We start from the raw sequence: 576,716 nt of genomic DNA on the forward strand, positions 1-576,716 counted from the left end.
AACAGGAACCAGCAGCAACACATTCATCTTCTGCTTCTCTACTTCTACGGGGACAGGTGTCTGGAGGGAGAATACAAAATGGAAGTGGATGAGAATGTGAAACCTGTTCAACTCCCAAAGCGACGGGTTGCAGTCGCCTTGATGAAGCCGCTGACAGAGGAGCTTCATGACCTTGAACACAGAGGTATTATCACACCTGTGGACGGTAGCATGGACTGGATCAGTAGCATGGTGTTTGTGCGAAAACAAAATGGTAAACCAAGAGTATGCATTGATCCAAAGCCCCTCAAGGTTCGTGCCATTGAACACATGCCAAGACCTACAGACGTGACAACAGTGCAGAGACTGTTAGTTACTGATAAACTACTTGGCCAGGTTTCACCCACACCTTCCAGACCAGTGTGAGGTGCTGCAATAGTTGACACACAAAGACAGTGGAAGAGTGGAACTGGACAGAGCAGCATGAGAATGCTTTTGTGAAACTAAAACAGACTATTGCAGAAACTCATGTCCTGAAGTACTACTGCCCAGAGGAGGACCTGACAGATCAGTGTGACGTGTCGGAGACAGTTTGGGGGCAGCACTCAAGCAGAAGGGTATGAGCACTCACAGACGGAGTGGGGTTATGCCCGGATCGAGAAAGAGTTTGTAACTATGGTGTTTAGTGTGGAGACGTCTCATCAGTACATACACTCAACAAAAATATAAACGCAACACTTTTGGTTTTGCTCCCATTTTGTATAAGATGAACTCAAAGATCTAAAACTTTTTCCACATACACAATATCACCATTTCCCTCAAATATTGTTCACAAACCAGTCAAAATCTGTGATAGTGAGCACTTCTCCTGCTGAGATAATCCATCCCACCTCACAGGTGTGCCATATCAAGATGCTGATTAGACACCATGATTAGTGCACAGGTGTGCCTTAGACTGCCCACAATAAAAGGCCACTCTGAAAGGTGCAGTTTTGTTTTATTGGGGGGGGGGGGGATACCAGTCAGTATCTGGTGTGACCACCATTTGCCTCATGCAGTGCAACACATCTCCTTCGTATAGAGTTGATCAGGTTGTCAATTGTGGCCTGTGGAATGTTGGTCCACTCCTCTTCAATGGCTGTGCGAAGTTGCTGGATATTGGCAGGAACTGGTACACGCTGTCGTATACGCCGGTCCAGAGCATCCCAAACATGCTCAATGGGTGACATTTCCGGTGAGTATGCCGGCCATGCAAGAAGTGGGACATTTTCAGCTTCCAAGAATTGTGTACAGATCTTTGCAACATGGGGCCGTGCATTATTCTGCTGCAACATGAGGTGATGTTCTTGGATGTGGCACAACAATGGGCCTCAGGATCTCGTCACGGTATCTCTGTGCATTCAAAATGCCATCAATAAAATGCACCTGTGTTCTTCGTCCATAACAGACGCCTGCCCATACCATAACCCCACCGCCACCATGAGCCACTCAATCCACAACATTGACATCAGAAAACCGCTCACCCACACGACGCCACACACGCTGTCTGCCATCTGCCATCTGCCCTGGACAGTGTGAACCGGGATTCATCCGTGAAGAGAACACCTCTCCAACGTGCCAAATGCCAGCGAATGTGAGCATTTGCCCACTCAAGTCGGTTACGATGACGAACTGGAGTCAGGTCGAGACCCCGATGAGGACGACGAGCATGCAGATGAGCTTCCCTGAGACGGTTTCTGACAGTTTGTGCAGAAATTCTTTGGTTATGCAAACCGATTGTTTCAGCAGTTGTCAGAGTGGCTGGTCTCAGACGATCTTGGAGGTGAATATGCTGGATGTGGAGGTCCTGGGCTGGTGTGGTTACACGTGGTCTGCGGTTGTGAGGCTGGTTGGATGTACTGCCAAATTCTCTGAAACGCCTTTGGAGACGGCTTATGGTAGAGAAATGAACATTCAATACACGAGCAACAGCTCTGGTTGACATTCCTGCTGTCAGCATGCCAATTGCACGCTCCCTCAAATCTTGCAACATCTGTGGCATTGTGCTGTGTGACAAAACTGCACCTTTCAGAGTGGCCTTTTATTGTGGGCAGTCTAAGGCACACCTGTGCACTAATCATGGTGTCTAATCAGCATCTTGATATGGCACACCTGTGAGGTGGGATGGATTATCTCAGCAAAGGAGAAGTGCTCAATATCACAGATTTAGACTGGTTTGTGAACAATATTTGAGGGAAATGGTGATATTGTATATGTGGAAAAAGTTTTAGATCTTTGAGTTCATCTCATACAAAATGGGAGCAAAACCAAAAGTGTTGCGTTTATATTTTTGTTGAGTGTAGATGAAGTTACTGTCCATTCGGACCATAAGCCATTACAAACCATAGTGAGGAAACCACTTTTGAATGCACCCAAAAAACTTCAATGAATGATGTTGCAAATGAAGAAATATGACCTGACTGTGGTGTTTGTTCCCGGCAAAGACATGTTACTAACAGACACCTTAAGCAGAGCATATCAGTCAGTTCGGTCAGTTGAAGCTGAAATAGAGACTGTTAATGTGGTGCAACACTTACTCATTTCAGGTGACAGTCTAAGCCAGACCAGGACCGCTACAAAAGATGACAACACGCGACAAACTGTGATCCAAATGATGAAGCAAGGATGGCCATCAGACAAAGAAGGGGTATGCTTAAGAAGGGGTATGCTGAAGTAAAATCCAGAGAGTAAGTCGAGGACTTGATGTTGTGCATGGGCTGTGTTCAATAAATGCCACCCCCATTGGGCCACGGCAAACAATATGGACTATTTTTTGTATGACAAACTCACACATCAACAATGGCAGCACATGCTGCTTGATGGTACACGCCCAGGCATGTAAAACACAGTATTCGAAGTACAAACTAAAAAGCTGTTGCTTTTTTCACATGCTTTGAACTCTGCGGCTTATAAATTCTTACCTGTTAGTTTCAGTGGGATTCATCTGAAGAAATAATCCATATAAAGCGTCCTTTTTAAAAAAAATCCAAAACAGTGTCTCAACGGTGAAGAAAAGTCCCTCTGTACACACAGCTGCGCCGTGAGAGCTCCTCTCCCCCACCGAGTATTGCTGATTAAATCATACCATCAGCCACAAAGAAATAAAATAATATAATGTTAAAATTAGTCCGTTTTGTTTTTGTGTTGAGTGGATTCACTCACTGTAATGTCCAAAGTGAACCCAAACTACACTACCCACAATGCTCCCTGCGTAGCCGCCAATCACATTTTGTGATTGGCTCTGATGACGTCATCAGCAAGCGACAGGCCGCCAGTCTGCTACAAACACACAACAGACGGACTAAAATGTTTAATTTTAGGGTTTATATACATTTTTGACTGTTAAACTTTGCTCACTCTACCAGCAAAAAAAAAAAAAAGTTATTGTACTGAAAGTTAACAGAACTAAATTTGTCAGAAGATAATTGGGCTGATGATGGTTTTAAAATGTATCTGAAAAGTGAATCCTCTAGCAAAACATTAGCTATAACATTATTATCTGTTATCGGATTAGCTGAACTGTGCCCACCACTGATTGTTTGACAATAAATGACTTCACCCAACCACTAACCATGAGTGAAAAAACGTTTTAGTGTTATCATTCATATTCTCTGAAAAATGGGCTATAATTTATTTATTTATTTGATTTTGTATGATGAGGACTAATTTCTGAATTTTAACCTCACTGTGAAGAGGATCACCCAAATAAATTTGTTCGGTATCCTATGAAAGTGTTATGGAACATTCGGATTGTTCATCTGCTAAGAATACAATCCTAATTTACAAGATTAAAAGCATTGTAATATAGCATACTATAGGGCACTGCAGTCTCGTTTACACCCTGCATGATATGACAGGATTATCGTGTCGGTAAGTGTTAGCCTACACAGCTAACCAGAGTAGCTCCGTTCTCGCCGCCTGCAATACCGCCTCGACACTTTTGAGCTCCAGGTTATAAACAAACCGCAACACATGTCCACTTTCCCACCGCATTGTCACTTTTCTTTGCATTTTCACTTTCTTTACGTGTAATTTGCCCAAAAACGCAGCACAAATGGTACATTTTTTTTCCCATGGAAGTAGATAAATAAATAAATAAATGTAATATGCGTCATATTTACGCCTTTAGCGCCCGTCCTCAAAGCAGACTGCAGTGCCCAATTGCATCCCACCTTTAATATTGTAGCATAATATCAATAATTACCCTGATTAAGACATTTAAACTGACATTGGCGACTCTGTTTTGAGAAATGTGAAGTTAGCGACACCAGCAACCATAGTCAATTGTCTTCCAGGGGCCAGAGCAGGCGACATCAAAGGAAATTTGAAACTGCTGGCTAAGGCTAAGGGTAAATTTGGTAAGATTGTAATTCACGTCAGCAGTAATGACACCCGGTTACACCAATCGGAGGTCACTAAAATTAACACTGACTCGGTGTGTAACTTTACAAAAACAATGTCAGACTCTGTAGTTTTCTCTGGGCCCCCCCCCCCCCGAATCGGACCGGGAGTTACATGTTTAGCCGCATGTTCTCCTTGAATTGCTGGCTGTCTGAGTAGTGTCCAAAAAAATGAGGTGGGCTTCATAGATAATTGGCAAAGCTTCTGGGGAAAACCTGGTCTTGTTAGGAGAGACGGCATCCATCCCACTTTGGATGGAGCAGCTCTCATTTCTAGAAATCTGGCCAATTTTCTTAAATCCTCCAAACCGTGACTATCCAGGGTTGGGACCAGGAAGCAGAGTTGTAGTCTTATACACCTCTCTGCAGCTTCTCTCCCCCTGCCATCCCCTCATTACCCCATCCCCGTAGAGACGGTGCCTGCTCCCAGACCACCAATAACCAGTAAAAATCTATTTAAGCATAAAAATTCAAAAAGAAAAAATAATATAGTACCTTCAACTGCACCACAGACTAAAACAGTTAAATGTGGTCTATTAAACATTAGGTCTCTCTCTTCTAAGTCTCTGTTAGTAAATGATATAATAATTGATCAACATATTGATTTATTCTGCCTTACAGAAACCTGGTTACAGCAGGATCAATATGTTAGTTTAAATGAGTCAACACCCCCGAGTCACACTAACTGCCAGAACGCTCGTAGCACGGGCCGAGGCGGAGGATTAGCAGCAATCTTCCATTCCAGCTTATTAATTAATCAAAAACCCAGACAGAGCTTTAATTCATTTGAAAGCTTGACTCTTAGTCTTGTCCATCCAAATTGGAAGTCCCAAAAACCAGTTTTATTTGTTATTATCTATCGTCCACCTGGTCGTTACTGTGAGTTTCTCTGTGAATTTTCTGACATTTTGTCTGACTTAGTGCTTAGCTCAGATAAGATAATTATAGTGGGCGATTTTAACATCCACACAGATGCTGAGAATGACAGCCTCAACACTGCATTTAATCTATTATTAGACTCAATTGGCTTTGCTCAAAATGTAAATGAGTCCACCCACCACTTTAATCATATCTTAGATCTTGTTCTGACTTATGGTATGGAAATTGAAGACTTAACAGTATTCCCTGAAAACTCCCTTCTGTCTGATCATTTCTTAATAACATTTACATTTACTCTGATGGACTACCCAGCAGTGGGGAATAAGTTTCATTACAGTAGAAGTCTTTCAGAAAGCGCTGTAACTAGGTTTAAGGATATGATTCCTTCTTTATGTTCTCTAATGCCATATACCAACACAGAGCAGAGTAGCTACCTAAACTCTGTGAGTGAGATAGAGTATCTCGTCAATAGTTTTACATCCTCATTGAAGACAACATTGGATGCTGTAGCTCCTCTGAAAAAGAGAGCTTTAAATCAGAAGTGCCTGAGTCCGTGGTATAACCCACAAACTCGCAGCTTAAAGCAGATAACCCGTAAGTTGGAGAGGAAATGGCGTCTCACTAATTTAGAAGATCTTCACTTAGCCTGGAAAAAGAGTCTGTTGCTCTATAAAAAAGCCCTCCGTAAAGTTGGACATCTTACTACTCATCACTAATTGAAGAAAATAAGAACAACCCCAGGTTTCTTTTCAGCACTGTAGCCAGGCTGACAAAGAGTCAGAGCTCTATTGAGCTGAGTATTCCTTTAACTTTAACTAGTAATGACTTCATGACTTTCTTTGCTAATAAATTTTAACTATTAGAGAAAAAATTACTCATAACCATCCCAAGGACGTATCGTTATCTTTGGCTGCTTTCAGTGATGCCGGTATTTGGTTAGACTCTTTCTCTCCGATTGTTCTGTCTGAGTTATTTTCATTAGTTACTTCATCCAAACCATCAACATGTTTATTAGACCCCATTCCTACCAGGCTGCTCAAGGAAGGCCTACCATTAATTAATGCTTCGATCTTAAATATGATCAATCTATCTTTATTAGTTGGCTATGTACCACAGGCTTTTAAGGTGGCAGTAATTAAACCATTACTTAAAAAGCCATCACTTGACCCAGCTATCTTAGCTAATTATAGGCCAATCTCCAACCTTCCTTTTCTCTCAAAAATTCTTGAAAGGGTAGTTGTAAAACAGCTAACTGATCATCTGCAGAGGAATGGTCTATTTGAAGAGTTTCAGTCAGGTTTTAGAATTCATCATTGTACAGAAACAGCATTAGTGAAGGTTACAAATAATCTTCTTATGGCCTCAGACAGTGGACTCATCTCTGTGCTTGTTCTGTTAGACCTCAGTGCTGCTTTTGATACTGTTGACCATAAAATTTTATTACAGAGATTAGAGCATGCCATAGGTATTAAAGGCACTGCACTGCGGTGGTTTGAATCATATTTATCTAATAGATTACAATTTGTTCATGTAAATGGGGAATCTTCTTCACAGACTAAGGTTAATTATGGAGTTCCACAAGGTTCTGTGCTAGGACCAATTTTATTCACTTTATACATGTTTCCCTTAGGCAGTATTATTAGACGGCATTGCTTAAATTTTCATTGTTACGCAGATGATACCCAGCTTTATCTATCCATGAAGACAGAGGACACACACCAATTAGCTAAACTGCAGGATTGTCTTACAGACATAAAGACATGGATGACCTCTAATTTCCTGCTTTTAAACTCAGATAAAACTGAAGTTATTGTACTTGGCCCCACAAATCTTAGAAACATGGTGTCTAACCAGATCCTTACTCTGGATGGCATTACCCTGACCTCTAGTAATACTGTGAGAAATCTTGGAGTCATTTTTGATCAGGATATGTCATTCAATGCGCATATCACTGAAAACAGTTCAGCGATTGCCATCTTGAATTTGGGTCGCCTGAACCACAAAAAAGCTTTAAAAAACAGCAGTAGAACGATTCTCCCATCACCCTGCTGGGAGAAGCTTTTTTTCAGCTACTTTTCGGAGTGACGCCGACCGAGGGAGGACTGACGACTTGGTGTGATATCGATCGAACCGCGACAGTGGGCCAACCCGCATGGAGAAGCCAGCCTTCAGGCATCATCACTGGGCAGACCGAGGCAGGCAGCCGGGGTGATGGAGCAAACCCACTCAGTCCGAAATCTCCCACTTTTTGGATACATGTGAAGTCCCAGTTTGCCCAACGGAGTTTAGTTCTGAAGCTTTATCGAGGTGAGAATAATGTAAAAATAAAACGTGACATTTACTGAACTGCTGTGAAGGTTTAATGATCGGCTAATGTTAGCATAGCCTTTTAGCACAGTTGATGTGAGTGAACACTTTAATTTCTAAATGGTTCAGTCTTTTTTATTTTTACCAAATAAAGCTACAGATTTTTTTCAAACACCACAAAATAACTTATTTTTTCGGGTGTTTTATTTTTCCATCGTTTCCCCCCCTTTTTTGTATATAAACTGTTTAGTGTTTCTTTATATTTAAAGAAATATTTTTATTTGTCCCAATCAGGAACATTTGCTGTGCAGACAACCAAACTTCCACTGATGAGCTGAACACCACGAAGTCCAGTCAAAGGAAAACATCTCTGCTCTTCAAAATGGTGTTGCTGAAGACACAAAAGTGTTTTCAGCAACACCACCAGAGTTCTAAGCTGCAGAAGAGACCTTCATCTAATTACGGAAAAACCCCAACGGTCAAAACGACCCCCTGTGAGCAAGCACTTGGCAACTTTTAACAGGAAGAAACCTCCAGCAGAACCAGGCTCAGGGAGGGGCACCCTTCTGCTGGGACTGGTTGGGGCTGAGGGAGAGAACCAAGAAAAAGACATGCTGTGAAGGGGAGCAGAGATCAATCACTAATGATTAAATGCAGAGTGGTGCATACAGAGCAAAAAGAGCAAGAAACACTCAGTGCATCATGGGACCCCCCCAGCAGTCTAAGTCTATAGCAGCATAACTAAGGGATGGTTCAGGGTCACCTGATCCAGCCCTAACTATAAGCTTTAGCAAAAAGGAAAGTTTTAAGCTTAATCTTAAAAGTAGAGAGGGTGTCTGTCTCCCTAATCCGAATTGGGAGCTGGTTCCACAGGAGAGGAGCCTGAAAGCTGAAGGTTCTGCCTCCCATTCTACTCTTAAAAACCCTAGGAACTACAAGTAAGCCTGCAGTCTGAGAGCAAAGTGCTCTATTGGGCTGATATGGTACTATGAGGTCCCTAAGATAAGATGGAACCTGATTATTCAAAACCTTATAAGTAAGAAGAAGAATTTTTAGTTCTATTCTGGAATTAACAGGAAGCCAATGAAGAGAGGCCAATATGGGTGAAATATGCTCTCTCCTGCTAGTCCCTGTCAGTACTCTAGCTGCAGCATTTTGAATTAACTGAAGGCTTTTCAGGGAACTTTTAGGACAACCTGATAATAATGAATTACAATAGTCCAGCCTAGAGGAAATAAATGCATGAATTAGTTTTTCAGCATCACTCTGAGACAAGACCTTTCTAATTTTAGAGATATTGCACAAATGCAAAAAAAGCAGTCCTACATATTTGCTTAATATGCGCATTGAAGGACATATCCTGATCAAAGATGACTCCAAGATTTCTCACAGTATTACTAGAGGTCAGGGTAATGCCATCCAGAGTAAGGATCTGGTTACACACCATGTTTCTAAGATTTGTGGGGCCAAGTACAATAACTTCAGTTTTATCTGAGTTTAAAAGCAGGAAATTAGAGGTCATCCATGTCTTTATATCCATAAGACATTCCTGCAGTTTAACTAATTGGTGTGTGTCCTCTGGCTTCATGGATAGATAAAGCTGGGTATCATCTGCGTAACAATGAAAACCTGACTGAAACTATTCAAATGATGATCACTCTGCAGATGATCAGTTCAAGTGATGGCTTTTTAAGTAATGGTTTAATTACTGCCACCTTAAAAGCCTTCCTCCAAACCATCAACATGTCTATTAGACCCCATTCCTACCAGGCTGCTCAAGGAAGCCCTACCATTAATTAATGCTTCGAACTTAAATATGATCAATCTGTCTTTATTAGTTGGCTATGTACCACAGGCTTTTAAGGTGGCAGTAATTAAACCATTACTTAAAAAGCCATCACTTGACCCAGCTATCTTAGCTAATTATAGGCCAATCTCCAACATTCCTTTTCTCTCAAAAATTCTTGAAAGGGTAGTTGTAAAACAGCTAACTGATCATCTGCAGAGGAATGGTCTATTTGAAGAGTTTCAGTCAGGGTTTAGAATTCATCATAGTACAGAAACAGCATTAGTGAAGGTTATTCTGTTGAAGGTTGTTCTGTTAGACCTCAGTGCTGCTTTTGATACTGTTGACCATAACATTTTATTACAGAGATTAGAGCATGCCATAGGTATTAAAGGCACTGCGCTGCGGTGGTTTGAATCATATTTATCTAATAGATTACAATTTGTTCATGTAAATGGGGAATCTTCTTCACAGACTAAGGTTAATTATGGAGTTCCACAAGGTTCTGTGCTAGGACCAATTTTATTCACTTTATACATGCTTCCCTTAGGCAGTATTATTAGACAGCATTGCTTAAATTTTCATTGTTACGCAGATGATACTCAGCTTTATCTATCCATGAAGCCAGAGGACACACACCAATTAGCTAAACTGCAGGATTGTCTTACAAACATAAAGACATGGATGACCTCTAATTTCCTGCTTTTAAACTCAGATAAAACTGAAGTTATTGTACTTGGCCCCACAAATCTTAGAAACATGGTGTCTAACCAGATCCTTACTCTGGATGGCATTACCCTGACCTCTAGTAATACTGTGAGAAATCTTGGAGTCATTTTTGATCAGGATATGTCATTCAATGCGCATATTAAACAAATATGTAGGACTGCTTTTTTGCATTTGCGCAATATCTCTAAAATTAGAAAGGTCTTGTCTCAGAGTGATGCTGAAAAACTAATTCATGCATTTATTTCCTCTAGGCTGGACTATTGTAATTTATTATTATCAGGTTGTCCTAAAAGTTCCCTGAAAAGCCTTCAGTTAATTCAAAATGCTGCAGCTAGAGTACTGACAGGGACTAGAAGGAGAGAGCATATCTCACCCATATTGGCCTCTCTTCATTGGCTTCCTGTTAATTCTAGAATAGAATTTAAAATTCTTCTTCTTACTTATAAGGTTTTGAATAATCAGGTCCCATCTTATCTTAGGGACCTCATAGTACCATATCACCCCAATAGAGCGCTTCGCTCTCAGACTGCAGGCTTACTTGTAGTTCCTAGGGTTTGTAAGAGTAGAATGGGAGGCAGAGCCTTCAGCTTTCAGGCTCCTCTCCTCTGGAACCAGCTCCCAATTCGGATCAGGGAGACAGACACCCTCTCTACTTTTAAGATTAGGCTTAAAACTTTCCTCTTTGCTAAAGCTTATAGTTAGGGCTGGATAAGGTGACCCTGAACCATCCCTTAGTTATGCTGCTATAGACTTAGACTGCTGGGGGGTTCCCATGATGCACTGAGTGTTTCTTTCTCTTTTTGCTCTGTATGCACCACTCTGCATTTAATCATTAGTGATTGATCTCTGCTCCCCTCCACAGCATGTCTTTTTCCTGGTTCTCTCCCTCAGCCCCAACCAGTCCCAGCAGAAGACTGCCCCTCCCTGAGCCTGGTTCTGCTGGAGGTTTCTTTCTGTTAAAAGGGAGTTTTTCCTTCCCACTGTCGCCAAGTGCTTGCTCACAGGGGGTTGTTTTGACAGTTGGGGTTTTCCTGTAGTTATTGTATGGCTTTGCCTTGCAATATGAAGCGCCTTGGGGCAACTGTTTGTTGTGATTTGGCGCTATATAAATGAAATTGATTTGATTTGATTTGCTTTAAGCTGCAAGTTTCTGGGTTATACCACGGAATCAGGCACTTCTGATTTAAGGCTCTCTTTTTCAGAGGAGCTACAGCATCCAAAGTTGTGCTCAATGAGGATGTAAAGCTATTGACGAGTTAATCTATCTCACTCACAGAGTTTAGGTAGCTACTCTGCACTGTGTTGGTATATGGCATTGAAGAACATAACAAAGAAGGTGTTGTGGCTAGGGTGCCTGGCTGGCTTTTGTTTCTGTCCTCTGTTTTCTGTCTTTTGTTTTTCCTTCCAGGTGGCATGCGTTCAGGACTGAGTGGCTGTGTGGCTGAGTTATTAGGACCTCACCCTGATCACCTGAGGCTGGTCATGTGCAGCTCGTCAGGACTCACAGCTGTGGTGCATCTTTATGGATTGGGGCATGGTTGCATTTAAGTCTGGAGTACACAGTGTGTATTTGCCAGAGACTCGACCTTGTGACCAGACGGGTGAGATTGACGTCTAGAGAACCATCTCATCATCATGGATGACAGAGACCGTACCAGGTTTGATGCCATGGTCTGTGAAAGAGGAGGGGGTGAGGTCTCACGCTCGTCAGCACACTTCCTGAGGTACTTTAGGTTTTGTGACTAACATGAGTACAGTCAGTAAATGTGGTGTCCCTCACACCTTATTATATTGAGCTGTTATGTTAGTCGTTTAATCAGCTTCCACTGCAGTGGAGAATTGACCTGGGTGTTCCATGCCTGCAGGGTGGGAAGCTGATTGGTGATTAAGCCAGGAAGTGTTTGCTGTTTATGTACACCTTTGAGTGGTCTCTCTGTGTGTGGAGTGGTGGACTCACATGATGGTTACTTCTTTCACAGACTCGGTTGGTCGCGGCCACCTGGGGGGTGTCGGCGGGGTCCTTGGGTCCGAACTGTTCTGGCTCCAGACCGTTTGTGCTGCTGGGAGCGCACCGTTCTTCCACCTCGCCAGACCGCGCACTTATTTGTTAGTAATTTAGCACTCACTGTTATGTTATTAAATTCTGTTATCCTTTGAACCGTGCTCTGTTTCCTTTATGCTGGGTCCTACCTCAAACGCTGCTCGGTTCTCCGACTGCGTCCGACACATAACAGAAGGAATCATATCCTTAAACCTAGTTACAGCACTTTCAAAAAGCATAAATGCATTAAGAAAACTATCATTAAACAACTACGTAATTAACAGGAAATAAAAGTGCTGAGTTCTACAAATTGTTGAGGTCTAAGGTTCAAAAAACATTCTGGCCTCACAGGCGACTAATTACAAAGAACTTTATTAATCCCTTAGGAAGATTTATTACCACGCTTGAAAAATGTCAGATACCTATTTTTTAAACACTACCCAATCTAAAGCGCATGGATCCCACTGGCAACATGCTAGTATTTTTATATTTTGACATTTGAATGTGTAGTTGTCTGTGCTGATCATGAGATTCTTTATTTCTCCAATTGCCTAAGAAACTTTAGAGATTATTTCTAGCTAAAATGTGAACCTTATGCCAATGAATTATACTTCTGAGGGTGTAAAATCCACAGCCAAGACTTGTTGTATTGACTTCCACAGCCAAGACTTGTTGATTTTCAAGTCCAGACTTAAGACGCACTTCTTTTCCCTTTCATATGGCTGGCATACTGGTACAGTTTTGTTTACAATTTTTACTCTTTTAATTCATTTATTAGTAATTGCAGCGGGCCGTGGCCTCAACTTTACCTAAATTCTGGGTCTTTTAGTGAAGTTTAGGGCTAGTGGCCGGCGATCACCTTAGTATTTCTCTGTTTTTCTTGTTGTTTAATGCTGGCAATTTATACAGTATTTTTTGTCTTTCTGATGCCTGATTCTGTTTTTTCTCTCTGTTTAAGGTGCAGCTCCATCCAGAGATGGGAGTTGTATTCGTGTTGGTGATCCTCCTGTCCTGTGCGCCAGTAGCATTTCTTGTATATTTGTCCATGAATTGTTCTGTTTGTAGCATGGCCCAAGCAGAGGGTCACCCCTTTGAGTCTGGTCTGCTTGAGGTTTCTTCCTCAGAGGGAGTTTTTCCTTACCACTGTTGCTCTGGGGGTTGGTGAAATTAGACCTTACCTGTGTGAAGCGCTTTGAGGCAACTCTGTTGTGATTTGGCGCTATATAAATGAAAATAAATTGAAATTGAATTGAACTGAAAATTGTTGTAACTGCTTTGCTTATTATTTTAAATTTGCTTTTCTAAAAATAAATGCACAGTTTTGTATTCCAGTTGCCTTGGCAATGGAATTACTCTCATTTTGGGCAGCAGCCTGCAATTGGTTCATTTTAGTTGTTACATTTTTGTTTGTTATTTTGTCAAAATATGTCAAGTAAGTGAGTCACTTCGGCTTCTCCCTTGTTTCACTCAGGGATGCCACAGCAGATCAGAGGAGCACCTGTTGGCTGAATGTCGATTTGGCATAAGGTTTATGCAGGATGTCCTTCCTGACGCAACTCTGCATTACATGGAGAATGGGCAGGGGTAGCCTTAAACCAGAAACCTTCCACACTTTAACCACTCGGCCACCTGCACTGATGGTGACATCTCTGCCTCAGATTGAGAAATGCCTGGGAAGGGCTTACGATGTCATGACATTACTGGACAGAGGTGTTGGTACAGATTTCTTTGCAGGAGAATGAAGGTCAGTGACTTTAGGGTCCTGGTGCTTCCTGTCTTACTGTATGGTTGAAGGAATTGGATGCCAACCAATGACCTAAGGTGACGACTGGGTGTCTGTGGTACTGGGTCTCTTCATCCTTGGGTACCACTGGAATGACTGTGTCAAAGGAATACTAACCTAGAGAAACTCAGATGAGGAGAATCATTTGCATTGGAAGTGAATGTCAGCTACATTTTGGCCATGTGGCACATTTCTGTGGACATGATCCAGTGTGCACATACCTCAGTGTTTAGGACCACAGAAAAGAGAAGAGATCAAAGGCACGGCTGCATTTCATCTGGCTGATTTTGAGAGGTGGGGGTGTTGTTGTTCAGGATGGTTTCATGGTGTTGTGGCTGCAGCTACACGTCACTGATGCATGTTCCCAAACTTGTCCCCTATGTCTGTCTGTTTTCAAAGTTTTGTAGAGTAAAACTGGGTTCAATTTCTCTATGGCCAAAGTCAAATTTAATGAAAATGTCAGTGATTTCTTGATTTTATAAAATGCATGAAGACATGCTTGCGTGCGGACGGGACGGAACCGTTACAGGCGATGAACTCAAATACTGGTAGCAAGGAGCAGAACTGGTTGTGAATGAAACAAGATTTATTTACAATAAATAAATAATATTGCTGTGCTGGGGTGCCTGCAGAGTGGCAAGTCAGTCTACTTGTAGCGGTGGAAATTAGGGAGCTTCAGCTTCCCGAGCCAGTCTTGTAAGAGAACTGAAATCCTGGCGTATGAGACTGGAGCTGGAGCTGGGTGGGATGCACAGAGCCAAGGACGGGGAACTAGGAGAACGGAGGAGAACAGAGGTGAGTGACTGCACTCGTAACACTGATGCTTTAAACAACAAGCAGTTCACTGAAGGCTTAAAACAAGAATGTTTACAGTTGTGGAAATTAGGTTCACAGTCTAGGAAATGAGGTTCACTGTTCAGAAATTGTTCACAGTTCATGAATATCGTCAGAAGACAGGTGCTGTGCACCTTGTGACACAGTTCCAATTAAGCAGGACTTGACTTTAGAAAGGACTTGGAAAGTTCTTTGTGGTTCAGTATCAAAGTTCATACAGTTCTTAGAAATAGTTCTTGAATATAGTTCTTGGAAAAAGTTCTTGGTCATGCACAGTCACAATCAGAAGCAGCGTGACAACGGGATCTCACAGACACGCAGGAATGTAGCGGAACGTTGGCAGAGCTATGCTCTCTGAGGCAGAGAGCAGATGAGTTCCAAAGTGGCGTTGTGCAGAAGGTGGCGTGGAAGCTGTGCAGGAAGGTGGCTGGAGTCACCAAAAGATCAACGAGCTTGAAAATGGAAATTAGAGATGGCCAGGTTACCTTGAGATGAGCTGTGGGAAGCTCAGACGTCAGAGTGCATGGAAGCAACAGCGTAGACAAGATCATGGATTCACCAGTAGATTCTGGCATCATAGAAAGGAAGAATCCGGCAGTGACTGAGCTCAAAGCTGGGGTTTAAGTAACCCGCTCCTGATGAGCCGCAGATGAGTGGCAGGTGTTCCTCGGCTCTGCAGCGTGCCACCTGGAGGGAAAACAGATGAACAACACACAACAGAAGAAAAGGGAGGAGAGAGAGTCAGACAAAAGGCTGGTCACAACATTCATAACCATACAATCTGCAATTATTGAGCTTGAGCATTCAAACAAACCCCAAAACATTCATCTGTCTTTTACACTGTTTTAGAATGATGTCCTCTTTCTCCAATCAAGGTCAAAGGTGACATTTTAAGAAAACTGTTTATTGGCTGGTTTGACTCACTGGCAGAATAACATTAACTACCAGAGTTGATTTGTATTAGATCACTCACATTATTCCAAAATATGTGGAAACAATCTAAAAGACACAGAACTGGTGCAGAAAGATCACATGCAAACAGCTGATCTGTGCTGTGGTCGAGTTGTGTTTTGGGTAAATGTGACTGAGTGCATGTGAGAGTGCGGCTCTGCAGGAAAAACAGTCTGAAGTCAGCTGATTAAACTCCCACAAGCTGCCCTCCTTAAATACATTCGTGTTCATAAAGAGCCAGATGAAAATGCCACCAGTGTGAGAACCTTCAGTACCTCACCCTGGAACTCATTATTAAACTGTAACACATCAGTGACAAATAACAGGAACCAGCAGCAACACATTCATCTTCTGCTTCTCTACTTCTACTTTTTGATGTTCTGTGTCCATTCAGTTGTGTTTTAATGCCACCTGTGATCTTCAGGGTCTGGGCTCCTTTAAAACAAACAAAAAAGAAGCACAGTGACTCAGTTTTGAGCTTCTCAAGAATGTGTGAAGTTTTGACTCACTGGGTGAAGTTTTGCGAAATGTTGGTTTCTCAGAATGCAAAAGGTGGAGAACCACAACCTACACTTTGTCTGGGTCAGGCTCAGAACTTCTCAATCACCCCTCGTATGAGGGCATGCAGTGTTGTGGTAGTGGGGTCCTCAAATTGTGAAAAAAGTTAAAATACCCATGTTATTACTTTGCTTTTCCAAACCCTATGCATGTAATCTGCAAAATAGATACATAGATAGATAGAGACCATGTCCTGCACTTGTTTAATACAATAACTCAAAAACAATGAATGCTACAGCATTATAAATCACATAATTAAAAGAACATATATAAAATGGACACTAGATCCATTATGCACTAGATCAATCCAAAAAGCAACTATGTTTTCCCTCACTTCTGGTGGGAAGATGGATTAGAAGCAGGTGTGGTTTACAGTTTCTATGCAAAAATCTGCAAATCACAGAAGCATTATTTTCTGCTAGTTTCACAGCAGTTATCTTCTAAAACACTGAGCACACAGCCTCTTGTACTCATTGTCCACACACAACTGTACAAGCACAGCTCCAACATTATCATTACGTCTGCTGATGTACCAGCTAGCAGTCTCTCTCATCTGCATTGTGTTTCAAATCAAATCAAATCAATTTTATTTATATAGCGCCAAATCACAACAAACAGTTGCCCCAAGGCGCTTTATATTGTAAGGCAAGGCCATACAATAATTATGTAAAACCCCAACGGTCAAAACGACCCCCTGTGAGCAAACACTTGGTGAAAAAAAGGGAGTTTTTCCTTCCCACTGTAGCCAAGTGCTTGCTCACAGGGGGTCGTTTTGACCGTTGGGGTTTTACATAATTATTGTATGGCCTTGCCTTACAATATAAAGCGCCTTGGGGCAACTGTTTGTTGTGATTTGGCGCTATATAAAAAAAAAATTGATTGATTGATTGATTGACAGTGGGAAGGAAAAACTCCCTTTTAACAGGAAGAAACCTCCAGCAGAACCATGATCAGGGAGGGGCAGTCTTCTGCTGGGACTGGTTGGGGCTGAGTGAGAGAACCAGGAAAAAGACATGCTGTGGAGGGGAGCAGAGATCAATCACTAATGATTAAATGCAGAGTGGTGCATACAGAGCAAAAAGAGAAAGAAACACTCAGTGCATCATGGGAACCCCCCAGCAGTCTAAGTCTATAGCAGCATAACTAAGGGATGGTTCAGGGTCACCTGATCCAGCCCTAACTATAAGCTTTAGCAAAAAGGAAAGTTTTAAGCCTAATCTTAAAAGTAGAGAGGGTGTCTGTCTCCCTGATCCGAATTGGGAGCTGGTTCCACAGGAGAGGAGCCTCAAAGCTGAAGGCTCTGCCTCCCATTCTACTCTTACAAACCCTAGGAACTACAAGTAAGCCTGCAGTCTGAGAGCGAAGCGCTCTATTGGGGTGATATGGTACTATGAGGTCCCTAAGATAAGATGGGACCTGATTATTCAAAACCTTATAAGTAAGAAGAAGAATTTTAAATTCTATTCTAGAATTAACAGGAAGCCAATGAAGAGAGGCCAATATGGGTGAGATATGCTCTCTCCTTCTAGTCCCCGTCAGTACTCTAGCTGCAGCATTTTGAATTAACTGAAGGCTTTTCAGGGAACTTTTAGGACAACCTGATAATAATGAATTACAATAGTCCAGCCTAGAGGAAATAAATGCATGAATTAGTTTTTCAGCATCACTCTGAGACAAGACCTTTCTAATTTTAGAGATATTGCGTAAATGCAAAAAAGCAGTCCTACATATCTGTTTAATATGCGCTGTGAATGTTTGTTGATTGACTCCTCCCACTCACTCCTCTTGGGACGCAAACTCATGATCTCCAGCATGGGAGGCGGACACACTGACCAGTGGACTGAAGCCCGGCCCTGTCCTGAATGTTGAGCGTATCCTTTGGCTGTCGAGGGATTGAGGCCTGCTGACCACCACATGCACAACAACTCCAGCTGGACTCCGTCACACTGACGACACAATCATTTTGGGCCTGATCACAGACAGTGATGACACAGCCTACAGAGAGAAGGCACGAACCAACTGGTGCCAGGACAAGAACACCAGCAAAACTAAGGAGACTATAGTGGACTATAGGAGACATCATGCAGTGGAACACCAGCTCACATCAGTGATGCTGAGGTTGAAAATGTGAGGAGTTTCAAGTGCCAATGTGTAAACATCACAGAGGTCCTATCCTGGGCTCAACACACAGATATTATATGCAGGAAAGCACATCAGTGGTTCTAGTTCTTGAGGAGGTTGAAGAAGTTTGATATGAACACCAGCATAATCACCAACATCTACTGGAACACATTCGAGAGTCTGCTGACGGGCTGCAGGACGGTGTGGTGCAGGAGCTGCTCTGCCTGTTGATGGACATCTCTACAGAGGGTGGTGGAGACTGCAAGAGTCTCACTGCCATCCAGGACATTTCCAACCAGAGATGCCTTCAGAAAGCACACAGCATCAAAGACATCAAAGACAGCAGCCACCCTCCACACCAGCTACTTTTCCTGCTGCCATCAGGCAAACGATACAAGAGCTTGGCTGCACAGAACACGACTTATGGACATTTTCTACCACCAAGCCGTCAGGCTTCTCAACTCCCAAATATAGATGACCTCACTGCACTGGACTCACACTAAACACTGATGATTCATACTAGACTTTATCACATGTCATCACACTTTAGTGCTCTGATCACTTTATTACAGATGACCTCACAGACTGCAGTCAAAGTCAAACACTTTCTCCGACACTTTCACAGTTTTGCAATGTGCCATTCAGCTACTTTGATCACTTCGATTTTTCTAACCTTTATGCTATGTTTACACATAGGCATGTTATGAATGCCATATTTGTGTCATTCTTGGCACACTCCTGACATTATTTTTGATTTTCGTGGAGCATGTTTTTTAGCTGTCAAAAAATCTTCCATGAATGTCACGCACTACCCTCATTTCGCCTCGTGTCATGGAGGTCGCAACTGAGCATGTTGATCCATCTTGATTAGTGGTGATCCTTAATAGAGCGTGACAGTGTTCTTCTCTGACATGTGCACAATTAAAGCCTGCTGCACCGCATTCAGTTTAATTGTTGCAATATGCTAAAGGACAGTAGTGCGAAACATTATTCTTGACGGTGTGTAATGGCTCCTGATAATTCTCCAGCAACATGTGCCATTAATCGTAACGTGTGGTAACAGTTTGCAGCAGTTCCTGAGGACACCTGACGCCTCTGCCCAGAATCATCACATTTGTCATCAGCGGCCAAGAATGTGTACTTCGTGGCATTCGTGACTTGTCGTTGTTATGTGTAAATGCAGCATTACTTTATATTCTTTTATTACTTGTACCTTTTAAGCAGCCAGTCTGCTCCATGTAAGCCTGATCCCATCAGATCTCAGAACCGAAGCAGTGTGGGTTAGTACATGGATGGGAGACTTCTTCAGATCACTAAAGTTGTTTGTTAGATATAAAACGTAAAACGTCTGCCAAATACCTATGCAGCCCTGGGTGTATCTGCTGTGGCGAGCCCCAAATGGGAGCAGCTGAAAGGACATTACTTGTGCCTTTTCTGCTCTTCTTGCCCTTTTTCAATTTATTTCATTTCATTACATGTTTTTCTTATTTTATGTTGACTTCAAGACACAATGCTGAGTAATTTCATGCTATTTTCTCAGTAAAAGCATTTCACTATAAGGCTAACATACATGTCACAAATAAACTTAAAACTTAGATAAAACTAATGTTTATCAGATTTCCACTGGCAAGACAATAAACAAATATGCAGCCACTGGAGAAGCTTTTCGTCTGATGTCCATTCAAAGTTTTGAGCATGCACAAAACTTTGCAACGGACTGGCCGGACATCAACTGTCAAGGAACACATTTAATGAATGAGAAAAAAGATTTGTACTGGACAAAAATGGACATAAAGGGATTGCAAAATTTCATATTCGTTACTCATACATTTCCTCCATCCATCACAGTGTGACTTAAATGAAAGTAAAACAAATATGAAGGAGGAAGTGGAAGACAGGAAGAAAGAAGGCAGGAATAGCTGCAGGAAGACAAACAGTAGCAAGATAAAGAGTCTGTGACAGTGAATCACACAGCTAACAATCAAAACTAAATCCTGAAAGCATCACTGGAAAAAAGATCACTCTTAATGACAGTACAACTTTGTAACACACAGTTATTTTAAAACAACGTGCCATGAAGCCACAATGAGACATTAGTCTGTATTTGATGTTGGACATTAGAATAGGATTATACACTAGTGATAAATGACATAAATATACACTAAAACTTTACAAAAAGGGTTCATTAACTAACATTAGTTAATGCAGTATTAAGCATTGTACATTCTGAATGCCGGCCCCAAGCCCGGATAAATAAGGAGGGTAGAAGGAGGGAGGGCATTAACCGTACATTTTGTCAAATCTCAGCCACATGGGGTGTGCAGCCAGTACACTCTAATTGCAGGTCTCAAGCCTACAAATCAAATTTCCATACCATATTTGTTGAGGCCCAAATTAACAACTGCCACTGGTGTTGTTGCCCAGCAGGAATTTGGGCAATGATTGGGCAAAGAAGAAGAGGAGGAGAATATGCTCAGAGATGGAGGGAGAGGAGGAAAACTAGAAGGGTGGATGTGACAGTCAGGACTTTGAATGCTGGCAGTATGACTGGTAAAGAGAAAGCATTAACTGATATGATGGAGAGGAGAAAGGTAGATATAATGTGTGTGCAAGAAACCAAGTGGAAGGAAAGTAAGGGCAGGAGCATAAGCCATGGGTTCAAGTTGTTTGTCATAGTGTGGATGGGAGGAAAAATTGTGTTGGGGTCATTTTAAAGGAAGAATATGTTTAGGGTGTGTGGGAGGTGAAGCGACTGTTTGACGGTGATGAGTGTGAAGTTGGAAATTGAAGGGGTGATGATGAATGTCATGAGTGCAAGTATTTCTGGAGTGAGTTATATGAGGGTGTGTAGAGTGTACCCAAGCATGAAAAAGTGGGGTTTGGAGCAGACTTGAATGGGCATGTTGATGAAAGGAATAGAGGTGATGAGGAAGTAATGGTTAGATATGATATCAAGCACAGGAATGTGGAAGATGATCGTAGATTTTGCAAAACGGAAGGAAATGGCTGTTGTGAATACATACTTTAATGCTATAAAACCATTTGTATCATATGAGCGAAGCGACACGCAGCAGCGCGAAGCTCACTCATGGTAAACTCTATCCCAAACAGGAAATGCCAAATTTTGAAACCACAGTGAAACAGGAAATGTCAAATGGTGAACACTTCCTGGATTGAAAATAGAGGAGATCTCATGGGAATTCAGTGGCAAGTTGAGACTGAAACAGAAGTGCTGCATTTTGAGTCCACAGTGAAACAGGAAATGTCAAATGTCATTTGACTCCCCTAAAATCTGATTGGACACCCCAGGTACCACTCCAGATGATTGACATTTCACAGCACCGCACGCCTGGTTGAAAAGAGCCATTTTGAAATCAGTGACACATACTGACTGCTAGGTCCCTCCTGTACAGTAGTTGGCGCTGTGCTCCACAAAAAGTTCTAATCCACCTTAGTAGAAGAAGAAAAATCTTCTACCCAGATCTGAACCTGAACACGTCGTCTGAACCACAGACTCATCATGACACTAAAGTTATATTGGTGAGTTAACGGACGTAATTTATGCCAGAAATGAGGTCCAGGTTGTTAAAAGCGGCATTTCTCCTTTAATTCGGGTTGCTTCATATATACATGTTTCTCCTGTGATTTTAGATTGAAACCGACTGAAACTGACTTCTTCTGAAACTTCTCTGTTCTCTCACGACGTCCTGGATCAATAGAGCCTGAAATGTGGAGGTTTTCAGCTTATGCTGATAAAATGAGCAGGCAGAAGCTGATTCATGCTCTTATTACTTATTTGAGATGTAAGATTCTAAGTATTTCACACATTTTAATTTGTTGATGCCATTTCAAATCCAAAAAAAAAAAAAAAAAAAGCAAAAATGATCTTACTTAAACTCAAACTGATAATCTCTACAACTTGATACAAATTTAATAAAAAATATAAAATACAGCTTCCTGCTGAAGTGGTGCAGATAATAAACTTAACAAATGACCACCTTTTGTCATTTCAGGGTACTGATTTCACATTTTTCATTTCAAGAACTCTAGCTGACCTCTGGTGACCTCTAGAGGTCATTGACCTTTACAGCCAAAAACGGCAAACTGAACAGTTTCTTGCCTAGTACATATTAACACACAAGCCCTTAATAACATGACTATACTGAACAATATCTCTTTTTATTATATGGCTACAACGGAACGCGCGCTCTGATTGGCTGATTTGCAGTCTGTTATTTTCCCATATCAGACCGTGACAATTGGTCCAGATCGCGTATCAGGTTTGTGACTTTGTTTACAATTTTCACAGTGCAAAATAAAACAAAACAAAAAGCAAACAAATAAAATGAAGGAATTAACAGCAAACGAGCTTGAACTCGATGTGCAAAATGAATTCCAACAAGATGAAAACTCAGCTTCGAGCAGTCAAGTACATACAGAAACATGATTAGAAAAACCAAGTCAGACATGAACATACTTCATATGTTCATGTCTGACTAAGCAACATCGGAAAAACACACAGATTGAAAGCTTACCATCTAATGAGTGGACCATCTGTTAGCAAGTTCTTCATGGAGGTGAAGAAAGCGCACAGGTTTGACTACGGGCCTAACACCGTCAGCAGCTTGCATATTTGGGTGATGCCAGACGTTTGCATGGTTTTATATATATAATAACCATATAATAGATGAATTATTAACCTCGCTTGCACAGTCTGTACGAGAAAATATAGGACCGGGGTGTTGACAGTACGGCCTGACAGTAGAGAGGTCTGTACTGTCAACACCCCGGTCTGATATTTTCCAGTGTTGTATAGTAACGAAGTAAAAATGTTTCACCACTGTACGAGGTCTGTCCATAAAGTATAGGTCCTTTTTATTTTTTTCAAAAACTATATGGATTTCATTCATATGTTTTTACGTCAGACATGCTTGAACCCTCGTGTGGATATTCCACTGGATATTCCACTGTTAAAGGAGATTTTTTTAATGAAAGACGTGCGGACGGGTCCACACAGGGGACACAGCTGGCGCGGTGCGGCGGCACAGGAAAAACACCTCCGTGTTGATAACCATTTGTAAAATCCAGGCGGCTTTTGATGGCTTTCAGTGGAGTGAGTATATGAGAAATTGTTTAACAGCTGGACATGTTCCAACTTGTCCTTAAGGCTTCCAACAGAGGTGTTTTTCCTGTGGCGGAGCGTCACGGCGGCTGTGAGCCGACGCTGCAATCCGCCCGCACGTCTTTCATTAAAAAAATCTCCTTTAACAGTGGAATATCTGGATAAATGCTGAAACCGACTTCTTCTGAAACTTCTCTGTTCTCTCACGACGTCCTGGATCAATAGAGCCTGAAATGTGGAGGTTTTCAGCTTGAAACAGGCTGACGACGGCGCCTGAGACCGCTGCACGACGTCTCGCTCCGTGGGAAGTCCTTAAAGTGACAATATCACCTCAAAATCTCTCATCAGCCGTTAAAATTTTCACCGAAAAATCAGCTTAATTTTTCGAACCGTGTCCACTTCGATGTGTCTATCAGGTTTAGAAAAAATTTTGATCAAACAAAGCGCCAGTCTCTCAGCAACTTCTCAGACAAAGGAATTCCGAGGAGGGGCTGGATGACTCCTCCCACAAGGAGTGCTCACAGGCGAATGCCGTCACCGACAGGCGTGGAAAACTCACGCATGCGCATGAGGGTTCAAGCATGTCTGACGTTAAAACATATGAATGAAATCCATATAGTTTTTGAAAAAAATAAAAAGGACCTATACTTTATGGACAGCCCTCGTACTTAAGTATGTTTTGGGAGACTTTGTACTTTACTTGAGTTTTTTTAATTCAGCTTACTTTCACTTTTACTTCACTACATTTCCGACCTTAATTGCATACTTCTACTCCAATACATTTTCTATGCGCCATGCCGTTACTCATTACAAAAAGAAAACACAAACATTCACACACACATACACACACACACACACACACGAAAAAAGTTGTGTTTTCACCCAGAGACACCACTGATTACTAGTGACTGTAACGAAGTCAGGTGGATTTGTCATGAGGTATGTCCGATAGGCTTTTTTTGCAGTTGGGCACTTGGGGGGGTGTTAGTCAGGAAAATGATAATTTCTCTACATTGATTGCACACCTGCAGCGGGTCTGTAATCAACTTTTCTGCAGCACGGCTTTGCTTTGAACCTTGAACCAATCGAAGCAGTGATTTGCAGGTCGAAGCAGTGCTTCGATCTACGATTCATGGATTTATTTTGCTTTATCCTAATTTTTTCCCGCTAAAACCCTGAAGAACATATGTCTGTGAGTAATATTTAATATTTTTATGTTAAACCAACCTGTTATGGTCTTCTGAAACAGGTGATAGATGCATTTTATAACTTAAAAACGGGACAGATGCTAACGCGTTAGCATGTCTATGGCGTTTTCAATGTTAAAGTTAGCATTAACCTGTTCGCATCAACACGTTTGTGTCAATCAATCAATCAATCAATTTTATTTATATAGCGCCAAATCACAACAAACAGTTGCCCCAAGGCGCTTTATATTGTAAGGCAAGGCCATACAATAATTACGTAAAAACCCCAATGGTCAACACGACCCCCTGTGAGCAAGCACTTGGCGACAGTGGGAAGGAAAAACTCCCTTTTAACAGGAAGAAACCTCCAGCAGAACCAGGCTCAGGGAGGGGCAGTCTTCTGCTGGGACTGGTTGCGGCTGAGGGAGAGAACCAGGAAAAAGACATGCTGTGGAAGACAGCAGAGATCAATCACTAATGATTAAATGCAGAGTGGTGCATACAGAGCAAAAAGAGAAAGAAACACTCAGTGCATCATGGGAACCCCCCAGCAGTCTAAGTCTATAGCAACATAACTAAGGGATGGTTCAGGGTCACCCAATCCAGCCCTAACTATAAGCTTTAGCAAAAAGGAAAGTTTTAAGCCTAATCTTAAAAGTAGAGAGGGTGTCTGTCTCCCTGATCTGAATTGGGAGCTGGTTCCACAGGAGAGGAGCCTGAAAGCTGAAGGCTCTGCCTCCCATTCTACTCTTACAAACCCTAGGAACTACAAGTAAGCCTGCAGTCTGAGAGCGAAGCGCTCTATTGGGGTGATATGGTACTATGAGGTCCCTAAGATAAGATGGGACCTGATTATTCAAAACCTTATAAGTAAGAAGAAGAATTTGAAATTCTATTCTAGAATTAACAGGAAGCCAATGAAGAGAGGCCAATATGGGTGAGATATGCTCTCTCCTTCTAGTCCCCGTTAGTACTCTAGCTGCAGCATTTTGAATTAACTGAAGGCTTTTCAGGGAACTTTTAGGACAACCTGATAATAATGAATTACAATAGTCCAGCCTAGAGGAAATAAATGCATGAATTAGTTTTTCAGCATCACTCTGAGACAAGACCTTTCTAATTTTAGAGATATTGCGTAAATGCAAAAAAGAAGTCCTACATATTTGTTTAATATGCGCATTGAATGACATATCCTGATCAAAAATGACTCCAAGATTTCTCACAGTATTACTAGAGGTCAGGGTAATGCCATCCAGAGTAAGGATCTGGTTAGACACCATGTTTCTAAGATTTGTGGGGCCAAGTACAATAACTTCAGTTTTATCTGAGTTTAAAAGCAGGAAATTAGAGGTCATCCATGTCCTTATGTCTGTAAGACAATCCTGCAGTTTAGCTAATTGGTGTGTGTCCTCTGGCTTCATGGATAGATAAAGCTGGGTATCATCTGCGTAACAATGAAAATTTAATTCCGTCTAATAATACTGCCTAAGGGAAGCATGTATAAAGTGAATAAAATTGGTCCTAGCACAGAACCTTGTGGAACTCCATAATTAACCTTAGTCTGTGAAGAAGATTCCCCATTTACATGAACAAATTGTAATCTATTAGATAAATATGATTCAAACCACCGCAGCGCAGTGCCTTTAATACCTATGGCATGCTCTAATCTCTGTAATAAAATTTTATGGTCAACAGTATCAAAAGCAGCACTGAGGTCTAACAGAACAAGCACAGAGATGAGTCCACTGTCTGAGGCCATAAGAACATTATTTGTAACCTTCACTAATGCTGTTTCTGTACTATGATGAATTCTAAAACCTGACTGAAACTCTTCAAATAGACCATTCCTCTGCAGATGATCAGTTAGCTGTTTTACAACTACCCTTTCAAGAATTTTTGAGAGAAAAGGAAGGTTGGAGATTGGCCTATAATTAGCTAAGATAGCTGGGTCAAGTGATGGCTTTTTAAGTAATGGTTTAATTACTGCCACCTTAAAAGCCTGTGGTACATAGCCAACTAATAAAGATAGATTGATCATATTTAAGATCGAAGCCTTAAATAATGGTAGGGCTTCCTTGAGCAGCCTGGTAGGAATGGGGTCTAATAGACATGTTGATGGTTTGGATGAAGTAACTAATGAAAATAACTCAGACAGAACAATCTGAGAGAAAGAGTCTAACCAAATACCGGCATCACTGAAAGCAGCCAAAGATAACGATACGTCTTTGGGATGGTTATGAGTAATTTTTTCTCTAATAGTTAAAATTTTATTAGCAAAGAAAGTCATGAAGTCATTACTAGTTAAAGTTAAAGGAATACTCGGCTCAATAGAGCTCTGACTCTTTGTCAGCCTGGCTACAGTTCTGAAAAGAAACCTGGGGTTGTTCTTATTTTCTTCAATTAGTGATGAGTAGTAAGATGTCCTAGCTTTACGGAGGGCTTTTTTTATAGAGCAACAGACTCTTTTTCCAGGCTAAGTGAAGATCTTCTAAATTAGTGAGACGCCATTTCCTCTCCAACTTACGGGTTATCTGCTTTAAGCTGCGAGTTTGTGAGTTATACCACGGAGTCAGGCACTTCTGATTTAAAGCTCTCTTTTTCAGAGGAGCTACAGCATCCAAAGTTGTCTTCAATGAGGATGTAAAACTATTGACGAGATACTCTATCTCACTTACAGAGTTTAGGTAGCTACTCTGCACTGTGTTGGTATATGGCATTAGAGAACATAAAGAAGGAATCATATCCTTAAACCTAGTTACAGCGCTTTCTGAAAGACTTCTAGTGTAATGAAACTTATTCCCCACTGCTGGGTAGTCCATCAGAGTAAATGTAAATGTTATTAAGAAATGATCAGACAGAAGGGAGTTTTCAGGGAATACTGTTAAGTCTTCAATATCCATACCATAAGTCAGAACAAGATCTAAGATATGATCAAAGTGGTGGGTGGACTCATTTACATTTTGAGCAAAGCCAATTGAGTCTAATAATAGATTAAATGCAGTGTTGAGGCTGTCATTCTCAGCATCTGTGTGGATGTTAAAATCGCCCACTATAATTATCTTATCTGAGCTAAGCACTAAGTCAGACAAAAGTTCTGAAAATTCACAGAGAAACTCACAGTAACGACCAGGAGGACGATAGATAACAAACAAAACTGGTTTTTGGGACTTCCAATTTGGATGGACAAGACTAAGAGTCAAGCTTTCAAATGAATTAAAGCTCTGTCTGGGTTTTTGATTAATTAATAAGCTGGAATGGAAGATTGCTGCTAATCCTCCACCTCGGCCCGTGCTACGAGCATTCTGGCAGTTAGTGTGACTCGGGGGTGTTGACTCATTTAAACTAACATATTCATCCTGCTGTAACCAGGTTTCTGTAAGGCAGAATAAATCAATATGTTGATCAATTATTATATCATTTACTAACAGGGACTTAGAAGAGAGAGACCTAATGTTTAATAGACCACATTTAACTGTTTTAGTCTGTGGTGCAGTTGAAGGTGCTATATTATTTTTTCTTTTTGAATTTTTATGCTTAAATAGATTTTTGCTGGGTATTGGTGGTCTGGGAGCAGGCACCGTCTCTACGGGGATGGGGTAATGAGGGGATGGCAGGGGGAGAGAAGCTGCAGAGAGGTGTGTAAGACTACAACTCTGCTTCCTGGTCCCAACCCTGGATAGTCACGGTTTGGAGGATTTAAGAAAATTGGCCAGATTTCTAGAAATGAGAGCTGCTCCATCCAAAGTGGGATGGATGCCGTCTCTCCTAACAAGACCAGGTTTTCCCCAGAAGCTTTGCCAATTATCTATGAAGCCCACCTCATTTTTTGGACACCACTCAGACAGCCAGCAATTCAAGGAGAACATGCGGCTAAACATGTCACTCCCGGTCCGATTGGGGAGGGGCCCAGAGAAAACTACAGAGTCCGACATTGTTTTTGCAAAGTTACACACCGATTCAATGTTAATTTTAGTGACCTCCGATTGGCGTGACCGGGTGTCATTACTGCCGACGTGAATTACAATCTTACCAAATTTACGCTTAGCCTTAGCCAGCAGTTTCAAATTTCCTTCAATGTCGCCTGCTCTGGCCCCCGGAAGACAATTGACTATGGTTGCTGGTGTCGCTAACTTCACATTTCTCAAAACAGAGTCGCCAATAACCAGAGTTTGATCCTCTGCGGGTGTGTCGCCGAGTGGGGAAAAACGGTTAGAAATGTGAACGGGTTGGCGGTGTACAAGGGGCTTCTGTTTAGGGCTACGCTTCCTCCTCACAGTCACCCAGTCGGCCTGCTTTCCCGGCTGCTCGGGATCTGCCAGAGGGAAACTAACGGCGGCTAAGCTACCTTGGTGCGGAGCCGAGTCTCCAATTCGCCCAGCCTGGCCTCCAAAGCTACGAATAAGCTACACTTATTACAAGTACCATTACTGCTAAAGGAGGCCGAGGAATAACTAAACATTTCACACCCAGAGCAGAAAAGTGCGGGAGAGACAGGAGAAGCCGCCATGCTAAACCGGCTAAGAGCTAGTAGCTGCGCTAAGCTAGCGGATTCCTAAAAACACACAAAGTGAATAATGTGTAAATAATTTAGAGGTGATTCAGCAGAGGGAGTGCTTTAGTTAAGGCACGTGAAGATTACACTGTGAAACAAATCGTTATCTAGGTAACTAGATCAATCTGACTGTGCAGATTAAACATCTAACAGATACAGCAAAACACCGCTGTGCTCCAGAACAGGAAGTGATACAATACCGCAGTGAGAGTGGTTGTGTTTATTTGTTTTCTGTATAATTAATGGCTCAGCGTTCGTTGTCGTAAAAGAGTCAAATTGTAATTTTTAAAATTTATTTTTATTCATATATTATAGCAACAACAATAATAGTTTACATAATATAAACAATAATAGTCAATAATAATAGACTAATAATGTTACAATACAATTTTAGAGAAACAGACAAAAAGAACCTAATGAAACAAAACACAACAGAAAAGATAAAACCCTGTAACAATGAAAATCAATAAATACATATAGAAATAATTAACTGTTTCCTGTGAACACCTAGTGAGTAGCCTCCTCTCGTTTAGGTTTTGAAACCTTGCTTCTGAAGTGTTTTTGTGTGATGTGCACAATTTTCAGTATTTTGACTAATACTACCAGTCATTTACAAGCCTAGATAAACTTTAATATAAAAAAAAGGAATCAGTCCGTTTTTGATTATTAACATTTACTTGTACTTTTACTTTCAATACTTGAGTACATTTAGTTGTACATTACTTGTCATACTTAAGTACAATAAATACTAGATACTTTAAGACTTTTACTTGAGTAGCATTTCAATCAGTGACTTGAACTTCTACCAAAGTCATTTTTTAATGGGTATCTGTACCTTTACTTAAGCGTGATTTCCCAGTACTTTATACAACACTGTTATTTTCCCATACAGACCTCATGCTCAGTTCATAATCCTTTAATATTCTGGAGCCTTGAATAAAATAAATGATGACTACACAGTATGTTGCTCACTTGCTCTTAAGAAAGATGGAGAAAGGATTTAAGATTCAAGAGTGTTTATTTATCAGTCACTCACTCACTCATAGGCGGTGAAACTGTCACGGCATTGGCCGACTGGCACTTGGAACGGGAGAAATAATCTATGGGTGGGCTTTGGGTTTCTGGATAATTATAGTGGGTGATTTTAACATCCACACAGATGCTGAGAATGACAGCCTCAACACTGCATTTAATCTATTGTTAGACTCGATTGGCTTTGCTCAAAATGTAAATGAGTCCACCCACCACTTTAATTATACCTTAGATCTTGTTCTGACTTATGGTATGGAAATTGAAGACTTAACAGTATTCCCTGAAAACCCCCTTCTGTCTGATCATTTCTTAATAACATTTACATTTACTCTGATGGACTACCCAGCAGTGGGGAATAAGTTTCATTACAGTAGAAGTCGTTCAGAAAGCGCTGTAACTAGGTTTAAGGATATGATTCCTTCTTTATGTTCTCCAATGCCATATACCAACACAGGGCAGAGTAGCTACCTAAACTCTGTGAGTGAGATAGATTATCTCGTCAATAGTTTTATATCCTCATTGAGGACAACTTTGGATGCTGTAGCTCCTCTGAAAAAGAGAGCCTTAAATCAGAAATGCCTGACTCCGTGGTATAACTCACAAACTCGCAGCTTAAAGCAGATAACCCGTAAGTTGGAGAGGAAATGGCGTCTCACTAATTTAGAAGATCTTCACTTAGCCTGGAAAGAGTCTGTTGCTCTATAAAAAAGCCCTCCGTAAAGCTAGGACATCTTACTACTCATCACTAATTGAAGAAAATAAGAACAACCCCAGGTTTCTTTTCAGCACTGTAGCCAGGCTGACAAAGAGTCAGAGCTCTATTGAGCCAAGTATTCCTTTAACTTTAACTAGTTATGACTTCATGACTTTCTTTGCTAATAAAATTTTAACTATTAGAGAAAAAATTACTCATAACCATCCCAAAGACATATCGTTCTCTTTGGCTGCTTTCAGTGATGCCCGTATTTGGTTAGACTCTTTCTCTCCGATTGTTCTGTCTGAGTTATTTTCATTAGTTACTTCCTCCAAACCATCAACATGTCTATTAGACCCCATTCCTACCAGGCTGCTCAAGGAAGCCCTACCATTAATTAATACTTCGATCTTAAATATGATCAATCTATCTTTATTAGTTGGCTATGTACCACAGGCTTTTAAGGTGGCAGTAATTAAACCATTACTTAAAAAGCCATCACTTGACCCAGCTATCTTAGCTAATTATAGGCCAATCTCCAACCTTCCTTTTCTCTCAAAAATCCTTGAAAGGGTAGTTGTAAAACAGCTAACTGATCATCTGCAGAGGAATGGTCTATTTGAAGAGTTTCAGTCAGGGTTTAGAATTCATCATAGTACAGAAACAGCATTAGCGAAGGTTACAAATTATCTTCTTATGGCCTCAGACAGTGGACTCATCTCTGTGCTTGTTCTGTTAGACCTCAGTGCTGCTTTTGATACTGCTGACCATGAAAATTTATTACAGAGATTAGAGCATGCCATAGGTATTAAAGGCACTGCGCTGCGGTGGTTTGAATCATATTTATCTAATAGATTACAATTTGTTCATGTAAATGGGGAATCTTCTTCACAGACTAAGGTTAATTATGGAGTTCCACAAGGTTCTGTGCTAGGACCAATTTTATTCACTTTATACATGCTTCCCTTAGGCAGTATTATTAGACAGCATTGCTTAAATTTTCATTGTTACGCAGATGATACCCAGCATTATCTATCCATGAAGCCAGGGGACACACACCAATTACTTAAACTGCGGGATTGTCTTACAGACATAAAGACATGGATGACCTCTAATTTCCTGCTTTTAAACTCAGATAAAACTGAAGTTATTGTACTTGGCCCCACAAATCTTAGAAACATGGTGTCTAACCAGATCCTTACTCTGGATGGCATTACCCTGACCTCTAGTAATACTGTGAGAAATCTTGGAGTCATTTTTGATCAGGATATGTTATTCAATGCGCATATTAAACAAATATGTAGGACTGCTTTTTTTGCATTTGCGCAATATCTCTAAAATTAGAAAGGTCTTGTCTCAGAGTGATGCTGAAAAACTAATTCATGCATTTATTTCCTCTAGGCTGGACTATTGTAATTCATTATTATCACGTTGTCCTAAAAGTTCCCTGAAAAGCCTTCAGTTAATTCAAAATGCTGCAGCTAGAGTACTGACAGGGAGTAGAAGGAGAGAGCATATTTCACCAATATTGGCCTCTCTTCATTGGCTTCCTGTTAATTCTAGAATAGAATTTAAAATTCTTCTTCTTACTTATAAGGTTTTGAATAATCAGGTCCCATCTTATCTTAGGGACCTCATAGTACCATATCACCCCAATAGAGTGTTGTGTGTTGGGGGGTTTGGCTGGATGTTTTTGTGTTGTTTTCTTTTCTTTGCTCTCTAGGTGGTATGCAAACTGGTTTTTGTCTGTGGAGACTGTGCTGGCAGAAGAATCCTTCACCCTCATCAACATTATTGGCTGCACTTGTGGAGGATGTCCACGTGCAGGCCTAATGACTCGCAGCACCTGTGGATGATGCTCACGTGCAGACTTAAGGACTTTCAGCTGAAGCAGATAATTAGATGGCGTTCTGCATTTAAGCCATGAGTGGTTCAAGCAGAATTGCCGGGAACGCGACCTTGTGACGTTCGTTTGTGAGACGCTGAGGACCGCGCCTGGCTTTGACACATCGTGCCTGTGAAGGAGGACGGGTGAGGGACACATGCTGTCAGCACACATCAGAGGTGATTGATTGTCTGAATAAGTGTTAATAGTAATTTGGTATTTTGTTACGCAGTATATTTGAACATTGATGAGAATTGTGCAGCTCGCTTCTCACGGCCGTGGCGTGCGGACTGATGATCCTCCACCTGTTGTGAGAAGCTGCTCATTTACATAAAGCTTAAAGTCAGACCTGAATGTATTGCTGATAGCGTGTGCCTTTGAAGGATATTAGTTGTAGCTGTTGACTTACCTCACCTCTTCTATCCTTCACAGAGTCATTTTGTTGTGTCCACCTGGGGGGTGTTTGGCGGTGAATTTGAGTCCAGAAGCGCCGGGCTTCGAGCCCTTTGGGCGCTGGAGAGCGTGCCGTCCTTCACTCCGCCAGACAAGCTATATATTATGCTGTACACACTTATTGCACGGAGAGGGAAATAAATGTTTTGTTTTTGGAACCGCTTTCTGGTTATTTAGCGCTGGGTTCAGTCAGACGCAGGTCCGCTCCTCAACCCGCGTCGGCACATAACATAGAGCGCTTCGCTCTCAGACTGTAGGCTTACTTGTAGTTCCTAGGGTTTGTAAGAGTAGAATGGGAGGCAGAGCCTTCAGCTTTCAGGCTCCTCTCCTCCTCCCAATTCAGATCAGGGAGACAGACACCCTCTCTACTTTTAAGATTAGGCTTAAAACTTTCCTTTTTGCTAAAGCTTATAGTTAGGGCTGGATCAGGTGACCCTGAACCATCCCTTAGTTATGCTGCTATAGACTTAGACTGCTGGGGGGTTCCCATGATGCACTGAGTGTTTCTTTCTCTTTTTGCTCTGTATGCACCACTCTGCATTTAATCATTAGTGATTGATCTCTGCTCCCCTCCACAGCACGTCTTTTTCCTGGTTCTCTCCCTCAGCCCCAACCAGTCCCAGCAGAAGACTGCCCCTCCCTGAGCCTGGTTCTGCTGGAGGTTTCTTCCTGTTAAAAGGGAGTTTTTCCTTCCCACTGTCGCCAAGTGCTTGCTCATAGGCGGTCGTTTTGACCCTTGGGGTTTTTCCGTAATTATTGTATGGCCTTGCCTTACAATATAAAGCGACCTGGGGCAACTGTTTGTTGTGATTTTGCGCTATATAAATAAAATTGATTTGATTTGATTTGGTGAGATCATCTCCTCAGGAATAGTGTGGAATAAATTTGAACAAGATTACATGCAAAAATGAGTCTGGATGCAATCGAAAGTTTGGTGAATTGCCTTAAGTACAGACAACAATAATATAATGATCTGAGCAATGGACAAATACATTTTACATCTCAATATAAAGTGTAGCCAATAAAGAATGACAAAAGAGGAAATACTTGTAATTTGTGTCCTGCATCATGAGTTAGGTGTATGCAGGTATTTTGTTGTAACAGTAGTTAATCAGTGTTTTATTAGTTGTTTTTTTTTAACTGTATAATGTAAAACTGTTGAAAGGACAATAAACTATAAACAGTCTGAAGAAAATATGTAATTCATATGTATGATTTACATTTACATTTATTATGTTGTTAGATCAATGTTGTTCATGAAGAAAGTGGACATGTTGGTGCATGTTGACACTTTAAACTAGACCTGCATTGAAATAAATGCAGTCAGATCTTTGGACCAAAAAATGACTTATATTTACACATAAGATCCTTCTGAATGTAGTAAAGTAAATCTGGAAGCCCAGATCTGTTATTCAATGGAGAAATCTTCATTTAAAAATGACAAATTTACAGCTAAAATTTAGCCCTCCGCAAAACTGTCATCACATCCGGGACGCTGCCGAGACGTCAGGGAGAAGACCCTATCCCAGCATGCATTGCGTGCTCCAACTGTAATTTGTGGATTTACGTCAGTTTGCATGTGCACCTTTTTCTTGTCTTATACGGAAGGATCTACTTTTTTTAAAACTTCATATTGTCTTGCGGCACGTTTCGTGAGTACACATTTCTTTTATTTGTGCTTGAAAATTATTTTGGGGGACTTTTTCATACACCCGTTTGATTGAGTGGTGTTGCATTGAAAATCTACTGTCTTTCGCCTCCGGTGTTACCGTCGCGGGGTATGGAGGCAGGACCTGCAAAGAATCCAAGTCATTAAAAAGATATAAACCTCTCTCAGCGGCCATGGAGCTCTGCGGCTCCAATTACCGAGATGTGCGGCACTGCGGAAAGTCTGTCCTTGCAGCAACAGGTGTCACCGGCCGCTCCGCATCAAAACAGCGAGCGTAGTCTCTGGACTTTTGCGAAGTTGGCTGCGCCTCCATTCAGTAGACAGGGACATGGTGCCGGCTGCACAGCAGACACGGGGGTGATGTGAGTGGCCCGCTTCAGCATTTACCGAGCATGCAGACTCAGTAAGCGCAGCAGAGGCAGAGAGCGAGGCGTCGGGGAAGAACGTCGCCCACTCTCGATATCACCGCAGATCTGAGCATGCAGAGCTGTATCTCACATTCATTGCAACTTACTTTTGGATGCTGAAACCAGGATGTGTATAACAGTAATGTTACTAACAGATAAAATCAATTTCAATGTGGGATCGGACTGAAGGCGGGAGCGCTCCGTCTTCTGCCGGACGTCACAGCAATGTCCCGGATGTACAAACAGTTTTCGCTGAGGGCCAAATTTTAGCTGCAAATTTGTCATTTTTAAATGAAGATTTCTCTGCTGAATTACACATTTGGGCTTACAGATTTACTTTACTGCATTCATAAGGGTCTTATAAATACATATCAGCTATTTCTTTCTGAGATCTGACCACATTTATTTCAGTGCAGGTCTACTTTAAACACTTTAACTCCCTACCTAGCTGACCTAATTAAACCCTACATACTGGCCCGGGCTCTGCGTTCTCAGGGTGCAGGACTACTTTGTGTCCCTAGGATGAATAAAAAGTCTGTGGGTCACAGAGGTTTCTCTTATCGTGTCCCTGTTCTGTGGAATGATCTCCCTGCATCAATAAAACAGTCAGATTCTGTAGAGACTTTCAAGTCCAAACATAAGAGGCACTTATTTTCCCTTTCGTATGGCTATCATACTGGCATAGTATAGTTCTACGCTTTTTACCCCTTTAATTTTATTAGGAAACGGAGCGTGTAGCAGCCTCAACTTTATCTAAATTCTGGGTCTTTTAGTGAAGTTTAGGGCTAGTGGCTGGTGGTCACCTTAGTATTTCTTCTGTTTTTCTTGTTGCTTAATGTTGACAAATTATACTGTATTTGTTGTCTTTCTGATGCTTGATTCTGCTTTTTTTCTTTTCTCTATTTGAGGTGCGGCTGCATCTAGAGATGGGTGTGGTATCTGTTCCAGAAACTGCTCTGTGCACCGGCAACATTTCCTGTATGTCCGTTTTGTGAATTGTTTTGTAATTTGTATCTGTAGCATGGCCCAAGCAGAGGGTCACCCTTTTGCATCTGGTCTGCTTGAGGTTTCTTCCTCAGAGGGAGTTTTTCCGTACCACTGTTGCTCTGGGGGTTGGTAAGGTTAGACCTTACTTGTGTGAAGTGCCTTGAGGCAACTCTGTTGTGATTTGGCGCTATATAAATGAAAATAAATTGAAAAAATTGAAATTGAAACTCCGGTGACCTGATTTGGGGGACGCCATTATAGATAGAAATGATCAAAAATGTTGAAAATAGCAGATCTACATGCTCAAACCACATCATATTGCAACATGTGAGTTGTAAACTTGTAAATCTGCAATTATGTGTGGCATCCTTTGATGAAATTATAAAATAGTGGTTAAGTGATTCCTAAGAAAATTAACTAATCAATAATCAATAATGATATTAATATGGTATTGTTTTCCAATACTTTAGATAACTAGATTTAGTTGTATCACACCACAGTATGCAGTTTGCTGTGAGGAGAGAACATTGATTTGAACATTTATGGAGACATAAATGTCTTTGAGCCGTAGGTGCAACCAGAAAAGTGGTTTTCATTTATATGAAAGGCTAAACATTTGTATGAATGACTGTTTATCCACCACCAATCTGCTCCTCATGTAGCTTCGACCTCCATGGCAGTGGTAGCCTCACTGTCACCGTCCGTCTGACTCGTCCAACACCACCGGCTGCTGCTGCTGAGAGAGGGCCCCACAGGCGTCCCTGCCAGACCTGTGTCAACCGCTGACACTCTGAAGGGGGGCTCATCAGATGAGGGGACCGATCAGACCGTTACGGCAGCAAACATCTCTGAGATTTTTCTGCTCTTAGCAGCATCCGTAGCCAAAGCTTTTTTTTTTCCCTTCAGTTTTTCTGCACCACCTTTCTGTTTCTTTTCCATTTTGACTCGCTTTGTTTTCCATGTTCTGTTTTTTCTTCTTTCTTATCATGATTGCTTATCATTAAAGGTGATTGGTCGGGGGGGGGGGGGGATTCCAGGCCTCTGTAGCCTATCACAGGGCCAGAATTGGGTCAGGTATTTTTATTGACAGACAAATCACTGGGCCTGTGCTGTGTCTGCAGGCTGCAACTGAGCTCTGTGGGCCGAGAGAGTTACCATGAAAAGAAGAAATCAAATCAAATCAACTTTATTTATATAGCACCAAATCACAACAGTTGCCCCAAGGCGCTTTATGTTGTAAGGCAAGGCCATACAATAATTACGGAAAAACCCCAATGGTCAAAACGACCCCCTGTGAGCAAGCACTTGGCGACAGTGGGAAGGAAAAACTCCCTTTTAACAGGAAGAAACCTCCAGCAGAACCAGGCTCAGGGAGGCGCAGTCTTCTGCTGGGACCTTTCTCTGATACTCACTCAACTGGTAAGCACTGAAAGGTATGTCCCAGCTTTTTTTTTTTTTTGCATTTACGCAATATCTCTAAAATCAGAAAGGTCTTGTCTCAGAGTGATGCTGAAAAACTAATTCATGCATTTATTTCCTCTAGGCTGGACTATTGTAATTCTTTATTATCAGGTTGTCCTAAAAGTTCCCTAAAAAGCCTTCAGTTAATTCAAAATGCTGCAGCTAGAGTACTGACGGGGACTAGCAGGAGAGAGCATATCTCACCCGTGTTGGCCTCTCTTCATTGGCTTCCTGTTAATTCTAGAATAGAATTTAAAATTCTTCTTCTTACTTATAAGGTTTTGAATAATCAGGTCCCATCTTATCTTAGGGACCTCGTAGTACCATATCACCCTAATAGAGCGCTTCGCTCTCAGACTGCAGGCTTACTTGTAGTTCCTAGGGTTTGTAAGAGTAGAATGGGAGGCAGAGCCTTCAGCTTTCAGGCTCCTCTCCTGTGGAACCAGCTCCCAATTCAGATCAGGGAGACAGATACCCTCTCTACTTTTAAGATTAGGCTTAAAACTTTCCTTTTCGCTAAGGCTTATAGTTAGGGCTGGATCGGGTGACCCTGGACTATCCCTTGGTTATGCTGCTTTAGACGTAGACTGTGGGGGGGTTCCCATGATGCACTGTTTCTTTCTCTTTTTGCTCTGTATGCATCACTCCGCATTTAATCATTAGTGATCGATCTCTGCCCCCCTCCACAGCATGTCTTTTTCCTGGTTCTTTCCCTCAGCCCCAACCAGTCTCAGCAGAAGACTGCCCCTCCCTGAGCCTGGTTCTGCTGGAGGTTTCTTCCTGTTAAGAGGGAGTTTTTCCTTCCCACTGTTGCCAAGTGCTTGCTCACAGGGGGTCGTTTTGACCGTTGGGGTTTTTCATAATTATTGTATGGCCTTGCCTTACAATATAAAGCGCCTTGGGGCAACTGTTTGTTGTGATTTGGCGCTATATAAAAAAAAAGTTGATTGATTGATTGTCCTTCTGGCACTCCGAAACGGAGGTGTTCTTTGTCTCGCTTGTCGTCGTGACGCGCGAAGCGTCCGCTCCTTTCCATGACAAAAACTTCTCGTAACAGTGGAATGTGCCGTTCATTTCCAAACTGGATGCTGTGTTTTATCCGGGACGTCGTCTGGACTAGCACAGGAATTGTGAAAAGACGTGGACATCAGCACTTTTTCGGCAAATTGAGACAGACGTGCGGAGGAATTCCACGTGTCACGGCGGTGCCGCGACCTGCAAAGCAACACCATGATGAAGCGTCACAGAACATGTTCTGGCATGTCCAGGCACATCCACAATTTCTTGGATAGTCACTTGACTGAAAAACCACCAACAGCTTGAACGCCATCTCAAAGCCGTCCTGTGAGACCAAAACGGAGGTGGTTTTGTGTCGGTCCAGCAGCGAATCCATCATGACGCGTGAAGCGTCCGCTCGGCTTTCCACGACAAAATCTCTTGTTAAAAGTGAAATCTGCAGGAAAATGGGTGATGTCCAGCTCTTGTGATAACCAGAGAAAGTGCACACGATGGTCACGGATCCACAGAGCGATCCGTTTAGAAATGAAATGGTCGTTCAGCCTGTCGATGGCAGCTGGAGCGCGGCGCGCCCCACAGCTGCTGAGGGCTGTCCTTAAAGCGACAGTAACATCTCTTAATGTCTTTGAAGCCCATAAAAGTTTCACCAAAAACCATCTGAATTTCTCGAATGGATGTGCCTCACAGTTTCTAAAAAAAATTTGATCAAGCAAAGCAGCAGTCTCTCAGCCATTTCCCTGACAATGAAAATCCGCCGAGGGGGGTGGACCACTCCTCACTCAAAGCCTGCTCACAGGCGAATGACGCAACCGACAGGCGTGAAAAAAAATCACGCATGTGCATGAAGGTTCAAGGCTGGCTCACGCAAGCACACGTGATTCAAATCCATGTTTTTTTTTTGTTTTTTTTTTTAAAATAAGTTTGGATACTTTTCTAATAGACCTCGTATTTGCAGCAGTAACATACAAATAAATTACTTTAAAAAATCATACACTGTGATTTCCGGATTTTTTTTTTTTTTAGATTATGTCTCTCACAGTGGACATGCACTTAAGATGAAAATTTCAGACCCCTCCATGATTTCTAAGTGGGAGAACTTGCAAAATCGCAGGGTGTTCAAATACTTATTTTCCTCACTGTACTTATTTCATGCAATAAAATGCAAATTAATTATTTAAAAATCATACAATGTGATTTTCTGGATTTTTTTTTTTTTTTTAGATTCTGTCTCTCACAGTTGAAGTGTATATCATGTGTATATATATATATATATATATATATATATATATATATATATATATATATATATATATATATATATTATAAATGCATTTACTGACACACTTTCTTTCATCACTGATTGTTACAGGTATGTGTAACTGTCACATTTCATCAAACTCAGTGTGTTAGTTTTTGACAAACAAGGTAACACTGAAACTGGAAAAGATCTTCTTGATTCTTGGTTATCGTCTGAAAACCTTTGGAGTGTTCTTTGTAAAAGCCAAACTGACCATCAGATGGAGGTGAAAACTATTTGAAGTCAAATACGTTTGACCATCAGTGGTTTAGCAGCACATACGGCAGAAATAATATCATTCACTTGTGAAATAATGCAACAATCATTAGTGTGAATAAATGACTGAGTGACATGTTCATTTTATGAACTTTTATTTACCACTGTAACTTAACATTGGTGGGAAAGAGAGAAAAACCCTTCATGCAAACTGTTTTGGAAATATTGTGAACAAAACAAAACTGCTTCCTGCAGGATCATCTGCTGCTCTGCAGCTTTCCTGGAACTCCAACTGGACCCGGTTTGACCATCTGCAATGTTAGAAATAGAATCAGTTACAGTTAATACACTACAAGACTGATAGTAAGGACAAACCTGAAGAATTTCCAGTTGTTTATATCAAGTCTAATTATTAGCAATGCAAGATAATTTGACATTTTCTATATGCTGTCATCAATACAAACAGGATTCACTGTGATGTGTGCATGAAAAACACGTGGATCTGTTCCAAGAAGCAGCAGAGCTCATACGAGATACAAACCCCTAAAGTCCAGAGGGAATCTATGAGTTAGTGCACTGAAGGTGTACGTCTTACTCGCTGTGTTTTAGTGCCACACGTCTACGACGCCACGTTTCAGTGCTGCACGTTTCCATCTTGTTCAGAGAGAGGAGGCCACAGTCGCTGCTGGAAGAACTCAGGCAGCACGCTGGGATGAAAGCTGACGAACAGCCATCTGTAGTCCTGACGTGTAAAATCAACAAGACAGAAAAAATGTGTTTCACTCAAAATATTACATTCATGATGCTTTGAGGAAGTCAGATCATCTTGCCAAACACAATCATGCAAATGCAACAAAATAAAACAAATTTGATCCTGAGCTGTGAATTTACAAAAATGTTCTCAAACTGAACTTACCCATGAGCAACCACACACACACGATGAGGTGATAAGATTCATTTTGCAGTTTTGAAAGGGTTGGATGGGGGGGTGGGGCACAGTGGTTATAAGACCAAATGTTGGAGATGGTTGCAGAAACAAGCAACTTAGGAGGTTCTCCATAATGACTTGCACTGCCCTCCAAAAGTATTGAAACACTTGGTATTTCACACATTTTAAATTGTTTATACCATTTCAAATAAAAAAAAATAAAAATTTCTTAAATTATCTTCCTTAAACTCAAACTCAAAGCAAATCTCTACAACTTGATATAAAGTAATTAAAAATATCAACGCCAAGATGATGGATTGCATATGTAATGGCCCATTTTGGTATAATACCTGTAAATACGTTTTCTTCAGACAAGTCAGAAAGGATTTAGGAAAAAGCTCTGGCTCGGCCACAATATATTAAAAGCAAAGTGGCCCGTGTGCATGTCTACCTTCGAACATGGACAAACTGGGGAGAGCTGACATTTGCCATTTGGTATCTATATATATAAATATATATTAAAAGCCAAGTGGCCTCTGTGTGTGTGTGTGTGTGTGTGTGTGTGTGTGTGTGTGTGTGTGTGTGTGTGTGTGTGTGTGTGTGTGTGTGTGTGTGTGTGTGTGTGTGTATGTATGACTTCAATCACAGAGAAACTGAAGAGAGTTGACATCTGCCGTTATAAGTTATGTATTTTGGGTCAAGGATGAACGCCGCGAAAACATGATGTAAAACATGACATCAACTGAATATGCCAAATAATAAATACAATTATTCACAAAAATTTCTCATTTTAATTTCCTGCACTTTCAGTTCGAATTGATGATTGATTGAAAATGATTACATTTTCAAGGTCAAAGTCAGGAAAAATCTTGGAAAATTGAAAAAAAAAAAAAAAACCTGTCATTGAATGAATTTTCAAAAATTCATGACTGTCAGAAAAGATTAAATGTCTTTCATATTTGATAACATTATGTAGGATGGTATCTTGACTGACAAAGTTTGATCCTGATCTGATGCAGATTACAGATTTTGTGGCCATTTAAATTTAACATTGATACCCCTACTTAATGTATATTCTACATGATATCTAAATCAAACGTGCTCAAATCACTCTCATATTTGAAAGTGAGGCGCAGACTGGCACTCACTATCGCCTGACAAAGTTTGATCCGGCTCTGATCTGGATTGTGGATTTTCACATTGAAAAGTCCATTTGATGTACATTTTGCATTATATCTCAATCAAAGTGTCTCAATCAGTCTCATTTTTCTGCTATGGATTGAAAAACAGGATGGAGGTTCTAATTTTATGCTTGTTTGTCTTCCAGTTATCAGTCAGAAAGAAACTAAGTGCCAAAAAGCAATGACAAGTTGTACATAGAAAAGATAATAAATGTTCTGTGAAAATTATCTGAATAAGAATTCAGGAACTGAAAAAGGTGGGGGAAAAAAACCTGACAACACCACAAAAAACTTTGATACAAGTGCATGAACTGAATACATGCTCCTGACATTTGATCACATCTAATTTAGCTCATGAAAAGCTGCTTCTAACAGGATTTTGACCTTGAAATATTTTTCTATGGTAAAATTTAAAATTTTATGGAATTGGACACTGGTGTTGGTGAAGGTTTGCGCTCTACAAGCGCGATGCTGTAGTTCAGCAATGTAAAACAGTGAAAAATATAACAATTGCATGACTGCTTTATCCAACCTCACCTGTTATTTAACTCTCTCTCTCTTTCTTTCTTAATGTGCTCTCATGAGCATTATTTTTAAAAGAAAATACTTATTTTAAAAATACTAATAAAGTGATTGGTGTTCAGAAAGTATTTTCCCAAAAACATTCATCCATGTATTTTTTAAACCAAATTATTCCAGTTAAGGGTCCTATGGAGATGGAGCCTATCACAGCAGCCAATGAGCAAGAGACGGGGCTCATCCTGGACAGACCGCTGGTCCACTGGAGGGCCGCCACACAGACAGACAAACACAATCACACTCAAATCCTACGGTCAATTTAGCGTCACCACTTCTTCTAACCTGCACGTATGTGAAAGTGGGAGGAAGCCGGAGCACCTGGAGGGAACACACACAAACACAGGGAGAATGTGCAAAGTCCACACAGAAAGGACCAGGCGGGAACAGAACCCAGGATCTTCTTGGTGTGAGGCAAGAGTGCAAACCACTAAACTATTTCCAAAGACTTGTCTTGGAAAAAAATTATAAAAAGGGTGGGGAAGTAGTGTCTTATAATCAGGCACATTTTATATTCGGGCTCATACAGCAAACAGTTGCTGCCTTCAAAAAGTTGCAGTCTGTCTTCTGCATCTTTGGCAACCTGAAGGTCCTTGTGTATATTCTTAGTTTGGGTGATACACGTGTGTACTGATGAGCTCAGCCTTGAAAAAAATTCTACATCAGGATGTTGCACAGAAGGCAGTACTTTACCAAGAAATTATTTATATAAGCCCACACATTCCAGCTTTTCAGAAGAACAATCATCATGAAAGCCATATTTGAGACATGATGAAAGTGTGCTGCAGGCTGCATATTACTGACTCGTGGGTTTCACTCAGTCCCAGTTTGAGACCTCTGGCACTTACAGCAGGATGTCTAGGCCCAGGTGGAGGCGGATAAAGCACAACATCCGGCAGAACACAGGATAACATGAGGCCTCGGTGGTGACCATTGTCAGAGAAGCCATCAGGAGGTGGAATGAGAGGAAAATATGACACGTTGGACAAAGGGTTTGCATGTGAAGGGAAGCTGCTGCCATAATGAGCTGATCCCCCAAAGGGAACGCTTACGGTGGACAGCAGCCCACTCTGCCACCTCTCACCAAAGGAACCAGGATCTGGAAAGACCATGGAGACATAATTAGTGCCTGTTCAGTCCCATGACACAAACATTTTTGTACTTAATGGCAAGTTTCAAACCACACTGACACACAAGTATCAAACTCATAGATTTCTATTGAATCACTAGATGGTGGACCGCGGCAATCTGCTCATTGGCTGGCTGTTGCCAGAGCGCCGCCATCTTGGTTAACATCTGTCAACCAGACATAAATAGAAATCGATGGGTATGATCAATGTTTTCAAGAGAGTTTCACCATAAATGTATTATGTTGCTGTTACATGTATGCTGTTACATTTATTCAAACTCAGTCCCACATTTGTACATCCACTATTTGTCAAAACAAATACAGAAGAGGATCAGACTTGTTATGTAAAAGACTTGAAAGAATTTGTTCGTCCCAGTCCAGATGTTGTGAAAATAATACCATCAGTTTTTCAAACATGTCTGCCACGACACGAGATACTAGTCTGATCCTTAATTAATTTCATTATGAAGTTATAGATGGGAAATAATCAGGGGTGAAAGTAAGAGCTTCACACGCGCTGCTTTTACAGAGCACTTCTCCATGAAAATATCAAATAAAATAAATAAAATGAAACAGCCATGCCAGCCAGGATGAAAGTAAGATTATACAATAATTTCTGGACCAAGTTGAAAGAAATCTGAAAATGCTACACTGGAATATGGAGTATATCATAGAGAAATTATTCTCACTTGTGTATATTCTTATATTAGTAGAATATACAATGTCAAAGTGACTGTCATGTGACCCACCAAATTGAAAGAAAAAACATTTCCATTCTATGAATTTGCTCGTACAGAATATCTCAGGATGGAAAACCTGATGTGAAAAAGAAACCCAAGGCTAATTAAAAAGAGATAAACTGAGACTTATGAAAGTGAGAGTTCTAACTGAATCATTAAACGAATGGTGAGATATTTATCACAACAAAGCATTCAGGCAGTAAAACTGAAGTCACTGCTTTACAGAATACAGATAGACACAACAAAATAAATCATTTTCTGACTTTTATTCAGCAATTTTAGTCATTTATATTACATATAATACACACTTATGAAAGCTCACTCCACAATTTATTTTTTTTTTTTTATTGATTTACTTGACAGTTCAAACCCACACCAAAGAAAACTCATGTAAGTTTTGTCTTTACATGAAAATACAACAGCAATAAGTGTCTTTTCAATTTTAAAAAGTTAAAATGTGCATGTGCACGCTGTATTTACAGCACAACATTGTCAGGCCGCTCAACTCGACACAACATTCACACCAAGGGCTACTTTGTGTACCTAGAGTAAATATAAAGTCTACGGGCCACAGAGATTTCTCTTATTGTGCACCTGTTTTGTGGAACGATCTTGATCTTCCTGCGTCAATAAAACTGTAAAACAGATTCTATGGAGATTTTCAGTCTTAAGACTCATCTATTCTCCCTCTCGTTATGGCTAGCACACTGGCATAGTACTATGCTATCTATCCTTTTTAAGTAATTTTATTAGCAACAGGACAGGTCTCTGCATCAACCTTATCTAAATTTGGGATCTGTGAGTGAAGCTTAGGACTAGCGACTGGCAATCACCTTAGTAATTTCTGTTTTCCTGTTGATTTACTGCTAATGAATTTTACCTTAGGTGTGTTTTTTTGTTTGTTTGTTTGTTTGTTTTTTCCTGTCCGGCTGACTGATTCTGCTCATTTTCTCTCAGTCCGAGGTATGAACGATGGCTGCAACCAAACTGAAGGGCCCAACGAACTGTGAGGTGGAAGACCTGAGGCGGGTGGTGCATGCTGCAGTCTGCGTTTCACAGGCCCACTGATGACTTGAAGAAACACCTCCGTGTTGATAACCATTTGTAAAATCCAGGTGGCTTTTGATGGCTTTCAGTGGAGCGAGTATATGAGAAATTGTTTAACAGCAGGATATGTTCCAACTTGTCCTTAAGGCTTCCAATGGAGGTGTTTTTCCTGTGCCGCCGCACCGCGTCGGCTGCGTCCCGACGCGCGGACCCGTCCGCACGTCTTTCATTAAAAAAATCTCCTTTAACAGTGGAATATCCGGATAAAATGCTGAAACCGACTTCTTCTGAAACTTCTCTGTTCTCTCACGACATCCTGGATCAATAGAGCCTGAAATGTGGAGGTTTTCAGCTTGAACAGGCTGACGACGGCAGCTGAGAGCGCTGAGCAACGTCTCGCACCGTGGGAAGTCCTTAAAGCGACAGAATCACCTCAAAATCTCTCATCAGCCGTTAAAATTTTCACTGAAAACCAGCTTAATTTTTCGAACCGTGTCCACTTCGATGTGTCTCACAGGTTTAGAAAAAATTTTGATCAAACAAAGCGCCAGTCTCTCAGCAACTTCTCAGACAAAGGAATTCCGACGAGGGGCTGGACGACTCCTCCCACAAGGAGTGCTCACAGGCGAATGACGTCACCGACAGGCGTGGAAAAACTCACGCATGCGCACGAGGGTTCAAGCATGTCTGACGTAAAAACATATGAATGAAATCCATATAGTTTTTGAAAAAAATAAAAAGGACCGTTACTTTATTGACAGCCCTCGTATAGCACCCCTTGGGCACATATTGCAGCATTTTGGGATTACCTTTCGCTGCTATGCTGATGATACTCAGTTATGCATGCAGATAACTGCTGGTAATCTCATCCACATAAAATCCTTAGAAGATTGCCTTGCATCAGTGAAAAAGCTGGATGTCTAGCATTTTCCTACTTTTAAACTCTGATTAATGTACGACATACTGCGTCTTCAATTCTTTTGAAGGGCTCTGTAAATCTTATGTATTTTGAGTGTCTGGAAATGAAAAACAATGAACATACAAACAAAATTAATCCTATATATTTATGTGTATGTGACAAAATATATTAAGTAAATGCGTAGCACAGCCTACATTAACTAGGTCATTCATAGATAAATCTTATTAAAGCCTTTTTTATGCTGAGTACTTTTCCTATAATATATAGGCCTACAATGTTAGGAGTTCTTACATTGCTTAAGTTGCCTGTAAAAATACAGTGGGGCAAAAAAGTATTTAGTCAGCCCCTGATTGTGCAAGTTCTCCTACTTAGAAAGATGAGAGAGGTCTGTAATTTTCATCATAGGTACACTTCAATATGAGAGACAAAATGAGAGAAAAAAAATCCAGAAAAATCACATTGTAGGATTTTTAAAGAATTTAACTGTAAACCATGGTGGAAAATAGGTATTTGGTCACCCACAAACAAGCAAGATTTCTGGCTCTCACAGACCTGTAACAACTTCTTTAAGAAGCTTTTCTGTCCTACACCTGTTACCTGTATTAATGGCATCTGTTGGAACTCGTTATCTGTATAAAAGACACCTGTCCAGAGCCTCAAACAGTCAGACTCCAAACTCAACCATGGCCAAGACCAAAGAGCTGTCGAAGGACACCAGGAAGAAAACTATAGACCTGCACCAGGCTGGAAAGCGTGTCTACAATAGTCAAGCAGGTTTGTGTGAATAAATCAACTGTGGGAGCAATTGTAAGAAAATGGAAGACATACAAGACCAGGGGTGGGCAATCATGTGCCATGAAGAGCCGAGACACTGCAGGTTTTCCTTACAACCAACCACCTCAGCAGGTGATTTCATTCATGATCAGGTGTCTCAGCAGGTGATTTCATTGACAATCAAGTGTTTATATTCAGGGGAGAAGCTCATCAGCAACCCACCTGCTGAGGGGATTGGTTGCAAGGAAAACCTGCACTGACTCGGCCCTCGCTGCCCACCCCTGTACAAGACCATTGATAATCTCCCTCGATCTGGGGCTCCACACAAGATCATGTCATCCCGTGGGGTCAAAATGATCATGAGAACGGTGAGCAAAAATCCCAGAACTACACAGAGGGAACTGATGAATGACCTGCAGAGAGCTGGGACCAAAGTAACAAAGTCTACACACTACGCAGAGAGGGACTCAAATCCTGCAGTGCCAGGCGTGTCCTCCTGCTTAAGCCAGTACGTCTTCAGGCCCATCTGAAGTTTGCCAGAGAGCATATGGATGATCCAGAAGAGGATTTGGAAAATATCATGTGGTCAGATGAAACCAAAACAGAACATTTTGGTAAAAACTCAACTAGTCGTGTCTGGAGGAAAAAGAATGCTGAGTTGCATTCCAAGAACACCATATCTACTGTGAAGCATGGGGGTGGAAACATCATGCTTTGGGGCTGTTTTTTCTGCAAAGGGAACAGGACAACTGATCCATGTTAAGGGAAGAATGAACGGGGCCATGTATAGTGGCGTTTTTGCATTAGGGGCCTGTGGGGCACGGCCCCACCAGATGTCGCTGTTGTGCAAAGGAGAATTATGCTCATCACAATTATGATGACAGGGGTTTACAGAAAACCCACTCACACTGACCAATATCTGCTCTTTGGCTCAAACTACCCCCTTGAACACAAGCTCGGGGTGATCAGGACTCTTCAACACAGAGTCCTACAGGTGCCCACAACTGTAGAGGGAAGGGCTAAAGAACAACAACTTGTACGGAAAGCCCTCACAGTATGTGGGTACCCACGATGGTCCCTGGACAAAGTGCAGAAGTCCCAGAAAACAAAGAGACCAGATAGACAGGAGACGGAGACAAGAAGAAGAGGAGTGTCTCTCCCTTATTTAGCAGGAGTAGGGGAAAAACTACAGAGGATCTTCAGACAGCACAAAATCCCAGTTTACTTTAAACCAGTTAACACCTTGAGACAGAAATTAGTTCACCCTAAGGACAGGATCCCTAGTTACAAACAGAGAAATGTAGTGTATTCTATCAGATGTCAGGAAAACTGTAATGAACACTCCATAGGTGAGACTAAGGAACCTTTACACAAAAGGCTATACCAGCACCGCAGAGAGGGCGCAAATGGACCTCAGTCTGCAGTTCATCTCCACCTGAAAGACACTAACCACACGTTTGAGAACAAGGAAGTTAAAATCTTAGCCAGAGAGAAGAAATGGTTTGAGAGAGGGGTCAAGGAGGCATTCTATGTGAAACAGTTGAAACCCAGCCTTAACCGGGGAGGGGGTCTGAGACACGCTTTGTCCCCTGTTTACAATGGGGTACTAAGGTCAAAGCAGTTTCAGTCTTTTGTTTATGGTAATGAGTCATTCATGTCATCAGGAGAGTCGTCAAGGGAGCCATCAGGAGAGGGTCCGTCCCATCATTAGGAGGGACAGCTGCCCTGTCATTAGGAGGGTGCTAACTAGAGCACAATAGGTGCTAATTAGAGCTATTGTTTAGTCACCAGCCTATAGCAGTCAGCCTCTCGGTAGGAGGGGTCTGGTTAGGTTTAAAACTCCAGCTTTTGTGGCTGTCTGTTTATTCTTCTCTACAAGAGTCAAGACAGAAGTCAGACTACCAGAGCAAGAATTTTAGCTGAGGAAGCTTCTGCGATTTGAAGCGAAACGTCCTCGTGTCAAGCAACCCAGTCCAGTTGAAGATTCAAGCTTCTCTACCATCACAATTATGTTGTTCAGTGAAACTTCAAGTTAACAAACTGAACTTTGTTCGCCAAATAAAATGTTGAAGATTTCATTTGCAGAGTGTATTTCTTCCCGAGACTTGTTTGTAATGTTGTTCTGTGTGGATTTGTCTCTGCTGCTCACCTGTTTCCGCTCGGTGGGGCACGGCAAGAGAAGGCCGAACCTGCAGCGCTCTGAATTGGACACACTGCTGCATGTGTGTAAATTAGGAATTACAACGTAGATGGTGTCTTCATGAAAATGTTCTACAGTTGCTTTGTGGAGTCTGTGTTAACCTTTTCCTTCCTGTGTTGGCTCAACTTATTGAACCTTAAGAATCGCAACCGTCTTTGTAATATTGTCAAGGAATGTGGTAAAATTATGCTAACTCAGTGCACGGACATCATGGACCTTTTTAAAACAAGGGTTGTGTCAAAAGCCAGGAAAATTATGGCGGATTCGGCACACCCTCTGCACTCACAATTTAAGTTTCTGCCCTCGGGCAGACGCCTGGTAATGCACAGATGCAGAACCAACAGACTAAAAAAGTCTTTTATTCCCAGAGCCATTGCTCTCATAAATAACACCGAGGACTCACTGTTGCACTTAAGTCTACACTGACTTGCACCTTATTTCTTGGTTTTTGGTTTGTATATTTATCCTGCTGTGTTTTTATGAACTTGTATGATGTGTTTTTATGAATGCAATTTTTACTGCTGACTGTACCTGAATTGCCCCCATGGGGACTAAATAAATGATCAAATCAAATCAAATGTGCATGTGCGTGCTCAAAACTCAAGTCGGTTTGGCCAGTGGGGCCTGACAGCCAGGGCCCCAGACGCTTTCCTATTGGTTGATTTGGTGTGAGGGCGGGTACTGGGCATCTACCTTGTCAATTAACTAGTTTGCCGTTTAGAAAAACAATGAACCGAGTAGATTATTTAGCGACTGTGTGATTTGGTACTGTACCGATCTAACATAAATTAGAGATTAAACGTCTAGGACCCCATAGACCAGAGGATTTCACCCTTTGTCAAGAAGGAAAGGATAAAAACAGATCATTCAACCATGAATAGTTCAAACATAAAAAATGGCTAACAGCTAGCCAATCAAAAAAAAAAGCACTATTCTGTTTTCCATGTCTTCTTTTTGGAGGGGAAACTGTCTGGACAACGACTGTATTTAAGGACTTGAAACATCTATCAGAAAGGCTGGTAAAACATGAGAGCTGCACATCACACGTGGATAATGCCATCAAGCTCGGCTTATTAGGGACCACAAATATTGCATCTCAGCTTGACAGTGCAGACACACGTAGCATCGAAGAGCACAATCACCAGACTGAAGAAAACAGGTATGTTCTTGGCAGAATTATACGAGGTCTGTTAGAAAAGTAACGGACCTTTTTATTTTTTGCAAAAACTATATAGATTTGAATCATGTGTGAATGCATCAGCCAAGCTTGAACCTTCGTGCGCATGCGTGAGTTTTTTCACGCCTGTCAGTTGCGTCATTCGCCTGTGAGCACGCCTTGTGGGAGGAGTGGTCCAGCCCCCTCGTCGGATTTTCATTGTCAGGAAATTGGCTGATCGACTGCCGCTTTTCTTCATCAAAATTTTTTCAGAAAGTGTGAGAGACAGCCAAGTGGAAACCATTTGGAAAATTCACATGGCTTTCGGTGAAGATCTTATGGAGATCACAGAGATTAAGGACAATTATAACTGGATTAAAGATGGCCCACAGTGGCGGATGGCACACCGCGCACCGAGCGGCGATTGACAGGCTCAAACGACCAGATCATTTCCAAAGTGAACGCTTTGTTGATCCGGGACGTCGTCTGACTACCAGAGAAATGGCAAGACAGCTGGACATAGCACTTTTTCGGCACATTCCACTGTTACAGGAGTTTTTGTAATGGAAAGAGGAGCGGAGAAATTCGCCACGGAGCCGCTCATGGTGCGGGACGAAAGCACCTCCGTGTTGGTCTCACAGGACAAGCCCTAACATGCCCAGCTCTTGCACCATTTGAAACATTCAGACGGCTTTCGGTGGCTTTTCAGTCGTGTGACTATCCAAGAAATGGTGGACGAGCTGGACATGCCACAACATGTCCTGTGAGGCTTCATCACGGCGTTGCTTTTTGTTCTGTGCCCTGCGCCTCCATCCTGACGCGCGAATTTCTCCACACGTCTTTTCATGACAAAAAACTCCTGTAACAGTGGAATGTGCCGTTCATTTCCAAAGTAAACGCTTTGTTGATCTGGGACATCGTGTGACTACCACAGAAATGGCAGAAGAGTTTGACATCAGCACTTTTTCGGCATGAAAAGACGTGCGGAGAAATTCGCACTGGGCCGTCTTTAATCCAGTTGTAATTGTCAATCTGTGTGATCCCCATAAGATCTTCACCGAAAGCCATCTGAATTTTCCAAATGGTTTCCACTTGGCTGTCTCTCACACTTTCTGAAAAACATTTTGATGAAGCAAAGCAGCAGTCGATCAGCCAATTTCCTGACAATGAAAATCCGATGAGGGGGCTGGACCACTCCTCCCACAAGGCGTGCTTGGCTGATACAATCACACGTGATTCAAATCCATATAGTTTTTGCAAAAAATAAAAAGGTCCATTACTTTTCTAACAGACCTCGTAACCTGTTTAAAACTGTGTGGGAAGTGTGAACTTGCCCTGTGTGGACATGACGAGTCTGCCAGCTTCTTAAACCCCGGCATTTTCAGGTGTATTTTTGAGGCAATGTGTGAGGGAGACTCCAGGCTCAGAGGACACTACGATTCTCAACCGTATTTTAAGGGCACTTCAGCAATAATCCAGAATGAACTTTTGGATTGCATGTACAGTGTTTACAAGGATGAGATTACGCAAGAGTTGGTAGATGCACCTTTCGTTGCTGTGCAGGCAGATGAAACCACTGACATCTTCTGCAAATCACAGATGGTCATAGTGTTGCGCTACATGGTCAACAACACAGTGACAGGTTTATTGAGGTGAAGGACAAAACGGCTGGTGGTCTATCAGCTGCTATAATAGCATCTCTTGAGACCCTGAACCTGGGAAATAAGGTCATAGTGCAAACATATGACGGTGCAGCAGTAATGAGTTGAGGTGTGCGCGGAGTTCACACTCTTGTCAAGAAGCGCTATCCAAATGTTCGCTGTTACGCACACCAATTAAACCTGACACTCCAACAAACCTGCTCAGCAAGAATTTCCGAGCTGAAAGTGTTTTTTGCTGATCTGTCAGCATTTGCAGTGTTTTTCTCCAATTCACCAAAGAGAACAGCTGCTGTTGACGCAACATCGGAAAGGCGCATCCCGAGACCTCCAGCCATGCGGTGGAATTTCAAAAGCAGAACAGTCAATGCTGTGTGGGACTGCTGCCAGGAGATAAAGGAGTGTTTGGACAACATGCGCACACAAGAGGGATGGGACAGGGTGACCATCAGCAAGGCCTATGGCCTGTCAGTGCATCTGCAGGACCCAAAGTTCCTACACTTCTTGAAGTTTTTTTCTGAGCTCATGCCAGAAGTGGACATTTTATACAGTGTGCTGCAAAAGAGGGACAGTGATGCAGCCGGCATCAATCAGGTGATGGGCACCTTTAAGAAGAACGTGGGACGTCTCAGGGAACGAGCAGATGCGATTGTGCAAGAAAGTGGAGAAGGAAATAAAAGGAGGAAAACTGACACGGTTACAGTCATGAAAGAGGCCTGCGAGACTGTGTTAAGTCAAGTGGAGGAGAGGTTCATCAAGATTGACCATCTGATTGCAGCAATGCTCATTGACTGCAGACTTTTCCCCAAGTTTGTGCAGTCCTTTCCAGAGGCTGAACTGGAATGTGCTGTTAAACTATGGCCAATAACAAATAAGGCGAAGCTGAAAACAGAGTTGATGTCCCACAGTGACCTCAGCACAGGCAACACCGCACTTTCTTTACTGAAGTTCATTCATGAAAACAACATCCAGGAGGCCTTATCTGAAACAGTGACACTTCTACAAATCATAATCACAACACCAGTGACTGAATCCGAGAGAAACTTCTCCACTCTAAAAAGAATAAAAACGTTTACACGGAATACACTGGGACAGCAGAGATTGAATGCCCTGGCGATGCTTTCTATTGAAAACGGATTCATCCATGGACTGTCGGATTTTAACAGCAAGGTCACTGAGACGTTTGCCACCATGAAGGACCGCCGAGCTTCATTCCTCTTCAAAAACTGAACCATGGTGAGTCTTATTTATTTTTATTCTTAACGCTGACATATTGACTGCTGTGCTGTGTTTAGGCATGAGAAGTTTGACGCACAAGTGTCAGAGAGTGACTTAATTTACTTATTTTTATGTGGAATTGATTATATATAACATGTATATTGTATAATTGTAGTGGAGTTGGAGTAATGGGTTGCTGCCATGTGTTAGAGGACGCATAACCTCAAGCAGGCTCCCCAAAGGAGCTGATCACCTGTCTGTGGTGCTGAAATGGCTTTCTGACTGGTTTATTGATTGTTATGTATTGGCTGTGGGCCGTTTACGCAGTGGGTTCTTCATTGTTTTGTTATCATCACGTTGTTTCAATATTAAGTATTTAATCTTGGGAGAGCTTTAACACCGTTCTTTTGTGGTGGTGTTGATATGGTAATAGGCTATCTGGTCAGATTGTTACGTGATTAGCCTTTCACATCTCTGTTTTTCCCCACTTGGCGACACACCCGCCGAGGATCAAACTCTGGTTATTGGCGACTCTGTTTTGAGAAATGTGAAGTTAGCGACACCAGCAACCATAGTCAAATGTCTTCCGGGGGCCAGAGCAGGCGACACTGAAGGAAATTTGAAACTGCTGGCTAAGGCTAAGCGTAAATTTGGTAAGACTGTAATTCACGTCGGCAGTAATGACACCCGGTTACGCCAATCGGAGGTCACTAAAATTAACATTGAATCGGTGTGTAACTTTGCAAAAACAATGTCAGACTCTGTAGTTTTCTCTGGGCCCCTCCCCAATCAGACCGGGAGTGACATGTTTAGCCACATGTTCTCCTTGAATTGCTGGCTGTCTGAGTGGTGTCCAAAAAATGAGGTGGGCTTCATAGATAATTGGCAAAGCTTCTGGGGAAAACCTGGTCTTGTTAGGAGAGACGGCATCCATCCCACTTTGGATGGAGCAGCTCTCATTTCTAGAAATCTGGCCAATTTCATTAAACCCTCCAAACTGTGACTATCCAGGGTTGGGACCAGGAAGCAGAGTTGTAGTCTTACACACCTCTCTGCAGCTTCTCTCCCCCTGCCATACCCTCAATACCCCATCCCCGTAGAGACGTTGCCTGCTCCTAGACCACCAATAACCAGTAAAAATATATTTAAGCATAAAAATTCAAAAAGTAAAAATAATATAGCACCTTCAACTGCACCACAGACTAAAACAGTTAAATGTGGTTTATTAAATATTAGGTCTCTCTCTTCTAAGTCTCTGTTAGTAAATGATATAATAATTGATCAACATATTGATTTATTCTGCCTTACAGAAACCTGGTTACAGCAGGATGAATATGTTAGTTTAAATGAGTCAACACCCCCGAGTCACACTAACTGTCAGAATGCTCGTAACACAGGCCGAGGGGGAGGATTAGCAGCAATCTTCCACTCCAGCTTATTAATTACTCAAAAACCCAGACAGAGCTTTAAATCATTTGAAAGCTTGACTCTTAGTCTTGTCCATCCAAATTGGAAGTCCCAAAAACCAGTTTTATTTGTTGTTATCTATCGTCCACCTGGTCGTTACTGTGAGTTTCTCTGTGAATTTTCAGACATTTTGTCTGACTTAGTGCTTAGGTCAGATAAGATAATTATAGTGGGCGATTTTAACATCCACATAGATGCTGAGAATGACAGCCTCAACACTGCATTTAATCAATTATTAGACTCAACTGGCTTCACTCAAAATGTAAATGAGTCCACCCACCACTTTAACCATACTTTAGATCTTGTTCTGACTTATGGTATGGAAACTGAAGACTTAACAGTATTCCCTGAAAACCCCCTTCTGTCTGATCATTTCTTAATAACATTTACATTTACTTTAATGGACTACCCAGCAGTGGGGAATAAGTTTCATTACAGTAGAAGTCTTTCAGAAAGCACTGTAACTAGGTTTAAGGATATGATTCCTTCTTTATGTTCTCCAATGCCATATACCAACACAGTGCAGAGTAGCTACCTAAACTCTGTGAGTGAGATAGATTATCTCGTCAATAGTTTATATCCTCATTGAGCACAACTTTGGATGCTGTAGCTCCTCTGAAAAAGAGAGCCTTAAATCAGAAGTGCCTGACTCCGTGGTATAACTCACAAACTCGCAGATTAAAGCAGATAACCCGTACGTTGGAGAAGAAATGGCGTCTCACTAATTTAGAAGATCTTCACTTAGCTTGGAAAAAGAGTCTGTTGCTCTATAAAAAAGACCTCCATAAAGCTAGGACATCTTACTACTCATCACTAATTGAAGAAAATAAGAACAACCCCAGGTTTCTTTTCAGCACTGTAGCCAGGCTGACAAAGAGTCAGAGCGCTATTGAGCCGAGTATTCCTTTAACTTTAACTAGTAATGACTTCATGACTTTCTTTGCTAATAAAATTTTAACTATTAGAGAAAAAATTACTCATAACCATCCCAAAGACATATCGTTATCTTTGGCTGCTTTCAGTAATGCTGGTATTTGGTTAGACTCTTTCTCTCCGATTGTCCTGTCTGAGTTATTTTCATTAGTCACTTCCTCCAAACCATCAACATGTCTATTAGACCCCATTCCTACCAGGCTGCTCAAGGAAGCCCTACCATTAATTAATGCTTCGATCTTAAATATCAATCAGTCAATCAACTTTTTTCTTATATAGCGCCAAATCACAACAAACAGTTGCCCCAAGGCGCTCCATATTGTAAGGCAAGGCCATACAATAATTATGAAAAACCCCAACGGTCAAAACGACCCCCTATGAGCAAGCACTTGGCAACAGTGGGAAGGAAAAACTCCCTTTTAACAGGAAGAAACCTCCAGCAGAACCAGGATCAGGGAGGGGCAGTCTTCTGCTGAGACTGGTTGGGGCTGAGGGAAAAAAAACAGGAAAAAGACATGCCGTGAAGGGGGGCAGAGCTCGATCACTAATGATTAAATGCAGAGTGATGCATACGGAGCAAAAAGAGAAAGAAACAGTGCATCATGGGAACCCCCCCACAATCTATGTCTAAAGCAGCATAACCAAGGGATGGTCCAGGGTCACCCGATCCAGCCCTAACTATAAGCCTTAGCGAAAAGGAAAGTTTTAAGCCTAATCTTAAAAGTAGAGAGGGTATCTGTCTCCCTGATCTGAATTGGGAGCTGGTTCCACAGGAGAGGAGCCTGAAAGCTGAAAGCTCTGCCTCCCATTCTACTCTTACAAACCCTAGGAACTACAAGTAAGCCCGCAGTCTGAGAGCGAAGCGCTCTAATGGGGTAATATGGTACTACGAGGTCCCTAAGATAAGATGGGACCTGATTATTCAAAACCTTATAAGTAAGAAGAAGAATTTTAAATTCTATTCTAGAATTAACAGGAAGCCAATGAAGAGAGGCCAACACGGGTGAGATATGCTCTCTCCTGCTAGTCCCCGTCAGTACTCTAGCTGCAGCATTCTGAACCAACTGAAGGCTTTTTAGGGAACTTTTAGGACAACCTGATAATAATGAATTACAATAGTCCAGCCTAGAGGAAATAAATGCATGAATTAGTTTTTCAGCATCACTCTGAGACAAGACCTTTCTGATTTTAGAGATATTGCGTAAATGCAAAAAGGCAGTCCTACATAATTGTTTAATATGCGCTTTGAATGACATATCCTGATCAAAAATGACTCCAAGATTTCTCACAGTATTACTAGAGATCAGGGAAATGCCATCCAGAGTAACGATCTGGTTAGACACCATGCTTCTAAGATTTGTGGGGCCAAGTACAATAACTTCAGTTTTATCTGAATTTAAAAGCAGGAAATTAGAGGTCATCCATGTCTTTATGTCTGTAAGACAATCCTGCAGTTTAGCTAATTGGTGTGTATCCTCTGGCTTCATGGATAGATAAAGCTGGGTATCATCTGCGTAACAATGAAAATTTAAGCAATACCGTCTAATAATACTGCCTAAGGGAAGCATGTATAAAGTGAATAAAATTGGTCCTAGCACAGAACCTTGTGGAACTCCATAATTAACTTTAGTCTGTGAAGAAGAGTCCCCATTTACATGAACAAACTGTAATCTATTAGACAAATATGATTCAAACCACCGCAGTGCAGTGCCTTTAATACCTATGACATGCTCTAATCTCTGTAATAAAATTTTATGGTCAACAGTATCAAAAGCAGCACTGAGGTCCAACAGAACAAGCACAGAGATAAGTCCACTGTCCGAAGCCATAAGAAGATCATTTGTAACCTTCACTAATGCTGTTTCTGTACTATGATGAATTCTAAAACCTGACTGAAACTCTTCAAATAGACCATTCCTCTGCAGGTGATCAGTTAACTGTTTTACAACTACCCTCTCAAGAATCTTTGAGAGAAAAGGAAGGTTGGAAATTGGCCTATAATTAGCTAAGATAGCTGGGTCAAGTGATGGCTTTTTAAGTAATGGTTTAATTACTGCCACCTTAAAGGCCTGTGGTACATAACCAACTAACAAAGATAGATTGATCATATTTAAGATTGAAGCATTAAATAATGGTAGGACTTCCTTGAGCAGCCTGGCAGGAATGGGGTCCAATAAACATGCCGATGGTTTGGACGAAGCAACCAATGAAAATAACTCAGACAGAACAACCGGAGAGAAAGAGTCTAACCAAATACCGGCATCACTGAAAGCAGCCAAAGATAACGATACATCTTTGGGATGGTTATGAGTAATTTTTTCTCTAATAGTCAAAATTTTGTTAGCAAAGAAAGTCATGAAGTCATTACTAGTTAAAGTTAATGGAATACTCAGCTCAATAGAGCTCTGACTCTTTGTCAGCCTAGCTACAGTGCTGAAAAGAAACCTGAGGTTATTCTTATTTTCTTCAATTAGTGATGAGTAGAAAGATGTCCTAGCTTTACGGAGGGCTTTTTTTATAGAGCAACAAACTCTTTTTCCAGGCTAAGTGAAGATCTTCTAAGTTAGTGAGACGCCATTTCCTCTCCAACTTACGGGTTATCTGCTTTAAGCTACGAGTTTGTGAGATATACCATGGAGTCAGACACTTCTGATTTAAAGCTCTCTTTTTCAGAGGAGCTACAGCATCCAAAGTTGTCTTCAAAGAGGATGTAAAACTATTGACGGGATACTCTAACTCCCTTACAGAGTTTAGGTAGCTACTCTGCTCTGTGTTGGTATATGACATTAGAGAACATAACGAAGGAATCATATCCTTAAACCTAGTTACAGCGCTTTCTGAAAGACTTCTAGTGTAATGAAACTTATTCCCCACTGCAGGGTAGTCCATCAGGGTAAATATAAATGTTATTAAAAAATGATCAGACAGAAGGGAGTTTTCAGGGAATACTGTTAAGTCTTCAATTTCCATACCATAAGTCAGAACAAGATCTAAGATATGATTAAAGTGGTGGGTGGACTCATTTACTTTTTGAGCAAAGCCGATAGAGTCTAATAATAGATTAAATGCAGTGTTGAGGCTGTCATTCTCAGCATCTGTGTGGATATTAAAATCGCCCACTATAATTATCTTATCTGAGCTAAGCACTAAGTCAGACAAAAGGTCTGAAAATTCACAGAGAAACTCACAGTAACGACCAGGTGGACGATAGATAATAACAAATAAAACTGGTTTTTGGGACTTCCAATTTGGATGGACAAGACTAAGAGACAAGCTTTCAAATGAATTAAAGCTCTGTCTAGGTTTTTGATTAATTAATAAGCTGGAATGGAAGATTGCTGCTAATCCTCCGCCACGGCCCGTGCTACGAGCATTCTGACAGTTAGTGTGACTCGGGGGTGTTGACTCATTTAAACTAACATATTCATCCTGCTGTAACCAGGTTTCTGTTAGGCAGAATAAATCAATACGTTGATCAATTATTATATCATTTACCAACAGGGACTTAGAAGAGAGAGACCTAATGTTTAATAGACCACATTTAACTGTTTTAGTCTGTGGTGCAATTGAAGGTGCTATATTATTTTTTCTTTTTGAATTTTTATGCTTAAATAGATTTTTGCTGGTTATTGGTGGTCTGGGAGCAGGCACCGTCTCTACGGGGATGGGGTAATGAGGGGATGGCAGGGGGAGAGAAGCTGCAGAGAGGTGTATAAGACCACAGCTCTGCCTCCTGGTCCCAACGCTGGACAGTCACAGTTTGGAGGATCCAAGAAAATTGGCCAGATTTCTAGAAATGAGAACTGCTCCATCTAAAGTGGGATGGATGCCGTCTCTCCTAACAAGACCAGGTTTTCCCCAGAAGCTTTGCCAATTATCAATGAAGCCCACCTCATTTTTTGGACACCACTCAGACAGTCAGCAATTCAAGGAGAACATGCGGCTAAACATGTCACTCCCGGTCTGATTGGGGAGGGGCCCAGAGAAAACAACAGAGTCCGACATTGTTTTCGCAAAGTTACACACCGATTTAATGTTAATTTTAGTGACCTCCGATTGGCGTAACCGGGTGTCATTACTGCCGACGTGAATTACAATCTTACCAAATTTACGCTTAGCCTTAGCCAGCAATTTCAAATGTCCTTCGATGTCGCCTGCTCTGGCCCCCGGAAGACAATTGACAATGGTTGCTGGTGTCGCTAACTTCACATTTCTCAAAACAGAGTCGCCAATAACCAGAGTTTGATCCTCGGCGAGTGTATCGTCGAGTGGGGAAAAACGGTTAGAGATGTGAACGGGTTGACGGTGTACACGGGGCTTCTGTTTAGGGCTACGCTTCCTCCACACAGTCACCCAGTCAGCCTGCTTTCCCGACTGCCCGGGATCTGCCAGGGGGGAACTAGCGGCGGCTAAGCTACCTTGGTCCGCACCGACTACAGGGGCCTGGCTAGCTGTAGAATTTGCCACGGTGCGGAGCCGAGTCTCCAATTCGCCCAGCCTGGCCTCCAAAGCTACGAATAAGCTGCACTTATTACAAGTACCATTACTGCTAAAGGAGGCCGAGGAATAACTAAACATTTCACACCCAGAGCAGAAAAGTGCGGGAGAGACAGGAGAAGCCGCCATGCTAAATCGGCTAAGAGCTAGTAGCTACGCAACCTAGCGGATTCCTAAAAACACACAAAGTGAATAATGTGTAAATAATTTAAAGGTGATTCAGCAGGAGTGCCCCAATCAAGGCACCAAACAGGCCATGAAGCAACACAGGCAACGCACGACAACAGTGCTAAAAGAGAAAAATAAAAAAAATAAAAACGAAAGCGTTAGCAAGCTAGTTAGCTTGCCAACGCTGATGAAAGTTAGCTGATAAAAGTGCTCCGTCGCGATGTTTCGACCGTTAGAGGTCTTACTTAGGCGTTGGAGCACAGTAAAAAAGTAAAAAAAAAAAAAAAAAAAGTAAAAAGGTAAAAAAGTAAAAAAGTCTTGAAAAAGACTGTTAATTCAAGTCCAAAGCAGCAGGTAGCAGTCTCAGTGTAAACAGTCCCAACAGAGAGCCAAAAAATTTCTAAACTTATCTTCTTATCTAAACTGACCACTTTTGCAATAAGCGAAAACTAATGTAAATCAATAAAACTAATCCAGAAAGTGAGGGGAAAAAAAAACAAAACAATCTTTCCACTTATCCCATTAGATCAATCTATCTTTATTAGTTGGCTATGTACCGCAGGCTTTTAAGGTGGCAGTAATTAAACTATTACTTAAAAAGCCATCACTTGACCCAGCTATCTTAGCTAATTATAGGCCAATCTCCAACCTTCCTTTTCTCTCAGAAATTCTTGAAAGAGTAGTTGTAAAACAGCTAACTGATCATCTGCAGAGGAATGGTCTATTTGAAGAGTTTCAGTTAGGTTTTAGAATTCATCATAGTACAGAAACAGCATTAGTGAAGGTTACAAATGATCTTCTTATGGCCTCAGACAGTGAACTCATCTCTGTACTCGTCCTGTTAGAACTCAGTGCTGCTTTTGATACTGTTGACCATAAAATTTTATTACAGAGATTAGAGCATGCCATAGGTATTAAAGGCACTGCGCTGCGGTGGTTTGAATCATATTTATCTAATAGATTACAATTTGTTCATGTAAATGAGGAGTCTTCTTCACAGACTAAGGTTAATTATGGAGTTCCACAAGGTTCTGTGCTAGGACCAATTTTATTCACTTTATACATGCTTCCCTTAGGCAGTATTATTAGAAAGCATTGCTTAAATTTTCATTGTTACGCAGATGATACCCTGCTTTATGTATCCATGAAGCCAGAGGACACACACCAATTAGTTAAACTGCAGGAATGTCTTACAGACATAAAGACATGGATGACCTCTAATTTCCTGCTTTTAAATTCAGATAAAACTGAAGTTATTGTACTTGGCCCCACAAATCTTAGAAACATGGTGTCTAACCAGATCCTTACTCTGGATGGCATTACCCTGACCTCTAGTAGTACTGTGAGAAATCTTGGAGTCATTTTTGATCAGGATATGTCCTTCAGTGCGCATATTAAGCAAATATGTAGGACTGCTTTTTTTTGCATTTGCGCAATATCTCTAAAATTAGAAAGGTCTTGTCTCAGAGTGATGCTGAAAAACTAATTCATGCATTTATTTCCTCTAGGCTGGACTACTGTAATTCATTATTATCAGGTTGTCCTAAAAGTTCCCTGAAAAGCCTTCAATTAATTCAAAATGCTGCAGCTAGAGTACTGACGGGGACTAGAAGGAGAGAGCATATTTCACCCATATTGGCCTCTCTTCACTGGCTTCCTGTTAATTCTAGAATAGAATTTAAAATTCTTCTTCTTACTTATAAGGTTTTGAATAATCAGGTCCCATCTTATCTTAGGGACCCCATAGTGCCATATCACCCCAATAGAGCGCTTTGCTCTCAGACTGCAGGCTTACTTGTAGTTCCTAGGGTTTTTAAAAGTAGAATGGGAGGCAGAGCCTTCAGCTTTCAGGCTCCTCTCCTGTGGAACCAGCTCCCAATTCGGATCAGGGAGACAGACACTCTCTCTACTTTTACGATTAGACAAAAACTTTCCTTTTTGCTAAAGCTTATAGTTAGGGCTGGATCAGGTGACCCTGAACCATCCCTTAGTTATGCTGCTATAGACTTAGACTGCTGGGAGGTTCCCATGATGCACTGAGTGTTTCTTTCTCTTTTTGCTCTGTATGCACCACTCTGCATTTAATCATTAGTGATCGATCTCTGCTCTCTTCCACAGCATGTCTTTTTCCTGATTCTCTCCCCTCAGCCCCAACCAGTCCCAGCAGAAGACTGCCCCTCACTGAGCCTGGTTCTGCTGGAGGTTTCTTCCTGTTAAAAGGGAGTTTTTCCTTCCCATTGTCGCCAAGTGCTTGCTCACAGGGGGTTGTTTTGACCGTTGGGGTTTTTCTGTAATTATTGTATGGCTTTTGCCTTACAATATAAAGCGCCTAAGGGCAACTGTTTGTTGTGATTTGGCACTATATAAATAAAATTGATTTGATTTGATTCAAGACAGTATTATTGAGCTGGGATTTTCTCATCAAATGTGTTGTGATCTCTTCTCTTCTGCACTTTATATGTTGTGACGATATGAGATTGGTAATATGTTTGGATTGCATCAGATTTTCTTGCGTGAATATTGTGTGGCCCCACCAGAATTTCCATACCAAAATCGCCACTGGCCATGTATCATGAGATTTTAAGCCAAAACCTCCTTCCATCAGTGAGAGCTTTGAAGATGCAACATGGCTGGGTCTTCCAGCATGACAATGATCCCAAACACACCGCTCAGGCAACGAAGGAGTGGCTCCATAAAAAGCATTTCAAGGTCCTGGAGTGGTCAAGCCAGTCTCCAGACCTCAACAGGATAGAAAATTTGTTGAGGGAGTTGAAAGTCCGTGTTGCCCAGCGACAGCCCCAAAACATCACTGCTCTAGAGGAGATCCGCATGGAGGAATGGGCCAAAATACAAGCTACAGTGTGTGCAAACCTGGTGAAGACTTACAGGAAACGTTTGACCTCTTTCATTGCCAACAAAGATTATGTTACAAAGTATTGAGTTGAATTTTTGTTATTGACCAGATACTTATTTTCACTATAATTTACAAAAAAATTCTTTAAAAATCCTACAATGTGATTTCCTGGATTTTTTTTCTCATCTTGTCTCACATATCTGAAGTGTACCTATGATGAAAATTACAGACCTCTCTCATCTTTCTAAGTAGGAGAACTTGCACAATCAGGGACTGACTAAATACTTTACCCCACTGTAAGCCACCCCAAGTTATGAGGAGGTGTTTTATATGAATTGTATTGGTACGGTCAGACATCCGAGTCCCTTATGTGCGCACACATAGCAACGTGCATAGTAACCAGCGAGCCGCTGAAAACAAACCGCTGTCGCGCTCATTTCCTACTAAGTCAAAAGATTGAAAAGTGCGTTTTTTTTCGAGCTCCCAAAGCGACACAAAAGTCTAGATAGAAGGGATAAATGGTTGACTGCTATCAGCCGAGTAAACGAAGATGGTCACGGGAATAATGCCACTGGATTTCTAGTTGGCATCGTTTATGGTCGGAACTATGATGGTCTCTTATTGTCTTCGAATCTCCGACTTTTGTTCTTAATTAATGAAAACATTCTTGGCAAATGCATTCGCTTTTGTCCGTCTTACGCTGGTCCAAGAATTTCACCTCTCGCGGCACAATATGAATGCCCCCGGCCGTCCCTCTTAATCATGGCCCCAGTTCAGAGAAAGAAAACCCACAAAATAGAACCAGAGTCCTAGTCCATTATTCCTAGCTGGAGTATTCAGGGGACCGAGCCTGCTTTGAACACTAATTTTTTTAAAGTAAACTCTTCGGACCTCGTGGGGCACTCAGCTAAGAGCATCGAGGGGGCGCCAAGAGGCAGCCAGCAGCTCGCCTCGCGGCATGCCGTCAGCTTGATCCCAAGGTCCAACTACGAGCTTTTTATCTGCAGCAACTTTAACTGCAGCAACTTTTGCACACCTATCAAGGCTCTCCAAATACTCATACACCGTTTGGTATGACCAAATTGGCAGGCCTTTGTGAATAAACAGTGGTAAAGACAACTATATCAACAATAGTTGTGAGTGCGCATAGTTTGTTTTCAGCAGCGATATAAAATGGTGGCCGTAACTAAGCACAGGTGACATAGGCCCGACCGTACCTATTAAGTGTATTTACAGCTATCGTGGGTATGTTTTCTGTATTTTTTAATTAGGAGCATTAATGTATATTTCATCTGTACAAATAAGCAACTCCCATGTTACATTTATCTTTATTTAGTATGTATTTTGTACGACTTATTAAATAATTTTCATGTGTCCCATCAAAATGAGTTCTGCTGCGCATGCATTTAAACACCACATGTTGAGTAATGTACACTGTAATTTACCAATATGTATAGTAGGCATTGAGAGGATATACATTTTTTTCTGTCATGATTATCTTGGCAATCGTAATTGAGATTAATGATAATATCACAATAATTAATAAACATTGTACAAGTTTAAAAGGGCTTTAAAATGCTGGAATCACAAGAGTACATTTTATTGGAGGGTAAAACTAATATTTTTATTGTACAGTTTTTCACATTAACGATAATACAATAATTAATAAACATTGCACAAGTTTTAAAGGGCTTCAAAATGCTGGAATCACAAGAGTACATTTTATTGGAGGTGAAAACTAATATTTTTATTGTACAGTTTTTCACATTAACAATAATATCACAATAATACATAAACAGTGTACAAGTCTAAAAGGGCTTTAAAATGCTGGAATCACAAGACTACATTTTATTGCAGGCTAAAACTAATATTTCTATTGTACAAGTTTTTCCTATGGGCCAATATCAACTGAACTTTAATTATAATAATTTCTCTGTCCAATAAAGTCCATAAGACATTAAGGCGCAAATAAGTGAGGATTATTGTGATGAACGATTATCGCAATAATATAATAAAAAAGTCTCCAGGTTAAGAATACTTGTCTTTTACTAGCGAGTACATTTTACACATGTTCGGATGAACAATGTATACATTTATTTGCCTCTCAGTATAAGCTAAATGAAAGTGAAGCGTGACAGGGAGCACAACTCGGCGGGGTTCAGGGCCGTATATAGGAATGTGAAAGGGGGGGGTTGAAATCCTTGAGTTGCGGGTCCAGTGGGCCGCAGGGCAACGCCCTCGTGGGGGGCTCAGGGGGAGCGAAGCCCCCTGAAGCAGAAGCTTTTTAAGGGTTTCGAGGGGTAAAAAGCTACATAAATTTAATTTGAAACCCAAAATGTATCATTTTAGGAAATACATTTTTATATACAAATAGTCCTTGCTTGGGATTGGATCAGTTGCCATAAGAACCACCCAGGAAGAATCAAGATAACATGAATGCAAACTTTATACCTGCCTGCGAATGACGCAACCGACAGGCGTGAAAAAACTCACGCATGCGCACGAAGGTTCAAGCTTGGCTGATGCAAGCGCACATGATTCAAATCCATATAGTTTTTGAAAAAAATAAAAAGGTCGGACAGTTTTCTAACAGACCTCATATTTAGCGGTATTAATATTCGCATTTACATTATGAATATGTACGTATATGTACGTTATGTACTAAAATAGCGGTATTTAATTTGGCGACCTTGTTTAACTCGCGAAATTCGCATAATAAATCCCACGCAAATATTTGCACCTTTACAGTATTTGCAACTGAAAGGAGAAGCTCCCTGTATTTCTCAGTTTATACATACAAACATGTTTTTACAAACCAGACAAGTGTAATTGTGTGTCTACATGGGTATTTACAAGCCTACTAATCTGTTTGATATCAGAGGAGGATATAGGGACCAGGGAGCACAAATTCTCAACCCCCATGGGAAAAGTTTATCTAGCAGTTTCCCCTTTCATCACTTAAGGGATTACTCTGGCAGAGGAAAGTGAAACTTGAGGGTGTGTGATAATAGCTGTGTAACAGTTAGTGCTGGTTGCTTATTATCAATGAAAAGAAAATACATAACGTTGATATCCAGATCAGAAAAAAATCAGCAGAATTCTCAGGGGGGTTCGGTTGAACCCCCTGAACCCCCTCTATATACGGGCATGGGGTTGTAGGAACCGTCGATTTATGCGACATGTATTTAAGAAGCAGTTAAAGTCTTTTTGAACAGACTTTGAGCTAGACGAGAGGTTTCTTATTTTATTTTTTATTGTGTTTTCAAAATAATTGTGCCTTCTCTGTATTTTATGTACAGTATTTTACTTGTTTGCTTTGTGAAACACTTTGTAATGTAATATAGAAATATAGAAAATACTGCAAAAATATTATGTAACATAAACATGTTTTCCCCCTTAATTTTTTCAAAGGAATAATTATATCAAAATAATAGTGAGAACAGTAATAGCAGAAACAATAACCTATTTTAAAAATCTGCATTATTAAAGTTATGATTCGTATCGCATAACATACATATCAAATGATAAAACGTATTTATTTATTTATAAGGTTACTGCTCTGAGGCCACGGGTCTTAAAAAAAAAAAAACAACCGCGACTTTCAATAATAATAATAATAATAATAATAATAATATTAAATCATATTTATTTAATGATAATTAACTTATTTGCGCCTCAATGTCTTTTGGACTTTATTGGGCAGATAATAATAACAATTATTATTAAATCAGGTGTATTTAATGATTATTCATAATATTAATAACTATTATTATTCATTAATAATTCAAATTCAATGAGTTTATTGGGCTCATTCTGCTGATGGAGGAGAAATAAAACTCACTAAAAGCTGAAGGTTCCGTCGTAGGGCCGCTGGGCAGCAGCTCCGAGCCGCCCGGTGCCTCTGCGGCTTTGGTCCGGAGGTCCAGCGGACCGTCGGTATCACCGCCGGACGTCCATCCCGCAGCGGGGCGTACCCGCGAGGCCGGAGGCGGCGGACGAGCGCCTCCCGGCGGCGTCGCGGCGCCACACGTCCCGGGAGTCAGCGGAGGAGCCGGAATGACGGCGCTGCCCCCAGACGGACGCTCCTCCTCCCTCCTCATGTCTCTCCTCAGGGCCGCCAGCCGAGTGCGCTCCGCCACCAGGTGGCACCTCCAGCAAGAGCAGCGCAGGAACGGGCACCGCTTGGCGTGGCCCTTCTGCGGCACCAGGAGGCCGTGGTGGCGGCACCGCGTACATTTGGGCCGCCGTGGTTCGTCGGACACCGTCAGGTTGGGTTCTTTGGATAAGGCCATGTGAGGAGGTTTGATTATTAAGTCGAGACGTTCAGATTCCCGCCTCGGAACACCTGCGTGACCTGAGGTGACCCGAGCGCTGACCCACACACGTGTGTTTGGAGGCGTGGGAAAGTGTCCTCCTCGTTATTCCCACGATCCGTCCCAAAGCACACAAATCACACACGAACAAGCAAAACCTTTACACATCACACATTGATTTTTTTTTCTCTCTCAGTTAACACAACCAATAACACTTTTTTTTTTTGGTAGATGCTCATTGACTTTGCTGCTAACTGTTCCCTGATTAAGACTGCACTGCAGTTAAAACTTGCATTTTCATGTCTCACATTTTGGATGTTAAGGTGGATTAGACTGTTGCTTCACAGCAAGAAGGTTGTGGGATCGCTTCCCACCCGGTCCTGTCTGTGTCGAGTTTACATGTTCTCCCCCTGTTCAGTAAGTTGGTTAATTGCCTCCAGGTGCTCCAGCTTCTTCCCACCTCCAAAGTACATGAAATTTAGCTGAACTGGTAACTTTAAATTGGCCGTAGGAGTGAATGCATACACCTCCAGGGTTGGGTAGGATTACTTTGAAATGTAATCCAAAAGTAATCAGATTCCAAGTAATCCAAATGTATGTACATACATACGAGGTCTGTCCATAAAGTATAGGTCCTTTTTATTTTTTTCAAAACCTATATGGATTTGGACTGGATTTGGACTATATGGATGAAAGACGTGCGGACGGGTCCGCGCGACGGCTCGCAGCCGCCGCGATGCTCCGCCACAGGAAAAACACCTCTGTTGGAAGCCTTAAGGACAAGTTGGAACATGTCCAGCTGTTAAACAATTTCTCATATACTCACTCCACTGAAAGCCATCAAAAGCCGCCTGGATTTTACAAATGGTTATCAACACGGAGGTGTTTTTCCTGTGCCGCCGCACCGCGTCGGCTGCGTCCCGACGCGCGGACCCGTCTGCACGTCTTTCATTAAAAAAATCTCCTTTAACAGTGGAATATCCGGATAAAATGCTGAAACCGACTTCTTCTGAAACTTCTCTGTTCTCTCACGACGTCCTGGATCAATAGAGCCTGAAATGTGGAGGTTTTCAGCTTGAAACAGGCTGATGACGCCGCCTGAGAGCGCTGCACGACGTCTTGCACCGTGGGAAGTCCTTAAAGCGACAGTATCACCTCAAAATCTCTCATCAGCCGTTAAAATTTTCACTGAAAACCAGCTTAATTTTTCGAACCGTGTCCACTTCGATGTGTCTCACAGGTTTAGAAAAAAATTTGATCAAACAAAGCGCCAGTCTCTCAGCAACTTCTCAGACAAAGGAATTCCGACGAGGGGCTGGACGACTCCTCCCACAAGGAGTGCTCACAGGCGAATGACGTCACCGACAGGCATGGAAAAACTCACGCATGCGCACGAGGGTTCAAGCATGTCTGACGTAAAAACATATGAATGAAATCCATATAGTTTTTGAAAAAAATAAAAAGGACCTATACTTTATGGACAGCCCTCGTACATGTAATCCACACGTATTCTTTCAAAGTAATCCTACTCAACCTTGCCCACCTCACACCCTGTGACTGCTGGGATAGCTCTTCCGTGACCTTTAATTGGACCAAGCAGGAATAATGAATGAAATTTTGGTTTCTGATAGATGTGGGTGATGATGACCAGTGAACCTCCAATTTTGGGTCATGTTAGCAACTTTTAACATGGTGGTTTTCACATACGAATGATGCACATCTTGTCTTGTGAATGTGATAAATTCCCGTTGTGATGATGCGATTTATCATTGTTGACGGTGGTAGTTTTGTGGATTTAATGTACTTGCACCTGTTGTTTTACGCAAAATACCTCTGCCTAAGATTCTTTTAAAACTAGTACATGTTATCCACTCATTGAACCTTGACCACTGAACGGAACAGTAAATAAAGCAAGATTAAAGGGTGCTACCACTTTTCTACTGAACAGATGCAAAGCTGTTTTACTTGTGCAGATTTCCATGGCAGATGTAAACAAAATATTGCCACGTATTTAAAAAACAAAACAACAACAACAAAAAAACTTTTAAAGTCCAAATCTATAATGAGCCTATAATAATACAGCAAGGTCATGTATTTATTTATTTTTATGCTCAAGAGTACATGTTTAGGTCCAACTGAATATTAAAGAATTTCAATATCATTTTCCATCTGGAAAAAAAAAAAAGAAAAAAAGTTGTCTACATGGTCATCACTGTTAATGGAGACATTTCTTTTAACAAAATGACAAGTTGTACATTTGAGGATATGTTGGTACTTATAGTTTTGAGTGTCTCTGTAAATCTATAAATTAAATGAAAGGTAATTTTCAGAAGATTATGGTCCACACAATTTAGCAAGAAAGGCATCAAATGCATTTAAGTTCAGTGTTTATTTACATTGCTGAGGTGTTACAATAAAACTCCTTGTTACAGTTATAAATATACCATTTTAAACAAGGCTTGATAATCCTCATTAAAATACATCCTTCAATCCTTTCAAAATGAAACAAATATGCTTTCATGGATTTCATTTTTGCATTGTTTAAAAGTCAGTAAATCATGCAAAGCAGAAATAATATATAATTAGAAAATAAAATATGGATATAATGTGCTGCTTTTTAAAAGAAGATTGACATCTGAGTAACTGTGTGTTGAAAAATAGAAATACTGGGTCTGGTGGCAAAGCTTGAAGATCTTTATTAAAAAAAATGTTAATGGATTTTAACTATTATGTTCTATCCTGACACAATATACAGTACATTATATGTCTAAAGCGTTCCACCAGAAGAAAGATATTCAGTGTTATGTTGTTTAATGTTGAGATGCGACATTCAGTTTAGTTACTACTAAACTGAAAGGTTTACCTGATAGTACAATAATATTCAGAAATGTTACACATTGTTCTTTTAGTCAAGCTTCAGTCAGTTTTTAGGATTGCATCATCTTAAAATACTAAACAGTGTGTTTAGCAGTAATTTGCAGGCACTTATAAAATATGACATAGGACTTCAAACGGTTTAGATTAGATGCACGTTTCAACCTGGTCCACTGTTTAAAGTATCGAAGAAACATTGCCGAAATTCATTTGGAAAGACTTCAAGTAAATGCCACAATCTCAGGAAGACATCTTAGAAGGTAGTTGGTGATAAACTGTGAAGACATTATCTGAAAAAAAGAAAGGACAAATACACTAACATGAGTGATAGAATTTAATTTAGAGCCTCAAATATCAAAAAATTATTTTACTTACATGTTGTAGTGTCTGGAAAGACGGGGACTTGTCTGTGTTGGATGTCAGAAGAACATGATGGTGTGGATGTAATATCAGGCTACATAATCCTTCCGTTTTGTGGGAGCTTGCATGTTTGATTTTCATGCCTGTCATTTTGTTGCTGTAACTCAGTTTGTTGATGCCAGCTGAGATTGAAGTGAAGTTCAGATAAAGATCTTGAGGTTCTGCATTTTTAAGAGTCCCTTCACACGTAACACGACTGAAGCCGAGGAGCGCACAAAGGAGGAATTGCATGCCATTTGTGAAAAATCGGAGCTGCCTCCAACGCCTCGTACACCTGTCATTACAGCTATTCGCGCACACTAGCGGCCAAAAGACAGAGTGCCCTGTCACAGCCCATTTGATCCCTCTCGCAGCAGATGTAGGCCAAATTCCAGGTGACACACACGAACATCCAACACCGCTCGCTGGATACTTAGAAAATGTGTGGCCATTCGCGTTGTTAGCAAAAAACAGTGAGCAGACGATCACTTTCATGCTGGATGTGAAATTTGTCTAAGTTCCCCCATGAGTGTGGTGTTGTAAAAAGCAACACACGTAGCGAGCGTGTGTATTGCACGTGGGCGAGTGTATCACCCACCCCCCACCCCCCCACTCCTCCCAACACATGTGCTGTGCAGGGGGGGGGCACACTTGCATAAAATATTGATATGTGTCTACAGACATGATCACATGGGGGCCGGACAGCCACCTCTGAGCACTCACAGCACAGTGAGGTGCCTGTCAGCTGATCGCAGCACACTGACAGCTGGAACTGACGGCTCAGTGCACACGACGTGTCACATTAAAAATACAGAGACCAGCACCAGGACAGGTATATAAATAATTATGGCAATACCTACATATGCAATTACATAACAAACAAGGCTGGGTAGGATTACTTTGAAGGAATACATGTGGATTACATGTATGTATGTACATACATTTGGATTACTTGTAATCTGATTTGGATTACATTTCAAAGTAATCCTACCCAACCCTGATAACAAATAACTAAAATGAATGACCAGGTAACAGAAACAGAGTGGCACGTTGGTCTGGGCTCTGAACGGACTTGGGGGTGTGTCTGATCTCTACTTCTGGACATCCCAGCTGGAGAATACGTATCGTTTCGAAGGACATGAACTTACAACTTTCCTCCGTGAGGTGTGTTTCTCAGCCTGCTGTCCTCACATGGAAATACATAAAACATATTTTGCCTTTTCCACCGGGCTGCAGCAGCCACACACAGCGCACCTCGGGAAGCTACGGGCCGGCCTGACACGCATGTCCATACATCGTCTAATTACTCTTTTTTGAAAACATACATTTATGTCTTTGTTGATTTTAAGTATTTCACGCTCCTGTTATAAGACAGCGATTGTAGTGCAGTGGTAAAGTTTCCGTCTCTTAACCAGAGCTTTTGTAAATTGCAGGGTCGAATCCCATGAGTTACATTTATTTTTTATTTGCCCAGGGTTATTTAACTGCAGGGTTCTGTATTGGATCCCTTTTTATTTTTTTATATCAACCCAGTGATTTTCACTAATTATACACCAGTATCTCATCTGTCAGTGTCCGGTGATTGTATTAATTATTTATATACACGGCTAGACATAATAAATCATAATGAGAGCGCACTGCTTCACTCATGTCATTTCATGACTGTACGTCTATGACCATGGTTCATCCACAGAGGAACAGACGGTTCATATATGTATTGTTCACTTTATAAGAGGGAATCAATAAAATGCAGTGTTTTTTTTTCTCCACAGCAGAGGCATGATGTGGTGCAACACGTTCCAGCTGCTCGCACTGTATTCGTGCATGCACACAAGCGTGCATGAAACCGTCGCCAGTGTGTCGTGCATGCCTGTGCATCCCTCAAGACAGGTGGAATGTTTCGTGGTTCCCCATTTCGTGTTTGGTTCGCGGTTTTCTTCCAGTTTCTGTGTCTTTCGTGTTATGTGTGAAGGGGCCCTAAAGGATTTACTGGTATTGTTACTAATCTCTAGAAGACTGGTATTTATGTTGTTCAGCCAATTTTTTTTTCCAGCATTCAAAAATATACACATGTACTGAACAAGCTAGGTGTCTTTAGCAAGGTTAATCACCATGAAGACTGTTGGCTTAAATGCTGCTCAGTCACTAATAGTACGCAACAACAAATCTTAGTTCTTCATCAGTAAAAGATTACAATCTTACACATTTGAAAAATCATGTACACTAAAACGTTTTGTGACGTATATGATGTAAATAATAAACAACTTTTCTGTAGATAAGGCCTTAGAGTATAGTACTCAGAATGTCTGATAAGACAGCATTAATGTCAGCATAACTACCTAAAATAGTGACATACAATAAACAAAATCCATTCAACTTATATACGATTAAAAAATAATAATCCAGTAGCAGCCACATGCAGAGCAGAATAAAGATAGTCCTTATTCCATTGAGAAGTAGGCATCTGGTGAGTACTGTGACTGAATCTTATATCCTTCTTTGTTCCACAACTGGACTCATCAGTATCGACGGCCATAGCTTGGTGAAGTGTATGAAGTGGAGGAGAAGGTAGTTGTGAAAGTTGATCCCGTTGCATCAAAGCTACCTCTTCTAGAGCCTGACCTTGAACCAGTCCTTGAGCCAGACCGTGAAGCAGTACCTGAGCCGGAGCCGCTGACGCTGTAAGGGCTGTACAGGCCTTTGCTTGACTGTGAAGATGCCTCGAGCAGTCTCAGACCAGTCCCTTGTTCTATCATGCTTCTTTCCATTGCATCCTTGTATGATATTTTAAGCTTTGTTTTTGGACATGTGAGGTATTTAGAGTAAGCACTGACATCACGTAACTTTTGTGCAGTGCGTGCATCAAGAGTGCTTTTTTTCACAGCCTCGTCAACAGAGACTCTGCTAGTCACATCTGGTTCAATTAATCCACCAGTAAGATACTGGACTTCAAGAAACCTTTGTCCAGCCTCATAGTACAGCCACCCCTTCTTTAGAGCCTGGGCTGCTGACATTTTGGTTTTGGTTCTGGGATCTTCAAATCCATTGTAGGCTTTCTGAGCAAGACTGATGCGGTCCACCATAATTTTATCCACAAGCCCTTTGTTCATCGCATCTGCAACAGAGAATTTCTCACCAGTGTTTGGGTCAATGATGCCTCCTGTGCAGGCCTGAGCTTCCAGTAATCTTTGACCTGTTATGTTGTCCACAAGGTTTCTGTGGATGGCCTCTGTGACAGACACCTTCTCCAGTGTATCGGTGTCTAGGATTCCAGCCACAGGGCCTGTTTCCTCTGTTGGGTCATTCCATGTACTTGCTGGAGTTTTCAAACTGGGCGCTGGACTCATGGAGTAAGACGAAGAGGAACCGAAGGATGATGACCGCGACCATGAACCACTCATATTCCCAGACAGCATGTCTGCAAACTCTGTGATGGAGAGAGTTCCTGCTCTGTATTGATCCAGAGCTGACTTGTCAATAAGGCCCTTTGTGATTGCATCATCAATATCATACTGCCGACCAGACCTCCTGTCAGTAATCATGGATTTCACAACTCCATCAGATGAGGTGATGGTAATTTCTTCCCATTCACACTCTTGCTCTGCAAGCTCTATGTATGTCTGGTGATCAATCAGTCCTTTGTGATATGCCTCATACACAGACATCTCTTTGCCTGTCTCTGGGTCAACAATGACTACCCTACGTTTGCGAACAGATGACTTTGATGATGTCTTTCTCTCACGCTTTTTTTCTTTAAGCAGTAAGAGCGCAAGTCCTGTTTCTGGGTCCATCATACATCTTTCCATAAGCTGTAGGTAGGTGAGATTTTCCTCTGTGTTTGGGTCGAAGAACCCTTTTGTGTCATCAGATGAGTCAGTCAAGATTTCGTTCATTTCTTCATCAAAGAGACCCCGTGCGTATGCTGTTTCAACTGGCAAGCGGTGACTCTCCTCTGGATCAATTATTCCACCAGTAGCAATTTGAGCCTCAAGCAGGCGAATGCCATGGTCTTTCAGAATCAGGTTCTTTTTCATAGCCTGGAAAAGGGAGATAATTTTTCCAGAGTATGGGTCTTTGTAGCCTGTTACAGCTCGTTCAGCTGACAGGAGTTTATCTTTGAACTCTGGACCAACAACTCCCATTTTAACAGCTTCATTGACATTTAGTTTTAGGTTTTTAATGGGGTCTATTACATATCCTGTGGCAGCCTGAGCCTCAAGAAGCTCAAATGCAGTCCCTGGTCTAATCATGTTCTTCTTCATTGCTTGGTAAATAGACAGACGATCTTTGCTAGATTCTACGTAGACACCAGCTATACAGCTTGTACCCTCGAGGTACTTCTTAACATCTCTGCTGACCTGTTCCACTGTAATGACACCTTCATTGAGTTCAGTGTATGTCTTTTGGTCAATAATCTGGGAACGAAGCAACTCATCTACAGTGATCTGCTTTCTGAGACCCTTGAAAAGAAGTTTTCTATCTGCCAGCGAAAGTAAGTGCAAACCACTTTCTTTATCAACCCTGCATTGTTTCAGCAGGTGAGCATAGGACAGTTTTTCACCTGTGGTAGGTTCGGTGTAACCACGCACATCCACAGTAGGTTCAGATATCCTGTCCAGTGTCTCTGTATTTATGTAGCCACGTTGCAAGGCAACATCTGTTGGGAGACGGAAGTAGTATTCGGGATCCATTATTCCCCCAGTGGCATTTTGGGCCTCCAAAAGCCTTAAGGCATAATCCTCAGGTACAAGGTCTTTTTTCATTGCCTGGAAAAGAGAGATCACTTTTCCACTGTATGGATCTTTGTAACCTGTTACTGCTCTCTCAGCAGAGAGAAGCTTGTAATGAATTTCAGGACCTACAAGTCCCTTGCGCACAGCTTCATCAACTGTTAGCAGTTCATCTTTCACAGGATCAATCATAAATCCTGTCGCTGCTTGTGCCTCAAGGAGATTCAGAGCAATTTCAGGATTAATCAATCCATTCTTCATTGCCTGGTAAATGCTCATCTTTGGGGGAGTGTCTGACATTACTCCAGCAATACAGCCAGTACCAAAGAGATACTGCTTTACTGATGGCATTTCCATTATTTCAAGAACAGACAACTTTTCTTGTTTCAGCAGATTATATGTGTGCATGTCAATGATTCGAGCACTGTAAAGCTCCTCAATTGTTATTCTTCTTCTAATGACGTCACATGACATGCTCTGCTCTGACTTAAGAGTCTCTCTTTCTTCAATGATTTCAATTATGATGATTACCATTCTTTCTTTAGTGATTTTTCCCAAACGAAACTGCTCCAAGAGGCGGTATCTCTCCTCTTCTGGAAGCATATTCGAGTTCATGACTTCCCATATGGTCATAGTCTTCCCTGCAAAACTTTTATGAGGGATCTCAATTTGAGTGTTGGCTAGATCTGTCTGGGCTTGCTCTTCTGTGTACTGATAGGACTTTTCAGTAGGAGCAGGTGCTTCAACCTTTGAAAGGGGCAGGTAGCACAGACCAGACTTTGGGTCTCTCGCAGCTTTCTCAAGCAACTCCTTGTAAGTTACACTTTCATTGTTGTTAGGATCAGTGAAGCCTTTTATATCCCCTGATGGTTCACTGAAAGACTTGGCCATTTGTTTACTGAAATAACCACGCTGAATGGCCACATCATTAGGAACACGATGGCTGCTGATGGGATCAATGATCCCACCTGTGGAAAATTGTGCCTCCAGAAGTGGAATAGCATGTTCCCTCAGTACAAGTTCTTTCTTCATAGCTTGAAACAGGGAAATCTTATTGCCTGTATATGGATCTTTATATCCGGTCACTGCTTTCTCAGCTGACAGAAGCTTTTCATGAAGCTCTGGGCCAACAACCCCAACCTTTACAGCATCATCCACGGAATAGTTTTGGTTCTTGACTGGATCAATAATGAATCCGGTTCCAGCTTGGGCCTCAAGTAGTGCAGTCCCAGTCTTTTGCTGCAAGACATTCCTTTTCATTGCTTGATAAATGCTTAGTTTCTCATCTGACTCTTCCATAGCAATGCCAGCAATGCAGTCTGTGCCTTGCAAGTACTTCCTGACTCTGTCAGTGTCACTAATGTCCTTAGGGGTCACTTTCCCCTGTTGGAGTTGATCAAATGTAGCCTTATCAATAATGTTGGAATCAAGTAAGGAGCTTGCTGTGACCATTGCTCTAATACCTTCAAAACAAGCATCTTCTTTTGTTTTGTCTTCTTTTTCATCAACCATTGTTATCACAATATTTATCAGTTTTTCAATTGTCACTTGCCCTATTCTGTACTGGCGAATCAACTCTAACCTTTGTTCCTCTGTGATATATTCAGAATGTATGATTTCCCAGATTGTAACTTTTCGGCCTTTGAAAGGTCCATAGTCTAACTCCATAGTTGCCTTGCCCAAAGCCTCTTTTGTCTTGGTCTCTGTAATATGACGGTCTTCTTTTGGCTTTAAGGCCTTCTTTGAAAGAGGAAGTAACAGGAGTCCAGTTTCTTTGTCTGTGATACATTTATCCTTTAACCCTGCATAGCTTATTTCCTCTTGTGAGTTAGGATCATAAAAGACCTTTGATTCTTCAGTGTTTTCATTCAAAGTCCTGCTGATTTCCTCATCAAAATAGCCACGTTTACAGGCAATGTCATGTGGAACGCGATAGCTTTTAATAGGGTCAATTATGCCACCTGTGGAGAGTTGAGCTTCAAGCAAACAAATGCCATGGTCCTTCTTTATAAGTCCTTTGTTCATGGCTTCAAACAGAGACACCTTTTTGTCTGTATATGGATCTTTGTAGCCACTGACAGCTCTCTCTGATGACAGGAGACGTTCGTGCAGTTCTGGTCCAACAAGGCCTGACTTAACAGCCTCAGCAACAGTAACTTTCTCATTTTTGACAGGATCAATTACAAACCCTGTTGCTGCTTGAGCTTCAAGAAGTTTCACAGCAATATCTGGTGAGAGTAATTCTTTTTTCATTGCTTGGTAGAAGGGCATTTTCTCCTTTGTTGATTCATCCATTAGCCCAGCAATGCTCGGTGTTCCTTGGAGCGCCTTCTTCACAGGCTTCATGTCAGAAACCTCTTTAATGGTAACTTTCCCATTGCTCAACTTGTTGAACAAGTCTTTGGTTATAATCTTAGACTCTAAAAGTTCACTAGCAGAGACAGGTTCTCTCAATCCTTGAAAGACATTTTCGTTATTCTTTTCCTTGTCTTCTACAACAGTAATGACAATTTTGATGATCTTTTCCACTGTGATCTTGCCAGTTTTGTACTGGCGAATCAGTTCCCTTCTTTGTTCTTCAGTGAAATATTCAGAATTTATAACTTCCCAAATGGTAACAGTTTTCCCCTTGAACCTTCCAAAAGGCACATCAACGTTTGATTTACTGAACACCTCTTTTGTCTCTGCATCTGTGTATGTTCTCTCACTTTGTGCGGCCTTTTCTGTTATTGGTAATATTAGTAGGCCCGTCTCTGCATCTGTGGTACATCTTTCCAGTAACTGCTTGTAACCAAGTTGCTCCTGAGTGCTGGGATCAATGAATAACTTGCAATCATCTCTAGAATCTGTGAGTTTCTTATTCATATCTGCATCAAACTGACCCTGATTGTAGGCTGTCTGCAGGGGAACTCTGTGACTGTTCACAGGGTCAATGATACCACCAGTTGCAAGTTGTACATCAAGGAATTTAATGGCTTGCTCGTTTTCAACAAGTCCTTTTCTCATGGCCTCATAAAGAGAGATTTTAGCTCCGGTATAAGGATCTTTGAAACCAGTGGCCGCTCGCTCTGCTGAGAGCATTCTGTCATGGAGCTCAGGGCCAATTATCTCATCCTTAACAGCCTCATCAACGGAGACCAGTTTATTGTTCACTGGATCAACAATGAAACCAGAAGCTGCTTGAGCTTCCATTAGCATCATGGCAGTGTGAGGAGCAAGCTTATTCTGCATCATGGCCTGATAGACACTCATTTTCTCTTTGGATGGAGTCAAGACACCCCCAACACAGTTGTGTCCTTTAAGGCACAATTTGATTTTATCACTCTTTCTCAGTTCTTGCACAGAGACTTTGCCCTTTTTCAGTTTGTCAAACTCCTTTTTAGTCAGGATACCGATGTCAAACAGCCTCTCAGCAGGAACTTTGTCTCTAATTCCATCAAATGCAAACAAGGCCTCTTCCTTTTTCTTCATCCCATCAACATCAACAGAACCATTGAAAACTTTCTTTGTGGGTTCCACCTTTGTGACAGAAACTAACTGCTCCTCCAGAACCTCATCTGTCTGGACTTTCATTTCCTTAGTTATGGATGTGACCTGTTTGGAAGCATCCTCAAGATTCTGAAGTTTCTCTCTGAGCTTTTTGTTTTCTTCTCCCAGCAGTTTTTCCTGTTCAGCCCTCTTCTTTTCCAGCTCCTCCATTTCTTTTTGCTTGTCTTTCATCTGTGCTTCAGCCTCCTTTTGTTTTTTTACAGCCTCATCCATTGCGGCCTGAAGTTTCTTCTTCTCCTCTTCCATTAGCTTGCTTTGATGCTCCTGCTCATCTTTGAGAGCTTTGGCCTTATTCACCTCCTCCTCCAGCTGTGCCTCAAGTTTCGTTTTCTCCTCTTCAATCGCTTTTTCTCTCTTCAGCAGAATTTCTTTCTCAGTGAGGAAAGACTGTTGAAGAACAGCCTTCTCCTGTTCAATTTGCTCTTGTTGGGCATGTGCCATCTAATCAGAAAAAAGAAAAAAAAAGAAGGTATGGTCATTAAGATATCAATGAAATATCCATACATGCACAGTTTGTAGTCGGAGGTTTACATGCACTCATCTTGGGAGTGAATGCCATGGTAATTTTGGGCTTTTAATGACGTCCTTGAACAGTTTTTTGTCAGGGTGGAATGATTGTACAGCAAACATCATTGATGACTTTAAAGTAGACCTGCATTGAAATAAATGTGGTCAGATCTCAGGAAGAAATAGCTGATATGTATTTATAAGACCCTTATGAATGCAGTAAAGTAAATCTGCAAGCCCAAATTTGTAATTCAGCAGAGAAATCTTCGTTTAAAAATGACAAATTTTCAGCTAAAATTTGGCTCTCTGCAAAAACAGTTTGTACATCCGGGACATTGCTGTGACGTGAGGGAGAAGACGGAGCGCTCCCGCCTTCAGTCTGATCCCGCACTAAAACTGATTTTATCTGTTAGTAATGTTACTATTATACACATCCTGGTTTCAACATCCAGAAGTAAGCTGCAATGAATGCGAGATACAGCTCTGCATGCTCAGATCAGCGGCGACATCGACAGCGGGCGACGTTCTTCCCAGACGCCTCACTCTCACTGCCTCTGATGCGCTTACCGAGTCTGCGGGCTCAATGCATGCTGGGATAGGGTCTTCTCTCTTGCATCTCGCCAACGTCCTGGATGTGCTGACAGTTTTGCGGCGGGCCAAATTTTAGCAGTAAATTTGTCATTTTTAAATAAAGATTTCTCCGTTGAATGACAGATCTAGGCTTGCAGATTTACTGTACTACATTCAGAAGGATCTTATGTGTAAATATAAGTCATTTTTTGGTCCAAAGATCTGACTGCATTTATTTCAATGCAGGTCTACTTTAAATCCAAGAATTGAGTGCACAAGTCTGAATTTATTTTGGATCTTCTCTAATCTACACAGGGTCAGAATTATACATACGGGCTCAACTATATACATACTTTCATTCAAATCTTTTAACAAGCAGTGCTGAAGGTTCTACAATGTCTTTTAATGTGACAAGGCCAAGGCTCATTAACTCCTCGTTGGTGATCATGATTAACTACAACTGAGAGTGTTTCTTTGACAGCATATAAAGGATGTGTTTGACAGCGCTCACTGGGCTGGCCCAGACTCAGGCCATTGGGAAAGTCCAGCAACCTCAGTGAAGATCTAAAAGGGAGAATTATAGATTTACACAAGTTAGGAAGGTCTCTTGGAGCCATTTCTAAACAAATACAGATTCCAAGATCATCAGTTCAAACAACTGCACATAAGTTTGTGGGATGTGTCACCACTTTGTCAAGGTCTGGAAGAAGACTCAAACTGTCACCCTCAGATGAGAGGAAATTGGTTAGGTTCTTCAGGAACAACCCAGGAACCACCAAAGCTCAGGCCTCCCATGAACTGGATACTCAGAGAAGGACTACCTCCAAATTCTTTAACGTCACCTCAAATCAACAGCCAGGTGGTTGGAATTTGGCAACAATTGGGTGTTCCAACAAGACAATGATGGGTGGTGGATTGTATAAAGCAGGCTAACATGAAGCTTCTGGAATGGCCTTCCCTAAGGCCAAACCTCAACCCTATTCAAAATTTGTGGACTATGATTAAAAGCCTGGTCTGTGCCAGGAAACCAACAAATTTAAATAAACTCTACCAATTCTGCCATGAATAGTGGTCATACTTCAGTGGTCATAATTCAGCCATAATTATGTCAGAAGCTGTTGATGGCTAACAAAAGCATCTGGACAAGGTGCAGCTTGCGAAGGGACACTGAGCCAAATATTAGTGGGTGTGTGTGTATATATTTGAGCCTGTATGTCTAATTTTGATCCTCTGAGGATTAGAGAAGATCCAAATTAAATTCAATGTACTTAGTTCTTGTGTTTTTAAAGTCATTTAAGATGTATGCTGTACAATCATCCCACCTTGACAAAAGAACGGTTCGAAGACATTATTAAAAGCCCAAAATTACCATGACAGTCATGCACGCAACGAGTGTATATTAATGTCTGAACACAACTGTAATTATAACAACATGAATCCAAAGTCAACATACATTTTAATTAGGCAATATTGTTATTTGAGGTCTGTAATATACACAAGATGTTAAGTTGGCAAAGACACTGTAGTTACTGTGGTTAAGGGGATTCCATTTATGTAGGAACTGATGATGCTTAATGGTACAATACCTGTTTAGATTTATTTTGAAGGTCCTCTGCCTCTTTTTTCAGTTTCTCCTTCTCTTTCTCGATGTCAGCAATGGCTTTCCGTAATTCATCAGCGTCTTTGGTGCTCTGTAGCATCTGCGTCTCTAACTTTTGCACAACCTTTTCTGTGGTTTGTTTTTCTTTCTCCTGAAGATGAAGTCTTATTTCATCGGCTTGCTTCTTGAACTTATTGGCCTCCTCTTCCGCTTTCGCCTGAGCACCGCTGAGCTCTTTCACCTTTAATCTCAGTTTCTCTGCTTCAGCTGAAGCTTCGAGCTTCCTCTTACGTTCGGCCTCTAATGATTTTTGGAAGCCCTCCGTCTCCTCGTTGAGGCGTTGCTGTATCTTGTGTTTATCCTCTAACAGTTTCTGAGCCGTTTCCTGTGCCTGGTTCTTTTGTTTCTGCAGCTCCTCAGCTTCAGCTTTGAGTTTTGTAGCTTCTTGGATGGCCTGCATTTTCTCCTTGAGCATTTTTTCTGCAAGTGCCCTCTGTTCAGCCAAGTCAGACTCTGCAAGCTGTCTCTGTCTAGCTGCTTCCTGAGCCTCCACGCTGAGCCTGGCAGCTTCCTCTGCCAGGTTCTTCATTTTCTCAGCTTCCTCTGCAAGTAACTTTTGTGTATTATCTTTATCTTTCTGCATGAGGACCCGATTTTCCTTCTCAAACTTTATCTTAAGCTTCAGAAGCTCATCCATCTGGATCTTAACTTTGGACAGTTCATCTTCTATGTGCATCTTTTGTTTAACTGCTTTAGTTACTTCATCCTTTACTCTCTGAAGCTCCTCATCCAAGATAGCTTTCTGCTTATCAGTCTCATCCAGCTGCAGTTTAACAACTGCAAGCTCCTTCTCGACTTGAGATTTCTGTTTAAGTGCTTGCTCGGCTAGATTTTTGTGTTTCTCCATCTGTGCGTCTGCCTGCCTCTTCTGTTCTAGCGATGCAGCCTCCGCTGCTGCTCTCTTTGCAGCCTCCTCCTCTGCTTCTTTCCTTTGTTTTTCTGCATCTTTTTGAGCTTTGGCCTGTTTAGCAGCTTCATCCTCTGCAGCTTTTTTCAGCTTCTCAGCCTCCTCAGCTTGTTGACGGAGTAAGGCTGCCTCTTTCTCTGCCTTGTCCTTGGCTTTCTCGGCCGATTTCGCAAGTTTCTTCGCATTTTCAAACTCGTCTCTCAGCTTTTCTTGAGCAAGAATGTCTTCTTTATTCTTAGTTACAATGTCTTGTGCTTTCTGCTCTGCAGCACTGCATTTTTGTGCCGCCTCTTTGGCCAGAATGACCTGCTGCTCTGCGTCCTTCTCTGCTTTTTCTTTCTGTTTGTTTGCTTCAGCAGCTTTCTTTTTGAGACGTTCAACTTCTTCCTGTGCGGCCTTGCACTGTCGTGCAGCCTCTTCTTCAGCTGCAGCAATCCTTTTCACCTTCTCCTCGGCTTCCTTCCTTTTCTTCTCTTCCTCTGAAACCAGTCTTTTCAGCGTCTCTGCCTCTTCCTCAGCCTTACGCTTGCTCTTCTCTGTCTCCTCTGCAATGCTCTTCTGCTTGTTCAGTTCGGCCTCTAGATCTGACTTGCCTTTCGATGCCTTCTCAAAGTTGAGCTTAATGATATAAATTTCCTCCTCAACCACTTTCTTTTGCTTAAGTGTTTCTTCCACAATTGTTCTTTGCCGCTCCAGCTCAGAATCCGATGAGTTCTTCAGGTGTACCATTTTCTCCTCAATGTCTTGCTTGTGCTGAGCAGCTTGGTCCTCCAGCAGCTTCCGCTGATAGGCTTCATCCTCGGCTTTTCTTTTGAGTCTTTCATTTTCTGCTTCTTTAGCTTTCAAGGCAATCTCTGCTTCAGTCGTCAGACGAGTTGCCTCGTTGATGGCAGCCAGCTTTTCCTTGAGTATTTTTTCAGCCTCGGCTCTCTGGTGAGCAGCCTCGTCCTCGGCGATCTGCCGCTGCTTCTTAGCTTCTTCAGCGACTGATCTTAATCTGCTTGCTTCCTCGGCAAGTTGCCTCATTTTGGCCGCCTCGGATTCAAGAAGCTGTTTGCTTTTTTCTGTGTTAGATAGTGTCTGCTCCTCTGCCTTAATCTTCATCTGAAGGAGAGCATCCATTTCACTTCTTACCTTAGCCAGCTCATCTTCCAGTTGCTTCCTTTGGTTTTCAGCATTGTTCACCTCATTCTTCAGACGCCGGAGCTCATGATCCAGCAGGACCCTCTGCTGTTCAGCATGTTCAAATTCAGCTTTCTGGCGTATGCACTCTTGCTCTGCAGTCAGTTTTTGCTGAGCTATTTCTTCTGCGATCTTTCGCTGTTTCTCTAATTCTTTCTCTGCGTTCTCTTTTTGTTTAAGTGCAGCGTCTTCAGCCTTTGCCCGCTTCTTGGCATCTCGCTCCGCTTCAACCTTCTGCCTCTCTGCCTCTTCTTGAGCCTGGCTCTTTTTCTGAGCTTCCTCCTCAGCTTGAAGTCTTAAGCGGAGAGCTTCATTGGCTTTCTGTCTCCATATTTCGAGCTCCTTCTCTGCTTGTTCCCTTGCTTTGTTCGCTTCATCTTGTTGCTTCCTGAGTTTCTCAGCTTCCTCCTGCAGCTGAAGGACAGTGCCCTGCTCTTTTTTAAGGGATTCCTCCAGTTTTGTTGCCTTTTCATTGAAAGACATGGCTTTGCTTTGTAGCTGTGTGGCAGCAGTCTTTTGTGCCACCTCCTCCACGACCTTGATCTGTCTTAATTTCTCCTCCTCGGCCTGTTTCATGCGCCTCTCTGCCTCCTCAGCTTGCATTTTGAACTTCTTCAGGTCATCCAGTGCTTTCTGCTTTTGTATGGAAGCCTCTTTTTCTGCCTCAGATTTACGTTTCAGCTCGTCTTCTGCGTTTTTCTTTTTCTGTGTCTCATCTTGAACCTGCTTACGAAGTCTTTCTGCCTCTTCCTGCACAGCTTTCCTGAGCTTCTCAGCTTCAGCCGCTTTGTCTCTGAGCTGCTGTAACTCACCTTCAGCTGTGAACTTATGTTTTATTGTTGTCTCCAACTGGAGTCTAATTATGTGGATTTCTTCCTCAATCTTGGTGCGACTGAGCAGTGCCTCCTCCAGCTGCTTATTCTTGGACTTGATTTCCTGCTCCGACAGGCTCTTGAGCTGGTGTAGCTCCTGCTGAATGTTTTGCTTTTGTTTTTCAGCGTCCACTGCAATGTCTTGCCTTCTGCTGGCCTCTTCTTTCATTTTTAACTTGAGCGCCTCGGCCTCCTGTTCTGCCTTGGCCACAGATTTGGCATGGGCCTCGGCTAATTGTTTCTGTTTCTTTAACTCAGCCTGGATCTCCAGCATCCTTCTCCTTTCCTCTTCTTTTAGTTTTTCAGTAGCTTTCTGTAATTGTGGAAGCAAAGACAGAGCAAAAGGAATCAGAACAATCATCCACTATCAGCTATAGTGCATGTAGGGACATGAAAATGTGAATAATAGTTCAAATCTATTAAAAATGTAAAATTCTTTTTAACTGTGAATTACAGTTTTGAGAAATGGTTGTCATGTTAATTTAATGTATGGCACAAAGACTGAGACTTCACAACACAACAATTCACTTTGACTTCATGCAGTCGAGATTGTTCAACTGATCAGTTTCTTCATTTACTGGTGTATTTTAGAATCTTGTATAGTAAGAATAAATAAAACTGTGTCTACAATAACGACAAAGTTGATATTTCATATATTTGATGTTATGTCACACAAAATCAATTTGGATTAAAGACAAATAGCATGAATCGAAGAAGACGTGGCACAGATTCTGATAAGAGGAAAACAATGAGATGAGTGTGACTCTTTCGTATGGAAGGTGAACTATGACTCATACCTAAAAGGAAGGTTCAAATTTCAGAAACCTTTCATAATAATCACTTTTTAAGTTCTAGTTTGTGAAGCTGATATCTCCCATTTTCACTTGTTGCACTGACAGTATGAAATCGCAAATTTGAGTAAGACTTTATGATATTAAATAAATTGTATATGTAGAGGCTGAAGTTAAACAGTCAGAGGTGAAAGCATGACTTTCGTACTGGAGAGCGACTCAATTATGAAAGGTTAAAAAAAACAAAACAAAAACCCTGAACCTTCCTTTTCACTACATCAGAGACTGAGGGTCTGACGTACGACAATGACATGGAGTGAGGGTCTTTTGTAAATACCTGCTGATTTGGGAGTTAATTCATCTCTTAAGTGTGTGATTAACATTCATCATGACAAAGCACTGGCAAGCAGTTCAAAGGACCAAACACAATACAAAGTTAGAAAGGAAGAAAAGCAGGAAAAGTAAAGTGATAAGATTCAAAAACAGCATATCTGATAACAAAAAGAAGCCTTCAAATCTATCATGTGAATGATTTGAAGAACAATGAACAAAGTAATAAGATTAAATAGTTTGGCAGGTACTAGGGTGGTTCACAAGTTAGTCCATGGGCCAAGCAGGTTTTCGGTACCACTGAAAGTGACCAAACAACACTCAGAATCCAGCCTCAGTGTACCATGACCTACCCCAAAATGTATCATAACCATTACAGGGTGGTAGCTGTAGCCAGCTAGGGGTCAATGAAGAATTACACAGAGGTCAAAATGTAAAAATGCTCCAATCATTTTAAAAATTATATCATATTATTTGTCTGATCATATTGATTCCAAAAAGGTATAGTTTGGACTATCTATGATGGAATGTTCTGGAGTTATGGGGTAAAAACAGCAAAAATGGTGATAAAGGTCAGTTTCAGTTTGTACAGGGGTCAAAAGTTAAAGTTAAAGTTGCTCCAATTTCAGTAAAACCTCTGTGTAATTCTTCACTGACCCCTAGCAGGCTACAGCTACCACCCTGTCAGGGGCGTGCAGGGAACATTTTTCAGCCCGGGAGTTTCATATCCAACCGGCCCACAAATTGCCAGCACACAGGGATAATAAGAGTTCTGCTGTGGCATTTAAATCCAGCATTTATGTGCTGACTGACTGTGAAAATTGGGTGGCTTATAATAGAAAGTAAAAGTTAGTTACAACAAGAACGGTATTGTGCACCACCTAAAGCTGGGCTTACACTGTGCGATTTTTGGCCCTTTTTCAGCCGATTTTTCACTCGTGCGAGAATTTTTTGGATCGCGCCGAGTTTCAGCTTAATCGTGTGTCCTGCGTTGTGTAGTCTACATGGAGTAACAAGTTGCGTTTAACATCTCACGACCACCTCCCGATGGGGAATCATATGGTCGGATGAAAATCAAACCTGTTCGTTATTTTGGTTCGCCGTCGTGACTCGTGAGGGTTCCGCGCTGTTTAAGCAGCGCTACAAGCGTCTACGCGCTGATTATGTCGTGCACTGTGCATGTGCAAACACCAGAGAGTGGAAACAGTGATCTCATGTAAAGTCTTGTGTTTTTTTTTATTGCGTTCCCTCGCAATAACCTAATATAATATTAAACTTCATGCCTATCAGCGCGCACAGTGAGTGGAATCACAGGTGGGGGGAGACTGAACGTATATGTGTGCGCGCACACACACACACACACACAACAGGATTTACGACAGATGAGGGAATAAGTTGCTACACGTTGTGCAGCTGTAACACTCCGTATGAAATATAGTTTATTTATACAACAGTGTAAGTACCAACACCTGTTATGAATGTTTATGTTTTCTTTTTTTTTACCGTCCTCTCGTGAATCATGTTGCTGTCTGCTGTGTGTGCACGCACACATATATACGTTCAGTCTCCCCCCCACCTGATTTCACTCACTGTGCGCGCTGATAGGCATGAAAAAAAAAAAAAGAAACGCGACCCCGATGTGTGATTTTTGAACGTACAATGTGAACAGTCAGATCGCATCAGAGCATCGGGCCGTACAGTGTGAGACCATGAATCGTGCGCTCTGACCTTTTATACCCTGCGGTTTTATCGCACAGTTTGAGCTGGAGTACAACGATTGAAAATATCGTACAGTGTCTGCCCAGCCAAGTCAGTGAGGTCTGTAAGTAGCTGGAAGAGGTGGTACTGCACTACTAATGATATGGCTGACATCCTGGCATCAACAGGCACGTAGCCTGTTATGCCCGGCCCTATTTACCATTTCCCTCTTCGCTCTATGTTCTTGAAAAAATATCTGTGAGCTTTGCATCTTCCTCCAAAGCTTTTTTTTTCTTAATCTAGCTTTTTCAGCTCCACCTGGCTTTTTTCTGTCCATCTTTTATTCATGGTCCACTCCTCCTATACTTGCTAGTAGCGCAAGTCCCATCTGGGCGCACAGGGCTTGATTGGACTGAACTAACTGTAATGAATGCATAGGGGTGTTAAACGTGTAATGGTATGTCCCTACCTTAGGCTTTGGAAAAGATAACAGCGTTGCAAAAGAAGCAGTCTTAAGTTATTTTCTTGTGAATTTTCATGATTGTAAAACATTTATAACACTTAATGTCTTCTGTTTAAGATACAGCAGCCCAAGTGTCTTGCTGTGTAGCCTAACAGTGGTGGTCATATATGTATGCGTATATTAACACCCCCTCACAACGGCCCCAGGTTGGACCAGCCCACCGGGAAAACTCCCGACTCTCCCGATTACCCAGCACGCGGTAGCACCCTGTGATGGTTATCATACATTTTTGTGTAGGCCATGGTACACTGAGGTTGTATTCTAAGGCTGAGTCTCAGTTCTACCCCTTGGCCCTTCCCCTTACCCCTACCCTTCCGTTTTGCGCGGGCACCGAGAGACAGAGGGGTGTCTCAATTCTCTTTTTGGAGCGAGGCGGAGGGATAGGCGAAGGGCTTGAAACCCCTCCGTTTGGAGTGAATCTGGATGCACACTCCATTTGGAGGGGTAGGAGGAGCTTACTGCTCTCTCCGAAAAAACAAACATGGCGCCGAAAGAGCCGCACAAATGAAGCGGCTTTCATTCTTAATTACGCTGTTTAGAAAGTTATAACTTGCCAAAAAACTTTACAGGCATGTTGTGAAAGTGTAGGAACACGGACCCACAACAGGGGGCGCAATGAACGGACAATGGAGGAAGATAAATAACAAGGTTTACTATTGTGAAACAAGCACAATAAGTACAACAATCACAATTTGGGGTCGAATTTGCTGGTGTCGTGTGGGCAGGCTCGAAGGTAGGAGACGCCCGTCTCAGTCGAACCGGAACCACCCCGATCTCCTCTGCCACCGAACCCTGGAAATACTGGAACCGCCAAGTCCCGAATTCCCAGGTGGCCACTGCCTCCGCTCGTCGGATCCGGTACTGCTGGCAGGAGAGAGCAACAACACACAGGTGTGATGCGACAGCACCCAGTAACGAAGAGGGGAGAAGCCGCCTCCACCTCTTGTCAATGCACAACAGGAAGGTGAGTACTTATCCAAGCAATATAGCTTTTAGCAGTCAACAATCCTGAAAAGGTTTAACAAATGATTAGCTGGTTAATCAGAATAAGAATGCAGAGATACTACCTCAGTCTTAGGCGATATCTCGGCACTGAGGTGGAGACGCTGTCCTCCTGATATACCTTGGTGCCGAGTAGAAACAGCTGTGTCCAATAATGGGTGACAGCTGTCACCCTGGCTGCTCATCTCAGGTGGACGCCCTCTGGTGCCTGGAGCCCGCACTCCAGGCAGGGCGCCCTCTGGTGGTGGTGGGCCAGCAGTACCTCCTCTTCAGCGGCCCACACAACAAGGCAGTTGTCTATGACAGCAACGTGTATGCTGCTGGATGCATGTTGCGTATATTGTCGTTCTGAGGAATATTGTAACTTCGCTCATGCGCTGAGGCGTAATAATGCAGATACGAACGCTACGATAAGACACTTTCATATCTCACAATGGAGAAAATCATGATAAAGGATAAGCACGTTAATTTGTATGGTCATAAATCTTTGTATAATATCAATCCCTGCTGTTGGATTTCAAGGTCTGTAACGTGTGTGTATTTTGTAAACAAACGGAGCCCTGAACACACTCGTCTCCTAATAAGCTTTCAGGCAGAAAATGAGAAGTTTCATCAATGGGAATAAGTTGGAAAATATATACACACACACGTACATGTGTAACACATAACCTGACGTCCTAATAGACTGATATTATTTGTCAAGGAAATTTCTAAAGGAAATAGAGCTGGATGTGAAAAATTGGAGAATTTGAAAAAGAAATATACCAGAACTAGATGCAGCACATAACATACATATAGGTGCTGGTCATATAATTAGAATATCATGAAAAAGTTGATTCATTTCAGTAATTCCATTCAAAAAGTGAAAAATGTATAATATATACATTAATTGCACACAGACTGATATATTTCATGTTTATTTTAAATAAATAAACTGTTTTACTGTTTTATCATTAGTATTTTATATTATTGTGTCTTTTTTTATTCTTTTTATTATTTTACTTCTTTTACTTATTTATGTTTAAAAAAATTTTTTATTGTGTTTTAATCTTATTTCATTTTATTCTGCTTTTAAATGATGTTTGTGAAGTGCCTTGAGGCGATTAGTCGTGATTTGGCGCTACATAAATTAATAAATTATTATTATTATAAATTATTTTAATTACTAATGAATTAATTACTAATCAATCAATTAATGAGTAATCAAACAATATTAATTACTATTATTGATTAATTATTAGTATTATTAACATTAATAAATTACTAAATAATTAATTATTAATACTATTAATTATTATTATTATTATTATAAATTACAAATTAATTAAATGAATTAACATGACATGATTGTGATGCATCGAAGAAATCTGCGACTTCTTCTATTTCTTTGCATTTACGCAGAAAGGCGAGAAAATTAAAAGAGCAAACAGGCTACTGCAACAAGTTGTATTTCAGTTGCCATGTTAACAAACAGTGAAGACGGCAGTTTGAGACGGGCACTTTTTTCTTCTCCTAAGGCGGAGGGGTGTCTCAATTCATAGGGCTAGAGGCATACCTCTTCGCCTTACCCCTTGCTTTAAAGGGGTAGGGCCAAGGGGAAGGGGCACAAAAGAGAATTGAGATTGGGGGCAAGTGTCGTTTGGTCACCTTCAGTGGTACCAATCAGGTCAAAATTGATGACTGGCTCCTGGACTAAATGTAGTGTGAGAAAAACAAAATCTGAATTTTTTTTCTCCTGGGCTGTGAGAAACCAACACAGTGAAAATGTTATATTAGATTCCAATAACATTTAGGGGTAGCTCAGGTGAAGTTTGTCTTGGGGCAAGTTCATTCGTGAGCTTACCCTAGTATGTGCTAAGGGTGTAATGACACATGTATTTGTATTGAACCGTTTTGGTACGGGACGTTCAGTTCGGTACAGGGCTGTGCACAGGTGAGTTCACGCTGCGTGTGTTTACCGTAATTTCTGTACTATAGAGCACACCTAAATATTATCCGCACCCACCAATTTTAAAAAGAAAAAATAAATTGTACATAAATAAGCCGCACTTATTTATAAGCCGCGGGTCTCCACGTTGTAACATGAGATATTTACACAGAAAGATGTTAGAAAGATTTTTTAACTTTTAATTAAATACGTAAGGTAAATGTTTTTTCCCTGAAGTGTTACACGTAAATATTGATGCGCACGCCATCCAGCGTGCGCACGGTGTCCCTGCTCCACACGGAGAACTTAGCAATTTTATAATTTTTCTTGAGATTTCATTGCGTGTGCACCCAGGATCACATGGAGCTTGTGGCAAATGAGACGCTGAGGCGCTGTGACTTTTTCGACTTGTTGCGCCAAGACAGAGAACTAGTATGGAAAGGTCCGCTAACTGATATGACGGCGCAAAGTGCCACAGAGCGACTTTTCTTCAATAAAACGCACAGGTAAGACCTTATATTTACACTGTATGTGTGTGAATTCACACCACATGAGAAGCGCAGCTGTCAGGAAATCAATTGACAGCATCAATTGACAGGCAGCATGCTGCAATTATTTTATTTTTTTGTTTGTATAATGTTACAATAAACTGTTGGTTTAAACAACAAGCAAATTTAGGTTTTGCATTTTGTTCCCATACTGTACCAAAAATTAATCGAACCATGACCTCAAAACCGAGGTACGTATCGAACCGTGATTTTTGTGTATCGTTACACCCCTAGTATGTGCCATAGTTAAGCTTAGTATTTAGTTAATGTAGATTTTTTTCAAATCAAGGAACTGTTTTCTGTGATCAGCAATGCTTATGCTATGCTTAGCACTGAAATGTAGGATAAGAGCAACACCTCATTCTCTGCAGCCATTCACGACCAGAATGAACTTTGGCATACAGGAAATGGCCATCATCATCTTACGATTTTTCAAGGCTCAAATTGTCCAAAATTTACATTGACTTCGTTGTTGCCAAAGATTCCAATGATGAATTTTCATTCAAATTCATGAGATGTTTTGGACATTCCTCCTCTCCTGCATCATCTTTCATGACTTTTATCATGTTTTCTTAATTTCATCAGAAATAAAGAGTCAAAAACAGCCAGAGACACCAACTCCTCAAAAAGGTACCGCAAGTGGCATTTGAACTTTGAAAATGCAGCTTTGCTGATCTTAAGATGATGATTTTTGAGGGTTCTTAGCAACCAAAAGTCAATCAAGGGAGCAGATGATTCAATGAATCAGGCTTTCATGTCAACAGTCAGCAAAGATACTTATATCATGAAGGCACTAGAGTTCACTCAATCTGATGACACAAAAGGCACATTTTAATATTATAGATCACTTCAGCCACCCACCTTGCACTGTGATCCACCTTACACCAGGGGATTTGAATTTTCTAGGAAGTGATTTTAATAGCTCCACACTACCCAGTATTAAAACTCAAGCTCTCAGTGAACTTTGGCAAAGGTGGGCAACTTAAGGGTGGTTGAGCAACCACTAAATGTAAAGATGTTTCAGTAAACATTTTGTGTGTAGAACATTTTTACTAATTAGAACTCAGTGAAAGGTTTGGAGCAGAAAAATTTTGAAAAATGTTTTTCTTTGAAAATCTGTCTAAATTAGGGAGCTGATGAGGCTGAACATGACTGGATTAGGTGCACGAGAATGGCAGACAGTGTCGTGATGTGATGTCCTGAAACACGAGAATGAAACAGGTCGTACCGCTACGACGCTACACAAAGTTCCAGTACCAAGATTTTGGAAATATCTGATGACAAATAATTTTTCCATACATTAATGAGCATGTATGGAGGGCACGGTGAATGAAGGCTGTGGACAGAAGTCTGATGTGCAAGTACCTCATCATCCTCCAGGCGGCGCTGAGTGTCTGTGATAAATTTAATGTACTGACTGGTGAGTGTCAGCAGCTCACTGTAGCAGGTTCTCAGAGTAACATACTGAAAGAAATGAAGTGAGTCAGTGTGGTTAACATTTACATGGAAGCTAAGCGTAAAATTTCATCATGCACAGATTTTTTTTAGGATTCTGCATTACATTTTTAAATCACCAGAGTATGGTGGCCATGAGAGGCCACAACATTTCCAAATTAAGACAACACCAAAAATAGAAGGAAACACAAATTAAAAGAAAAAACACACTTGCATCAATTCAGCAACCGGTAGTTGCAGGGGAAAAAAAACTGGCAAATTGAGGAAACACTTGCAAATGTGGAGAATACAAATACTACACACACAGACAAAAATGTTGTTACCCCTACATTTTGTATATATATTTTAATATATGGTCAGAAATAAATCCAAACAAGGCCATTTTCTTCAATCAGAATATATTTAAAAGTGTCCAAACGTATTTACCAGCAAGAACAAAACAAAATGATTTTAGAAAGTGAAACCAAAAATCCTGACATAAAATATATGCTGGGCACAATTATTGGCACCCTTTGATTAATTTACACTAAATCGTCACTTTTACAGCCAGTTTTCTTTAGATAAATCAGGGGATGGATACATGAACATTCCCAAGTCACTGATTATGTCTTGGACTTGATTTAAACCAATTATGAAGAAATATAAACAGTATGGCACTCTATGGTGGAGCAGACAGTTCTCAAAAACTGAGGGCACTGCAGAAAGAGGAGAGTGAGGGAAGCCACCAAGACATCCAGACAGCCCTGAGGACGTTACAGGGCTCTGTGGCTGTGAATGGAGAAACTGTGCACAGTGCAAGTTCTGTCTGTTTGACCGCGACTCCTCTCGCTTCTCCCAGCCTCATAGTGACATGGAGCAGAGAAGGATTTTCATACAACAAAACAGATCAAATCAAGGCTGCGCGCCTCTCATGTACCTTGTGGCAAACCGTAGCTGAAGTGTCATAACTTTTTAAAAAAGTCCTTCAAATATCTTGGAACATTTAAAAAAATATTCTGATTAAAAAAGTGCTTTGTTTGCATTTATTTCTGACCATATCTTAAAATGTGTCCATAAAATGTAGGGGTTCAAACAGTTTTGTCCATGTGTGTAGAACCTACAGCACATGCAACAATTTGATAAGTTGTCTGCTGCAAGTTCACTCAATGCACGTGAAAACAAAGATCCATCACAAATAGCGACAACACAATGGAAGTACTAACAAAACATAAAGAGGTTTCTGCCCGGAGGACTTTTTCTGACAGACTATTCAGCACATCGTAGTATTCTGTTTTCTTTGGGTGAAATCACATATAGTGGTGCAGCTTAGCTAAAATTTAGATAATTGTTCATTTTGTATGAAATTTGGCACACATATTCTAAATTAACTAATCCTTATTTTGAGATGTAGAGGTATCCTGGAGCTGATCTCTCATGACCTACAGCGGTCAATGAAGAATTACACACGGGTCAAAATTTAAAAATGTTTCAATCATATTGAAAGACATATCATATTATGTGTCTGATCATAACGATTCCAAAAAGGTATAGTTTAGACTATCCTTCACAAAATGTTGTGCAGTTACAGGGTAAAAACAGCAAAAATAATGACAAAGGTCAATTTCAATTTGTACAACCCCTGGCAAAAATTATGGAATCACCGGCCTCGGAGGATGTTCATTCAGTTGTTTAATTTTGTAGAAAAAAAGCAGATCATAGACATGACACAAAACTAAAGTCATTTCAAATGGCAACTTTCTGGCTTTAAGAAACACTATCAGAAATCAAGAAAAAAAGATTGTGGCAGTCAGTAACGGTTACTTTTTTAGACCAAGCAGAGGAAAAAAATATGGAATCACTCAATTCTGAGGAAAAAATTATGGAACCACCCTGTAAATTTTCATCCCCAAAATTAACACCTGCATCAAATCACATCTGCTCATTGACATTGACCTTTGCACCACCTGTCATGCTTCGTTATCATATTACAGGATAATATACAAATGTATATTAATTAATTAATATTAATATAATATATTAATATTACTATATATAATATAATATATTAATATACTATAATATAATTAATATATTATATTAATATTTATTAATTAATTAATATATATGAATATAATATATATCGTATGTCAAATGTCATAGAATCAACCTTGTTTTATCATTACTTTGGAGACTAAGCATTCAACACAGACAAAACTATTCCATTTATTAATCCTGTTAGCTCAACCAATAATTTGCATCACTTTATTGCCAAAATTGGTGCAACTTTACCTTTTGACCCCTGTACCAAATGACACTGACCTTTGTCATCGTTCTTGCTGCTTTTACCCCATAACTCCACAACATTTAATCAAGAATAGTCTAAACTATACCTTTTTGGAACTGTTATGATCAGACAATTAATATGGTATACCTTTCAATATGATTGGAACATTGTTAAATTTTGACCTCTGTGTAATTCTTCATTCTTCACAGGTCATGAGAGGTTACTCCAGGACACCTCCACATTTTAAAAAAAGTATTATTTAATTTAGAATATGTGTGCCAAATTTCACGCTTTAGTCACAAAATGCGCAATCATTTTGTCTACATGCTGCACTAATAAGTGGCCGGCAGAACTAAATCACTTAGTTTATTTGCTTTATTGCTGATTTCAGGGAGGTGGTGGTGTAATGGTTTGCACGTTGGACTGGGATGCCAGTGATCCTGGTTTGTTTCCGGATTGCAGCCATGCTCCCAACTGGTACTTTCAAGAGGAGTGCTGGAAAGGAGTGAGAGACACATGCCATAGGCCATTCTGGAGATAAGCTTCGGGCTTTCATTGGCTACCCACATTAAAAGAACCTCTTCTTCTTCTTCTTCTTCTATAATGTCACTTTCTGTGATGCACTGAACAGCCCTTCAGTAAAGTCTTCTGGGCAGAACCTTCAGTTTGTGTTATTTGTACTTCTGATGTGTTGTGGCTTTTTGCAATACGTTTTTTGCATTTGCAAGGATTGTTTGGTTGAATTTACAGCAGACACATGCTCAAATAACCAAACAATATATATTGTTGCATGTGCTGTAGGTTAAATTTGTTTGTGTTCTCTAAGTTTGCATATGTTTTCTGAGTTTGTAAGATGATTTTTGATGCAATTAATTGTTGTTGAATTGATGTAGATGATTTTTGCACTGCTAAGTGATTTCAGGAGTTGCTAGTGTAGTTTTAATTTGGAAGTGTTGTGGCCTCTCTTGGCCACCATACCCGTTACACTGCACGATTGTGCCGCTGACCTCTTGAATGATGTCATCAGATGCACTTTCCATCCTGGCTTTCTTTAAAGGAGAAACTATGGGATCCTGGAGAGCTTTGTAAGTCAAAATCTGAAGCTCACAATCCTGAAAAACAAAAAACAAAAACTTTCATCACTACAAAAAGTACTTTTTTCCCCATATCGCTAACAATAACCTCAACACACCTTGACTGAATCAATATAATCTTTTGCATTTCTCTGGCACTGTTCAACCTTGTCCTTGTTTTTCTCAATCTCCTCCAGGAGTTTCTATAAATAGAAATAGAAAGAATTTAACAAATTATTATTATGTCACATTTTTACAGTGTCACGTTGTGACTTTCGTTAAGATGTCATGCTTCTTCTTGGCCAGCAGAGGGCCAAACAGTTGCATGTACCTTCTCCTCTGCCAGCTGCTCCTTGAGAGCCTTACTGTCACTGACAGGCATGGCCTGGATCTTCTCCTGCCTCTGTCTCGCTTCTCCCAGCCAGCAAATGAGCCACTCATAGCTTTCCCGGTAGGAACGCATGCGGCGGCCGAGCAGGTCAAGCTCTCGCTGCCTCAGGTCGATCTGAGCGAACACGGCCTGCCAGCGCTCCAGGAGGCTGCTGACCAGCTGACGGTAATGGTCCAGTTCAGCATCACGCTCGCTGTGGATCCGACTCATCTTGTCATTGACGAGTGTCGCCCTCTTCAGCTCATCCTGCAGCCTTTCAAACACGACCTGATCGGCCTCCGCTTCAGCGCGCATTTTCTGTCAGGAGATGGAGAAAGTCAGCAGAAAATGCAAACTAATGAAATACAAAATCCCAGGAATAAACATTCAGATTTCTAAAACATTTGCATGATTATTTTGATGAAACCAATCAGGATGTAGAGTTTGACCCATAAATATTCGGACCATGGCAAAGTTTTTATTTGACCTATCTGCTGGAGGAAATTTCAGTTTGAAAGCAAAGTGTAGCATGTCGACTTTAACTTTTGTGTATTTTATTTCTTTTTCTGTTTTAGGCTCACCAATGTCTTAAATAATGTGTATCAATCTGGTAAAATATTCTCTGGATTTTAATTTTTTTAATTACATTATTTCTTTCACATTACTAAAAGATTTTTAGCCAACATCAAAAACACATTCATAAACATTCTTTCATGTTTTACTTTTGAATCAGAGATAAACCAATAATCAGTGGGCCAATAATCTGCATCGGTTGATAATCCCTCTGGGTACTCTGTAGGGATAGATCGATAATCGGCTAGGCCGATAATCAGCATTGCCCGATAATCCCTCTGGGTGCGCTGTAGGGATAGACCGATAATCGGCTAGGCCGATAATCAGCATTGCCCGATAATCCCTCTGGGTGCGCTGTAGGGATAGACCGATAATCGGCTAGGCCGATAATCAGCATTGCCCGATAATCCCTCTGGGTGCGCTGTAGGGATAGACCGATAATCGGCTAGGCCGATAATCAGCATTGCCCGATATTCCCTCTGGGTGCGCTGTAGGGATAGACCGATAATCGGCTAGGCCGATAATCAGCATTGCCCGATAATCCCTCTGGGTGCTCTGTAGGATAGACCGATAATCGTTAGGCCAATAATCAGCATTGCCCGATAATCCCTCTGGGTGCTCTGTAGGATAGACCGATAATCGGTTAGGCCGAAAATCAGCATTGCCCGATATTCCCTCTGGGTGTTCTGTAGGGATAGACCGATAATCGGTTAGGCCGATAATCAGCATTGCCCGATATTCCCTCTGGGTGCTCTGTAGGGATAGACCGATAATCGGTTAGGCCGAAAATCAGCATTGCCCGATAATCCCTCTGGGTGCTCTGTAGGGATAGACGATAATCGGTTAGGCCGATAATCAGCATTGCCCGATAATCCCTCTGGGTGCTCTGTAGGATAGACCGATAATCGGTTAGGCCGAAAATCAGCATTGCCCGATAATCCCTCTGGGTGCTCTGTAGGGATAGACCGATAATCGGTTAGGCCGAAAATCAGCATTGCCCGATAATCCCTCTGGGTGCTCTGTAGGATAGACCGATAATCGGTTAGGCCGAAAATCAGCATTGCCCGATAATCCCTCTGGGTGCTCTGTAGGGATAGACCGATAATCGGTTAGGCCGATAATCAGCATTGCCCGATATTCCCTCTGGGTGCTCTGTAGGGATAGACCGATAATCGGTTAGGCCGAAAATCAGCATTGCCCGATAATCCCTCTGGGTGCTCTGTAGGGATAGACCGATAATCGGTTAGGCCGATAATCAGCATTGCCCGATAATCCCTCTGGGTGCTCTGTAGGATAGACCGATAATCGGTTAGGCCGAAAATCAGCATTGCCCGATAATCCCTCTGGGTGCTCTGTAGGATAGACCGATAATCGGTTAGGCCGAAAATCAGCATTGCCCGATAATCCCTCTGGGTGCTCTGTAGGGATAGACCGATAATCGGTTAGGCCGAAAATCAGCATTGCCCGATAATCCCTCTGGGTGCTCTGTAGGGATAGACCGATAATCGGTTAGGCCGATAATCAGCATTGCCCGATAATCCCTCTGGGTGCTCTGTAGAATAGACCGATAATCGGTTAGGCCGATAATCAGCATTGCCCGATAATCCCTCTGGGTGCTCTGTAGGATAGACCGATAATCGGTTAGGCCGATAATCTGCATCGGCCGATAATCCCTCTGGGTGCTCTGTAGGATAGACCGATAATCGGTTAGGCCGATAATCTGCATCAGTCAATAATCCGTCTGGGTACTCTATAGGGATAGACCAATAATCAGATAGGCCGATAATCAGCATTGCCCGATAATCCCTCTGGGTGCTCTGTAGGGATAGACCGATAATCGGTTAGGCCGATAATCAGCATTGCCCGATAATCCCTCTGGGTGCTCTGTAGGGATAGACCGATAATCGGTTAGGCCAATAATCAGCATTGCCCGATAATCCCTCTGGGTGCTCTGTAGGGAGAGACCGATAATCAGCTGGCTGAGCCGATTATTGGTCTATTACTTTGGATATACAGTAGGGATAGACCGATAATCAATTGGGCTGATATACAGTAGGGATTAGGGATGAGTATCGATAAGATTTTATCAATATTGATACCATTATCAATTCCGCTTATCGATCCGATTCCTTATCGATTCCCTTATCGATACCTCTTGTGAATTTTTTGTGCACTAAAAGCAGGCTTTACAGATTTTCTATGTCAGCGGGTCAAAGAGCTTTTTCTTATCGTGCACCTGCTCTGTGGAACGGTCTTTCTGCGATCGTGAGGCAGTCAGAGTCCGTGGAAATTTTTAAGTCAAGACTGAAAGCCTATTTTATTCTCTTTCTTTGAATAGTTTTTATTTTTTTATCTGTTTTATTCTTTTACTTATGTTTTTAATTATGTATTTGGAGCTGTGCCAACGGAATAGAGGACGATTCTCGTTTCTTGACTGCAACAAGACATGAGTCCCAGTTAGTGACTTTAATCCACACAAAAGTGACTCACGATATTTTAATGGCTTTGAGAGGAGTTAAGAACCGGACTTGCCGTTTCTGAAGAGCAGCGAATCAAAGAACCAACGAGCTAGTGGATCGAAGCATTGCTTCAATGGTTCACAATTCAACGTGAAACGGTTGACTACAGACCCGCTGCAGGGTCTGTAATCAACGTAGAGGAATAATCATTTTCCCGACAAACACCCTCAAAAACAACGGCTGCTCTGAAGGACTGATAAGGGAATTGTTAAGCAAAAAGGCTATTGACATTGGTGGATCAAATCATTTCTTAACGATACTCGAAAAGAACCCTAGTAGGGATAAACTGATAATCAGATGGTCTGATAATCTGCATCGGCAGATAATCCCTCCGGGGGCTCTGGAGAGATAGACTGATAATCAGCCGGGGACGTTAAGCGGCCGATGCCGATGATTGGCTTGGCCGATAATCAGCCAATAATCGGCCAAGCCGATTATCGGTCTATCCCTAATATACAGTCGTGGTTGAAGGTTTACGTACACTCATCATGGATGCCCTTCCTGACGCAACTCATTAAAAACCCAAAATTACCATGATATTCATGGCATTCATGCCCATGAGGAATGTATGTAAATATTCAACCACAACTGTACACATGAAAGCTGAATATTTGCAGGTCAAAAAATTGAAAACTTTTTACATGTCCAACATGGGTGGATTGAAGGGCGTGACCTTGAGTGGTAGGGGACACCACTTGTATCTAATTAACCAGCACTTATGCTGCCCCATTATTTTAAGATATGATTGGCTACCTGCCCAGTCAGAGGTGGGACTTAGATTGAACTCTGATGACAAATGCTTCAGTTATATGTGTGGTGATGCAACAGTCACAATGTCACTGTTATCATCTGATTTGGATAGCAGACCTCTAGCACTTGTACTTCATGCAACCACTGCAAAAATAACCCCCCAATCCATGGCCACCCCGTCAAATAAGTCTGGACACGCCACTGATGACAAAATGCTGTGCAAACACTTATGGGTGTAAAAATAGTAAACTACATGGGATCTGTCCCCAAAAACTAAATACCTTTAAGTCACTGCGATGCTTGTCCACCTCGTCCTCCTCAGCTGGCACTTTAGTGACATCACGTAGACGTGTTTCATAATTTTTCAGCGTGTCCTCTGTACCTTTGGTGTTCCGGATCACAGCATCAATTGTCTTGAGCCTGTGATCAAGATGTTTGCTCATTATTAAAAGCACAAGAGCAGTTTACAAATGAATCCCTCAGCTTTCAGTGAGATTTTGCTGCTTACTTGTCCAGGTAGATGGAGGAGAGGCCGTACACATGGTCCATCTTCTTCAGCGTAATGTCCAGCTCAGAGCGAAGCATTGGAGCAGAGCTAGGCTGCTGAGGAGACACCAGAACCTCTTCTGTCTTCTCTGAGACGGAGTTCAAATCTTTCTTCAAGCCCTCCAACTCCAACTGCACTTTCTGTGAAGAAACAAACTTCAAACTGAGTGGCACTCCGACCCACTATATCTGGATTTTTTTTATGGAACCAGACAAACCAGTGTGTCTTGTGTGAAGAATCATTTGCATGACAGGCATGTTATCCAATTTAGACAAAATATTTACAGTAATTTTTTTCAACTTTGAGACAAATAAACAAGGGTAGTAATGACAGTAATGTGCATCACTGAGCCCGCCCTCAAACCTATGAGAGGTCTCAGCAAAGTGTAACGTGTAGTAGAATGTTTCAATTTAATCCATAAAGTTCTTCTTCTTGTCATACACTAAGTTTCAGAGACTGACCCCTGGTGGCCACAATTAAAATGGAACCATCCAAGTTGTCCAAGTGAGATAACTGTGGACTAACTTGTCAAGACACTGCTTACAAATGGTTTCACTGAGTGCCCCCTGGTGGCCACAATTGCAACAGAAACATGACCTATGTCAAATTTGTTTGAGGTCTTCATGAGATCAGGTGATGTTGTGTCGCAACTTTCACCTTGACGCATGAAGTATTTGACAAGTTGTTGCGTTTGCCTCGACCACTCGCACACACAAAATCAAGCAGTTCCCAGACCTGCTCTGCCTTCACAATGCTGGAAAAAGTAATCATTTCTGGATTTGCAACGGCATCCTCACCAAGAGTGAATAGGTTCATTACCCTTTAACAACTAATTGCTGCACCAAAACCAGTTGAGAATTGTGACACATAATTCTGGGGTAAGGCGGAGTGTGGTTTAGAGCATCCTGGGTTCTAATCCTGGTCTGGTAGAGCTTTGCTGCATGTTTCTCTGTTTCCCTGTTAGTGTAGCAGATAGCAGAATATTTACAGAGGAATCCTTCAAATGGTGATACAAGCACCAAATTTGGAAAAAGTACACCTTAGATATTACTGTTTTGAAAAAACTGCCGGGCCACTTGAATTTTCAATAGGCGGCCACGTAGGGGTCAATTGAAGAATTACATAGGGGTCAAAATATTAAAATGCTCCAGTCATATTGAAAAATATACCACATTATTTGTCTGATTGTAAAGATTCCAAAAAGGTATAGTTTGGACCATCTATGACTAAATTCTATAGAGTTACGGGGTAAAAACAACAAGAATGGTGACAAAGTTCAGTTTCAGTTTGTACAGGGGTCAAAAGTTAGAGTTGCTCCAATTTTGTTCAAAGGTGATGCAAATTACTGGTTGAGTTAATAAGGTTTCAAAAAGGAGTAGTTTGCACCATGTGTCATGCTTAGTTATCATGTTATGGGGTAACATATGTCACATGTCATAGAATTCAATGGATGTCAACATTATTTCAATCAATCAATCAATCAACTTTTTTCTTATATAGCGCCAAATCACAACAAACAGTTGCCCCAAGGCGCTCCATATTGTAAGGCAAGGCCATACAATAATTATGAAAAACCCCAACGGTCAAAACGACCCCCTATGAGCAAGCACTTGGCAACAGTGGGAAGGAAAAACTCCCTTTTAACAGGAAGAAACCTCCAGCAGAACCAGGCTCAGGGAGGGGCAGTCTTCTGCTGAGACTGGTTGGGGCTGAGGGAAAAAACCAGGAAAAAGACATGCCGTGAAGGGGGGCAGAGATCGATCACTAATGATTAAATGCAGAGTGATGCATACGGAGCAAAAACAGAAAGAAACAGTGCATCATGGGAACCCCCCCCACAATCTACGTCTAAAGCAGCATAACCAAGGGATGGTCCAGGGTCACCCGATCCAGCCCTAACTATAAGCCTTAGCGAAAAGGAAAGTTTTAAGCCTAATCTTAAAAGTAGAGAGGGTATCTGTCTCCCTGATCTGAATTGGGAGCTGGTTCCACAGGAGAGTAGCCTGAAAGCTGAAGGCTCTGCCTCCCATTCTACTCTTACAAACCCTAGGAACTACAAGTAAGCCCGCAGTCTGAGAGCGAAGCGCTCTAATGGGGTAATATGGTACTACGAGGTCCCTAAGATAAGATGGGACCTGATTATTCAAAACCTTATAAGTAAGAAGAAGAATTTTAAATTCTATTCTAGAATTAACAGGAAGCCAATGAAGAGAGGCCAACACGGGTGAGATATGCTCTCTCCTGCTAGTCCCCGTCAGTACTCTAGCTGCAGCATTCTGAACCAACTGAAGGCTTTTTAGGGAACTTTTAGGACAACCTGATAATAATGAATTACAATAGTCCAGCCTAGAGGAAATAAATGCATGAATTAGTTTTTCAGCATCACTCTGAGACAAGACCTTTCTGATTTTAGAGATATTGCGTAAATGCAAAAAGGCAGTCCTACATAATTGTTTAATATGCGCTTTGAATGACATATCCTGATCAAAAATGACTCCAAGATTTCTCACAGTATTACTAGAGATCAGGGAAATGCCATCCAGAGTAACGATCTGGTTAGACACCATGCTTCTAAGATTTGTGGGGCCAAGTACAATAACTTCAGTTTTATCTGAGTTTAAAAGCAGGAAATTAGAGGTCATCCATGTCTTTATGTCTGTAAGACAATCCTGCAGTTTAGCTAATTGGTGTGTATCCTCTGGCTTCATGGATAGATAAAGCTGGGTATCATCTGCGTAACAATGAAAATTTAAGCAATACCGTCTAATAATACTGCCTAAGGGAAGCATGTATAAAGTGAATAAAATTGGTCCTAGCACAGAACCTTGTGGAACTCCATAATTAACTTTAGTCTGTGAAGAAGATTCCCCATTTACATGAACAAACTGTAATCTATTAGACAAATATGATTCAAACCACCGCAGCGCAGTGCCTTTAATACCTATGGCATGCTCTAATCTCTGTAATAAAATTTTATGGTCAACAGTATCAAAAGCAGCACTGAGGTCCAACAGAACAAGCACAGAGATAAGTCCACTGTCCGAAGCCATAAGAAGATCATTTGTAACCTTCACTAATGCTGTTTCTGTACTATGATGAATTCTAAAACCTGACTGAAACTCTTCAAATAGACCATTCCTCTGCAGGTGATCAGTTAACTGTTTTACAACTACCCTCTCAAGAATCTTTGAGAGAAAAGGAAGGTTGGAAATTGGCCTATAATTAGCTAAGATACCTGGGTCAAGTGATGGCTTTTTAAGTAATGGTTTAATTACTGCCACCTTAAAGGCCTGTGGTACATAACCAACTAACAAAGATAGATTGATCATATTTAAGATTGAAGCATTAAATAATGGTAGGACTTCCTTGAGCAGCCTGGCAGGAATGGGGTCCAATAAACATGCCGATGGTTTGGACGAAGCACCCAATGAAAATAACTCAGACAGAACAACCGGAGAGATTATTTGACCTTTACTTTAGAGACCAAGCATTCAACACAGTCAAAACTATTCCATTTATCAATCCAGGTGGCTCAATCAACAATTTGCACCATTTTTTACTAAAATTGCAGTAACTTTAACTTTTGACCCCTGTACAAACTGAAATTGACCTTTGTCACCATTCTTAAGGTTTTTACCCCATAACTTCATAACATTCAGTCATAAATAGTCCAAACTATACCTTTTTGGAATCTTTATGATCAGACAAATAATGTGGTATAGTTTTCAATATGATTGGAGCATTTTTATATATTAACCCCTGTGTAATTCTTCAACTAACTCCCTACATGGCCGCCTACTGAAAATTCAAGGGGCCTGTCGTTTTTTTTCAAAAGAGCAATGTCTAAGGAGAATTTGTGCTAGATTTGGTGCTTGTATCACATTTAGAGATAGACCGGTAAGTACTGTTTCAGTTATGTGCTTCACTATGTTTCCTGTCACTGTATTAAAGATTAAAAAAAGTGACCAAAAATATGTTTAATGAGAGCAATCAGAGATTTCTGATATCCGCCAATCTGGATCAGGATCACCTTCAAAATTCAGTGGAGTCTTCCATGTCCTAATATCTATCTGTGGTGAAAATTTGGTGAGAATCCAAGAAGTAGTTTTGACATAATCCTTCAAAGTCTATATAAAGTGAAACTTGAACCAGAATCTGGATCCGGATCCAGATCACCTCCAAAATTTAATGAAGTCTTCCATGGCCTACTACGTATCTGTGTTGAAAATTTCGTCAAAATCCGTGCAGTAGTTTTGACGTAATCCTGCTAACAGACAGACAGACAAATAAATAAATGCCAATTTTTTTTTATGTCCTTGGTGGACGTGAAAATGACTAATTCTGTTACCGATAGAAGCACAAACAGCCTTTTTGTATTTCTGTTAGAAATGAGTAAGAAACATACTGAGTAAGAAACAAGTTTCCACTTCTACAGTCACTGTTTCAGTATTTTCAGGAAAAGCGCGGAGCACTACACAACTAAGAAAACTGCATTCAAACTAAGATATGTTAAAACGTTTTAATTGTAGTTTTACCATTTGCTCGGCTGTCTTCATGGCGCAGGCTGTGAGCGGCTCTCTGTCCAGCGGCTGACGGAGACGCGTCACTGTTCGAGTCTCACATCCTTCCAGCCGCAGGCGAAGATCTTTGATGTTGTTCAGGTACGTCTTGCACACAGACTCATCTTGTTCTCCTGGTGAGAATGAAAGAAGATACAGATTTCAAAGAAAAGTAATTATGCTGAAGATTTTTTTTTAAAAAAGTCCTCTGGCCTGATGTTTCAGAGAAAATATTTCTATTTTTGGGTTGTTTAACAGAAAAAAAGGTAAAAATAGAGCAGTTTCAGCACTTAATTCACTGCTTCATGACTCATTAGTTTCCTTTGTGCTTCACAATTATCAATTACAGAGATAAAATGATTTAATTTGTTGACCATGAGAAATAATCATTGACTCTTTATAATCAATTCATGTTTACAACATTTATCAGGAACATTTGGCTTGTTCCACTTTCTGAAATGTGAACATTTATTTGTCGGCTCCAAACACGTTTTAACTGATTTTTTTTTCCCCCTTTGAATGAATCTTATGGTAACCAACACTTAATCCCTCAAAATGTGTCTAAACTGATTAGAAGAAAAAAAACTATTCTTAGAGATCAGCATGTCTAAAGTTCTGGCTTTAACATGCGCTAAACAGTAAAAAAAAACATGATTAAATTAGCTAAATTTGATAAAAAACAGTTTCCAAAAAACACCCCTGGCATTTGAGAGATTAAACAAACATAAAAATAATCAGGAGATTCATCAATAATGCAAACAATTAGTGGCAGGCCGAGTTAATTGATTCATTCTTTCTCTGATCGATTTACTGCCATCACACCCGTGCACAGAGATAAGAACAATGAGTGAGGTTAGAAAGAATTTCATAAACACAGTGAAGATGATTAAAGTGGTCAAGTTAATGAACTGAAAGGAAACGTGACAGCAGAACAGCCCTCAGTGCTCACGCAGTCCTGTTCAGCCAATCAGAAGCCAAATGTCAGCCTTACCTGCCACTGGCACCACATGTCCTGCAACATGAATCCAACAGTCAGCTCACACACTCACAACAAAAACAAACAATGTCATGACAAAAACCATGTGACAACGTAAGCATCAGTGTGATGTTGCAGGTGATGGATAGAAGAAGTCAGGCTTTATTAAATCGGACCTTGTTCTGCAGAGCTGACGAGCGTGTTGTAGTGCTGGTTGGCTCGGTTGTAGTTGGACTCCACCTGCATGCGGTCCTCAGCGCCGAACATCTGAGAGTCCTGACTGTCCCTCAGGAAGTCCTGGTAGTGCTGCTCCAGGTTCCTCAGGGCCAGCCGGTACTCCTCCACTCTGAGCGTCTTAAACTGCAGCCAAGACGCAATATATCACTTTAACTTTGGAGGAAACATACAGTTATCACTGAAAACAATTCCTGTTTTGGCTCTAAAGCCGTTTGTGCTGGCGGATACGAACTGTTAGGATGGCGAGGTTCTGCCTTTAGGAAAAAGTTTGAGATTTTACACATTTTTGTTTTTGTATGAGATCAAATTTTACAAAAAGGATTCACGATTCTTACGATAATGGCGTGCAGAAGTATGTGCCTCCATTAGTATAACAACTAAATCAGCACTTTTACAGCCAGTTTCATTTGCAGGCTGAAGGCAGCTGACATGAACGGACTCAACAAGCTCATCAGGAGAGCTGGCTCTGTCCTGGGGGTTGAACTGGAGTCTGTGGCGGAGGTGTCAGAGAGGAGGATGCTGAGGAAACTGCTCAGCATCTGCGACAACACCTCTCACCCTTTGCATGCTACACTGTCATCCTGTCAGAGCGCCTTCAGCCATAGACTGAGACCACCGCGGTGCACCACAGAAGTCCATAGTTCTTTCCTACCTGTGGCAATCAGACTGTATAACTCCTCCCACTTCTACAGGATGAATACATAATTGAACAGGGTTATTCAGTTACTCAGAGTTATGTGCAATATTGTTGAAGATCTCGTGCAAATGTCAAAAATATTATTCACTGTTGACTATTTCAGTGCTCTGGCAAAATAATTTTCTTCAGGATAAATGAAGTTTATCTTATTCTTATTCATTCATATTTTTCTGCTTAGCTGGGTCCAGGTTGCAGTGGCAATGGACTAAGTCTTCCTGTGGGATCCCAAAATGTTCTCAAGCCAGCTGGGACATAAAATCCCTCCAGCGTATCCTGGTCTTCCCCAGGACCTTCTCCCAGTTGGACATGACTGGAAGACATCCCTAAGGAGACCATCTCAGTTGGCTCCATTTGATGCAAAGAAGTGGCGGCTCTACTCCATGTCCCTCTCGGATATTTGACCTTCTCACCATGTCCCGGCGTGTAAACCCAAATACCCGATGGAAGAACCGCAGTTCCACAGCTTGTATCTGAGACCTTGTTTCTGATGTCATGATGTAAAGATCATGCTCACAGGTGAGGACAGGCGTGTAAATCGTCACTGGTAAATCAAGAAACTGTTTCAGCGTCTGCAGGACCTCAGATGCAGCAATGAATTCCAAGACATATGCAGTGATTTGGAAATGTTCATGTATCCATCCCATGACTTGCTGAAAGAAAACTGGCTGTAAAAGTGATGACTGAGTTGTATTATCCTAACATGGCCACATATATATGCAGACCATTGTTTTGGGATTGATATTTTGATTTAGTTTATATTATGCTGCAGAGATTCGATATATTTTATGTATACATTATGGACTTTTTATTTTTAATAGTTTGGGAGGTCCTTCAACTTGTACTCCAGTGTGACTTATATAATGAAAACATCATGCATTGGTTATTTCCAATAATAATTACAACTGTTTATATCGGGCTTTGACAGGAATCAAGTAACTAAACAAACCAAACTCCAATAAGAAAAGAATAAACACCAATAATAAAAACTGCACACCAAAGCACAAATATTCGAAATTAAAGCGTTACAACAAAAAAGTGCAACTTACACTCTGGAAAGTACAGTAATTTTAGACATGTTAATATCAAGAAGCATGAGCCCCCCCCCCCCGCTTCTTTGTGTCATTTAAGTCATCAAAATTAATAATGCATAAAAGAGCAAGGGAGCATAAACCTTTTCAAAGTATAAATTATTAATCTGAAGACAGCCCCCTTATCTACTCATCCTCTCTACAATGTTACCATGGTGATGTTCCAGGTCTTGATGATGTGGATGTCTCTCATCAGATACTGCCAGGACAGCAGGCTCTTCATGTCCACGTACATGGTCTGCCAGAGCGTCTGCAGCCGCTGCAGGTTTCCATCCAGTCTGAGGAGGCAAAGTGCCGTTATAGGTGCACTGAATCCCGGACCACCAAGAACGCTCCAGAGTGAAGCTCAACTCACCCGGCGACGCTGTTCACAGCCTCCTTATTGGTGGGCGGGATCAGGAAGCAGATGGACGGCACGGACGCCTCGCTGCCTTTATCGTTCAGCACCTTCCACTTGCAGGGCTGTGAGTTATTGAGCAGAGCACACTGATCTCCTCTGTGGACTCTGATCTGGAACCAGGTGAAAGTGACGTGATGAGTCACTGCTCCAAATACGGCACAAGCTACTGATGTCGTCAAAATATGCAGATAAAGTTATCCTAATTACCTCCATCTGTTTGAAGTCGCAGACAGCTTGGATGGGCAGTTTTCCTTTTATGGGTGTTGCTGGGTTTCGAGGTTTCAGCTGGATGATGGCCTTAGCTCGACGCTTCAGGCCTTCCAGGTGCATTTTGAACTCAGTCAGTTGCTCCTTCTCATCCTTTAAAGATCACAGTAATGGAGTTCGTCAAACATTCCAGTAATACCATTTTTAGTACAAGGGGAGCTACGACCACTACCTTTGCACCCCCCACCCCGAGGACTAAACCAAACCAACTTTTTTAGGTTCCTTAGATGACCCCAAAACACAATCAGGATGTTCCCAAAAATAAAAACTGGCCTCAAGCCAGTTATCCAAGATGGAATCCAAGATGGCTGCCAAAATACGTTTTTTTTTTTTTTCACTAAAACACCTTTAAACAACATATAAACAACTTAAATATCACAGAGATTCAATGGGAAGACCATTGCAGGTCACAGCAAACTCATTTGTGCCTAAACTAAATTCATTCATGGGTTTAAGATTCAAAATGGCGTCCAAAATGGCCGCCAATAGACCCTTATCATTGAATCTCTGTGATATTTAACTTGTTTATATGTTGTTTAAAGCTGTTTTAGTGAAAAACCCTATTTTGGTGGCCATCTTGGATAACTGGCTTGAGGCCAGTTTTTATTTTTGGGAACATCCTGATTGTGTTTTGGGGTCATCTAAGGCAGTGATTTTCAACCTTTTTTGAGCCGCGGCACCCTTTTTATATTTACAAAATCCTGCGGCACACCACCAACCAAAATAATATTATAATTCTATTACCTCTGGTTTTGCGCAAAACCCAATTATCGCAATAGAAAATCGATACAGAAAACAGCATTTTGAAAATCCTCAAGCATTTTGCGCTCTGATCTCAAGTAGGGCGTCACGATTAGGAATTTCTGGAGACGATTAATTGTCAGACAAATAATTGCGATTGACGAATATATTGTCTATTTTTTTTTTTCTTTTTTTTCCCTTCTTTATATTCTACTGTTGTAGTATAATTACATAACTCTGGAAGAACTTTTGGCTTCTGTGAGTGGAGAAACTGGGAATAGTGCAACATTTTTATTTTTATCTTCATTTTACATACAGTCCCAACTTTTTCTGAATTGTGGTTGTTTCTGTTGCATTTCTGAAATTGTTTCTCCTCATCAGTCACGTTTTGTGCTTAAACACTGCATTAAGCCCATATTGAACAAATAAATACCTTTGGAAAGTAACAGCTGTTAAAGTTCAGAGTTCTCACCTGCTTTTTGTGATCTGTGCATCTAAACATCACCACAGCTTCTCCGTGTCAGGGTTTTTTTTGTGGCTCAGTTCATTCATATATTCTCATTTTTTAAGTATGTTTTTAAAGATATTTGACCGTTTATTTCATCTCATGATCTCATAAATTCAGCACATACGAAGCGCACATGGTGTGAACAGGACGGTAACGGCAGAATCACACCTTTAGAGAAAGTTCAGAGAGAAGTAAAAGCAGCTTCATGTTTTGGTTTTGTTAACATGTTTACTCGGGTTAAAATCCTCTCTCTGCTCCGCGCTCGCTGCGCACTGATGGTTCTCAGACTGTAACGTGTCGCGCCTGCATTCAGGAATCTCCCTCACGCACCCCATCCCTCGCAGTCTGCAGCCTGTTGACTCCGCACGCGCGCGCACACACACAGACACACACACACCGACAGCTCCGCATTTTAGACGGCTTTTGAAGAAGACGGCCACTGTTTTAATCGGCCGTCTTATCCAAACGAAGGCTGCAGCACAATGACGTCAGATTCTGAGTCGTTTTATGCTTTGTGGATAAAATAAATAATTCATGGTAATCACGAATATGAAAAATAATCGCGACTGACGAATATTGTAATAATTGTGACAGCCCTAATCTCAAGTGTTTTTTTTTAGACGTGTTGACACTTTTATTCACAATAATCTGCCACTCTAATATTCATGGAGCGCAGAGGCTCCCTTCAGCGAACCCAGTTGTGAGCGAGAAGGCCCAAGTCTGACCACGGTGACATCAACAGAGGTCAGGCCGCCTTCCCCGCACACCTCCACAGCCAACGCGGTTTCTCCTTCCCCAGAGGAGCCATGCTCCGTGAGCAGCTGAGATTCACGCTGTAGTCAGCAACCCGTAACCATGGAGATGCACAACGCTATGTGCGCAAGTATGTCTATTATACTATAGTACAGCGCTTTGCTGCCATCTACTGGAATAAAAGAGCATTACATCATCTGCCACACTATTATTATGGTGATATTTGATAATTGCCCACGGCACCCCTGACGATCGATCACGGCACCCCGGTTGAGAATCACTGATCTAAGGAACCTAAAAAATTTTGTTTGGTTTAGTCCTGGGGGGGGGGGGGGGGGGGTTGTGTGTGTGCAAAGGTAGTGGTCATAGCTCCCCTAGCATAGTGTGATATCAGCAAGCACGGTGTGCACACGTACCGCGGCGTCCTTCAGGAGGTCTTCCAGCCGCGTGGCTGTGATGGAGCGCTCACACATGTACTTTCTTTTCATTGCCTCTTGCATCTTTTTGATCTTCTCCTCGGCCTCTTTAACATCTGCAAAAAACTACACAGGGAGGACTCGAGCTTGAATGTGAAGTTTTTATATTTATAGCTAATTCAGAGGAATTGCGTTTGAAGTTTGTATGTAAATTTGTCAAACTCCCTGGACAAAAAGTTAGTAAAACCACCTGGAAGTAAGCGGTGTTCTCTTTCAGGTGGGATTCTATGCAGCAGCACAACTGGAGGATCCAACTCCACTGAGTCTGCAGAGCTGCCGTGAAGGCCTGGAGACACAAAGACACATACCGTGAGACCGAATCTTCAAAAACATCAAAACACAAAGTTCCATCTTAAAAGACAAACAAAAAACTCACCTCTATAGTCTTCCTGGCAGGATGTCCATCCCTCAGCAGCTTGTCTCCAGTCGTCTGGACACCGTTTACCTTCTTCTCTCTGAGCTCCAGCTCCCTCATCAGACCCTGGTCGATAGCAGTGGGAGTTCCCTGTCATCACCACTAGAGAGTGCTGTGACTAAATCGATCATCTGCTGCACCGTCTCTCCACTTACCGAGTAGTTGTCCTTCTTGGCCACCATGTTGGTGTTGCGTTCACTCCAGTCGTAGTTGACCTCCTCCTCTTCTTTCTCATTCAGCCACATCAGCTCTTTGGTTGCCGCAGTAACAAAGGTGTGAAGCTCGACCAGGTAACGGAGACGGACCTTAGAGGTGTTCTGCCAGGATTCAGATGATAAATGTGTGTGATACGTGAGCTTCTAAAGGAACGAATCACTGACCAAAAGAGAACTTTAGTGATGCCTCCAGTGTGGTGGAATGGTACACAGAACACAACAAGACGAGGCATATTTGACCTGGGCATCGATATCTCTCTGAGTACCAATCTTGTTTTGAGCGTTTCTGCCTCAGTGATGCTGCTGAAAGATGTTTTTGTAAAATCAGATGTCACCGCCGACCAGGGCCGTAAATGTTCCTTGTGATGACTCAGTAAGAACACAGTTCAATGACTCTTTTAGTTTTTTTTTTGTGTTTTTTTTAACTTACGAGCAGCTTCTCGTACTGCAGCTCCAGTTTTCCCAGATAGTCACGGTATCCAGCTTTACTGGCTGGTGAAATCTGACTCTGGAAGAAAACACACATAACATAAAGGAAAGTCAAGTATTGTTTAACCACAATGAAGTGGTATATACACATGAATCAATTAGGGAATAGCCCTGTTGTGTCTGATGATTTGCAGACGTTCATGCTGGTTATACGGTCGCAAATTGAGCTAAAACTGATATTTGCGACCGTAATCCAGCATGAACGTTCTCAAATCATCAGACACTGGGGGGTTATTCCCATTCTAATCCAATTCCATTGTTTGCACGGTTTATTTTTCTGTAGGTAATTCGGTCGGCGAGGCAGCGTCAGTCCAACTAATGTGAAAATCCATCAAATGTTAAATGGTAATTCTGTGTCAGAATCCACATCAATACTTTCGTATGGTATCTTAAATTCACCCATTTTGGTGGAGGTGTCAAACGCGACTTTCTCTCGCTCTCAGCTAACGGCGCCATTATGACACCTGCGTAGCAGCGCGTGCCGCCAATGTTCTGTCAAATTGTGTGTCTCGACAGTTCCGCATCCCGACAATATTGTGCATGCGTGCACAATCGCAGTTGCGTGGAGGGCTGGCCTGTCGACAGGAATGACATCTCGTCACAATACCGGTCAGGGCACGGAGTAATACATTTAAATGTGAAACGGTCGAATATTTTGCCACCATTACCCCGATATTATACGGTCTGAAACCTCACACGATGAACCAATCAGAATTGCGGAAAAAATTTAATTGGATTGGAATAACTCTTCATTTGTCTTTTAATTAACTTGTTTGGCCTTAAGTTCTAAACATGAGAAGAAGAAATTGAGGGAAAATAAAAACACTGAACCATATAAAATATATTGACCCTGAGGCACGCTGGTGCCTGTGCTGATATCCAGGTTCCGTCGCGTGACGTGTATGAGAGTCTACGACTCCCCTTGGTCGGGACACTAACCCATCACAGATTACCTCCCCAGCGAAGACCTGTACCCATTTATAGCCGGATGAGTTGGGACAGTGCAGAAGTGTGTTGCTCAAGGGCGCACATGTAGCATGAACAGTCTACGTATCGGTAGCCCGACTTCTTATCCCACTCACTTACCTGCTGTACAGAAAACCTGCAAAATTGTGAAACATTACGCTGAAAAAACCCTCATAATTTCAAGAGACATTAAAGCTTTGTTTGGACTGAACAAACCTCATCAGCTTTCGCCCTTTCGATCTTAGAGCGGAACTCCTCAACAGACAGATGCAGGCCTCGGTGGCTGCCGAGCTGTGATTCCACAGCAGGAAGGTCGGAGCCCCACTCTCCCTCGTCCACCCGCCGCTGGTTCTCCTCCACCCAGCCCAGCAGGTCCTGGATGTAGCGCAGCGTTACTTCATCCAGTTCAGGGCGCACCGTGGTGGGGGTCTGCTTCAGGACCTGCACGGCGTGAACTCGAGTCATGGGGATCTGGGCCGTAGTCACACCAGATTTGAGGCGCAGGTTGTATTCACTCCGGAGGTTGACCAGCCTCTCGTGGAGACGGTACACTCTAGAATCAGTACAATCAATGTCAAACATGGCTGTTTAAAATTATTTAAATAGAGGCTTTGACAAGTGCCTTCCTTTTTCACCTGCGATACATCTGCTCAGCCTGAAGGTGGCGCCCATCTTTAAGCAGCTGAACATCATTGAAGAGGAGGCGGATCATTCCTTCTGCTTTTTCCAAATCTGCCTCCACCTCTGCCGTGTTCTGAGCAGGTTTCCCCGAACTCAGCATCCTCACATCCTGCAGCACCAACATCAACATTTGATGGCTGTAATCACTGGCTTTAATATTTCCCAGCACTGAGTCTCACCGTCTGCAGCAGAGTCTCCACCTGGTTGAGCTGCTCCTCACACACACCCGACTCCACCTGGACCTTACCGACGACCCGCTGAAGGCGCTCCAGCCTGCAGGTGGGGTCAAAGGTCAAAAATCACTTCAGACATAACAAATGAGACTCACCACGACTCGAACATCTCAGAACCTGAAAACATTAACTGTGGACTTGTGCAAAAGGTTTTTTTTTTAATTCTGTCAATTATTTAAATAACTGTTACAATGTTATTTATTTTTTAAAATGTGGTTATGCTGCTCCTTTGCCTGGACTTGGCTCATATTTACATTTCTACATGACTTCTATTTGAGGGCACGCCCAATGATTTCACCAAATTCTGTGAAATTCCATTCAGTACTTTTAGAAATATTCTGGCCAAATTCCACCACATGGACTAAATTAGTATGTTTTGACAAAAGGATTTTAATTCAGAGTACAGCTGTGCAACTTTTTAAGTAATGCTTGGGGTAAAAATGAAAGCACTCACTCAGTCTTGTGTAATAAGTACTTAAAGTCATATCCTTGGTGCATGAACGCCATGACGGACGTGTTCTCCTGCGCAGTCAAGATACAATGTTTCCAAAAATCCTGTTGCAGCAAAAACCAATGACTACGCCCCGCTAACTTGTGATCATCAAAATGTCAGTTGACCATATTTTTAATGCCTTTGTTGCCATGGTGATGACAGTTGTCAAGTGTTTGCCCTGATGCGTGTTTTATTTCCACATCACAATGCCAACTCACTGTCGTTTCATTTGCAAAAGAGAACATCATCCTGAGGAAATGAGTCATCCTCGTGTCATCCCACCACCACACAGTATCGGTGTGATGACTCTGTTTTCCCCATTTATGCCTTTTTTTCACAGAGTTATTAAAAAAGGAGTCTGTGTTGGTAACACGGAGCATGTGATAAAAACGGTGTACTCGCCTTTCAAATTCTGTCCTCAGGAGGCGCTCTCGCTCCAGGATGGCGACGTGCAGACGGCCCCACTCCTTCTCCACGTCAATGGGATGGTAAGATGGCGGCACTTTGACTTGACCTGCCTGGACGGCACCCTTGAGATTGGGGGGGTGGGGTGGGGGTGTAGTTTATCAAAAATATCGGTTCCTAATTTGTTTTTTATGTTTGGATTTTTTTGCTTTTTTTATGTGATGACGCACAGTCGAGACGTGAACGCGGCTGGAAATCAAACCAGGACTAAGTGATAACATCCTTAAGGCCCAAACATCTGCTCTGATGGCTGCATCAGCAGAATGACTTTAAGAGACCAGAATATGTTGTTGTATTTGTAGAAAGAATATCTTTGATTTATTTTACACTCACTTCAAAAGACCTGAAGATGTGTTTGGATCGATTCTTGTCTGATTCTTTTGCTGGGAGCTCCATTTCCTTGAACTTCAGAAACTGACGCCAAAGAACCTGCAGATCAGAAAAAGCATCACGACTGGAGCGCACACTTCCACTAAAGCCTGGACATGTTGGAGGGGGCAGAAGAAAAATATATGAATTAGAAAGTAAAAAGATCCTGGACATTCCAGGAAACCTTATCTCTTCCTTGATTTAAGACCTCCTGCAAATCCAAATTTAGTTCAAGCGCAATTGGAGCAGTCTGAGTTATGCAGTCCACAGGCACACTAAGACAACCTACATGCTGGATCATGACCAGAGAAACACATCACATGACCATGAGGTCATAGCTGAGGATCCCCCACAACGCAAGTGATGGTTGACGTCTTTCGGTGTGAGCCTCAGGTTTTATGAAAATGAAGTTTGACAATGAAATCCTCTGACCTCGATCTCTTCGTAGCTGGTGGGAAACTTCTTCTTCTCAAAGACGAGGATGTGGTGTCGGATCCACTGCAGCAGCATGGTGACCAGCTCATAGTACTCCTGCCAACGCAGCTCCAGCTCCTAAAAACACACGTTTGAAAACTGAAATCTCAGTCTCAATCCGATTCTGGGTCTGAATATGATTAGTGTTGGTTTGTTAAATTTATGCTTTCCATCATTTTCAGGCCTTAATACTAAACCCACTTGAAAGCTTGTTGTTCTTTTGGCTACACTGTAAAATGATTCATTACTTTCGATTAGAAAGAACTTTACTGATCCCTTTGGAAGACTCCCTCAGGGAAATTGAGGATTTTTAGAAATTGAGTACTTTTAGTACTTCCAGGTGAATTAGCAGCTCCACGTGTTGTTTCATGATGTTAGCAGAGGGTTTCTTTGTTTTTGTTTTGTTTTTGTTTTTTTACTAAAAGCTGTTGCATACTTCATACAGTCTGTGCATGTCTCATGACCAGGTCAGAAAACTCCCTATAATATGTACCATTTTGGAGGGTTCTCTGCATGAAAAGGATCATTTTTACATGATGATACTTTTTTCCTCATCATTATGATCCAAGTTTCATTTTTGTTGACTCGTTTACAATCACAGAATGAAATGTTGTGAACAGAATCCTTTACGACTCACATTGGCTTTAACTCCATCCTGAACATCCGGCACTCTGGGCATGACGTCATACAAAGAGGAGACATACGTGATGATGGACTTCTCGTCTGGATGTGGCACGTCCACATCTGCCAGGAGGAGAAACAAAAAATCACTTCTCTTCTGGTGAATTACAAAATTCAAGTGGAATTTTTGATATATAAACTGGGGCATGAAAAAAGAACGATCATTATGGTGAATCTTCAGCCTCAGTGTGACAGTCAGAGTGACTGCTCTCACCAGGGTTCTAGCTATGGTGGCCGGCACCGGGTGACAACGCCAAGCACTGAAAATTTCCGTTCAAATTGGCTATCCCGCCCAGCACGGATTTTCCAAAAAATGAACTGAAATGTTGCTGAAAAATGTACCAATTTGATCGTATTTCAAGCTTACAGAGTCGTACATTTGCTTTATTTTGCATTTTCAACCAAATAATTAAAGAAATAAGAAATATATTTCTCATTTTCTTCGTGGAGATCAGCAGTCAGCTGCATTCAGTGTTCTGTGATCCACAGCGCTGAGTAAAGGCAGCTCACAGTGGAGACCCTGTGCGTCCGCTCTGACTGATGCACAGCGTCAAGCAAATAAACTCCATCAAAATCTTTCAGTAATCCAGTGTTCCTTCTGTGTCCGTAGATACAGATACATTCAGAAATGTATGGTTTATTTTACAGTTTACAGTCCCTGTTTCCAGAGAGAGAGAGAGAGAGAGAGAGAGAGAGAGAGAGAGAGAGAGAGAGAGAGAGAGAGAGAGAGAGAGGAGGAGAAGGAGGGGGGAGAGGACTTCACTCATTTTCACATACTTTTCATTGGCACTGTTTACAAACTGTTTAGCATTTACAAGCCTCAGTGAAACAGGAAAGTGGAAATCTGATTCAAAAAGTTTTTCATCCAGGATTTAAATCAAATCAGTCCAGGTTCAGCTCTTGTTCAAACAAGACAATTAGTGGTTATATTCTTTTTAAAAAGTAACGCAATCCCACTCAAAAATGGTCTACGAAAACTTCTATGAATGGATTAAAGGTACTGTGTGTTATTTTTGAAGAAGAGAGCAAATGCTATGTCCATCAAATATGAATGCTTTTTTTAACCTTGACTATTATTTATGACCTTTTCAATGTTATTTATTTTATTAACTTAGACTTTGACAGAACTATTTAAAAAAGAACTTTGGTATTCCAAATATTACAACATAAATGTCATTTTTTTGGTTTATTATTCTTGCTTTCAATGCATCTAAAACCACTCAAAATGATTTAAAATAGGGCTTGCCAATAACGTCTTAAGAGGTTTAAAACCTATAGCTTCAGGGGGCTCCGCCCACTCGACCCCACTAGGGGCCCATGGACCCCAGACTGTGAGCCGCAATCACGTAATTTACTCAGCACTAACATGGTTCTAGCTAGAACCCCGGTTCTCACCCTCTGGGTCCAGCAGTCTGGTGACGCCCAGATCTCTCTCGGCCACACTGAAGGCCTGTTCCAGATTCTCCTGATTGGTCTGCCGGTACACCTTAGTCATGTCGATCAGCGTGGGCCTGGAAACAACAAGCAAGAACACAACAGGTGGATCATTATCCTGTTACGACTGTCAGCCACTTCCAGGTGGACTTAGACTGAGGCTTCCAGCTGGTAAATATATTCTTCCTTCTATCTCTTTTTGAGCATCTTCCAGTTCTTCACCTGTCAGCCATCGTTTCATGGCGATAACTGGAAGTAAAGCATTTTACATAATTAATATTTTGCTTGTGGCCTCAAACCAGAAACAACGAGTAAAAACTAGTCCTCACTAATATAGAATTTTTAAATTCCCCATTCAGAGTATGATGACAGGAGACACCTTGAGTGCCCGGAGGACATGCAAGTACATGCAGAGTCCTTTATGAAGCTAAGACATAAATATGTTGAAGTGAAGATTGATTAAAACCTGTTGATAATGCTGAATGTTCTTACACTCTGTGTGGGTTCCTGCAGCGAGCCTGTCTGCAGGACAATCTGTCTCTGCTGAGGTGGATCACGTGAGACTCAGAGAAGGTTTCATGCTGCTCGCTCTGGGACCCTCTGCTGGAATCAGGATTTGGGATTGTGGGAGCCCCGTGCAGAGATGAAGGAGTTCTCTGTGGGGACGTCCTCGCACAGCATGACCACCCTGTCCTCCAGGTCACTGACGGAGCCGGTGGCACTGCTGGAAGCGCTGCTCACATACCTCTTGGAGTGGAATTTCCTCTTCAGCTTCAGCATGGCTGGAACGGATCAGCGCGCTGAAAGGCTTTCGGCCACACACACGTTTCAGCTGTGAGAACAATCCCAGTGCGGCTACGGTCCACGTTTGCATCCAAACACTTTCCAGTCCGATTCCCGTTTCACCACCATTCTTGAGTCTCCAAACTGACGTTCTTTGAACCTCTGATGCTGTTAAATCTCCACACGTCTGGCGGCCCTGCCAGCCAGAAAGAATCTCTTCCAGAATGTTGCCGTTGCTGCGTTTTGCTGCAACCTGTTGAGCGCTCAGCGCGCATACCTTTATAATACGGTGTGCCGTCTCTCTGAGAGAAAACACTCTGTTTGGGTGCAGAATGCCGCCAACTCAGTCCACATGCTGTTCGGATGCAGTGAAGGAGGCTGCAGGGTTTGTTTGTGCAAAGTGATGCTCCACCCAAAATTTATGCTTTGACTAAAATACAGGCTTTCTGCAGATTTAAAACGTGGCAGTGAAGGGTGGCTCTCCGGTGGACCAGAGCAGCTACATTCAGCCCGAGGTCAGGCCATTTTTATACAAAAAATAGGGTCCAGAGTCACTGGAGTCCCTTCGACAAACAGTGTTTTTTTTTTTTTGGAGGCAAAAAAATATTTGTACAGAGAAATAGTTAACAAGTAAGTTACACCTTTCTAGTACCTAATAAAGTGTCCAGTAAGTCACCTTAAATGTAAATTCACTCACTCATCTCCACATTAAGAGTCATGGGGGGCTGAAGCCTATCCTAGCGGTCACAGGGCGTGAGGCGGGGTGCACCCTGGACAAGACGCCAGTCTGTCACACGCACACCAACGGACAATTTAAAGCTTCCAATCCACCTAACCTGCATGTCTTTGGATGTGGGAGGAAGCCGGAGCACCCAGAGGAAACCCACACGGACACGGAGAGAACATGCAAACTCCACACAGGAAAGCCACAGGTGGAAATTGATCCCATGACCTTCTTGCTGTGAGGTTACCGTGCTGCCCCTTAAATGTAAATTATTTCAGCAAATTATTTTTTGTGCGCAAATGATAAATTATACTTATTCAGCCATTTTTATCTTTTTTCTCATTTCATGCATGTAAGTGTAAAGCTTTGATGCCAGAAGTGGGAATGTTCAACTGGGAATCTGACAAACCCATTTTGTTGTACTGTAAAACTGAAAATTTTCGAGGTCTTCAGCCGATTGACATCCACTCCATGTGTGTGTGGTATTTGTGAATGAATCTGGAATAGTTTAACCCTTAGTTTAATTTAAAAAATACCTAACGAACCTCCAACTTTATGAAATTGACACACAAAAAAACAAGTTTATCCTCAAAAATCTTAAGCTATTCAGTCAAAAGTAATGAAAACTGTAAATGACCAGAAGAGTGAATGAATGAATGAATGATTCAGACAAAGTGATCTCAATAACCAATGTCAAGGTTAAGCAATACATATAAAATGTGAATTCAGCATTCTGTTTCAGGAACTACTGCAATAAATAACAAGAGTCATCAGGAGATGACATATCCCTTGTCCCCATGAATCAGTTATACAAAGTGTCGGGGATCACTAAGACTACACCCTCATGCAAAATATGAATGAAATTGGTCAACTGGTTCTTGAGCTATTGCGCTAAAAAAGGACGGATGTAGAGGCGGATATGCTGATCACTATATCGCTCTATACTTCATACCAGAGGGATAAAAATGACAATATGAAATATACCAAAGTCCACAAAGATGACTTTTTAGCAATGTGTAAAATCTATACACATGGATCGGTGTTACAACCTCTCTGGTTCAGTTAGGTTTCATGTCACTGAGCTGTTAATTACACATAAATGGCAGTTTTAAGACTTGAGGTTCAGCCGCCTCACCTGTGTTTGTGGATGATGGCGTTAAAGAGCTTGCCATCCCTCCAGCTACTGGTGAAGTTGTCGCAGCGCAGACCCTGGTATCCCTCCACCATCCTCTGCGACCACAGCAGCAGCTTCTCTTTGGCCGTCATGTCGTCCGACTGACCGTTCACCTGAATGTCTGAGATCTGAAACGGAAAGTGGTGGAACACTGTCAGCCACAGTATCAAAAATATACAAATAAACAACAAATAGCTGACCTGTCGGACAGAAAGTTCCCCTGAGACAGAAACTTTGGCAAACTAACAGATCTATTTGGTTCAAAGAATCACTGTTGTTTTCTGTTCACGTTTGGTTTTGAAACAACCTCCAATGAGAACCACAGGAAGAGAAGCAGTCTGCATTTTGTGCCTAATTTAAGTCATTTCTACTTTCTGTGGGGAATATAAAAGGAAATTAAAAATTCAGGCAGCATAGTTTGTGACTTTTTGCCTGACAAAAATTTCATACTGGTCTAATAAGAAGTTTTTTGGGGGGTAGTGATTTGAATTATTGACCTGATTTACACTTTTCCACTTCCTATGGCCTTAGCTTGCATGGTAGAAAGTTCAGATGAATCCAGTAGGAGGTGTAATATTTCAAAGAAAAGTTGCAGAGGGATCAATGACAATGGAGAATAAGTAACATCAGGGTCCTATCTCACTGGTCTGCAACAGCCAGTGAATGGCAACTGTGCGGCAAATCACTTGATTTCACAAAAAGTTTGCTGGGTGGTGCTCTTCCCTTGCTTCACTCGTAGGGTGTTGCAAGTGTCACACTTGGATTTTGAATTTTTCAAAGTTGATGAGGTAATAAGGTTCATCCCAGTTTGCTCCAAGTGCCATTGCTGGTGTCGTGCGACCCCTCTGAATGTACTAACTGTGACTCCTAGCATAAAAGACCTGTGTGAGGGGTACTGGGCCACAAGCACAAGCTGCAGGGGAGCACGCCACAATAGCAGAGGTGATCAGAGAGGAACAGCTGCCCTCTGGAGGTGATCGGAGAGGGACAGCCACTTCTGGAGTGGCCGAGCTGCTGCAAGCCTGGCTGCAGTTGCAGCAGACATCAGGACTTCTGCATTTAATGCTTTTTTTGTTTGTTTTCTTTTTTTATTGAGGCGCACAATTCTGCAGGAGTGGAGAGTGCACCACTGTTTGTTTTAATCTATTTTTATCTAGAGTGCTCTCTCTGTCCTTCTTTCTTTCTCTCTCTCTCTCTCTCTCTTTCTCTCTCTGTCTCTCTCTCTCTCTGAGGATGTGTGGTGGTGGTTCTTTGATGTGCTTGTTGTGAGGAAAGCACAAACAGGGAGGAAATATGAAGACATGCTTTCATTAAACAGCACTCTGCTCAGTTCCAGCTCCAACAGCGAACATATGGGTCTTTAAACCAGGAAAATCTTTCTGCTAAATGCTGTGCCAAGTAAATGTGACATCATATGTCCGTCAGAGCCAAAATACAGGAGGACTGAGGAAGATGTATCTATGCCAAATCAATGTGCACATTCACCTCAGATCTGCTGTGGAGTCCACAGTCTACCTACACAGATAATAGCAGGATAATAAGAGCTGAACACTTTTTGCGCAAAAGTGTCGTTTGTCTTCAGCTGCAAGTGGACACTTCAGTGAGATACCAACTGCGACACTGTCGCTCATTTGCATGTTTGGTTGCTAATTCACATATCCAACTCCCCAACAAACAGTCACGCCCAAGCTGTTAATGATTATTACTGGAATAATTAAGAATGAATTAATGTACCTTTATTGTTACGCATTAACCATGAGCGGACATAAACAAATATTAATAATAGTGATGAATATATTAATGACCTTGAAGTTGCGATAAGATTTGCGATCCCAGTTCAGTGTGAATGACATTAATCCTGCAAACAGCCTCTGTGGTGGAGGTTTTGCCGTGATCGCTCACTCAGAAATAAAGAGTTGATAAGTGAATCTTTGGTGCTACACATTGATGCTTTTCTACTTCCAGTCCTGAGAAATAAATTTCATCAGCTCTTATTGTATAATGGCTGAGTGGATCCTTGTCATTTGATTGGTGGGTTGTATGTTGTGACATGGATTATTCATACTATTTGCCATTGTGTTTCACTGACTGTGCAATAGTTCTTTTTAGGGTGCAATTTTGGTGCAATATGAAATGTTCTATTGCACGTCCCGACAACTGCACACGCTCACACCACCTGGGACGCGTTTAGCTAAACATAGCAGAGTTTGTTTTGCTGGCAGACAACAATTTGAAGGAGCTAAATGACGCTGCTAATTCTTCTAACACACAAAAAACAAATCCACTATGCTGTAAGTCGTTTGGAGGCATGAAGAGCTGTTACGATGAAAAGCTGGACAAATTTCTGACGTGATTTTTCACTGGAGTGAGGAAGTACACAAAGTCTTTTTTTTGGAAGTACACAAAGTTACTGTTATATGGCTGGGGGGGCCTGGCTGCCTTTTTGTTTCTGTCCTTTGTTTCTCCTTCCAGGTGGCTTGCATTTGGGACTGAGTGGCTGTGTTGCTGAGGTTATCAGGACCTCACCCTTTTGTTTTTTTCCCCCCAGTTTCCGCCCTCAGGGTTTGACTGTGGTGTCCTCTGGGGGGGAAAGGGCTGTGGGTCCATCTAGCCATAGTCGGCCGAGGCTGGGTCCGTTGGTCATGAGGGGAGGCGTCTCCTGGGGTTGACGAGTGGTCCTCTGGGAGGCGCTGGGAGTCCCCGTGGGTGACGTTGGATCCCAGAGGGACCTCGGCTGTGGTTATTACTCCTGGAGCTAGCGGGAAGTCCTCTGGGGGGTGTTGGTCCCTACATGTCGTTTGGGGGGGGGGGGGTGTTTTAGCACTTTTATTTGTAAGCTTAAGTTTGGGGTTTTTCTTTTCTCCTCTTCCCGGGGTTTGATGGGACGGTCCCCTGGGGAGGGGGGATGTTTTGGTTGTTTGTGTTTGTCTTTTTTGTTTTATGACTAAAGACCGAACATGGTTGGATAAAGGCTGACTGCACAGGTTTAAGAACTCCTGGCCACACCTGTGCTAAGGGACTGACTGAAACAAAGGCAAGGATGCAGCCAGAGGAGAGGACATCAACCATTCTGTTGGAAGACGAATGCAGATGCGGTTTCCAGCCATGGTCCCTGGAGGGGGGTGTTTCTCCTGGGCCAGGTTTGTGTGGTCGCCGGGAGGCTTCCCGTGAGGGTGGGGTACTGTTATATGGCTGGGGGGGCCTGGCTGCCTTTTTGTTTCTGTCCTTTGTTTCTCCTTCCAGGTGGCTTGCATTTGGGACTGAGTGGCTGTGTTGCTGAGGTTATCAGGACCTCACCCTGATCACCTGCGGCTCGTCAGGACTCACAGCTGAGGTGCATCTATATGGATTGGAACATGGTGGCATTTAAGACTGGAGTATACAGTGTGTATTTGCCAGAGACTCGACCTTGTGACCAGACGGGTGAGATCGTCGTCTCGGGAGCCATCTCATCATCAGTGGATGCAGAGAACGTCCAGGGTTTGATGCACGGTCTGTGAAAGAGGAGGGGGTGAGGTCTCACGCTCGTCAGCACACTTCCTGAGGTACGTTAGATTTTGTGACTAACATTTATACAGTCAGTAAATGTGGTGTCCCTCACACCTTTTTATATTGAGCTGTATGTTAGTCATGTATCGGCTTCCACTGCAGTGGAGTTTTGTGAACTGGATGTTCCATGCCTGCAGGTTGGGAAGCTGATTAGTAATCAAGCCAGGAAGTGTTTGCTGTTTGTGTACACCTTTAAGTGTTCTCTCTGTGTGTAGAGTGTGGACTCACATAATGGTTCCTTCTTTCACAGACTCGGTTTGTTGCGGCCACCTGGGGGGTGTCGGCGGGGTCCTTGGGTCCGAACAGCTTCTGGCTCCGGACCGTTAGCGCTGCTGGGAGCGCACCATGCCAGACCGCACTTTCTTTTGTATATTTTGTATCACTGTTATGTATTAAATTCAGTTAGCCTTTGTACCGTGCTCTGCTTATTTCATACTGGGTCCTTCAAATGCTGGTCGGTTCTCCGAGCTGCGTCCGACACATAACAGTTACTGCACGTAGTGGTGGGCACAGATAACCAAAAAATTAACTTCGATAACAGATAATAAGATAACTGAAAAGTTATCTTTGATAAAGATAAACCGATAAACCACCCACAAATGTATCGGAAGATACAGATAATCGATAACCGATAAATTCCGGTGTTGTCTATGGGACATTTGCAGTTACTAAAGAGCTGAAATTGATTTTTAACACGATCACTTTTGAAAGCATCAAAAGCGGTAAAAGACCTAAAGAATAAGCAAGAATGTTTGACCATGCTGCCCCCTGCAGGAAGCAGCACAGACAAATCCTGAGAGCACCCACGAAATCAACTCTTTACTAATCATAATCATTTTTCTTTCAACATTCTGCCCCTGCTGGAAGCTCATGTTTACAACAGTGCTCCCACCACAGAAGCACACCAAGAACAGCCATAAGGCTCCCTATCAGTTTCAATACTCCGGTCAGGCGGAGGTCTTGAAAAATAAAGTCATACTAACTTATGGTTTTTTGAAAATACTGATAGAATAACTCCATTAATGTCAATTCTGTTATTTGTACAAAGTTAAAATATAACATATATCTTTTAATGTTGAATAAGGCACTAATTCTGAGGTTTTGTAACAAACACAGACCGCAAAGCATTCTGGGTAAACGTGCTAACAGTGATTGGTTCAGTAATCCATTATGTAAACCAACACGTTAATGTGACATGTGTCGTGTGTTGGTTTAAAGATAAATGTGCTTTTGTAGAATATTCCATTTTTATTTGTAAAAACAGGCATTTTTACGGAGCCCTGGAAGTGTCATCGCAATTGCATGTTTTAAAACTTTTATGATGTTGTAAAACGTGCACTCAATATTAGTAAGTAAGTAAATTTATTTATATAGTGCCTTTCACAGACATAAGGCCATGCACACACGTTGTCGGGTATTTGTAAAACCGAATATCTTACCCTTTCAGTTTGGGAAAAAAACTTCATCCACACTACGTCGTTTAAAAAAAAATCCATCCACATCGAACCGTATAAATGTGTTGTAATTAGTCTGCCAAATGTTTGGGTGGCGGTACTGATTAAAATTCTATCCAATCAGGAGCCTTATTCTCTTGTCGTCACTTCCACAAAAACTAAAAACATGGCGCCAACCTCATTCGTGTGGACCGATAAGGAGTCGGAATTACTTCTAACCGTAGTTTTAGAATACAAAGTTCACAAATATATGCAAACAAAAAGCGCCTGGACAATGGACAATACCAACACTTAAGAGCAGCCATGTACCCAGACGTTTAATACTGCCATGAACACTCCTGGCCAGTAGATGGCAGTAGCGGCCTTGAAAAAATGTCAAACAAAATTCCAGATAATCCGTGTCTGCTACATTTAAGATGCGTGGAATTTAACAAACGCAAATACAGTAATGTCTATAAACCCAGAGAATATATTCACGAGAGTTTTAGGCACTAGAGTTTAATGCTGTTATCTGTGGACCCTGAACAGAGTGTCTGAAATGCATTTGTCCTGTTGTGAACGTCTGAGATTACCTTATGCTACCCATAATGCATTGCTGCCTGGCACAGCATGTGCTCACAAAACCTTAAAAATTAGCACATTACTTTAAAACGTAAACATACGAGGTCTGTGATAAAAGTAACGGACCTTATTATTTTTTTCAAAAACCATATGGATTTGAATCACGTGTGATTACATCAGACATGCTTGAACCCTCATGGGCATGCGAGAGTTTTTTCATGCCTGTCGGTTACGTCATTAGCCTGTGGGCAGTCTTTGAGTGAGGAGTCGCCCACCCTCTCGTCGATTTTTTCATTGTTTAGGAATGGCTCAGAGACTGCTGCTTTGTTTGATCAAAATTTTTTCAAAACTGTAAGGCACAACTGAGTGGACACCATTCGATAAATTCAGCTGGTTTTCTGTAAAAATTTTAACGGCTGATGAGAGATTTTGGTCTGGTAGTGTCGCTTTAAGGACGGCCCACGGCGCCTGACGGCGATCTGCGCTTCGAGGCGGCAGCGTCTCGCCGTTTCAAGTTGAAAACTTCCACATTTCAGGATCTGTTGACCCAGTAAGTCGTCAGAGAACAGAGAACTTGCAGAAGAAGTCAGCATGAGGAGTTTATTCGGACATTCCATTGTTAACGGACATTTTGTAATGAAAGAACGTGCGGGCAGAGTCGCATGTCGGGCCGGACCCGACCGCGGGGGGTCGCGACAGGAAAAACACCTCCGTTGGAAACTTTAACGGGCAAGTTGGAACATGCCCAAGCTGTTAAACAATTTCTCAGTTACTCACTTGTTGAAAGCTATCAAAAGCCGCCTGAATTTTACAAATGGTTTTCAACACGGTGTTTTTCCTGTCGCGGCGCACAAAGATTTGCCGAGTCGTCACGGAAACGACTCGGCGAATTTGCGCGCACGTCTTTCATTACAAAATGTCCTTAAACAGTGGAATGTCCGCATAAAGTCCTCATGCCGGCCTCTTCTGAATCTTCTCTGTTCTCTCACGACGTCCTGGGTGAATTAAGCCTTAAATTAGAATGTTTTCAGGTCGAAACAGGCCGACGATGGTGCCTGGAAACGCTGCGCGACGTCCCGCTCCGTGGGAAGTCCTTACAGCGACAGAAACACCCCATAATCTCTCATCAGCCGTTAAACTTTTCACCGAAAACCAGCTGAATTTCTCGAATAGTGTCCACTCAGATATTCCTCACAGGTCCAGAAAAAAGGTTGATAAAGCAACGCGCGCCGTCCGCAGCGGCTATTCAGACAAAGAGATTCCGACGGGCGGGGTGGAGCACTCCTCACTCAAGGCCTGCCCACAGGCGAATGATGTCACCGACACGCGTGAAAAAACTCACGCATGCGCACGAGGGTTCAAGCATGTCTGACGTAAAAACATATGAATCAAATCCATTTATTTTTTGAAAAAAATAAAAAGGACCACTTTTTTCATCACAGACCTCGTATATCTGATATTTCACTTTATAAACTTCAGACATGACAATAATTTTAAATAACTTGTCTAAAATGAGTGGTTAAAATTTGAACCATAAGTTAAACATGTATGCCTCTGGATGATTTGGTGACATTGCGATTATATTAAAGGAAATGACTTTTTTTTGGGTCACCAGTTCTCCTTTGCTTACAGATGATAGAGTGGTTTCTGTTTGCAGAGTGTAGAACAACATGCTTATTATGAAACTTTTAACAGGTAGGTCTCAACAGCTTTAACAGTTTTTAAAATGTTTTTCACTGTTCAGCTTAGTTTAGTACGTTATCAGTCTAAAAGTTATCGCACGGTAATTCATCAGAAGATAATTAGTCCGATGATGGTTTTTAAATTTATCTAAAAAGATAATCCGATAATGAAAACATTATCTTCCATAATTATCTGTTATCGGATTATCGGAAGTGTGCCCACCACTGACTGCACGGCATCATGGATTACATCGTCACAATTTTGGACTTGAATTAAAGTTTGTGTTGGACTGTTAAGCACCAGTGGAACACCAAAATGCAAGTCCCTTTTCTGTTGTTTATAAATTAATAAAATATAAAATGACGAGGATCTATTTTAGTCGTTATATAAAACAAATAATGAATGTCTTTACATTCTTTCAATGGAAAGAATATTTAATGAGGTGAAAGATGGAATATTCCATCTTTCACCTCATGAAATATTTGTATCACTGAACTCATAAACATTCATTATTTGTATACTGGAACAAGAACATCTTTATTAGCACTGCGCTCTATTTTCAGTGCGTTTGACTGGGATGGTGATGATGAGTCACAGCAGAACTAATCAATTCACTCAGAGATCCTTTTTGCAGGAAAGGGTGGTGGAGAGAAAGAGAAGTCACTTCTTCCTTCTGCTATCTTCCCTTCAGCGGGAAAACCCCGGAGCTGCAACGCAGATGCTCACAAGAAGAGTGACTCAGAAACCGAACGGAAAGAAGACCACCGCCCTCACAGCCGCATTTGTAAGAAAGTGCCAGAATTAAACAAAGTGAGCCGCACCTGGGGGGCCGGGAGGAAATTCACTATTGTTTGTGACGCAGACGTGAGACGAGATGAACAGATTGTGGCTTTGAGTGAAGAAAAAACTGCTGCTTGATGACTAGGTGTAGCTTGTCGTGCCGTCACTTTGCCAGCACAGTTTTCGTTAAAACTGTATTTCGCTTAATGTTCAGTTTTAAGGTTGCCAGAATGTCTTCGGGTTTTCTTCGGTTGTGAGTGCAGAACTGGCGCATTCATGTTTCCTTTTGCACGAGAACGAGTGAGTCACTTTGCCACAAGGAAAAGAGGCCAATATAAACATCATACCCGTTTCAGCGCCCACGCCTTTCCCAAAATGTACCAAAGCATCTGCTGGATGAATAACCAAACGTCTTTCCCATCAGGATCCCGTCTGCCGACTGAACGCTTTCTTCCACCGTGGCTTCAAGGCAGTTTGAGGGAAAAGCTTTGAAAGATAATGACATGAAGATCCATGTCACCAGCAGAACTAAGCACGTGACCAAAGAACCAGTGTTAGTGAGAACACACGGGCGGAGACATAGACGATGAGGGCAGCGCAGGAGAAAAAGACACGGATGTGGCAGAAATAAGATCCTAAAACATTCAGGAAAGTAGGATTAGATGATGAATGATGATAAATGATTAGAGATGAAGAAGATGGGAAGAGAATGAGGACAGAGGAAAGGAAGGAGGAGAGGAGGTGCAGGACCATGTGGAGAAACTTCATCAGTTTGACGTCAAACTGGGTTTGGGGGCAGAGGGGTGTGACTGAAGGTCGAAGTGAAGGAAAGAGTTGTGCTTAAGTGCTGCCAGATGGCCGATAAAATCCATTTGGGAACGATCAGCTTCTGTAACTACTGTGTCAACGTCGGGATAAATTCAGACTGATGGCTGAAGCCCAAACACAGAATGCCACTCTTGATTTTCCCTCATGCCACTGAAGCAAACTAATCATAAAGCAATGAAAATAAACAGTGTTATGACTCACAACGGAAGAATTCGACCCATGAATTTAAAACCCAAAGTGCAGTTAAAAACACACACACACACTAAATGTGGTCCAGCTTTCCCAACAGCCGAAAAACACTTCCTCTTAGTATACAATGGAAGTTAATTCAAAGCGTGACCTTGCAGTCAAATTAGTTACAAATGAGCGACTGGCAGCTAGCGTGTGTTGCTTGATGGGCGTTCCCGGGCGTGGTCAGTTGGTGGTTACCTGCCGTTATTGTGCACAGTGTTTGATGACAGATTATAACGTGCTTAACTGTTTCACTGATTTATTTCAGTAAAACATGTGCAGGGGTGGTGGCCAAGTGATTAATGTGCTTGGTTTCAGTTCAGAAGGTTCCGGGTTCAAATCCCACCCCTGCCACATTTCTCCATGTAATGTGGAGTTGCGTCAGGAAGGGCATCCGGCGTAAAACTTGTGCCAATTCAACATGCAGATCCACCTTGGATTTGCTGTGGCGACCCCAAGTGCAAACAAGGGAGCAGCCGAAGGGACTTTTTTTTATTTCAGTAAAACGTGTGTCACAGTAATGCTCATGTATCACTACTTAGCTTGCTAACGCCTCTGTAAAATGTCTTGTACATCACTTGCCTCTTGTTGCTCTAAAGCGCCCTCTCTGGTTGAAAATGGCAGCTGGTCACTTTGGCTGAGCCTCTTGTAGCTAATGTGACTAAAGACTGACTGGGACTGAGAGGTGATGGTCTAGTGGTTAAGCATTGGGCTTTAGACCAGAGGATCCTCGGTTCAAACCCCGGCCTGACCGGCCTGCGTTACCTGGAAGTGAAGGATGATGGTCCATATCAGACCCAGGGTCAGTTTGGGGTTTCCATCTGCAATGTCATCATTCCTGATGTTGACCAGTTTGACCTGCAAGAGACCAGACAGCAATCAAATCTGAGGTTTGTTCCACTTTAGGGGAACAAAAACTCAACATGGAAGCTAACTGAGTTTTCAGTCACCTGTCTGCGTTTGAGAAAATCCAGAGCGATCTGCACATTCTGCAGTTTATGGAAACGCATGCGTCCTTTCTCCCGTGGCTGTGAGAGATGAGAACAGATTCAGATCATCAGCAAACGATAAGCCAGCGTTCAGTAACAGCTGCCGGATTTCACATTCTGCCTCGTGTAGCTTCAATGTCGCTCGAAATCAGAATTCAGCAAATTTGAAGCCTGATCATTCATCATGGGTGAGATCAAAACTTTATTCCAGAGCTCCAGATTCAGAAGTGGTCAGGCCTGAAGGTGAAAGGTGACGATGACATGCCGTCTATTCTCTGGTGCTAACAGTGGAACCGCTGGTCATGTGATGTTAAGTGACTGCACGGTTTTCACCATCACCACCGTCACATCCAGCCGAGCAGCATTTTCTAGGCATCTGCAAACTTAGCGTCACATGCACGGATGTCCAAACGTTCAGCCAGTCACAAGCTTTGCTGCAACAGTCAACAGATTAGCTAGCAGCTAGCTTTGAACTCTGTGCACGTTACAGTCAGGCTCTCTTTGGAAATGTTAGGGGGACTGCACATTTACACAAAATTCTATTCAGCCATTTTCCAAAGCTTGTTTCAGAACTGTTTTTTTTTTCTCTTACAGTTCTGTCTCCAGCAGTGTTTTGTTTGCGCTACACGCCGTCCATGTTTGTCTTTATACGACTTTTATCACAGTCTGCTGCACGTTTTCTTGCACTTCCCTGACGTTTCTCACAAGCGCAGGTGAGTTTGATTTGCTGCATCACAAATGTGAACAGGCCAATCACAGACGAGTCTGAGTGTACAGACTTAGAAAATGGTGCGGTGGGCGGAGCTCCAGGTGTGACTCACTCCTTCTATATTTTTTACGGTAGCAGGAGAGGATACACACAGGTGTTTTATAGAATTTTAAAGAAGTGTTTTTGCGGAAGAGCTACACTCACTGGCCAGTTTATTAGGTACACCTTGCTAGTACCGGGTTCGACCCCCTTTTGCTTTCAGAACTGCCTGACTTCTTCATGATATAGATTCAATGAGGTGTTGGAAACATTCCTCAGACATGTTGGTCCACATTCACATGATGGCATCACGTGGTCCAATTCAACCCGTCTGTGCATTCTCCTATGACCTCTGACATCAACAAGGCATTTTCATCCACACAACTGCTTCTCACTGGATTTTTTTTTTGGTTCATTCTCTGTAAACCCCAGAGATGGTTGTGTGTGAAAATCACAGTAAATCAGCAGTTTCTGAAATACTCAAAACCACCCTGTCTGGCACCAACAACCACGCCACATACGGTCACTAAAACCCAATTCTTCCCCATTCAGATGTCCGGTTTGAACTTCAGCACGTCATCTTCACCATGTCTAGATGCCTCAATGCATTGAGTTGCTGTCATGTGATTGGCTGATTAGCTGTTTGCATTAACAAGCAGTTGAACAGGTGTACCTAATAAAGTGGCCGGTGAGTATAATTACTATGCAAATGTTTTAGGCCCAATTATTGTACAATGTACCGCAGCTTCTCACATTTAAAAATTCAGAAGTGATTTCCTAAAAATTAGCTTCAATTTAATCACATTCATTTGATTATTGTGTGATTATGTATCTGCAACCGGCTTTGTGTCTTTGTGTACCAAGAACACACCTGTGGAGAAATCTAGTTAATGAGGTTTGTAACAAGATGCTAAATCTCACATAGGAACAGAAAATTCAATTTTGATTTTCTGTGATGATCACAGTGATCACTCACTCATCATCATCATCTGGTCCCCTAGTACACAACAGCTCCAGCGGGGGACCCCAAACTTCCCTTTACAAGGCCACATTAACCACCTCTGACTGAGAATCCTGAGGTATTCCGAGTCCAGCATGGAGGTATAATCTCTCCACCTAGTCCTGGGTCTCCCCGGGGTCTCCTCCCAGATGGACGTGCCTGGAACACCTCCCTAGGGAGGTGCCCAGAGGGCATCCTTACCAGATCCTTACCCATTTCGGCCACTTGTACCGTGATCTAGTTCTTTTGGTCATGACCCAACAGGTGAGAGTATGGCCTATGACCTATAACCCATAGGTGAGAATATGGACGAAGACTGACTGATAGATCAAGAGCTTCGCCTTTTGTCACAACAGTACAGTAGAGCGAATGCAATACCGCCCCTGCTGCACCGATTTTTCAGCCAATCTCACGCTCCATTGTCCCCTCACTCGTGAACAAGACCCCAAGGTACTTGAACTCTTTCCCTTGGGACAAGACCACGTTCCCTACCTGGAGTAGGCAATCCATTGGTTTCCTGAGAACCATGGCCTCAGAATTAGAGGTGCTGATCCTCATCCCAGCCGCTCCACCCTCGGTTGCGAATTGACCCAGTGAGTGTTGGAGGTCACGGGCTGATGAAGCCAACAGGACCACATCATCTGCAAAAAGCAGTGATGAGACCCAGAGCCCACCAAACTGAAGACCCTCCTCCCCTGACTATGCCTCAATATCCTGTCCATGAATATTACAAACAGGATTAGTGACAAGACACAGCCATGGCGGAGGCCGACCCCCACCGGAAACAAGTCCGTCTTACTGCAGAGAACCCGAACACAGCTCTTGCTTTGTCACTACAGAGATTGGATGGCCCTGAGAAGGGAAGCCCTCACTCCATACTCCCGCAGCACCTCCCACAGTATCTCTCGAGGTACCCAATCATACACCTTCTCCAAGTCATCAAAACACTCGTAAACTGGATGGGCATACCCTCAGGCCCCCTCCAGGATCCTTGTAAGAGTGAAGAGCTGGTCGGTTGTTTCATGGTCAGGATGGAACTCGCATTGTTCCTCTTCAATCTGAGGTTCGATTAGGGATGGGTATCGAGAACCGGTTCTTTTCAAGAATCGTTAAGAAATTATTCAATCCACTGACATCGATAGTCTTTTTGCTTAACGATTCCCTTATTGGTCCTTCAGAGCAGTCGCTGTTTTTGAGGGTGTTTCTTGGGAAAATGATCATTTCTCTATGTTGATTACAGACCCTGCAGCAGGTCTGTAATCAACCGCTTCTGCAGCGCGACTCTGCTTGAAGCAGTGCTCCAAACCGCTGCTTCGTTGGTTCTCTGCTTCGCTGCTTTTCAGAAGCGGCAACTCCACTTCTTAACCCCTCTCAAAGCCATTTAAAGATGTCAATCATGAGTCACTTTTGTGCGGATTAAAGACACTAACTGGGACTCTTGTCTTGTGAACAAGAAATGAAAATCGTCCTCCATTCCGTTTGTACCGCTCCAAACTCTGTGCCAGTCTCTGCCGAGTCAAGTTAGAAAGATAGGGTCCAGTAGGAATTAATAACTTTAAAGAAAATCACCATTTTAAATAAAATGACACCTCTTTCCAAACATTGTAATACAAACAATCAACTACAATTGACCAAAATCTTTTTTTCCCGCCAAAATGAGCCATCCTGCGTTCTTTATTAATTACATCCTGACGTGCAGCACAGCTGCATGAGCTCAGCTCAGAGTCTGTGTATGGAGTTACATTTGTGACATTAATGTCTGAAAGGAAAAACTTTTGACAAAAACTACAGATTTTGTTTATTTCTATTTATGTCCAGAGATCAAGGATCCAGTGACCAATTTCATATTTATTTATTTACTTTAAGACTCAATAAAATGTTGTTGACATAGAAAACCTGTAAAGCCTACTTTTTAATACACAGACAATTCAAAGGAGGTATCGATAAGGAATCGGATTGATAAGCGGAATTGATAATGACATCGAAATCGATAAAATCTTATCAATACCCATCCCTAGGTTCGACTATTGGCCAAACCCTCCTTTCCAGCACCCTGGATTTTACCAGGGAGGCATAGTGGAGTGATGCCCCTGTAGGTGGCACACACTCTCTGGTCCCCTTTTTTAAATATGGGGACCACCACCCTTTGGCACTGCCCCAGACCTCAACGCAATGTTGAAGAGACATCTCATCCAAGACAGTCCCTCCACAACCAGAGCCATCGGCATTTCTGGACGGATCTCATCGGCCCCCGGGTCATTGCCACTGCAGAGTTGCTTGACTACCTCAGTGACTTCCACCAGGGAAATTGATGATGATCCCCCATCAGCTTCCAGCTCTGCCTCTACTACAGTGGTCCAGTCTGATGCAGGAGTTCCTCAAAGTGTTCCTTCCACCAACCGATTTCCTCCTCATTTGAGGTCAACAGAGTCCCATCCTTACTGTAGACAGTTTGGATGGTTCCCCGTTTTCCATGGCAAGCCCAGCCTCTGGGCGCTCGCTGATGGGCCCTCCGTACAGGCCTGAAATCAGACGGGGGCCGGGTCACATTCCCACTGCCTCGTTTGTCCATGGAGTCTTTGTGAACCATTCTTAGTCTGGCCCCTCGTCTGAGACCAATTTGCCATGGGAGATTCAACCAGGAGCATGAAGGCTCCAACACGGCTCCTCAGGTTCATTTTCTTTTGACACAATGATTAATATTATAATTTTTCCTTAAAAACATAAAAATTTTAGGGTGTTTAAATCTTGAGCAGGACTGATTTTTCCATCCCTGAAACTAGCACTGGAAAGAATATTTTCAACTACAAAAGAAGAAAGATTGACATCTCAGCGTGCGCTTCATTTTGGAACGGTTTGAAAGGTGTCTTACACAGACGTGGAATGTTAATTCACAATATCAAGCATTTATGTTTCCATTCACGTAAAAAAACATTAATGTTATAGTTGCACAGTGAGGCAGCTGCAAAGGTTGTGAGACAGCTGATGAAAAGCATCACATTAATGAACATTGTTGTTAAAAATATAAATAAATAAATAAATAAATCAAACCAGAAAAAAAAAAAAAAGCTTTGGAAAATTAAAATATGAACACTGTCAGTTCTTACATTACACACTGCTGCTTTGCAACCAGCTCTACTGTGCATGTATCTACTTTATGCATGTATGAAAATATTTGCATAAATTTCCATTGCTTTTCTGATTTCAGTCTCTTTCTAATTGGAGTTTCTGCTCCTCTGAATAACAAAAATAAAAAAGAAATGGAAGAGGGCAATGTTGACACAGAGACAGGACATCATGCACGACCCAGCAGCCACCTGGGGTGGTGGCATGTGCCACGCCCAAGGAAGCGGCCAGCCACAGTCCAGACGCCACTCACCAAACGCACGTTCCTCACAACGTCACGCTCCCTCGGCTACCACAGCAAGAGCATCGCAAGAGAAGAAGGCAGAGGCAAAGGGGGAAAGGTCAGGGCAAAGGTCAGCAAACAGGATTAAGATAAAGTAAAAAATAAAAGAGATCAAAGTGCAAAGAGGTTACAAGACGGAAGCAAATCATAAAATTAGTGTTATTAATGCTGTGCAGATCGTGTCCCCATAAGTTAGCATGTTGAGACAAAACTGAAAGAAACCAAATGAAACACGTGCACGCATGAATAAAAACATCAATATTTATGGGTGCAAGGGACGAGTCAGTAAAATATGGCAGCAAATAAAGTCAGTAGGACAAAAATGCTTTGACAGGAGGGGTTAGAGCCGCAGCGGACGTCCTAACGTGTGAAGGTCAAAGGTCATGGTGCTCACCAGCGTCTCCCCGGAGAGCACCTCGAGCAGGGAGATGAGGTTGTGTCCATCCCTGAGGTCCTCGTACAGGTCGGTGATGTGGCGCTGAGTCTGCGGAGCAAAGACAGGAGACAAAAAAATAAAATAAAAAAAATCTCGATCGTCAACATCAATAATAAGCTCACGAAACAAACTGCGTCCAGATTCAATCAACACAACTGCCTTTTAAGGCCCATTCACACGGCACTAACGAAGGGCAACAAAGCCCAAACAAAACAAGAAATCTGGATTTTCGTTGACTTTCGTTGGCATTGTTTAACCTTCGCTCAGCTTTGTTCCTGCAGCTGGCGCTTCGTCAGGATTTTAAACTGTCGAAAAATTTGAACGGATGCCGCCGAAAACCTCAATTCGTCCGTTTTTCGTTTTACTGTCGTTCTTGACGGTTTCTTATCGTTTGCTTAGTTTTTGTAACGTTAGCGTTTCCTGTGCATTCATGTCACACGTGCAGCAAAAAGGATAATTTCCTTTTCTGCTGCAGCAGCAACAGCAGTGGGATGAAACATGACTCCTTCTTTTTCACTGGTGGAAAATGGACGAGCTTACCAATCACAAGTCATTAACTCCACGTGTGTTTGATCACAGCCCACCCACCCCACATAGTTTTGTTTGTGGGTGCGCACATTGCGCATGGTGTGCGCGAACAGAGTTTCTTTCCTTCCTTCTTCCCGACGCAACACAAGTAAAAACAAAACATGAATTTGTCTTTATCACTGGTGGAAAATAAACTACATAAGCCAATAACAATGATCCCCGAGCCATGTAATTTGGTAGCTGAGTGAAGGGATATTGTGGGTGATTCGGCGAGGAGAGAGAAAAGCAGACAGTGATTACAGTTTTGGTATTGGAGAGATATGAGAAACATTTGGCGACTTTGGAGTGTGTATTATTTTGGTGGAGTATTTAGCGTGTGTGGTTAGTATGGTGGTGTTTTTTGTTTGCTTGTCTTATAACAAATGAGGCATCTTATGAATGCTGAGCAAGCGCTTCAGTTTTTTTATTAATTGGAGCAAGACGGAGTGCGCAGCGCGTCATCAGAGTCTGAACCAGACAGTGAGGATTCTGATAATAAAGGAGATGATCCCTCTTTTGTTCTGGATAAGCAACCAGAGCAGGTGGATCCACCGACGTGCGCACAGATCTCCACAGTGGATCGAATCGCATGTTTCTCTTTGCAGCTTCCCCGGGACTCACGCACTACAGAGCTCCGTCCCAGCACCAAGTCCTGGAATGCACAGCAGAATACAGGATGCAGCAGGTTGCATGCGGCTTTTATAGTTGCTGTTGGTCATGTGACCGTGTCGTTTAAAGCGTCAAGGTCAACGTTAGCTTTGGTTTTGTTTCTTTCCTCTTTCATTCCTTTTGCGCTCTTGATTCGCAGGCTATTTGGTGATGGGAAAAGTGAAAGCTCATTTGTCCACCTTTTCTCGACGATTTGTGACTTTGTGGCTTTTTTCCTTCATCCAGGAATAGTTGCATGCTGTGTGACCGGGCCACTAGTTAGTTGTCTTGGCTGACAATAATTCAAGTAACCTAAAAATGCAATGACTGGGCGGCGTTACCATCTGCCTGACATGGCAGTGATTTAGTTCTTGTTTTGGTTCATTTGAAAGAAAACCAAGGTTTTTTTGTTGTCAGGGTCTTAGTTTTGTCAGTTGTCAAGATTCTGGTGCATTTGTGGAGACGACTCGTTTTTCAGGCTTTGTAATTAAGTACATTAACACCTGCGTCATCCCAAAGCTATGGCTTTGTGGAAGGACAAAAATGACAAAATACGCAAGGAAGTGGGCGACACCAACATACATGTTAGGTGATCTCCAGGCAGAGGTGAGAGTAAGTCACCGTCAAGTCACTCTCAAGTCATCAATCTGCAAGTCTCAAGTCAGCTTGCAAAGAACTGGTGGTCATTATGACTTGAGACTTGACTTGGGACTTGCAGATTGATGTGACTTGAGAGTGACTTGATGGTGACTTCTTTATCTATTTTTATCTTGAGGTCATATGATGAGATCTATAAGAGATTCATGATTTCAAACTCAACGTGCAGCGACACCAAAAAATACAAAAATAAGACCTCATTAATCTCACACCACACACTGCTCACATGCACCAAACCTGTTTTTATTTTCATATTGTTTACTGTAAAACTCAGTTACAGAAGAGGCGCAACGCTCAAACGGAATGAGGGGCTAAAGGTCAAAGGTTAGCAGCAAAGACACAGAATGAGGGTGAAGGAGGGTGAAACATGCAGGCAGAAATGAACATGTGATTCACTCAGCAGTCTGCTCACTGATGCCACCTACCTCCACCTTCCAGTGCTGATGGGAAAAAATGGCAGGATGGGATGAAAGATAGAAACAAGAAAGAGGAAGATGTCATGACGAAACAGAAAACACAGGCTGATTTGTAAGACAAACACATTCTCACATTTTCTTTTTCTACATTTGTTGGAGATGGAGGGGCAACAGCCACGGAAGAACATTCTGAAGGTATCACCCGGTTCATTCAGGTTAGACATCTACAAGTCAGGAAAGGTACTGGAGAATCACCATGGAAACCGTGACAGGATGCGTCATGTTGTTGGCAGAAGCCTTGTGAAGTTTTATCGTTTCTTGTGTTGTATTATTTCTGGACTGCACATTGAAGAAGTGTTTCTGGTTTCTCCAAGCATTTCATCTTGTCCAAAATCACACAAACGAGGCAAATACCGAGCCTCACTCGCACTGCTGAACCCATTCTGGAATTTATCTAAGGTCTTAGCAAAGTATAATCTACAGTAGTAAGTTCCATCACAGTCCATGAAGTCATCGTGGTGTTACTGTGCACATTATGTTTCAAAGACTCTGCCCCCTGTTGGCTACAATTCTAATCATGATGCACCAAACTGCGATCTTTTCCGAGGTGTTAGTGGGACAAATGTGTATTAAGATATTAATTTGTGTATTAAGGTCAAATGTGGTACACATACACATACACACATACAAGATATTACACACACACACACACACACACACACACACACACACACACACACACACACACACACACACACACACACACACACACACACACACACACACACACAGAGCAATTCCCTGATCTGCATTCTGCAACACAGGTGACAATAATCCTCCAGCAACCGCTGACCAATAAATAGTCAAGTAACGGCACCAGACCAGCACACTGTAAGTCTGATACCCAGTTGAAGCCAGAACATTTGGGGACATCCAGCCATGCGGTAGTTCCCCAGGAAACACAAAATGTGTCCAAAATATTCTCCCTTGGTTTTAGAAAGGTTTTCCTACAAAATGCGTTTTGAAAATGTTTTGAAAACTTTAAAGTGTAGACTCTCCAAAACATCATAAGAAAATGTTTCAGTAAGATGTTCTATGTATGTTTTCCTCAGGTCACAACAGAATGTTTTAGGACAATGTTTGACAGATGTTTCCCAGATGGTTTGAAACAGTCATATTGTTTCGTATCAGGGCAGAGCAGTATTTATTTGATTAAAAAAAAAGAATCAAAGTCATGAAATAAAAATTAAAAATTATTCATTTCCATATTTTTACCATCTTACCATCTTGATAAATACATCATCAGTTGTATAAGTATGCAATTCATTTCTATTAACCATTAATATTCCCTTTGATTATTTATATGTATGATACCGGAATCTGTTATATTAACTGTGATGATTTTTATTTTAAATTTTTGCAACGAAAGGCAGCAATGACACCCCCACTGAGTCTCACTGTGATGAGAGTACTGATGAGGAATGAATAGACAAACTAGACAAACTAATATCCCCGGAGAAACAAAACTCACAATACATACCAATGCAGATTGAGCATTTTATTGTAAAGATGTATAGAAATGGCTATAATAAAGATATATATCAATAATCCAGTGAGACCTTATTATTGAAATATTGATGTAGAAAGGTTTTAGAAAGTAACATGTTGGGTGTATTGCCACATAACATTTTGGAAATGTTGCCACAAAACATTTTCCAAAACATTTTCAAAATGTTTCGAAGAGTCTACATGTTAATGTTTTCAAGATGATTCCCCAAAATGTTTTACCAACCAAACCAAAATGATTACAAAACAACAAATTGTTTCCTGGGTCAACACATTTTATCCACTGCTTCCCCAAACCAACCAGAGATGAGGAAACATGCAGGTACACTTTAATGGCATTTGATATACACACAGGGAGAAAGGTTCAGGTGCAAGCAAGGACATTTAGTCAAAGTTAACTTACACTTTGTGTCTAAACACTGCAAAAACTCAAAATCTTACCAAGTATATTGGTCTAGTTTCCAGTCGAAACATCAAATAACCCTCAACATAAGACATAATAACCTAACAAGTAAAATTTCAGTATGATGTAAGGACTTGTTTTAAGACAACACAGTTTAAATACTGCATCTTTCATTTTTCTTTGATCCACTGGCAGATTATTTTTAACTGTTACCAGTTGAAAACCTTAATGTCATGTATATTTAAAAAAGACTAGAACTAGAACAAGTGACAATTCAAGATATTTAAGATACACCTAAAAAAGTCTTTATAGCTCACTGAAATTCCACTTGTTGGGTGAATGTGTCATATTCAGTGTTACTAGATATTTTCAGTATAAATTATACAAATCTTCTACGTAAGATTTTGAGTTTTTGCAGAAAAAAGTACCATGGCAAATGGAAAGATTATAATATAGAAATAAAAATAATGAATGTTTATGAGTTCAAAGGAACAAATATTTAATTCCGTGAAAGATGGAAGGTACCATTCCACTGAACGAATGAAAAAAATATTAATTATTTGTTTTGTATAACTGCGAAAATAGATCCTTGTCACTTGATATTTTATTAATTTCTAAACAACAGAAAAGGGACTTACATTTTGGTGTGCGTCACTGGTGCTTTGACGTCAACAGTCCAACACAAACTTTAAATAGGAGTCCAAAATTGTTCTCAGTCAACTTGAAAAAAACAATCCTGATGTAGCCCATGATGCCGTTGTTGTGTCGAATTCAGTACAGACTACCATCTGCTTTCCTCACTCCAGCGAAAAATCACGTCAGAAATTTGTCCATCTTTTCATCCTAACTTCATCCTCTTCATCCTAACAGCTCTTCATGCCTCCAGACGGCTTACGGCATGGTGGGTTGGTTTTTTTGTCACCGTCAATTAGCTCCTTTGAATCGTCATCCACCAGCAAAACAAACCCCGCCATGTTCGCCATGTTTCGCTAAACGCTGTCCCTGGTAGTGTGAGCAGGTGCGGTGGATGGGGCCTGCAATAGCACATTTCATATGGCACCAAAATTGCACGCTAAAAAGAACTATTGCACGGTCAATGAAACACAATGACAAATGGTATGAATAATCCATGTCACGTGACATACAAGCCACCAATCAAATGACAAGGATCCACTAAGCTGTTATATAAGTCTAAATAGTTCAAATCAAATCAAATCAATTTTATTTATATAGCGCCAAATCACAACAAACAGTTGCCCCAAGGCGCTTTATATTGTAAGGAAAGGCCATACAATAATTACGGAAAAACCCCAACGGTCAAAACGACCCCCTGTGAGCAAGCACTTGGCGAGGTTTATTTAGAGGTTTAATGCTGCTGTTTACACATAACGACGACAAGTCACGAACGCCACGAAGTACACATTCTTGGCCACTGATCACGAATGTGATGATTCGGGGCAGAGGCGTCAGGTGTCCTCAGGAACTGCTGCAACCTGTTACCACACGTTACGATTAATGGCACGTGTTGCTGGAGAATTATCAGGAACCATTACGCACTGTCTAAGAATAATGTTCCGCGTTGTCGCGCGCTATTGCGCGTAACAGCACATCGTTAAGTTCTGTCACGTTGTGAATGAGGTGAATTGTCTCCACACACACACCCATATTCATCCAACCGAATTCAGATTGCTCCAGTTTTTCAGAAGAACTTTGTGACTGCATGCGTAGTTGGGCTCTGTGCCATGGAGTGGCACAGAGAGGAGGACGAGGACAGCGCCAGATGTGTGGCTTCATGCGGCTCTCGTCTTGCGCGTTTTCCCAAACATCAGGCACATGCAGCAGGTGGAACACCTGCAGGAGCGCGCTGAAGAACACTGAAATTAGACTTTAGCCGACTTCGTGTCAGCAATCAAACTGAATGCGGTGCAGCAGGGTTTAATTGTGCGCACGCTTCTTCCTCTGCTGGACTGGAGGAGGTGCAGAGATGTCTGGCTGCACGTGAGGCTCCTCTCGCTCCTCTGGCTCAGACTCGTTCTCCCGCTCATCGGTTACAACAGCATGTGGAACACCTGCAGGAGCGTCCTGAGGAGCTTCAGCAGGAACTGTGAAACAACACTTGGCCGACTTCGCATGACCGTTCCTCTTTGGCATACTGCATCAGACTGAACGCTGTGGAGCCAAGTTTAATTGTGCGCACGTGACAGAAAACTGATTCATCGTCGCGCGCAGTGAAATGTGACGCTGCGTTACAAGTCGTGTCAAAACTTGATAGTTTCCGTGTCACTTCGTAATAACACGTGACAGTTTGGGCTCCAAGAACCATCACAGGAACCACTACGAACGTTGTCACGTTCTGTTAAGGATCAATACTCATCAAGACGGATCAATACGCTCAGTTGCGACCTCCACGACATGAGGCGAAATGAGGGTGGTGTGTGACATTCGTGGAAGATTTTTTGACAGGCAAAAACATGCTCCACGAATATCAAGAATATCACGCACCAACACGCACTATTAAGAAACCTGTTCAGATGAGTTAAGTCACGTTAAGAATGTCAGGAATGTGTCACGAATGACAGAAAAATGACATTCATAACGCGTCTTGCTTATGTGTAAACACACCTTTAGTTAATCTTCAAAATTACAGATTAAAAATACTTCTTTTGTTTGGTAGAATGGTATTACTGCAATTTTTTTAAATTTGTTTTTGTTTATTTATTTGCTACTTGTAAGAGTATAAATAAAGGTTAGTATTGAGATACCACTTTAGAATCTCTTATTTTGTGGTTATGTTGTGTCAGTATTGGTGAGTACAGTTGAGGAAAAACAAGAACAGATAATAAAGAATAAAACAGCTGTTATTAATGACTCACAGTTTCACAGTTTGCACACAGATACATCAGGATCATGTAAGAATTGGATCCTTATTAAGGGTCATGTGGGGGTTTGCTGTACAGAACCAGGGGTGTGGACATTTATATTTAGTGATGCTGTGCGTTTAGAGCCACACTGACAGTCTGGAACCCAGATGTGAAGCCTGACTGAGTCCGACCATCTGCCCCGCTAAAGCGGAACCAGGTGTTCATGACTCACAAACAGTACATCTGCATCGCACTGTGCCCAGATTATACAATCTCACATTTTGGGTCTGTGTGTAGTGGCAAATCAAAAACTGATTTTAATTCCTTTCTGCATAATCTGGCGGCGGCAGAGAGTTAAATGCGTGAGCAGGATAATATATGAAAATAAGCACTGCGACGTGCAGAAGAAACAAGCTCACAGTCATTCCAGGATGTCTGGAGTCCTTCTTTTCCTTTCCAACAACCTTTACGAAATGAGCTACGTTCAACATCACGAAGCCGGTTTCGTGTTCCGTGATTGCACTAAAGCTGTGTTTGTTGTGCAAATAAATAACGGCTGAGTGTTGCTGCAGGAAGGTTTTTACCTTCATCAAGTGTTTGTTGACCCATTTGGTGAAAGTCTTTTTCTGCACTCGGTCCCGTTCATCTGCAGGAAAAACAGAGAAGAGACGAGCTCACTGTAATGATCCATATATTTCACTCCATTAACTATAAATCACATATTTTACTGCTTAAATGGTCAATTAAGAGTTTAGATTTGTACACAGTTCAACAGCTTTTAGAATCTCAGATGCTGAGATCCTCAAAATGCACAATGAACAGAAAAGCGCTCAAATAGTTATGCACATGTTAAGAGTTTTTAAGTTGCTCAAAAACTGTTTGTTTTTTAAATATAGAAAGTTAAATTTTAAAATCTAAGCTTTATTCGCAGATGAGTTAAAAAGTAAAAAAAAAAAATAATTCAATATTGCTCCTCATCTTCTTTCAGCTATATCATGCATTGATGAAATGATGTCATTCAACACATTTGAGACCTAAAATTATTCAAACATGCTCTCGTTAATAATTAAAAACAACACTTACTGACGTTTACTTTTTAGTCAACAGCCTGATTACTTGAATTTAAATGATCAAATTGTAATTTATAAAATAAAATAAAACTGTTGTACAAAATGTTTAAATCTCCCCAGAATCTTGGTTAAAATATACTGTTTGACATTTTCCCTTCATCAGTGTGCGAACAGAAAATAAAAAGTGAAATAAAATGCAAAATTTTCTCACTGAAAAAGTGAGATTTATTTTCTGTCTCTCTGAAGAACCAAATCAATTATCAAATTAAAATCCTGGCTTAAAAACAAACAAACAAACATGATTTGTGTATAGAGTTGTCCTCACAAGAACACAAAAACAGCTCCAGATGATCACTTAAAAATCAAATGACTGGAAAAACTAAGTGCAGCTCCATTTTATTAACTGCAGAAAATCACAGAAGAAACTATATTTTTAAAAGGGGAAAAGTGACTGTATCATTTTATATTTTTATTAATATTAGATATTTAGCAGTTTCATTGTTTTCACCTAAACCATCTCTACAGTAGTGTATAAAACATAATGTTGAATATCAGAATTTTAAATGACATTTATTTACCATTTATGTGATTTAACGGCATAGCGTGTTCCATCTGATGTAGGCGACAAGTCCGCCGCGCTAACCTCCAGGCCGTCACCAACACAACATCAAGAGAACAATATTTTCCAGCCCTAATCCAACATCTGACGAGACTCTACAGACAAATCTGACACATGTAACAAAAATGCACAAGTTTACTCCAAAGTCACAGATATTCTGATAAATGACTGAAAAAATGTTTTCACTGACGGTGAACCTGGGCGACTCGGTCGCATCGTTTAAATCAACACGTCGTCCTTCAGATCGACTCCTCGACGTGTTTCAGCTCACCGTTGTGTTGTTTTGATTTCTCAGTCTGATCATTTCAATCACAACCTTCATGTGCCAGCAGCTACTTTTTGAGCAAAGTTTTGCCTTATTTTTATGAATTCTGCACCAAACTGTGGAAACAATGAAACACTTTCACATCGGTTTGTTTGTTTCTGAAAACAGGAGCTTCTGTATGACGTCATGAAGGGAAAACAATGTGGTGTGACTTCCTGCTGAGTTCCTTATCAGCTGCTTGATTGGATCAGTTTGATCACATTATCTGGATGACGTTCTGAGGTCACAGATTAAACTCAAACCAAAAGGAGAACAAACGACAACAGCAGACATGAGGATGTCCTGTGAGGCACGGCCGCACGCCACAAAAGATGAGCAGTTTCACTTTTTTTCTCCAATATAAAAGATTTACCAAGTTTTCACAGTGGACTGTTCTGCAGAAAATAAAGTGATGAGAAACAAAGGTCAGGCAGAAGCAGAAAGCTGCACTTAAAATTCTACAAGGCAAAGCAGCAAAAGAAAAACAAAGTGGACGATCTCTGCCGTGATCGACGTTCATGCTCAGCTGAAGAAGCAAACCGTGATGCTGACATAAACCTGATGAGGTGAACGATATCAGGTCTAGAAAAAGAACACTGTTTGATCCGTGGAATTTCATTGTTACTGACAAATCACCCTGTCAAAAGTCTCTTGTCATAGAACAGCTGATCAATAAAACAGAAAAGTTACATGTTATGGGGGTGTGGCCTGTTTGAGAAAAGTGAGGCAAAAGAAGATCATACATCGCAGAAAAAGACTGCAAATTCTTACAAATCCACAAACTGTGAAAGGAAGCAACGGTTACGACACCTTTCCTGGAATTCGTGGCCTTGAGCATCCTCAGATAGAAGGACTCGTTGATGAAGGCCCCGTCACTGCCCGCACTGTCAGGCGAGTTCCTGAAGCTCGGCTCCATCGTTACCAGAGTGACAAAACTTCTTCCTGCTATGCACACTGAGGGATCGTGCAGTGCAGTGTGAGTGTTCCTGCTCACGCGGCTTACTCCCTTTTTCTGCTTCTCTGACACTCGATGACTCGTCTACTTTCCCTCACCCGCTCTTACAAAATGTCTGTCCTCAGGCAACAACGTCAGGAGCTGCCATTCTGTGTGCACTGGCCTGTGCTGAGTGACGCTTCTAATCCTGGTGCAGCGTGGACGCCTACCAAAGCAGAGCATCATACAACACAAAAACACCACAACTCTGCACAGAAACAGCGCAATGCTACAGAAAAACAGCACAACTCTACACAAAACATCACAACTCTGTGCAAAAACACCACAACTCTGCACAAAAACAGTGCAATGCTAAAAAAAACAGTGCAACTCTACACAAAAACACCACAACTCTGCACAAAACAGCGTAATGCTACACAAAAACACCACAATGCTACACAAAATCACCACGATGCTACACAAAAACACCACAACTCTGCACAAAAACAGCGCAACGCTACAAAAAAAACAGCACAACTCTGCACAAAAACAGTGCAATGCTACAAAAAAAACATCACAACTAAGCACAAAACGGTGAAACACTGCACAAAACACCAAAGTCTGCACAAAAACAGCGCAATGCTACAGAAAAACAGCACAACTCTACACAAAACATCACAACTCTGTGCAAAAACACCACAACTCTGCACAAAAACAGTGCAATGCTAAAAAAAACAGTGCAACTCTACACAAAACATCACAACTCTGTGCAAAAACACCACAACTCTGCACAAAAACAGTGCAATGCTAAAAAAAAAAACAGTGCAACTCTACACAAAAACACCACAACTCTGCACAGAAACAGCGCAATGCTACAGAAAAACAGCACAACTCTACACAAAACATCACAACTCTGTGCAAAAACACCACAACTCTACACAAAAACAGTGCAATGCTAAAAAAACAGTACAACTCTACACAAAAACACCACAGCTCTGCACAAAACAGCGCAATGCTACACAAAAACACCACAATGCTACACAAAATCACCACGATGCTACACAAAAACACCACAACTCTGCACAAAAACAGCGCAACGCTACAAAAAAGACAGCACAACTCTGCACAAAAACAGTGCAATGCTACAAAAAAAACATCACAACTAAGCACAAAACGGTGAAACACTGCACAAAACACCAAAGTCTGCACAAAAACAGCGCAATGCTACAAAAAACAGTGTAACTCTATACAAAACATCACAACTATGCGCAAAAACACCACAACTCTGCACAAAACACAAAACACCATAACCCTGCACATAAATAGTGCAACTCTACACAAAACACCACAAATCCACAGAAAAACACCACAATACTGCACAAAAACACCAGATGCTGTATAAAAACAATGCCACATGCACAAAAACGTCACAACCCTGCACAAAAACACCACAATGTTGCACAAAAGTACCACAACTCTGCGCAAAAACACTGCAGTGTACGCATGAGAATCTTATCAGTGACAACGATTCAATACATTACCAGCAATACGACACATATACATACATGACGATACATGACGATGCTGATGATACGATGTGATACGATTCACCCGTTTCTGATTTGATGCGTTTTGATATGTACGATTTGATGGCAATTCAATTCTTCACAATGCGATACGATGTGATTCAACATGATGCAAAGAAATTATACCAAAAATTTAAATAGAAAATAAGAAGCTGCAATTCAGTGTGGTACTATGGTGGTATTCTTCTTCTTCTTCTACTACAGGCAGAGGATTTGTTTTACTCCTTATAAGCAGCAAATTTACCAAATTCAACATTAAGGAGCAGGAATTTGCAACCTGTTCGAACACACTGTCAGAACTTAAACTGTACAGTAAACAGTAAAGCAACGTCACTCTCTTGGCAAAAGTAATTTGAGATACTTTCTTACCAGTTTTGCCGAGTTAGGGGGCACAGTGCAGCCAAGGCATTCTTTCTAAATGACCTGTGTCTTGTCAAGTTTCCCATCTTTTAAAAAAAAAAGCCAAAATAATTCCCAACACCTGATTTAAATGTTTTAGGTGCTTCAAAAATCTCCTACAACTGCTTGCGCCATAGTCAAAATAGATTTGTTGCGGTATAAATGCACTTTCAGGCCTCCGTCCGGGGTCAATGTGCATCAGAAAAAAAAAATGATGCAAGCACGTAACGACCATGATTTCATTCGTCAATTGAATCGATGCACACGGAATGAATCGATACACTCACATCAAGCACATTTGTATTTACATACCGAATCATATCGATTAATCTCCACATCCTTACTGCAATGCTGCACAAAAACACCACAATGCTGCATAAAACTACTGATTGTGGCCACACACCTTGTACTGGACTCGTCCGCGGCTCTTAGTTACAGTTTATATCTTTTTATCTCTGTGCAATCCTCAGGTGGAACCCAACCTGCTTCTTAAACTAAAGCTAAAGTGGATCAGAGCTTCTGTGTGAAAACACTGGAAGCATCATCTGAGAAGAAAAACTTCCACTGTGGTGCACATTCAACACGACATAATTCATCATACCGAGCGTGTTCCCTGTGTGGAATGTGGTAACACGCCCAGATGCACGAAACACATACCAAAGTGGCTAGAGTGTGTCCTCTGTTCTGTATGTGTTAACACACCTAGGTGCACATACTGATGTTTCCTGTCTCAGCCCCTGCATGGGCAGTGTTTATTCCTGCTATACAGTGTTTTTGTACAGAGTTGCAGTGTGTTTGCGCACAATATTCCTTTTCTCATCCGTCGCAATGTCCACACCACAATCCAGTCTATTCTACTCAGACTCTGAAAACTCAAAAAATTTGTTGAAACATTTATTCTCTCCTTTTCAGGGTTTATTTTAATTCTTCTTCTTTTCCATACCTTTTGTCTTACTCTGAAGATGTGATTGATTTATTTGAATTGTTTTCATTCATGTGAAAACACTCAATTTTTTAAAAATAGTACTACAGAAAGTTATTAAAACAAACTTTAAACTCTGTATATTCTCGAGAGTTGAGTAATTCATCACAGCAAACATTTACTGACTCGTTACTGTGGTGTCATAACTCTACAACGTCCTATTTTCAGTTACTGATGAATTTATAACAAAATTATTTTTACAAAGCTCACACATTCTTATTGTTCATTTTCTGGATTTGTCATATTTATTCTCTGGATTGTAAAAACCATCACTATTGTTATTTGGGCTCAACTAAAGCAAATATAATATTAATATGTCCACAAATCATGTGCAATAACAACTCTTTTACAAATCCCTGCACTAATGTCACCTTACCACACCTAAACTCCATTTCACATATTGTAAAGAAGATGCTCCTATCTCCTTTTCAATCCCAATCACGTTTATATATATGCATATGTGTATAGGTATGTATGTGCATATGTGTGTGTGTGTGTGTATATATATATATATATATATATATATATTTCTACCCCATTTCTTATGTCTCGTACTGTTACAAGTATTATTATTATTTCTTATCCTTGCACACGCTGTTTGATGATCATTTTCCTCTACTTGCACCCATCTTGTGTTTTTTAAGAGCTGACGTAATGTGAATTTCTCCTCTGTGAGATCAATAACGTTTATCTTTATCTTTAATAATTATTATCACTGAGGCATTCCATCTAAATAAAGGATATTACTTTTTTGCCCCCAACTATTTCCATGTGGTTTTTAATGTTTTATGGTTTGGAGTTAGGTCCTGATAATAATCTTGCCTTAATTTATTAGTTTTTAGGACTGGAAGCAATTTGTGGTTGAGTGTTGCTCAAAGAAGGTTCGATCCACCACAGCAGAGGAGGATTAATCCACTGGGATTTTAACTTAAAAGGTCAGCCCGCTCCATCCTTTGATGACACTTATTGCAAAAATATTAAAGATAGAATAAACAAAATCCCAAAAAAGGAAAAAAAAAAAAAACTAAACCACTTATGTCTGAAAAACAAAAACCACTGAGAATTCATCTGTGATGAACAAGTTAAATCATTAATCAGCAGATGTTACTTTTCTGTCACCTGACTAACCCAGTCAGAACTGCTGAATGAAAATGCAAACCTGGGTTTCACAAACAGAAAGGTCAAAGGTCAGGTCAAGCTACAGAAGCAGAAGACAACAGCTAATCCGCTGGAACACGTTTTAACAGAGCGGTCACAACGCTACGCCGGTCAACACAAACCCAAACACGGCATGCCGGACCGCCACTCTTCCTTAATTTAGGCCAAACAGTCCGGTGAAGCACATCATCCAAAACTGAATGTGCACGAGCGAGCAGGTGCACGTGCACTTACACAGAACCCAGCAGCAGAAATCACATCCTGAGCCAGCGTTCCACAGCATGGACCAATGAGAGCTGACCCTCCTCCAGGACACATTCACACTCACGCCGGCACTGCTTTAAAGTTCTCCAATGAGAGATATGTGGGAACAAAGCTTTATTTGATGCATTTGGCTCCAACCCTTTTTTTCAAGGATGAATGTGTGATATTTTTGTAAAGCTTCTGTTGAGTCACTTCAAGACTAAAACACGACTGTGCAGTAAGAATCAGCTCTCAAAAACCAGAAAATTAGCCCGAGCTCAAAGCAGCCATTGTGGTTCTGGATGGACTGAACACTATTTGTTTACGAGCTGAGCGTGACAACAAAAGGAGAATTGTCATCCAGCGTCTATTCACACAAACTCTTCAAACTGCCGCCACAAATGCGCCGTGTTAACCACAAACGCAGCATCACCGGCGTTAATGTGGCCTCCTTCGCCATCCGAGCAACATCACCGCACACCTGTAACACCTTCCACCCTGAGAAACGCCACAATTCTTCAGATGCGTGAGGAGGAAAGCAGCTTGTCAAAACACCAGCACTGAAAGCTGCAATGAAAACTGAGACTCCTCAGCGCCTCCTCCCAGGCGCCACCACTCGTCACATTCTTTAGCAAAGTGCATACATACAAAGAGAACTGAAGGCAAATGGATTTTATGACGGGAAATCCATTTGCAAAGGTTGACAAATATGCGGCTGGTTTCCTTTGCCAGGCTGAGATTATGTTTTGTAAGATTTCATGCTGACAAAAACGTTTTGTTATCAAATTTAAATGGATTGGTCGAGCTGCTGCAAAAATGATGAAGCACAACAGTTGTCATTTCACCATAAAAACCTGAAAATTCTTAGCACTTTTAGTCATTCAAAATAAATAAATAAACAGTTTTTGAACACAGCATGCAGCAAAAAAATCGGTTTCCAAAAGACGCGTATTCTTCAACGAGTCACTGCATAAAACCCACCCCATATGAGATAAAAGAGTTGTGACTGGCCTATTTCTGGCAGAAAAGAAATGGCTATGAAGGGCTTTTGCAAAACAAATTTATTCTCAAAGTGAATTATAGCTCTGGGTTACTAAACTGGGATATAACAATCTGACTTTTTAAACAAGGATTTTGCTTATTTTTCCAAGTGGATCCTGGTGTTCCCCAGGGATGTGTTCTGGCTCCTACTCTGTTTAATGCTTCCATGGTCTTAGTTTGGGGTAGAAGTGTCCAGTCCAGCAGCTGAGGTGCCTTCTTGGTGAGGGAAGGATTACGGGCCTCGATGTTGTGGATGACGCTGTGATCTTGGAGACAAGGCAAGTGACAACTTAGAGTGTCTGGGCTTATCAGTGTCCTGGATCTAAACAAGGATCCAGGCTTTTGATGACTTCCTGGACTTGGCCACCAGAAGTGTATCTGTGTTCAGTGAACGCTTTGAACTTGAAATATCACATATCAGCAGTGACGTTCCAAGTCTCTGGGTCCTCAGACTGAGGGTGAGAGACACCTGGAAGAGCTTGTGGAATCACGTTTTTAAGAATAGCTCTCAGTGGATGCCAACAAGAACTTTACCGCCCCGTCCAAGAAAAATGAAAAACAACACACAGACAGAGAGAGATAAAAAATGCCGAAGTGGTTCCATCCCTTTTGAAATGCCTACGGCTGTGGTTCTACTGAGAGAAGTATTATACACATCTATACATTCCAGCTGAGGGCGCACCCACCCTCCTTGCAGAGAGGGGGAGCCGCCTTGACAGTGATGACACTATCCAGAAAACATGAAACTACTATTGCTGCATGTGACAACAGGTGGCTGCAATATCAGTCGCAGTGTGGACAGAAATGTTAGCAAACACACGTTCTTGGGTCCTGGTTGGATTTTTGACAGTGATATGCGCACTGCAAAGTGCAGAATGCACACCCCAGGGCATTATGGGGAAGATCCAAACTGACAAGCAATGAAGACATCAACGTCTGCACTGTGGTTAATTTAGTCCCTTAAAAATATAAAGACAAAAATGACAAGCGATGACAAAGAGTCGATGCTGTCTGGAAAATGCTGCCCTTTAAAGCTGCCCACAAATATGTGTTTCTCTCCATGATTATGAAGAAACTAACAACAGCCAATCGCTACTTTTAACCAAACTACAGCGAGAGTGCCATTCTTAATGCATATAAAAAACACATAATTAGCCACATGTGGTGTTTATAACAGTGTGGTTTAAAAAATGATGAAGCATGTGAGTGCCACAAGTGTGTCTCCCTCTTCTGGTGGAAGGAATGAAGTGTCTGTAATCAGGGCTTCAACATTCTGTATCCTTAATCAGGGTTTAGTCAACCCATGAGAAAGCCCAACGTCAGCTACTCATGCTCATGGAAAGTCACTTCTCATTATGACAAGAGTGAAGACCTGTCGCTATGGCAACACAGGAAAAAAACAAAAACCCCACACACGGTAGCCATGAGGCCGAAAGCGCTTTCTTTATAGGCTGGTGGATCTGGTGGAAAAAGAACATTTCTGCCAAAGTTAAGCAATACTCAGACTTTATAAAAGTGGGAATACCTCAATATATGTATTTACACCACATTTTGTTGGTGTAATCAATAAGTATGAGCTTTAATTTCCAAAATAAAGAGTTTCCTCATGGAAACAGTTTCATTCTGTTCTGCAGTTAGGACAGAAACATATTTAGGAAAGTGAAACTACTTACAACACAGAACATTCACTGTTTAACTTGGAAGTGCAATAAAAGCCAATAAAGACAGACAGTGGCATTTATTGGAGCACATACTGTTGTGAAAGTGTAGGAACACGGACCCACAACAGGGGGCGCAAATGAACGGACAATGGAGAAGGTAAATAACAAGGTTTTACTGTTGTGGAACGTGCACAACCAATACAACAATTGACAATTTGGGGTTAAACCAAATTCCACTGGTGTCGTGTGGGCAGGCTCGAAGGTAGGAGACGTCCGTCCAAGTCGAACCGGAACCACCCAGATTTCCTCTGCCACCGAACCCTGGAAGTACTGGAACCGCCAAGTCCCGAATTCCCAGGTGGCCACTGCCTCCGCTCGTCGGATCCGGTACTGCTGGCAAGAGAACAAACACACTGGTGTGGATGCGGCTGCACCCAGTAACACAGAGAGGGGAGAAGCCGTCTCCACCTCACGTCACAATACTGCAGGAAGGTGAGTACTTATCGTTGAGTAGACAGCTGTCCTGCAATGCTCAGAAAGGCAATATAATATAGCAGAGAATTGTTACCTCTATCTTAAGGCGATATCTCGGCACTGAGGTGGAGACGCCGTCCTGGTGATATACCTCCGTGCTGAGTGGAGTCAGCTGTGTCCACTGATGGGTGACAGCTGTCACCCTGGCTGCTCTCGTAAGGCGGCAGCGCCCTCTGGTGCCTGGAGCCCGCACTCCAGGCAGGGCGCCCTCTGGTGGTGGTGGGCCAGCAGTACCTCCTCTTCAGCGGCCCACACAACACATACCCACACCAAGGGCCAAGTGTCCACAACATCACAACACACGAAGCTCCACATTCACGCTGAATAGCACAGCGAGAGATCATCAATAATAAAGATTTTTACAATTATCATAGGTGCTGGAGTTTTTAATATTTAATTAAAATACATATAAACATTTATTGTACTGTGTTTAAATACAGGGATGAGATTGGCAAATTTGATTTTCAGAGGAAAATAAGCCAGGGTCCAGGGGCCGCAGGCCCCGGTGGGTCCAGGGCGGAGCCCTGGCCAGGGAGACCAAAGCAAAAGCATTTTTGTTGTTTTAAAACATGTAAATTGCACTAAAATGATATTAAAAACTACTATAAATGCCAGGTGTTCATATCTATAATTCAAACTGTAAGCCCTTACTAAGACCATCTACTGTACATGTGTATTTTTGTGACCAAAATATTTTTTCATAACTAGACTTACTTGATTTTCAGCATTCTCCACTTTCAGCATGGCACACTTGTCAACAAACATACATGTAAGGGCGGGAGAAAGGAAATGGCGGGAGAAAAGCATATATAACCTTTGCGCTGATTGGTCATAAGCTTTGTAATAACCAATGAAAACATGCATAAGTAATAACTTCGACTGTGCTTCGATACCGTCTCGGTTTTTATGATTTGTTGGAGGGAAAACTATCGAATATTGGAAGTTGAAAGACTACACAGTTACCTCCCTTACACTACATGCTCATTGTGCACCTACTTCATACCGGTCACTAATCAGCACAGCGTTACTTCCGCGTTCGGCTGACTGACGGACTGATCGAACTTGCTACGTCGGTGATAACAAACAAAGATACTAATACTAATGAAGTGAATGAAAATATTCACTTCATTAGTATTAGAGTCCACGAACACCATTAGCGGTTAGCATCATCTGCACTGTCACCCATAGTTAGCGTCAGCTGCAGTTAGCATGAGCGGATATGATAACTGTCTGGCATATCTGTAAACCAGGAAGTCAACAATCACATAACAACGTCTTGATGGTTCACCTGAAACCTGGGAAATTAGAAATTCTTTATAAAATGTCATCACTGCACCCAGTGTTGCCACAGTTACTTTGAAAAAGTAACTTACTTACTTTACTGATTACTCAATTGTAAAAGTAACTTAGTTACTTTACTGATTACTCAATTGTAAAAGTAACTAAGTTAGATTACTAGTTACTTTTTTAGTTACTTTTCCCAGCTGCCGACAACAACCCTCTGCCACCTCAACATGACAATGATACCTGTTTTGCCAAAACTCACTTTATAGTCACCCTTTCTTGACTTCAATGAAAATAAATACTTGTTTTATAAAAAGTAAAATAAAGACGTCTTTCTTGACCTCATATTTAACTGTTGACAGCACTGTAACAGTAAAACTTGCAATTTCGAGCCTACATTGTTTATAAAGGTAACTATTAAATTCTAACATTTTTCTAACATTTAAATTCTCTCTAAACATTTTACTTGTTGAAATTATTATTATTTTAAGCAATATTAGTTGTAGTAAAAAACGGCTTCAAAATTGCACCTTTAATCTAGGGGTGTTGTGGGGGAGGGGGCACATCCTTGCCCCATGCCCCCATTCCATCTGGATTCGCCCCTGCTTTGGCGTTTGAGCACAAAGAATGGATAACATTTATTTATGCAGAAAACATGACCAGATTTACAGGTAAGAAAGTTTTATTGCGTTTTCACATCATGTGGTCCTCAGAAAGAGAGTTTAGGTGCATTTGAGTGGAAAATAGTGTTAGTTGTTGACGCGTCGCGGAGGATCAGCTGTTTTTAACGACCAGATACAGAGCGGCTCAGCTCAGAATTCTAAATAAAGGAGGAAAAAAAGTATAAAAATGTCTTTGTAAAGTTCAGTGCAGGTGTGCTGATCACCGCGCTTTAAGAGGTGAGGACGAGTCAAGCAGCTGCAAAAAACCGCGGATTAAAAGCTCACAGCTCGCTTAAAGTGGGCAGTTCAGTCGAACCCCGACCTCCTGCCCACAGACCAAGTTTAATGCTGTTATCGACCCACAATGAAAAATAATAGTAACGCACAGTGACATGGAGAAGTAACTTTAATCTGATTACTGATTTGGAAAGATTAACGCGTTAGATTACTCGTTACTAAAAAAAGTGGTCAGATTAGAGTAACGCGTTACTAAGTAACGCGTTACCGGCATCACTGACTGCACCTTATGACAAGAGTGCTCTGAGAGCACAGTATCACCCGCTGGCTAATGCTGCTTTTGGTACAAGTGTTGATAACATTTCAAGGTATGAGATATTGATTTCAGAATACAGACACCAACTCATGAAACTGACAGTGTCGAGGTTTGTCCATCAAGGGCCAGAGCTCTGGTAAAATGGACCCAACTCAAACAATATGATAACATGCATATTACCCACCTATAACAAGTTTCATAAAATTCCTCCTAAAAATGTGAGTTGATTTCAGAACACTTACACCCTTTTTGGGACAGATGGACGGACTGTGATCCAGGGTGTGCCCTGTCCCCCCCTCACGCCCTATGATCCAGAGTGTGACCCATCTCCTCCTCATGCCCTATGATCCATGCTGTGACCCGTCGCCCCCTCATGCCCTGTGATCCAGGTGACCCGTCCTCTCCTCACGCCCTATCATCCAGGGTGTGACCCGTCCTCTCCTCACACCCTGTGATCCAGGTGACCCGTCCCCTCCTCACGCCCTGTGATCCAGGTGACCCATCCTCTCCTCACGGAGTATCATCCAAGGTGTGACCCATTCCCCCTCACGCCCTGTGATCCAGGTGACCCGTCCCCTCCTCATGCCCTGTGATCCAGGGTGTGACCCGTCGTCTCTTCACGCCCTGTGATCCAGGGTGTGACCCGTCTCCTCCTCAAGCCCTGTGATCCAGGGAGTGACCCACCCCCTCCTCATGCCCTGTGATCCAGGGTGTGACTCATCTTCTCCTCATGCCCTGTGATCCAGGGTGTGACCCGTCTCCTCCTCAAGCCCTGTGATCCAGGGAGTGACCCGCCCCCTCCTCATGCCCTGTGATCCAGGCTGTGACTCGTCTTCTCCTCATGCCCTGTGATCCAGAGTGTGACCCGTCTCCTCCTCAAGCCCTGTGATCCAGGGAGTGACCCGCCCCCTCCTCATGCCCTGTGATCCAGGCTGTGACTCGTCTTCTCCTCATGCCCTGTGATCCAGGGTGTGACCCGTCTCCTCCTCAAGCCCTGTGATCCAGGGAGTGACCCGCCCCCTCCTCATGCCCTGTGATCCAGGGTGTGACTTGTCTTCTCCTCATGCCCTGTGATCCAGAGTGTGACTTGTCTTCTCCTCATGCCCTGTGATCCAGCGTGTGACCTGTCTTCTCCTCATGCCCTGTGATCCAGAGTGTGACCCGTCTTCTCTTCACGCCCTGTGATCCAGAGTGTGACCCGTCTTCTCCTCATGCCCTGTGATCCAGCGTGTGACCCATCTTCTCCTCATGCCCTGTGATCCAGGGTGTGACCCGTCTCCTCCTCAAGCCCTGTGATCCAGGGAGTGACCCGCCCCCTCCTCATGCCCTGTGATCCAGGGTGTGACTTGTCTTCTCCTCATGCCCTGTGATCCAGAGTGTGACTTGTCTTCTCCTCATGCCCTGTGATCCAGCGTGTGACCTGTCTTCTCCTCATGCCCTGTGATCCAGAGTGTGACCCGTCTTCTCTTCACGCCCTGTGATCCAGAGTGTGACCCGTCTTCTCCTCATGCCCTGTGATCCAGCGTGTGACCCATCTTCTCCTCATGCCCTGTGATCCAGAGTGTGACCCGTCTTCTCTTCACGCCCTGTGATCCAGGGTGTGACCCGTCTTCTCTTCACGCCCTGTGATCCAGGGTGTGAGCCGTCTTCTCCTCACGCCCTGTGATCCAGGGTGTGACCCGTCTTCTCCTCACGCCCTGTGATCCAGGGTGTGACCCGTCTTCTCTTCACGCCCTGTGATCCAGGGTGTGACCCGTCTTCTCTTCACGCCCTGTGAGCCAGGGTGTGACCCGTCTTCTCTTCACGCCCTGTGATCTAGGGTGTGACCCGTCCCCGCCTCACATCCTGTGATCCAGGGTGTGACCCGTCTTCTCTTCACGCCCTATGATCCAGGGTGTGACCCGTCTTCTCTTCACACCCTGTGATCCAGGGTGTGACCCGTCTTCTCTTCACGACCTGTGATCCAGGGTGTGACCCGTCCCCGCCTCACGTCCTGTGATCCAGGGTGTGACCCGTCATCTCTTCACGCCCTGTGATCCAGGGTGTGACCCGTCATCTCCTCACGCCCTGTGATCCAGGGTGTGACCCGTCTTCTCCTCACGCCCTGTGATCCAGGGTGTGACCCGTCATCTCTTCACGCCCTGTGATCCAGGGTGTGAACCGTCTTCTCCTCACGCCCTGTGATCCAGGGTGTGACCCGTCTTCTCCTCACGCCCTGTGATCCAGGGTGTGACCCGTCTTCTCTTCACGCCCTGTGATCCAGGGTGTGACCCGTCATCTCCTCACGCCCTGTGATCCAGGGTGTGACCCGTCTTCTCTTCACACCCTGTGATCCAGGGTGTGACCCGTCCCCGCCTCACGTCCTGTGATGACAGGCTCCAGGTCTCTGTGACCCTTGATTGGAATAAGTGTGTATGGAAAATGGCTGGATGGATGAGTTTTGTCAAACATGACCCCTTTAAGTCAAAGGAAAAAGCCTGGTTTTAAGTGTTAAAGATAAAAATGTGCAGATTTGCCTGTTTGATTTCAGCCTGTTGATTTGATTAAAGGACCCCAAAGAAATAAACAGAGATGATTCAGTTACTGACGCTGACATTCATCATTATTCAAACTGGTTGTAATAAACTGACAGTGGGCTCTGGAGCCCCACTCTGGGTCCCGCTGCTTTTGGCCCCGTGGGTTCGTGGAGACGTCACCCCCCCACCCCCTGCAGCGCACGCGCGGATGGAGACGTACCTGCGCAGCACATGCGTCTGTAGAGATGAGAGCCCACTTCTCCGCAGCTCATCTCGTGGATGAAGTTCGTCCGTCGATACACAAAGTCCCGGTCCGAACCGCCGGCCCACAGCGGCACCGGAGCGCGCGCCGAACCCTCCACCTGGGCCATCATCGTGTGCGCTCTGCGTTTAAGCGCAGCGCGCACGACTTTCTTCTTTGAGGGGGGAAAATGTTTAAAAACACCTCCAGTAGTGGCCTGTTTCCTCGCGTGTGCTCGCTGAAAAGTTTCCCTCTCCTCTGTCGGAGGCGCGTGGAGTGGAAAAAGCACGGAGGGCCGTGTCGGGTTGCAGACACTTTGTCACAAGCCCCGCCCACTTCAGCGGTGGACCAGAGCTGCTGCTCCTCATCCCGCACGGGGGAGGGAGGGGGGAGGGACGTCCCCAAACCCGCGGCGCGTGCGTGTCCTCCGCGGTTACATAACACGAAACACATCTCACAGCCTTCAGTGGACACGCGCGCGTGCGAGCCTGGAGTTTCCCATAAATCAAAACTTTACAGCTGCTGCTCATAAATAACGAACACGCGCACGCGCGCACGCAGCTGTCTGGATGTGAGCAGCGCACAGATGTTTCACATTCAGGAGCAGGTTCTGACAGATTACAGATTACAGATTACAACGAGCACTAAAGGAACAACAGCATCTATAAGAAGTCTGTGGGGGGGGGCATCTGTATGTGGATTTGGCAGCTGTTTAACGCCGGAGGCCATTCCAGAGAACTGGCACACGTGGTGTTGAATCATGAACCTCGTGCACTCCACAGTGTCCACACAAACACTTTAACACATGAAGCTCATTTCTGACAGGAGAAAAAATAAATAAAAAGGTCACAACTGTGGGACAACATTTAGACTTTTAAATTTTTTTAAATTAAAAAGTCAAAATGTTTACTTTCTAAGTCGTAATTATTAGTGACAAAGTGACAAAGTTTTTTAATTCGGCACACAAAATATTCAAATAGAAAAAAATGAACAATTCCACAAACAAACACAGACAAAACTAGTGAGTCCGAAAGGGTGTGGGCTGAAGCAAAGCTTATTAGCGCCCACCCCTGCTAGTACAAGTCCAACAATTCTAATCAGTCATATTTACATAAATATAAATTCACTACTACATGTCGACACACAGACATACACATCAATATACTATTCACTTATAATTATATTTATATAGTACCAGATCATAAGAAAGTCGAATCAAGGCACTTTACACCAGTAAGGACTAACCTTACCAACCCCCAGAGCGAGCACTAGGCAACTGTGGTGAGAAAAAACTCCCTATAAGGAAGAAACCTCAAGCAGACCAGGCTCTTGGGGGTGACCCTCTGCTTGGGCTGTGCCACATATACCTATATACATACGTATATACTTTACAAACATAAATATATACATACATATACACAGTCACTTATATACATATACATATACACCTACCCATATCTATATATCTACATACGCATATACATACCCACACATTCAAATATACAATAAGTCCCACTTATAAATTGAACATTCCCTATAAATCAAATTATATTTGCTTCTTTATGATACTTAGACATAATGTTCTTTTTGAGTAGTTTCTTAAATCTCACTAAGGTACTACTCATTCTAACCTCTGTTGAACATTTGTTCCATTTCCTCACCCCAACCACAGACACACAAAAACCCTTTACATTTGTTCTTACTGGTGGTTTCATAAAAATTGCACAACCTCTTAAACTATATCTGGATTCCCTCAATCGGAACAGACTCTGGACATGTCTCGGTAAGGCTTGGTTTTTCGCTCGAAATAAAGTTTGAATTGTAATGTAATCGACCAAATCAATGAATTTTAATAAATTTAAAGACACAAATAGAGAATGAGTTGGTTCACGATATTGTTTATTGCAGATGATTCGTATGGCTCGTTTTTGCAAAAGGAATATTGGATTGGTATTTGATTTGTAAGTGTTTCCCCATGACTCAACACAATATGTCATATATGGTACCATCAGAGAATGATATAAAGTAAGTAACCCTTCTTGCGGCAGTAGGTCTTTGGCTTTATACAAAATGGCTATAGTTTTTGACAATTTTGATTTCACATAATTTATATGTGGTTTCCAGCTAAGTTTATTATCAATTATAACACCTAAAAATGTATTCTCTGTTACTAACTCAATTTCCTTATTGTTTATAGTTAAATTTTTACATTTGGGTGCCTGTTTATTTCCAAATATAATACATTTAGTTTTCCCAAGGTTGAGTGACAACTTATTAGCGTCAAACCAAACCTTAAATTTTTCCAGTTCTTTCTCCACTATGTCCAGAAGCTGTTCAAGATTTTCACCGCTACAGAACACAGTTGTATCATCCGCAAAAAGGACACATCTCAGTGAACTCGACACCCAACTTATATTATTTATATAGATTATAAACAACAAAGGACCCAGCACTGAGCCCTGCGGCACCCCACATGTGACATCCCTGAGTTCAGAATTTGTATTATTGAATTGAACATACTGAAATCTGCCTTGTAAATAACTAGCTATCCATTCATATGCCAGACCTCTGATTCCATATTTCTGCAGTTTACTTAATAGTATTCCATGGTTAATTGTGTCAAACGCTTTCTGTAAATAAAATAAACACCTATTGTGTATTGTTTATTGTCAATTGCAGTTGCTATACTTTCCACAAAGTCCATCAAAGCATGTGATGTAGTTCGAGACCTTCTGAATCCATATTGTTCTTCACAAATGATGTTATGCTTCAGTAAATAATCATTTAATCTTTTAGCAAATATTTTTTCCAAAATTTTGGAAAATTGTGGCAGGAGTGATATAGGTCTATAATTAGAAAATGTGTGTTTGTCACCAGTTTTAAACAGAGGAATTACTTTGGCTATTTTCATTTGAGAAGGAAATTTACCAGTACTTAGTGACATATTGCAAATATAATTGAACGGTTTTACTATACAATCAACTTTTTTTTAATAAAGCCATATCCAAATTATTAAAATCAGTCGATTTCTTACTTTTTGAACCATGAACCAGATCAAGTATTTCCCTTTCATGAGTACCACCAATGAACATTGAAACAGATTTGTTAAACGTTGAATTATTTACCCAGAAGTTATTAGTTGATGAGTCAGTCTTACTGGCAAGATTTTTACCCACATTAACGAAGTATTCATTAAAGTGTTCAGCAATAGACTCGTCGTTATCAATCATGATGTAGTTGTTACTCTGAAAAAATGAAGGATAATCTCTAGTTACTCTATTCTTTTTTACTATTTCATTTAATATGTTCCATGTGTTTTTGATGTTATTTCTATTTTTGACAAGTAACTCATTATAATATGTTTTTTTACTGAGTCTCATGATATTGATTAACTTATTCTTATATGTTTTATACTTACTTTCAGCTTCCTTAGTTCGTAGTTTTATGAAATGTTTATATAGTACGTTTTTCTTTTTACATGCCCTCTGAAGTCCCTTAGTTATCCATGGTTTGTTGCTATATTGATTTCTATATATTTTGTCAACAAATGGACAGTGTTTATTATACAAACTGGAAAAAATGGAAATGAAAGCATCATATGACCTGTCAACATCATCAACAAAAACATCTGACCAATTCTGACTTGATAAATCCTCCCTTAAATTATCAATTGTTTCAGGTGTTACTTTTCTACTCATGAATTTGATATTGCTTCGATACATACAACAACCCTCCAATGCAAAGACTGAGAAAACTGGCAAGTGATCACTGATATCACTGACCAGTAGTCCCCCACTAAGATTACCGGATATAACGTTAGTTAAAATATTGTCAATGAGAGTTGTTGAGTCCATAGTTATTCTGCTAGGATGAATGATGGTTGGAAACAGTCCTAAACAGTACAAGGTGTTTATAAATGAGGTAATTTGTGGATGATTGTGAGGGTTTAAAAAATCTATATTGAAATCTCCACAGACAAATAAATGCTTATTTCTGTTGATTTTGTTGTACATTCCTAAGATAATGTCTTCAAAGGTGTCAATATTTGTCCCAGGAGCTCTGTAAATGCAACTAACAACTATGTTTTTGGAGTTTATAGATGTCATTTCTATGGTAACACATTCCATGATGTCCACTGTAAATGACATGTTGTTAATGAGTTTACAGTTATAATCTGACCTTACAAACAATGCAACGCCTCCGCCCCTTCTCGTCTGACTATTAACCAGGAACAATTCATAACCATCAAGATATACCAGATCTTTATTATCCTCATTTAACCATGTTTCTGAAATTGCAATAACTGAAAAACGTTTTTTGGATGTTTTCAAACAATGATTAATAGTGGACAGATTACGAGAAAGACTTCTGCTGTTGAAATGTATAACTGAAAAATTTTCATCATTGATTTTATAATTTTTGAATTGTTCTTCTGTAAAATATTTGCACTGTCTCACAATATTCTCACTGAAAAAGGTATCAGGATCATTTTCAGATTCGAAGGGGTGGTTAGCAGAGTTATTATAATTAAATGTATCTAGACAGAGCTCCTGGGCAGAAATAAACGGATCATTATCCTTAGTCATTATGTCTCTCTTGTCTCCGGGTGTAGATGATGTGGATGAGTGGGTTGCTCCAGTCTGCATCATGGTGCTGCGATGTGTTTGAGTCCTCATACCTATTGTTCATATTTGTCCAGCTCCTCGATGTTCCTTATTGCCATGACTTTTGCTTGTTCTGGTGATCCGTTCAGTTTGATGAACATTTTACAGTTTGAAGTCCATGTGTGCTGGATTTTTCCCTGTTTCTTTAAGAAGCGTGCTTTCCTGGCGATGTCAGCATTCCGTTTGGTGAGATGTTCATTGATGAATACGTTTGTCCCTTTCAGTTTTCTTCCTTGTTTTAACAGTGCTGTTTTGTGTTTTCTGTTGATGAATCTCATGATGACGGTTCGTTTATCACCGTCATTTCTCCGGGGCAGAGGGTGGCACGCTTCAATGTTATTTAAATCCATTTCTATACCTTTAGATAGGAGGAAATCAGCAACCTGTTTTTCCACAGAGCTGACCTCCTGTTCACTGGGCTCCCCTCCGCTCTCATCTGTTACCGCCCGTGCGTAGGACCGTGGTTTGATGTGAAGACCTGTGATGATGCCGTCGTTGATTCTGGTGTACTGCTCCAATTCAGCCACTCTATTTTCCAGCTGCACCAGATCTTTCTCGGCGTTCTGGAGCCGTAATGCCTTCACCTCCTCCACCAGATCCATGATTGATTTCTGTTGCTGCTTCACAACAGAAATCTCCTCTGATAGAAAGTCCAGAGATTTTTTAATATCGTCACCTTCCTCCGCTGTCAGAACCTTCTTAGGCCCCATGGTCGGCTTATGAGCAGCTTGTCGATCGCCGATGTTAACAGCCTGCGTTGTTTGTCACCGGGATGGATCTGCACTGCGCTGGTGCCACGCGGCCTCGCTGTTTCCGCGCTGATGGATCCGCGGTGGCTGCACGAGGCCTCGGGGAAGCGGCACTCGTGACGCGCGGCTTTAATGACGCAGCGCGCGGCCTCAGTGAATTCACCACGTTGGGCGGGCCTCGGACGTTAGAAAAGTTGAAAGACAAATGTTAGTTTTCATCATTTGACTCAAAGTCAGTTTTGGTGTAATTAATTTGATTGTGTAATTAACAATAATATTTAAAGGCAACCTGCTGTGAAGTAGAAGAAGTGATGCATCAAAAATGTTATTTTTCAACAAGTTCGGTTCCGTAGTTTTTGAACAATCCTGCAAAACAAATCCAATCTGAGCCCAAATCAGTCCGGTGAGGTTTTGAATGCAACAGCACCAAGAGGCACTCAAAAAAAAAAAGAAAAAAAAGAAAAAAAAGAAAAAGAAAAACCAGAGCTGACAGACAAACTGAAGCCAACATGTCAGCAGCAGAATGTTTCATGACAGAAGAATGTATCATGTTACTTCTCATTCAACATTCTGTTCTTACAGCAAAGTGCAACAGACACACACACACACACACACACACACACACACACACACACACACACACACACACACACACACACACACACACACACACACACACACACACACACACACACACACACACCAGCATACGAACGTAAACTCTGTGTTAAACCTTATTTCAGAAAAGATACATTTATTGCAGAGTAAACTAAATTTTGGTACAAAGTGTCTCTGTTTCTTCCTGCTTTGAGAAATCAACAGAAACCAGAGCCGTGAACAGAAGTGCCAACAAATCTGGCATATTCCCTAATTTCCTGATTCCCAAACTGGGGTCACCGAGTCAAGGTTGTTTTTTTTGTTTTGCAAAGGCTATACACCCAACCGTTGGGCAGATAAATATAATGTCTTATCTTATTCGCCCAACTGTGATCGTGTACTTGACATGTTTTGTGCATCTAAACTACGTTTTTTACACCACTTTTTAAGGCTCTATTGCGGCGTATGTTTGACACATTTAATGGCGCCGTCTTTAACTACTGCGAAAACACCGCAATGGATGAAAACAGACAAACTTCATAAGCATTTTGAACAGAAGCCTGTTAACAACGACGAAACAGTTTTTGAACAAAAAGCTGCTTGTTGGCTGTAAGATGGTGTTAGTTTGACACTGTTCCCTGGGTGTGATGAGCCAAACAGAACCACTTTAGATCACAGCTCCTCCGCGGGCTGCGAACTCTCCCGCAGCCGGCGAAAAAATATCTGCCATTTTTCCCTCCCGCGTTGAAATCGGAAGTGACCTTACAAGCGCGCTCATTGGTCGGTTGTGGTTGGACGTATATGTTCGCGTATTTACTTTATTGACCCAACAGTTGGGCGTATAGCCACTCCGCTTTTTTTTTCTTTGTTGCAAAGAGATTGTCAAAATTTAAAGAGCACATGTTAAGCAAAGTCATAGTAACTGACTTACTGGTCCTTCATTTTCTATACCTGCTTACGCCAATTAAGGGTCATGAATGGGGGGGGGCTGGAGCCCATAACGGTGGTCATAGGGCGGGGGGGGGTACTCCCTGGACAGGACACCACTTCACCAAACCTGCATGTCTTTGGAGGGAACCCACAAAAACATGCAAACTCCACACAGAAAAGACCGGCTGGGACGCGATCCCACAACCTTCTTGCTGTGAGGCATCAGTGCTAACCACTGATCCACTGTGCCACCTGCTGCTTGGTCAATCAAAATGAAGTAAAAAGATCAGGGGTTTTTTTTTGGAACCAAAGTTGGAGGCAGGGGAGGGGGGGCTGCCTTTAGATACAAGTAGGGGGCTCCCAAACAAACAAATAATAAAAAAATAACCCACTGTGAGATATGTTCCAGTGAAAGTCATGCTGGGACACTGTGGGCCATGTTGTCATTCCCCAGATTGTTTTCATTTTTCTCATATCTGATGAAAGATGAGCAAATCATCCTCTCTCCTCACGCCTGTTATTATCACAGCTGTGAACATGAGTCACAGCCACGAGCACAAAACCCACAGCGTGCTGGATGGCATCTGATCACACAGCGTCGACATCCTGGATCCTCCCTGAACGGTGGAGCAGGTTTGGGTGGGACCCACAGCCCTTTTTAGTAACAGTTTATCTTAGGATCACATAATAACCATTAGTTAACTGGTAAATAAGGCCTTTATCAGTCCTTATGCAATGCTTATTAACATTATTAGCCGCTAAGTAAGTAAGCCCTGTCGGCTTTTTTTTCACTCGGGGTCACCACAGCAGATCTGAGGTGGATCTGCATGTTGACTTGGCACAAGTTTTACACCGGATACCCTTCCTGAAACGACACCACATTACATGGAGAAATGGTATGTGCTCATAAATCAAAATAAGACTTAAAAAGTTCTCATTTTGGTTCCAAAATTTAGCTTTTTAAAGTAAAATTTTAATTAACAAGTCAAAATGTTTACTTAATGAATTATTGACTGACTGAAAGTTTCGGACCTGAAAAACAAACAAATAAAGAAGAAACAAACAACGAACACAGAAAAGCAACAAATCACAATAAAGACAAACAAAAGAATAATGTGTCTTAAAGGGATAAGGTAGAAGTGTCTGCTTATTTGAACTGGATCATGCTTGGACATTGCTTGAGTTCTGTCCCTAACCTGTTCCACAGCTTCACTCCACAAAACTTTTTTAGTGTTGTACGAACCCATAGATGTTTTAGTTTATAGTCCCCCATCAGATTATAATCCCCTTCTCTGTTAAAAAACAATGGCTACATTTACATGCCGTTAATATTCGGGATAAGGTCAATATTCCGGTTTCTGAATCATTAGGAATAACCCATTTACATGCTTAAGCAGACAGAGGTACTCCTGTATACATGGTCATTGTTATCATTTGGAATATCCCCATCTAAACAGCAATGCACGTCTTCCACCGGTGCTTGATTTAGTCTGCCGTTCGTGCAAATCTTGCTTCGCGTAACTTTTCAGCCACGTTCTTGTAAATGTCGCTATCTCGGTACTTTCTACCGTCAATAAAATACATTATATTCATGTCTTTCACAATACTAATGAAGTACTCGGTTTCCTCCTCGCTCCAGACGTGTGGTGCTGTTCTGTCACGTCTGGATTTCCCCATGCTTGTTTATCTCTGCTTCTGTGGTGTCCGGTGGGTTGCGTGCGCCGTATACAAGTACGAGGGCTGTCAATAAAGTATAGGTCCTTTTTATTTTTTTCAAAAACTATATGGATTTCATTCATATGTTTTTACGTCAGACATGCTTGAACCCTCGTGCGCATGCGTGAGTTTTTCCACGCCTGTCGGTGACGTCATTCGCCTGTGAGCACTCCTTGTGGGAGGAGTCGTCCAGCCCCTCGTCGGAATTCCTTTGTCTGAGAAGTTGCTGAGAGACTGGCGCTTTGTTTGATCAAAATTTTTTCTAAACCTGTGAGGCACATCGAAGTGGACACGGTTCGAAAAATTAAGCTTGTCCTTAAGGCTTCCAACGGAGGTGTTTTTCCTGTGGCGGAGCGTCGCAGCGGCTGCGTCCCGACGCTGCAATCCATCCGCACGTCTTTCATTAAAAAAATCTCCTTTAACAGTGGAATATCCAGATAAAATGCTGAAACCGACTTCTTCTGAAACTTCTCTGTTCTCTCACGACGTCCTGGATCAATAGAGCCTGAAATGTGGAGGTTTTCAGCTTGAAACAGGCTGACGACGGCGCCTGAGAGCGCTGCACGACGTCTACGCTCCGTGGGAAGTCCTTAAAGCGACAGTATCACCTCAAAATCTCTCATCAGCCGTTAAAATTTTCACCGAAAACCAGCTTAATTTTTCGAACCGTGTCCACTTCGATGTGCCTCACAGGTTTAGAAAAAATTTTGATCAAACAAAGCGCCAGTCTCTCAGCAACTTCTCAGACAAAGGAATTCCAATGAGGGGCTGGACGACTCCTCCCACAAGGAGTGCTCACAGGCGAATGATGTCACCGACAGGCGTGGAAAAACTCACGCATGCACACGAGGGTTCAAGCATGTCTGACGTAAAAACATATGCATGAAATCCATATAGTTTTTGAAAAAAATAAAAAGGACCTATACTTTATTGACAGACCTTGTAGTTGCTGTACTCAAAAGACTAAGATTCATTGCGGATAGGACATGCGCAGAACACAAAATAATGTTCCTTTCTATGGGGATATTCCGATGCTCGTTTATATGACCTGATATTCGGGTTAGAAAAGGAGTAACCCAGGGGTCATATTTGGGTTTTTAAAAACCGGAATATGTTATGTGTCGGACGCAGCTCGGAGAACCGACCAGCGTTTGAAGGACCCAGTATGAAATAAGCAGAGCACGGTACAATGGCTAACTGAATTTAATACATAACAGTGAAAATATAATAACAAAAAGGTGCGGCCTGGCGTGGTGCGCTCCCAGCAGCGCTAACGGTCTGGAGCCAGAAGCTGTTTCGGACCCAAGGACCCCGCCGACACCCCCCAGGTGGCCGCAACAACCGAGTCTGTGAAAGAAGGAACCATTATGTGAGTCCACACTCTACACACAGAACACTTAAAGGTGTACAAACAGCAAACACTTCCTGGCTTGATTACTGATCAGCTTCCAAACCTGCAGGCATGGAACATCCAGTTCACAAAACTCCACCGCAGTGGAAGCTGATACATGACTAACAAACAGCTCAATACAATAAGGTGTGAGGGACACCACATTTACTGACTGTATAACTGTTAGTCACAAAATCTAACGTACCTCAGGAAGTGTGCTGACGAGCGTGAGACCTCACCCCCTCCTCTTTCACAGACTGTGCATCAAACCTGGACGTTCTCAGCATCCGCTGCTGATGAGATGGCTCCCAAGACGACGATCTCACCCGTCTGGTTACAAGGTCGAGTCTCTGGCAAATACACACTGTGCACTCCAGTCTTAAATGCCAACATGTTCCAATCCATCCAGATGCACCACAGCTGTGAGTCCTGACGAGTCGCAGGTGATCAGGGTGAGGTCCTGACAGCCTCAGCAACACAGCCACTCAGTCCCAAATGCACGCCACCTGGGAGGAAACCAAAAGAAACAAACCGGCAGCCAGGCCCCCCCAGCCATATAACAGAATATGAGCATATTCGGGTTTTTGCGGGTGTTTACATGGCCGTGCGCAACCGGGTTATTGCTAATATTCTGGTTATGAAAGGGTTATTGGCTGCATGTAAACGTAGTCAATGTTTGAATAAGTGCCTTGGGGCAACTGTTTGTTGTGATTTGGCGCTATATAAAAAAATTGATTGATTGATATTCCCAAGAAGTAGATTATTTGCTGTTTTATACATAATTTGTGCGGTTTGAAAATGAACCAGGTCATTGAGTTTTAATGTTTTTGATTTTAAGAATACTGTTGTGTGTTCTTTGTAACTGGCATTATGAATTATTCTTATGGTTCTTTTTTGCAGTATCAATAGTGAATATTGTGTACCTTCATAAGTACTGCCCCAAACCTCTGCACAGTAATTTAAATATGGTCAAACCAGTGAACAGTAGGGAATGTGGAGTGATTTGTAGTCCAGAATGTCTTTGGCCTGACGGAGTACTGAGATACTCCTTGACAGTTTATTTTGTACATGTTTGGAGTGAGGTTTCCAGTTTATTTTATCGTCTATTATTACACCAAGAAACTGAGCTTCATGAAATTTTCGATATCCACACCATCTTTTTGTGCGTGCACTCGAGTCTCCTTATTACAGTTGCCAAATAACATGAGTTTAGTTTTCCTAAAGTTTAATGATAATTTGTTCTGATCAAACCACCTCTTTAATTTGCACATTTCTGCAGTGATTATAATTATTAGATCAGTTGATATATTTTATCGTTGTGTAGAATGCCAAATATTTGACTGCTTCATATTTTTAGCTCAGAAAGTAATTTTTTGCATTTTTACATCCACCAAGGACATAATAAAATCACCTGCATTTATTTGTCTATCTGTCCGTCTGTTAGCAGGATTACCTCAAAACTACTGCACAGATTTTTACAAAATTTTCACCATATTAGGCCATGGAAAAACCCATTAAATTTTGGAGTTGATCCAGATCCGGATCCAGATTCTGGGTCAAGTTTCACTTCATATACAGCAGTCGTTGAAGGATAAGGTCAAAACTACTTCACAGACTCTCACGAAAATTTGCACCACAGATAGATATTAGGGCATGGAAGACTCCACTGAATTTTGGAGGTGAACCAGATCTGGATCCAGATTTTGGATCAAGTTTCACTTTATATACGCTTTGAAGGATTACGTCAAAACTATTTCAAGCATTTTCGCCAAATTTTCACCATGGATCCATATTAGGCCATGGAAGACACCATTAAATTTTGGAGGTGATCCAGATCTGGATTCGGATTCTGGATCAAGATTTCACTTTACATACGCTTTGAAGGATTACATCAAAACTACATAGATTTTGACAAAAATTTCAATACACAGGCCATGGAAGACTCCATTAAAACTTGGAGGTGATCCAGATCCGGACTGGCGGATGTCAAAAATCTGTGATTGCTCTTGTTTTAATATCAGACTTACTGTTGAATAATTCTTTGTTAATTAGACAATTTAAATTATATAAGATCATGAGGTATTGCTCTCACTTTAGATGCAGTAGTGAATACATGCACAATTAACTACTAATAAATGATAATAATAAATAATTGAACTACAACTAAAACTACAACTAATAAATAATTGAAATGCAACATTATTTTTGCATCAATGACAGTAAAACAACAAAAAGTTTAGTAAAGGCAAAGAAATAACAATAAGTAAGTTAGTTCAACTCAAATATCTAAAGATAACTTATACAAGTGGCTTCTTCAGGGTTTTTTTACCCACTTGGATAAGTGGTGAAATATATTGAAGACCAAGAAGTCCAGTTGCTATCAAATTAATTTTTAGATATATCGCTTACATGCCCAACGTGTTTATCTATAAAAATCATTAAATCTATGTAATGCTATTGAAAATAATTTCTCATTTCTTAATGTTTATAAACAGTCTACAAACTCTTAACAGGTTTCTTTTAAGTGTTTGTTTATTATGTAACACTTTGCTAACAATGACGATAATAATCATATTTGAATTTTCAGAAAATCTGAAGGAAGTTCTGACTGAAATGTGAAAGTCTGACAGCAGCGATGGAGGACGTTACAATGTCAAAGGTCAGAATAGACAGAAGAGATGTGTGCCAGAACTCGGCGCACATAATGGAAGGTGATTTACAGAAACGCATCATTACGAGTCCATTTGTGATGTCGACGCTTTAATTATCCAAACGCCCACACACACACACACACACACACACACACACACACACACACACACACACACACACACACACACACACACACATCTCTGTTCACACACACACACACACACACACACACACACACACACACACACACACACACACACACACACATCTCTGTTCACACACACACACACACACACACACACACACACACACACACACACACACACACACACACATCTCTGTTCACACACACACACACACACACACACACACACACACACACACACACACACACACACACACACACACACACACACACACACACACACACACACACACACACATCTCTGTTCTTTTCCGGTGCTGCTGAAGGAAACTCAAAGGTCTCCTCTAGTTTGTTGTGACGGTATCCAGGATACGCGGCTCGCCGTCTGCAGTGTCGAGTTCACCATCAGCGGACCGCGTGCGGTACTCGGAGCTGTTTATAAACCTGGCTCCCAGGAAAATCCCTTTTACCCACTTTCAACTTGTCCCTGAGTCAAAGGCACCTTGTTGCTGCAGTGAACTAGTTTCACCTCCACAGTCCTCACACTCGACATGTGATGCCATAGATTAGCCATTTGTGCCCAACCACTAATGTAAACAATGAGCACACTTTTACACAGACAGAAATCAATAGCAGCGCCGGTGCAGGCACGCAACAGACGCATTTCAGGAAGGTGAATGTGACCGTTGGTGATGTACAGGGTGTTGACTGGCTGTCTGCACCGCGGCAAGCACGCAGATGAAAGCAGATCTCTTCAAAGGCAAATGAGCTGAATATTGACAGAAGCTAGCGAGATCTCAGAGCCACGGTTTGCAACACAGTGTTTGCCCACAATTTACCAGTTAAATGTCTATTACAGGCAACCTTTACTTAAAAAACACCTCATCTGTGCACAGTTCACACAACACACAAACCAGCCTCTATACTTATACTATGCCCTATACTTATAAACCAGCCATCATGAGATCCAAAAAAAAAAAAAAAAATAGGGTTGATAAATCATACACTTTACTGCCCTGGAAAGGCGGTACAAATCTTAAAACATGGAAACACACACACAAAAATAAAAGACACTGAAAATACCAGCCTTTGTATCACCCTGCTTTTCGTCCAATCAGGAGCCCTCATGTCTCAGGCCCACCAATGACACACCACTATTTTGTGTTACCATGCTATTTACTATTAGCACAAGTGTTGAATGAACATTGTTGGTGTAGTGAGTAAATGAGCTGTTATTAAATGGAGTTGATAATAATTATATGGTTCTTGTTCTTTAATTTTGTTGTAATATGTGACAAATATCTTATTACATGTCTGTTTATGTATCGGATGAGGGCTGATACATCAGAGCATGATACATGGCGTGATATATGAACAGGCATGTGATAAGTTATATACGAAGGTGTATGCATATATATATATATATATATATATATATATATATATATATATATATATACACACACACACGTTTTTTTTCCTTGACACCTAAAAGATGGTCCTTTAGTCACAACAAACTCCTTCGTCACTGTTTTACAAACTGTGCTTATGTGCTTTAGGTGTGTCCTCTTTAACTTCCTTTGAGGGAAAATGTTCACTTTATGATCTTAGACCACTGGAACTGATAAGGAAAAAAGCACAATACTGACCTTAAATTACAGCAAAAAAAATAATAATAATAAATAATACCTAAATATGTGGCATGTCCAGCCTAAAACAATTTAAACCTCCTAAAATTTCACCCAGTTCCCAGCTGTGCAGGTTGGAGTTAGGATATGACCTGAGGCTACATCACTGCACAAGCTTAGCTAAATAGTTTCAGCGCACCTGTCGGCTAAACCGGTTCCTAAAATAACAGACTCGGCGTAAAAACAAATAGCAATGGTCCTGTCAGACATAATTATCTTTTTCTTAGGGTGTGTCCCTGTGACAAGATGTTTGAACAGTAAATCGTGTGTGACGGCGGTCTGTCTGAAGACATGAAGGCAAAGTTGCCAACAGTAATCTTGAGGCTCGCTGGGTAGCATAAGTTGTAATACAACACTTGTCAGAAATTTTTACTTCCTAGTCAGAAAGTTAAATGTGAAGTCAAACTTGTAACAAGGAAACACAGGAATTGTTCCTAAACTCCAGCTTGTAGGTGACGACGTCAGTTTTAGCCATAGACTGTTTACGGGATAAACCCTCCACGGTATCACTCAGAGGTTTTCTGAAGAACTAACTTCCAACTAACCTACGGATAAAATGGTGGAACGCGGGCAAGAGGCGGGACCAATAAAGCCTGAACACACCCAACTATCTGTAGTTATCAAGATAGCTAAGGATTACAAGCTACATAACTTGTTTCAGATGTTTGACTGGCACATATTTTTGTAGACGGGGTGTTGGCTCTAGTAACAGGTAGCTGTGGGTGCGCAGACTAAAAACTATGACAGGCGATTTTTTCCCGTCAGGAACCGCGGCACTATCGGTGCATTCAACGTCACCATGTTACAGATATGAGAGGTGATGGAGTCGTTTTGAGCATGACCCAGAAAAACTCAGGCGTGGTTTTCCATCTTTTGCATTCTGAGAAACTAACATTTCTCAAAGTTGCACCCAATGAGTCAAAACATCACATATTGTTGAGAACATCAGATTATATCAGATATTTGAAAAAAAAAAAATGCTCAGAAAGGACAAAGACTGTCTACTCCACAACAGCTAGTGGCCACTGCTAGCGGTTGTTCCCGGCATGCTATGCTATCATCAACAAAATCAAAATTCCCACTCCGTACAATTGTCATAAATGGGCTATACAGACCTAAACAGTTTTTTTCTTCTTCTTCTTTTTTTTTGCACCAGGTTGTAAGCATGTTTATTTCCACTGTGAAGCTGGAGAATTTAACATGGGGTTCTATGGAAACTGACTGGCTTTTAGAGCCAGCCTGAAGTGGCCATTTAAGGAACTGCAGGTTTTGGCATTTCCAGGTTGTCTTCATTTTTTAGCACCAGAGGTTGGGGCTTGGTTTCAACACGGCCATTTGTAGCGCTAAAAATAACTTTTTTTTGTCAATTAACATTTTGCCCTATTTTGTAGAACATCTAAGAGCTATTGGAAAAATGTACAAGAGATTTGAAATGCATAATGAGGCAAAAGTGAACAAAGTTAATATTGTGTGCAACATTTACAGCAAGTCAGTAGTTTGACTTTGAGAAGAAGCCAAAACAAATATCAGTTTTTATGGACGCACCGTTTATGGAACATACATATAACAAATGGAGATGAAACACGCCAAGGTTACAACAGAGGTGTTCACAAGTCATTTTTTGCAAGGCCACATGAACTCTTGAGTCTTTGAGGGGCAAGTCCATATAAAGTCTCAAGTCTTTGAGGGTAAAGTCCCCGTGAAGTCTGAAGTCTTTGAGGGGCAAGTCCATGTCAAGTCTCAAGTCTTTGAGGGACAAGCCCACGCCAAGTCTCAAGTCTTTGAGGGTAAAGTCCACATGAAGTCTGAAGTCTTTGAGGGGCAAGTCCATGTCAAGTCTCAAGTCTCTGAGGGTAAAGTCCACGTGAAGTCTGAAGTCTTTGAGGGGCAAGTCCATGTCAAGTCTCAAATCTTTGAGGGGCAAGTACACATCAAGTCTCAAGTCTTTGAGGGGAAAGTCCATGTCAAGTCTCAAGTCTTTGAGGGGCAAGTCCAAGTCAAGTCTCAGGTCTTTGAGGGGCAAGTCCATGTCAAGTCTCAAGTCTTTGCGGGGTAAGCTCAAGTCAAGAACAGACAATGTGAGGACCTTCTTGCTGTGAGGCACCAGTGCTAACCACTAAGCCACCGTTCCACCTCACAGTTAAATCTTCAGTTAGCTTCAGCCATATAAGCTAACATTAATGCAGGCGAAAGCTTTTTTGCTAGCAAGAACCCTATATGGAATACAAGATACAAGACCTTTGCTTAAGTCCCTGATCTCATCTCTACCACTACACCACAAATATAGATCTGTTCCCCATCACCAGAGCAGAACTTTAAAACCATCTCTGCTTGAACTCCCTAGTATGGCTAGCATAGGGCTAACAGCAGCTAACCTACCTAGCTAGTTAGACATCAAATTATTTACTGTATTAATAGTTACTTTTTAAATTTTACTCATATGTTGAGTGTTGTTTGAATAAACAATTCAAGTTAAACCTGTAGCTTCTAGTTACCATGTAAACTGTTTGCATATGAAGAAATTCCTTGTGTCCAGTTTAAGCAAACACATCATGCTAAAAGGTGACGCTTATCTTTATAGTTAAAGGAACCAGGCAAAACTGAAGCGGAGTAACACGAGTGAAGCGAACCTCAAACAAGCTTCTTAAAGAACCCTCGACGCACATCTCAGGTTACACCTTCACTAAATAACCATTTTGCTCTTCTGAAGTCCATCGCAAAAGAAAGAACTAAGTAGAAGAGGAAAACTGATGCAGAGGTGTAACCATGAATGACCTCACAAAGTCAAAGAGCGTAGCTGTGATGTCATTAGAGTGCGGCCAGCGCTTACAGGGTTAACTCCGCCGTCTCCAGACGACAGGGAGAAAGAGGGGGGCAGTGAAGAAGCAGAGCTGCACAACCAGAACAAGACAGAGCCGAAGCAACGCACCAGGACAAGCAGTAAAAGGAGAGTGGAGAGAAAAACTTCTACAGACGTTTTAAAGACTTTAGGGTGGTGACGGCAAAGCGTTTCCTTACCTTCCTTCTTGCGTACTCGCCACTGCCAAACAAGGATCAAGGTAACAATGTGTCCCACAACCACCAGGGCTGGGAACACGTTTCCAGGGGGGCTCGTTGGCATCGGGCCTGGCACAGAGTGCAGAGTCCCCGGCTCCGAGACAGGTGGCAGGGCGGGGGTGAGTGGGGTGGGGTGTGGTGCCACCCGGACTTTAAAACAAGAGCACCAGCCAAGTTGTCCTCGACTTTTACGAAAGCGAAAAGAAGGAAGCTCTGCCCTCCCTCCATCCCTCCCTCCTCCTGCCTGTGACTCAGTCCTCTGGCTGAAGTGGCCGCGCTCCCTCCCTACCCGTGCTTTCCACTCCACTCTTCTGTCTGTTATATGAAGCTGCACTCAGGTTAGTTGAGTATAAAGGGTTTTTTTTCCCTGCTCCGCGGCTGAAGTGATGCCACTGGTTCGCTGGCTCCCTGCAGCCTGTCTGCAGGAGTTAATAATACATGAAGTCGGATCAGCCTGGATAAGAAGCCAGATGTCCACCTTTAGCCAAAATTTGCACTTCATTCATTCGGACTCTTGCAGTTGTTTTTCCTGCTGCTGTACGACTCATGTTACGTCCAGGGAGCACCGCCTCTAATCTAACAGTTTATAGTCGAGCTGTACCTCGTGTGTTTATTTTCCCCTCACAGATTCTCCAACAATCAGTCCTCATTATGTAACCTCACTGACGGCTAACTGCTTCCTTATGCTTGGACGCCACATCCAGCGCCTATAAGTTTTCCAGAATCCGATTTTACTGGATTCTCTTTTACCACTGACTGTGGAAAAAACGTCTGGCACACCAGCTGCTGTTGTTAACCCCATGTGTGCGGGTTTTTCTACAACATGAAAGCATTGAAAAGCTCTAAATGAAAATACTTGCTCACCGAGCACCAAGCCACCGAGATTACAAACTCAGAACCTTTTCTCCAACTGTCTGCAGGAGGGCATGCACATGCGCCTGCAGGAACCTGCAGCTCCCTAATTTCCACCGCCAGGAGAGGGCTGACTCTCCACTGTGCAGTCACCCACAGTGCAGCATTATTATTTTCCTTCTTGTAATAAATATCTTTTTGTTCACAACCCACTCTGTTCTTTGCTCCCAGCATTTGGGTCCATAGCCTAAAATGGTCTGGTGCTGTTCAGACCCCTAACCATAACAAATTTACTATCTTAATATATTTATAAATTGTTTGGGTTCTTGTGATCATATACACACACTCTGTTATTATTATTATTATTATTATTATCATCATATTATTACTTCTATTTTGTCATTTGATTTTTAAATGGACAACAATAGAAATGTTTTCACTTTCTTGTGTCATCCATGTATTTTTAACATATTTACAATTATAATATGTACTCACATTGAAATTACTAAATAATATCACCCATGCACACACGAAAGCACGCTTTTAATAATTAGATGATTTACTGCCCCTTGCTGGAATGGCATGTGAGTCCAAATGTAATTGCCAATGTCCATTGTTCGGTGTTGTTAGCTAATATCTGTAGTTTCTCCAAAAATATTAGTCCTATAATGTTTTGTTTTGGCAGCATTCATTTTTGACCCAAAATACATAAGCAAACAGCAAACGTCAGCTCTACCAAGACTGTCCATGATCAAAGTTATACATACACACGCATACATGCAGAGGTTTTTTTTTTGTTTTGTTTTCTACATTTTGCTGCAAGCAGGTGCTTTTATTTTTACACACCCACAAACACAGACTGTGGTGGAAGAGATTAAATGCACAACACTTTTCACTCATGGTAACAGCAACATAACACTTAATTAAACCGACTAAACTGAACTACAAAAACACAATAAATCATTAACAGTAACAACACTGTTAAACTAACATGAACCACAGTAACAATATTTAAAACCCCAAAACCTGAATTCCCATGGTGCATTGCAGCACAACATCCATTGGTCACAGTTGTTTGCTAATATTGCTAATTTCTCTCAAAAATATTAGTCCTATCAACTTTCTGTTTTTGCAGCATTCATCCTTTACCCAAAATACATAAGCTTACCAAATGTCAGCTCTCCCCAGTTTCTCCGTGATCGAAGCCATACACACATATGCATACATGTAAACAGAGGCCACTTGGCGATTATAATATATAATTACAGTGGTGCCAAAGAAAATTGTTTTTATGACTTAAATCTTAAAAACCCACAGGCTGTACATTTTCATAGCTACAGTGTGTGGGATCTAGTGTATGACTATACATTACATTTTTTGTGTCACTGTTAAGACATAAAATATGTCACAGCGCCGGCGATGCTGCTGTTTCTGTTGTTGGAACAAGAATGCAGGAAAAATGAGATGAGCGACACCAGAAACAGTCTCACTTTCATCCCTGCAGCTGCTTACCAACACAACACCGAAAGCACAATTGCAAACCAATCTATTGTGGGCTGCCTGCTCTGTTCCTCCTGCTGCTGCTCCTTTTTCCCTCTGCACAGGTAGCACGCCTCAAGCTGATCGTCACACCTGATCTCCATTCATATGAACCCCGGCTCCTTATTCCATCTTCGCCAGAAACTCAACTAATCTTCCACGGTAAGCTTGGCCTCTCTATTTTTCCTGAGATAGAATATTCTCTGACTTTTTTGGGTGTTTCCACACACCTTCTGTCTGAGCCTCAGCTTAGAGCTGACTTCTTCCTCGTTGCTGCTGCACCAAGACCAGCTTGACCTGCAGCCTGTGCACGGAGCTCTCACACTCTGCATCTACCAGCTAAGTGTTTGTCACCTTTTGCTCACATGAGCCGCTTCACTCTGAACTCTGACTGGAGTATTGTACGACGTGAACTGTGAACTTTTCCTGATAACAATCACTAAGAAGAAACTAAACTGAATCACTCTGTCTTTTTTAACATGCCTTTCTCTGCTCCCTGCTCTTGGGTTCGTCATCCATCCACGCCAAACCATAACACCAACCATCGTGTAACAAGCAGCACAAATACCTTGAACATGGACTTACAAAAAATAACATTAACAAATTAATAAAAAGATATGCAGAACAACCGACACTTCTTAAAGTTAATGAAATAATGCAAATTGTAAATATATGACTTATTTTATTACGCTCATCGACCAACAAAAGAGGGCGGAAGTAATATGATCACCTCGTCTTTGTCTTTGATCAAAATACCACAAAAAGTAACTGAAGGATTGCGATAAAATAATAATATGAAAAAAGATTTTACAACAGTTGCTTTTATTTTAGCAACAGCACTCTTTTGACATCACTAAGGGCCCCTTCACACATAGTGCGAATTTGGTCGATTTATGCAAAAGCGTGCATAATGCAGGGATCGTATGCAAAATGTAAAATCGTAGCTGCCTCCAACACCTCGTACACCTGTTGCTGCAACTATTTGCACACACTAGCAGCTGAAAGACAGAGTGTGCGCTGTGTGAGCCCATCGAACCCTCTCGTGGCAGGTGTCGGCCAAACTCCAGCTGACACGCACAAACATCTAACACCGCTCGCATGGCACTTAAAAAATGTGTGGACATTCGCACTATTAACATGACAACAGTCTGCAGACATTCACTGTCGAGCTGGATGTGAAATTTGTCTAAGTGCCCATGAGTGTGAAGTTGCCAAGTGCACATGTGGCGTGCCAGAGTGTCGCCTCCCCTCACAACACGTGTGCGTGTGTTTCGCACGCTCCCCCGCCCCCCAACACATCTGTGTGTGTGTGGTTTGCCCCTTGTTGGCAAGGCATCTCTCATCTGATCACAGAGTGACACCTTGGTCTGTGTGCTGACAGGACAGAGGGTGTGGCTGGCTGCCCACAACTATTGAGACATCTCCGGTTCTGGACATCACAGCTACAACACACGCCCCGTGTTTTGACGGGCACGCGCGTGTGTGCTTGTGTAGAAATACATAAAAACATATATCGCTTTTGAGATGGGAGGAGAAAAGGAACGTCAGTCCGTTTGCATATGCAGCAGGCGATCTGAATGTCACGCCTGACAGGACACGCATGTCGGGCCATGAGGGCTGTGAGCGGGACCCGGACAAGCCAACACTGCCACAAACACGCCACTTTCAGTCATGTATCAGCAGAAATACACCGTACCAAATGCCGTTTGGTCAGTTATCACAGCGCTTTTTTTCTTTTTAGAAAATATGTTTATCTGCTTGTTGATTTTAGACATTTCACACTCCTGTTACAATACAGTGATTGTAGCGCAGTGGTAAAGTTTCCATCTGGTAATCAGAGCCTGCAGGTTTGAATCCCATGGCATTTTTTTTCTTTTTATGTAACCAGGGTTATTTAACCGTGGGCTTCTGTATTGCGTTCCCTTTTATGTATTATTTATATCAACCGGGTGATATTCACTAATTATACAGCTGGTTTTGATTTTATTTTCCTCCACATCAGTGGCGCGATGTGGTGCACTGCACCTCGTCCCAGCTGTAGCTGCTCGCACTGTGTTCCTACTTGAAAGACACTATTGCGTGCACGAACTGTCACACTGGGATTGTGCACGCCTGCCCGTCAGCGCGATGTTTCGTGGTTCAGTCATACGAGCTGTTTCTCTGTGAGTCGCACTGAGTTGTACATATTCGCACTATGTGTGAAGGGGTCCTAATGTCGGTGGATAGAGTACAGATCTTTACCTGTTCTACTGACTGACTGAGGTTATAAATGCATGTGTTTTTGTAATTGTACTGTCAAGTCCAGGAGTTTGACCTTGAGGTTTAATGGCACCCACATTTACCCATTTACAAGCTATTTGAAAAAGCTTGATTAGATCTAGAGAGATGGATAATATTGTTTCCGGTAATCTCTGACCTAGCAAATATAGATTAAAACAAAAGTATGACCTTGTGCTTCAATAGCACCCTAGTTTATTCAGAGATGCTTAAACACAACCAATATGAAAAGAACATTGGTTCTTTCAAATGATAAATGATCAAATCGGTCCTGTTGATCTTTGTCTGAGATCAGCAAGTCAAAAATATTAGTGTGACCTTGAATTTTATTAACTTCCCAAATTATCCAGAGATGCTCAAACAAGAGCGATTTGAGAATCCCCCAAAAGATAATGTTACAACATTCCTTCAATAGACTTTGATGCAAATAAAGATTAAAAACAGGAGTATGACCTTGAGTTTTACTAATATTGTTAGATAATATCTGTGTTAATTCCTCTGTTAGTTATCAACTGTTTGTGTTATTTGTTTGGAAGTTTGAGAGTTAAGTTTCACTTCCATTATATGTGCAAGTTTCAGACACTGGGAGATCTCCCCCTGTTGGTGAGAGCCAGTAACATTAGAAATGTGAGACTAAACCACACCTATTGTGATGCCCGCAAGGTATAAAAAGTGCTGTATGACTCATTTTAGGGGCCTTTTCACAAGATGAACGCTATCTGTGAGAGGCCCAGGCCTGATTTCCATGTGAACTTCAATAAATTCAAAATGAGAAATATAGTGGTTTGGTTGTTGGTAAGGGGCTGAATTTTACATAAAAGAGCCGGTGGAAATTACAATATCATTGTTTATCTGTCAGGGTTCGAATTATGTCTTGGCTATCTGGTTTTATTTTCTAGTCTGTTTTGTTATTTCCTGTTTCTTTGGTCTTCTGTGTGTTTATTCTCTTGTGGGGTTTTTCTGCTTGGGTCTCTGTCTCTATCTCTCTTGTCTGTCTCTTGGTTCTTGGTGGTGGTTTTTTCTCTCTCCCTGGCCACACCCTTGTTCTGGTGTCTTTCATGCACACCTGTTTCTGATTTGCTGCTCGTCACCTGGGATTATATAAGATCACTGGGTGTGTTAGTCCCTTGCCAGACTGTTGTGCTTGTGACACTTTCCAGCTCTGTACCTGCATTCCATAGTCCTGCCTGTCTCTTATGATCCTGACCTCCTGCCTGTTGCTTCGACTACACCTTAAGCCTGATGATTATTGTACTGCTGCTTTTCTTTGACTGTCTTCTTGTGTATCGACTACTGCTATCCACCCGAGTAAAGCCTTTTTACAACCAGAGCTGTGTGTTCGAGCTGTGCATTTGTGTCCAGACGTTTCTGACCATCCAGTCTGATAGAATCCAAAGATGTGTCATTTGAAAAGGAACTTTCTTTAACCCCAAAAGAAACTTTATTTTGTAGCTATATTTGACCTCACAAAAACCAGGTAAAAACAGAAGTGTAACCTTGAGCTTCAACACCTTCCTATTTGATACAAATATGCATAACCACAAGCGATTTGAAATGGCCAAGGGCAGTTTAATTGGTTTCTGAATAAAGTGGTAACTTCTTGTTTTAGTGACCTTGTAAAAACAGGATACCAGCAGGAGTATGATCTTCATTAAATACAATAGTTTGTGTGATGCTGCTCAAATAAGCAGTGTTGCCACAGTTACTTTGAAAAGGTACTTTATACAGTTACATTATGCAGTTACATTATACAGTTACTTCATTAGCAAATGACAACTCGCCAGCAGCTGCTGAATGTAACTAATTAGTAATCAGCAAAGTAACTAACAGCTACTTTTGTGAGTACTCAATAATAACAAATAACTAAGTTAGATTACTAGTTATTTTTATTAATTACATTCAGCAGCTGCTGACAAGTTGTCAGTTGCTAACAGTGTGTCAGGTTTGGCCCCGGCTCAAGGTCTAGGTCTGAGTTTATTGCGTAATTTCCTTTGTGGTTTTCCGGCTTTACTTTTTATTCTTTATCTTGTTATTCTCAGTTTGGTTCCACTTATTGCTTTTCTTTGTGTTATGCTTTAGTCTCAGGTTTCATTCTTTGGTTATCATTTATTTTGCAGTCATCCTTTATTTATGGTCTTCTGTTAGTGTTTATGTACGGGTTTTAGTTTCTTTAGTTTCTCTATTCATCAATTATTCTCTGTTTAGCCGATAGTTTGTTTTGCCATTTTTATTGTATTCACTTTTCTTTACCAGTCAGTATCAGTTCCATTCTAGTTTTTGATATAATCATTAGTTTTCCACTTTTTGACTCGTCATATTATTTCTTAGGTTTGCCCCTTCTGTTTTGCTCATGCTAATTATTTGTTTGTCTTGAGCACATCACGTTCTTCACCGTTAGTTTTTTCTGTCACTTTCTCCTCTTGCTTTGTACCGCTTTGTTTTTCACTCATGCACGTTCTTGGCTCTCGTCCCTCTTCTTTGACTCACTAAACCACACCTCTTTCCAGAACCTTCCACAGAACTGCACCTCATTACACCTTGATTAGTCTACCCCTCATTTTAGCCCTCACAGTTCCACAGCTCACTGCCCGACTGTTGACTTTGTTCACTCTCTCGCCTCTTGTATTTGTCCAGTTTGCTCTCTAGTGCTTTTTGACCTTGCCTGTGTACTCCAACCTCCACCTCGCCATTATCCTGAACTCAGCCTGTTTTTGACTCTGCCTTTGTTTTTGCTTCAACATCATTTGTACGAACTCTGCTCATTTTTGGACCACGACCCAGCCTCTACCATTTCTGATACCTCTGCCTGTATGTCCACCTGTGTACCGAATCCAATGCCTGGTTATCAGATAAACCCTTTTATTCATCTCAATCTACCACGTCTGTGAGTCTGCATGGGTCTCCTACAGTTTCCTGTGTCAAGCCACCATGAGTCCTAGCACAGTGTTGCCACAGTAACTTTGAAAAGTTATTTTATTAATTACTTTAAACAGTTAAATTTTACAGTTACTTTATTAGTAGCTAGGGACAACTTGTTGCCAGCTGCTGAATGTCCATAATATTTAGAAATCTAACTTGGTTACTCTTAAGATTGAGTACTCAGAAAAGTAACTATTAGTCACTTTGCTGATTAGTTAGTTGTTGATAACGCAATCTTAAGAGTAACCAAGTTAAATGACTAGTTACCTTATTAGTTACATTACTTAGGGCCCCTTCACACATAGTGCGAATAAGTACAACTCAGGGTGACTAACGGCGGTAGAGCTTGTATGAGCGCACCACGAAACATCACGCCGACGGGCAGACGTGCACGATGCCGATGCGATGGTTCATGCATGCGATGGTGTCTTTCGAAGATGAACACAGTGTAAGCTGCTGCAGCTGCTCACACTGTGTTCTGTGGGACGAGGTGCACCACATTGCGCCGCTGATGTGGAGGAAAATAAAATAAAAACCAGCTGTATAATTAGTGAATATCACTGGGCTGATATAAATAATACATAAAAGGGGACGCAATACAGAAGACCGCAGTTAAATAACCTTGGTTAAATAAAAAGAAAAAAATGCCACGGGATTCAAATCCACATGCTCTGATTACCAGAAGGAAACTTTACCACTGCAGTACAATCACTGTCTTGTAACAGGAGCGTGAAATGACTAAAATCAACAAGCAGATAAGCGCTGTGATAACTGACCAAATTGTGTTGGGTACGGCATATTTCTGCTGATATGTGACTGAAAGTGGCGCATTTGTGACACTGTTGGCTTGTCCTGGTCCTGTGGCGCGCTGCTCACAGCCCTCACGGCCCGACACGCATGTCCTGTCAGACATGACTGACATTCAGATCGCCTGCTGTGTGTCCAAACAGGCTGATGGTCTGTTTCTCCTCCCATCACAAAAGTGATATGTGTTTTTATGTATTTCCACACAAGCACACACATGCGCGTGTCCGTCAAAACATGGGATGTGTGCTGCAGCTTGATGACCAGAACCAGAGATGTCTGAACAGATGTGGGCAGCCAGCCACGCCCCCTGTCCTGTCAGCACACAGACCAAGGTGTCACTCTGTGATCAAATGAGAGATGCCACGCCTGCGGGGGGGAACCACACGCACAGATGTGTTGGGGGAGACCGGGGGGGAGCGAGTGAAACACACGCACCTGTTGTGGGGGGAGCCGACACTCTGGCACGCCACATGTGCACTCGGCAACTTCACAGTCATGGGCACTTAGACAAATTTCATATCCAGCTCGGCAATGATTGTCTGCAGACTGTTGTCGTGTTAATAGTGCGAATGGCGACACATTTTTTAAGTGTCAAGCGAGCGGTGTTAGATGTTTGTGTGTGTTACCTGGAATTTGGCCAACACCTGCCGCAAGAGGGTTTGATGGGCTCTCACAGGGCACACTCTGTCTTTCAGCCACTGGTGTGCGCAAACAGTTGTAGCAACAGGTGTACGAGGCATAGGAGGCAGCTACAAAATTACATGTTTTGCACACAATTCCTGTGCACTTTATGTGCAAATCGACCAAATTTGCACTATGTGTGAAGGGACCCTTATTAGTTACAAGTTGTTGGCAGCTCCTAATAAGGTAACTGCATATAGCTGCTCATGAAGTAACTGTATAAAGTAACTAATAAAGTAACTTTTCAAAGTAAGTGTGGCAACACTGATTACTAATGAAGTAACTGTATAAAGTAACTTCATGATGCAACTGTATGAAGTAACTAATAGACTTTTCAAAGTAACTGTGGCAACACTGGTTACTAATGAAGTGACTGTATAAAGTAACTTTATGATGTAACTGTATAAAGTAACTTTTCAAAGTAACTGTGGCAACACTGGCTGTTAATGAAGTAACTGTATGAAGTAACTTTATGATGTAACTGTATAAAGTAACTTTTCAAAGTAACTGTGGCAACACTGGCTGTTAATGAAGTAACTTTATGATGTAACTGTATAAAGTAACTTTTCAAAGTAACTGTGGCAACACTGGTTACTAATGAAGTAACTGTATAAAGTAACTTTATGATGCAACTGTATAAAGTAACTTTTCAAAGTAACTGGCAACACTGATTACTAATGAAGTAACTGTATAAAGTAACTTTTCAGTTATAGTTAATAAAACGTTAATAAAACGTTCTTGCTGCTATTGTTTCTGTATGACAACGTTACTTTTTGTCCCACACATGGACGAGTCACATTCAGCTCGTCTGAACTTTAGTTATTGATCCATCCAGATATCTTCAATGTTCGTGCAAGACGTCAGACTTGGGAGGTTGGATGAAGTTGGACAGTATGGGAACTATGCAAGCAATGAGGAACTATCAAGACAGAAAGCAAAACAGAATATGGATGAATTGAAGTTGTCGTTGGGATTCGTCCATTTTTCAACAGTTTCAAAATTCTGACGAATTGCCAGCTACAGGAACGAAGCTGGACGACGGTTAAACGATGTCTCCGAAAGTCAACACAAGTCAATCAATCAATCAATCAATTTTTTTATATAGCGCCAAATCACAACAAACAGTTGCCCCAAGGCGCAGAGCCCAGATTTCTTGTTTCATTTTGGCTTCGGTGTCCTTCATTAGTGCAGTGTGAACAGGGCTTAATGAAGTAACTGTATAAAGTAACCGTATAATGTAACTAATAAAGTAACTTTTCACAGTAACTGTGGCAACATTACAAATGAGTGATTTGAAAAGGTTTTCTTAACGTTTCCCATTTTTTAAAAAATAAAGCCATAAGGTTTTCTAGTAACATTTGACAAGAGGATTAAAGGAGCTTCAATACTGTCCAATTTCACATAAAAAGAGTAGTGTTTTGTTTTTAAAGATACTATGTTAAGTATTTTTCAGTGACGTGCTGCCAATTCTTCAGTAATTTCTGAGGTATCCATAGATGGTCAGACATAATAAGGGAGCATGATTTTCCTAAAAAGATATTTTGGCAATACAAATAAAGAAAGAGAAGGACAGGATGTGGGAAAACCAGAATAAATTAAGAGTTTATTTAATATATTTGAAACTGGAAATCAAAACGCAACTCGCAACAAAGAAGAAAGACGGACTGATTATTTCCGTGATTTATTCTGAGTGAGCTACTTATTCCATCCCAGTTTGTGCATGTCAACTAAAAGCCCGAAGCTCTTCAAAGCAGCTGCTGAAATCGACAGCGTTCAAGGGAATAGTTGTGGAATGTCCATAAAACCAAAGGAGCCGTACAGATGTCTAGGATAAATTGATCCCAGCCCTCCTCCTTGGGAGGAGTCGCCTCCTCCTACTCCTTTCACATGTTCTGCATTTATGCAATGACTCCCGTAATGTGCTGCCCAACCTGTGCGCACGCTCAAGCGAAGGCAAAAACAACAGCAAAAGTTTTCTTTAAGTTCCGAGTTCAATCAAAATACAAAATAATAAGCTGTAACGCAAAAAAACAAGAAAGAAACTAAGGTTTAAGTGAGTAAAAAAAGTGGAACGTCCAAAAAGGAGTTTAAGTTTTTAAAAATGGGAGTGGCAGGCAAAACACAGGAAATTAATTAAGTCCCGTTATAGCGTCCTGTGTGCAGAAATGATGCATTAGTGTCAAAGCAAAGAAAACCTACCTTCTGGTGGTCCGGGACAGAAACAGCAGCATAAGTCCATCTTCACTCAGCGTCTTCACACGTTTTAGAGAAAATACTGGTCTGCCAAGGAGTCAGCTCTGACCTCAAGACATTGTCCGCTGATGAAAACCGGGGGGGCGTGCTAAAAATGCACATGAAAAAAAAAGGGAACAGAGCCACGGCTGGGAAATAAAATCTAGACGGCGTTTGTGAGTTTGATTGAATTTGTGAGGCTTTCCTCAGTGGAAAGAACATTTCATGTGTGGTGGTTTGTGACGAACGCCTCTGGATGGAATCCACGTGTACGGGCTGCAGAAACACCCAGGGACACATCCACATTTTTTTAGAGGAAGGATACAAAGAGCGGAAAATGTGATTTCTGGGGCCAGCAAAACGCCTGAAACAAAGACTTCTCTGTGGAAGCTATAAAAAGTCGGGGGCACAGCAATTATATTTGCATGTCCACAGGATATGCATCACACCACTGTTTGAAAGTCAATTTAAAGAAACCCACAGTGAAGAATATACAAATAATGAATGTTCTGGAATACAATCAATCAATCAATCAATTTTTTTTTAGATAGCGCCAAATCACAACAAACAGTTGCCCCAAGGCGCTTTATATTGTAAGGCAAAGCCATACAATAATTATGTAAAACCCCAACGGTCAAAACGACCCCCTGTGAGCAAGCACTTGGCTACAGTGGGAAGGAAAAACTCCCTTTTAACAGGAAGAAACCTCCAGCAGAACCAGGCTCAGGGAGGGGCAGTCTTCTGCTGGGACTGGTTGGGGCTGAGGGAGAGAACCGGGAAAAAGACATGCTGTGGAGGGGAGCAGAGATCGATCACTAATGATTAAATGCAGAGTGGTGCATACAGAGCAAAAAGAGAAAGAAACAGTGCATCATGGGAACCCCCCAGCAGTCTACGTCTATAGCAGCATAACTAAGGGATGGTTCAGGGTCACCTGATCCAGCCCTAACTATAAGCTTTAGCAAAAAGGAAAGTTTTAAGCCTAATCTTAAAAGTAGAGAGGGTATCTGTCTCCCTGATCTGAATTGGGAGCTGGTTCCACAGGAGAGGAGCCTGAAAGCTGAAGGCTCTGCCTCCCATTCTACTCTTACAAACCCTAGGAACTACAAGTAAGCCTGCAGTCTTGGGGTGATATGGTACTACGAGGTCCCTAAGATAAGATGGGACCTGATTATTCAAATCCTTATAGGTAAGAAGAAGAATTTTAAATTCTATTCTAGAATTAACAGGAAGCCAATGAAGAGAGGCCAATATGGGTGAGATATGCTCTCTCCTTCTAGTCCCCGTCAGTACTCTAGCTGCAGCATTTTGAATTAACTGAAGGCTTTTTAGGGAACTTTTAGGACAACCTGATAATAATGAATTACAATAGTCCAGCCTAGAGGAAATAAATGCATGAATTAGTTTTTCAGCATCACTTTGAGACAAGACCTTTCTGATTTTAGAGATATTGCGTAAATGCAAAAAAGCAGTCCTACATATTTGTTTAATATGCGCTTTGAATGACATATCCTGATCAAAAATGACTCCAAGATTTCTCACAGTATTACTAGAGGTCAGGGTACAATGGAAAGAATACTTCATGAGGTGAATGATGAAATGTTCCATCGATGAATGGAACATTTTATCTTTCACCTCATGAAGTATTACTTCCATTGCACGAATGAAAAACATGACAAACATTCATTATTTGTGTTGTGTGTTGGGGGGGGGTGGCTGGACATTTTGGTGTTCTTTTCTTTTCTTTGCTCTCCAGGTGGTATGAAAACTGATTTGTCTGTGGAGAAGGTGCTGGCTGAAGAATCCTTCACCCTCATCAACATTATGTGCAGCACCTGTGGATGGTGCTCACATGCAACCTTAAAGACTTTCAGCTGAAGCAGATAATTAGATGGCGTTCTGCATTTAAGCCATGTGTGATTCAAGCAGAACTGCCGGGAACTCGACCTTGTGATGTTCGTTTGTGAGACGCTGAGGACCGCGCCTGGGTTTGACACATCGTGCCTGTGAAGCAGGAAGGGTGAGGGACACATGCTGTCAGCACACATCAGAGGTGATTAATTGTTTGACTACTTGTTGATAGTGACTTGGTATTTTGTTACGCAGTATAGTTGAATTGTGATGAGAATTGTGCAGCTCGCTTCTCACTGCTGTGGCGTGCGGACAACTGATCCTCCACCTGTTGTGAGAAGCTGCTCATTTACATAAAGCTTAAATACAGACCTGAATGTGTTGCTGATAGTGTGTGCCTTTTGAAGGATATTGCTTGTAACTGCTGACTTACCTCACCTCTTCTATCCTTCGCAGAGAGTCGGTTTGTCGTGTCCACCTGGGGGGTGATTGGCAGTAAAAGTGAGTCCAGAAGCGCCGGGCTTCGATCCTATTAGGCGCTGGAGAGCGTGCCAGCCTTCACTCCACCAGACTGACGCATCTTTTGTTTATACACTTTGTGTTATGTGTCGGACGCAGCTCGGAGAACCGACCAGCGTTTGAAGGACCCAGTATGAAATAAGCAGAGCACGGTACAAAGGCTAACTGAATTTAATACATAACAGTGATACATAAAGAACAAAGTGCGGTCTGGCGTGGTGCGCTCCCAGCAGCGCTAACGGTCCGGAGCCAGAAGCTGTTCGGACCCAAGGACCCCGCCGACACCCCCCAGGTGGCCGCAACAAACCGAGTCTGTGAAAGAAGGAACCATTATGTGAGTCCACACTCTACACACAGAGAGAACACTTAAAGGTGTACAAACAGCAAACACTTCCTGGCTTGATTACTAATCAACTTCCCAACCTGCAGGCATGGAACATCCAGTTCACAAAACTCCACTGCAGGGGAAGTCGATACATGACTAACATACAGCTCAATATAAAAAGGTGTGAGGGACACCACATTTACTGACTGTATAAATGTTAGTCACAAAATCTAACGTACCTCAGGAAGTGTGCTGACGAGCGTGAGACCTCACCCCCTCCTCTTTCACAGACCGTGTATCAAACCTGGACGTTCTCTGCATCCACTGATGATGAGATGGCTCCCAAGACGACGATCTCACCCGTCTGGTCACAAGGTCGGGTCTCTGGCAAATACACACTGTGCACTCCAGTCTTAAATGCCACCATGTTCCAATCCATGCAGATGCACCACAGCTGTGAGTCCTGATGAGCCGCAGGTGATCAGCCTCAGGTGATCAGGGTGAGGTCCTAATAAACTCAGCAACACAGCCACTCAGTTCCAAATACAAGCCACCTGGAAGGAAAAACAAAAGACAGAAACAAAAAGGCAGCCAGGCCCCCCAGCCATACAACACTTTGTTTTGCACCAGAGGGTGACACAAATAAATTATTTTGTTATTGGAACCGCTTTCTGGTTGTTTTGGCGCTGGGTTCCGTCGGACGCAGGTCCGCTCCTCAACCTGCGTCGACACATAACAATTTGTTTTATATTACACCTAAAATGTGAGATAGATCCTTGTTATTTGATATTTTATTAATTTATAAACAATGAAAAGAAATTCATTAATTTATAAACAAGAGAAAGACACTTTTTGTTTCTTAGCTACATCAGAAACAGTCTCACTTTCATCCCTGCAGCTACATAGTAACACAACATCAAGAGCACTGTCACAATCATACACCAATGATCGTGCTATGTTCCATTCAACAAGGCCTCATTGAATGGAACATTTCATCTTTCACCCCATGAAGTATTACTTCCATTGCACAAATGAAAAACATTCATTATTTGTTTTATATTATGCCTAAAATAGGTCCTTATTATTTGATATTTTATTATTTATAAATAAGAGAAAAGAAATTAATTAATTTATAAACAAGAGAAAGACACTTTATGTTTCTGAGCTACATCAGAAACAGTCTCACTTTCATCCCTGCAGCCGCATAGTAACACAACACCAAGAGCACTGTCCCAATCATACACCAATGATCGTGCTATGTTCCATTCAACAAGGTCTCATTGAATGGAACATTTAATCTTTCACCTCATGAAATATTCTTTGCGTTGCACGAATGAAAAAACATTCATTATTTGTTTTATATTACACCTAAAATAGATCCTTGTGATTTGATATTGTATTAATTAATAAACAAGAGGAAAGTCACGTACATTTTGGTGCACGTCACTGGCCCTTTGAGGTCAAGAGGTTCCAAACAGTCCAACACGAACTTTAAATAGTGATCCAATCCAAAATCATTGCTTTGTGCCTCGTGAGTACGATGAAACTTGTCCACTTTGGTAATATCAACATCTCTCATGGTCTTAAAATGACGATGTCATCCGTTCTTTGTGTACAAGCTGCCGTCTGCTTTCCTCAGTCCCGCGAGCGTTGCCTGTCACCAAAACGAGCCCCGCCATGTTTGTTTTTAAGCTATGTGCTGTCGCTGCTACTGTGAGCGTGCAGTGGTTGCGGCGTTCAATAGCACAAAATGTATAGAACTAAAATTGCATGGTAAATGGAACAAAATGGCAAATGGTATGAATGACCCATATCATGTGACATACAAACCACCAATCAAATGACAAGGATCTATTTAAGTTTACTTACACTTTTAGCACGTCTGTATAGAAGCAGCTTTGCAGAAATGCACGACTGTGGTGTGTATTATTTTTTTATTAGTAGTTTTGTTTTGCTCCATTTTCTTATAGTTATTTATTGTGTTGTTGTTTTCTTCACAAAGAGGCTTTTTTGCTGATGTTTTTACATCTGTATTCTGTTATTTATTTGAATTTAATACGGTTGTAACTGGCACCGATGTTGCGCTCAGAGACCGCTGACGAAAATGAGCTTTAAGCTTATATCTGGTGTGCATGATTGTCCCTGTTAAAAACAGAAGAGAACCTTTATCATAAATGTGTTGAGTATTTCCACTAAAAACAGTAACTTTTTCCCCACACAGTAATGATAAGTGAAAGCAAAAAACAAGTCGACATGTTTGTCTTATCAACAGAGCTGCATAGTTGTTGAACCCACCCGGGTCAATAACCCACAACAATGTGGAGCGAGGGAGCGTCAGGGAGCAGCGGTCAGGGCCTCCATCCGGGCCCCGCCCCCCGCGTTTAACATCAGGGATCAGGATCCCAGGCTCAACCAGGGTGGGTGGCGTCCAAGTTCAGCGCTTCACATCTGGCGCCGTAACAAACAAAAACTGAAGAATTCAAAAACACTGACTACAATCTGCTGCGGGACACACACCTGGACCTGCTCCTCCACATCATCCTTTGTCCTGCTGACACCTTTTGGTAAGATGACAGAACTGTTCCGACATCAAAATCTTCCTACCTTGGCCGTGTTGAATCAAAGCTTCCATGAAGTCTCTCACAGAACTCATCTCACAGTCGCAGCGGCTCCTTTTTCACTTTGATCACTTTATGATGACGCAGTAAATGAAGACAGCAGGAAGCTGATTTTAGTGTTAGATGTTCGAATTTATGCTCCCTGCAGGCCGGAGGCTTGAAGGTGGCAACATGTGCTCCTCTGGATTCCTGCTGCTGGAGGCACAGGCAGGAAAAGCTGAGTGCCGCTTCACTGGACTCACATTTCTGTGCTTAGTCATACATCAGCCCAGAGAACGGAAAGTTCTCAGGCAGACTGAAGGTGAAGCCTTCCAGTTCTATACGTGGCTTCTGCAAACGTGCATTCAAGTTGCCCAAAATAAAAACCTCATTTAAAAAAAAACAGAGCAGAAATCAGGATATTTCTGAATTTACGCCCAGTAGATGGCAGTAGCACTTCTTATCATGTGTGCAGAAATATAAACACCAACATCCTGGGAAATAAACACTGAAAGCAAAGAAAAAATTTAGTTTTAACAAGTTGAAACATATATAAAGGTGTAAATAAGTCACTGACACTTTGTCCCTGTTTGATCAAATATTACATGAATGCATAAGATGTAAAGGTTATTTATTGGGATGAGAAGGTTTTAGTGAGGATCTGCTGTAGGTATACAAATGCTCCAGCAGGTGGCGCATTTATTGTCTGTACACACAAAACTGGCAAACTGTGTACAGAATGTCCAACTAGAATACACGTACAGTCTTCAATTTTAAATTTAAAAATGAAATGTAACATCATTTGAAAAATATCAGAATAAAACTGCATTAATAGACATTTAAGTCCATAAGTATTTGGACAGTGTTTTTTTTTCCATCACAGGGCAGATTAAATAAAACACAGTGCCTACAAAAATAGTACCAATGTCCAACTACTTATGGACCTGACTGTATGCTACTAAATAACAGTACGTTTTAATTTATCCACCAAAACCACTTTTCCTTTGCAAAGGTCACAAGTCATGTATGTGAAATGTCATATTTCCTGAGGAAAACTAAAAGGTCAAAGCCGGGTTCCAATGCTTTCATCAATTCCCACAACCAGAAACTCTACAAACCTAAATGGAAAAACCATGGAGAGGTTTCCCTAAAAAAAAAAAAAAAATACAATGGTGCCTGTGTTGGAGCCTTTGCAGCTCCTCTGATGCTGGAAAGTAATACAATGTTTAGGATAACCACCGTTTCCATTCGGGATTAAAACACAAATGGGAGGTTTGGAAAAATATTTGCAGAGATGGTGAATCCGTCTGACGGCTGCAGCATCCTAAATCCTATTCATCCAACTCTACAGCGCCCCCTGCAGACCACAGAGTGTGGTAAAGTGATAAGAGATTATTGACAAACAGAAAAACATCTGGATACTGTTTTTGGCGGTGTGATTGACAGCTCATCGGGCTGCCCGAGCGCTGTTCCACCCAACTCAGGCACGAAAAGGCCAAAATCAATCAACAAACTCTTTCTTCTCTGCTCAGACCAGTCAAATGTGTACTGCCAGTTCTGTGGTATTTTGATCATCTGTCATCATATCAGAAAAGTTGGCGCGAGGTTATCTGGAAGAATGAGCCATCAATCACAAACACGAGTGAAAACCTGTTTTTCCAGCGTGGGCAAAGTTTTGATATATGGCTCAGCAGACAAATAAAAAAAGATCATCCATGGCAGAGGAAACCAGACCTCAAACAGCAGGAGGATTCAAAGATACTTTCAGTCTAGTACCTCGAAGACCGAGCTGAGTGGCTTAGATGCAGAGACGGTCCATGTGCTCTGCATTACCTGTACTGAGGCTCCGCATCAAACACAAACAGCAGCACCTGGAGACATTTGTTTGGCTACAGTTTGCAAGAGCAGATGGAAAAAAAACATTCACACTCGCCTCGGTGTTAAACTGGATTTTATAATATGTTGGGAATGGATGAACTTGAGTAAAGTCACCAGGGTTAAGATGGTTTTTGATACTCGATTGTGCATTTTCTTGGGGCAAAAAACAGTCAGATACCAGTGGTGGGCACAGTTCCGCTAATCTGCTAACCGCTAATTACAATGCTAACTTTTTTGTTTGCAGATTAGCTTTTCACCTAACTTCAAAAACCATCAGCGGACCAATTAGCTTCCGATAAATTTAGTTCAGATAACTTTTAGGCCGCTAACGTTTTTCTACATAGTTAGTAACTGTGAAAAACATTTATAATCCCTATTGGCTCCTGTCTGCTATGTATCAGAAGAGGCCAAAAAATTTTGGCATTGGCCAGGACAGCCTAAGCGTGATTTGACACGCTTTGTGAAATGGCCTCATTATGTCCACCTGCGGAGACAACACTCCATTTTCTACAAGCATCTGAAGGTTCCCCCTGGGATCCAGGGTCAAAATGCACAGAATACTGCCATCTACTGGGGCCCCGTTATATCACACTGTTATCAACCTGAATCTCAACTTAACAGACTTTTCGGTTTTGGAAATGCCTTTTTTCTCCTTACAAATGCATATTTTACAAAAGCACATTTATTTGTAAACACAAACGCACACGTTACTTTCACTTGTATTGGTTTTTACAACCAATCAGTATGAGCGGAGGATACGTTTACCCATAATCCCTTGAAATGAGCTAAGGATAAGTTTACCCATAATCACTTTGGGCATCTGTGTGTTAATGTTCAAATCTTCAGAATTAGTCCATTATTTTAAAATTAGCACATATGTGTTATATTTTCACTTTGTTTTAAGAGTTGACATTAATGTAGTTATTCTATCTGGATTAATTTGATTTATAAATCAAAACCATAAGTCAAACCTGCTTTCCTTTTCAAGAAGTCTGCCTCACGGCTGGACCACTGTATGGTGTCTAGGTAAATGATACTTCCCTACAGCGGTGGGCAGCACACAAAGACAGAAGTGCTGACTCATTGGTTGTGTTTGGGTTTGTGATCGCCTTTGATTCTATCGGATGTGTAGTAGCTGAGAGTGTACCAGCCAATACTGAAAGTTATTGGTTAGCTGTAGCTTCCCATAAATATTTGGTGGTTTATCGGTTAAGTGTTATACATTTTTTGGCAGTTTATCAGTTTAGCGTTATAAAAGATAACTTTTCAGTCAGCTGATTAGTGGTTATCGAAGCTAACGTTTTGGTTAGCTGTGCCCATCACTGTCAAATACGCAATAAAGTCATGAAAACGTGTGTAATCTGTGGTAACAGTCATACTGTGCAAGGCTGTAACTAATAGGGCAGCGCAGTCTCGTATTAACCCTGCGTGATATCACGGGATTTGACCACTTACGGGGACAGCTGCTGCCGTTGTGCAATATATATACACAGCATCACTTCACATGGGAAAATGGTGTACTGTTTTGTTTTCGGCTGCAATCATGCTGCAAAAGTGGGATTTTTCGGTTCCCAGTGGAGAAGGGAAGACGAGGCAAATGGGAGGCGTCGTGTCGGTAAGTGTTAGCCTACACAGCTAACCAGAGTAGCTCTGTTCTCTCACCTGCAAACCCACCTCGACATGTTTGTGCTCCGAGTCATAAACAAACCACAACACATAGAACATACATACATACATACACATAGTATACAGTTCTGGTTTTACTAGCTCTCAGCTCTGCTTTTGATACTGTTGATCACAGTATCACGATAAACAGACTTAGGGATCTGTTTGGGATTACTGGTGTTGTTTTAAAATGGTTTATGTCATATTTATCTGAGAGAACCTTTACTGTTTATATGAATCAAGTGATGTCTGAAACAACAATGTTGCCTTGTGGAGTGCCTCAGGGATCTGTTCTGGGTCTAATTCTCTTTTTACTGTATATATTCCCTCTTGGCCAAATTATAAGATGTTACAATAACATTTCTCATCTCTATGCTGATGACATTCAGGTATATTGTTCTTTCAGAGCCTCTGAGTTTTATAAATTGTCTAGTTTAAATAATTGGCTGACAGAAATCAAGCAATGGTTAAACAATAATTTTCTCCAGTTAAATATTGATAAAACAGAAACATTGATTATTGCTCCTGACCATATGTTTTCAGAAATTAGGTGGCATATCAGCTTCTTAGGCTCTTCTGTTCAATCGAGCCTTAGAAATTTAGCTGTCATTTTTGACAGTTCAATGTCCCTCGAGCATCACTCCAAACAGCTGGTTCGAAATATTTTTTAACCATTTAAGGAATATTTCAAAACTCAGATTACTGGTGTCAAAGGCTGAACTTGAGATGATTATTCATGCCTTTATCTCTTCTTGTTTGGATTATTGTAATGGTCTTTTTACTTGTTTCAGTATATCATCGCCTTCAGTCTGTACAGAATGCTGAGGAAAGGCTTTTAACTGGCACCAACAGAATATCCCATATCACTCCAATTTTGGTTTCTCTTCATTAGTTGCCAGTAAATTTGAGGTTTAATTTTAAAATTCATGGTTAAGCTCCTCAGTATATCTCTGACCTGCTGAAACCTTATTTGTCATCCCCAGCTCTTATATTGTCAGGTCAAAGGTTGCTGTTGGTTCCACATAAACGGTTCAAACCTTGTGGGGATCAGGCCTTTGAGGTAGTGGCGCCAAGGCTGTGTAATTCTCTTCCCTTCTTCTGTCTTTTCGCTGTATATACTACACTGACTCTTTTAAAAAGCAGCTGAAGACATTTTTATTCAGACAAGCTTTTAATTAATTTGTTGTTTTATGCTGTATTCTATTGTTTTATATAGTTGTGATGTGTTATACTTTCATTGTGAAACACTGTGATTTTTATCTGTGAAAACTGCTATAATAAATAAAATTTACTGACTTACTTACGTACTTACATGTCCACTTTCCCACCACATCATCATGCAATTTTTTTTTTTTGCATTTTCACTTTGTTTGTGTGTAATTTGCCCAAAAACTCAGAGAAAATGCCGTGTTTTTGTCCCCAGAAGTAGAGAAATTACGTCATATGTGTCATATTTTACCCTTTAGCGCCCGCCTTTAAACAAGACTGCAGTGCCCAGTTGGGAAGATTTTGAACATTTTCTAAAATTTGTGGTGTCTGGATAAATAATGATCCACAAAACATGAATAATTTGATGTCATTTGTGTAGACTGGGGTTAATACAGTCAGCCAAATAAGTATCTGATCCACTGTCGATTTTGCAAGTTTTCCCACCTACAAAGAATGGAGAGGTCTGTAATTTTTATCATAGGTACACGTCAACTGTGAGAGACAGAATCTAAAAAAAAAAAAAAAAAAAAAAGAGAAAATCACATTGTATGATTTTTAAATCATTAATTTGCATTTTATTGCATGAAATAAGTATTTGATACAATAGAAAAACAGACCTTAATATTTGTTACAGAAACCTTTGTTTGCAGTTACAGAGGTCAGACATATCCTATGGTTCTTGACCACGTTTGCACACTGCAGCAGGGATTTTGGTCCACTCCTTGCATTTTCAAGATCAGTTCAAGATCAGCAGCATCAGATTCCAGTTTCCACAAGGCAAAAGAATCACGTGGTGAACGGGCTTGGCTTAGATCAATATGTGTAGTTTATTTTGTTCTTTTGCTGGAATTAGGTCACAATATCGAGGACAATTAAGAAAATAATACAAGTCAACTGCACGTACCTTTGGGCTAGAGCTCAGATTACGAGTACATTAGGTGGACATGGGTCCGAGCTTAACTTAACATCTTCATGCTGCATCGACCACATCGACCACATCTACCACATCGACCTCACAGCAGCGTTTATTTAAACATAATACTATTGTGGAATGCAAAGACATAAACGCATAAAGAAATGACTCTCCAGAAGAACAGTTTCTGCTTTATGACTGGATCACAGCAGCCTTTAACGCGCGATGACGGCTCACTGCCAACATAGACGTGGTGGAGGATGACAGAATAAGGTTTATTAAATTATTACTGAGGCTGAATGTGCAGTTCAACAATTCTTTATTTATTTTTTAACTAAGTCAGATACACATCTTTATCTGAGCTACATTTACTACACCCACCCACTTCAGCATTCCACCTCCAATTTTATAGGGAGCAATTTAAGGTACGCGGTTGCATTCCAAGTTGTTAAACGCAACTCTGCACTTTGACATTTGGAAACGAAGCAGTAGTAGAAATTGTGAGAGGAATGTTATAGTACACACACACAAACACACACACACACACATCTGGTCATAAATTCTTCATCACTCAGCAACAATCACAGTTTAACTGTGATTGATGAAGCACCTTGAGGCAACTTTCTTATGATTTGGCGCTGAAATGAAATAAATTGAACTTTCAGCCAAAATACAGCTGAGTAAACAAACACCGTTGTGCACAGTAAAACATCCACGCAGACAAAAAGACAAGCGTGAATTCATGTTTCACTTCATCTTCTGCATTCTATCTGTTCTGGACCTGAGTGAACATCTGCCCACCTGATGCTCTCTAAATGTCAGGATCTTGTTCTGATGCAGGATACCCGTTTTTGCTGTCAGGCAGCAGCTCTGCTTAGAACATTATGTGCTTTTCCCAGAACCTGTTGTTAGGTTTCAGAGGAGCTTGAGAACTGAAAAAAACACCAACAGAATTCTTCATGGCAAAGAATCTAATGTTTTTTCTTCTTCTTCTTTCGGCTGCTTCTGTTAAGGGTCACCACAGCAGATCAATCATTTCCATCTCACCCTGTCCTCTGTATCTTCCTCTGTCACACCAACCACCTGCATGTCCTTCATCAGCACATCCATAAACCTCCTCTTTGGCCTCCCTCGTCTCCTCCTGCCTGGTGGTTCCATCCTCAGCATCCTTCTCCCTATATACCCTGGGTCCCTCCTCTGCACATGTCCAAACCACCTCAATCTCACCTCTCTGGCTTGGTCTCCAAACTGTCCCACCTGAGCTGTCTCTCTGATATGTTCATTCCTAATCCTGTCCATTCCCATCACTCCCAAAGAGATCTTCAGCTCTGCCACCTCCAGCTCTGCCACCTGTCTTTTTGTCAGTGCCACTGTCTCTAAGCCGTACAACATACCTGGTCTCACTACTGTCACACGGTCGCTATTCCCACTGTGGACGCATTCTCCTCCTCTTTGTCTTCTTTGCCCAACAGTAGCGCAATTTCTGCCTGCACTCTGTAAGGGCACCGGTGGCGGTTGTTGTTAACCCAGGCCTCGGCGGATCCGGTATGGAAATTCGATTTGTGCTCTATATCTTTGTTTTTGGCTTGTTTTATGTCAGATGCCCTTCCTGACACAACCTTCCTCATTCATCCAGGCTTGGGACAGGCACTCAGAGTGTACTGGCTGCACACCCATGTGGCTGAGTTCCTAATGGTTAAGAATCTAATATGAACACATAAGAACGTCTGTGCAACTTTCATAAGCATCAATCAGTGGTACAGTACAGTGGTACAACTGATTTTTCTGATTAGGATGATATGCCACTAAATTACTATGTAAACAAGAACAATCAGACATTTCTGACGTCCGCCAATTAGGATCTGGATCACCTCCAAAATTCAGTGGAGTCTTCCATGCTCTAATATCTACTGTGAGGCAAATAAGCATTTGATACACTGTTGATTTCCCACCAACAAAGAATGTTGAGGTCTGTAATTATTATCATGGGTACACTTCAACTGTGAGAGACAGAATCTATATAAAAAAAAAAAAAATCATAAAATCACATTGTATGATTTTTAAACCATTAATTTGAAGTAATTTAAAGTATTTGAACCCCTACCAACCAGCAAGAATTCTGATTCACACAGACCTGTTAATTTTTCTTTAAGAAGCCCTCTTATTCTGCACTCTTTACCTGTATTAATTGCACCTGTTTGAACTTGTTACCTGTATAAAACTCAACTCAACTCAACTTTTTTTTTTATATAGCGCCAAATCACAACAAACAGTTGCCCCAAGGCGCTTTATATTGTAAGGCAAGGCCATACAACAATCATGAAAAACCCCAACGGTCAAAACGACCCCCTGTGAGCAAGCACTTGGCAACAGTGGGAAGGAAAAACTCCCTCTTAACAGGAAGAAACCTCCAGCAGAACCAGGCTCAGGGAGGGGCAGTCTTCTGCTGAGACTGGTTGGGGCTGAGGGAAAGAACCAGGAAAAAGACATGCTGTGGAGGGGGGCAGAGATCGATCACTAATGATTAAATGCGGAGTGATGCATACAGAGCAAAAAGAGAAAGAAACAGTGCATCATGGGAACCCCCCCACAGTCTACGTCTAAAGCAGCATAACCAAGGGATAGTCCAGGGTCACCCGATCCAGCCCTAACTATAAGCCTTAGCGAAAAGGAAAGTTTTAAGCCTAATCTTAAAAGTAGAGAGGGTATCTGTCTCCCTGATCTGAATTGGGAGCTGGTTCCACAGGAGAGGAGCCTGAAAGCTGAAGGCTCTGCCTCCCATTCTACTCTTACAAACCCTAGGAACTACAAGTAAGCCTGCAGTCTGAGAGCGAAGCGCTCTATTAGGGTGATATGGTACTACGAGGTCCCTGAGATAAGATGGGACCTGATTATTCAAAACCTTATAAGTAAGAAGAAGAATTTTAAATTCTATTCTAGAATTAACAGGAAGCCAATGAAGAGAGGCCAACACGGGTGAGATATGCTCTCTCCTGCTAGTCCCCGTCAGTACTCTAGCTGCAGCATTTTGAATTAACTGAAGGCTTTTTAGGGAACTTTTAGGACAACCTGATAATAAAGAATTACAATAGTCCAGCCTAGAGGAAATAAATGCATGAATTAGTTTTTCAGCATCACTCTGAGACAAGACCTTTCTGATTTTAGAGATATTGCGTAAATGCAAAAAGGCAGTCCTACATATTTGTTTAATATGCGCTTTGAATGACATATCCTGATCAAAAATGACTCCAAGATTTCTCACAGTATTACTAGAGGTCAGGGAAATGCCATCCAGAGTAAAGATCTGGTTAGACACCATGCTTCTAAGATTTGTGGGGCCAAGTACAATAACTTCAGTTTTATCTGAGTTTAAAAGCAGGAAATTAGAGGTCATCCATGTCTTTATGTCTGTAAGACAATCCTGCAGTTTAGCTAATTGGTGTGTGTCCTCTGGCTTCATGGATAGATAAAGCTGGGTATCATCTGCGTAACAATGAAAATTTAAGCAATACCGTCTAATAATACTGCCTAAGGGAAGCATGTATAAAGTGAATAAAATTGGTCCTAGCACAGAACCTTGTGGAACTCCATAATTAACTTTAGTCTGTGAAGAAGATTCCCCATTTACATGAACAAACTGTAATCTATTAGACAAATATGATTCAAACCACCGCAGCGCAGTGCCTTTAATACCTATGACATGCTCTAATCTCTGTAATAAAATTTTATGGTCAACAGTATCAAAAGCAGCACTGAGGTCCAACAGAACAAGCACAGAGATAAGTCCACTGTCCGAAGCCATAAGAAGATCATTTGTAACCTTCACTAATGCTGTTTCTGTACTATGATGAATTCTAAAACCTGACTGAAACTCTTCAAATAGACCATTCCTCTGCAGGTGATCAGTTAGCTGTTTTACAACTACCCTCTCAAGAATCTTTGAGAGAAAAGGAAGGTTGGAGATTGGCCTATAATTAGCTAAAATAGCTGGGTCAAGAGATGGCTTTTTAAGTAATGGTTTAATTACTGCCACCTTAAAAGCCTGTGGTACATAGCCAACTAACAAAGATAAGTTGATCATATTTAAGATTGAAGCATTAAATAATGGTAGGACTTCCTTGAGCAGCCTGGCAGGAATGGGGTCTAATAAACATGTTGATGGTTTGGATGAAGTAACTAATGAAAATAACTCAGAAGGAACAATCGGAGAGAAACAGTCTAACCAAATACCGGCATCACTGAAAGCAGCCAAAGATAACGATACATCTTTGGGATGGTTATGAGTAATTTTTTCTCTAATAGTCAAAATTTTGTTAGCAAAGAAAGTCATGAAGTCATTACTAGTTAAAGTTAATGGAATACTCAGCTCAATAGAGCTCTGACTCTTTGTCAGCCTGGCTACAGTGCTGAAAAGAAACCTGGGGTTGTTCTTATTTTCTTCAATTAGTGATGAGTAGAAAGATGTCCTAGCTTTACGGAGGGCTTTTTTATAGAGCAACAAACTCTTTTTCCAGGCTAAGTGAAGATCTTCTAAATTAGTGAGACGCCATTTCCTCTCCAACTTACGGGTTATCTGCTTTAAGCTACGAGTTTGTGAGTTATACCACGGAGTCAGACACTTCTGATTTAAAGCTCTCTTTTTCAGAGGAGCTACAGCATCCAAAGTTGTCTTCAATGAGGATGTAAAACTATTGACGAGATACTCTAACTCCCTTACAGAGTTTAGGTAGCTACTCTGCTCTGTGTTGGTATATGACAATAGAGAACATAAAGAAGGAATCATATCCTTAAACCTAGTTACAGCGCTTTCTGAAAGACTTCTAGTGTAATGAAACTTATTCCCCACTGCAGGGTAGTCCATCAGGGTAAATGTAAATGTTATTAAAAAATGATCAGACAGAAGGGAGTTTTCAGGGAATACTGTTAAGTCTTCTATTTCCATACCATAAGTCAAAACAAGATCTAAGATATGATTAAAGTGGTGGGTGGACTCATTTACTTTTTGAGCAAAGCCAATAGAGTCTAATAATAGATTAAATGCAGTGTTGAGGCTGTCATTCTCAGCATCTGTGTGGATGTTAAAATCGCCCACTATAAGTATCTTATCTGAGCTAAGCACTAAGTCAGACAGAAGGTCTGAAAATTCACAGAGAAACTCACAGTAACGACCAGGTGGACGATAGATAATAACAAATAAAACTGGTTTTTGGGACTTCCAATTTGGATGGAAAAGACTAAGAGACAAGCTTTCAAATGAATTAAAGCTCTGTCTAGGTTTTTGATTAATTAATAAGCTGGAATGGAAGATTGCTGCTAATCCTCCGCCCCGGCCCGTACTACGAGCATTCTGACAGTTAGTGTGACTCGGGGGTGTTGACTCATTTAAACTAACATATTCATCCTGCTGTAACCAGGTTTCTGTTAGGCAGAATAAATCAATACGTTGATCAATTATTATGTCATTTACCAACAGGGACTTAGAAGAGAGAGACCTAATGTTTAATAGACCACATTTAACTGTTTTAGTCTGTGGTGCAGTTGAAGGTGCTATATTATTTTTTCTTTTTGAATTTTTTTGCTTAAATAGATTGCTTAAAAGACACCTGTTCACACACTCAATCAATCACACTCCAATCTGTCCACCGTGGCCAAGACCAAAGAGCTGTCTAAGGACACCAGGGACAAAACTGTAGCCCTGGACAAGGCTGGGATGGACTACAGGACAACAGGCAAGCAGCTTGGTGAGAAGACAACAACTGCTGGCGTAATTATTAGAAAATGGAAGAAACACAAGATGACTGTGAGTCTCCCTCGGTCTGGGGCTCCACACAAGATCTCACCTCATGGAGCAAGGATGATTCTGAGAAAGCCCAGAACTACACATGAGGACCTGGTCAATGATCTGAAGAGAGCTGGGACCACAGTCACAAAGATTACATTAGTAACACATGATGCCGTCATGGTTTAAAATCCTGCAGGGCAGCAAGGTCCCCCTGCTCAAGTTGGCACATGTCCAGGCTGGTTTGAAGTTCACCAGTGAACATCTGGATGATCCAGAGGAGGCATGGGACAAGGTCATGTGGTCAGATGAGACCAAAATAGAGCACTCTGGTATCAACTCCACTCATTGTGTTTGGAGGATGGGAACAATCCTAAGAATCGTGAAAACCATGAAAAGAGTGTGTGCAAGAACTACAAGGAAACGTCTGACCTGTGTAATTGCAAATAAATGTTTCTGTACCAAATATTAAGGTCTGTTTTTCTGTTGCATCAAATACTTATTTCATGCAATCAAACACAAATCATACTATGTGATTTTCATTTTTTTTTTTTTAGATTCTATCTCTCACAGTTGAAGTGTACCTACGATAAAACTTACAGACCTCAACATTCTTTGTAGGTGGGAAAACTTGCAAATCAACAGTGGATCAAATACTGTGCCTCACTGTATCTGTGGTGCAAATTTGGTGAGAATCTGTGAAGTAGTTTTGACGTAATCCTTCAAAACCTGTATAAAGTGAAATCTTGATCCAGAATCCGGATCCGGATTACCTCCTAAATTCAGTGGAGTCTTCCATGACATAATATTTATCTGTGGAGGAATTTTGGTGAGAATCCGTCAAGTAGTTTTGACATAATCCTTCAAAACCTATATAAATCTTGATCCAGAAATCTTGATCCGGATCACGTCCAAAATTTCATAGCTTAGCCTATTAGCTATTAATTATCTAATAGGCTGCCTCACCCTCATTCACCATATGTGTATGTATATATATATATATATAGATATATATATATATATATATGGTAGTTTAATGTTTAACACTTTAAGTGGTTACTGGGATGATCAGCTGTAATTACATGTGTTCCCACACGAGGGCGAAGCTACTGAATACTGTGTTAAAAATATAGCAGAAGAAGAATATACAACAAGATGTGTAATGCTAGCAGCTGCAGGCCGTTTTTCTCTTTTCTGCAAATATATGTACTTATGTCTACATATACATTTCGACACGCTTTTTCCTGTTCCCGCTTTTTAATATTATTATATTTAAGTAAATACTGGAATACCTAACAGCTAACGTTAGCTTATCTAGCCGGCCTTAGCAATGTTCATCATAGCTTACAAAATAGTTGGTTCCTTTGTGTTTGATAACAATCTTCTCCTGTGATGTCTTATCCTTCTTATGTCTTATTACTTAATATATTATATATACCTTTTCTTGAGCTGCTTGGGTGGGTAGGGAGAGTTCCCAAGGGATAAAAAAAGCTTTTTAACCTACCATCCCTGGTTCTCAAGACCAGGCACCTAAGTGGCTAAACTCTACTCTATTCTACTCTCCTATTTTACTCTTCCTTTTTAGATATTTAGATATACCTTTGTATACTGGCATAGTTCCACCTTAGAATTGGAATATAATATATAAGATATACCTTACTGAATTTTCATGGAGTCTTCCATGGCCTAATGTCTATTTGGAGTGAAAATTTCATCAAAATCCGTGAAACAGTTTTGATGTAAGACAGACAAATAAATAACTAAATAAATGAATAAACGCCAGTGATTTTATTATGTCCTTGGTGGTCGTAAAAAAAAACTAGAACAGTACTCAGAATGCATCCATTTGCCAAGGGCCAAAACTCCCCATTGCACACTTTGTGCAATGTTAAGAAAATGTCTCAAAATTACCTCTTAGTACACTGAAAAAGGAGAATGTTTGAACGAACTTAAAAAAGTGTTACAATTTGTAAAAACCTGAATGAAATAAGTTGTTTGAACTTAAGTTTGAAAGTTAAATCAACTCTAACTTACAAACTTAAGTTCAAACAACTTAATTCATTCAGGTTTTTACAATTTGTGACATTCTCTTTTTTTCAATGTACATGTGCCATAAAATTTTATATTTTATGTTCTAAGCAAGTGGTTTTCAACATGTTTTGTGAAAATTACGTCAAGTAACTCACCTCATTTGTCTCATCCACACACTGCAAGATGGACCCTACATTTTCAAAAAGTTAATGATTTTTTGGTGTTTTGGTGTAAAAGATTGACAGAAACATTAGCAAAGACAACTACGCCACTTTCACAAAGCAACAGGATATGACGATGATGTGAATTTGAGAAAAGCTGATCCTGATGAAACAGGATACTGCACATGGCAACGCAAAGCAGCGCAAACACATTTTAGCTGACGTCCCTCAAACCACTCAGACTAAATGTTGTTCATCACCAAAGCTGTCCAGGGAGCAGTTTCAGCAAAAATAGCTTTAAGAACCACTAATGGATGCTCGCAGAGTGTGGGACGTGAATTTGGCAAAACCGCTGAGTATTTATGAGAAAACCCCCACGAGGCAAAGCAGAGCGGCACAAAGCAGCGGCTCCATCTGCAGAATGATACGACGCATGTTGAGTTTGCTGGAAAGATCACCAAACTAAAATAGCTTGCTGGAAAATCTGATAATGGATGACTGCGTTGCCAGATTTAATCTGGTTAGAAAAGCATTGTGTGATTAAGAAGAACAACACAGCATGGCAGCCTGTGTGTGTGTGTGTGTGTGTGTGTGTGTGTGTGTGTGTGTGTGTGTGTGTGTGTGTGTGTGTGTGTGTGTGTGTGTGTGGCTACTGCAATGAGTCATCAAAACCCTGACAGGGCGCGGCCACCCAGCAATGCCAGTAACCATGGAAACATGATACACCACAGAAATTTGAGAAAGTATGATATCAGGCCAGAACAGTGGTCAGAGGCCGTGACTTCGCTACTGGCAACGTCAAAAAACACAAAACAATTCCAGCCACTGACTCATCGTCATGCAATCTGAAAATTATTATTATTCTTTTTATGTCAATCTCAGTACAGAATTATTTTAAGCAGAACACATTATGGAAATATTATAGTTTTTGGTTTGAACATATATGTGGAGCGTGCATACCTCTACCAAAGCCAAACAGAAATGCTGGTTTCACAAAATGCAAAAGATGTAGGACCATGCCCTACAACTTCTGGGTCAGGCTCAAAACCTCTCAGCAGGCTGAGTGCCTGTTGACAGAGTTAATCAAAACAATTACCAAGTTCTGCCAAGTTTCATGGAGATCGGCTAAACATCTTTTGCATAATCCTGCTGACGGAAATAGAAACAAACATAACACATGAGCACAGCCCCATTCCAAAAACAAGGACATGAAAAATCAATAAGTGGGAAAAGCAAAGGCAAAATTACAAATACACACTTAGTGTTATTAGTGTTACAGCATGTAATGTGTAACCTTGAACATGGTTTGGACATGAGCTTTTATCAGCCCATGTCTTATACCCTCGTCACACTAGAGGCCGAATGAGCCCGAATGCCATCCGAATGAAAATTCGGCGTACATTCCGGAACAGTCGAGGTACATTTGAAAACCTCTGACTGTAATCTGACGGTGTTCCAAACAGTCTGGCAAATTCCTGTGGCCGGTCCGAATGTTTAGCTCATGTTCAAAACAGCCGAGGTGGAAAAATATCATACGGCATTTGAGGTGGACTCTAACTGCATTCTGACTGCGCTCTAAATATTCTACATCAAAACAGCATTCGAAACATTCTGATCACATTCGAGGGAAATTCACCATGGTCAGGCACGTCAATTCCTGTCGGCATGTGCTGAATGCCACACGGAGCTGTTTGGAGTGCGCAAAGGAAATATTGTAATGTGCAAAGTCTGCGGCACGCATTCCTTTTGTGAACTAGACATGAACATTGCACAATCGAACAAGAAACACTGTGTGTTACTGTGAGACAATTCATCTCTGAGTCAAGCAGCTGTGCAGCTGCGCAGTGCTTGTAAACGCGGTGTTACATCCATAATGAGCATGATATTACAGATACATTGTCAGTCCACCTCATGAGTTAGAAGATGTATCTGTAATATTATGTTATCATGGCTGGAACACTCCGTTCAGACATGCTGCACCACGTTGCAGTGCCACAGCGAGTCAATGCGTCTCAGTGGCCCGGTGCAATGTGTGTCATCCAGCCACTCTTTCTTTCTTTCACTCACTCACCCGCTCATCTGCTCCCCCCCATTCTCTCCAGGAAATCCAGGCGGCCTTGTCTGAACCAGCAGTAAGGATATAAAGAATCCAAAAACATTGAAAAGTCATGTTCAATGCCATAATTGTTTAACTCACTGTTTGGAACTGATAATGGATTTTATTTTTCACTCTCATCACTCACTCATCTTCACCCTCTTTTCCGGGATTGGGCCATGGGGGAAACAGCTCCAGCAGTTCCTAGGCCCGCGTTTGGAGATATAATCTCTCCACCTAGTCCTGGGTTTTCCCGGGGCTCTCCTCCCAACTGGACGTGCCTGGAATATCTCCTTACCAGATGCCTGAACCACCTCAGGTGGCTCTTTTTAACATGAAGGAGCAGTGACTCTACTCCGAGCTCCTCGTGGATGACTAAGCTCCTACCCTTATCTCTAAGGGAGACACCAGTCACCCTCCTGAGGAATCCCATTTCAGCTGCTTGTACCCACGATCCCCTGAGAAGGGACCCCCTCACTCCATACTCTCGCAGCACCTCCCACATTATCTCCCAAGGTATCCGATCATACACCTTTTTCAAGTCCATAAAATACATGTAGACTGGATGGGGATACTCCCAGGCCCCCTCCAAGATCCTTGTGAGATTGAAGAGCTGGTCGGTTGTTCCATGACCAAGAGGGAACCCGCATTGTTCCTCTTCAATCAGAAGTTTGACTATCGGCCGAACCCTTCTTTCCAGCACTCTGGAGTAGACATTACCAGGGAGGCTGAGTAGCGTGATGCCCCTGTAGTTGACACACACTCTCCGGTCCCCCTTTTTTTAATATGGGGACCACCACCCCAGTTTGCCACTTCTTAGGCACTGTCCCAGACCTCATTGCAATGTTGAAGAGACATCTCATCCAAGACAGTCCCTCCACACCCAGAGCCTTCAGCATTTCTCATCAACTCCCGGGGCCTTGCCACTGAGGCGTTGTTTGACTACCTCAGTGACTTCCACCAGGGAAACTGATGATAGTTCTTCATCAGCTTCCACCTCTGCCACTACTATAGAGGGCACTCCAGTCTGATGCAAGAGTTCCTCAGTGTTCCTTCCAGTGGTGGATTATATCCTCAGTTGAAGTCAACAGATTCCCGTCCTTACTGTCGACAGCTTGGATGGTAAATGGACTGCATTTATATAGCGCTTTTCCATCTGTATCAGACGCTCAAAGCGCTTTACAATAATGCACCCCGATGTCAGGGTGCTGCCATACAAGGCGCTCACTACACACCGGGAGCAATAGGGGATTAAAGGCCTTGCCCAAGGGCCCTTAGTGATTTTCCAGTCAGGCGGGGATTTGAACCCATAATCTTCTGGACTCAAGCCCAACACCTTAACCACTAGACCATCACCTCCCCTAAATGGTTCCTTGTTTTCCTCTCCTGAGGTGCCTCATGGTTTGTCAGAAGTGCCTTGGTGCCAACTGAAAGTCCTTCTCCAAGGTTACTCCAAACTCCTCCCACTCCCGCTGCTTTGCCTCCCTGACAGCAGAGGCTGCCACCCTTCAGGCCTGTTGGTACATTGCAACTGCCTCCGGAGTCCTCTGAAATAAAATGGTCCGGAAAGACTCCTCCTTCAGTCGGACGGCTTCCCTGACTGGACTGGAGGCTGGAGGTTTAATTTTTATTGGACAAAACTGATTAAATGCCAAGGACACAAAGAACCATTATAGTTGCACTGAATCATGAAGAATGAAACTGCATGATGCTGTGCCCAAAATGTGAGGCCCTGATTTGCACCTGAGTGGGACTTTTCATTCCATTGCCATTTGAGCATATGCCGTTTTTTTTGTTTTTTTTTTTATGGGTACAGTCTCATTGACGCTGATGGATTCTGTTGAGATCCTATATCGGCCTTGAGGCCCAGTGGTGCCGGTGCTTATCCTCGGGCTCTATAGTGGACTTACAGCTGGACGGACATCGCGAACAGTATTTTAATAACACTGTGGGGAAGTCAGGTACATGGTTAATATGTATCTGTTAGAAACCCAGAAGCACTGTGTGATCTGTGTGTGTGAGCTGCCCTCGTCATGACCTCTGGCCTCACCGTGCTCAAATTAAAAATAAACCCTTTCATCGAGGACTCCACCCACCACCATGGCCACTCCCCTCTCCTCCAGACTTTGCACCACCCTGAGAAAAATACCTATCAGCCTGGAAAAGCGGTGCTCTGTGTGTGTGTGTGTGTGTGTGTGTGTGTGTGCGCACTGAACAAACAGCTTGTTTGGATTTTATGTCATTTCATCCCAGGCAAGGTTTGGAAATATCACAAAGACACTGGAAGTTAAATTACTAATTAATATAAAGTGAGAAGGAATCTACAAGCAGGATTTTGAGTCCAATACAAGCCAGATGATTAAACCTTTTAAAATGAATGTCATTGTCAACTAATGATTTGTTAACAATCATAAGGTGGGTCCTCTGTGGTCGCTTCTCGCCGCCTGATAGGCCGGGATGTTGATCCTGTTCTGTTGCATGTCTCCTCCCACTGGGGAGGTACCGCAGTGGCTCTGGGACCCCAGTAGGTACCTGTGTGGCCCCAGCTGCAGTTTGGAGGCTATGTGGCTCTGATGTGTCACTTCTCATGACATGGACGACACTGTGCACACAGACTCACATTTATGTACCTCACGTTCACTCAATACACCTCCGAATACAAAATTCTAAATTCTGTACGTTTTTATCATTTCTGCTATCATGATATCATTAATCATGTTCCTCTTCCTTTTTTTAAAATAATTTCCTCACTCTCTTTGCTGGTGTCTTTGTTGTTTTTGGTCATTTGTCACTGTCGTTTGTCTAAGTGTCTACATGGATCAAACTTAGTCTACTCATTGAGAGTGCCAGTTTGCACCTCATTATCACAAACAAGAGCGATTGAGGCACTTTTGACTGAGATATAATGCAAAATGTACACCAAATGGGCTTTTCAATATTAAATTCAAATGTCCACAAAATCCACAATCCGGAGCAGATCCGGTGTTGCAGACTGAACGGTCTGCCCCTAAAAATCGGTCCACTTTTTGCATCTGTGCATGCGTCATTTTCAGGGTTGGGTAGGATTACTTTGAAATGTAATCCAAAAGTAATCAGATTACAAGTAATCCAAATGTATGTACATACATACATGTAATCCACATGTATTCTTTCAAAGTAATCCTACCCAACCTTGGTCATTTTGGACCACAGCAGCACATCTGACAGAGTCTCTTCACACAAAGCAATAAAATGGATTAATGGGATTATTAACCATCCAATGATAAGGTAAAAGCTCTTAAATAATTCTAAAGTCAGTTTTAAGCCGAAACTAGGCAATTTTAAGCAGAAATGAGGCGAAATTCCATGAAAATTTGAAATGATCGACGCGCATGAACGCATCAGCTAGCAGCTTGTTTAGCCATGGCGCTCTGATCGCTTCCGCCGCCTTTTATTATGAAATAATGCTGAATTTATGTGGACATGATTGTTGTACTAAAGCTTCAGATATTTGTCGCTGAGACAGATGTTGACTGGAGTGCAGTTTGAAGCAGAAACGAGGTGTTAATCCGTGAACCGTGTCATCAGGAGGGACCGATTTTTAGGGGGACCGTTCGGTCTGCGACACCGGATCAAACTTTGTCAGGTGACAGTGAGTGCCAGTCTGTGCCACACTTTCAAATATGAGAGTGATTGGGGCACGTTTGATTAAGATATAATATAAAATATACATTAAATGTGGTTTTCAATGTTAAATTTAAACAGCCACAAAATCTATAATCTGGATCAGATCTGGATCAAACTTTGTCAGATGATAACACTCTCAAATATGAAAGAAATTTGATCTTTTTTGACAGAGTTATGAATTTTTGAAAATTCATTCAATGTTAACGATAGGGATTTTTCCAATTTTCCAAGATTTTTCCTGACTTTGGCCTTTGACCTTGAAATTGAATCAGTCATTGCCTATCAGGATATGAATGTTCAGTAAAAACTTCATAACAATATATGAAAAATTGTGGGCTCCAGACTGTTCACAAACAAATAAGCAAACAATCAGGGATGAAAACTTGACCTCCTCCAACTTTGTAAGTGGAAAATCAACAAACAGGAAAGCGGGAGAAAAGCTTCACTTTGGTGTGCAGTAAAAACGGGCAGCCTGACATCATACATCAAAGCCATATCATTTTTAACTTTTTAAGGTGGAACGTTGCCACTCAAACCTCAAGCGTATAGTCCCGCTGCAGAAAGAGATTCTCATGTCATAAAATGCACATGAATGGATCATTTCTGGCAGAACTAAAAAAAGAAAAGGCTGCAGTACGGTCGTGATGACCGTGAACGAAGCAGCTCTCATTACACCATTTAACTCTGTTTATATAATCTGATTACGGCCATCATCATTTTACTTGCAGCCTGCTCTAACAGCGCCCCCTGCTGGGCCTTTTCAAAAGAACCATGCAGCTTTTTTCTTCCACGTGCTTTCAACAGCCGGCTGCTTTCAATGGACACACTGACAAAACAAAAGAATAAAGGATGTAATAATGTCAAGATTACAGGAAGGACTCTGAGATTAGACAGGATGTGCCAAATTACGAGGACAGTCGCCCCTCTGAATTACAGGAAACCTGATTTTAATAAGATTATCTATTTAGTTAAATTAGCTGGGATCAAGGCCAGATTATCAACAGACTCACTGACAGCTGGAACATAATTACACTGAATAACACCGTGAGGAAAACACACACACACACACACACACACACACACACACACACACACACACACACACACACACACACACACACACACACACACACACACACACACACACACTGTGCACTAAACAACAAAAAGGTCAGCAAAACTGATTTTTACACAAGGCCATCAAAATATGGCAATCAGGTATTACGAAGACTTTGCACCTGCCCGCCCACCTGTCCGTCCGTCCGTCCGTCTGTGAGAACATTCTTGGGACACAGACCTTGGACAAGTTCAGAGATGGCTAACCTTGACCTATTTTAAGAGGTTAAAAGGTCACATTGTGACAGCTAATCAGAGTAGAGAGGCACCGTGACGTCACTGGCTGGTCTCTGGCTGTTAATCCAACATGGTGGAATCCGATGCGAAACCGCTGCGTTTCTGTATACAACCCCAATTCCAATGAAGTTGGGACGTTGTGTAAAATGTAAATAAAAACAGAATACAATGATTTGCAAATCGTATATACGAGGTCTGTGATAAAAAAAGCGGTCCTTTTTATTTTTTTCAAAAAATAAATGGATTTGATTCATATGTTTTTACGTCAGACAAGCTTGAACCCTCGTGCGCATGCGTGAGTTTTGTCATGTCTGTCGGTGATGTCATTCACCTGTGGGCAGGCTTTGAGTGAGGTGTGGACTCCCCCTCCTGTCGGAATCTCTTTGTCTGAGACGCTGCAGGGAGACGGCGCGCGTTGCTTTATCAAATTTTTTCAGGACCGGTGAGGGATATCCGTGTGGACACTATTCGAGAAATTCAGCTGGTTTTCGGTGTAAAGTTTAACGGCTGATGAGAGATTGTGGAGTTTCTTTCGCTTTAAGGACAGGCCACAAAGCATATCGGCGCGGCGCGGTCGGAGGTGGCGTCCGTCTGGCTGTTTCGAGCTGAAAACATCCTTATTCAAAGCTCTGTTCACCCAGGACGTCGTCAGAGAACAGAGAAGTTTCAGAAGAAGCCGGCATCAGGAGTTTACCGGCATCAGGAGTTTACCCGGACATTCCACTGTTAAAGATTTTGTAATGAAAGAACGTGCAGACGAATTTGCCGAGTCGGATCCGTGACGACGTGGCAAATCCATCTGCGCCGCAACATGAAAAACACCTCCGTGTTGAAAACCATTTGTAAAATTCAGGCGGCTTTTGATGGCTTTCAACAAGTGAGTATCTGAGAAATTGTTTAACAGCTTGGGCATGTTCCAACTTGCCCATTAAGGTTTCCAACGGAGGTGTTTTTCCTGTGGCGACCCCCCGCGGTCGGGTCCAGCCCGACATGCGAATCTGCCCGCACGTTCTTTCATTACAAAATCTCCTTTAACTGTGGAATGTCTGGATAAACTCCTGATCCCGAATTCTTCTGAAAGTTCTCTGTTATCTTATAAGTCTTGGGTCCACAGAGCCTGAAATTAGGAAGTTTTCAGCTTGAAACAGCGAGACGACGCCACCTCGGAGCGCAGATCGCCATCAGGCGCCGTGGGCCGTCCTTACGGAGACAGTAAAACTCCAAAATCTCTCATCAGCCGTTAAAATTTTCACCGAAAACCAGCTGAATTTATCGAATGGTGTCCACTCAGTTGTGCCTTACAGGTTTTGAAAAACTTTTTATCAAACAAAGCAGCAGTCTCTGAGCCATTCCTAAACAATGAAAAAATCGACGAGAGGGTGGGCGACTCCTCACTCAAAGACTGCCCACAGGCGAATGACGTAACCGACAGGCGTGAAAAAACTCTCGCATACCCACGAGTGTTCAAGCATGTCTGATGTAATCACACGTGATTCAAATCCATATAGTTTTTGAAAAAAATAATAAGGTCCGTTACTTTTCTCACAGACCTCATATATTCAACTGAATACACCACAAAGACAAGATATTTAATGTTCAAACTGATAAATGTGATTGCTTTTGTGCAAATATTTGCTAATTTTGAAATTGATACCTGTAACACATTTCAAAAAAGTTGGGACGGGGCAACAAAAGACTAGGAAAGTTGATGAATGCTCAAAGAACACCTGTTTGGAAACAGGTGAGTGTCATGATTGGGCATAAAAGGAGCATCCCCGAAAGGCTCAGCCATTTACAGCATAACTATAGCCATTTATAGCATAACTAAGGGATGGTTCAGGTGACCCTGAACCATCCCTTAGTTATGCTGCTATAGACGTAGACTGCTGGGGGGTTCCCATGATGCACTGTTTCTTTCTCTTTTTGCTCTGTATGCACCACTCTGCATTTAATCATTAGTGATCGATCTCTGCTCCCCTCCACAGCATGTCTTTTTCCTGGTTCTCTCCCTCAGCCCCAACCAGTCCCAGCAGAAGACTGCCCCTCCCTGAGCCTGGTTCTGCTGGAGGTTTCTTCCTGTTAAAAGGGAGTTTTTCCTTCCCACTGCAGCCAAGTGCTTGCTCACAGGGGGTCGTTTTGACCGTTGGGGTTTTACATAATTATTGTATGGCCTTGCCTTACAATATAAAGCGCCTTGGGGCAACTGTTTGTTGTGATTTGGCGCTATATAAAAAAATTGATTGATTGATTGATTGATTGATTTACGTGCAAATATAAGGCAAGGATCACCACTTTGTGAACAACTGCTTGAAAAAAATAGTCCAACAGTTTAAGAACAATCTTTCTTAATGTTCAGTTGTAAGGAATTTAGGGATTCCATCATCTACAGTTCATAATATAATCAGAAGATTCAGAGAATCTGGAGAATTTTCTACATGTAAGCAGCAAGGCCGAAAACCAACACTGAATGCCCGTGACCTTCGATCCCTCAGGCGGCATTGCATTAAAAACCAACATCACTGTGTAAAGGATCTTACCATGTGGGCTCAGGTAAGCTTCAGAAAACCATTGTCAGTTAACACAGTTTGTAGCTACATCTACAAGTGCAAGTTAAAACTCTACCATGCAAAGTAAAAGCCATACATCAACAACATCCAGAAATGCCGCCGCCTTCTCTGGGCCTGAGCTCATTTGAAATGGACAGATGCAAAGTGAAAAAGTGTGCTGTGGTCTGATGAGTCCACATTTCAAATTGTTTTTGGAAATCATGGACGTCGTGTCCGCCGGAGAAAAGAGGAAAAAGACCTTCCAGATTGTTACCAGCGCAAAGTTCAAAAGCCAGCATCTGTGATGGTATCGGGGTGTGTTAGTGCCCATGGCATGGGCAACTTACACATCTGTGATGGCACCATCAACCTCTAACCTTAGTGACATGAAATTTGGGGTTCCACAGGGGTCCGTCTTAGGCCCCCTGCTTTTCTCCCTTTACATAGCACCCCTTGGGCACATATTGTGGCGTTTTAGGATTACCTTTCACTGCTATGCTGATGATACCCAGTTATACATGCTGATAACTGCTGGTAATCTCGTTCACATAAAATCCTTAGAAGATTGCCTTGCATCAGTGAGAAGTTGGATGTCTAGAAACGTCCTACCTTTAAACTCTGATAAGACTAAAATGATCGTTCTTGGTCCAGTGAGACATCGACATCAGTTTGACCAGTTAACGCTCAGCCTAGGCTCGTGTGTCATACATCACACTGACAAAGTGAGGAACCTTGGGATAATTTTTGATCCTATCTTGTCCTTTGACCTCCACATTAGAAATATTACTAGGACTGCTTTCTTCCACCTGCGAAATATATCGAGGATTCGTCCCATCCTGTCTATGGCTGATGCTGAGACCCTGATCCATGCATTTATTTCTTCTAGATTGGATTACTGCAATGTTCTATTTTCTGGTTTACTGTAGTCTAGCATTAGGGGTCTTCAATTGGTTCAAAATGTTGCAGCCAGACTTTTGACATGAAGCAGAACATTCAACAACATTACACCCATTTTGGCATCTCTTCTCTGGCTTCCTGTCCCAGTGAGATCAGATTTTAAGGTTCTGCTACTAGTCTATAAAATTGTTCATGGATGGCACCTCCCTACCTAGCTGACCTAATTAAACCTTGCGTACCGGCCCGGGCTTTGCGTTCTCAGGGTGCAGGACTATTTCGTGTCCCTAAGGTGAATAAGAAGTGTGCGGGTCATGGAGTTTTCTCTTATCATGCCCCTGTTCTGTGGAATGATCTCCCTGCATCAATAAAAACAGTCGGATTCTGTGGAGACTTTCAAGTCCAGACTTAAGACACACTTATTCTCCCTTTCATATGGCTAGCATACTGATATAGTTTTGTTTTACGCTTTTTACTCTTTTAATTCATTTTATTAGGAAACAGAGCATGTCGCGGCCTCAACTTTACCTAAATTCTGGGTCTTTTAGTGAAGCGTAGGGCTAGTGGCCGGCGATCACCTTAGTATTTCCTGTTTTTCTTGTTGTTTAATGCTGACAATTTATACAGTATTTCTTGTCTTTCTGATGCTTGATTCTGTTTTTTCTCTCTGTTTAAGGTGCAGCTCCATCCAGAGATGGGAGTTGTATTTATGCTGGCGACCTTCCTGTTCTGTGCACCAACAGCATTTCCTGTATATTCGTTTTGTGAATTGTTCTGTAATTTATGTCTGTAGCATGGCTCAAGAAGAGGGTCACCCCCTTGAGTCTGGTCTGCTTGAGGTTTCTTCCTCAGAGGGAGTTTTTCCTTACCACTGTTACTCTGGGGGTTAGTAAGGTTAAAACGGTCAAAACTAACTTCTGCTCTTTTCAAAAGCTCATGTATGTGCACACGCACGCCCTCCTGCAGATGCTGTTAAAAGGTAAATAAAATATCATTTTTGATTGAGTTTATTCTGCAACATCAATATAAACATACAGAGGTGAATGTGATACGCTGATAATACAATAAAGCATAACGCTTATTTCCATTTTGGTCCTTGTGCAGTGGTGGGCACAGTTCTGCTAATCCGCTAACCGCTAATTATCTAAGCTAACATTTTCGGTAACGGATTAGCGTTTCAGATAACTTTGAAAACCATCAGCAGACCAATTACCTTCCAATAAATTTAGTTCTGATAACTTTTAGACCGCAAACATATTTTTTGTGGGCATAGTGAATAAAGCTTAACAGTTAAAAACATTTGTGAAGTCTGAAATCATAGATTTAGTGCTTACCTATTACATGTTTTGTAGCAGACAGACAGCTATAAGTGGCAGCACTCAATCCTCTGCCAGCAGAGGAGAGCTGGTTACCAGAGAGAAAGGAAGAGGGAGAAAAAAGAAGACCATTTTTTTCACACCATACAGACTTGCAGGCATATCACACAAGTCATGCATAGGCAGACAGTTTTGACCTATGGTTAAAATTCTAAACACTCTAATTTCGGACAGGTTATTGGAATTAATGTCACCTCTGTTGTTCTACAAAGTGAAAATATCAGCTATATGTTTTAGTTTTGAAGTAACTCACTAATTTTGAAGGTTTTAAACCCCCGTCACACTTAGCTGGAATCACGCAGAGTTGCGTCAGAATTATGAATCGGCGCACATCCGAAAAATGTCAGATTTCAGTTCCAAAACGTTCTGACAGCCATGTGCAGAAGTCCACACGGTTGGTCAAAATCGGCCGGCGGCCCCAAGTGTGATGTACTTGTTAAAAACTCTCTGGGCGCAGTCGAGATGGTACACCGATCCGACAGTGATACATGTGCAATCTGATGACCATCTGACTGAAACTTACATATTCTGATGGTGCCAAAACAGGATCCGAAATGATTGGAGCGCATACGAGGGAACCTTGAGATAGATCTGGCACCGCAAAGCCTACTGGTATGACCTGCATGTGCCACGTATGATAATCTTCAACACCCCCCCAGCGCCAACAAACTGTTGAAATGTATGTGGGACGCTTCATCAGGATAATAATTCTGAATTATTATCATGTACAGTGAATGTGAACAGCGGCTATCAAACCGAAAGCACTGTGCGCTACTGTGCGTACGCAGCTGCAAATCTGAACAGGCTGTTATATCCACAATAGACATTACAGCACAGATATTTGTCCATTCCTTCCCATGGGTGACGTAAATAATGTGAACTATTGTCTCCATCATCAGTGGTGGGCACAAAATAAAAAAACTAAAAAAAAGCAAAATAAAGCAATGCTGACTTATGGTTTGGTGCATAAATTAATTTTATTTATACACCAAACCATAAATCAGCATTGCTTTATTTTCCAAGACCTCAGCCTGATGGCAGCACTGTGATTGGGCAGAGTTGAGCTTTCTATACAAGAAGTTGAATAGTAAGGACGGAGAAAAAGACTTGTACCGATTGGCCAGACAAAGGAACAGAGCTGGAAAGGATGTGCAGCAGGTTAGGGTGGTAAAAGATGTACATGGTAATGTGCTGACAAGTGAGGAGCATGTGCTGAGAAGGTGGAGGGAATATTTTGAAGAGCTGATGAATAAAGAAAATGAGCGAGAGAAAAGGCTGGATGATGTGGTGAGAGTAAATCAGGAAGTACAAGAGATTAGTAAGGAAGAAGTGAGGGCTGCTATGAAGAGGATGAAGAGTGGAAAGGCAGTTGGTCCAGATGACATTCCAGTGGAGGCATGGAAATGTCTAGGAGAGATGGCAGTAGAGTTTCTAACCAGATTGTTTAATAAAATCTTGGAAAGAGAGAGGATGCCTGAGGAGTGGAGACAAAGTGTGCTGGTTCCTATTTTCAAGAACAAGGGTGATGTGCAGAGCTGTAGTAACTACAGAGGCATAAAGTAGATCAGCCACAGCATGACGTTATGGGAAAGAGTAGTAGAAGCTAGGCTTAGAAAACAGGTGAAGATCTGTGAGCAGCAATATAGATTCATGCCGAGGAAGAGCACTACATATGCAATGTTTGTTCTGAGAATACTGTTGGAGAAATACAGAGGACAGAAAGAGTTACACTGTGTGTTTGTGGACTTAGAAAAAGCTTATGATAGCGTGCCAAGAGAAGAGCTGTGGTATTGTATGAGGAAGTCTGGAGTTGCAGAGAAGTATGTTAGGGTAGTGCAGGACATGTACAAGAATAGTGTGACAGTGGTGAGATGCGCAGTCGGAATGACAGACTCATTCAAGGTGGAAGTGGGATTACACCAAGGATCAGCTCTGAGTCCTTTCTTGTTTGCAGTGGTGATGGACAGGTTGACGGATGAGATCAGACAGGAGTCCCCATGGACTATGATGTTTGCAGATGACATTGTGATCTGTAGTGAGAGTAGAGAGCAAGTTGAGTCTAGTCTGGAGAAGTGGAGATATGCTTTGGAGAGAAGGGGAATGAAAGTCAGTAGAAGCAAGACTGAGTACATGTGTGTGAATGGGAGGGAGCCGTACAACATAGTGAGACCAGCTATGTTGTACGGCTTAGAGACGGTGGCACTAACAAAAAGACAGGAGGCAGAGCTGGAGGTGGCAGAGCTGAAGATGTTGAGATTCTCTTTGGGAGTGACAAGAATGGACAAGATTAGGAATGAACATATCAGAGGGACAGCTCAGGTGGGACGGTTTGGAGACAAAGTCAGAGAGGCGAGATTGAGATGGTTTGGACATGTGCAGAGGAGGGACCCAGGGTATATAGGGAGAAGGATGCTGAGGATGGAGCCACCAGGCAGGAGGAGAAGAGGGAGGCCAAAGAGGAGGTTTATGGATGTGCTGAGGGAGGACATGCAGGTGGTTTGTGTGACAGAGGAAGATACAGAGGACAGGGTGAGATGGAAACGATTGATCTGCTGTGGCGACCCCTAACGGGAACAGCCAAAAGACAAAGAAGAAGAAGAAGAAAAAGAAGTATAAATAAAATGAATACTGATAGAATAACTCCATTAATGTCAATTCTGTCATTTGTGCAAAGTTAAGATATATATATTTTAATGTTGAATAATGCACTAATTCTGAAGTTTTGTAACAAACACAGACAGATGGCATTCTGGGTAAAATGTGCCTCCGCTACACTGATTGGTTGATTAATTCTATGTAAACCAACATGTTAATGTGAGGTGTTTACAGATAAATGTGCTTTTGTAAAATATGCCATTTTATTTGTTAAAAAAACCCCAGCCATTTAAAAAAAAAAAAAGCCAAGTTGTAATTAGATAACCGTCTGATATAACTGCTGTCAAAAATAAATAGAACACTGCCAACTACTGGTGCCAGTGCGAGTTTTGGCCCTTTTTCAGCTGATTTTTCATTTGTGTGAGAATTTTTTGGATCGCACCGAGTTTCAGTTTAATCGCGCATCCTGCATTGTTTAGTTTACTTCGTACATGGAGTAACGAGCTGCGTTTAACATCTCACGACCACCTCCTGATCGCCGATTGTATGGTCAGATGAAAATCAAACCTGTTTGATAATCTTGTGCCTGTGCAAACACAGCAGAGCTGTCTTGTAATGTTTCTTTTTACTTTGATGTCTCCCATCGAGAGTTTTTGGAACTTAAGTTTGAAAAAAGCATCTGTTTACGTTTTGCTTCTGGAAACATGAGTCCGACGTGTGGCTTTTGAACGTACAATGTGTTTGAGAACATAAATCGGGCGCTCTGAACTTTTACACCGTGCGGTTCTGTGGTACAGTGTCTGCCCAGTTTCAGTCTGAGCACTGCCATGAGCACTACTGGCCAGTGGATGGCAGTAGAGACCTTGAAAACTTGCCAAAACAAAATTCCAGATAATCTGTGTCTGCTACTCTACTACGTTTAAGATGCGTGGAATTTAATAAAAGCAAACACAAAAACAACATCTATAAACCCAGAGACTATATTCACAAGAGTTTTAGGCACTAGAGTTTAATGCTGTTGTCCTGATCAGAGTGTCTCAAATGCATTCTCCTGTCGTGAACGTACTGAGATTACAGTACTGACAATACCCTATCCTACCCATAATGCACTGCTGGGCACAGCATGTCCACACTAAAACCTTAAAAATTGGCGCATTACTTTAAAACGAAAACATATATCTGATATTTTCACTTTATAAAACTTCAGAAGTGACGTTAATTTAAATAACTTGTCCGAAATAAGTTTGGTTAAAATTTGAACCATAAGTTAAAAATGTATGCCTCTAGATGACTTGGGTGATATTGACCACATATCAGTATGGGGTTAAAAGAAATGTTTTTTTTTTTTTGGTGACCAGTTCTCCTTTGACTGCAGAGAACAGAGCAGTTCCTTCTAGAACCAGCTCTCCTCTATTTGTAGAGGGTAGAACTACACATCTGCTCACCTTTGTTTACCACGTTAACGGTCTAAAAGTTATCAGACAAAAATGTATCGAAAGATAATTAATCCGATAATGGTTTTCAAAGTTATCTGAAAAGATAACCAGATAATGAAAATTTTATCTTCGATGGTTATCGGATTATCAGAAGTGTGCCCACTACTGTCCATCACAACGCAGACAGCTGCGCCTCTCTGTCGTGCGCATCATTGCGCGTGTCAGGCTCGGAGCTGGGTGAATCTCACTCTGTAATAAATGATCACCTTCTAACTCTGTAGGAGATATAACATGGAGCTTCAGCATTAATAAACATGAATCTCACCTCCAACAGTGGTTCAGGAGTGTTTCACAGCGCCGTCGTGGACGTGAAGCCTGGAGAGTTGCCTGTGGTTAAAATCCTCTCACCCAAAAGAAAAATATTAATCCCATGTGATAATCCAACCATCGCGGTGCCCAGAGTTGTGTTGTGCTCCTGAAGTGTGCAAAAAAGAAAAAACATCCCTGGAAAGGCACTCTGTCTGAAGCAGGGGACTACATGGCCCAATGCCAGCAAACTCTGAGCAAAGCTGTCTAGTGGCACGTGCGCGCTTAGTGGCCCATGCAGCGTTATGCATACACACACACACACACACACGAGTGATAATTGCAGCCCCACTATATATATATATATATATATATATATATATATGTCTGTGTGTGTGTGTGTGTGTGTGTACAAAAAGTAAATCAGGTTTCTCAACATTCATTCATTTATCTTCTACCACTTAGTCCAATTAAGGGTTGCGGGGGGCTGGAGCCTATCCCAGCAGCCATAGAGCGCGAGGCGAGGTACACTCAGGACAGGACGCCAGTCTGTCGCAGGGCCACAAACAGACAAACAAACACAGACACACCCACACACACACCTACAGACAATTTAAAGATTCCAATCCACCTAACCCGCATGTCTTTGGATGTGGGAGGAAACCGGAGCACCCGGAGGAAACCCACGCAAACACGGGGAGAACATGCAAACTCCACACAGAAAGGCCACGGGAATTGAACCCACGACCTCCTCGCTGTGAGGCAACAGTGCTAACCGCTAACCCGTGCTGCCCGCTTCTCAACATAAAATTTTCTAAAATTATCTTTCTTAAACAAAAACTCAAAGCAAATCTCTACAATGTGACATAAATTCATTAAAAATATTAAAACCAAGATGATGGGATGCATAAGTAAAGGGCCTGCAAATAATCAGCATAGTGCATGTTTTGCATTTTGGATCACCAGTTACACAGCTTCACGATGAAGTGGTACAGAGGAGGACTTTCTTAAAAAGAAGACCTGAAAGTTCAACTACAATTTGCCAGAAGGTACGGCCACAGAAGCCTGTAACTTCTTCTGGGTTGTCTGGGTGTCTTGGTGGCTTTCCTCACTCTTCTCCTTCTTGCACAGTCACTCAGTTTTTGAGAACTGTCTACTCCATGCAGATTTACCACAGAGTGCCATACTGTTTGTAATTTATTCATAACTGATGTAAATAAAGTCCACGAAATATTCAGTGACTTGGAAATGTTCATGTATCCATCCCCTGACTCGGCTGAAGAAAACTGGCAATTCCACTGTCTAGAAGTGGAATTGTCCAGAATTTAGCGAGTGATGTCCGACAGTGGATCTCTTTATGTTTAAAGGTGCTGATTCACATAAGAAAGGTTTTCTGACACTGGGATTTTCTAACACTGACTTTTAGTTTTACCACTAGAATGTCTTTAACCACTTTTTAATCACAGTTTCTTTTAGAAACTAATAATAACAATGTTTCTGCACAAGAACTGACAATTTATGTTCCCTGCCAGAAGCAGCTGGCATGATTTAAGATGCCTTGAACACACCAAATTCTGTAAAATCTCTTTGTGTCTTCGCCACATACTTTTGTTACATTAAAGTGCACTGAGTTCAGATGTGCTGACCTCTGACCCCAGCTGCTTTGGAACTACATACTGCTTTTTTTTGTTTGTTTTTTTGTACATTCATAACATAGTTGTGTTTGTCAAAACATGCTGATAAGGGCTGTGACGTGCAGGCGCCAAAAGAACAGTTAGCTAACAGGCTAACAGATGAAAGATTAAAAATAAAGAACACAACAATCAAACAAATCTGGCACATTATTCAACAACAACAACAATTTCCTTTCGGGATTAAAAAGTTCTTTCTTATGTTTTGTGGACAATCAGTCATACGGCACACATGCGTTTCAGTTTTTAAAATCACTGATGCTCTTAAGATACTGAAAAAAATATACAAAAACACCTTATCTTGAAAAACTGGAGAAAGTGATTTTGATCTTCTTGGATGAAGACGACTGGGTGGAGGCAATAAAGAAAAGATTTCCTTGTCTGTGCATGTTTGGCCTCCGGTTCATGACCATCACCACCAGGTTGTGTTTTAACTCACAATGTTTTAACTCACAATGCCACACAACACCAAAATCACTCAAAAACCAACTCAGTGGCTGAGGTTGAAAGGGAAATATTACATTTCTACATGTGGAGTTAACCACTAAAAATATAAGACAAAATTACGAGTGAAGCGACATGAAGCTCACTCATGGTACAGGGAGTCCCAAACAGGAAGTGCCAAATTTTGAGTCCACAGTGAAACAGGAAATGTCAAATATCAAACACTTCCTGGATTGACAAGACGATATCTTGTGGAATCTCGCGGGAACTCAGTGGCAAGTTCACACTGAAACAGGAAGTGCCAAATTTTGAGTCCACAGTGAAACAGGAAATGTCAAATGTTGAACACTTCCTGGCATGGGAGCAGCTAGAGCGGAGGTCAGGGTTGCACTGCACTCCCCTGAAATGTGATGATAAGTGATGCCGGTAATGTGTTTAAGCTGGTAATGCCTTTAATCCGTAATGAGTCATCTAATGCGTAATCTTTCTAAATCAGTAATCAGATTCAAGTTACTTCTCTGAGTCACTGTGTGTTACTATTATTTTTGTTTTGTGGGTCGATGGCAGCTTTAAAACAGGTGGGAGGAGCTCTGAACTGAAAAACAGTTGTCTCTCAAAGCGCGATGATGCTCAGAGCTGTGGTTTTACAAAGATATTTTTCTTTAAAACTGTGCTGCTCTGTGCGTGTCTTCGTTAAATACAGCTCATCCCCAACGCACAAACACTAAAGCTTTTTCTTTCCACTCAAATCCACTGAAAGTCTCTTTCTGAGGATGACATGATGTAAAAACCAGTGATAAAACATTCGTACCTGCCAATCTGATTGTGTTTTCTGTATAAATAAACGTTATCCATTCTTCTGCTCAAACAGCAAGCCAGGGGCGAATTCATGCAGGAAGAGATTGTGGGTGGGGTGGGGGGTGGAGAACGTGGCTCCCCACAACAGCACTAGATAAAGGTCCACTTTGGAAGACATTTTTTCAACTTTGGCTACTACTCATACAACCCCAGTTCCAATGAAGTTGGGAAGTTGTGAAAAATGTAAAAACAGAATACAATGATCTGCAAATCCTCTTCAACCTATATTCAGTTGAATACACCACAAAGGCAAGATATTTAATGTTCAAACTGATAAACATTATTGTTTTTGTGCAAATATTGGCTCATTTTGAAATGGATGCCTGCAACAGTTTAAAAAAAAAGCTGGGACCGTGGTATTTTTACCACTGTGTTACATCACCTTTCCTTCTAACAACACTCAATAAGCGTTTGGGAACTGAGGACACTAATTGTTGAAGCTTTGTAGGTGGAATTCTTTCCCATTCTTGCTTGATGTATGACTTCAGCTGTTCAACAGTCTGGGGTCTCTGTTGTCGTATTTTGTGCTTCATAATGGGCCACACATTTTCAATGGGTGACAGGTCTGGACTGCAGGCAGGTCAGTCTAGTACCCGCACTCGTTTACTACAAAGCCACGCTGTTGTAACGTGCAAAATGTGGCTTGGCATTGTCTTGCTGAAATAAGCAGGGACGTCCCTGAAAAAGATGTTGCTTGGATGGAAGCACGTGTTGCTCCAAAACCTGGATGTACCTTTCAGCATTGATGGTGCCATCACAGATGTATACGTTGTCCATGCCATGGGCACTAACACACCCCCATACCATCACAGATGCTGGCAAATGAACTTTGCACTGGTAACAATCTGGATGGTCTTTTGTCTCTTTTGTCTGGAGGAGTTTCTGGATGTTGTTGACGTATGGCTTTCGCTTTGCATGGTAAAGTTTTAACTTGCACTTGTAGATGTAGCGACGAACTGTGTTAACTGACAATGGTTTTCTGAAGTGTTTCTGAGCCCACACGGGTTCTCCAGATTCTCTGAATCTTCTGATATTATGGACTGTAGATGATGGAACCCCCAAATTCCTTGCAATTGAACATTGAGAAAAATTGTTCTTAAACTGCCCAGTGGTAAGATCTTTTACACAATGATGTCGGTTTTTAATGCAGTGCCCCCTGAGAGATCGAAGGTCACGGGCATTCAATGTTGGTTTTTGGCATTGCCGCTTACGTGTAGAAAGTTCTCCAGATTCTCTCAATCTTCTGATTATTTTATGGGCTGTAGATGATGGAATCCCTAAATTCCTTGCAACTGAACGTTGAGAAACATTGTTCTTAAACTGTTGGACTATTTTTTCATGCAGTTGTTCACAAAGTGGTGATCCTCGCCCCATCTTTGCTTGTGAACAGCTGAGCCTTTGGGGGATGCTCCTTTTATGCCCAATCATGACACTCACCTGTTTCCAAACAGGTGTTCTTTGAGCATTCATCAACTTTCCCAGTCTTTTGTTGCCACGTCCCAACTTTTTTGAAATGTGTTGCAGGCATCCATTTCAAAATGAGCAAATATTTGCACAAAAGCAATAATGTTTATCAGTTTGAACATTAAATATCTTGTCTTTGTGGTGTATTCAGTTGAATATAGGTTGAAGACGATTTGCAAATCATTGTATTCTGTTTTTATTTACATTTCGGAAAATGTCCCAACTTCACTGGAATTGGGGTTGTACTACTTATAATAATAACAACAACAATAATAATAATAATAATTTCAACAACTAAAATGTTTAGAAAGAATTTAATCGTTACATCTACAAACAATGTAGGTAAGTTTTACAGTTACAGCACTGTCAACAGTTAAATATGAGGTCAAGAAAGATGTCTATTTTATTTTTTATTAAACAACTATTTATGTTCATTAAAGTCTAGAAAGGGTGACTATAAAGTGAGTACTGGCAAAACAGGTTATCATTTTCATGTTGAGGTGGCGGGGGAGGGTGTCAGCAGCTGCTGAAAGTAACTAATGAAGCAACTAGTAATCTAACTTACGAGGTCTGTCCATAAAGTATAGGTCCTTTTTATTTTTTCAAAAACTATATGGATTTCATTCATATGTTTTAACGTCAGACATGCCTGAACCCTCGTGCGTATGCGTGAGTTTTTCCACGCCTGTCAGTGACGTCATTCGCCTGTGAGCACTCCTTGTGGGAGGAGTCGTCCAGCCCCTCGTCGGAATTCCTTTGTCTGAGAAGTTGCTGAGAGACTGGCGCTTTGTTTGATCAAAATTTTTTCTAAACCTGTGAGACACATCGAAGTGGACACGGTTCGAAAAATTAAGCTGGTTTTCAGTGAAAATGTTAACGTCTGATGAGAGATTTTGAGGTGATACTGTCGCTTTAAGGACTTCCCACGGTGCGAGATGTCGTGCAGCGCTCTCAGGCGCCATCATCAGCCTGTTTCAAGCTGAAAACCTCCACATTTCAGGCTCTATTGATCCAGGACGTCGTGAGAGAACAGAGAAGTTTCAGAAGAAGTCGGTTTCAGCATTTTATCCGGATATTCCACTGTTAAAGGAGATTTTTTTAATGAAAGACGTGCGGGCGGATTGCAGCGTCTGCTCGCAGCCGCCACGATGCTCCGCCACAGGAAAAACACCTCTGTTGGAAGCCTTAAGGACAAGTTGGAACATGTCCAGCTGTTAAACAATTTCTCATATACTCACTCCACTGAAAGCCATCAAAGGCCGCCTGGATTTTACAAATGGTTATCAACACGGAGGTGTTTTTCCTGTGCTGCCGCACCACGCCGGCTGCGTCCCGACGCGCGGACCCGTCCGCACGTCTTTCATTAAAAAAATCTCCTTTAACAGTGGAATATCCGGATAAAATGCTGAAACCGACTTCTTCTGAAACGTCTCTGTTCTGTCATGACGTCCTGGATCAATAGAGCCTGAAATGTGGAGGTTTTCAGCTTGAAACAGGCTGATGATGGCACCTGAGAGCGCTGCGCGACGTCTCGCACCGTGGGAAGTCCTTAAAGTGACAGTATCACCTCAAAATCTCTCATCAGCCGTTAAAATTTTCACTGAAAACCAGCTTAATTTTTCAAACCGTGTCCACTTCGATGTGTCTCACAGGTTTAGAAAAAATTTTGATCAAACAAAGCGCCAGTCTCTCAGCAACTTCTCAGACAAAGGAATTCCGACGAGGGGCTGGACGACTCCTCCCACAAGGAGTGCTCACAGGCGAATGACGTCACCGACAGGCGTGGAAAAACTCACACATGCGCACGAGGGTTCAAGCATGTCTGACGTAAAAACATATGAATGAAATCCATATAGTTTTTGAAAAAAATAAAAAGGACCAAAACTTTATGGACAGACCTCGTAGTTACTTGTAAAATTGACTAATCAGTAAAGTAACAAAGTTACTTTTTCAAGGAGTAATCAGTAATTAGATTACTTTTCCAAGGTAACTGTGGCAACACTGTTGGACACAGATGATTGACATGTCACAGCGCCGCACGTCTGATTGAAAAGAGCTGCATTTTGAAATCGGTGACCCATATTGACTGCAAGGTCTCTCCTGCACAATAGTTGGCGTTGTGTACCACAAGAAGTTCTAATCCACCTTAGTAGAAGAAGACAAATTTTGACTAAGACTTTAAACTGAAAATGTTGTCTGAACCACAGACTCCAAATGACACTAAAGTTATACTGGTGAGTAAAGGACCATATTTGATGCCAGAAATGAGATCCAGTTTGTTAAAAGCGATATTTCTCCTTAAATTCGGGTTGCCTTATATATTCGTTTTTCTCCAGTGCTTTTAAACAAGCAGGCCGCTGTTGATTTATGAGATATAACGTGAAGACGCTCAAGCTGAAAGAAATACAGGTAATTTACCCCTCCTCTGTTCTGTATAAAACCTGTGTAACTGCTTAATTTTGCTCTCTGAAGGACTTATTTTTAAATAAACTCTTAATTTTGTTGTCTGAGTGACACTCCAGTGACACAACTTTAGATAAATAAATCTAAAATTATCTTCCTTAAACTCAAACTGAAAGGAAAAACCTCTTCAACTTGATATAAATTAATTAAAAATATAAAATACAGTTTCCTGATGAAGTGGTGTAGAGGAGGATTTTCTTAAAAAGAAGACCCGATAGTTCAGCTACAATTTGCCAGAAAGTACATCTGAGATGCAAGCTTAGATTAGATGTTTTGGTGAAAGAAAATGTATTTCTTCATAAATGATCCAAAACATATTCAGTGACTTGGAAATTTTCATGTTTCCATCCCCTGACTTGTGTGAAGAAAACTGTCAATAAAACTTATTATTATTTACAGGTATTATCAAGTTTTAAAGATTTGCTTTCAGTTTAAGCTTGAGGAATTTTTATTCTTTATATGTTTTTGTGTTCTTGTATTTGAAATAGCATAAACAAAGTTGTTGTTGTTGTTGTTGTTGTTGGCAGTTTCCTCGTTTACGAGGATAGTGGGAAGGCCTTTTTTTTTTTTTTTTTTTTTTAGTTTATTTTCTACAAGCCCTCTGGTGGCTGAAAAGTCCAATGCGGATGCACAAGACCTATTACACTTGGGGCAAATGAACACTTGAGTAGGCTGGGCTTGTGCTGCTGCCCGCTCTTTCTGTCTTTGACGCTTCTGGCGTGAGGCCTCACTTCTTTCTGCCTCAAACTTCAGGCTGGCGGATTTGATGCTGGAACGCCAGCTGAGTCTATCTGTAGTTAGATGCTGCCATGACTGATGCTGAATGCCTGCAAGGGAGAGCTGTTTCTTCAGCTGGTCCTTATAGCGCTTTTTGGGGGCCCCTTGGTTTCGTCTCCCTTCCTTGAGCTCGCCAAAGAGAATTAATTTTGGCATGCATGTATCATCCATCCTGGCTACGTGACCTGCCCAACGAAGCTGTTGTTTGAGTATAATAGACTCCATGCTGGGCAATCTGGCTCTGGTAAGGATGTCCTCATTTGAGACGTAGTCCTGCCACTTGATCTCGAAGATGTTTCGGAGACAACGCTGATGAAAGCGTTCCAGTAATCTGATCTGCTGGCGATACAGAACCCAGGTTTCAGCTCCATACAGGAGGGTAGGGACCACAATGGCTCTGTAGACCTGCACTTTTGTGGAATGGCGCAGTGCATGATTCTGCCAGACTTTCTTAGAGAGTCGACCAAAAGAACTGCTGGCCTTGGCAAAGCGACTGTCTAGGTCCTTGGCAACAGATGCGTTGTTTGAGATAACACTACCGAGATACGTGAAGTGCTCTACTGCATTCAGGCTGGTACCCTCGATGTTGATTTGGGGTGGGGTATATGCTGTATGGGGGACCGGTTGATATAGCACTTCTGTCTTTCTCAGGCTGATGGTGAGGCCGAAGGCTCTTGCTGCTTCAGCAAAACAGTTGACAATGTGCTGCAAGGCTTGCTCCGTATGGGCGACGAGGGCGCAGTCATCTGCGAAGAGCAGCTCCATGATTAGCTGTTCTGTGATCTTAGTGTGGGACAGAAGGCGCCGCAAGTTAAACAGACTTCCGTCGGTTCTGAAGTGGATATAGATGCCGTCTGTCAAGTCTTCTTTGGCCTCACGAAGCATCATGCTGAAGAAGATGGAGAACAGAGTGGGCGCGAGGATGCAACCTTGTTTGACGCCATTTGAGATGGGGAAGCTGCCGGACAGAGTCCCATTGTACTTCACTTGTCCCATCTGGCCTTCATGCAGCTGGCGGATGATGGTGAGGAGCTTTGAGGGCAGCCAAGGCGTGCAAGAATCTTCCACAAACCCTCACGACTGACCGTGTCAAAAGCCTTGGTTAGGTCTATGAAGGCTGCATAAAGGGCCATGTTCTGTTCTCTGCACTTCTCCTGGATCTGTCTCAGGACAAAGATCATGTCGGTGGCTCCCGTGTTGGCCCGAAATCCCGACTCTCGGGAGTATTTTCATGCGCTATGGTAGAGGTAAGCCTGTTGAGCAGCACTCAAGCCAAAATCTTACCTGCTATTGAGAGGAGAGTGATGCCCCGGTAATTAGAACAGTCGGACTTGTCGCCCTTGTTCTTGTACAGGGAGACAATGACCGCATCCCGAAGGTCATGTGGAACCATTCCCTTTCCCAGGAACTGGAGAAGAGAATCTGAAGCTTGTCGAGGACTGCCTCACCTCCATTTTGGTACACCTCTGCTGGGATGCCATCTATGCCAGGAGACTTCCCTGGATTCAGCTGCGTGGTGGCCTTTCGGATCTCTTCAAGTGTTGGGGGGTCATCAAGTTCCCATTTCATCTCCACCTGGGGAATCTTCTCGATTGATGACTCTTGCACAGTGCGCTTGTCACTGAAGAGGTTTTCAAAGTGTTCTGACCAATGCTGCATAATGGTTTCCTTGTCCGTCAGAAGGGTGGAGCCAACTGAGGAGCGCAGGGATGCTTGCACTTGATGTGCTGGCCCATGGATGGTCTTAAGGGCTTCATAAAAGGAGCACATGTCTCCGGCATCGGCATGTTGTTGTGTCTTCTCCGCAAAAGCTAGCCACCAGTCGTTCTGCAGTATGCGGAGCTTGCTTTGCAGTGTGGAGCAGGCATTTCTGTAAGCTGTGTTGGCAGAGTGGTCATCAGGTTTAGCTAAAAGAGTCTTGTGGCATGCACGTTTCTTTTCTAGTAGTTCCTGGATTTGTGCATCAGACTCATCAAACCAGTCTTTATTTTTCCTGGCTGAGAAGCCCACTACTTCTGCTGCCGTCTCCTGAAGGATGGTCTTTAATCTCATCCACTGTTGTTCAGGGTCGTCAGGAAGGCCTTCTCCACCCAGTCTCTCCTCTAGTTTGGCCTGGAACTCCTTTTTTGTGTCTATGTCTTGCAGCTTGTGGACTTGTAGCTTCTTAAACTGTGGGCCATTCTTCTTAGGAGGGGGCTTGAAAGTGAAAGCAATCTTGGAACGGACCAAGCGATGATCCGTATAGCAATCCACGCTAGGCATCACCCTGGTATGCAGTACGTCTCTTCTATCACGCTGTCGCGTCAGAACATAGTCCAGAAGGTGCCAGTGTTTGGAGCGTGGGTGTCTCCAGGTTGCTTTGAATCTCTCTTTCTGTTGGAACAGGCTGTTGGTGATCGTCAAGTCATGTGCAGAGCAGAACTCCAGCAGCAGGCGGCCATTGTCGTTACAGTTGCCTATGCCATGTTTCCCTAGCACGTCCTTCCATACATCAGAGTCGCGGCCCACTCTGGCGTTGAAATCTCCCATGATGAGGAGCTTGTCCTGGGTGTCGACGCGCTGTAGAAGGCTGTGCAGATCGCTATAGAAAGCCTCCTTAACTCCGATGTTGGCCTGCATGGTTGGGGCATACACACTAACAATAGTGGCAAAATCCTTGTTGTTGATGGGGAGCCGGAGTGACATGAGTCGGTCAGAATGTCCAACTGGCAAACTGTGTAACCTATGTGCTATGGCGCTCTTGATCATGAACCCGACCCCTGAGAGTCGACGATCTTCTTTAGCCTTCCCTGACCAGAACAGTGTGTAGCCTGTGCCTTCCTCGGTGAGTGACCCTTGGTCTGCAAAACGCACCTCGCTGAGTGCAGCAATGTTTATGTCAAGCCTTGCTAGCTCTTTGGTGACTAAGGCTGAGTGTCTTCGAGGACAATCGCTATTGTCTGAGTCCATCATTGTGCGTACATTCCAGCACGCAATTTTCAGGTTCTTTGTTTTTCTTTTCGCACCGCTTGTAGTGATGCCCGTTGGCAGCGGTGAGCCAACCGGGTCTAGTGAGACAAGCCATGTTTAGACCACCTTTTCTAGGTCTGTCTCCATGTGAAGCAAGCAGGGCTATCCCTAAACAGGGCTGCTTGGTCACCCAGGGCCCTGCCGGATGATGCTGTTGTCTCGGGTCAGCAATCAAACGACCATAGTTCCTGAGCCGCCTGCATGCAGGATCGAGACTGCAGCTCCCAGTGCCATCATGCACCTGCTGTTTTCGCCTCTTCCCATCGCTGCAGGGCTTTCCTTCCCGCTTGTTGCTTAAAGTGGGGATCAGCTCGTGCACACCAATTCCACTCTTTAGGCAAGGTGGCACTCCACAGTGGCACAGACAAGCTGAGACGGCTGTGGCGACCACCAGGCTGTAGATTTTACATCAGAGTGACCTTCTCCTAGCCTCTGGCTAAAGAACCTTCCTCGGAGGCACGGGGGCAGTAACCCAGGCTGGGGGTTTAACATCAGGGTTTTACTTCCCCCAGGTGGACCGCCTTAACAGGGCTAATGAGTCCCATCTACCCACTGCTATAACCCAGTCAGCTGGGAGGCTCGTGATGGCGGGAGCGCCTAGATCCCATATAGGTCATGGACCTACCACTGCCATACTTGAATAAACAATATCTGTGTTGTAAAACAACAACAACAAAAACACAAAGCCAACATAATCAAAACCAAAGTGAGTGCAGCTCCAGGAAAACCTACCTGAAACAATCTAAAACTGACTGAAAATAAATCTGACTCAATCTAAACTGAAAACAATTCATCTAGCGCAATGTAACTATAGCTTGTAAGCTAACAAACAGAACATCAAATCAAATCAAATTTATTTATTTATTTATATAGCGCCAAGTCACAACAAACAGTCGCCCCAAGGCGCTTTATATTGTAAGGCAAGAGCCATACAACAATTACAGAAAAACCCCAACGGTCAAAATGACCCCCCTGTGAGCAAGCACTTGGCGACAGTGGGAAGGAAAAACTCCCTTTTAACAGGAAGAAACCTCCAGCAGAACCAGGCTCAGGGAGGGGCAGTCTTCTGCTGGGACTGGTTGGGGCTGAGGGAATATAAAGCTAACCAAATCTAAATGCACTTAAAACAATCACAGTCGAAACCTTTATCACTATGAAAACAGATAAGTATGTATAAAGCTAACTGAATCTGAAAGTAACTGAAAAACAGGTAACTGAACATAAATTAATGCAAAGATATGCAAATTGTTAAATTAATATAAAGCTAGCAATCTAAAATGTACTTAAAATCACACTATCTATTATTAGACGGTATTGCTTAAATTTTCATTGTTACGCAGATGATACCCAGCTTTATCTATTCATGAAGCCAGAGGACACACACCAATTAGCTAAACTGCAGGATTGTCTTACAGACATAAAGACATGGATGACCTCTAATTTCCTGTTTTTAAACTCAGATAAAACTGAAGTTATTGTACTTGGCCCCACAAATCTTAGAAACATGGTGTCTAACCAGATCCTTACTGTGGATGGCATTACCCTGACCTCTAGTAATACTGTGAGAAATCTTGGAGTCAATTTTGATCAGGATATGTCATTCAAAGCGCATATTAAACAAATATGTAGGACTGCTTTTTTGCATTTACGCAATATCTCTAAAATCAGAAAGGTCTTGTCTCAGAGTGATGCTGAAAAACTAATTCATGCATTTATTTCCTCTAGGCTGGACTATTGTAATTCATTATTATCAGGTTGTCCTAAAAGTTCCCTAAAAAGCCTTCAGTTAATTCAAAATGCTGCAGCTAGAGTACTGACGGGGACTAGAAGGAGAGAGCATATCTCACCCATATTGGCCTCTCTTCATTGGCTTCCTGTTAATTCTAGAATAGAATTTAAAATTCTTCTTCTTACTTATAAGGTTTTGAATAATCAGGTCCCATCTTATCTTAGGGACCTCGTAGTACCATATCACCCCAATAGAGCGCTTCGCTCTCAGACTGCAGGCTTACTTGTAGTTCCTAGGGTTTGTAAGAGTAGAATGAGAGGCAGAGCCTTCAGCTTTCAGGCTCCTCTCCTGTGGAACCAGCTCCCAATTCAGATCAGGGAGACAGACACCCTCTCTACTTTTAAGATTAGGCTTAAAACTTTCCTTTTTGCTAAAGCTTATAGTTAGGGCTGGATCAGGTGACCCTGAACCATCCCTTAGTTATGCTGCTATAGACGTAGACTGCTGGGGGGTTCCCATGATGCACTGTTTCTTTCTCTTTTTGCTCTGTATGCACCACTCTGCATTTAATCATTAGTGATCGATCTCTGCTCCCCTCCACAGCATGTCTTTTTCCTGGTTCTCTCCCTCAGCCCCAACCAGTCCCAGCACAAGACTGCCCCTCCCTGAGCCTGGTTCTGCTGGAGGTTTCTTCCTGTTAAAAGGGAGTTTTTCCTTCCCACTGTAGCCAAGTGCTTGCTCACAGGGGGTCGTTTTGACCGTTGGGGTTTTACATAATTATTGTATGGCCTTGCCTTACAATATAAAGCGCCTTGGGGCAACTGTTTGTTGTGATTTGGCGCTATATAAAAAAAATTGATTGATTGATTGATTGACTATCTGAATCTAAAAATGTATTTATCACTATGAACATAATTTCATGCAAAGCAATAGCTAAATAGATATAAAGCTAACAAAGTAAAATTGTAAAATTGACGTAAAATAACACTATCTGAATCTAAAAATGTATTTATTACTATGAAAACAGTTAAGTGCATATAACGCTAACTGAAAAACAGCTAACTGAACATAAATTCATGCAAAGCTATGTGACTAGCTAAATGAATATAAAGCTAGCAATCTAAAATTTACTTTAATAACACTATATGAATCTAAAAATGTATTTATCACTATGAAAACAGTTAAATGTATATAAAGCTAACTGAAAAACAGCTAACTGAACATATAAATTCATGCAGCTATGCAAGTAGCTAAATGAATATAAAGATAGCAATCTAAAATGTACTTAAAATAACACTATCTGAATCTAAAAATGTATTTAATGCTATGAAAACAGTTAAATGTATATAAAGCTAACAGAAAAACAGCTAACTGAACATATAAATTCATGCAAAGCTATGCAAAGAGAGAGTTAGAGAAGTAGAAAAAAAAATCATACTAACATACTTACATAACGATATTAACAGTGAAAATAAGACCCAATTAAAAGTCTAAAATCAAACATAATAAAATAATAAAACAATACCCATACAATGTCAAATATTCAATCCAGAATCCATGCCAAAACAAAGTATTGCAAAAGTGCAATATGTGGATGGGCAAATAAGCAATAGTAGTGCAACATACAAGAACATCAAAGGCTAATTGCCATTAAGTAATGAAATTGCACTGGGGATAAACAAGACCTGAAATCTTTTAGTCCTCCTCATAGGAGCCCTAAAACGACGGCCTGAGGGCAGAAGCTCAAACTCTTTTTTCAGTGGGTGATTAGGACAATCCAGAATAGCATTAGCCTTTCTCCGGACCTGTCTGTTATAAACAGACATTACCCCGGCCTGCTGACTTCCTGAGACTTTTCCAGCAGTTTTGACAAGACGACTCTTATTGGAACAATTCAAATTTCCAAACCATGCAACAATACAAAAAGTCAAAACCCATGCAATAAAACTTCTATAAAAGTCATCATCTCAGAAGAAACCTGGAAGGCTCTCATCTTCCACGTTTTTGGAGATAAGACCAACATGAGGTTCAAAGCAAAGTTTATTATCCAAGACCACACCCAAATATTTGTAGCTCTACACCATCTTGAGGCAGTAAAACTGAAGTCACGACTTTACAGAATACAGATCAACACAAGAAATAAATCATTTTCTAATCTTTATTTAGCAATTTTAGTCATTTCCCCTCATCATTAATATTACATATCATACACACTTATGAAAGCTCACTCCACAATTTATTAATATTTATTTTTTATTTATTTAACCTTTATTTAACCAGCGGGGAGCACGGTGGATTAGTGGTTAGCACTGTTGCCTCACAGCAAGGAAGTCATGGGTTCAATTCCCACCTGCGGCCTTTCTTTGTGGAGCTCGCGTGTTCTACCCATGTTTGCGTGGGTTCTCTCCGGGTGCTCTGGGTTCCTCCCACATCCAAAGACACGCAGGTTAGGTGGTTTGATAACTTTAAATTGTCCGTAGGTGTGTGTGTGAGTGTGAATGTGTTTGTTTGTCTATATGTGGCCCTGTTACAGACTGGCATCCTGTCCAGGGTGAACCTGCCTCGTGCTCTATGACTGCTGGGATAGGCTCCAGTCCCCTGTAACCCTTAACTGGAGTAAGCGGTTGAAGATGAGTGTGTGTGTGTGTGTGTGTGTATTTCACCAGCTGATACTCCTTTGTCAGCCGGTGCTGCACCCAAACACTGCAGAAAACAGCATTTTCAAATCACTTGAACCCAAGTTTAAGTCAGCAAATAATCTATTTCTATTTAATCTAATGTCTGATGATGCGTAATAACGCTAAGCAAGATGGAGGCTGCCTGGCAACAGCTCACATGCTGCATCTGCCATCGAGTGGATTAAATCAAAATCGATGGTTGGAATCAAGACACAAACCTCAAGTCCAAGACACAAATAAAGGGGTAAAAAAAAAATCACACAGAGACGGAGGTTCATATGAAAAAAAACCAGACAGCGTGAACGTGGTACATTATAAAAGTAACTTCACCAAAGAAAACTTTGTTTGTGTTGTTCACTGGAATAACAGCAAAGACAGCGAAGGAAATCAACTTTTATGAGACAGAGATCAAGGTGCTTGTTTGTGTTTCACTGTGAACGTGTGTGTGTGTGTGCGTGTGTGTGTGCGCGTGCATGAGGACCAGTGTGTTGTGCTGCACACACTCACATAAACAAATTAAAATGTGTGAAATACCAAGTGTTCCAATACTTCTGGAGGGCACAGTATCCTAACCTTATGATGAGTGCAAAATGAGTGTGGTATTATTACTGTTTTGTTTAAGAATGTTTAATTTTCACTGTTGCTGCACTTTGTGTAAAATCATAGTCATATCTATATTATATTGATATGAGAATATTGAGATACAACAATTTAGCCATATTGTACAGCCCTGCTGTCAACTAGTTGAAAAGTTTGAATATTAATTTACATCTACATTTAAAAAAATGCTTAAAGGAGCAGGGGGTTAAGAGGGCTGAAGCTGAAGCTAAAGGTTTTTAGTCAAGCTGAAGGTTTTTAGTCATGCTAATGCTCCTCAGAAGCATTTCGTGAAAATAAACTTTGAAGGACCTAAATGACATGGTTAGATGATGAGGAGCTTCCTGGGATGTGAGAGACAAAAAAGAAAAATGCTTAAAAAGGCGGGAAGTCTGGGGGGGTGCCCCCTCCCCAGAGGCTGAAAGGTTTTAGCCATGCTAATGCTCACCTGAAGCTTTTGCCCAATAAACAATCTGAAGGACCTACGTAAATGACATGGTGCAATGCTGAAGAACTTCGCTCGTTCATGTCTGTGACATATACATATTACAACATGACACATTTGATAAACACATTAAAGATATGGTTAGTGTTAGCATACACAGTCATCCTAACATTAGCCACATTAAAGATATGGTTAGTGTTAGCACATGCAGTCATGTTAACACTAACCACACTAAAGATATGGTTAGTGTTAGCACATGCAGTCATGTTAACACTAACCACACTAAAGATATGGTTAGTGTTAGCACATGCAGTCATGTTAACACTAACCACACTAAAAATATGGTTAGTTGTAGCATACGCAGTCATGCTAACATTAGCCACATTAAAGATATGGTTAGTGTTAGCACATGCAGTCATGTTAACACTAACCACACTAAAGATATGGTTAGTGTTAGCATACGCAGTCATGCTAACTGCATCACTAATTGTTAGCATCCATAATGGGTCAACTGATAACCATTAGTATCCACCACTAATAACACAATAACATGCTTTTGGAGGGCGGTATGCATTTTCAAGAGGCCCGACGTTCATGCCCAGTCGCCCAAAATGACAGCTATTCGCCCGAGTTAGACAAGGGCGAATAGCTGTCATTGTGGGCGATGGGATGGACGGAGGGATTCAGAAAAAATGCATACCGCACGACAACAGCATGTTATTTGCATTATTATCACTTTTTACTCACGTAACGCATACATAAAAAGTTGGCTCACTTAACTTCTGCCTTGTCACCTGGCGCGCGTGCTGCTGTTCAAATTCAGCAGTGCGTCCTCATCAAGCTGGCTGCTTTAGCTGCTGTTCACTGTCGTACTATCCATGAGAAAATCATCCGGAATATCCATATTGGGACCAAAACACACTTCTCACCTTTTCATCTTTTCCTCTTTGGACAGTTTTTTTTTTTCCCTGTGTGGACAGTACTTGGGCTGCGCGTGCTATGACGTCATTTGTTTACGCACAGCAGGCGGGTATAGCCAGATACCATCGACGTAAATCTATGATACTGGCATAGCAACGCCCTGGTAAAGTAATAATAATAATACAATAACATGCTTTTGGAGGGCGGTATGAAATGTCTGAGTCCCTCCGTTCACGCCCAGTCATCTAAAATGAAAGATATTCGCCCGAGTTAGACGAGGGCGAATATTTTTCATTGCGGGCGACGGCATGGACGGAAGGACTCAGAAAATGCATACCGCACGACAACAGCATGTTATTTGCATTAGTATCACTTTACTGAGATACACAACACGTAACGCGTACATAAAAAGTTGGCTCACTTTAACTTTTGTCGTGCTGGCTGGTGCGCTGCTCTCCAAATTCGGCAGTGCATCCTCGTCAAGCTGGCTGCTTTGAGTGCTGTTCATTGTCGTACTATCCATGAGAAAATCATCCGGAATATCCATATTGGGAGCAACACGCACTTCTCGCCTTTTCATCTTTTCCTCTGCGGATTGTTGTTGGGCTGCGCATATGATGTAATTTGTTTATGCACAGTGGGCAGGTATAGCCAGGTGGTGTCGACGTAAATGTACGCTACCGGCCTGGCAACGCCCCGGTAAAGTGATAATAATGGTTAGCATTAACCTTGGCTAGACTGACTACTTTTGGTAATGCTAACATGTGACTTCATATGCTAATGTTAACCCCCCGCACAGTAGTCAAACATGTCAAAGGAACAATGTCCAGTTTAAATAACATCCGGAAATCCAGTAATTACAAGAAAATGTTGATCTCTGTACATTAAAGTAAGCAGATGGGTTTGGCCTGGAACACTGTGATATGAGAATTCCTAATGTCTCTGCAAATATCTGTACGTGACGAGTGTCTTGCTGCAATTACAGAGACCAAGTTACTGCATAAGGCTCATTTTTATTGGTTGATATTGTTAGATTTCAGGCAAAAGTTGACTGCTACATCATCTAAGCGTGACCATTTGAGATGACATTGCAATAGACAAGCGGCCAAAATCCTATGTAAAAAAAAGTACCTTGTCCCGAACCAGAATATACTACAAGGGCCCCTCGGAACACAAATATCGGTGGATCTGTGGGGAATTCCGATACCTGCCCAAGGAAGACCACATTAAACTTTGGTGCTAATGGAGAGCCAAGTACAGATCAAAGGGTAGTTTCTGCCACTCCTATTGCAAGACTTCAAATAATCCATTTTTAAATGTCACGCATATGGTCAAATAATTGGAATATGGGATAGCATTAATTACAATTACGATTTTTGAGTGGTGGCCAAGTGGTTAATGCACTTGGTTTCAGTGCAGAAGGTTCCGGGTTCAAATCCCACCCCTGCCACATTTCTGCATGTAATGTGGAGTTGCGTCAGGAAGGGCATCCGGCGTAAAACCTGTGCCAATTCAACATGCAGATCCACCTTGGATTTGCTGTGGCTCCCTGAGTGCAAACAAGGGAGCAGCCGAAGGGACTTAATGATAGGCCCTCCTCCATCTATGATGAGCAGCCAACCACTGGGCCCGAAATAAAAATAATTTTGTTGTTATCATCACACACAAACCATGCGTGACAACAGCGTAACATACATTGGATTATTTTGTTGTGTACACAACAAAATAATCCAAAATGGCAGAATACTTTCCCAGACAACTGTATTGCTGTATAAATCTAATACGTTTGTATCAAGAGGAAAAAAAAATCTATATTATAATAGCCAAGTGGTCCCTGTGTGTGTGTGTGTTTGTGTGCGTGTATATGTCTTTGATCATGCAGAAACCGGGGAGAGCTGACATTTGCTTTTGGTATGCTTATGTACTTTGGGTCAAGGATGAACACTGTGAAAACGCAAAGTTGATAGGACAAATACGAGGTCTGTCCATAAAGTATAGGTCCTTTTTATTTTTTTCAAAAACTATATGGATTTCATTCATATGCTTTTACGTCAGACATGCTTGAACCCTCGTGCGCATGCGTGAGTTTTTCCACGCCTGTCAGTGACGTCATTCACCTGTGAGCACTCCTTGTGGGAGGAGTCGTCCAGCCCCTCGTCGGAATTCCTTTGTCTGAGAAGTTGCTGAGAAACTGGCGCTTTGTTTGATCAAAATTTTTTCTAAACCTGTGAGACACATCGAAGTGGACATGGTAGGAAAAATTAAGCTGGTTTTCGGTAAAAATTTTAACAGCTGATGAGAGATTTTGAGGTGATACTGTCGCTTTAAGGACTTTCCACGGTGCGAGACGTCGTGCAGCGCTCTCAGGCGACGTCGTCAGCCTGTTCAAGCTTAAAACCTCCACATTTCAGGCTCTATTGATCCAGGACGTCGTGAGAGAACAGAGAAGTTTCAGAAGAAGTCGGTTTCAGCATTTTATCCGGATATTCCACTGTTAAAGGAGATTTTTTTAATGAAAGACGTGCGGGCGGATTGCAGCGTCGGCTCCCAGCCGCCGCGACGCTCCGCCACAGGAAAAACACCTCCATTGGAAGCCTTAAGGACAAGTTGGAACATGTCCAGCTGTTAAACAATTTCTCATATACTCACTCCACTGAAAGCCATCAAAAGCCGCCTGGATTTTACAAATGGTTATCAACATGGAGGTGTTTTTCCTGTGCCGCCGCACCGCGGCGGCTGCGTCCCGACGCGCGTACCCGTCCGCACGTCTTTCATTAAAAAAATCTCCTTTAACAGTGGAATATCTGGATAAAATGCTGAAACCGACTTCTTCTGAAACTTCTCTGTTCTCTCACGACGTCCTGGATCAATAGAGCCTGAAATGTGGAGGTTTTAAGCTTGAAACAGGCTGATGACGGCGCCTGAGAGCGCTGCACGACGTCTCGCACCGTGAAAAGTCCTTAAAGCGACAGAATCACCTCAAAATCTCTCATCAGCTGTTAAAATTTTTACCGAAAACCAGCTTAATTTTTCGAACGATGTCCACTTCGATGTGTCTCACAGGTTTAGAAAAAATTTTGATCAAACAAAGCGCCAGTCTCTCAGCAACTTCTCAGACAAAGGAATTCCGACGAGGGGCTGGACGACTCCTCCCACAAGGAGTGCTCACAGACGAATGACGTCACCGACAGGCGTGGAAAAACTCACACATGCGCACGAGGGTTCAAGCATGTCTGACGTAAAAACATATGAATGAAATCCATATAGTTTTTGAAACCACCATCTCTGTGTCTAAAAATAGAAGCACCTGCTGCAGAATGCAGAAGCTCTGTGTCCGTGCAACTGGGGATAGCTGACATTTGACATTTGGTATGCTTATGTATTTAGGGGCAAGGATGAAAAGGTGCCAAAAGAAGGAAGAATGTTTTTGGGGAATCTACGGATATTAGCTAATGTTGCTAATAATAAAAGTAATAATACAGTGTAATAATAATAACAATACTGTCAATGATAATAATGATAGTGATAATAATAATTTAATTTAACCTTTATTTAACCAGGTTAGTCACATTGAGACAGAGATCTCTTTTGCAAGGGAGACCTGGACAATTATAAAGTTTCCAATTCACTGAACCTGCATGTCTTTAAATAATAATAGTGTGTATATGATAACAAGAACCTAAACAATTTATAAATACATTAAGGCAGTAAATTAACATGAAAAAAATACATAGTTAAAGGAAATAAAAGAGTTCCTCTTCTAAAAATTGTTGAGGTCTAAGAGTCTAAAAACCTGACCTTCTGGACTCACACACCATTCCAAATCATTGTCGAAACTTTGCTTCATTTATTACCACCCTTGAAAAATGTCAGCTACTTTTTTTTTAAACGCTATCCAGTCTAGAGGCCATGGATCCCCATGGATAACATGTTAGTCACTTTTAAATCTAAAACCCATATTGTTGTAACCTCTGAAGTGATTTTGAGACACCCCACTGAGATGTTTGCAAGCAATACAGGAGCACTGCTACGATACACGATTTACTGAAACAAATCAGTCAAACTTCAGTCCCGTCAAGCAGCCGGGTGGCATGGTGGGTGCTGTCGCTGAACACGGTGCAGCTACATTAGTGCAATGATACCACGCTTTAAACAAAACACTCAGTTTTGCAGCACACCAAAGTCATGGGCGATAATGACATCATTGGCCCACCTTTGGTGAGCAGTTATAGAGTATCAGCATCCATGCAAAGTAATGCTAAGCTCTGAGGAACCCCCTAGTCAGTGATAATATGAAACACATTCTTCTGCCGAGATGCAAGAAGAATGTGTTTTGAAGAGAGCTACTCTTGTTGCTGAATGTCCACCGCACATTCTTTATAACCCCATCACACATAGCCGGATTCACGCAGAATGGCATCGGAATTATGAATTGCCGCACATCAGAAAAATGTCAGATTTCAGTTCCCAAACATTCCAACAGCCATCTGCGAGAGTCCACACAGTTGGTAAAAATCGGCCGAGTGTAATGCATATGTTCAAAAACCTCCGGGGCCGTCGAGATGTGTAATCTGTGATCCATGTGTAATCTGAGGACCATCTGACTGCAGTTTACATATTCTGATGGTGGCAAAACAGGATCCAAAATGATTTGAGCGTATATGAGGGAGCCTCAAGATGGATCTGGCACGGCAAAGCCTGCCGTTATGACCTGCATGTGCCACGTATAATAATGCCCACCCAACCCGGAGTGCAAAAAAACTGTTAAAATGTATGTGGCACGTTCCATCTTGATAATAATTATGAATTATTATCAAGTACGGTGAATGTGAACAGCGGCTATCAAACTGAGAGCTCCATGTTCTACTGTGCACACACCGCCGCAAATCTGAACAGGCTGTTATACCCACAATAGACCTTACAGTACAAATATTTGTCCATTCCTTCTCATGGGCGACTTAAATAATGTCAACTACTGTCTCCATCATATCTGTATATAACACGGGCAGCTGCGCCTCTCCGTGGTGCGTAGTAACACATCACTGCACGCGTCAGGCTCTGAGCTGAACGGATCTCATGTTGTAATAAATGATCACCTTCTAACTCTGTAGGAGATATGACACGGGACTTGTGCCAGACTGTGACAGCATTAATAAACATGAATCTCACCTCCAACAGCGGTCCGGGAGTGTTTCACAGCGCGGTTGTGGACGTGAAACCGGGACAGCAGCCTGTGGTTAAAATCCTCTCACCCAAAATAAAAAAAATTAATCCCATTGATAATCCAACCAACGTGGTGTCCAGAGTGTCCAGACAAAAGAAAGTTCCCTGGAAAGGCTCCGTCTGACTCAGGGGACTGCATGGCACACTGCCAGCAAACTTTGAGTGAAGCTGTGCAGTGGCACGTGTGCACGCTTAGTGGCCCATGCAGCGTTCTGCATAGACACACACACACTCACACACACATTGCTGAATGATAATTGCACCACCACGCGTGTGCGCACCATGCACATACATGCTGTGCACTCGTGCATGAGGAACACAGTGCTCCAGTCCGGTGTTTGCCATCCAGACGTTTGGACATTGGACAGTCTGCAGCACCTTTTATGGCCATCTGACAGCAGTCTGTGTCATCTACCTGTTGTCTACATGCACTTTGGATGTCATCGTGCAGGTGTGGACGAGGTAATCCGGATGCGTTCCGACAGGGCTGGCCACGCCTCTTTTCCTCCCAACTGCGTCGAATTATGGCATTATTTGCCGTATCGGACACAGTTCCTCCACAGTCTTGCTATGTGTGACGGTGGCTTTAGGGTCTGCAAAAATTATCCTTAAAGTTAAGTCACAGATTTTCATGAGCCTGACATCATATGGAAATTATGTATTTAAGTTTCACAGCATCAACAGTCAGAGAACCAGCATGGCGATTTTCTGAAGGGTCAAAGGTCACATGTCAGTGTTGACTTCAAAACATCATGTGTTGTTTTTGTCCCAACAGACTGAAGACAGCTCCGGAGACGTTGGCGCGCCTACAGATGAACTCAGGCTGCCTGCGTAAGCAGCCGTGTCCGAGGCGTGGAACAGCTCCTTTGGGAGCGCTCAGTGAAGCGAGGGAGCTTTTGTCTCCTGAGGTTTGGAGAAAACAGTCCCAGTCTGTCCGAGTGGCTGGGACTCCTTCACTCCCCTCTACAGGACCATTGGAATGCTGTTCCAAAGTGCTGCCACATTCTGCCACAACAGAGAACAGCTTTCAAACAGCCTGAGACCGTTTTTAGCATTCTGACCGCACACTGCGGCCACAAGGACGGACGTCTGTGTTCATGTATGTCATGTCAGATCAGGACAGAATCATCTGATAGTAAAATCAGTGGAGAAGCAGCACCTCCACTCTACAAACTGATTGCTTGAATCTGGAAATTTGAGCTGGATGGCTATTAATACCTGCACAATCTGACATCCTTTAGGGACACAGTAATGAACAGTGAGACGTCTACAGGGATGTCCAAAATATATTTGTCTCAGGCTGTGCTGCAAGTAGGGCTGAGAATATTAATTTATTCTTTTTTGTTTGTTTGTTTTGAGTTAAATGCAATCGTGATGCAGGGCGGCACTGTGGATTAGTGGTTTGCACTGTTGTCTGACAGCAAGAAGGTGATGGGTCACATCCTGCCTGGTCCTCTCTACGTGGAGTTTGCATGTTCTCCCTGTGTTCATGTGGGCTCCCTCTGGGAGCTCTGGCTTCCTCTCACATCTAACGACATGCAGGTCTTTACTTTACTTTACTTATAATAACAAAGATAAATATGACATGAATCAAGTAGTGAACAGTTTTAATACATTTTTTTGCTGATGTTGGGCCAGATTTGGCAGCTGACATTCCACACACTACATGGGTAAACCAGCAATTAATTGATAGAAATCCATGCACAATGTTTCTTGGCCCAGTTGATGATAGGGAAAGTATTATGGTAGTCAGCACATGTAAAAACAAAAAGTCAACTGATCATAATGATGTGCATATGGCCTTAGTAAAGCAAATAATTACAGAAATTGCTAACTTATATATTTAATAAATCATTTTAAACTGTAATTGTTCCAAATGGTATGAAAGTGGCAAAAGTGATACCTCTATTCAAATCTGGTGACAAACATCTTTTTACTAACTACAGGCCGGTGTCTTTATTGCCACAATTTTGATGATAGTCAATATGGGTTCACAGCGAAAAGGTCCACTGCACTGGATTTGTTTGATGTAATGGAAAAGATCAATAAACACGTGGACCAAAGGGAATTAGAAATTGGTTTATTTATTGATCTAAGAAAGGCTTTTGACACAGTTGATCACAACATATTTCAAAAGATGGAACACTATGGGATCTGAATTGGATTAAAATCTATTTACAAAACCAGAAGCAGTTTGTTGAATTTGGGGACTGTTGTTCTACATATCTGGACATCATTTGCGGGATTCCCCAGGGCTCTGTGTTGGGACTAAAATTATTTATTTTATACATCAATGATTTATGTAAAGTTTCGGATGTGTTTAAAGCAGTTCTCTTTGCTGATGACACAAACAGGGTTGGGTAGGATTACTTTGAAATGTAATCCAAAAGTAATCAGATTACAAGTAATTCAAATGTATGCACATACATACATGTAATCCACATGTATTCTTTCAAAGTAATCCTACCCAACCTTGGACACAAACTTGTTTTGTTCAGAAGAGAATCTGCAACAATAATTATTTGATTTAAGAACTGCAATGATAAAGTCAAAGAATTGGTTTCATATTAACAAATTGTCACTAAATTGGTCTAAAATTAAAATGATGTTATTTGGAAATTATAAAAAGGATGTACATATACAGTTAAATATACTAGGGGTAAATATAGCATGTGTCAAAGAGAATAAGTTATGTGTGATTATTGATGGAAAGCTCATGTTCAACATATTCAAAAGAAAACATCCAAAAGTATTGCAGTATTAAATGGGCAAAGCACATTCTTGATGTCAAATCACTACATACTCTGTACTGTGCATTGATTGCACCTTACCTGACTTATTGTGCAGAGGTCTGGGGCAATAACTATAAAACTACAGTGCAACCATTATTCATCCTTCAAAAAAGAGCATTAAGAATAATTCACAATGCAGGGTATCGGGATCATACCAATCCATTGTTCATTAAATTGAAGATATTAAAACTTCATGATATGATTTCATTCAAGATTGTTCAATTGATGTATAAAGCAAAAAATAAGCAATTACCATTTAGAATTCAAGAATATTTTACACAAAGAGAAGGAATGTATAATTTAAGTGGTTTGTATCATTTTAAAATTGCTGGCGCTCGGACGACCAGGATATGCTTCTGTGTCTCCATTTGTGGTCCTAAAAAATGGAATAATCTACCTGAGAAACTCAAGCGATGTCCAGACGTCAACCGGTTCAAATATTTATACAAAGAATTGGTATTCTCCAGATATTACTGAAATATGTAGGTGGTAACCAGCTTGCATTTGGAGCTGTTTGGGAAATATTTGTTTTCTTTTATTTGTAATTATGGCTGTTGTTCAGATTTTGAACAACTTGGCTGTTGTTCAGATTTTGTTTAGAAATGAATGTTTATGAACAGGCACATATGGCTGGTTTGATTAGACTTCATGGAGGGGTGTAGGCACTGATAAACTCTGCCTACGCCTTTAGGCACCGTGTACATTGTTTATTTTTTTCTTACTGTAAAAAAGAAAAGGTTTCGGTAAACTGGAGAGTCAAAACTGACTGTAGATGTGAATGTGTTTGTGTGTCTGTGTGTGGTCTTGTGACAGAGTGGTGTTCTGTCCAGAGTGAATCCCGCCTCGTGCCCTATGACCTCCAGCTCCAGCTCCCCTGTGAGCTTTAGAAAATGAATGAATTCCTGATGTTAATTAGTTTTAGGGTCATCATTATTAAGTCAGAAATGGAAAGTCAGACCTCAGGAGGACGTTACTGACTCACTGCTCACAGGTGGATGAGGAAATGTTTGTGAGCTGCCGGGACACTCCTTCCTCACTGACACCAGGAGTCAGATGCTGATAAAAGGTGCAGCTGAAGACACACGGCCCCTAGTGGCAGTGGTCAAGATGATGTTGTGCAGCAGCACAAAAGAAAAACCCACCAGCTCCTATATGTACTAAATGTGTACAACTCAAAAAAGGTTTTGTTGTCAAGACATTCTAATTAAAAGATGAAGACTTGCTACAGACCAGATATTCCAATTCAGCACATGACACTATCATCACACATAAAGAAAGCTGGGTAAAAGAAGCAGAAACAAAAAAATGAAATCGGAAACAGTGAAAACTTACACCTGCTGTCGGGAGGGGCACACGGTCAGACAGGAGTGCACGATACCGCGGCGAAGGTTTCGCGCATGCTCATGCATGAACACAGTGCGAGCACCACACCATATAAAAACACCATATTTATTATCAAGCGGACTTTACAAATATGATCCGTCTGTTTCTCTGTAGACGTACAGTCATGAAATGACATGAATGCAGCAGTGCGCTCATCGCATCATGTCCACATCTGCTGGCGTGTGTCCAGCCAGCCACGCGCGTGTCCTGCCCAACACACGTCTTGTGGGTGGCGTGCCGCAGGAATGGCACCGCGTCATGTGGAACAGAGCTCACATGGGTGACGTGACAGTCAGATCGCCCGCTACGTGTTATGATCTGATGGTCCGTTTCAACCTGGGGCAGCCTGTAACTGTGCGTGGCATGCGCACGCTTGCTCACTGCGGCCCATCGCCACAGCAATATACAGTGAGGAAAATAAGTATTTGAACACCCTGTGATTTTGCAAGTTCTCCCACTTAGAAATCATCTTTTCATCTTAGGTACATGTCCACTGTGAGAGACATAATCTAAAAAAAAAAAAATCTGGAAATCACAATTATGATTTATGATTTTTTAATAATTTATTTGTATGTTACTGCTGCAAATAAGTATTTGAACACCTGTGAAAATCTATGTTAATATTTGCTACAGTAGCCTTTGTTTGCAATAACAGAAGTCAAACGTTTCCTGTAGTTTTTTTACCAGGTTTGCACACACTGCAGCAGGGATTTTGGTCCACTCCTCCATACAGATCTCCAAATCTTTCAGGTTTGGAGTTTCAGCTCCCTCCAAAGATTTTCTATTGAGTTCAGATCTGGAGACTGGCCAGGCCACTCCAGGACCTTGAAATGCTTCTTACGGAGCCCCTCCTTAGTTGTCCTGGCTGTGTGTTTGGGGTCACTGTCATGCTGGAAGACCCAGCCATGACCCATTTTCAATGCTCTTACTGAGGGAAGGAAGTTGTTTGCCAAAATCTCGCAATACATGACCCCATCCATCCTTCCTTCAATACGGTGCAGTCGTCCTGTCCCCTTTGCAGAAGAGCACCCCCAGAGTATGATGTTTCCACCCCCATGCTTCACGGTTGGGATGGTTTTCTTGGGGTTGTTCTCATCCTCTAAACATGGTAAGTGGAGTTGATTCCAAAAAGCTCTATTCTGGTCTCATCTGACCACATGACCTTCTCCCATGCTTCCTCTGGATCATCTAGATGGCCACTGGTGAACTTGAAACGGGCCTGGACATGTGCTGGCTTGAGCAGGGGGACCTTGCTGCCCTGCAGGATTTTAAACCATGACATCATCATGTGTTACTAATGTAATCTTTGTGACTGTGGTCTCAGCTCTTTTCAGGTCACTGACCAGGTCCTCCTGTGTAGTTCTGAGCTTTCTCAGAATCATCCTCACCTACGCCACAAAGTGAGATCTTGCATGGAATCCCAGACGGAGGGAGATTGACAGTCATCTTGTGTTTCTTCCACTTTCTAATAAATAATCGTAACAGTCGTTGTCTTCTACCAAGCTGCTTGCCTGTTGTCCTGTAGTCCATCCCAGCCTTGTGCAGGTCTACAGTTTTGTACCTGGTGTCCTTAGACAGCTCTTTGGTCTTGGCTATGGTGGACAGGTTGGAGTGTGATTGATTGAGTGTGTGAACAGGTGTCTTTTATACAGGTAACAAGTTCAAACAGGTGCACTTAATACAGGTAAAGAGTGCAGAATAAGAGGGCTTCTTAAAGAAAAATTAACAGGTCTGTGAGAGCCAGAATTCTTGCTGGTTGGTAGGGGTTCAAATACTTATTTACAGCAGTAACATAAGAATAAATTATTAAAAATCATACATTGTGATTTCCAGAATTTCTTTTTTTTAGATTATGTCTCTCACAGTGGACATGCACCTAAGATGAAAATTTCAGACCCCTCCATGATTTCTAAGTGGGAGAACTTGCAAAATCACAGGGTGTTCAAATACTTATTTTCCTCACTGTATGTTTTTATTTATGTCCACATGAGAACAGCAAGCAGACTCACGTGCATCACAGTGGGCAGTTGTTAGTCCATGTCTGTCCAAACACAGTGCGTGTTGTCCAGCAGTGACATCAAGTGCCACAGATCTCCACAGCTGCTCTTGTGGGCAGACACACCCCCTGTCAGTTCAGTGCACAGACCAACGTGTCACTCTGTCTGTTTGCAAAGCCACACTCGTGGAGCACTTAGACAAATTTCACATCCAGCTCGACAGTGACTGTCTGCAGACTTGTTGTGCTAATAGTGTGAATGTCCACACATTTTCCAAGTGTTATGCGAGCGGTGTTAGATGTTCTTGTGTGTCAGTTGGAATTTGGCCGAAACCTGCTGCGAGAGGGTTCGATGGGCTCGCACAGCACACACTTTGTCCTTCAGCCGCTGGTGTGTGCAAATATTTGTAGCAACAGGTGTACAAGTCATTGGAAGCAGCTACGAATTTACAAGTTTTGCATACAATTCCTGCTTTATGCGCACTTTATGTGTATTTCGACCAAATTCGCAAAATGTGTGAAGGGGCCCTTAAAATCCTGCAGGGCAGCAAGGTCCCCTGCTCAAGCCAGCACATGTCCAGGCCTGTTTTAAGTTCACCAGTGACCATCTGGATGATCCAGAGGAGGCATGGGAGAAGGTTATGTGGTCAGATGAGACAAAAATAGAGCTTTTTGGTATCACTCCACTCGCCGTGTTTAGAGGATGAGAACAACCCCAAGAACACCATCCCAACCGTGAAGCATGGGGTTGGAATCATCATTTTTGGGGGTGCTTTTCTACAAAGGGGACAGGACAACTGCACCTTATTGAAGGGAGGATGGATCAGGTCAGGTATTTCAAGATTTTGGCAAACAACCTCCTTCCCTCAGTACAACCATTGAAGATGGGTCGTGGCTCGGTCTTCCAGCATGACAATGACCCAAAACACACAGCCAGGGCAACTAAGGAGGGGCTCCGTAAGAAGCATTTCAAGGTCCTGGAGTGGCCGAGTCAGGCTCCATGTTGTGTGTTGGGGGGGTGTGGCTGCACATTTTGGTGTTCTTTTCTTTTCTTTGCTCTCCAGGTGGTATGAAAACTGATTTGTCTGTGGAGAAGGTGCTGGCTGAAGAATCCTTCACCCTCATCAACAGTATGTGCAGCACCTGTGGATGGTGCTCACGTGCAGCCTTAAAGACTTTCAGCTGAAGCAGATAATGAGATGGCGTTCTGCATTTAAGCCATGTGTGATTCAAGCAGAATTGCCGGGAACTCGACCTTGTGATGTTCGTTTGTGAGACGCTGAGGACCGCGCCTGGGTTTGACACATCGTGCCTGTGAAGCAGGAAGGGTGAGGGACACATGCTGTCAGCACACATCAGAGGTGATTAATTGTTTGTAGTTCCCGGCCATTCCATAATGGACCCAGCGGCAGAGGCGGTTCCTTTTGCTGAAAAAGTTCAAGAACACTTGGAGAAAATATGGGAGCAATTACAGCATCTCGCAAACCAAATTAAACAAACAGACGCCCGTGTTACGGAGCTTGCAACGCAAGCCGTTCCACTTCCTGCTGCTCCAGCTGTGGCACCATCGATACCGGTGCAGATAACTCCGTCACCCAGAGATTATTTGTCATCCGGAGCCTTATGCGGGAGACGTTGAAGCCTGTGCTTCGTTTTTGATGCAATGTTCTCTGGTTTTTGCTCAGCGACCGGCTTCCTTCTCTTCTGATGGGAGCCGTGTTTCATATGTGACAAATTTGCTCCGAGGTGACGCCTTAGTTTGGGTCACAGCGTTGTGGAGTAACAACTCGCCATTGTTAGGATCCTTTAAGGATTTCTCCCGGGAGTTCCGACTGGTTTTTGACCAACCGGTGAGAACGAATACCGTTGCCCAACGGTTGCTGAATCTCAGGCAGGGGAGGCGGAGTGCGGCGGAGTATTCCGTGGACTTCCAGATTTTTTCTGCTCAGTCAGGTTGGAACGCCGCAGCTTTACGAGGAGTGTTTGTAGATGGGTTAAATGAGTCATTAAAAGACGAGCTGGCAGTCCGTGACGAGCCAAACGATTTAGATGAGCTGATATCGTTGGTGATTCGTCTAGATGATCGGATGAAGGAGCGTGGACGCGAGAGAGGGCGGCCATCAGAGCGGGTTTTTTCGTCTCGGGGCTTTCCCCGACACAGATCTGGGCCGCCTCTTCTTCGCCCCACTGAGGCTCCTCCGACGGGACCTCTGGCTCCTCTTGCAGACGAGCCCATGCAGCTCGGACGAGCAGAGACAAACTGTATTGCCCCGACATATAAGCGTCAAGAAAAATAATGGTGACGTATCTCCAGGTGTTCTGGGACAGGCGAAATAACACACACACAAAAAAAACAAAAAAACAAAAAAAAAAACTTGTAGGGCTTAATGTTTTGTTTTTTTTTAAATAGGGGTTATAATTTGTTTGGGGAGTCAGAGGCGTGTCTGGTGGAGTGAACGTTAGGCGGTTAGAAGCCTGTCTGGGCTCACTTGATCGTTATTTTTTTATGCGTATTTAGGTATTTTCTGTTTGGGTTTTGGGGTCGTTTTGTTTTGTCGTTTTTTATTTCCCTACATCCCTAACCCCAACCTCACTTGCCCCAAGACCGTTCATCTTGTGGGTTGTGGGGTGGTGCAGGTTGGTCACGCTGAGCGTTCTCAGAAGACCTCTGCACCTAGGGGGGGGTTGTTAGGGGCGTTTTTTCTTGGTTTGGTTAGGGCCCGGTTCCACTCCAGCCTCGGTGAGCCTTTGTACCGTTCGTCATTGGTGTTGCCGGGGTGTGGTGCAGCGGGAACATACCTCAGTCGGAGGGGTGGGCCGATCTGTTGCCGTTCGCCATTTCGGTAGTTCCACCCCTCCCGAGAGGCTGGGGTATGGTCGAGTTGGGGCACCGGACGTATTTCCGGTTTTCCGCTGCACCTTGGGGTTGGGGCTGGGTTAGTTTTTCCTGTTCCCTTCCCCGGCTTAATGTTTTGAGCCGTTCGCCAAAATTGAGCCGCCGAGGGGCTCTGGGAAGGACCTGGGGTCTTTCGGGGTGCCGGGGAAGGTAACAGGGTTTAACGGTTGTTTTATTTGCCCCCGGGGTTGTTTAAGGTAGTCCTCCGGGGGTTGGACTTTGATTTTGTTTTGTTTCCTTCCGGGTTCCACCTCCAGGGTTGATGGGACGGTCCTCTGGGGGGGAATTGGCTTGTGGGGCCGACTAGCCAGGTGTGGCCGGGTCTGGGGTTCCGGGGTTGTGGGGAGGGTGCCTCCTGGGGTTTGATGGTACGGTCCTCTGGGGGGCGTCGTTTGCTCCATGTATACCTGGGGACCTTTGTGGGATTCCGGTTCTGGCTATTCCTCCTGGAACCGGCGGTAAAGGCCTTCTGGGGGGGGGGGGGGGGGGGTTGGGCTCTGCAGGTCGTTCTGGGGGGGTTGTTTGTTATTTTTCTTTTATGCATTTATGTTTGTATTGTGTTTGTGGGGCTGTGTTGGGTTTTTGCATTTGGGAGTTTTTCTTTTCTTCCCGGGGTTGGATGGGACGGTCCCCTGGGGAGGTTTTGGGTGGGTTTTATGTTTTTTCTTGTGTGTTGGATTGTACTGAGGACTGTTTTGGGGTTTTTGTTGATGCCAGCCAGCCTTCCAGCTGCGGTGCCCTGTCCTGCTGTCTGTGGTGGACCTTGGGAGCGTTATGCTGTCTGCTTCCTGACGAGGACCCCGGAGGGAGGTGCTGTTCTAGGACCTGGTCTGTTCGGTCGCCAGGAGGCTTCCCGTTAAAGGGGGGGGGGGGGGGTACTGTTGTGTGATGGGGGGGTGTGGCTGGACATTTTGGTGTTCTTTTCTTTTCTTTGCTCTCCAAGTGGTATGAAAACTGATTTGTCTGTGGAGAAGGTGCTGGCTGAAGAATCCTTCACCCTCATCAACAGTATGTGCAGCACCTGTGGATGGTGCTCACGTGCAGCCTTAAAGACTTTCAGCTGAAGCAGATAATGAGATGGCGTTCTGCATTTAAGCCATGTGTGATTCAAGCAGAATTGCCGGGAACTCGACCTTGTGATGTTCGTTTGTGAGACGCTGAGGACCGCGCCTGGGTTTGACACATCGTGCCTGTGAAGCAGGAAGGGTGAGGGACACATGCTGTCAGCACACATCAGAGGTGATTAATTGTTTGACTACTTGTTGATAGTGACTTGGTATTTTGTTACGCAGTATAGTTGAATTGTGATGAGAATTGTGCAGCTCGCTTCTCACTGCTGTGGCGTGCGGACAACTGATCCTCCACCTGTTGTGAGAAGTTGCTCATTTACATAAAGCTTAAATACAGACCTGAATGTGTTGCTGATAGTGTGTGCCTTTTGAAGGATATTGCTTGTAACTGCTGACTTACCTCACCTCTTCTATCCTTCGCAGAGAGTCGGTTTGTCGTGTCCACCTGGGGGGTGTTTGGCGGTAAAGTGAGTCCAGAAGTGCCGGGCTTCAATCCTTTTAGGCGCTTAAGAGCGTGCCAGCCTTCACTCCACCAGACTGATGCATTTTTTGTTTATACACCTTGTTTTGCACCAGAGGGTGAAATTAATAAATTGTTTTGTTATTGGAACCGCTTTCTGGTTGTTTTGGCGCTGGGTTCCGTCGGATGCAGGTCCACTCCTCAACCCGCGTCGACACATAACACTCCAGACCTGAACTCAATAGAAAATCTTTGGAGGGAGATGAAACTCAAAACCTGAAAGATCTGGAGAAGATCTGTATGGAGGAGTGGACCAAAATCCATACTGCAGTGTGCAAACCTGGTCAAGATCTACAGGAAACATCTGACCTCCGTAATTACAAACAAAGGTTTCTGTACCAATTATTAAGGTCTGTTTTTTCTATTGTATCAAATATGTATTTCATGCAGTGATTTTCTGAATTTTTCTGAGATTCTGTCCCTCACAGTGACGTGCACCTATGACAAAAATTACAGACCTCTCCATTCGTTGTAGGTGGGAAAACTTGCAAAATCGACAGTGTATCAAATACTTATTTGTCTCACTGTAAAATGCTAACCTCGGTGAGACAAATGGAGGACAGCACATAATTTAAGTCCCATGGGTTTGTTTTATGACTTCTGATTACATTTTAAAAGTACTAAAATATTTTTAGGTAATTTCAAGCTTTACTACAAATCAATTAAAATGTGTTTTTATTGACCTCTCGTGGCCACATCCCACACTTAGGGAACCACTGCTCCAGATAATGACAAAACCTAAATAATACTGAATAACACATTTTAGTGAAAGTTTTATTTCCTGAAGATAAGTGTGGGATTATGACATTTGCATATTTATTGAACTTAATCCCATTAAACCACATTATAGTGAATCATATAATGATGCAGACACATTGTGGAGGATCATGTGAATCACTGTAATCATGATGTTTGGTAACCTGTGTCCAAACAGCATCAATAGATGTTATAGCCTGTCTACACATTCACATACACTACATGCTTGGATGAACCAAAACAGTTTGGCTTTGTGCACAATATTTGGGAAAATCTAGACAGCATCAATAGATGTTACAGCCTGTCTACGCATTCACATACACTACATGCTTGGACGAACCAAAGCAGTTTGGCTTTGTGCACAATATGTGGGAAACTCTAGAAACTGATGTACAAAATGGTGACTTCACACTCGTGCATCCAGCGTTCTGACCTCCGTAAGTGTCTCACGTGACACAGTGAGAGTCATGATTGAGTGAGTTGGGAGAATTTAAGGCCCATGTTTAAAATAACGGTGGCCACCGTGCTGCTGAAGAGGAACGCCTTGAACCAGGCAGGTTGTTCCACCCATCCCATCCCTGACTGATGGGCAGGGCTGGACTTGGCAGCAAACCTGCCGTTACCGTGACAATGCAGCAGCAACAGCAGTCGCTCCGCATCCTTCAGCGCAGACGCATTCAATGTGCCGCATGCAGCAGCAGCAGTCTCTGACAAAAATACACCATCTCAGCACAGTCAGCGCCACTGAACCCCGATCAAACCGCCGTGGTCACGCCTGCACACAAAAGCTTTTCAGTCCTCTTATCCACAAAAGTATGCAGAGAAGGAGAGAGGACGGAGGATTACAAGCAGCACCGCATTTACCTCAAACTCCTCCACAGCCTGCATCTATACAATGAGGAAGTCCTCACCAGAGAGGGATTGTGGGAAAACAGGGCGGTCCTGAGAGGTGACAAGAGCCTGATGCAGCAGGATATTAAAAGTCAAGAGGAGTACCTTTAAGAGAGCTGATCTCATGCTGGATAGACCTTGCAGGGTCCATGCTCATTCTTTGCTTCTTGCAGCTTCTAAACATTCAAAGCCGAGCGCTGCATGCTGCGTTCTGCAGAGAAGCACCTCGCCGGGGATGCAAACGTCTCTGCTGGAAGTGCAGACAGTTCCTTTCTCTTTTCTTCTCGCTCCGTCTACTGTGCTGCCCCAGGAGTTGGCAGTGTTTTTGTTCTCTCTCTCTCTCTCTCTCTCTCTCTCTCTCTCTCTCTCTCTCCCAGCAGAAGGCAGCACACCTCCCTGACCCTCCCACCCCACCTCAATGATGTCCCATCTCATCCTCATGGCGTTTCTCAGTGAGACGTGTTAACCAGCAACAGTCACGCTCCGTCTTCACAACACAACGTGACAAACAGCCGGAGCGAGAAGGAGAAATAAAACACAGCAGAAAGTAATTTCATCAGCACAGAGAGCATTTCATTTGAAAAATGTTTGATTAAAATGTATGTCATGGACATGAACGAACAAAGCTCTTCACCATCTCATCATGTCACTTAGGTCCTTCAGAATTTTAGTAAATGCTTCAGGGGAGCATTAGCATGGCTAAAGCCTTTCAGCTTCTGGGGGGACTCTGACCAGACCTCCCGCCTTTTTAAACATTTTTCTTTTTTGCCTTTCAGCTTCTGTGGGAGCGCCGCCCCTCACCCCCAGACCCCCGCCTTTTTAAGCATTTTTCTTATTTTGCCTTTCAGCTTCTGGGGGTGGGGGGGCTCCACCCCACAGACCCCCCAATTACAGCCCTCTTAACCCCCTGCCACTTTAAGCAATTTTTAATGTAGATGTAAATTAATATTCAAAGTTTTCAGCTAGTTGACAGTAGGGCTGTACAATATGGCCAAATTATCGTATCTCAATATTGCCAAATCAATATGATACAAGATATGACTACGATTTGACACAAAGTGCAGCGACAGTGAAAGTTAAACATTCTTAAACAAAACAGTAATAATACCACACTCATTTTGCACTCATCATAAGGTTAGGATACTGTGTCCTCCAAAAGTATTGTAACACTTGGTATTTCACACATTTTAATTTGTTTATGCCATTTCAAATACAGGAAATACAAAATTTCTAAAATTACCTTCCTCAAACTCAAACTGAACTCTAAAACATGATAAAACCTGTAAATAATCAGTTTTATTGCCAGTTTTCTTCAGACAAGTCAGGGGATGGAAACATGAACATTTCCAAGTCACTGAATATGTGTTGGACTTTATTTACATCAATTATGAAGAAATACAAAAGTTTGTTTCACCAAAACATCAAATCTAGGCTTTCACCTCAAATGTACTTTCTGTCAAATTGTAGCTGAACTTTCAGGTCTTCTTTTCAAGAAAATCCTCCTCTACACCACTTCATCAGGAAGCTGGATTTTATATTTTTAATTCATTAATATCAAGTTGTAGACATTTGCTTTTGGTTTGAGTTTAAGGAAGATAACTTTAATTTATTTATTTATTTGTATTTGAAATGCATAAACAAATTAAAATGTGTGAAATGCCTAGTGCTCCAATACTTTTGAGTACAGTTGAAAAACACTAAGTGGCATGTGTATTTTTAAGTGAAATACATCCATCATCCTGGTGTCACTCAGAGAGCAAAATTAAGAGGTTATTTAAGTCATTCAGACAGCAAAATTAAGAGGTCATTTAATCAACAGTTGCCTGCTTGTTTAAAAATCACCGGAGACACACACATATATAAGACAACCCGAATTAAAGGAGAAATGCCGCTTTTAACAACCTGGACCTCATTTCTGGCATAAAATATGGTCATTTATTCACCAATATATGTTTGGTGTCATTATTAGTCCATGGTTCAAACAACGTATTCAGTTCAAATCTGAGGCAAATGTTTTTCTTCTTCTGCTAAGGTGGATTAGAAGTTTTGTGGTACACAGCACCAACTACTGGACAGGAGGAACCTAGCAGTCAATATGACTCACTTATTTCAAAATGCAGCTCTTTCCAACCAGACATTCGGTGCCCTGACATGTCAATCATCTGTATCCAATCAGATTTCAGGGGAGTCCAGTGCAACCCTGGCCTCCACTCTAGCTTCACCCATGCCAGGAAGTGTTCAACATTTGACATTTCCTTTTTCACTGTGGACTCAAAATTTTGCACTTCCTGTTTCAGTGTGAACTTGCCACTGAGTTCCCGTGAGATTCCATGGGATCTAGTCTGTCAATCCAGGAAGAGTCGATCCAGGAAGTGTTTGACATTTGACGTTTCCTGTTTCATTGTAGACTCAAAATCTGGCACTTCCTGTTTGGGACTCCCTGTACCATGAGCGAGCTTCACTCATGGTACAAGGAGTATAACAGCACTCCTCTGTTAATGCACAAAATGCTCCACCTGCTAAAACTAGTCCTGGGAAAAATTCCTGGCTCCACCCCTTTGTTTGCAATCATCCAAATGCTGAACAGCATCCAACTTCAAATCTTTAGTCAAGATTCAGGATAAGAATTTCCATCAACATGTATCAACTAGAAGGCCCTCAGAGAACACATAGCTCCACCAAGGCCAGTAAAATTTGGATGAATGCCCCTTAGCAAACTGCCCCTGATCAGACACTTTTGGTAGCCATCAACAACCTTCTGGCATAATCCTGGCTGGATATTTGACCACTACTCATGGCAGAATTGGTAAACTTGATTTAAATTTGTTGGTTTCCTGGTGTGGATTTGGCATTTTAGGGCAGTCCACAAATTTTCAGTAAGGTTGAGGTCGAGGCTTTTTGAAAGGATATTCCAGAAGCTTCAAGTTAATCTGCTTTATCCAACACACAACCAGTTCTGATGTGTGTTTGGGACGATTGTCAGTTTGAACATCCAATTGTGGCCAAGTTCCAACCATCTTGCTCAGTGGTGTCCAAAGTCATTCCAGGAAGGGCCAAGAGGCTGCAGGTTTTCTTTGCAGCAAGTGGCTGCAAAGAAAACCTGCAGCCTCTTTGACTTTAAGTAGAATAAAACAACCTGCACAAGCCTGGTCTACACCTTTGGTGCCTATAACTGGACTGCATTTATATAGCACTTTTCCATCTGCATCAGATGCTCAAAGCGCTTTACAAATAATTCCTCACATTCACCCCAAGGTACTCAATACACACCGGGAACAACTAGGGGATTAAGGACCTTGCCCAAGGGCCCTTAGTGATTTTCCAGTCACAATCCTCTGGTCTCAAGGCCAACGCTTTAACCACTAGACCATCATCTCCTCTTGTAGAGAACAATTCTTCATTCTTCTCTACAATAATCAAGACAGAGGAACAAAGGAGTTTTTCAGTCTGTTGGTCCTGCACTTGGGAAGAAGCAGTCTGTGGCTGAAGAGGCTCCTCTGGTTGCTGATGACGGTGTGCAGAGGCTGGCTACTATGGACTGGTAGAACATCCACAGGAGTTTCCTGTAGATGTTAAATGACTGCAGCCTCCTCAGAAAGTACAGCCTGCTCTGTCCCTTCCTGTCCAGCTGTCTTCTGATCTGGTCCACAGTGATGTATGGAGGAGGTTGTGTTGAGGTGGGGAAGGAGGAGGATGGGCCTGCTGCTGTGATGTCTGGGGGAGGTGTGCTGAGGGAAGAAGGAGCGATGTCTGCAGTGAGGGAGAGGGTGGGGGGGGGGGGGGGGCATGGACTGTTTGAACCAGTTGAAGAAGAAGTTTGTTCTGCCTCTTCATTGTCCCCCCTGCATCTCTGGTCTTTGTTTTATAGCCTGTGATGGTTTTCACACCTTCCCAGACCTCCCTCATGTTGTTTTCTTCCAGCTTCTGCTCCATCTTTCTCCTGTAGTTGTCCTTTGCTTCCCTCACGCAGTGTTTCACTTCCCACTAGAGGTGGGCGATACCGGGAATTTTGGTATTGATTCGATACCAAGTAAATACAGCCCCAGTATCGCCGATATCGATACTGATACCGATACTTTTTCATATTTGAGCTTCAAAGATCCAAAGGATCCAAAAGACCTAGGATAGAATTTCACCACACATTGTACGTGACAGCAAAATACTTTATTATCACAATCAACATTTTTATTTAAAAAAATATCCCTCAACACAACGTAAAACAAAATCTCCTGAGGTAGAGGGCTGACAAACCACAATACAAGGGTGCGCTGCTCCGTGTTGTGTGACACAGTGCAGCACTGCTCTTACAGACCGAGAGTAGACTTTGATGAATCTGCGTGCGCAGCAGTCAGTGCGTGCAGGAGAGAAAAAAAGCTTGAGTATCGATCTTTTTACACGAGGATCGTTCAATATCAATACCAGTGTTGGTATCGATATTATCGATATTAGGATCGATCCGCCCACCTCTACTTCCCACTGTGCTACCTTCATCGCCTCCATGTCTCTGCTCCTGAAGGCGGCCTTCTTCCTGTTGAGGACAGCTTTGACATCCTGTGTTTTTACCCACTGTTTGTCATTAGGATAACAGCAGACAGTCTTGGTTGGGCAGACCACATCTGCACAGAGGTTAAGATAATCCATCAGACAGTGTGTCAGCCCCTCTATGTCCTCACTGAGTGGGTTGATCAGCTCATCCTGGACCGTGGTGTTGTGTTGGGTCTCTCAGGGCACTTTTCATTTCAGGGGACCATCTTCTGACGGAGCGAGTGCTTACCAGCTGCCTTTGAACCAGAGGGTTATACTGTGGCTGTAGGTGGACCAGGTTGTGGTCAGACTTCCATAGAGGGGGGAGAGGTGTGACTCTGTATGCATCCCTCACATTAACTTACAGTAAGACAACTGTCCTTTTGTTTTTGCTGGACAGTCCACAACCTGGTGAAAAGCAGCCAAAGTTGCATGGTTAAAATCCCCAGAAATGATCATCAGTGCCTCAGGGTGTTTTGTCTGCAGCCTTGCTGTGACAGCCTGACAGGCTATACCCAGGGCAGCAGAACCCCTAACAGACAGGTCGAATGCTGCATTTGACTGAATTCTCAACTGTGAGAAAAAGAAGCTCCGACTCAGTCAAGTGCAACAGAGAACGACTGGACAAAAACTGGTCTCACTGGATGACTTTTTTCATCTGCATCCAACTCAGCACCAAATCCAACAGTTACCCACCAAATCCTTAATTGAACAGCGCCCCCTGTATTGAGCAATGGTTCTGCAGAGTAGTGGATAAAAGGCACAACAAACCTTGTTACATTAAGTTATTTATTCAGCAGTCTGGATGGAGGTCTATCAGGGGTTGGATCTGGCTCCTGGGTGCGAGTTTGGCAAATGTGCTCTAAATCACAAAGCATTATATTTTTATATCTCTGAATCACCTTGTGAACAAACCCACCTCCTTCAGGAAGAAATTCCTCAACTGTCTGAGTCACAACTGTGCCATGTTTAGACAGGAAATTAAAAGGATTCTTTTTAGAAATGTCACCATCAGCAGATCATCCACCTGATGTTTCTGCAGCTGTTCAGACCTTTAGTGTCAAACCTCGGTCCAAAGCCCTGCCAGAGTCTCGTGTACTGCTTCGAAACACTCGCTCGGCCCCTCTCTGGAATGTGGGTCATCTCAGACCGTTAGAAGCTGGAGCAAGACCAGAACACTGTGAGGCAAGATCAGAATCAGCTCCAGACACAAATCACTCCATCAGAGAGGCCGTTTGGCTCAAACTCAGGGGGCAGTTGTTGTGGCCAATCTGCACACACACGAACCATCTACTCATGGATTAAAGCGTCAGCGGCTACAAATAACCTCATCCTACTAAGGAAGTTGTGTTTATTTGTCATGAGTAACACTTGAAAACTAATAAAGTGATCAGGAAGCGCCAGAACTGGAAGAGGAAGAATAAGTCCGATATAGACCCTGAGACCAGTTGGTGTCTGGAATAAACCCTGTATTCAAAAGAATGAAGTGGATCAAGGACTACAGCTCCCCCTGGAGGGGACGGCAAGGCTGGCACCCAGGTACAGCTGGTTGGACTGATGGAGCGTCTTGACCAAGGACACAGACTGGGAACATAGCAAACAGCTCTACATTGTCATGATGTTGTTACATCACTCGTTAGTCACGCTGTCAATCAATTAAAATGTTTTGATTGCGATTAATCACATGATTGTCCATAATTAACTCTTGATCAAATGCAAATTAATCACACATTTTGAAGCTGATTCTTAAGTTTGCAATCATTATTTTCCAAAAGTAGTTAAACTAGCACACTAATGACTGAATGATGCTTTAGTTGTTAAAAGTACAACCCCAATTCCAATGAAGTTGGGGCGTTGAGTAAAATGTAAATAAAACAGAAGACAATGATTTGCAAATCCTCTTCAACCTATATTCAACCTATATTCTTTTGTCCAGAGGACACGACGTCCATGATTTCCAAAAACAATCTGAAATGTGGACTCATCAGACCACAGCACACTTTTCAACTTTGCGTCTGTACATTTCAAATGAGCTCTGGATGTTGTTGATGTATGGCTTTCACTTTGCATGGTAGAGTTTTAACTTGCACTTGTAGATGTAGTGACGAACTGTGTTAACTGACAATGGTTTTCTTAAGTGTTTCTGAGCCCACGCGGTAAGATCCTTTACATAATGATGTCAGTTTTTAATGCAGTGCCCCCTGAATGATCGAAGGTCACGGGCATTCAATGATGGTTTTTGGCCTTGCCGCTTATGTGTATAAAGTTCTCCAGATTCTCTGAATCTTCTGATTATTTTATGGGCTGTAGATGATGGAATCCCCAAATTCCTTGCAATTGAACATTGAGAAACATTGTTCTTAAACTGTTGGACTATTTTTTTCCACACAGTTGTTCACAAAGTAGTGATCCTCGCCCCATCTTTGCTTGTGAATGGCTGAGCCTTTTGGGGATGCTCTTTTATACCCAGTCATGACACTCACCTGTTTCCAATTAACCTGTTCACCTATGAAATGTTTAAAAAAGGTGTTCTTTGAGCATTCATCAGCTTTCCCAGTCTTTTGTTGCCCCTGTCCAAGCTTTTTTGAAATGTGTTGCAAATATTTGCACAAAAACAAAAAAGTTTATCAGTTTGAATATTAAATATCTTGTCTATGTGGTGTATTCAATTGAATATAGGTTGAAGAGGATTTGCAAATCATTGTATTCTGTTTTAATTTACATTTCACACAATGTCCCAACATCACTGGAATTGGGGTTGTATATTTATTGTCATTACTCTTATTATTCTCTTTATTATTAGTGTTGTATGTAAATAGATGCCTTTAAAATATCTTCAGGGACCTTTCAACACCTCTATGTGGCTCTGCACCTCTGCATCGTCTGTGTGAACAGGAGTTAAACAGACGAGGAAAATGTATTTATTAATTCTATTTATTTTCTATGTAAATTGCTACCTGATTGGCTGGGGGAAGGTCCTTCTGTGCAAACGTGATTGAGCAGTTTGGGGTTCAGCATCTTGTTCACAGACACAAACCCAAAGGCCTTCTGTTAATGGATTCAGAGTTAATCACCTCCCAATTTATTTATTTTTCCATAAATCAAAGTTTTAGTTTGTTCTATTTTAAAATAGTGAACATTTTTTAACTATTTTATGAAGTACTATGTTTGCAAGTTTGTCCAAAAATTCTGTTTTTTTCAGTGTGTAGCAGTCAATCAGGGCCGCGTTCAGGGACAGCAGTATTTGTCAAAGTGCTCAGCACATTCCTGGCATTTGTCTGGTTTAGCGGGCCAGAACCACAGCGTTAACACTGTTGTTACAAGAGCCAGAACCCAGTCAGAGTCAGGAAGTCTCTGGAATACAACACAAGGGACAGCCTACAGAACCACCAGCATCATTCAGGATGAAGAAGACAACCTCAAAAGCAAAAAATGGAATAAATAAAATTAATATAATAACACATAAATCCCTGCAAACAAAACTACCTTGTTCATGCAATATTTTTTTTTAAATGGCTGCTACATTTTATTTTGTAATGGGTTTTGTCTGAAGTGATATTTGGTCTTTAATTGTATTAATCAGAATCTTTAGTAGGCGGGTTGGGCACTTTGTGTTGGAGACTGAAACTTCGCCATTTTCCAGATAGATTTGTCTTCCGGTGACACCATCCTCACAGGCTGCTTCCAAAAACATCTGTCACCGTGTTGCTGCCCTCAGGCACCAAGCTGCCAGAAACACTCTGTGACAAACTGATCAAATCACTGTAAGTTAATAGTTAAAATCCTCACTGATTCTTTCTAACTTCAGGAATGTAGAATGTGTGTAAAGTAGGAAGAACAAAAACATGCCGTCCACAAAAATATCCAAACATGCAGCTGCTGAAGGTCACAAAGTTTTCATTAATTTCTTCATTTTTTTCATTATCAGTTAAAGTGTAGCTGATATGATATGTATTTTTTTTGACCATTTAAGACTAAAATTAAGTTTGAAATTGATCCTTTCTTGGTGCGCAGTTACTGAAGAGATAAATATTCAGATTTTGACCTGCGCACCACTGAAAACCAGGAACTTCCTGGCAAGTCCAAACACTGGAGAAGAAGGAGGAAGTGACATCAGAGTCGGATCCATGACCTCCATAGTCCCATTAATTTCTGGATTAATTTCTGGATTTTTACAGGCTCGGGTCGGAGCTGCATGGTGTTTTCGGTGCCAGAACATTTCATTCTCGCCGGCAGAATCCTTTTGATGGGCAGGTGGAACACTTATGTTGACGAGCACATACACACGCGGTGTCTGCGGCTTCTCCACTTGACACGGAGGCAAAACTGAGTATTTACACATTATTTTATTGTTTTGTGGATCATGGGATAATTTTGTTGCGACATTATGAGCAGATGAGGAACTGGGAGTCTTTTAACTTGCAGCACAAAGCGGCCCGCTGTGGAACAAGAGGATTCATTCGCAGCAGAGACTCGATCCATCAGCTGCAGACGCAATTAACGGATTACACCTGAAGTTGACCGTGCCGCTCCAGGTTCGGTATAGCACAGACTCAACCCTTCATGGACTTTTCTTCAGCCAGGACAATGAATTAAATTATTTTCAGACATTTTCATCAGACTAAAGATGATCTCACTGAAACGGACAGGTAAGACTATATTATTTACTCCTTGTGTGAATGGTTTTAATATTTAATAATAACATCCAATAGTGTACAGTACACTAACTGTACAGAAGCAAACAATATTTATTTAAAAAGAAGCTGATATTTTCAGTCCCTCGTGACATTTTTCAGATTTGAAATATATGCAAATGTTTCTCAGAAAAAAAAAATCATAAATAAAAAATCCACACTTCATCACTTTTTTCTGATGTCACAGACAGCAAAACTATTTTTTATCAGTTGATTATGACCAAAGAGTTGGCAAAAAACAAAACAAAACAGTTGCATGCTGAAATCGCCTGCATTATTTATTTATTTTTTTATAATCACCATTCTGTGGTCTGAACTCTGCCAATATCGTCATTGTTGTTAGACTGAAGGTTTTCCTCCAAGGTTTCTTCTTCCTCACTTTTGTCTAAATAAGGCTCAAAACCATAATGCTGTGTCTCCACAGGTTCTTCAAAAATACCTTCAGACTAGACTTTAAAAAAAAGCTCCACACTAGAAAAAAAACAGTCCAAAAACAGCTTGACCTCCGCCGTGTTTACAATTGATTTGGGTTTGAATCAGCAGGTGCTGTTGTTGTGATGACGTAGTAACAATATGGCCGCGGCTGAGGGCTGAAAAAGAGTGTAGGCTTCAGACAGCTGTTTATCCTTCACCTCTTGAATTTATCTGTGATTTTTAATGCGGAAACCTTCAGAATTAGTGCATTAATTCAAAACTAAAAGATATTTGTGATATTTTCAATTTGTAAAAATGACAGAGTTGACATTAAAATCAATATAACAGCAGGAATTAGTTTGACTGTTAAATCAAACCATATAAGCTTTGCTTTTTGTGCTTTTTGCCACATGTATGGGGTGTATGATGAATGTAAATGTCTCTTCCTTACAGCAGTTGGCGGGGCGCACAAAGACAGAAGTTCTGACTCGTTGTTTGTGTTGGGTTTGTGATCGCATTTGAGTCTACTCAGAATTGTCGATGGTGCTTAAACTCAAAACTGGCTTGTCAGTAGCTGATAGTGTACCGGAGTCAATACTAAAAGTTAGCAGTTTGCTGTGGCTTACGCTAATTTTTTCATAGTTTATCATTAGAAGAGTTAACTTTTCAGTTAGCGGATTAGCAGTTATTGAAGCTAACTTTTTGGTTAGCTGTGCCCACCACTGCTTGAATTTATAGGCCTGTACTTAATGGAAATGCCAAAACAACCCCAGAAATCGATTCCACATCTACAAATGAACCAGAAAAGAGGGATAATTCATAATGCAAGGATTGCTGATCTATCTGTGAATTTTTCAACATGTCCTTTGGCTGTGAGTTTGAAATTAACCCCCAGCAGGGTTCTGCACCATTCCTCAGGGGTCCACCCTGGTCAGTTTCATCTGGGAGTGATTTTATTACTCAAATTGGATGAGACGTTTAGGGTACATTGAAATGTATACACATCTTCAGGTCAGGAACAGGACGACTGTAGATGTTGCACAGAACTGCGTTTCTATCCACAGTCCCCTCTGTAGTGCCCTCTGTATTTTCAGCCGTCCACTCCACCAGGTGATTTCACTGATTAACATGACTTTCAGCAGATGGAATCAGTTAATCAGTGAAATTACTTGGGGGAGTGGATGGTTGAAAATACAACCTGCACCCTCTTGGCCTTATTACATATCCACAGCCTTTGCCATGAAACTCAAAATTGAGCTCAGGTGCATCCTGTTTTTACTGAGCATCCTTGAGATGTTTCTACAGCTTAAATGGAGTCCACCTGGAGTAAAGTCCATTAATTGGACATGATTTGGAAAGACACACTCCTGTCTACATATAAGGTCCCACAGTTGACAATGCATGTCAGAGCACAAACCAAGCATGAAGTCAAAGGAACTGTCAGTAGACCTCCGAGATAGGATTGTCTCCATCCACATATTTGGGGAAGGGTACAGAAACATTTCTGCTGCTTTGAAGGTCCTAATTAGGCCTCCATCATCTGTAAATGGAAGACGTTCAGATCCACCAGGACCCTTTTTAGAGCTGACTGCCCGTTTAAACTGAGCAATCAGGGGAAAAGGGCCTTAGTCAGGGAGGTGACCAAGAACCCAATGGTCACTTTGTCAGAGCTCCAGCATTCCTCTGTGGAGACAGGAGAACCTTCCAGAAGGACAACCATCTCTGTAGCAATCCACCAATCAGGCCTGTATGGTAGAGTGGCCAGACAGAAGCCACTACGTAGTAAAAGGCACATGGCAGCCCACCTGGAGTTTGCCAAAAGGCACCTGAAGGACTCTCAGACCAGAGAAACAAAATTCTCTGGTCTGATGAGACAAAGATTGAATTCTTTGATGTGAATGCCAGGTGTCATGTTTGTAGGAAAACAGGCACCATCCCTACAGTGAAGCATGGTGGTGGCAGCCTCTTGCTGTGGGGATGTTTTTCAGTAGCAGGAACTGGGAGACTAGTCAGGATTGAGGGAAAGATGAATGCAGCAACATACAGAGACATCCTGGATGAAAACCTGCTCCGGAGCACTGTTGACCTCAGGGCGACGGTTCAACTTTCAGCAGGGCAATGACCCTAAACACACAGCCAAGATATCAAAGGAGTGGCTTCAGGACAACTCTGTGAATGTCCCTGAGTGGCCCAGCCAGAGCCCAGACATGAATCTGATTGAACATCTCTGGAGAGATCTGAAAATGGCTGTGCACCGCTCCCCATCCAACCTGGAATGGACAAAACTGTCCAAAGACAGGTGCACCAAGCTTGTGACATCATATTCAAGAAGACTGGAGGCTGTAATTGCTGCCAAACGTGCAACAACAAAGTATTGAGCAAAGGGTGTGAATACTTATAGTGAGGAAAATAAGCATTTGAACACCCTGCGATTTTGCAAGTTCTCCCACTTAGAAATCATGGAGGGGTCTGAAATTTTCATCTTAAGTGCATGTCCACTGTGAGAGACATAATCTAAAAAAAATAATCCAGAAATCACAATGTATGATTTTTTAAAATAATTTATTTGTATGTTACTGCTGCAAATAAGTATTTGAACACCTACCAACCAGCAAGAATTCTGACTCTCACAGACCTGTTAATTTTTCTTTAAGAAGCCCTCTTATTCTGCACTCTTTACCTGTATTAATTGCACCTGTTTGAACTTGTTACCTGTATAAAAGACACCTGTTCACACACTCAATCAATCACACTCCAACCTGTCCACCATAGCCAAGACCAAATAGCTGTCTAAGGACACCAAGGACAAAACTGTAGACCTGCACAAGGCTGGGATGGACTACAGGACAACAGGCAAGCAGCTTGGTAGAAGACAACAACTGTTATGATTATTTATTAGAAAGTGGAAGAAACACAAGATGACTGTCAGTCTCCCTCGGTCTGGGATTCCATGCAAGATCTCACTTTGTGTTGTGTGTTGGGGGGGGGGGGTTTGGCTGGACAAGGTTGGGTTGTTTTGTGTTTGTTTTCCTTCCCAGGTGATTTGGGGCTGTTCTCTGAGGAAAATGTGCTGCAGAAGAGTCTCTCTCCTCTGTTACGATGATTGGCTGCACCTGTTGCATTCTCGTGCGGCTCTCTATTAGGACAATCCACGACACCTGTGATGTTCACGTGCAGATCTGAGGACTTCCAGCTGGTACCAATGTAGTGATGAAGAACTACATTTAAACCAGCAGTGAGTTGGATAAGATTGCCGGAGAATACGACCTTGTGACGACCGTGTGGGGACGCTGAGGGCCGTTTCAGAGTCTGACATTGCGCCTGTGAAGGAGGACGAGGGTGAGAGACAAACGTTGTCAGCACACGGCAGAGGTCAATATTCTGAAAAGTTTATCCGTGAATGTAAATTGGCGTCTTATACGCAGCTATAAGTAATTATTGGTGGAAAGTGTTTGGCGTGCTCCTCACGGCAGTGGCGTGTGGATTAATGATCCTCCACTAGCTGTGAGCAGCAGCCTCCTTGAATTAAGTTGGAATTCAGACTTAAACGTGTAGCTGATAAGTTTGCCTCCAAACAATATTTCGTAGTAATAGTGTTGAATAATCTCATCTCTGTTCCTCCTTCGCAGAGTACAGTTCTGGGAAAAAGTCACCTGGGGGGGGGGTGTCGGCGGAACTCCTGAGTCCTGAACGTTCGGACTCCGACTGTTGAGACGCTGAGAGAGTGCGCCGCCTTTTCACCTCACCAGAACTTTAATTAATTAGTATTTTATGTATAGCACAAAGGGGAGAAAAATAAATGTGTTTTCTTTTTGGAACTGCTTCTGATTATTTCATGCTGGGTTCAGTCAGATACTGGACCGCTCCTCACTCCGCGTCTTATCCATAACACTTTGTGGGGTAAGGATAATTCTGAGAAAGCTCAGAACTACACAGGAGGACCTGGTCAATGACCTGAAGAGAGCTGGGACCACAGTCACAAAGATTACATTAGTAACACATGATGCTGTCATGGTTTAAAATCCTGCAGGGCAGCAAGGTCCCCCTGCTCAAGCCAGCACATGTCCAGGCCTGTTTGAAGTTCACCAGTGACCATCTGGATGATCCAGAGGAGGCACGGGAGAAGGTCATGTGGTCAGATAAGACCAGAATAGAGCTTTTTGGAATCAACACCACTTACCATGTTTAGAGGATGAGAACAACCCCAAGAAAACCATCCCAACTGTGAAGCATGGGGGTGGAAACATCATACTCTGGGGGTGCTCTTGTGCAAAGGGGACAGGACGACTGGACTGTATTGAAGGGAGGATGGATGGGGTCATGTATTGCAAGATTTTGGCAAACAACCTCCTTCCCTCAGTAAGAGCATTGAAGATGGGTCATGGCTGGGTCTTCCAGCATGACAGTGGCCCCAAACACACAGCCAGGGCAACTAAGGAGGGGCTCCATAAGAAGCATCTCAAGGTCCTGGAGTGGCCTGGCCAGTCTCCAGACCTGAACTCAATAGAAAATCTTTGGAGGGAGCTGAAACTCCAAACCTGAAAGATTTGGAGAAGATCTGTATGGAGGAGTGGACCAAAATCCCTGCTGCAGTGTGTGAAAACCTGGTGAAAAACTACAGGAAACATTTGACCTCTGTAATTACAAACAAAGGCTACTTTACCAAATATTAACATTGATTTTCACAGGTGTTCAAATACTTATGTGCAGCAGTAACATACAAATAAATTATTAAAAAATCATACATTGTGATTTCCAGATTTTTTTAGATTATGTCTCTCACAGTGGACATGCACCTAAGATGAAAATTTCAGACCCCTCCATGATTTCTAAGTGGGAGAACTTGCAAACTCGCAGGGTGTTCAAATATTTTTGTTCCTCACTGTATATACATTTGATTTCTTTTTTATTTTTAATAAAGTTGCAAAAGTGTTGCAAAAATTATTTTTTTTCATGTTGTCATTATGGGGTGTTGTGAGTAGAATTTTGAAGGGAAACAATGAATTGACTCTATTTTGGAATAAGGCTGTAATATAACAAAATGTGGAAAAAGCTGAGCGGTGTGAATACTGACCGGACGTATAATATATAATCTGCAGGGGAAGGGGGTGATTATTTCAGTGATACTGAGCTTTGATTATGAGGTAGTATCATCAGAGAGATATCATCAGACGAAAACACAAATACACAGCAGCAAAGAGGTGGCCAAGTGGTTCATGTGCTTGGTTTCAGTGTGGAAGATTCCTGGTTCAAACCTCACCCCTGCCACATGTAATGTGGAGCTGCGTCAGGAAGGGCAACCAGTGTAAAACTTGTGTCAAATCACAACCCCGAATGTGGCGACCCCGTGTGAAAAAAAGGGCGTAGCTGAAGGAACTTAGTTTATACAGCAGCAAAGACTTTTTTCCTTTTCCAGAAAGCAGCAGGTGCACACGCAAATCAGTGACTCCACGAGAGGAAAACACAAACTCTTAGATGTCACATCACATCCCAATAATTTGTTGCATGTGTGCTTGTGGAGTGGTTTTTGGTGTGCACAGCACACATGCACAAAGATACTATTTTTAATGAGAGGTCAAGTTTCATGAAAGTGATCTGGGGTAAGTTCGGGAAATGCGGTGGGGATTTCACTGCACGCGCTCGACTCTGAATCACAAGACAAACATATCGCAGCACTTTTAGAAAGAGCCCTGTTGCCGTTTACACAAACACACACACTGCAGAGCGTGCATGTGGGTCCTTAGAGCCCCGTGTTCCTCAGTGGGGTGACTAATTTTAGGTGTTTAAAAAGAGCAACCGGGGCTGGTTTAGGTCACTGAGCAAACAGATATAAGATCAGTGATTGCTGTCTGAAACCTTTTTGAGGGAGTGTGTGTGTGTGTGTGTGTGGGGGGGGGGGGGGGGGGGGGGGGTTAATTTTTGCTAATAATAATAATAATACAATAGAATAGGTCATTAAATTCAAAAGCTTTTATACAAGGTCTGTTAGAAAACTATCCGACCTTTTTATTTTTTTAAAAAACTATATGGATTTGAATCATGTGAGCTTGCATCAGCCAAGCTTGACGGGACGTCGTCTGACTACCAGAGAAATTGCAGAAGAGTTGGACATCAGCACTTTTGCGGCACATTCCACTGTTACAGGAGATTTTGTAATGAAAGACGTGCGGAGGAATTTGCGCGTTGGGACGGAGCCGCAATGGCACGCAACAAAAAGCACGTCCGTGTTGGAAGTCTCACAGGACAAGTTGTGACATGCCCAGCTGTTACACAATTTCTCGGATACTCACTCGACTGAAAAGTCACTGAAAGCCATCTGAATATTCCGAATGGTTTCCAACATGGACGTGCTTTTTGTTGACAGTTTGACATTTTTATTTTTGACAATAAAAATCCGACGAGGGGGATGGACCAGTGCTCACTCAAAGCCTGCCCACAGGCAAATGATGCAACTGACAGACATGAAAAAACTCACGCATGCACACGAAGGTTCAAGCTTGGCTGATGCAAGTGCACATGATTCAAATCCATATAGTTTTTTTTTTTAAATAAAAAGGTTGGATAGTTTTCTAACAGACCTCATATGTAGGGAGATTGGCCATTTCAAGAACTTGGTTAGAGATCGATCTAAATCAATCCTTGTCATTTGATTTGTGGATTGCAGAGGTGGGTGTAAGTCACTGTCAAGTCATCAATCTGCAAGACCCAAGTCAGGTCTCAAGTCAGCTGTCAAACACGTGGTAGTTATTATGACTTGAGACTTACCTTGTGACTTGCTGATTCATGACTTGATGGTGACTTACTCCCGCCTCTGGTGGTTTGTATGTCATGGCATTGATTATTTGTCCCATTGTAGAGAAAAATAGTCCACTGCATAATTTCCATAGCTGTTTTGTACAGTTTGATTCCATTTACTTTCAAATGCTTCCTTCCACTGAACAACTTCACTAACTTTTCATAACAATGTGTCCAAGATACGAGGACACTAAATCCAGGTTGTCACAAACCGATTAGGGCCCATTCACACTTTGACATGAAGTGGCTGACACTGGCCATTGTAGCAGATTCACAAAAATGTCTGTGAAAAGCAGGTGAAGGGTCACTCCACTAGTCAGAAGTTCAATGTAGCACTGATTAAGGTATAACGCAAAATGTAGACCAAATGGGCTTTTCAATATTAAATTTAAATGTCCACAAAATCTATAATCCAGATCAAACTTTGTCAGGGGATAGTGAGTGCCAATTTGATTAACCCTCTGGGGTCCGAGGGCATTTTTTGGACAATTCACTCGCCTGGCATAAATGTTTTATTATCACTGTTAACAGCTCTTCCTGCATCCCACAATCAAGTTTTATGTCTCTTTTTTCAGGAAAACCTGTGCTTTCATAATATATACGCTTTTGTTGTGTTTTATAAGTGTAATAAAGGTTTACAATCAAAAATAAGGAAGGAAAAAGTAAAGCGAAAAATAATTTTCCACACACATTTATTCAAAACACACAGCAAACTATAATAAACAACTGTTTTGACACTTTATTAAGGTAATTTGGGGTCTTGTGTGAAAGACTGTACAACAAAAAGGTTCAAACAAACGTTGTTTGAGCACGTGAGATTGCCATCAGAGGCTCTCCGTCTGCTCTGTCTGCTTTCACTGATCGCTGTGCGTAATGGCACAGGGTGCATTTGGAGCCCAATAGTATGTACTCATTGGAGCACCCAGGGGGCTATTCAAACGGGCCAACTAGTAACATATCACTCCTGAAAACGATATTTGGCTTTTTACGTGAGGTGAATCTTGGATTTTGGAAAACCATATGACAGTGAACCAATTCCGACTGGACACTCACATTGCACACATCATCACACAGCTTCTATGAGGAGTACAAAGATGGCTGATGGCTGGCTCGAAAGTCCGCGGAGTTAACTTTTCAGCAAAAAAAGTAAGTTTCTATCTCATATCATTAAAAAGTTATTTATAATTTAGTAAAGCTTGGTCTTAGCCATCGTATATGACAGCGTTGGCCCCAGAGGGTTAAGATATAAATGTAGAGTATACATTAATTAGGGTTTTCAATGTTAAACTTAAAAGACCACAAAATCTGTAATCTGCATCAGATCCGGATCAAACTTTGTCAGTCGATAAAGGATATTATATAACGGCTGAGTGGATCCTTGTCATTTGATTGTTGCTTTGTATGTCACATGACATGGATTAATTCATCCCATTTGTGTTGCATTTAGAGTGCGGCTTGGTTCCATTTAGAGTGCAAATTTGGTTCCATATGTTTGGTACCACTGCACTCTGCACACACACGCACGCAGGGGACAACGACACGATGATTTGAAGTCAGTGATGAGTCCGAAGTCAGTGCACAGCATCACTGGACTACACGTTACAGTAGAACACAAAAATGTAAGTCCCTTTTCTGTTGTTTATAAATTAATAAAATATCAAATGACAGGGATCTATTTTAACCGTTATATAAAATCTGCATATAGCAAACCGTTATACAAAACAAATAATAAATGTTTTTACATTCTTTCAATGGAACAAATATTTAATTCAGTGAAAGCTTTGCCTCATTGAATGAGGCTTCGCCTCATTGAATGGTTTGTTCCAGCTTTCACCTCATGAAATATTCGTACCATTGAACTCATAAACATTATTTGTATACCATCCTACATAATGCTCTCAAATATGAACGCAATTTGATCTTTTTTTGACAGAGTTATGAAGCTTTGAAAATATGTTCAATGTTAAAGATACAGATTTTTCCAGTTTTCCAAGATTTTTTCTGATTTTGACCTTTGACCATGAAAACTGAATCAGTTCTTCCTATCAGGATATAAATCTTCAGTAACAGCTCCAGGGTGTTAAAAAAACAAACAAACAAAGGGCGGCAAAAATATGACCTCCTCCATCTTCCTTGGTAGAGGTAAAAATGGCTAAATGCTGTTTATTTACTGTGAGGAAATCTGGTGATTATAAGTGCACAGGAGCACACTTAAACATAATAGATGTCCACGATCAATATATTTCCTTCACGATGAGTTACAAGATTTATGTTTGGTTAAAAAATGCATGTGGCCTTTAAATTGCTTCATATATAGATGATATTAGAGTTTTCAGGCTGCACAGGAGACACAAACATATCTGTCTAAGAAACATCTCATTCAGTGGAATGTCAAGAGTCTCTGGTTTGTTCCATTGAATCAGAATAAGTAGAAGACTGACAGTATAAAGTACTGTGATATATTTGTACAGAGTATTTAAAGCTGAGCTGCATGTTTTACACTTAAGAGATCGGTTCACTTACTATAAGGACACAGAGCTCCACTTGACCTCCGCTGACCGTTCACGAGGAAAATTTCACCTGTTTTAATGACCTTTGATGATGGATTCCACAAGACAGCTGGCCCAGAAATAACAGCTTGTTGATGGTAACATCATGTCATTCAATGCAAGAATAAAAAGGCAGCAATAAAAAAATTTAAGCGTTGTAAATACACTGCATCCCAAACTGAAATCATATCTCCAGCATGGCAACATCCACAAAATTCTCAGCTGCAGCATAATCTTAGGCCAGGCAATCCTTAGTTGCCTAAAGTTGGGCCTAAACTTCCACCTATAGCACTAAGCAGTGCACAGCACTATGCAATTGTAGTTTTTTGTGCATAGCGGAGGCAGTAATTTACAAGCTTAATGCACACGCTGAATAAATATTAAGAAGAATTGCACTCATTTGTGCTACCACCGTCTTAAAATGAGTTGTGGTCAGAATACTGTGCGTCAGTGGAAAGAACTTGCTCCACGGACCACCACAAACCTGGTCTGAATTTAAGCACAGTTTATCGTTCATAAGCTCCGTACATAAGCGGGCTCATGATGTGCCATTTCAGTTTTGTACAACGAAACTGAAATGAACACAACAAACTAAATAAAAGTTGACGCTAATGAAAAAAAACGAAAAAAAACAAACTTCACTGTAGTGCTTCACCTCAGGGAGCATTAGCAGCTGCGCCCCACTGGTGGGCTGTGGTGCACTGACTCAGATTGATTAACTCAGCAGAAAATCTCCCACTTGAGTCTGCATTGGATAACACTCATTGGGTTATTTCATGCCCAAAACACTCTCTTGATTAATTAAGTAATTAAATTAAATCCCTTTGCATCCTGTGCCCTATTTTGCAAAGTGTATTCACAGTAGAGCTGAAACAACTAATCGAGTTAATCGATTAAAATCGATTATTAAAATAGTTGTCAACTAATGTAGTCATTGATTAGTTGCTAAATAACTTCGGTTATACCGCAAATGTTTCGTTTCTTCCATATAATCAACCGAGCTTTGCTTTGAATCGTGAACCAATGAAGGAGTGCTTCGAGCTGCTGCTTCGTTGGTTTCATTTGTTTTATTTCGCTTTATCTTAATTTTTCTACACTAAAACCCTAAAGAGCATATGTCTGTGGGGAATATTTACCTTTTTTATGTTAAACTGACCTGTTATGGTCTTCTTAAACAGTTGATAGATGCATTTTATTCTAACGCCAATGCTAACACGTTAGCATGTCTATGGCGTTTTCAGTGTTAAAGTTAGCATTAAGCTGCTGGCATTTCAGCATGTTTGTGCATTTGTTTTCTGTATAATAATTAATGGCTCAGCGTTTGTTGTCGTAAAAGAGTCAATTGTATTACAAATTATAATATTTTTAATTTATTTTTATTTATATATTAATAATAATAGCAACAATAATAATAGTAATAATAACTAATAATGCTACAATACAATTTTAGAAAAAGAGACATGAGTCACATGTGTCATTGTGAAATGACCACATAGTTTACAAGTTATACAGAGAATGTTGCACATATAATGAGTCAGGCTACAGTTTTTGATTTAGGTTTTATGGTTAACTGGTTATGCTAATTGCTCATTTGCAGCAACAAAAATACCTCTTTTTTCACCATATATTTTATAACATTTATATGTTTCAATGTTGTTTTATGGCAACTCAGCACTTTGATAAAGCAATGTGATTTGAAATAATTATTTTTGTTCTTTATTATAAACTGTTTTATTCTTTATTATTTTATATTTCAACAGTAAAGGAACATTTGATGATTTGTTGATTTTCAAGTATTTTAAGTTTTCAAATAATGTTCTGTTATTAAATTAAGTGATGGATGGAGAGAAAAATTGTTTCCCTGGCACATTTTTAAAAAAATTCCCTGCTAATCCGATTAATCGTGTTGAAACCCCATCAGATAGATTGTCAAGTTAGGACCCTCAATCTCTGTGCATGAGAACCCTCCACTTTAAAAAAAGACAGCTGTTCTGAAGAACCAGAAGCCCCTGCTGAGTTGATACTGGTAGAGAAGATGGCATTTGGACATTTCTAGAAGTATCAGAGACATTTGAATCTTCTCTGGTTTGACCCAGAAAAAGTAGGTCAAAATCAGAAACCTCTAAACTTATGTGAAAAGGTTGTAAAATTAACATATCCCAAATATCTTGAGTGTACATAAACTGGTTTTCCAGTAATCGTGTGCAAAGGCCAACTTACAGCCAAACCAATTTCTATAACGGCTCATTTCAGAGCTTATTGGCCTATTCCAAGTTGGATAATGTCTATATCTGAAGTTTTGCTTGCTCTGTTGGACACACACACACACACACACACACACACACACACACACACACACACACACACACACACACACACACACACACACACACACACACACACACACACACACACACACACTGAGTCGGTTTAGGCTGTGGGAGAGAACGGGAGATGGCTCAGCCATCACATTGCTAATGAGCTCAGAGAGTGGGCGTGGCCAGCAGCAGCTCCTTTCCATTTAAGGTGAACGGAACAAAAAATAAGTAAATGCATTCATGAACGTGGAGGTGGCTACAAACTTTCATATCCATTTTCATCCGTTTTTAAGATACTTGTATGAGCCTGCAGAAAAACCAAACATGACACCTTTAAATATGTCAAGCAAACCAACACATTGAGCAGAGATTTTACACGTGATACGAGGCCCCCAGATCAGCCTTGTGCATGTTGCACACATATTTCCTCTGAGCGCTCCCTCTTTTGAATCATAAAATGAAGTGAGCACATCGTGCATCACTCCCTCGCCGTCTGCCTGTGGACCTGCTCGATGTTGAACTTTAACCTTAACCCTTTTGAACTAAGATGCATCTGTGCAAATGAATATGGAACCAATTACTGCCTGGAAACCAGCCATGTTTACAGCTGAAGCTGTACTCACACAAATGTCTAACAGCATGATTTTTAAGAGGGGGTGTTGTTACCTTTATACTTCTCTCTGACGTTCTCATAGGCTTGCACATAGTCTTGCTCCTCTGGCAGTCTCTGTGCTGGGTCAAACATGGGGATGGACATGGTCTAGATGCACCTTCCTCCTCTAAACTCTCTCTTGAATTTTACACACAGCACTCGTCCTCTGCAGCTGCACTCAGCGTCCTGCTGGTTGTCTGTGTGTCCACCTATCAGTGTGTTACCACCTTCTTCCTCACTCAGTATTCCCTCTAAAGTTGCGGATTTCATTCCAGACCACCACTCCTCTACCACTACTCCCCTTCTGGGTTTGAGAAATACCCACACATGCACATGTCAGACCCTCCCCTTAAAGCGATAGATACCAGCGGAAGAAGAGATTCCACAAGCGCACAGTCACTCCACAGGCCAACTCCACCCCAGACAGGCACACATGGCTACATCCATGAGAAAACAAATGACAGAGCTGTGTGCACTTACTCAAATTCACACTGCAGGACAAACTGGAGCAAAGCCCGTCGTATTCACAGCTTACAGTGCCCCCCACTCTTCCACAAAATAACATCACATTCCCAAAACTGAGTGAGGTCAGACTGTTAACGTTTAGTTCCAAAGAACCACTGCACTTCAGTGCAGGAAACAACCACGTTTTTACTCTGAATGTGCTGCAGAACAAGACGAGACTTAAATACTAAGTTAGTGCCCAACAGATATATTGGTTGGCTGATGATGTCAGTCAGTATGAGTCTTTCTCCAACAAATTTGTATCAGCGTGATTTTTGCCAATATTTAAAAAAAAAAACTATTTTATTGAATAAATGATGCAGAGAAACACTGCTGGAAATGGCGTCATTACATTGTTTGTCCCACAGAGAGTGCTCGGATGGTATTGTTTATAATATTGTCAAACATGGCTGGGACCCCATCACCCCTTGGTCAAATTAGCTACAAGACACTGAGGCAAAAGGACCAGTGCCATTCATTTTCAATCAGAGTGGGTAATTTACAGTGAGGTTTTGAACCAGTTAGTGGAAAGAAAATGAGAACCAAAAAGTTTTGGTATTTTGCTAGGAATGAAAATGAAACCAGATATTTGATGTGTTTTATTTATGTTCCTGAACAAAATCTTTATTTTAAAATAAAGGTCACTGGTTCTTCATTCTTGAAAAGGTTTCCATTTACAACGACCCGGTGTGGTTCACTTCCTGTCATTCACTTATTTTGGTTGTTGTTGGCAGGACATAGCACCCTATCTGTTGTGTGGGCCGCTGAAGAGGAGGTACTGCTGGACCACCACCACCAGATGGCGCCCTGCTTGAAGTGCGGGCTTCAAGCACGAGAGGGCATCATAGCAACCGGGAGTGACAGCTGTCACCAGTCATCAGCACCAGCTGTTACTCATTCACATCATACCACCATCACCATAAAGGCCGGACTGCAACTCCACCTCCCCGCCGAGAAATCAGCTACCTTGGAGGTAATTTTCTCTGCTGAACTAAACCCTGACTTATAGTCGGAACTTATTTGCAGCCGTTTTCCTGTGGTGTTGCCTTATCTGAGGGATTGGTGTTTGGTGTGATCAGTGACGGCTTCGCTTCACACTCCAACCAGATAAGTGGTTAGACAGGAGCTGCACGAGTGTGTGATTGGAGGTGGAGGTGCTCCCTCCCAAAAGAACACAGACGGTGGAATTACTGAGTGTGCGAACTCACACTCATCAAAACTGTTTCTGTTCTCTGCCAGCAGTACCCGGTCTGACAGCTGGAGACGGTGGCCACCTGGGGCTCCAGGACGTGGCGGCTCCGGTGTTCTTCAGATCCGTTGACGGTGAAGGCTGTGTGGGATCCGGCTCGGTTCTAGACGGACGTCTCCTATCCTCAAGCCTGCCCACACGTCACTCAACATTTAATTGTCTGTGGTACCAAAACTGTGTTTGTCTGTATTCCGTTGTGCACTTCACAACATTAAATTGTTACTGTTTGGCTTATCCATTGTCTGTTCATTTAGCGCCCCCTGTTGTGGGTCCGTGTTCCTACAACTTCACAACACTATCCTGTCTTTCATGCTGGGAAGTACACCCTGAGCACACAAGCATCAAGGGACTTCTTTAAAAACACTGAGTCTATTGGCATTATTATGCTTTTTTCTTTTGGAATTTGGAATTTATTTTTGAGAAGACAGATGCGTGAAAACCATGTGTAAAAACCTCCTGTGTGCAACATATGTACAATATTGGTTTCCAATTAATTCCCAGTGCAATATCATAGTTATACTTGCTGTTCACTCCTATATTTGGTATTAAATATGGTAATTTTGGCTTTTATTTCATTTTAATAGGTTATTTTTGTAGTTTTTTTTAATAAACCCAGAAATCACAATGTATAATAATAATAATAATATAATAATAACAATAATAATAAAACCTGTCCACCATAGCCAAGACCAAAGAGCTGTGTTGGGAAAGTGTAGTGACACGGACCCACAACAGGGGGCGCAAATGAACGGTCAATAGATGAGCCAAAATATAACAATTTAATGTTGTGAATGTGCACAACGAACATACAGACAATCACAGAATATCATAACAGTCAATACACAGAGGTGACGTGTGGGCAGGCTCGAGGATAGAAGACGTCTGTCCTGAGAAGAGCCGGAACCACACGATTTCCGCCGCCCCAGAACATGGTGAATACTGGAGCCGCCAAGTCCCGAATTCCCAGGTGATCACCGTCCCCGACTGTCGGATCTGGTACTGCTGGCGAAGAACAAAGACAGTCAAGTGTGGGTGTGTGTACACCCAGTAACAACAACGGTGGGAATGCCACCTCCACCTCTCACTCAACACGTTGCAGTGGTCTCAGAGGAAAAGGAGCGCCGTCATGCACAGCCTCCACCAAAACGACCGGTTCTCCTGCAAACACTCACAATCACAGATTTATAAATCTCAAAAAAAAAGGCTGAGAGTAGTACCTCCTATGAAGTATGATATCTCGGCAACGAGGTGGAGATGACGTCTGGTCTTTATGGAGTGAGATGATGTTGAGTAGATGGGTGACAGCTGTCAAGAGGTAATGAGCGACAGCTGTCACCCCCGGCTGTGTCCATGGCGGCAGCGCCCTCTCGTGCCTGAAGCCCGCACTTCAGGCAGGGCGCCCTCTGGTGGTGGGACAGCAGTACCTCCTCTTCTGGCGGCCCACACAACAGGACCCCACCCTCAATGGGCGCCTCCTGGCGCCCGACCAGGTTTGTCGGGGTGTCGGCGGTAGAAGTCGGCCAGGAGGGCTGGATCCAGGATGAAGCTCCTCTTCACCCAGGAGCGTTCTTCGGGTCCATACCCCTCCCAATCCACCAAGTACTGGAAACCCCGACCCATCCGACGGACGTCCAGGAGCCGGCGCACCGTCCAAGCCGGCTCCCCGTCGATGATCCGAGCAGGAGGCGGCGCCGGTCCGGGAGCACAGAGGGGTGAGGTGTGGTGAGGTTTGATGCGGGACACGTGGAAAACCGGATGGATCCGCAGTGAAGCCGGGAGTTGATGCTTCACTGCGGCAGGACTGAGGACTTTGAGGATCCTGAAGGGGCCAATGTACCTGTCCTGAAGTTTTGGGGAGTCCACCTGGAGGGGGATATCCTTTGTGGAAAGCCACACCTCCTGCCTGGGCTGGTAAGCAGGGGCCGGGGATCGCCGGCGGTCTGCATGGGTCTTCGCCCTCGTCCGGGCCTTCAACAAGGCAGAACGGGCGGAGCGCCACACCCGACGGCACTTCCGCAGGTGGGCCTGGACCGAGGGCACACCGACCTCTCCCTCCACCACGGGAAACAACGGGGGCTGATACCCCAAACACACCTCAAATGGGGAGAGGCCGGTGGCAGAAGACACCTGGCTGTTATGCGCATACTCGATCCAGGCCAGATGGTTACTCCAGGCCGTCGGGTGCGCGGATGTGACGCAGTGGAGGGTCTGTTCCAAGTCCTGGTTGGCCCGCTCTGCCTGTCCGTTCGTCTGTGGATGGTACCCGGACGAGAGGCTCACGGTGGCCCCCAGTTCCCTGCAGAAGCTCCTCCAGACGTGTGAGGAGAACTGGGGACCACGATCAGAGACGATGTCGGAGGGTATCCCATGCAGACGGACGACGTGGTGGACCAGGAGGTCTGCTGTCTCCTGGGCTGTTGGGAGCTTCGGGAGGGCCACGAAGTGGGCCGCCTTGGAGAATCGGTCCACTATCGTGAAGATGGTGGTGTTGCCCTGGGACGGCGGGAGGCCCGTGACGAAATCCAGGCCGATGTGGGACCAGGGGCGGTGAGGCACCGGCAGCGGCTGGAGGAGCCCTTGGGCCTTCTTATGTACTGCCTTGCCCCTGGCACAGGTGGTGCAGGCCTGGATATATTCCCGGACGTCGGCCTCCATAGATACCCACCAGAAGCGCTGCCGGACAACTGCCACGGTCCTTCGCACCCCTGGATGACAGGAGAGCTTGGAACCGTGACAGAAGTCCAAGACTGCAGCTCTGGCCTCTGGTGGGACGTACTGACGGTTCTTCAGACCGGTTCCAGGGTCCGGGCTCCGTGCCATGGCCTCCCGGACGGTCTTCTCCACGTCCCAGGTGAGGATGGCCACGATAGTGGACTCCGGAATGATGGGCTCCGGTGGATCCGACAGCTCTGTTTTGACTTCGTCTTCGTGTACCCGGGACAAGGCATCCGATCTCTGGTTCTTGGTCCCGGGGCGATAGGTGATCCGGAAGTCGAAACGCCCGAAGAACAGTGACCAGCGGGCTTGCCTGGGGTTCAGCCGCTTGGCGGTCCTGATATACTCCAGGTTCCGATGGTCAGTGAAAACCGTGAATGGCACAGACGCTCCCTCCAACAGGTGTCTCCACTCCTCAAGAGCCTCTTTCACCGCAAGGAGTTCTCGATTGCCGACGTCATAGTTCCGTTCAGCCGGGGTCAACCTGCGGGAAAAGTAGGCACACGGGTGAAGAACCTTATCGGTCTCTCCGCTCTGGGACAGCACGGCTCCTATCCCTGAGTCAGAGGCGTCCACTTCAACCATGAACTGGCGGCTAGGGTCGGGCTGCACCAAAACTGGCACAGTAGAGAACCGTCGTTTCAACTCCTTGAACGCGGCTTCGCACCGATCCGACCAGGTGAAGGGGACTTTTGGAGAGGTCAGGGCTGTCAGGGGGCTAACTACCTGACTGTAGCCCTTAATGAACCTCCTATAGAAATTAGCAAAGCCGAGGAACTGTTGCAGCTTCCTACGGCTTGTTGGTTGGGGCCAATCTCTCACCGCCCCAACCTTGGCCGGATCAGGGGCGACGGAGTTGGAGGAGATTATAAACCCCAGGAAGGACAAAGACGCGCGGTGAAACTCGCACTTCTCGCCCTTCACAAACAGTCGGTTCTCTAACAACCGCTGCAGGACCTGACGTACATGCTGGACATGGGTCTCAGGATCCGGAGAAAAGATGAGAATATCGTCCAGATATACGAAGACGAATAGGTGCAGGAAGTCCCGCAAGACGTCGTTAACCAAGGCTTGGAACGTCGCGGGGGCGTTGGTGAGGCCGAACGGCATGACCAGGTACTCAAAGTGACCTAACGGGGTGTTAAATGCCGTCTTCCATTCGTCTCCCTTCCGGATCCGAACCAGGTGATACGCATTCCTAAGATCCAGCTTAGTAAAGATTTTGGCTCCATGCAGGGGGGTGAACACGGAATCTAACAATGGCAACGGGTATCGGTTGCGAACCGTAATCTCATTCAGCCCCCTGTAATCAATACATGGACGAAGTCCGCCATCTTTCTTGCCCACAAAAAAGAAACCTGCCCCCATCGGGGAGGTGGAGTTCCGGATCAGCCCGGCAGCTAATGAGTCCCGGATGTAGGTCTCCATTGATTCGCGCTCAGGTCGTGAGAGGTTGTACAGCCTGCTGGACGGGAACTCAGCGCCTGGAACCAAATCAATGGCACAATCGTACGGACGGTGCGGGGGAAGGGCGAGTGCCAGATCCTTGCTGAAGACGTCAGCAAGATCGTGGTACTCAACCGGCACTGCCGTCAGATTGGGAGGGACTTTGACCTCCTCCTTAGCCTGTGAACCGGGAGGAACCGAGGATCCTAAACACCCCCGATGGCAGGTTTCGCTCCACTGAACCACCACCCCAGACGGCCAATCAATCCGGGGATTGTGCTTCAACATCCATGGGATGCCCAAAATCACGCGGGAGGTAGAAGGAGTCACAAAAAACTCAATCTCCTCCCGATGGTTTCCAGACACTACCAGAGTTACTGGTTGTGTCTTGTGTGTGAGTAAAGGGAGGAGGGTGCCATCTAGTGCCCGCACCTGCAATGGCGAAGGAAGCGCCACCAGAGGGAGCCCTACCTCCCTTGCCCATCTGCTGTCTAGCAGATTCCCTTCTGACCCCGTGTCCACCAGTGCTCGGGCTTGAAGGGTTAAATCCCCGCTCAGGATTGTGACTGGGAGTCGTGTGGCAATTTGTGTGTGTCTCACTTGAATGGTTTGACCCCTCCTTAGCCCAGTCTCTAAGGGCGGTTGTTGTCGTTTTGGCCGTTTGGGGCAGTTTCTCTGTGTGTGCTCAGTTGAGCTGCAGAGAAAACACTCTTCACGGATCAGCCTCCCCATTTTGGCCCTGTGCGTTTCCCTAACAACGTCAGCAGGGGGAGCTGTTGCCCCACAAAGCGCTGCGGCTGTGGAGCGTGGGGAGGGCGGCGCCTTATCGAACCCGGAAGGGAGAGGGGCGGCGCGTATCCGGTCACGTCCTTTGCCTCGCTCCCGACGGCGTTCCTCCAACCGATTGTCTAACCGTATAACGAGATCGATAAGCCCATCTAAATCCCGCGGTTCCTCCTTAGCTACCAGCTGCTCCTTCAGAACCAACGACAGTCCGTTTACGAAGGCGGCGCGGAGCGCAACGTTATTCCAGCCGGACCTCGCAGCCGCGATGCGGAAGTTGACTGCATAAGCGGCTGCGCTCTCGCGTCCCTGTCTCATTGACAGCAGCACAGTTGAAGCGGTCTCTCCTCTGTTAGGGTGATCAAACACTGTTCTGAACTCCCCCACAAACCCAGTGTATGCTGATAACAACCGTGAGTTCTGTTCCCAGAGCGCCGTAGCCCAGGCGCGTGCTTTACCCCGAAGCAGAGCAATCACATAAGCTATTTTACTAGCGTCTGACGCGTACATGACGGGACGTTGTGCGAAGACGAGCGAACACTGCATAAGAAAGTCCGCGCACGTCTCCACACAACCTCCGTACGGCTCAGGAGGGCTTATGTATGCTTCAGGGGATGGTGGGAGGGGTTGTTGAACCACCACTGGAACATTTATATCCTGCACAGGGTCGGCAGGAGGACGAGCTGCAGCAGCGCCCTGAGCGCTCGCCGCCATCTGTGCGGAGAGAGCCTCCACCCTGCGGTTCAGGAGGATGTTTTGCTCAGTCATTTGATCCAACCGAGCCGTAAAGGCGGTGAGAATGTGCTGCAGCTCACCAATCACGTCTCCTGCAGACGCCTGCGCTCCCTGCTCTCCCATTGGTCGTTCAACAGCCGGGTGACGCCCCTCGGAGTCCATGACGCTGGCCGAGATATCCTGTTGGGAAAGTGTAGTGACACAGACCCACAACAGGGGGCGCAAATGAACGGTCAATAGATGAGCCAAAATATAACAATTTAATGTTGTGAATGTGCACAACGAACATACAGACAATCACAGAATATCATAACAGTCAATACACAGAGGTGACGTGTGGGCAGGCTCGAGGATAGAAGACGTCTGTCCTGAGAAGAGCTGGAACCACATGATTTCCGCCGACCCAGAACATGGTGAATACTGGAGCCGCCAAGTCCTGAATTCCCAGGTGATCACCGTCCCCGACTGTCGGATCTGGTACTGCTGGCGAAGAACAAAGACAGTCAAGTGTGGGTGTGTGTACACCCAGTAACAACAACGGTGGGAATGCCACCTCCACCTCTCACTCAACACGTTGCAGTGGTCTCAGAGGAAAAGGAGCGCCGTCATGCACAGCCTCCACCAAAACGACCGGTTCTCCTGCAAACACTCACAATCACAGATTTATAAATCTCAAAAAAAAGGCTGAGAGTAGTACCTCCTATGAAGTATGATATCTCGGCAACGAGGTGGAGATGACGTCTGGTCTTTATGGAGTGAGATGATGTTGAGTAGATGGGTGACAGCTGTCAAGAGGTAATGAGCGACAGCTGTCACCCCCGGCTGTGTCCATGGCGGCAGCGCCCTCTCGTGCCTGAAGCCCGCACTTCAGGCAGGGCGCCCTCTGGTGGTGGGCCAGCAGTACCTCCTCTTCTGGCGGCCCACACAACAAGCTGTCTAAGGACACCAGGGACAAAACTGTAGACCTGCACAAGGCTGGGATGGACTACAGGACAACAGGCAAGCAGCTTGGTAGAAGACAACAACTGTTATGATTATTTATTAGAAAGTGGAAGGAACACAAGATGACTGTCAATCTCCCTCGGTCTGGGATTCCATGCAAGATCTCACTTTGTGGGGTAAGGATGATTCTGAGAAAGCTCAGAACTACACAGGAGGACCTGGTCAATGACCTGAAGAGCACTGGGACCACAGTCACAAAGATTACATTAGTAACACATGATGCTGTCATGGTTTAAAATCCTGCAGGGCAGCAAGGTCCCCCTGCTCAAGCCAGCACATGTCCAGGCCCGTCTGAAGTTCAACAGTGACCATCTGGATGATCCAGAGGAGGCATGGGAGAAGGTCATGTGGTCAGATGAGACCAGAATAGAGCTTTTTGGAATCAACTCCACTTACCACGTTTAGAGGATGAGAACAACCCCAAGAAAACCATCCCAACCGTGAAGCATGGGGGTGGAAACATCATACTCTGGGGGTGCTCTTCTGCAAAGGGGACAGGACGACTGCACCGTATTGAAGGGAGGATGGATGGGGTCACGTATTGTGAGATTTTGGCAAACAACCTCCTTCCCTCAGTAAGAGCATTGAAGATGGGTCATGGCTGGGTCTTCCAGCATGACAATGAAAGGAAGCCCAGCTCTCCACAATTTCTCTTATACTCACTCGACTGGTAAGCACTGAAAGCCGAGACAGGCATGTCCCAACTTGTCCTCTGGCACTCCGAAACGGAGGTGTTCCTTTGTCTTGCTTCATCAGCAAATCGGTCGTGACGCGCGAAGCCTCCACGCGGCTTTCCATGACAAAATCTCTTGTTAAAAGTGAAATCTGACGGAAAATGGCTGATGTCCAGCTCTTGTGATAACCAGAGAAATTGCACACGACGGTCCCGGCTCCACACATCCATCCGTTTAGAAATTATGTGGTGGTTTCTGCCTCTCGATGGTGGCTCGAAGCGCGGCGCGCCGTGCGCCATTGTGGGCCATCCTTAAAGCTGTAGTAACACTCCTTATTCTCTGTGAAGCCCGTAAAATTTTCACCGAAAGCCAGATAAATTTTTCAAATGGTTTCCAGCTGCCTGTCTCTAACAGTTTCTGAAAAAAGTCTGATGGAAAAAAAAGCCCAAATCATTCCGCCATTTCCTCGCAATGAAACAACGACGAGAGGGGTGGAGCAGTGCTCACTCAAAGCCTGCCCACAGGCAAATGACGCAACCGACAGGCGTGGAAAAACTCACACATGCGCACAAAGGTTCAAGCTTGGCTGACGTAAAAACATATGAATCAAATCCATATAGTTTTTGAAAAAAATAAAAAGGTCCATTACTTTTCTCACAGACCTCGTATACAGTGTTTTCAGTGTCCCCCAGCTGACACTGAATGTTATTAACTGGTTCAGGAACGATCATTTTTTTGTACTAACCTGATCATGAATGTCAATTTTTGGGGTGGAACCCAAAACCAGAAACCTTAAAATACCGTTTCTGTTCGCAATGAACCAATTGGAGAAAATAATCTGTTTCAAAACCCTGTTATACAGCCACAGTAGAAAAGTGTTTTCTATGCTAGCAGCTAGTCGTGGCAAAAATAGAAGCAAAGTCTATTTTATGCAAATGTTGAGCCATGGCAAATACCAATTCAAGTGAAGACAGTGTGACAGCAGCATGACATATGTTAGTTATATTTATAGTTATTTCAAACAATGTTTATGATTAAACTTTAAACCATCAAACCTCAATTACATTTCTTTGTCACAAGGGTTTGATAATGAATTGTTAGAAATCACTGCCAATTTTTTATGGATATACTGGCAGACATATCAGTATTATACGAGTGAAGCTCACTCATGGTGCACTGCATCCCAAACAGGAAGTGCCCAATTTTGAGTCCACAGTGAAACAGGAAATGTCAAATGTGTTTAACTTTGGAAAGTTTTTTTTAATTAACCTGTTCTTTGGTATGTTGTTTTTGCTGTTGTATTTAATCCACTGTCAGGTTTCTGTGTAACTTTTTGTTTGTCTTATTAAATAATTTAAAAAGTCAAATGTTAAACACTTCCTGCTTTGACAGTAAACAAGATCTCGTGGAATCTTGCGGATATTCAGTGGGAGGTTGAGACTGAAACAGGAAGCGCTAACGTGAGTCCACAGTGAAACAGGAAATGTCAAATGTTGAACACTTCCTGGCATGGGTGTAGCTGGGTTGCACTGGACTCCCTTGAAATCTGATTGGACACCCCAGGTGCCACCTGGATGATTGACATGTCACGGCCCCACACGTCTGGTTGAGAAGAGCCATCTTGAAATCGCTGTCACATATTGACTGTTAGTTCCCTCCTGTACAGTAGTTGGTGCTGTATTCCACAAAAAAAAAGTTCTAATCCACCTTAGGAGAAGAAGAAAAATGTTTGAGCCAGTTTTGAATTTGAACACATGGTCTGAATGACAGACTCCTAGTTACATTGGTGAGTAAACAGCTGTTTTCTAATGTCTAAAATTATTTTCCTTAAACTCAAACTGATAGCAAATCTCTACAACTTATAAAATTAAAAATGTATGAATTTAATTAAAAATATAAAATACAACTTCCTGATGGAGTGTTGTAAAGGAGGATTTTCTTAAAAAGAAGACCTGAAAGTTCAGCTAATTTGGCTATATTGTGCAGCCCTACTGTGAACGAGCTGAACAGTTTGAATATGAATTTACACCAACATAAAAAAAAAATGCTTAAAGTGGCAGGGGGCTATGAGCGCTGTAGTTGGGGGGTCTGGGGAGCATAAGCTGAATATTTTTAGCCATGCATATGCTCCCCAGAAGCATTTATTGAAAAAAGTTTGAAGGACCTAAATTACATGCTGAGGAATCTTCCAGGCATGTGAGATGCAAATAAAGAAAATGCTTAAAGGACATGTCGCACCAAAATCATAACAATTTAGATTTAGGCTGTTAGTGACCATCCAATGAACCACCAGGATTACTTTGTGCACTTCCGTGACCGGTTTCAAAGTATATGGCATTCACAGCAAATGGCTACGGAGACGTCCAAAAACAAAGTACTCATGAGTACTTGGGTTTTTCCGACAAGTGACGTAGCAATCAGAAGCGTCCCAGCGTGCACTTCAATGGAATGTAGCTGATAACGTTAAGGACGGAGTCACAGATTAATTCCAAAGTTGACAAAAGTGTGATGTTGTGTTATGATGACTTGTTTTTAAGTGACAACTGTTAATTGTGATGCAGTCATGGTAAAAGCTGCATCTCTGAGAAGGTTTCTGTGCACCTGCACGGTTCAACCTGGTCTCACAGCAAGTCGTGACTCAGCAGCACGTAATATACATTAATCTATTGGTTCATGGTATTGTGACAAAAAGCGCCTCATTTTTGTCACGGCAGCACAAATTCATTCTAATTCATTCCGTGATGGCTGCACGAAATTAAAAGTGAAGCAGGGGGGTCGGGGTGGTTATGGGTATGGTTGGGGGAAGGAGCAGGGTTAGGTTATGGTTAAGATTAGGATTGGGGGTAGGAGTAGGGTTAGTAATAGTGAGTTAAAAAAAAAACCCATCACGAAAATTTGACTCATTTCGTCACAGGAGCACGAAAAAAAAAAAAAACTGTGAGACTGGGCTGGCACAGCCATGAATCATAAACGCAGCCTGTCAGTAACAATCTCTGCTCCAGGTTCAACGTTGTGCACGATTAATTATGAGTGTTGTTATCAATAAAATCTAAAAAAGAATACATCTGCTGCAGGGGGGAAAAAACATCTTGGAGACATTCCTTTTCGCAGCGAGCTGAGAGGAGCAACGAGCAGCACACAGACACACACACACACACACACACACACACACACACACACACACACACACACACACACACACACACACACACACACACACACACACACACCAGCTCCTCAAAGCAAAAAAAAAAAAAAAAAAAGAAGAAGCTTACCACAAAACACAAAAGGGGTAAAATCCTGAACATACCAGGCTCACTGTGTTATATGTTTTCCAAATGTAAACTCCACACAAACAAAGAAGCACACGTGCCTGTGCCTGTGCGATCACCAGCTCCAGTTTTGCCTCTCTCACGATCGTGGCACATTAAATAATGTCCATTAACTCGAAGAAATAATGTTGTCTGTCTCTGCAAAAACAGAGGGTTCAGCTTTCTGTGATTTCCCTTTTCTCCGACTATCGTTTTCCACAATGTGTAGAATCAGTTTTGTACGCGCTGCATAAGTATTAATCACAGTTTAACTGGAGCGGGTCAGAAGTCTCACCGTGCACACATGCACGTGTTAACACTGTCTCATACTGCAGGGACTGTGAGTTTGCTCAGCTTTCAGGAAAAAAAGAATCTTAACAACCATGAAATGGAATGTGAAAAATGTTTCAACACTCCGAGTTGTTGCAACTTTTGCATGTTTTTTTTCCAAGCTTCCCACGCATCACCAAACTGAAAGCTCTGTACCACTTTTATGCTGTGAGGAAAAACAGAAACACTAAGGCTGTTCCACATCGCTTAAATACTGAGTGAATCTCACAGCCAGAGAGGTGGACACAAAATCAAAGGTCAGCTCAAAATACATCAGCCTATAACACAACAACACCAAAATGATCCAAATGTCAAGAAGCATCTTTTAGTTTAACAGAGCTGAAAGAAAAAAGGTCTAAGAGATCTGTGACTTCAGTTCAGGTGTAGAAAGACACATTTTCATCCACATAATACATTCACTTGACACCAGACAATATGACCGTTTAAATACCAGGTCAAAGTTCTCCACTGCCTTTTCTAAAATCTGCCTTTTGGCAGGTTTAATTTTTTTGTTCCCTTTTTATTCTCCTGATTAATTTGCATTTTATTTCATGTTCTTAAACACAACTCTAATCTGTGTGGACTCATTTACTTAATAGCTTATGAAAAACTTTCTATGTTGTTCTTATGCAACTTACCAAATTAAAAATATTAAATAAAAAGGTAGAAATACATTGAAGGCGATGCTATTCACATTCTATTTAATACAAAAAAAATGCAGCTGATTATACTGTATTTATAAAATACTCACAGAGGTAACCAAATATTTTAAAATATCTTTCAGTATAAAATATTCCATTTCATTTTTCATGATGAATTTGCTTTCAGAAATACGATACGATACAATACACTTTATTGTCCCCTCAGAGAAATTTGTCTTGGACTCAAGTGCCTTTACAAAAGGAAAACAAACAGATACAAGTAAAAACACAACCACATGCATAACAAATTAACATGACAGGAAGTCAGGAGAAACACCATAAGTATTGCACAATTCCAGTTTTAGACATTATTGTTTAGCAAATGTAACAGTGCATCTAATTAATTATAGATTTTTTTTCCTGCAGCCTGAAAATTGACTGTTTTATTGCAAGATGGCCTCTGATAAACAGAAAATATTATTTTTCCCTCAGTATAGTCAAGTCAAAGAAAACGTTGACTGTGTACACAAACACTGCACAACAGGCAAAGAAAGAAAGAAAGAAAGAAGAAAGAAAGAAAGAAAGAAAGAAAGAAAGAAAGAAAGAAAGAAAGAAAGCTTAAAAAGGGCTTTGAGATGCACAGAAACTGTACTTCATTTTTTGATAGCGCCCCCTGGTCTCCAACATGTGTACTACACAAACTCGTCTGTCCCACTTTTTGAGCTGAGTCATTCTTTCATTTTCCAGAACTGCTTACTCCAGATAAGAGTTGTGACATAAATGCTGCTCTAGTCAGTGCAACAGCTTCCTAACAGACAGAAACACTACTGACCAGGACAGGAAGAGGACATCTTGACTGGAAGAGGACATCATAATGGGAAAAAGACATCCTGACATGAAGAGGACAGGAAGAGGATGTCCTCATCCTGACAGGAAGAGGACATCCTGATGGGAAAAAGACATCCTGGGGGGAAGAGGACATTCTGACATGAAGAGGACATTCTGACATGAAGAGGACAACCTGACGGGAAGAGGACATTATAATGGGAAAAAGACATCCTGACATGAAGAGAACAGTCAATCAATTCAATCAATTTTATTTATATAGCGCCAAATCACAACAAACAGTTGCCCCAAGGCGCTTTATATTGTAAGGCAAAGCCATACAATAATGATGTAAAACCCCAACGGTCAAAACGACCCCCTGTGAGCAAGCACTTGGCGACAGTGGGAAGGAAAAACTCCCTTTTAACAGGAAGAAACCTCCAGCAAAACCAGGCTCAGGGAGGGGCAGTCTTCTGCTGGGACTGGTTGGGACTGAGGGAGAGAACCAGGAAAAAGACATGCTGTGGAGGGGAGCAGAGATCAATCACTAATGATTAAATGCAGAGTGGTGCATACAGAGCAAAAAGAGAAAGAAACACTCAGTGCATCATGGGAACCCCCCAGCAGTCTACGTCTATAGCAGCATAACTAAGGGATGGTTCAGGGTCACCTGATCCAGCCCTAACTATAAGCTTTAGCAAAAAGGAAACTTTTAAGCCTAATCTTAAAAGTAGAGAGGGTGTCTGTCTCCCTGATCTGAATTGGGAGCTGGTTCCACAGGAGAGGAGCCTGAAAGCTGAAGGCTCTGCCTCCCATTCTACTCTTACAAACCCTAGGAACTACAAGTAAGCCTGCAGTCTGAGAGAGAAGCGCTCTATTGGGGTGATATGGTACTACAAGGTCCCTAAGATAAGATGGGACCTGATTATTCAAAACCTTATAAGTAAGAAGAAGAATTTTTAATTCTATTCTAGAATTAACAGGAAGCCAATGAAGAGAGGCCAATATGGGTGAGATATGCTCTCTCCTTCTAGTCCCCGTCAGTACTCTAGCTGCAGCATTTTGAAATAACTGAAGGCTTTTCAGGGAACTTTTAGGACAACCTGATAATAATGAATTACAATAGTCCAGCCTAGAGGAAATAAATGCATGAATTAGTTTTTCAGCATCACTCTGAGACAAGACTTTTCTAATTTTTGAGATATTACGTAAATGCAAAAAAGCAGTCCTACATATTTGTTTAATATGCGCATTGAATGACATATCCTGATCAAAAATGACTCCAAGATTTCTCACAGTATTACTAGAGGTCAGGGTAATGCCATCCAGAGTAAGGATCTGGTTAGACACCATGTTTCTAAGATTTGTGGGGCCAAGTACAATAACTTCAGTTTTATCTGAGTTTAAAAGCAGGAAATTAGAGGTCATCCATGTCTTTATGTCTGTAAGACATTCCTGCAGTTTAGCTAATTGGTGTGTCCTCTGGCTTCATGGATAGATAAAGCTGGGTATCATCTGCGTAACAATGAAAATTTAAGCAATGCCGTCTAATAATACTGCCTAAGGGAAGCATATATAAAGTGAATAAAATTGGTCCTAGCACAGAACCTTGTGGAACTCCATAATTAACCTTAGTCTGTGAAGAAGATTCCCCATTTACATGAACAAATTGTAATCTATTAGATAAATATGATTCAAACCACCTGACCGGATGAGGACATCCTCTTCCTGTTCTCTTCCCGTCATGATGTCCTCATCCTGACCGGATGAGGACATCCTGACATGAAGAGGACATCCTGACGGGAAGAAGACATCCTGACAGGAAGAGGAAATCCTAATGGGAAAAAGACATCCTGACATGAAGAGAACAGGAAGAGGATGTCCTCATCCTGACAGGAAGAGGACATCCTGATGGGAAGAGGACATCCTGACATGAAGAGGACATCCTGACGGGAAGAGGAAACCTAATGGGGAAAAGACATCCTGACATGAAGAGAACAGGAAGAGGATGTCCTCATCCTGACAGGAAGAGGACATCCTGATGGGAAAAAGACATCCTGGGGGGGAAGAGGACATCCTGACATGAAGAGGACATTCTGACATTAGGGGACAACCTGACGGGAAGAGGACATCCTAATGGGAAAAATACATCCTGACATGAAGAGAACAGGAAGAGGATGTCCTCATCCTGACAGGAAGAGGACATCCTGATGGGAAGAGGACATCCTAACATGAAGAGGACAACCTGACAGGAAGAGGACATCCTAACAGGAAAAAGACATCCTGACATAAAGAGAACAGGAAGAGAATGTCCTCATCCTGACTGGAAGAGGACATCCTGACATGAAGAGAACACGAAGAGGATGTCCTCATCCTGACAGGAAGAGGACATCCTGATGGGAAAAAGACATCCTGGGGGGAAGAGGACATCCTCACATGAAGAGGACATTCTGACATGAAGAGGACTACCTGACGGGAAGAGGACTTCCTAATGGGAAAAAGACATCCTGACATGAAGAGAACAGGAAGAGGATGTCCTCATCCTGACAGGAAGAGGACATCCTAACATGAAGAGGACAACCTCACGGGGAGAGGCCATCCTAATGGGAAAAAGACATCCTGACATGAAGAGAACAGGAAGAGGATGTCCTCATCCTGACAGGAAGAGGACAACCTGATGGGAAGAGGACATCCTAACATGAAGAGGACACCCTGACGGGAAGAGGACATGCTAATGGGAAAAAGACATCCTGACATGAAGAGAACAGGAAGAGAATGTCCTCATCCTGACAGGAAGAGGACATCCTGACATGAAGAGAAAAGGAAGAGGATGTCCTCATCCTGACGGGAAGAAGACATCCTGACAGGAAGAGGAAATCCTGACATGAAGAGAACAGAAAGTCATGATGAGGACATCCTGACGGGAAGAGGACATCCTGACGGGAAGAGGACATCCTGACAGGAAGAGGAAATCCTAATGGGAAAAAGACATCCTGACATGAAGAGAACAGGAAGAGGATGTCCTCATCCTGACAGGAAGAGGACATCCTGATGGGAAGAGGACATCCTGACATGAAGAGGACATCCTGACGGGAAGAGGAAACCTAATGGGGAAAAGACATCCTGACATGAAGAGAACAGGAAGAGGATGTCCTCATCCTGAGAGGAAGAGGACATCCTGATGGGAAGAGGACATCCTAACATAAAGAGGACAACCTGACGGGAAGAGGACATCCTAATGGGAAAAAGACATCCTGACATGAAGAGAACAGGAAGAGAATGTCCTCATCCTGACAGGAAGAGGACATCCTGATGGAAAGAGGACATCCTGACATGAAGAGAACAGGAAGAGGATGTCCTCATCCTGACAGGAAGAGGACATCCTGATGGTAAAAGACATCATGGGGAGAAGAGGACATCCTCACATGAAGAGGACATTCTGAAATGAAGAGGACAACCTGACGGGAAGAGGACTTCCTAATGGGAAAAAGACATCCTGACATGAAGAGAACAGGAAGAGGATGTCCTCATCCTGACAGGAAGAGGACATCCTAACATGAAGAGGACAACCTGATGGGAAGAGGACATCCTAATGGGAAAAAGACATCCTGACATGAAGAGAACAGAATGTCCTCATCCTGACAGGAAGAGGACATCCTGATGGGAAGAGGACATCCTGACATGAAGAGAAGAGGATGTCCTCATCCTGACAGAAAGAGGACATCCTGATGGGAAAAAGACATCCTGGGGGGGAAGAGGACATCCTGACATGAAGAGGACATTCTGACATTAGGGGACAACCTGACGGGAAGAGGACATCCTAATGGGAAAAATACATCCTGACATGAAGAGAACAGGAAGAGGATGTCCTCATCCTGACAGGAAGAGGACATCCTGGGGGGAAGAGGACATCCTAACATGAAGAGGACAACCTGACGGGAAGAGGACATCCTAACAGGAAAAAGACATCCTGACATGAAGAGAACAGGAAGAGGATGTCCTCATCCTGACAGGAAGAGGACATCCTAACATGAAGAGGACAACCTCACGGGGAGAGGACATCCTAATGGGAAAAAGACATCCTGACATGAAGAGAACAGGAAGAGGATGTCCTCATCCTGACAGGAAGAGGACAACCTGATGGGAAGAGGACATCCTAACATGAAGAGGACAACCTGACAGGAAGAGGACATCCTAATGGGAAAAAGACATCCTGACATGAAGAGAACAGGAAGAGAATGTCCTCATCCTGACAGGAAGAGGACATCCTGACGGGAAGAGGCCATCCTGACATGAAGAGGACAACCTGATGGGAAGAGGACATCCTAATGGGAAAAAGACATCCTGACATTAAGAGAACAGGAAGAGAATGTCCTCATCCTGACAGGAGGAGGACATCCTGATGGGAAAAAGGCATCCTGGGGGGAAGAGGACATTTTGACATGAAGGGGACATTCTGACATGAAGAGGACATCCTGACGGGAAGAGGAAATCCTAATGGGAAGAGAACATCCTGACATGAAGAGGACATCCTAACGGGAAGAGGACAACCTAATGGGGAAAAGACATCCTGACATGAAGAGAACAGGAAGAGGATGTCCTCATCCTGACAGGAAGAGTACATCCTGATGGGAAAAAGACATCCTGGGGGGAAGAGGACATACTGACATGAAGAGGACAGAAAGAGGGTGTCCTCATCCTGACAGGAAGAGTACATCCTGATGGGAAAAAGACATCCTGGGGGGAAGAAGACATCCTAACATGAAGAGGACAACCTGACGGAAAGAGGACATCCTAATGGGAAAAAGACATCCTGACATGAAGAGAACAGGAAGAGGATGTCCTCATCCTGACAGGAAGATGACAACCTGATGGGAAGAGGACATCCTAACATGAAGAGGACAACCTGACGGGAAGAGGACATCCTAATGGGAAAAAGGCATCCTGACATGAAGAGAACAGGAAGAGAATGTCTTCATCCTGACAGGACTGAGGACAGCCTGACAGGAAGAGGACATCCTGACGGGAAGAGGCCATCCTGACATGAAGAGGACAACCTGACGGGAAGAGGACATCCTAATGGGAAGAGAACATCCTGACATGAAGAGGACATCCTGACGGGAAGAGGACATCCTGACGGGAAGAGGACATCCTGACAGGAAGAGGAAATCCTAATGGGAAAAAGACATCCTGACATGAAGACAACAGGAAGAGGATGTCCTCATCCTGACAGGAGGAGGACATACATCCTGATGGGAAAAAGACATCCTGACATGAAGAGAACAGGAAGAGAATGTCCTCATCCTGACAGGAGGAGGACATCCTGATGGGAAAAAGACATCCTGGGGGGAAGAGGACATTCTGACATGAAGAGGACATTCTGACATGAAGAGGACAACCTGACGGGAAGAGGGCATCCTAATGGGAAAAAGACATCCTGACATGAAGAGGACATCCTGACGGGAAGAGGACATCCTGACAGGAAGAGGAAATCCTAATGGGAAAAGACATCCTGACATGAAGAGAACAGGAATAGGATGTCCTCATCCTGACGGGAAGAGGACATCCTGATGGGAAAAAGACATCCTGGGGGGAAGAGGACATCCTGACGGGAAGAGGACATCCTGACAGGAAGAGGACATCCTGATGGGAAGAGGACATCCTGACATGAAGAGAACAGGAAGAGGATGTCCTCATCCTGACAGGAAGAGGACATCCTGATGGGAAAGACATCCTGGGGGGAAGAGGACATCCTCACATGAAGAGGACAACCTGACGGGAAGAGGACATCCTAATGGGAAAAGACATCCTGACATGAAGAGAACAGGAAGACGATGTCCTCATCCTGACATGAAGAGGACATCCTGACGGGAAGAGGACATCCTGACAAGAAGAGGAAATCCTAATGGGGAAAAGACATCCTGACATGAAGAGAACAGGAATAGGATGTCCTCATCCTGACAGGAAGAGGACATCCTGATGGGAAGAGGACATCCTGACATGAAGAGAACAGGATGTCCTCATCCTGACAGAAAGAGGACATCCTGATGGGAAAAAGACATCCTGGGGAGAAGAGGACATCCTCACATGAAGATGACATTCTGACATGAAGAGGACAACCTGACGGGAAGAGGACTTCCTAATGGGAAAAAGACATCCTGACATGAAGAGAACAGGAAGAGGATGTCCTCATCCTGACAGGAAGAGGACATCCTAACATGAAGAGGACAACCTGATGGGAAGAGGACATCCTAATGGGAAAAAGACATCCTGACATGAAGAGAACAGGAAGAGGATGTCGTCATCCTGACAGGAGGAGGACATACATCCTGATGGGAAAAAGACATCCTGACATGAAGAGAACAGGAAGAGAATGTCCTCTTCCTGTCAGGAGGAGGACATCCTGATGGGAAAAAGACATTCTGGGGGGAAGAGAACATTTTGACATGAAGAGGACATCCTGACATGAAGAGGACATCCTGACGGGAAGAGGACATCCTGACAGGAAGAGGAAATCCTAATGGGAAAAAGACATCCTGACATAAAGAGAACAGGAAGAGGATGTCCTCATCCTGACAGGAAGAGGACATCCTGATGGGAAAAAGACATCCTGACATGAAGAGAACAGGAAGAGGATGTCCTCATCCTGACAGGAGGAGGACATCCTGATGGGAAAAAGACATCCTGAGGGGAAGAGGACATTCTGACATGAAGACGACAACCTGACGGGAAGAGGGCATCCTAATGGGAAAAAGACATCCTGACATGAAGAGGACATCCTGACGGGAAGAGGACATCCTGACAGGAAGAGGAAATCCTAATGGGAAAAGACATCCTAACATGAAGAGAACAGGAAGAGGATGTCCTCATCCTGACATGAAGAGGACATCCTGACGGGAAAAAGACATCCTGGGGGGAAGAGGACATACTGACATGAAGAGGACATCCTGACGGGAAGAGGACATCCTGACAGGAAGAGGAAATCCTAATGGGAAAAAGACATCCTGACATAAAGAGAACAGGAAGAGGATGTCCTCATCCTGACAGGAGGAGGACATACATCCTGATGGGAAAAAGACATCCTGACATGAAGAGAACAGGAAGAGAATGTCCTCATCCTGACATGAAGAGGACATCCTGACGGGAAGAGGACATCCTGACAGGAAGAGGAAATCCTAATGGGGAAAAGACATCCTGACATGAAGAGAACAGGAAGAGGATGTTCTCATCCTGACAGGAAGAGTACATCCTGACGGGAAGAGGACATCCTGACAGGAAGAGGAAATCCTAATGGGGAAAAGACATCCTGACATGAAGAGAACAGGAAGAGGATGTCCTCATCCTGACAGGAAGAGTACATCCTGATGGGAAAAAGACATCCTGGGGGGAAGAGGACATACTGACATGAAGAGGACAACCTGACGGGAAGAGGACATCCTAATGGGAAAAAGACATCCTGACATGAAGAGAACAGGAAGAGGATGCCCTCATCCTGACAGGAAGTGGACATCCTGATGGGAAGAGGACATCCTAACATGAAGAGGACAACCTGACGGGAAGAGGACATCCTAATGCGAAAAAGACATCCTGACATGAAGAGAATGTCCTCATCCTGACAGGAAGAGGACATCCTGATGTGAAGAGGACATCCTGACATGAAGAGAACAGGAAGAGGATGTCCTCATCCTGACAGGAAGAGGACATCCTGATGGGAAAAAGACATCCTGGGGGGAAGAGGACATACTGACATGAAGAGGACAACCTGACGGGAAGAGGACATCCTAATGGGAAAAAGACATCCTGACATGAAGAGAACAGGAAGAGGATGCCCTCATCCTGACAGGAAGCGGACATCCTGATGGGAAGAGGACATCCTAACATGAAGAGGACAACCTGACGGGAAGAGGACATCCTAATGCGAAAAAGACATCCTGACATGAAGAGAATGTCCTCATCCTGACAGGAAGAGGACATCCTGATGTGAAGAGGACATCCTGACATGAAGAGAACAGGAAGAGGATGTCCTCATCCTGACAGGAAGAGGACATCCTGATGGGAAAGACATCCTGGGGGGAAGAGGACATCCTCACATGAAGAGGACAACCTGACGGGAAGAGGACATCCTAATGGGAAAAGACATCCTGACATAAAGAGAACAGGAAGAGGATGTCCTCATCCTGACATGAAGAGGACATCCTGACGGGAAGAGGACATCCTGACAGGAAGAGGAAATCCTAATGGGGAAAAGACATCCTGACATGAAGAGAACAGGAAGAGGATGTCCTCATCCTGACAGGAAGAGTACATCCTGATGGGAAAAAGACATCCTGGGGGGAAGAGGACATCCTCACATGAAGAGGACAACCTGACGGGAAGAGGACATCCTAATGGGAAAAAGACATCCTGACATGAAGAGAACAGGAAGAGGATGTCCTCATCCTGACAGGAAGAGGACATCCTGATGGGAAAAAGACATCCTGGGGGGAAGAGGACATCCTCATATGAAGAGGACAACCTGACGGGAAGAGGACATCCTAATGGGAAAAGACATCCTGACATGAAGAGAACAGGAAGAGGATGTCCTCATCCTGACATGAAGAGGACATCCTGACGGGAAGAGGACATCCTGACAGGAAGAGGAAATCCTAATGGGGAAAAGACATCCTGACATGAAGAGAACAGGAAGAGGATGTCCTCATCCTGACAGGAAGAGTACATCCTGATGGGAAAAAGACATCCTGGGGGGAAGAGGACATACTGACATGAAGAGGACAACCTGACGGGAAGAGGACATCCTAATGGGAAAAAGACATCCTGACATGAAGAGAACAGGAAGAGGATGTCCTCATCCTGACAGGAAGAGGACAGGAAGAGGACATCCTCACATGAAGAGGACATTCTGACATGAAGAGGACAACCTGACGGGAAGAGGACTTCCTAATGAGAAAAAGACATCCTGACATGAAGAGAACAGGAAGAGGATGTCCTCATCCTGACAGGAAGAGGACATCCTAACATGAAGAGGACAACCTCACGGGGAGAGGACATCCTAATGGGAAAAAGACATCCTGACATGAAGAGAACAGGAAGAGGATGTCCTCATCCTGACAGGAAGAGGACAACCTGATGGGAAGAGGACATCCTAACATGAAGAGGACAACCTGACAGGAAGAGGACATCCTAATTGGAAAAAGACATCCTGACATGAAGAGAACAGGAAGAGAATGTCCTCATCCTGACAGGAAGAGGACATCCTGACGGGAAGAGGCCATCCTGACATGAAGAGGACAACCTGATGGGAAGAGGACATCCTAATGGGAAAAAGACATCCTGACATTAAGAGAACAGGAAGAGAATGTCCTCATCCTGACAGGAGGAGGACATCCTGATGGGAAAAAGGCATCCTGGGGGGAAGAGGACATTTTGACATGAAGGGGACATTCTGACATGAAGAGGACATCCTGACGGGAAGAGGAAATCCTAATGGGAAGAGAACATCCTGACATGAAGAGGACATCCTAACGGGAAGAGGACAACCTAATGGGGAAAAGACATCCTGACATGAAGAGAACAGGAAGAGGATGTCCTCATCCTGACAGGAAGAGTACATCCTGATGGGAAAAAGACATCCTGGGGGGAAGAGGACATACTGACATGAAGAGGACAGAAAGAGGATGTCCTCATCCTGACAGGAAGAGGACATCCTGATGGGAAGAAGACATCCTAACATGAAGAGGACAACCTGACGGAAAGAGGACATCCTAATGGGAAAAAGACATCCTGACATGAAGAGAACAGGAAGAGGATGTCCTCATCCTGACAGGAAGATGACAACCTGATGGGAAGAGGACATCCTAACATGAAGAGGACAACCTGACGGGAAGAGGACATCCTAATGGGAAAAAGGCATCCTGACATGAAGAGAACAGGAAGAGAATGTCTTCATCCTGACAGGACTGAGGACAGCCTGACAGGAAGAGGACATCCTGACGGGAAGAGGCCATCCTGACATGAAGAGGACAACCTGACGGGAAGAGGACATCCTAATGGGAAGAGAACATCCTGACATGAAGAGGACATCCTGACGGGAAGAGGACATCCTGACGGGAAGAGGACATCCTGACAGGAAGAGGAAATCCTAATGGGAAAAAGACATCCTGACATGAAGACAACAGGAAGAGGATGTCCTCATCCTGACAGGAGGAGGACATACATCCTGATGGGAAAAAGACATCCTGACATGAAGAGAACAGGAAGAGAATGTCCTCATCCTGACAGGAGGAGGACATCCTGATGGGAAAAAGACATCCTGGGGGGAAGAGGACATTCTGACATGAAGAGGACATTCTGACATGAAGAGGACAACCTGACGGGAAGAGGGCATCCTAATGGGAAAAAGACATCCTGACATGAAGAGGACATCCTGACGGGAAGAGGACATCCTGACAGGAAGAGGAAATCCTAATGGGAAAAGACATCCTGACATGAAGAGAACAGGAATAGGATGTCCTCATCCTGACGGGAAGAGGACATCCTGATGGGAAAAAGACATCCTGGGGGGAAGAGGACATCCTGATGGGAAGAGGACATCCTGACAGGAAGAGGACATCCTGATGGGAAGAGGACATCCTGACATGAAGAGAACAGGAAGAGGATGTCCTCATCCTGACAGGAAGAGGACATCCTGATGGGAAAGACATCCTGGGGGGAAGAGGACATCCTCACATGAAGACGACAACCTGACGGGAAGAGGACATCCTAATGGGAAAAGACATCCTGACATGAAGAGAACAGGAAGACGATGTCCTCATCCTGACATGAAGAGGACATCCTGACGGGAAGAGGACATCCTGACAAGAAGAGGAAATCCTAATGGGGAAAAGACATCCTGACATGAAGAGAACAGGAATAGGATGTCCTCATCCTGACAGGAAGAGGACATCCTGATGGGAAGAGGACATCCTGACATGAAGAGAACAGGATGTCCTCATCCTGACAGAAAGAGGACATCCTGATGGGAAAAAGACATCCTGGGGAGAAGAGGACATCCTCACATGAAGATGACATTCTGACATGAAGAGGACAACCTGACGGGAAGAGGACTTCCTAATGGGAAAAAGACATCCTGACATGAAGAGAACAGGAAGAGGATGTCCTCATCCTGACAGGAAGAGGACATCCTAACATGAAGAGGACAACCTGATGGGAAGAGGACATCCTAATGGGAAAAAGACATCCTGACATGAAGAGAACAGGAAGAGGATGTCGTCATCCTGACAGGAGGAGGACATACATCCTGATGGGAAAAAGACATCCTGACATGAAGAGAACAGGAAGAGAATGTCCTCTTCCTGTCAGGAGGAGGACATCCTGATGGGAAAAAGACATTCTGGGGGGAAGAGAACATTTTGACATGAAGAGGACATCCTGACATGAAGAGGACATCCTGACGGGAAGAGGACATCCTGACAGGAAGAGGAAATCCTAATGGGAAAAAGACATCCTGACATAAAGAGAACAGGAAGAGGATGTCCTCATCCTGACAGGAAGAGGACATCCTGATGGGAAAAAGACATCCTGACATGAAGAGAACAGGAAGAGGATGTCCTCATCCTGACAGGAGGAGGACATCCTGATGGGAAAAAGACATCCTGAGGGGAAGAGGACATTCTGACATGAAGACGACAACCTGACGGGAAGAGGGCATCCTAATGGGAAAAAGACATCCTGACATGAAGAGGACATCCTGACGGGAAGAGGACATCCTGACAGGAAGAGGAAATCCTAATGGGAAAAGACATCCTAACATGAAGAGAACAGGAAGAGGATGTCCTCATCCTGACATGAAGAGGACATCCTGACGGGAAAAAGACATCCTGGGGGGAAGAGGACATACTGACATGAAGAGGACATCCTGACGGGAAGAGGACATCCTGACAGGAAGAGGAAATCCTAATGGGAAAAAGACATCCTGACATAAAGAGAACAGGAAGAGGATGTCCTCATCCTGACAGGAGGAGGACATACATCCTGATGGGAAAAAGACATCCTGACATGAAGAGAACAGGAAGAGAATGTCCTCATCCTGACATGAAGAGGACATCCTGACGGGAAGAGGACATCCTGACAGGAAGAGGAAATCCTAATGGGGAAAAGACATCCTGACATGAAGAGAACAGGAAGAGGATGTTCTCATCCTGACAGGAAGAGTACATCCTGACGGGAAGAGGACATCCTGACAGGAAGAGGAAATCCTAATGGGGAAAAGACATCCTGACATGAAGAGAACAGGAAGAGGATGTCCTCATCCTGACAGGAAGAGTACATCCTGATGGGAAAAAGACATCCTGGGGGGAAGAGGACATACTGACATGAAGAGGACAACCTGACGGGAAGAGGACATCCTAATGGGAAAAAGACATCCTGACATTGAGAGAACAGGAAGAGGATGCCCTCATCCTGACAGGAAGTGGACATCCTGATGGGAAGAGGACATCCTAACATGAAGAGGACAACCTGACGGGAAGAGGACATCCTAATGCGAAAAAGACATCCTGACATGAAGAGAATGTCCTCATCCTGACAGGAAGAGGACATCCTGATGTGAAGAGGACATCCTGACATGAAGAGAACAGGAAGAGGATGTCCTCATCCTGACAGGAAGAGGACATCCTGATGGGAAAAAGACATCCTGGGGGGAAGAGGACATACTGACATGAAGAGGACAACCTGACGGGAAGAGGACATCCTAATGGGAAAAAGACATCCTGACATGAAGAGAACAGGAAGAGGATGCCCTCATCCTGACAGGAAGCGGACATCCTGATGGGAAGAGGACATCCTAACATGAAGAGGACAACCTGACGGGAAGAGGACATCCTAATGCGAAAAAGACATCCTGACATGAAGAGAATGTCCTCATCCTGACAGGAAGAGGACATCCTGATGTGAAGAGGACATCCTGACATGAAGAGAACAGGAAGAGGATGTCCTCATCCTGACAGGAAGAGGACATCCTGATGGGAAAGACATCCTGGGGGGAAGAGGACATCCTCACATGAAGAGGACAACCTGACGGGAAGAGGACATCCTAATGGGAAAAGACATCCTGACATAAAGAGAACAGGAAGAGGATGTCCTCATCCTGACATGAAGAGGACATCCTGACGGGAAGAGGACATCCTGACAGGAAGAGGAAATCCTAATGGGGAAAAGACATCCTGACATGAAGAGAACAGGAAGAGGATGTCCTCATCCTGACAGGAAGAGTACATCCTGATGGGAAAAAGACATCCTGGGGGGAAGAGGACATCCTCACATGAAGAGGACAACCTGACGGGAAGAGGACATCCTAATGGGAAAAAGACATCCTGACATGAAGAGAACAGGAAGAGGATGTCCTCATCCTGACAGGAAGAGGACATCCTGATGGGAAAAAGACATCCTGGGGGGAAGAGGACATCCTCATATGAAGAGGACAACCTGACGGGAAGAGGACATCCTAATGGGAAAAGACATCCTGACATGAAGAGAACAGGAAGAGGATGTCCTCATCCTGACATGAAGAGGACATCCTGACGGGAAGAGGACATCCTGACAGGAAGAGGAAATCCTAATGGGGAAAAGACATCCTGACATGAAGAGAACAGGAAGAGGATGTCCTCATCCTGACAGGAAGAGTACATCCTGATGGGAAAAAGACATCCTGGGGGGAAGAGGACATACTGACATGAAGAGGACAACCTGACGGGAAGAGGACATCCTAATGGGAAAAAGACATCCTGACATGAAGAGAACAGGAAGAGGATGCCCTCATCCTGATGGGAAGAGGACATCCTAACATGAAGAGGACAACCTGACGGGAAGAGGACATCCTAATGCGAAAAAGACATCCTGACATGAAGAGAACAGGAAGAGAATGTCCTCATCCTGACAGGAAGAGGACATGCTGATGGGTAAAATTCATTCTGTATGTTAGAAAGCTACAAAAACCAAACCGATATCTGCTTTAATGTCAAACACTGATGGTCTTCCACAGTGTCTGCTGCGTGACATACGTGATGGACTCATGGTGCTCCACAAGACTAATGAATGAATCATGCAAAAATGATTGCATATGGCGATAGAATCAATAACAGGTTTCAAAGCACCAAGAAATTAGGACAAGAACACTTCAGTCAACAGTTCAATATCTGGAAAATAAACAACAGTTATCGTCCTCTGAAGTTCTGAAGTTATCAGACAACTTAACAGAGACACGAACATTACTGCAGTACCCCACCCCACCAAATCAATACCACAGGCCACGAGAGGGGCAGCGGCCTGTGGCCCAAAGAGACTGAACTCTGGTCAAGAGAAATACTGAGCCAGCGTGTTCAGTCCACTTAGCCTGGCTCAGGTTTCACAGGGTTAACGGCTGAGATGCACTTACCAAGGATAGCCCCATGCAGCACGCACACACACACACACACACACACACACACACACACACACACACACACACACACACACACACACACACACACACACACACACACACACACACACACACACACACACACTCTCTCTCTCTCCCCCCCTCTCAAAGGAAAAAGCAGTGTTTGTCATCAGCAGCTAATATGACACTCCCTGTTGCCGTAGCTTTGATGTTGTGAATAAATTCATCAGATGCACGTACTATATGAAGTATACAACAGAAAGCTGCTGGCCTGGGGTCTGTCCTCCACAAACTAGGGGGTGCCAAAGATTACAGAGGGTGCCTTATGGTATGTCTGTTCTCAACTTTTTAAAATCAGTTTTGCACCTATTAAATAAAACAGAATATATATATATATATATATATATATATATATATATACGAGTTCTATTAGAAAAGTATCCGACCTTATTATTTTTTCAAAAACCATATGGATTTGAATCACGTGTGATTACATCAGACATGCTTGAACCCTCGTGGGCATGCAAGAGTTTTTTCACGCCTGTCGGTTACGTCATTCGCCTGTGGGCAGTCTTTGAGTGAGGAGTCGTCCACCCGCTCGTCGATTTTTTTCATTGTTTAGGAATGGCTCAGAGACTGTTGCTTTGTTTGATAAAAATTTTTTCAAAACTGTAAGGCACAACTGAGTGGACACCATTCAATAAATTCAGCTGGTTTTCGGTAAAAATTTTAACGGCTGATGAGAGATTTTGGTCTGGTAGTGTCGCTTTAAGGATGGTCCACGGCGCCTGACGGCGATCTGCGCTTCGAGGCGGCAGCGTCTCGCCGTTTCAAGTTGAAAACTTCCACATTTCAGGCTCTGTTGACGCAGTAAGTCGTCAGAGAACAGAGAACTTTCAGAAGAAGTCGGCATGAGGAGTTTATTCGGACATTCCATTGTTAACGGTCATTTTGTAATGAAAGAACGTGCGGGCAGAGTCGCATGTCGGGACGGACCCGACCGCGGGGGGTCGCGACAGGAAAAACACCTCCGTTGGAAATCTTAACGGGCAAGTTGGAACATGCCCAAGCTGTTAAACAATTTCTCAGTTACTCACTTGTTGAAAGCCATTAAAAGCCGCCTTTTAATGGTTTTCAACACGGAGGTGTTTTTCCTGTCGCGGTGCACACAGATTTGCAGAGTCGTCACGGAAACGACTCGGCGAATTTGCGCGTACGTCTTTCATTAAAAAAATGTCCTTAAACAGTGGAATGTCCGCATAAATTCCTCATGCCGGCCTCTTCTGAATCTTCTCTGTTCTCTCACGATGTCCTGGGTGAATTAAGCCTTAAATTAGGATGTTTTAAGCTCGAAACAGGCCGACGACAGCGCCTGGAAGCGCTGCAGGACGTCCCGCTCCGTGGGAAGTCCTTACACCAACAGAAACACCCCATAATCTCTCATCAGCCGTTAAACTTTTCACAGAAAACCATCTTAATTTCTCGAATAGTGTCCACTCGGATATTCCTCACAGGTCCAGAAAAAATTTTGATAAAGCAACGCACGCCATCTCGAGCAGCGTGTGAAACAAAGGAATTCAGCCGAGAGGGCGGGACCACATCTCACTCAAGGCCTGCCCACAGGGAAATGACGTCACCGACACGCGTGAAAAAACTCATGCATGCGCACGAGGGTTCAAGCATGATTGGTGTAATCGCATGTCATTCAAATCCATATAGTTAAAAAAAATAATAAAAGGGTCGGTTTATTATCTAAGAGACCTCGTATATATATATATTCATTCATTCATCTTCTACCGCTTAGTCCAATTAAAGGTCTCGGGGGGCTGGAGCCTATCCCAGCAGCCACAGAGTGCGAGGCGGGGTACACCCAGGACAGGACACCAGTCTGTCGCAGGGCCACAAACAGACAAACAAACACAGACACACCCACACACACACCTACGGACAATTTAAAGATACCAATCCACCTAACCCGCATGTCTGTGGATGTGGGAGGAAACTGGAGCACCCGGAGGAAACCCATGCAAACACGGGGAGAACATGCAAACTCCACACAGAAAGGCCACGAGAATTGAACCCATGACCTTCTTGCTGTGAGGCAACAGTGCTAACTCTGTATATGTGTGTGTATATATATATATATATATATATATATATATATATATATATATATATATATATATATATACACACGAGGTCTGTTAGAAAAGTATCCAACCTTTTTATTTTTTGCAAAAACCTGATGGATTTGAATCACGTGTGCTTGCATGAGCCAACCTTGAACCTTCATGCGCATGCGTGAGTTTTTTCACGCCTGTCGATTGATTGCGTCATTTGCTTGTAAGCAGCCTTTGTGTGAGGATGGGTGGAGTCTCTCGTCCTTTTTTCTTTTCAAGGAAAATGGCGAACGACTGGAGCAGCGCGACTGCATCAAATTTTGCCAGAAACTGGGCGACAGCCAGGTGGAAACCATTCGGAAGATTCAGACGGCTTTCGGTGACGATGCTTTGGGCATCACACAGATTAAGGAGCGTTACAACCGGTTTAAAGACGGCCGCACAACGGTGGAGAGCGAGCCGCGCTCTGGTCGGCCATCAACACACTGAAATGACCGGATCATTTCCAAAGTGAACGCTGTGGTGATGCGGGAGCGTCGTGTGACTATCCAAGAAATTGTGGAAGAGGTGGACATCAGCACTTTTTCGGCACATTCCACTGCGACAGAAGATTTTGCCATGAAAAGAGTTGCAGCGAAATTCATGCCGATGGCTTTGGCAGGAAGCTGATGGCGGAGCAAAAGCGCCACCGTGTTGAAGTCTCACAGGACATGTTGTAACATGCCCACCTCTTCCACAATTTCTCGGAAAGTCACACGACTGAAAAGTCACCGAAAGCCGTCTGAATCATCCAAATGGTTTCCACCTGGCTGTCGCCCAGTTTCTGGCAAAATTTGATGTGGCGCTGCTCCAGTCGTTCCGTCTTTTTCCTTGAAATTAAAATACGCCAAGCGCACTACACATGTCCTCACACAAAGGCTGCTTATCAGCAAATGACGCAATCGACAGGCGTGAAAAAGTTCAAGCATGCGCACGAAGGTTCAAGGTTTGCTCATGCAAGCACACGTGATTCAAATCCATCAGGTTTTTGCAAAAAATAAAAAGGTCCGATACCTTTCTAACAGACCTCGTACACAGCATAACTTCACATGGATAAATGGTGTACTGTTTTGTTTTTGACTGCAATCACCGAAGCAGTCACGGAAAGTTTTTTTTTTTGGTTCTCAGTGGCGAAGAAAAGGTGAGGCAGGTGGGAGACGTCGTTTCGGTAAGTGTTAGCCTGCACAGCTAACCAGAGTAGCTCCGTTCTCTCGCCTGCAAAACTGCCACAACATGTTTGTGCTGTGAGTCCCAAACAAACCGCAACACGTCCACTTTCCACGACATCATCACTTTTTCATTGCATTTTCACTTTGTATGTAATTTGCCATAAAACTCATTGAAAATGCCGTGGTTGGTCCCCCAGAAGTAGAGAAATTAGATCATATGCGTCATATTTCGCCCCTTTAGCACCCGCCCTCATACGAGACTGTGGTGCCCAAAGAGATTCCAGCTCGTTTTAAAGGCTGCATCTGCATCACAAACCACATTCCTACCTGCAATGCGGATGACGGCCCTCTCTGCGGGGTCCAACACGTCTCCAGAGGCCGACTTTGAGCGCTTCATGCGATAGTGTTTGGGCAGGTTCCACGGCAGCGTGTCTCCTGGGGACAGGGAGTAGCTTGTACACATGAGATCGGTGGAGCTCTCCTCTGATGCAGCCCTGACCAGAGGCCTCCTCCTGGGCTTGTCCTTCACTTCCTGCATAGCCTGGAAAGAAACATTTAAGGGGAAAAAGACAAAGAACACTAAAGATAAGTTTTTAATCAATACTGTGCAAGAGCATCATCAAGCACAAGCCCACAACATGATACAATACAGAAGCTTCGCATAGTCCCACGATAAAAGACATGTTTATCAAACTGGCAGAAGGTTTTAGTAAAATCAGAAAATGGACTCTATGACTCAACGATACAGAGTGCAGACCTTGGCCAAAGCACAACAGCCTCCAATTTGACTGTGTGCCAGTGTGGACTCCACTGGGGGAGTACCCCTGCAGTCATACAGCGTGAGGCGGGTTCTCCCTGGACAGGTCAGCATTCTATTGCAGGGCCAAGGTGCCGTTTCACTGCACTGCATTTCATATGCACTGAAAGGTACAGTACATCTGCATGCCTTTGCACAGCCCTATTTCACTGTTATATTTATTTGACAGTGAACATAGTTTTTACCTAATTGTTTATTTGTCTATTTGACTCTTTTACTTCTTACAGAAGTTTTTGTTTCCTTTCCTTGTTGTTTATGCACCAGTGACACCAGATCAAATTCCTTGTATGTGAGAACTTACTTGACAATAAACTTGATTCAGTGCTGGTAATTGCACAGAAACAACCAGTGTGAGAAGCGCTGGTACTCCCTTAGAGATGAGGTGAGAAAGCAGAGATTGCAGCACACAAGCAAAGTTCTTCTCAAACAGGTGAGTGTTGTAGGCCACCATTTAGGCTCTGGCTGCTGACATCACTTACTTTGATATTAATAATTGTATGAATGTTATAGAATTTCCATTTTTCCCGTAGTCAGGTATCGTAATGTTGTGATGACCTTCATCTCAGGCGTTATTACGTTACTATGCTGTGTGGGAAAAGTAAGCTCATTTCTGATGAGGTCAACCACAATCATGATTGCTGCACCATCAAGCCGGTAGTGTGTTACTGAATCACTGCCATTCAACATCCAGAGAACGTCTCTCCTTCTTCTCTGTCTTTCCGCCATCTTGTCTGTTTAAGACACTCTTAAAGTAAGTAAGTAAAGTTTATTTATATAGCATCTTTCAAGATAAAATCACAAAGTGCTTCACATAAGAACAAAGAAATTAAAAACAGCAGAAACATAAAGCAGGGGTGGTGGCCAAGTGGTTAATGTTCAGAAGGTTCCGGGTTCAAATCCCACCCAGGCCACATTTCTCCATGTAATGTGGAATTGCATCAGGAAGGGCATCCGGAGTAAAATCGGTGCCAATTCAACATGCAGATCCACCTTAGATTTGCTGTGGCGACCCCGAGTGCAAAACAAGGGAGTAGCCGAAGGGACTTACTTACTAGAAACATAAAACAGATAAAATTAGGTAAAAGCCAGCCCATACAAAATGCATCTTGAGCTTCACTTTTAACATGTCGATCGAGTCCACAGAACATATGAAGCCCAAAACCAATGCATTCCACATTTTAGGAGCCACCACCTCGAAAGGGTGCTGACGTTGCATAAGAGCAGACAGACAAAGGAACAGAGACAGCTCTCACTAAAGTGGTAAATGATATTCTGCTTGCAATGGAGCCAGACACCACTACAATTCTGGTGCTGTTACAGCTTAGTGCTGCATGTGATACGGTGGATCACCGTATTCTACTTATTAGGTTGGAGAATCATTTTGGGATTACTGGAAATGTCCTTACCTGGTTGGCATCATACCTAACCAGTTGTGCTCACTGTGTCTTGTACAAAAACACTACCTCTAACCTTGAAGACATGAAATGTGGGGTTCCACAGGGGTCCCTCTTAGGCCCCCTGCTTTTCTCCCTTTATATAGCATCCCTTGGGCACATATTGTAGCATTTTGGGATTGCCTTTCATTTCTATGCTGATGATACTCAGTTGTAAATGGCGATAACCGCTGGTAATCTCATGCACATAAAATCCTTAGAGGACTGCCTTGTGTGAGTAAAAAGCTGGATTTCCAGCAATTTGTTAATTCTAAACTCAGATAAGACTGAAATGATGGTCCTTGGTCCAGCAAGACATCAGCATCAGTTTGACCAGCTAATGCTTAACCTAGGCTTGTGTGTCATATATCATCACATTGACAAAGTGAGGACCTTTTGGGTGATTTTTGATCCCACGTTGTCCTTTGACCTACACATTAGAGATATTACGAGGACTGCTTTCTTTCACCTGTAAAATATAGCAAAGCGTCATCCAATCCTGTCGATGGCTGATGCAGAGAATGCAGAATTTTTATCATAGGTACACTTCAACTGTGAGAGACAGAATCTAAAAACAAAAAAAAAAAATCCAGTAAATCACATTGTATGATTTTTAAATAATTAATTAGCATTTTATTGCATGAAATAAGTATTTGATCCCCTAGAAAAACAGAGCTTAACAATTGGTAGAGAAACATTTGTCTACTATTACAGAGGTCAGACGTTTCCTGTAGCTCTTGACTAAGTTTTCACACACTGCAACAGGGATTTTGGTCCACTCCTCCAGACAGATCTTCTCCAAATCTTTCAGGTTTAGAGTTTCAGCTCCCTCCAAAGATTTTCTGTTGAGTTCAGGTCTGGAGACTGGCCAGGCCACTCCAGGACCTTGAAATGCTTCTTACGGAGCCCCTCCTTAATTGCCCTGGTTGTGTGTTTGGGGTCATTGTCATGCTGGAAGACCCAGCCATGACCCATCTTCATTGCTCTTACTGATTGAAGGAGGTTGTTTGCCAAAATCTCGCAATACATGACCCCATCCATCCTCCCTTCAATACGGTGCAGTCGTCCTGTCCCCTTTGCAGAAGAGCACCCCCAGAGTATGATGTTTCCACCCCCATGCTTCATGGTTGGGATGGTTTTCTTGGGGTTGTTCTCATCCTCTAAACATGGTAAGTGGAGTTGATTCCAAAAAGTTCTATTGTGTTGTGAAAGTGACGTGACACGGACCCACAACAGGGGGCGGTAATGAACGGACAATGGATAAGCCAAAAGTAACAATTTAATGTTGTGAATCGCACAACGACGTACAGACAATAACAATATGGTGGACTGTCAATCATACACCAGGTGACGTGTGGGCAGGCTCGACGATAGAAGACGCCTGGCGAGAGAAGAGCTGGATCCCCACACGGCTTCCACCACCAACGGAGCTGAAGAACACCGGAGCCGCCAAGCCCTGCGCCCCAGGTGGCCACTGTCTTCAGCAGTCAGACCCGGTACTGCTGGCAGAAAACAGAGACAGTCCTGATGAGTGTGAGTTCGCACACTCAGTAATCCCACAGTCAGTGTTCAGTAAAGGAGGGAGAACCTCCACCTCCAATCACACACTCGTGCAGCTCCTGTTTAACCACTTATCTTGGTTTGGGGTGTGAGGCGAAGCCGTCGCTGATCACACCAAACGCCAATCCCACAGATAAGGCAGAACACCACAGGATAACGGCTGCAAAAGAAGTTCAGGTTATCACTCAATGATTTGAGTCAGCAGAGAAAGTTACCTGAATGGTAGCTGATTTCTTGGTGGGGAGGTGGAGTTGCAGTCCGGCCTTTATGGTGGTGGTGATGAGTAGTGGATGAGTGACAGCTGGTACGGATGATGAGTGACAGCTGTCACTCCTGGTTGCTCCGACGCCCTCTCGTGCTTGAAGCCCGCACTTCAAGCAGGGCGCCATCTTGTGGTGGTGGGCCAGCAGTACCTCCTCTTCAGCGGCCCACACAACACTATTGGTTCTATTTGTTGTGAAAGTGTAGTGACACGGACCCACAACAGGGGGCGCAAATGAACGGTCAATAGATGAGCCAAAAATTAACAATTTAATGTTGTGAAGGAGCACAACGAACATACAGACAATCTCAGAATATGATTACAGTCAATCCACAAAGGTGACGTGTGGGCAGGCTCGAGGATAGAAGACGTCTGTCCTGAGAAGAGCCGGAACCACACGATTTCCGCCGCCACCGAACCTGGTGAATACTGGAGCCGCCAAGTCCCGAATTCCCAGGTGATCACCGTCCCCGACTGTCGGATCTGGTACTGCTGGCGAGAACAAAGACAGTCAAGTGTGGGTGTGTGTACACCCAGTAACAATTATGGTGGGAATGCCACCTCCACCTCTCACTCAATACGTGTTAAGCAGTGATCCTTCAGAGGAAAAGAGTGCCGTCTGCACTCACTCAGCCTCCACAAACTAAGGACCGGTACTCCTGCAAACACTCACAATAGATAGATTAGTAATTTACCACACAGGCTGAGGATATTACCTCCAATGAAGTACGATATCTCGGCGATGAGGTGGAGATGACGTCTGGGTTTTATGGAGTGAGATGATGAAGAATGAGTGACAGCTGTCAGGAAATAATGAGTAACAGCTGTCACTCCCGGCTGTGTCCGTGGCGGCAGCGCCCTCTCGTGCCTGAAGCCCGCACTTCAGGCAGGGCGCCCTCTGGTGGTGGGCCAGCAGTACCTCCTCTTCTGGCGGCCCACACAACACTATTGGTCTCATGTGACCACATGACCTTCTCCCATTCCGCCTCTGGATCATCCAGATGGTCACTTGGTGGTGAACTTGGTGGTGAACAGATGGTGAGCTTCAAACAGGCCTGGACATGTGCTGGCTTGAGCAGGGGGACCTTGCTGCCCTGCAGGATTTTAAACCATGACAGAATCATGTGTTACTAATATAATCTTTGTGACTGTGGTCCCAGCTCTCTTCAGGTCATTGACCAGGTCCTCCTGTGTAGTTCTGAGCTTTTTCAGAATCATCCTTACCCCACAAAGTGAGATCTTGCATGGAATCCCAGACCGAGGGAGACTGACAGTCATCTTGTGTTTCTTCCACTTTCTAATAAATAATAATAACAGTTGTTGTCTTCTACCAAGCTGCTTGCCTGTTGTCCTGTAGTCCATCCCAGCCTTGTGCAGGTCTACAGTTTTGTCCCTGGTGTCCTTAGACAGCTCTTTGGTCTTGGCTATGGTGGACAGGTTGGAGTGTGATTGATTGAGTGTGTGAACAGGTGTCTTTTATACAGGTAACAAGTTCAAACAGGTGCAATTAATACAGGTAAAGAGTGCAGAATAAGAGGGCTTCTTAAAGAAAAATTAACAGGTCTGTGTGAGCCAGAATTCGTGCTGGTTGGTAGGGGATGAAATACTTATTTCATGCAATAAAATGCAAATTAATTATTTAAGAATCATACAATGTGATTTTCTGGATTTTTTTTAGATTCTGTCTCTCACAGTTGAAGTGTACCTACGATAAAAATGACAGACCTCTCCATTCTTTGTAGGTGGGAAAACCTGCAAAATTGACAGGGGGTCAAATACTATTTTCCCCACTGTATATGTTGCAGACATGAATGAGCAAAGCTCTTCAGCATCTCATCATGTCATTTAGGTCCTTCACACTTTTTTTTTTAAACAAATGCTTCAGGGGAGCATTAGCATGACTAAAACCTTTCAGCTTCTGGGGGAGCCCCCAGACCCCTGCTTCTTTAAGCATTTTTCTTTTTTTGCCTTTAAGCTTCTGGAAGGAGCTCCATCCCCCCACCCCCCAGACTCCCCAAATTACAGCCCTCTTAACCCATGCCACATTAAGTATTTTTTAAAATGTAGATGTAAATTAATATTCAGACTTTTCAGCTAGTTGACAGTAGGGCTGTACAATATGGCCAAATTATCGTATCTCAATATTGTCATATCAATATGATATACGATATGACTATGATTTCACACAAAGAACAGCAACAGTGAAAATTAAACATTCTTAAACAAAACAGTAATAATACCATACTCACGTTGCACTCATCATCAGGTCAGGATACTGTGCCCTCCAGAAGTATTGGAAAGCTTGGAATTTCACACATTTTACTTTGTTTATGCCATTTCAAATACAAGAAATACAAAAAATATAAAGAATAAAAATTTCAAAACTTATCTTCCTCAAACTCTGAAAGCAAATCTCTAAATAATACTTCTAAATAATAATCAGTTTTATTGACAGTTTTCTTCAGGCAAGTCAGGGGATGGAAACATGAACATTTCCAAGTCACTGAATACAACCCCAATTCCAATGAAGTTGGGACGTTGTATAAAATGTAAATAAAAACAGAATACAATGATTTGCAAATCCTCTTCAACATATATTCAATTGAATACACCACAAAGACAAGATATTTAATGTTCAAACTTATAAACTTTATTGTTTTTGTGCAAATATTTGCTCATTTGGAAATGGATGCCTGCAACACGTTTCAAAAAAGCTGGGACAGTGGTATGTTTACCACTGTGTTACATCACCTTTCCTTCTAACAACACTCAATAAGCGTTTGGTAACTGAGGACACTAATTGCTGAAGCTTTGTAGGTGGAATTCTTTCCCATTCTTGCTTGATGTACGACTTCAGTTGTTCAACAGTCCGGGGTCTCCGTTGTCGTATTTTGTGCTTCATAATGCGCCACACATTGTCAGTGGGTGACAGGTCTGGACTGCAGACAGGCCAGTCTAGTACCTGCGCTCTTTTACTACGAAGCCACGCTGTTGTAACATGTGCAGAATGTGGCTTGGCATTGTCTTGCTGAAATAAGCAGGGACGTCCCTGAAAAAGACGTTGCTTGGATGGCAGCATGTGTTGCTCCAAAACCTGGATGTACCTTTCAGCATTGATGGTGCCATCACAGATGTGTAAGTTGCCCATGCCATGGGCAACTTACACACCCCCATACCATCACAGATGCTGGCTTTTGAACTTTGCGCTGGTAACAATCTGGATGGTCTTTTTCCTCTTTTGTCCGGAGGACACGACGCCCATGATTTCCAAAAACAATGTGAAATGTGGACTCATAAGACCACAGCACACTTTTCCACTTTGGGTCTGTTGGGCCCAGAGAAGGCGACGGCATTTCTGGATGTTGTTCATGTATGACTTTCGCTTTGCATGGTAGAGTTTTAACTTGCACTTGTCAATGTAGCAACGAACTGTGTTAGCTGACAATGGTTTTCTGAAGCTTTCCTGTGCCCTTTACACAATGATGTCAGTTTTTGATGTAGTGCCGCCTGAGGGATCAAAGGTCACGGGCATTCAATGTTGGTTTTTGGCCTTGCCGCTTACGTGTAGAAAGTTCTCCAGATTCTCTGAATCTTCTGACGATATTATGGGCTGTAGATGATGGAATCCCTAAATTCCTTGCAATTGAACGCTGAGAAACATTGTTCTTAAACTGTTGGACTATTTTTTCACACAGTTGTTCACAAAGTGGTGATCCTCACCCCATCTTTGCTTGTGAACAGCTGAGACTTTTGGGGATGCTCCTTTTATACCCAATCATGACACTCACCTGTTTCCAATTAATGTGTTCACCTGTGGAATGTTCCAAACAGGTGTTCTTTGAGCATTCATCAACTTTTCCAGTCTTTTGTTGCAACTGTCCCAGCTTTTTTGAAATGTGTTGCAGGCATCCATTTCAAAATTAGCAAATATTTACACAAAACAATAAAGTTTATCAGTTTGAAAATTAAATATCTTGTCTTTGTGATGTATTCAATTGAATATAGGTTGAAGAGGATTTGCAAATCATTGCATTGTTTTTTTTTTTTTTTTTTACATTTTACACAACATCCCAACTTCATTGGAATTAGGCTTGTATTGGACTTTATTTACATCAATTATGAAGAAATACAAGCGTTTCTTTCACCAAAACATCAAATCTAGGTTTGCATCTCAGATGTACTTTCTGACAAATTGTAGCTGAACTATCAGGCCTTCTTTTGAAGAAAATCCTCCTCTACACCACTTCATCAGGAAGCTGGATTTTATATTTTTAATTAATTTATATCAAGTTGTAGAGATTTGCTTTCAGTTTGAGTTTAAGGAAGATAACTTTAGATTTATTTATCTAAAGTAGTGTCACTGGTGTGTCACTCAGACAACAAAATTAAGAGATAATTTAAAAATAAGTCCTTCAGAGTGTTGGGAAAGTGTAGGAACACGGACCCACAACAGGGGGCGCAAATGAACGGACAATGGAGTAAGTCAAAATAACAAGCTTTACTGTTGTGAATGTGCACAACGAATACAACCAATCACAGCAATGGACAACAGTCAATTCACAAAAGTGTCGTGTGGGCAGGCTCGAAGATAGGAGACGCCTCTCCAAGGTAAGACCGGAACCACACGGCTTCCTCCGCCACAGGACCCCGGGAATACTGGAGCCGCCAAGTCCCGAACTCCCAGGTGGCCACTGCCTCCGCGTGTCGGACCTGGTACTGCTGGCGAGGAACAAAGGACAGTTAGATGGGGGCGCGTTTGCACCCAGGACTCCGAACAGCAGGGAAGTTACCTCCACCTCTCGTTGGAACAGTAATCCACAAACTAAGCACAAATCCAAAAAGATACACTCCGTAGCTTTGATACGTTACCTCTCTGGTAGAAACGATATCTCGGCGATGAGGTGGAGATGCCGTCCTGCTGATATACCCCAGTGATAATTGCCGTCAGCTGTCTCAGGTGATGGGTGACAGCTGTTACCGAGGCTGCTCCTGTGGGGCGGCGGCGCCCTCTGGTGCCTGGAGCCCGCACTCCAGGCAGGGCGCCCTCTGGTGGTGGTGGGCCAGCAGTACCTCCTCTTCTGGCGGCCCACACAACAGGACCCCCCCCTCAACGGGCGCCTCCTGGCGCCCGACCGGGCTTGTCCGGGTGGCGACGGTAGAAGTCGGCCAGGAGGGCCGGGTCCAGGATGAAGCTCCTCTTCACCCAGGAGCGTTCTTCGGGACCATACCCCTCCCAGTCCACCAGATATTGAAAGCCCCGGCCCATCCGACGGACGTCCAACAACCGGCGCACTGTCCAAGCCGGCTCGCCATCGATGATCCGGGCAGGAGGTGGTGCCAGACCGGGTGTACAGAGGGGCGAGGTGTGATGGGGCTTGAGCTTCGACACATGAAATACAGGATGGATCCGCAGTGAGGCTGGAAGCTGAAGCCTCACTGCGGCGGGATTGATGACCTTGAGGATTTTAAACGGTCCTATGTACCTGTCCTGTAGTTTAGGGGAGGCCACTTGTAGTGGGATGTCCTTTGTGGACAACCACACTTCCTGCCCGGGGCGATACGTAGGGGCCGGGGTCCGCCGCCGGTCTGCATGGGTCTTCGCCCTCATCCGGGCCTTCAACAAAGCAGAACGGGCGGCACGCCACACCCGACGGCACTTCCGCAGGTGGGCCTGGACCGAGGGCACACCGACCTCTCCCTCAACCACCGGGAACAACGGGGGCTGATACCCCAAACACACCTCAAAGGGGGAGAGGCCGGTGGCTGATGACACTTGACTGTTGTGGACGTACTCGATCCAGGCCAGATGAGTACTCCAGGCCGCCGGGTGCGCGGCTGTCACACAACGCAGTGTTTGCTCCATTTCTTGATTGGCCCGCTCTGCTTGCCCGTTGGTCTGGGGGTGATACCCGGACGAGAGACTGACCGTGGCCCCCAGTTCCCGGCAAAAGCTCCTCCAGACATGCGAGGAGAACTGGGGACCGCGATCGGAGACGATGTCTGATGGTATCCCATGCAGGCGGACGACGTGGTGGACCAGGAGGTCCGCTGTCTCCTGGGCCGTTGGGAGCTTCGGGAGGGCCACGAAGTGGGCCGCCTTGGAGAATCGGTCCACTATCGTGAGGATCACGGTGTTTCCCTGGGACGGCGGGAGGCCCGTGACAAAATCCAGGCCGATGTGGGACCAGGGGCGATGAGGCACGGGCAGCGGCTGTAGCAGTCCCGGAGCCTTGCGATGGTCGGCCTTGCCCCTGGCACAGGTGGTACAGGCCTGGATATAGTCCCGGACGTCGGCCTCCAGGGACGCCCACCAGAAGCGCTGCCGGACAACTGCCACGGTTCTTCGCACCCCTGGATGACAGGAGAGCTTAGAGCCGTGACAGAAGTCCAGGACTGCAGCCCTTGCCTCTGGTGGGACGTAAAGTCTGTTCTTTGGTCCAGTCCCGGGGTCCGGGCTTCGTGCCAGGGCCTCCCGGACGGTTCTCTCAACGTCCCAGGTGAGGGTGGCCACGATAGTGGACTCCGGGATGATGGGTTCCGGTGGATCCGACAACTCCGCTTTGACCTCGTCTTCGTGTACCCGGGACAAGGCATCCGACTTCTGGTTCTTGGTCCCGGGCCGGTAGGTGATGCGGAAGTCAAAACGGCCGAAGAACAGTGACCAGCGGGCTTGCCTGGGATTCAGCCGCTTGGCGGTCCTGATATACTCCAGGTTCCGGTGGTCAGTGAAAACCGTGAATGGCACGGACGTTCCCTCCAACAGGTGTCTCCACTCTTCAAGAGCCTCTTTCACCGCAAGGAGTTCTCGGTTGCCGACGTCATAGTTCCGTTCAGCCGGGGTCAACCTGCGGGAAAAATAGGCACACGGATGAAGGACCTTATCGGTCTTCCCACTCTGGGACAGCACAGCTCCTATCCCTGAGTCCGAGGCGTCCACTTCAACCACTAACTGGCGACTAGGATCGGGCTGCACCAGAACGGGTGCAGACGAGAAGCGCCGTTTCAACTCCTTGAACGCGGCCTCGCAACGATCCGACCAGGTGAAGGGGACTTTTGGTGAGGTCAGGGCTGTCAGGGGGCTAACAACCTGACTGTAGCCCTTAATGAACCTCCTGTAGAAATTCGCAAAGCCGAGGAACTGTTGCAGCTTCCTACGGCTTGTGGGTTGGGGCCAGTCTCTCACCGCTGCAACCTTGGCCGGATCAGGTGCGACGGAGTTGGGGGAGATGATGAACCCCAGGAAGGACAAAGAGGTGCGGTGAAACTCACACTTCTCGCCCTTAACAAACAGCCGGTTCTCCAATAACCGCTGCAGGACCTGACGTACATGCCGGACATGAGTCTCAGGATCCGGAGAAAAGATGAGTATATCGTCTAGATATACGAAGACGAACCGGTGCAGGAAGTCCCGCAATACGTCGTTAACCAAGGCTTGGAACGTCGCGGGGGCGTTTGTGAGGCCGAACGGCATGACCAGGTACTCAAAGTGACCTAAGGGGGTGTTGAATGCCGTCTTCCACTCGTCTCCCTTCCGGATCCGAACCAGATGATACGCGTTTCTAAGATCAAGCTTGGTAAAAATCTTGGCTCCATGCAGGGGCGTGAACACCGAATCCAACAGGGGTAACGGGTATCGGTTGCGAACCGTGATTTCGTTCAGCCCCCTATAATCGATGCATGGACGAAGTCCGCCATCTTTTTTACCCACAAAAAAGAAACCTGCGCCCATCAGGGAAGGTGGAATTTCGGATCAACCCGGCAGCTAACGAGTCCCGGATGTAGGTCTCCATTGATTCGCGCTCAGGCCGTGAGAGGTTGTACAGTCTACTGGACGGGAACCCACTGCCTGGAACCAAATCGATGGCACAATCGTACGGACGGTGGGGGGGGAGTGTGAGCGCCAGATCCTTGCTGAACACGGGCGGGACTCTGACCTCCTCCTTAGCTTGGGAGCCGGGAGGAACCGAGGAACCTAGACACACCCGATGGCAGGTCTCGCTCCACTGAACCACTACCCCGGACGGCCAATCAATCCGGGGATTGTGCTTCAATCATCCAGGGAAAGCCTAAAACCACACAGGAAGTGGCCTGAGTCACAAAAAACTCGATCACCTCCCGGTGGTTTCCTGACACCACCAGCGTTACAGGTGGTGTCTTATGTGTGATCGGAGGGAGCAGGGAGCCATCTAGCGCTCGAACCTGCACAGGCGAGGTAAGCGCCACCAGAGGGAGCCCTATCTCCCTGGCCCATCTGCAGTCCAACAGATTCCCCTCAGAGCCCGTGTCCACCAGTGCTGGGGCCTTCAGGGTTAAATCCTCATACAGGATCGTGACTGGGAGTCGTGTAGCAATGTGGGTGTGTCCCACGTGAATGTCTCGGCCCACCCCTAGCCCAGTCTCTAGGGGCGGGCGTTGGTGTTGTAACCGCTCGGGGCAGTCTCTCACATGGAGCTCTAGTGCACCACAAACAAAACAAGCTCCATGGGCCCGTCTCCTCTGTGCAGCTGGTGCCCTAAATGTTGCCCTACTCGTGTCCATAGCTTCGTCAGTAGGGGGAGCTGTGGCCCCACGGAGCGCAGGGGCCGTGGAGCGTGGGGAAGGCGGAGCGCGGTCGGAACCGGAAGGGAGAGGGACGGCGCGTGCCCGGCCACGCCCTTCGTCTCGTTCCCGCCGACGTTCTTCTAACCGGTTGTCCAACCGTATGACAAGATCGATAAGCCCGTCTAAATCCCGCGGTTCGTCCTTAGCCACCAGGTGCTCCTTGAGAACCAAAGACAGTCCGTTTACAAAGGCGGCGCGGAGGGCAGCGTTATTCCAGCCGGATCTCGCAGCCGCGATGCGGAAGTCGACTGCATAAACAGCTGCGCTCCGGCGCCCCTGTCTCATTGACAGTAGCACGGTTGAAGCGGTCTCCGTACGGCTCTGGAGGGCTTATGTATGCTTCCGGGGAAGGAGGGAGAGGTCGTTGAACAACCAGTGGAACGTCAACGTTACGCACAGGATCTACGGGAGGGAGAGCCGCAGCGGCGCCCGGAGGGCGCGCTTCCACCTGCGCGGCGAGAGCCTCCACCGTGCGGTTCAGGAGGACGTTCTGCTCGGTCATGAAATCCAACCGAGTCGTGAAAGCGGTGAGGATCCGCTGCAACTCACCGATTACCCCTCCCGCGGACGCCTGCGCGTCCTGTTCTTCCATTGGCCGTTCAACAGCCGGTTGACGCCCCTCGGGATCCATGACGCTGGCCGAGATATCCTGTTGGGAAAGTGTAGGAACACGGACCCACAACAGGGGGCGCAAATGAACGGACAATGGAGTAAGTCAAAATAACAAGCTTTACTGTTGTGAATGTGCACAACGAATACAACCAATCACAGCAATGGACAACAGTCAATTCACAAAAGTGTCGTGTGGGCAGGCTCGAAGATAGGAGACGCCTCTCCAAGGTAAGACCGGAACCACACGGCTTCCTCCGCCACAGGACCCCGGGAATACTGGAGCCGCCAAGTCCCGAACTCCCAGGTGGCCACTGCCTCCGCGTGTCGGACCTGGTACTGCTGGCGAGGAACAAAGGACAGTTAGATGGGGGCGCGTTTGCACCCAGGACTCCGAACAGCAGGGAAGTTACCTCCACCTCTCGTTGGAACAGTAATCCACAAACTAAGCACAAATCCAAAAAGATACACTCCGTAGCTTTGATACGTTACCTCTCTGGTAGAAACGATATCTCGGCGATGAGGTGGAGATGCCGTCCTGCTGATATACCCCAGTGATAATTGCCGTCAGCTGTCTCAGGTGATGGGTGACAGCTGTTACCGAGGCTGCTCCTGTGGGGCGGCGGCGCCCTCTGGTGCCTGGAGCCCGCACTCCAGGCAGGGCGCCCTCTGGTGGTGGTGGGCCAGCAGTACCTCCTCTTCAGCGGCCCACACAACACAGAGAGCAAAATTAAGAGGTTACACAGGTTTTATACAGAACAGAGTAGGAGTAAATTACCTGTGTTTCTTTCAGCCTGAGCGTCTTCATGTTATAGCTCATGAATCAGCAGCTGCCTGCTCGTTTAATATCACTGGAGAAACACGTATATATAAGGCAACCCGAATTAAAGCAGAAATGCCACTTTTAACAACCTGGACCTCATTGCTGGCATAAAATTCAGTCTTTTAACTCACCGATATAACTTTGGTGTCATTTGGAGTCTGTGGTTCAGCCGAATGACTCAAATATTTTTCTTCTTCTACAAAAGTGGATTAGAACTTTTTGTGGTACACAACTACTGTACAGGATGAGCCTAACAGTCAATATGAGTCACCAATCTCAAAATGCAGCTCTTTTTTTTTTTTGCAAGTCCCGTGACCTATCAATCATCAGTGTCTGGTCAAATTTCAGGGGAGTCCAGCATTTGACATTTCCTGTTTCACTGTGGACTCAAAATTTGGCATTTCCTTTTTCAGTGTGAACTTGCCACAGAGTTCCTGCAACATTCCATGAGATCTTGTCTGTCAATCCAGGAAGTGTCAACCCAGGATGTGTTTGACACTTGACATTTCCTGTTTCACTGTGGACTCAAAATTTGGCACTTCCTGTTTGGGACTCCATGTACCATGAGAGAACTTTGCGCTGCTGTACATTGCTTTGCTCATATTATTATTATTATTGCTTATTTTATATGGGGATATTTTGTATCCCCAGTTATACAGCTTCATGATAAAGTGGTAAAAAAGAGGATTTTTTTTGTTTTGTTTTAAAAGAAGACCTGAAAGTTCAGCTACAATTTGCTAGAAGGTACATCTAAGATGCAAGCCTAGATTTGCTATTTTGGTGAAATAATTAAGTACTTTTGTTTATTTTTTGGTGGTTTCTTGTGGGATTTTGGAAATGCACTGCTTCCTCAAAACAGTACATGTACTTGTGCACAATTGTTGGGGTGCCCCTGTGAAAAAATTACTCACTCACCCACTCATCTTCAACCACTTATCCGGGATCGGGCTGCGGGGGCAACAGCTCTAGTAATGGACCCCAGACTTCCCTTTCCTGGGCCACACTGACCACCTCTGACTGGATCTTGAGGCATTCCCAGGCCAGTGTGGAGATATAATCTCTGCACCTAGTCCTGGGCCTTCCTCAGGGTCTCCTCCCATTGGGACATGCCTGGAACACTTCCCTAGAGAGGCGCCCAGGGGGCATCCTTATCAGATGACCAAACCACCTCAGCTGGCTCCTTTCAATGTGAAGGAGCAGTGGCTCTACTCCGAGCTCCCCACAGATGACAGAACTTCTCACCTTATCTCTAACAGAGACACCAGCCACCCTCCTACAGAAGCCCATTTCGGCCGCTTATACCTGCAATCTAGTTCTTTCGGCCATGACCCAACTCTCATGACCATAGATGAGAGTCGGTACGAAGATTGACCAGTACATCGAAAGCTTCGCCTTTTGGCTCAGCAACCTTTTCGTCACAACAGTACAGTAGAGCAAATGCAATACCGCGCCTGCTGCGCCAATTTTCCGGCCAATCTCACGTTCCATTGTCCCATCACTCGTGAACAAGACCCCGAAGTACTTGAACTCCTTCGCTTGGGGCAAGACCTCATTCCCTAGCTGGTGTAGGGAATCCATTGGTTTCCTGCTGAGAACCTTGGCCTCAGATTTAGAGGTGCTGATCCTCATCACAGTGGCTTCACACTCAGCTGCAAACCGATCCAATGAGTGTTGGAGGTCACAGGCTGATTAAGCCAACAGGACCACATCATCTGCAAAAAGCAGTAATGAGACCCTGAGCACACCAAACTGAAAACCCTAAAAAAATAAATTAAAAAAAACCCCTGAAAAAAAAATGTAATCAATCAAATCTTGATTGATGAGAAATAGCAGGTCTTGGGAAAAAGCATAGACTTTATATTGACATGAGAAATGTGCATTTACATCATCAAAGCAACTGTTACATAGAGCAAAAAATAAAAAATTTATGTACATGGCAGCACGGTGGATTAGTGGTTTGCACTGTTGCCTCACAGCAGGAAGGTCATGGGTTTGATTCCCACCCGTGGCCTTTCTGTGTGGAGTTTGCATGTTTTCCCCGTGTTTGTGTGGGTTCCCTCTGGGTGCACCGGCTTCCTCCCACATCCAAAGACATGCAGGTTAGGTGGATTGGAAACTTTTAAATTGTCCGTAGGTGTGAGTGTGTTTGTGTGTCTATATGTGGCCCTGCGACAGACTGGCCTCCTGTCCAGGGTGGACCCCGCCTCACACCCTATGACTGCTGGGATAGGATCCAACCCCATACGACCCTTAACTGGAGTAAGCGGTTGAAGATCAGTGAATGAGTGAGTGAGTGAATATGTACATACAGTTATTATTCTACAGAAAATAAATGTGTAAACAGGAGACATGGGATTGAAATAATAGCAAAAATGTTCTTTTGGTGTAAAAATATACTATCCTACAGAATGAGTTATACACAGATAAAGTGACAGCAGTTTAATGTCTTGTTTTGGGTTTATGGTGGTCTCTCTCTCTCTCTCTCTCTCTCTCTCTCTGTTTCTCAATTCAATATGAATGGAGCTTTATTGACATGGGAAACATCCTGTGTTTCTCTCTCTCTCTCCCTCTCTCTCTCTCTCGCTCGCTCCCCCTCACAACGGAACTTCCTCTCAGTAGAATGACTTTGCAACATTACACATTGCTGTCTTCCTTCCTGGTTTGAAATATTTAATATAACACCGACAGTCAGGATTCCTGACTGGTTGGCAACAGTCAGTATTTTGAAACTTCTCCACAAGCGCTGTGAGCTGCTCTGCTACCTGGCTGCAGGAACCACCCCCGTCAGCTTGCGGAGAAGTTTCAAAACACATAGATATGGCTCCTGGATCGGAAGAGTCCGCATGTTGTATCGGGAATTTCCGATTCATGAATTACGTTGGTATCGGAACCCGATCCAGATATTGGATCGGATCGGCCAGATCCCTAGTCTCTAATTGGATCAAAATGCTGCTGGCAGACTTTTGACAGTAAGTAGAATGTTCGACCACATTACACCCATTTCGGCATCTCTTCACTGGCTTCCTGTCTCTGTGAGATCAGATTTTAAGGTACTTATAAAATTATTCACAGACTAGCACTTCCCTACTTACCTGACCTAATTAAACCCTACGTACTGGCCCGGGCATTCTCAGGGTGCAGGGCTACTTTGTGTCCCTAGGGTGAATAAAACGTCTGAGGACCACAGAGCCTTCTCTTATCGTGCACCTGTTTTGTGGGATGATCTCTCTATAGAGATACAACAGTCTGATTCTGTAGAGACTTTCAAGTCCAGACTTAAAACACATTTATTCCTTTTTCTTTCGGTCTGAGGTATGGATAATGGGATGGCTACTGAAGACAGGATGCCAGACTGACAGACTACCCACAGCAGCAGGAACAGGCCCACTGACGGCATGAGGACTGCTGGATGACTCCTGCCTGTGACATAACCACCTGCATGGACTTCTCATCAAATACATGTTCTTTTGTTATTGTGTCATGTTATTTTGAATTCCTGTTTTCTGTTTCTTCACCTTTGTAAAGCTTTGTAAAAATATTGTAACTGTTATGGCCATATTCACACCGGGCGCGACGTGAGTGACAACAGCAACAGGTTGCCATGTAATCCCTATGGAACAACACGTTTTGGCGCCAAGTCACGCAGCGCGATGCGATGGACGCGAATGAAGCGACGCGAGTGAAGCGATTTTGAGTGATTGGCGCGTTTGTGCCGCAATATTGCGTCACATCACGTCGCGTTGCCCTCCTCCCCAAGTTGAAAAATCTGAACTTTTTCATCTCGATGACCAATCAGGGACTGAATATGTAGCGATGTGGAGATGTCTGGAGTTTGACTGAAGATGTGAACATGTCCTGTATCTGGTAGCAGCCTGTGAGCAGGACTTATGTCTCTTTTGTACTTTATTTCACAATTATGACAGAGTTTTGGAGCGAGCAGCAGCCCCGCAGCAGGGGGAGCAGAGTTTCTTTCTTTTCTTTTTTTTATGTGTGGACGCGAGCAAATCGTCTGTGGAGAATATTTTATTAATTAACTACACAGATGTATAATAAAACAAATGGTGACTGGTTTCTAAACACAATTATGACAGAGTTTTCACAATTATGACAGAGCAAGCAGCAGAGTTTCTTCTTTTTTTTATGTTTACATGTGCGCACGTGAACAGGACAGTTGATCCTCAAACTGGGTCCCACAGAGGTGGAAGGACCGCTGAAAGCGGCCGTCATCCAGACGCAGCTCCTGCAGCAAATAATGATACTCCCTGTATTGGGAGCTTTTCACAACAACTCGCTCCGTGTGATCAAGGTCTGTCATGTTAACTTGACTGACAACCGGAGCCAGCGAGCGGAATGGAAGCTCCTCCTATTTGATGACGCACCAGGGTGAATTTTCGCAGCAAAATCAGAGCGACACACCGGGCGATGGTACCGCGTCCATCGCCACGTGACCCCCGCGAATTTGTGCCGTCTGATCGCGCCCCTTGTGAACGCAGCATTAGAAAGGCCTAAGCAGTGAGTCACCCCATTGAGTCTGGTCTGCTTGAGGTTTCTTCCTGTGTGCTAAGGTTAGACCTTACTTCTGTGAAGCACCTTGAGGCAGCTTTGTTGTGATTTGGTGCTATATATAAATCAATTGAATTTAAATTTAATTAAAAATGCCACATTTTTTAATAAAATAATTACCAAATCCAGACTCGGATCATAACTTTATACATTCTTTCTTGTGCAAATTTCATTCACGTCTCAAAAACAATCCTGTAAATAAATAAACTGATTAAAAAAACTATTAGTACAGATAAATAGAATGTTGTTCAGTTCAGTTAGGTGCATTTTATCAATGTGTGACATCAGACAAAACTTAAATTACACTTAAACACTAATACAGCTCATGTCTGTTCACACTGTTGAAATTTTTTGCCATCTGTCAGTAATTTAGGATTACTGAATGCTGGTCCAGTGTTGCAGTCTGAAGCTTTGCCTCATCTACACAGGTGCACGTGCCACTGACGCGCTTTACAGCATCGTGGTGCACAGGCACCATTTGAGCTGAGTCACCGTCCGGCAGACAGGAGGAGCTCCACAGGGGCGCTGGCTGCACCGCCGCATCTGCTCTGGCTGGACACACGGTGCGTCGGTGCATCACTGACGACATTTATCTTTCTGTCAGCAGTTACTGTGCTACAACATTTAAAGTCTGAATTTAATCAAGACTAATCAATCCAAAGCAGATTTACAGCAGACAGATGCTAAAAAAAAAAGAAGTGCTCCTCAGAGTGAAGGAAAACAGACACACTGGGTGTGATAATTACTGCAAAATGATTACTAAAATGATGTCAAAGTACTACTTCAAGGGAAAACTAGCAGTGTTTACACAGTGAACTTTGGATTCCGTGTTGAATGACGAGACACAATAAACTGTTCTGAAAGCACCAATAAACAGTGGACAATACAAAGACGCTCCTTTCACTCAATTATTCATGTGTTGTTGACTAGCAGCTAGGCTAAGACCTTATATTTACATTGTGTGTGAATTTACACCGAATGAGGAGCGCAGCCTTCAGGAAATCAGTTGACAGCATCAACTGACGTATCAACTGATGCATCATTGTAAAAGCTGCAGTGTTCAAAGCGTGTGAAAAAAGAAGCATCTTATAATCTGGAAATTACAGTAAATTCATTCTTATTGCCTAAAAATTCTACTCACAACACCCCACAATGACAACATGATAAAAGTATTTTTGAAATTTTTGCAAATTAATTTTAGAAAATGATGAAATGACACATAAGTATTCACAGGCTTTGCTCAATACCTTACTGATGCACCTTTGGCAGCAATTACAGCCTCAAGTCTTATTGAATATGATGCCACAAGCTTGGTGCACCTATCTTTGGGCAGTTGGTCCATTCCTCTTTGCAGCACCTCTCAAGCTTCAAGTTGGATGGAGAGCGTCGGTGCACAACCATTATCAGATCTCTCCAGAGATGTTCAGTTGGATTCAAGTCTGGGCTCTGGCTGGGCCACTCAAGGACATTCACAGAGTTGTCCTGAAGCCACTCCTTTGATAGCTTAGCTGTGTGCTGTCTGAGCGGGTGTGTCTGTCTCGCAGCAGGTTCGTCCGTCAGCTCAATGTTTTCGTGGTTCGCGCATACGAGCTGTTCCGCTGTGATTCGCCCTGATTTGTACTTAATGTGTACTATGTGTGAAGGGGCCCTAACACGAGTTTGACACGTCTCCATGTCAAGCAACTCCAGAGTGTTAACGCCACACTTACGACACAACAGCAGCAACACCGAGGTCAACCCCCTAATATGATACATTACATATATAACAACATTACATACACAATATACATTAAAATACTTTCTTAGGTGTAGGTTTGCAGCTCTGATGGTGACTCCTCGACGAGATACACAGCAAACATCACAATCCAGTGAAGTAACACCAGACTGTAGAATTCAGTTTTATACAATAGAACAACACTTCAGGAACAAGCTGAGTGGAAATGTTTGAACTACAGTGCATTAATGGAGTTGATTTAAAAATTCATGAGCAAAGTGCGAGTGATGTCAGGATTTCCTCCCTGCACATGTGACATGAAAAACAATTAATATTTGAGTCCGTTATTTTGCAGTAAATCATCAGGAGAATAAGTCACAGTGACATCATGGAATGTTATTTTGTTTGGTCAACAGTTGTTCAAATTAATTGTAGAAAACTAAAAATAATATCACATTTAAAAAGCTGGAACAAGGGAATATTTCTTGCACAAATCATTTCATTATTATCAAAATACCTGATGACTGATTTGATGTCAATGACCAGTTGTTAGTTTCAGTTCAGCGTGGGGCTTCAGTATGCTGAATTACTGATTTAGGCAGTAAACCTGATCAGTATTGATCCTGAACCTGAGCTGATTGATGCATATTAGACAAACACAGCTGCGACCATATGTTTACATGAAAAAAAAAATTAAAGTTCCTGGTACCCCCTTGACAGGTTAGCAGTGCTGATATTTTCATTTTAATTTCAATTTTCAATTTATTTCATTTATATAGCACCAAATCACAACAGAGTTGCCTCAAGGCGCTTCACCCAAATAAGGTCTAACCTTACTAACCCCCAGAGCAACAGTGGTAAGAAAAACTCCCTCTGAGGAAAAAACCTCAAGCACACCAGACTCAAAGGGGTGACCCTCTGCTTGGGCCATGCTACAAACATAAATTACAAAACAATTCACAAAACGAACATACAGGAAATGTTGCTGGTGCACAGGATGGTTTCTGGAACAGACACCACACCCATCTCTGGATGGAGCCGCACCTCAAACAGAGAAAAAAGAAAAAGAAAAAAAAAAAAGCAGAATCAAGCATCAGAAAGACAACAAATACAGTGTAATTTATCAGCATTAACAAGGAAAACAGAAGAAATACTAAGGTGATCTTAGGTGATATTGGTTCCGGAGCACAGCGGTGTTCTGCTGTATCTGTTAGCTGTTTGAACTGAGCTGTTTGAGTTCTTTGAATTAACAGTCTTTTTCAAGACTTTTTTACTTTTTTTTTTTTACTTTTTCACCGTGCTCCAACGCCTAAAGAAGACCTCTAACGGTCGAAGCATCGCGACGGAGCTCTTTTATCAGCTAACCTTCATCAGCGTTGGCAAGCTAACTAGCTTGCTAACGCTTTCGTTTTTATTTTTATTTTATTTTTTAGCACTGTTGTCGTGCTGCTCCACAGCCTGTCCAGTGGATTTTTATTTTATTTTAGCACTGTTGTCGTGTGTTACCTGTGCTGCTCCACAGCCTGGCCAGTGGATTTTTATTTTATTTTTTAGCACTGTTGTCGTACCTGTGCTGCTCCACAGCCTGTTCAGTGGATTTTTATTTTATTTTTTGGCGCTGTTGTCGTGCGTTACCTGTGCTGCTCCACAGCCTGTCCAGTGGATTTTGATTTTGATTTTATTTTTTTTGGCACTGTTGTCGTGTGTTACCTGTGCTGCTCCACAGCCTGTCCAGTGGATTTTTATTTTATTATTTTATTTTATTTATTTATTTATTTATTTATTTTTTTTAGCACTGTTGTCGTGCGTTACCTGTGCTGCTCCACAGCCTGTCCAGTGGATTTTTATTTTATTTTTTAGCACTGTTGTCGTGCGTTACCTGTGCTGCTCCACAGCCTGTCCAGTGGATTTTTATTTTATTTTTTACCACTGTTGTCGTGCGTTACCTGTGCTGCTCCACAGCCTGTCCAGTGGATTTTGATTTTTATTTTATTTTTTTGGGCGCTGTTGTCGTGCGTTACCTGTGCTGCTCCACAGCCTGTCCAGTGGATTTTTATTTGGCGCTGTTGTCGTGCGTTACCTGTGCTGCTCCACAGCCTGTCCAGTGGATTTTGATTTTTATTTTATTTTTTTGGGCGCTGTTGTCGTGTGTTACCTGTGCTGCTCCACAGCCTGTCCAGTGGATTTTTATTTAGCACTGTTGTCGTGCGTTACCTGTGCTGCTCCACAGCCTGTCTAGTGGATTTTTATTTTGTTTTAGCACTGTTGTCGTGCGTTGCCTGTGCTGCTCCACAGCCTGTCCAGTGGATTTTTATTTTTATTTTATTTTATTTTTTAGCACTGTTGTTGTGCGTTACCTGTGCTGCTCCACAGCCTGTCTAGTGGATTTTTATTTTGTTTTAGCACTGTTGTTGTGCGTTACCTGTGCTGCTCCACAGCCTGTCTAGTGGATTTTTATTTTGTTTTAGCACTGTTGTTGTGCGTTACCTGTGCTGCTCCACAGCCTGTCTAGTGGATTTTTATTTTGTTTTAGCACTGTTGTCGTGCGTTGCCTGTGCTGCTCCACAGCCTGTCCAGTGGATTTTTATTTTATTTTATTTTTTAGCACTGTTGTTGTGCGTTACCTGTGCTGCTCCACAGCCTGTCCAGTGGATTTTTATTTTTATTTTATTTTTTAGCACTGTTGTTGTGCGTTACCTGTGCTGCTCCACAGCCTGTCTAGTGGATTTTTATTTTATTTTAGCACTGTTGTCGTGCGTTACCTGTGCTGCTCCACAGCCTGTCTAGTGGATTTTTATTTTGTTTTAGCACTGTTGTCGTGCGTTGCCTGTGCTGCTCCACAGCCTGTCCAGTGGATTTTTATTTTTATTTTATTTTATTTTTTAGCACTGTTGTTGTGCGTTACCTGTGCTGCTCCACAGCCTGTCTAGTGGATTTTTATTTTATTTTAGCACTGTTGTCGTGCGTTACCTGTGCTGCTCCACAGCCTGTCTAGTGTCGGATTCCCTGTTTGGGAATCCGCTAGCTTAGCGTAGCTACTAGCTCTTAGCCGTTTTAGCATGGCGGCTTCTCCTGTCTCTCCCGTACTTTTCTGCTCTGGGTGTGAAATGTTTAGTTATTCCTCGGCCTCTTTTAGCAGTAACGGTACATGTAATAAGTGCAGCTTATTCGTAGCTTTGGAGGCCAGGCTGGGCGAATTGGAGGCTCGGCTCCGCACCGTGGAAAATTCTACAGCTAGCCAGGCCCCTGTAGTCGGTGCGGACCAAGGTAGCTTAGCCGCCGTTAGTTCCCCCCTGGCAGACCCCGTGCAGTCGGGAAGGCAGGCTGACTGGGTGACTGTGAGGAGGAAGCGTAGCCCTAAACAGAAGCCCCGTGTACACCGTCAACCCGTTCACATCTCTAACCGTTTTTCCCCACTCGACGATACACTCGCCGAGGATCAAACTCTGGTTATTGGCGACTCTGTTTTGAGAAATGTGAAGTTAGCGACACCAGCAACCATTGTCAATTGTCTTCCGGGGGCCAGAGCAGGCGACATCGAAGGACATTTGAAATTGCTGGCTAAGGCTAAGCGTAAATTTGGTAAGATTGTAATTCACGTCGGCAGTAATGACACTCGGTTACGCCAATCGGAGGTCACTAAAATTAACATTGAATCGGTGTGTAACTTTGCAAAAACAATGTCGGACTCTGTTGTTTTCTCTGGGCCCCTCCCCAATCAGACCGGGAGTGACATGTTTAGCCGCATGTTCTCCTTGAATTGCTGGCTGTCTGAGTGGTGTCCAAAAAATGAGGTGGGCTTCATTGATAATTGGCAAAGCTTCTGGGGAAAACCTGGTCTTGTTAGGAGAGACGGCATCCATCCCACTTTAGAGGGAGCAGCTCTCATTTCTAGAAATCTGGCCAATTTTTTGGGATCCTCCAAACTGTGACTGTCTAGCGTTGGGACCAGGAGGCAGAGCTGTGGTCTTATACACCTCTCTGCAGCTTCTCTCCCCCTGCCATCCCCCTATTACCCCATCCCCGTAGAGACGGTGCCTGCTCCCAGACCACCAATAACTAGCAAAAATCTATTTAAGCATAAAAATTCAAAAAGAAAAAATAATATAGCACCTTCAATTGCACCACAGACTAAAACAGTTAAATGTGGTCTATTAAACATTAGGTCTCTTTCTTCTAAGTCCCTGTTGGTAAATGATATAATAATTGATCAACGTATTGATTTATTCTGCCTAACAGAAACTTGGTTACAGCAGGATGAATATGTTAGTTTAAATGAGTCAACACCCCCGATTCACACTAACTGTCAGAATGCTCGTAGCACGGGCCGGGGCGGAGGATTAGCAGCAATCTTCCATTCCAGCTTATTAATTAATCAAAAACCTAGACAGAGCTTTAATTCATTTGAAAGCTTGTCTCTTAGTCTTGTCCATCCAAATTGGAAGTCCCAAAAACCAGTTTTATTTGTTATTATCTATCGTCCACCTGGTCGTTACTGTGAGTTTCTCTGTGAATTTTCAGACCTTTTGTCTGACTTAGTGCTTAGCTCAGATAAGATAATTATAGTGGGCGATTTTAACATCCACACAGATGCTGAAAATGACAGCCTCAACACTGCATTTAATCTATTATTAGACTCTATCGGCTTTGCTCAAAAAGTAAATGAGTCCACCCACCACTTTAATCATATTTTAGATCTTGTTCTGACTTATGGTATGGAAATAGAAGACTTAACAGTATTCCCTGAAAACTCCCTTTTGTCTGATCATTTTTTAATAACATTTACATTTACCCTGATGGACTACCCTGCAGTGGGGAATAAGTTTCATTACACTAGAAGTCTTTCAGAAAGCGCTGTAACTAGGTTTAAGGATATGATTCCTTCTTTATGTTCTCTAATGTCATATACCAACACAGAGCAGAGTAGCTACCTAAACTCTGTAAGGGAGTTAGAGTATCTTGTCAATAGTTTTACATCCTCATTGAAGACAACTTTGGATGCTGTAGCTCCTCTGAAAAAGAGAGCTTTAAATCAGAAGTGTCTGACTCCGTGGTATAACTCACAAACTCGTAGCTTAAAGCAGATAACCCGTAAGTTGGAGAGGAAATGGCGTCTCACTAATTTAGAAGATCTTCACTTAGCCTGGAAAAAGAGTTTGTTGCTCTATAAGAAAGCCCTTCGTGAAGCTAGGACATCTTTCTACTCATCACTAATTGAAGAAAATAAGAACAACCCCAGGTTTCTTTTCAGCACTGTAGCCAGGCTGACAAAGAGTCAGAGCTCTATTGAGCTGAGTATTCCATTAACTTTAACTAGTAATGACTTCATGACTTTCTTTGCTAACAAAATTTTGACTATTAGAGAAAAAATTACTCATAACCATCCCAAAGATGTATCGTTATCTTTGGCTGCTTTCAGTGATGCCGGTATTTGGTTAGACTCTTTCTCTCCGATTGTTCTGTCTGAGTTATTTTCATTAGTTACTTCATCCAAACCATCAACATGCTTATTAGACCCCATTCCTGCCAGGCTGCTCAAGGAAGTCCTACCATTATTTAATGCTTCAATCTTAAATATGATCAATCTATCTTTGTTAGTTGGTTATGTACCACAGGCCTTTAAGGTGGCAGTAATTAAACCATTACTTAAAAAGCCATCACTTGACCCAGCTATCTTAGCTAATTATAGGCCAATCTCCAACCTTCCTTTTCTCTCAAAGATTCTTGAGAGGGTAGTTGTAAAACAGCTAACTGATCACCTGCAGAGGAATGGTCTATTTGAAGAGTTTCAGTCAGGTTTTAGAATTCATCATAGTACAGAAACAGCATTAGTGAAGGTTACAAATGATCTTCTTATGGCTTTGGACAGTGGACTTATCTCTGTGCTTGTTCTGTTGGACCTCAGTGCTGCTTTTGATACTGTTGACCATAAAATTTTATTACAGAGATTAGAGCATGTCATAGGTATTAAAGGCATTGCGCTGCGGTGGTTTGAATCATATTTGTCTAATAGATTACAGTTTGTTCATGTAAATGGGGAATCTTCTTCACAGACTAAAGTTAATTATGGAGTTCCACAAGGTTCTGTGCTAGGACCAATTTTATTCACTTTATACATGCTTCCCTTGGGCAGTATTATTAGACGGTATTGCTTAAATTTTCATTGTTACGCAGATGATACCCAGCTTTATCTATCCATGAAGCCAGAGGATACGCACCAATTAGCTAAACTGCAGGATTGTCTTACAGACATAAAGACATGGATGACCTCTAATTTCCTGCTTTTAAACTCAGATAAAACTGAAGTTATTGTACTTGGCCCCACAAATCTTAGAAGCATGGTGTCTAACCAGATCGTTACTCTGGATGGCATTTCCCTGATCTCTAGTAATACTGTGAGAAATCTTGGAGTTATTTTTGATCAGGATATGTCATTCAAAGCGCATATTAAACAAATATGTAGGACTGCCTTTTTGCATTTACGCAATATCTCTAAAATCAGAAAGGTCTTGTCTCAGAGTGATGCTGAAAAACTAATTCATGCATTTGTTTCCTCTAGGCTGGACTATTGTAATTCATTATTATCAGGTTGTCCTAAAAGTTCCCTAAAAAGCCTTCAGTTGGTTCAGAATGCTGCAGCTAGAGTACTGACGGGGACTAGCAGGAGAGAGCATATCTCACCCGTGTTGGCCTCCCTTCATTGGCTTCCTGTTAATGCTAGAATAGAATTTAAAATTCTTCTTCTTACTTATAAGGTTTTGAATAATCAGGTCCCATCTTATCTTAGGGACCTCATAGTACCATATTACCCCATTAGAGCGCTTCGCTCTCAGACTGCGGGCTTACTTGTAGTTCCTAGGGTTTGTAAGAGTAGAATGGGAGGCAGAGCCTTCAGCTTTCAGGCTCCTCTCCTGTGGAACCAGCTCCCAATTCAGATCAGGGAGACAGATACCCTCTCTACTTTTAAGATTAGGCTTAAAACTTTCCTTTTCGCTAAGGCTTATAGTTAGGGCTGGATCGGGTGACCCTGGACCATCCCTTGGTTATGTTGCTTTAGACGTAGACTGTGTTTCATAATTATTGTATGGCCTTGCCTTGCAATGTGGAGCGCCTTGGGGCAACTGTTTGTTGTGATTTGGCGCTATACAAGAAAAAAGTTGATTGATTGATTGATTGATTGATCTCCGGCCACAATCCCAAAGCTTCACTAAAAGACCCAGAATTTAGATAAAGTTGAGGCCGCGGCACACTCCATTTCCTAATAAAATGAATTTAAAAGAGTAAAAAGAATGTATGCCAGTATGCTAGCCATACGAAAGGGAAAATAAGTGCATCTTAAGTCTGTACAGATTTTATTTTATTGAATTTCTATTTTTGCTCTGTGAGATGAGATTACTTAGACTTTTTGTTTGTGTTGCGTTTAAGCCCATAGCTTTTCTATTCTTCACTATGAGTATGTTTTTAATTGTATTTAAGCTATTACTTGATATCTATTGTTTTCTAGTTTGTTTTCTGCTTTGATGTGCTTTCACCCAATTGGCGCCATTTGCACTTTTTGTTGCAATAATCCATAATAATGCCATAATTGCAGGTGCTTCACGCAATAAAGTATTACACATACAGCCTTACTAAAACCCAACAAACTTTCCCCAACTGCACATACTCCGTTTTATGAAATGTTTAAGTCTGAATGTCTTCTTTATGTCTACAGTTATTTTAAACTAACAGTTACAATGTAGAATGATTTGAGTTTTTATTCACCGTGTCTGACTTCCATACACTACGAGGAACAGCTCTTTAAACAGCACAGGGCCGGATCAATAACCACTATTGTTTTCTAATGACATACCAAGTCATAAGTTCAAAGTAACTCATAACTACAAGATCCATCCATCCATTCATTTTCTTCCACTTTATCCGGAGTCGGGTCGCGGCGGCAGCGACTCAAGCAAAGCTAACCACAAGATACAGAGTTAAATATGAGGCCATAATTACAAAATAAATCAGAATTATGAGACAGTCATAAATTAGACATAAGACACTAAATTGTTTTCTCAAGATGCTAAACTGTAATCAAACATTCAATCCTGACTGAGATACGTTTAATAATTACGGAGTAACCCTGTTGGGTCTGATGATTGAAGGTGTTCATGCTGGTTACACGGTCACAAATTGAGCTTTATTGGCAATGCGTTAGCGAAGCCATAAAACGGCTATTTGTGACTGTATAACAGCATGAACGTCCGCAAATCATTAGACACAATTCCATCATTTACATGGTTTATTTTTCTGTAGGTAATTCGGTTGGCGAGACTTACCATCGAACCGAGGCAGTGTCCCTCCAACAGCGGTCAGGGCGCGGAGTAATCCATCAAACGTGAAAATCCATCAAATGTGAAACGGAAATTCTGTATCAGAATCCACATCAATACGTTTGTATGGCAGCTTAAATTCATCCATTTCGGCAGCGGCGGTCCATGACTTTCTCTCGTTTTCAGCTAACAGCGCTAACAGCTAGCAGCGCACGCAGCCAGCGTTCTGTCGAATTGTGCGTCTTGTAACATAAATCGACAGTTCTGCGTACCGCCAATATTGCGTGGAGGATAGGAATGACATCTCTTCAGAACACCGGTCAGAGCGCGGAGTAATACATCCAAATGTGAAACGGTTGAATATTTTGCCACCATTACCCCAATATTATACGGTCTGAAATCTCACGTGATTAAGCAATCAGATTTGCGGAAAAAATGTAATTGGATTACACTCATACAAAAAATAATTATAGGATAAGTCATAAGATAGTCATAGGCTCAAAATCGGGGCAAATACGGGATGCCATATTAATTACAGTGTAAAAATAAGGCCAGAATTATGATCAATCAAAACTACAAAATGTGTCATGCACAGGCATAAAATATTTCACATGGATTCACCCTGCTGACAGAACAGATGAAGGGTTTTTTATTTTAACTATGTGTTCATTTTATTGCTGGCAGATAACAAGCTTCCATATCACTGCATTAACATCTGAACTTTTTTTAATTATAAAAGAGTCAAAGTCAGAATTCTGATGCTGAATCATAACTGAAGCAAAGTGTCATGGTGTCATACAGGATTCTATATGGCTCACTGACAGAACAGGATTCTTGTTTTTTTGGCAGAACTGGACTTCCATATATATATATATATATATATATATATATATATATCACACCCACAGGATGTCTGAAGATTTTAATTGTAATTTTATTTAATTTGCGCTGGCAGATAAAAGGTTCCATATACTTGTACTTTGTGAATAGATTGGCTGATTTTTTTTAAATTTAGTTTTATTCTGGCAGTAGTGCAGCAGATAAGTGAAACAATCATGCAAATGGTGATAAAAGCATCAAATTCGGCAGAAATACTCCTTAGACACTCCTCTTTTGAAAAAAAAAAAGATTGTTTGGACAATGTGTGACTGAATTCTATGGAGTTATGGGATAAAAACAGCAAGAATGGTGACAAAGGTCAGTGTCATTTTGTACAGGGGTCAAAAGTTAAAGTGGCTCCCATTTTGATAAAAAGTGATGCAAATTATTGGTTGAGCTAATAGGATTAATAAATGGAATAGTTTTGACAGTGTTGAATGTTTAATAAAGGTCAAACAAGGTTTACGTCTGTTGGATTCTATGACATGTGACATGTTACCCTGTAACGTGATAAGTAAGGATGATACATGGTCCAAACTATTCCTTTTTAAAACCGTGTTAACTCAACCAATAATTTGCATCACTTTTTTACCAAAATTGGAGCAACTTTAACTTTTGACCCCTGTACAAAATGAAACTGACCTTTGTCACCATTCTTGCTGTTTTTATTCTGCAACTCCATAGAATTCAGTCACAGATAGTCCAAACTATACCTTTTTGGAATATTTATGATCAGGCAAATAATGTGGAATATTTTTCAATATGTTTAGAACATCTTTTAATTTTGACCTCTGTGTAATTCTTCAACTGACCTCTACCTGACCACTGATTGAAAAGTCAAGTGGCCAATCGTTTTTTTTTTTTTCAACAAAGGATTGTCTGAGGAGTATTTCTGCCGAATTTGATGCTTTTATCACCATTTGCAGAATTCCACTATAAATATTCTCTTCCCCGCTGCACTACAACAACTTCCATATATCTGCACCGCATCAACGAACATCTGAAGATCTTCAGATCAGCTCCACTGCAGCTGAGATGAAATCAGGCTCCAGAGGAGCACCTGCTCTTTCTAAACCTGTTCCATCCTGAGTCACTCCCACGATCATCTCCCGCACCTCGAACAAACGCGCGCAATTACGCGATGCGGTAAACCCGGTAAATCATCACATTCGCCGGTTTACTCACAGCCAGAGTCCCAAAATGTCCTCTGTTTGAATCCGTTTGCTGGTGTTGGTTCGATCCGCTTAAAGTGGTGCAGCTTCCTCCGGGACGCGACCCGAAATGGACGGATCCGGGCTGCGGGACAAACCGAGACCCGGAACGTGTCCTTCAGTCTGCGCATAAACCGGCACAAGCGCAAAAACTGATCCCGGGTCAGAGAGACTGCAGCGTGACCCCCCCCCAGGAAAAAAAAAACAAAAAAAACCCTGTCCGGTACCGTTTCTAAAAATAAGATCTGACGGACTACTGAAATCTTCATGAGCATCATGACAGAAATGACAAATGTTGCAGGTTTTTAGGAATTCATTTTTTTGTAAGATGACGTCACTGGTTCTGCTCACTCACACTGTTCAGTCATTTAGAAATGTATGACTTTACAGAGTTTGTGGAAAACATAACGATCTCAGTCGAATCATATTTTGTAGCAAATTACAGTGAATTTAAGATATGTATAAAAATAGCTACATTTTATTTTGGAATAAACCTTCTGGACTGCAGAGGTCCCAGAATAATCTCATTATGCAGTTGACCAATCCCAGGTGTAGTTCTGTTAGATAACAATCCCATATGTGGAAATACTGGTATTTATGCCTTTTATAGAATGTGTATGCACTTTTTTTTTTTAAATGGCATCTTTTACTGTTTCTATTTATTAGATGCCTTTTTATTGAATTTGCATAAGCACTTTTTTATGTATGTATGTATGTGTGTGTGTATATATATATATATATATATATATATGTGTGTGTGTGTGTGTGTGTGTGTGTGTGTGTGTGTGTGTGTGTGTGTAACGGGGTCCGGAACAACAGGGTAACAGGGTCCAGAAAAACATGAATACATGATGTACTTCACAGTAAGAGAGAAAATGTTTACAATTCCTCTAAATTTCTAAAAAGAAATTTGGTTCTTTTGGGATTTTTACAGTTCTGTTGGAAATGTGATTTATATATATATAAAAAATGCGGAAAGTATTCACAACCCTTCACTTTTTCCACATTGTTATATTACAGCCTTATTCCAGAATGGGTGGAATTCATTTTTTCCCCTCAAAATTCTACTCACAACACCCCATAATGACATGAAAAATGAATTCCACAAAACAGGGGCATGATAAGAGAAGGTTCTGTGGCCCGCAGAATTTTTATTCACCTTAGGGTCACAAAGTAGTCCCGCGCCCTGAGAACGCAAAGCCCAGCCCAGTACATAGGGGTTTGATTAGGGAGGTGCTAGCCCGTGAATAATTTTATAGGTTAATAGCAGAACCTTAAAATCTGACCTCACAGAGACGTGAAACCAATGAAAAGACACCAAAATGGGTGTAATGTGGTCAAACATTCTGCTTCCTGTCAAGAATCTGGCAGCAGCATTTTGAACCAATTGGAGAGCCCTAATGGGTTTTTTTTTGTTGGGGGGGGGGGGGGGGGGGGTTAATATAGGTGGAGCAATCATGTCGAGTGTGGTTGCAAGTACTGAGTTTAAGTCATCCACAAGACTGTCCAGTGAATGGTCATTTCCCCAAAGTGACGCTAAGATATCAGGCAGTCTGACTTCAAGATCACTTGTAGTTGAAGAGTTGTGTTGCCGCAATGATAAACAAGTTTGTTGTTACAGTAAACATGGCATGGTGTATGTATATATATATATATATATATATATATATACATACACATACATACATAAAAAAGTGCTTATGCAAATTCAATAAAAAGGCATCTAATAAATAGAAACAGTAAAAGATGCCATTTAAAAAAAAAAGTGCATACACATGCAGTCTACATATAAACTTGTACATCAGGTGTTTAACCCTAAATCACAAAGAAGCTTGCTGGCACTTTTACCCCTGGGCTATAACATCTTCCTTTTTAAATTTTTACCTCCACCAATGAAGTTGGAGTTTATGTTTTTGTCCCAGTTTGTTTATTTGTGAACAGCCTGGAGCCCACTTTTTTTTACTGAAGATTCATACCTTAATAGGCAAGAAGTGATATTAATTTAGAGTCTTATTGCCATGTTTACTGTAACAACAAACTTGTTTATCATTGTGGCAACACAACTCTTCAACTACAAGTGATCTTGAAGTCAGACTGCCTGATATCTTAGCATCACTTTGGGGAAATGACCATTCACTGGACAGTCTTGTGGATGACTTAAACTCAGTACTTGCAACCACACTCGACATGATTGCTCCACCTATATTAACCCCCCCCCCACACAAAAAAAACCCCACAGTCACCGTGGTTCAGTGATTACTTATGTGGCCTCAAGCATAAGGTGGTCTAGAACGGAAATGGCGTAGTTCAAAACTAGAAGTATTCTACCTTGCGTGGCATCAGTTTGACAACATAATGCTTAACCTAGGCTCATGTGTTATACATCACACTGACAAAGTGAGGAACCTTGGGGTAGTTTTTGATCCTACATTGTCCTTTGACCTCCACATTAGAGATATTACGAGGACTGCTTTCTTCCACCTGCAAAATATAGCGAAGATTCGTCCCATCTCATCTATGGCTGATGCTGAGACTCTGAATCATGCATTTGTCTCTTCTAGATTGGACTACTGCAATGTTCTATTTTCTGGTTTACTGCAGTCCAGCATTAGGGCTCTCCAATTGGTTCAAAATGCTGCTGCCAGATTCTTGACAGGAAGCAGAATGTTTGACCACATTACACCCATTTTGGTGTCTTTTCATTGGTTTCACGTCTCTGTGAGGTCAGATTTTAAGGTTCTGCTATTGACCTATAAAATTATTCACGGGCTAGCACCTCCCTAATCAAACCCTATGTACTGGCCCGGGCTCTGCGTTCTCAGGGCGCGGGACTACTTTGTGACCCTAAGGTGAATAAAAATTCTGCGGGCCACAGAACCTTCTCTTATCATGCCCCTGTTTTGTGGAATTCATTTTTCATGTCATTATGGGGTGTTGTGAGTAGAATTTTGAGGTGGAAAAAATGAATTCCACCCATTTTTGGAATAAGGCTGTAATATAACAATGTGGAAAAAGTAAAGGGTTGTGAATACTTTCCACATTTTATATATATATATATATATACACTCAACAAAAATATAAACGCAACACTTTTGGTTTTGCTCCCATTTTGTATGAGATGGACTCAAAGATCTAAAACTTTTTCCACATACACAATATCACCATTTCCCTGAAATATTGTTCACAAACCAGTCTAAATCTGTGATAGTGAGCACTTCTCCTTTGCTGAGATAATCCATCCCACCTCACAGGTGTGCCATATCAAGATGCTGATTAGACACCATGATTAGTGCACAGGTGTGCCTTAGACTGCCCACAATAAAAGGCCACTCTGAAAGGTGCAGTTTTATCACACAGCACAATGCCACAGATGTCACAAGATTTGAGGGAGCGTGCAGTTGGCATGCTGACAGCAGGAATGTCAACCAGAGCTGTTGCTTGTGTATTGAATGTTCATGTCTCTACCATAAGCCGTCTCCAAAGTCGTTTCAGAGAATTTGGCAGTACATCCAACCAGCCTCACAACCGCAGACCACGTGTAACCACACCAGCCCAGGACCTCCACATCCAGCATGTTCACCTCCAAGATCGTCTGAGACCAGCCACTCGGACAGCTGCTGAAACAATCAGTTTGCATAACCAAAGAATTTCTGCACAAACTGTCAGAAACCGTCTCAGGGAAGCTCATCTGCATGCTCGTTGCCCTCATCGGGGTTTCGACCTGACTCCAGTTCGTCGTCGTAACCGACTTGAGTGGGCAAATGCTCACATTCGCTGGTGTTTGGCACGTTGGAGAGGTGTTCTCTTCATGGATGATGCGAAGGAGATGTGTTGCACTGCATGAGGCAAATGGTGGTCACACCAGATACTGACTGGTATCCCCCCCCCAATAAAACAAAACTGCACCTTTCAGAGTGGCCTTTTATTGTGGGCAGTCTAAGGCACACCTGTGCACTAATCATGGTGTCTAATCAGCATCTTGATATGGCACACCTGTGAGGTGGGATGGATTATCTCAGCAAAGGAGAAGTGCTCACTATCACAGATTTCGACTGGTTTGTGAACAATATTTGAGGGAAATGGTGATATTGTGTATGTGGAAAAAGTTTTAGATCTTTGAGTTCATCTCATACAAAATGGGAGCAAAACCAAAAGTGTTGCGTTTATATTTTTGTTGAGTATATAAATCACATTTCCAACAGAATTGTAAAAATCCCAAAAGAACCAAATTTCTTTTTAGAAATTTAGAGGAATTGTAAACATTTTCTCTCTTACTGTGAAGTACATCATGTATTCATGTTTTTCTGGACCCTGTTACAGCCTGTCATGAACCCTGACCCCCCATATGGAACTACGCCTTTTCAACATTCTGCCTGTAGGATCCTGTTAAATGTCTGAGCTGAGCTCGGTGGGTTTTATAAATGGGTGTTCTCCTGTTATACTATAAAACATTAATACTGATGATAGTTCACACGGGCTACAAAATAAATAAAAATCAAATTTCTAATACCAATATATGTGTAACTTTACAAAGGGGACTTGAGAAATAGTTTCATTCCAGACAGCCTCGAACAAATGATTTGACCATAGACTGTATATGATATGTTATGTACATGATTTGGCACATTTCACCCTTTGACCTCTGACAAACAAGGAAGTGGACACATATTTTGTCACATACGCTCTGACATTTTTGTGATTACAGATTTAAATTTCTTCTTCAAAGTACTGTCAACAGCAAGATATTTGTACGGCGTTAAATTAAGGAATGGCACGCTGAGCCGTTACATAATTCAAACACTGTGAGCTGTTTGTCCTGTTTGTCCTGAACGCATTATTATTCAACCGTGTGTAAAATGACTAATTGGTGAAATCGGGGTGTTCCAACGCCGTGTCCACCCACCCCTCATCCCGCCCGCATGTTCATCCTGAATAAGAGTTTGTGTTGCAGCTTTGAGCTGATGGCTCAGTTAGATATGAAGCCTCAAAGCAGAACTGAACACCGTAAAGACGTCAGACAGCACATGAAGCGACGAGCTACAAGAAACATGAAACCAGCTCAGCCTGCAAAAATAAAAAATATATACGATGACTGTTTCTGCACTGAAGCGGTGCCCCATTCATAACACTGGTATACAAATATTTAAAAGTTGCCTGCTTCAGAAATAAAATGTGATATTTTTATGGATTTTGGCATGTTGAATTCAAATATGACAATAGCAATGGCCAACTGGCTACTGTTTCCAAGATATACAAGGTTTTACATTGTGCATCTACATAATTACGTATATTGTGTTAACAGTAGAGTTTTCATGAAAAATCATAAACATAGGTCTTTTTATGTTTCTCTGACTGTTTGTATAATATTTCACCTGTTCTCTTTTTGTAACACTTTAAAAATCAGCAAAAGGGTTATATATTAATCCTTAGTAGCACAGTAATAGCATTTCTTAAAACTACAGCCAATCAACAATTTCAAACATTTTCATTCTCCGTGGCCCAAAATGAGCAAAGTTTGACTATCTTTATTTCAGAAGCATTTTGGCTGTAGACCAGTGAAATCAGTCATCTTAAAAAACAAAACAAAGCTCAAAACTGTTAGAAGTCAAAATCACACATCCACAGTCTTCACACTGGAAATATGAGTTAAACAGTCCAGTCTCACACTTTTTGTGGTTCCCCCATCACAAAAATGGGGCACTTTTGGTGACGGGTGTGTAATTTTTTTTTACTATTTATAATCCTCCCCCTTCTCCTAAATCTAACCATAACCCCCCCCCCAGACCCCCCATCACCACACATTTCCTGCACTCGCCACAAAATGAATTCATGCCCCGTCACGAAAAACATCCCATTTTGGTGATGATATCACAAACCCAGAGATTAACTTTTCCTCATGCCATCACAAACTGCGATAAGACTGGGTTAGAATTAAACACGTTTTGTGTGCTGGAGCACACTCACATCTTATCAACAGACAAAACAATGTTTGATCATCACTGCTATTTGAATAAAGTGTATTAAAACAAAAATCCAACCCAAAGCCACCAGCACAACCACTGAATTACTGATCAAATCAAATTATGCAAAAAAAAAAAACAAAAAAAAAAATATTACTTTATATTGACAAAAAATATATATCAAAAAGACTGCAATAATAATGAAAAGTTTTCCAGGATCAAATAATTTAGACTAAAATGTGAAGTATCAAACACTAAAATCTGTGTCACCACACTTTACTTTTAAAGTTCATTCATTCTGGTAAACTGTTTTATTGTTTTCATCATAACTTTTCATAAATTGTGGACTTGTAATTTTATCTACAAATTTAAAAAAAAACATCAGATTTAAATTTGTCTGAAAAGCTCTTTAATATAGTACTTTAATTTGAAAATTTGACAAAGCTGAGTAATTGTTTTATTAATAAATTAGCATTTAGAATGTGCAAACTGGAGACATTACAGACAGTAAGAAATTTTACTGGGTCCTCTCCCACAGGAAAATTTTGACACTGTTTTACATAAAACCATGCATATTAATGATATTTTTGACTATTATTCCTATATTTGTGAAAAGAAAAACATGACAGGTACTTGGTAGGGGAAGCACTGAAAATACAATGAAATTCATTTAGATTTAATTATTTGTTGCAAGACTGATACTCTATATTCCAAAACCCACCTCTTTCTTTAAATACTTGAACATAAAATTCTCTTAAGATTAATTTCCTGAAAATACAAAATTTAATCATCTCTTCCATTAAAATGAAATGCAATTATAATCTGTTGAGAAACAGATAAAATATCAGGAAAAAAAACACATCATCAAAAACAAAATGGCCAATTGCCTTTTATGATTTATTGTAATTTGAACATTATCGTCTATAGAACAACAAACAAACAATAAAAAACTTCTGTTCCTACTGCAAGGCAGGGGGACCAGAGTTCCAAACATTATATTTCAGTGATAGTTGATGCTTTTTATTAAACCACTAAAATTGTTCTGAAATAAATACAGACTATAGGCTTTTTTTTTTATTTCAGAATGATTTTTTTAATCTTTAATGTTTTTTTCTCCATAATAATCAAGTAATTCAACACACAGCTGCTCACCTCCTTCCTCAAGGGGGTACTTGGGCTTGTTTGGGGGGGGGGGGGGGTGACAGGCGTGCTGCTGCTCCTGACGTGTCTGTTCAGAATATGCCTCATTTTTTGAGCAGAGCAGCTTGCTAAACATTGATGAGTTAACTAAAACAACAGTATGTGGAAATTGCGATAGCTGAAAGAAGGAGCAACAATTTCCCATTTTGTCTTTCACACAATTCACAGACCTTTTATAAAAGTTCATTAAAGCCCCTTTCACACCGGGCCTGCTTTGAGTTGCTTCATGTGGTGTCAGTCAGGTGCGTGCAGCAGGGGGGCAGAGAGGAGGTGAGGATGCAGAGGAGGTGCTACAGCCAGTCTGTGTTCGCTCTGATTTTTCTTCTAGTTTCTATTTGTTCTTGTGCTGAGCTGCAGGTCTGCGCTCTGAGTTCCGTTATAGTTTATCGTCCTTCCTGTGACTGGGAGCTGCAGCTGGCTTTCGCATGTTTGTGCGTGCAAACCATCCATGAGTGGACATGGAGAAGTTCTGAGTTTATACTGGATGTGGACATGTCCTGTCTCTGGCAGTCAGTCTGTGAGCAGGACTTATTTATGGACTTTAATACAATCAGAGAGAATTTGACAAAGTGAGCGCAATGAGCAGTCAGGCTGCAATCTGAGCATTTTTTCTTTTCTTTTAATTGTTCACATGTGCAGTGTAGTTTTACTGCATTGTGTACAAGTATAAACAGTTTGTGTCAACAATCCTGCGTGATTTACAGCACGGCAATAATGGAACACAGCAGGAATCATAAATTGGCATCTGGCAACGTTGTATTGTGAGGGTGTGACTTCCAGTCACGTTGAGAACCGTTGCTTTGCCCTGACTTGCATTGAAACCACTTCCTTTCTGCGTCCTGTGCTCGACGCAGAAAAAAATTACACGTTTAATTTTTGGCTTCCAATTTGCTTCGTCCTTTGCGTCTGTCACGCTGTTGTGGCGTTGAGCTACATCGCCTCGGCACTAGGTTGCATCCACATGACGTCGTCATGATGCCACACCACGCAACTCAAAGTGGGCCCGGTGTGAAAGGGGCTTTACCTCACAGGAGTCCTGACAGGGAAAGCACCACAGGGGGCTGCGACAGCTTGTCACCTGCACAGCAGGAGTAAACACTGCCCATTGCCCATGCAGGGGCCGAGACAGGGAACATCAATATGCAGACCTCAGTCTGTTAACACCTGCAGAATAGAGGACACACTCTAACCACCAGTGGCAACACTTTGGTATGTGCTTTGCACATCTGGGCGTTACCACATACCAAACAGGAAACACACTCAGTATGGTGAATTATGTCCGTTACGTGTTGAATGTCTGCCACAAATGAAATGTAGAAATCCAAAGATTTCTTCAGATGCGTGAGCTAATATGGGGAGAAAAGTGAGCTAGCTTATAAATTATGGACAAAGTTAGGAACAGACAACATGCTGGGTGACATACTGTCACTTCTTTCTCCTGTCTGAGTTTTTTTCTTTTCTTTTTTGCTCCCTGACTTATGAGGCATCCAAATGGGCTTTTCAGTATTAAATTCAAATGTCCACAAAATCTACAATCCGGATCAGATCCGGATCAAATTTTGTCAGGTGATACAGAGTCAGGTGATACCGAGTGCCAGTCTGCACCTTACTTTCAAATATGAGAGTGATTGTGGCATGTTTGATTAGGATAAGGATAATGATAATGAGATATACTTTACTGATCTCACAGTGGAGAAATTATGTTTACACTCCAGTTACCTCAGACAGCAATTAGTCCACAATTATTACTTGTTTACTGTAATAATGGCACACATCAGAATTAAAGACAGCACATACACATTTGACATTGTTTATGTGCACTAAGTTTGAAGAAGTCCGTTATCCGAATTGAGGCAAGTGGGTGAAGGCCATGCAGCAACCCTGAGATGCGCCACCGTCAGCTTGGGGGGGTGATGGGGGCTGCAGCTAAAACTGCACCGCCCCCGCCGAAGGGGGAAGGAGTGATGTTTAGCAGGCGCTGGAAAAGGGGGGGGGGGATGTTGATGGGGAGGGAGGGGTGGGGGGAGGGAATGGAGCATGCTTCAGTCCTATGAAAAGCAGTTTATTGTCTTTGTGATGTGATGTATTGTCTTTGAGATAAGACACAGCCAATGTTCCCCAGGCCGAAAAAAATCCCTCTGGAGGAAAAACAGTCGGGCAATTTGACCTTCAGGCTTGATAAGCCTGTAATGTTATGGTTTGAGCAGTAAAAAACACTTTATAACAGTTCCACTTGCACAAACAAATCCCAATTATGAATTAAGAATATTCCCAATTACACTATGTAACAAATTTTTATTTTTGTTTTGTTCCTGGGTACACAGTGTGTTTTCCTAACCTGTTATGCCTTAAATAAATAGAAAATAGCTGTTATTCCACATTGCTGTTATTCCATTGCTTCTGTGATCAAGACAATGATATTTTGAAATTTGTCTGTTTTCAAGAATATTCTCGATTCGCCTTCACTACTACTGAGTAGTCTTCTAGAATATTCTTGAACTACTACAACTGTCCAGAATTTTCTAGAAGTTTCCAGAATTATCTAGAAATTTCAAGAAACTTTTAGAACTTTCTAGAATGTTAAAAAAAATAAAATCAAAGTTTGTGCTGAATGTAGTCATTTTTCCATAGACTTTAGACATAAGCAGTTGAAATATAACACTTAGAAGCCAGGAACAAAAATTGTGTTACATAGTGTTATGAATTAAAAATATTCACCGGCCTCTGAAATCTTCAACTTCAACTGCAAGGCACGTATCTGCTCCAAGATGTCATCCAATTTGCATCTGAGTTCAAGAGTCATCGCAGTCTGAGAATGCACTGCCTTGCCAACCTCGTTAATCATGACGGACAAGAGAGGGGCCGTGGTTCTTGACGCCGTCTTGCCAATTTTCCGGTAGATCAAGGCAGCACATAAGCCAAAACGTACCAGCCCTGCTACCATAAGACCAAAAATGAATAAATCCTTGACATCCTCAACGGAGAAAGGCGCCAAGCATGCCGCACGCCAGGAACTCCAGGAGTCGAGAACATAGCCCGCAGGAGACGTTCCATCTGGGCAGGTAGGATCCCCCGGTCCTGACCTTCTTGTAGAAAAAATGGTGTCAATAGCATTCAGAGACCAGCTGATCAATTCCATGGTTAATCCAATAGTCCAATAGATGCAGAATCCAATATAATTTGAGGAAATCACAGTCTGGTGAAGTAGGGACGTGAAGGTTAAAGGCAGAGAACAGAGATAAGGGAGAGTGGAAGAGATGCGACTGCCCTCGTCGGAGTCCCAAGCTTTTAACCGTAGTCATTGTAATTTACATTGCCAGGATATAATGTAAAATTTGCATGAAATGGGGTTTTCAATGTTAAATTTAAACGGCCACAAAATCTGTAAACTGGATCAGATGAGAATCAATCTTTGACCTGACTTTGACCTTTGACATATGACCTTGAAAATTGAATCAGTTCTTGCCTATCAGGATATGAATATTAAGTAAAAATTTCATAACAACATATGAAAAATTTTGGGCTCCAGGCTGTTCACAAACACACAGACAAAGCGTTTCACCGTTTTGTGACTGCTCACCTTTTGCATGCTTGCTGCTGTCACCGTTTCCATCCCGACTTTCAGTGGCCGTCTCTTCCGTTTCCTGACAGGGGGACAAGGCGGCTCCTGTCCAATGTTCATACGTTCTTTCACCACAACTCCATCCATGTGTACAGATACTGACTGCTTTTCTTTGGGCTTTTTCTTCCGCTGTAACAACATAATTCCTTCACTTATTTCACATGATTGCTGCAGAACATGTTTCAAAATTCTCCAAGCACTAAATGAAGCCATTACTTTAGAAAAAAGATTCAGTATTTTTAAATGATAAAAACATTTCCTTCGGGAGCAGAGAACTGAAACAATCCTTCAAATGGTGATACAAGCATCAAATTCGACACAAATATTCCTTAGACACTACTCTTTTGAAAAAAAAAAAAGATTGGCCACTTGAACTTTCAATAGCTGGCCAGGTAGGGGTCAACTGAAGAATTACACAGGGGTCAAAAATCGAAGATGCTCCAAACATTTTGAGAACTATACCACATTATTTGTCTGATCATAAATATTCCAAAAAGGTATAGTTTGGACTATCTATGACTGAATGTTCTGGAGTTATGAGGTAAAAACAGCAAGAATGGTGACAAAGGTCAATTTCAGTTTGTACAGGGGTCAAAAGTTAAAAGACATGTCTCACGTTTTTAACATCCTAGTTAGTAAGACACCATGAAAGTACTCATGACTGTAAGTGTCTCTACACACGTGCTAATAACTAGTGATCTCTGATGTATTTTATTCCTCTCACTCTGAGTGTTAGCAGGTGCATTTCTGGAAAATGTTTCATTCGGCAAGTCTCAGCATTTTTCAGTGTGTGGCATCCTTATTAGCAAAACAGAAACATCCTGATGACTGACAGACAGAGGGAAATGAACCTGCTCCGTCTGAAAACAAAACGTCTGAGCTGCTGTTCAAAAGTGATGGCTCAGATTTACAGACAGGAGATGACAAGCTTCACCCCAAAACTCTTAACTTTTTCAGTGTCGGATTTTGGAGTCTAAAGTGTGGCGACGCGCTGTTTGTTATTGAAGCTGTGGACATGGACGTGGGACATCTGACTCTGTTTTTAACAGACTGCCTGGATACAGAGATGTATTTGTTACATTGGATAAACTCAGAATACATAATTTCCAGGAGTTTATGGACGTTATTTTACAATCAAGAGAGAGGCAAAGCCGCAGCCAGCGATTTCAGAATCAGAATTGCCTTTATTGTCAGTGGCTACGTTTACATGCCGTTAATATTCGGGATAAGGTTAATATTTCGGTTTCTGAATCATTAGGAACACGTTTACATGCTTAAGCAGACAGAGTTACTCCTGTATACATGGTCATTGGTATCATTTGGAATATCCCCATCTAAACAATGACACACGTCTTCCACCGGTGCTTGATTTGGTCTGGCGTTCGTGCAAATTCTGCTTCGCGTAACCTTTCGGCCACCTTCTTGTAAATGTCGCTATCTCGGTACTTTCTACCGTCAATAAAAGGCATTATATTCATGTCTTTCACGATACTAATGAAGTACTCGGTTTCCCCCTCGCTCCAAAAGTGTGGTGCTGTGCTGCCGTGTCTGGATTTCCCCATGCTGTGCTTCTGTGGTGTCCGGTGGGTTGCGTGCGCCGCATACAAGTGGTTGCCAAACTCAAAAGACCAAGATTCCTTGCGGATAGGACATGCGCAGAACACAAAATAATATTCCTTTCTATGGCGATAATCCGATGCGCGATTATATGACCTGATATTCGGGTTAGAAAAGGAGTAACCCAGGAGTCATATTCGGGTTTTTAGAAAACCCAAATATGAGCATATTAGGGTTTTTGCGGGTGTTTACATGGCCATACGCAACCGGGTTATTGCTAATATTCTGGTTATGAAAGGGTTATTGGCTGCATGTAAACGTAGTCATTGTAATTTACATTGCCACGAGATCTGAGTGCAACTCCAAAATGTGCTCATCTGAGGTGTGAGTAATTATTAGCCAAATAAAAAAGATAATAAAATTTAACAAAATAAATTATCTAAATATATGTACATCTAAAAATAAAATGTGAACAAAATATAAAATGTAAAACGAGAAATTATGTACAACTGTGGAATGATATTGCACAGGGAAAATATTGCACATGGATATTGCACAAGAAACTTTGAAAAGTGCAGATCAATGTGGTTTGTTATTGCTCAGTGTAGTGATTCACACGCGCGAGCTTTGAGCATGTGAAGTTTACATTTGAAATTAACCCATAACACGACGGTGAGTCTGACATGTTCAGTATTTTACCTCTGTGCTTTGTAGCTAAAATTCAATTTATTTTTTTTACTTTGAGTGTAAATTTGGAGCTGTGTATGTGTTCTGCGAAGCTAGCTGTGTATGTGTGTGTGTGTGTGTGTGTGTGTGTGTGTGCGTGCACGCACACGTGCACACTGTGCAGCTGACGAGCCACTTGTTTTGCCCCGGCAGCAGATGTATTTTTTAGATTTTATTGATAACAACACTCATAACTAATCGTGCATAAAGCTGAAGCTGGAGCAGAGATGGTTATTTACAGGCTGCGTTTATGACTCGTGGCTGCAGATTTTACCGTAAATTAACAGTTCTCACTTAAAAACGAGTCATCATAACACGACATCACACTTATGTAAACTCTGGATTTAATCTGTGCCTCCGTTCTTAACGTTAGCAGCTACATTCCATTGAAGCGCATGCTGGGACGCTTCTAGTAGCGACGTCACTTGTCGGAAACACCCGAGTACTCACGAGTACTTTGTTTTTGGACGTCTCCATAGCTGTTTGTTGTGAATGCCGTATACTTTGAAACGAGTCATAGAAGTGCACAAAGTAATCCTGGCGGATCATCGGATGGTCACTAACAGCCTAAATCTAAACTGTTATGATTTTGGTGCGACATGTCCTTTAAAGTTGCTTCAAATTTTGTAAAAAGTGGTGTAAATTATAGCTTGAGCTAATAGGATTAATAAATGGAATAGCTTGGACTGTGTTGAATGTAAGATCAAACAATGTCAACGACGTCCACTGGATTCTATGACATGACATATATTACCCCGTAATGTGACAACTGAGCATGATACATGGTGCAAACTATTCCTTTATAAAACCTTATTAACTCAACCAATAATTTGCATCACTTTTTTATACCAAAATTGGAGCAACTTTAACTTTTGACCCCTCTACAAACTGAAATTGACCTTTGTCACCATTCTTGCTGTTTTTACCCCATAACTCCATAGAATTCAGTCTCAGATTGTCCAAACTATACCTTTTTGGAATCTTTGTAATCAGACAATTAATGTGGTGTAATTTTCAATATGACTGGAGTGTTTTTTTAATTTTGACCCCTGTGTAATTAATTCTTCAGTTGACCCCTACCTGGCTGCCGACTGAAAACTGAAGTGGCCAATCGTTTTTTTTTTTCTAAAGAGTAATGTCTAAGGAGTACTTCTGCCGAATCTGGTGCTTGTGTCACCATTTGCAGGATTCCTCTGTAAATATTCTGTCATCTGCTGCACTAACAATTCACTGTTTTTAAAGTACATTAGCGACACTCAGTGGAAAGCAATGTACTGACTGAATCTTAAAACAATTAAAAGTTGAGAAAAACCAAATGAACCAATTACTTCAAAACATGTTTCACTTTCAAAATGTTCTACAGACTAAATTAATTAATTGCTTCAGTTACCCAGTGTTTCGAAATGTGCCAAATACTCAATGTTGACAAGAACCAAAAGGCACAACTGTTTCACAAAGTGAGTGCTTCGTGACCCCCCCCCCCATCCAAATAAACCCCTGACCTGAACAAGGATTGTACAGTCTTATTATCAACAATGATTCACTTCATGAAATCACTCCCACGTCTCAGTGTGACATGGTATGCACGACTGTTTGTAGTGACCTCTGACCTATAGCCAGATGCAGGTCAGGATCCTCTGCTCAAAGGTTTTCATTAAACTGATGGACCAAAGTTATTTTTTTCCCCACATTTTCACTGTGAGTGGACGATGATGCTGGACATATGTTGGTCTGAAAAATGTGAACTCTGTGAAGTGTGAAGTCTTTTTGTGGGGCTGTGGGCCGCCGCAGAGGAATGTGAAGCTTTGTCGGACTGTTGGCATCACGTGGACAAAGGATCTCGCTCTCAGAGCCTCCGGCACAGTGACAGAGATCTGTGACGACACACAGCTCACATGTAGCAGACGCAGGAATCTGACACACCGCAAAGCAGAAGCTGAGGCGTCTCATGACGTCATCAGATAAACGAGGCCCTTTGAGCAAGTTCTGGACTGGTCGCGTGTTTGTATTTGATGTACAACCCCAATTCCAATGAAGTTGGGATGAAAAATGTAAATAAAAACAGAATACAATGATCTGCAAATCCTCTTCAACCTATATTCAATTGAATACACCACAAAGACAAGATATTTAATGGTCAAACTGCTAAACTTTATTTTTTTTGTGCAAATATTTGCCATTTTGAAATGGATGCCTGCAACACGTTTCAAAAAAGCTGGGACAGTGGTATGTTTACCACTGTGTTACATCACCTTTCCTTCTAACAACACTCAATAAGCGTTTGGGAACTGAGGACACTAATTGTTGAAGCTTTGTAGGTGGAATTCTTACCCATTCTTGCTTGATGTACGACTTCAGCTGTTCAACAGTCCGGGGTCTCTGTTGTCATATTTTACGCTGAACATTGAGAAACACTGTTCTTACTGTAGACTGTTAGACTATTTTTTCATGCAGTTGTTCACAAAGTGGTGATCCTCGCCCCATCTTTGCTTGTGAATGGCTGAGCCTTTTGGGGATGCTCCACCTTTTTTGAAATGTGTTGCAGGCATCCATTTCAAAATGAGCAAATATTTGCACAAAAACAAAAAAGTCTATCAGTTTGAACATTAAATATCTTGTCTTTGTGGTGTATTCAACTGAATATAGGTTGAAGACAATTTGCAAATCATTGTATTCTGTTTTTATTTACATTTCACACAATGTCCCAACTTCACTGGAATTGGGGTTGTAAATGAAATCTAAGGCATGTTCACCGTCTTGGAAATATGTATCATCCCGTGAGTTGTCTAAAGAAAAGTGCCTGTAAAAGTGATTTGTATTCAAAGTAATTTGTTTGTCCAAATACGTATGAAAATGGATGTAATTCATATCTGGTTAATGTGATTTTTTTGTAAACCCCTTGAATTTAAGGTAAAATTCTACACTACAAGCACATTTTCTTTATTGAAACTATAATAGAGGCAAATTTGGAGGAAAATTACTGTTCAAATACTTATGGGTCCATATTATATATACATATATATATATATATATATATATATGTGTGTGTGTGTGTTAAAAATCCTTCAACCATTTAAATACATTTGTATGTTATTCTGCGCACAGAACAAACTGATGTAGTCACAATGAAACGTTCATGTCTGATTGACAGGCTGACTAAAGAAATGTAAGTGAAGCGCGCCCTCTGATGTCGAAACAAGGCACTGCAAGTGCTGTGGATCATGGCACCTTCCGTAAAAGTAAAAATGGATTCATTGTTGGAAACGTTAGGAGCAGGAACGTTTTGGCTCACCTGAATCAGGGCTTTAGATTTGGAATGTTTCACCATGACTGCACAGAAACAAAGAAAGTTCATGTTATGAGTCTGAAAATCACCTCAAATAAGCCACAACATGACTCAGAGTGCGGAACAGCGCTTGAAAGTGCATGTTGTTTTATTGCACATCGAGCATAAAAGCAGCACTGTATGCAGACAGAATTGTAAGAGAACTTTTCTCCAAGCACAGAATGTAATCAGAGCCAACAAGACCCTGCAGTTAGTGGAAAGTGTGGAGACGGCAGTCTTGGAACGGAAACTGACAATTTAATAGACTTGGAAAAGAAAAGAGAAGAAAGACTCAAGTTTCCACTGAAGGTTTACTGCAAGCATGAGTCCAGCTGGGAGCCTATCACAGGCCGCCACACACCCACCCAAAGGGGGATGGAGGGGGGGCAGAGGTCCAAGGGTCCACCTACCTGCTAGGTACCTCTCCAGGGAGGGTGAAGAGTTCTGGTTCCAAGTGTAGCAGCAGAAGAACAACAGCCAGACCAAAAGGGTTGCCAGCACCAGAACCAAGACGCAGAGGAGCCGGGCCACAGCCGGGTTGGTGAGGGCCCAGGCCGCCAGGGCATCCATGCTGACCTGTGGCGTGCAGACTGCTGGTCACCCGTGGATGTGTCTCAGTCTGACTGCAGCAGAGCTCAGCGGGTCACTGTGGGCCGGTTCTGTGCTCTCGGGGCAGCAGCAGGAAACCACAGATGGATACCAGCTGTTCCAGAAGGAGCTCAGACCACAGCCCACGTCAGCTCTCTCTGTGTGTGTGTGTATGTATGTGTGTAGAGGAGAAACAGAGACTGGAGGAGTGGCTTCTCCGTCTGCATGTGGAGGAATCCTCACACATTGAGGCTGGACCTGGCCTCCCAGAATGCACCTCTTTCCCTGCACACCTGACAGCATGTGTGTGTGTGTGTGCAAAGATGAATGACTGAAAGTCTGAAGCTAGTTTATCAGAACTCTGTTCACATGAGCAGCCGACTGGTTTCACCAACATCCACACAAGTCAAATATTTGCACAAGATACACTCAAGTGGAAGCGCGCTGACAAAATCCTCGCGAGTCGTCGTCTGCTTTTCATTGTTTGGTCTCTTAACACCATTAAAAGTGCTTCAGGTCATCCTCTCTTCATATCAGTGCTGTTTGCCGGAATTTGTCTTCTGTTTTCAAAATGTACAAATTTCTCACAGCTGTTCATGTGCTTATAGATTAAAAAATGTGAAGCTTCTTTTTAAAGCTTCACATTATCTGTAATGTGATTGTTTTTTTGTTTTTTTAATTAACATCTGCAGAACCATTAGTCAAATTCAAAGCCAGTCCGTACTGTTGGGCTGCAGTGGGAACATAAACTTTGACAACAAGCAAACGACAAAAGGAGAAAAAAAAAAAAAAAAAAACCCTGCAAGGAACGGTGCATCCAGAAAGCATTCATGCCGCTTCATTTCTTCCACATTATTGTGTTATAGACTTATTCCAAGAGTAAAAATTTTTTCCCCCTCGACTCACAACACCCCATAATGACATGAAAAAAGTTTTAATTTTTGCAAAATTAAAACAAAAACTAAGAGATCACATGTACATTTCACACCCTTTGTAATACTTTGTTGATGCTCCTTTGGCAGGAAGAAGGTGATGTTATGGACAGTTGCCCACCCGAGTGCTCCTTGTCATTGTGTCTTTTAACCAATTTTTACTAGGTTTTTTTCCCCTCTACTTTTCTTAGATTAATAGTTTTTAATAATTTATTGACCAGTGAATACATGCTGCTTCACTTTTTTTTTTTCCTGGTGTTTGGGGTACTCTTCTCAAGCGGAGTCCCAGCCATGGCGGAGCACCACCAGGGGTCCTTTCTTTACACGAGGGATCAGCTGAAGGAGCTCCGATGCAGCAGCCCAAACAGGGAAAGACATGACATTCCTAAAGAAATGCAGATGAAATCCCAGAGCTGCAGCTCCGGGCAGAGACTGTGGCAAAGGAAGAGATATCGGCCGTACCTTCTGTTGTGATAGGGAAAGTAAGACTGTTGGCAAACAAAATAGACGCGGCCACCATCTTGGAGCTGTCATCGTAATGATTCTATCACAAGGCACAGTGAAGGTTTGATTTTCTAATTTATTTTTTATCTTTCTGTATTAAAGTGCTTTGTTTTTTGTAATTTTTTCTGTTGTGTCTTTTAGCACTGTGTAAAGTGCTATAAAAATATAATGTATTATTATTATGGTAGTATTATAAGATGCTGAGAGCTGCAGAGAGTGAAGCTTCCACAAAGCTCCAAAGGTGTCAACAGTCACACACATGGTCCAGGAGGTTGGAAACAGCCTTGGAACTCTTTCTCTCTAACCTGATATGAAGTATATTCATACTCTGATTTATATACAGTTCTGTGTAAAAATTTGGGCACCCCTGATGATTTCCATGATTTTCCTTTATAAATCATTGGTTGTTTGGATCAGCAATTTCAGTTAAATATATCATATAGCAGACAAACACAATGATATTTGAGAAGTGAAATGAAGTTTATAGGAGTTACAGAAAGTGTGCAATAATTCTTTAAACAAAATTAGGCAGGTGCATAAATTTGGGCACCCCAACAGAAAAAAATGCACCAATATTTAGTAGATCCTCCTTTTGCAGAAACAACAGCCTCTAAACGCTTCCTATAGCTTCCAATGAGAGTCTGGATTCTGGTTGAAGGTATTCTGGACCATTCTTCTTTACAAAACATCTCAGGTTCATGGACAGCCCGCTTAAAAATCACACCACAGATTTTCAATAATATTCAGGTCTGGGGACTGAGATGACCATTCCAGAACGTTGTACTTGTTCCTCTGCATGAATGCCTTAGTAGATTTTGAGCAGTGTTTCGGGTCGTTGTCTTGTTGAAAGATCCAGCCCTGGCACGTCATCTTTGTCACTGATTCATGAACATTGTTTTCAAGAATCTGATATTGACTGGAATCTTGGAACTTTAACAAGATTCCCAGTACCTGCACTGGCCACACAGCCACACAGCATGATGGAACCACCTCCAAATTTTACTGTAGGGAGCAACCTTTTATGTTTTCAACATTTTTTTTTTTTTGGATATTTAATGTTTTGGCCGCTCATACAGGCATGACTGGTGGATTGCTGCAGAGATGGTTGTCCTTCTGGAAAGTTCTCCTCTCTCCACAGAGAAATGCTGGAGCTCTGACAGAGTATCCGTCTGGTTTTTGGTCACATCCCTAAGACCCTTCTCTCCTGATCACCCAGTTTGGATGAGCAGACAGCTCTAGGAAGAGTCCTGGTGGATCCAAACTCCAATTTGCAGAAACATCTCAAAGATGATCAGTGGAAAAGCTGATCAGGCTGTACCTGAGCTCAATGTTGTGAATATTTTGATGTGATTTCTTAGGGTTTTTCCCCCCACTCAAAACACCCCAATCAATTTGGGGGAAAAAAACAAACTTTTTTCCGCATTGTCATTATGGGTAATTTTGTGTGGAATTTTGAGGGGAAAAAATTATTTAATCCATTGTGGAAGAAGGCTGTAACAAAGAAATAGGTGCCAAAAGTGAAGCACTAAATACACAGTAACTGATAAATGAGGCACCTGTGGTGAGATAAGTTGTTTCTGAAGTTCAGAATGAGATTCAAACCATTTTGTTGAGAACCATTTGACTTTAATGAAACAACTTGAATGTAACATCATTAATTCAATGAGTGACTGTTCTCCAAAAGCATTAAATCCAACTATTATTTTTAAAGGGGTTATATTAACCATCTCTTCAGAAAGTTGATATGACATCATCAGGTGTTTTAAGAACAGATATTAATCATACTTGTGGATTTACCTTAAAATAAACCCAGTTTTCTGGTGTTTTCCTGCCTGGTGCTCTAAATGGAAAGAAGCTGCTTCCTCCCACTTCAGAGAAGAAACATCTCCATGTCTCCTGTACTCCAGTGACATACATCACCAGTCTCAAACAAGCGGTTTCAAGCCAAACTCAGAGAGTCTACCTGCACAGGCACAAATATTTAGCTTGAAACCCTGAACTCTAAATGGTAGAATAAAACCTGTTTTTTGTACAATATGATCCATTTAACATGTTAAGTTGGAAAACTGGGCACAAACCGATAAATTCATGAACGCAGCAAAATGCCTCAACAACATCCTAAAAGCGATCTCCACTGTCACTCCAACAAGCGGCACATCAGTAGAAGCTGGTGTCCTGAGCAGCCCAGTTTGGGGTCTGAGGGAACAGAAAAGCACCAAAAGACCAAAATCAAATATTTTCATTTTCCAAACACACACACACACACACACAGAATCACTGGCCTCGGAGGATGTTCATTCAGTTGTTTAATTTTGTAGAAAAAAAGCAGATCACAGACATGACACAAAACTAAAGTCATTTCAAATGGCAACTTTCTGGCTTTAAGAAACACTATAAGAAATCAGGAAAAATAATTGTGGCAGTCAGTAACGGTTACTTTTTAGACCAAGCAGAGGGAAAAAAATATGGAATCACTCAATTCTGAGGAAAAAATTATGGAATCATGAAAAACAAAAGAACGCTCCAACACATCACTAGTATTTTGTTGCACCACCTCTGGCTTTTATAACAGCTTGCAGTCTCTGAGGCATGGACTTAATGAGTGACAAACAGTACTCTTCATCAATCTGGCTCCAGCTTTCTCTGACTGCTGTTGCCAGATCAGCTTTGCAGGTTGGAGCCTTGTCATGGACCATTTTCTTCAACTTCCACCAAAGATTTTCAATTGGATTAAGATCCGGACTATTTGCAGGCCATGACATTGACCCTATGTGTCTTTTGGCAAGGAATGTTTTCACAGTTTTTGCTCTATGGCAAGATGCATTATCATCTTGAAAAATGATTTCATCATCCCCAAACATCCTTTCAATTGTCCAAAATATCAACGTAAACTTGTGCATTTATTGATGATGTAATGACAGCCATCTCCCCAGTGCCTTTACCTGACATGCAGCCCTATATCATCAATGACTGTGGAAATTTACATGTTCTCTTCAGGCAGTCATCTTTATAAATCTTACTGGAACGGCACCAAACAAAAGTTCCAGCATCATCACCTTGCCCAATGCAGATTCGAGATTCATCGCTGAATATGACTTTCATACAGTCATCCACAGTCCACGATTGCTTTTCCTTAGCCCATTGTAACCTTGTTTTTTTCTGTTTAGGTGTTAATGATGGCTTTCGTTTAGCTTTTCTGTATGTAAATCCCATTTCCTTTAGGCGGTTTCTTACATTTCGGTCATAGACGTTGACTCCAGTTTCCTCCCATTCGTTCCTCATTTGTTTTGTTGTGCGTTTTCAATTTTTGAGACATATTGCTTTACGTTTTCTGTCTTGACGCTTTGATGTCTTCCTTGGTCTACCAGTATGTTTGCCTTTAACAACCTTCCCATGTTTGTATTTGGTCCTGAGTTTAGACACAGCTGACTGAACAACCAACATCTTTTGCAACATTGCGCGATGATTTACCCTCTTTTAAGAGTTTGATAATCCTCTCCTTTGTTTCAATTAACGTCTCTCGTGTTGGAGCCATGATTCATGTCAGTCCACTTGGTGCAACAGCTCTCCAAGGTGTGATCACTCCTTTTTAGATGCAGACTAACGAGCAGATCTGATTTGATGCAGGTGTTAGTTTTGGGGATGAAAATTTACTGGGTGCTTCCACAATTTATTCCTCAGAATTGAGTGAGTCCATATTTTTTTCCCTCTGCTTGTTCTAAAAAAGTAACCGTTACTGACTGCCACAATTTTTTTTTCTTGATTTCTTATAGTGTTTCTTAAACCCAGAAAGTTGTCATTTGAAATGACTTTAGTTTTGTGTCATGTCTGTGATCTGCTTTTTTTCTACAAAATTAAACAACTGAATGAACATCCTCCAAGGCCAGTGATTCCATAATTATTGCCAGGGGTTGTACACACACACACATATATATATATATATATATATATATACACATATATATATATATACATATATATATATATATATATATACATATATATATATATATATATATATACATATATATATATATATATATATACATATATATATATATATATATATATATATATATATATATATATACACACACACACACACTCAACAAAAATATAAACGCAACACTTTTGGTTTTGCTCCCATTTTGTATGAGATGAACTCAAAGATCTAAAACTTTTACCACATACACAATATCACCATTTCCCTCAAATATTGTTCACAAACCAGTCTAAATCTGTGATAGTGAGTACTTCTTTGCTGAGATAATCCATCCCACCTCACAGGTGTGCCATATCAAGATGCTGATTAGACACCATGATTAGTGCACAGGTGTGCCTTAGACTGTCCACAATAAAAGGCCACTCTGAAAGTTGCAGTTTTGTTTTATTGGGGGGGATACCAGTCAGTATCTGGTGTGACCACCATTTGCCTCATGCAGTGCAACACATCTCCTTCGCATAGAGTTGATCAGGTTGTCAATTGTGGCCTGTGGAATGTTGGTCCACTCCTCTTCAATGGCTGTGCGAAGTTGCTGGATATTGGCAGGAACTGGTACATGCTGTCGTATACGCCGGTCCAGAGCATCCCAAACATGCTCAATGGGTGACATGTCCAGTGAGTATGCCGGCCATGCAAGAACTGGGACATTTTCAGCTTCCAAGAAACAACACCTCTGTTGAAAGCCTTAAGGACAAGTTGGAACATGTCCTGCCTGTTAAACAATTTCTCATATACTCACTCCACTGAAAGCCATCAAAAGCCGCCTGGATTTTGCAAATGGTTATCAACACGGAGGTGTTTTTCCTGTGCCGCCGCACCGCGTCGGCTGCGTCCCGATGCGCGGACCCGTCCGCACGTCTTTCATTAAAAAAAATCTCCTTTAACAGTGGAATATCCGGATAAAATGCTGAAACCGACTTCTTCTGAAACTTCTCTGTTCTCTCACGACGTCCTGGAACAATAGAGCCTGAAATGTGGAGGTTTTCAGCTTGAACAGGCTGACGACGGCGGCTGAGAGCGCTGAGCGACGTCTCGCACCGTGGTAAGTCCTTAAAGCGACAGAATCACCTCAAAATCTCTCATCAGCCGTTAAAATTTTCACTGAAAACCAGCTTAATTTTTCGAACTGTGTCAACTTCGATGTGTCTCACAGGTTTAGAAAAAATTTTGATCAAACAACGCGCCAGTCTCTCAGCAACTTCTCAGACAAAGGAATTCCGACAAGGGGCTGGACGACTCCTCCCACAAGGAGTGCTCACAGGCGAATGACGTCACCGACATGCGTGGAAAAACTCACGCATGCGCACGAGGGTTCAAGCATGTCTGACGTAAAAACATATGAATGAAATCCATATAGTTTTTGAAAAAAATAAAAAAGGACCCTTACTTTATTGACAGCCCTCGTATATATATATATATACACAACCCCTGGCAATAATTATGGAATCACCGGCCTCGGAGGATGTTCATTCAGTTGTTTAATTTTGTAGAAAAAAAAGCAGATCACAGACATGACAAAACTAAAGTCATTTCAAATGGCAACTTTCTGGCTTTAAGAAACACTATAAGAAATCAGGAAAAAAAAATTGTGGCAGTCAGTAACGGTTACTTTTTTAGACCAAGCAGAGGGAAAAAAATATGGACTCACTCAATCCTGAGGAATAAATTATGGAATTACCCTGTAAATTTTCATCCCCAAAACTAACACCTGCATCAAATCAGATCTGCTCGTTAGTCTGCATCTAAAAAGGAGTGATCACACCTTGGAGAGCTGTTGCACCAAGTGGACTGACATGAATCATGGCTCCAACACGAGAGATGTCAATTGAAACAAAGCAGAGGATTATCAAACTCTTAAAAGAGGGTAAATCATCACACAATGTTGCAAAAGATGTTGGCTGTTCACAGTCAGCTGTGTCTAAACTCTGGACCAAATACAAACAACATGGGAAGGTTGTTAAAGGCAAACATACTGGTAGACCAAGGACGACATCAAAGCGTCAAGACAGAAAACTTAAAGCAATATGTCTCAAAAATCGAAAACGCACAACAAAACAAATGAGGAACGAATGGGAGGAAACTGGAGTCAACGTCTGTGACCGAACTGTAAGAAACCGCCTAAAGGAAATGGGATTTACATACAGAAAAGCTAAACGAAAGCCATCATTAACACCTAAACAGAAAAAAACAAGGTTACAATGGGCTAAGGAAAAGCAATCGTGGACTGTGGATGACTGGATGAAAGTCATATTCAGTGATGAATCTCAAGCATCTTCCAGCATCATCACCTTGCATTGGGCAAGGTGATGATGCTGGAACTTTTGTTTGGTGCCGTTCCAATGAGATTTATAAAGATGACCGCCTGAAGAGAACATGTAAATTTCCACAGTCATTGATGATATGGGGCTGCATGTCAGGTAAAGGCACTGGGGAGATGGCTGTCATTACATCATCAATAAATGCACAAGTTTACGTTGATATTTTGGACACTTTTCTTATCCCATCAATTGAAAGGATGTTTGGGGATGATGAAATCATTTTTCAAGATGATAATGCATCTTGCCATAGAGCAAAAACTGTGAAAACATTCCTTGCCAAAAGACACATAGGGTCAATGTCATGGCCTGCAAATAGTCCGGATCTTAATCTAACTGAAAATCTTTGGTGGAAGTTGAAGAAAATGGTCCATGACAAGGCTCCAACCTGCAAAGCTGATCTGGCAACAGCAATCAGAGAAAGTTGGAGCCAGATTGATGAAGAGTACTGTTTGTCACTCATTAAGTCCATGCCTCAGAGACTGCAAGCTGTTATAAAAGCCAGAGGTGGTGCAACAAAATACTAGTGATGTGTTGGAGCGTTCTTTTGTTTTTCATGATTCCATATTTTATTCCTCAGAATTGAGTGAGTCCATATTTTTTTCCCTCTGCTTGGTCTAAAAAAAGTAACCGTTACTGACTGCCACAATTTTTTTTCCTGATTTCTTATAGTGTTTCTTAAAGCCAGAAAGTTGCCATTTGAAATGACTTTAGTTTTGTGTCATGTCTTTGATCTGCTAGCGCACCACACAGCGTTTTTTTTCTCTTCACTGTACCTCGTTTCTATTGTTGTGCGCCAGCTTCTTCTCAATGTTCATCGCCAACATCTGGCTGCGGAAGGACAAACTCTTTGTCTTCTCAATCACTTGCTGGTATGGTGAGACTGCATTGTTGCCCATCACCACGTGACCCTGAACGACAAAGTCACACAAACTCACTTAGCACTTTGTTAAACAGCGGATTCTCATCTGTGCCAAGCTTAGCGTGGCTCATATGATCAGCTTTGGAGCAGTCTCACCAGTTTGGAGTCAATCTTGGCGTCGAGTCTGGCATTACGGATGAGATTGACGATCCACCTCTCTGCCTCCTCGGGCGTCATATTGAGCTTGTCTGCCAACATACTGAGTAGAAACAAGGAAAGTTAAACCTGCCTTAATAAACAGAGGGAATCTAAAGCATTTTACACATCACTGCTGAATATATATACATGTGTGTGTGTATAAAAAAGTGAGATTTTTGCAAATTTATTTTAAATTTAAAAAAGAAATCACATGTACATAAGTATTCACAACTTTGCCATGAAGCTCAAAATTTATCTCAGGTACATCCCATTTCCTTGAGATGTTTCTACAGCTTAACTGGAGTCCACCTGGGGTAACTCCAGTTGATTGGACATGATTTGGAAAGACACACCTGTCTACATATAAGGTCCCACAGTTGACAGTGCATGTTAGAGCACAAACCAAGCACGAAGTCAAAGGAATTGTCTGTATACCAATGAGACAGGATTGTCTCAAAGCACAAATCTGGGGAAGGGCACAGAAACATTTCTGCTGCTTTGAAGGTCCCAATGACCACAGTGGCCTCCATCATCCATAAATGGAAGAAGTTCTGATTCACCAAAACTCTTCCTCGATCTGGCCACCCGTCTAAACTGAGCAATCGGGGGAGAAGGGCCTTAGTCAGTGAGGTGACCAAGATCGCAATGGTCACTCTGTCAGAGCTCCAGCATTCCTCTGTGGAGAGAGGAGAACCTTCCAGAAGGACAACCATAAGGGTTCTCACCAGCAAAGTTGAGCATAGGGGACCCTTAAACTGTGATTTGGGCCCATATGCTAAATATCAGACATTATTTAACATCCCAGTTAACAACACAAATTATTCATGATTGTAAGTCTGGACGTGCACATTAGCAGTCAATGTATTTTACTGCTAATTATCCCTCTTGCACAGCGATTCAATAGATGCATTTCCACTGGAGGTTGAACAAGTCTCGCAGCCACTGCGTTTGTCAAGCGAAAATTAAAAATCTAAACACACTCTGTAACTCATAACCACAAGATTGAGCAAAAAGCAGAAGAACAAGTGATGACATCAACCTGTTGGGAGCAGCTTTTTTTCAGCAACTGTTCGTCAGTGAGGCAGGCTGGAGCTGAAGGTGCTTGCCCTGCCAGAGAGCCACACTAGTCAGTCAGAAGAGACAGCAGCCGGTGTGATCGAGCAGACACACTCAGTCCGAAATTCTTCACTTTTGGATATATACACACACACACCCCTTTTGAGCCCATAGCTTCTGCAAATTTGTCTGAGGAGATCTGAAAATAAAACATAACTTCAGTGCACTGTAGAAGTTTTATTAGCAAATGTTAGCTTAGCCTTTAGCTGCAGGATGTTGAATCAATCACTCAGTCAAGCCGAGTAAATGTTTTATATTCATAAATTGTTTGATCTATTTTTTTTATACCAAAAAATAGATCACAGGGTAGCAACTGGCAATGTTTATTTCTGGGCAAAGTCAAATAATTTTCAGTTACTGGGAAGACTGACTGCACAAGCTGCTGATGCCCATGCAGGTGATACTTATGTCCCATGGTACTTGTATTTTCAAGACTCAGCGCATGCTGAAAATCACTGTGCATCTACGAGCCCTGCTCCCCCTTAGTTTGATCCAATCGACACTGCTCAAAGAGTTGCCCTTGTTGAGGATTCAGCCTCAGTATTTAAGATATCAGTGCTTCGAAAGATGTATCTAACACTGATGGAAGGACAGGGAAGTCCATGTCATGATAGCAGGGAGCCACATACAGCCTGGTTCAAAGAACACCTTCTTAGTCTTCTCCCTGAATGAGTTTTCAAAGGGGAAGGAAATCCCATGTCTAACAAGGCAAAGGTTGCTGAGTTGCTGGCCAAGGCTTTTTATTCCCACATTCATCAAGATGATGTCCTGTTACTGATGCAGGCAGCAGTGATCCTACATAAGTGTTGTCTCCAGAAACAGGAGTCCCTCACTGAGTCTTTCTCCTCAGAATGTCTGGCCACCCATGTTCTAGAAGAGCTTGGCAGCTTCATAAATTTCACAGAGTCCGCTGCACAGGGTTGTGCAAGTGTGAAGGTGGTTGTGTGAATAATGATGGTGCCTAGATTAGATCAGATTTTGCAGTACTGAAGTTTTCTCATAGTTGCTGTGTGACTGGTGCTCATCTTGCGAGGTAGTATTCACGCATGTGGCCACATTTACAATGTTCACATCAAAAGGCAAAGGGCCTCCAAAACTGAAATTAGTCTGGTCTACTCAGGGCCAAATTTCATGGATGCAGACAAATCTGCATTAGAATTTAATCTCTAAGACTATATGGGGAGTTGTACATTAAATTAATTTGAAAACGTGTTTACTTGGTGTAGTTTTCATCCCAACTCTCTTATAATCTAAACTGATGTGAAAAATAAATTTGATGTGGAAATGCCGCACATCTGACCACTAAATCAGCCAAATAGCATTTTATATGCCTTTGGGGGGTTATCCTGACCGTGAATGTCACAACAGAGGTCAAATGTGATGTCAAAAACATACAAAAAGTGTGTTCATTCATGATCCTACGGCTTTCGGTTATGAAGTTTTGATATAGTCGCATTTATTTAGTTGGCGACCATCTTGGATTTGGCCAATATGGCGGCCACCAAAGAGCAGCTGGCTTAGCGCCCTCCAAAAATGAAAAAAAGGTATGTTCTGGTCTACATTTGGGCCAACTTTGGTACTTATATTCAAATCTGCACAATACTCCCCTCATGACTCCCTAAGGGCCTGCACGAATGGTCAACGAGGACACAATTTAATGTTGAAATGACTAAATTTAAAAGAAACGATTTTACCATGAGATTTATGTCACATTGAGATAACGTAATTAACAGCCACTGCAGTCATTGTTAAGTCATCTCCTATTGTGTTTATAATATATTTAAGGTGTCTTTTTGCCTGGTTGAAATTCATGAATGAATGAATGAATGACTCTACTAGGCTTAAAAATATATATACACATTACTTTTCATACAATTTTATTTGTCAAAAAAAAAAAAAAAAGCCTGAAGTTCCTTATGTTAATCAAGAAATCATCTAATTTGAAACAACAACAGATAAGTTATGGTTTTAATTTATAGGTAAACAAAGATTTTTTTTTTTTTTTTTTTTTACTTAAACCTATTCTAATTACAAGTTTTCTACTGAAAGAAACATTTTTATCTTCAAAATGTACAGTAATCAGAAATTATTCTTGATGTAAAAAAACCCAAAACATTTGTGAGGATTTTCTTTAGACAACTGCTGTGTGTAAATTACCAGTTCTGATGTTCCACTGATACACATTTCTACACTTCCGCGTTTTGGCCTGATGGCTCATTTCTTTTGGCTTTAAAGTAAAGCTGTAACAAAGATAAAAATCTTGGGCTTTACGTCACAAAATTTGGCCCTCAAAATGCAGGAAATAGTCCTTCAGAGGGAGGGTTATAAATGAAAACATTTTCTTTGGGGGGCAATGGTCCCAGACCCTCCTACAATATCCGTGCCTGCAGCGCTCGCTGCACGGCTATTCCTCCACAAATTTCCCCCTATGCTGTAAAAAAAAAATCCTGCTGAGAACCCTGACCATCTCTGCAGCAATTCACCAATCAGGCTTGTATGGTAGAGTGGCCAGACAGAAGCCCCTCCTTAGTAAAAGACACATGACAGCCCACCCGTTTGTCAAAAGGCACCCGAAGGGCTCTCAGACCATAAGAAAACAAAATTCTCCGGTCTGATGAGACAAAGACTGAATTATTTTGCATGAATGCCAGATGTGAAGTAAAGTGAAGTGACAGTGAAGCATGGTGGTGACAGCATCATGCTGTGGAGATGTTTTTCAGCTGCAGGAACTGTGAGACTAGTCAGGATTGAGGGAAAGATGAATGCAGCAATGTACAGAGACATCCTGGATGAAAACCTGCTCCAGAGCGCTTTTGACCTAAGACTGGGGTGACGGTTCATCTTTCAGCAGGACAATGATCCTAAAGCTGGGCAGACACTGTATGATATTTTCAATTGTACTCAGCTCCAGCTCAAACTGTACGACAAAACCGCAGGGTGTAAAAGTTCAGAGCGCACAATTTATGTTCTCACACGATACGGCCTGATGCAATCTGACTACTCATATTGTACGTTCAAAAACCACACGGACTCATGTTCCCAGAAGGAAAATGTAAACAGAAGCTTTTTCTTTTTTAAACTTTATTTACATTTCTTATTTTTCCAAAAACTCTCAATGGGAGACATCAAATTTTTAACAAAAAACAAAACAACAAAAAAAGCCAAACAAACACAATACAAGACTTCACACGAGTTGAAGAATAAGAGAGAAAAAAGAAAAAGAAGCTGCTCTCCCAAAGAGATGATCACTGTTTATGCTCTCTCCAATTCCGCATCAGTGTTTGCACATGCGCAGTGCGAGAGGTTGGGGTAAATTGGCTCATAGATGCTTGTAGCGCTCCAAAAGCGAGATACCCTCATGAGGGCCGACCAGAATATCAAACAGGTTTGATTTTCATCCGACTATACGATTGCCGATCGGGAGGTGGTCATGAGAGGTTAAAGGCAGCTCGTTACTCCATGTATACTACACAATGCAGGACGCACAATTAAGCTGAAACTCGATACAGAAACTCGAAACTCCAACCTGATGGAGCTTGAGAGGTGCTACAAAGAGGAATGGACAAAACTGCCCAAAGATAGGTGCACCAAGCTTGTGGCATCATATTCAAGGAGACTTGAGGCTGTAATTACTGCCAAAGGTATAACAACAAAGTACTGAGCAAAGGGTTTTGAATACTTATGTACATGTGGTTTCTTTTTAATAAAGTTGCAAAAATCTTTTTCTCATGCTGTCATTATGGGGTGTTGTGAGTAGAATTTTGAGGGGAAAAAATTTATTTACTCCATTTTGGAAAAAGGCTGCAACATAAAATGTGGAAAAAGTGAAGCGCTGTGAATACTTTCCGAATACACCGTATATAATTATATCTAAATAAATGGGGCGGGGGGGGGGTGTCAAGCACAAAAATGAAACAAATAATCTGGGAACAGAAGGATTCCCACAAATAATAAATTAATAAAACCAGCCGACCCATCAGAGATTGTGTACCTGATGCTGATGCACTGATGAATACGGCAAAACGTCTCAAAGATAAAGAGACGTGCGTTTTCGATAAAGTCCTCCAGACAAGCAACCAGAAAGAAGTCGTTCACCAACACCTGTGCGACAAAGACAAATTCAAGACCACAACAATCCCACATACATTTTTAAACAACTAAAGCTGGCGAAAAATGACAATAACATACAAATGTACATTACGGTTTTATCACATTATGTAGTGTATGATTACTGCTTTATCACGTAGTGTATGGCTGGCTTTGCAGACAAGTATAACTGAATATACTACACCATGAAACAAAGAAAATTTTGGGGGGGGGGGGCTTGTAAGTGTACGCATTCACTATTCTGACTGAATGTCCAGCAGCTGCTTGATCTAACCACCAACAAAATATTTAAATATAAAAATATCTCTCACAACACAGAGTAGCCATTCTCAAACAGAAGAACACCGGGGTCCACTTTAAAATCTGAAAATCATCTGGGGCCCAAACAAACCTTTAAATTAAAGATGAAGTATTTACTTACACATACACAATTCAAACTGGGTCAGATACATTTCAAATACCTTCATTTAAATCACATGGCTTTGTTTTATTACATGTAAACAAGAAAGCTCCCCCCCAAAAAATCTTTGATTTTTTAATAAACAACTCGATTTTCATTTTTTTTCGATTTTGTTTTTTTTTTTTTTTGACCAAATTATCCTTCCAAGTTTTTTTGGTAAAAAAACAAACAAACAAAAAATTAAAAATCTAACAAAGGTGATTTGGTATGAAAAACATTACTTTAGGCATCAGGTTAAAATAAGATAACTTCAATTATATTCAATAATATCAAATTTATTGTTGTCAATTGAAGTGCAAAGCAAACCACAGTAGTAATGATAACCACAGTAGACATCTCCCTATCTTTTAACAAAAGTGCAGTGTGCAATTTATGCACATCATATTACAATTATAAAAGAAAAACCTTTGTAAACATCAACACTTGTTTTCACTGTTTATAACCCAATATGAAGTATATGAACTGTGCAACCTCCCACTACAATTCATTCATTCATTTCCTTTATTTACCAAGGTAAAAAACTCATTGAGATTGACATCTCTTTTGCAAGAGTGACAATATATATATATATATATATATATATATATATATATATATATATATATATATATATATATACACTGAACAAGTTAACAGCATTGATAATGAGCCTGTCTACAACTGCAGGTTTGAGACATGCTCGGTGACAGGTGACAATGCCTCCACCCGCACTAAAAACCCTCTCCGAGGGAGCACTAGTTGTTGGGATGGCCAAGTATTTTCTTGTCGTACTGCTACCTGTGACAGCAACCGCTTTAAGGCACAATTTGCAGCGAGGCGTTTTCTGCTCCGTATCAGACGGCAAGTATCCATACCAATTCCAAACTACTGAATTAGATGGATTTTTCTTGGGCTGGAGCTGCTTATTTGCTTCTTCCATGCTGTGTGGCGCTGCCTCTGTGTGTTTGTGTGCTGCATGTGAGGGGGAGGGGGACTGGCTCTGCTGCCGCCTGACCAGCAGTCACTACGGAAGCACGGAGGAAAGCGACTGGTGGCAAATGCAAATATAATGTTGTACAGAAAAAAAATCTAATAAAATCGATTTTCTAAAATCAAAATCGATTTGAACTCAAAACTCGATTTATATTTAAAATCGATTTTTTGCCCAGCCCTATTCAAAACTACACGGATTTTGACAAAATTTTCACCACAGATACATATAAGGCCATGGAAGATGCCATTAAATTTTGGAGGTGATCTGGATCAGGATTTCACATTATATAGGATTTGAAGGATTACACCAAAACTACTGCATGGATTTTGAGAACATTTTCAACCACAGATAGATATTAGGGCATGGAAGACTCCATTAAATTTTGGAGGTGATCAGGATCGGTGGACGACTCATATTTTTATTACCATTATTATTTTTAATGACCTCCATGGTCCATCAGAGGACCACAATTTGGGAGTCCTGACAAAGTATACCTAATGAGTTTTTTGTATTACGTTCTCAACTGACAGCCAAACAGACATATCAGAGAGAGAAAACAAGAGCAATCAGAGATGTCTGATGCCCGCCAATCCTGATGGAGATCACCTCCAAAATTCAGTGGAGTCTTTCATGCTCTAATATTTATCTGTGGTGCAAATTTGATGAGAAGCTATAAAGTAGTTTTGACGTAATCCCTGAAAGCCTATATAAAGTGAAATCTTGATCCAGACTCCAGATCACCTCCAAAATTTAATGGAGTCTTCCTTGGTCTAATATCAGGACTGTGAAATGAAAACTGTGAAATCCGAGGAAAATTTGTAGGGGGTCTGGGGGGCATAGGACCCCAGGAGCTGAAGTCTCGGGCCCGGTGGGATTCCAGAAACCAAATTAATTTTTTATCTAATAATACATTTTCAACTTTCAAACAGTCTTTCACGCCATCTTCTCTCTGTCCGACGTCAGTCTGTGACACAGACATGCTGCACAATTCTTCTTTTAAAAACTTAAAGCTCTAAAGGTTTGCGATGTCCACATGCTACGTTTAGCTTAAGCTTCGCGCAGGAGCCACACAGCGTCGCCTCAGCAACCAACCAGCCCACTTTATGATAACTATCGCAACAGCCAGGCTTTTTTCCTCCTCGAAACTCCGCGGATCCAAGGACACTAATTTATATATGTAACACACAGATCAGTGTCCACAACTTCTAAAACTTTCACGATGTCGTAAAAAAAACACTTTCCGACAGATATTTTAAAAACTCAGTGACGATCACAGTTACACCCACCCCCATGATGAAATACGCAGAATTTCACGGAGTTTTCACAGCCCTGTAATATCCACCTGTGGTGAAAATTTCATAAAAATCCGTGCAGTAGTTTGGACGTAATCCTGCTAACAGGCAAAGAGACAAATAAACATCGATTTATTACATCCTTGGCGGACGTACACTCAACAAAAATATAAACGCAACACTTTTGGTTTTGCTTCCATTTTGTATGAGATGAACTCAAAGATCTAAAACTTTTTCCACATACACAATATCACCATTTCCCTCAAATATTGTTCACAAACCAGTCTAAATCTGTGATAGTGAGCACTTCTCCTTTGCTGAGATAATCCATCCCACCTCACAGGTGTGCCATACCAAGATGCTGATTAGACACCATGATTAGTGCACAGGTGTGCCTTAGACTGCCCACAATAAAAGGCCACTCTGAAAGGTGCAGTTTTATCACACAGCACAATGCCACAGATGGCGCAAGATTTGAGGGAGCGTGCAATTGGCATGCTGACAGCAGGAATGTCAACCAGAGCTGTTGCTCGTGTATTGAATGTTCATTTCTCTACCATAAGCTGTCTCCAAAGGCGTTTCAGAGAATTTTGCAGTACATCCAACCAGCCTCACAACCGCAGACCACGTGTAACCACACCAGCCCAGGGAACTTCCACATCCAGCATGTTCACCTCCAAGATCATCTGAGTCCAGCCACTTGGACAGCTGCTGAAACAATCGGTTTGCATAACCAAAGAATTTCTGCACAAACTGTCAGAAACCGTCTCAGGGAAACTCATCTGCATGCTCGTCGTCCTCATCGGGGTCTCGACCTGACTCCAGTTCGTCGTCGTAACCGACTTGAGTGGGCAAATGCTCACATTCGCTGGCGTTTGGCACGTTGGAGAGGTGTTCTCTTCACGGATGAATCCCAGTTCACACTGTCCAGGGCAGATGGCAGACAGCGTGTGTGGCGTTGTGTGGGTGAGCGGTTTTCTGATGTCAATGTTGTGGATCGAGTGGCCCATGGTGGCGGTGGGGTTATGGTATGGGCAGGCGTCTGTTATGGATGAAGAACACAGGTGCATTTTATTGATGGCATTTTGAATGCACAGAGATACCGTGATGAGATCCTGAGGCCCATTGTTGTGCCATACATCCAAGAACATCACCTCATGTTGCAGCAGGATAATGCACGGCCCCATGTTGCAAGGATCTGTACACAATTCTTGGAAGCTGAAAATATCCCAGTTCTTGCATGGCCGGCATACTCACCGGACATGTCACCCATTGAGCATGTTTGGGATGCTCTGGACTGGAGTATACGACAGCTTGTACCAGTTCCTGCCAATATCCAGCAACTTCGCACAGCCATTGAAGAGGAGTGGACCAACATTCCACAGGCCACAAATGACAACCTGATCAACTCCATGCAAAGGAGATGTGTTGCACTGCATGAGGCAAATGGTGGTCACACCAGATACTGACTGGTATCCCCCCCCAATAAAACAAAACTGCACCTTTCAGAGTGGCCTTTTATTGTGGACAGTCTAAGGCACACCTGTGCACTAATCATGGTGTCTAATCAGCATCTTGATATGGCACACCTGTGAGGTGGGATGGATTATCTCAGCAAAGGAGAAGTGCTCACTATCACAGATTTAGACTGGTTTGTGAACAATATTTGAGGGAAATGGTGATATTGTGTATGTGGAAAAAGTTTTAGATCTTTGAGTTCATCTCATACAAAATGGGAGCAAAACCAAAAGTGTTGCGTTTATATTTTTGTTGAGTATATTAATAATAGTAATAATAATAATAATAATAAAAAAATCTATCAATATAAGTGTCCTCATTGAAGTGCATATTTAAGGATCAAATCCTAAAATCTATTCAGGCCATTGTTTATACAACATGTTCCTGTGCCAAGTGCAAAGGTCACAGACAAACTCCTGAAGTATAAATACAGGTGTTACGTCACTGTGATTATGCTCAAGCGAACATCATCAACAGTGCACTCTCTGCACCAGTTTGTTTCATTACACAATGATCCCAAGAGGAGTAATTAGCCAAAAAACACAAAAAGCTCCCCTGACCACTGGAAACCAACTGAATTATTAACAGCAAAATGACACCATGAGCAATGTTCATTCTTCCATCATTATGCTCACACCTCAAAGCTTCTGCAAACACAGCATCATTTATACCAGAGGGGTAAAGTTAATTGACAAGTACGTGCAATAAGATCCCAGAGCGCAGCTGGAGAACTGCACTCAAGGGTTTATAAAGAGAAGGCAACCAAGCTCCAAATCTGACAGCTGGTCCACACTGGAAATTAAAACTGAACCAAAGTAAGCGTGAGCAAACTAGGCCACATGTGGATTTGCTGAGGCCGAATAGTTGCAAAGTTAAATGTTGGTGACTGAGGAGATCAAAGCAACAAAGCTTCATCTAACCCCTCAGTCCAAGACAGCCAACTGTAATGGGTCCACTTAGTCACAGATACACAGTCACAGAGTGCAGCAGAGTGAGGAGCTGCGCTTACCGACTCACACTCCCTCAGCTTCTTCTGGGCGCTGTCAAAGTCAAAGTTCACATAGAGACACTCCACAAACTCCGTGATTGGATCTTTGTATGTGTACGACTCCTGCAGGAGTGAGAGTTACCATGAGTGAAGGCATGACTAAATCCTGGGGAAAAAAAAAAAAAAAAAAAAACAGAACGCAGAAACAGTTTGGGCTTTTTAATTTGACAGGATGACCAGAAAGGCTTAGCTTAGCTTGGTCGAGTCATTATTGATCAGAATTATGTTCACACATTGTGCTGTGGAACCAGGCCACCATTTAATAACATCAGATTGCCAGAAAAACAAGACGCAAACTTTATGGCACTGACTGGTAACGCGGGACGATTATTATTCAGCTCACAGTGACTGTCCTTACCTGCTGAATGACTTTCACCAAGTCCTTGAGCACTTGCCTGCGCTTGCGTACGTCCTTGTTGGTGATGACTGCAGTTGTAAGGTATCTCAGGATGTGGGGGCACATTGTCTGGATTGCATTCAGGTACCTGAAAAAAACAACACACTTTAGTTGCTGTCACAACAGATCTGGACTTCATTGGTTCCCCTACTACTACTACTAAAAAAAAAAAAAGAAAAAAAAAAACCCCAACTAAACAAAGACAGGGTATTTTCCACATACAGGATACACAAAGAGACAGTCATTTTAAACAAACGCCATCTTGCGTCTGCAACAGTTGGAAATGCATGTGAAATTAATTCATGCTCAAAACATAATTTTAATTCTTAAATCTTCCCATGAAGGCTGTGGATTTAATCAGTGAAAAGTCAGCGGCTCCTTCAGACATGCCCTTGAAGAAGCCAATAAATTCAATTTATGCTCTAGATGAAAGCACCATATGTCAAAAAGGTGTCAAGTAAAAATAGAAAGTCCAGCATCCAAGTGACTCACTGAGGCTGATAGAGGAAGAGCTCGATGATGTTGTCCCTGCCTTTGGGATGATTGAAGAAGACAAAGAGGGACCAGTGGATGAGCCAAGTCCTCTGCTGGAGTGACTGGAGGGGAGAACTCACCGACTGAAAATAGACGGGACGCACTTTGAAATCTCTGAGTTTATTCAGAATTTAATTAATTAGCCTCACTGTACAGTGATTACCTGCTCATAAGGGTGTAACGATACATGCATTTGTATTGAACCATTTCTGTATGGGACGTTCGGTTTGGTACAGGGCTGTGCACGGGTGAGTTTGCATTGTTTACATTCAGTGTTGCCAACTTAGCGACTTACTCGCTAAATCTGCCGACTTTCCAAACCCTCTTGATGACTTATATTCTCAAAAGTGACTAGTAACAAATCTAGCTACTTCCTGGCATTAGCAGAGGCTTTTCTGATGTTTGGCAACTGAGTGAAAGTCTCTGTTGTCACCGAGTGGCAGCAGGTCTCCCGCTCCTCCTCTGCAGCAGCCTGTAAAGCGCTGAGCGGAGGGATATCTACAATCCTCCTCACTCGGACTCGCTCAGCCTACTGACCTCGTTTGCTGCGCTGTGATTAAATAGTGCCCAGACTTTGAGAAGCCCTGGCCTTGAGAAGTTATTTTATTTTAGTAAGTGCTGGCCAATTTTAATGGCAAAATAAACAAACAAACCAAGAATCAAGTTTATTTGTGGTTGTAAATATTTTTAAGGGGGTTTTATTCAGTTTTTTGTTTGCCTCTCCCACAATGTTTTTGTTTACAAGACTTCATTTAAAAAAAGATATCTTAAACATTAAATGAACAGTTAATAGAAAGAGATAGAAAATAAAATAAAATGTACAAAAGTAAAGGGATTCTTTAATATTCTCTTTAAAAAAATTCATTATAGAGTGTGACAGTTTTGGACAAGTTAATTTTTCTGGCAAAAAATATGAAGGTTGAATAAAATTGAACAGGGCTTCATGTTGGAACCATACCTGTGGAAAGGTTTTGTTAAAAGCTGTTTACTAGAAATTTATTTTTATAATATTTCATACATTTGTTGTTTATTTGAGAACATTTTATTTAACATTACCAGGCAACACTTTGCAATTATTTTATTTTCCTGTTTGTATAATGTTACAATAAATTGTTGGTTTAAACAAGCAAATTAAGGTTTTGCATTTTGTTCCCATACTGTACCAAAAATGAACCGAACCATGACCTCAAAACCGAGGTACGTACCCAACCGTGATTTTTGTGTATCGTTACACCCCTACTTGCTCACATTTGTTTTTTAACAACAAAGTGTTCATTTGTGCTGTTCCTCCATCTTACAACTTCCAGATTTAAAATCAGAAACTCAATTTTGATGATGTTTGTTAAAAATAATCTAATATGCACAACATTCAAACTTTGCTTCCATCAGCATTATTCTCACGTTGTTATCAATCGTCTCCCTCAGTCGAGTCAGATCCTCCATGGCTGCCTCCCAGTTCTGCATCAGGATCTCAGATGCCAGTTTTCCCCACAGAGAGCTCAAAGCATTCCTGTCTGTCGAGGGAACCTGAATAGAGGCAGAAACATTCAGAATGATCAAAGCTTTAAAAATAAAAACGGTACATCGCAGCTTATTTATTTTATATTAACTCTTACCAGCACGCGAAAGAAGTAGAGGTACTCTGCAGCTCCTGAGTAGTTACCACACTCATACTGGAATTTGGCGTATCTGTACAGCGTGTCCAGGTACTCTTGACGAAACTAAGAAATATGACACATCGCACAGAAAAGCTTAAGGAGCGCTGCAGCAGCCAGTTATTCACAGGCAGGTTTTACAAGATGGAAAGACCTGCAGGTCTCAGCTTTTCAAACTGCTCGTACTTTTTTTAAATCTCAAAAGAGCCAATAAGAATCAGCTGGGAAGTGTGCTGTGTTGGTGTTCTTTTTCAGGCTGGCACATAGGAAAAATATGTTTCTTTAACAACTACTCATCTTTAATAAAGGCTTAAGTCCGGGCCATATCCAATTACTGATTTCAGTGATTACTTCAATAGTTTTGTGATGGTTAAGCCTCAGACAAATTATAGCTAACAACTAAAGAAACAGACTTGAGTTCAAAAAAGATAATCGTTTAATTTCCCACAACGGCATCTTACATTTTGATGAAAAAGCTGAATTTTCAGTGTTACAGCAAATAACAAAAAGGAACAAATCCTCCCATTAGACAATTTGCAACAATTCAAAGTTCCTGCAAGCAGGATTTGGACTGCTAAAGGGCCTGTCAGACTGCACGCACAGCGCACAGCAGTTTCCACCTCCACTCACTGTCCCCGATCCCCCCTCCCTCTCAAACAGTGACCGTGCACCTGGATGCACAGACTGCACATAGGGTGCAGAGATTCCTACGACACTATCTGGCTTTCCTGAGGCTCAACAAGTCTGAAAGCCACGTTGTCAAAACTTGTGTTCGGTTCTGAAAAATAAATAAATGAACAAAAAGTGAAGCACTCAGCTTGTGAGTAATCACCAAAAAGAGTGACAAAGATCACCCTGCTGGGAGGAGCTTCCTTTAGAGACCACCCGTCAGCGAGGCCTGGCGGAGCCGAAGCAGGAACCTGACAATCTTCACCTTTTGGAGCTAAACAGACCCAGTTTGAGCAACGGAGCTTCTGCAAATTTGTCTAAAGTGCATGAGTGTGGCAATCTGAAAACAAAAGTTGACATTCATGCACTTCTGAACACTTTTGGCTAATGCAAGCTTAGCTATTAGTAGCAGGCTTGTGTATATGCTGGTTCAATCACTCAGCTGAGCTCACTGAATGCCTTATGTTTGTGAAGTCTTCCATCTATTTTTCCCAAATAAACCTATGCAGTAGTTTTTTGTTGTTTTTAAATTGTTACTGCTCTGGGGCAGCACAGTGGCTTAGTGGTTAGCACTGTTGCCTCACAGCAAGAAGGTCATGGGATTGATTCACACCTGTGGTCTTTCTGTGTGGACTTTGCATGTTCTCCCCGTGTCTGTGTGGGTTCCCTCCAGGTGCTCCGGCTTCCTCCCACATCAGAATACATGCAGGTTAGGTGGATTGGAAACTTTAAAATTGATCGTAGGCATTACTCTTTTTTTCCCTTATAATTCTTGTCTCATCATACAACAAGGAGGAATGTTTTGAGGCAAGATGGGACCATAAATCACTGCCTATCACAGACCAGGACAGTGCTTGGGAATGCCTTTGGAATGCTGTTTAAGAGATTGGAGTCAATCTTGCAAATCAAGATGCACTTTAAAATGTCCATGTGATGGAGCTGAACACCAAAACCTTCAGTCCTGACCAAAGAAGAGAACATCTCTGCTCTTCAAAATGTGAGGAAAGTGGCTCCAAAAACTCCGCCAAGAGGTTGAAGGTGCAGAGGAGACCTTCATTTGGTAAAATGTCCTGAGAATCCAGCTCACCTGTCGTCTCTACAAACTCACACCAGCTGCTGCTCTTCAAAATAAAACAAACTCTCTTTAAAGAGCAACTACTTTTTACCCGACACCAAAATATGGCCATTGGGAATTGCGAAGGCATTGTGCCCGTCCGTCTGTGCTCAGCGTAAGTCCAGTCCTATTACTGTCAGGGTCTTCAAATTCACTGGGAACATTCTTGGAACACAGACCTTGGACACGTTGAAAGATGGCTAACCTTGACCTATTTTAAGAGGTCAAGAAGTCACAGTTTCCTATTTTTAATGCTCCTATGGCCAAGGGTATTTTAGCATTGCATTATAGTTGTTACTTGAAGAGTTGTTTCCTTTTATACAGTGCCCCCCCCCCCCCCCCCCCCCAAAACGTGCCACAAAATCATGACTATTTCTGCAACGGCTAATCTGAAGTCTGTATTTTTTTTTTCCAGACATCAAGTTATATGTGAGGAATTTCTTTTGATGGTAGCTGAGACTGATCCGATGAGGATACCGCTTACAATTAAGCAAAAAGGGAAATTGGTGGAATTCTACAAAATCGATTGTGCAAACCCAATGACATCATCAATGTCATTTTGCAGTTAAAAAAGCTCCAAACTGAAAGACGATATGAAGGATTGTAAAGATGTTTCAAACTGACAGAACTGTTCACAGTATTAAAAGGAGAACTGGCCAAACCAGCGGAACGGTGCACATATTGAGCACATCTTGTGAGTGTCAAAACTTACAAACTGAGGTGACATTAGAAATGAACACCAGAGATCAAATTCCCTGAGATATGCTTCAAGATAACGTAAGAGATACCAGTATTCAAAAGTGTAGACTTTCTATGGCATTATTTTTGTGGCACTTTTTTGGAAAATCCTGTATTTTAACATCAAATGAAAGAATCATTAAACATGCCCATGAAGTCAAAGTTCAGTAAGACACTTGCCCAGGTAGAAGAAGCCCTGCCCCTATTGTGCATAATTTCAAAGCATTCACAATCACTAGAATAGTCAAATACATATTTTAGTAATTACTCTGTAGTGATTAAAACATTATAAGTTAAATCTAAATTTAACTTTAATTTCTAAATTAAAGTTAAATTTAACAAGAGCCATCAGGAGATGACATATCCTTCCAGCCCCCACAAACCAGTAATACAAAGTGTCGGGTGATCGCCCAAGTACACGCTTATGCTAAATATGAATGAAATCATTATAGAATTTTTTTTTCATTTATAACCACCGTTGAAAAATGTCAGCTACCTATTTTATAAAAAAAAGAAAGAAATTGGAAGGATTTTCTTGAGGAAACTGCTGTGTATAAATTAGCAGTTCTGATATTCCTCCGACATGTTTCTGCATGTTTTGAGCTGATGTCTTGTTTCTTTTGGATGCATGAAGATACATCAGAGCGCAGCGGTGAAAGTTGAATTGGGTTCAACTTTGACTGCACAGAGTTTGACATCAAGCGCACTGTACACTGACAGTGGAACATCGCACAGCCACGGTTTTTGATGTGCCACATGTCATTTAGCTAACCTTATAAGATTAAAAGCAGTGGAGACTGTGCTTTTTTTTTGTTCTATAACTGGAACAACAGCAAAACTTACGTTGTGCTTCTCGGACAGATAGTCGAACAGCATCCTCCCATCCCTAATGGACAAAAATATTGATTTAAAGTAACCACAAGCCTTTAACAGTCTAGACATTTTCTCATAAGTCAATGATACTTCCATCAACAAAATCCAGAAAGAGCACAGCATGTGAGAAAGATGTAACTGTGACCTTGTGGACTGCATTTGCCGCGTGGTCTCCGGGTCTTCAAACATTTTCACTATTGGCTCCGTCTCAGATTGGAGCTGCTTCAGTTGTGCCACCACAGTGCTTCTCTTCTCCCTCAAAGCTGAAACAAGACATTTCAAAGTGTCATTGACTAAGGAATGCTCCTGGAACGTGAGCGCTACACCAGACTCAAGTTCAAAGCATTTTCAGAATAACGTACATTATGCGTCTTAGTGCAGCGCTTAAGAAAAAAAAAAATCCTTGGTGATGCAAGCACCACATTTGACACAAATATACCTTAGACATGCCCCTTTTGAAAAGGCAGGGCGTCCACTTAAATTTTCAATAGGCCAGGTCAAGTGAAGAATTACACAGGGGTCAAAATTAAAAGATGCTCCAATCATATTAAAACTATACCATCATTATTTGTCTGAACACAGAGATTCAAAAAAGGTATAAATAGCATAAAATAGTTGCCGTTTAAAGAGCCTTTGTTTTATTTAGAAGTTTAGCAGTAGGTGTGACTTCGCAGAGATGGCAGGTGAGCTGGACCCTCAGGACATTTAACCAGATGAAGGTCTCCTCCGCAGCTTTGACCTGTTGGTGGAGTTTTTCGAGATACTTTCCTCACATTTTGAAGCACAGAGCTGCTCCCTTCTTCCATCTGGATTTCAGGTTTTGGTATATATAGACTGACAAAGAAGGCCCTTTATTATACAAATAATGAATGTTTATGAGATCAATGGTACGAGTATTTAATTCGGTGAAAGCTGGAACATACCATTCAACGAGGCTTCCAGCTTTCACCGAATTAAATATTCATTCCATTGAAAGAATGTAAAAACATTCATTATTTGTTTTATATAACAGCTAAAATTGATCCTTGTCATTTGACATTTTATTAAAATATAGACAACAGAAAAGGGACTTACATTTTGGTGTTCCACTGCTGCTAAAGTTCAAATTGTGACATGTAGTCCAGTGATGCTGTGCACTGACTTCAGACTTCCATAAAAAAACAAAACAACAAACCAAAAAAAAAAAAAAGACTGTGTAGTTCCTCAGTCCAGCCAAAAATCACGCCAGCTTTTCATGTGAACAGCTCTTCATGCATCTAGACAGCTTACAGCGGAATGGATTTTGTGTGTGTGTGTTACAAGAATTAGCAGTGTCAGTTAGCTCAATCAAATCATCGTGTCGTCGTCCCATGTGCGCACACACACACGCAACCGGGTCGGCGCTTGTACTACCAAGAAAAGACTGTGTACATGCTCAATGCAGCGAAAAAAACAAACAAAAAAAAAAAAACAAACAAATCACATCAGAAATTAATCCAGCTTTTCATTCCAACTTCCTGCCAATTTCTTTTGTGTGTGTGTGTGCGTGCTCTCGCATGTGTGGACGCGCATGCATGCGTGAGGAAGCAGCCTCCGAACCCCCGGCTTTTTAAGGTGATTTTTTTCCCATCCCATTATGCTGGGAACCCTGCTCGGGAACCCTGCTCTGTAACCCTCCTCTCTCAGCATCCATTTATATGCTGCACTAGTAGCCAGAACCAAGATATTCTGAATTATTAGCATTATGTGGTTACATCAGTGACAAGGACACCTGAATAAAGAAGAATACAATCATACTCCAATGGCTTAGAACTCATTCAACTGCTTGAATAATTAAAACAGAGTTTATTCTTCAAAATTTATTTGAAAGACAATTACATTAATTTTTGGGGCATTTTCTTGCCTTTAACTTTAGAGAACATATGACAGAGCCAAGAAAGAGAAATACAGCAAAACTCTTCAAGGCCAGGACTCCAACATGAGGATGATGCAAACAGCATCCTGTGGTAACCACATTTTACAGATAACAACTGGAGGAAATCTTGCGTGATGAAATACCTACACTGACAAACTGGTCAACATATGCACTGAAGAGCCCAACAGATCTGTTTACACAGTAAGTGGCAAATATGCAAGCCAAAAAACAAAACAAAACAAAAAACAAAACAAAAAGCCCTTGTAGGAAGCAGGTCAGAAAGATTTTTCTTCATACACAACTTCACGTGGTCCCATGGTGTTAAGTCCCTTGACGATTCGGCACGCGTACACCAAAGTATTACAAATATGTCAATATATAAGTCTGGCTCATACATTCTGCATATGTGGGCCATAGGTTGTAGGTAAGGTACCCTACTGTTGACACGTTACTCATAAGTCACAACATGTCAAAATAATGTCTAGTGTACCCAAAACGTATGAGTAACTTGCTTTGAACCTACGTGTAACTCATCTCAAATGTATACTGACATATGTAGACGTATCTGAGGTGTTCCTGATGATCACAGAATGTGTCAGCTACTGTATAATAGCGTATTGTGCATTTCCACAACAGGTACCAAAATAACCAACCCGTACTATTTTTTCGGCACCCTTCAGCTGGGGTCCCAAAATTATGGTCCGTTTACAAAAGAGAGGCCCTAACCTGCTGCTCTGCTCTGACTGACTCAACAACTGAAAGCTGCACTCATGTGAACAGTTTATACGGTTTCAAATATTAAAACTATTCTCTCTCTCTCTCTCTCACACACACACACACACACACACACAAAATATAAAGTCTTAATCTTTCCTGTCCACACCACTTGGATTCATCATCACAGCCTGACAAAAACTTACATAAAGCATCCTGATTTTAGTAAACGACATCTGAAAATACTTTAGTTCCTTGTCATGGCTGAAGAAACAGCGTTTTTAAAGGAGTCCCCCTGTGTTTGTCCGCTCCAGGTATGCTCCTCAGCCTGAACCAGAGAACACAGACAACACGAAAATTTACTTATTTTAAAAATTGAAAGAATCACAGCGCCTCATTTATTGACATCAGCATTTATCACAGACATCAGTCGATTCTTCAGCATTCTGAATGTGATTAAGATAAATCCCATGATCCACAAAGACAAAAATTAAATTTAATTAAATTTAAAAAAAGGTAAATTACTCTGGCCTCCATCTGGAGGGGCAGCCACACGACAGCGTGCACGTGCTTGATGACATGCATGTCAACATCTACAAGATCCACCTACTAAACAAAAGGGTACTGCTGGTGGTGGAAACACAAACCAAGCCAGACTTGACCGTTCCGACCTGGACCCGCTCGGTGGAAACAGGGCCTGTCAGCATATGCTGGCTAAATTGTCATGGTGTGACAGCTGCATAACTTATTTGACATAGCCAACGTATTCACCAAATTTTTTTCTAAGTTGGCATACGCTGGCTAAATTGTCAAGATGTGACAGGCCCATAACCTCAAGGTACTACACACAAGTAAGTGCTAGACCTTACCAACCATAAAGAGCAAGCACTAGTGGTGTAAAGACTCATAGTAAATCTGGGATCCATACAGACTGCCACCCCATTTATGCATGTGCTCTGTAGACTAACTGCAAAAGTTACATACCTAATAGTGTCAAATACAGATTTCTCATCATGGTGACTTGTTTTTTAGAGTAATAACTGTGCCATAAAGTAACTAATGAATAAAAACCATGTGACACCATTGCAGCAGTGTCAAATGAGTCATGTGTTCAGAGCATCCAGGGTTGAAAAAAGATTGATTCTAACTGCTCTGGTGAGAGGTACGGATCATGTACCCATAGTTAGAATGTATTTTAGGGTACTGCATATGGGTGAAAACTGTGGGGTAAACACAGAATGTTAAAAGTACATTCTTAGCATGTCCAGTTCTGGATTTACCACACTGTCGGTTGTACAGCAGATGGATAAGGAGCTGGCCTCACAATAAGTAGAGTCAAAAACTGTAATTTGAATCCTGCTCATGTGACCCGTCTGTGTCCTTGGACAAGACACATCATCTGCATCGTCTCAGTCTGACCCGCTGTAAAACGGGCACTGACCTTGCCTAGGGAAGTACTTGTGAGGAATCATTGTAAAGCACTTTGAGCATCTGCTTGATTGAAATGCAGTCAATCACACTTTGCAAGATGATATGTGCGACAAATAAAAAAGATTATTAACAGAGCAAGAGAGGCTAAGAATTCCTTTATTATGTGGCTATTATATACTGTATAAACATGCAAACTTACGATATCACACGAATATGAAAGCTGCTGACAGTGTTGGGCTTGTAGTCAGATCTGTTCTTTATCTCCATAAAGAACAGATGCTTTGGTCGTTAGATGTAAGCTTTCGATCTGTTTTTTCAATGCCGTTTAGATATTTATGGAGTACGTTCATGTCCGAGTTGGTTTTTCTAATCGTGTTTTTAGCTTTCTGGTTCGTAACGAATCTGACACATGATCCGGACTGATGGTAACGGTCTGATATTTTCCCATATCAGACCACAAATCGGCCAATCAGAGCATGCGTAGACAGAATGAGAGGTGAATTTACAGTAGTTTTGAATGGCTTCTTATAACTTTCACCCAAATGCACCGAAGCCTGCCAGAGTCCTGTGTTTAGTCAGACCTTTTAATCACGCACGGGTCACCATGGTGATGACAGTAAGAAGAACAAGTTATCAATGAGAAAGCAAGCTCTGAACACCGGTGTCACCGACCAAACATTCCCTGCTAAAAATTGGTCCGCCCTGCCTTCACTGCGCATGCATCATTTCAGACCACAGCAGCACATCTGAGACTGACTCTATTCACCCAAAGCAATCAAAAGGAATAATGTGATTATTAACCATCAGATGATAGATGATCACATGATGATAATTATCAAAGCTAATGTTTTTGCTAGCGGATTAGCATTTCAGATAAGTTTTAAAACCACCATCGGACCAATTATCTTCCAATAAATTTAGTTCTGATAACATTTTTTTTGCTGGTAAAGTGAGCAAAGTTTAATGGTCAAAAACGTTTGTAAAACCTAAAATCAAACATTTTAGTCTGTCTGTTGTGTGTTTATTTATGGAAGACTGGCTGTTGCTTGCTGACGTCATCATTAAGCGCAAAACATGATTGGGGTTAAAAGCGTGTGAAAAAAGCAGCAGCTTTTTAGTTCGTAAATGATGGTGTATCTAATACTGAGATACTGTGACTTATATTGTGTTTTACGGCTTCTGAAAGATGATGACAGTGTTTGGGGTTTTTTAATTCATTCATTTTTTGGGCATTTTTGTGTGTTTGTGATCCTTGAATTTACTCAGCAGCCCCTGTGGTGCTTAAAGTGAAACTGGTTTATCAGAAGCCAACAGTGTAATCTGATGTGACGACGTCCGAATCGATACTAAAAGTTATGGGATATCTGTAATAAAGATTATTTTTTTGCAGTTTATCGGTTTATTGTCATAAAAGATAACTTTTCAATGATCTGATTAATGGCCATCGAAGCTGACTTTTTGGTTAGCTGTGCCCACCACTAGTCGCTACTGAAGTGACAAAATGACGTAGATGCAGCAGCAGTACATCAGACTCAGACGTGCTGCTGTGGCACTCTGACTGGTCCTCCGTCTTTTATTATGAAATAATGCTGAATTTATGTGGAAATGACTGTTGTACAACAGCTTCAGATATCTGTCGCTGAGATAGATGATGACTGGAGTGCAGTTTGAAGCAGAAACGAGGTGATAATCGGTGAACTGCAGCTGACGCTCCCAAATGACGTGCAGCGAAGGCAGGGCAGACCGTTCAGTCGGAGACACCGGCACTTAGATGTAAAAATGGCATCCACAGGTAGATGCTCACCCCGGAAAGGTAAGGTAAGTACTTCATATAGTGTTGGGACTTCTGGCTCCTTGAAAAGACCCACACCTCGTTCATCCACTTACTTCTTTGACCCAAAAGAATGGGCTCATTTTTCACTTTTTTTCCCCTCCTTTTTTTCCTGTTTGACAGAGGGCAAAGCTGAGCTACTTCCATGTGCATGCAGGCACACAGGGAAGAGGCTGTTTACACATTTGTGGGATCCATCAAAGATTAAAGCTACTCAGCCTGTACAGAGGGGGATTTTTTTTTTTTGCCTCTGTAGACTTACAAACCACACTCTGCTTCAGTGAAGCAACTCTTTGGATGGATTGGGGGGACAAAGTGGCTATTCGCACGTAGCTGTATTAATCATTCCAAATTCTATTCATACGTAGCGCAGCCGTGTTATGGGTAGGATTAGTGGCTGTGGTTAACTCTATGTATAAACAGCAAATATACAAGTATGGTGGCAGCACAGTGGTTTGCACTGGAGCCTCACAGCAAGTTCGTGTGATTGCTTTCTGCCCTTTATGTGTGCAGTTTGCATGTTCTCCCCATGTCTGCGTGGGTTTCCTCCAGGCACTCCGGTTTCCTCCCACAATAAAAACATGCTTATTTAGGGTCTTCTCCTTTCTCTGCCCCTGAAAGGCAGAGTCTCTACATCTGGAGCTGGTCCCTGGGTGCCGTACTGTGGCTGCCCACTGCTCCTGCAGAGGACAAATTTCATTGTATGTGTGTGAGACACACACACACACACACACACACACACACACACACACAACACACACACACACACACACACGACAATAAAGGCTCTTCTTCTTCCATATAGCCTCATTATCAAGTGACCCATATTGCCAAGAGATGCAATGTACGAAAAAATTTCCCCACACAAATATGGCTATGCACAGATAGCCACTGTCCACCCTCCCACAAAAAAAATAAATAAAATAAAATAAAATAAAAATAAAACACAAAATTGGTCAGTCCTGCTTGCTCAGATGCTTTCAGAGCAGCTGCTTGTGCCCACGTAAGGGGAGTAGATTGGCTTTAGGTGGACAGTGACATTAAGCACACTGATAAGACAAAAGACTCCCTTGGATAGGGATGGGTATTGATAAGATTTTATCGATACCATTATCGATTCCGCTTATCAAGACGATTCCTTATCGATACCCTGTGTACTACAAGTAGCCTTTATAGGTTTTCTATGTCAACAACATTTTATTGAGTCTTAAAGTAAATAAATATGAAATTGGTCGCTGGATCCTTGATCTCTGGACATAAATAGAAACAAAATCTGCAGTTTTGTCAAAAGCATTTCCTTTCAGACATTAATGGCATGATTGTCTCTCCATACATCTGAGCTGAACTCAGCTGGCTGCTGAAGTCTGCAGGTCTGCAGCCATACAGTCTTGGGCTGCTGCACGTTAGCGCAGGACATCTCATTTTGCGAGGAAAAACCATTTTGATCGACTGCAGTTTATTGTTTGTATTACGTTTGGAAAGGGGTATCATTTGATTTAAAGGGCAATTCGCTTTGAAGTTATTAATTCCGACCGGACTCTAGACTCAGTAGAGCGCGGCACAGCGTTTGAAGCAATGGAACAGAGGACAATTCTCGTTTCTTTTTCGCAACAAGACAGGAGTCCCAGTTAGTCACTTTAATTCACACAAAAGTGACTCACGATTGACATATTTTAATGGCTTTGACAGGGGATAAGAAGCAGAGTTGCCAGATCTGAAGAGCAGCGAATCAAAGAATCAACGAAGCAGCAGATTGAAGCACTGCTTCCTTGGTTCAAGGTTCAAAGCAAAGCCGCGCTGCAGGAACGGTTGATTGCAGACCTGCTGCAGGATCTGTAATCAACATAGAGAAATGATAATTTTCCCAACAAACACACTCAAAAACAACATCTGCTCTGAAGGACCAATAAGCGAATCATTAAGTAAAAAGGCTATTGATATCGGTGGATAGAAAATTTCTTAATGATACCCGAAAAGAACCCGGTTCTAGATACCCAAACCCTACCCTTAGAATCAAATTCCTTTCTTCATACAAAACAGCTATTGAAAAGAATCAGCTAGTTCATAGCAGACACTATTCTATATTACCATTTGTGATCTCACCACCATTGTATTCAGATGTGACACGTCAGGAACACAAACCATTTGACACGTAAATAAGCGAATGAATTTTCTTACAGTGTGGGATTTCCTTGTCCGGGTACAGATTTTGTACACGTCCATGGCGAATCCACCATGTTCGTGTCACTGAGGAGATCCAGCTTTCCCTGAAGAAGTTCTTTTTCATTGTAGATCTGTCCCAAAACACAACACACACACACACACACACACCACACAGTGAAACACTAATTCCAGCTCAGAATTCAAAATACATAAAATAATGTTGACATTAACTCAACAGAACAAAATGTGAGACCAAAACAGGTTACAAAAACCGCAACAAAAAAGTAGTTTGTTTCACAGTTACCCTAAAGTCAGTGCAGAACGAAAGAAATGATCAAGTATTTAACTGCTGCGATAAGCTAACGTTACTTAACGTGGCTGCTAGCTAGCTGGCTAAGCTACCAGAGGCGGTAATAATCGTTCAATCATCTTTCTCCTTTTAAAGTCCCCGAACAAACGGACTTACATATTTTAGATCACTCGATACAATAAACCCACTTTACCTCTTTAACAGAAAGAAACTCCAACAGAGGAAAAACTAAATGCCGGTCCAGAAAATGTGCTATCCTCATCGTCAGGTCGTACTTCGCCATCTTTCCAGGATTGAAAGAACTTTATTGACAAATCAAGCGCACAAAACATTAGATTGATGTTTTATGCGCTTGATGTCAATAAGTTCTTTCAATATTTTCAAAATAGCAACAGTGTGGCAAACCTTATGAAGAAGGTTGATAACATTTCTTTTTGGTGATGTCACATACTTTTTTTAATAATAGTTCAAAGATCATTTTAAACAGTTATCCACTGAGGCTTTTTAAAAGTAAATCCATGAATTTCTGAATATTCACATTGTTAAAAAAACATTAATCTTGCATGTTACATACAGGTGCTTGCCATATAATTGGAATACATGAAAAAAGTTGATTTATTTGAGTAATTTCCATTCAAAAGGGTGAAACTTGTATATTATATTCATTCATTTACACACAGACTGTATATTTCAAGTGTTTATTTCTTTTAATTTTGATGATTATAACTGACAGCTAATGAAACTCCCAAATTCTGTCTGTGTGTAATTAAATGAACACATCCATCTGGGGAGGGAGACCCCGAGCAAGACCAGGACTACGTGGAGAGATTATAGCTCCACACTGGCCTGGCAATGCTTCAGGATCCCCCAGTCAGAGGTGATTAATGTGGCCCGAGGAAAGGGAAGTACGGGCTACCCTACTGGAGCCCTTGCCCCCGCAACCTGATCCCAGTAAGCGGTTGAAGATGAGTAATGAGTAGAGTGTTTCATGTGATGTCACGAACCCCAGAAGGTGGCCATCTCGCCAGTACTTCACTAACCCTTCTGTTTACACTGCATAGGTGTCAACCTAACTCCAGAAAGAGCAAAGAGGGTGCAAGTTTCTTTGTAACCACCACCACCAGGGATTTTGGGCCCCTGAAAATGAATCTTATAAGGCGACGCCCCTATTATTTTGTTAGTATTATAATTGTATTAGGAACCCATCTGAGCTCCTGTCAGTCATCGGCCCCTAGAATCCTTCTCCTTATTCTCCCCCTTTTGGCCACCCCTGCCACCGAAGCCTGCACCCTCTTGCCCCTTTTCTGGAGTCAGGTTGACACCTATAATACCGGCATCTGTTTTTTAGTGTTCAAATGCTGTATAGTGAATTAGTGGCGGCAGCGTCAAGCAGAGATGGAAGTGACGTGGGAGACGGGAGTGAGGGGGAGATGGGTGATGGAGACGTGGAAGAAACAAACGGTTGGTACACGGTAACACAAAAATATAAAACAAAAGCAACAGCAGTCTATCTGATGCTGATTCACATTCTGACAATAACAGCAAAGTAAAATGAGGCAAAGAGGAGCTGAAGGTAAAACTGCAGTTTGTTTCTCCATCAACCCGCTGAAGCAAACTAAAGCTTTGCACGACAAAATAGGAACTGTGCACATCAAACCGCTTCAGCACGGGAGTTTAGTGGTCGCATATAGTGATTCCAAACAATGAGATAGTTTGAATTAAACTGACTGTTGTGGTGGGAAAGAAAGTGAAGTGTTGTGAGTGGGAATGAAGATACTTGGTGGAGAAGTTTCAACGGACATAACGAGTGAGGAAATTTTGAACATGTAACAGGAGCCAAGGCAGTGAAGCTCAAAGATTGATGTACACCAGAGAAGGAGTTAAGAAGGATCTTGTTACATTTTGAGGAGATGATATTGCCAACAAGAATCAAAGTCGGGTTCATGTGTTTTTTAGTTCGACCATATATTCCACCACCCCTCACGTGCTTTAAGTGTGAGAGATTTGGTCATGTGGCAACTGTGTGTCGTGGTAAGGCAAGGTGTGGTAAATGTTGGGGTGAGGACCATGAGTATGGCCAGTGTCCTGAAGGTGCAAAACTTAGATGCTGCAATGGTGGAGGAGAGCACAGTGCTGCTTATAAAAGGTGTGAGATGCACAAACAAGCAGCTGAGGTACAGAGAGTCTCTGAGGCTCTCACGAAAGCTTGTACAAAAAAATGGAACACTGAGGTTTCACCGCCTGCACAGAGTCGGAATCAGATATCTCAGAAATTAAAATGAGATAGTGGAGGCCTACACAAGACAAGTATTTCAGTGGATAATATTAATTCCTGACAGAAGTGACAAAACTTGTTCAGCCCAAATATTGAGCAGAAGAGAGGATTAAAATCATTATTAGGCAGCACAAAACACCTTGATTCAGGGGAAATAAAATTAGAGGAAATAAATGAGATTCTTACGGCAGGAAACAAGATACACGTCAGTGTCCATGTGGGGGATGATAATGGTTTTTACTATTTTACGGTGGAATTCCTGAAGCCTTTGTTCAAATGGGCAGGAGTTTAAGAAATTTAATGAAGACAGGAATGAGAAACCACAAGTTATCTGTGTACAAGAAACATGGCTTAGGCCACATTTAGATTTTGTTATTCGTGGTTATGTAGCTGTGCGTAGGGATCAGGAAAATGGTCCCAGTGGGGAGTAGCTACCTTTATCAACAGGGGTTGAGTTATAGGGTCATTCAAGTAAGCAGGGATGCTGAGGCAGTTCTAGTTGAGGCATGGATAGGTAATATAAACCTATGGATTGTGAACTTCTATAATCCCTGTGAAAGGTTAAATGTGTTTGAGAATATAATTGGTGATAAAACTCATGAGACAATTTGGTGTAATGTACACAGCACCCTCTGGGTAGTACTGACCATAATGCTTCAGATATCTGTCATCATTTCATTTCATTATTGAAGAAATGCTTGAGGAGAAAAGATTAATATGTCTGAATGATGGAAGGGGAACGAGGGTAGATGTGTCTAGTGGGTTTGACTCATCTGTTGACCTTAGTCTGATCTCTGCAGGCCTTGGAGGGATTTCTAAATGGAACAACCTTCAGGATACTACTACTGTATACATAGTGATCATTACCTTGTCATGAACTTGGACACAAAAAGCTGGACACAAATGCAAGACTCACACAGAGGTGTGGGATAAGAAAAAGGGTTTGCTTGGTAAACAGGCAGAGGTCGGTATACAAAAAGGGAGACAAGAATCAGCCCCGGTATCCAAATCATGAGGCGAAACTTGAGGTTGAAAAACACGGCAAAAACAAACAAGCAAGCACTATGGAAAGGCTGGTAGCGATGACACAAAGGTACAACAAACTGGCATAGACAAAGAGCAAAGAGGGAGCTTAAAAGAGCAGGTAATGGGGGAAAATTAGGAACACGTTTGAGAGAACAATCAAGAAAGAGGCGTGGCAACAGAAGAGAAAACACACGCCCAAATCTGAGACACAAGACAAGAAAGTGCATTAACCAGAACACAACACAATACAAAACCCAAACCTGATCACAAAGCAATACAAAAATCCAAACATGAACATAAAGCAAGACAAAATCCCCGGCTTAAACAAAGCCACACAAGACATCACGCCCCCTTCAATGCCGGCCCCCGACAGCTCAGGCATGTCAGGGGGCGAAGCGTGTAAGTCTTGAATGAGGTCAGGGTCCAAAACAAAATGAAATGGATCTAGAAATGCTCCTTTGGACCATACCCTTCCCAGTCAACCAAATACTGGAACCCCCGGCCCCAATGACAAGCAGACAGGACCAGCGTCGTCAAACTGGATGGACAGATGGGGTTCGGCCAGAGGAGAGAGCATGCTGGACTTCACTGCATTGATTTGACTGACATGGAATGTCAGGTGGACGCGCATGACCCTGGGGGGTTTATGCCTCACAATCATGTGAACAATCTTGGAGACATGAAAGGGTCCCAACAAACCTGGGAGCAAGCTTCCTGGAGTCCAGCTGTAGCAGCAGGTGTTTGGTGATAACCAGACCTTTTGGCCTGGAATGTAGGATGGAGCAGGAGTCTCCTTGGCCGAGGGAAGTCTTGGCAGCGAAATAAAGGGGGCCATCTTAGAGAATCTATCCATCATGGTCAGGCTGACCATGTTACCATGAGAGTTCGGGAGACCCGTGACAAAATCCACAACAATATGTGACCATGGCTGCTTAGGAACAGATGGTGATACCAACTGACCCTGTGGGTTACGGGTTGAGGACTTGAACATAGCACATACCTGCAAGCACTTACAAACTCCCTGACATTGTTGCCCATACATGGCCACCAAAACCATTGTTGGATAACAGTGTCTTACTGATACCTGGATGACAAGAAACTTTGTTAGTGTGAGCCCACTCGATCACCTCCCCCCTTATACCCCCATCACAATAGAGGATGAATTGCACAAATGCCGTATGACTTGACATTTGAACATTTGTGCAATTTGTGCTGCATTCAGCTGCACTCAATCGCATCACACAGCAATAATAAAAGACGGGGGAAGCGATAAGAGTGATTTAAGAGGTTTTACTTGGTTGCCTGATGGTTAATAATCACATTATTTCCTTTGATCACTTTGGGTGTAGAGCAGGGGTGGACAATCATGTGCCATGAAGGGCCGAGACACTGCAGGTTTTTCTCAATCACCTCAGCAGGTGATTTCATTAATGATCAAGTGTTTATACTCAGGGGAGAAACTCATCAGCAACCCACTTACTGAGGTGATATGTTGCAAGGAAAACCTGCAGTGTCTCAGCCCTCGCTGCCTACCCCTGGTGTAGAGAGTGTTGGGAAAGTGTAGGTACACGGACCCACAACAGGGGGCGCAAATGAACGGACAATGGAGTAGGTCAAATAACAACACTTTACTGTTGTGAATGTGCACAACAAATACAACAGATTACAACAATAGACAAGTGTCAATTCACAAAGGTGTCGTGTGGGCAGGCTCGAAGATAGGAGACGTCTGTCCAAAGCAGAACCGGAACCAACACAATTCCTCCGCCACCAGACCCCGGGAATACTGGAGCCGCCAAGTCCCGAACTCCCAGGTGGCCACTGCCTCGCGTGTCGGACCTGGTACTGCTGGCGAGGAACAAAAGCAATTAAAGGAGGGTGCGTTTGCACCCAGGAATCCGTACGGCAGGAAAAGCTACCTCCACCTCTCCGTTGGAAAAGTAGTCCACACTACAACGCACAACGTCACAAAAAGAATACTGTCAATCAGTCAGCGAGGTACGTTACCTTCCAGGTAGAACGGTATCTCGGCAAAGAGGTGGAGACGTCGTCCTGCTCATGTACCCCTGCCGATCAGATGATTGGTAACAGCTGTTGCAGGTGATGCGTGACAGCTGTCACCGTGGCTGCTCCTGTGAGGCGGCTGCACCCTCTGGTGCCTGGAGCCCACACTCCAGACAGGGCGCCCTCTGGTGGTGGGCCAGCAGTACCTCCTCTTCTGGCGGCCCACACAACAGGACCCCCCCCCTCAACGGGCGCCTCCTGGCGCCCGACCAGGCTTGTCCGGGTGGCGGCGGTAGAAATCGGCCAGGAGGGCCGGGTCCAGGATGAAGCTCCTCTTCACCAGGAGCGTTCTTCAGGTCGTACCCCCTCCCAGTCCACCAATACTGGAAGCCCCGGCCCATCCTACGGACATCTAAGAGCCGGCGCACAGTCCAAGCCGGCTCGCCATCGATGATCTGGGCAGGAGGTGGTGCCGGACTGGGAGTACAGAGGGGTGAGGTGTGATGGGGCTTGATCCGGGACACGTGGAAAACGGGATGGATCCGCAGTGAGGCCGGAAGTTGAAGTCTCACTGCGGCTGGACTGATGACCTTGATGATCTTGAACGGACCGATATACCGATATACCTCCTGATTGGCCCGTTCTGCTTGCCCGTTGGTCTGGGGATGATACCCGGATGAGAGACTCACCGTGGCCCCTAGTTCCCGGCAGAAGCTCCTCCAGACGTGCGAGGAGAACTGGGGACCGCGATTGGAGACAATGTCTGTTGGGATCCCATGCAGCCGGACGACGTGGTGGACCAGGAGGTCCGCTGTCTCCTGGGCCGTCGGGAGCTTCGGGAGGGCCACGAAGTGGGCCGCCTTGGAGAATCGGTCCACTATCGTGAGGATGGTGGTGTTGCCCTGGGACGGCGGGAGGCCCGTGACAAAATCCAGGCCGATGTGGGACCAGGGGCGATGGGGCATGGGCAGCGGCTGGAGCAGTCCCGAAGCCCTGCGATGATCAGCCTTGCCCCTGGCGGAGGTGGTGCAGGCCTGGATATAATCCCGGACGTCGGCCTCTAGGGACGCCCACCAGAAGCGCTGCCGGACAACTGCCACGGTCTCTTTCGCACCCCTGGATGACAGGAGAGCTTAGAGCCGTGACAGAAGTCCAGGACTGCAGCCCTAGCTTCTGTGGGACGTAGAGTCTGTTCTTCTGCCCAGTTCCTGGGTCCGGGCTTCGTGCCAGGGCCTCCGGACGGTTCTCTCTACGTCCCAGGTAAGGGTGGCACGATAGTGGACTCCGGATGATGGGTTCCGGTGGATCCGACAACTCCGCTTTGACTTCTCTTCATGTAACCGGGAACAAGGCATCCGATCTCTGGTTTTTGGTCCCGGGACGGTAGGTGATCGGAAGTCAAAACGGCCGAAGAACAGTGACCAGCGGGCTTGCCTGGGGTTCAGCTGCTTGGCGGTCCTGATATACTCCAGGTTCCGGTGGTCAGTGAAAACCGTGAATGGCACGGACGTTCCCTCCAACAGATGTCTCCACTCTTCAAGAGCCTCTTTCACCGCAAGGAGTTCTCGATTGCCGACTCCATAGTTCCGTCGGCCGGGGTCAACCTGCGGGAAAAATAGGCACACGGGTGAAGGACCTTATTGGTCTTCCCGCTCTGGGAAAGCACAGCTCCTATCCCTGAGTCTGAGGCGTCCACTTCAACCACTAACTGGCGGCTAGGATCGGGCTGCACCAGAACGGGTGCAGACGAGAAACGCCGTTTCAACTCCTTGAACGCGGGCATCGCAACGATCCGACCAGGTGAAGGGGACTTTTGGTGAGGTCAGGGCTGTCAGGGGGCTAACTACCTGACTGTAGCCCTTAATGAACCTCCTGTAAAATTAGCAAAGCCGAGGAACTGTTGCAGCTTCCTACGGCTGGTGGGTTGGGGCCAGTCTCTCACCGCCGCGACCTTGGCCGGATCAGGAGCGACAGAGTTAGGGGAGATGATAAACCCCAGGAAGGACAAAGAAGTGCGGTGAAACTCGCACTTCTCGCACTTCACAAACAGCCGGTTCTCTAATAACCGCTGCAGGACCTGACGTACATGCCGGACATGGGTCTCAGGATCCGGAGAAAAGATGAGTATGTCGTCCAGATATACGAAGACGAATCGGTGCAGGAAATCCCGCAAGACATCATTAACCAATGCTTGGAACGTTGCGGGGGCGTTTGTAAGATTGAACGGCATGACCAGGTACTCAAAGTGACCTAACGGGGTGTTAAATGCCGTCTTCCACTCGTCTCCCTTCCGGATCCGAACCAGGTGATACGCATTCCTGAGATCGAGCTTGGTGAACATTTGGGCTCCATGCAGGGGCGTGAACACTGAATCCAACAAGGGCAATGGGTATCGGTTACGAACCGTGATTTCGTTCAGCCCCCTGTAATCAATGCATGAACGTAGTCCGCCATCCTTTTTCCCCACAAAAAAGAAACCTGCACCCATCGGGGAAGTGGAATTCCGGATCAACCCGGCAGCTAAAGAGTCCCGGATGTAGGTCTCCATTGATTCGCGCTCAGGTCGTGAGAGGTTGTACAGCCTGCTGGACGGGAACTCAACGCCTGGAACCAAATCAATGGCACAATCATACGGACGGTGGGGGGGAAGGGTGAGCGCCAGATCCTTACTGAACACATCCACAAGGTCATGGTACTCCACCGGCACCGTCCCTAGATTGGGCGGGACTCTGACCTCCTCCTTAGCCTGGGAACCGGGAGGAACCGAGGAACCTAAGCATACCCGATGGCAGGTCTCGCTCCACTGCACCACTACCCCGGACGGCCAATCGATCCGGGGATTGTGTTTTAACATCCAGGGAAACCCTAAAATCACACGGGAGGTAGCAGGAGTCACAAAAACTCGATCTCCTCCCGGTGATTTCCTGACACCACCAGAGTTACAGGTGGTGTCTTATGTGTGATTGGAGGGAGTAGGGAGCCATCTGCACAGGCGAGGTAAGCGCCACCAGAGGGAACCCTATCTCCCTGGCCCATCTGCTGTCTAACAGATTCCCTTCAGAGCCCGTGTCCACCAGTGCTGGGCCTTCAGGGTTAAATCCTCATAAAGGATTGTAACTGGGAGTCGTGTGGCAATGTGGGTGTGTCCCACGTGAATGTCTCGGCCCACCCCTAGCCCAGTTTCTAGGGGCGGGCATTGGTGTTTAACCGCTCGGGGCAGTCTCTTACCTGATGCTCTATTGAGCCACAAACAAAACACGCTCCGCGGGCCAGCCTCCTCTGTCTATCTGGTGCCCTAATGTGGCCCTGCTCGTGTCCATAGCTTCGTCAGCAGGGGGAGCTGTAACCACACGGAGCGTAGGGGCCGTGGAGCGTGGGGAGGGCGGAACGCGGTCGGAACTGGAAGGGAGAGGGACAGCGCTGTGCCCGGCACGCCCTTCGTCTCGTTCCCGACGGCGTTCTTCTAACCGATTGTCTAATCGTATAACGAGATCGATAAGCCCATCTAAATCCCGCGGTTCGTCCTTAGCCACCAGGTGCTCCTTTAGAACCAACGACAGTCCGTTTACAAAGGCGGCGCGGAGGGCAGTGCTATTCCAGCCGGACCTCGCAGCCGCGATGCGGAAGTCGACTGCATAGGCAGCTGCGCTCCGGCGCCCCTGTCTCATTGACAGCAGCACGGCTGAAGCGGTCTCTTCTCTATTTGGGTGATCGAACACTGTTCTGAACTCCCTCACAAACCCATCATATGTCTGAAGGAGCCGTGAATTCTGCTCCCAGAGCGCTGTAGCCCAAGCGCGTGCCTCACCGCGAAGCAGGTTTATTACATAAGCTATCTTGCTGGCATAAGTTGCGTACATGACAGGACGTTGTGCGAAGACGAGCGAACACTGCATAAGGAAGTCCGCGCACGTCTCCACACAACCTCCGTACGGCTCTAGAGGGCTTATGTATGCTTCCGGGGAAGGTGGGAGGGGTCGTTGAACGACCTGTGGAACGTCACTGTTACGCACAGGGTCGACAGGAGGGAGAGCCGCAGCAGCGCCCTGAGGGCGCGCTTCCACCTGCACGGCGAGAGCCTCCACCCTGCGGTTAAGGAGGACGTTCTGCTCGGTCATTAAATCCAACCGAGCCGTGAAAGCGGTGAGGATCGGCTGCAACTCACCGATCATTCCTCCTGCGGACGCCTGTGCGCCCTGTTCTTCCATTGGCCGTTCAACAGTCGGTTGACGCCCCTCGGGATCCATGACGCTGGCCGAGATATCCTGTTGGGAAAGTGTAGGTACACGGACCCACAACAGGGGGCGCAAATGAACGGACAATGGAGTAGGTCAAATAACAACACTTTACTGTTGTGAATGTGCACAACAAATACAACATATTACAACAATAGACAAGTGTCAATTCACAAAGGTGTCGTGTGGGCAGGCTCGAAGATAGGAGACGCCTGTCCAAAGCAGAACCGGAACCACACGATTTCCTCCGCCACCAGACCCCGAACTCCCAGGTGGCCACTGCCTCCGCGTGTCGGACCTGGTACTGCTGGCGAGGAACAAAAAGCAATTAAAGGAGGGCGCGTTTGCACCCAGGAATCCGTACGGCAGGAAAAGCTACCTCCACTTCTCGTTGGAAAAGTAGTCCACACTACAACACACAAAGTCACAAAAAGAATACTGTCAATCAGTCAGCTGAGGTACGTTACCTTCCAGGTAGAACGATATCTCAGCAAAGAGGTGGAGACGTCGTCCTGCTGATGTACCCCTGCCGATCAGATGATTGGTAACAGCTGTTGCAGGTGATGCGTGACAGCTGTCACCCTGGCTGCTCCTGTGAGGCGGCTGTGCCCTCTGGTGCCTGGAGCCCGCACTCCAGACAGGGCGCCCTCTGGTGGTGGGCCAGCAGTACCTCCTCTTCTGGCGGCCCACACAACAGGGAGTCAGACTCAGACAGACGTGCTACTGTTGCACTGTGATCGCTCCCGCATCTTTTATGATGAAATAATGCTGAATTTATGTGGAAATAATTGTTGTACAAAAGTTTCAGATATCTGTCACTGAGACAGATGATGACTGGAGTGCAGTTTTAAGCAGAAACAAGGCGATAATCGGTGAATTGCTGATAACGCTTAGAAGTGACACATGCACACTGAAGGCAAGGGGGACCGATTTTTAGAGGGGACTGTTCGGTTCTGGCATCATGGGGTTTCATGCTGTGTTGTTTTTTTTCTTGTCTTTTTTATTTTATTCTGTTTCTTTTGGGGGGGGGGGGGTTATGTCCGCATTCGACCTGCACTCTGGGTAGTCAACCTGGATTCGGGTGCTACTGCTCTCTGAATTGTGCGAATCACTTGAGCAATTCTGGGTATGGGGTAATTCGGTGTATTTGAGCACATTCTGGGTATTCATATGCGGATATATGACTGTCTATCCTGTACAAATGCAGCTCGAATTCTGTTTGTTGTTCCAATTTGTGTGCTTCGTGCGGCATTTGTACGATAGTGTGACAGGACCCTTAGCGAGTCCACCATGAACAGTTTGCCCTGAGGACAATCAGCAGGTGGCGTAATGGCCTCAGCGGCTGCTTTGACTTTGGCTTCAATGTCTCAGGTGAGAACAGAGATCAAACACTTTGTTTGCTTTGGTTAGTATCTGTCACTCGACAACAACACAGTACATACAGTAGTGTTCAGAATAATTGTAGTGCTATGTGACTAAAAAGATTAAACCAGGTTTTGAGTATATTTCTTATTATTACATGGGAAACAAGGTACCAGTAGATTCAGTGGATTCTCACAAATCCAACAAGACCAAGCATTCATGATATGCACACTCTTAAGGCTATGAAATTGGGCTATTAGTAAAAAAAAAAAAGTAGAAAAGGGGGTGTTCAAAATAATAGTAGTGTGGCATTCAGTCAGTGAGTTTGTCAACTTTGTGGAACAAACAGGTGTGAATCAGGTGTCCCCTATGTAAGGATGAAGCCAGCACCTGTTGAACATGCTTTTTCTCTTTGAAAGCCTGAGGAAAATGGGACGTTCAAGACATTGTTCAAAAGAACAGCGTAGTTTGATTAAAACGTTGATTGGAGAGGGGAAAACTTAGACGCAGGTGCAAAAAATTATAGGCTGTTCATCTACAATGATCTCCAATGCTTTAAAATGGACAAAAAACCAGAGACACTTGGAAGAAAATGGAAAACAACCATCAAAATGGATAGAAGAATAACCAGAATGGCAAAGGCTCACCCATTGATCAGCTCCAGTTACCTGTAAGTGCTTTGACAGTTAGAAGATGCCTGTGTGAAGCTAATTTACTTGCAAGAATCCCCGCAAAGTCCCTCTGTTAAATAAAAGACATGTGCAGAAGAGGTTACAATTTTCCAAAGAACACATCAACAGGCCTAAAGAGAAATGGAGGAATATTTTGTGGACTGATGAGAGTAAAATTGTTCTTTTTGGGTCCAAGGGCCACAGACAGTTTGTGAGACGACCCCCAAACTCTGAATTCAAGCCACAGTTCACAGTGAAGACAGTGAAGCATGGTGGTGCAAGCATCATGATATGGGCATGTTTCTCCTACTATGGTGTTGGGCCTATATATCGCATACCAAGTATCATGGATCAGTTTGGATATGTCAACATACTTGAAGAGGTCATGTTGCCTTATGCTGAAGAGGACATGCCCTTGAAATGGGTGTTTCAACAAGACAATGACCCCAAGCACACTAGTAAACCAGCAAAATCTTGGTTCCAAACCAACAAAATGAATGCCTCGCAGATGTGAAGAAATCATGAAAAACTGTGGTTATACAACTAAATACTAGTTTAGTGATTCACAGGATTGCTAAAAAAGCAGTTTGAACATAATAGTTTTGAGTTTGTAGCGTCAACAGCAGATGCTACTATTATTGTGAACACCCCCTTTTCTACTTTTTTTTTTACTAATAGCCCAATTTCATAGCCTTAAGAGTGTGAATATCATGAATGCTTGGTCTTGTTGGATTTGTGAGAATCTACTGAATCTACTGGTACCTTGTTTCCCATGTAACAATAAGAAATATACTCAAAACCTGGATTAATCTTTTTAATCACATAGCACTATTATTATTCTGAACACTACTGTACATTTCGATCTGTGAAATAAAAAAAAAAATAAATGCATTCACACACTGTACTTCAAATGCATTGGTTAAAAAAAAGCATACTTTCTGCCTTTGGATTGACACTTTAAGGACAGAACGTCTTTGAAGAGCTTTGAGCTGGAGTCACTATGACACGGTGCACCGCATCAGCTTCACAGCGTTCACTGAGTTAGAATAATGGAATGTTTAAAAGCCTGTCTGTGCATGTAGAATTTTGTAAATCCATACATCAGCCTTGCATATTTGCAAAAAGTATTCAAAATCTGTTTATTTATATCCTGCTCTATGGCAAAACTTTGCAGATCAACTGGAATAATTATATTTACTGTATACTACATTCCAACCTATCTCTAGTGTTCAGCATTAGCAACAGTTTATCTTATAATTGCTTTTTAAAAAGTTAAAATACATGTTGAAAGATATTTTTCCACCAGCTTTTTTTAATATTAAAAAATAAGCTATAAAATAAGACATACTGCTGATGGGGTGTTTCCAGTGCAGAGGCTCACAAACACTGTACAACAAGAATCTTACAAGTGAAACTCACCAAAAACAACCAGCTGAAAGTTCCACTAAAACAAACCGTATTTTCCAGCTTTCATGAACACAACATAAGAACATGATAAAATGCCCTAAGAACTTTCAAAAATAAATGTGCTGTTGTAGTACCTCCTGGTGGCCATGTGAGGGCACTGCAAACCTGCAAAGCTTCTAAAGTCTTAAAACTTTTCTTTGATTTGCACCACATAAAGCAAATTATCAATGTTCCCACCCAGAGACAAAGTGGGATGAAATTTAGATACAATCAAATATAGTAAATATGTTCTGCAAATATTTTATGTAAATTCTATCCTATCATTTTATTAGTTTTAGTTATTTCATCTGTGGGGAGCTCAGACTACAGCCGCTGCTCCTTCGTGTTGAAAGGAGCCAGCTGAGGTGGTTCGGACATCTGGTAAGGATGCCCCCTGGGCGTCTCCCTAGGGAGATGCCAGGCTCGGACTGATAATCTGTGATTTTGGGCATTTGCCCGGTGGGCCGCTGCACGTTTAGACGTGCGTGGGCCGGCCCTCCCATATTTATAGATATTATGGAAATATACAGTGTTCTCGAACCGCGCGCTGCTGTCAACATGAGGAAAGTCCGTGATCAGTTAAGCTACAGCATTTAATCGGCGCAGCTGCAGAGCCACTTCCTGAATTTGTGTCAAAATAAAAGTTCTGTAGTGTTTCATACACGGCGAAGTCTTATTATAGGTTTCAGTTTTGTTTCCGTTTGATCACACAACGGAGACTTACATCGAGCACAATGATTGACATGACCAACAGCCAATGACAATGGAGAAGCATACAGGGTGGCCAATCAGATTGCAGGAAGAGCAGGCGGCCGCTCCCGCCCCTGTGAATGGATTGAGTCCTTGGCGCCTGGACTTCTCTCCACTCTTCTACTGATACAAGGTTGGAATCGTTTCTTTTATCCTAATTAACTGTGCTTTACTTTTGTTAATCTTTAAATGCAACAGCTACGGACTTCAGCTCCTTAATTTGCTGCTGTGTGAATCCTAGCAGTGGTTACACATTACCTCTCTCTCTCTCTCTCTCTCTCTCTCTCTCTCTCTCTCTCTCTCTCTCTCTCACACACACACACTTTGGAGCAGGGTCGGACTGGGAACAAATTTCGGCCCTGGCATTTTTCCTCTGGACCAGCCCACTATTGGTCCGACGAATCCACCCCCAAACACGCACACCCACCCGTCCATACCGAACCCCCAATGAACAAATACTATACACCTAAACACCATGAACACACACCTAAACACACTTTCACTGTCATTTCACCTTGATCATAGTACAAAACGCAGACCTGGCGCCACGAGGGGGCGTCCTCATAACATTAAAGGCAATTACATATTTTGACGAAATTACAAGTTTAAATGACTATATATATATATACTCAACAAAAATATAAACGCAACACTTTTGGTTTTGCTCCCATTTTGTATGAGATGAACTCAAAGATCTAAAACCTTTTCCACACACACAATAGCACCATTTCCCTCAAATATTGTTCATAAACCAGTCTAAATCTGTGATAATGAGCACTTCTCCTTTGCTGAGATAATCCATCCCACCTCACAGGTGTGCCATATCAAGATGCTGATTAGACACCATGATTAGTGCACAGGTGTGCCTTAGACTGTCCACAATAAAAGGCCACTCTGAAAGGTGCAGTTTTGTTTTAGTGGGGGGGATACCAGTCAGTATCTGGTGTGACCACCATTTGCCTCATGCAGTGCAACACATCTCCTTCGCATAGAGTTGATCAGGTTGTCAATTGTGGCCTGTGGAATGTTGGTCCACTCCTCTTCAATGGCTGTGCGAAGTTGCTGGATATTGGCAGGAACTGGTACACGCTGTCGTATACGCCGGTCCAGAGCATCCCAAACATGCTCAATGAGTGACATGTCCGGTGAGTATGCCGGCCATGCAAGAACTGGGACATTTTCAGCTTACAAGAATTGTGTACAGATCCTTGCAACATGGGACCGTGCATTATCCTGCTGCAACATGAGGTGATGTTCTTGGATGTATGGCACAACAATGGGCCTCAGGATCTCGTCACAGTATCTCTGTGCATTCAAAATGCCAGCAATAAAATGCACCTGTGTTCTTCGTCCATAACAGACGCCTACCCATACCATAACCCCACCGCCACCATGGGCCACTCGATCCACAACATCAGAAAACCGCTCACCCACATGACGCCACACACACTGTCTGCCATCTGCCCTGAACAGTGTGAACCGGGATTCATCCGTGAAGAGAACACCTCTCCAACGTGCCAAATGCCAGCGAATGTGAGCATTTGACCACTCAAGTCGGTTACAACGACGAACTGGAGTCAGGTCAAGACCCCGATGAGGACGACGAGCATGCAGATGAGCTTCCCTGAGACGGTTTCTGACAGTTTGTGCAGAAATTCTTTGGTTATGCAAACCGATTGTTTCAGCAGCTGTCCGAGTGGCTGGTCTCAGACGATCTTGGAGGTGAACATGCTGGATGTGGAGGTCCTGGGCTGGTGTGGTTACACGTGGTCTGCGGTTGTGAGGCTGCTTGGATGTACTGCCAAATTCTCTGAAACGCCTTTGGAGACGGCTTATGGTAGAGAAATGAACATTCAATACACGAGCACACTGGTTGACATTCCTGCTGTCAGCATGCCAATTGCACGCTCCCTCAAATTTTGCGACATCTGTGGCATTGTGCTGTGTGATAAAACTGCACATTTCAGAGTGGCCTTTTATTGTGGGCAGTCTAAGACACACCTGTGCACTAATCATGGTGTCTAATCAGCATCTTGATATGGCACACCTGTGAGGTGGGATGGATTATCTCAGCAAAGGAGAAGTGCTCACTATCACAGATTTAGACTGGTTTGTGAACAATATTTGAGGGAAATGGTGATATTGTGTATATGGAAAAAGTTTTAGATCTTTGAGTTCATCTCATACAAAATGGGAGCAAAACCAACAGTGTTGCGTTTATATTTTTGTTGAGTGTATATATATATATATATATATATATATATATATATATATATAAAACATCATGAGGTTTATGTCACAGAAATCCTACTTTACAATCACACTGCAGTCATTGTTAAATGATTTCCTTTTGCATTTATAATAAACACTTGTATTTATTTAGTGTTTGTTATTCTGGTTGAAATAAGATATAAATAATCTACCAGACTTCAAAAAATATTCCATGTTATTTTATTTGTCTAAAAATAAATGTCTGAGGTTCCTTATGTTAAACAAGAAATTATCTAATCTGAAATAACAGGTGGTTTTAATACAGATGAAAGGTTTCTAAAGAACCATTTATTCATTTATTTACCTGTTTTAATTACAAGTGTTCTAAACTTTTTTTTAACAGTAATCAGAAATTTTGAGGTAACAACAACAAAAAAACATTTCCAATGATTTTTCTTCAGAAAACTGCTCTATAAATGAGCAGTCCTGTCACACGTTAATGTTTTGTACAGATCAGTGGTTTCTGCACCAATCGGATTGGTCCAATCCATTTTGTAGAGATCAGTGGTTTCTGCCACGAGTCTTCCGTGTTTTGGCCCGACGCGTCGTTCCTATTGGACAATGCCAAGGTACACAAGGTCTCTTACAACGGTGCAGCGTAAATACACGAGCTTTCCAGGCGCGCACGTCTCCTCTGGTGTGCACTATTTTTTTGGGGGGGGGGGGGGGGGGTGGAGCGACCCCGCCCCCTGTGATAAACTCATCGCCCCCTTAATATTTTTTTTTTTCTGGCGCCGGGTCTGACAAAACGGAAGCAAATGCACACAAGCGGAAAAAAGTTTTTGTGTCTCCAAAGTGTGTGTGTGAGTGAGTGAGAGAGAGAGAGAGAGAGAGAGAGAGGTAATGTGTAACCACTGCTAGGATTCACACAGCAGCAAATTAAGGAGCTGAAGTCCGTAGCTGTTGCATTTAAATATTAACAAAAGTAAAGCACAGTTAATTAAGATAAAAGAAACGATTCCAACCTTGTATCAGGTAGAAGAGTGGAGAGAAGTCCAGGCGCAGAGGACTCCATCCATTCACAGGGGCGGGAGCGGCCGCCTGCTCTTCCTGCAATCTGATTGGCCACCCTGTATGCTTCTCCATTGTCATTGGCTGTTGGTCATGTCAATCATTGTGCTCGATGTAAGTCTCCGTTGTGTGATCAAACCGAAACAAAACTGAAACCTAGAATAAGACTGCGCCGTGTATGAAACACTACAGAACTTTTATTTTGACACAAATTCAGGAAGTGGCTCTGCAGCTGCGCCGATTAAATGCTGTAGCTTCACCGATCACGGACTTTCCTCATATTGACAGCAGCGCGCGGTTCGAGAACACTGTATATTTCCATAATATCTATAAATATGGGAGGGCCGGCCCACACACGTCTAAACGTGCAGCGGCCCACCGGGCAAATGCCCAAAATCACAGATTATCAGTCCGAGCCTGCTTTGGAGACACAAAAACTTTTTTCCGCTTGTGTGCATTTGCTTCCGTTTTGTCAGACCCGTCGCCAGAAAAAAAAATATTAAGGGGGCGATGAGTTTATCACAGGGGGCGGGGTCGCCCCCCCCCCCAAAAAAAATAGTGCGCACCGGAGGAGACGTGTGCTCCTGGAAAGCTTGTGTATTTACGCTGCACCGTTGTAAGAGACTAAGAGTGAAGAGTGATGACAGTATTATTTAAAATTATTATTTGAACGTATAGACCCTCGGTCAAGTGATCTCCTGCATACCACAGAGCCGGTGTTCTGTCGAGATGAGGTGCGCCAACTTTCGACACTCTGAGCTGTGATGTACCTTGGCGTTGACTCGTGGCAGAAACCACTGATCTCTACAAAATGGATTGGACCAATCCGATTGTTGCAGAAACCACTGATCTGTACAAAACATTAACGTGTGACAGGACTGCTCATTTATAGAGCAGTTTTCTGAAGAAAATCATTGGAAATGTTTTTTTGTTGTTGTTACCTCAAAATTTCTAATTACTGTTAAAAAAAGTTTAGAACACTTGTAATTAAAATAGGTAAATAAATCAATAAATGGTTCTTTAGAAACCTTTCATCTGTGTTAAAACCACCTGTTATGTCAGATTAGATAATTTCTTGTTTAATATAAGGAACCTCAGACATTTATTTTTAGACAAATAAAATAACATGGAAACTTGTATATTTTTTGAAGTCTGGTAGATTATTTATATCTTATTTCAACCAGAAAAACAAACACTAAATAAATACAAGTGTTTATTATAATGCAAAGGAAATAATTTAACAATGACTGCAGTGTGATTGTTAAGTAGGATTTCTGTGACATAAACCCACCACACCATTGCCTTACAATATAAAGCGCCTTGGGGCAACTGTTTGTTGTGATTTGGCGCTATATACATGTGCTCTGATGTCACTGTTTTTTTCATTCCTTTTTGCTAAAGCTTATAGTTAGGGCTGGATCAGGTGACCCTGAACCATCCCTTAGTTATGCTGCTATAGACTTAGACTGCTGGGGGGTTCCCATGATGCACTGAGTGTTTCTTTCTCTTTTTGCTCTGTATGCACCACTCTGCATTTAATCATTAGTGATTGATCTCTGCTCCTGCTGAGCCTGGTTCTGCTGGAGGTTTCTTCCTGTTAAAAGGGAGTTTTTCCTTCCCACTGTCGCCAAGTGCTTGCTCACAGGGGGTCGTTTTGACAGTTGGGGTTTTTCTGTAATTATTGTATGGCTTTGCCTTGCAATATGAAGCACCTTGGGGCAACTGTCTTGTGATTTGGTGCTATATAAATAAAATTGATTTGATTTGATTTGATTTGTGTATCTCCATAGAAACTACCCAAACAATCTTTCATACAAACTGTTTAGGGACATTACAGTGTTGTGGTGGAAATTACGGCAATAGTGTGGGACAACTACATTTTGTTTAAAAAAAAATCACAACAGTTGTATGACGTTGAATACCCCAATTATGTTTTGATTATTTTACTGATATTTTATTCAGAGATATTTTAAAACATTAGAAAAAACGTTTCTTTACCATTCATTTTTATCATTGAAGAACAAAAGTCTGGGTGTGGGACAAGCACAAAACGGCAATATTTGCATATAATGATGCTGAAAAAAGGTGAAAAAGCCATCATAGACTACTAGAACAAATTTCTTAACACACTTACATTGTAAAGATAACTATAAAAGTGTGAAATTTCCCCTTTTTTCTGTTTTTCATACAATATGATCAAAGGACATAATAAGTGCCCGTAGTCTAAGAATCACCCATACATATATATATATATACACTCAACAAAAATATAAACGCATCACTTTTGGTTTTGCTCCCATTTTGTATGAGATGAACTCAAAGATCTAAAACTTTTTCCACATACACAATATCACCATTTCCCTCAAATATTGTTCACAAACCAGTCTAAATCTGTGATAGCACTTCTTCTTTGCTGAGATAATCCATCCCACCTCACAGGTGTGCCATATCAAGATGCTGATTAGACACCATGATTAGTGCACAGGTGTGCCTTAGACTGCCCACAATAAAAGGCCACTCTGAAAGGTGCAGTTTTATCACACAGCACAATGCCACAGATGTCGCAAGATTTGAGGGAGCGTGCAAATGTCATGCTGACAGCAGGAATGTCAACCAGAGCTGTTGCTCGTGTATTGAATGTTCATTTCTCTACCATAAGCCGTCTCCAAAGGCGTTTTAGAGAATTTGGCAGTACATCCAACCAGCCTCACAACCGCAGACCACGTGTAACCACACCAGCCCAGGACCTCCACATCCAGCATGTTCACCTCCAAGATCGTCTGAGACCAGCCACTTGGACAGCTGCTGAAACAATCGGTTTGCATAACCAAAGAATTTCTGCACAAACTGTCAGAAACCATCTCAGGGAAGCTCATCTGCATGCTCGTCGTCCTCATCGGGGTTTCGACCTGACTCCAGTTCGTTGTCGTAACCGACTTGAGTGGGCAAATGCTCACATTCGCTGGTGTTTGGCATGTTGGAGAGGTGTTATCTTCACGGATGAATCCCAGTTCACACTGTTCAGGGCAGATGGCAGACAGCGTGTGTGGCGTTGTGTGGGTGAGCGGTTTTCTGATGTCAATGTTGTGGATCGAGTGGCCCATGGTGGCGGTGGGGTTATGGTATGGGCAGACATCTGTTATGGACGAAGAACACAGGTGCATTTTATTGATGGCATTTTGAATGCACAGAGATACCGTGACAAGATCCTGAGGCCCATTGTTGTGCCATACATCCAAGAACATCATCTCATGTTGCAGCAGGATAATGCACGGCCCCATGTTGCAAGGATCTGTACACAATTCTTGGAAGCTGAAAATGTCCCAGTTCTTGCATGGCCGGCATACTCACTGGACATGTCACCCATTGAGCATGTTTGGGATGCTCTGGACCGGCGTGTATGATAGCGTGTACCAGTTCCTGCCAATATCCAGCAACTTTGCACAGCCATTGAAGAGGAGTGGACCAACATTCCACAGGCCACAATTGACAACCTGATCAACTCTATGCGAAGGAGATGTGTTGCACTGCATGAGGCAAATGGTGGTCACACCAGATACTGACTGGTATCCCCCCCCCACTAAAACAAAACTGCACCTTTCAGAGTGGCCTTTTATTGTGGGCAGTCTAAGGCACACCTGTGCACTAATCATGGTGTCTAATCAGCATCTTGATATGGCACACCTGTGACGTGGGATGGATTATCTCAGCAAAGGAGAAGTGCTCACTATCACAGATTTAGACTGGTTGTGAACAATATTTGAGGGAAATGGTGATATTGTGTATGTGGAAAAAGTTTGAGATCTTTGAGTTCATCTCATACAAAATGGGAGCAAAACCAAAAGTGTTGCATTTATATTTTTGTTGAGTATATATAGTATTCTGGTCCTGTACTTTTTCCAGGCTATACTAAAATATCTTTGAGTGAATACAATAAACATAACAACTTGTGTAGGAGTTATCACCTGCAGAGTAAAAGGAACAGAAAGACAACAACTTTAGTCTGGTGTAAAAAAGAAAGAGTGAGAGGATGAGAAATGTCAAGAAATACATAAACATATATATACAACTAGCTGAGCTGCCCGTTCTATGCATGGGTAAGAGAGAAGAATTTTAGCCATGTCCTTGTATATTTCATGTCACTTTTGTTAAGGTGTAGTAAGTTGCATTGCATTGTGTGTGTATATGTTGTCAACATTAATTTTCAGAGCAATTTGTGACATTCATGAGATTCAAGTGAATGATGATAAAAAGCATGACAGCATGTCATATCATGGCAATGCTCTGGCATGCTGTACACAGCAAGTACATTTTAATTGAAAAACGTGCACCTTAGTGTGCACGTGGCATGTGCTGGCCCGTTCGGATTGTAATGAAAGTGCACCCTAGCCAGCCGCTACTACGTAGTAAAGTGTCATGCTTACTACCTGATCTGAGTACCATGTGAACTGTGAAAATAAGGGCTCCAGTGAGCAGGTCACTAGTGTATGTGTGTGTGTGTGTGTGTGTGTGTGTGTGTGTGTGTGGTGTGTGTGTGTGTGTGTGTGTGTGTGTGTGTGTGTGTGTGTGTACGTGCATAGCAGGTTTGGGGCTGATTGCTTAATTACTGTGACTGTGCAATTCGGAGCAGGTCATGATCATATATACGAGGTCTGTTAGAAAAGTATCCAACCTTTTTATTTTTTGCAAAAACCTTATGGATTATATATACAGTGAGGAAAATAAGTATTTGAACACCCTGAGAGACATAATCTAAAAAAAAATAAATAAGAAAATCTGGAAATCACAATGTATGATTTTTTTAATAATTTATTTGTATGTTACTGCTGCAAATAAGTATTTGAACACCTGTGAAAATCAGTGTTAATATTTGGTACAGTAACCTTTGTTTACAATTACAGAGTTCAAATGTTTCCTGTAGTTCTTCACCAGGTTTGCACACACTGCAGCAGGGATTTTGGTCCACTCCTCCATACAGATCTTCTCTAGATCTTTCAGGTTTGGAGTTTCAGCTCCTTTCAAAGATTTTCTATTGAGTTCAGGTCTGGAGACTGGCCAGGCCACTCCAGGACCTTGAAATGCTTCTTACGGAGCCCCTCCTTAGCTGCCCTGGCTGTGTGTTTGGGGTCATTGTCATGCTGGAAGACCCAGCCATGACCCATCTTCAATGTTTTTACTGAGGGAAGGAGGTTGTTTGCCAAAATCTCGCAATACATGACACCGTCCATCCTCCCTTCGATACGGTGCAGTCGTCCTGTCCCCTTTGCAGAAGAGCACCCCCAGAGTATGATGTTTCCACCCCCATGCTTCACGGTTGGGATGGTTTTCTTGGGGTTGTTCTCATCCTCTAAACATGGTAAGTGGAGTTGATTCCTAAAAGCTCTATTTTTGTCTCATCTGACCACATGACCTTCTTCCATGCCTCCTCTGGATCATCCAGATGGTCACTGGTGAACTTCAAATAGGCCTGGACATGTGCTGGCTTGAGCAGGGGGACCTTGCTGCCCTGCAGGATTTTAAACCATGACAGCATCATGTGTTACTAATGTAATCTTTGTGACTGTGGTCCCCTCTTCAGGTCATTGACCAGGTCCTCCTGTGTAGTTCTGAGCTTTCTCAGAATCATCCTTACCCCACAAAGTGAGATCTTGCATGGAATCCCAGACCGAGGGAGACTGACAGTCATCTTGTGTTTCTTCCACTTTCTAATAAATAATTATAACAGTTGTTGTCTTCTACCAAGCTGCTTGCCTGTTGTCCTGTCATCCATCCCAGCCTTGTGCAGGTCTACAGTTTTGTCCCTGGTGTCCTTAGACAGCTCTTTGGTCTTGGCTATGGTGGACAGGTTGGAGTGTGATTGACTGAGTGTGTGAACAGGTGTCTTTTATACAGGTAACAAGTTCAAACAGGTGCAATTAATACAGGTAAAGAGTGCAGAATAAGAGGGCTTCTTAAAGAAACATTAACAGGTCTGTGTGAGCCAGAATTCTTGCTAGTTGATAGGTGTTCAAATACTTATTTGCAGCAGTAACATACAAATAAATTATTAAAAATCATACATTGTGATTTCCGGATTGTTTTTTTAGATTATGTCTCTCACAGTGGACATGCACCTAAGATGAAAATTTCAGACCCTCCATGATTTCTAAAAAGGTAGCTGACTTTTTTCAGTGGTGGTAATAAATTATGCAAAGTTTCCATAATGTGTTTGTCCAGAAAGTTTTTAGAACCTTAGACCTCAACAGTTTTTAGAAGAGATCAACCCATTTATTTCCTGTTAATTGCGTAATTTTTTTAATGTTAATTTACTGTTTTGATGTATTTACGAGTATAAATTGTTTAGTGTCTTGTTATCATATACACACTGTTATTATTATCATCACTATCATTGTTATTGTTATTATCTGTATTATCATTTTATTTTATTATTGCTGCTATTTTGTCATTTGATTTTTAAATGGACCAATGGACCACAAGGAAATAAGTGTTTTCACTTACTTGTATCATCCATGTATTTTGATTCTGATCTAAAGTGGTTGTCTTTGGTTCACCACACCCAGTGATATGTGTGAAATGTAACACCATATTACAGTGCAGGCAGCAAGCAGCATTTTGTTAGTAATCGCCGGCGTTGAATGAAAGCTTGTCTCGTTTAGGCGTCGGGTCTGAGCACAGCTTGAAAAAATAAATGCCCGGGCTTTTAATTAAGGAAATACGGTACCTACTTTCCTCAAATTGACTAGTGCCATTGCTGAACATCTGTTGCGACTGGCCAATTCCAGACTGCTCTGTCTGGTACATGTGAGGGTTTTTTAATGGAATACGCGTACATTGCGATGGGGTGGCACATTATGTCTGATGTGAGCAAAAATCCATTACACAAAATCCAGCATATACGGTATTTATTACATGGAAAACAGTCACCGCCACCAATAGCACAGCACACCCGACCCCAGCGGTTCCCCCTGCCGGTGGTGAGCCCACAGGGTGGAGATGTTTGTTGAATACAGCTTATGTGAAGCCACCTGAGGGTCAAAGAATTACATTACATGGCAACAGAATTCATTCAAGCGTTCCTTTTCAGACATTGGGCAGAGAAACATTCAGAGTGCAGAATGGCAGAGTAATAAAGGAATATTAACGAGTGAGGTAAATTTGTTTATTACATGGTTGTTCAGAGCTGTGTTTTCATCTTGTTGGTCTTCATTTTGCATGTCCACTTTGAGCTAGTTTGCAGTTAATTCCTCCAATTCAAACTCGTCAGTGTAATAAAATTCGAGAATGGTCCTCTTTGTCGCTCATAATTTCTTTGTTCACTTTTTGTTTGTTTTATTTCATGCTGTGAAAATTGTAAACAAAGTTGCAAATCTGATACATGGTCTGCTATGGGAAAATATCAGACCAGAAATCAGCCAATCAGAGCACATGTACTGTTGTAGCCATATAATAATACAAGCTATTTCCACAGTAAAGTCCCACATTTTGCCTTATAGAGCATCCAGAAAGTATTCACAGCACTTCACTTTTTCCATATTTTGTTATGTGTCAGCCTTATTAAAAATTTAATAAATTTATTTTTCCCCTCTATGTTCTACTCACAACACCCCATAATGATAACATACAAAAGGTTTTTTAAATTGTTGTAAATTTATTAAAAATAAAAACTAAAAAAACACGTATGTAAGTATTCACGCACTTTGCTCAATACTTTGCTGAGGCACCTTTGGCAGCAATTACAGCCTCAAGTCTTCTTGAATATGATGCCACAAGCTTGGTGCACCTATCTTTGGGCAGTTTTGCCCAATGGTCTTTGCAGCACCTCTCAAGCTCCATCAGGTTGGATGGGGAGCACCAGTGCACAGCCGTTTCTAGAGATGTTCAATCGGTTTCAGGTCCAGGCTCTGGCTTGGCCACTCAAGGTGTTGTGAAGGTGTAGGAACACGGACCCACAACAGGGGGCGTTAAATGAATGGACAATGGATAGCCAAACAGTAACAATTTAATGTTGTGAAATGCACAACGGAATACAGACAAATACAGTTTTGGTACCACAGACAATTAAATGTTGAGTGACGTGTGGGCAGGCTTGAGGATAGGAGACATCCATCCTGACCCAAGCTGGATCCCACACGGCCTTCACCGCCAACGGATCTGAAGAACACCGGAGCGGCCAAGTCCTGGAGCCCCTGGTGGCCACCGTCTCCAGCTGTCAGACCAGGTACTGCTGGCAGAGAACAGAAACAGTTTTGATGAGTGTGAGTACGCACACTCAGTAATCCCACCGTCTGTGTTCTTTTGGGAGGGAGCACCTCCACCTCCAATCACACACTCGTGCAGCTCCTGTCTAACCACTTATCTGGTTGGGGTGTGAAGCGAAGCCGTCGCTGATCACACCAAACGCCAATCCCACAGATAAGGCAACACCACAGGAAAACGGCTGCAAAGAAGTTCAGACTATTACTCAATGTTTTACTTCAGCAGAGAAAATTACCTCCAAGGTAGCTGATTTCTCGGCGGGGAGGTGGAGTTGCAGTCCGGCCTTTATGGTGGTGGTGATGTGATGTGGATGAGTGACAGCTGGTGCTGATGACGAGTGACAGCTGTCACTCCCGGTTGCTATGACGCCCTCTCGTGCTTGAAGCCCACACTTCAAGCAGGGCGCCATCTGGTGGTGGTGGGCCAGCAGTACCTCCTCTTCAGCGGCCCACACAACACAAGGACATTCACAGAATTGTCTTGAAGCCACTCCTTTGATATCTTGGCTGTGTGCTTAGGGTCATTGTCCAGCTGAAAGATGAACCGTCACCCAGTCTGAGGTTAAGAGTGCTCTGGAGCAGGTTTTCATCCAGGATATGTCTGTATATTGCTGCATTCATCTTTCCCTCAATCCTGACTAGTCTCCCAGTTCCTGCTGCTGAAAAACATCCCCACAGCATGATGCTGCCATTGGGTTCTTGGTCACCTCCGTGACAGGATCGCTCGGTTTAGACAGACAGTCAGCTCTAGGAAGAGTCCTGGTGGATCTGAACTTCTTTCATTTACAGATGATGGAGGTCACTGTGCTCGCTGGGACCTTCAAAGCAGTAGAAATGTTTCTGTACATTTCCCTAGATTAGTGCCTCAAGACAATCCTGTCTTGGAGGTCTACAGACAATTCCTTTGACTTCATACTTGGTTTGTGCTCTGATATGCACTGTCAACTGTGGGACCTTATATGTAGAAAGTTGTGTGCTTTTCCAAATCATGTACTATCAACTGAATTTACCCGAGGTGGACTCCCGTTAAGCTGTAGAAACATCTCAAAGATGATCAGTGGAAACAAGATGCACCTGAGCTCAATTTTTAGCTACATGGCAAAGGCTGTGAATCCTTATGTACATTTGATTTCTCAGATTTTTTTTATTTTTAATAAATTGGCAAATATCTAAAAAAAAATTAACATTGTCATTATGGGGTATTGTTTGTAGAAATTTGAGTGGACAAAAAATTAATTTAATCTATTTTGAAATAAGGCTGTAAGACAGTGGCATCCAAAGTATTCTTGAAAGGGCCAAGAGCGTGCAAGTTTTCTTTGCAGCCACTGACTCCAGCAGGTGATTTCACTGATGAACTAATTCCATCTGCTCAAAGTGATGTTAATCATTAAATCATGTTAAATGATGTTAATCAATCCATCCATCCTAAAACCAAATGGCGGAGCGCTAGCAGCGTCATGACTGAGCGCTAGCAGCAATTAAGAGATTATCGCCCCGTTTGCACTTAAACTGCCTTGTTTCTGCTTACAATCAACTTTAGAATGATTAAGAGGTTTTACATTGTCATCTGACAGTTAATAATCACATTATTAGTGTGAAGTTCGCTGATCCACAGCAGGATTGTTTTCCACCGGCGCGGCTTTACCGAGGCCCAAGGCGCCAGCGCGGAGTTATCTGACCGTGGGTCCGAAGAAGGCACTGACGGCGGAGGAGGGAGACGATATCAAGAAGTCCCTGGACATTTTGTCTGAGGAAATCTCTGTTGTTAAAATGCAGCAGAAATCCATTATGGAGCTGGTGGAAGAAGTGAAGGCTCTCCGGATCCAGAATGCCGAAAAAGACCGGTGTCTGGTGCACCTGGAGAACCGTGTTGCGGAGTTGGAACAGTACACAAGGATGAACGACATTATTACAGGAATTCATATTAAACCTCGATCCTACGCACGGGCGGTGTCAGAAGACAGCGGAGGGGAGGCCAGCGAGCAGGAGGCCAGCTCAGTGGAACAACAGGTGGCTGACTTCCTGCAATCTATGTTATGTGTCGACGCGGGTTGAGGAGCGGACCTGCGTCTGACGGAACCCAGCGCCAAAACAACCAGAAAGCGGTTCCAATAACAAAACAATTTTATTTTCCCCCTTCTGTGCAATACAAAGTGTACAAACGTAAAATGCGTCAGTCTGGCGGAGTGAAGGACGGCGCGCTCAAAAGGATCGAAGCCCGGCGCTTCTGGACCCACGTTCCCGCCAAACACCCCCCAGGTGGACACGACACACGACAAAGCGACTCTGTGAAGGATAGAAAAGGTGAGGTAAGTCAGCAGCTACAACTAATATCCTTCAAAGGCACACACTATCAGCAACACATTCAGGTCTGAATTTAAGCTTTATATAAATGAGCAGCTTCTCACAACAGGTGGAGGATCATCAGTCCGTATGCCACGGCCGTGAGAAGCGAGCTGCACAATTCTCATCAATATTCACATATACTGCATAACAAAATACCAAATTACTGTTAACAATTATTCAGACAATCAAATCACCTCTGATGTGTGCTGACAGCATGTGTCCCTCACCCGTCCTCCTTCACAGGCACGATGTGTCAAACCCAGGCGCGGTCCTCAGCGTCTCACAAACGAACGTCACAAGGTCGAGTTCCCGGCAATTCTGCTTGAATCACACATGGCTTAAATGCAGAACGCCATCTCATTATCTGCTTCAGCTGAAAGTCTTTAAGGTTGCACGTGAGCACCATCCACAGGTGCTGCACATCACGTTGATGAGGGTGAAGGACTCTTCTGCCAGCACCTTCTCCACAGACAATAAATCAGTTTGCATACCACCTGGAGAGCAAAGAAAAGAAAACAACACCAAAATGTCCAGCCAAACCCCCCCAACACACAACAATCTAAAGGTATTCAAATGGACTGTAATAACATTGAAGCGTGCCACCTCCTGCCCAGGAGAGAGGATGGAGACAAGCGAGCAGTTATAATGAGGTTTGTCAACAGAAAACATAAAATGGCATTGTTAAAACAGGGACGGAAACTTAAAGGAACAAACGTATTCATCAATGAACATCTGACCAAAAGAAACGCAGACATCGCCAGGAAAGCTCGTTTCTTAAAAAAGCAGGGAAAAATTCAACAGACATGGACATCCAACTGCAAAACATTTATCAAATTGAATGGAACACCAGAACAAGCGAAGGTTATGGTAATCAGGAACATCGAGGATCTGGACAAATACGACCAATAAGGTATGAGGACACAAACACATCACAACATCATGACACAGACCAGAGGAACCTATTCATCTACTACATCATCTACATCTGGAGACAAGAAGGATATAACTCAAAGGATTGCTGATCATGGAAAAGTAGAACTGAGAACATTTAAATACACAGAGCACAATGTACTGGACTTGGAGCACGATATAGACCCGGACAACAATTTCTTCTCAAATATCAATGACAGTTGTTGCTATTGTACAGATGAACAGTTTAATCGGATCATTAAAACGGATAACAAATTATCAATAATCCATTTCAACAGCAGAAGTCTATATGCGAACTTTAACAACATTAAAGAATATTTAAGTCAATTTAAAAAAATATTTAACATAATTGCTATGTCAGAAACATGGATCAATGAAGATAAAGGAATGGATTTTGAACAGGATGGATATGAATTTAATTGTGTAAACAGAAAGAATAAGAGTGGAGGAGGAGTGGCTGTGTATGTGGATAAGAACATGGATTATAAAATAGTAGACGATATGACAACTGTGATCGATAACTTATTAGAATGTATAACTATTGAAATATGTGAAGAAAAAAGCAAAAATGTATTAGTCAGCTGTATATATAGAGCACCAGGATCTTGTATTGAAACATTCACTGACTGTATGGGAAAAATGTTCTCAAAAACTAATCAAAAAACTGTGTTAATTTGTGGTGACTTAAATATTGATCTGCTCAATCCAAATAAGCATAAAATAATAGATGAATTTATCAATATAATGTACAGTATGAGTTTATATCCAAAAATCACCAGGCCAAGCAGAATTACATCCCATAGTGCCACCTTAATTGATAATATATTCAGCAATGATATTGAGAATAACACTGTGAGTGGATTATTAATCAATGACATTAGTGATCATCTACCAGTTTTCATCGTTTATAATAGAAACCATCGGCGGAATCAGCCAGAGGAGAAAATAAAATACAGGCGAGTGCGGACAGAGGAAAACATGAACACACTAAAGAAGGATTTACAGGAGCAAAACTGGGAAAAGGTATACAGTGAAAGTGATGTTGATAGTGCATATGAAACTTTTTTACAAATATTGACATCATTATATGATAAAAATTGTCCAATTAAACAAGACTACAGAAAAAAAATCCAAGATCGACCATGGATGACGAAAGGGTTACGAAATGCATGTAATAAGAAAAATACACTGTATAGAGAATTCATAAAACTAAAGAATAAAGAGGCAGAAAATAGATATAAGAAATACAAAAATAGATTAACTAATATTATACGGGTATGTAGGAAGGAATATTATAGTAACATATTATATAATAACAAAAACAATATTAAAGGAATATGGGATATATTAAATAGCATTATCAAAAATGGTAATAAAAAACAGAGTTACCCTCAGTATTTCATTGATAGTAATGTCAAGAAGGAAAATAAGGATGAGGTTGTCAACAGTTTTAATAATTTTTTTGTAAATATTGGACCAAGCTTGGCAGAAAAAATTCCCGATTCCCAACCTGAGGATTGGGATAATAATCTCATAGAAAGAAATCCCTGTTCAATGTTCCTCACAGCAGTGGATGGAAAAGAAATTATAGACATTGTGAATAATTGTAAATATAAAACATCTACCAATTTAAATGAAATTGATATGGTGGTGGTAAAACAGGTCATTGAATGGATTGTAGAACCATTAACATACATCTGTAACTTATCATTTCAAACCAGTAAATTTCCCAATCAAATAAAAATAGCTAAGGTTGTGCCGCTGTATAAGACTGGGGATAGACACCACTTCACAATTATAGACCTGTTTCTTTGCTTCCACAATTTTCCAAATTATTAGAAAAGTTATTCAATAATAGATTAGACAAATTCATAAATAAATATAAATTACTTACTGATAGTCAATATGGATTCAGAGCACGTAGTTCAACATCACTTGCATTAGTAGAATCAGTTGAGGAGATTACAAACTCCATAGACCACAAATTACTTTCAGTTGGAATATTTATAGACCTAAAAAAGGCTTTTGATACAATCAATCATGACATATTAATCAATAAACTTGAACAGTATGGGATTAGGGAGTTGGTGTTGCACTGGGTGAGAAGCTACTGAAGTAACAGAAAACAGTTTGTGAAGTTGGGGGAATATACATCATCATGCTTGGACAATGCTTGTGGCGTCCCACAGGGGTCAGTATTGGGTCCAAAACTGTTTCTAATTTATATAAATGATATTGTCAATGTTTCCAAAATATTAAAATTAGTATTATTTGCAGATGACACAAGCATTTTTTGTTCAGGGGGGGATTTGCAGGAGTTACTGAGGAGGATCAGTATAGAAATGGGAAAATTGAAAATATGGTTTGACAGAAACAAATTATCATTAAACTTAAGTAAAACAAAATACATGTTATTTGGCTATTGTAATACAGACATACAGGTTCAGTTACAAGTCGAGGGGGTAGATATTGAAAGGGTACATGAAAATAAGTTTCTGGGGGTGATAATAGATGATAAGATAAACTGGAAGACTCATAAAACATATACAAAGTAAACTGTCAAGAAGCATTTCAGTTCTAAACAAAGCGAAACATATTCTGGACCACAACTCACTCCACATTCTTTACTGCTCACTGGTTTTACCATATTTACAGTACTGTGCAGAGGTATGGGGTAATACTTATAAAGGTACAACACAATCACTATCAGTAATGCAGAAAAGAGCTATAAGAATCATTCATAATACTGGCTATAGAAATCATACAAATCCACTATTTTTACAATCCAAAATCTTAAAATTCACAGACTTGGTTCATTTTCAAACAGTACAAATTGTGTATAAAGCAATAAACAATTTACTTCCAGCAAATATTAAAAATATGTTTTTTTTAACAGATCAGGGGATTGCAATGTGAGGGGGAAATTTAATTTAAAGCATCAGTGGGCACGAACAACATTAAAAGGTTTCTGTATTTCTGTGGGGGTGAGGATGTGGAACAGATTGGGAGTGGGGCTCAAGCAATGTCCAAGCATGAACCAGTTCAAACAGCGGTACAAAAATATGGTTTTTTCTAGGTATAGGGAGGAGGAAGGGTAATGAGGGTTAGGGTGTTTTTGTTTTTTTTGCTTCGGCTTGTAAATACACTCAACAAAAATATAAATGCAACACTTTTGGTTTTGCTCCCATTTTGTATGAGATGAACTCAAAGATCTAAAACTTTTTCCACATACACAATATCACCATTTCTCTCAAATATTGTTCACAAACCAGTCTAAATCTGTGATAGTGAGCACTTCTCCTTTGCTGAGATAATCCATCCCACCTCACAGGTGTGCCATATCAAGATGCTGATTAGACACCATGATTAGTGCACAGGTGTGCCTTAGACTGCCCACAATAAAAGGCCACTCTGAAAGGTGCAGTTTTATCACACAGCACAATGCCACAGATGTCGCAAGATTTGAGGGAGCGTGCAATTGGCATGCTGACAGCAGGAATGTCAACCAGAGCTGTTGCTCGTGTATTGAATGTTCATGTCTCTACCATAAGCCGTCTCCAAAGGCGTTTCAGAGAATTTGGCAGTACATCCAACCAGCCTCACAACCGCAGACCACGTGTAACCACACCAGCCCAGGACCTCCACATCCAGCATGTTCACCTCCAAGATCGTCTGAGACCAGCCACTCGGACAGCTGCTGAAACAATTGGTTTGCATAACCAAAGAATTTCTGCACAAACTGTCAGAAACCGTTTCAGGGAAGCTCATCTGCATGCTCGTCGTCCTCATCGGGGTCTCGACCTGACTCCAGTTCATCATCGTAACCGACTTGAGTGGGCAAATGCTCACATTCGCTGGTGTTTGGCACGTTGGAGAGGTGTTCTCTTCACGGATGATGCGAAGGAGATGTGTTGCACTGCATGAGGCATATGGTGGTCACACCAGATACTGACTGGTATCCCCCCAATAAAACAAAACTGCACCTTTCAGAGTGGCCTTTTATTGTGGGCAGTCTAAGGCACACCTGTGCACTAATCATGGTGTCTAATCAGCATCTTTGTATGGCACACCTGTGAGGTGGGATGGATTATCTCAGCAAAGGAGAAGTGCTCACTATCACAGATTTTGACTGGTTTGTGAACAATATTTGAGGGAAATGGTGATATTGTGTATGTGGAAAAAGTTTTAGATCTTTGAGTTCATCTCATACAAAATGGGAGCAAAACCAAAAGTGTTGTGTTTAAATTTTTGTTGAGTATATATAGTATTTTGTATGTAAGTAGGTATGTGTAGGTGTATATTTATGTTTGTGTATATATATATATATATATATATATATATATATATATATATATATATATATATATATATATATATATTGATATCAGTTTAGGTGTGTAGGAATCTATGTGTATATGTGGCAAAGGGTATTACTGGTTGTGGGGAAGAAGGGGTAGGGAAAAATAAGCTGATGCTTCACCCTACCCCTTTTCGGACATGTTGGGTACACAGTAGGAACTTTTTTGTTGTTGTCTTCACTGATCTATCTTGTAATTGTTGTTGTATCAAATGTTCGAAATAAACAGTTTTCATTCATTCATTCATTCAGAAGTGCATGCTGGGATGCTTCTAGTTGTGACGTCACCTATCAGAAACACCCAAGTACTCACGAGTACTTTGTTTTTGGACGTCTCCATAGCTGTTTGCTGCGAATGCTGTATACTTTGAAACCGGTCATGGAAGTGCACAAAGTAATCCCGGTGGATCATCAGATGGTTCACTAACAGTCTAAATCTAAATTGTTATGATTTTGCTGCAACATGTCCTTTAACCAATAAGTTATTATTATGGAAAATAAAAGTGAAATCAACATGGAAAACAGTCAACAAAAGCAGAAATAACTGGATCTTCATTGGGATGAAATCAGACGTTCATCTGCACTTCAAAGGTTGAGAGGATTTTTTCTGCATTCCAGGAGCCTGACAGTGAATCATGCACACTTATTCTGTTCCGTGCAACAGGAGAGAAAAGTACAGTACATATATTTGACATCACTTGTCTTTGATCACAATGTACTTTAGAAGAAATCTTGACAGTCACACGAACAGAACAAGAATGAAACTTCGTAGTGTTTCTTCATTTTCCCCCAGTGCCACTTTACCATTAATTTGAATGAAAAAACAAAACAAAACAAAAAACAAAGTGATGTATCATGAAAGCACGTGTCCTCACGAACAGAAGTGGTTGGAAATTTAATCCATTAAAATGGAACACGAGCAGTAATTTAGCAAAATGTGTTTGTTTGCGGATTTAGTGTTTGAGCATAGCCACAAGTTCAAAGTCAGTGAGTGATTATTAAGCTGACTACATTTATCTCACACAGGGTGGAGAAGCTGCCTGCAGGGGTTCCCTGATGTTCTTATCCCCCCACCACACGTGACATGTTGACCTGTCTTCCTCTGGGGAATAACACTCCTTGTTAGAAAGCTGCAGTGTGCAGGATTTAGTGTCACCCTGTGGTGAGGTTGCAGACTACACTATGTTTTCATTTCTTTGGTGACAGGGATTCATTCTCACTTGACTTCTCTTTTGATAAGCAATGTGTTTGATCCTCCATTTCACCAAAATGGGGGTTGTCAAACTTGTCAACACTCCCTCCACTATAGCTGTAAAGATCTGAGCACAATCGACTGACCCCAGAGCAGAGAAACTTGTTGATGGTGAAAAGTTCATTGATTTTTATCTTCAGCAAATAAATCCATACTGCATTATGATGAGTTACAGGGTGAACAACAGATGGGTTAACTGGTGAATCATGAAGAAGGTCAGGATTTACCAGGACGTCAGGCTGCAAGACAACAGTGTCCAGGAGGGAATGAGTGGATTAACCAAGAACACAGTCCAAGGGTCAGTACACAGAGAGCAGTCATACTAAACTGAAGTCCAGAAAGTGTCAGACAAAACTCAAAGAAGAAATGGAGGCAGCATGGGTCATACCTGGACATCCATCTGCCAGCTAAGTTTGCTGCTCGTTCTGCACTCCTGAGATTCTCCTCTCACAGAGCTCAGCCTTGAAGAATCATCTGTTTATTCTGTCCATAAACATTCCTGAACTGAACTTTCAGTTAATCTGACCTTGAGAGAACTGTCAGTGATTCTGACCCTGAACATTTCTGAACTAACTGCCAGCGAAGCTGAACTAAATCATTCTGTGTTGCTGCTTTCATTGGTGAACTTTGAACATTCCTGAATTGAGCTGTCAGCGTTACGAGTGCATTCCACTCACCTCTGTTTCCTCATTTCCTCAGAACTCGCCTCCTCCTCCTCCTCAGCTCCGTGAACAGCCACCTGGCACCAGTTCCTGCCCTGGATTCCCACTAATACCATATCCGCCTGTCTGGGTCTGTCTGCGCTGCAGCTCCCAACTTCCACCACCTGGAGTGGGCCCTGTCTCCACTCTCCAGGCCTCCTGACTCATTATTCATTTTCTGTTGCACATTTATTGTCAATAAATCCTCATTTGCTCATTTCAACTCTCTTCATTGCTCCCTGCATTTGGGTTCAGTACCAGTCCAGTTTGGTCCTGTCTGGACCTTAACCATAACAGTAACTGTATAAAGTAACTGTAAAATGTAACTGTTTAAAGTAACTAATGAAGTAACTTTTCAAAGTTACTGTGGCAACACTGCTCCCAAATACCTAATAGTCGGGCAGGAGAGAGGATGAACCTGGAAGTAATGTACGGCAAAGCGTTTTCAGAGGTAATAGGTCCATTTGATTGCCCTTAATAAGAAACTGACTGATGACACTCTGTCATCCTTAATCATTTTTGTAAATTTGCATATTTTCAAAATGGCCTCCAGGAACATTGTTTTCTTTGTCAGGTTTTAGCCCTGGACCTGCCCCGAATCTGGTTTTGTCCCCCAGTCTCTGTCTGTTTCCCTCTCTTTGTCCTTCTGTCTGACCCTGAATGTTTATTTTCTGTTTCTTCCACTTTGGTCTTGGTTTTATGATCTGTTACACTTCAGCCACGTTAAGTTCTGTGATAGTTTAGTCTCTGCTTTTTATTTAGTCATACTGTGTTATCACATTAAGTTTTGAGGATTATCTGTTACACTTCAGCCACATGTTGAGTTCTCATCTAGGTTAGGTCCAGCCTTTAATTTTCTGTTCTGTTCCTGCCTTTGTTTATTCTGTTACCACATTTGTATTCTAGGTATCATTATTTCGTTATTGTTTAACATTTGTTCTGTCACTGTCATATTCCTCTTTTTCCTGCTTTTGTCTGACACGCCCACCTGTCACTCCACTCGTCTCACTCAGCCACGCCTTCTTTACTCCACTCGTCTCACTCAGCCACGCCTTCTTTACTCCACTAGTCTCACTCAGCCACGCCTTCTTTACTCCACTCGTCTCACTCAGCCACGCCTTCTTTACTCCACTCGTCTCACTCAGCCACGCCTTCTTTACTCCACTAGTCTCACTCAGCCACGCCTTCTTTACTCCACTAGTCTCACTCAGCCACGCCTTCTTTACTCCACTCGTCTCACTCAGCCACGCCTTCTTTACTCCACTAGTCTCACTCAGCCACGCCTTCTTTACTCCACTCATCTCACTCAGCCACGCCTTCTTTACTCCACTCGTCTCACTCAGCCACGCCTTCTTTACTCCACTCGTCTCACTCAGCCACGCCTTCTTTACTCCACTCATCTCACTCAGCCACGCCTTCTTTACTCCACTAGTCTCACTCAGCCACGCCTTCATTCCTGCACCTGCATATCATCACGCCCTGATTATCCTCTCATTTAAACCCCTTGTCTTCAACAGCTCACTTATAGTTCGTTGTGCATTCTGCCTCGTTCCAAGCCACCTGTATCCTGTCATAGTCTGTGTTTTTGCCGTTCTCGACCTGTGTTTGTCCTTGACCACGTTTCTGCCTGAGCCTGTTAACCTGCTTCTCTGTGCCTGAACCCTGCTTGTTTTTTGACTACGTTTTTGCCTTCTCTGATACACCTGTTTGCTCGTGCTGGAACTCCGCTTGTCACTGACCACGCTGCCGCCTCAACACTGTCTGTACTGCCGCCTGCCTGCTTGTGACCCTGTGTATCGACCTGAGCCTGTTTTTTGGATAAAGCCTTTTCCTTAACCCACATCTGAGTCATGCATTTGTGTCCATCCGCCCGCTGTGCCTCGCCACCTCAGTCCCTGACATTCTTCCCTTTTACAGATATAGTATTAATCTATAGTTCCCATTTTCAATTAATCATATGTAATATTGTACTCCAAATATCTTCAGATGTGTTTTTTGCATGATATAATTTACGAAATATCCTTTGAATTAATTATTTGCTAATTTGCACATTTTCAAAGATGATAATTAATACTTTATTCGGATGTCAGATTATGGACTCAAATTTTTGTTTTTGCAGTGTATTTCAATTTCAACATAATGTAACTCGCACAGCATCAATTTCAAGAAAATGAGGAAGATTTTGATTTATTTGGCAGATAAAGCTCATTTCAATTGCATTATAAGCTGATTTTCACTGAATTTTGAATCAACAAAACATATTTTATTTTCTAGCTAGCTAGAGATTCCAGGTTTTTTTTTTTTTTTTGTAATTTTCAAATGAAACTACAATTTGTGTTTAAATACTTATAAGTACACAAGGATATTTTTAAGTGGCTAACTGATCAAAGATAAGCCTTGAAGCAACTGATCGAGACTCAGCATATGCAGGAAATTGGTAAATTGTAGAGGTCAGTTATATCAAGAGAGGTCAGATACATAGAAATGCATTTTCGCATTATACGTCCTACAACAATCTGTATTGTTTACAAAGTGTATGTGATGTTAATCTTGCGATCAGGAACTTATCCGTTTGTGCATGTTAGTTTTGTTTGGTCATGAATAACATACATTCAGTGTAGGTAGAAACACTTTGACTTTCCGACTCCAGGCATCATCTTCATCATCAACATTTTCATCTGCTGCAGTTTCTTTTAGTATGAATGTATTGGCATTTATTTGTAGCCTCACATCTACAATATTTTGTGCATGATAATGCTCAAGATACACAAGAGCACTTTTTCATAGAGCAAGGCAAATGTACAGCACATGAGCAAGAAACAACCTTCAGGAACTCAGAGGAGCAATTTCTGCTCATGTTGTCACTGGCTGAGGTATGTTGTCCTCAACTTTCCATCCAGACTTCTCTATTTGCATTGTTGTAGATGGAGGTTCCTGTGCATGATGCTCGTGATGCTCAGTGTGTCCTCTGTGGGAGGCAACGTTTTGATTGGGGGTGTTTTCAGCTTTTTGGATTTGAAAATCTTCAACCTGAGTTGGTTCATAGTCAGGTCCTTTGTTGTGTGGGCCGCCAGAAGAGGAGGTACTGCTGGCCCACCACCAGAGGGCGCCCTGCCTGAAGTGCGGGCTTCAGGCACGAGAGGGCGCAGTCGCCTCACAGGAGCAGCCAGGGTGACAGCTGTCACGCATCACCTGCAACAGCTGTTACCCATCATCTGATCAGCAGGGGAATATCAGCAGGACGACGCCTCCACCTCTTTGCCGAGATATCGTTCTACCTGGAAGGTAACGTGCTCAGCTGACTGGTTAACAGTGATCTTTTGTGACTTTTGTGAGTTGTTTAGCTGACTCCTTTTCCAACGAGTGGTGGAGGTAGTTTTCCTGCCGTACGGATTCCTGGGTGCAGACGCACCCACATTTAATTGTTCTTTTGTTCCTCGCCAGCAGTACCAGGTCCGACACGCGAAGGCAGTGGCCACCTGGGAGTTCGGGACTTGGCGGCTCCAGTATTCCCGGGGTCTGGTGGCGGAGGAAATCGTGTGGTTCCGGTTCTGCTTTGGACAGACGTCTCCTATCTTCGAGCCTGCCCACACGACACCTTTTGTGATTTGGCTTTTGTCTATTGTTGTAATCTGATTGTATTTGTTGTGCCCATTCACAACAGTAAAGTGTTGTTATTTGACCTCATCCATTGTCCGTTCATTTGCGCCCCTTGTTGTGGGTCCGTGTACCTACACTTTCCCAACATCCTTAGATTGTTTACCACCTTGCAAAGAAGGCTTTCCCTGCTGTGAGCACATCCTTTCTCTCACTTTCAGCATCACCAATAGCGTGCAACTGAATATCTTTATTTTCCATTAATTGAATTGAATTTGAATTTATTAGGCACCAATGCAATAAACAAACAAACAAACACTCATTTGCAGACCACAATAGGATATGACACAGTCACACACAGGGCGGGAAGTGACAGTAGATCCAAGTTTTTTTCTGCCAGCGGCCTGGAAGTCACCTTTATATAATGAACTTGCTTCATGACCATAGGAACATCCAGCTTGTGCTTCCAGGAGAAATGGAGAAGCAACACAAATATATCAGTGTCATCTGGTGGGATTTAAATATTCGTATAACATGTAAGCAATGATATTCACATTGTGGTGGTTCAGATAATTATAAATTTAGCTTTTTTTTAAATTGCCAGTTAAATATTTTGTTAGACAGATATGATCAGAATTTTGTGCAAGAATACTTCAAAGTATGATTGGTACTTTATTGAGGGGACTGGATGGAAATAAAACTCCATCCATTTAGGGCAATATACTCGAAAACCATTAAAGCCCAGCCGACCAACCAGAGCCCGGAGCCGGTGGGCTTACTTTTGACCAATCACTCTGCGTCTCCAGGTTGTAAAAGTCCGGGAGGAAAGTGCGGAGCCGTCGTCGTCGTCGCGTTAACACCAGTCAGTCTGGAGGATTTTGGAGAGCGGTGAGTGTCCAACTCTTGATATTTTAACAGATAGATGTGTGTGTTACACAACGAGCACGTCCTGTATCGCGGGTGTTTTACCCGCGTTAATGTGCCCTGGTCTGTTTTATTGTGCTGCTATTATAAACACCGGATCCACAACAAATACAGCGCTAAATCCCGCTTTATTCCTGACGTAAAACACAGAATAAAATAAGATTGTTCAGTTGTCAAGTTTTCTAAAATATGAGTATCTCATATTACAGTTATTACTTAACATCTGAGTATCTGATATTACAGATTTTACTTAATATATGAGCGTCTAATATTACAGTTATTATAAATATGAGTGTTTTATATTACAATTATAAATATGAGTGTTACAGTTGAGTATTACATATGAGTATTACAGTTATTATAAATATATATGAGTGTCTAATATTACAGTTATTATAAATATGAGTGTTTAATATTAGTTATCATAAATATGAGTGTCTAATATTACAGTTATAAATATATGTGAGTGTCTAATATTACAGTTATTATAAATATGAGTGTTTAATATTACAGCTATCATAACTATGAGTGTTTAATATTACAGTTATTATAAATATGAGTGTTTAATATTACAGCTATCATAACTATGAGTGTTTAATATTACAGTTATTATAAATATGAGTGTTTAATATTACAGCTATCATAACTATGAGTGTTTAATATTACAGTTATCATAAATGTGAGTGTCTAATATTACAGTTCTAAATATATGTGAGTGTCTAATATTACAGTTATTATAAATATGAGTGTTTAATATTACAGCTATCATAACTATGAGTGTTTAATATTACAGTTATTATAAATATGAGTGTTTAATATTACAGCTATCATAACTATGAGTGTTTAATATTACAGTTATTATAAATATGAGTGTCTAATATTACAGTTATTGTAAATATGAGTGTTTTATATTACAATTATCATAAATATGAGTGTTACAGTTGAGTATTACATATGAGTATTAGTTATTATAAATGAGTGTCTAATATTACAGTTATTATAAATATGAGTGTTTTATATTACAATTATAAATATGAGTGTTACAGTTGAGTATTACATATGAGTATTACAGTTATTATAAATATATATGAGTGTCTAATATTACAGTTATTATAAATATGAGTGTTTAATATTAGTTATCATAAATATGAGTGTCTAATATTACAGTTATAAATATATGAGCGTCTAATATTAGTTATTATAAATATGAGTGTTTTATATTACAGTTATCATAAATATGAGTGTTTAATATTACAGTTATTATAAATATGAGTGTATTATTACATATATTACAATATTACAGTTATTAATGTAACGTAATCACACACACACATAAAAGAGTAAAAATTAAGGCTAAGGCCAAGGCTGTGCACAGATGCAAGTAGTGAGGAAACACTATCAGGAGTCGTCTGCACCAGGAGCGGCGCATCAGCCAACTCATCATTAGTGTGTGTTTGCTTCCACCCTGAGATTTGATACGCTGTGTATTGTGTTTGAATACTTCCCTGCAGGCTCCTGTTGTTGGGCCTGATGGCGTCCCGGGCTGAGATAAGGTCCAGGAATTGGCTGATTACCTGGTGTCCCTCCGTGAGGTGCTCTACCTGGATGAGCAGCAGGTCACAGAGGTCGTCCGCCTGTGGACTGCTCTTCCTGACGGGGACAAGCGAAGAAGCAGGGGACAAGGCAATATAAGAGCCAAAGTTGCTTGATCTGAGATGACAACTGGAAGATATTCAGAATTATGAATTTCTGAAATTAAAAAGCCATTAATATATATACACTCAACAAAAATATAAACGCAACACTTTTGGTTTTGCTCCCATTTTGTATGAGATGAACTCAAAGATCTAAAACTTTTTCCACATACACAGTATCACCATTTCCCTCAAATATTGTTCACAAACCAGTCTAAATCTGTGATAGTGAGCACTTCTCCTTTGCTGAGATAATCCATCCCACCTCACAGGTGTGCCATACCAAGATGCTGATTAGACACCATGATTAGTGCACAGGTGTGCCTTAGACTGCCCACAATAAAAGGCCACTCTGAAAGGTGCAGTTTTATCACACAGCACAATGCCACAGATGTCACAAGATTTGAGGGAGCGTGCAATTGGCATGCTGACAGCAGGAATGTCAACCAGAGCTGTTGCTCGTGTATTGAATGTTCATTTCTCTACCATAAGCCGTCTCCAAAGGCGTTTCAGACAATTTGGCAGTACATCCAACCAGCCTCACAACTGCAGACCACGTGTAACTACACCAGCCCAGGACCTCCACATCCAGCATGTTCACCTCCAAGATCATCTGAGACCAGCCACTCGGACAGCTGCTGAAACAATCGGTTTGCATAACCAAAGAATTTCTGCACAAACTGTCAGAAACCGTCTCAGGGAAGCTCATCTGCATGCTCGTTGTCCTCATCGGGGTTTCGACCTGACTCCAGTTCGTCGTTGTAACCGACTTGAGTGGGCAAATGCTCACATTCGCTGGTGTTTGGCACGTTGGAGAGGTGTTCTCTTCACGGATGAATCCCGGTTCACACTGTCCAGGGCAGATGGCAGACAGCATGTGTGGCGTCGTGTGGGTGAGCGGTTTTCTGATGTCAATGTTGTGGATCAAGTGGCCCATGGTGGTGGTGGGGTTATGGTATGGGCAGGCGTGTTGTGTGGGCCACTGAAGAGGAGGTACTGCTGGCCCACAATTTACAACATTAAATTGTTACTGTTTGGCTTATCCATTGCCCGTTCTTTTCCGCCCCCTGTTGTGGGTCTGTGTTCCTACACTTTCACAACAGGATTTCCCGGCCAGCGTCATGGATCCCGAGGGGCGTCAACCATCGCTTGAACAGCCAATGGAAGAGCGAGGTGCACAGGCACAAGAAGGAGGCGTGTTAGGTGAGCTGCAGCACATCTTAACTGCTTTTACTGCTCGGTTGGACTTAGTTACCGAGCAGAGCATTGTTCTCAATCAAAGGATGGAGGCTGTCACCGCCCAGGTGGAAGCGCATGCTCAGGGCGCTGCTGCAGCACCTCCTCCTGCTGACCGAATGCCAGAGACAGACGTTCCACTGGTCGTTCAACGAACCCCCCCACCTTCCCCTGAAGCATGTATAAGCCCTCCGGAGCCGTACGGAGGCTGTGTGGAGACGTGCGCGGATTTCTTGATGCAGTGCTCGCTCGTCTTTTCACAGCGTCCCGTCATGTACGCGTCAGACGCTAGCTGGGTGGCTTACGTTATAAATTTGCTTCGAGGAGAGGCACGCGCCTGGGCTACGGTGCTCTGGCAGCAGAATTCACGGCTCCTAACGGTTTACACTGAATTTGTGAGGGAGTTTCGACAGGTGTTTGACCACCCTCATAGAGGGGAGACCGCTTCAAGCGTGCTGCTGTCGATACGACAGGGGTGTCGAAGTGCAGCGAAGTATGCAGTCGACTTCCGCATCGCGGCAGCGCGAGCCGGCTGGAATGCTGTTGCGCTCTGCACCGCCTTTGTAAACGGACTGTCTCTGGTCCTTAAGGAGCACCTGGTGGCGAAGGACGAGCCGCGGGATTTAGACGGGCTTATCGACCTGGTTATACGGTTAGACAACCGATTAACAGAACACCGACGGGAGCGAGACGAAGGGCGTGGTCAGGCACAAGCCATCCCTCTTCCTCCCGGGTCCGAAAGGGAGCCGACTTCCCCACGCTCTACAGCCAGGACTCTCCACGTGACAACAGCTCCCCCTGCTGACGTTGCTATCGAAACGAGCAGGGCCAAAAAGCGATCTGATCAGAGACAAAGGAGGCTGATCCGTGGAGAGTGTTTTCTCTGCAGCTCAACCGAACAGAGAGAATGCCCCAAACGGTCAAAACAGCAGCACTCGTCCTTAGAGACTGGGCTAAGGGTGGGTCACAATACCCACGCGGGGAGACCCCGAAAATCTGCACGTATCCCAGTCACGATCCTGAGTGGGGATCTAATCCTTCACGCCCCAGCACTGGTGGACACGGGGTCGGAGGGGAATCTGCTGGATAGCAGATGGGCAAAGGAGGTTGGGCTCCCTCTAGTGGCCTTACCGTCACCATTGTCGGTGCGGGCACTAGATGGCACCCTTCTTCCACTAATCACACACCAGACACAGCCCGTGACTTTGGTTGTATCTGGGAATCACAGGGAGGAGATTGTGTTTTATGTAACACCTTCTACCTCCCGAGTGATTTTGGGTTTTCCATGGGTGTTAAAACACAATCCCCGGATTGATTGGCTGTCTGGGGTTGTGGTTCAGTGGAGTGAAACCTGCCACCGGGAGTGTTTAGGATCCTCGGTTCCACCCGGTGTGACAGCTAAGGAGGAGGTTTTAGTCCCCCCCAATCTGGCGACGGTGCCAGCCAAGTACCATGACCTTGCTGACGTCTTCAGCAAGGATCTGGCACTCACGCTGCCCCCACACCGTCCGTACGATTGTGCCATTGATTTGATACCGGGGCGCTGAGTACCCGTCCAGCAGGCTGTACAACCTCTCACGTCCGGAACGCGAATCAATGGAGACCTACATCCGGGACTCATTAGCTGCCGGGTTGATCCGGAACTCCACCTCCCCGATGGGTGCTGGTTTCTTTTTTGTGGGCAAGAAGGACGGCGGACTCCGTCCATGCATTGATTACAGAGGGCTGAACGAGATCACGGTTCGCAACCGATACCCGTTGCCTCTGTTAGATTCAGTGTTCACGCCCTTGCATGGAGCCCAAATTTTCACAAAATTGGATCTCAGGAATGCTTATCACCTGGTTCGGATCCGGGAGGGAGACGAGTGGAAGACGGCATTCAACACCCCGTTAGGTCACTTTGAGTACCTGGTCATGCCGTTCGGCCTCACCAATGCGCCCGTGACGTTCCAAGCGTTGGTTAATGATGTCTTGCGGGACTTCCTGCATCGGTTTGTCTTCGTATATCTAGACGATATACTCATCTTTTCTCCGGATCCTGAGACCCATGTCAAGCATGTACGTCAGGTCCTACAGCGGTTGTTGGAGAACCGGCTGTTTGTGAAGGGCGAGAAGTGCGAGTTCCACCGCACTTCTTTGTCCTTCCTGGGGTTCATAATCTCCTCCAACTCCGTCGCCCCTGATCCGGCCAAGGTTGCGGCGGTGAGAGATTGGCCCCAACCAACAAACCGTAGGAAACTGCAACAGTTCCTCGGTTTTGCAAATTTCTACCGGAGGTTCATCAAGGGCTACAGTCAGGTAGTTAGCCCCCTGACAGCCCTGACCTCCACAGAAGTCCCCTTCACCTGGTCGGATCGGTGCAAAGCCGCGTTTAGGGAGTTGAAACGCCGGTTCTTGACTGCACCGGTTTTGGTGCAGCCCGATCCCAATCGCCAGTTTGTAGTTGATGCTATCCCAGAGCGGGGAGTCCGACAAGGTTCTCCATCCATGTGCCTACTTTTCCCGCAGGTTGACCCCGGCTGAAAGGAACTATGACGTCGGCAATAGGGAACTTCTTGCAGTGAAGGAGGCTCTTGAGGAGTGGAGACACCTGTTGGAGGGAGCATCGGTACCATTTACGGTTTTCACGGACCATCTGAACCTGGAGTACATTCGGACCGCCAGGCGTCTGAACCCCAGGCAAGCCCGCTGGTCGCTGTTCTTTGGGCGTTTTGACTTCCGGATCACCTACCGCCCCGGGACGAAAAACCAACGATCTGACGCCCTGTCCCGGGTGCATGAAGAGGAGGTCAAGACCGAGCTGTCAGACCCGACGGAAACCATCATCCCCGAGTCCACTGTCGTGGCCACCCTCACCTGGGAGGTGGAGAAGACCGTCCGGGAGGCCCTGACACGGAGCCCGGACCTGGGGACAGGTCCGAAGGACAAAATGTACGTCCCACCAGAGGCCAGGGCTGCGGTCCTCGACTTCTGTCATGGTTCCAAGCTCTCCTGTCATCCAGGGGTGCGAAGGACCGTGGCAGTGGTCAGCAGCGCTTCTGGTGGGCGTCTATGGAAGCCAACGTCCGGGAGTATGTCCAGGCCTGTACCACCTGTGCCAGGGGCAAAGCCGACCACCACAAGGCCCAAGGCCTCCTCCAGCCTCTGCCCGTGCCTCATCGCCCCTGGTCTCACATCGGCCTGGACTTTGTCACGGGCCTCCCGCCGTCCCAGGGCATGACTACCATCCTCACGATAGTGGACCGGTTCTCCAAGGCAGCCCACTTCGTGGCCCTCCCAAAGCTCCCGACGGCCCAGGAGACTGCAGACCTCCTGGTCCACCATGTCGTGCGTCTGCATGGGATTCCATCGGACATTGTCTCGGATCGTGGTCCTCAGTTCTCCTCCCAGATCTGGAGGAGTTTCTGCAGGGAACTGGGGGCCACCGTAAGTCTCTCGTCTGGGTACCACCCCCAGACGAACGGGCAGGCAGAGCGGACGAACCAGGAACTGGAGCAGGCCCTCCGCTGCGTGACCTCCGCTCACCCGATGGCCTGGAGTGACCATCTGGCCTGGATCGAGTACGCTCATAATAGCCAAGTTTCATCTGCCACCTGCCTCTCCCCATTTGAGGTGTGTTTGGGGTACCAGCCCCCATTGTTTCCGCTAGTGGAGGAAGAGGTTGGGGTGCCCTCGGTCCAGGCCCATCTGAGGAAGTGCCGTCGGGTGTGGCGTACCGCCCGCTCTGCCCTGCTCAGAGCCCGGACGAGGGCTAAGGCCCATGCAGACCGCCGGCGTTCCCCGGCCTCTGCATACCAGCCCGGGCAGGAGGTTTGGCTATCCACAAAGGACATCCCCCTGCAGGTGGAATCCCAGAAGCTCAAGGACAGGTACATAGGACCCTTTACCATACTCAAAGTCCTCAGTCCGGCCGCAGTGAAGCTCACGGATCAAACCCTACCACACATCAACTCTCTGCACCCCTGGACCGGCGCCGCCTCCTGCCCGGATCATAGATGGAGAGCCTGCCTAGACCGTGCGCAGGCTCCTGGATGTCCGTCGAAAGGGCCGGGGGATCCAGTATTTGGTGGACTGGGAGGGGTATGGACCCGAAGAACGCTCCTGGGTGAAGAGGAGCTTCATCCTGGACCCGGCCCTCCTGGCCGACTTCTACCGGCGGCACCCGGACAAGCCTGGTGGGCCACTGAAGAGGAGGTACTGCTGGCCCACCACCACCAGATGGCGCCCTGCTTGGAGTGCGGGCTTCAAGCACGAGAGGGCGCCGGAGCCACTGGGAGTGACAGCTGTCACTCTTCATCAGCACCAGCTGTCACTCAGTCAACTCATCATCATCACCATAAAGGCCGGACTGCAACTCCACCTCCTCGCCGAGAAATCAGCTACCTTGGAGGTAATTTTCTCTGCTGGCTTAAAACATTGAGTAATAATCTGAACTTCTTTGCAGCCGTTTTCCTGTGGTGTTTTCCTTATCTGTGGGATTGGCGTTTGGTGTGATCAGCGACGGCTTCGCTTCACACCCCAACCAGATAAGTGATTAGACAGGAGCTGCACGAGTGTGTGATTGGAGGTGGAGGTGCTCCCTCCTTACTGAACACAGACTGTGGGATTACTGAGTGTGCGTACTCACACTCACCTGTGCTGTTTCTGTTCTCTGCCAGCAGTACCTGGTCTGACAGCTGAAGACGGTGACCACCTGGGGACCCAGGACTTGGCGGCTCCGGTGTTCTTCAGGTCCGTTGGCGGTGAGGGCCGTGTGGGATCCGGCTCGGTTCTGGACGGGCGTCTCCTATCCTCAAGCCTGCCCACACGTCACCCAACGTGTAATTGACTGTAGTCCCAAACTGATTGTTGTCTGTATTCTGTTGTGCACAATTTACAACATTAAATTGTTACTGTTTGGCTTATCCATTGCCCGTTCTTTTACGCCCCCTGTTGTGGGTCCGTGTTCCTACACTTTCACAACAAGGCGTCTGTTATGGATGAAGAACACAGGTGTATTTTATTGATGGCATTTTGAATGCACAGAGATACTGTGACGAGATCCTGAGGTCCATTGTTGTGCCACATCCAAGAACATCACCTCATGTTGCAGCAGGATAATGCACGGCCCCATGTTGCTAGGATCTGTACACAATTCTTGGAAGCTGAAAATGTCCCAGTTCTTGCATGGCCGGCATACTCACCGGACATGTCACCCATTGAGCATGTTTGGGATGCTCTGGACCGGCGTATACGACAGCGTGTACCAGTTCCTGCCAATATCCAGCAACTTCGCACAGCCATTGAAGAGGAGTGGACCAACATTCCACAGGCAACAATTGACAACCTGATCAACTCTATGCGAAGGAGATGTGTTGCACTGCATGAGGCAAATGGTGGTCACACCAGATACTGACTGGTATCCCCCCCAATAAAACAAAACTGCACCTTTCAGAGTGGCCTTTTATTGTGGACAGTCTAAGGCACACCTGTGCACTAATCATGGTGTCTAATCAGCATCTTGATATGGCACACCTGTGAGGTGGGATGGATTATCTCAGCAAAGGAGAAGTGCTCACTATCACAGATTTAGACTGGTTTGTGAACAATATTTGAGGGAAATGGTGATATTGTGTATGTGGAAAGTTTTAAATCTTTGAGTTCATCTCATACAAAATGGGAGCAAAACCAAAAGTGTTGCGTTTATATTTTTGTTGAGTGTGTATATATGTGTATATATATATATATATATATATACGAGAATATGTGTGATGAACATGCAAGCCAAAACAATATTCTCTGGCTTGTGGGTTATGAAATCTCCAAGGATCATGAGTCATGAATTCTGAAAATGATCTGGATATAGTAGAGGGGGGTTTTATGCTGGAGGCAGATCTATCAAGTACAGGGTCAATAACGCAATTTAGATTACCACCAAAAATTAGAAGGTATGTATTTAAATCAGAGATCATCTTTAAAAGGCTATCATTAAACAGGGCATTTTCAAAATTTGGAGCATAGACATTTACCAGAAAAGGATTGTGCAGGATAGTCTATACAATAACTAGAGCACTGCGCTCATAGAGCGCAAACCTCCACCAACACTAGTTTCCAATACCATAAATTTTTACCTTGGAAAAAAATATGAGAGTGATTGGAGCATGTTTTATTAAGCTATAATGTAAAATATATGAGGTCTGTCAATAAAGTAACGGCCCTTTTTATTTTTTCAAAAACTATATGGATTTCATTCATATGTTTTTACGTCAGACATGCTTGAACCCCTCGTGCGCATGTGTGAGTTTTTCCACGCCTGTCGGTTACGTCATTCGCCTGTGAGCACGCTTTGGGAAGGAGTGGTCCCGCCCCTTCGTCGGATTTTCATTGTCTGGAAATGGCGGAATGAAAAGGATTTTTTTCCCATCAGAATGTTTTCAGAAGCTGTTAGAAACTGGGACCTGGAAACCATTCGAAAAATTTATCTGGCTTTCGGTGAAAATTTTACGGGCTTCACAGAGAATAAGGACTGTTACTACAGCTTTAAGGACCCCTTTAATGACGCTTGGCGCGCCGCGTTCCGAGCTGCGACGACACGACGAGGACAAGTTTGGACATGTCCAGCTCTCCACAATTTCTCTGATACTTACTGGACTGGTAAGCATTGAAAGCCGAGATAGGCATGTCCAAACTTGTCCTCTGACATGCCGAAACGGAGGTGTTCCTTTGTCTCGCTTCCAAAGCGAATCGGTCTTTACGCGCAAAGCCTCCGCGCGGCTTTCCATGACAAAATCTCTTCTTAAAAGTGAAATCTTCCGGAAAATGGCTGATGTCCAGCTCTTGTGACAACCAGAGAAAGAGCACATGATGGTCTTGTATCCACAGAGCCATCCATTTAGAAATGGTCCGGTGGCTCGTGCCTCGTCATCGCAGCTCGGAGCGCAGCGCGCCAAGCGTCCTTAAAGGGGTCCTTAAAGCTGTAGTTAAAGTCCTTATTCTCTGTGAAGCCCGTAAAATTTTCACTGAAAGCCAGATAAATTTTTCGAATGGTTTCCTGGTGCCAGTCTCTAACAGCTTCTGAAAAAATTCTGATGGGAAAAACAGTCCTTTTCATTCCGCCATTTCCAGACAATGAAAATCCGATGAGGGGGCGGGACCACTCCTTCCCAAGGCGTGCTCACAGGCGAATGACGTAACCGACAGGTGTGGAAAAACTCACGCATGCGCACGAGGGTTCAAGCATGTCTGACGTAAAAACATATGAATGAAATCAATCAATCAATCAATCAATTTTTTTATATAGCGCCAAATCACAATAAACAGTTGCCCCAAGGCGCTTTATATTGTAAGGCAAGGCCATACAATAATTATGTAAAACCCCAACGGTCAAAACGACCCCCTGTGAGCAAGCACTTGGCTACAGTGGGAAGGAAAAACTCCCTTTTAACAGGAAGAAACCTCCAGCAGAACCAGGCTCAGGGAGGGGCAGTCTTCTGCTGGGACTGGTTGGGGCTGAGGGAGAGAACCACGAAAAAGACATGCTGTGGAGGGGAGCAGAGATTGATCACTAATGATTAAATGCAGAGTGGTGCATACAGAGCAAAAAGAGAAAGAAACAGTGCATCATGGGAACCCCCCAGCAGTCTACGTCTATAGCAGCATAACTAAGGGATGGTTCAGGGTCACCTGATCCAGCCCTAACTATAAGCTTTAGCAAAAAGGAAAGTTTTAAGCCTAATCTTAAAAGTAGAGAGGGTGTCTGTCTCCCTGATCTGAATTGGGAGCTGGTTCCACAGGAGAGGAGCCTGAAAGCTGAAGGCTCTGCCTCCCATTCTACTCTTACAAACCCTAGGAACTACAAGTAAGCCTGCAGTCTGAGAGCGAAGCGCTCTATTGGGGTGATATGGTACTACGAGGTCCCTAAGATAAGGTGGGACCTGATTATTCAAAACCTTATAAGTAAGAAGAAGAATTTTAAATTCTATTCTAGAATTAACAGGAAGCCAATGAAGAGAGGCCAATATGGGTGAGATATGCTCTCTCCTTCTAGTCCCCGTCAGTACTCTAGCTGCAGCATTTTGAATTAACTGAAGGCTTTTTAGGGAACTTTTAGGACAACCTGATAATAATGAATTACAGTAGTCCAGCCTAGAGGAAATAAATGCATGAATTAGTTTTTCAGCATCACTCTGAGACAAGACCTTTCTGATTTTAGAGATATTGCGTAAATGCAAAAAAGCAGTCCTACATATTTGTTTAATATGCGCTTTGAATGACATATCCTGATCAAAAATGACTCCAAGATTTCTCACAGTATTACTAGAGGTCAGGGTAATGCCATCCAGAGTAAGGATCTGGTTAGACACCATGTTTCTAAGATTTGTGGGGCCAAGTACAATAACTTCAGTTTTATCTGAGTTTAAAAGCAGGAAATTAGAGGTCATCCATGTCTTTATGTCTGTAAGACAATCCTGCAGTTTAGCTAATTGGTGTGTGTCCTCTGGCTTCATGGATAGATAAAGCTGGGTATCATCTGCGTAACAATGAAAATTTAAGCAATACCGTCTAATAATACTGCCTAAGGGAAGCATGTATAAAGTGAATAAAATTGGTCCTAGCACAGAACCTTGTGGAACTCCATAATTAACTTTAGTCTGTGAAGAAGATTCCCCATTTACATGAACAAATTGTAATCTATTAGACAAATATGATTCAAACCACCGCAGCACAGTGCCTTTAATACCTATGGCATGCTCTAATCTCTGTAATAAAATTTTATGGTCAACAGTATCAAAAGCAGCACTGATGTCTAACAGAACAAGCACAGAGATGAGTCCACTGTCCGAGGCCATAAGAAGATCATTTGTAACCTTCACTAATGCTGTTTCTGTACTATGATGAATTCTAAAACCTGACTGAAACTCTTCAAATAGACCATTCCTCTGCAGATGATCAGTTAGCTGTTTTACAACTACCCTTTCAAGAATTTTTGAGAGAAAAGTAAGGTTGGAGATTGGCCTATAATTAGCTAAGATAGCTGGGTCAAGTGATGGCTTTTTAAGTAATGGTTTAATTACTGCCACCTTAAAAGCCTGTGGTACATGCCAACTAACAAAGATAGATTGATCATATTTAAGATCGAAGCATTAAATAATGGTAGGGCTTCCTTGAGCAGCCTGGTAGGAATGGAGTCTAATAAACATGTTGATGGTTTGGATGAAGTAACTAATGAAAATAACTCAGACAGAACAATCGGAGAGAAAGAGTCTAACCAAATACCGGCATCACTGAAAGCAGCCAAAGATAATGATACGTCTTTGGGATAGTTATGAGTAATTTTTTCTCTAATAGTTAAAATTTTGTTAGCAAAGAAACTCATGAAGTCATTACTAGTTAAAGTTAATGGAATACTCAGCTCAATAGTGCTCTGACTCGTTGTCAGCCTGGCTACAGTGCTGAAAAGAAACCTGGGGTTGTTCTTATTTTCTTCAATTAGTGATGAGTAGAAAGATGTCCTAGCTTTACGGAGGTCTTTTTTATAGAGCAACAGACTCTTTTTCCAGGCTAAGTGAAGATCATCTAAATTAGTGAGACGCCATTTCCTCTCCAACTTACGGGTTATCTGCTTTAAGCTACGAGTTTGTGAGTTATACCACGGAGTCAGACACTTCTGATTTAAAGCTCTCTTTTTCAGAGGAGCTACAGCATCCAAAGTTGTCTTCAATGAGGATGTAAAACTATTGACGAGATACTCTATCTCCCTTACAGAGTTTAGGTAGCTACTCTGCACTGTGTTGGTATATGGCATTAGAGAACATAAAGAAGGAATCATATCCTTAAACCTAGTTACAGCGCTTTCTGAAAGACTTCTAGTGTAATGAAACTTATTCCCCACTGCTGGGTAGTCCATCAGAGTAAATGTAAATGTTATTAAGAAATGATCAGACAGAAGGGAGTTTTCAGGGAATACTGTTAAGTCTTCTATTTCCATACCATAAGTCAGAACAAGATCTAAGATATGATTAAAGTGGTGGGTGGACTCATTTACTTTTTGAGCAAAGCCAATAGAGTCTAATAATAGATTAAATACAGTGTTGAGGCTGTCATTCTCAGCATCTGTGTGGATGTTAAAATCGCCCACTATAATTATCTTATCTGAGCTAAGCACTAAGTCAGACAAAAGGTCTGAAAATTCACAGAGAAACTCACAGTAACGACCAGGTGGACGATAGATAATAACAAATAAAACTGGTTTTTGGGACTTCCAATTTGGATGGACAAGACTAAGAGACAAGCTTTCAAATGAATTAAAGCTCTGTCTGTGTTTTTGATTAATTAATAAGCTGGAATGGATGATTGCTGCTAATCCTCCGCCCCGGCCCGTGCTACGAGCATTCTGACAGTTAGTGTGACTCGGGGGTGTTGACTCATTTAAACTAACATATTCATCCTGCTGTAACCAGGTTTCTGTTAGGCAGAATAAATCAATATGTTGATCAATAATTATATCATTACCAACAGGGACTTAGAAGAGAGAGACCTAATGTTTAATAGACCACATTTAACTGTTTTAGTCTGTGGTGCAGTTGAAGGTGCTATATTATTTTTTCTTTTTGAATTTTTATGCTTAAATAGATTTTTGCTGGTTATTGGTAGTCTGGGAGCAGGCACCGTCTCTACGGGGATGGGGTAATGAGGGGATGGCAGGGGGAGAGAAGCTGCAGAGAGGTGTGTAAGACTACAACTCTGCTTCCTGGTCCCAACCCTGGATAGTCACGGTTTGGAGGATTTAAGAAAATTGGCCAGATTTCTAGAAATGAGAGCTGCTCCATCCAAAGTGGGATGGATGCCGTCTCTCCTAACAAGACCAGGTTTTCCCCAGAAGCTTTGCCAATTATCTATGAAGCCCACCTAATTTTTTGGACACCACTCAGACAGCCAGCAATTCAAGGAGAACATGCGGCTAAACATGTCACTCCCGGTCCGATTGGGGAGGGGCCCAGAGAAAACTACAGAGTCCGACATTGTTCTTTGCAAAGTTACACACCGATTTAATGTTAATTTAGTGACCTCCGATTGGCGTAACCGGGTGTCATTACTGCCGACGTGAATTACAATCTTACCAAATTTACGCTTAGCCTTAGCCAGCAGTTTCAAATTTCCTTCAATGTCGCCTGCTCTGGCCCCCGGAAGACAATTGACTATGGTTGCTGGTGTCGCTAACTTCACATTTCTCAAACAGAGTCGCCAATAACCAGAGTTTGATCCTCGGCGGGTGTGTCGTCGAGTGGGGAAAACGGTTAGAGATGTGAACGGGTTGGCGGTGTACACGGGGCTTCTGTTTAGGACTACGCTTCCTCCTCACAGTCACCCAGTCAGCCTGCTTTCCCGGCTGCTCGGGATCTGCCAGGGGGGAACTAACGGCGGCTAAGCTACCTTGGTCCGCACCGACTACAGGGGCCTGGCTAGCTGTAGAATTTTCCACGGTGCGGAGCCGAGGCTCCAATTCGCCCAGCCTGGCCTCCAAAGCTACGAAAAAGCTACACTTATTACAAGTACCGTTACTGCTAAAGGAGGCCGAGGAATAACTAAACATTTCACACCCAGAGCAGAAAAGTGCGGGAGAGACAGGAGAAGCCGCCATGCTAAATCGGCTAAGAGCTAGTAGCTATGCTAAGCTAGCGGATTCCTAAAAACACGCAAAGTGAATAATGTGTAAATAATTTAGAGGTGATTCAGCAGAAGGAGTGCTTAGTTAAGGCACGTAAAGATTACACTGGGAAACAAATCGTAATCTAGATAACTAGATCAATCTAACTGCGCAGATTAAACACTAACAGATACAGAAAAACACCGCTGTGCTCCGAACAGGAAGTGATACAATACCGCAGTGAGAGCCAACCATATAGTTTTTTAAAAAAATAAAAAGGACCATTACTTTATTGACAGACCTCACGTCTTTCACGTCCGCATGTCTTTCATTAAAAAAATCTCCTTTAACAGTGGAATATCCGGATAAAATGCTGAAACCGACTTCTTCTGAAACTTCTCTGTTCTCTCACGACGTCCTGGATCAATAGAGCCTGAAATGTGGAGGTTTTCAGCTTGAACAGGCTGACGACGGCGGCTGAGAGCGCTGAGCGACGTCTCGCACCGTGGGAAGTCCTTAAAGCGACAGTATCACCTCAAAATCTCTCATCAGCCGTTAAAATTTTCACTGAAACCAGCTTAATTTTTCGAACCGTGTCCACTTCGATGTGTCTCACAGGTTTAGAAAAAATTTTGATCAAACACGCGCCAGTCTCTCAGCAACTTCTCAGACAAAGGATTCCGACGAGGGGCTGGACGACTCCTCCCACAAGGAGTGCTCACAGGCGAATGACGTCACCGACAGGCGTGGAAAAACTCACGCATGTGTCACGAGGGTTCAAGCATGTCTGACGTAAAAACATATGAATGAAATCCATATAGTTTTTGAAAAAAATAAAAAGGACCGTTACTTTATTGACAGCCCTCGTATATATATATATATATATATATATATATATATATATATATATTCCAGAAAATCACATTGTATGATTTTGAAATAATTAATTTGTATTGTATTGCATAAAATAAGGATTTGATCACCTACCAAACAGCAAGAATGCACTCACAGACCTGTTAGTTTTTCCTTTAAGAACCCCTCCTATTCTGCACTCTTTACTTGTGTAAATAGCACATGTTTGAACTCAAAATACACCTGTCCACACACCTAATCAATCACACTCCAACCTTTCCACCATGGCCAAGACCAAATAGCTGTTAAAGGACACCAGAGACAAAATTGTAGACCTGCACACGGCTGGGATGGACTACAGGACAACAGGATAGCAGCTTAGTGAGGAGTAAATAACTGTTGGTGTAATTATTAGAAAATGGAAGAAACACAAGATGACAGTCAATCTTCCTTGGTCTAGGGCTCCATGCAAGATCTTGCCTGGTCGGGTAAGGATGATTCTGAGAAAGTCCAGAACTACACTGGAAGACCTGGTCAATGACCTGAAGAGAGCTGGGACCACAGTCCAAAGATTACATTAGTAACACACTATGCCGTCAAATCCTGCAGGGCACGCAACATCCCCCTGCCAAGCCAGCACATGTCCAGGCCCCTTTGAAGTTCACCAGTGACCATCTGGATGATCCAGAGGAGGCATGGGAGAAGATCATGTGGTCAGATGAGGCCAAAATAGAGCTTTTTGGTATCAACTCCACTCGCCATGTTTGGAGGATGAGAACAACCCCAAGAATACCATCCCAACCGTGAAGCATGGGTGTGGAAACATCATTTTTGGGGGTGCTTTTCTGCAAAGGGGACAGGACGACTGCACCGTATTGAAGGGAAGATGGGTGGGATCATGTATTGCAAGATTTTGGCAAACAACCTCCTTCCCTCAGTAAAAGCATTGAAGATGGGTCATGGCTGGGTCTTCCAGCATGACAATGACCCAAAACACACAGCGAGGGCAACTAAGGAGTGGCTCTGTAAGAAGTGTTTCAAGGTCCTGGAGTAGCCTGGCCAGTCTCCAGACCTGAACTCAATAGAAAATCTGGAGAAGATATGTATGAAGGAGGGAGAGTGATGCACAGTTTAGCCAAATAAAGCAGTGTAGGCCTGAGTCCCCACTTGTAGATTTCTGACATGGCACCCTTAAACTCCACGCACAGTTTCACCACTTTGGGGCTGTAATCTTCATAGAACCAAATCTTTTGTTCATCGTAGGTCAGGTCACCCTTCTTATGTGCCTTGCGAATCACCAGATCTTTCATTTGGAAGCGATGAAAGTGCAGGATAACTTGTCGAGGTTTTCCTCCAGGAGCCAGTTTAGGATCTAAGCTCTGGTGCACCCTGTCCAATTCCAGTGGTGAAGCACCTCCTTTCCAAAAATACTGATGAAGACTTACGCAAAAACAGATGGGCTCAGACCATCAATGCCTTCAAGTAAACCCACAATCCAAACATTCTGGCATCTGTAACATTCCTCCAGGTCTACCATCTTGGATTTTAACCACTCTTTTTCTTTTTGGAGTAGAGAGTATTCAAACTTTTAGCTGATCAAAATGTTGATCAAAGTCAGTGTGTGCAGATTCAAGAAAATTAATACGTAAACTGTGGTCACGTACTACCGATTGAACAATGTCCATCTTCAACATCAAAAAGAAGGCTTAATGTCTGCAGACAGTGCAGCTCTGTGGTCTTCCAGCAGAAGGCTAATATCTGCCATAGTTACAGGTACCACAAGCAGTGAAGTTTCTCTGCCTCATTCGGACTTAAACTCCCATCACACAAAGCAAGAATGTACAGGAACCAGGTTGAAACGGCAATCATTGCCATAATCGGACGCAGTCGGGAGGGAAAGAGGCGTGGTCAGCAATGTCAGAATGCAGCCAGACTACCTTGTCTACACCTGCATGATGGCATCCAAAGCATATGTAGACAACATGTAGATGACACAGACTATCAACAAATGGCCATAAAAGGTGCTGAAGACTGCCCAATGTCCAAATGTCTGGATGGCAAACACGGGACCGGAGTGGGAGGGAGTGCTGTGTTCCTCCCTTTGCACAGTCCCTGTCGGTACTGGACATTGGAATACAACCAAATTATGGATCAGACTCACACCATATGTGTCAAAACTGGCATTGGTGCGGTTACTCACTCACACATGCAATTACATCTGCGATCGTCCTCAAAGAGTAATACTCCAGTCACGGATATGCCAATTGAGGCCGAATGGTATCAGAATGACACATCCAGCTGCAATCGGGAAGTACTAAGGTGCGATCAGAAGACCAATGGACGGCAGTCTGAGCAGGCCCTTCGCTTTGACTAACTTTTTGGTTAGCTATGCCCACCACTGTCAACACACTCTTGATATACTCATTTTTCAGAATCACCTTTTCCCTTCGAATCCACACTATCTCCACTGTTCCTGGTTTTACTCTCCTTTCACTTGGTATGTCTACCTTTCTTCTCCTCAACATGTCAGCCATCTCTTTCCCTTTACCAGTCATAGTGATGGCACCTTTCTACTGTTACTCCTCTCCCACCACACTCTGGACACTCTCCCACTCTCTCCTTCTCCTCGTTCACCCAACAGTAGCATAGCGTATTTTCCGTCAGTGTCTTTGGACATCTGTACTGGTGGCAATTGTCTTATTGTGATCTGCTTATTTGATTTGTTTTCATGCCAGATGCCCTTACGAATGCAACAGGGTTTAGGACACTCAGTGTGCACTGGCTTGTGCACCACCATGTGGCTAAGTTATATCATCACTCTTCTTTATCAATCTCAAATTATCTACTCAGAAACATTATGTTTTTCATTATGTCTTTTACCAGCTACAGGGTTCATACTGAAATGTAATGAAGAGTGAATTTAGCTCAAACACATTATTCATTAATTATCAAAGTACTGTTGAGAAGTGGTGTAACCCTAACCCTAAGTTTCTGTCCACCTGGTCAACTTTTCATTCTTGTTGGTGATAGTAGAACCGTCTTTCTTTTTAGCACAGAGCATGATTGACAGATTGGCCCTGTACAACCCCTGGCAAAAATTATGGAATCACCGGCCTCAGAGGATGTTCATTCAGTTGTTTAATTTGTAGAAAAAAAGCAGATCACAGACATGACACAAAACTAAAGTCATTTCAAATGGCAACTTCTGGCTTTAAGAAACACTATAAGAAATCAAGAAAAAAAGATTGTGGCAGTCAGTAACGGTTACTTTTTTAGACCAAGCAGAGGAAAAAAATATGGAATCACTCAATTCTGAGGAAAAAATTATGGAATCACCCTGTAAATTTTTCATCCCCCAAATTAACACCTGCATCATATCAGATCTGCTTGTTAGTCTGCATCTAAAAAGGAGTGAACACACCTTGGAGAGCTGTTGCACCAAGTGGACTGACATGAATCATGGCTCCAACACGAGAGATGTCAGTTGAAACAAAGGAGAGGATTATCAAACTCTTAAAAGAGAGTAAATCATCACACAATGTTGCAAAGATGTTGGTTGTTCACAGTCAGCTGTGTCTAAACTCAGGACCAAATACAAACAACATGGGAAGGTTGTTAAAGGCAACATACTGGTAGACCAAGGAAGACAGCAAAGCGTCAAGACAGAAAACTTAAAGCAATATGTCTCAAAATCAAAAAATGTACAACAAAACAAATGAGGAACGAATGGGAGGAGACTGGAGTCAACGTCTGTGACCGAACTGTAAGAAACCGCCTAAGGAAATGGGATTTACATACAGAAAAGCTAAACGAAAGGCATCATTAACACCTAAACAGAAAAACAAGGTTACAATGGGCTAAGGAAAAGCAATTGTGGACTGTGGATGACTGGATGAAAGTCATATTCAGTGATGAATCTCGAATCTGCATTGGGCAAGGTGATGATGCTGGAACTTTTGTTTGGTGCCTTTCCAATGAGATTTATAAAGATGACTGCCAAGAGAACATTTAAATTTCAACAGTCATTGATGATATGGGGCTGCATGTCAGGTAAAGGCACTGGGGAGATGGCTGTCATTACATCATCAATAAATGCACAAGTTTATGTTGATATTTGGGACAATTGAAAGGATGTTTGGGATGATGAAATCATTTTTCAAGATGATAATGCATCTTGCCATAGAGCAAAAACTGCAAAAACATTCCTTGTAAAAAGACACATAGGGTCAATGTCATGGCATAGGGTCAATGTCAGTGAGCAGATCTGATTTGATGCAGGTGTTAATTTGGGGGATGAAAATTTACAGGGTGATTCCATAATTTTTTCCTCAGAATTGAGTGATTCCATATTTTTTTCCTCTGCTTGGTCTAAAAAAGTAACCGTTACTGACTGCCACAATCTTTTTTCTTAATTTCTATAGTGTTTCTTAAAGCCAGAAAGTTGCCATTTGAAATGACTTTAGTTTTGTGTCATGTCTGTGATCTGCTTTTTTTCTACAAAATTAAACAACTGAATGAACATCCTCTGAGGCCGGTGATTCCATAATTTTTGCCAGGGGTGTAGTCTCCTTGATTGCAGAGTACATACATAGCTTTGATATCACCTTGATCCCTAGCAGTCTCGATCTTCAAACAGAGGGACTCCCAGTATTTCTTTGCACATTGTCTAGCTGTTCTCTGGACTTCTGCATAGTGCATTTATTGTTGGCCATGTTTTCATCTCAAGACAGATCCTCTCTGTTGGGGAAAGTGTAGTGACACGGACCCACAACAGGGGCGCAAATGAACGGACAATGAAAGAGTCGAATAGAACACTTACTGTTGTGAATGAGCACAACCACAATACAGAGGAATGTGAAATTTTGCAAACAGTCAATCACAAGGGTGACGTGTGGGGCAGGCTCGAGGATAGAAACGTCTGTCCTGAGAAAACCGGAACCACATGATTTCCTCCGCCACCGAACCTGGAGAATACTGGAGCCGCCAAGTCCCGAGTCCCCAGGTGGCCACCGTCTCGAATGTCGGATCTGGTACTGCTGGCAAGAAGCAGAAACAACAAGATGTGGGTGTGTGCACACCCAGTAACAGCAATGTGGAGATTCCACCTCCACCTCTCGCCATCCACACTCGTGCAGCTCCTGTCACACGCACTTATCTGGTGGATGTAAAGCGAAGCTGTCGCGGTCACGCCAATCTCCAGATAGTGCACTCCACAGGAAAAAACAGCTGCAAAAATGAGTTTACTAGACACAGTTATTTATACAGCTGAGATTACCTTCACAGGTCGATGATATCTCGGCAACGAGGTGAAGATGACGTCCGGTTTTATGGAGTAGCATGAAGAAGTGTGATGGGTGACAGCTGTCACCCCCAGCTGTGTCGTGGCCGGGCGGCAGCGCCCTCTCGTGCCTGAAGCCCGCACTCCAGGCAGGGCGCCATGTGGTTGTGGTGGGCCAGCAGTACCTCCTCTTCAGGCGGCCCACACAACAGTCTCGTTACTCTACAACAGGCTCCATGGTCTTTAGCGAAGCATTATCCCAGTCAGGGTATGCCTATACACTTTTTTCCCAAATGTTTTGAGCCCACAGCTGTGAATGGTATGTTTTAAGTCAGAACATTGGGTTTCGGGGTCATCTGATGCAGTGAGTCCCTGAAACTCCTTAAATGAATCATGACAAATCTTTTTATTTTATTTTTTAGCACTGTTGTCGTGCGTTACCTGTGCTGCTCCACAGCCTGTCCAGTGGATTTTTATTTTATTTTTAGCACTGTTGTCGTGTGTCATTGGACCGCCAGGCGTCTGAACCCCAGGCAAGCCCTGCTGGTCGCTGTTCTTTGGGGTTTGACTTCCGGATCACCTACCGCCCCGGACGAAAAACCAACGATCTGAGCCCTGTCCCGGGTGCATGAAGAGGAGGTCAAGACCGAGCTGTCAGACCCGACGGAAACCATCATCCCCGAGTCCACTGTCGTGGCCACCCTCACCTGGGAGGTGGAGAAGACCGTCCGGGAGGCCCTGACACAGAGCCCGGACCTGGGGACAGGTCCGAAGGACAAAATGTACGTCCCCACCAGAGGCCAGGGCTGCGGTCCTCGACTTCTGTCATGGTTCCAAGTCTCTGTCATCCAGGGGTGCGAAGGACCGTGGCAGTGGTCAGCAAGCGCTTCTGGTGGGCGTCTATGGAAGCCAACGTCCGGGAGTATGTCCAGGCCTGTACCACCTGTGCCAGGGGCAAAGCCGACCACCACAAGGCCCAAGGCCTTCCAGCTCTGCCCGTGCCTCATCGCCCCTGGTCTCACATCGGCCTGGACTTTGTCACGGCCTCCCGCCGTCCCAGGGCATGACTACCATCCTCACGATAGTGGACCGGTTCTCCAAGGCAGCCCACTTCGTGGCCCTCCCAAAGCTCCCGACGGCCCAGGAGACTGCAGACCTCTGGCCACCATGTCGTGCGTCTGCATGGGATTCCATCGGACATTGTCTCGGATCGTGGTCCTCAGTTCTCCTCCCAGATCTGGAGGAGTTTCTGCAGGGAACGGGGGCCACCGTAAGTCTCGTCTGGGTACCACCCCCAGACGAACGGGCAGGCAGACGGACGAACCAGGAACTGGAGCAGGCCCTCCGCTGCGTGACTCCGCTCACCCGATGGCCTGGAGTGACCATCTGGCCTGGATCGAGTACGCTCATAATAGCCAAGTTTCATCTGCCACCTGCCTCTCCCCATTTGAGGTGTGTTTGGGGTACCAGCCCCCATTGTTTCCGCTAGTGGAGGAAGAGGTTGGGTGCCCTCGGTCCAGGCCCATGAGGAAGTGCCATCGGGTGTGGCGTACCGCCCGCTCTGCCCTGCTCAGAGCCCGGACGAGGGCTAAGGCCCATGCAGACCGCCGGCGTTCCCCGGCCTCTGCATACCAGCCCGGGCAGGAGGTTTGGCTATCCACAAAGGACATCCCCCTGCAGGTGGAATCCCAGAAGCTCAAGGACAGGTACATAGGACCCTTTACCATACTCAAAGTCCTCAGTCCGGCCGCAGTGAAGCTCACGGATCAAACCCTACCACACATCAACTCTGCACCCCTGGACCGGCGCCGCCTCCTGCCGGATCATAGATGGAGAGCCTGCCTAGACCGTGCGCAGGCTCCTGGATGTCCGTCGAAAGGGCCGGGGGTTCCAGTATTTGGTGGACTGGGAGGGTATGGACCCGAAGAACGCTCCTGGGTGAAGAGGAGCTTCATCCTGGACCCGGCCCTCCTGGCCGACTTCTACTGGCGGCACCCGGACAAGCCTGGTGGGCCACTGAAGAGGAGGTACTGCTGGCCCACCACCACCAGATGGCGCCCTGCTTGGAGTGCGGGCTTCAAGCACGAGAGGGCGCCGGAGCCACTGGGAGTGACAGCTGTCACTCTTCATCAGCACCAGCTGTCACTCAGTCAACTCATCATCACACCATAAAGGCCGGACTGCAACTCCACCTCCTCGCCGAGAAATCAGCTACCTTGGAGTAATTTTCTCTGCTGGCTTAAAACATGAGTAATAATCTGAACTTCTTTGCAGCCGTTTTCCTGTGGTGTTTCCTTATCTGGGGATTGGCGTTTGGTGTGATCAGCGACGACTTCGCTTCACACCCCAACCAGATAAGTGATAGACAGGAGCTGCACGAGTGTGTGATTGGAGGTGGAGGTGCTCCCTCCTTACTGAACACAGACTGTGGGATTACTGAGTGTGCGTACTCACACTCACCTGTGCTGTTTCTGTTCTCTGCCAGCAGTACCTGGTCTGACAGCTGAAGACGGTGACCACCTGGGGACCCAGGACTTGGCGGCTCCGGTGTCTTCAGGTCCGTTGGCGGTGAGGGCCGTGTGGGATCCGGCTCGGTTCTGGACGGGCGTCTCCTCTCCTCAAGCCTGCCCACACGTCACCCAACGTGTAATTGACTGTAGTCCCAAACTGATTGTTGTCTGTATTATGTTGTGCACAATTTACAACATTAAATTGTTACTGTTTGGCTTATCCATTGCCCGTTCTTTTACGCCCCCTGTTGTGGGTCCGTGTTCCTACACTTTCACAACAAGGCGTCTGTTATGGATGAAGAACACAGGTGTATTTTATTGATGGCATTTTGAATGCACAGAGATACCGTGACGAGATCCTGAGGTCCATTGTTGTGCCACATCCAAGAACATCACCTCATGTTGCAGCAGGATAATGCACGGCCCCATGTTGCTAGGATCTGTACACAATTCTTGGAAGCTGAAAATGTCCCAGTTCTTGCATGGCCGGCATACTCACCGGACATGTCACCCATTGAGCATGTTTGGGATGCTCTGGACCGGCGTATACGACAGCGTGTACCAGTTCCTGCCAATATCCAGCAACTTCGCACAGCCATTGAAGAGGAGTGGACCAACATTCCACAGGCAACAATTGACAACCTGATCAACTCTATGCGAAGGAGATGTGTTGCACTGCATGAGGCAAATGGTGGTCACACCAGATACTGACTGGTATCCCCCCAATAAAACAAAACTGCACCTTTCAGAGTGGCCTTTTATTGTGGACAGTCTAAGGCACACCTGTGCACTAATCATGGTGTCTAATCAGCATCTTGATATGGCACACCTGTGAGGTGGGATGGATTATCTCAGCAAAGGAGAAGTGCTCACTATCACAGATTTAGACTGGTTTGTGAACAATATTTGAGGGAAATGGTGATATTGTGTATGTGGAAAGTTTTAAATCTTTGAGTTCATCTCATACAAAATGGGAGCAAAACCAAAAGTGTTGCGTTTATATTTTTGTTGAGTGTGTATATATGTGTATATATATATATATATATATATATACGAGAATATGTGTGATGAACATGCAAGCCAAAACAATATTCTCTGGCTTGTGGGTTATGAAATCTCCAAGGATCATGAGTCATGAATTCTGAAAATGATCTGGATATAGTAGAGGGGGGTTTTATGCTGGAGGCAGATCTATCAAGTACAGGGTCAATAACGCAATTTAGATTACCACCAAAAATTAGAAGGTATGTATTTAAATCAGAGATCATCTTTAAAAGGCTATCATTAAACAGGGCATTTTCAAAATTTGGAGCATAGACATTTACCAGAAAAGGATTGTGCAGGATAGTCTATACAATAACTAGAGCACTGCGCTCATAGAGCGCAAACCTCCACCAACACTAGTTTCCAATACCATAAATTTTTACCTTGAAAAAAATATGAGAGTGATTGGAGCATGTTTTATTAAGCTATAATGTAAAATATATGAGGTCTGTCAATAAAGTAACGGCCCTTTTTATTTTTTCAAAAACTATATGGATTTCATTCATATGTTTTTACGTCAGACATGCTTGAACCCTCGTGCGCATGTGTGAGTTTTTCCACGCCTGTCGGTTACGTCATTCGCCTGTGAGCACGCTTTGGGAAGGAGTGGTCCCGCCCCTTCGTCGGATTTTCATTGTCTGGAAATGGCGGAATGAAAAGGATTTTTTTCCCATCAGAATGTTTTCAGAAGCTGTTAAACTGGGACCTGGAAACCATTCGAAAAATTTATCTGGCTTTCGGTGAAAATTTTACGGGCTTCACAGAGAATAAGGACTGTACTACAGCTTTAAGGACCCCTTTAATGACGCTTGGCGCGCCGCGTTCCGAGCTGCGACGACACGACGAGGACAAGTTTGGACATGTCCAGCTCTCCACAATTTCTCTGATACTTACTGGACTGGTAAGCATTGAAAGCCGAGATAGGCATGTCCAAACTTGTCCTCTGACATGCCGAAACGGAGGTGTTCCTTTGTCTCGCTTCCAAGCGAATCGGTCTTTACGCGCGAAGCCTCCGCGCGGCTTTCCATGACAAAATCTCTTCTTAAAAGTGAAATCTTCCGGAAAATGGCTGATGTCCAGCTCTTGTGACAACCAGAGAAAGAGCACGATGGTCGTATCCACAGAGCCATCCATTTAGAAATGGTCCGGTGGCTCGTGCCTCGTCATCGCAGCTCGGAGCGCAGCGCGCCAAGCGTCCTTAAAGGGGTCCTTAAAGCTGTAGTTAAAGTCCTTATTCTCTGTGAAGCCCGTAAAATTTTCACTGAAAGCCAGATAAATTTTTCGAATGGTTTCCTGGTGCCAGTCTCTAACAGCTTCTGAAAAAATTCTGATGGGAAAAACAGTCCTTTTCATTCCGCCATTTCCAGACAATGAAAATCCGATGAGGGGGCGGGACCACTCCCCAAGGCGTGCTCACAGGCGAATGACGTAACCGACAGGTGTGGAAAAACTCACGCATGCGCACGAGGGTTCAAGCATGTCTGACGTAAAAACATATGAATGAAATCAATCAATCAATCAATCAATTTTTTTATATAGCGCCAAATCACAATAAACAGTTGCCCCAAGGCGCTTTATATTGTAAGGCAAGGCCATACAATAATTATGTAAAACCCCAACGGTCAAAACGACCCCCTGTGAGCAAGCACTTGGCTACAGTGGGAAGGAAAAAACTCCCTTTTAACAGGAAGAAACCTCCAGCAGAACCAGGCTCAGGGAAGGGGCAGTCTTCTGCTGGGACTGGTTGGGGCTGAGGGATGAGAACCAGGAAAAAGACATGCTGTGGAGGGGAGCAGAGATCGATCACTAATGATTAAATGCAGAGTGGTGCATACAGAGCAAAAAGAGAAAGAACAGTGCATCATGGGAACCCCCCAGCAGTCTACGTCTATAGCAGCATAACTAAGGGATGGTTCAGGGTCACCTGATCCAGCCCTAACTATAAGCTTTAGCAACAAAGGAAAGTTTTAAGCCTAATCTTAAAAGTAGAGAGGGTGTCTGTCTCCCTGATCTGAATTGGGAGCTGGTTCCACAGGAGAGGAGCCTGAAAGCTGAAGGCTCTGCCTCCCATTCTACTCTTACAAACCCTAGGAACTACAAGTAAGCCTGCAGTCTGAGAGCGAAGCGCTCTATTGGGGTGATATGGTACTACGAGGTCCCTAAGATAAGATGGGACCTGATTATTCAAAACCTTATAAGTAAGAAGAAGAATTTTAAATTCTATTCTAGAATTAACAGGAAGCCAATGAAGAGAGGCCAATATGGGTGAGATATGCTCTCTCCTTCTAGTCCCCGTCAGTACTCTAGCTGCAGCATTTTGAATTAACTGAAGGCTTTTTAGGGAACTTTTAGGACAACCTGATAATAATGAATTACAATAGTCCAGCCTAGAGGAAATAAATGCATGAATTAGTTTTTCAGCATCACTCTGAGACAAGACCTTTCTGATTTTAGAGATATTGCGTAAATGCAAAAAAGCAGTCCTACATATTTGTTTAATATGCGCTTTGAATGACATATCCTGATCAAAATGACTCCAAGATTTCTCACAGTATTACTAGAGGTCAGGGTAATGCCATCCAGAGTAAGGATCTGGTTAGACACCATGTTTCTAAGATTTGTGGGGCCAAGTACAATAACTTCAGTTTTATCTGAGTTTAAAAGCAGGAAATTAGAGGTCATCCATGTCTTTATGTCTGTAAGACAATCCTGCAGTTTAGCTAATTGGTGTGTGTCCTCTGGCTTCATGGATAGATAAAGCTGGGTATCATCTGCGTAACAATGAAAATTTAAGCAATACCGTCTAATAATACTGCCTAAGGGAAGCATGTATAAAGTGAATAAAATTGGTCCTAGCACAGAACCTTGTGGAACTCCATAATTAACTTTAGTCTGTGAAGAAGATTCCCCATTTACATGAACAAATTGTAATCTATTAGACAAATATGATTCAAAACCACCGCAGCGCAGTGCCTTTAATACCTATGGCATGCTCTAATCTCTGTAATAAAATTTTATGGTCAACAGTATCAAAAGCAGCACTGAGGTCTAACAGAACAAGCACAGAGATGAGTCCACTGTCCGAGGCCATAAGAAGATCATTTGTAACCTTCACTAATGCTGTTTCTGTACTATGATGAATTCTAAAACCTGACTGAAACTCTTCAAATAGACCATTCCTCTGCAGATGATCAGTTAGCTGTTTTACAACTACCCTTTCAAGAATTTTTGAGAGAAAAGGAAGGTTGGAGATTGGCCTATAATTAGCTAAGATAGCTGGGTCAAGTGATGGCTTTTTAAGTAATGGTTTAATTACTGCCACCTTAAAAGCCTGTGGTACATAGCCAACTAACAAAGATAGATTGATCATATTTAAGATCGAAGCATTAAATAATGGTAGGGCTTCCTTGAGCAGCCTGGTAGGAATGGGGTCTAATAAACATGTTGATGGTTTGGATGAAGTAACTAATGAAAATAACTCAGACAGAACAATCGGAGAGAAAGAGTCTAACCAAATACCGGCATCACTGAAAGCAGCCAAAGATAACGATACGTCTTTGGGATGGTTATGAGTAATTTTTTCTCTAATAGTTAAAATTTTGTTAGCAAAGAAAGTCATGAAGTCATTACTAGTTAAAGTTAATGGAATACTCAGCTCAATAGAGCTCTGACTCTTTGTCAGCCTGGCTACAGTGCTGAAAAGAAACCTGGGGTTGTTCTTATTTTCTTCAATTAGTGATGAGTAGAAAGATGTCCTAGCTTTACGGAGGGCTTTTTTTATAGAGCAACAGACTCTTTTTCCAGGCTAAGTGAAGATCTTCTAAATTAGTGAGACGCCATTTCCTCTCCAACTTACGGGTTATCTGCTTTAAGCTACGAGTTTGTGAGTTATACCACGGAGTCAGACACTTCTGATTTAAAGCTCTCTTTTTCAGAGGAGCTACAGCATCCAAAGTTGTCTTCAATGAGGATGTAAAACTATTGACGAGATACTCTATCTCCCTTACAGAGTTTAGGTAGCTACTCTGCACTGTGTTGGTATATGGCATTAGAGAACATAAGAAGGAATCATATCCTTAAACCTAGTTACAGCGCTTTCTGAAAGACTTCTAGTGTAATGAAACTTATTCCCCACTGCTGGGTAGTCCATCAGAGTAAATGTAAATGTTATTAAGAAATGATCAGACAGAAGGGAGTTTTCAGGGAATACTGTTAAGTCTTCTATTTCCATACCATAAGTCAGAACAAGATCTAAGATATGATTAAAGTGGTGGGTGGACTCATTTACTTTTTGAGCAAAGCCAATAGAGTCTAATAATAGATTAAATGCAGTGTTGAGGCTGTCATTCTCAGCATCTGTGTGGATGTTAAAATCGCCCACTATAATTATCTTATCTGAGCTAAGCACTAAGTCAGACAAAAGGTCTGAAATTCACAGAGAAACTCACAGTAACGACCAGGTGGACGATAGATAATAACAAATAAAACTGGTTTTTGGGACTTCCAATTTGGATGGACAAGACTAAGAGACAAGCTTTCAAATGAATTAAAGCTCTGTCTGGGTTTTTGATTAATTAATAAGCTGGAATGGAAGATTGCTGCTAATCCTCCGCCCCGGCCCGTGCTACGAGCATTCTGACAGTTAGTGTGACTCGGGGGTGTTGACTCATTTAAACTAACATATTCATCCTGCTGTAACCAGGTTTCTGTTAGGCAGAATAAATCAATATGTTGATCAATTATTATATCATTTACCAACAGGGACTTAGAAGAGAGAGACCTAATGTTTAATAGACCACATTTAACTGTTTTAGTCTGTGGTGCAGTTGAAGGTGCTATATTATTTTTTCTTTTTGAATTTTTATGCTTAAATAGATTTTTGCTGGTTATTGGTAGTCTGGGAGCAGGCACCGTCTCTACGGGGATGGGGTAATGAGGGGATGGCAGGGGGAGAGAAGCTGCAGAGAGGTGTGTAAGACTACAACTCTGCTTCCTGGTCCCAACCCTGGATAGTCACGGTTTGGAGGATTTAAGAAAATTGGCCAGATTTCTAGAAATGAGAGCTGCTCCATCCAAAGTGGGATGGATGCCGTCTCTCCTAACAAGACCAGGTTTTCCCCAGAAGCTTTGCCAATTATCTATGAAGCCCACCTCATTTTTTGGACACCACTCAGACAGCCAGCAATTCAAGGAGAACATGCGGCTAAACATGTCACTCCCGGTCCGATTGGGGAGGGGCCCAGAGAAAACTACAGAGTCCGACATTGTTTTTGCAAAGTTACACACCGATTTAATGTTAATTTTAGTGACCTCCGATTGGCGTAACCGGGTGTCATTACTGCCGCGTGAATTACAATCTTACCAAATTTACGCTTAGCCTTAGCCAGCAGTTTCAAATTTCCTTCAATGTCGCCTGCTCTGGCCCCCGGAAGACAATTGACTATGGTTGCTGGTGTCGCTAACTTCACATTTCTCAAAACAGAGTCGCCAATAACCAGAGTTTGATCCTCGGCGGGGGGTGTCGTCGAGTGGGGAAAACGGTTAGAAGATGTGAACGGGTTGGCGGTGTACACGGGGCTTCTGTTTAGGGACTACGCTTCCTCCTCACAGTCACCCAGTCGGCCTGCTTTCCCGGCTGCTCGGGATCTGCCAGGGGGGAACTAACGGCGGCTAAGCTACCCTTGGTCCGCACCGACTACAGGGGCCTGGCTAGCTGTAGAATTTTCCACGGTGCGGAGCCGAGTCTCCAATTCGCCCAGCCTGGCCTCCAAAGCTACGAATAAGCTACACTTATTACAAGTACCAGTTACTGCTAAAGGAGGCCGAGGAATAACTAAACATTTCACACCCAGAGCAGAAAAGTGCGGGAGAGACAGGAGAAGCCGCCATGCTAAATCGGCTAAGAGCTAGTAGCTACGCTAAGCTAGCGGATTCCTAAAAACACGCAAAGTGAATAATGTGTAAATAATTTAGAGGTGATTCAGCAGAAGGAGTGCTTTAGTTAAGGCACGTAAAGATTACACTGGGAAACAAATCGTAATCTAGATAACTAGATCAATCTAACTGCGCAGATTAAACAGCTAACAGATACAGAAAAACACCGCTGTGCTCCGGAACAGGAAGTGATACAATACCGCAGTGAGAGCCAACCATATAGTTTTTTAAAAAAATAAAAAGGACCATTACTTTATTGACAGACCTCACGTCTTTCACGTCCGCATGTCTTTCATTAAAAAAATCTCCTTTAACAGTGGAATATCCGGATAAAATGCTGAAACCGACTTCTTCTGAAACTTCTCTGTTCTCTCACGACGTCCTGGATCAATAGAGCCTGAAATGTGGAGGTTTTCAGCTTGAACAGGCTGACGACGGCGGCTGAGAGCGCTGAGCGACGTCTCGCACCGTGGGAAGTCCTTAAAGCGACAGTATCACCTCAAAATCTCTCATCAGCCGTTAAAATTTTCACTGAAAACCAGCTTAATTTTTCGAACCGTGTCCACTTCGATGTGTCTCACAGGTTTAGAAAAAATTTTGATCAAACAACGCGCCAGTCTCTCAGCAACTTCTCAGACAAAGGAATTCCGACGAGGGGCTGGACGACTCCTCCCACAAGGAGTGCTCACAGGCGAATGACGTCACCGACAGGCGTGGAAAAACTCACGCATGTGCACGAGGGTTCAAGCATGTCTGACGTAAAAACATATGAATGAAATCCATATAGTTTTTGAAAAAATAAAAAGGACCGTTACTTTATTGACAGCCCTCGTATATATATATATATATATATATATATATATATATATATATTCCAGAAAATCACATTGTATGATTTTGAAATAATTAATTTGTATTGTATTGCATAAAATAAGGATTTGATCACCTACCAAACAGCAAGAATGCACTCACAGACCTGTTAGTTTTTCCTTTAAGAACCCCTCCTATTCTGCACTCTTTACTTGTGTAAATAGCACATGTTTGAACTCAAAATACACCTGTCCACACACCTAATCAATCACACTCCAACCTTTCCACCATGGCCAAGACCAAATAGCTGTTAAGGACACCAGAGACAAAATTGTAGACCTGCACACGGCTGGGATGGACTACAGGACAACAGGATAGCAGCTTAGTGAGGAGTAAATAACTGTTGGTGTAATTATTAGAAAATGGAAGAAACACAAGATGACAGTCAATCTTCCTTGGTCTAGGGCTCCATGCAAGATCTTGCCTGGTCGGGTAAGGATGATTCTGAGAAAGTCCAGAACTACACTGGAAGACCTGGTCAATGACCTGAAGAGAGCTGGGACCACAGTCACAAAGATTACATTAGTAACACACTATGCCGTCAAATCCTGCAGGGCACGCAACATCCCCCTGCCAAGCCAGCACATGTCCAGGCCCCTTTGAAGTTCACCAGTGACCATCTGGATGATCCAGAGGAGGCATGGGAGAAGATCATGTGGTCAGATGAGGCCAAAATAGAGCTTTTTGGTATCAACTCCACTCGCCATGTTTGGAGGATGAGAACAACCCCAAGAATACCATCCCAACCGTGAAGCATGGGTGTGGAAACATCATTTTTGGGGGTGCTTTTCTGCAAAGGGGACAGGACGACTGCACCGTATTGAAGGGAAGATGGGTGGGATCATGTATTGCAAGATTTTGGCAAACAACCTCCTTCCCTCAGTAAAAGCATTGAAGATGGGTCATGGCTGGGTCTTCCAGCATGACAATGACCCAAAACACACAGCGAGGGCAACTAAGGAGTGGCTCTGTAAGAAGTGTTTCAAGGTCCTGGAGTAGCCTGGCCAGTCTCCAGACCTGAACTCAATAGAAAATCTGGAGAAGATATGTATGAAGGAGGGAGAGTGATGCACAGTTTAGCCAAATAAAGCAGTGTAGGCCTGAGTCCCCACTTGTAGATTTCTGACATGGCACCCTTAAACTCCACGCACAGTTTCACCACTTTGGGGCTGTAATCTTCATAGAACCAAATCTTTTGTCATCGTAGGTCAGGTCACCCTTCTTATGTGCCTTGCGAATCACCAGATCTTTCATTTGGAAGCGATTGAAAGTGCAGGATAACTTGTCGAGGTTTTCCTCCAGGAGCCAGTTTAGGATCTAAGCTCTGGTGCACCCTGTCCAATTCCAGTGGTGAAGCACCTCCTTTCCAAAAATACTGATGAAGACTTACGCAAAAAACAGATGGGCTCAGACCATCAATGCCTTCAAGTAAACCCACAATCCAAACATTCTGGCATCTGTAACATTCCTCCAGGTCTACCATCTTGGATTTTAACCACTCTTTTTCTTTTTGGAGTAGAGAGTATTCAAACTTTTAGCTGATCAAAATGTTGATCAAAGTCAGTGTGTGCAGATTCAAGAAAATTAATACGTAAACTGTGGTCACGTACTACCGATTGAACAATGTCCATCTTCAACATCAAAAAGAAGGCTTAATGTCTGCAGACAGTGCAGCTCTGTGGTCTTCCAGCAGAAGGCTAATATCTGCCATAGTTACAGGTACCACAAGCAGTGAAGTTTCTCTGCCTCATTCGGACTTAAACTCCCATCACACAAAGCAAGAATGTACAGGAACCAGGTTGAACGGCAATCATTGCCATAATCGGACGCAGTCGGGAGGGAAAGAGGCTGTGGTCAGCAATGTCAGAATGCAGCCAGACTACCTTGTCTACACCTGCATGATGGCATCCAAAGCATATGTAGACAACATGTAGATGACACAGACTATCAACAAATGGCCATAAAAGGTGCTGAAGACTGCCCCAATGTCCAAATGTCTGGATGGCAAACACGGGACCGGAGTGGGAGGGAGTGCTGTGTTCCTCCCTTTGCACAGTCCCTGTCGGTACTGGACATTGGAATACAACCAAATTATGGATCAGACTCACACCATATGTGTCAAAACTGGCATTGGTGCGGTTACTCACTCACACATGCAATTACATCTGCGATCGTCCTCAAAGAGTAATACTCCAGTCACGGATATGCCAATTGAGGCCGAATGGTATCAGAATGACACATCCAGCTGCAATCGGGAAGTACTAAGGTGCGATCAGAAGACCAATGGACGGCAGTCTGAGCAGGCCCTTCGCTTTGACTAACTTTTTGGTTAGCTATGCCCACCACTGTCAACACACTCTTGATATACTCATTTTTCAGAATCACCTTTTCCCTTCGAATCCACACTATCTCCACTGTTCCTGGTTTTACTCTCCTTTCACTTGGTATGTCTACCTTTCTTCTCCTCAACATGTCAGCCATCTCTTTCCCTTTACCAGTCATAGTGATGGCACCTTTCTACTGTTACTCCTCTCCCACCACCTCTGGACACTCTCCCACTCTCTCCTTCTCCTCGTTCACCCAACAGTAGCATAGCGTATTTTCCGTCAGTGTCTTTCTGGACATCTGTACTGGTGGCAATTGTCTTATTGTGATCTGCTTATTTGATTTGTTTTCATGCCAGATGCCCTTACGAATGCAACAGGGTTTAGGACACTCAGTGTGCACTGGCTTGTGCACCACCATGTGGCTAAGTTATATCATCACTCTTCTTTATCAATCTCAAATTATCTACTCAGAAACATTATGTTTTTCATTATGTCTTTTACCAGCTACAGGGTTCATACTGAAATGTAATGAAGAGTGAATTTAGCTCAAACACATTATTCATTAATTATCAAAGTACTGTTTGAGAAGTGGTGTAACCCTAACCCTAAGTTTCTGTCCACCTGGTCAACTTTTCATTCTTGTTGGTGATAGTAGAACCGTCTTTCTTTTTTAGCACAGAGCATGATTGACAGATTGGCCCTGTACAACCCCTGGCAAAAATTATGGAATCACCGGCCTCAGAGGATGTTCATTCAGTTGTTTAATTTTGTAGAAAAAAAGCAGATCACAGACATGACACAAAACTAAAGTCATTTCAAATGGCAACTTTCTGGCTTTAAGAAACACTATAAGAAATCAAGAAAAAAAGATTGTGGCAGTCAGTAACGGTTACTTTTTTAGACCAAGCAGAGGAAAAAAATATGGAATCACTCAATTCTGAGGAAAAAATTATGGAATCACCCTGTAAATTTTCATCCCCCAAATTAACACCTGCATCATATCAGATCTGCTTGTTAGTCTGCATCTAAAAAGGAGTGAACACACCTTGGAGAGCTGTTGCACCAAGTGGACTGACATGAATCATGGCTCCAACACGAGAGATGTCAGTTGAAACAAAGGAGAGGATTATCAAACTCTTAAAAGAGAGTAAATCATCACACAATGTTGCAAAAGATGTTGGTTGTTCACAGTCAGCTGTGTCTAAACTCAGGACCAAATACAAACAACATGGGAAGGTTGTTAAAGGCAAACATACTGGTAGACCAAGGAAGACAGCAAAGCGTCAAGACAGAAAACTTAAAGCAATATGTCTCAAAAATCAAAAAATGTACAACAAAACAAATGAGGAACGAATGGGAGGAGACTGGAGTCAACGTCTGTGACCGAACTGTAAGAAACCGCCTAAAGGAAATGGGATTTACATACAGAAAAGCTAAACGAAAGGCATCATTAACACCTAAACAGAAAAAACAAGGTTACAATGGGCTAAGGAAAAGCAATTGTGGACTGTGGATGACTGGATGAAAGTCATATTCAGTGATGAATCTCGAATCTGCATTGGGCAAGGTGATGATGCTGGAACTTTTGTTTGGTGCCTTTCCAATGAGATTTATAAAGATGACTGCCTGAAGAGAACATTTAAATTTCAACAGTCATTGATGATATGGGGCTGCATGTCAGGTAAAGGCACTGGGGAGATGGCTGTCATTACATCATCAATAAATGCACAAGTTTATGTTGATATTTTGGACAATTGAAAGGATGTTTGGGGATGATGAAATCATTTTTCAAGATGATAATGCATCTTGCCATAGAGCAAAAACTGCAAAAACATTCCTTGTAAAAAGACACATAGGGTCAATGTCATGGCATAGGGTCAATGTCAGTGAGCAGATCTGATTTGATGCAGGTGTTAATTTGGGGGATGAAAATTTACAGGGTGATTCCATAATTTTTTCCTCAGAATTGAGTGATTCCATATTTTTTTCCTCTGCTTGGTCTAAAAAAGTAACCGTTACTGACTGCCACAATCTTTTTTTCTTAATTTCTATAGTGTTTCTTAAAGCCAGAAAGTTGCCATTTGAAATGACTTTAGTTTTGTGTCATGTCTGTGATCTGCTTTTTTTCTACAAAATTAAACAACTGAATGAACATCCTCTGAGGCCGGTGATTCCATAATTTTTGCCAGGGGTTGTAGTCTCCTTGATTGCAGAGTACATACATAGCTTTGATATCACCTTGATCCCTAGCAGTCTCGATCTTCAAACAGAGGGACTCCCAGTATTTCTTTGCACATTGTCTAGCTGTTCTCTGGACTTCTGCATAGTGCATTTATTGTTGGCCATGTTTTCATCCTCAAGACAGATCCTCTCTGTTGGGGAAAGTGTAGTGACACGGACCCACAACAGGGGGCGCAAATGAACGGACAATGAAAGAGTCGAATATGAACACTTTACTGTTGTGAATGAGCACAACCACAATACAGAGGAATGTGAAATTTTGCAAACAGTCAATCACAAGGGTGACGTGTGGGCAGGCTCGAGGATAGAAACGTCTGTCCTGAGAAGAACCGGAACCACATGATTTCCTCCGCCACCGAACCTGGAGAATACTGGAGCCGCCAAGTCCCGAGTCCCCAGGTGGCCACCGTCTCCGAATGTCGGATCTGGTACTGCTGGCAAGAAGCAGAAACAACAAGATGTGGGTGTGTGCACACCCAGTAACAGCAATGGTGGAGATTCCACCTCCACCTCTCATCCACACTCGTGCAGCTCCTGTCACACAGCACTTATCTGGTGGGATGTAAAGCGAAGCTGTCGCCGGTCACGCCAATCTCCAGATAGTGCACTCCACAGGAAAAAACAGCTGCAAAAAATGAGTTTACTAGACACAGTTATTTATACAGCTGAGATTGTTACCTTCACAGGTCGATGATATCTCGGCAACGAGGTGAAGATGACGTCCGGGTTTTATGGAGTAGCATGAAGAAGTGTTGATGGGTGACAGCTGTCACCCCCAGCTGTGTCCGTGGCGGCAGCGCCCTCTCGTGCCTGAAGCCCGCACTCCAGGCAGGGCGCCATGTGGTTGTGGTGGGCCAGCAGTACCTCCTCTTCAGGCGGCCCACACAACAGTCTCGTTTACTCTACAACAGGCTCCATGGTCTTTAGCGAAGCATTATCCCAGTCAGGGTTATGCCTATACACTTTTTTCCCAAATGTTTTGAGCCCACAGCTGTGAATGGTATGTTTTAAGTCAGAACATTGGGTTTCGGGGTCATCTGATGCAGTGAGTCCCTGAAACTCCTTAAATGAATCATGACAAATCTTTTTATTTTATTTTTTAGCACTGTTGTCGTGCGTTACCTGTGCTGCTCCACAGCCTGTCCAGTGGATTTTTATTTTATTTTTTAGCACTGTTGTCGTGTGTTACCTGTGCTGCTCCACAGCCTGTTCAGTGGATTTTTGTTTTGTTTTTTGGCACTGTTGTCGTGCGTTACTACCTGTGCTGCTCCACAGCCTGTCCAGTGGATTTTTATTTTATTTTTTAGCACTGTTGTCGTGTGTTACCTGTGCTGCTCCACAGCCTGTTCAGTGGATTTTTACCTGTGCTGCTCCACAGCCTGTCCAGTGGATTTTGATTTTGATTTTATTTTTTTTTAGCACTGTTGTCGTGTGTTACCTGTGCTGCTCCACAGCCTGTCTAGTGGATTTTTATTTTGTTTTTTACCACTGTTGTCGTGTGTTACCTGTGCTGTTCCACAGCCTGTCCAGTGGATTTTTATTTTATTTTTTAGCACTGTTGTCGTGTGTTACCTGTGCTGCTCCACAGCCTGTCCAGTGGATTTTTATTTTATTTTTTTTTAGCACTGTTGTCGTGCGTTACCTGTGCTGCTCCACAGTCTGTCCAGTGGATTTTTATTTTGTTTTTTGGCACTGTTGTCGTGCGTTACCTGTGCTGCTCCACAGCCTGTCCAGTGGATTTTTATTTTATTTTTTAGCACTGTTGTCGTGTGTTACCTGTGCTGCTCCACAGCCTGTTCAGTGGATTTTTATTTTATTTTTTTTTAGCACTGTTGTCGTGCGTTACCTGTGCTGCTCCACAGTCTGTCCAGTGGATTTTTATTTTGTTTTTTGGCACTGTTGTCGTGTGTTACCTGTGCTGCTCCACAGCCTGTCCAGTGGATTTTTATTTTATTTTTTAGCACTGTTGTCGTGTGTTACCTGTGCTGCTCCACAGCCTGTCCAGTGGATTTTGATTTTTATTTTATTTTTTTTTAGCACTGTTGTCGTGTGTTACCTGTGCTGCTCCACAGCCTGTCTAGTGGATTTTTATTTTGTTTTTTACCACTGTTGTCGTGTGTTACCTGTGCTGTTCCACAGCCTGTCCAGTGGATTTTTATTTTATTTTTTAGCACTGTTGTCGTGTGTTATCTGTGCTGCTCCACAGCCTGTCCAGTGGATTTCTATTTTATTTTTTACCACTGTTGTCGTGTGTTACCTGTGCTGCTCCACAGCCTGTCCAGTGGATTTTTTTTTTTTTTTTTTTTTAGCACTGTTGTCGTGCGTTACCTGTGCTGCTCCACAGTCTGTCCAGTGGATTTTTATTTTATTTTTTAGCACTGTTGTCGTGCGTTACCTGTGCTGCTCCACAGCCTGTCCAGTGGATTTTTATTTTATTTTTTAGCACTGTTGTCGTGCGTTACCTGTGCTGCTCCACAGCCTGTCCAGTGGATTTTTATTTTATTTTTTACCACTGTTGTCGTGCGTTACCTGTGCTGCTCCACAGCCTGTCTAGTGGTTTTTTGTTTTGTTTTGGCACCGTTGTCGTGCGTTACCTGTGCTGCTCCACAGCCTGTCCAGTGGATTTTGATTTTTATTTTATTTATTTTTTTTTTAGCACTGTTGTCGTGCATTACCTGTGCTGCTCCACAGCCTGTCCAGTGGATTTTTATTTAGCACTGTTGTCGTGCGTTACCTGTGCTGCTCCACAGCCTGTCTAGTGGATTTTTATTTTGTTTTAGCACTGTTGTCGTGCGTTGCCTGTGCTGCTCCACAGCCTGTCCAGTGGATTTTTATTTTTATTTTATTTTATTTTTTAGCACTGTTGTTGTGCGTTACCTGTGCTGCTCCACAGCCTGTCTAGTGTCGGATTCCCTGTTTGGGAATCCGCTAGCTTAGCGTAGCTACTAGCTGTTAGCCGTTTTAGCATGGCGGCTTCTCCTGTCTCTCCTGTACTTTTCTGCTCTGGGTATGAAATGTTTAGTTATTCCTCGGCCTCTTTTAGCAGTAACGGTACTTGTAGTAAGTGCAGCTTATTCGTAGCTTTGGAGGCCAGGCTGGGTGAATTGGAGGCTCGGCTCCGCACCGTGGAAAATTCTACAGCTAGCCAGGCCCCTGTAGTCGGTGCGGACCAAGGTAGCTTAGCCGCCGTTAGTTCCCCCCTGGCAGACCCCGTGCAGTCGGGAAGGCAGGCTGACTGGGTGACTGTGAGGAGGAAGCGTAGCCCTAAACAGAAGCCCCGTGTACACCGTCAACCCGTTCACATCTCTAACCGTTTTTCCCCACTCGACGATACACTCGCCGAGGATCAAACTCTGGTTATTGGCGACTCTGTTTTGAGAAATGTGAAGTTAGCGACACCAGCAACCATTGTCAATTGTCTTCCGGGGGCCAGAGCAGGCGACATCGAAGGACATTTGAAATTGCTGGCTAAGGCTAAGCGTAAATTAGGTAAGATTGTAATTCACGTCGGCAGTAATGACACTCGGTTACGCCAATCGGAGGTCACTAAAATTAACATTGAATCGGTGTGTAACTTTGCAAAAACAATGTCGGACTCTGTTGTTTTCTCTGGGCCCCTCCCCAATCAGACCGGGAGTGACATGTTTAGCCGCATGTTCTCCTTGAATTGCTGGCTGTCTGAGTGGTGTCCAAAAAATGAGGTGGGCTTCATTGATAATTGGCAAAGCTTCTGGGGAAAACCTGGTCTTGTTAGGAGAGACGGCATCCATCCCACTTTAGAGGGAGCAGCTCTCATTTCTAGAAATCTGGCCAATTTTTTGGGATCCTCCAAACTGTGACTGTCTAGCGTTGGGACCAGGAGGCAGAGCTGTGGTCTTATACACCTCTCTGCAGCTTCTCTCCCCCTGCCATCCCCTTATTACCCCATCCCCGTAGAGACGGTGCCTGCTCCCAGACCACCAATAACTAGCAAAAATCTATTTAAGCATAAAAATTCAAAAAGAAAAAATAATATAGCACCTTCAATTGCACCACAGACTAAAACAGTTAAATGTGGTCTATTAAACATTAGGTCTCTTTCTTCTAAGTCCCTGTTGGTAAATGATATAATAATTGATCAACGTATTGATTTATTCTGCCAAACAGAAACTTGGTTACAGCAGGATGAATATGTTAGTTTAAATGAGTCAACACCCCCGAGTCACACTAACTGTCAGAATGCTCGTAGCACGGGCCGGGGCGGAGGATTAGCAGCAATCTTCCATTCCAGCTTATTAATTAATCAAAAACCTAGACAGAGCTTTAATTCATTTGAAAGCTTGTCTCTTAGTCTTGTCCATCCAAATTGGAAGTCCCAAAAACCAGTTTTATTTGTTATTATCTATCGTCCACCTGGTCGTTACTGTGAGTTTCTCTGTGAATTTTCAGACCTTTTGTCTGACTTAGTGCTTAGCTCAGATAAGATAATTATAGTGGGCGATTTTAACATCCACACAGATGCTGAGAATGACAGCCTCAACACTGCATTTAATCTATTATTAGACTCTATCGGCTTTGCTCAAAAAGTAAATGAGTCCACCCACCACTTTAATCATATTTTAGATCTTGTTCTGACTTATGGTATGGAAATAGAAGACTTAACAGTATTCCCTGAAAACTCCCTTTTGTCTGATCATTTTTTAATAACATTTACATTTACCCTGATGGACTACCCTGCAGTGGGGAATAAGTTTCATTACACTAGAAGTCTTTCAGAAAGCGCTGTAACTAGGTTTAAGGATATGATTCCTTCTTTATGTTCTCTAATGTCATATACCAACACAGAGCAGAGTAGCTACCTAAACTCTGTAAGGGAGTTAGAGTATCTTGTCAATAGTTTTACATCCTCATTGAAGACAACTTTGGATGCTGTAGCTCCTCTGAAAAAGAGAGCTTTAAATCAGAAGTGTCTGACTCCGTGGTATAACTCACAAACTCGTAGCTTAAAGCAGATAACCCGTAAGTTGGAGAGGAAATGGCGTCTCACTAATTTAGAAGATCTTCACTTAGCCTGGAAAAAGAGTTTGTTGCTCTATAAGAAAGCCCTTCGTGAAGCTAGGACATCTTTCTACTCATCACTAATTGAAGAAAATAAGAACAACCCCAGGTTTCTTTTCAGCACTGTAGCCAGGCTGACAAAGAGTCAGAGCTCTATTGAGCTGAGTATTCCATTAACTTTAACTAGTAATGACTTCATGACTTTCTTTGCTAACAAAATTTTGACTATTAGAGAAAAAATTACTCATAACCATCCCAAAGATGTATCGTTATCTTTGGCTGCTTTCAGTGATGCCGGTATTTGGTTAGACTCTTTCTCTCCGATTGTTCTGTCTGAGTTATTTTCATTAGTTACTTCATCCAAACCATCAACATGCTTATTAGACCCCATTCCTGCCAGGCTGCTCAAGGAAGTCCTACCATTATTTAATGCTTCAATCTTAAATATGATCAATCTATCTTTGTTAGTTGGTTATGTACCACAGGCCTTTAAGGTGGCAGTAATTAAACCATTACTTAAAAAGCCATCACTTGACCCAGCTATCTTAGCTAATTATAGGCCAATCTCCAACCTTCCTTTTCTCTCAAAGATTCTTGAGAGGGTAGTTGTAAAACAGCTAACTGATCACCTGCAGAGGAATGGTCTATTTGAAGAGTTTCAGTCAGGTTTTAGAATTCATCATAGTACAGAAACAGCATTAGTGAAGGTTACAAATGATCTTCTTATGGCTTCGGACAGTGGACTTATCTCTGTGCTTGTTCTGTTGGACCTCAGTGCTGCTTTTGATACTGTTGACCATAAAATTTTATTACAGAGATTAGAGCATGTCATAGGTATTAAAGGCATTGCGCTGCGGTGGTTTGAATCATATTTGTCTAATAGATTACAGTTTGTTCATGTAAATGGGGAATCTTCTTCACAGACTAAAGTTAATTATGGAGTTCCACAAGGTTCTGTGCTAGGACCAATTTTATTCACTTTATACATGCTTCCCTTGGGCAGTATTATTAGACGGTATTGCTTAAATTTTCATTGTTACGCAGATGATACCCAGCTTTATCTATCCATGAAGCCAGAGGATACACACCAATTAGCTAAACTGCAGGATTGTCTTACAAACATAAAGACATGGATGACCTCTAATTTCCTGCTTTAAACTCAGATAAAACTGAAGTTATTGTACTTGGCCCCACAAATCTTAGAAGCATGGTGTCTAACCAGATCGTTACTCTGGATGGCATTTCCCTGATCTCTGGTAATACTGTGAGAAATCTTGGAGTTATTTTTGATCAGGATATGTCATTCAAAGCGCATATTAAACAAATATGTAGGACTGCCTTTTTGCATTTATGCAATATCTCTAAAATCAGAAAGGTCTTGTCTCAGAGTGATGCTGAAAAACTAATTCATGCATTTATTTCCTCTAGGCTGGACTATTGTAATTCATTATTATCAGGTTGTCCTAAAAGTTCCCTAAAAAGCCTTCAGTTGGTTCAGAATGCTGCAGCTAGAGTACTGACGGGGACTAGCAGGAGAGAGCATATCTCACCCGTGTTGGCCTCCCTTCATTGGCTTCCTGTTAATGCTAGAATAGAATTTAAAATTCTTCTTCTTACTTATAAGGTTTTGAATAATCAGGTCCCATCTTATCTTAGGGACCTCGTAGTACCATATTACCCCATTAGAGCGCTTCGCTCTCAGACTGCGGGCTTACTTGTAGTTCCTAGGGTTTGTAAGAGTAGAATGGGAGGCAGAGCCTTCAGCTTTCAGGCTCCTCTCCTGTGGAACCAGCTCCCAATTCAGATCAGGGAGACAGATACCCTCTCTACTTTTAAGATTAGGCTTAAAACTTTCCTTTTCGCTAAGGCTTATAGTTAGGGCTGGATCGGGTGACCCTGGACCATCCCTTGGTTATGTTGCTTTAGACGTAGACTGTGGGGGGGTTCCCATGATGCACTGTTTCTTTCTCTTTTTGCTCCGTATGCATCACTCTGCATTTAATCATTAGTGATCGATCTCTTTTTCCTGGTTCTTTCCCTCAGCCCCAACCACTCTCAGCAGAAGACTGCCCCTCCCTGAGCCAGACAGCACAATGCTGCGTCTGAGTCACAGTCAGCACTGTTTTGATCTTGGGTGACACCACAAGTTTTTTAATGAGGTTTTCTGGGAAACAGAGAGTTTGTGATGCATAAGCTTTGTCGATTTAGTTGAAAACAGCTTCCTGTGCTGCATGACAGTTGAAAGCTCCACAGACCGGAATCTGGCGTGGAGATCATCAGGAGAGGATGCATCGCTGTTTCAGGCTCTACCTTTTCTACAGCTTTAATGACGCACCAAGCCCCCTCATCCTTGCCAGTTCGACTGTATGCCTTTGCTGTAAACCATCAGGACTCGCTCCAGCTGGTGTCCCCTCTCTTCAACCAGATCCAATGACTAGCTGTCTCAATAGTTTCCTGATAGCTTTTGCTCAAGAAGACGCTGGCCATTGTCATTCCTGTTACCAACACCAAGTTTACATAGCCCTGCCAAGATGCATAGTCATTTCCTATTCTGGATTCATGTCGCAAAGCATCACGATCCTCACCTTTTCATCTGATTACTTTAAGTTCTTCATCAAAGTTGTCCTTTGTCCTCAGATTCAGCTATCAGAGTTGGGGCATAGGCTGATTTTTCAAGAATCTTGCCTTGTTTTGTGTTCAATATTAGTGATGATATTCTTTCATTTACTGCAACAGGTGTTTGAATGTTTGATATGATGCTGTTATAAACAGCAAAGCCAGTACCACACAATCTCACTTTGTTCTCCGGCCGACCAAACCAGACAAATTCATTTCCCTGATCGAACCAGCACCAGGAAGCCGTGCTTCCTGTAGACCAACAATGTGAACATTTCTTAGCTGTAGCTCAGTGTCGATGACAGCTTCCTTCCATATCTGTATATTTCCAGAGTTGAGTTCAGTGTTGGGGGACATTCAAGGGGTCATAGTCCGAATGTTCCAGGTTCCAGAAATATGCTGCGTTTTCTTAGGTGAGTTAAGAGGCATTCCATCTCACACCCATCCAGGGAATGTTGTGGTGATCAGTAGCACCCAATTGGTCAGGGGCTGCCCAACTTGGAGTGGGCGGTAGCTGCAATGAAAGTTAAAGAACCTCCCCCACTGGTGACCATAGTCCCTGACACCCAGCATTTATCACCTTTAGCCAGACATATAACCGGTAACTACCGTGGTCCTGGTTTGATTTCTGCACAAAATGCATGCAGCTGTAGTTTACCTCTGCAGTGAACAGGTTTGGTGGAGGGGGAGGTGATGGTCTAGTGGTTAAGCGTTGTGCTTGAGACCAGAGGATCCGGTTCAAATCTCAGCCTGACTGGAAAATCACAAAGTCCTTAATCCCCTAGTTGCTCCCAATGTGTAGTGAGTACCTTGTATGGCAGCACCCCATGTGAAACTGAAACTTCAAGCCAGGACTGTTAAAGCACCTTGGGTTGTCTTACAACTGATCAAGGGCTTCTCTCGCCCACAACAAATCTGAATCAGAGGAGAGGCACGGCCAATACGTCTGAGATGAGTTGTAGGTGCCTGTCCTAAAAATAATCTATGCTACAGTGGACATTACCTAATCACGCATACAACTTCATTGTTACAGTTAAGGATTTGTTGCAGACAGACAAAAAGCAAAGTACAGACTTCTCAGAATGCATTGTGCAACAGATGACATATATACTCAACAAAAATATAAACGCAACACTTTTGGTTTTGCTCCCATTTTGTATGAGATGAACTCAAAGATCTAAAACTTTTTCCACATACACAATATCACCATTTCCCTCAAATATTGTTCACAAACCAGTCTAAATCTGTGATAGTGAGCACTTCTCCTTTGCTGAGATAATCCAACCCACCTCACAGGTGTGCCATACCAAGATGCTGATTAGACACCATGATTAGTGCACAGGTGTGCCTTAGACTGCCCACAATAAAAGGCCACTCTGAAAGGTGCAGTTTTGTTTTATTGGGGGGATACCAGTCAGTATCTGGTGTGACCACCATTTGCCTCATGCAGTGCAACACATCTCCTTCGCATCATCCGTGAAGAGAACACCTCTCCAACGTGTCAAATGCCAGCGAATGTGAGCATTTGCCCACTCAAGTCGGTTACGACGACGAACTGGTGTCAGGTCGAAACCCCGATGAGGACGACGAGCATGCAGATGAGCTTCCCTGAGACGGTTTCTGACAGTTTGTGCAGAAATTCTTTGGTTATGCAAACCGATTGTTTCAGCAGCTGTCCGAGTGGCTGGTCTCAGACGATCTTGGAGGTGAACATGCTGGATGTCGAGGTCCTGGGCTGGTGTGGTTACACGTGGTCTGCAGTTGTGAGGCTGGTTGGATGTACTGCCAAATTCTCTGAAACACCTTTGGAGATGGCTTATGGTAGAGAAATGAACATTCAATACACGAGCAACAGCTCTGGTTGACATTCCTGCTGTCAGCATGCCAATTGCACGCTCCCTCAAATCTTGCAACATCTGTGGCATTGTGCTGTGTGATAAAACTGCAACTTTCAGAGTGGCCTTTTATTGTGGACAGTCTAAGGCACACCTGTGCACTAATCATGGTGTCTAATCAGCATCTTGGTATGGCACACCTGTGAGGTGGGATGGATTATCTCAGCAAAGGAGAAGTGCTCACTATCACAGATTTAGACTGGTTTGTGAACAATATTTGAGGGAAATGGTGATATTGTGTATGTGGAAAAAGTTTTAGATCTTTGAGTTCATCTCATACAAAATGGGAGCAAAACCAAAAGTGTTGCGTTTATATTTTTGTTGAGTGTATAAAGGTATTGATTGCGATGGAGCAGCACATTAATAATAAACACAATCAATGTTTAGGGGAAAAAAAAAACACTTTTACATCACTTGATGCCAAAAGATTGCACTTAATTGATTTGGACCAAACAAAGCCGTCTGAGGCTTTTGTCTGTTTCCAGGAAAACCTTTGCTGAGTCATTGCCAATGAGATCTGACATCAAACCTGAGATTCAGTTTGAAAGAACAAACCCTTGTGCAAGTTTGTCCAGTTTTCTTTGCAAACATGAACACCTGCTGCATCGGATAAATGTCAGAATAAATCACAAAGTAAAAAAAACCCGGCCTTCAGCTCAGGACTCAAATATCAGGGGCCTCATGTACAAAGACTCTGTGGACTTTCTACTAAAAGTTGGTGTACGCCAAAACCCTGAATCTGGTATAGGCACAAATATATTCAGATGTATAAAAATGTGTGTAGGCAGGAATTCACACACATTCGGTTTGTACATCCCACTGAATGTGGAATTTGAGCAAACAAACTCCTCCCTGGCCACGCCCTATTTAAATATGCAATTTCATGTAAATAGCAACTTGTGTGCAGTTAACAGCTCCGATTACATTCGGGAAACCGGCTCTCGATGCCAAATGTGCTGTAATGTTGGACTGTACCTGATGACATCTGGATGATTGCAGCTCGGCGCAAGGTTGACTGGCACACTCCTGACTGATCAGCCAGCTCACGCTGGAATGCCACTGATGCCAGGACACCAAGCGTGGTCAGCACCTGTGTGTGCACAGACAACCCCTGGGTCCACATCGTATTGCGCTCTGGGCCGACCGCATCTGTGCGCAACTACAGTAACAGTGGTCTTGGTAATGGAAAGCGGTTTATGAGACAATTATCTTAATTTGGAATTAAATCCTGTCATTCTGCAAATACACGCTTATGTCAGATTGCACCATTTGCAAGGTCCTCTAACAAGGCTAACGCAGCCACTGTTAGCACCATTTTATGCATCACTTTGCGCCTGCTTTTATATGCATCCATATAATTGTAAAAATGTGGGTGTGTTAAATGTTCATCAGTGTGTCTCTGATGTGCACATCACTCTGATTACTTCATGTTTTCACACTATTAATGTTTCCCTGCATCACCTGTACATGTTGGAGAGCACTATAGCTGTAGAAACGTACGCACGCCAGCCTGGATTTTTGAGTGATGCACCCCACATTTCCACGCTCAAGTCACTTTTGAGCACGTGGACGTGGAGACGGGCGTACGCCAGGTTTTTGTGCTTAAGCACGCTTTGTACATGAGGCCCCTGTTCACTAGAATCAAAGAAAAGCAGCAACTTTTTTGGTTTAAATGATCAGATTGTATGTTAAAAGCCTAACCAGGGACAGGGGTTGCAAATTAGCCTTGGCTAGAAACCTGCATGCATCCACCTTTTTTATATTTCATATGAAATAATGTTTAATGCATTTGTTCCTGTTCAATGAAGAAGTCCCTTCAGCTGCTCCCTTGTTTACACTCGGGGACACCACAGCAAATCCAAGGTGGATCTGCATGTTGAATTGGCACAGGTCTTACGCCGGATGCCCTTCCTGATGCAACTCCACATTACATGAAGAAATGTGGCAGGGTTGGGATTTGAACCCAGAAACGTCTGCACTGAAACCAAGCACATTAACGACTTGGTCACCACCCCTGCATTTGTTCCTGTTCAATAAACATCCAAAATAATAATAAATAAATGATCACATCTGGATTTAATGCAGATCATCAGGTTCCACCTAAAACCATGTCTGGGAATTTTACAAAACTCAGTTTATAACTGCATGAACATGACATAATATATCCAACACATCATCCATTCATCTTCTGTTTTCTTCATCCTCTGTTTTCAGTGAAATTTGGCACATTTGATAATATTTACGAATTATACAATTAAATATAAATTTATATCATACTTTACAATTTGACAAACATTTGTGGCCAATTTCCACCAAACCTGCATTATGCATGTAGGTTTACCCCAGAATTACCCTGAAGGAATTTGTTTCAGCAAAGGTCAAGATCACTGAGGTCAAAGGTGTAAAAAAAAAAAAAAAAAGTTTATTTGTATGTTTGGTCCCCTAGTCCTCCCAGGTGCTTTGACCAATTTCCACCAAAATTGATATGTCAACCATAGTCAACCCCAGAGTTACCCTCAAAGGGTAACTTATGGCAAAGGTCAGGCTCACTGGGGCCAAAGGTCAAAATTCTGTTTCACTCCACTGTCCTCCAAACTGGGTGCATATATTTAGGTGAGTTCTGAAATTGCCCAGCAAAGTCAAATTAGACAAATGTCATTAATTTGGGAGAAGGTCAAAGTCATTGTTGTCAACTACTATGGGCTCCATTATCAAGTAATAAAAATTTATTGTAATGGATGCAAGTCTTTCAAAAATCCACCTATTACTGTTGGCTTACACTTTTTTTTTTTTTAAATAATCTAAATATGAATAAAATGATTAATAAGATGATCAAAATCGTTCCATTTTACATATTAAAGTAATTACTGGATTTGTATCTGGATTTAGTTTAATTTATTTCATGTACAGCACCTTGCAAAGGTATTCACCTCCTTGGGCTTTTACATATTTTAATTTGTTTATGCCATTTCAAACACAAAAGGTAATTCAGGTTTCTCTATATTAAAATTTCTAAAATTATCCTTCTTAAACTCAAACTGAAAGAAAATTTCCACAACTTCAAATAAATGAAATAGAAATATCAGAGCCAAGATGATGGGTTACATAAGTAATGACACCTTTTTATTATCATGTCAACAAAAACGTTCAGTGCACAAAAGGGCAACTAGAGTGTGGGAAAATACTAAACCGCTCACAATAAGCAGATTTTACCCTGTGTTACACCCTCCCCCCTTAAATCCATGCACGTCCTGTTGCATCTTAATACAAAAAAAATAAAATATGGACGGTCGGAGTGCTGGGATGGGTTGCCATAGTACCCGACAGACTGTGAAGTAAGGCTTGAACGACAGATGTTAGCGGGTTGCCTAAAGTTGCATATTGAAATCTTCTAGGCAGTGATCTATGACGCGTCGAACATCTTGGAGAACTGTCATTACTGACTGGATGCAAGTCAAAGTTTGATGGTTCACTAACAGCCACTTCAAAGTTAGATTTGTCAGCTGACGGGACTTCAGGACTAGACGAAATGGGTAAACCTTCGGTTAGGATTTTGGGTAAGTCTTCTTCCACAGGTACAACAGTCTCCTCTTCAACAACAGACGCAGGCTCCTCTTCCACACTGGACTCAGATACAAGTGACTCCTCTTCTACTATTGACTCTGAAGATTTTTCCCTCTGCGAAACTGACAGAATTTCAGAAGCCGGTTCACTTGCAGGTGAGGACACTTGAACCGGAAATTTTCCCACATCACTGAGAGATGATGCTTTAGGAGGTCCGTGAGTTCTCTCCACCCTGAACTTCACTGGTTGTGGGAGCAGATAGGTTGGAGCAGTTTCCAGTTCATCCTCTTCACTCTCTGCGGAGTCATCTGGTGTTTCCTGGTTTGTTGACATGTCTGAGGTCTGGTAATTTGAAGAGTCTCAGCTGATGGCTCAGTGTCTGCTGCCCGGAGAAACCCACATGGAAGCAGAAGGTCTCTGTGCAACGTATGATTTGGGCCGTCTCTGCATTCAGATTTCACTGTGTAGACTGGAAGATCTCCAGCGCATTTCATCACCGCAAAGACGTCTTGTTCCCACTCATCACAGAGCTCATGTTTACCTCTGAGACGCACATTCCACACAAGTACTCTGTCTCCTACTTCCAATTTGGATGGTATAATATGTTGGTCAAAACAAGTCTTGTTCCTTTCTGCAGTTTTAGCAGCATTCTTTGAAGCTAGCTGATAACTCTCCATCAATCGAGACTTCAGGGTTTGTACATACTGGAAATGTGATTGACCTCTTTTCTCCCGTATCAGAAGACCAGAGGTGAGATCGATAGGGAGACGAGGACAATTCCCAAACATGAGTTCAGAGGGAGTATATCCAATAACTTCATTTTTGGTACAATTCTTGGCATGTACGAGAGGCTTGACGTATTCTTTACACTTTGATTTCTGGTTTGGGTTAAGAGTTCCCAACATGGCCAGCAGAGTGTGACTGAACCTTCCCACAGGATTTACTCTGGGATGGGATGGTGTTGTACGACACTCTTGAATTCCAGATATAGCACACAGCTCCTTTATCAACTTGGACTCAAAGTCTGGCCCTTGATCCGCATGCATCCTTTCTGGAATTCCATAATAGACAATGAAATGTCTCAAATACACTTGGCTACTGTTCTTGCCTTCCGATTGGGTGTTGGGATGGCAAGAGCAAACTTAGTAAAGTGATTCATCAGCACAAGAATGCCTTTAGTATTGCTGGTGTAGGGCTCAAGACTGAAGACGTCCATGCAGATACGTTCTAAAGGACGGGAAGTTCTGATACTAACCAGAGGAGCAGCTCTTTCTGGAAGACTTTTACAGTGAACACAATGGCCGCAGGTTTTTATCTTTTCTTCCTTTTCTTCTTCTTTTGAGGACTATGGTCCTCAAAAGAAGAGGGAGTTCTGGAAGCTTGTCCCAGACTGTCAGAGGAACCCTTTCACCAGTCTCCAACTAATAGATGACCTCCCGAATGCTCAGATCTGCTCTTGTTTTTCCTGGATCTCAGAGTGGGATATATCAGGTACTACAGGAAGCCCGCGTGAGTCTTCTGAATAGCTCTCCACAAGTACTGCTGCCTTGATAGAAAGAGACTGTCAGCCTGAGTCTGAACCAGACAGCTTTGACAAATTGCTTCAGTGACTTCAAGTGGTAGCTCATTGTCAGTCGTGTCTGGGAGATCTTGCCGGGCAAACTGAGTAAGCACTTCTTGATGCTTTTGAGCAGATTCAGCAGGCGAGATGTCATCATGGACTCTTCCTAGAGATGGCTGCCTGGCTAAAATGAGCAATCAGAGGAGAAGGGCCTTAGTCATGCAGGTGACCAAGAACCCGGTGGTCACTCTGTCAGTGCTCCAGCATTCCTCTGTGGAGAGAGAAGAACCTTGCAGAAGGACAACCATCTTTGCAGCAATCCACCAATCAGATCTGTATGGCAGAGTGGCCAGATGGAAGCCACTCCTCAGTAAAAGGCACATGACAGCCCACCTGGAGTTTGCCAAAAGGCACCTGAAGGACTCTCAGACCATACGAAACTAAATTCTCTGGTCTGATGAGACAAAGATTGAACTCTTTGGCATGAATGCCAGACGTCATGTTTGGAGGAAACCGTGCTTCACTGCGGGGATGGTGCCCCCACATCCCCACCATACCCTGCTTAGTTTAGTTTTGATTTTTTTTTCTGTGTGTGATTTCTCTTGTTGGGATTTTTCTGCTTGGGCTTTGTCTTTCCCTATCTCTCTTGTCTGTCTTCTCTTGGTGCTTGGTGGTGGGCGATGCACACTGTCTGGGCCACACCCTGTTTTGGAGTTTTCCACACAATTGTTTCTAATCTGTAACTCATCACCAGGGTGCATTTAAGCTTCACTGGTTGCATTAGCTCTCCGCCAGATCGTTGTACTCTATGCCTTCACTTCCAGCTCTGTACCTGTTTGTTCCAAATCCTGCTAGCCACGTTGTGTTTTTTGACCACCTGCCTGATTTTTCGACCACGTCTTATCGTGTGATGTTTCTCATTTATTTGCTGATATTGGACTGCCTTTTGTGTACTGGACCCTGCATTTCCAACCAGTAAATGATCTTAAAATTTAGAGTTTTTAATGCTAATTCATTGTCTTAATGTATTTATAAATTGTTTGTCGTTATCATATACACACTATTATATTATATGCATATGTCGCGGACATGAATGAGCAAAGCTCATCAGCATCTCACCATGTCATTTAGGTCCTTCAGACTTTATTTTGAGTAAATGCATCAGGGCAGCATTAGCATGGCAAAAACCTTTCAGCTTCTGGGGGGAGCTCCACCTTTTCAAGCATTTTTCTTTATTTGCCTCTCACATGCCTGAAAAGCTCCTCACCATCTAAACATGTCCTTTAGGTCCTTCAGACTTTTTTCAGTAAAATGGTTCTTGGGAGCATGAGCATGACTAAAACCTTTCAGCTTCTGGGGGGTGGAGCTCCCCAGACCCCCCGCCCCGTGTTATCATTATTTTTATTTTATTATTACTTCTATTTTGTCATTTGATTTTTAAATGGAATGAATGAATCCATATATTTTGAACAAATTTACAATTATTTGCACTTACACTTTTAATGTAAAGATGATTTACTGCCCTCTGCTAGAAAGGCGTGTGAGCCCAAAATGTAATTAGCAATGTTAGCTAATATTTGAGCTTCTCCAAAACTATTAGTTCTATCAGTGTCCTGTTTTGACGCCGTTCATCCTTGACCCAAAATTCATAAACACACCAAACAGCAAATGTCAGCTGTGTTTCTGATTTGTTTGTCCCTGATCGAACACAATACGTGTTTCACTCATGGTGTCAGCAACGTGAGACTGAACTCACTCATGGTAACGGCAACACAACTTAACTAAAGTGACTAAACCTATACAAACTACAAAAGCACAATAAATCAATAACACTAACAACACTGTTAAACTAACATGAACCACAATAACAACATTCGAAACCCCAAACTTTCATGGTGCATTGCAACATCCACGGTTTTCATGTATCCCATAATCCCTTGCACACCAGAGAGTCACTGCAGTTAAAACAACATAGAGAATCCACATGATGACAATTGTAAATCAATCAATCAATCAATCAATTTTTTTTTATATAGCGCCAAATCACAACAAACAGTTGCCCCAAGGCGCTTTATATTGTAAGGCAAGGCCATACAATAATGATGTAAAACCCCAACGGTCAAAACGACCCCCTGTGAGCAAGCACTTGGCTACAGTGGGAAGGAAAAACTCCCTTTTAACAGGAAGAAACCTCCAGCAGAACCAGGCTCAGGGAGGGGCAGTCTTCTGCTGGGACTGGTTGGGGCTGAGGGAGAGAACCAGGAAAAAGACATGCTGTGGAGGGGAGCAGAGATCGATCACTAATGATTAAATGCAGAGTGGTGCATACAGAGCAAAAGAGAAAGAAACAGTGCATCATGGGAACCCCCCAGCAGTCTACGTCTATAGCAGCATAACTAAGGGATGGTTCAGGGTCACCTGATCCAGCCCTAACTATAAGCTTTAGCAAAAAGGAAAGTTTTAAGCCTAATCTTAAAAGTAGAGAGGGTGTCTGTCTCCCTGATCTGAATTGGGAGCTGGTTCCACAGGAGAGGAGCCTGAAAGCTGAAGGCTCTGCCTCCCATTCTACTCTTACAAACCCTAGGAACTACAAGTAAGCCTGCAGTCTGAGAGCGAAGCGCTCTATTGGGGTGATATGGTACTACGAGGTCCCTAAGATAAGATGGGACCTGATTATTCAAAACCTTATAAGTAAGAAGAAGAATTTTAAATTCTATTCTAGAATTAACAGAAAGCCAATGAAGAGAGGCCAATATGGGTGAGATATGCTCTCTCCTTCTAGTCCCCGTCAGCACTCTAGCTGCAGCATTTTGAATTAACTGAAGGCTTTTTAGGGAACTTTTAGGACAACCTGATAATAATGAATTACAATAGTCCAGCCTAGAGGAAATAAATGCATGAATTAGTTTTTCAGCATCACTCTGAGACAAGACCTTTCTGATTTTAGAGATATTGCGTAAATGCAAAAAAGCAGTCCTACATATTTGTTTAATATGCGCTTTGAATGACATATCCTGATCAAAAATGACTCCAAGATTTCTCACAGTATTACTAGAGGTCAGGGTAATGCCATCCAGAGTAAGGATCTGGTTAGACACCATGTTTCTAAGATTTGTGGGGCCAAGTACAATAACTTCAGTTTTATCTGAGTTTAAAAGCAGGAAATTAGAGGTCATCCATGTCTTTATGTCTGTAAGACAATCCTGCAGTTTAGCTAATTGGTGTGTGTCCTCTGGCTTCATGGATAGATAAAGCTGGGTATCATCTGCGTAACAATGAAAATTTAAGCAATACCGTCTAATAATACTGCCTAAGGGAAGCATATATAAAGTGAATAAAATTGGTCCTAGCACAGAACCTTGTGGAACTCCATAATTAACTTTAGTCTGTGAAGAAGATTCCCCATTTACATGAACAAATTGTAATCTATTAGACAAATATGATTCAAACCACCGCAGCGCAGTGCCTTTAATACCTATGGCATGCTCTAATCTCTGTAATAAAATTTTATGGTCAACAGTATCAAAAGCAGCACTGAGGTCTAACAGAACAAGCACAGAGATGAGTCCACTGTCCGAGGCCATAAGAAGATCATTTGTAACCTTCACTAATGCTGTTTCTGTACTATGATGAATTCTAAAACCTGACTGAAACTCTTCAAATAGACCATTCCTCTGCAGATGATCAGTTAGCTGTTTTACAACTACCCTTTCAAGAATTTTTGAGAGAAAAGGAAGGTTGGAGATTGGCCTATAATTAGCTAAGATAGCTGGGTCAAGTGATGGCTTTTTAAGTAATGGTTTAATTACTGCCACCTTAAAAGCCTGTGGTACATAGCCAACTAACAAAGATAGATTGATCATATTTAAGATCGAAGCATTAAATAATGGTAGGGCTTCCTTGAGCAGCCTGGTAGGAATGGGGTCTAATAAACATGTTGATGGTTTGGATGAAGTAACTAATGAAAATAACTCAGACAGAACAATCAGAGAGAAAGAGTCTAACCAAATACCGGCATCACTGAAAGCAGCCAAAGATAACGATACGTCTTTGGGATGGTTATGAGTAATTTTTCTCTAATAGTTAAAATTTTGTTAGCAAAGAAAGTCATGAAGTCATTACTAGTTAAAGTTAATGGAATACTCAGCTCAATAGAGCTCTGACTCTTTGTCAGCCTGGCTACAGTGCTGAAAAGAAACCTGGGGTTGTTCTTATTTTCTTCAATTAGTGATGAGTAGAAAGATGTCCTAGCTTTACGGAGGGCTTTTTTTTATAGAGCAACAGACTCTTTTTCCAGGCTAAGTGAAGATCTTCTAAATTAGTGAGACGCCATTTCCTCTCCAACTTACGGGTTATCTGCTTTAAGCTACGAGTTTGAGAGTTATACCATGGAGTCAGACACTTCTGATTTAAAGCTCTCTTTTTCAGAGGAGCTACAGCATCCAAAGTTGTCTTCAATGAGGATGTAAAACTATTGACGAGATACTCTATCTCCCTTACAGAGTTTAGGTAGCTACTCTGCACTGTGTTGTTATATGGCATTAGAGAACATAAAGAAGGAATCATATCCTTAAACCTAGTTACAGCGCTTTCTGAAAGACTTCTAGTGTAATGAAACTTATTCCCTACTGCTGGGTAGTCCATCAGAGTAAATGTAAATGTTATTAAAAAATGATCAGACAGAAGGGAGTTTTCAGGGAATACTGTTAAGTCTTCTATTTCCATACCATAAGTCAGAACAAGATCTAAGATATGATTAAAGTGGTGGGTGGACTCATTTACTTTTTGAGCAAAGCCAATAGAGTCTAATAATAGATTAAATGCAGTGTTGAGGCTGTCATTCTCAGCATCTGTGTGGATGTTAAAATCGCCCACTATAATTATCTTATCTGAGCTAAGCACTAAGTCAGACAAAAGGTCTGAAAATTCACAGAGAAACTCACAGTAACGACCAGGTGGACGATAGATAATAACAAATAAAACTGGTTGAATATGAATATTGAATGAAAATGAATATTATACTACAAAAATGTATTTTTTTTATGCTTTTCGTCACATTAATAAGAGACTGCTGCATGATACCCTGAAAACTTGCTAAAACAAGTAGAACAAATAATCCGTGTCTGCTACATTTAATCTGCGTGGAATTTAATAAACGCAAACCGAATTTCAGACATATATATTAGTCTGGAACAAAGAGGACAAACATTGTTGTAAAGAACAATAATCGAGATATTAAAGAGCAAACATCACTTTTCCCCAGAACAACATGATCAGGAAGCGAGCGTGGCTCACAGCGGCTCCCATTGAAAATAATGGAGAGACAGCCTGTGATTCTCGCATGTTTACATAAAACAAACGCAATAACAACATCTAAAAACCCAGAGAATATATTCATAAGAGTTTTAGGCACAATATAAAAATTGTTTTATGTTGCAATGTTAATGCTGTTGTCGGTGTGCAGCGGTTAAAGTGCAGTGTGATCAGAGCATCTCAATGCAGTTCTCAGTGTTACTGAGATCTCGCAGTGTGGCGACCTCTCCGAGGTTTTGCGAGATTTGAAAGCTGAAAAGGGCGGATAGCATCCATTGTTTATTGGTTAAATAAAATTGCTGATTTCTCCCAAACTATTTGTCCTAACAACTTTCCATTTTCGCAGCGTTCATCCTTGACCCAAAATACATAAGTATGCCAAACAGCAAATGTCAGTTTTCCTCGGTTTTTGCGTGATCAAAGTCATACACAGACGCCACTTGGCTATTATAATATGGAAGAAGTTTGAATTATTGATGACGGTTGAGATACAACCATAAAAAAGAAAATGTTTGCAGATCTTAAAAAGCTAAACCAACAACACCCCCCCCCCCCCCCCAAAAAAAAAACCCCACACAGTATTTTTTTGTTCTCATTACCAAGGACTCGTCTTTGTGCATTCAAAAACAATCTGCACCTCTTCTACTTTAAAGAGTCTTTTTGGCATTCTACACATAAATGTTGGATTGAAACAGAGGGAATTGTTTTTTTGACATTTGTGAAGAGGGACGTGACAGCGAGGCACCTGACACGTCTGTTCAAAGGACATGTGCGGTTCAAAGCCGCACTCGGCAGCAGCTCTAACAGAGGGAATGTGTCACACCGAGTGACAAATCAAAAGCAGAACATCTTTAACTCCTGCACACAGAGCCGCCGCCGTCACCATGACTCCACAGGCATTTTCACTTAGCAACAGGCTGACCCCGTTTCTATGGTTATGATGTCCCTTCTATATTTCTTCCAGGACAACAAAATACCTCATAAATACATGTGTGTGCTGTTGGACCTGCAGCAGGAGGTTCACCTGAACAATAACACAGAAGAATGTCAGAAATGTGAGATTGCAGCAGGATCTGTTTCTTCTTGGTGTTGCATCAAACTGAGTCAGTTCAGCTCTTAAGATAAACACCGGATTTGCTTCTTTTAAACCTTTAAATTGCACGTAAAGCTCATGAATGATGTGATTTCTACGCTTTTCTCCTGCAAAGCTGAAGCTCTATTCAGTTCTTTCTTTCTTGGAATTGGCCTGTCGTTGCTACGCAACCATCAGAGTAACGAGAATCATTATTGAATAAGTCATTAACTTAAGGCAATAAGTTCAATAAAGGCATTTCAGACTTGAGGACATGATTGCACTCTTAATTATGGCAGCAGAAAAACAGTGTGTGATTGGTTGAGACTGTGGCGCCGCCATTCACCGTGATGAGTGCGTATGACAGCTGATGATTAGTGGCTCTTGACCCCAAGTGACCCCAATCCCATCTCCTGCTGCCAGCTGCCCTGAATCATTACTGACTGACTCCATTCACACTGGCCGGTGGGAGCTGCAGGAGCGTGCATGTGCACCAGCTGAGCAGCTGTTTGTGCGCACATGCATGTGTGTGTGTGTTGTTTCTGTTATTACGGTTTTGGGTTGGTGGTCTCTGAGGCAGTGCAGCTTGACTGCATGGTTGGGGAGTGCAACATTTAGTGTATCTCATATCTGAAGGACGGAGATGCAGCAGTCCTTTCAGGCACCATAGATCTGAGGAACAGTTGGGTGCTGGACACATCAAGGCTGCTGTTGTATTCAGAAGGGACTGTGGGGACCCCCCCTGCTGTTCTGGCACTGAAACACACACGGACTCACTGCAGCAGCCCGTTTGTCTGAACTTCTGAGCTGCAGCTCGTCATCGTGTTGTCGTTATCCAGTTGGTGCAAATAATGACTCAGAAACATTGTTTAGGCGCACGTTTTGTCAAATATATGCTATGTTTTTGTTGAATCTCTTCAGAACAGTCAGAGCGGATGGTCACCCTGCGGCGTCTGGTCTGCTCGATGTCTCTCCAGGGAGTTTTTCCTCACTGCTGTACTTGCTCATGGGCACATGTGGAAATCCACCCATCCATCCATCTTCTACCACTTAGTCCAATTAAGCGTCATGGGGGGCTGGAGTCTATCCCAGCAGTCATAGGGCGTGAGGCGGGGTACACCCAGGACAGGACGGCAGTCTGTCGCAGGGCCACAAACACACCATCAAACACAGACACACCCACACGCACACCTAAGGACAATTTAAAGACTCCAATCCACCTAAGCCGCATGTCTTTGGATGTGGGAGGAAACCTGCATAAACACGGGGGAGAACATGCAAACTCCACATAGAAAGGCCACAGGAATTGAACCCATGACCTTCTCGCTGTGAGGCAACAGTGCTAACCACTAATCCACCATGCCGCCATGTGGAAATCATACTGACAAAAGTGTTCCATTTGGGTCCTCATGTTTGTAGTTATTCTCACAAAAACAAATGAGGGATTGCGCTGCATTTCTCTAAAAGTGTGCAGAAATCATAGGCACCTAACAGACAAAAACCAAAAAAACACCAATAATGAAATATTTCTAAATACAAAATAATTTAAAAAGAAACATGCCACAAATTAATTAGTAAATTAAATATGTGGTATGACTTAACCTTTAAACTATCCCATGTTTGCTGACTGACTGTGGTGGTGGTGGTGTTGGGGGGGGGGGGGGGGGTAGTTTGAGAGGCAGGTTTGTCACCAGTCTTTGATTTGATTCCCCATCAGACAAGAAAGTCACTAAGGACCAGAGAGCCACAGGTCCTTAAACGTCTTGCACGGGCAGCACATTGAGTGTGTGAATGTAAGGCCTCATTTTAAAGCCCTTTGAGTGTCTGTGTTGATGGGACGGTGGTGGAGCCAGAAAAACAGAGAGATTCTTTTGAACCATGGAGTTTTTGCTTTCTTTGGCGCTGCCTTGCTGCAAAGGCTGATGGGAGGTTATGTGTTTTTCTCATCCATTCAGGGCATGAGGCCTGTGCCCTGCCTGTGCCCCGCCCCGTGGCACCACATTTTACTCTTTTGTGATAGTTTGACTCCAAAGCTGCATGATGGAAACCAAAGGCTTTTTGGAGCACTGACCACCTCAGCTGGGGTAAATCCTCTGGACCTGACACGGATTAACTCCTTCAAGCTTTCAGCCGAAGTTATCATGGAATTTTATTGACGCCTTTATGGTGTCAAATCTCGCGCATGATCACGTTCTCGCTGGGGAGGCTGAGATTTCGTTGTCAGTGTAAACAAGCGTTTGTGGCAACTTGCTTGCAACATTGCGTTGTTATGGAGGTGAGTTCAACCAAAATATGAATTTTTTATTTAACTAAGATAATCATGAGTCTTTAATGTGAGTTTTATTAAAAAAAGTGTGTTGTCATTAGGGTTGCATCTTTTCGGGTATTGCTAAGAAATTATTCGATCCATCGACATCAATAACCTTTTTGCTTAACGATTCCCTTATTGGTTCTTCAGAGTGGCCGTTGCTTTTGGGGGTATTTGTCAGGAAAATGATCATTTCTCTACATTGATCACAGACCCTGCAGCAGTTCTGTAGAATCAACCGTTTCTGCAGCGCAGCTTTGCTTTGAACCTTGAACCAATGAAGCAGTGCTTTGATCTTCAATCTGCTGCTTCATTGGTTCTTTGTTTTATTTTGCTTTATCTTTTTTTTTCCACACAAAACCCTAAAGAGAATATGTCTGTGAGTAATATTTACCTTTTTTATGTTAAACTGACCTGTTATAGTCTTCTGACACAGTTGATGTATTTTATAACTTAAAAATGGGACAGATGCTAACATGTTAGCATGTCTACGGCATTTTCAATGTTAAAGTTAGCATTAAGCTGAGCCATTATCAAGCCTCCCTCCCCAGCGCACAAAGGATTCTGGGATACTCTTAAACCGTGAATAGTAGATAAAATTTGCATGAATTTGTGACTGTTCACCAAAAAGTAGTCTTTCAGCACTTCTGTGCACGTCATCACAAAAAAACAAAGACCATATGGGCCCTGTTGTCTGAGTCACCAGCCCCGCCCCTGGACGTCACCTGTCCTGCATATTCTCCAATTCTCCTGGCTCCACCCACTTCTAATTAACTGACAGGTGTTCTCAGCCAATCAAACCCTGCGAAACCTCAGACTTGACTGATCAGTTGCAGTTGAAGCAGGTACACTTGGAAAACATGGAGGTCAGGAGTCCTCCAGGAGCAGGGTTCGGGGCCCCTGTTTGAAAGGCACTTTTACAGGAACTGAGCCCAGGCACACAGTAGCACTCGGGAACCAGTTCCCATCTGAAAACCTGATTGTTGGAATTCAGAATTAAGCTTTGTGGAAATCAGGCCAAGGACAACAACTATTTTTGGAGTGAGTTGCACATCTTTCTGAACTGACTGAATTTAATTACAAACAAACAAACAGCAGCCTGCTTTAGAGTTTTTTGAAAGTGCTTTCAGAGCACTGGATTCTGGCAGCTGAACGTGACACAAGCATGATGAAATCTTTTGGTTTTCTTTGTTTGTTGCTGTTAATTTGAAGGACAGAACACTCAGAACATATGGAGGAAAACTGAGCTTTCCCCCATACTTTACTTTAAAGATTCTGAACACTTCAGTCGTGAAAAACACGTCTGTTTTTCTTCTTTTAGTGGAATAATAATGCAACTGAGATGAATTAATTATGGCTCTGTGGCAAAAACAACAAGAGTGTTGCAACTTTCTTCTATGGTGACAAATCTGGGTTTGGTGCAGAAAACTCAACCTCATTCAGTTCAGAACCACCAAACGGTTTTCATTTTGTCAGTGGAACCAGTACCAGTACCACCAGGAACTATTACACATGAAGAGTAAACATGCGTCCTTCCAACAGAGGAATTTAATTAAGTCTGAGGTATTTTAGTCCCTCATTTAGAGATAAAACATTTCAGTAGTGACACTCTTATTCTTGCCTTCCAAAGCCCACACAGTTTGAAGATTATTTCACACATCACTGCTCTTAATTTAAATAAACATCTGGGTCCTTTCAGTTTGGCAAGAACATTATTAGTGCAGCAGATAGCAGACGATTTACAGAGGAATCCTGCAAATACTGATACAAGCACCAGATTCGGCACAAGTACTCCTTTAAAATTACTTTAAAAAAAAAAAAGGATTGGCCACTTGAATGTTCAGTAGGCGGCCAGGTAGGGGTCAATTGAAGAATTACACAGGTGTCAAAATTAAAAGATGCTCCAATCACATTATTTGTCTGATTACAAAGATTCCAAAAAGGTATACAGTAGTGTTCAGAATAATAGTAGTGCTATGTGGCTAAAAAGATTAATCCAGGTTTTGAGTATATTTCTTATTGTTACATGAGAAACAAGGTACCAGTAGATTCAGTAGATTCTCACAAATCCAACAAGACCAAGCATTCATGATATGCACACTCTTAAGGCTATGAAATTGGGCTGTTAGTAAAAAAAAATAGAAAAGGAGGTGTTCACAATAATAGTAGTGTGGCATTCAGTCAATGAGTTTGTCAATTTTGTGGAACAAACAGGTGTGAATCAGGTGTCCCCTATTTAAGGATGAAGCCAGCACCTGTTGAACATGCTTTTCTCTTTGAAAGCCTGAGGAAAATGGGACGTTCAAGACACTGTTCAGAAGAACAGCGTAGTTTGATTAAAAAGTTGATTGGAGAGGGGAAAACTTATATGCAGGTGCACAAAATTATAGGCTGTTCATCTACAATGATCTCCAATGCTTTAAAATGGACAACCCCCCCCCCCCCCCCCCCCAAAAAAAAACATAGACGTGGAAGAAAACAGAAAACAACCATCAAAAATGGATAGAAGAATAACCAGAATGGCAAAGATTCACCCATTGATCAGCTCCAGGATGATCAAAGACAGTCTGGAGTTACCTGTAAGTGCTGTGACAGTTAGAAGACGCCTGTGTGAAGGTAATTTATTTGCAAGAATCCCCTGCAAAGTCCCTCTGTTAAATAAAAGACATGTGCAGAAGAGGTTACAATTTGCGAAAGAACACATCAACTAGCCTAAAGAGAAATGGAGGAATATTTTGTGGACTGATGAAAGTAAAATTGTTCTTTTTGGGTCCAAGGGCCGCAGACAGTTTGTGAGACAACCCCCAAACTCTGAATTCAAGCTACAGTTCACAGTGAAGACAGTGAAGCATGGTGGTGCAAGCATCATGATATGGGCATATTTCTCCTACTATGGTGTTGGGCCTATATATTGCATACCAGGTATCATGGATCAGTTTGGATATGTCAAAATACTTGAAGAGGTCATGTTGCTTTATGCTGAAGAGGACATGCCCTTGAAATGGGTGTTTCAACAAGACAATGACCCCAAGCACACTAGTAAACGGGCAAAATCTTGGTTCCAAACCAACAAAATTAATGCCTCGCAGATGTCATCATGAAAAACTGTGGTTATACAACTAAATACTAGTTTAGTGATTCACAGGATTGCTAAAAAAAGCAGTTTTACATAATAGTTTTGAGTTTGTAGCGTCAACAGCAGATGCTATTGGGTGATTCTTTAACTACGGGCACTATTGGCCTTGTAAATGTAATTTCCACCACACCATTGCCTTACAATACAAAGCGCCTTGGGGCAACTGTTTGTTGTGATTTGGCGCTATATACATGTGCTCTGATGTCACTGTTTATCTCCAGAGAAACTACCCAAACAATCTTTCATACAAACTGTTTAAAGGGACATTACAGTGTTGTGGTGGAAATTACGGCAATAGTGTGGGACAACTACATTTTGTTTAAAAAAATCACAACAGTTGTATGACATTGAATACCCCAATTATGTTTTGATTATTTTACTGATATTTTATTCAGAGATATTTTAAAACATTACAAAAAACGTTTCTTTACCATTCATTTTTATCATTGAAGATCAAAAGTCTGGGTGTGGGACAAGTACAAAATGGCAATATTTACATATAATGATGCTGAAAAAGGTGAAAAAGTCATCATAGACTACTAGAACAAATTTCTTAACACACTTTCATTGTACAGATAACTATAAAAGTGTGAAATTTCCCCTTTTTTCTGTTTTTCATACAATATGATCAAAGGACATAATAAGTGCCCGTAGTCTAAGAATCACCCTACTATTATTGTGAACACCCCCTTTACTACTTTTTTTTTTACTAATAGCCCAATTTCATAGCCTTAAGAGTGTGCATATCATGAATGTTTGGTCTTGTTGTATTTGTGAGAATCTACTGAATCTACTGGTACCTTGTTTCCCATGTAACAATAAGAAATATACTCAAAACCTGGATTAATCTTTTTAGTCACATAGCACTACTATTATTCTGAACACTACTGTAGTTTGAACGACCCGAGACTAAATGTTTTGGAGTTATGGGATAAAAACAGTAGGAATGGGGAGAAAGGTCAGTTTCAGTTTGTACAGGGGTCAAAAGTTAAAGTTGCTTAAATTTTGGTAAAAAGTGATGCAAAATGAATGAATGAATGAATTTACACAAACAATAACAAAAACCTCATAACAAAACATCTCCACAATGTACCATGTGACCGAAAGGGTGAGGGCAGAAACAAAGTTTATAAATATCCACCCCTTATACTATAAAAATAAGAAATATGCACACACATATATACATGCACACTAAGGGCCCTGTCCCACTGGCGTTTAGGAGGATTTGCGCATGAAATGAGGAGACAAAAGCTGAGCGTCCGCAACAAAGGTGGGCAGAAATGACAAATTTCCCGGGGTGGATCAGCGAATACATGAGGAAGAAAAGCGGATATAACAGGGAACAGAAGCGAAGGCGACCGCGGAGGCGCCCCCATGAGGGGCACAGCGGCCGTGATGCACTCGCTCCATCTGTGCCCACTCTGTCTGCATGCGCGGCATACCATTTGCAACCGTGATGTGGCCGTGCTGGGCACGCGTCATATCTGTTTTGCACGCTGTCCCGATCCGCCGCCAAGCCGCGCCAACCCGTCGGTTGCGGATATCAGCGAATGACAGGGGATATGCGGCGCGTTGGTTGTGTATGTCCTGCGTATGTCTTCAGTATGTGTTCAGGCAGTGATGCGGATCTCGTCCGCAGCAGGATTTTTGAGCCGCTCAAAAATCCTGGCTGCAGACATGCGTGCCTCCGTGGATGATCACAGACGTGTTCGGATGGCGGCCGACTCATACAGGAATGTTACACGGTTATTGCGGTTGTTTGGTGGATGTGGGCCACTTTTGTGCGCATTCCATCCACAAATCCTCTTAAATGCCAGTGGGACAGGGCCCTACATATCTACACTTACACATACATAGACATATACATACATGCATGCATACCTACATATACACACATACACACACCCATGATGACCAATACCAAAAAAAAAAGCATGCAAAATTTGTTAATGAACTCAAATTTACAAAACACAACCAGACAAACAATGGTGCACAACACACAAGCCCAAAAGCAGTAACAAAATCAGTAAACCTAAGTCTTCAAACTATAACAAGCAATTTTATTATTCTTGTAATGCCTTTTACTGTAAAGCCTACTAAAGTACAAAGTACTTTAATATTGTCAGGACAGTTATTCCGGATGATAACACATTTAACAGAAACACAATGACTTTTAGCAGTAGTTTGGATCCTTAATTTCTCAAAAAATAAAATTCCTCTTAAATTGTAACTGGAGTCCCTCCGTTTAAATAGATCCTGGGCATGTTGTGGCAACAATTTATGTTTTACTTTATTCATAATTTGTATTGTGATGTAATCAACCAAGTCCCAGAATGTTAGAACATGTAAACAGGTAAGCAATGGATTAGTTGGCTTGCAATACGATTTGTTACAAATAATTTTTATAGCTTTCTTTTGCAACAAAAATATTGGATTTGTATTAGTTTTATGTATTTCCCCATACCTCAATACAGTAGGTCATATATGGAATGAGCAATGAATGATATAAAATAGCTAAAGAGCATCGGTAGAGAAGCTTGAATCTTCGACTGGACTGGGTTGCTTGACGCAAGGATGTTTCACTTCAAATCGCAGAAGCTTCCTCAGCTAAAATTCTTGCTCTGGAAGTCTGACTTCTGTCTGACTCTTGTAGAGAAGAATAAAACAGAAGCCAACAAAAGCTGGAGTTTTAAACCTAACCCGACCCCTCCTACTGAGAGGCAGACTGCTATAGGCTAATGACTAAACAATAGCTCTAATTAGCAACTATTGTGCTCTAGTTAGCACACCTAATGACAGGACAGCTGTCCCTCTAATGATGGGATTGATGCCTTTCTGATGGCTCCCTTGATGACGTGAACATGAACAAAAGACTGAAACTCCTTTGACCTGAGTACCCCATTGTAAACAGGGGATAAAGCGTGTCTCAGACCTCCTCCCCGGTTAAGGCTGGGTTTCAAACGTTTCACAAAGAATGCCTCCTTAACCCCTCTCTCAAACCATTTCTTCTCTCTGGCTAATATTTTAACTTCCTTGTCCTCAAACGTGTGGTTAGTGTCTTTAAGGTGGAGATGAACCGCAGACTGAGGTCCACTGGCGCCCTCTCTGTGGTGCTGGTATAGCCTTTTGTGTAAAGGCTGCTTCGTTTCACCTATGTAGTGTTTGTTACAGTTTTCCTGACATCTCATAGAATACACTACATTGCTCTGTTTGTAACTAGGGATCATGTCCTTAGGGTGAACTAATTTCTGTCTCAAGGTGTTAACCGGTTTAAAGTAAACTGGGATTTTGTGCTGTCTGAACATCCTCTGTAGTTTTTCCCCTACTCCTGCTAAATAAGGGAGAGACACTCCTCTTCTTCTTGTCTCCGTCTCCTGTCTATCTGGTCTCTTTGTTCTCTGGGACTTCTGCACTTTGTCCAGGGACCATTGTGGGTACCCACGTACTGTGAGGGCTTCCCGGACACGTTGTTGTTCTTTGGCCCTTCCCTCTGCAGTTGTGGGCACCTGTAGGGCTCTGTGTTGAAGCGTCCTGATCACCCCGAGCTTGTGTTCAAGAGGGTGGTTTGAGCCAAAGAGCAGATATTGGTCAGTGTGAGTTGGTTTTCTGTAAACCCTTGTCTGGAGCTGCCTGTTCTCTCCAATCATAACATCACAGTCCAAGAAGGCTAAATGGTTGTTTCTGGAATCCTCACATGTGAGTTGATGTGTTCTGTAAAGTCCTCAACTTGCTGTCATCAACATATCTGAACCAGTGACTGGGAGAGATGCCCGTGAAAGACGTCAAGGCTGTCTTCTCCACTCGCTCCATGTACAGATTGGCCACAATGGGGGATACCAGAGACCCCATTGCACAACCATCAATCTGTCTGTAGTAATTCCCCCTAAACAGGAAATACGTGGTGTTGAGACAGATCTCCAAGAGTTGGCAGATGTGGTCTGGTGTGAGTTTGGTCCTTTCAAGTAGAGACACATCTTCCAGCAGTCTCTGCCTCACAGCTGAGACAGCCTCAGCAGTGGGGATGCAGGTGAACAACGATGTCACATCAAATGACACCATAGTTTCATCTGCCTCCAGCTGTAGGTCCTTGATCTTGTTCACAAAATCTTGTGTGTTCTCCACATAGTGGTCTGAGTTACCCACTAGAGGAGCCAAAATCCACTTGAGGTACTTGGCCAAATTGTACGTGATGGAATCTGTGCTATATACAATAGGCCTGAGTGGCACGTCCTGTTTGTGGATTTTGGGCAGTCCGTAGATGCACGGAGTGGCGTCCCCAGGGTACAGTCTGTAGTATGTCTGCCTGTCGATGAGTCCCTCTTTCTCCAGGTTTTGGAGGTAGCTAATGATTTTCTTCTTATAGCCGCTCATGGGGTCTCTCTTCAGACGTTCATATGTGTTGGAGTCACTGAGCAAGTTGTTGATCTTGGCCTCGTAGTCCGATGTGTTCAGGACCACCGTGCATCTGCCTTTATCCGCTGGCAGGATAAGGATGCTTTGGTCCTTTTGCAGTGCTGACTACATAAGTGAAACGAAGCAACCTTTACACAAAATGCTATACCAGCACCGCAGAGAGGGCACCAGTGGACCTCAGTCTGCGGTTCATCTCCACCTTAGAGACACTAACCACATGTTTGAGGACAAAGAAGTTAAAATATTAGCCAGAGAGAAGAAATGGCTTGAGAGAGGGGTCAAGGAGGCATTCTTTGTGAAACGTTTGAAACCCAGCCTTAATTGGGGAGGGGGTCTGAGACACACTTTATCCCCTGTTTACAATGGGGTACTCAGGTCAAAGGAGTTTCAGTCTTTTGTTCATGGTAATGAGTCATTCACGTCTTCAAGGGAGCCATCAGAAAGGCATCCATCCCATCATTAGAGGGACAGCTGTCCTGTCATTAGGTGTGCTAACTAGAGCACAATAGTTGCTAATTAGAGCTATTGTTTAGTCACTAGCCTATAGCAGTCTGCCTCTCAGTAGGAGGGGTCGGGTTAGGTTTAAAACTCCAGCTTTTGTTGGCTTCTGTTTTATTCTTCTCTACAAGAGTCAGACAGAAGTCAGACTTCCAGAGCAAGAATTTTAGCTGAGGAAGCTTCTGCGATTTGAAGTGAAACATCCTCGCGTCAAGCAACCCAGTCCAGTCGAAGATTCAAGCTTCTCTACTATGGAAAACACCTGGACAACTGAGAGCCTACACAGAAACTAATGAGCATCGGGGAATAAAATCTTGTGTTTTATGTGAAATTGCAATGGCTTTTTACATTTTAGATTTAACAAAATTAATATGTGTTGTCCAGCTCAGTTTATCATCAATAACAGCACCAAGAAATTTACTATCAGTTATGATTTCAATTTCAATATCATTTAATGATAAATTTCCGCAGAATTTCCTGGACTTATTTCCAAATATGATACACATTGTTTTACCAAAGTGGAGCGATAATTTGTTTGACTCAAACCATTGTTTAAACGTCTGTATCTCCCTCTCCATCATGTCCAAGGTCTGTCCAAAGTGATCCCCACTACAAAACACTGTCGTATCATCAGCAAACAAAATACAACTGACAGACATGTAAACTAAACATATGTCATTAATATATACAGAAAAGAAAAAACAACGGCCCCAGAACTGACCTGTGGGGCACCCCACAAGTAATTTTCATGAATTCAAATTTCATGAGTTTGTCCCACCAATATGTACACACTGATACCTATTGTATAAATAGCTAGCTATCCAGTCATGTACCAATCCCGATACCATAACTCTGTAGTTTATTCAATAGCACAGTATGGTCTATAGTATCAAATGCTTTCTATAAATAAAAAAAACCCTATAGATTATTGCTTATTTTCAGTTGCATTTGTAATCTGTTCAACAAAATCAATTACAGGCAGTATGATTTTTCCTGAAACTATATTGCTGTTTGCTAAATGTGTGATGTTTAATTACGAAATCATTTAACCCCATTACAAATACCTTTTCCAAAATTTTTGAAAATTGTGGCAAGAGTGAGATTGGCCTATATTTTTTTCAGACATGTTTGTCGCCAGATGTAAACAGCGGTATCATGTTAGCTAATTTCATTCTGAAAAGAAATTTCCATTAGTGACAAGTTACAAATATACGTGAAAGGATTAACAATACAATCAATAATATTTTTAATCAAAAACATATCAAAGTTATTACAGTAAATTGATTTTTCCCTTGAGTTTGTGAACAATGTCAATTATTTCATATTCATCAGTTTCTTTAATGAACATTGAATCCTGAATTCTATTAATTTTTTCCTCTGTAATCCAAAGAGCACATTCCAGAAGATACAATTGAATTTGCTATTTTTTTTACCCACATTAACAAAGTAGTATTAAATTGATCTGCTATATGAATGAATGAATGAAATTTATTTCAGCAACACAGCACACAGTCACATCATATCAAAACAAAACCGAAACAAAACCAAAATTTGCACTGTGTGTCTGAAAGGGGGCTTTCAGCTTTATAGCTTTATTTCCCCTAATAACTGTATCAGTATTTGTGCAAAAAAGGGCAGGATATTCATTAACAACTTTTTTCTTATTTATGATTTAATTTAAAAGCTTCCAAGTCCCCTTAATGTTTGTTGTTTTTTTCCCAAAATTATTGGTTGAGTTAATAGGAGTTTAAAAAGGAATAGTCTACATCATGGCATGCTTAGTTATCATGTTAAGGGGTAACATAAGTCACATTTCATGGAATCCAATAGACGTTGACCTTGTTTGACCTTTACTTTGGAGACCAAACATTCAACACAATCTCAAACTTTTTTTTTTTACCAATATTGAAGCAACTTTAACTTTTGACCCCTTTAAAAACTGAAATTGACCTTTGTCACCATTCTTGCTATTTTCACCTCATAACTCCATAGAATTCCATCATCAATAGTCTAAACTATACCTTTTTTGGAATATTTATGATCAGACAAATAACATGGTATAGTTTTCAACATGATTGGAGCATCTTTTAATTTTGACTCCTGTGTAATTCTTCAATTGACCCCTACCTGATCACCTATTGAAAATTCAAGTGAACAATCGTTTTTTTTGTTTTTTTTTTTAAGAGTTATATCTCAGGAGTATTTGTGCTGAATTTGGTGCTTGTATCACCATTTGAAGGATTAATTAAATTATACACTACACTATAAGAACTGAGGCTGTGATCTCTCTTGCTTTCTAACCCCTACTAGATATCGGCCATTATCGTGATAACATATGGAAAACAGTGTGAGTGCATTTGGAGCATGACCAACCTGGCATTTATTTACACATATAGTCCCTGCAGTTAAAAATAAATATTCTGTGCTCGGGACTAAAAACAGCCTTCAGCCCCCAAAACATGTAGTTCCTCCACAAATCAGGAACCACATGAGTACATGTCTAATCCATGTGGTAGGAAAGCCCAAAAGGAAGTATTTGTGAAATTAAATTAAATTAAAATTACAAGCAATATTTCATGAAGAGGTCAGATTCCACCCATTTCATTATATGGACAAGCAAGTGAAGGTCGTGTGGGGAAAAATGTGATCCTGCTGACTTCAGTTACAGAGGCTGCACAGCGTAACATTCTGAACAGTGCTGCAGCTTGCACAGTGCAGCGTTTAACACAGTGCAGCATTACGCAAAGCACAGTGTCCTGCACAGTGCACCTGCACAGCGCGTCTACACGACGCTACTTCCATTATAGCGCTGTATTCATCAGAGCACAGCGTCCTGCAGAGCGCAGTGTTCTCCACAGCCCTGCATTCAACACAGCATGCCATTCAGAACATCACGGTGTTTTGCACAGCGTTGTGTTTTGCATAGTGCAGCATTAAGCACAGTACTGTGCTGTGCTCAATACGGGTTTTGCACAGCATGACATTCAGTGTGGCATTTTGCACAGCTCAGCATTCAGCAGAGCATTCTGCACAGCGCTGCATCCTGCACAGGACAGCATACTGCACAGGGTGGTGTTCTGTACAGCGCAGCATCATGCACAGCACAGCATCCCGCACAGGGTGGTGTTCTGCACAGCGCAGTATCCTTTACAGGGCAGCATTCTGCACAGCGCTGCATCCTGCACAGGGCAGCATACTGCACAGGGTGGTGTTCTGCACAGCGCAGCATTCTGCACAGCGCAGCATCCTGCACAGTGCAGCATACTGCACAGGGTGGTGTTCTGCACAGCGCAGTATCCTGCGCAGGGCAGCATCCTGCACAGGGTGGTGTTCTGCACAGGGCAGCATCCTGCACAGGGTGGTGTCCTTCATAATGTGGTGCTGCACTGTAGATGATGGTGCCATAGTCCCAGAATCTTTTACTTCCTCCCACTTGAGTCACACACCACATTCCACTTCAGTATCACAGCTGGACAGGTTTAGCTTTAGAAAAATAACTGAAGCTCTTGGATTGCAGCAGTAGTTGAAAAACTGAGATGTTTTTTTTCACTGTTTCCTCCCACAAGCAATTAAATAACATTAATTATCAAGAGAGCTTTCCCCCTGGGTGTTTGTTCATTCATTTCCTCTGTTCTGAACATCTGCAGTTAAACCTAAAGTGGCGTAACACTGAGCTTCTGTGACATTGATGCTCAACCACAAAATCTAATTACTCCTCCTGTGGTATTGCTGTTTGCAAGGAGACACATTTCTACCCCACAACTTAAAAGCATCACTTCAGTGTGTCACTTTTGCGTGAATTCCTTTGGAGTTCATCACTGATGTGAGCATCTCCACAGTTTTATTAGTAGGTTTTGACACAGTGGAAAATGAAGACAGAAGCTTTACAAAAATGTCAGGTTTGTTTACCTTTGTAGCTGTAATGTGCATAAAAACTAAACACAAACGTATGTGTTGGTTTGAGAGCATGAATGTACATTAGGATGACATCATTAAAATCAAAGATGAAGTGGTGAATATAAAAATAGGCCATAAATGATGATGATGTCCACAGTAAGGGCCCCTTCACACACAGTGCAAATTTGGTTGAATTGCGGATTAAGTGTGCATGAAACAGGAATCCTATGCAAAACGTGTAACATTGTAGCTGCATCCAACGCCTCATACACCTGTTGCTACAACTATTTGCGCACACCAGCAGCTGGAAGACAGAGTGTGCGCTGTGTGAACCCATGGAACACTCTTGCAGCTGGTGTCGGCCAAATTCCAGGTGACACACACAAACATCTAACATCGCTCGCATGGCACTTAGACAATGTGTGGCCAGTCACATTATTAACACAACAACAGTCTGCAGACAATCACTGTCGGGCTGGATGTGAAATTTGTCTAAGTGATCCACGAGTGTGGCTTTGCAAACAGACACAGTGAGTTGGTGTGTGTGCTAAACTGACAGGAGGTGTGGCCGCTGACTGGAGCAGCTGTAGGGATCTGTGGATCTGGATGTCACAGCTGGACAACATCTACTGTGTTTGGATAGACATGGACTAAAACTGCCCACTGTGACACACGTGTGTCTGCTTGCTGTCCTCACGGTGGACATAAATAAAAACATGTATCACAGTGGTGACGGGCTGCAGCGAGCGAGCGCATGCACAGCGTGCACATTGACAGGCTGTCCCCACGTTGAAATGCACCGTCGGATCATAACACGCAGCGGGCAATCTGACTGTCACGTCACCCATGTGAGCTCTGTTCCACATGACGTGGTGTCAGTCCTGCGGCGCGCCATCCACAAGACGTGTTGGGCTGGACATGCATGCGGGGCTGGCTGGACACGCCGGACCAGTAGATGTGTACATGATTCATGTCATTTCATGACTGTACGTCTGTGACTGTGGGTCATCTACAGAGGAACAGATGGATCATACTTGCATTTGACGCTTGATAAGAGGGATTCAATAAAATGTGGTGTTGTTTTTATGGTGTGTGTGGTTTTATTTTTTAAATACATCTTTCTCCTTGTTGATTTCAGCCATTTTTTCTGCACCATTTATAGGACAGTGATGGTAGCACAGTGGTAAAGTTTCTGGCTGGCAATCAGAGCTTTTGTAAATTGCAGGTTCGAATCTTGTGGGTGGCATGTATTTTTTTTTTCACAGCAGCTGCATGATGTGGTTACACATGCTCCAGCTGTTCGCACTGTGTTCCCACTGTAACGGTTTGGCCCCGCATCCCACGTAACACTGTCATAAACACGATCAAACTTTGGTAAGCCTTTTTAGTCAAGTGATTTGTTCTTCATTTGTTCCCGTGCTTCTGCCTAAAGGCTGCTTTTGTCTTCATCACATTCTTCATTACACAAAATACACATTCCACTAATTCTACATGCTTCATCTAATTACCTTCAGGGGCGTTGGACTGGGGGGGTAAAGGGTACTATGTACCCAGGGCCCAGAGCATGGGGGAGCCCACAAAAAACTGGCATTAAATACATTTTTGTGTTGCATGTTATTAATGTCCATACAATTCATGTTGTAAAAGAATATAATTAGAATAAATGTATAAATGTTGCAAAACATAATTCTGCTCTAACAATAATATTGAAAAATCTCTGAGGGCCCTTCCCACCCCTGCACAGTTGTACAATGTTTTAGTCCAGGTGCACAGGAGGCACCCCCCCCCCCCCCCCCCCACACACACACACATCCCAAATGGGATTTGACAGAAAGAGGAGGTGTTTAGTAGTGCTGAAACAACTAATCGATTTAATCAATTATTAAAATAGTTGTCAACTAATTTAGTCATCAATTAGTTTTTAAATAACTTTGTTTTACCGCAAATGTTTCATTTCTTCCATATAAATGAACCGTTTCTGCAGCGCGGCTTTGCTTTGAACCTTGAACCAATCGAAGCAGTGAATCACAGATCGAAGCACTTGCTTCGATCTGTGACTCACTGCTTCGATCTGGTGCTTTGTTGATTCAGTTTTTTATTTCGCTTAATCTTAATTTTTCCCCACTAAAACCCCAAAGAGCATATGTCTGTGAGTAATATTTACCTTTTTATGTTAATCTGACCTGTTATGGTCTTCTGAAACAGTTGATAAATGTATTTTATAACTTAAAAACAGGACCAATGCCAACGCGTTAGCATGTCTATGGCGTTTTAAATACTGAAGTTAGCATTAAGCTGTTGCAGCTGTCAGCACATTTGTTTTCTGTATAATAATTCATAGCTCAGCGTTTGTTGTCGTAAAAGAGTCAAATGTATCACAAATTGTAATTTTATTCATTTATTTGTATTTATATATCAATAATAATAATAATAGAAACAACAACAATAACTAATAATAACTAATAATGCCACAATACAGTTTTGATGAAACAAAACAGAAAAGATTAAACCAACTAAGAATGAACATAAATAAATATAGAAATAACTGTTTCCTGTGAACACCTAGTGACTCTTAAACCTCCACTTCATCCCTGTTTTATTAAGTTTAATGACAGTTTGTTTCAGTCAAACCACATCTAAGCTGTGTTTTTACACAAGAAAAAAAATCAAATCAATCAATCAATCAACTTTTTTCTTATATAGCGCCAAATCACAACAAACAGTTGCCCCAAGGCGCTTTATATTGTAAGGCAAGGCCATACAATAATTATAAAAAACCCCAACGGTCAAAACGACCCCCTATGAGCAAGCACTTGGCAACAGTGGGAAGGAAAAACTCCCTTTTAACAGGAAGAAACCTCCAGCAGAACCAGGCTCAGGGAGGGGCAGTCTTCTGCTGAGACTGGTTGGGGCTGAGGGAAAAAAACAGGAAAAAGACATGCCGTGGAGGGGGGCAGAGATCGATCACTAATGATTAAATGCAGAGTGGTGCATACGGAGCAAAAAGAGAAAGAAACAGTGCATCATGGGAACCCCCCACAATCTACGTCTAAAGCAGCATAACCAAGGGATGGTCCAGGGTCACCCGATCCAGCCCTAACTATAAGCCTTAGCGAAAAGGAACGTTTTAAGCCTAATCTTAAAAGTAGAGAGGGTGTCTGTCTCCCTGATCTGAATTGGGAGCTGGTTCCACAGGAGAGGAGCCTGAAAGCTGAAGGCTCTGCCTCCCATTCTACTCTTACAAACCCTAGGAACTACAAGTAAGCCCGCAGTCTGAGAGCGAAGCGCTCTAATGGGGTAATATGGTACTACGAGGTCCCTAAGATAAGATGGGACCTGATTATTCAAAACCTTATAAGTAAGAAGAAGAATTTTAAATTCTATTCTAGAATTAACAGGAAGCCAATGAAGAGAGGCCAACACGGGTGAGATATGCTCTCTCCTTCTAGTCCCCGTCAGTACTCTAGCTGCAGCATTTTGAACCAACTGAAGGCTTTTTAGGGAACTTTTAGGACAACCTGATAATAATGAATTACAATAGTCCAGCCTAGAGGAAATAAATGCATGAATTAGTTTTTCAGCATCACTCTGAGACAAGACCTTTCTGATTTTAGAAATATTGCGTAAATGCAAAAAGGCAGTCCTACATATTTGTTTAATATGCGCTTTGAATGACATATCCTGATCAAAAATGACTCCAAGATTTCTCACAGTATTACTAGAGATCAGGGAAATGCCATCCAGAGTAAGGATCTGGTTAGACACCATGTTTCTAAGATTTGTGGGGCCAAGTACAACTGCACATTTGTGTCTTTTTTCATGAAAATATCTTATTAAATATAACATATTACACTTTCGTCAGGCCTTTAAAATACTTTCGTGGACTCTTTCTGTAATATGTTGTCAGTGGTTGAGATAGTTGCTGTAGGCATCTAAACCTGATGGAAATCTCTTTGTGGTGTGTCGGTGATGTATGTATGTATGTGCAAAATAAAACAAAACACTACTCCGGGTATGTTTTTGATGAGAATATAACATAACTTTGTTACAAGGTCAAATGTTGATGTTGTGTGATAAAGGCCTTTTAATAATAACTCAAAGAAATAATGGCAAAACTCACATGTAAGTAAAAAACAAAACAAAATGATTAAATGATAAACTGATTAGTAAAATAATCGTTAGTTGCAGCCCTAATGTTTAGGCTGAAAAAATCAAAGTCCGGATTTCAAAAAAGAAGAGAAAAAAGGACAGGGAAAGAAAACTAAATGAGGGAAAGCAGCTGCTAACCAAATTCTTTGAAAAGAGAGGTGAGCTTGAAAGCTAGCTATATTGAGCTGGGGGGTCTGGGGGACCAAATTGCATTGACAGGAATGCACCAAACTGCACCATTATTCTAGAAAATGGTGCAATTTAGTCCCCCAGACCCCCCAACTCAATATTGCTCCCCCAACTTTAAAAAGGGTTCTGACTCCCAAGTGTTCTGTGCTAGGACCAATTTTATTCACTTTATACATGCTTCCCTTAGGCAGTATTATTAGACAGCATTGCTTAAATTTTCATTGTTACGCAGATGATACTCAGCTTTATCTATCCATGAAGCCAGAGGACACACACCAATTAGCTAAACTGCAGGATTGTCTTACAGACATAAAGACATGGATTACCTCTAATTTCCTGCTTTTAAACTCAGATAAAACTGAAGTTATTGTACTTGGCCCCACAAATCTTAGAAACATGGTGTCTAACCAGATCCTTACTCTGGATGGCATTACCCTGACCTCTAGTAATACTGTGAAAAATCTTGGAGTCATTTTTGATCAGGATATGTCATTCAATGCGCATATTAAACAAATATGTAGCACTGCTTTTTTGCATTTACGCAATATCTCTAAAATTAGAAAGGTCTTGTCTCAGAGTGATGCTGAAAAACTAATTCATGCATTTATTTCCTCTAGGCTGGACTATTGTAATGCATTATTATCAGGTTGTCCTAAAAGTTCCCTGAAAAGCCTTCAGTTAATTCAAAATGCTGCAGCTAGAGTACTGACAGGGACTAGAAGGAGAGAGCATATTTCACCCATATTGGCCTCTCTTCATTGGCTTCCTGTTAATTCTAGAATAGAATTAAAAATTCTTCTTCTTACTTATAAGGTTTTGAATAATCAGGTCCCATCTTATCTTAGGGACCTCATAGTACCATATCACCCCAATAGAGCGCGTCGCTCTCAGACTGCAGGCTTACTTGTAGTTCCTAGGGTTTGTAAGAGTAGAATGGGAGGCAGAGCCTTCAGCTTTCAGGCTCCTCTCCTGTGGAACCAGCTCCCAATTCAGATCAGGGAGACAGACACCCTCTCTACTTTTAAGATTAGGCTTAAAACTTTCCTTTTTGCTAAAGCTTATAGTTAGGGCTGGATCAGGTGACCCTGAACCATCCCTTAGTTATGCTGCTATAGACTTAGACTGCTGGGGGGTTCCCATGATGCACTGAGTGTTTCTTTCTCTTTTTGCTCTGTATGCACCACTATGCATTTAATCATTAGTGATTGATCTCTGCTCCCCTTCACAGCATGTCTTTTTCGTGGTTCTCTCCCTCAGCCCCAACCAGTCCCAGCAGAAGACTGCCCCTCCCTGAGCCTGGTTCTGCTGGAGGTTTCTTCCTGTTAAAAGGGAGTTTTTCCTTCCCACTGTCGCCAAGTGCTTGCTCACAGGGGGTCGTTTTGACCGTTGGGGTTTTTACGTAATTATTGTATGGCCTTGCCTTACAATATAAAGCGCCTTGGGGCAGCTGTTTGTTGTGATTTGGCGCTATATAAATAAAATTGATTTGATTTGATTTGAAGTGTGATCTAAGGTACACATGATTTAGACCTGTTTGACTACGCATTAGAAATTTAGTGTTTGGTTAATAAAAAAAAAGAACATAACAGTGGTGGTGGGGGTGGGGTGGGGGTTCTTCAATATGGCTAGTACCTAGGGCCCAGAATTTGGTGCTACGCCCCTGATTACCTTTGTTGGTTTACTTTTAGTTTCAAAACTGGTGTTGATCCTATTGCTGACATTGCTGTTTGAAGATCTTAACATGCTCTAGATAAATCAAAGAATGTACAGGGGAAAAAAGGAATAAGAGATCTTGAGAGACCTATACATGGTCCTTGTTTTAACAATGAACAAATTTAAAAAAAAAAAAACGTTGAATAAACATATAATGCCTCCCCTGTACAGTGATCTTCACAGATTATTGCTGTGAGTGAATATACATGTACTGACAACAACAGCACATACATTGAAAGTTCTATTTAATTTATATAAATTAAATAATATGCATATTAACTGTTTTCAATAGATAACCTATTTTCTGATTTTCTTATTCATTATTAATATTATATCAAAGTCAAAGCTAAAAATAACATTTTACTTACCAATAGACAGCCAGTAAGATCAGTAAATTTCTTGAAGACAAGCATCACACAAGAGGGTATCAAAAGTTCGTTGACCTTTTGATATTTCGGGCCACAGCGCCCTCATTTGTGGTTGGATGCATAACAGACTATATATTTCTGGAATCATGAGTACACGGGTAATTTGATAGGCATACTGACACAAATGGGACAATTTTAAATTTTGACCCTTGTTTGACTTTTGTTGCCCCTCCTGAAAATGCTTGGAACTTTGAAGAGGGCAGCCCAAGTCAAAAATGTTCAAAATCCATCAGGGAACCCAAAACCACTTTCAAACCTTTGTTCCCAGAGTTTGGTCACGGGGTCTACAGGCTGGTCTTACTACTTCCCATTTCCACATTTTGTTGTGTTACAGCCTTTTTCCAAAATGGAGTAAATTCATTTTTCCCTCAAAATTGTACTCACAACACCCCCTAATGATAGCATGAATTTGTGCCAATGTATTAACAATAATAATAAAAACTAAGAAATGTACATAAGTATTGACACCCATTGCTCAATACTTTGTTGATGCACCTTTGGCAGCAGTTCCAGCCTCAAGTCTTCTTGAATATGATGCCACAAGTTTGGTGTATCTTTGGGCAGTTTTGTCCATTCCTCTTTGCAGCACCTCTCAAGCTCCATCAGGTTGGACGGGGAGCATCGGTGCACAGCCATTTTCAGATCTCTCCAGAGATGTTCAATCAGATTCAGGTCTGACTCTTGCTGGGACACTCAAGGACATTCACAGAGTCATCCTGAAGTCACTCCTTTGATATCTTGCCTGTGTGTTTAGGGTCATTGTCCTGCTGAAAAATGAACCATCGCCCCAGTCTGAGGTCAAGAGCGCTCTGGAGCAGGTTTTCATCCAGGATGTCTCTGTACATTGCTGCATTCATCTTTCCCTCAATCCTGACTAGTCCCTCAGTTCCTGCTGCTGAAAAACATCCCCACAGCATGATGCTGTCACCACCATGCTTCACTGTAGGGATGGTGCCTGGTTTCCTACAAACATGACACCTGGCATTCACGCCAAAGAGTTCAATCTTTGTCTCATCAGACCAGAGAATTTTGTTTCTCTGGTCTGAGAGTCCTTCAGGTGTCTTTAAGCAAACTCCAGGTGGGCTGCCATGTGCCTTTTGGCTTCCATCTGTCCACTCTACCATATACAGGCCTGATTGGTGGATTGCTGAAATGATGGCTGTCCTCCTAGAAGGTTCTCCTCTCTCTACAGAGGAATGCTGGAACTTTGACAGGCAGCCAGCACTAGTTAGAGTCCTGGTGGATACGAACTTCTTCCATTTACAGATGATGGAGGCCACTGTGCTCATTGGGACCTTCAAAGCAGCAGAAATATTTCTGTACCCTTCAATAGATTGGCACCTCTGAGACAATCCTGTCTCAGAGGTCTACAGACAATTCCTTTGACTTTATACTTTGTTCGTGCTCTGACATGCACTGACAACTGTGGAACCTTATATGTACACAGGTGTGAGTCTTTCCAAATCATGTACAATCAACTGAATTTATGCCAGGTGGACTCCAATTAAACTGTAGAAACATCTCAAGAATGATCAATCGAAACAGGATGCACCTGAGCTCAATTTTGAGCTTCATGGCAAAGGCTGTGAATACTTAGGTACATTGATTTCTTTGTTTTATTACTGTTATTTAAATCTCAAAAAATATGTTTTCACATTGTTATTATAGAGTATTGTGTGTAGAATTCTGAGAGGAAAAAAATACTTTGTGGATGCACTGTGTGTGTGTGTGTGTGTGTATACATATATATATATAAAGTCCCTTCGGCTGCTCCCTTGTTTGCACTCGGGGTCGCCACAGCAAATCCAAGGTGGATCTGCATGTTGAATTGGCACAAGTTTTACGCCGGATGCCCTTCCTGACGCAACTCCACATTACATGGAGAAATGTGGCAGGGGTGGGATTTGAACCCGGAACCTTCTGAACTGAAACCAAGCGCATTAACCACTTGGCCACATATATATATATATATATATATATATATATATATATATATATATATATATATATATATATATATATATATATATATATATACTCAACAAAAATATAAACGCAACACTTTTGGTTTTGCTCCCATTTTGTATGAGATGAACTCAAAGATCTAAAACTTTTTCCACATACACAATATCACCATTTCCCTCAAATATTGTTCACAAACCAGTCTAAATCTGTGATAGTGAGCACTTCTCCTTTGCTGAGATAATCCATCCCACCTCACAGGTGTGCCATACCAAGATGCTGATTAGACACCATGATTAGTGCACAGGTGTGCCTTAGACTGTCCACAATAAAAGGCCACTCTGAAAGGTGCAGTTTTATCACACAGCACAATGCCACAGATGTCGCAAGATTTGAGGGAGCGTGCAATTGGCATGCTGACAGCAGGAATGTCAACCAGAGCTGTTGCTCATGTATTGAATGTTCATTTCTCTACCATAAGCCGTCTCCAAAGGCGTTTCAGAGAATTTGGCAGTACATCCAACCAGCCTCAAACCCGCAGACCACGTGTAACCACACCAGCCCAGGACCTCCACATCCAGCATGTTCACCTCCAAGATCGTCTGAGACCAGCCACTCGGACAGCTCCTGAAACAATCCGTTTGCATAACCAAAGAATTTCTGCACAAATTGTCAGAAACCGTCTCAGGGAAGCTCATCTGCATGCTCGTCGTCCTCATCGGGGTCTCGACCTGACTCCAGTTCGTCGTCGTAACCGACTTGAGTGGGCAAATGCTCACATTCGCTGGCGTTTGGCACGTTGGAGAGGTGTTCTCTTCATGGATGAATCCCGGTTCACACTGTCCAGGGCAGATGGCAGACAGCGTGTGTGGCGTCGTGTGGGTGAGCGGTTTTCTGATGTCAATGTTGTGGATCGAGTGGCCCATGGTGGCGGTGGGGTTATGGTATGGGCAGGCATCTGTTATGGATGAAGTACACAGGTGTATTTTATTGATGGCATTTTGAATGCACAGAGATACCGTGACGAGATCCTGAGGCCCATTGTTGTGCCACATCCAAGAACATCACCTCATGTTGCAGCAGGTTAATGCACGGCCCCATGTTGCAAGGATCTGTACACAATTCTTGGAAGCTGAAAATGTCCCAGTTCTTGCATGGCCGGCATACTCACCGGACATGTCATCCATTGAGCATGTTTGGGATGCTCTGGACCGGCGTATACGACAGCGTGTACCAGTTCCTGCCAATATCCAGCAACTTTGCACAGCCATTGAAGAGGAGTGGACCAACATTCCACAGGCCACAATTGACAACCTGATCAACTCTATGCGAAGGAGATGTGTTGCACTGCATGAGGCAAATGGTGGTCACACCAGATACTGACTGGTATCCCCCCCCCACTAAAACAAAACTGCACCTTTCAGAGTGGCCTTTTATTGTGGACAGTCTAAGGCACACTATATATATATATATATATATATATACACACACACAAACACACATATGAAAAGCTTTATTTCATATTTTAACTTATTTTCCTTCTATAAACTATGTTGTCACTGTTACACTAAAAAATGAACCTCTGTCTCAACAAAGCAAAAGTGATGTTAACAAATTGCATTGATTTTTTAAAAGTTATTTCAACTTAACTAGAGATGTCTTGTGGCATTAACTCAGTTGAAAGTTGAAATAACTGTAGTTAAGTTGAAATATCTTCTTTTTTTTTTTTAAATCTGTGCAAATTTTTACATCACTTTTTTTCTTGTTGAGACAGCGGTTCCTTTTGTTAGAGTGTAGTTTGTGGGATATCTCACAAATACACAAATAGATGGCAGTGACCTTTGGTGGAGAGGTCAACCTCGGGTCAAGAAACAGATTAAATCATGTCTTCAATTCATTTCAGTGTTATTTCAAGCTTGTGAAACAGCGCCCCCACGTTCACTTCACTTCAACCACATTAAGAAGATTAAAGAAGACTGTTGGGCCTTGCCAGAGGTCTTGTTACCTCCAGCAAGAAAGTTAAGTTTTCATTGCCATCAGTCAGTCAGTTAAATGTCCCAAAAGAGCATGAATAGGTTTCAAAAGCAAAGCTGAGCAATAAGTGTCAAAACACTGTGACCAGGATCACAATATGAATGATGAGATTAAGATCAGGGATCAGGATTAAAGCACAGAATCAGAGAGATCAGCAATCAAAGACAAGAGATCAGGAGCAAAGAGCAGGATCAGGATCCCAGTTCAGCAATCAGAAACAAACGACAGTGATCAGGATTGAAAGTTGTCAGTGAGGATGTAAGAATGTTAGAGTGTCCACAGTTTGTAAATTTGATCGACTACTAACAGAACATTAAAAACAGTTTTAGGTGACCTTTATGGAACAAGAGAAGGAAACTCTTCAATAAAAATAATACTAACAATAATTTTCAAAGGTATTGATCAATCTCCATGAAAGATGGTGGAATCATTAATCACATTAAACAGAAGAACTACAGTCATTTCATTTTAGCTTTGAGCAGGATGATGACTGAAGTAAGTTCCTTCAGCTTCTCCATTTTCAGCTCAGGGTTTCCATCTACATGTTGATTTTACACAAGATGCCTTTCTTTATGTAACTCCATATTACATGGAGAACAGACACAGTGGTCTTCAACGGGGAACCTTCTGCTTTGGAAACAAGACCACTATCCACTTGGCCACTACGCTGCCGGTGTGTGTGCATGTTGACAAAATAACAGAGACAATCAAAAAGTAAGTGATCATTTAGACAGAATGATGTTGGTGAAGCTGCTGCATTGTAAAAAATGAACCTCTCAGCTTTGTCACTGGTGGAGGTATTCAAGCTCAGAGTGCCCGAGTAGTTTTCACAGGTTCTGGGTACTTCTTAGGTTCCCTGTCCTGAAATTCAGCTGAGCACTTCTAAATCTTCATTAGCCTCTGACACATGTGAGGAGGACCCCAGAGCTGGGCTGGAGCTTGTTCTCAAACTCATCGATCCGTATAAGTTTGCTGCCTGTTTGGAATATGCAAAGGCTTTCTTCCGAATCATCTCCCCTTTCCACATGGAGATCATGAGCAGGGTGGAGAGCAAAACACCACCAAGGGTGAGCAGACACAGCCCCGCGATGACACACTGCTCCAGGTGAGCTCCTAGCTGGGCTTTGCCCCACTCCAGCCTTTCAATCTCCCTGGCGGACACACTGTCCCGGTCCACCTGGATGTCCCTGGGGACTGAGTAGGAGATGGCCACCAAAGAGATGCCAGTGACCAGGCAAGAGACGGCAATAATGAAGCCATAATCCACAGACTTCCCTGAGCCATCAGAGGAGAGGTCTTCATCAGACAGCAAATAAAGTTCTGGGATCTCCTCCTCCTGCTCCTCCATCCTCTCCTCCTCGTAGAAGGTGCTTGGAAAGCAGTGACTCACTCTGCATGTTTGGAGATGGAGATCTTCTTCAGACTGGTGTCTGTAGGAAAAAAAAGTTTCCGTTTGGTTCTCCAGCCTCGTCTCTGCCCATGAGGCTGAATCGCTTTGTGGTTTGTCCTCCAGCTTTGTCTCTGTCCATGGTCCTGAAACTGTCTGTGGTTTGTCCTCCAGCTTTGTCTCTGTCCATGCTCCTGAAGCTCTCCATGGTTCTTCGTCCGTCTTTGTCTCTGTCCGTGGTCCTGAAACTCTCCATGGTTCTTCGTCCTCCTTTGTCTCTGTCCATAGTCCTGAAGCTGTCTGTAGTTTGTCCTCCAGCTTGGTCTCTGTCCATGCTCCTGAAGCTCTCCATGGTTCTTCGTCCGTCTTTGTCTCTGTCCGTGGTTCTGAAGCTCTTTGTAGTTTATCGTTCAGCTTTGTCTCTGTCCAGGCGGCTGATTTATTTCCTTTGCTGGCGGCTGCTCTAGTCTCTGTCCGCGGTGGGGAAACCTCGTGACGGTGCCAGGTTCCACTTTCCCCGGTTATGCCGTATAGAATCACGGACGCGCCTTTCGGTTCAGGTCGGCGGCTCAGGTGATCAAAGTAAAAAAGTTCGACATCAGCCATCTGAACAGGTGCCGACTCGCCTTTTTAGTCAAATACATCCGCTTCTGCAAATGAAGCATAAAAAAAAAAGAAGGTGGTTCGAGGGTTTATTAAAACCTGCGCGTAATTACGCGAAGGCAACTTCCGTCGTCCGCACGCGTCGCGGCTGTAAAGCTCTTTGTGCGCTTCGTTCCGTGATGTAACCACAAGCTGGATCCAATTAAATCCATATGAGTCTCTTTCTCTCCTTCTTTTAGGTGCAGCACAAACCTCAGCAACTCTGAACCGCGGTCCCGTCCAGTAATGAAATGTTGGAATCCTCCCTCACACTTTGTAAGTGGTGCTTCCTTCTTCGTGCGGCGCGAATCACACCGAGTGCGCACTAATAATTCGCATTAAACGCGCTTTGCTGAGCACCTCTTTCCTCATATGGGTTTGCTCCTGGGTTCATTAGATGAAAAGGTTTTGACAGAAGCCTGTGCGCGCAGATGGACCGCCTCACAGCCGTGATGCTGACCGGAGTCTGTGTGCACGCTCATCAGATGACACGCACCAGACTCCACGGGCGGCTCCACCAGTTTGCAGATCAAGTGGCCAAAGGTTGGGGGGGGGTCACATTTCCTATGAAGGCAGCCACTTGTTTGGTGTGTCTGGACTTCAGCATGGAGCACCTTATAGTCCACAAATATACTGTTATGAGACAGCGAGACATTTATGAAAGCAAGAAAAACTATAAGGGCACTCAGACAACTCATACCTCCACAAGGTGTGTGTGTGTGTGTGTGTGTGTGTGTGTGCTTATGTGATGGAGGACAGCTAATAGGACTCTGGTCTTCATGTCCATCTCTCACGCCTGAGATCGTGAGTTCACATCGTGAGTGGGCGCGACACTTAAAAGATCATTAAAAACAAACTACTGGACAGATTTTCTTCAAACTTGGACAGACACAGCGAAGTGACTTGATTTTGCAGTAGTTTGTTCAAAGGTCAAGGAAAACATGATCTGAAAAAGACATATTTTATTTGTTTCTTTCAACAACTTGAAGTCCAGATGGAGGATTTAAAGCATACATTGATCAGTAAATTATTGGTGATTGACTGGTATGAATGACTTCATAATGAGGTCACACAGTCTTAAACACCATTACAGATGGAGGTATATTTACTTGTACACTTAGATTGTGGTGTGCGTGCACAAAGCCTGCAACAGCCCTCTGATGACTTTCATTTTCTTTTTCATGTTGAGGAAGTCATTCCTTTGAGCTCTTCTCCAACATTTTTAGATCCCAATTGTAAATCTTTGATCCAAACTGTTAACTCTATCCCAATCGCTAGTCTTTGATCCGAATTACTCATCTAGAACACTACTAGGGGAGGTGATGGTCTAGTGGCTAAGGTGTTGGGCTTGAATCCGGAAGATCGTGGGTTCAAATCCCCACCTGACTGGAGAATCACTAAGGGCCCTTGGGCAAGGCCTTTAATTCCCTATTGCTCCCAGCATGTAGTGAGCGCCTTGTATGACAGCACCCTGACATCGGTGTGAATGTGAGGCATAATTGTAAAGCGCTTTGAGTGTCTGATGCAGATGGAAAAGCGCTATATAACTGCAGTAGATCCTTATCACTCATTTTATCTTAATCACTGAACGTTGATCCTGTGCTTGACTCTAAGAAATGTTTAATATAGTGGCTTAATCGAGTTATGTCAGCCAGTTCTGCAAAACGTGATTATTGAAATGGGAAAGAAAATATATAGCTAATAGTAATAAATTGTTTTTGTATGCTTTTGTGGGATCAAGTGAAATAACTAAATACATCACTTAATTTTGTGGCATGTATAATGTCCTTTGATTGTATCAGGTGGAAAAGTGCTAAAGAAATATTGAACTTTACATCACTGTGAGCACTTTAAATTAATACAAGATTAAAACAGCTACACAGATACTGATTCAACACCAACTCTGCTGATTTTTTGTCATCATTGCGATTACATTTTTGCTGTTTTTAATCTGTTTTAAATGTTTTTTTTATTTGTCTTAGTGTTGGAAACCACTTTGACATGGTTGCTATACAAATAAGAAGATAATGATGCAACAATGTGGAAACGATGATAATTTGATACAGTTTAGGTTACTGTGTGGTGACCAAATTCCAGAGGTGGCACTGAGCACCCTGTCCACCCTTCTGGATCAGCATAAGGTCACACGACACCCAGCGGGGCGGGCAGCTCCTGCAGCCGGAGGGATGTAGGATCATCATCTTTCCCTCCTGTCAGTAGATTTAAACTCATTCTCCAGATAATAAGCATTTAAATAAATGAAATCAGTGTCACAAAGACACATATTTAATTCCCAAAAATGAGGGATTTTTTTTCTCTTTTGAGATTAACAATTTACACATCATTTTGGTGACTGACACATTTATGGAGCCAGTCTGCTTTGAATCCATCAAAACCATATCAAATCCCACTGAGGCAGCGCTGTGAGACGCTCACATCGGCAACTTGCAACTTTTCAGGGAGCCTCAGTTTTAGGTAGCAGGCATGAGTTTTTGAAACAGCACTGCATCATTTTATTCTTCAGCTAAATGTATTAAACAGTAAAACTAAACACCGGTGTCCAAAAATTAAGAGATTTTCATCTTCCTGAGCTCCAGACCTCCTCATCTCACTGAAAACAACCTCTTTCTTTAGAGAACTGAAGCAAATGTTGGCTAAAGTTAATCAAAGCTTGTGATTACAAAATGCTGCATATTTGTTTTAATGCGCGGATGGTGCCGCGTCTGTCCACTGAACATTTAGTGCCTCAGAAGAAGATGAGAGCAAAGGTCACACATTTGTCCTACAACATTTCACTTTGTGTGGCTTTGTTAATCTAGTTTTAAATTTCAACCTCAATTTTCATATCCGAGCCAATTCAAAGCATAAACTGAACATGTTGTGTTCCACAAACAGTGACTGCCATGAGTGCTCTTGAGCAAAAATGTAAACGGTCCATCAGCTGCAGCCTGTCAGCAGTGTTGCTCTTTCTGGACATGATGCTTGACGTCCTCTGGAAAACACTTTGCTGTAAAAAGAGAATCACTCTGCTCTTTGATATTGCACTTTAACTCTGCACTTTGACTCTACACTTTGACTTTGCACTTTGACTCTGCTCTTTGACTCTATGCTTTGACTTTACACTTTAACTCTGCACTTTGACTCTGTGACTCTATGCTTTGACTTTACACTTTGACTCTGCACTTTGACTCTACACTTTGACTTTATACGTTGACTCTGCACTTTGACTCTGCTATTTGACTCTGCACTTTGACTCGATGCTTTTAGTAACTCTGCCTCACTTCAGTTTGAAGCAATGTGTCATTTAATTTGGGCAGCGGTCCCACTTTATTCACACCATTCAGCAAACTGAAGCACCTCTCACTGATGAATCTTAAAAAATGTTTCTAAATGTTTCAATCATTTTCAGAACCAAGGAATTCCCACTGCCCATGAGATGCCACCCTTGTAGTATTTCATGCATTTCAAAAGAGTAAGTCAATTTGTGGTGCATTTGTTTCATTTAAACTTTGAATCATTTCAAAACACTGAGTTCTTTTCTGAAGTAAATGTTTCATGTTTATTGTTTTGAACCTTTTGAAACAGTGAATCTTGTTCTAGTTACTGAGAATAACCTCTTTCAGCCACTGCAGTCTGCTTTTAGAACACACCATTCCACAGAGACAGCTCTTACTAAAGTGGTAAATGACCTTCTGCTTGAAATGGACTCTGACATCACTATGGTTCTGTTATTGTTAGATCTCAGTGCTGCATTTAACAAGGTGGACCATGGTATATTACTGGGAACCACTTTGGAACTGCTGCAAATGTCATCATGTGGTTGACATCCTACTTATATTTGAGCAAATATTTGCTCATTTTGAAATGGATGCCTGCAACACATTTCAAAAAAGCTGGGACAGTGGTATGTTTACCACTGTGTTACATCACCTTTCCTTCTAACAACACTCAATAAGTATTTGGGAACTGAGGACACTAATTTTTGAAGCTTTGTAGGTGGAATTCTTTCCCATTCTTGCTTGATGTACGACTTCAGTTGTTCAACAGTCCGGGGTCTCCGTTGTCGTATTTTGCGCTTCATAATGCGGCACACATTTTCAGTGGGTGACAGGTCTGGACTGCAGGCAGGCCAGTCTAGTACCTGCACTCTTTTACTATGAAGCCACGCTGTTGTAACGTGCAGAATGTGGCTTGGCATTGTCTTGCTGAAATAAGCAGGGACGTCCCTGAAAAGACGTTGCTTAGATGACAGCATGTGTTGCTCCAAAACCTGGATGTACCTTCCAGCATCTTAGCTAATTATAGGCCAATCTCCAACCTTCCTTTTCTCTCAAAAATTCTTGAAAGGGTAGTTGTAAAACAGCTAACTGATCATCTGCAGAGGAATGGTCTATTTGAAGAGTTTCAGTCAGGTTTTAGAATTCATCATAGTACAGAAACAGCATTAGTGAAGGTTACAAATGATCTTCTTATGGCCTCGGACAGTGGACTCATCTCTGTGCTTGTTCTGTTAGATCTCAGTGCTGCTTTTGATACTGTTGACCATAAAATTTTATTACAGAGATTAGAGCATGCCATAGGTATTAAAGGCACTGCGCTGCGGTGGTTTGAATCATATTTGTCTAATAGATTACAATTTGTTCATGTAAATGGGGAATCTTCTTCACAGACTAAAGTTAATTATGGAGTTCCACAAGGTTCTGTGCTAGGACCAATTTTATTCACTTTATACATGCTTCCCTTAGGCAGTATTATTAGACGGTATTGCTTAAATTTTCATTGTTACGCAGATGATACCCAGCTTTATCTATCCATGAAGCCAGAGGACACACACCAATTAGCTAAACTGCAGGATTGTCTTACAGACATAAAGACATGGATGACCTCTAATTTCCTGCTTTTAAACTCAGATAAAACTGAAGTTATTGTACTTGGCCCCACAAATCTTAGAAACATGGTGTCTAACCAGATCCTTACTCTGGATGGCATTACCCTGACCTCTAGTAATACTGTGAGAAATCTTGGAGTCATTTTTGATCAGGATATGTCATTCAAAGTGCATATTAAACAAATATGTAGGACTGCTTTTTTGCATTTACGCAATATCTCTAAAATCAGAAAGGTCTTGTCTCAGAGTGATGCTGAAAAACTAATTCATGCATTTATTTCCTCTAGGCTGGACTATTGTAATTCATTATTATCAGGTTGTCCTAAAAGTTCCCTAAAAAGCCTTCAGTTAATTCAAAATGCTGCAGCTAGAGTACTGACGGGGACTAGAAGGAGAGAGCATATCTCACCCATATTGGCCTCTCTTCATTGGCTTCCTGTTAATTCTAGAATAGAATTTAAAATTCTTCTTCTTACTTATAAGGTTTTGAATAATCAGGTCCCATCTTATCTTAGGGACCTCGTAGTACCATATTACCCCAATAGAGCGCTTCGCTCTCAGACTGCAGGCTTACTTGTAGTTCCTAGGGTTTGTAAGAGTAGAATGGGAGGCAGAGCCTTCAGCTTTCAGGCTCCTCTCCTGTGGAACCAGCTCCCAATTCAGATCAGGGAGACAGACACCCTCTCTACTTTTAAGATTAGGCTTAAAACTTTCCTTTTTGCTAAAGCTTATAGTTAGGGCTGGATCAGGTGACCCTGAACCATCCCTTAGTTATGCTGCTATAGACGTAGACTGCTGGGGGGTTCCCATGATGCACTGTTTCTTTTTCTTTTTGCTCTGTATGCACCACTCTGCATTTAATCATTAGTGATCGATCTCTGCTCCCCTCCACAGCATGTCTTTTTCCTGGTTCTCTCCCTCAGCCCCAACCAGTCCCAGCAGAAGACTGCCCCTCCCTGAGCCTGGTTCTGCTGGAGGTTTCTTCCTGTTAAAAGGGAGTTTTTCCTTCCCACTGTAGCCAAGTGCTTGCTCACAGGGGGTCGTTTTGACCGTTGGGGTTTTACATAATTATTGTATGGCCTTGCCTTACAATATAAAGCGCCTTGGGGCAACTGTTTGTTGTGATTTGGCGCTATATATTAAAAAATTGATTGATTGATGATTGATTGATGGTGTCATCACAGATGTGTAAGTTGTCCATGTCATAGGCACTAACACACCCCCATACCATCACAGATGCTGCCTTTTGAACTTTGCGCTGGTAACAATCTGGATGGTCTTTTTCTCTTTTGTCTGGAGGACATGATGTCCATGATTTCCAAAAACAATTTGAAATGTGGACTCATCAGGCCACAGCACACTTTTCCACTTTGCGTCTGTCCATTTCAAATGAGCTTGGGCCCAGAGAAGGCGGCGGTGTTTCTGGATGTTGTTGATGTATGGCTTTTGCTTTGCATGGTAGAGTTTTAACATGCACTTGTAGCTGTAGCGACGAACTGTGTTAACTTACAATGGTTTTCTGAAGTGTTCCTGAGCCCACGCGGTAAGATCCTTTACATAATGATGTCAGTTTTTAATGTAGTGCCGCCTGAGGGATTGAAGGTCACGGGCATTCAATGATGGTTTTTGTCCTTGCCGCTTATGTGTAGAAAGTTCTCCAGATTCTCTGAATCTTCTGATTATATTTTAGACTGTAGATGATGGAATCCCTAAATTCCTTGCAATTGAACATTGAGAAACATTGTTCTTAAACTGTTGGACTATTTTTTCACTCAGTTGTTCACAAAGTGGTGATCCTCACCCCATTTTTGCTTGTGAATGGTTGAACCTTTTGGAGATGCTCCTTTTATACCCAATAATGACACTCACCTGTTTCCAATTAACCTGTTCACCCGTGGAATGTTCCAAACAGGTGTTCTTTGAGCATTCATCAACTTTCCCAGTCTTTTGTTGCCCCTGTCCCAGCTTTTTTGAAATGTGTTGCAGGCATCCATTTTAAAATGAGCAGATATTTGCACAAAAACAAAAAAGTCTATCAGTTTGAACATTAAATATCTTGTCTTTGTGGTGTATTCAATTGAATATAGGTTGAAGAGGATTTGCAAATCATTGTATTCTGTTTTTATTTACATTTCACACAATGTCCCAACTTCATTGGAATTGGAGTTGTTGTTGCTCTCAGTGTGTCTTTTACAATAATGTAGTGTCAGATCTTGTCCTTGCAAAATACGGGGCCCCACAAGCATCCATGTTAGGCCCCCTGCTTTTCTTCCTCTATATAGCACCCCAAGGGCAGATATTGAGATGCTATGGAATTACTTTTCATTGTTATGCTGATGAGACTCACGCACAGTAAGTAAGACTTTGGAGGACTGCCTGGCTTTATTGAAAAGCTGGATGTCTTGTAACTTCTTGGTTTTAAAGATGAAGTTAAACTTTACTGATCCCACAGTGAGTAAAGTTCACCGTTACAGGTAACAGGAGGTAAAAAGGCAGCGTAGATTTAAAAAACAAAATATATACAAAAGGTGACATTTCAACATGAAATTGTAACAGATTATTGCACATGTAACATCCTATTGCACATGTTAGAGTAGCAGTGTCAGTGCAGTGGGTATGTATGGTTACAGTGCAGCATTACACAGTCTGATGGATGATGGAATGAAGGAGCTTTGGAAACGCTCCTTCTTACACTTAGGGTGTAGCAGTCTGTTGCTGAAAGCACTGCTTTAGGCACTCAGTCTGATGCAGAGGGTGGGAGGTGTTATTTATGATGGCGAACAAGACTAATGTTAAAAAATTGCAATGATGGTTGTGGGTTCTGTGAGACATGGACATCAATTTGAACAGCTAACACTAAACCTAGACTATGTTATACAATATAATGACAATGTGAGGAACCTTGGGGTGATTTTCAATCTCACACTGTCCTTTGACCTACACATTAGAGAAATCACTACGACTGCTTTCTCCCATCTTCATAATATAGCAAGGATTCGTCTCATCCTGTTTATGGCCAACAGAGGCTCTGATCTATGCCTTTGTCTCTTCCAGATTGGATTACTGCAATGTCTTATTCTCTGGTTTACCGCAGCCCTGCATTACAAGTCTCCAACTGGTTCAAAATGCTGCTGCTAGAACATTGACTAGATGTAGAAAGTTTGACCACATTACCCTGATCTTGGCCTCTCTTTACTGGTGTCCTGTCTCTGTGAGGTTTGATTTTAAGGTTTTGTTACTAACTTATAAAACCTTTCACAGACTAGTGCCTCCCTACCTAGCCAACCTAATTAAACCTTATGTACCGGCCTGAGCTCTGTGTTCTCAGGATGCAGGATTACTAGGTGTCCCTAAGGTTAAAAAGAAGTCAACAGGCCACAGAGTGTTCTCTAAATGTGCACCGGTTTTATGGAACAATCCGCTTGCTGAGCTAAAACCATGGGATTCTGTAGAGTCATTCAAGTCCACATTAAAGACTCATCTGTTTTCCCTTTTCTATGGCTGTGTGCTTGGTGTCGAGCCATTTTCCCTCTCCTTTTAAATTGTATTATTAAAAATGGAGCAGGTCTCAGTCTCATTATATCAAAATTTAGGGTTTGTTCATGAAGCATAGGGTTAGCAGCCGATTACCACATCGGTACCCTCTCTGCTTCTGTTGATTTATTGTTATCAAAACTAATGCCCTAGGTGCTGTTCATTCCGTCCGATTAATTCTGCTCTGTCTTTCTGTGTGAGGTATTGCTGTTGAGACTGGAGAGAGTTGAGAGCCACATGCTGAGCGAATGGATGTGGTGTGACCTGCACCACATGACTGACAATAAACTGAAGCATTACAGAGTTATGATGACTGCCAGAAGTGCCACTGCAGGTTTTCTTTTTTTTTCTTTTTTGTAACAGTGCAGCAGATAAGAGAATATTTAGAGGGGAATCCTGCAAATGGTGATAAAAGCATCAAATTCAGCAGAAATGGTCCTTAGACACTCCTCTTTTGAAAAACCGATTGGCCACTTGACTTTTCAATCGGTGGTCAGGTAGAGGTCAATTGAAGAATTACACAGAGGTCAAAATTAAAGGATGCTCCAATCATATTGAAAAATATTCCACATTATTTGACTGATCATAAAGATTCCAAAAAGGTATAGTTTGGACTATGTGTGACTGAATTCTATGGAGTTACGGGTTAAAGCAGCAAGAATGGTGACAAAGGTCAGCTTCAATTTGTACAGGGTTCAAAAGTTAAAGTTGCTCCAATTTTGATAAAAAAGTGATGCAAAGTACTAGTTCAGTTAACACGGTTTTAAAAAGTAATAGTGTGGACCATGTATCATCCTTACTTATCATGTTACAGGGTAACATATGTCACATGTCATAGAATCCAATAGACGTAGACCTTGTTTGACCTTTACTTTGGAGACCAAGCATTCAACACTGTCAACACTATTCCATTTATTAATCCTATTAGCTCAACCAATAATTTGCATCACGTTTTACCAAAATTGGAGCAACTTTAACTTTTGACCCCTGTACAAAATGACACTGACGTTTGTCACCATTCTTGCTGTTTTTATCCCGTAACGCCATAGAATTCAGTCACAGATAATCCAAACTACACCTTTTTAGAATCTTTATGATCAGGCAAATAATGTGGAATATTTTTCAATATGATTGGAGCATCTTTTAATTTTGACCTCTGTGTAATTCTTCAATTGACCCCTATATGACCACCGACTGAAAAGTCAAGTGGCCAATCGGTTTTTCAAAAGAGGAGTGTTTAAGGAGTATTTCTGCCGAATCTGATGTTTTTATCACCATTTGCATGATTGTTTCACTTATCTGCTGCACTATAATTGTATGTAACTTAGTAACTGTTAGCATGGCCTAAGCAGTGGGACACCCCTCTGAGTCTGGTCTGCTTGAGGTTTCTTCCTAAAGAACAGCAGATTTTTTTTCCTTATCACTGTCACCTATGTGCTTGTTCAGGGGGGTTGGTCAGGACCTAACCCATGTGAGGCGCCTTGGGGTAGCTTTGTTGTGATTTGGCTCTACATAAATAGATTAAATTGAACTGAATTAAAACAGTTTGTCCATTTAGCTTTTTGAACATTTCAAACTACTAATTTGTTTTCAGAAATGATTGTTTCACTTACTATCTTTAGCAAATCTATTTCTAAAGTGATTCTAAAGTCATTTGGCATTGCAGTAAAATTTAAAGGTTTCACAATGAGCTCTGGCAAACTTTTTTTTTTCCAAGTATCACCACCGCTCTGTGATTTGAAGTGATGTGTTGTTTCCTCCGGCCAGGTGCTTTCAAGCAGCGTGGCTGTTTTCTTTACACCATTCATCAAAGTCTGGTGTTTTATTCTGACATTTGTGCTGTGAAGCTACAACACAAAGTTCGATGTCTGTCTGCCTCAGACACCAGCAGGTTACGGAGCACAAAACAGGCATGTTTTCAAATCGTGCATGTGTATCGTGCATACTGAATACACTTGAATGATGTTTTTCATGCTGCAAATAACTGTTAAATCACACAACTAAAATCTGTGCATCGTACACCATCACTTATTTCCACACATTTCTAATTAAAATTCTGGGTTTCAGGAGAAACTCTGCTGAACTTTTTGTTGTTGTTATGGAGGAAACTTCTGTTTCATCTTGTAGTGCAAAACTGGGTCAGTTTTGATGTTTTTAAATATATTTTTAGGGGCTTACAGAATGTCTGTCATATTTCTGCAAGACTTTGTTCTCAGCAAGTGACAACTACAACACAGCATTAAATAAAAACACAGGCATCGCCGTAAGCACCAACGGATTAACACAACGAGCTGAGGGCTGGGGCCGCAAATATTACGTTAACTTAGAGGAAGAAGAGGGAAGCAGTGAGCAGAAAATAAAGTTCTGATTAGAACATGAAATACACAAGAAGAACTACTACACTTACGGTACGTCCAGAAAGTATTCACAGCACTTCACTGTTTCCACATTTTGTTAGGTAACAGCCTTATTAAAAAATGGAGTAAATTCAATTTTTCCCTCAAACTTCTACTCACAACACCCCATAATGACAACATAAAAGTTATTTTTTAATTTTGCAAATTTATTTATTTATTTTTTAAAAACTAAGAAATCACATATACATAAGTATTCACACCCTTTGCTCAATACTTTGTTGATGCACTTTGGCAGCAATTACAGCCTCAAGTCTTCTTGAATATGATGCCAAAAGCTTGGCACACATGATCAGTTGTCCCAGTCTGAGGTCAAGAGCGCTCTAGAGCAGGTTTCCATCCAGGATGTCTCTACACTTCATCTTAATTAGATGAAGTGTCTCAGTCATGAAGTACTTCATAATTATGGCTACCTCACAACAATGCTTTATCCTCTCATACATATATAATTATGACTTAGAGTATGTAACAATAATGATTTATTTCATAACAAGAGCAATCAAAGATTTCTGACATCTGCCAATCCGGATCCGGATCACCTCCAAAATGTAGTGGACTCTTCCATGCCCCAATATCTATCTGTGGTGAAAATCTGGTGAGAGTCCGTGAAATAGTTTTGACGTAATCCTTCAAAGCCTATATAAAGTAAATCTTGATCCAGAATCCAGATCCGGATCACCTCCAAAATTTAGTGGAGTCTTTCATGCCCTAACATCTATCTGTGGTGCAAATTTGGTGAGAATCTGTAAAGTAGATTTAGCGTAATCCTTCAAAGCCTATAAAATTAAATTTTGATCTAGAATCCAGATCCGGATCATCTACAAAATTAGTGGAGTCTTCCATGGCCTAATATGTATCTGTGGTGAAAATGTGGTGAGAATCTGTGAAGTAGATTTGACATAATCTTTCAGAGCCTATATAAAATGAAATCTTGATCTTGATCCAGAATCCGGATTTGGATCCAGATCACCTCCAAACTTTAATGGAGTCTTCCATGGCCTAATATGTATCTGTGGTGCAAATTTGAGAATTTGTAAAGTAGATTTGATGTAATCCTTCAAAGCTTATATAAACTAAATATTGATCCAGAATCCGGATCATCTCCAAAATTAGTGGAGTCTTCCATGGCCTAATAGGCGTCTGTGGTGAAAATTTGGTGAGAATCTGTGAAGTAGCTTTGATGTAATTCTTCAAAGCCTATATAAAGTGAAATACTGATCCAGAGTCCGGATCTGCATCATCTCCAAAATTATTGGAGTCTTCCATGGCCTAATATGTATCTGTGATGAAAATTTGGTGAGAATCTGTGCAGTAGCTTTGACGTAATCCTTCAAGGTCTATATAAAGTAAATCCTTATCCAGAATCCGGATCCAGATCATCTCCAAACATTAATGGAGTCTTCCATTGCCTAATATGTACCTGTGCTAAAAGTCTGGTGAGAATCTATGAAGTACTGACATATTCCTTCAAAGCCTATATAAAGTAAATCTTCCTCCAGAATCTGGATGCAGATCATCTCCAAAATTAGTGGAGTCTTCCATGGCCTAATATGTATCTGTGGTGCAAATTTGGTGATAATTTGTAAAGTAGATTTGACATAATCCTTCAAAGCCTATATAAACTAAATATTGATCCAGAATCCGGATCCAGATTATCTCCAAAATTAGTGCAGTCTTCCATGGCCTAATATGTATCTGTGGTGAACATTTGGTGAGAATCTGTGAAGTAGCTTCGACATAATCCTTCAAAGTCTATATAAAGTGAAATCTTGATCCAGAATCTGGATTCAGATCCAGATCACCTTCAAACTTTAATGGAGTCTTCCATGGCCTAACATGTATCTGTGGTGCAAATTTGGTGATAATTTGTAAAGTAGATTTGACGTAATCCTTCAAAGCCTATATAAACTAAATATTGATCCAGAATCCGGATCTAGATCATCTCCAAAATTAGTGGAGTCTTCCATGGCCTAATATGTATCTGTGGTGAAAATTTGGTGAGAATCTGTGAAGTAGCTTTTTGACATAATCCTTCAAAGTCTATATAAAATGAAATCTTTATGTTGATCCAGAATCCGGATTTGGATCCAGATCACCTCCAAACTTTAATGGAGTCTTCCATGGCCTAATATGTATCTGTGGTGCAAATTTGAGAATTTGTAAAGTAGATTTGATGTAATCCTTCAAAGCCTATATAAACTAAATATTGATCCAGAATCCGGATCTGGATCATCTCCAAAATTAGTGGAGTCTTCCATGGCCTAATATGTATCTGTGGTGAAAATTTGGTGAGAATCTGTGAAGTAGATTTGATGTAATTCTTCAAAGCCTATATAAAGTGAAATACTGATCCAGAGTCCAGATCTGCATCATCTCCAAAATTATTGGAGTCTTCCATGGCCTAATATGTATCTGTGTTGAAAATTTGGTGAGAATCTGTGAAGTAGCTTTGACGTAATCCTTCAAGGTCTATATAAAGTAAATCCTTATCCAGAATCCGGATCCAGATCATCTCCAAACATTAATGGAGTCTTCCATTGCCTAATATGTATCTGTGCTAAAAATCTGGTGAGAATCTGTGAAGTACTGAAATATTCCTTCAAAGCCTATATAAAGTAAATCTTCCTCCAGAATCTGGATCCAGATCATCTCCAAAATTAGTGGAGTCTTCCATGGCCTAATATGTATCTGTGGTGCAAATTTGGTGATAATTTGTAAAGTAGATTTGACATACTCCTTCAAAGCCTATATAAACTAAATATTGATCCAGAATCCGGATCCAGATTATCTCCAAAATTAGTGCAGTCTTCCATGGCCTAATATGTATCTGTGGTGAAAATTTGGTGAGAATCTGTGAAGTAGCTTCGACATAATCCTTCAAAGTCTATATAAAGTGAAATCTTGATCCAGAATCTGGATTTGGATCCAGATCACCTTCAAACTTTAATGGAGTGTTCCATGGCCTAACATGTATCTGTGGTGCAAATTTGGTGATAATTTGTAAAGTAGATTTGACATAATCCTTCAAAGCCTATATAAACTAAATATTGATCCAGAATCCGGATCTAGATCATCTCCAAAATTAGTGGAGTCTTCCATGGCCTAATATGTATCTGTGGTGAAAATTTGGTGAGAATCTGTGAAGTAGCTTTTTGACATAATCCTTCAAAGCCTATATAAAATGAAATCTTTATGTTGATCCAGAATCCAGATTTGAATCCAGATCACCTCCAAACTTTAATGGAGTCTTCCATGGCCTAACATCTATCTGTGGTGCAAATTTGGTGATAATCTGTAAAGTAGATTTGACATAATCCTTCAAAGCCTATATAAAGTGAAATCTTGATCCAGAATCCGGATTGGGACCCAGATCACCTCCAAACTTTAATGGAGTCTTCCATAGCCTAATATGTATCCGTGCTAAAACTTTCATCAAAATCTGTGCAGTAGTTTTGATGTAATCCTGCTAACAGTAATCCTTCAACACCTATTCATTTTATAGCATACAGAACCTGAACCCCAAACCACCTGCATGTGGGTCTCAGCTGGGTCTACAGACCAGAACTCAATAGAAAATCTTTGGAGGGAGCTGAAACTCCAAACGTGAAAGATCTAGAGAAGATCTGTATGGAGGAGTGGACCAAAATCCCTGCTGCAGTGTGTGCAAACTTGGTCAAGAACTACAGGAAATGTCTGACCTCTGTAATTGCAAACAAAGGCTACTGTACCAAATATTAACTGATTTTCACAGGTGTTCAAATACTTATTTGCAGCAGTAACATACAAATAAATGATTAAAAAATCATACATTGTGATTTCCAGATTTATTTTGTATTATTATTATTATTATTATGATGATGATGATGATGATGATGATGATGATGATGATGATGATGATGATGTCTCTCACAGCAGGGGAGCAGGGGTGGTGGCCAAGTGGTTAATGCGCTTGGTTTCAGTTCAGAAGGCTCCGGGTTCAAATCCCACCCCTGCCACATTTCTCCATGTAATGTGGAGTTGCGTCAGGAAGGGCATCCGGCGTAAAACCTGTGCCAATTCAATATGCAGATCCAACTTGGATTTGCTGTGGCGACCCCGAGTGCAAACAAGGGAGCAGCCGAAGGGACTTACTTTTATTATGTCTCTCACAGTGGACATGCACCTAAGATGAAAATTTCAGACCCCTCCATGATTTCTAAGTGGGAGAACTTGCAAAATCGCAGGGTGTTCAAATACTTATTTTCCTCACTGTATATATATATATATATATATATATATATATATATATATATATATATATATATATATATATATATATATATATATATATAATTTTCCAATATACTAAAAAAAAAAAACCTGTAAAGTGGCTGCAACAAGCAGCAGTTTGTCCGCTAGGTGGCAGTAAAACCCTTTCATTTTCTGCAGCAGGGAGGTGAAGAATGTTGCACAAATATGTTTGAAACCAAACTATGAATCAACAGTGGTAATTATTATAATTCATCCCAGTGACAACGTGAACAGTTTGGTTGGGGGGGGGGGGGGGGGGTCATTCTGCAGCAATCAAGCTGACGTGCATCTGTCCAGAATCATTTTACTATAAAACATGGTCAGTAAACTGTCTCGCAGTCAGAAAAAACAAACACAAAACATTTGTTTGTTCGTAAAAATCAGGCCCGGATCCAGACCGGTTTGTACCGATTTTTTTACGCATCGTTCGTCATCAGTAAAAAAAAAAATAAAATAAAAAATCTTGAATGATCCCGAATAGTGGCGAACGTGTCCCCGCGGTGAACACAGCTTTGGTTTTCATGTCAACCTATAGTCCGTAAATTATACGGATTTTTCCAAGTTTCAGAGTCATACGGACGTACAAATAAAGTCGGATAATTCGGGGTTTGGTCTGCAGCAGGTCTGTAATCAACCGTTTCTGCAATCAACCGTTTCTGCAGCGCGACTCCACTTTGCAGCCGTGAACCATTGAAGCAATGCTTCGATTCAATGGCTCGTGGCTCTTTGATTCGCTGCTCTTCAGAAGCGGTAAGTCCGCGTCTTAACCCCTCTCAAAGCCATTAAAATACCATGAGTCACTTTTGTGTGTATTAAAGTCACTAACTGGTACTCTTGTCTCGTTGCAGTCAAGAAACGAGCATCGTTCTCCGTTCCGTTCACACAGCTCGAAACACTGCGCGGCTCTTTGCCGATCCAGAGTCCGCTCGGAATTAATAACTTCAAAACGAATTGCCACTTTAAATAAAATGACACCTCTTACAAACGTTGTAATACAGACAAGAACCTACAGTCGACTAAACCGTTTTTTCCTCCCAAAATGAAACGTGCTGTATTTCTTTACAAATTACATCCTGAAGTGAAGCACAGCAGCTGTAAGAGCTCAGCTCAGATATATGGAAACACATTCATGCCAATAATGCCTGAAAGGAAATGCTTTTGACAAAAACTACAGATTTTATTTATTCCTGTTTATGACCAGAGATCAAGGATCCAATATGTAGAGTTTATTATGTCCAAAGTTTAAGGATCCAGTGACCAATTTCATATTTATTTAAGACTCAATAAAATGTTCAATTTCAATTCAATTTCAATTTAATCAGCTTATAAAGTGCCAAATCACAACAAAAGCTAAATATACTAAAACAAATACATCACAATTGTACACATATCACAACTGTGATATGTGAAAATTCAGTAAGGTATATCTTATAAATTATACTCCAATTCAAAGGTGGAACTATGCCAGGATACAAAGGTATATCTAAATATCTTAAAAGGAAGAGTAAAATAGGAGAGTAGAAAAGAGTAGAGTAGAGCCACTTAGGTGCCTGGTCTTGAGAACCAGGAATTGTGATGTATTTGTTTTAGTATATGTAGTCATGGACATGATGAATATTGTTACCTGCTGGACTGTTTCTAATTTTGATTGGTATCAATGGAAAATGTCTTCTGTGAACTGTCTGTATCTCAATATATTATTATTATTAAGAATATGCCAAGTGGTTAATGCGCTTGGTTTCAGTGCAGAAGGTTCCGCATTCAAATCCCACCCCTGCCACATTTCTCCATGTAATGTGGAGTTGCGTCAGGAAGGGCATCCGGCGTAAAATCTGTGCCAATTCAACATGCAGATCCACCTTGGATTTGCTGTGGCGACCCCGAGTGCAAACAAGGGAGCAGCCGAAGGGACTTACTATGCAGTCATATTTTTATTAATTTTATAATTGAAAAAAAAAAAAATCATATATAGATTCAGGTATAATTGAAAAAGATTTTGGCAATAAATTTGATCCTGTTTACAGTGAATTTTTGTTATAGTGGGTTTTTTTTAGGACATCATATTTATACAAATAAGAAGTGTTCACTGTGGTCCATGAAGTATAGTAAATATATTAAAAGAAATGTGACAGTGTATGTTGCACACGAATAAAAGAATGAAGATTATTGAATAACAAGATGCGTATGATTTTTATTTTATCATTGGGCAAAAATGCATCTATCAGATTTTCACTCTGGATCCAGCCCTGAAAATGGTCCAACAATATTCAAGTCTCCGTTACTAAGAACTGGAAACTAAAGAAACAAAAATGGGCAAAAAATGACGATAAAAGCAGCTCATTCCTCATGTGTTCTTTGGCATGTGTGAGGTGAAGAGAATCACGGGAAACAGAGGGTGTGAATGCGTAATCCTCTGGCGCACCTGTTGTTTCGGGATGGAGCTCAGACAGACACGTGAAGAACGAGAAGAACGGCTGAGATTGTCACAGTTGGTGTGGAGGAGCCGTTTGCCACCTACACACTGCTGCCTACACACACACACACACACACACACACACACACACACACACACACACACGTGCGCATTCATGACAATCCAACTGCTTATGATTCAGGTTGAGTGCCATAGCGTTTTCTATGAACATACTGCAAATAAATAAATAAATAAATATCAAGAGTTTGAGAGTTCAAACGATGATCAGCAGCTCACTGAAGAACGATCAGTTCAGGTTAGGTTTAGGTTAGGTTAAACTTTATTGTCCCCACAGGGAAATTTGTCTTGGGCTCACAGTGTTGTTTGACACAGACACAACATTCACAACATTTAACATCCGGACACAGAGACAACGGTACAACAGTCAGCTGGTCTGCACGATTTCAACAAAAAGAATATGACCATGTCATGATATTGCACAATCCCAAGTAAAGTGCATTTGCAGATAAAGTGACTTCAGTATATTGCACCTGCCCAATAAATAACATTATAATTACAATTCAACAATTAAAAAAAACACATTCCTACTGTTTTGTCTTATTTAACAAAGCCACTGACGTGGGAACAAAAGAAAGTTTAAATCTGTTACTGCGGTGCTTGATCACTCGATAGCGCCTCCCAGAAGGTAGCAGAGTATATTCACTGTGCAGTGGATGGGAGGGTTCTCTGATTATGGCTTTAGCTTGTGCCAGGACAGAGATTTCAAAAATTGTCTGGAGAGAAGAAAACTCCTTCTGTCCTGTGATTTTCATTGCATTTTTTACAAGCTGTCCAATTTTGGTTTTACTCTGCACTGTGAGTGAGCCAAACCAGGCCACTATTCCATACCTAATGAGGCTCTCCAGCACCGCATTATAAAAACAAACCATGATTCGGGTGCTTACTCCAAACAATCTAAGTCTTCTGAGGAAGTGGAGTCTTTGGGAAAGTTTCTTACATAAAAAATTCACATGCACATTCCACCTCAGAAGATTATCCACATAGACGCCCAGATATTTCACTGACTCCACCTGTTCTATCTCCCTGCCTCCAATGATTACTGGGTCATGGGGCAGGAGTCTTTTTGGATCAAAGACCATTTCTTTGGTTTTAACTCCATTTAGAGTCAAATGGTGCTCCTCACACTAAGACTGAAAGGAGTCGATTTCATTAAAATGAAATGACAGACTTTCACCAGCTGAAAGTAAGCTCACAATAATTGTGTCGTCTGAAAATTTCAAGATTTTGTTGCTTGGATTTGTGCTCCTACAGCCATTGGTGTATAGGGTGGAAAGAATGGGAGAGCTTACAGCCCCTTGAAGCACTCCCGTGCTGCAGGATTGTGCTTTAGACAAAGAGTTGTTTACTCTAACTTGCTGTGACCTATTAGTTAAAAAGGAGTTTAACCACCTAACAAGGGAGGAGCTAACATTAAGGTCTCTCAATTTTTGGACTAGAAGATGAAGGCGAACTGTGTCAAAGGCCGACGAGAAATCAGCAAATAACACACGTGCGTAACAATCAGCATTCTCTAAGTGCTTATAAATCATATGTGACATACACACAATGGCATCTGTAGTGCCAAGTCCCTGCTTATATGCAAATTGCATCAGGTCAAGATTACCTTCTCACCATTACAAGCTCAAAGCATTTCATAACAATGCTGGTTAAAGCCACGGGCCTGTAATCTTTATTAGTGGCTGGGGCTGGAATTTTTGGTATGGGTATAATGGTCGACTGCTTCCAGCATAGAGGAACAGAACAACTCAAAGCTGACATTTGGAAAATATGGCACCATGCCTCTGAAAGTTCCTGTGCACAGTTTTTCAGTAAAAAAGCTGACAGGCTGTCCGGTCCTGCAGCTTTGGTAGAAGACACTTTACTAAAAATGGCTTGGATACATTGCTGATCAATATCAAAGCTACTCATTTCAGATGCATGCCCCCAAGTCAGCTACTGGTTCACACTCAACATCAATCAACATCAATTCAAACATTTACAAGGAATGTTGAAGTGAAGCTGGATGAGACAGGATCGAATTCTACACAATTCAGGAAATCACAAATAAAATAGTGCTCTCTCTCTCCCATATATATATATATATATATATATATATATATATATATATGTATATGTATTGTGTCATGCTCATACACACGTTACTGTACTTTTCTGCTGAAAATTGCCCCTCTCTCAACTTTTTTGTGTTTGCATGTGTGAAATGTAGGAATGGATGTATTTTAAATTAAATTAAGATGACCACAAAAAAAAAAACATGAAACAGTTTTGCTTCATGTTTGCCTGCAATAAAACAGAAGTCAAAGTCTCCAAAGACTCAATGATTAAACACTTTTCAAAACAACAAACCATAAGCTTTAGAAATAGAAACATTTTAGGCCAATTCCGCATCTTACATATGGACAAACTTCATGTGTGTCACTGAACTAAAAAAATGTTTTCAGTTTGAAAAAGCAACAGTATTTCAATTTTAATGATTGAGCAGAGCTGCACCAGTGAGCTGCACTACTTCTTGGCATCCTGTACACAATTCCAACAAATCATCAGGCTGCAGAGAAACAAAACTTGTCGTTTGAACACTGCTTCGTTCACAGAGATCTCCGGTGTGTAAGTAATCAGCTCGCATGCGTAATGGAAGCTTGTGCCAAACGCGAAGACTCAAAACCGATGCGCCATCTATCAGGCGCGGCCAAAACGCTGTGGCACATCGCTTTTACGCACAACTCACCCGCGATTTGCAGCAGAGTCCGAGTGCCACGTTTGTGTCTTTATATTACTGCGAAGTGCGGGACACTCGTGGGTAAAATTTTCAGATATCTGACGTCTTTTTCAGCATTATACTTTGTACATTATTCGCTTCTGCCGCGCGTAAAAACGGAGTGGTGCGCAGCACGCACACGGTTTCCTCCGGGACTTCGAAACAAAAAGCGTGATGGAAAATTTGACAGCAGCTCCGGGTGTGAACAGGACTTTGGGGATTTGGACGGACTACAGCATTCAGTACAAAGTCATAAGTAGTTTGGTGCTTTTTGTGATCTGCGCTTTGGGCATCGTTGGGAACGTGATGGTCATCCTGGTGGTGCTGACGACCAAACACATGAGGACACCGACCAACTGCTACCTGGTCAGCCTGGCTGTGGCTGATCTCATGGTCCTGACCGCGGCGGGTCTGCCCACCATCGTGGACAGTGTCTTTGTCTCGTGGCTGTTCGGCCGCTACGGCTGTCTGTGCATCACCTACTTCCAGTACCTCGGGATCAACGCGTCGTCCTGCTCCATAACCGCATTCACCATCGAACGATACATCGCCATTTGTCACCCGATCAAAGCCCAGTTTCTATGCACGCTGTCCAGAGCCAAAAAGATCATTTTGTCCGTGTGGGTTTTCACCTCTCTGTACTGCATCATGTGGTTCTACCTGTCAGACACACAGGAGCTGATCTACGAGAACCTCACCGTCGTCACCTGCGGCTACAGAGTCTCCAGGAAGTTTTATTTGCCCATTTACTTTTTCGATTTCGGCGTCTTTTTTGTGCTGCCGTTGCTGCTCTCTGCTGTTCTCTACGGGCTGATCGCCAGAATCCTCTTCCTCAACCCGCTGCCCTCGGACCCAAAAAGCAAGAGGAAGAACGGACACAACCACCCCGCCGTCATCAAAACCAGCAGGCACTCCAGCTCCACGGCCACGTCCCGCAGACAGGTGCGTGCGTGACACCTCATCAGATTTACAGTATGAAGCCGAATGTGGCACCTTCAACCATAAGGGGGGGGGGAGTGCCAGGGATGGAGCCACCAGGTGGGCTCCAGCTGCAGCATCAGCCAGAGGAGACCAATGTGTTATTTAAAGCTACAGTATGCAGATTTTTTTTTTTGTGTGTGTGTGTGTGTGTGTGTGTGTGTGTGTGTGTGTGTGTGTGTGTGTGTGTGTGTGTGTGTGTGTGTGTGTGTGTGTGTGTGTGACAAAAATTAAATATTGCATCCTGTGCACTAGTTGGTGCTGTGTACCACAAAAATTGAAATCATAGTCATATTGTATATCACATTGATATGACTATTGAGATACGATATTGTGCTCTAATTTGCATCTACATTAAAAAAATGCTAAGAGGGTTAAGAGGCCTGTAATGGGGGGGGGGGGGGGGGGGGGGGGGGGGGGGAGAGGACATTTGCTCAAAAAAGTCTGAAGGACCTAAATGAGATGGTGAGATGCTGAAGAGCTTTGCTCCTTCATGTCTGTGACATGTACACATTACAGTATATTTTTGTGCACTTTATTCAAAAGTCACAGAGATTTGTGACAATAAATGAGTGGAAATGAATGTGAAAAAAATGTGTTCAATTTTTGTGCTGCAATACATCATGGGAGTTTGGGGTTTTCAATATTATTATTGTGGTTCATGTTAGTTTAACAGTGTTTTTAGTGTTATTGATTTATTGTGTCAATTGGTTTAGTCACGTTAGTTAGATAGTTTAGTTTTGTTGTTGGTGCCATAAGTGAGAAGTGTATTGTCTTTGACGTCTTCCTCCACGTCTCTGTTTGTGTCTAAAATTAGAAGCACCTGCTTGCCACAGAATGTGGAAGAGACAAAAAGGTGTGTGTGTGCATCTGCGTGCATGTGTGTGTGCGTGCGTGCGGATGGTTAACTTCAATCACAGAGAAACTGAGGGCAGCCGTTTGGTATGCTTATGTGTTTTGGGTCCAGGATGAATACCACTATAATGCAACATTGATAGGACTAATATTTTTTGGAAAAACTATGGATATTAGCTAATGTTGCTAACTACATGGGGAGGTGATGGTCTAGTGGTTAAAATGTTGGGCTTGAGATAAGATGATCCTCAGTTCAAATCCCAGGCTGACTGGAAAATCACTAAGGGCCCTTGGGTAAGGTCATTAATCAATCCCCTAGTTGCTCCCGGTGTGTAGTGAGTACCTTGTATGGCAGCATCCTCACATTGGGGTGAATGTGAGGCATTATTTGTAAAGCGCTTTGAGCATCTGATGCAGATGGAAAAGCGCTATATAAATGTAGTCCATTCATTCTGGACTCACACGCCATTCCAGCAGGGGGCAGTAAATCATCGTTAAATTAAAAGTGCGAGTGCTTTTATTTTGTAAGGGCCCTGTCACACCTTGACGATTTAGCCAGCATATGCCAATCGTATTACAAATGCTGGCATATGCAGCTGTCACACCTTGATGATTTATCCAGCGTATGCTGACACTCCCGTTTCCACCAAGTGGTTCAGGTCGGTACTGCACAGTGTGGTGCGGGTCAGAACAGTTAAGTCTGGTTTGGTTTACATTTCTACCGCCACCAAAACCCTTTTGTTTAGCAGGCGGAACACGTAAATATTGACGAGCACGTTATCGAGCATGCATACGCTGTCACGCAGCATCTCTGCTCCACGCTGAGGAAAAATAGAGTAATTTAGCTCTTTTTTTTTTTGTCTTGGTGGATCCCAGGATTTATTTTCATCGCTGTGACTCTTTAAACCTTTAAAACACCGTTCATGGTCCGATTCGGGGGGGGGGGTGTACCAATCAGACCGTGACACCAGCATCCTCAGGCTGAGAAATGCACCTGGAGCAGAGAAACCACCAAGGGACTTGCTTTAAAATACGAGGGTTAGGGCTAACTAGCTAACTCTAGCCCTCCTACTATGTTTCTTCAGCCACGACAAGGAACTAAAGTATTTTCAGACGTCATTTTCCAAAATCAGGACGCTTTATGTGGATAAGTTTTCATCAGGTTGTAATGATGAATCCGACTGAAACGAACAGGTAAGATAAGACTTTACATTTACTCCGTGTGTGAACGGTTTTAATATTTGAAAGAGTCTGTTTGCACGAGGACTGCAGCTTTCAGTCAATCAATGGACAGCATTAATGGACATATGAGTAAATGACAAGCTGGCATACAGTGAAAATTTTAAGCATGCCCAAAATGTTTCGAGGTGCTCAACGTATTACAACGTATATCAACGTGCTTCAATGTGCTCTTAACTTACAAAAAACGTACCCATAACATATTAGATCTACACAGGGGTGGACTGGAGGTGGGCTGACCAGGCAGCCGCCCGGGGCGGCATCGCAGGGGGGGGGGGGGGGGGGGGGGGCACGACCGTGCGGAAAAAAAAAGGTAAAAAAAAAAAAACAGGGTGGGGTTGTCCTGACGGGGGGGTTCGTGGTTACGTTACAGCAGAGTGGCGCCCCCACCCCACCCCCCCACTCCCTGTCCCATGGCGGCTTGCCTCTCACTCATTCCCGCAGCTTCACAATGCTATAAACAATAGCGAAGCAAAGAGTGCAGCGAAACGAGACGAGTCATTGGATAAATGCTGGGCTTTGTCCCGCCCATCGGACGCTCAGCGCCTCTGGGGGTCTATGGGGCAGTGGGCTGGCCTCCGCCGGCCCGGACGCTCAGCTTCTGCATGATCATTGGATGATCTGTCTGAGGCTGAATCCCTTTTTGATTGACAGCGAAATGAGCGAATCAGCGATCTTTTGGTGTAAACATCCGTGGGAGCATTTTCATTCTTTTCTGAGTTGAACCGGAGACTTTCCTAATCCTCTTAGCGGCATTTTCTTTGTTAAAAACTATTTCTGGTGTTTTTTTGTAGCTGCTTGTGTTTGGAGACTGACTTCTATCGCAGTTTCTGTCCCTACCGAGCAGCGGGTGCTGCTGAGCTCCTCCACCGTCACAAAGCACTCACAGGCGGACAAACTTCACACTAGCCTCGCGCCAGTCCCAGCTAGCGAGCTAGCTAGGTAGCAAGCTGCACATAATGGCAGACAATTTGAATGTTGTGGGCCGTATTTTGGCGAAGCCATTTGATAGTCTTCCTTATGAAGAAGCCATGGCTGCTGTCATGGCTTCAGCTCTCAATGGTTTGCAGGCCAAAGTTAAAGCAACAGCCCCCAGTGCAATGTTTGTGCATTGCTATGCACACAGACTGAATCTGGTTCTGTCTCAGGGGGCTAAATGCTTATCTGAGTGCAGAATATTTTTTGCATCACTCTCTGGGTTTGCCACATTTTTCTCAAAATCCACCAAGAGGATGTCTTTTCTTGAGTCTGCAGGCTGCTCAAGGTTGCCCAGAAATGCTCCTACTCGATGGAATTTCACATCACGGATAGTGAGCACTGTGGCAAACAATTATGATGCCTCCTGCAAACTTTTGAGATGATCATTGCAGATAAGTCCATGGATGATGACACATTAGACTGTGCCAATTTCTTTGTGTTTATTATTGCAGTAGTCATTAAAACTGGAAATTTGTTCTTGAAAATAGCTGTTGTGAGTTAATTTGTGGGATTGTGGGTGTTCTGGACGAAGTTAGTGTTTTCATGGGTGGTGGGGCGGAGGTGGTGGCCACATTAGTGTGTGCGGGGGGGGGGGGGGGGGGCGCACACAGGGGGTTTCACCCGGGGAGTAAATCACTCTAGGACCGCCACTGGATGTACACCAGTGTATTTAATACAGCTGGCATACACTGGCTAAATTGTCAAGGTGTAACAGGGCAATAAGTTCAATTTAAGTGCACAATACAATTGTAAATATGTTAAAAATACATGGATAAGACAAGACCGTGAAAACATTTATTTCCATTGTAGTCCATTTAAAAATCAAATAACAAAATAATAATAAAATAGAACATTACTGATAAGTTTACCATTATTTAACCAGGTTAGTCCCACTGAGATCAAGATTTCTTTTACAAAGGAGACCTGGACAATTATAAGTTTCCAATTCACCTAACCTGCATGTCTTTAGATGTGGGAGGACACCAGAGCAGGGAATTAGAAACTTTAAGACAGCAAATTAACATTAAAAATTCGGAATTAACAGGAAATTAAAGGTTTGAGTTGTTCTTCTAAAAATTGTTGAGGTCTAAGGTTCTATAAAACATTCTGGACTGACACGCTATCCCAACTCATTATAGAAACTTTGCATAATTCATTACCACCCTTGAAAAATGTCATTTACCTATTTTATAAACACTATGCAGTCTAGAGCCCACAGATCCCCATGTGAAACATGCTAGTTTCCTGTTAATTACATAATTGTTTGTGTTAATTTACTGTCTTAATGCATTTATAAATTGTTTAGGTTCACAGTAAATTTTGCAGAGTAAAACATACTCTCTCAGGATAACATAACACTTGGTCCCAATCCAAATAGAGTTAAAGTTAAACATTGGTTTGATATAAACAGATTGTCACTAAATATTAATAAGACAAATTTCATATTGTTTAATGATAGAGCGAAAGAAAATAATGTGTCATTACAAATAGATGGAATGGATATACAAAGGGTAAAAGAAATGAAATTTTTAGGAGTCATGATTGATGATCTTACATGGAAGTCACACATAAATTACATAAAAGGAAAAATAGCGAAAGCCATTGCTGTTTTGCATAAAGTAAAATATTCATTAAATAGTTATGGTTTATTAACATTGTACAATTCATTGATTGTCCCATATTTAACTTACTGTGTAGAAATCTGGGGATCAACATATACAACCTATATACAACCTTTATTTATTTTGCAGAAAAGAGCTTTAAAAGTGATTAGTAACAGTGGTTTTAGAGATTCATCTAATCCATTGTTTATTAAGTATAGGGTACTTAAATTTCATGATTTAGTTGATTTGAAAATATTACAAACGATGTACCAAGTTAATAAAAATACTTTACCAACAAACATTCAAAATATGTTTGAAAAAAGAGTAAGTAGTTATAAATTGAAAGGAATAGAAGTCTTTAAAAAAACCAAGATTTAGAACCAAAGTAAAGGAAAGGAGTATTGCAGTAAATGGTGTCAAATTATGGAACAATCTTAATAAAGAAATTAAAGAATTAAGGTCGCTTAAATTATTTAAAAAACATATTAAATTAGATGTATTAAGTAAGTATGAAACTATGAAGTAAGTCAGTGGGCTGCAAGAAAGTCAAAAAAAAAAAAGTAAACTGTTAATAATGTTTGGAGTGTCTTAAGTTTAAATGTAACCTGTCAGTGATGTAATCTATTAATTAATGGTCATAATTATGAAATGGGTCAGTGGTATGTGACAAGTTAAAGAAATGCAGTCTGTTAAATAATGTTGACTATGATGCTGTATATTGAAAGATTGTATTGTTAAAAGGGGCAGAAATCATAAGACTTGTTCTTCTTTCTGCTCCTTTTCATTCTGGTATTGTGGTGCTTTTGTTTTTTGCTTTTCTGTTTTTCTTTTAAATGAATGAAATAAATATTAAAGAAGAAAGAAAGAAAAAATATAGTCTATCACAGTGTTAAATTATCACAGGGTAAAATCAACTTTATCATGCTGTGAATGACTCTTATTGGAGTTGAAAAATGTGATTTGACAAGACGGTAGAGCTGATTTCACTCTGATGGAGTGTATTTAATTGTATTTGGCAGATGCGGTTTTTGAGGTGGGCGAACCTGGCAGTCGCACCGGGGGGCATTTTTTATGACACAAATGGGGGCAGCACATCAAGCACCTAAGAAAATAAATAAATCTGCGTTGTAAAGTGGTTATCATATCACTGTATGAAGAATTGGGCAGACAGACAGGATGGAACAACGGGTTTGAATCTCACCAGAGAGGACAGGAGGTCCGTTCACATTTCTAGCTGAAATGACTTGAATCTGACCTTTTTGTGTGACTGCAAGAGCGTGTGTTATGCAATTTTTACAATAATTTTCCAGCAGTTGGAAACTCTCTTTTCTTTGTCATGTACATTGACAAAATAATAATAATAATAATAATAATAATGACATTTAAAATGAGGCTAATCTTCATAATTAACTGGTTTATTTGATGGAGAAAAAGAATCACATTTGATTTTATTGACATGAGAATGCTAGTAACATTTCAGTTTAGATTTTGTTTTGACCCACAGATGAAGACCAAAAATTAGGGAGAAAAAAAAAGAGGCTAACACTACATTATCAAATTTCTGTCAAACCTAAAACTTTAGATGAGTTGAAGTGTAGGTGACACAATATGTAATGTTTTTTGAGTATTTAAGACTAAAATTAAACAACAGTTTGACATTTGTCCTTTCCTGGTCCGCGGTTACTGAAGAGAAAAATATTTGAATTTTGAACTGCGCGCCACTAAAAATCAGGAACTTGACTGTGACTCCCAACATTGGAGAAGAAGCAGAATGATATCAGCACTGGAAGCATTACCTTAATAGTCCCATTAATTTATGGATTCATTTATGCATTTTTACAGGCTACTGACAGCCCCGTTTCCACCGAGTGATGCACAGTTGTTATATGTGTCAGAATGGTTAATTTTCACCGACAGAATCCTTTTGACTGGCAGGTGGAGCACTTTTACTGACGAGTGTGCCCGCACTGTGTCTGCGGCTTCTCCACCGTCTTTTAACTTGCAGCGCAAACAAGAGAGACTGGATCCATGAGCCGCAGACACAATGAACAGATTACACCTGTAGCTGACCATGTCGGTCACAGATCAGTACAGCAGAGACTCGAACCATCACAAACTTTTCTTCAGCCAGGACAACGAATTAAATTATTTTCAGACAATGATTTCTCTGTCAGGGGAGGTGATGGTCTAGTGGTTAAGTGTTGTTCTTGAGACCAGAGGATCCTCTGTTCAAATCCCAGCCTCACCGAAAAATCACTAAGGGCTCTTGGGCAAGGTCCTTAATCCCCTCCTCACTCCTGATGTAGTGAGTACCTTGTATGGCAGCAGTCTGACATCGAGGTGAATGTGAGGCATTTACGTGTAAAGCGCTTTGAGCGTCTGATGCAGATGGAAAGCTCTATATAAATGCAGTCCATTTACCATTTATCTCACTGAAACAAACAGGTAAGACTGCATATATAGTCCTTATGTGAACGGTTTCAGTATTTAATAATGTGCGCACAATATAGTAAAATGAGTGCACAATATAATAAAATGTGTGCACAACATAATAAAACATGCGCACAATATAATAAAATGAGTGCACAATATAATAAAACGTGCGCAGAATATAGTAAAATGAGTGCACAATATAATAAAACGTGCGCAGAATATAGTAAAATGAGTGCACAATATAATAACGTGCGCACAATATAATAAAATTAGCGCACAATGTAGTAAAACGTGCGCATATTTTGTCCACATTCAAAACATTTTGCGATGACACTTCCATGGCTCTGTGCGCTACTAATGTACAGTACATTAACTGTATTCAAAGAGCTGGCAAAAAGAGTATCACCTGCATGCCAAAATCACCTGCAGTATTTATTTATTTATTTTATAATCACCATTCTGTGTTCTGAACTCTGCCAATATCGTCACTGTTGTCAGACTGAAGGTTTTCCTCCAAGGTTTTGTCTCCCTCATTGTCATCTAAATAAGGCTCAAAACCACAAGGCCGTGTCCTCAGCTTCTTCAGACACACGTTTAGACTGGACTTAAAAAAAAAAAAAAGCTCCACACAAGGAAAAAAAAAGTTGTCCGAAAACAGCTCGATCTCCGCCATATTTACAGTTGATTTGGGTTTGAATTAGCAGGTGCTGTTCTTGTGAAGATGTTTCAACAGTATGGGTTGAGGGCTGAAATAGAGCGCAGGCTTCAGACAGTAGTTTATCCTTCACCTGTGAACTTATCATCGACTTTTATTGTTCAGGATTTTTAAAAATATCAACATTTCATCATTTTTAGTGATTATTTGTGCACATTTTTTTGATGTCATCTACACTTTAATGCTAAGTATTTACACATTTAGCCTAATATTTACAAACATCAAGCGAAATATTAAGATAAATGTTGAGACAAATATGCACCTTAATAAAAGAGCTTATTGTTCCTCCCTGAAAGACAGATTAATAAAGTGTCTAATGACAGACATTTAGGGCCCCTTCACACATAGTACGAATAAGTACAAATCAGGGCAGCTCACGGCGGAATATGAGTGAACCACGAAAACATCGAGCCGACGGGCAGGCGTGGACGAACACAGTTCCAGCAGCTGGAGCATATGTAACCACATTGCACAGCTACTGTAAAAAAAAAAAAATACATGCCACCCACAGGATTTGTCCAAAAACAGAAAGATCAGCACCACCACAGCGCTCCCATGCAAAAAGCTTTAATAGAAAAGTGACATTTCGGTCAAACTGCCCTTCCTCAGACTAGGATACCAGACCAGGTGTCTGAGGAAAAAGCGCCGTCATAACTGACCAAACGGCGTTTGTTGCGGTGTATTTCTGCTGATACGTGACTGAAAGTGTCATATTTGTCACACTATTTGCTTGTCATATATTCTTGCAGCGCGCCACTCACAGGAGGCGCGTGTCCTGTCAGACAGACGTGACATTCAGATCGCCTGCTGCATGTCCACATGATTAGATGGTACATTTCAGATGGAACAGCTTGTCAATGTAGGCGCTCTCCAGCCCGTCGCAAAAGCGATATATAATTTTAGGTATTTCCATGTGAGGACAGCAGGCAGACATGTACCTCACAGAGGAATGTTGTAAGTGAATGTCCTTCAAAACACAGTACGTGTTCTCCAGCTGGGACATCCAGGAGCACAGATCACAACAGCAGCAGCCCTGTCCGTTCAGCGCCCAGACCAATGTGTCACTCTCTGCTATGTGGTCATTCATTTTCGTTATTTGTTATGTAATTGCGTATATAGGTATTGTTGTAATTATTTATATAACTGTCCTGGCGGTGGTTTCTGTGTTTATAATGTGTGCACTGAGCCGTCATCCAGCTGTCAGTGTGCTGAAATCAGCTGACAGGCCCCTCCCCATGCTGTGTGCGCTCAGACCTCGCTGTCCGGCCCCCATGTGATCCCCCCCCCCCCCGGGCACGCCACATGTGTTGGGGTTGTGGGGAGGTGGATGTGCGGCACACAGGCACACGTACAAGACACTTGCACCGCATTTGTGTGGTTTTTTGCAACTCCACAGTAGGGGTGGGTATTGGCAAAGAAGTCACGATTCAATTCGAATCACGATTCACATGCCACGATGCGATTCTATCATGATGCATCACGATACTTGAATTATTGCGATGCATTGCGATATTTTCAACATACTTCAGTGAAAATGTAAAAAAAATACAGGTAATATGAACTAGTAATATATAGGCAACAGATACAGTGGTATTCCTAGTGCTATTTTAAATTTTTGTTGAGGAATAGAAGCTGGTCCAGGTGATCAGGGGAAATTACACTCCTTTTGGCAGTGATTATGTCCCCAGCGGTAGAGAAAACTCTCTCCGACGGGACACTAGTACCTGAAATACACAGGTGTTTTTTGCTACTCGTGAAAGGAAAGGATACTGGCTCTCATGTTCTTTCCACCAGTCAAGTGGATTATCACCAAGTGCCAGGGGTGCTTCCCCCTTGTATCTTGCTATCTCATCTTTTGCCTGGTCCTCAGCAGTTTTCAATTTCTTTGCAGCACCTGCAGTATGGGAGGACAAGGCAATAATCAAAATAAAAAATATATATACTATATTACTCAGTACATTAAATTATCGTCATCATCATCATAATATTATGTGTTACATTACATTATATTTAAATGCCATATGCATGAATAGTTTGTGGAGCATCCTCAAATTAGGAAACAAGACACTCACTTAGAATATTTCTTTCAGCATGTTGTGGTAACATATTTTTAAACTAACCTGCTGCATACGTCTGTCCAAGTAGGTCAGCTAGAGAACAGCGTTTGGATGTTTTTGATGAACATATAGCAGACATGTCTTCTTGGTCAGGGTTTTGGCTGCCATCCTCCATTGATTCTGCCTGAAGTCCACTTGTGCTTTGCTGGAAAACAGTAAATCAACACAATCTTCAGAATTGTGAATGATTTTATCTTGCACAATAACATTTCCAATGACAACTGCATTTACCTACGATGGATTTATTTATTCATGAATTTAGTTATAAATATTTATTTATTACTTATTTATGCTTTTTAAACTGTGAAGACATGAATTTATATTTTATATTTTTAAAATAAATTTTAACTGTATTGCTGTTAATGTTACCTGTAATGCCCACTTGGTCCTGGCGGCTTCTGCAATTACTCCATTGTAGACATCTTCCCTCTCGTCCTCGGAAAGGAAAAGTAAGGCCTTAAAAGGGGGATCAAGAGCTGAGGCTTTATACAGAGTCTCCTTTTCGTTTAAGTATCTCTTGATAAGATCCTGGCACATTGTGGTTTTAAGTTCCCTCGTCAAGGTGGAGCTCATGGACGAGTTGGGAATGGAGTGGCACTACAATAGATAGCGTTGGACTGGCCTCCTCTGATATTGCGAGTGTAGCTACTTTCATAGGTTTCATGGCAGCAACAACCTCCTCAGCAGTTGTTATGTCAGACTCGGTGAGTGTGCAATTTCCTTCTCAGACTTGCGTATTTCGGCAGACAGGAGCGCAGCGTGGATGGCAGGCTGTTGCTCTAAAAAGCGCTCCAGCATGTCATGCACGCTGTTCCAGCGAGTGGCGACATCGGTAATCAATTTGTGGCGAGGGAGGTTCAGCAAAGTTTGCTTCTCACGCAGTACATGGGACGCAACAGTGCTGCGTCTGAAAAAAGTTGTCACCCGTCTTACTCTCCCTAGCAATCTAGTGACAGTGGGGAGTTTCAGGGCACGCTGGGATGCCAAATTCAGTGTGTGAGCAAAACACCTGAAATGTGGCATGTCAGCCAGCTGTGCAGCGATGGTCATATTCAATGCGTTGTCCGTTACTATTGCAGGGTCTTTGTTAGTTAACTCCCATTCTTCCAATGCCGCTCTCAGCACCTGGGCAATGTTGGTGCTGGTGTGGGACTCAAACAAAGCCCTGGTTTGCATCACATGGGAAACTAATTCCCAGCCCTAGTCAATGTGGTGCGATGTTATGGTGAGGTATGACTCCATGGCTTGCGAAGTCCATCCATCGCATGTTAGGGCAACACTTTCTGTGGAGGCAAGGAATTTTTTAACTTGTAGCTTTACCTCTTCATACATCTGTGGGACCATTACTTCTGTGAATTGTTTTCGGCTCTGGATCACATAGCGAGGCTCGAGTGTGCTTATCATTTTTTTGAACCCACTGTTCTCTACCACGCTGTACGGCCGTAAATCCTGGCAAATAAACTCAGCAATTGACTCGGTGATTTTCTTGGCACGTGTAGATAAAGGGGCTAGTTTGCAATCAAAGGTTGTTTGTCTTATCATTGGTTGCGGTGCTAGGTGCTCTTGCAGTTTTTCTGGATGGCGCCTCCTCAAGTGTGCCTTTAAGTTTGTTGTGTTCTCACAATATTTCATTGCCGTGTTACAGTGTCTGCACAGTGCGTTTGTCATGTCGGTTTCTTGTTTACCTTCGTTTTTGAAGCCAAAATGCGCCCAAAAATCAGATTTAAAATTTGACGGAGGCGGACGGATTTTCTCTGTTTCCTCCATGTTGTTTTTAAGAGACGCGTCGCAGTATCCCGCAGCCGGAAATGCTGTTGGCACGAAGGCAGCGGCCGTCAACACCTCCACGGCGACATCTACTGGACTGGAAGTTGTATTCCACTTGTTTTTGGCTGATGTTCGCCAACCATTCATACAATTTTATTTATTCATTTTTTAAATTAATAATCAATACTTGGCGTCAAGAATCGATGCAGTAGATCGCAAAAATTAGTATCGCGATGCATCATCATGACGATTATTTTGCACACCCCTACTCCACAGTCGTAGGGGCACTTAGACAAATTTCACATCCAGTTCGATAGTGATTGTCTGCTGACTGTTTTCGTGCTAATAGTGTGAATGGCCACACATTTTCTAACTGCCAAACGAATGGGGTTTGATGTGTATGCGTGTCACCTGGAATTTGGCCGACACCTGCCACGAGAGGGAAAGACTGGGCTCTCACAGGGCACACTCTGTCTTTCAGCCGCTGGTGTGGCAAATAGTTGTAGCAATAGGTGTACGAGGCGTTGGAGGCAGCTACGATTTTACACATATTGCATATGATTCCTGCTTCATGCACACTTCATGCGCAATTCAACCACATTCGTACTATGTGTGAAGGGGCCCTTACCATGTAAGGGCGTGTTGATTCAAATCTGCAATTCATGGATGTTTTGTATAAGAGTTATATTGTAGCCTGTGGTATTTTGATGTCAATTTCAATTGCAGTTGCAGGGGCATTTGTAAAATATTAAAATAATAATAAAATAATTTAAAAAATGGCTGTTTGTGCAAACGTTTGTGGGGTTTTGGGGGGCCAGTGGTGGGCACAGCTAACCAAAAAGTTAACTTCGATAACCGTTAATCTGCTAACTGAAAAGTTAACTTTTATAAAGCTAAACCGATAAATCCCTAAAAAATTTAGCAGAAGTTATAGATAAGCCTTGCCTTTTGCAACAAAGAAGGTGTATAGGGGGTCATTTGTGCCTAATGCAGTCAGTCTACTGAACAGGTGCTAGTGAAGTTATGCAGAAGTTATGCAGCACATGAAATTGGATGAATTTTTATGAAACCATTATTTATTGTAATTTTATCTATTGTATATTAACTGTCATGTTTTGTGATTGTCTAAACTTTTTTGTGGTGAACAATAGTTGGACAATAAAGTTTAATCTAATCTAATCTAATCTAATAAACGTTAAACCGATATCTTCCAGTATTGACGTCAGTACACTGGCAGCTATTGACACAACGAGTCAGCACTTCTGTCTCAGATCAGCCTTCTCTCAGCAAAAGTGACCTGGTGACCAGAGAGAAAAGAAGAGAAAGAAAAAAATATGATTTATATTCACACTATACAGACCTCCCAGCATATCACTGGAGTCATGCACAGGCAGACAGTTTTGACTTGTGGTTCTAATTTTAACCAAACTAATTCTGAACAAGTTATTGAAATTAACGTCACGTCTGTCATTTTACAAAGTGAAAATACCAGCCATATGTTTTAGTTTTAAAGTAATGCACTAATTTTGAAAGTTTTAGCATTTAGACACACATGCCGCAATGCATTATGGGAACATTCGTTTCCTGACGTCAGCAGTGGTTGGTTGGTCGGTATAACCACATACTGAAATATGTGGTTGGTTTTACAAATAAATCTGTATATGTAAATATGTTATTTTTTTAATTTGTAAAAAAAAAAAAGGCAATTTGAAAACTGAAAATTCTGCTTGCTATGGCAAATGCTCTTCACTCTGCCATGAACACTGCCATCTAGATGGCATAATCCTTCAAAACCTAAATAAAGTGAAACTTGAACCAGAATCCAAATCCGGATCTTTCGTGGCCTAATATTTATCCGTATTGAAAATTTCGTCAAAATCCATGCGGTAGTTTTGACGTAATCCTGCTAACAGTAATCTTGCAAAGCCTATATTAAGTGAAACTTGATCCAGAATCCAGATCCAGATTCAGATCACCTCCAAAATTTAATGGAGTCTTGCTTCATCTAACATCTATCTGTGGTGAAAAGTTTGTCAAAATCCGTGCAGTAGTTTTGACGTAATCTTGCTAACAGACAGGCAGACATAAATAAACGCAGATGATTTTATTATGTCCTTGGTAGACATAATAAGTGTTTTCACTTTCTTGTGTCATCCATGCTTTTTTAACGTATTTACAATTATATTATGTACTTAAATTGAACTTACTAAAAAAAAATCATGCACACATACACGTACACAGACGCCACTTTGCTTTTAATATATAGATTATTTACTGTGTCCTGCTGGAATGACGTCTGAGTCCAGAATGTAATTATCAACGTCCACTGTTCTGTGTTGTTAGCTAATATACATAGTTTCTCCAAAAATATTTGTCCTATCAATATTCCATTTTGGTGGCATTGATCCTTAACAAAAATACATAAAGAAATGACAAATGTCAGCTCTCCCCAGTTTCTCAGTGATCAAACTTATACACACGCACATACACATATGCTGCTTCACTTTTAATATACGGTATTGTGGCAAGCTGCACGTCAAAACAAAAACCAAGCCAGAGCTTTTTGTCTTTTCTGTATTCTGCCCCAAGCAGGTTTATTTTAGCACACACAACAGAGATGGTGGAAGACATCAAACACACTACACTTTTCCCTCATGGTAACGCAACATGACACTTAACTAAATTGACTAAACCAATTGAACTACAAAAATACAATAAATCAATTACACTAACAACACTGTTAAACTAACATGAACCATAATAACAACATTTAAAACCCCAAAACCCTGAACTCCCATGGTGCATTGCAGCACAACATCCATTGTTCATTGTTGTTAGCTAATATCCATAATTTCTCCAAAAATATTCATCATATCAATTTTCCCTTTTTGCAGCATTCATCCTTGACCCAAAACACATAATGTCAGCTCTCCCCAGTTTCTCTGTGATCAAAGCCTTACACACACACACGCACACAGAGGCCACTTGGTGATTATAATATAGATAGACTGTCCAGTTACTTTGGGCCTGTGAAAATGGAGGGATTGTTTTTTTTTTTTTTTAATACTTATTTTAAAAAACAGCTGTAATTACTAAATGGTTCATGTGGCAAAAAAAAAAGAAAAAAAATCAGACACAGATATATCTGCGGGCAGAAGTGACGGATTACTGTTGCCTCACAGCAAGGAGGTCATAGAATTGATTCGTACCTGAGTCCTTCCTTGTGGAGTTTGTATGTTCTCCCTGTGTTTGCATGGGTTCTCTCCGGGTGCTCCAGCTCCCTTTCACATCCAAAGACATGTAGATTAGGTGGATTGGAAACTTTGTCCGTGGGTGTGTGTGTGTGAATGTGTTTGTGTGTCTATATGTGGTCCTGCGACAGACTGGCATCCTGTCCAGGGTGAACCACACTTCACACCCTATGACTGCTGGGATAGGCTCCAGCCCCCTGTGACCCTTAATTGGAGTGAACGGTTGAAGATGAATGAGTGAGTGAGATATGTGTATATCTGTCAACATGTACACAAAAAGGCCAAGGATTGCTAACATTTCATTGTCAAACCCTTATGACATAACAAAAAAATGCGAGGTTTAAACATGAACTTCATTATGAATAACTCATATGTATATGTCGTGGACATGAACAAGCGAAGCTCTTCAGCATCTCACCATGTCATTTAGGTCCTACACATTTTATTCAGTAAATGCTTCTGGAGAGCATTAGCATAGCTAAAAATCTTCAGCTTCTAAGGAGATTCGCTCCCCAGGCCCGCCCTAACTACCGCCCCCTTAACTCTCTCCATTTTAAGCATTTTCTTTATTTGCATCTCACATGCCTGGAAAAAGTCCTCACCATGTAATTTAGGTCCTTCAGACTTTTTCCAGTAACTGCTTCTGGGGAGCATAAGCATGACTAAAAAAACTTGAGCTTCTGGGAGGTTTCGTCCCCCAGACCCCCCAACTACGGCCCTCTTAGCCCCCTGCCACTTTAAGCATTTTTTTTTTTTATGTTGGTGTAAATTCATATTCAAACTGTTCAGCTCGTTCACAGTAGGGCTGTACAATATGGCCAAAACTTTCAGGCCTTTTTTTTTTTAAGAAAAACCACCTCTACACCACTCCATCAGGAAGCTATATTTTATATTTTTAATTAAATTTACTCCAAGTTGTAGAGATTTGCTATTAGATTAGTTTAAGGACGATAGTTTTAGAAATTAGAAAAGGGCAGTTTGCTCACCAATATAACTAGGGGTCCATGGTTCAGAGGATGTGTTCAGCTTCAAATCTCAAACATTTTTCTTCTTCTACTAAGGTGGATTAGAACTTTCTTGTGGAACACAGCACCAACTACTGTACAGGAGGGACCTAGCAGTCAATATGTCACCAATTTCAAAATGGCTCTTTTCAACCAGATGTGGGGTGCCGTGACGTCAATCGTCTGGGTGGCACCTGGGGTGTCCAATCAGATTTCAGGAGAGTCCAGTGCAACCCATCTCCACCCATGACACGAAGTGTTCAACATTTGACATTTCCTGTTTCGCTGTGCGCTCAAAATTTGGCACTTCCTGTTTCAGTCACAACTTGCCATTGAATTCCTGTGAGATCCCATGAGATCTCATTTATTGTCAAACCAGGAAGTGTTCAACATTTGACTTTTTTTTTATTATTTTATGAGACAAACAAAAAATTACACAGAGACATTACAGAGGATTAAATATAAAAACAACATACCAAAGAACAAGTTAATTTTTTTAAAAGCAGATCAAAACTAGGGAGAATTATAAAAAAAACTTTCCAAAGTTCAACATATTTGACAGTTCCTGTTTCACTGTGGGCTCAAAATTTGGCACTTCCTGTTTCAGACTCAACTTGCCATTCAATTCCCGCGAGATTCCATGAGATCTCCTGTCTTGTCAAACCAGGAAGTGTTCAACATTTGACATTTCCTGTTTCACTGTGGGCTCAAAATTTGGCACTTCCTGTTTCAGTGTGAACTTGCCACTGTATTCTCGCGAGATCCCACAAGATCTCGTCTGTCAATCCAGGTAGTGTCGATCCATGAAGTGTTCAACATTTGACCTTTCCTGGTTCATTGTGGACTCAAAATTTGGCACTTCCTGTTTGGGATCAGTGTACCATGAGCGAGCTTTGCATCGCTGTGCGGCACTTCGCGGTGCTTTGCTCATATTACAATAATCAACAACCATCCAACATATGTCATGCTGCTTTCACTCATATTGGCAGTCAATGGGTTGCCCCATCACTCAGCATTTGCATAAAATAGATTTCTCATCTATTTTGACCGCGTCTAGTTGGCTGCATAGTGACTACTTTTCTCTTGTGGCTGTAAAAGGCCCACTCTGATTGAAAATCAATGGCAGCTGGTCGCTTTGCAAATAATGGCGATACTGATATGCTTGTGAAAGGCTCATTGTGGACGATGTTATTGGCAAACATATGTATCGATTGGGCTTTACCAAGAACAATATTTAACTTGCTTTCTAGTCACAGCCTCCAAATTTCACCTTATTGTCCCCTGCAGGTGACCAAGATGCTGGCTGTAGTGGTGATCCTGTTCGCCATGCTCTGGATGCCGTACCGCACCTTGGTGGTGGTCAACTCCTTTCTGGACCAGGCCTACTTGGACAACTGGTTTTTGCTTTTCTGCCGCAGCTGCATCTACCTGAACAGTGCCATCAATCCAGTTATCTACAACGCCATGTCTCAGAAGTTCCGCGCTGCTTTCCGCAAGGTCTGCCGCTGTGGCCGGAAGGGTTCTGACAAGCCCACCACTTACAGTGTGGCGCTCACCTACAGTGTGGTCAAGGATACATCTATGGTGGAGAGCACAGACCACTTCACAACGGAGCTGGAGGAACTCACGGTCACAGATGAACTGCTGTCTGAGCACAAAGCCATGTTCTCAGACACGTGCATCTACGGGAAAGTGGTATCCAGTGAGGCCTGAGAGACCGCGTGGGAAAGAGTCTGCATTACAGGCTAGAGGGATGAATTTGAAGACCAGAGAGGAACTCAAAGGAGTGCAAAGATGGCGTTTAATGAAGTGGGACTCATTTTTCCTGAGTGCCTGCTGACCTTTTCAAATCCTGGTTGCAGCCATCAGAAATGCAAACATGGATTCAAGCCACCGAGGTGGAATGAGAGCTTTCGAGTCACAAAGACAAAGAGGCTCTATATCGGCATTGTGGCCCAGACTTTGTCAAGTCATAAAAAATGAGTGCGGCATATCATGTTATCATGAAGCTGCTGTCCCATGTAACACACTGCACATAACTCAAACAACATCAACAACAACAACAAAAACATGAATGATCTTCAAACATTTTTTTAAACAAATTCCAGCTTATAATATAAGGCAGTTCTTTACGTTTTCAGTTTGAAACAGACTTATATTCAGCCTTTTCACACACATTTCTTCTTGTGCACCTGTCAGAACCACGTGTTGCCCCGAGCTGAGCCATCGTGGTTTCTGATGTGTTCAAGGTCCTTTAAGTCTGAGTCACCTCCAACTTTTGCTGACAAAAACTGTTTTCAGTCCTTTTTTATGAAGAACGTTTGCGCAGCCTTGAGCAGAATATAAGAACCAAAACAAGCTGTGCTGAACAGACAAAGATAAAATCTCTTCATGGTGCCTCCAGGTTTTTGTTTTTGAATGCATTTTAAAGAAGTGTTTAGAAACAAGAAGTTTAATACTCCCTGTGATCAGGGCTCAAACCAACTCAGCATCTCAGTACACGAGGTGCATGCTGGTCCGGGTCAAGTTCACGACTACCCAAAACACATGACAAGGGCCAACAGTAGTGTAAACACTGAACATTTAAACACTGGAGTCGACATTTTGAAAGAAATCTGCAAAAAAACAAAAAAAACAAACAAAAGGGGGGGTTACAAAATAGCAGGGAAGTGGAAGAAAGAACTTGTGGCCCTATCATGTGTTATGTTGACATGTTTCGTCCTTCATGATGTGCCGCATGTGACCTGCATGAATCATTCAATTCGGCTTCGAACCGCATTCTGGCTAATCGAACGGCATTCATACACGACTGCCTTAATTGTCTGTCCCGTACGAAGGCAGCTCAATTTTTATTTGTTTTTCCAATTTGTACAGTATTCATGCTCTAGTGCAGGGGAGGGCAGCAGGTGGGTTTCTGATGAGCTTCTCCCCTGAACATAAACACCTGATCATCAATGAAATCACCTGCTGAGGTGATTGGTAGCAGCCCTTCATGGCACATGATGGCCCACCCCTGCTCTAGTGTGATGGGGCCCTTATGCACTCACACTACAAAATGATCCTGCAATATGAACTAAAACAGACAAACAGGAGGCCGTTAAGAAGACTACAAGTCCTCACTGATGTTTGAAGTTGGTGGTTGTCAGTTGATAATTCCCGGTTCGTTACAACTGTCAGATATTGGGAAAAACGTGATATTGGCAATAAGCAAATGGCCCTCAGCATGTATGTAGATATTAATGAGTATCTCATACGGAAAGACGAGCAAAAATTGCATGGTCATAGGACACAGAGTATACAGACTGAGGTTTTTACATAGAGTCTATGTGTACCAGTATTTTATATATACAGTGAGGAAAATAAGTATTTGAACACCCTGTGATTTTGCAACTTCTCCCACTTAGAAATCATGGAGGGGTCTGAAATTTTCATCTTAGGTGCATGTCCACTGTGAGAGACATAATCTAAAAAAAATCCGGAAATCACAATGTATGATTTTTTTTATAATTTACTTGTATGTTACTGCTGCAAATAAGTATTTGAACACCTGCTAAAATCAATGTTAATATTTGGTACAGTAGACTTTGTTTGCAATTACAGAGGTCAAATGTTTCCTGCAGTTTTTCACCAAGTTTTCACACACTGCAGCAGGGATTTTGGTCCACTCCTCCATACAGATCTTCTCCAAATCTTTCAGGTTTGGAGTTTCAGCTCCCTCCAAAGATTTTCTATTGAGTTCAGGTCTGGAGACTGGCCAGGCCACTCCAGGACCTTGAAATGCTTCTTACGGTGCCCCTCCTTAGTTGCCCTGGCTGTGTTTGGGGTCATTGTCATGCTGGAAGACCCAGCCATGACCCATCTTCAATGCTCTTACTGAGGGAAGGAGGTTGTTTGCCAAAATCTTGCAATACATGACCCATCCATCCTCCCTTCAATGCAGTGCAGTTGTCCTGTCCCCTTTGCAGAAGAGCACCCCCAGAGTATGATGTTTCCCACCCCCATGCTTCACGGTTGGGATGGTTTTCTTGGGGTTGTTCTCATTTATACAGGTAACAAGTTCAAACAGGTGCAATTAATACAGGTAAAGAGTGCAGAATAAGAGGGCTTCTTAAAGACAAATTAACAGGTCTGTGAGAGCCAGAATTCTTGCTGGTTGGTTCACTCGTGAACAAGACCCCGAGAAACTTAAACTCCTCCACCTGAGGCAAGGACACCCCACCGACCTGAAGAGGGCAAGGCACCTTTGTCCGGTCGAGAACCATGGCCTCGGATTTGGAGGCCATGGTAAGGATGTGTTTATTCAAATTTGTAATTCATGGATGTTTTGTATAAGAGTTAGATTGTAACCTGCGGCCTTTTGATGTCAATTCCTATAGTGTCATAGCGTGACGTACAGTGCACTGGCTACCATTTTTATGTGTATATATATATATATATATATATATATATATATATACGAGGTCTGTGAGAAAAATAACGTACCTTTTTATTTTTTTCAAAAACTATATGGATTTGAATCACGTGCGATTACATCAGCCAACCTTGAACCCTCGTGCGCAAGCGTGAGTTTTTTCACGCCTGTCGGTTACATCATTCGCCTATGGGCAGGCTTTGAGTGAGGAGTGGTGGTTTTAACGGCTGATGAGAGATTATGGAGTCTTACTGTCGCTTTAAGGACTTCCCACGAAGCGGGACGTCGCACCGCGGTCTGAGGCGCCGTCGTCAGCCTGTTTCGAGCTGAAAACCTCCAAATTTAGCCTCTGTTGACCCAGGACGTCGTGAGAGAACAGAGAACTTTCAGAAGAGCTCGGGATCAGCAGTTTATCCAGACATTCCACTGTTAAAGGAGATTTTTTTTAATGAAAGACGTGCGGACGGATTGGCGCGTCGGCAGGCAACACCTCCGTGTTGATAAACATTTGTAAAAACCAGGCGGCTTTTGATGGCTTTCAGTAGAGTGAGTATCTGAGAAATTGTTTAACAGCTGGACATGTTCCAACTTGTCTTTAAGGCTTCCAACGGAGGTGTTTTTCCTGTGGCGGCGCGCCGCGCCGGCTGCCTGCCAACGCACCAATCCGTCCGCACGTCTTTCATTAAAAAAATCTCCTTTAACAGTGGAATGTCCGGATAAACTGCTGATCTGGACCTCTTCTGAAAGTTCTCTGTTCTCTCACGACATTCTGGGTCAACAGAGGCTTAAATTTGGAGGTTTTCAGCTTGAAACAGGCTGACGACGGCGCCTCAGACCGCGGTGCGACGTCCCGCTTCGTGGGAAGTCCTTAAAGCAACAGTAAGACTCCATAATCTCTCATCAGCCGTTAAAATTTTCACGGAAAACCAGCTGAATTTCTCGAATGGTGTCCACTTCGATCTGCCTCACAGGTTCTGAAAAGATTTTGATAAAGCAAAGCGCCAGTCTCTCAGGAAGAAGTCAGACAAAGGAATTCCGACGAGGGGGGTGGACCACTCCTCACTCAAAGCCTGCCCACAGGCAAATGACGTAACCGACAGGCGTGAAAAAACTCTCGTATGCCCACGAGGGTTCAAGCTTGTCTGATGTAATCGCACGTGATTCAAATCCATATAGTTTTTGAAAAAAATAAAAAGGTACGTTATTTTTCTCACAGACCTCGTATATATATATATATATATATATACACATAAAAATGGTAGCCAGTGCACTGTACGTCACGCTATGACACTATAGGAATTGACATCAAAAGGCCGCAGGTTACAATCTAACTCTTATACAAAACATCCATGAATTACAAATTTGAATAAACACATCCTTACCATGGCCTCCAAATCCGAGGCCATGGTTCTCGACCGGACAAAGGTGCCTTGCCCTCTTCAGGTCGGTGGGGTGTCCTTGCCTCAGGTGGAGGAGTTTAAGTTTCTCGGGGTCTTGTTCACGAGTGAGGGACGGATGGAGCGTGAGATCAATAGATGGATCGGTGCAGCATCTGCAGTGATGAGGTCGCTGTATCGGACCGTCGTGGTGAAGAGAGAGCTGAGCAGGGGGCAAAGCTCTTGATTTACTGATTGATCTACGTTCTGGCCCTCACCTATGGTCATGAGATTTGGCTCCTGACCGAAAGAACAAGATCGCGAGTACAAGCAACCGAGATGAGTTTCCTCCGCAGGGTGGCTGGGCGCTCCCTTAGAGGTAGGGTGAGGAGCTCTGTCACTTGGGAGGAGCTCGGAGTCGAGCCGCTGCTCCTCCATGTCGAAAGGAGCCAGCTGAGGTGGCTCAGGCATCTTTTCCGGATACCCCCTGGATGCCTCACTGGAGAGGTGTTCCGGGCACGTCCCATTGGGAGGAGGCCCCAGGGAAGACCCAGATCACGCTAGAGGGACTACGTCTCTCGGCTGGCTTGGGAACGCCTCGGGGTTCCCCCAGAGGAGCTGGGGGAGATGTGTATGGATCGGGAGGTCTGGGCGGCTTTGCTTGAGCTGCTGCCCCCGCGACCCGAAGCGGAAGAAAATGGATGGACATCCTTACATGCTAAATGTCTGTCATTAGACACTTTATTAATCTGTGTTTTAGGGAGGAACAATTAGCTCTTTTATTAAGGTGCATATTTGTCTCAACATTTAGTTTTTTATTTTGCACGATGTTTGTAAATATTTGGCCAAATGTGTAAATACTTAGTATGAACTAATCTGCAAAAGTTTTAGGTATGACAGAAATTTGATAATGTAGTGTTTGCCTTTTTTTTTCCTCCCTAATTTTTGGTCTTCATCTGTGGGTCAAAAGAAAATCTCAACTGAAATGTTACTAAAAGTCCCATGCCAATCAAATAAGCCTGTTAATTATTAAGATAACCCTCATTTTAAATGTCATTATTATTATTATTTTGTCAGTGTACATGACAACAGAAAGAGAGTTTCCAGCTGCTGGAAAATTATTCTAAAAATTGGATAACACACACTCTTGCCGGCACACGCACACACAAACACACAAAACATCATATTCAAGTCACTTCAGCTAGTAATGTGAACGCAGCTCCACAAGTGAACAGTTTGTCCTCTCCGGTGAGATTCGAACCTGTTCCACCCTGTCTGTCCACATTCAAATGCCTGGTATTACATAAACTAGCTGCCTGTCTCGTTTGCTGGATGATCCGCAGAGAAATGTGGCCCAGAGTTCTGGTTCTGTGCTGCATCCTCAGTGGACTTTGCCCTGCCAGAGAGGAGACGCTATGGAGCTGGACAGCAGGGTTCTGCTGAGTGGAGCAGCGGAGAAATGGGGAGCAGGATGCTCCATCTGGAGCCAAGCAGAGCAGAGCACAGGGCCCGGGGAGGAGAGCGTCTGTCCCCGTTTACACAGGAGACAACCGCTGAACCTCTCACACTGCTTCTGTTCTGCACCTCAGCACGCACGGGCACCTGCCTGCAGCTGCAGGGCGCAAATTTGCCAATTCCTCACACAGTGATATGATAACCGCTTTGTGATGCAGCATGATTTTTTTAGTGCTTGTGCCACTGTCCCATGTGTCATGAAAAAATGCCACCCCGGGCAGCTGTCCAGTTTGCCCGTACCAAAACCCACTACTGGTTAAAAGAAGCAATAACAACGGGCCATTGATTAATGCAGATTTTTTTTTTTACAAGAATGGGCAAATGTCAACTTTGGTCGGACTATTTGATGCAGTCAAGGCACGTGCGCATGTACAGTAGTGTTCAGAATAATAGTAGTGCTATGTGACTAAAAAGATTAATCCAGGTTTTGAGTATATTTCTTATTGTTACATGGGAAACAAGGTACCAGTAGATTCAGTAGATTCTCACAAATCCAACAAGACCAAGCATTCATGATATGATCTCCAATGCTTTAAAATGGACAAAAAAAAAACAGAGACGTGTGGAAGAAAATGGAAAACAACCATCAAAATGGATAGAAGAATAACCAGAATGGCAAAGGCTCACCCATTGATCAGCTCCAGGATGATCAAAGACAGTCTGGAGTTACCTGTAAGTGCTGTGCTAATTTATTTTATTTTATTTTAATTTATTTGCAAGAATCCCCCGCAAAGTCCCTCTGTTAAATAAAAGACGCGCAGAAGAGGTTACAATTTGCCAAAGAACATATCAACTGGCCTAAAGAGAAATGGAGGAATATTTTGTGGACTGATGAGAGTAAAATTGTTCTTTTTGGGTGAAAGGGCTGCAGACAGTTTGTGAGACGACCCCCAAACTCTGAATTCAAGCCACAGTTCACAGTGAAGACAGTGAAGCATGGTGGTGCAAGCATCATGATATGGGCATGTTTCTCCTACTATGGTGTTGGGCCTATATATCGCATACCAGGTATCATGGATCAGTTTGGATATGTAAAAATACTTGAAGAGGTCATGTTGCCTTATGCTGAAGAGGACATGCCCTTGAAATGGGTGTTTTAACAAGACAATGACCCCAAGCACACTAGTAAACCAGCAAAATCTTGGTTCCAAACCAACAAAATTAATGCCTCGCAGATGTGAAGAAATCATGAAAAACTGTGGTTATACAACTAAATACTAGTTTAGTGATTCACAGGATTGCTAAAAAAGCAGTTTTAACATAACAGTTTTGAGTTTGTAGCATCAACAGCAGATGCTATTATTATTGTGAACACCCCCTTTTCTACTTTTTTTTTTTTCTAATAGCCCAATTTCATAGCCTTAAGAGTGTGAATATCATGAATGCTTGGTCTTGTTGGATTTGTGAGAGAGCTTATAGAGTCAGTGAATCAGTGAGTGGGTCTGCAAACTTTTCATCGCTAAGTCTGTAAAAACTGCTGAGCATTCAGTTCTTGCATTTTTGATTCTGACAGAGATGAGGAAATCACAGGAGACCACCCTAAGACGCTACATAGTTTTATTAACTAAAATAAATTCTGCATCTCTAAATGTGAAGAGGATCCACATTTTATTTACATTTACTTATGATGTATATAGTGTAATTTCTGTTTTCTGTTTTTCTGTGATTTATTTTAAAAAGCTCAGTTTGTCACTGCTATTTTTTTCCAGCATGTTCAGCAGCAGTCTGATCATGGTGATATTTTACAGAACATACAGTGACAGATTTAGTATAAAGCATAAAATGTGTTGCTATATTTCAGCTGCAGCAGTAGAAGATATCAGTTACATATCAGTTTTTGGTGAATTTAACTTTAGTCAGTGTGACGTTTCAGTGTGTGTTCTACTTTGACTTGAATAAATTGCTTTGCCGGTCTTGCTACAGCCTTACTCCAAAACAGATTAAATTAATTGTTTTCTTCAAAATTCTACACACAATACCCCATAATGACAATGTGAAAAGCTTTTTTTAAGTTTTTGCAAATTTATTAAAAACTACAGCACCGCGCTCATAGAGCGCAAACCTCTGCCAACACTAGTTTCCAATTCTGCAAAACTTTATCTTGGAAAAATCTTTCAAGGTCATAGTCCCATTAGAAATAACTTTTCATAAGCTAAAATATAATACAAAATATAGATCAAAGGGGCTTTTCAATGTTAAAATCAAATATCTGCTAAATCCACAATACAGATCAGATGCGGATCACACTTAGTCTATTCATTGAGTGCCAGTTTGCACCTCATTGTCACAACCGAGAGGGATTGAGGCACCTTTGATTGAGACATAATGCAAAATGTATACTAAATCCAGAAAATGTCCACAAAATCTACAATCCTGATCAGATCTGGATCAAACTTTGTTAGGTGTTGCTGAGTGCCAGTCTGCACCATACTTTGAAATATGAGAGTGATTGGGACACATTTGATTAAAGCCTCAGTCACAACCCATCTTAGGAGTTTTTAATCCTGCAATCACCTGATTCCTGTAGGTCCTACATCTCAGATAAGATTTATTTATTATCTTTGTAGTCTTACTATGATGGTACAGACATTGTAAGGCCTTTTTTACAAGTGGCAAGATGATTGTGCATTTGTCTTGAGATAAACGGGTGGACTTGATGCTACAAGTTGTACAGTTATTGTACTATGATCTTGAGATTGTAGTAGGACTGTTGTAGGAACCGCCCAATTGCCTTTTATGTCTGCCATCCTGCAATAAGACTGACATATTGTCAACGGTATATATATGGGAAGAACATCAGGAGCAGGAGTGCTTCTTTTGTCCTTGGCCAGTTGAGGGCCCTGGTATTTCTTCGACCGCTTCCTGCTCTTCATCCCCAGGCTCATGATCATCTCTTGTCTCTACCTCTGGGTTTTCAATCTCTTCTTCCCTCCTCTGTTTTCCCTTGCCTTTTCCTTTTCTCATACTCTTCAGATTTCCTGGTGATACTAGTCGTGTTTAGTAGTCAAAGCTATATCGGCCGTGGTGATTCTGATACTGTTTCTGTGATACTATAGTTGCTGACAATGGATCAAGCAGCCAACCTTTTATACCTGGATCATTCTCACACAATGCTCTTATGCCTCTTACAATCATTGTAGGAGGATCCTACTAGCAGTACAGTTATTGTACAATGATCCTACTAGTAGTACAATTATTGTACAATAATCTTACAAATCCTAAGAATAACATTGGGGATTCATTTTTAGGGTTTAATTGTACGAGGTCTATTAGAAAAGTATCCGACCTTATTATTTTTTTCAAAAAACATATGGATTTGAATCACGTGTGATTACATCAGACATGCTTGAACCCTCGTGGGCATGCAAGAGTTTTTTCACGCCTGTCGGTTACGTCATTCGCCTGTGGGCAGTCTTTGAGTGAGGAGTCGCCCACCCTCTCGTCGATTTTTTTCATTGTTTAGGAATGGCTCAGAGACTGCTGCTTTGTTTGATCAAAATTTTTTCAAAACTGTAAGGCACAACTGAGTGGACACCATTCGATAAATTCAGCTGGTTTTCGGTAAAAATTTTAACGGCTGATGAGAGATTTTGGTCTGGTAGTGTCGCTGTAAGGATGGCCCACGGCGCCTGACAGCGATCTGCGCTTCGAGGCGGCAGCGTCTCGCCGTTTCAAGTTGAAAACTTCCACATTTCAGGCTCTGTTGACCCAGTAAGTCGTCAGAGAACAGAGAACTTTCAGAAGAAGTCGGCATGAGGAGTTTATTCGGACATTCCATTGTTAACGGACATTTTGTAATGAAAGAACGTGCGGGAAGAGTCGCATGTCGGGCCGGACCCGACCGCGGGGGGGTCGCGACAGGAAAAACACCTCCGTTGGAAACCTTAACGGGCAAGTTGGAACATGCCCAAGCTGTTAAACAGTTTCTCAGTTACTCACTTGTTGAAAGCCATCAAAAGCCGCCTGAATTTTACAAATGGTTTTCAACACGGAGGTGTTTTTCCTGTCGCGGCGCACACAGATTCCCCGAGTCGTCACGGAAACAACTCTGCGAATTTGCGCGCACGTCTTTCATTAAAAAATGTCCTTAAACAGTGGAATTTCAGCATAAAGTCCTCATGCCGGCCTCTTCTGAATCTTCTCTCTTCTCTCACGACGTCCTGGGTGAATTAAGCCTTAAATTAGGATGTTTTCAGGTCAAAACAGGCCGACGACGGCGCCTGGAAGCGCTGCAGGACGTCCCGCTCCGTGGGAAGTCCTTACAGTGACAGAAACACCCCATAATCTCTCATCAGCTGTTAAACTTTTCACCGAAAACCATCATAATTTCTCGAAGTGTCCACTCGGATATTCCTCACAGGTCCTGGGATGATTGTACAATCTTTGGATGATTTGGCAAAAAAAATGGTCTTAGACCAGTCTTAAAAGCTCTTAGGATGGGTTGTGACTGAAGCTTAAGATGTAATGTAAAATATACATTAAATGGAGTTTTCAATGTTAATTTTAAATGGCCACAAAATTTGTAATCCGGATCAAACTTTGTCACCCGATAAAGGCGGAGGTAGTACAAAACTCAGACATCATGTGTACAAAAGTATTCACACCATTTGCCATGAAGCTCAAAATTGAGCTCATGTGCTTCCTGTTTCCACTGATCATCCTTGAGATGTTTCTACAGTTTAATTGGAGTCCACCTGTGGTAAATTCAGTTGATTGTACCTGATTTGGAAAGACACACACCTGTCTACATATAAGGTCCCACAGTTGACAGTGCATGTCAGAACACAAACCAAGCCTGAAGTCAAAGGAATTGTCTGTAGACCTCTGAGACAGGATTGTCTCAAGGCACAAATCTGGGGAAGGGTACAGAAACATTTCTGCTGCTTTGAAGGTCCCAATGAGCACAGTGGCCTCCATCATCTGTAAATGGAAGAGGTTCAGATCCAGTAGGACTCTTCCTAGAGCTGGCCACCCATCTAAACTGAGCGATTGGACCTTAGTCAGGGAGGTGACCAAGAACCTGATAGTCACTTTGTCAGAGCTGCAGCATTTCTCTGTGGAGACAGGAGAACCTTCCAGAAGGACAACCATCTCTGTAGCAATCCACCAATCAGGCCTGCATGATAGAGTGGCCAGACAGAAGCCATTCCTGAGTAAAAGGCACATGGCAGCCCACCCGGAGTTTGTCAAAAGGCACCTGAAGGACTCTAAGACCATGAGAAACAAAATTCTCTGGTTTGATGAGACAAAGATTGAACTCTTTGGTGTGAATGCCAGACTTCATGTTTGGAAGAAACCAGGCACCATCCCTACAGTGAAGCATGGCGGTGACAGCAGTTAATAGGTTTTTAAAAAGGAATAGTTTGCACCATGTGCCACGTTTAGTTATCATGTTACGGGGTGACATATGTCACATGTCCAAAGGACGTCGACATTGTTTGACCTTTACTTTGCAGACCAAACATTCAACAGTCAAAACTATTCCATTTAATAATCCTATTAGCTCAAACACTAATTTGCATCCCCCCCCTTTTTTATACCAAAATTGGAGCAACTTTAACTTTTGACCCCTGTACAAACTGAAATTGTCCTTTGTCACATTCTTGCCGTTTTTGCCCCATAACTCCATAACATTGAGTCACAGATACTCCAAACCATAACTTTTTGGAATCTTTATACAATGTACAAATATTATGTAATATACAAATAATGTGGTATATTTTTCAGTAGGACTGGAGCATCTTTTAAATTTGACCCCTGTGTAATTCTTCAATTGACCCCTAATGCCTATTGAAAATTCAAATGGCCATTCAGTTTTTATCAAGAGATTAATGTCTAGTATTTGTGCTGGATTTGGTGCTTGTATCAGCATTTGAAGGATTGTGTTAATTATCTGCTGCACTATAAGAACTGCACTATATGGGATTTCATTCATTACAAATCTGCAACATGTCAAATCACAGCTTCAGTTTTTCATTCTGATTGTATAAATGTGTGCTCCAATTTGACTGGTGTTGCTCAGATGACCAGGTGTCCCACTTTGTGCCCCAAATTGAGATGGTTTCCGGTGTTGTTATTGACCGCCAGGCGTCAGTTTCAAAATGCGTGTTTAAGGGCCCCTTCACACATAGTACGAATTAAGTACAACTCAGCACTCTAAAACACTCTAAAACTCAACTTGAGTTGTAAAGTTGAGTTCAACTTCCAAAACTTGTAAGAGCTCTTTATGTTAAAGAGAGGTAGCAAATGGATATAACCAAACGAGGCTGCAATGTTTTAAAGTGAGGGTGACTCACAGTGAAACAGCTTGTATGAGCAAACCGTGAAAACATCGTGCAGACAGGCAGGCATGCACGATCTTAGTGCAACGGTTTGAGCATGCGATGGTGTCTTCCGAGCAGGAACACAGTGCAAGCAGCTGCACCACATCATGCTGCTGATGTGGAGAACAATAAAATAAAAACCAGCTGTATAATTAGTGAATATCACTGGGTTGATATAAATAATACATAAAAGGGGAGGCAACACAGAACCCCACAGTTAAATAACCGTGGTTAAAAAAAAGTCATTCACAGAGCTTCAAACCCGTAAGCTCTAATTACCAGACGGAAACTTTACCACTGTGTTTCCATCACTGGCCTGGAACGAGAGTGGAAAAATGCCTGAAATGGAAGACACTGGGGAAGGTGCGCTGTGTCTGGCCGCTGCAGCCCGGCACAAAGGAGAAAGATGTTTTATATATTTCCACATGAGGACAACAGGGAGAGACACGCACTTCACAGAGGAATGTTGTAAATTCATGTCCTTCCAAACATGTTCTCAAGCTGGGACGTCCAGGAGCAGAGATCTTTACAGCCACAGCTGTGAGCGGACACGCCCCCCACCCCTGACACCCCCCATTCAGCGCCCAGACCAACATCTCACTCTGTGTTATGTGGTCATTCATTTTCGTTATTTTTTATGTAATTACGTATGTAGGTATTGTCGGAATTATTTATATGACTGTCCTCTGTTTATAATGTATGCACTGAGCCGCCATCCAGCTGTCAGTGTGCTGCGATCAGCTGAGAGACAATTTAATTTTCAATTTATTTTCATTTATATAGCTCCAAATCACAAGGTTGCCTGAAGGCGCTTCACACAAGTAAGGTCTAACCTTAAATACCCCCAGAGCAACAGTGGAAAGGAAAAACTCTTCTTCTGAGGAAGAAACCTCAAGCAGACCAGACTCAAAGGGGTGACCCTCTGCTTGGGCCATGCTACAGACACAAATTACAAAATAATTCACAAAACAAATATACAAGAAATGTTGGCGGTGCACAGGACGGTTTCCGGAACAGATACCACACCCATCTCTGGATGGAGCCACACCTCAAACAGAGAGAAAAGAAAAAAGCAGAATCAAGCATCAGAAAGACAACAAATACAGTATAATTTGTCAGCATTAAGCAACAAGAAAAACAGGAAATACTAAGGTGATCACCGGCCACTAGCTCTAAGCTTCACTAAAAGACCAGCTGAGGTTTACTCGTTTTCCTGCTTCATGCGCAATTCGACCACATTAGCACTATGTATGAAGGGGCCCTAAACGTGCATTTTTTAAACATATATTTGAAAACTGAAACCTGACAGTCAATAACAACACCTGAAACCACCTCAATTTGGGGCACAAAGTGGGACACCTGGTAGGTATTGCTGTAAATTAGCACGTTTATGTGCTCTGTGATTAATTTGTGCTGCACTGTAGTACTTACTGTGTATTTAAGGCAGAAAAACAAGAATTATTAAAAAAAACTGTTCTTTCATCAGAACATTATGAATCTTATTTTGTGGCTCGCCATTTGAAACTATTGCTTTGCCTTTTCATTGAATGTGACATTGTGAATGCATCTAAAAGTTTATCTCCTATTTGTATATGTGAAGTTTGGAATAAAGTTGTTTCTGAGAGTATACCACCAATTCTTTGTTAGAAATCTTGTTTTTAGTTGAAACATATATCCAATTCAAATATGATTGAAGGGAAAATCTAACATTTTTCATCCCGAAATCCATTTTTAGAGGTTTCGGGGGGTTCATCCTTACACTCACGACAAAATTAGTTGAAAAGTTGCAGTTTTGATTTAGAACAACAACAACAAAAAAAGCTTTCAAAGAAACTGCCAAAATCATTGAATAATCACAAATTTCTTGGTTTGTGTTTACCTGCCTCTTACAACTCTGGTCAGTGGCGGTCCTAGAGTGATTTACTCCCCGGGCGAAACCCCCTGCGTGCGCTACCCCCCCCCCCCCCCGCACACACTAACGTGGCCACCACCTCCGCCCCACCACCCATGAAAACACTAACTTCGTCCAGAACACCCACAATCCCACAAATTAACTCACAACAGCTATTTTCAAGAACAAATTTCTGGTTTTTATGTCTACTGCAATAACAAACACAAAGATAAACAATAATTACTTCAATAAAGTTTTTGCACATAAAAAAACAAAAGACTCAGTGACTTCACATTACAACTATGTACAGTACAGGTATTTAAGAAAGCACAACTGCACTACAGCACCACCCGATGGTCAAAATATCGCACGTCATTCAGTTTTACCAACAGAGTGCACTTTGCGTTATCATAGAGTACCATTCACCATAATGAACAAGACTTAAACCTCCATTAAAGTTGCACCATATAAATAACAAAAGAAGTTAATCTGTATATTACAGAATGCCATGAAGTGACAAAAAAATGTACAAAAAAACCCCCTATACATTAAAGTGGCAAAAATGGTAAAGCGCAATCATGTGTCATAAATAAATGAACTAACGAGGTAAATTCTATACCCATTACTGTACACGTAAGAAGAAATAACAAACACTATTGTGTATCATAAGTAACAGGAAGAAACAAGTGAAGAAGTTAACACTCTTTAAAGGCAAAAATGGCAAACCACAATAATTTGTCATAAATAACAAGAAGTGCAAAAGAAGTAAGAAGAAAACAGTCTATATACAAAAGTTTGCAGGAGGCATCATAACTGTTTGCCACAGTGCTCACTATCCGTGATGTGAAATTCCATCGAGTAGGAGCATTTCTGGGCAACCTTGAGCAGCCTGCAGACTCAAGAAAAGACATCCTCTTTGTGGATTTTGAGAAAAATGTGGCAAACTCAGAGAGTGATGCAAAAAATATTCTGCACTCAGATAAGCATTTAGCCCCCTGAGACAGAACCAGATTCAGTCTGTGTGCATAGCAATGCACAAACATTGCACTGGGGGCTGTTGCTTTAACTTTGGCCTGCAAACCATTGAGAGCTGAAGCCATGACAGCAGCCATGGCTTCTTCGTAAGGAAGACTATCAAATGGCTTCGCCAAAATCCGGTCCACAACATTCAAATTGTCTGCCATCATGTGCAGCTTGCTACCTAGCTAGCTCGCTAGCTGGAACTGGCGCGAGGCTCGTGTGAAGTGTGTCCGCCTGTGAGTGCTTTGTGACGGTGGAGGAGCTCAGCAGCTCGCGCTGCTCGGTAGGGACAGAAACTGCGATAGAAGTCAGAAAGAGTGATAGAAGTCAGTCTCCAAACACAAGCAGCTACAAAAAAACACACCAGAAATAGAAGCTCGATTTGTCGCTAGTCGTTTTTAACAAAGAAAATGCCGCTAACAGGATTAGAAAAGTCTCCAGTACAACTCAGAACAGAATGAAATTTAAAAAATGCTCCCACGGATGTTTACACCAAAAGATCGCTGATTCGCTCATTTCGCTGTCAATCAAAAAGGGATTCAGCCTCAGACAGATCATCCAATCATCATGCAGAAGCTGAGCGTCCGGGCCGGCCGAGGCCCGCCCACTGCCCCATAGACCCCCAGACACGCTGAGCATCTGATGGGCGGGACAAAGCCCAGCATTTATCCAATGACTCGTCTCGTTTCGCTGCAGTCTTTGCTTCGCTATTAAACTCTGTGGACGCTCAGCGTCCACAGAGTTTAAAGCACTGTGAAGCTGCGGGAATACGTAAATCGCCTCCAGGACCGCCCCTGACTCTGGTGATATGACAGTAATCCTCACTGGGGTTTATTGTTTCCATGAGATACCATGGCATCATGATGCTGATATTTATAGACAGCTTCAAAACAAGATGGAAATTCGATGGCGTTTAGTGTGGAGATGTTCCAACCACAGCTGCCATCCATCACCACACAGACATAAAATAACAGTCTTATGCTTTCAAATGTTTTGATTCACATCATCAAATGCAAATTGTATCATTGTTATACGGAGCATCACCTAATAGAGACTCTGGCCGAGAGCCGATTTGGTTAACTGCTCATTTAACATCATCGCCAGGACACCGCCGCCTGAGTGGAATTGCTAAAGAGCTCATGCATTTTTTGTTGAGGGTAAATAATGTTTTGATGTGAGCGCTGCTTTCTCCATCGATAGATGGGGTCTGTCTTCAGCTCTAGATTGAAGGGGTGAAAATGATGAGAAAATGCCTCTGGGGAAAGACAAAGAGCTCACAGACACATGGTGACCTTTAGCCAGCTCTCTGAAGGAGGCTGCTTTAATGATCTCACACGGGTACCTCAAAGGTACACCATGCTTTGAATACTTAAGTCAGACAGGAATTGACTGTAAGACATGTTGTAGCTTCTGTAATGTGGCCTGTTTGAACACTATGTCATGTGGCGATAGGACTGGAACCAAGATGAGGATAACATAGTAAATCTCATGTACAAGGTCTGTTAGAAAAGTATCCAACCTTTTTTTTTTTTTTTTTTTTTTTGTGAAAACCTGATGGATTTGAATCAAGCGCGCTTGCATGAGCCGACCTTGAACCTTCGTGCGCATGAGTGAATTTTTTCCCGCCTGTCGGTAGGGTCAGTTGCTGGCAAGCAGCATTTGCGTGAGGTTGTGTGCAGTGCTCTCTGCAGTTTTTCATTGCAAGGAAAATGACAGAACGACTGGAGCAGCGCTACTGCATCAAATTTTTCCAGAAGCTGGGCAACAGCCAGGTGGAAACCATTCGGAAGATTCAGACGGCTTTCGGTGATGATCCTATGGGCATCACACAGATTAAGAAGTGGTACAACTGGTTTAAGACGGCTGCACAACGGTGGAGAGCAAGCCACGCTCCGGTCAGCCATCAACATGCCAAAATGACCAGGTTATTGCCAAAGTGAACACTGTGGTGATGCGGGACCGTCATGTGACTATTTGAAAAATTGCGGAAGAGGTGGGCATCAGCACTTTTTTGGCACATTCCACTGTGACAGAAGATTTCGCCATGAAGAGAGTGGCGGCGAAATTCGTGCCGAAGCTGCTGACGGCGGAGCAAAAGCAACTTCGTGTTGAAGTCTCACAGGACATGCTGGACTCCACAAACAGTGACCCCAACTTCATGAACACCATAATCACTGGTGACAAGTCCTGGGTGTACGGGTACGACCCGGAAACCAAATCCCTGTCATCACAGTGGAAGCATTCCACGTCACCAAGACCAAAGAAGGCCCGCCAAGTGCGCAGCAACGCCAAAGTGATGCTGACTGTTTTCTTTGACTCCAGCGGTGTGGTACACCATGAGTACGCACCACAGCATCAAACAATCATCAAAGAGTACTACAGGGATGTCCTCTGTCGCGTACGTGATGCTGTGCGGCGCAAGAGACCGGAGTTGTGGTCAACAGGAAATTGGTGCCTCTATCACGACAATGCTCCAGCACATTCCTCGCACCTGATTCAGACTTTTTTGCTGAAAAACCAGACTCCTGTGGTTTCAACAGGCTCCTTACTCTCCTGATATGGCCCCTTGCGACTTCTGGCTGTTCCCCAAACTCAAGAGGCCATTGAAAGGAATGCAATTTCAGACAAGAGAGGACATTATGGCTGCAACGACAGCTGAGCTTCCAACAATGGCGACACCGCTGGGAGAAGTGTGTGGAGTCCCAAGGAGACTACTTTGAGGGTGATTAGGTTTCCAACGCTCCAGGTATGCCAGTTTTTTCCCCGGCCAAAGGTCGGATACTTTTCTAACAGACCTCGTAGACCCCGAGGCCTGATGGTGCACAGGATTATCCCAGATTCTGTAGCACGATGCAGGTGAGAGTCTACAACTTCCCCAGGACAGGACTCCACTCTGATACAGGTTACTTATACAGGCAAGGTTGGTACCAATTTACATCATGGTGGTGTGAGACCATACAGATTAAGTAACTTGTGCAAGGACACAGACAGTGTGACCAGGAATTTAACCCGAGTCTATATATTGGAACGCAGCTCTGCTCTACATACTACAAACTACGATTACGGAAACCCGCCATCTAATGCCCTGTTTACATGGGACTGAGACCTGTATAAGACCTACAAGATCATGACATTTTGCCAACTCTCACAAGCCTTGGCTGGTCTCCATTGTGATCTGTTATTTGCGTTTACACCAAGCTTGTATTGTGACTGAAATGTGCGAGTGTACAATATGCTAATAGCCGCGATCATTAATGCAAAACCATGCAGAGTCATTTGAGAGTCTATTACGACCCAAAGGATCACGTTGAGAGTGGGTGGAGACGTGAGAGTTTATCAAAACCGATTACGAGACCCATGTAATCTGTTAACTGGCCACACAACTTGTGCGAGTGTTTTAAAGAATTCAGTACACTTGCACACCTGTTGGAGACCGATGAAGGGTGATGGAGATCAAGAGGGATCGTTTGTCTGACCATGGAGACCCCATTGTGTCAGCGAGTGATGGCAAGCAGAGGCCATTTTTTGATGGCAACCCAGTCATGAACTCGGTGTAAACAGCAATACACCAGGTTCAAACACACACAGGTCTTAAAGGTAACCACAGATGATGATGTGATTGGTGTAATTCATGATATAAGAACTGCATCAGTCCTCATGGATCTGGTAACCGTGGCAAAAATAGCTTAATACTCTTGGACTTTGCATAAAGCCAGGGGCTATGAGTTGCTAGATCCCACTGTCAACATCCAGAGCAGGACACTGTATTCTAATATGGGCAGTATTGCCAAGATACTTTTCTTGTTGGAAAACACTGGACACTTCTGCAGAACTGTAGGGGCTATACGAGCGCACAGTCTGTGAATTCAGACTACAGACTTGTAGCTTCATTGAGGAATCCACTGGAGTTGCAGACTGCTATCTGCTTGGCATCCAAATTAAAGCTGGCCAGACTTCAAATCAGTGCACATTCTGGCTGGAGGACTTTTCACGGACACAGCTAGTGATCAGAGATTGTTTTGCTTGTGTGATATCCGTCTAAGACCGGGGGTGGTTTGATGGTTGGCATTGGTGCATGCTCCCCAACATGGTGTGACACCCAAAACACAATGCTGAATAATTAAGAGATGAAAAACTGGTGGTGGAAGGCTACATTGTGTGCCGTGGTCATGACATCATGGTGCCTGCAACAAATCATATCGCTTTTTTAAATGAGTATCATGATGCCATGAAAAATCCCCTACTAGCTGAATGAAATAATGATCTCTTGCAGAAGAATCATAAATAATTTACAAAATATACAAATAGGAGACAGATAACATCAAGGATCACAGATTGTTCTTGAAAAATAATTTCTTTCTTTACATTCCACACAGATTATTAGGTGATGAGAGGTGTATTGTGAAGTGTATCATACTGGGGAGCTAGTGTCTTGTTCCACCCCTCTACAACTTATTCCTGCTTCATTTTACTCTGATTACACACTGTGTAATCAGAGCTGGACACACTTCAAATGCACTGGCTTCATGTGCTTTACACTGTGCTCTGTAGACTGTCAAAAGAGGGTCCCAAAATGTGAACGCCCCAGTGGAAAAACACTGTTTTTTCAATCTTCATCAACACGAAAACACCCTGAATGTAAACCAGGGCCCATATCCATGAAGCATCTCAGAGTCCTCTCAGAGAGCTCCTAACTTAGCCTAAGAGTCATCCAGGATGTGTCTGAGAGCACCTCTGGGCAAGGAGTGGACAGAAACTTTTATCTTTGTGAGAAGGCGGGGTTGACCCCATTGCTAGGTATGGCACGGTCCTCTAAGAGCTGTGATTGGTTGTCACAAAAACGGAAAGAGAAAAAACAAATGTGCTCCACGCTCCTAGTTATGAACAGAACATATATGATCATATAACCTGAACTGTTTTAAGAAATCAGTAATCCTGACAATATTTTAATGTCATAATGATGAAACTCAGCAAAATTAAATTAATTGTTACACAGTTTGAAAATGTTTGAACAAACCTCATTTACATGCCGATTATTATATTGATTATCTTACTGTTATGTTTACGCTCCATGCAGGTAATTTTACTACTTAATGTATTTTATATTAATGGTGGACGCAGACTCAGCTGTCAGAAATCCTTGTGATTGCTGGCGTGGCGTCCTTATAGAAAGCTGTTTGATTTGGCAGAATGACCAAAATAACAACATGGATAAAACAAGAGCAATCAGAAATTTCTGACATCTGCCAATCCGGATCCAGATCACCTCCAAAATTCAGTGGAGTCTTCCGTGCCCTAATATCTATCTGTGGTGCAAATTTGGTGAGAATCCATGAAGACGTTTTGACGTAATCCTTCA

The 576,716-nt window shown here is 42.5% G+C and overlaps 5 protein-coding genes and 2 long non-coding RNA genes across 27 annotated transcripts; 2 read left to right on the forward strand and 5 right to left on the reverse strand.

Annotated features, from left to right (window-relative positions):
• Window positions 1-40,532: 40,532 nt before the first annotated feature.
• On the reverse strand, window positions 40,533-68,123 carry LOC117502380 (doublesex- and mab-3-related transcription factor B1-like). Its single transcript, XM_034161411.1, has 4 exons — window positions 67,673-68,123; window positions 43,920-44,170; window positions 40,982-41,128; window positions 40,533-40,697 (listed from the first exon to the last, which is right to left on the reverse strand). Exons 1-3 carry the CDS (start codon window positions 68,121-68,123, stop codon window positions 41,021-41,023), a joined length of 810 nt encoding a protein of 269 aa, XP_034017302.1. The 3' UTR covers window positions 40,533-40,697; window positions 40,982-41,020.
• LOC117502180 lies at window positions 50,515-50,726 on the forward strand. Its single transcript, XR_004558209.1, has 2 exons — window positions 50,515-50,558; window positions 50,619-50,726. It is a non-coding gene; the product is annotated as an uncharacterized LOC117502180 (long non-coding RNA).
• A 2,391-nt stretch (window positions 68,124-70,514) lies between the features above and the next one.
• LOC117502179 lies at window positions 70,515-72,272 on the reverse strand. Its single transcript, XR_004558208.1, has 2 exons — window positions 71,394-72,272; window positions 70,515-71,308 (listed from the first exon to the last, which is right to left on the reverse strand). It is a non-coding gene; the product is annotated as an uncharacterized LOC117502179 (long non-coding RNA).
• A 1,185-nt stretch (window positions 72,273-73,457) lies between these two features.
• Window positions 73,458-354,925, reverse strand: pleca (plectin a). 18 transcript variants are annotated; one of them, XM_034161208.1, is made up of 36 exons: window positions 354,778-354,925; window positions 313,581-313,794; window positions 145,432-145,493; window positions 140,027-140,041; window positions 137,688-137,777; window positions 137,264-137,299; window positions 132,098-132,175; window positions 131,913-132,005; window positions 122,023-122,189; window positions 119,342-119,457; window positions 117,903-118,009; window positions 117,224-117,343; window positions 116,756-116,851; window positions 116,360-116,487; window positions 115,411-115,504; window positions 115,186-115,340; window positions 114,767-115,103; window positions 113,526-113,603; window positions 113,036-113,197; window positions 112,842-112,946; window positions 112,656-112,751; window positions 112,406-112,531; window positions 109,928-110,080; window positions 109,676-109,830; window positions 109,472-109,598; window positions 107,475-107,658; window positions 107,314-107,334; window positions 106,299-106,456; window positions 101,725-101,903; window positions 101,498-101,636; window positions 97,336-97,692; window positions 97,124-97,207; window positions 96,939-97,043; window positions 93,579-93,677; window positions 82,360-85,707; window positions 73,458-80,137 (listed from the first exon to the last, which is right to left on the reverse strand). In XM_034161208.1, the coding sequence occupies exons 1-36, from the start codon at window positions 354,904-354,906 to the stop codon at window positions 73,937-73,939; spliced, it is 13,914 nt and encodes a 4,637-aa protein (XP_034017099.1). In that variant the 5' UTR covers window positions 354,907-354,925; the 3' UTR covers window positions 73,458-73,936. The 18 variants fall into 18 exon arrangements, with proteins under 18 accessions (XP_034017099.1, XP_034017100.1, XP_034017101.1 ...); XM_034161209.1 differs by lacking the exon at window positions 140,027-140,041; XM_034161210.1 differs by lacking the exon at window positions 137,264-137,299.
• Window positions 354,926-364,055: 9,130 nt separating this feature from the next.
• eif3eb (eukaryotic translation initiation factor 3, subunit E, b) lies at window positions 364,056-394,964 on the reverse strand. The gene is given in 15 exon segments (XM_034160339.1): window positions 364,056-364,647; window positions 369,546-369,680; window positions 369,788-369,890; window positions 374,937-375,046; window positions 380,305-380,406; window positions 380,702-380,828; window positions 381,233-381,357; window positions 382,676-382,801; window positions 382,891-382,995; window positions 386,294-386,336; window positions 386,469-386,586; window positions 394,372-394,404; window positions 394,407-394,424; window positions 394,427-394,487; window positions 394,860-394,964. Coding segments are annotated over 15 exon segments (1,335 nt in total). The 5' UTR covers window positions 394,950-394,964; the 3' UTR covers window positions 364,056-364,608.
• A 121,249-nt stretch (window positions 394,965-516,213) lies between these two features.
• Window positions 516,214-517,575, reverse strand: LOC117501444 (transmembrane protein 74). 4 transcript variants are annotated; one of them, XM_034160342.1, is made up of 2 exons: window positions 517,249-517,575; window positions 516,214-517,200 (listed from the first exon to the last, which is right to left on the reverse strand). In XM_034160342.1, the coding sequence occupies exons 1-2, from the start codon at window positions 517,467-517,469 to the stop codon at window positions 516,345-516,347; spliced, it is 1,077 nt and encodes a 358-aa protein (XP_034016233.1). In that variant the 5' UTR covers window positions 517,470-517,575; the 3' UTR covers window positions 516,214-516,344. The 4 variants fall into 4 exon arrangements, with proteins under 4 accessions (XP_034016233.1, XP_034016235.1, XP_034016234.1 ...); XM_034160344.1 differs by having other exon boundaries at window positions 516,214-517,006; window positions 517,247-517,575; XM_034160343.1 differs by having other exon boundaries at window positions 516,214-517,181; window positions 517,230-517,575.
• A 20,329-nt stretch (window positions 517,576-537,904) lies between these two features.
• trhrb (thyrotropin-releasing hormone receptor b) lies at window positions 537,905-556,564 on the forward strand. The gene is made up of 2 exons (XM_034160340.1): window positions 537,905-538,822; window positions 556,109-556,564. The coding sequence occupies exons 1-2, from the start codon at window positions 538,055-538,057 to the stop codon at window positions 556,532-556,534; spliced, it is 1,194 nt and encodes a 397-aa protein (XP_034016231.1). The 5' UTR covers window positions 537,905-538,054; the 3' UTR covers window positions 556,535-556,564.
• The last annotated feature ends 20,152 nt before the right edge of the window (window positions 556,565-576,716 follow it).

The sequence above is a fragment of the Thalassophryne amazonica genome, chromosome 20 (assembly GCF_902500255.1).
Source record: "Thalassophryne amazonica chromosome 20, fThaAma1.1, whole genome shotgun sequence".
NCBI lineage: Eukaryota > Metazoa > Chordata > Actinopteri > Batrachoidiformes > Batrachoididae > Thalassophryne > Thalassophryne amazonica.

Coding starts and splice junctions, on each gene's coding strand:
- LOC117502380 (XM_034161411.1), bottom strand. CDS start 68,123: ATGGCCTTATCCAAAGAACCCAACCTGACGGTGTCCGACGAACCACGG. Junction 44,171..67,672: donor GACGGAACCTTCAGCTTTTA/GTGAGTTTTATT, acceptor TGGTCTTTCCAG/ATCCTGGTTCCTTTGGTGAG. Junction 41,129..43,919: donor CTGGGCCTAGACATCCTGCT/GTAAGTGCCAGA, acceptor TTTACACGTCAG/GACTACAGATGGCTGTTCGT.
- pleca (XM_034161208.1), bottom strand. CDS start 354,906: ATGGATGGAGTTGTGGTGAAAGAACGTATGAACATTGGACAGGAGCCG. Junction 112,752..112,841: donor CTGCCAGGAAGACTATAGAG/GTGAGTTTTTTG, acceptor TTGTGTCTCCAG/GCCTTCACGGCAGCTCTGCA. Junction 107,659..109,471: donor AGACCTGGAACATCACCATG/GTAACATTGTAG, acceptor TCTTGGCTGCAG/TTTAAGACGCTCAGAGTGGA.
- LOC117501444 (XM_034160341.1), bottom strand. CDS start 517,469: ATGGCTGATGTCGAACTTTTTTACTTTGATCACCTGAGCCGCCGACCT.
- trhrb (XM_034160340.1), top strand. CDS start 538,055: ATGGAAAATTTGACAGCAGCTCCGGGTGTGAACAGGACTTTGGGGATT. Junction 538,823..556,108: donor CGGCCACGTCCCGCAGACAG/GTGCGTGCGTGA, acceptor TGTCCCCTGCAG/GTGACCAAGATGCTGGCTGT.